The sequence below is a fragment of the Eumetopias jubatus genome, unplaced genomic scaffold (genome assembly GCF_037043125.1).
Source record: "Eumetopias jubatus isolate StellerSeaLion01/CBP00866 unplaced genomic scaffold, mEumJub1_p1.0 scaffold_3, whole genome shotgun sequence".
Taxonomy (NCBI): Eukaryota; Metazoa; Chordata; class Mammalia; order Carnivora; family Otariidae; genus Eumetopias; species Eumetopias jubatus.
Window position 1 is genome coordinate 145,894,940 of NW_028274809.1, and position 576,716 is coordinate 146,471,655.

The window sequence follows — 576,716 nt, forward strand, 5'->3', positions numbered from 1 at the left end:
ATGTATTTGGTATTTATTTCCCCATATTTCTAATATTTTTTTAAATTTTTTAAGTAAATGTATACATTATTAAGGACTTCATTATATTTTCTGTGGATGATCACTTCAAGTATATGTCTTTAATATTTCATTGCATGAGTGTAACACTGTATATTGTCACTTAACATATTTTCCTAGACGTTTCACTGAGAATAATGAATGTTTTCTTCCAAAGTTTGAAAGACTAGTAAGTTTCAGTGACATGTCTTTCTGGAAATCATAGAAAAGGGCATTTTAAATTAAAAAAATGTTAAAGATTTTACTTATTTACTCGAGAGAGAGAGAAAGAGCAAGATAGAGAGAGAGCACAAGCAGAGGACAGGGAGAGGGTGAGGCAGACTCCCCACTGAGCAGGGACCCCGATGTGGGACTCAGTCGCAGGACCCTAAGATCATGACCTGAGCTGAAGGTAGACGCTTAACCGACTGAGCAACCCAGGTGCCCCAATTTAAAAAAATTTAAAAATAAATGTGAACATTTAAGATGTGAACTAAGATGATATTTTTCATAAGAGCATTTTATTACAGATACATGCTAAACAATTTACTTAAAGAGCAAATGAATCATTACGTGTCATGGTTCTAATGCTTTCCCTTTCCATGTATCTTATATACCTAGGCCTGGTGTACCTTTTAGTTTTTGTTTAATCACATCTCTCGTCTTCAATGAAAAGTCTGGATTCTAACCTTAATCCAAAGAGTTTGTATTCCTGAGAGCTTTACATAGATTTTCTGTCAGGAGGAAGTGAACCACTGGCCACAGGAGGCAAGCCTAAATTAGTATGTATCCTCAAGGCAAACTTCCTGTTCTCTGACTTGCCCAGAGCCAGTGTAATTCTAGTGTCTCACTTAGTAGAACGAAATAACTACATTTCATTTTCAGGTGTCTGAACCACTTCAGGAGGGAGATGACTTCCTTTAATGCTTACAACAGAAGGAAGTTCAGGTAGAGATAACCGTTTTTTTAAGCAAAAACAAACTAACAAACAAAAACCAGCCTAATACTTTTGGTAAAGTAAATGATTTTTCTCATTCAGGAATCCTATGAGGCTGATTTTCAGAAAATCCCTCTTTTGGAAAACTATAACTGCTGACCAATATATGTAATGGGAATCATCCAAAAATATTTATAATATAACCTAGCCAAAAATGAAAAATTAAAGCAAAGAGTGTCATTAAGGTTTTAGGGATTTATTTTAATGCATGACTTCCAAACTTAAAATAGCAAACAAATTTGCTTGTTTCTAAATTTCTGTGCTTATGTCTTATGCATAAATTAAAACTTATATAGGAGATATGAATTATAAAAACAAATTAGCAGACAATCATTTTCTTACTAAAGTCAAGTAAAAGGAAAAGATGAAGTCAAATTTAGGGTTAAAAGCCAATGATAATTTTCCTTTGTTTTATAAAATACAATGTTTTAAAGACTTATTTAACCCTTCTTATATAATCTATTCCATTATTTTAGATTTGAATAACAAGTATAAAGTTCACTCTTTTTACTGGTCTATTTGGAATAATGAGCCCTTTAAGTGCTTGTGTTGAGTAAGATATCAAAGAGTTTTGCAGGTGGATCAAAAAAAGTGCAAAAAATCTTGAAAATACTTAAGCAACACTAGAAAGAAATCAAGGTCCACAGTCTCTGCATTGATGATGAGACTAGGCTCTTTCATTCTCACTCTAGTTTCAGCCACACCATTCAAAGAGATATTGCCTTTATAAAAGCAGTAATAATCTGGGAAGTTTTCCAGATTCATTTATAAGAAAGCAAAAAGCTCAATTTGAGCTACATTTTGTAGGGCTCTTCATTCTTTCATTATGACCTGAATCTCTTACAAAGGGCTCTCTGTACTCTTTGTGTGGGGGGCAAAGGAGCATTTATTGTGTGCATCCCTTTTTTGCTTTAAATGCGTTATTCTGAATTGGGTATGCAGGAAACAATCCAAACCCTTCACATTACTCTGTGGAAATGTAAGCTAGTAACTCAATTTGAGAACAATGTGTTTTGCTTTCTTTCAGATGGAGCTGGTCAATGTGTACTTGCTAGTTTCCAAACTTAGAAGGTTTCCCCTGATATTTCTAAAACTTACATTGTGAAATATACAATAGACATAGTAGGAAGTTGTAGAATGCTTATATGTTCATTTGGGATCACAAATGTCACCACAGCTCAATTTAATTACAATTCTAGGAGATAATTTTGGGTACTACCACAGCTACTGTATTTTCATAACCATGTTTGTGTTCCAAAGTTGTTGTTTTTTTTTTTAATAAAATGCTTTCTTTACTCTTTCACTGTAACTGTGTTGTGGTGGTCAACTTGGATATTAAGCTTTATTTAACATTTCTGATTTGAAAGCAACCTACCCTAACATATCCTGTCACTATAGTTTTCTACTTATTTAATATTTTATCACCATTCTGATAGCATTCCCTGTATCTAAGACTAGAGGAGGAAAATATAGTAACTACTAGGTGTGTTTCTCAATGAGTCTGGTCATTCCCATAAAAACCTTCATAAACAGTGGTCCAAATAGATAACAGCAAAATGACTGATAATTGCCAGCAAACATCATTCATTCATTTTCCCATTCTTTTCTTATGTCTTTCAAATCAGTTTTTTCATCTTGTAGTATTAAGTACTGTGCTAATTGTTCTTATTATCTCACTGAATTGTCACAAAAATTAATACTATAGATGAATATAAAAATCTTAAAAATATTTTTAAACCACAATTGAATTAGATACTGTACACACATTTCTAAAATTACTATGTCTATGGTTCTATGTATAACACTTAAAAGTGTTGCAGGTTTTCTCTGCCTTTAGTGCCCATGGTTATTGGTTATGCTGCTTCGAGGAATGAAGAGGTAGACCAGACGAAGAGTGGTGGGCAGCAAAGCAAAGTTTATTAAGCAATAGTACAAACCTCCTGAAGAGGGAGGGGACGCAACAGGGTTGCCCTTGGAGTGTCTAAGTTTAGGAGTTTTTACGAGTCCTTTTGTGGAACTATCTTGAGCAATCGGGGTGTGCTGAGTGGTGCCAATCAGGGCTTTTGGTCACAGTCTGTCTACCTATTAGGCTAATGTCTCCATGCTGATAGTCTTTTTTGCTGACATCTGCCAATGCCCATGATAGTGACAAATGCTTTGTGGTTAATTGTTTTATTTTAGGACATTTTGCAGTCATTTCTGCAAAGGCTGCAAAACAGAATGCTAGTGTGGTCCTAAGCTGCAAAGCAGGATGTTAGTGCTGTTTTATCTTAGCTGTCCTGACTCCATATTTTCTTGATGGGGACCCTGGCCATGACTACCTAACTATACAACTAACTCCTAACAAAAGCAAGTGATTTTATGTAATTTTTATTTATTCAATGGGCAATGTCACAAGGATTCTATTCTGGGTTTCTTGTTCATTGAACTAAAGATCTTTCAAGTTAGTTAGATCCACACAATATTATTTAATAACATATATTAGTTATTTGAATAGTAATCTAATATGAATAATAATCTAATTCAGTTCTTAAAATTAGCAATTTTTTGGTAATTCTTTGTATACCATGTTGATGTCCAGAATGCCATTTGTGATAGTTTTGAGACAGGGAAACAGAAGGACTCCATAAAAATGTACTTTTTGCTCTTTTTCCTGCTTCTATTCTTGCTAGGACCTGCACCCCCATCCCACTTTACACATGCCTCAGAATGCAAATAATCTGTGTTGTCTCTGTAAGAGACAAGGAACTAATGATTTCTATAGAATAAATAACATCTAAGGAAGGACCAGGTAAGAATGACCAGACGAAGCTATCATATGGATATTCCAAACCAGCAGAACTACGTATCTTGAGGCCAAGACCCCCTGGTTCTAAGGAATAACACCTGGACCCTCATCTTTGTTCTGACCCAGTTCCTGGATGCCTGAAAGGACGTGTACACCAGACCGTGATCCACAGTAAAAACCCTCCGACCCCAAGCAATGATGAGACTCATGCTCCTTTCCTTTCTGAGTCTCCCAGATACTCCATCTGTATCCACTCTCTCTGGATCTTCAATAAATTCGACTCTCACTTCCTGCTGGCTCGTGTTTGATTTCCATCCTGCATGAAGCCAAGGACCCTCTTGGCTGGTCCTATTGGTCCCCCTCTGGGTCCTCAGACCCAGCCTGCCCGCATCAGTTTCAGATGAAAAGCCAGCTTCCAATAAAAAATAATAAAAAAAATATATATATATGGTAATCAGTATGTCCTCATGAAGTATTGGTCCCTTTATTACTTTGTAATGTTTCTCTTTATACATGATAAATTTCTTTATTCTGAAGTCTGCTCTGCCTGAAATTAACAAGGTTACTCCAGCATCTTTTGATTAGCATTAGTATGGTATATCTATTACAATAATACCAAAAAGTAGGTAGGTATATGTCTAACAAAATATTTGCAGGATTTCTATGGGGAAATTTTTTTTACACTGATAAAGATATCAAAGAGAATCTAAATACATGAAGTATCATTCCATGTTCATAGATAAAAAGACTCAATATTTTAAAGATGGCAATCATTGCTAAATTGATTTATAGATCTAAAATAATCCCAATGAAAATCCAAGCAAGCTGTTTTATAGATACACAAACTAATTCTAAAATTTGTATGGAAAAGCAGGAGCTCCCAAATAACCAACAAAATACTGAAGGAATAGAACACTTGAGAACTGATGCTATCCTACTTCTAGACTTACTGTAAATCTTTTGTAATCAAGATATCATGATATTAAAGAAAGAATGGACACATCAATTAATGGAATAGATAGTATCCCATAAATGGAATCATACAAATGTAGTAAACTGATCTTTGACAAAAGAGTAAAGGGAATTCAATGGAGAAATGAGTTTTTTTTCAACAAATGGTGCTAAAAATATCTAGACATCATACACCAAAAATCAATCTAGAGACAGATGACAGATCTCACACCTTTCACAAAAAATAAACCAAATACATTGTAATATGAAATATAAAACAATACTATGAAACTACAAGAAAAAACCTAGGCAAAAATCCCTATGTGATTTTTGATTTGGTGATGTGTTTTTAGATACAAAACCAACATTACAATTTATGAAAGAGAAAATTAATTTGAGAGTTTATTGAAATTGAAATTTTTGCTCTGCTATAGAATGAAACAATGAAAGGCCTAGTCACTGACTGGGAGAAAAAAAATGATAATACACATACACACATATTTCCTTGCTCTGTCAAATGAGCGAGACTAAAAGAAATGATACCCTGGTGATAAGAACACAACTAGCCCTGGGATCTTGATCAACTGCCATTCTCCAATAGGAGTAGCCAGTGCTTCTTAGAGAAATTGCTGATTCTGGGTCTAAGAGGATATGTACAAGAAAAGCTGGAACATCTTGAAATGCTACAAAAAACAAACAAAAAAACCCGAACCCCCACACATTGATGGAATTGTCAAATAGCACAGGAGCCAACTGAGAGTTCCCAGTGGTCAAATCTATAACAATTTGGGCAATAAAGTAAGTAAAATAGTATGGTACTGTTATTCAATTTAAGATAAATAACCATTAGTCTACACTGATATAAATGGTTGGATACATTAATAATCCTGACATGACAGACAAATTTCCCATGCAGAATTTCAAGTAATTTGTGTAGATACTCTGCCCTTAACAAATAGAATTATAATTCCTCACTCCCTTAAGTGCAGACTATTCACAACAACTCCATTTCAAAGAACACTGTATAGAAATTAGGGGTGGGGGTTGAGAAGAATAACTTTACAGTGGAGAAAACTGACACTGTCAGCTAGGTGATGGAGATTAACATCAATGGTGATAAATCCTATGGATAGTGTAGACCTTTGATATCATGTGATGAGATTGACAGCTTTTGTCTTCCCCCACAAAATTGATAACCCCAATCTAATGCAATCCTAAAAAATTAGGGAGTCCTAATTGGAAAGACATTCTACAAAATAGTTCTGCAATACTCCTCCAAACTATAAATGTCATCAAAGCAAGGAAAGTCTGAAAGACTGTCATAGCCAAGAGGAGCATAAGGAGACATGATGAATAAATGTAAGGTAATTATTCTGAAGCAATCTTAGCACACAAAAAAGACATTGAGCAAAAACTATAATATATGGATTTTAGTTCATAATAATATACGAATATTAGTTCATTAACTGCGACACATGTACCATAGTCCGTAACTTGTGAATAATATAGATAATTGGGTGTGGATATTTGGGAACTCTTTGTACCATCTTGTCAACTTTTCTAAAATCTAAAACTGTTCTAGTAAAAAGTCTACATAATAAAAACTCATGTAAAAATATTTTGGTATTTTGAAAGGATGAGAAAGTACCTATCTGACTCAAGTTTTTTTTTTTTTCTCCAAAGTCCTATTAAAACTAAAAAGTTATAAATAGGCAAACTCCCTTACCATCCTTTTTTTTTCAAAAGCAATTGAAGAAATTGAAATTGAAAGTTCGAAATCGAACTTTCCTTTAATATTTTTGCACAGAGATGTAACTTAATACTGACCTAAAATTTTCATTATTGTCTTATTTAACTAGTTTATCAGCCTGGCAAAACTCTCCAGAAGTGGTGACATCCAAAATACTTAGCATCTAAAAACTATGTTGGATACCAACTTTATCTAATAGTATTATCTTAAGCTCTTCATTCTTGCATATATTAAATGCATTTTAGCCACTGGGCAATGGGAAAAATCAAATCACTAATGTGGCTGATATTCAAGGATGAAGAAAAAAACTATCAGGCCTTTAAAGTTCCACAACACCAACAAAACTTGACTTACTTGGTAAGATAATAAAATTATGACAATATTTGCCCACTTCACTGTTTCATGTAAGAATGTTCTGAAATATAAATTATATAAGAACATGGAATAAATGCTGCTTAAGTAAATATTTTAATTGCTCATTATTCATTGCAGTAAATTGAGTGGGAATCACTTTTTTATTTAAACACTTCCCTGTTAATGAAACACAGAATAAAACATTTAAAATTTGTTTTGGGAGGCTCCTGTGCTTAATGGAAAAGTAAAGAAAATGTGCATAATGAGATGCGTAATGCCTGGAGAAAAAAATAAAACATGTAAATCTTTAAAGATTTCAGATCTTGATTAACCACTCAAAGTAAATGCAATTGTTTAAACCCCTGTCCTTTAGTAAAAATTAAACTACACACACACATAGCAAAATATACTCACTATAAATAGAAAATAAATTAATTTAGAAGTACTGTGAACAAGAGAATTTGAAAATGCAGTGTCTGATGAGTTTCATAATAATCCTGTACTAAATATATTTATGTAGCACTCTTAAAATCATCCAGTCCTTCTTCTAGTGAAAGGGCAACATAATATATGGATACACTGTTTTTGGTATTTTAAAGCAACTGGTGAATGCATGGAAAGACCTCTGCTAGTTTTATCACTCGGAACCATAGGTGCTTTATTAAGAATTAGAGCAGTCATAGCTCCTACTTAAGTTTATAGTATCTTAACTGTAAATAAATGGAAATGCTCTAAGTATTATAGGTCCAAAAGAGATTCCATCACTGTGTATATAATTAAGTTTTAAAAATAAACAGGATGGATGGGAAATTTCTTATCTTCAATCATCTTAAACAGAAGACCAATTATTTCATAAAATATCTTCATTCAGCTCACTAGTATGACATGTAAGTAAGTAGCAAAGAGATGCTTAGAAGAAAACACTATTCTCAAACTTTTTTTAAAGGTTTTATTTATTTGAGAGAGAGAAAGAGAGCAAGCACGAGCAGGTGGAGGGTGAGGGGCAGGGGCAGAGGGAGAAGCAGACTCTCCACTGAGCAGGGAGCCAGCCGTGGGGCTCAATCCCAGGACCCTGGGATCATGTCCTGAGCCGAATGCAGACACTTAACCCACTGAGCCACTCAGGTGACCCTCAAACTGGCAATTTCTTTCATGAATCACCCCAAACAGAAAAACCCTAAGAAATTATGCTATTAATTTTATGATGGGTTTGCTGGCTAATAATAATTAATTGCTATTAAATATGCATTTTAGTTTCTCTTAGTTTTTCAATCAAATGAAAAACTTCATATAACATTTCCATGAGCAAATTTGCGTGAGTGAAGTTAGTGTTCTTATTTCTGGAATGTAAGTTCTGGAACTTCACTTTTGGACAAGAAACTAATTTGATCATCCTCATTCATTTTATTGTTTTCTTTCCTTATTTAATTCATGAAACATGGAAAGCATGGCAGAAATTTCATACTAATATACATTAAACATGGAATATTTTGAAAATCTGATACAATAAATGCACTAGGATACTATGTATATATAATAGATAACAAAGAATAAAAGTCCTTACCTGACAGGCAAGTTTGAGCAGCAGTTCTATTACTGAGAGTAAAAAAAAACAAAAAACAAAAACAAAAATGAGAGAGAAGGAGAGAGGAAGAGATAAAAGAAGAAGAGTGAGGTAAAGGTAAGGAGAGAGAGATTTTGTGTGGAGAAGGGAGTCAGTATGAATTTCCCAAATAGAAAGTTACATTTTGATGAAGGCTTTAAAACTCCATCAAGGGGCGCCTGGGTGGCTCAGTTGGTTAAGCGACTACCTTCGGCTCAGGTCATGATCCTGGAGTCCCGGGATCGAGTCCCACATCGGGGTCCCTGCTCAGCAGGGGAATCTGCCTCTCCCTCTGACCCTCCCCCCCCATGCTCTCTTTCTCTCTCTCTCTCATTCTCTCTCTCTCAAATAAATAAATAAAATCTTAAAAAAAAACTCCATCAAGATATTTTTTACAGATGGAAGATACCATTTGTAAGATATTTATTCCAGATAGATGATACCACTTGTAAGAAAGAGCTGCAATAACAAACACACACATTATCATTGAGCTAATCCAACCTGATTCAAGTTATTTTTGGATTATACACTTTTACAAAAAGAAAGTAAAATAAAATGAAGTTAATTAAATATACCAAAATTAATGCATAACATGATTTTTCAATAAAATATGATGAAAAAATAATTGTCATTCAATAGTTCTAAAATTTTTAAAAATTGGAATCTTAATAAACACAAGTGTTTGGGGCGCCTGGGTGGCTCAGTCAGTTAAAGGTCTGCCTTCAGCTCAGGTCATGATCCCAGGGTCCTGGGATTGAGCCCCACATTGGGCTCCCTGCTCAGTGGGAAGCCTGCTTCTCCCTCTCCCTCTGCCTGCATCTCTGCGTACTTGTGCTGTCTATCTCTCTGTCAAATAAATAAATAAGATCTTAAAAAAAAATACAAGTGTTTAATGAAAGACCTAAGGTACTGGTAAACCAAAGAAGAGAGGTGAGTATTTATAAAACTACCTCTAGGAGCTCACTTCAAAAACATCTGAATTACTAAAACCATTAATCTTGTTGAAGATGAAATTACAGGGGAAAGGGAAGAGATTTAGTAGCTTGATAATAACCCAACATTCAAAATAATCAACCTATATATAAACATGTAAACATTTATATGAGTTTATAACGCTTGTAAAGCTCAATTAAACACTGTGATTCTTTGTATCACTAAGAATTCTTAAATACAAATGGAGTGCTCTAATTGGTTGACATAAAACTTCTTATGAAAACAGAGTTCATATGTAACAGAAGTCTAGGTGTGGGTAAATTTAAAACAATCAGAAGGGACGCCTGGGTGGCTCAATCAGTTAATCATTTGCTTTCAGCTCTGGTCATGATCCCAGGGTCCTGGGATCAAGTCCTGCATCAGGCTGCCAGCTCAGTGGGGAGCCTGCTTTTCCCTCTGCCCTGCTGCTCCCCCTGCTTTTGCTCTTTCTCTGACAAAAAAATAAAGTCTTAAAAAAATCAGAAATTTACAATAGTAAAATTTATCATCTACGAGAATTTCTGGTTATTAGTGGATTTTCTGTGGATGTATGTTCTTGTCTGCTCATTCAAATTTAGTATGTCATTCTTAATATAACTGGAGAGCTTTGGTACATGTTCCAAAAAGATCTTTGTAAACTTCGTTTAAAATACTGTTTTAAAAATTTCTTGTTTTCATTTCTTGTTTCTCTTATTTTTAAAATGTCTCTATCTTCTCTTAAGCTGGAATGTTGTATTACAAGATTTCAGAAGCCAGGACCATCCTATAGGTGTCAGAACTATGGCAAGGACTGCCTTGCTGAAAGGATGGTTTGGTGGAAGCTGGAATAATGGAGAAGTAGGAACTAGGGCCAACTTATCCATTAGGTTCAGTAGGCATGGTGTCTGGGGCTCATGATCTTTTAGGCCCATGAAAATGGAATATATCTTATCTTGTCTTACATATATATAATATAGGCATTATTTTATATTTTTCATTATTATGTTATATATAGTGAACATCTCTATCTATCTATCTATCTATCTATCTATCTATCTATCTATCTATCTATCAATCTATCTATCATCTATCTATTTATCTATATCTATCTATCTAAAATAGTTCAGGCAGATTTAGGAGTCTAATATATGATTTATGCAAGTCCACATAAATGTTTCTATCCAAGTCTTAACCTTATATTGTTTCCCAATTAATGTGTATATGCTAGTGAGCCTGAAGAAACTTGGAATTATAAAATGTATGTATGTATGGGCTTTCTTATGACTATATAAATATATTTCAAAGTACTATGTAAAGGAATGTTATTTTGTTGAAAATATTTCATAGCAAAAAATATTGTGTGATTTATAATTAAATAATAAACAGTAAAACAGTTTTGTGAACCTTTATTTCCCACTGAAAAGCAGAGTTATTTTAACACTTACTTTATAGGTTTCTATTTTAGTAAAATAGCATGAAACTACATTTAATAAAGAGACCATCCTTCTAAACAGGAGAAATACTAGTTTTTATTTTGGTGGATGACAAAAATGTAGACACACTACTTCAAAGGAACATAATAGTCAGCTCTACCTTCATATACAAATACTGATGATTTATACATTTGCTTCTAAGACAAAGTTGTTAGGGCTTCTGGGTGGCTCAGATGGGTAAGTATACGCCTTCTGCTCAGGTCATGATCTCTGGGTCCTGGGATTGAGCCCCACATTGGACTCTGGCTCATTGGGGAGTCGGCCTCTCCCTTTGCCTCTCCCCCCACTCATGCTCTTTCTCTCTCTCAAATGAATAAATAAAATCTTAAAAAAAAAAAAAAGAACCAGAACTGTCTTTGAAAAAAAAAAAATAAGACAAAGTTGTTAGGGATAAACTTACATGCATTCATTTACATACTCCATATGGTGCACTGTAACCCTGTTCGGTTAATATGCAAAATTTAAATTAAGTTCATGCTTTTTTGGTCACTATAAAAGGTTTTATTTATTTTTTATCTCAGGTAATTATTATTTCTGAATGTTGAACTGTTACCAGGGCGAGAATCTGCCTTGTGTCAGTGAAGGTCTTGATCCCTGGATTCCCCAGGAGAAGATTTACATGGGGATCCACACTGGAATAAAGACAGCCAGAAGGAAACTAATAAGCACAAAACAGTTATTAAAGCGAAAGTACACACTCAAAGTGGGAGAAGGGCAGGTTCTGAGAGGTGGAAACAGCTCTAGGTTGTTTTGGGATTGGATATTTTTTTGTCTCTCTGGGCTTGGGGCACTTTGAGGTACAATGGAGTCGTCTCTTGTGGAGGCTCTTCCAGTCTTTTGGGTAACTCCTCCTACAGGTGGGGAGAGGACGTTTTTGGACCCTACAAGGTTTGCTCTGGAACTGTCTTGGCAGCCTTTCTCCATGGGGAGGTGAAGGCTACAACCACAATGAAAATGTATTATAAGGAGTCTAGAGATTACCCTGGGGCAGAGGTGAAAGAGGAGAACCCATGCTCTGTGCCTGTGGCACTTTATCTGTCAGCCCCAAGGTCAGGATGTTGTATCCTCAGCCTTCTAATGTGTAACCTACTTATCACCTGTGCTTGCCTCTAGCAAATGTCTCTATTATTCCCTTCAAGTACTATCTATATCCCCTTCAAGGACTTGGGGACTCTGCCTCTGGGCATTCCTTCCATTGCTCAAGTCTAGCTTCTACCTAACAGCTTCAGTCCAGCATTGAAATTCCAATGTTAATAGCCCTTCCCATCTTTTGGGAAAGCTGTTATATAATACTTTCACAAAGTCTTACAGTATTTCTTTTTTTTTTCAAAGATTTTATTTTTAAATAATCTCTACACCCAAAGTGAGGCTTGAATGCACAACCCTGAGATCAAGAGTTGCTCACTCTATCAACTCAGCCAGCCAGGTGCCCCACTTACAGTATTTCTTATTGGAATAAATAAAACATGTTTTGACTTAAAAAAAATTAAAATATTCTAAAAGTTAGCCAATTATGTGTGTACTTTTCCACATCAATATCCACTCCATTGGTTCTCAAAGGGTGGTTTATGGAAACCTGATGATCCATAAGACCCTTTCTGGGCATTCATGGTGTCAAATATGTTTATACTATAGGTAAGATGTCATTTGCCTTTTTCAGTGTGTTGAAAACTATGGGTAAAATTGCAGGCAACTTAGCACGAGTAAAAGCAATGGAAATAAGCTATACTTAGTTATACTCATTGTGTTCTGTTCCACTGTGTACTTGTCTTAATAAAAATAAGATGTCCTTGAGGTGTAGGTAAAAAATTTTAATTTTATCAAGTATTGGCCATTTCCTTGTCATCTTTTTAAATGTTTAGTATATACTAAACTAAATGTTTAGTATAAAATGAGAAGTATGCATGCCACTTCTATTGCACTTTTAAATGGGTTTGTTTTGTTAGGAAAAGTATTTGTGAGCTTAATTACAAAGTGAATAAGCAATTTTTTTCAAAGAATATGATTTTTATGTAAAAATTTGAACTGTCTTAAAATTCTTTTTGCAGGGGAGGGAAATTAATGTATGCCAATAGAGCTTTCCAGATTCCCATTACTTAAATTTTATGGTGGGATTAGCAATGATATTAATAAGTAGGATTTTTAAATATTATATACGAAATGTGTCAATTTAAAAGATTTGTATCATTCAGTGAACTAATAATTTCCAAATGAACAATGCATATTTGACAAATTTATCATAAGACAGCCATTCAAAGTATAATTCAATTGGTGTTAAGAATTTTTGCACATAACTTCATGAGGGATATTGATCTTTAGTTTTCATGTGATTTATTGTGCTATTTTTTATATCAAGGTATATTGGCCTTATAGAATTAATTGGGAAGTATGACTTTCTCTTCAATTTTCTGAAAGATTTTATGTAGAATTAGTACAATTTTCCTTAATTGTTTCAAAAAATTAATCAGAAAACCACTGGGCCTGGGGTTTACTTTTGGCAAAGGTTTTTAGTTAGAAATTCAGGCTATTCTGACAATTGTTTCCTTAATTTAGCATTGGTAATTTGTACATTTAAAGAGATTTGTCTGTTTAATCTGTTGTTGAAATAACTAGAATATTCTTGTTAATATTTCTTTATTATCTATTTGGTATCTGTAGAATTCAGCCATTTCCCCTAATTCCTGATATTGGTAATTTATATCTTTTCTTTTTCTGGATCAAACTGGATAATTTTATCAATTTATCATTTTATTGATCTTCTTAGAAAAACGGTTTTGATTTTATTGATTTTTCTCTCTTTTTTCAGTTTTCTGCTTTAATTATTTCTGCTTTTATTTACTGTTTTATTATTTTTATTTACTATTTTTTTCTTCTCCTTACTTTGGTTTTAATTTTCTCTTCTTCTTTTTTTTTTTTTTTGTTTCTTAATGTTAGATACCAGGCAATTGATGTGAGAATTTTTTTCTCTTTTTAATATTGGTAGTTAATGCTATAAATTTCCCACCATGTACTATACCAGCTGTATCCCCAAGATTTTAAAATGTTGTGTTTTCATTTTAATTTTCACAATTCTTTCTAATTTCTTTTTCGATTTCTTTTTTAACTCATGGATTGTTTAAAACTGTGTTTTCATTTGTGATATTTTGTGGTCTGTTTCTTTTCTTTTTTATTATTATTATATTTAGTTAGCCAACTCTATTCCACACCATCTCAAAAATAGTTAAAGGAATATAAAAATAACCAGCATCTAACAAGTTATGAATTATAATGTCTGACATCCTATCAAAACTCAAAAGGTATGCAAAGCAAGAAAGAAATCTTGCGGAGAGAAATCAATCAATAGAAACAGACCCTTAACATTTGCTTCGACATGGTGGGGGTCTGTCTCTACCATTTGCATCGCCATTGTTGGGGTCTATTTCTATTGATCGATTTCTCTCCTCAGGATTTCTTTATTGCTTTACATACCTTTTGAGTTTTGATAGGATGTCAGTCATTATAATTCATAACTTTTTAGATGCTGATTATTTTTATTTTCTATAAGTATTTTTGAGATTGTGTGGAATATAGTTAAGTTACTTAGAAACTTTTCAATCTTTTCAAGACTTGCCTTTACTTTTTGTTAGATTGGATCAGAACATCTTTCATTCCAGAGCCAATTTTCCCTCATTACTGAGGCAATGCATACTGAGTACTTTAACCAATGCCCCATGCATAAGAAGGTTTTTCCACTGGCTGGTGGGCACACAAACTATTCTGGGCCTTGTGTGTACTCCAGAGATTTTTCTGCCTGCCTGTTTCTGGTGAATCATTCCCAGGCTCAGGAATTAACCTCACATAAATTTTCTCATCAGTATTCAGTAAAGACGAAGGGAACCCATGTCAGATTTCTGGGACTCTTTCCCTGTGTAGCTTTCTCTTCTTTGGTACTCTGCCTTATGAATTCTAGCTACCATGGTCTCCACCAGTTCTTAAATTTTTCTCCTTAACTAAGCATGACTGGTAGACTCCATTTTGATTTCCCCTTCCCTTTGGGGACCTGGAAAGTGTCCTCAGACTAAGCTTGTGTGAACATAGGGTTGGCTTATTTGTTTCAATCACTCAGTGATTACTGTCTTCTGTTGCCTCTTTACAAATGCTTGAAACTTACTTCATACTGAATACCTGATTTTAATGAAAAAATACAAAAAGTTTATTGATGTGATATCATATTGCACTTAGCAACTAATCCTCAAAAAAAAATGAAAGGAAAAGCTGCTTGTCCATTGTTTGTGTATTAACAAGAAAAATACTACCCCACTTGTCCAGTGGGTATATTAACAAAGAATATCCACAATTGGCTGAAAAGCCAATGTGGCTGCTACCCTTTCTGTAAAAGGCCATATGGCTGCTACCCTTTCTGTAAAAGGCCATATTTCTTCCCATACTTCAAACAAAATGACATATCCACAGATCGAATACAGAGGCAGAAAGAAGAATTTAGATCTCTTCTATCAAGCAAGCCAGACATTTTTTTAAAAATGGAAAAATGTAAAACAATTCCACTCATCACTATTCTGGGGGAAAATATATTTTTTAATCTTTCAGTTTTGTTAATATAATGGGCTTATTTTTTGTGAGTTCATAAAGAATATTTTAAAATATGTTTTGATTTCTAATATAGTAGATATCACTACCTATAAATTAAACAAAATTTCTTTAGTTTTTCCAAGTATTTAAAGAAATTAAATATTACTATAATCAAGATTTTGAGAATTGATGATCTATTTCATTTCCTTAGATTTAATTATTATAATTTTTACTCATTTGAAGCAAACAAATGACAACAATTTTCTGTATGCTAGTTTTTGTTCTTAGTGTAAATGTATTAAACATTAGGTTAAACTAAATATTTTTATGTGAAAGTTGTGTGAATCCTTCAAATATTTGAAGCTATTTGACCATTTTTTTTTATGTCAGTGATTCAGTGAAAAGGCTGAAAACTATGTAAGACAGAAACATTTATGTAATTTCTCCAGTGGCTTCTTGTCAATTAGGATGAGTGCCGTGAGATAGAGGGTATGGTGAGAAGGTTGTATAAGGGATACTATCCTTTCATACCTATCCTGAAAAACTCAAGATTCTGCTTGGATTTGAGCTGCTACTTATAGAGATCTCTACATGCCATCCAACTATATCATTGTCTATCTGTTTCTGAGATTTATACTAAAGCATCATATAGGGAAATCCACTAACAGAAAAATGCTCAAGGGCCTGCACAAATCCCTATACCTCTTAAAAGATCTGGCAATAGAATATGGAACCAGGATTCTATTTGCATTCCAAGGAGCATTGCAATTTATCACTTCCCTAGCTGTACTTCTTCAGCAAAGAAATATATAAATTTCACCTTGGAGGAATTAGCTCAGCTGCTTTTGTGCATTCGTAATACGTGCATGTATTCTGACTCTACTATTTTATTAGTGTGAATCATGAATCAGTTCTTTACTTTATTTCTTAATCTTCTACATCTTCCACTCAAAAAAGACCTTTAAAAGTTACCTAAAAAAAGGCAGTGGGTCCCTTGAGACTAGTAAATCTCTATTCCTTATTTGATTTGTTACAATGTTAAAAATCTTTTCCTGACAAGCCTAAGGCTCTATATAGGAAATTTTTGTCCTTTTTTAAAGGTCTTCCTTCAAGATGAGGATTTAGATTGTATTTAATTTAAAATCTAGCAAAACTTGACACCATCTAAGATTAAAAGAAAAATTGATTAACTTCATATTAAATTTCTATGATGTATTTGCATATGATAAAATCATTTGTATTTCTATATCTTTGGTAAAAACTATCCTAATTTATTACCTTTACAAAAAATAATTATAATTATTATTCTTCTTTTCCTTGCTGTTACAATCTTAGAAAATTACACAAAGATGCCATTTGATAAATGTATGTTAAATGAATTTAAAAGTATTTCTTGCGGGGCACTTGGGTGGCTCAGTTGTTAAGCGTCTGCCTTTGGCTCAGGTCATGATCCCAGGGTCCTAGGCTCGAGCCCCGCATCGGCTCCCTGCTCTGCGGGAGGCCTGCTTCTCCCTCTCCAACTCCCCCTGCTTATGTTCCCTCTCTCACTATCTCTCTCTGTCAAATAAATAAATAAAATCTTAAAAAACAACAACAACAACAACTAATACACTGTCCTTTATGGAAATGCTCTCTTCATTCCTTTACATCTGTGATCCAAACGAGAACTGCTGTCCTTATACATTATTCCATCTCCATGGTCTTAGTGACTGTAACTTGTGCCAAGTCAATCACTCTACACATCATTCATTCATTCATTCATTCATTCTTTTTTTTTAAGATTTTATTTATTTATTTGAGAGAAAGGGAGAGAGAAAGCACAAGCAGGTGGAGGGGCAGTGGGAGAAGCAGACTCTTCCCTGAGGAGGGAGCCCATTTGGGGGCTTGATTCCAGGACCTTGGGATCATGAACTGAGCCGAAGGCAGAGGCTAAACCGACTGAGACACCCAGGCGTCCCTATTTATTTACTTTCTATACATCTTTTAAAATGCAATATGTGGTGATATACTCTTATCTCACTGATTTAAAACTGTGATGTCATTAAACGGTCCACCCGATGCCTATAGTTTTAGCCTTGTGGAAAAACAAATTTGAGTGATAAGACCAAACCGCAAATAGAAGCAGAAATGAAAAATGGAACAAAATCTTGATGGTATTCAGGTCCCTGATTCCAGCCATTTCCAAAGCTAACCCCATCCCAGTTCTTCCTGCAGTTGATGTATATGAACCAAATATTTCTTATTTGCCTCTTAGTTAGATTTACATGTCTGTCTCTTGTAATCAAAACAACTATTAATACAGTAAGTAAAGATAAGGTCTCTGTAACTGGATAAAAGCACTGTTGGCATTCTTTATTGCATTTTACATACTCTATGATTTATGGACACATTATTTTGTCTCTATTCTGAATAGCAATGATATACATGTAATTCTATTAATAAACACATAATTTTTAATTAGCTCAAAAGACAGCCTCATGATTTCTCTCACTCATAATAATAACATTCTAATTGTCTTCCCTTCACCAACCTCTTTTCCTTCTAAGCAGTCCTTCACACTGCAACTAGATGTACCTACAAAAAGCCTAAATCCAATCATATGATCTCTCAAATGCCTTTCCTCTAAGGAAAGAATTATAAGAGAAGAAAAAAAAAAGCAAGTCAAATTGCCTTGGTATCACATTCAAAATATCAAAAATATCTAAACTAACCAGCACATTGGACTTTAATTATCATTTAAATTGGACATCATTTCTTGAATCATGTGATTTTCTTCTTTCAAGTGGGTTTCTTCTACTTCTTTATCAACTAAGATTATGTCTACCCTTCACTCAAATCCCTTTTCCTCTGTGATATTTTTTCAAGGTTGATACTGTAATTAATCCCATTTCTTTGGTCCTATACCTATTTGATTTTATGTTACTGGACTCATCGAGTATTACTAATATTTTTGTTAATCTTTACATTCCTACATTTCTATATAGATCATAAGCTTTTTGAGGGCTAGAACATTGTCAGATACAATTTCACAAATACCAAATATATAATTATAAATGTTTTTCAATGGGATTAATATCCAATTATTTTACTGCTTTATGCTGGTACTGCATCCAATTCAGGTTGTCTTTTTTAATTTGCATTATAATCCCAGCTTGACTTCCCTTTAGCCCTGATTTTAGGAAACATTTTACTTATTAAACCATACAAAGTAAAATGAAACCTATAGAAAAATTTGGAAGTTTGCAAGGTAATTTTTAAAGTATCACTTAATAGCATAACAGTTTATGGTTCAAAATGCCATCCATTTAGAAGAAGATGTGAGATATAAGGATTTTCAGGTATAAAAAAAAATCAACTTTGCTGAGGAGCAAAAGAAAGGTAGGGAGTATGTCGGAGGGGGAGACGAACCATGAGAGATGATGGACTCTGAAAAACAAACTGAGGGTTCTAGAGGGGAGGGGGGTAGGGGGATGGGTTAGCCTGGTGATGGGTATTGAGGAGGGCACGTTCTGCATGGAGCACTGGGTGTTATGAACAAACAATGAATCATGGAACACTGCACCAAAAACTAATGATGTAATATATGGTGATTAACATAACAATAAAAAAATAAAAAAAAAACTAAAAAAAAAAAAAGAAAGGTAGATAGCCATTAGAGTAAATTAAAATGCTGTAAATGAACAAAATAAAGCATTTTAGGTTAAAAAAGTTAAAATTCAGGCTCACAATTATATTGGGAAGTTTTAGAAGTACTATAAATATGTGACTGTGCATAAAAGAAGGCACTCATCCATTTTAACCACCTACTGAGCCAGAAACTTGTGTTAGGTTATAAAGAAACAGTCTGTTAAGCACTGTTTAACCAACAAGGCAAAAAAAGTGTGAATTCTGAGGGGAATTCCATGAAGTACTACTGAAAGCTCCATCTCAATCATTGGGTAGTCTTGAAATTGGTCTAGCTGCTGTATAAAACACTGATGAACAGACATGTAAAAACTCACCATTGGAAACTAATATGTCAATTTTACCACAATAAAATTAATTCATTAATTAATAAAAATAAAATACAGTTGGGACTATCAAAGAGGTCTATATGTATGTATATGTGGTTGTGTATGTTTGTGACTAAATTTTTCACAAAGATGTTAGGAATAAAAAATTTAAGTAGATAAAATCGAGTATACAGAATATTGCTAGATGACATTTTCCTAAAGATTCTATTAGTTAAACACATAGAAAGCAACTGTATTATTTTATTTATAACAGGTAGCTTTTGGACTTCTTTTATGAGACACTGGTGACTGCATTTTGCACATCTAACCTCATTAAAGGACAGATTAGACTATTCTACATACATTAAACTAAAAATTTAAGATTAAATACACTCACTTTTATAATACATGGTAACCACCTAAATGATCAGTAGTTCCCATTATGTCTATTAATGTTACAATAAGATGCTTAAAATTGTTGTCAGAAATTATACATAAATCTTTGTTCTTTATTGCTCAGAGGTCATATCTTATCAAATATTATGGAAATTTGCTGGGCAATAATAGATGACATTATGTATTGAATACCATAGAGTCAACTGACAATTTCCAATTTATGTTCCAAAGGATTATTTTTAATATGATTTTCAAAACTTGGGTGCAGTGGGGACCCCTGGGGGGTTCAGTTGGTTGAGCATCCAACTCTTGATTTTGGCTGGGGTCGTGATCCTGGGGTCCTGGGATTGGGCCCCTCATCAGGTTCTGTGGTCAGTGAGGAGTCCACTTGGGGACACTCTTTCTCCCTCTGCCCTTCCTCCCTCTCTCTCTCTCTAAAGTAAAATAAATAAATCTTAAAAACAAAACAAAACAAAAACCTTGGGTGCAGTGTATTTTTACATGCTGGTAACATTTTAAAAATGGAATGATTCATATATATATATAAAAAATCTAATGATTGAATATAATCTATTTATATATATTAGATAAATAGTGATTAATTTAATTTTCAAACCTGATGTAAAATGTAACCTAATCTTCACTAAAAATAAATTTTATGTTTAAATAGAAAAATGCAAACTTAATCCCAGTGATAACTTCAAGTAAGGAGGAACACAACTCCATCATGTAATGTCGTAAGTTAAATCCTTTTATTAAGTTCTATCTCCCAGTGTCCTCCCTCTCCTGACAGTGTCTATCTACCATTTATTCAGTCAGTCAGCATATATAAATCACATACTATGTGCTAGCAGTGAATGCTCATGACACAGAAGTAAGAAGGCTAAAGATGATGCTACATTTTTTTTAAAGATTTTATTTATTTATTCATGAGAGACAGAGAGAGAGAGAGAGAGAGAGAAGCAGAGGGAGAAGCAGGCTCCCAAGGAGCAGGGGAGCCCAATGTGGGACTCGATCCCAGGACCCTGGGATCATGACCTGAGCTGAAGGCAGACGCTTAACCATCTGAGCCACCCAGGCGCCCCAAGATGATGCTACATTTATGCAGAGCATAAAAAATGTGTAAGTACATAACATATATAAAAATACCTAAATAAATACATTCAGACTATGATAAAATCTGTGGTGATAGTAAAATTGGGTATTTGTATCTAGAATGACTTAAGTTGGCTTTTCAGATTGTATGATCAGGAAAATGTGTTTGTATTTTAATCTGAGTACAGAGGAAACCATTGGAGGTTTTAAAGCAGAGAATCACATGATGTAATAATTTATGTTGTTAAAAGAACACTGCTTACTAAGTGCAGGATTCATCGTGGGGCCCAGAACATAAATAAGTAGATCATTAGGAGACTGTTGCAGTAGGACCAGCATGGTAGCAGTAAAGGTGGATAAAACTCTACTAATCTGTCTGAAGTATGCTCCTTGCCAGAAACTTTTCTCCTGCCTGATGATTGGCATTCAGAAAAATCCCCTAAAAGAGAGGGGACTATGATGGCATCACATACTTTAAATGAGAAGAGATGTTGTTAGAGAGGAGTTCTGTTTGTAAGAAGGCTTTACTTTTCCTCAGAGGTCACTATTTAGGAAAAATATTAATATGATTTCTTTGTGGATGACAATAATGAATGGGATTAGAGGAATGATGAAAATATGTAATGTTATTTCCATAGACAATTTTGAAAAGATAGAATTTAACTTAATAAAGATTATGGCATAAGATGAAACCTTTAACTCTCATATAAGTTTCCATTATTTGGATCAGTTAATTTACAGAGAGATGGAACATGACACAATTCAAATTGATGAGCCCTTCAATTCAACTCAAAGTTTTTAATTTGTGTACTTACATATTCTGGGCAATAAAATAAGTCCACTACATTTAAAAAATATTCTAATTAAATACAGTCTGTTTGCAGACCACAGTGGTGCTAAATTAGAAATTAATAATAGAGATATTTCTAAAAATCATCCTGAAATATTTGGAAACTAAATAACAAGTTGCCTGGTTTGTAGAAATCTCTATCAGGAGGTCAGTAGACTGTCTGTCCCCTGACATTTGAGGGCACTACCTCATATGCCTGATACATTCTTCATGAGCTCTCTAAAACTGAACTGAAATTTATGGCACATTGCCTTCCTGTGCTGCTCTTTAAAGAGAGTAGCCATTGCTGACTACCTTTTTATCATTTAGAATCTGAAATCTGAATCCCCTTTACTCAATACACTTTCATACTTATCTAAGTACTGTTATACGATTCGCTTACTCTGGTAACATATGGTAATATACTCTGATACACTTGAAATTGTAAGCTATTGATGACTTTTAGAAGAGGTCCTCAGAGATTTCACAACAGTATACTTCTGTGCACCTGACTTCTTTCAAATTGTTTTCTGCATCTCTTTATGGTAAGACATCACCATTTTTTTTAAAGATTTATTTATTTGAGAGCGAGAGAATGTAACAGCACAAGCAGGTGGAGGGCCAGAGGGAGAAAGAGACAAGCAGATTCCCTGCTGAGTGGAGAGCCCAAGGCAGGGCTCCATCCCAGGACCCTGAGATCATGACCTGAGCTGAAATCAGGAGCTGGACGCTTAACCAGCTGAGCTATCCAGGCACCCCAAAACATCTACCATTTTAAATCTTCAATTCCAATTCAGTCCCTGGCACTTCTTGAAGACATTCTCAGCAATTATTTTCAGTATAGGTTCTACTCTGCCGAAATGCCCCAACATATGAGAATTCCCTATTTCAAAGTCAGTCTCAGCTCAGACAAGATTTTGACCTCTAATAGATCCACTCATATCTTTTTGATTTTGGCTTACATAATAACTCAAAGACCATTCTATTGGCTGCCATATTAAGAAGAAAATCCCAGAACATATATACTCTTAAAAGTTATAGATTATCAATGGTGTTTGCATTCTGTCTAAACAATAAAGGTTGAAAATACAATTTCAATCTCAAAATACTTTTCAGTAATTACCTCCGAATATGAGGTAATGTGCGGAAATTAGTCTTCTATTAATATCCTGTACTGTTTCTTTAAAAAACAGGCATGGGGAAAATGCACACAGGATTGCTTTAATTATTTAGATAATTATTGGGTTCAAGATACAGACTGCTACACATAAACTCATAACCATTTCAAATCTATCTGCCAAATGCAATTCAGAGTGGTATTTCAGGTGACTCTCATCTTTGATGAGAAAAATGTCTAGACTCCCTTATTATGCTTTTTTTGTGAAGCCTGGTGCTTCTTCTATGATCACTGCATATTCAAGGGGAGACAAAAGAGAAGATTTGGGACAAAGCATAGTATCTTTCATTCCAATGCAGGAATAAGAGACATGAATATGGAACAATTTACATAATCTTTCTCTCCAATGTCCCTTTCTCCATTCCTTTTGCCATATGACTTTGTAGTTTTTCCTAAAGAGAAGGAGACATTTTTCCATTCATTGAATCTGGGCTGAGGCTTTTCAATTCTTTTGACTAGTAAAATAATGAAGAGATAGAAGTGATGGTGTTCAAGTTTCATCCCTATACCTCAAGAATTATTGCATATTTTTTCTCATTCTCTTGCATTTTTGCCATCCTATTGAAAAGATATGTCCAAATTAGCTTTCACGAATCCAAGACAAGGATGACACATACCTGGAAAACAACCATGCATGTAGGTCTGGATCAGCTAACCACTGCTTACACTAATACAGCTTATTTGCTTATATGAAAAGCAAATATTTATCTCTGCATGCCACTGACATTCTGTGGCTGTGTTTTAATCAGCAATTTTGTGGTAATACTTAATTGATTGAGCTAACTACTCAAAACCAGTCAAAAAACATAGCCCGTTTTAAGTGAGTTTTCTCACACAGCACTCACAAAAAGCATTTATGTGTATGTATCAGATTTACTGAAGGTTTTGGGGCAATATACTGGATATGTGCATGGTTTCCTTAAATCTGAAAATATTATGTAGTCCATTAGCCACCTTGCCACTGGGAAGTTCTCTTTGCTCATTTCCCTAAAGTTTTACCTCCTGACATGGCTCTGCTATCAAACCAGCATTAATCTGCCTTTACATTCTCTAACCCTCTGTGGCTCCAGCTCCTTTCTTTATTTCATCATATAGATGAATTAAATTCCCCCCTCCTACTCCTCAGCTCTGGGTTTACTTTTGCGTATAGAAAGGATCTTTAGTGGGATTTGCTGAGCAGATCACTTAATCAGTGTCTCATCACTTCATATCTAAAAGAACTGGCAAAGTTTAGAAATACAAATCTTTCCTTTATCCCTTCCTAGGTTCTTGTAGATGAAAGTGAGCAAAAGCCATATTTATTTTCCCACTGATATAAAACTATGTATCATCCTTAGAAGGAAGAAAAATCTATAATCACATTTATCATAACTAATAATCTTTCATTTTACTGCTTTAATTTGTATAATACTGATGTTTATATGAATATTGTACATATACACACTCACACATATTTACCAATTTTTTATTGAAAAGTTGTAATTGACAGGGTCCTATCTATGTGGAGTAGTTAATTGCTATTATGTTATTTGAGAGGTTATGAAAATTATACATGCTCAAAATTATTGTAAAAGAAAAGCTTCTGCTAAAAATCATGTTTTGTTATAAATTAATGTTAACCAAAAGATGCCAAAAGTGATATCTAAAGGTAGAGAAGTATTAAAAGTAGAATGTATGCATCTGGGGCTCAGAAAACAACTATGACTAGAGTATTAACTTAGTCATGATTAGCAGATGGTTAAATTGGTCAAATTTCATTTTTTCAAAAATCATTTGGTAGCAACATGAAAACTAATTTGAGGGGATATAGGAAGACTCATTAGATGTCTTCTATATTTATCTAAATAAATAAGGTTGGTTGTTGCAATGAAAACTGAAAAAAACACTAGCAACATTAGGAAGAAATTTAGGAAGCAAAATTAATGGGAGTTGAATATAGATTGGGTGTTACTAATGCGGAGAAGAGACTAAAAGAAGGTAGCTCTGTAGTTCACACTTAAGTATGAATTAATGGACAGATTGTGATGATTTCTATATCTTTCCCATAGTCATAAAATACATTTAGTGCTTTTTGATCCAAAAGCAGCTGATAGAAATATCAGATGCTACTATCCAACCTGTATTCATTTTAAGAAAGTGTCTCTAGTTTTTTTTTTTTTTTTTTTTTAAGATTTTATTTATTTGACAGAGAGATAGTGAGAGCAGGAACACAAGCAGAGGGAGTGGGCGAGGGAGAAGCAGGCTTCCCATGGAGCAGGGAGCCCGATGTGGGACTCGATCCCAGGACCCTAGGATCATGACCTGAGCAGAAGGCAGACGCTTAACGACTGAGCCACCCAGGTGCCCAGGGTCTCTAGTTTTTCAAGAAGAATCTAGAAGAATTGTTTTCCTTTCTCTTTCAGATATGCTTTTTATAGTGATTTCTGAAACTATAAATTCATGTGTGGAAGTGGGCAGCATGGTTAGCATATTAGGTCACTTTTTCTTGAGAAGGGAAATACTGTAGTCCCTCTCATCAAAATGGGCACTATTATACTTGACATCAGTGGGACTTCCTAGAGATACTAAATCTCATGTCCTGAAATGCCAAATATAAGATGGGTAGAATCAGTGGCCTCGTAACTCATAAATTTTGTCTATGATATGGTGATTCCCATTAGCTACGAGAGTACCTTTTTAGGAATTTTTTCATTAAACTAGAGCTGAGAGAAAAAAATATTTCATCAATCTCTGCTGAACTGTTAGATTTACACCTCAAGAGTTGTCAGTGGTGAAAGGACAAAATTTGGCTGAGACTAAAACCAACATTCAGAAAAAAAGCAGTAAAAGAGAAAGGAGAGATTTCTGATTTCATTCCTATGCGTGGATCAGACACAACCTTTCTGTAATACATGCTATTGGGGTCAATAAGTTCCCTTCCCCCCCAAACTAATTTCAGTTGGGTTTCTGAGCTCAAAATCAACAGCCATGTTGAATGCTATCTTGTACAAGTGACTTAAAATTTTTAAAAGAGAGGTCATTTATATAAAAAGCACAATATACTTCATTATTTTGCTAGGCATACCTTGAATTTCCTAGTTAATCACATTGCAACCATAATTTTGAAATTTTACTATAACGGTTAACTAGTATATTTTACTACTATCCAGTTCATGTTGATGCTTAATGAAGAATACATTCTGCTTACAAAATTAAAGAATCTGTAGTATATCTCAAATATACAAACCTCTGCCAAATCAATATATGCTAATACTTCATGTATTTAAAAATGCTTTAAGGTTCTTCTATGGTATGATTACCCTATGCTCCATATGTCTAGAAGCATTTGGATGTAGAATTTTAAGTGTCACTAATCATGCCTTGTATTTATGTAGCTATATTTTAGGAAATTTGATAAAAATTACAATAAAATGTAGGATTTATAGCTACTCTACGGAGCAAAATTCCAGTCAATATAATCATTTCTCATTATAAGCCTGGGAATAGAGACAAGACTTGCAGTGAGCAATAGGCTTAAAATCAAGCTATTGAGTCAATAGAAAAAAAATTCAAAGTATTTTATTTCTGTGATCTAAATGAACTGTTGGAATTATAGAGTAATATACAGATAATGATTACTCCATTATGATCTCAGTCTAAACATAATTCTCTTTTGAGTGAGGTTTAAGCTCTGGCTACATCAAAGCAACAACTGAGGGTCAAAAAGAGAAAGTCTGAAATACAGGACATTTTTTACATTTTAAAAATTACATTTTCCAAATAATTACAAATATATTATATTTAATAATAAATGATTATAAGCAAATATACTTATTATATAAATAAATCTATTAATATTTAGTTTTGTGACTACAAATGCCAGTAGTATTCTTTTCAGTGATATTTCCATCAGTTTTATAGAATGGACTTAATTACATACACACACATAGGGAAGGAGGGGGACAGAAAGATAGAATACCATGCATTAAGAATAGAAAAAATGAAAGTTGTGTGGTGTTTTTGAATATTTTTAGAAACATATTATACTATCATGCTCGTAAAGGAAGAAAAGAAAAAGAAAATCTCTAAGTTACAATAGCATTGTTTAGTTTGAATTTTTCTTTTAGAAATATTAAATATTCCTTTACTTCAAACCCCCAATTCATGAAGACTAAAAGATTACTAAGACTAAAAAATGTTTGAAGGAATCCAGAGTCAAGCCTTGTGACTTTGTATTTATAGCACTGCACCATAATTAAATTTCTACCATTACATAGTGAGATCCTTAACAGAAACATCCTATCTTATTGAGATAACATTGTAATTCCTATCATTCTGTTTAAAATTATTAGATAATGATCTTATCTTTTGGCAGATGGTTGTAATGTCTTTACCATAGTTTTAGTTATGACAAAGAGTAAAACAAACATCCTTATTTGTTCTCTAAGTTTGCAAGTTAGTTGCCAGTGAATGAAACCAGACTGATATTCTACCCATAATCTATTTGGCACCCGGTTCTTTTAAAGCATAAATTAATTAACAATATAAAAATCAAGCTATTTCACATAACAACATGCATTCCTGTTTCTGTCCAAAAGTCAGAATATTTGGCAAAAAAAGAAAAAAAAAAAAGGGACTCACATTTCCAGAGTAACAATGTACTTGAGCAGAGTAGCAGTTACCTGTTTACAGGATGCATCACAGTTTCCAGCTCTTCTGGAAAGTGATAGACTTGAATTCCTTAAAGATGTCTACACATTTGAATAGTGTAATTCCATTTTTAGGAAACTATCTATAGATTTTTTAGCCATAAGCTAAACAAATTATGTCTATCATTTTATAATAGAATACAATTGGAAAATTAATAAATGATTGCTGAGAAATGAAGTATCTAGTAGGATATATAAAAAAGAACATATTATAAAACCATCAAAATAGATTTTTCAAATAACCTTTATAATATTGAAAATTTCTCATGTTAACAATATTAATGAAATGTTGTTATTAGAAACATACCATTTTGAAGTTGTTTCAACAAATATTTGCTGAGAATTTCTCATGTGCCTGAATTGTGTTGAGAAAATATCAACAAACAAAATAGATTATTTTAATAGAACTTACTGTCTAACAAGCATATACATATGATATAAAAATTAAGGAAATTGGATAACATTTTTAAAGAAAGAATATATTAATACATAAAAAGGATGGTCAGAGGAGCCTTCAATGAGAATTATAATAAGCACATGAAAGAAATGAGGTATAAGTGATAAACATATTCAAAAGAACTTGGTTATAGTAAGAGGGAACCATTTTCAACATTCCTTAGTTGTAGTCACTATATCATGTTCCAGGAATAAAAAGGAGACCACTGCTCTTAGGTGCTTGGAGTGAGATCTTGAGTGGAATGAGTTTAAGGAAACAATAAAGGGGAATTATAGAGAGAAGCAATGATCTTTTTGAGGAGTTTTGACATAAAGAGCAAATAGAATTTGAAGGGAGTTTTGGGGTCACAAGAAGGTTTTTAAAAAAAATGAAACAAAAATGGAAAAGATAAAAAGAAAAAAAAATCAAGAGAGAAGGGACTTGAGTGCTATCTTGGAGTAGAAGAAATTTATATCTAGTGCAGAAATAAAAAAGACAGACTTATATAGAAATATGGGTAAATTAAATCTGGAAGACTTGGGGAGAAGTGACTTATTGTTTGACACTTTGAAGCCCATCTATGAAGCAAAAACACACAAAAAATAAAAAATTGGCTCTTAACTTATCTACTGCCAGATACAGTCTTCATCATTCCACTAACTGGCTCCACATTTATTGATGAGAGATGCAGAACTCAGAGAAGCATTTTACTTACTGATTACTAGTTTATTATAAAAGGATATAACTTAGATGGGAAAGATATATAGGGCAAGGCATGGGGAGAAAGTGCAGAGTTTCCATGACCTCTCTGAGAAGGTCACTGGTAAATATCAGGAAAAATCATTTGAAGAAAGATAGTATCCACATAATTTTTCTCCTGTAATGCTGAACATGGAAGCAGAAAAAAAGTTAGACCTGTTTTCTAAATATAAACCAGTAATCCTAGGTTCCTTTCTTTTCTCAGTACTTTGGCTTTATTAGCCATACAAATATTGCTTTATTTCAGAGTTTACTAATAAATATGGACTAGAGACTAAGGCTGTGTATTTCTTTTTCTTTTTTTTTTAAAGATTTTATTTATTTATTTGAGAGAGAGAATGAGAGATAGAGAGCACGAGAGGGAAGAGGGTCAGAGGGAGAAGCAGACTCCCTGCTGAGCAGGGAGCCCGATGTGGGACTCGATTCCGGGACTCCAGGATCATGACCTGAGCCGAAGGCAGTCGCTTAACCAACTGAGCCATCCAGGCGCCCAAGGCTGTGTATTTCTAATTAACAGTCATCCCAGAAAACATTTCTCTACTCAGGGAATTTTATTTACTCAGATGTTTTATGTAGTGTAGTAATTAAAATCTTTTTATGATAAAACTGAAGACAATGAAAAATCCTTATGTCCCAGGACTAGAAAATAAAGGCAGATTTATGAAGGGAACTTGCTGTCAGATTTACATTTGTACTATATCTTATAAAAATTTCTCTTCTTTTTTTTTGTGATACAAATAAATCACTTCAATGTTATTGTGAGGAAATCTTATAGATACTCAAACTCTAAAAAGTTTAAGGGTATCTCCTATGCATTGTAGCCATCAATCTTCCACCAATTCTAATAATTGTCATATAAAACTCCTCTCAGTTTTGTCTCTGTAAGTCATTTAAATGTTTCTAAATTTCTTCATTTGCTGCAATGTTGTCTCATTCATCTGTCTACCTCCTCTTTTAGGTAGAGGGTTATTAATAAAATTACTGACTCTAGCTGAATATGTTTCTTAAATTAGTATTAGACGGGTGTGTTTTCTACATCAAATGTGGCAAAATCATCCTAGGCTAATGACTGTATACCCTGTTGATATATATATTTATTCAGTTCCTCTGCACACACAGAAAATTCACTGAGTATTTCTGTCCAGAAATTATGAAACTAAGAAAAAAGAAAGGGAGACAAACTGAGAGCGGTGGAAGAACTTGACTCAGTTTTGACAACTACTGCTATTTCCTTGAAATAACTTTGAGGTTTCTTTCCTTCTGTGTGATATGAGCATTTTAACTTCAGAGTCAAATTATAAACTCTAATTCTAGCAACAAGTGTATGAAAAAGTTTAGAGATAGTTGAGGGCAAGGCAGACATTTATGAATAACTAAAAATTTCACAGAAGATACCCACAAAATATCTCCTGAGGCTTAATATGAAGCATTGAAGAGGCTATAATCTTGTTTGGCTGAATTATTTAATTTTCATTTCTAATCTTAAAACTATCATTTCTTTAGAAATTTAGCTTGTAAACCCTATATGGTTATGAGCACGTTTTAAAGATGCTGGCATTATCAAAAGTTCTAAAAAAAGGAAGGCATTGCATTTTTTTTTAATTTTATTATGTTATGTTAATCACCATACATTACATCATTAGTTTTTGATGTAGTGTTCCATGATTCATTGTTTGCGTATAACACCCAGTGCTCCATGCAGAACGTGCCCTCTTTAATACCCATCACCAGGCTAACCCATCCCCCCACCCCCTCCCCTCTAGAACCCTCAGTTTGTTTCTGAGTCCATAGTCTCTCATGGTTCGCACTTTTTTCTTCCTAAATAAGACAGATGTCTATTTACTAAAAGATACGAGACTAAAAGACTTTTTTTTTTTCTCTTTTTCAGTTTCAGGAATCTGGCAAGGCCCGATGGGTATACATTTGGGAAGATGCCCCGAACCTGGATCTGACTGCTCCTCTATGGGGAGGCCAGCTCTCAGAGGCCTGCTCCTTCTGGGGTCCAACCCTCAGGTGGCAGAGGTACTAGTTTTCCAATCTCGGGCAGTTGGAGTCATCTCCTCAGTGGCAGGGCTACGGGGACGACGGAGAGGAGACAGATCAGGTCCTTGTAGCCCCGGCTGGGCATGGCCTGGTTCTATGTGCTCACTGCCCCCTGTGCCAGGTTTTGCCTGTCAGGCAGCTGCTCTGGGTCTCGCTGGTGGTACTAGCGGCACCTGGGGGCTTCCAGGTGGAGTTCTGGGCGGGCGGGTAGGGGATGTATCCCCCTTGACCTTTTTGCGACTCTGTGTGCCGTGATGTCTATGCCCTAAAAGAGGATACCCGCTGGGAGAGCGTGGGCCTCCGGACTTCCTGGGTGCAGGAAGGTTCTGGTAGGCTTCTCCGAGGATGACGTCTCCTCCTTGGTCCCGGGCTGACTACTTGCTCGGGCGGCAGCAATCTCAGCAGCCGGGGCTAGAGGCCCAGGCCACGGATGGTGGTCATGGTGACTGTGCAGTTGGAATGCCTTTGCCCTCACCAGCCTGTCCAGTTTTCTGTCTCCTCCAGCGCCACCTCTCTCGCTTCCAGCATCAAGTGAGGTAAGAAAACCGGGAATACTCGGTGACTTTTTTTTTTTTTTATGATGATTAATGTCATTCTGTGTCGGTATAATCAGTCACACTCCATTTCATTTATACTAGCAAAGGGAATATGGTTTTTGCCAACATCTAGTTATCCAAGTCCATTGGAAGAAAAGATGGTCAAAGAGACAGAAAACACAAGGCTCAGGAAAGGAGTGAATCGTGTGTTGAACTAGCTTATTTGATTGAATTCACTGTATGTTTATACCAGACATATCATTATTTTTCCTCAGCGTCCTAAACTAAATTATATTATATCATTAAAGCAAAAGGAATCATAGCTACGGATTTTTTTTTCCCCCTGAGTTTTGAGAACACTTAGGGAGAACAAGAGTTACTGATAGTGATGCTGATGGTAAGAAAGTATATAAAGACACTCTCAGCAGGATTTATTCATTGTCATTGTTCATTGTATTTTGATGACAGATTTTGATATATTTTTAATCAATTGAATTCCTTGAAATTGACAATTATGAGGTTTGTTTGATCACAGAGAAAAAAATAAGGGCTTAAGTAGAAAGTTAAAAACATTAGATATAAGGTAATCTTATCTCAATAATCTCTTTTATTTTACCTCAAAAGAGCCAGTTTATATTAGAGCCAAGTGATTATAGTATTTTTTCTACTGAATGATTAAAATATAAAATAATTGAATGTCATTTAAAAATCTTCTTTAATTCTATTGGTTAATTCATATTTGATTAAATGATTATGAAAAAGGCAATTCTGTTAACAAATGTTAACAAACTTTTGAACAGAGTCTTGAAAAAATAGTATCCTAAAAAAAAATTATTGTTATTGATGCTATGTTTTTCAAAGCTTCCAACATAGAAGAGAAGCACTGATAATCTCCAGAGGGCAATTGAACCAATATATTATTATTGTTAAAATAATTTCAATGGTAGAAATTACAAAATGATTTTATGTAAAGTATATAAATAAGAATAAACCGAGGTACCTAAATGATTTTCAAAATGAAAACAACATTCCAAGGACTTTTCCTTATACTGCTAAGATTTGGATAAGAGACCATAATCCTTCGAAACAGTAGATTTAAACTTACCTACTCCTTACTCACAAGGGCATTTGAATTGCTAGAATAATATACCCGTGTGTTGACTCATTCTTATTCCCAAATGACTGGTCAGAATAAGTATAAGTACCAGTCAACTGGAAAATTAATGTGAAACATGGGCATGTACAAAGGGGGCATATTAGCAAGATATTTCAGGAGAACCTACACCGTGAAATAGTTGTAGAAACCCAGTTCAAGAAAACGGGATCAAGAAAGATGACAGTGAATGTCTTTAGAAACTATACAGGGAAGTTTTGTTTTGCAGTACTTCAATACTGTGAGTGTCAGCATGGCAGGAAGCATGGAGAGTTAGAGGCTGCTGCCTTTAATTTAACAAAATGCTGCTTCCTCTTCCTGACCCTTTACTTACTTCTCTGTACTTACCTTCTAACATACGTTATTCCCAGGATTCTTCCAACATTCTTGTCCGGATTTGAATACTTTTTAAAAGATATCTCTTAAAAACTATAATCTGCATTCTGTCACTCTAATACAAAGTATGGATTCTCCTCAATTTCCACTACTATGTCTTCCATGAAATCTCCTCTGCTTTCTAATGGCCCATCTTCCCAAACAGTCATTCTTTCTCTTTTATACATATTTTTTCTTCCTAACACTATTTAAATTTAGAGTAAGATCAGAAGCTACAACATTGGGCGCCTGGGTGGCTCAGATGGTTAAGCGTCTGCCTTCGGCTCGGGTCATGATCCCAGGGTCCTGGGATCGAGTCCCGCATCGGGCTCCCTGCTCCTTGGGAGCCTGCTTCTCCCTCTGCTTCTCTCTCTCCCTCTCTTTCTCTCCTCCTCTGTCTCTCATGAATAAATAAATAAAATCTTTAAAAAAAAAAAAAGAAGCTACAACATAATGGCCAACAGGTGTATGAAAAGATGCTCAATATCATTAATCATTAGGGAAAATGCAAATCAAACCATAATGAAATATCGCCTCATACCTGTTAGCATGGCTATTCTCAAAAAGTCAACAGATAACAAGGGTTGGCAAGATATGGAGCAAAGCAATTATTTTTTACCGATAAAAAATTCCCTTAATTTACTGTTACCAGAAGAACAAATGATTTTGCAGAAATAAAAGGTAATGCTAATGAAATTAAAAATGGTTCAGCTAAAATCAGATATGCAAAATAAATTTTATGTATATGCATTTTAATTCATATTATGGCAAAAGTAACATTTTCCTTTATTTTCAAGAAAGTGTTTGCAATTTTCTAACAAGTATATCCAAAGTAGCTTGAAATCTCTCTTTTCTCTTTAATATAATTGGAATTTATTTTGAAAGTTGGATTAGCTTATCTGACTGTGACCCAGGTCATCTTGAAAATACAGTGTGCTCTTCAGGGGCTTTTAAATGTGGTTTGCTACTAAAAAAATATTGAATATTTTTCATAAAACTTAACATTTAAAAAAATGTAATTAACATTTTTTAAATAATACAAAATCAAAAATAGATTCAGAAACAGATATATTTGAATCTTCATACTAAATCTCTAAATTGTTTAATGTTATCCCCCCTATTATTTCTACAAGAAGAACAAATTCCTGGTAAAGGATCAATACATCTAATAAACGACTGATTCTTTTCAAAGTATCTCTAAAGACAGTTTATCCAATTGTTCCAAATTCAACTCTGTTTGAGCCAAAGTATAGAGACAATGAAGAGAACCAATCTCATAGTTTAGGAGAGAAACTATAAAATGGATTGATGATCTATAGAGCATTCACTGTGCTCACTGTCTGAGGTGACACAGTGTTAATATAGAGAGTTAGGTATGTATTTGTTTTTATTTGGATTTATTTGTTTTTACTACATTTATAACTTTACTGTTATCTCTATCTAAACTAAGCTTTATCAAGTTATCTGAGAAAAATATGGTGTTATCATATTTAAGTACAAAATGTTGATGTGTAAGTAATAATAATAATAATAATAATTAATAATAATAATACTTCCCACCAGAAAACCACTTTAATCAGTTACCACAAGATAAATTTCTTTCCATGGAGAGTCGTACTCATTTTAGAAAGGTATGTTATTCATACTTTATGTTCAGTGCAACTGTTTTCTTTCACCTTGAGTCAGTCTCTAAATACTTTTCTAACCAAAAAGAACAACATATTACCATGTGAAACAAATGTAGACCACAAAGTGTTTAGAAGAAATAGAACCCCACAGCTCCAAAAAAGTAGAAAGGCATATTTTCTAGTTAAAAACAATTGGTGGAAGGACAGTTTCCACAAATAAAACAGTGTCTGGAGCTGTCCTAACATGGGTCTTGAAGAGAAATACAAAATTTAATTTGTAATGAATTCAGAACACACTATGAATTGTAAATGATAAATATATAATATTTGTTTATTTAAATCTAAATTTATATAAGAAGCTCAGTTCAAATAAATAGACTTGAAAATCAACTTTTAAATTCTACTCATAAAGAAGTTGTGGCACATATTTTTTTTGGTAATATTATAGTCTGGGTTCCTATTTCTCCATATGTAGCAAATTATTTTCTCTTCAACCCCCATCACTATGGACTTGAGATATCTTTTCCTTAAGATTCTCATTTTCTATCTTTATTTGGATCAGTCATAAGCATAATGCTTAATGACATGAGTTATGATCCTATGTTAGTGTTAAATTTGCTCTGTGCAATATGATCTGGAAGATGCTGTTGACTTGTAAAGCTGGGCTGGTTGTGTTAGCAAGGTGTTGTCTGAAGGATGTAGTTTTCTTTCTACTCTGAGAACTTCTGGACCTATGGCTTCTTCCAGCAGTCTTGTGTGTGTGTGTGTGTGTGTGTGTGTGTGTGTGTGTGTGTGTGTGTGTGTGTGTGCCTAGTCCATTTGTGGGATTTATTACATTTTTCTTTGTGGAGAGAAAAACATCTTGAATGGAGGATGAGCTGATTTGATTTAGATAGAAAAATGTAAAACACAAAATACACGTCTTTTTAAATATCTGTCCCACCTCTCTGACCAGCAGAATTGTAGCAGATAAGGTGGCCAGAGAGTGGAAGGAGAATGTGTAACATTAAAATATTATTTTAAATAGCTAATTTCTTCAAAGAAATTTGTCTATACCCTATTCCCAAACTGCAATAATTCCTCACTAGCAACAGAAAAATGCATGTGACTTGCTATTTATCTCAGTCCCATGTATTATCATACAAACTTAATATTGTTATCATTATTATATCACCCCTTGCATGTTTACGATTATACCAATATAAATAACTATTGTTTATACATTTTGACATACTTAATCTAAAAAAATGCCAACCTTCACTAATATAAATCTATTCATTAGGATTATCAATTTTATTAATTACTTTTTATGTATTTGTTAACAGCCATTTATGATTAAGTCATTTCAATTGCAGGTCTCTCTGCCTAGAATTTTCTCCCATTGATTTCTGCATGGATTCTTTCATTCTTTAATTGCAATTTGCTCAAAAATGTTTCATCATGCATCAGGCTCCATTAGTTTTTAATTTTTTTCTTTTTATCAAAACACTGTATTTTAGAGAAATTTAAGATTCTCAACAAAATTGAGGAGGAGGTTCAGAGAAATCCTGTATACCAACTGCCCCCACAACATGCATACCTCCCCCATTCTCAACATCCCCCACCGGAGTATTAAATTTGTTACAATTGATGAATCTACTTTGCACATCATAATCACCCAAAGTCCATAGTTTACGCTCTATTTCATTTTTGTTTTATTCTATGGATTTGGACAAATGTATAATGACAGATATCCATCATTATAGTATCATACAGAGTATTTTTAGTGCTAAAATCCCTCTGTGCTCTACTTGTTCATCCTTCTTTCCTCTGTACCCCTGGCAATCAGAGATTTTTTTATTGTCTCCACACTTTTGCCTTTTCCAGAATGTCATATAGTTGGAATGATACTGTATGTAGCCTTCTCAGTTTGGCTCTTTTCACTTAGTAATATACATTTAAGTTTCCTCCAGGTTTCTTCATGGCCTGATAGCTCACAGCACTGGATAATATTCCACTGTCTTGGTGTACCACATTTGATTTATCCATTTACCTTCTGAAGGACATCTTGATCACTTCCAAGTTTTGGCAGTTATGAATAGGGCTACCGTAAACATCCCTATGCAGTTTTTGTGTGATAAGTATTCAGTTCCTTTGAGTATATACTGGATTGTATAGTGAGAGTATGTTTAATTTAGTAAGAAAACACCAAACTGTCTTCCAAAGTGGCTATACTATTTTAGTTTCTTTCCAGCAATGAATCAGAGTTCATGTTGCTCCACATCCTGGAAAGGATTTGCTTTTGTAAGTATTTTGGATTTTGGCCGTTATAATAGATGTGTAGTGGTATCTCATTGTTGTTTTAATTTGCATTTTCTTGATGGCATATGATGTGGAACATCTTTTCATGTGCTTATTTGCCATCTGCATGTCTTCTTTGGTGAGATGTCTTTTAAGATTCTTGGCTCATTTTTTAAATTTGGTTCTTTCTTACTGTTGAAATTAAGAGTTCTTTATATATTTTGCTTTACAGTCTTTTATCAGATATATCTTTTATCAGTATTTTCTCAGAGTCTGTTTCTTGTCTTTTCATTCTCTTGACACTGTCTTTCACAGAGCAGAAATTTTTAACTTTAATGAACTTTAGTTTATCAATGATTTCTTTTATTGATTATGCCTTTGGTGAAGTGTCTAAAAATCATCACTTTACCCAAGCTCATCTAGGTGTTTGCTTGTGTTATCATCTAGGAGTTTTGTAGTTTTGTATTGTACATTTAGGTCTATAATCCACTCTGAGTTAAATTTTGTTAAGGGTGATAAGTCCATGTCGAGATATGTTTATTTGTTGTTGTTTTTGTTTTGCATATGGGTATTCAATTGTTCTAGCACCATTTGTTAAAATGAACTTACTCCATTGTTTTGCCTTTGTTCCTTTGTCAGAGATCAGTTGACATATTTCTGGGGGTCTAGTTCTGGGCTTTCCATTCTGTTGCATTGATCTATTTGTCTGTTCTTTTGCCAATGCCACACTGTCTTGATCACTGTGGCTTTATAGTAAATCCTGTAGTTGGGTATTGTCAATCTTCCAACTTTGTGTTCTCCTTCAATTCTGTGTTGGCTATTCTGGGTTTTTTGCCTCCCCATATTAATTTTAGATTAAGTTTGTCCACAGCCACAAAATGTTTTTCCAGGATTTTGATTGGGATTTCATTGTATCTATAGGTTAGGCTCTGATTAACTAGTTTCCTCTAAGGGCAGGCCTTGTTAAGAATAGAGTCCTCCCTCATATTTCAAAAGGGTTCCTTTTCCCCTCCCTCTGCTGGAAACACAAGAGGATTTCTCTCTGATATTTTACTCTAGGAACCTAGTCAAATTGTCAAATTCCTGGAGGTGAATCAAACAGTATTTGGAGGCCCTCCTATGACTGGGTTCCCCTAAAGGTTTTAACTTTCTGAGTTGTCCACACTGACCTTCTAGCTTTTGGTCAATTGCAGTTTGCATTTTCTACTCCATCCAGGTTTTCCCTCCGGTTTCAGCTCATGAATCTCTGCTCCAGTAAGCTTATAACCGTCTACATTTGCCTATGTGTCTCTCTAATTCTGTGGGCAGCAGTTTGCCCTGGTTTCTTCCCCTCACTTAACAGATCCAAAAAGAGTTATTGATTTTTCAGTCTGTTCAGCTTTTTACTTATTATTAGGACATAATGATGACTTCCAAGCTCCTTATATGTGAACCCAGAAACTGGAAGTCGCCATCATTTTTTAATAGCATCAGCCTCCACTGGGTGTATTAGATAGATATTTGTTTTTAAATTATTATTCCTCTGCCATCCAAGTATGAAAGTTCAGTGAGAGCAGATAGTTTGGCTTTTATATTCACTACTGTTTCACTAGTACCTGTAAGAGTGACTAGCAATTAATAGAATTCAATAAATATTTGAATAAGGAAGGAAGGGAGGGAGGGAGGGAGTAAGGCAGAAAGGGAGGGAGGAAGGAAAAAAACAAGGGAAGAAATATGTGCCCAAATTTTGTGGGAAAAATTAAACAACAAAGTGGCATATTTTAAAATAAATGTTGTAGTAAACATATATGATGGTAAAATATACAAATAGGTTTGCATAGTATACTGGTAGTTGGAATTTTTTTTAAAAGATCAATTTATATGCAATTCTAGACTTTATTTACATTGTTGCCCTTTGTATTTCATAGACATACAATCAGTTTGAAATAAGAAACAGAAACCAATTCAAATAAGACTAACATTTGTTGAATAGTGGACAAGGTTCTATTAGAAAGATATGCAGATGTTTCATAAGAACCCATACCAATGGTGGAAAAGAACAGTTTCACAAGATGCTGGAAGTGAGAACTGGAAAGTCAAGAACCAAGATGGTAAAAGGAATATTTGCAGAAAAGAATACTTGTTTTTTTTAAGATTTTATTTACTTATTTTTTATTTGCGAGAGAGAGAATGAGAGAGAGAGAGCACGAGAGGGAAGAGGGTCGGAGGGAGAAGCAGACTCCCTGCTAAGCAGGGAGCCCGATGTGGGACTCGATCCCGGGACTCCAGGATCATGACCTGAGCTGAAGGCAGTCGCTCAACCAACTGAGCCACTATTTGATTTTTTTTCTTATGCAATTTGGAGTCTTATTTGTTTCAACCCGACCTTTCTTTTGTAATTATGGTTTCCATTTGTCAGGGGCAATATCACATAGGTTTATTTTCCTACTTCTCTCTTTGAACAAATTTGTTATACCTCAAGATGCAGATAGAATAAAGTTGTCCCAGAGAATGGCTCTGACTGATTCTGCCCAGGCTATAGTTATACTCAAGGTCACCTAACAAGATTGGGCAGAGAATTATGAGGGTCTGTGGGCAAAAGCTTCGTTTATACTGGGGCAACTATATTTTTTTGCTTTATTATATTACAGTGAACTATAAAGATTGGTTAATTCCATTCTTGTCTACATATTATAAAATCTCTGTCCTGAGAAAACAGTCCCTTGCAAATTGGTTACATTATTGGATCTTATCTACCCACAAAAGATTTTCAAGCTGAATAATAAAAATCGTAAATAACAAAAATAATAATTAAAAAACTACTGTTACCGTCTTAAAAAAATCTTCAAATATCTATTTTGATTTATCACCAGATTAATAAGGATAGTGATTTTTATGTACTTCATCCTACTTTCACACCACAATAATGAAACTGGCTAACCTTTTTTTCTCTCTGAAACAATCTTACCAGTCCTACTTTTTTTTCCCCCCAGAGGAGGAATAGAGGAGATAAACCAACTAACAAAATACGAGTACAAAAATAAGGCTCGAATTTAATTTTCTATGCTTTTTTGTTATATTTTCTTTAAAAATGTGAATAAAACTCTTTAAGACTTTCATCTTTTTATATGTAAAATGAAGATAAAAACTTCAGTTCTGCTGCCTTAAAGTTTGGAAACGATGTGTCAAATATAACATCCAGTTACTAGTACTCATCTTGTTAATAATCAAATATTACTGATATGTTATTTTTATGCCTTTTTATTTTTATAAGCAAATATAGGAGAGTTAAAGCTTTTAACATTTTTAAGGAAAGTTGATAACACTTCCAAAACTATTGTAAATTCACCTTATCACAGCTACAAGTAAGCATATGTTCAACAGCATATCATCTTTGATATGGTTTAGTTACAAAAGCTATTTCTTTCATTAGTAGAAATGTGAAAAGAGCAATCAGATTAATTTGGTGACTTTTAAGCAGTAACTAGGAGCTAGCTATCTCTTTCTTTGACATGTTCAAGGTACCTATTTGCTTTTAATTATTAGAACCATCCAAGTAACTATTAAAACCTTCAGACCAGTCTCCTTCCAAATGGATAGTCCTAGTGATATTATTGCCAGGAAGGGAAATTCAGATTTCATTATCTCCCATTATCTTACTAAGCATTTTACTTCTGCTAGCTTTAATTAAGTTAAAATCTGTTTCACTTGCATTACTGATTAAAACTAATTGAGTTTGTTGTTTAATCCTATCTATTGCTTAAACAGGTTTACTTCCAAATAGAATTGTTTTGGAGGGGAAGTCTCTACCATTCCAGGACTAGATTTTATATCATCAATTTTATTAATATATTCTCTGCATATATCCCACTTGGGAAAATTTCTCACATTCAATTCCTAGAGAATATTATTTTTTCTGCACATTTAGGAAGTAAGGATTGTTTGACAGTGATAAAACTTAATCTCTGTAGTTTGATGAAAAAATTGGCAACATGAAAAAAGCATATTTTTGATTATTTCAATTCAGAGAATGAAGATTGGCCTGATTTATATTTAACTCATCTATTATTTAAAAATGTATTACTGTGACTTAAAACCAATTATTAACAAATGCTTAAGAGTCTTAATTTATAAAATATTATAGATATTAACTATTCTATATGGTATTTGTCCTAAATGTATCTAAAACTATACTTTGTATGAGCCAAGAAGGAAATAAAATATTCTTTTCCTTATCCTGAGTTATAAAAAATAAGACTTCAAAATCAACAAATGCTGTTCCAAATTTACTATTGATGCTGTTCTACAAATTTTCCAGCTCATGTAGCACAACCATTGTACTGTAGCCAAATCTCACAGGAGCTCTTTTAATCTTCTGTATCCACTAAGAAGATGGCAAGAATATAATCCTCAAAGCAGAGTAGAACTAGGATAAAATGCAAGTCCCAAACTCACTGGTCCACGGTTCACAGTAGGCTGAAATCAACAGTCACTCTTGGGTTTCTTTTGCTTTCAGTTCTGTCCAAGGGCCATTATACCTCTGCAGAAATATAACTTGAAAATAGTCAAGGGGGGATAAGAAAATCTAATTCAGATCTTTGCAAGCTAACACTGATTTAATGTTCTTTTTCACAGCTATGGTGGTCTGATTTTTTTTTTTTTAAGATATCTTGGCAGTTTGAGATTGAATACTCAGTGTTCACACCCAATTTTCATACCCCAAAATGACCATGGCTTATTGTTATTTGGGATATTACTCAGAGATGAATGTGGTGACCCTTGTGCAAGCCTACTAATTAAATATATGTAGCTAATTATGTAGTTTATATAATGCAGTGCATTTACTGAATTGTACCCATTTCTTCATTCATTTTGATCTTTCTAATGTGAGCAAAACTCAGTTTCTTTGCTTTAAATATATTCTTCTAAAGAAAGCTCATTAATAATGTTGGTCATGAAGATGAAGACTATGTGATAGAATAATTAAATAATGACATCTCTAATTTGGTAGAAGTGTAACATGGTTTGATTATGCCTACTTTGAGCTCTGTAGGGGAACAGGAAAAAGTAGCTCATAAAAATGTTTTAGAGAATGTTGTATAGCCATACACTCAAGTGTGGCTGTTTGTAAAGAGATCATATTTTTTTAAATTACCAAGTCTATTGCAGACTTAATAATAGCTCAAATTAAACAGTCTAAATACTAAATATTAGGAGAATGGTTAAGTAAAGCATATCATTAAAATAAAATACTATGCAGCCATTAAAAGTAAGGTTTATGGAGATTATAGCAACATATATTAGTTGAAATGATTTCAGTTGCAATTCAGAAAATCAAACTCAAATGCCTTAAGCAATAATGAATTTATGGATTCATGAAATAGAAAAGTTCAGAAGTAATTCAGGACTTCTGGCATGGTTTGATCCAGAGGTCCACATTATCATCTGCTGTCTGTCCACATTACTCTTCATTATTTTCAAGCTCATCTTCGTGTGTGCTAATTCCTCAGGCTAGTGTCCCTTATGATTGACTATAGTATTTCAAAGCCTCAAATACTTGAACCAGTCCTTGGGCCAAGAAATATAATGTGCTAATTGTTTTAGTCTTGCATGAAGCTGGCAATTGTTTTCTGCTTTGGGCACTCTTCCAGATACTGTGACCACTCTCCCGACTTCTAATGTCACAGATTAGTTTCCACTACTTTTGAATTTCTATGAAGTATGTATTCTTTGGTGTCTGGCGTATTTCAATCCATATAATGTGGTTTTTGTTTGTTTGTTTTTGTTGTTCGGCTTTGTTTTGTTTTAATTTCAGTATAGTTAATATACAGTGCTATATTAGTTTCAGGTATACAATATAATGGTACAGCGATTCTGTACATTACTCAGTGTTCATCATGACAAGTGCACTTCCTTAATCCCCATCACCTATTTCACATGTCCCTTTACCCATTTCCTCTCTGGTGACCATCTGCTTATTCTCTATAGTTAAGAGACTCTTTTTTGGTTTGTCTTATTTTTGCTTTGTTCATTTGTTTTGTTTCTTAAATTCCACATATGAGTGAAGTCATATGGTACTGTCTTTCTGTGACTGACTTATTTCACATAGCATTATGCCCTGTAGATCCATCCACATTGTTGCAAATGGCAAACTTTCACTCTTTTTTATGGCTGAGTAATATTCCACTGTATGTATATGTACTCATATTGATGGACACTTGGGTTACTTCTATAATTTGGCTATCATAAATAACTCTGCAATAAACATAGGGGTACATATGTTTTTTTTTTAATTGTGTTTTCATATTCTTTGGGTAAATACCCCATAGTAGAATTCCTGGATTATAAGATAATTCTATTTTTGTTTTTTTTGAGAAACCTCCATACAGTTTTCCACAGTGGCTGCACCGGTTTGCATTCTACCATTTTCTCCACATCCTCACCAATACTTATTGTTTCTTGTGTTTTTGATTTTAGCCATTCTGACAGGTATGAGGTGATATCTCATTGCAGTTTTGTTTTGTATTTCCCTGATAACGAGTGATGTTGAACATCATTTCATGTGTCTGTTGGCCATCTATATGTCTTCTTTGCAGAAATGTCTATTCATGCCTTCTGCCCATTTTTTGATTATTATTTTTTTTTTGGTGTTGAGTTTTGTAAGTTCTTTACAGACTTTGTATACTAACGCTTTATCAGATACATCATTTGCAAATATCTTCTCGCATTCCTAGGCTGTCTTTTAGTGTTGTCGATTGTTTCCTTCACTGTGCAGAAGCTTTTTATTTTGTTTCCTTTACCTCAGGAGACACATTTAGAAAAATGTTGCTAATGGCCTGTGTCAAAGAATACTGCCTATTCTCTCTTCTAGGATTGTTATGGTTTCAGGTTTCACATTTAGGTCCTTAATCCATTTTGAGTTTATTTTAGTGTATGGTGTGAGAACTGGTTCAGTTTCATTCTTTTACTCTAAAGGTATCATATTTTTATCTCTTGAGAATGTAAATTCTCTAATATTTGGACAATGAAAAATCAGTAGACTAAATGTGTTGGTAGGTTGGTACATTGCTCTTACTTCTTATCTTCAATGATGTTTGATATAAATGGAATATATTTTGGTATACAGTACTATCAATTATGGGAAGTATCTATGATATTTCAAAACTAGGATAATAGTGACATTTCAGGGAAAAGGTAATGTTAAAATTTTGAAATGTCATCTAAGGAGAAATGAAACAGTAATAGTGACTTCCTAGTTATTATTATTTTTTTTAATGAGAGAAATTCAGTGCACCAAAAGGAGAAAATAATTTTGGTGAGAAGTAGTATTTGCAATTTCAAGATGTTAAGAAAAATAATGGTAGAAGAGGTAAAGAACATGTCCATATGTAACACTTTCATCAAGTACCAAAAGCTTGAGCTTGAAAGCTGTCAGTGAGCAAGGATTTTTTCAGAGTTTAATTATTTTGAAAAGGTGATCTTTCTCATATATATTTTAAAAAGTACTTTTACATACAATGTTAATGATAAAAATTAAAAGATCAAATATGTGATAAACCATTTACACACATAAAGTTATATGAATAACTATGACCATTCAGCAAAATCATTGTTTTGTTTTAAAATGTTTATTGCTTATCTTTTTTAATATTTTAAAATATATATTTTCAAACTTTGAAGAAAGTACTAAAATATAGAAAATTAAAATTAGATTATTAAAATTATCTTTTAGCAAGTCACAACATAAATAAATCTTTGCAAACAATTGTTCCAGTGTTACTTCCTGTGTTAAACCTATGTTCTATGATTTGCCATTTTGCATTCCAAACTGTAGTTTGATTTGAAATATTTAATTTATTCTTAAGTAATATGAACATGGTAGATATAATCAATTTAAGAAATATCATTAATAGATACATGTTGCAAAATATAGTCTCTGTCTGTAGAACCTCATTCTCTGCATTTCTCATGAAATTCTTTCTCAGTAGAGATAGTGCTGTAGTGTTCACATTATCTAGCCATCACAGCTAGATAATTCCCTGTGTATCAGTGAATGATGATAATCCTGTGTTGAATTTCAATATCTCCAGTTCTGAGTAATTCAGTGGAGACTAAAGATCTATCTTAGATGTACTTTCCTTCAAACAATGCCACACACTACAGTCATTCAAAAACCTCAGAGACCAATGGCTCAGCAGTATACAGCTCAAACTGGCAATATGCCTGTAGCAGCATTAACTTTTGATTTTTGCTGGTGCTTGTTTTCTATTTTTAATATTGCACACAAGTGTCAGAATTCAGGCTCTTATATAATGATAATACCCAAATGCACTGAGATCCATGACTCTACTGCAACCTGTCTTTATTTTCCCAGCCCCTCCTTAAGCACATAACTTATCTTTAAGAATTATGATTGATGGGCACCTGGGTGGCTCAGTTGGTTAAGCGACTGCCTTCATCTCAGGTCATGATCCTGGAGTCCCAGGATCGAGTCCCACATCGGGCTTCCTGCTCAGCAGGGGGTCTGCTTCTCCCTCTGACCCTCTTCTCTCTCGTGCTCTCTGTCTCTCATTCTCTCTCTCTCTCTCAAATAAATAAATAAAATCTTTTAGAAAAAAAGAATTATGATTGACACATTATCACTTAATAATTCTTACACATTTAGAAGGGATGGTGGAAGTAAGAAGGGAAAAACACCTTTAAAAGGAGAATTTGTAGTGGATAAAGGGGCTATGTGGCTTTGAGCCTGTGGTTTTTGTATAGTTGTGCTTACTGACTGAAGTCCTGTTCTTTTTTTTTTTTTTTTGAAGTCCAGTTCTAATACTCCTGAAGATTTTGCTGTGCATCCAGAAGTAAATAAAAATATCGAGAGCACTTATAATGGATCCTTGATAATCTCAGTAATGGAAGGATGAGGAAATGTAAACATCCCTGAAAAAACTATTTACTTTTTCTAAAGGATATTAAACTAGATTTCAACCAATAATTCATACTAGCATTGAAAGAAGTAGTTCCTGGAATGGTAAGCAGAGAGTCATATCTATAGATATATTTGAATGTACATAGGTGCATGAGAAATGGAATATAACAACACATTACCGACATGAACTCAGCTTAAAAAAAAAATCTGAACAGGGGTGCGTGGGTGGCTCAGTCAGTTAAGCGGCTGGCTCTTGGTTTTGGCTCAGGTCATGATTTTGGAGTCCTGGGATCTAGCCCTACAACTGGCTCCATGCTCAGTGGAGAATCTGCTTGAGGATTCTCTCTCCTGCTCCCTCTGCCCTTTTCCCTTCCCCCCCACCTCACAGGTGTGCTCTCTCTCTCTTTCCCTGAAATAAAAATAAATATTCTTTAAAAATTCTGAACTATGTAAATAGTTGTCTAAATAACTATTTACTAAAACATAAACAATTTTTCATACTATTATCCCTCAATCTTTTTCTTGAAGGTTACTTTTAATTTAAAGATAATTCTAATTAGCTTGGTAATTTAGTTTCCAATCACATAAACATGATATCGAGGAAAATAACAAGGGAAAGGAAGAAATTCTCAGAAAACAAACTATACAATTAGGAAGTGATCGTTGACAGCAAAAAGAGGGGAACACAGAAACACAAAAAGCACAATCTGAGATAATTTTGCATAAGGCTAAATGGTGCTGTATCTTACAGAAGACCTCCAGGCTATAAATGTAGGAATTTCAGCACAATTACATAATTGCTTCTCAGAATAACAACCCTGAATATTCAAAAAGATTTCAGTACTTTTCCTGAAAAATGCAGAGAAATATACAGCTTTCTCTATATATGCATATATGTGTAAAATTTATAAAGTAGAAATATGTTTTCATCAATATTTTCTAAATTTAAACTTAAGTATTGAACTGCATAGCTGAGGATTGAATATTAAAAAGAAAATTACCCAAAGGAAAAAGAGAAGGAGGGGGAGTCAGTCCAAAATTTTCTCCAAATTCATTTGCAAAATGAAAAAGTTGGAATTTTTTTTCCATTTTATATGTGCTAATCTATAAATAACTCCCACATTTTGTAAGTAGAATATTGGAATAATTCATAAAAGGTTGTGTTTATAAGTGCTTCGGTGATTGAGGCAAACATATCCTAAATTTACCCAGCACCTATGCCTTGCCCATCTGAGCATCAGGAGACCATTGAGTGGATGTTTCTATAATGTAACCCTGAGGAGAAAACATCCAGACCTAAGGGTATTTTCAGTGGGTCCGTGTTCTGTTTTGATATTGAAGCAGAAGAGAAGTAGAATGGCCACGGATAGAGTTATCAACTGTAAAGCAAAGCCCTGGAAATAGGTGATTGCTTGGGAAATTTCAGTGTTGTCATAGAAATCTCTGTAGCAAAAATCCACCTCAAGACTGCTTCATATAGCTAGGATGCCTAAGGATGGCTTCAGGCATCGTTCAACTAAAGGGAACAAATAATATGATGCGGACTTTCTTGCCTGTTTCTTGGTTCTGCTTTTCTCCACACCTTGGTTTCATGCTTTTATGTTGTAAATGTCTTCCTTGTGGTTAAGGGAGAGTCACTAGAAGTAGCTTCAAGTAAGGTTACTTTCCATTTCTAATAATGGGTCCTCAAAGACAATAGATACTTTTTCTTAACTGGTTCTTGCAGAGAAGACTTGGAAAGGATTTTGATTAGTTTGGCTCAGTTTACATGTCTGTTTCTGAAACAAATCTCTGTGGTCTGGGGAATATGAAACCAATAGACAGTCTGAGTTAAATGCTCACTCCTTAAAGATATTTAGGAACAAAGTACTATGACTGACAGCTCCCACCAGGCCCACAGCTGGGAGAGGAGCGATTCTCCAAAAGAAGAAATGCCAAGAAGATAAGAGCTTTGTGCAGTTCATGGTCTCTTGGAACATTGGTCCTCAAAGAAAAACTAAATAAGTGCTTCAAATGGAAGAGAGAATATTTGGCACTTTATAAAAGAACACAAACTCAATCCTATGAAACCTGCTGAGAGATGGACCATGTGAGTCAGAAATGTATGAGAAAACAGAATTAAAAACAAATAAAAGTGGTTTTCTTTAGCAACCTCTGAAGCTCTAATAACCAAATTCTACGAGAATGACAAATACCATTACTACTAACTAATATTTATTGACTATCTATGCTATGCCCAGCGTATTATACAGTTTATCTCATTTAATGTTAAGCAGAAACTCAATGATATGCATTTTATTATTACCCCAATGTAACAAATAGGGAGACTAAAACTAGTTATATTAACTTGCTCAAGTTTATAACTAATGAAAGAAAGTTAAGATTCACAGTTGGATTTGATTCCAGATGTCATGTTTTTAGATAAATAGTCCATTCCATTTTTAGTTCCTTGAAGCAAGAATTGTGCTTTTTTAAAACCTGTATGTTCAGGGACACCTAGGGGGCTCAGTTGGTTATGCGTCTGCCTTTGGCTCAGATCACGATCCCGTAGTCCTGGGATCAAGTCTCGCCTTGGACTTTTTGTTTAGTGAGAGCCTCCTTCTCCCTCTGCCTGCCACTCCTCCCGCTTGTGTTCTCTCTGAGAAATAAATAAATAAAATCTTAAAAAAAAAATCTGTATGTTCAGTGCCGATGATTTCATCCGGCACACTTTATGTATGTGCTTGTTCAATAACTACATAAAGGTTGATGTAGCTCCCACCTTGGAAGCCTCATACTTTCCCTTTTGAACTATTCCCAGCATGAAGCTTCCTAAGAAGTAAAGCAGTATTCCCATCCTACTTATAAACACAGAGAAGGAAAGCAGAGGAGATATTTTTACTTAAAATTAATACTAATTTATTTGTCTCTTCATTCAAAACTATGAACTGAGGGCCTTCTACGTGAGGGATACTGCTTTGGCCCCTAGGACCAAAGAAGGATCTCTGAGGAGTTTATTCTAGTGGGAAGGAGGAGATAGATAATAAACAATGAACATTGTATAGAAATAAATTACTTACAATATTAAGAAAATAAAGTGTTATGGGAAAAAATGGACGAAGTGAGGGGGATCAGGCATGTAGGAGGTTATAGGAGGGCAGGAAGGTAGTGATGTTAAATAGGATGTACCACATGAACATTTAGTCTTGATCAGTAATTGCCATGAAAGTGTTGATTCTTATAAAAATAAGTGAATTTTCTTAACTTTGCTTTTAAAAAGTCCTTTTAATGGTCCCACTTTACTTTGTATTTGCATTTTTAACTTATTATATCAATGCCAGCATAATCACATGTCTTTTGAAAATCTGAACTGGAAAATAATTACCATGAATTTAGATTGTAGTACACTTATAAAAATAAGTGTCCCACCTAACATTTACATAGGAGAGACTAAGATTTGAACTGTTTAAATAAACTCAGTGTAAATGTTAGCACATTGGATAGGAAAAAGGAAAATGAGAGTCCTACTCACTTTTCTACTGCTGAGTTTCTACTGACCTAATAGAAAAAGTATTGTATTTGTTTTCATCTATAAAAGAAAAATAGGTATTTTTCCCCCTCATCTTACAGGACTATATAATGAATTCAGGAAGGAGTTAATATTTTTAATTCTTTGGGGAATATAAAAATATCACATCATTTATTTATTAAAGAAAATATATTTGGCCTAAGAAAGCACAAGCTGATTTAATGAAAAAATTTAGATTATAGGACTGCTCTTTGGTTACTTTTTATCAAAGGATGATAACTGAGAGAGTTTCTTAGTAGTTTTTAAATTTAGAAGCTACTAAGAACACATTTGTAATGTGTACATAATGATTTTATCAATACAGATATAATCAAAATGTTTGTGGTGCATGAAAATATAGTTCAATCAAGTGTGTAAAACTTACTTGGCAAACTTATTTACATTATTTAGTTAAACCACAAAACAACCCTCTTAGCTAACTAAAGAAACTTTGTACAGATGCTCTATAATTTCTGAGTTAGTGAAATATTTAGGAATGCTTTTTTGGTGATTTATTGTCATGGTCACCATTTTAAACTTATCTTTTGTGGGTTTTTTTTTTCATTAAAAAATGACTTCATATTTGAATATGTGCTCAATATGTAGACTAGTATCATGTAAGAAAACTCATTAGGATTATAGTTCATATAATTTAATATTCCTTCACAATCCTAATGATGCTTGCATTATTGTGAGCTCTTGATAGCATATGTAAGGAATATTTGAATGAATAAATTTTATATGTTAAAACCCCTATGTTTCTTAAAATAAGAATAGCATTAAAACAGGGAATTCCAAGGTTCAAGGGCCATCTCCATCATTTACTAATGATTTTTTGCACCTCCTTGAGCTTCATTTTCTTGACCTAGAAAGAGCAAAATAATGCCTAACTCACAGGGCGTCCTGAGAATTATGTGGACAATGTAGCTCAAATTCTTTGTAAATTTCCAAGTATGTTATGACTGCATGAAACTATTATCTTCCCAACCAGGAGGCAGAAGTTTTTGTTTGTTTGTTTGTTTGGTGTGTTTGTTTGTTTCTTCCAAACCTCATTCCTGGCATATAGGTGGCATTGAATGAAATTTTGTTGAATGTCAAATAAAAAAGTCTTCTTAGCAGAATAAATTCTAAATGAGGCTCTCCAATAAATGTTTAACACACACGCACTCACACAGTTTTTAACACTTCTTGTATGACAGTTTGCTAAATATAGAATCGATATGGCAAACCAGCAGTTAACCTTAAAGATTAAAGGGAAAAAAATTTGAAAAAAAAAAATAAAAGGTTACTGCAGAGCAGTTGATCCATTCTGTCAAAATGCCAGATGTCTCTTACTCTTTGCTCCTGGATATTATTAAAGCAGGCTTCAAGGCTTCTCAGTCTATCTTTCCCTCATTTTCTTTCTCCTTGTCCCAATCAACATGCTGGCTGCATTGCTCAATTACTGGACAAATGTAACTTCCTGTCCTCTGCTCAGCCACTTTTATAGCAGCACTAACAGATGCTATCATTAAGACCCTCAATGGGAAATCATGAACTAAGTATATTCTTTACCCTTCTCCTTTTTCAATTTTCTTTAAAAAGCTAAGCCATCTGCTTTAACCCTCTTAAAATTGCAAGTTTCTTTATAACATCAATATTGCATTTATCTTAATAATAAATAGATATTTAAACCCTAAGTTCAGATGTTTAATTTGTATAGAGCTATTTGTTGGTACTGGAATAAATTAAATTTGAGCATTATAGATTGGATCTTATTTTTTGGTAATAATATCATATTTTAATCATATACATGTAAACATAAGCATCATGCTTACCAGATTTTACCATATGTAATTTTAGTAAAAACATACTTTTATTAAAATATATCATAGAATTATTGTGAAAACACTAAATAAATACTGTGTTTATAAAAACTTCAGGCTTCATAACATCACACAAGCAGTTGGAAATACTGGTGATTTTTATATTTACATATAAAAACTACCAGAGCTAGTTTATTAAAACTAAAATACCAAGATGAACTAAAATATATGAACTTGGAGCATATATATATATATATATATATAAACACACATATATATGATTATTAAAATAAAGGAAGACCTCATTAATTCAAAGTTTATGATATGCATTAATACATATATTTTATTACATTAATGCCATTAATATACAAAAATTAATTTAAAATAAAATATATCATATTCCTTCCCATTAATGTTGTAGGTCATGAAAACAATAGTAATTTTTCTAAAAAATGAGCCAGGAGTTTTGAGGGCCGGATAGAGACAGAAGAGAAATTACCAATTGTTCTTGTATTTTTCATGACAGTAACCAACTATGCAGTAGCTCCAACAAAACAAACTTGAATATATTTTTCACAGCAGTAATAAATAGCAACTTTACTTGTATTATCCACTTTTACTATGGTAAAATCTCTGTCCCCCTTCCATCTCTCCTTTCACTTCCTTCTCTTTGTCAATTTTTCCTTTTCTTCTGAAAGTCTAAATCTGAGAGGGCCCTGGGGTTCCTTTACTCCCTAGGCCTGACTGAGGCTATGACACTTCCTAGGCCTTTGGCTTTAAACACACTGGTGATTCAAAAATCCTATGTGCAGATCAGACTTCACACCCAACTAATGGACATCATCTGAAATATTGATTCTTTGCCCCCAAAACCCTCTTCCTGCTCACACATATCTCAATAAAGCATAACTTTACTCACTCTTTCATTATTTTTTCTTTACCTGATATATTCCATATTCATATGTTGGTTTGCCAGTCTCCACTATACTCTAGAGGTTAGAAAAGAGCCTAAAGCATTTCTAGCATGGATGGGAATGAGAATGAAAAAGAATGCTGTTAACAACACAAAAGTCAACAAAATACAATGCTCTATCAGTTTTCTATGCTGTAACTAATTACCACAAATTTAGTAGCTTAAAGACCACCTTTTCTTTTTAATTTTGTAGTTCTGTAACATAGAAGTCTGACACAGGTCATATTTGAGCTGCAATCAAGTGTTGGCCAGGTAGCATTTTTTTTTTTTTCTGGAGGCTTTAAGGAAGATCTTTTAACTTTCCCTTTCTAGTTTCTGTAGAACACTAACACTGCTTGGCTGGTGGCCCTCTTTCTCCATCTTCAAATCCAGCAACACTGCATTTCTTTTACCATTCTTCCTTAGTCACATTTCCTTCTGATTCTTTTCCCCCACTTCCTCATTACACTTTTTAAGGTTTGTTGTGATTACATTGGGTGTGCCTGGTTAAAAAGGATTAATTATCCTATTTGCAAACTTAATTCCATCTGCAAACTTAATTCTCTGCTTTGAAACAGCATATTCACATGTGCTGGGGGTTAGAAGTGGGCATGTTTCAGAGATATATTTTTGCTCAAGACAACACACGGGAACCTGATCATGGTATGGTATATAGAATTTAGTGTATAAGAGAGTTGGATTTTAAAAATCACTGAAAAAATATTGGCTTTTAAATTAAATGTGGGGGCAGGTTGCCTTCCCTTACATGAAAATAATATAAACCAGATTACTTCATGCAAGATCTCAAAATAAATGCCACAATAGAATTGCGTGGAAAGAGGGGAAAAATTGGAAAAATCATATAAGAATATATTTAAAATACTGGGAATTGAGCAGAATATTCAAAACATACAAATTAATGGATGAATCATAAGAGGAAATTTATAGAATGCATAAGATAGAAATTTAAAAAACCACATGTATATCCACAATTAAAAGACACAATCAGAATGGAAGGTATAGCTCTAGACAAGATGTTGAATCTTTAATTTATAAAGAATTTTTAAAGTCTATGAGAAAAATGCTAAAAAGAGAAAACAGGTACCAAAAAGGAACAAGTAAATTATGGAAAAAGAAATTTAAAACAAATTAAACTAATGAAAAAATTCAGCACCATGCAGTCTATTTAATGAATTAAAACAAAACCCTCTTCTGTATGGCCTTTAAAATATTCAACTTTAAGTATGATAATGCTGTGTCCTCATTAGGCTACAGTAAAACAAAAACTAGGAATTTTCTACTTAATGTGGAATTTTTAGGAGAATGATTTTTTTTTCATGGAAAAATTCATGGAATGGATGTCTTGATACATTTGAAGTATGAAAACATGCGTAAAACAATTTTTCAAACCAGCTGTATTTCTTTTATACACTTGGTAAATAATCATTATGGTAATTATTGATACCATACATTCTTACCAAATAATCTAGCATGGTTCTGGGATGGGGAGGGCTCTGGATTAATATTTATGCTTTTTGTATTCTGAGAATTGCCCTCAGAAAACAATCATAAAATTAATTACTATGATAATTATTACTACAGTAAGAACAAGAAGTAACTGAAAGGAAAACAGAGATAGAAGCAGTGTGGAGATTAGGGGTTATTACCAGGAGCTGCTTTGGGGTGCTTCCTCCAACGGCATTATCAAAGCTACCAGCTTGAGGAGAATAATAGGCTTATGTTACTTCCTGCTAAGCATAAAAATAAATAAATAATATCATTAATTTTTAATAACAAAAAGATCTGAAATTCATTTAAATATTACCATTGTATCCACAACGTCTCCTAAAATTTTTAAGAAGATTCTTTTTTGCTTAAAAAAATTAAACTGACTTTTCTCAGTTCCATCAAACTCACTTTAGAGCCTATGTATTCTGATATTATTGTTGGGGTTTTGGGGGCAAAAGAACAATAAAGCTCATTTTAATCCGATTTTATCTCTACAAAAATGATGAGATGTTGAGGAAAAATACATAATTTGCCCTGAATCAAATTCATTCTAGAAACTGCCTAAAACGTCACTGATTATGGAAAAGAAGGCCTGCTTTCACTCAAGTCACACATGACCATGACCTGAAAAAATTGCTGGTAGACTTCAGTTACCTTAATCACATCTGTCCAATGCCTCTTGCTTTTTTTCTTCCTTCTGTCTAGTACACTTTATTCTAATTATGAAATCTATCCTTTTAGGATCACTTTTTTTTTTTTCCTCTTGGCATCTGTGAAGAATTGAAATTCATTTTGAGAGCTAAGAATGCCTAGAAGTCATAGGCAGGTTTAGATAACAAGTTAGGTGTTTTGTCATTTTCCCTGTTATTTATTATTTTGCCCTTATCTCCCTGAGTAAAATAAAGTGCATTGCTTCCAGCCTTTTCAGACACAATAAGAATGGATAAAGCTTTTTAAATAATAGTTTCCCTAAAAATCATGTTAGAATAGATTCGGGTGTTTTCGTTGTTTATTTACGGGGAGGAGGGCGGTTACCTCTCTTATTTTGTGTTGCACAAAATTTGAGATGAAAAATGGCAAGAAACCACAGACAAGTTGAATTTTAGGACTTTGAGATGAGCACCCAGTCAAGATAGTTAGTTAGGGAGCATTTGGATTCATGCAAGTAGTCTTTGATATGACTCCATGTGAAATATATCCTGTGGCTATATATTATACCTATGTTACTTTATAACTTCTTCATTATTAGGTAGATAAATATTTATGTTTACTACTAATGTAGTTTCATTCTGTTTTTATGCTATCTGTAATAGTTAATCAGGAATATATGAGTATGTCCTCTATTAACTGAGCATCACAACATTTCCTTTTCCTGGGCAAGATTGCAAATGAGATCAAGAAAATTCAGAGCACTAGTCATATGATAAATGCAAGATAAGTGTCCTTGGAGAGGAATAGCTCATAGGCCCAGGGCGGCTCTGTCATTACCTCTCTCACAAGTGACTTTGGTTTGTATTTTATAACCGAAAAAGATGTCCCTGAGCTTCTATTTTTTCTTACAAATACAAAGAATTCTTCAGTTTTATCTCCTTTTTATTCTGAAAGGAAACTTGATTTTTTTTTTCATATTACACAAACATACAAAAGCAACTCTTTAAGAAAAGTCACAGACGAGTGTTTTCATATAATGTTCTTTGTCTGAAAGTGCTTTATAGGTAGTAGAGATAATGATCAGATAGGTGGATTTCTGCACACTCCCTGGGTGACTGTTCCCTGATGTTCGGAGGGCTGTGACACTCCTAACCAATTGATCCCGAGGCACTCGACTTATGAACCAGCAGCTCTCCCCTCATTAGCCTTCTACCCTGCAGGCTTTTCACCCCCATCCAGGAAGGCTAAAATAATCAGTATTACATATCACATTGACTTATGTTACACATGTCTTTAAACTGGCTTGTATTCTCCCTTCAAATCAGATTTGAATTGGTCACCTGGAATGCTAGGACCTCCTGGGTGATTGTTTCTGCCTATCTCATCTTCCCCAAGAGTCTCTCTTCTACCTTCCAATTTAAAATGGTATAATGACTTATGATACCTAGACCTCTTTGTTCTTTTTCCCTGCCCTCTCCACAGTCATCTTAATGGATTGGATTTTTATCTTCTATTATAGAAAAGAATGAAAGAATGCTTTATAGTCACTAGCAGCCTTGTTCTCCAAATTATTTTATAATCTTTGTTATTTTCAGGGAATTACATTCACTCTTCAAAGAAGAGCTGATAATACTCTTTATTCTTTGTCTTAATATAAAATTTATTAAAATTCCTTTCTCTAAAATAGTCTAGTAAGTTTCTTTATGCACTGTCCATGGTTAAACATGATGTTGCCAGGGGGCACACACAGGTACCCTACCCATAGGCCAAGAGATGCCTTTTTTTTTTAGAAAAACCAAATTCACCCTGCCCTATTACAGATAATATTTTTGGGTCATTTAGAAACAGTTGAAATGTCAACTCTCTTTTCAAAAAATGCTTCAGCAATGCAAAGGTGAAGTTACTTCTGCATTTAAACAAAAGAAATAAAACATTGTACCCATTAAGTTTATACTGATGAAACATCCAGCCTCTGAAAATATTTCATCTGAGGGCAGAGAAAGGTAGAGAAGACCCTGATGAAATAATACCTACTTGTTAGGGATTTCTTTATCTAAAATATAAAATACGTAAAGGTGAATTCTATAGATACCAATGATAAATATCACAAATTATTAACAGTGATACAGATATAGGGATATACATGTGATAGACAATGGCACACATATGCATATAGGCATAGATGTATATTGATAGCGAATAAGTTGGAATTACACAGGGGTATTTTAGAGACAGAAAAAAAGGGGAATAAGAAAGAGCAGAAAGGAGAAGAAGAAGAACAACAAAAGTGTATGTTAATCTAAACCCAGTGGGGGAGGAAAAATAATTTTCCTTCTACTGTTGACCTTAGAAGTAAAACAGCCAATTATATTACCAGCAAAATGGGTTTATTCAGTAATAACAGAGGAATTATAATTCTGGACATGGGGGCTATATCACGCTATAGGCAAATCCAGAGATCAAAGGAATATTACTTTATAATAGGAGAAAGTTAGGAGGGGCTGCTTTGAATGAGAAACCATTGGAGGAAAGCAAGAATTCAGGGTGGTTTCTCATTGGTTGAGTTGTGGTATTTTCTTATTGACTGAGCTTGTTGCCAGGCAAGGAGAAATTCTTTCTTCCTCCTGCAGGAGTTGTAAGGTGGGATTCTCTCTGTTGAGATGCAAGATCTCTTCTTGTTGGGGGGCAATTGTTAAGAAGTGGTAGGGCATGAGAGCTCCCCCTTCTGGCCTTCAGACCCCATTTTAAATCAAGTTTCCTTTGTTCAGTTTCACACTATCTTTCTAGATTCTGTGGCTGAGATCTCCTCCCACCATAATCAAAGATTAATAAAAGGAAAACAAACAAAAGTTGATTAATATGTATACCTCCCATATATTTGGGAGATACCCAGGAAAACGGAGTAAAACTCCCTGAATGGCCCAAGCCACCATCATAAATACCATCCATAGCTATAGACAAAGACAAAAGAAAGATGTTGGTCAGTTAAGGGGGGTTATCAGGAAAAGCACAGTGACCAAGGGTAAGCTGGATGCAGATTTAAGTGTGTGTCTTCTCTATTGATATGTTTTGTTTTGTTTTGTTTTGTTTGTGATTTACAATCATCCTTCTCTTCCTGGTACAATGAGGGAGACACCCTTACATATGGAGATTTCTCTTAGAATTGGAAATTTCCCTCACAAAAAATGTAACTTCTGTTTTCAGAGATTCTCTTCTATCTACAATTTTGAAAAAGTAGTCAGCTTGAAATAATCCTTATGCCAAAGAGTCATATTGTGAGGTGGCACATTTTGGGTTTACCCTTCAACTCTATAATTATATACATGAAGAAATAAGTGTGATGAGACTTGTTGACACGCAAGTTAGTTAAAGGCCAGAAGGAGTGCATTTCCACAGTACACTTAGTGTTAAGACCAGCAATCCTGGAGGCCTGCTGCTGGAGTTGTTATTAGGACTCCCATTAGAGCATCCGATATTCGCTAATATAATTTTAGGCCAGCGACTTAATCTCTTGGTACTTCAGTTTTTTCATAGAATGGTCATTAAAGCAGCACACTTCCTACATGGGAGTATTAAGAGAACTACAAGTGTGAAAAGCTGAATCTGTCCTTGGCCTTCTGGGCACGCTCTCAGTACTGTCTACATTAGCTCTCCTTACATCTGAGTCTCAATCAACTCTAAGGCATAAAACCTCTCTATGTAGTTATATATTTGCAGGCTTTATATCTCTAACCCCATAGAAAATAGCAGTATTGAAGTGACAAAATTCACTGAAGTGGGGCGCCTGGGTGGCTCAGACGGTTAAGCGTCTGCCTTCGGCTCAGGTCATGGTCCCAGGGTCCTGGGATCGAGCCCCCGCATCGGGCTCCCTGCTCGGCGGGGAGCCTGCTTCTCCCTCTACTGTTCCCCCTGCTTGTGCTCTCTCTGTCACATAAATAAATAATCTAAAAAATATTACTAAAGCTTTTATTTAAAATTTAGTAATGTTAATCTTTAAGTATATAAAACTTTTTTTGAAATGATATGTTAAAAGGAATTACTATTTTCAGTGAAATAAAATTTACATTCATAGTAAATAACAATTATAATATGTTGTTAGTTTTGTTATCGTATCCTAAATTGACAGTTTTCAAGTTTAATTTTATATATATATGTTTCAGTATTTGTTGGCAAAGGGTTAAAACAGTCAGAGTCAGCATGAACTGCTGTCAGAGAGAGTGGTAATTTCTGGGTTCAAACTTGCTTTTCTGTTCCTTTTCTCTTCTCTTTGCCAGCATCCTTTAAGATGAATAATACTTTTCTCTGAGGCAACATTTCTACATCTAAAGCCTAATAGACCTTTCTCTTTTCTTTGTACTCTTTGTTAAAAGCCTTTAAATGGAGAATACCTTTCTTTGTATCCTGCATTTTCCCTTATCTGAAGAGAAGGCTGCCTGCAGGCAGTCCCTTTGAGTTCTAGGAGGTTGCTATAACCTTCTTTGTGATTAGATTACCAGTAATCTGCTACTTTTCCTGCATAATGCATTTCTAAAACAGTAATGAAAGAGAAGTGAGCCAAACAAAAACTTTTCCTAAATTGGGGTGGGGTGCCAGGTGGATACTTGTTCTGTTCTCAGAGGGAGCTGCACTTTCACTTTAATATTATTTTGGAGTATTGTATGTTTTTGGTTTAGTTTTGTCTTTTTTTCTTGTACTTTAGGACATACAGTGGACTAGCTTAAAAGGATTGCCAAATTAAAGGTAGAAGATTACCAAAGTTGTTAAAGCTAATGATTTATATCTTTAACAGAATTTTTTAGTTTGTGGATTTACTCTAGTATTTGTATCATTACTGCTTAATGTTTTAGAATGTGTTTCTACTGCTTGGTAAGAGTTAAGAACAAAATGCTTTAAAATAAAGAATTTCACAGTAGATCACTGCTCTACCAAAAATGTCAAAACACACGTGTCACTGGTTTGTAGTGAAGGGAAGTGAAATACACCACTCCAGACTATGCCTCTTTGGCATAACGATTATTTTGAGCTGGTTATTTTTAGGAAACAGGAGACATAAGAAAACCTCTGAAAACATACCTAGTACAAGTCACCCTTTTGTAAGAGACAATTACATTTATAAGTGAAATCTTCATTGTAAGTGTGTCTCCCTCTCTGTGCCATGAAATTTGCACTCTGACCAAATTTCTAGAAACTCTTATCAGTGGAGAAAGTGGCTAATTAAATATGCATAACAACCATACTCTAGTTTACTGTGTTTTGCCTGATAACCTCCCATAATTGCCTCCCCACCCTTGCAGCATCTTTTTTTTTGTCTTTAGCTAGAGATGGTATTTAAGGTGGTGGCTCGGGGCATTTTGGGGAATTACTGAGTTTTCCTGGTTATTTCCCATGTATATAGGAGGTATACATGTTACTAATTTCATGTTTGTTTTTCTCTTGTTAATGTCTATTTAATAGGGGGGGCGTGGATTGGGGAGAGATGACTCAGCCAAGAACCTAGAATGGTAGAGGAAGAATTTTTCTTCCCCTATGATTCTACTAATCCAGCTAGTGCACAAAATGTTAGTTTTCTAACATTATTGATACATTAATATTCAAATTCTTTGTGTGAAAGGTTGATAAGTGAATGAATGCCCACATTCTGCATTTGGAATGCAATTTCAGGAACTATAATAGTGCCACTTGTCAGTTGGAGGGAAAAAAAGAAAACAAAGTACTTTTTCTTGGGTCAGATACTGAAGGTTCCTTTAGTGTATGAAAATGAGCTCAAGTTTTATGGGACAAAAGATATAGTTGAAGAAATTTATAAATTGTTTGGAAAATCTGCTTTTCCAACAACATTATGCAGAGTGTATCTAATTTAGTTTAATTTTGTTTATTGTTGTTGTCATCATTCTTTTACAAACATAAGAATTTGGGTGAAGATAATGATACAGAATTTGTAGTACAGAATTTGAAGTAGCAGGAAGTAGCATGTAAGGTACCAAGAGTGCAAAACATTCATATGACTCTGGTATCATATATTGTTAATTACTAATGCTATAGTTCATCAACTGCCAATAATCCACAGAAGACAGAAAGTTTGCAGAGTATAATTGTGGAGAGAAATGTAGAACACTTTGTTTCTCTTCCCATTAAAGATTATGCATTCTTCTTGCAATTCAGGCTCACAGGGAAAACAAAGGGAGCTTGGGAAAGAAATGCAAAAATATACTTGCATAAAAAAGTGGCCTGTTATTAAAGCAGTAACATATTTAAGGTGTTTTGGAGAAGATTGTTTTTTTCTGGCGCTTTGGTGCTTGATCTAGAATTTCAGAGAAGACTTTAATACAAAAGACAAAGAATACCTGATAATAAGAGCTATATATATAATATAGTACAGTATAATTGACATGAAATATCCTATTAGTTTCAGGTATACATTATAATGATTTTATATTTTTACATATTATGAAATGATCCGCACAATAAGTCTAGTTATCCTTCCCTACACTGTGTATTACATCCCTGTGATGTATTTATTTTATAACTGGAAGTTTCTACCTCTTATTCCCATTCACCTGTTTTGCTTGCCCATGAAACCCCTCCTTCCTCTGGTAATCAGTTGTTTGTTTCTTGTGTTTATGAGTTTGTTTCTGTTTTTTGTTATTTTCTCATTTGTTTTGTTTTTTTAGATTCCACATATAAGTGAAATCATACAGTATTTGTCTTTTTCTATCTGCCTTATTTCACTTAGCATAATACCCTTTAGGGCAGATTTCATTCTTTTTTTTATGACTGAGTAATACTGTTTTGGGTGTACACGTGTGCATGCGAGCATGCATAAACCACATCTTCTTATCCATTTTTCTATCAATTGTCACAGGTTGCTTTAATATCTTGGCTACTATAAGCAATGCTGCAGTGAACATAGGGGCACATATATCTTTTTGAATTCATGTTTTTTTTTTCCTTTGGATAAATACCTAGAAGTGGAATTGCTGGATTGTAAGATAGTTCTATTTTTAATTTTTTGAGAAATCTCCATACTGTTTTCCATAGTGGTTATATCAGTTTGCACTCCCATCAAAGTGTATGTGGGTTCCCTTTTCTCCATATTCTCACCAACACTTGTTCTTTTTTGTCTTTTTGATAATAGCCAATCTGACAGGTGTGAGGTGATGTCTCATTGTGGTTTTGATTTGCATTTGCCTGATGGTGAGCATCTTTTCATGTGCCTATCGGCCATTTGTATGTCTTCTTTGGAAAAAAAATGTCTGTTGAAGTCCTCTGCCCATTTTTTAAATCAGGTTGTTGGTTTTTTTGGTATTAAGTTTTGTAAATTCTTTAATTTAAATATGAATCTCTTTTTGGTTGTATGATTTGCAAATATCTTCTCCCATTCAGTAGGTTGCTTTTTTGTTTATTTTTGATGGTTTCTTTCACTGTGTAAAACCTTTTTCGGTTTGATGTAATACCATTTTTTAAGTTTTAGCTTTTGTTCCCTGGGCCTGAGAAAACTGCTCTAAAAAATATTGCTAAGACTGATGTGAAAGAAACTACTGCTTGTGTTTTATTCTACAGGTATTCTTTAGTCCATTTTGAATTTATTGTTTTATATGGTATATGATAATGGTTCAGGTTTATTCTTTTTGCACCCAGCTGCTAAGTTTTCCCATCACTATTTATTGAAGAGATTGTCCTTTCCTCCTTTGTCATAAGTTAATTGACCAAATATGGGTGGGTTTATTTCTGGACTTTCTATTCTATTCCATCGATCTGTGTATCTCATTTCATGCCAGTACCATACTATTTGGATTACTATAGTTTTGTAGTATAGTATGCAATTAAGAAGCATGATAAGCCCAGCTTTGTTCTTCTTTCTCAAGATGGCTTTAGCTATCTGGGATCTTTTCTGATTCCATAAAAATTTTAGGATCATTCATTCTAGTTCTGTGAAAAATGTTATTGTTATTTTGATGGGGATTGCACTGAATCTGTTAGATTGCTTTGTGTAGTATGGACATTTTAACAGTGTGAATTCTTCCAGTCTGTGAGAACAGTATATCTTGGGGCGCCTGGGTGGCTCAGTTGGTTGAGCGACTGCCTTCGGCTCGGGTCATGATCCTGGAGTCCCGGGTTCGAGTCCCGCATCGGGCTTCCTGCTCAGCGGGGAGTCTGCTTCTCCCTCTGACCCTCTTCCTTCTCGTGCTTTCTATCTCTCGTTCTCTCTCTCTCTCAAATAAATAGATAAAATCTTAAAAAAAAAGAACAGTATATCTTTCCATTTATTTGTGTTATCTTTAATTTCTTTCATCTGTGTCTTCTGGTTTTCAGAGCAAGTCTTTCACCTCCTTGGTTAAATTTATTCCTAGGTATTTCATTCTTTTTGATACAATTTTAAATGGGATTGTTTTCTTAACTTCTCTTTCTGAAAGCTTGTTATTAATATATAGAAATGCAGCTGATTTCCGTATGTTAATTCTGTATGCTGTGACTTTACTGAACTCATGTATTAAGTCAATAGTGTTTTGGTGAAATCCTTAGGGCGTTTTATAGAGTATTATGTTACCTGCAAAAAGTGACAGTTTTACTTCCTCCTTTCTAATATGGATAGCTTTTATTTCTTTTTGTTGCTTAATTGCTCTAGCTAAGATTTCCAATACTATGTTAAATAATTGTGGTGAGGGTGTGCATTCTCGACTTGTTCCTGATCTTAGAGAACAATCTTTCAGCTTATCACCATTGAGTATGATGCTAGTTGTAGTTTTGTCATACATTTATTACATTGAGGTATGTTCCTTTTATACTCACATTGTTGAGAGTTTTTATCATAAATAGGTATTAAATTTGGTCAAATGCTTTTTCTGCATCTAGTGAGATGATTCTATGAATATTATCCTTTGTTTTGTTAATGTGATGTATTATATTGATTGATTTATGGATGTTAAAATATTCTTCCACCCTGGAAAAAAATCTCCCTTGATCATTGTATATGATCCTTTTAATGTATTGTTGTAGGTTTGCTAATATTTCATTGAGGGATTTTGCCTCTATGTTCATCAAAGATATTGGCCTATATATATATATATTTTTTTTGTGGTATCTTTTTCTGGTTTTGGATTCAGGGTGATGGGTGTCTTATAAAATGAGTTTGGAAGCATTCCTTCTGCTTCCATTTTTTGGAATAATTGGAGAAAGATAGGTATTAACTCTTTTTAAATGTTTGGTTAAATTCATTAGTGAAGTGGTCTCATCCTGGACTTCTTTTTTGTGGGGAATTTTTAAATTACTCATTCAATTTTATTACTTCAAACAGGTCTATTCAGACTTTCTATGTCTTCATGATTTAGTCTTGTAAGCTTGTGTGTTTCTAGGAATTTATTTATTTCTTTTAGGGTTTTTCAATTTGTTGGCCTAAAATTGTGCAAAGTAGTATATTATGATCCTTTGTATTTCTGTGATGTAAGTTCTAACTTCTCTTTCATTTCTGATTTTATTTATTTGGGCCCTGTCTCTTTTTTTGTTGATGAGTGCAACTAGAGATCTATTAATTTTGTTTATTTTTTCAAGAACCAGCTTTTAGTTTCGTTGATCTCTTCTATTGTTTGTGTGTGTGTCAATTTTTTAGTGTCTATTTATTTCCATTATGTTTTTTTATTATTTTCTTCCTTCTACTAACTTTGAGCTTCGTTTGTTGTTCTTCTAGTTCCTTTAGATATAAAGTTAGATTATTTGAGATTTTTCTTGTTTCTTGAGATAGATCTGTATTGTTATGAACTTCCCTCTTAAAACTGCTTTTGCTGCATCCTATAGATTTTAGAAAGTTGTGTTTCTTTTTCTTTCTTTCTTTCTTTCTTTCTTTTTATCAAGGTAGTTTTTTATTTCCTCTTTGATTTCTTTGTTGACCCATTCGTTGTTTAGTAATGTTGCAGGATATCTTTTACTTTGGTGCCTGTGATTCTTGGTCATGCCCCTTTGAAGAATGAAGGGGTGGCCAGATGAAGAGTGGTGGGCAGGAAAGCAGTTTATTGAGTATATTTCATCTTGGGTGGGGAGGGAGCCCTTGTCCCTGCCTGCCTTTCTTCTGACGATCCTTCATTAGTAGCATGTTTTTTAGTCTCCACATGTTTGTGTTTTTCCAGTTTTCTTCTTGTAATTGATTTCTGGTTTCATACCATTGTGGTTGGAAAAGATGCTTGATATTATTTCAGTTTTCTTGAATTTATTGAGACTTTTTGTAATCTAAAATATGGCCTATTCTGAAGAATATCCCATGTGCCCTTGAAAAAAATATATATGCTCCAGTTTTTGGATGAAATGTTCATAAATCTATTAAGTCCATGGAGTCTAATGTGTTATTTAAGGGCAGTGTTTCCTTATCAATTTTCTGTCTGGATGATCCATTTATGTAAATGTGGTATTACAGTCACTAACTACTATTGTATTACTGTCAATTTTTCCCTTTATGTCTGTTAATATTTGCTTTATATAGTTAGGTTCTCAGGACTTAATATGTAATGGCAGCAGTATTGAATTGGTGTATTGACTATGTTGAATTATGATGGTTGGATCACAAATATTAAATCCAGAAAGCCTGAGTTATAATTTTAGCCCTGCTAATGGTGGATTCTTAGACAATTTAATTCCATCAGGAACTGTACTACATATTTCTCTAAATCATTTCCAGTTTTATAATTCCATGATTCTGTAATAAAGTATTCAAATTCCTAGAGTGATGAACAATAGTTGGAAGGCAGGTAGGAACAAGGAGCCCCTACCCTAAAAGGAAACCACCCTTAAAAGGATTTTACACCACCCTGGGAAGAACGCTCCATCCTTTCCCATGTGAACAATTACCTGATAGGTAGATGACCATGTGGACAAAGACCTGATTGGGTGACAGGTGCAGGGAGGGTTAATCAGATTAGAATAGCCAGTTAACAAGCCCATTAAAACCCCTAGACTTAGAAACTCTGGGGGCAACCCGCTTGGGTCCCCTCCCTCTTCGGGAGCTTTGTGTTATCACTTTGCTATCTCTCAATAAACCTTGATTTACTGTCCACCACTCTGTCTGGTCTACCTCTTCATTCTTCAGAGTGGTGTGACCAAGAATCCTGGGCATGGAGGGAGTAAACTTCACTGTAACAACAATGTAGTTTATTCACTATTATGTTACTGCAATAGGAGTGATGTAATGTTCATACAAATGTACTTTACATATTGAAGATGTTCAGAACAAGCCTCCCTAAAACATGCCACTTTGGCATGTGCATTATTTTGAGCTGAAGGCAGTCGAAACCCAGCAGACTCTAGAAGAACTTTTATTTCTTCCTAATTGACATAAAGAATTAGACAGGAAGCCTGTTCCAGAAAAAAAAAAAAAAAGAGCTATTTCTGGAGATAAAATTTGTATCTGAAGACCTACTTGCATAACAGGGAAAACATCTATTTACCAAACTTCTCCCCTTCTGATCTTCCTGTGAATTACCCTCCTCACCTTTGAAGTCCCAGGCACCTGTTCCATTCCTTAGCTCAGGATGGCATATAAGCATCAGTTGCTCACCTTACTTTGAGATTCATGCCCTTATGTGGCTCCTGTATGTATGTAATTGAATTTGATTTTCTCTCGTTACTCTGTCTTATGTCATTTTAATGTTAGACCTTCCACAGAACCCAGACAGGTAGAAGGAAAACATTTTTTTTCTTTACAATATAAATAAACTCTTCATAAATTTCATATTTAATTATACTTTTAATTACTTAGAGAATAATTCATGGATTCAACCAAAAAAATTTTTAAGAGGAACTACATACAAAAAATAGACTGGCACAGGGTTATAATACTGGGAAGATAAATACGTTCATGCTCTTAAGGAGCTTATTGTCTGCAAATGTATGTAAAAAATTCAAAAGTAAATGTGATTAAAAGAAGAAAAACTTGAGGTTTTGAATAAAAGTAAAATTAAGTGAACTTATAGAGTATTATCTCATTTAGTCTTCCCAATAACAATGTAAAGTTTTTAAATCATTTTTAAAAAATGAACAGAAACGAGACCAGAAAGTTTGCTTAACTTACTTATGGATGTTCAGATGAATAGTAGTCAGCTACCCATATTGACAATCCAAATATATATTTTCTAACTTTTTCTGTTTTCTATGCAGAAAAAATATTGTAATTTTATAAACTTATATAAATATTTATTTTAATAGCTTTTAACTCATTGGCTAATTAACTAGTAATTTAAGTTTTATATATAAAATACAGTGTTTTCTTAAAATTTATCAGAGCTTTTTTACCTCTGGCATAATAATAAGTAATATTCAAGATGATATGTGCTTCATTGGCAGGGGTCCCTGAAAAGTTAAGATGAATATAGTCCTCAAGGATGCATGATGGATATGTATGTGAGGGAATAAAAAGTAAAACTGAGTTGTATATGTGTGTGTGTGTGTGTGTGTGTGTGTGTGTGTATGTAATATTTGTATAAAAGATAAATGTATAGATATGTATAAAATCACTGATGTCTTAGAAAACGAGTTCATTATTACACTACTGTGTACATTATCATTTTAAGTGAGTAAACTTGATTTCCTACAACAAACATATTCTACATAAATGTAAGTAACAGTGACTTTCTATCAAAAAATAAACAGTGACTTTCTGTAATAAATTACCTCAAAACTTAGCTTCATCAAAACATTGCCTCAAAACAATACACATTTATTTTCTTACACTTAATCAGTTGTCTGGCTTAGCTTATCTGATAGTTTCTGGCTCAAAACTCTGTCAGCTTGGGCTGTGGCTCTTCTGAAGTCTCTACTCTAAGGATGAGAATCCTCTTCCAAGCTCTTTTATGCGGTTATTTACGGCAGGTCACAGTATTTTGTCACATGAGTCTCCACATTGTTGCTTTACAAAATGGCAACTGGCTTCTGCCAGAATGAGTAACCCAGATGGAGCTAGAGAGTATGTGCAAGATGGAAGCCACAGTTATTGTAACCTAATATTGAAAGGAGCATACAAAATGACATCACTTCTATCATATTCTGTCTCTTAAAAGTATGTCAGTAAGTCTAGCCCATACTCAAAGGGGAAAGGATTGCAAAAATGTCCAAGAATCAGGAGTTGGGGAGCATTGGGGGGCCATTCTAAAGGCTATCTACCACAATCTTATTATAATTCTGATTATAAGCTGTTTATAAATTAATTTTAGTAGCGCTGACATCTGAAAAGTATTTTTTCTTCCATCAGGTTTAGTAAATCAGGGAAACAGTCCATAAATTCTCTGTTTTTTCTTAGTTCATTGTTTTTAAAACATTCTTGAACTCTTCTTAAGGCTTTAAAACTCAAATTACTCATTTTCCAATCTCTTTCCTCATTATGCCAGTGAACCGGACCACACACACTTGTTTAATGGTACTGTTCCCCCTTTGTGTTTCTCTGTATCTATTGTTTTCTTTAAATTTTTATTCTAGTCCTATATGACAAATCCAGAAAATAGACTGCATCATGGGCTCCTTCTAATTATGTGGAAAAGGGTACAATGTGAGAAAAGGAAAAATAAATCTCTGAAATCTTCACTGTGAGCCTGGTAAAGTATCTGCATATACACACATGGTTACTATGTTTCCCATAATATCCAGTGGGTGTTGACATAGAAACCTTCTAATCTCTGGTTCCAATCTGGGTAAAGGTTTACTTAGATTCTGAAGAAAACAGTTTCAGGGACTAAAGGCCTAGATGTATTAGTATAGCTTCCAATATACTAAGGAATAACAAATGTCTTCATATGATAGAAGAAAACCCGATTTTTATGGTTGAGTAGTATTCCATTGCCATTTGTGACAACATGAATAGACTTAGAGGGTATTAGGCTAAGTGATGCAAGTCAGACAGAGAAAGACAAATACCACATGTTTTCACTTCTATGTAGAATCTAAAAATCAAAACAAATAAAAAGCGGAATCAGACCTATAAATAAAAGAACAAACTCATCATTGCCAGAGGGTAAGATGTTGGGAGAATAGGCAGAATGGGTGAAAGGGAGTGGGAGGTACAGGCTATTATTCGAGTTATAGAATTCAGTTAATTAATTCCATATTAATTAATTCCAATTAATTCCAGCTATGGAATTAATAAGTCACAGGAAAGAAGGTACAACATTAGTCAATAGTATTGTAATAATGTTGTATGGTGACAGATGATAACTACAGTTGTGGTGAGCATAGAATAAGGTATAGAATTGTTGAATCACTATGTTGTACACCTGAAACTAATGTAACATTGTGTGTAAACTCTACTTGGAAAAGAAAACAAAGAAAAATGTTGATTTTAAATTTCAAGGGTCGCGTAAAACCATCATGTAGTAAACGTCATTCATTAATTAAAAGGTTAATTTAACTGAGAAGGTACTGACTAAACAGGAATTATAATAGTTATATATTTATTGATTCATCAAAAATGTCATAATTACTAAGTGATAACTTATAAAATATAAGCTATACAGTTTATATACTTTATTTGTTAAAAGGGTATATCCAAAATGGCAGGCTATTTGTTATTCAATCCCTAAAAACTACTGAGGTTCAATTCAACAAATTCTTCTTTTTCATTTTAGTGATATCTTTACAAAGTGCAGATCAATTATGACTGAAATTAATTGTTTAGAATACACTTGCAATTTGATTTATGCCACATTTTTCTATTTTTTAAATGTAAGGAATAGTGCAGAGGACCACAGGGGAAGGGAGGGAAAACTGAATGGGAAGAAATCAGAGAGGGAGGGCTCCTGGGTGGCTCAGTTGGTTAAGCGACTGCCTTCAGCTCAGGTCATGATCCTGGAGTCCCAGGATCGAGTCCCACATCGGGCTCCCTGCTCAGCAGGGAGTCTGCTTCTCCCTCTGACCCTCCCCTCTCTCATGTGCTCTCTCTCTCTCTCAGTCTCTCTCTCTCTCAAATAAATAAATAAAATCTTAAAAAAAAAAAAAGAAATCAGAGAGGGAGACAAACCATGAAAGACTCTTGACTCTAGGAAATAAACTGAGGGTTACAGAAGGGAGGGGGGTGGGAGGATGGGGTAACAGGGTGATGGGTATAAAGGAGGGCACATGTGGTGATGAGCACTGGGTGTTATATGCAACTAATGAATCGCTGAACACTACATCAAAATCTAATGATGTATTATATGTTGGCTAACTGAACATAAAAAAATTAAAAAATTTAAAAAATGTGTGTCTTTTCTAAAGGGTGTGAAATCAGTTTTCCAAAAGAAGTTTACTTCAGTAAAATTTTAGGAGTATTTGTTTCTATAACAGCAGTATTTTACCTTTCGATATGAAAGATCCCTTAAAGCTCATTATAAAATTGAATCCCAGAGAAGTTCCATGAGTTTGATGAAGTCATATACAGAATTACTAGCATATCTAATTCTAAAAACAGAACTTTTCATTCATGTGGTTCTTCCTAATATGTACTATTGTATATATTATTTTATGTGTAATTATTATTAGGAGATAATGATAAAAAGTAAATCATACACAAGTTACTTAATACCATCAATTGGCAATATATTCAATTACATGTGAACAATGAGAGAGAAATACCTCATCATACTAGTGGGTAACACCATTTGATATTAAAGAAAAAAACAACAAACAAATGTGAAGATTCTTTGAAAGATCCTCTGTGATGTAGGCATTTATCAAACAGTCCAGAGACTACAACCATTGATGGAACTCATGGATATTAGAGAAACTTCAGTAATCTTCTGTTATTTGAAAATATAGATTCCATCATGTTATTTTATATATAATTTCCAAAACATATTTCCATATAAAACTATAACCTATAAACTGTAAACTGTGTATAAACACTATAAACTCTAGACTTTAAAAAGCAGGAAAGCACTGTAACTACTACATTTATTATGGTGCACAGTTTGAAGATGGTATTTTAAAAATATGTCAGACTGAATAACAATCTTACATGGTTATTGGACATGGTTTAAGACATGGTTAAGTTCTGCTAATAAATAATTAAATCATGAGTCTCAATACCTTAATTTTCACTTAGATATTTTATATATCCCAATGTTTCCAAATACTTGATGATTTATGGAGAGATGTGGTAACCTTTACTAAGTAAAACTTCCCTTTCTTAGAAAGAAACCATATCTTCCTTCATAATACACAAATAAAAAGTGAAACCCTATTGTTATTTAGAACCCACAGGTCCTATTTTTTCCTCAGCTGAGAGCACAATAAATAATTTATATGTTTTGTTGCCTACTGGAATCAAAATATAGTTATTTAGACCACAAGAAATAAAATAACAATATCTATTTTTTTAAAGATTTTATTTATTTATTTGACACAGAGAGAGAGAGAGAGAGCACGTACAAGCAGGGGGAGCAGGCAGAGGGAGAAGCAGGCTCCCTGCTGAGCAAGAAGCCCAATGTGGGGCTCAATCCCAGGACCCTGGGCTCATGACCTGAGCTAAAGACAGCCGCTTAACCAACTGAGTCACCCAGGTGCCCAACAATATCTATTTTTAAGTACTTTACAATGTAGTATATTTTCCTTGAAACTAAAGAGCATTTCCCATTTTTTTCCTGCTTACCTTTTCTTTTATACTTATTATCAACTTAAAACAAATCAATATTTCCCCAGGAAATATAGCAAGATTTGCTACTCACTTACACCCTTAACTTGTATTGTCATGTTGCTGCTCTGTTTAAAATGCTTCTTACAGAGCACATTGAGTATCTAGTTCCAACATACACAAATCAGTGGGTGAAGGGTGTGAAGAGGGATGACCATTCATAGTGTATTTGGTTTCAAGAAGAATACCTCACTTATTTTCATGTCAGACGCTAGTTTTTTTTTTTTTTTTAATTTATTCATTTGAGAGAGAGAGACAGAGAGGGAGAGCATGAGCAGGGGAGAGAGTCAGAGGCAGAGGGAGAAGCAGACTCCCTGCTGAGCTGGGAGCCTGATGTGGGGCTTGATCCCAGGACCCCGGGATCAAGACCTGAGCTGAAGGCAGACGCCCAAACATCTGAGCCACACAGGTGCCCCTAGGTTTTTTTCCAACAGCTGACAGTTTTCAAATTGTTTTTGTTGATTGAGCAAAATGAAATATTTTCTGTGAAGTTGATTTAAGAAGTGTAGGATGCAATTTTATTTCATGTGTTCACTTGATACACTTAAAGTTCAATTAGTATACGTAGCAGTATTTAAATCAAAGCTTTTTGAATAAAATATATTCCAGAGAACATCTGAACAAGGCGGTGGCATTCCTTTTATTTAAAATAAATATACAGTTGTATTTCTGAGTAAGATATGAATATACTATATATCTTTACCTCTTAGAAACTTTCCTTACTTTTGAAAACTTTTTATAAGTTGACGACAGCACTATAACTTCTTTTGATTTGGTCCTGCTTATGACAAGCTTACAACTGAGCTATAAAGAGTATTGCAGGCTCAATTACAAGTTATAGCGCAAGTTATGTTCACCCATGGAAGGCAGCCTTGGGAAAAGAACATAAACTGAGAGTGAGAGAGAGCTGAAAAGCGAAAGGAAAAATGAAATGAAGATCAGAGATACATAGAAATCTACCAAATCTACCAAATCAAGGAAGCAACCCGTGATGACATAGTTTTAACAAACTTAAAGACCTAAGGTGAGAAGTTTCCATGGGAAGGAGAATTAAGGAGCAAAGGAGTTTAGAAAGTTGAAACCTATCCTTAGTGAAATGATGAAACTGACATTAATGTAACCAGTTCTTACCAGGGCTTCATCAGTCTTTTTTTAGGAATTGGTTCCCTAGAAATTCGGGTTAAGTAGAAACAAATGATAAGGAGAGAACATTAACAAGAATCAAGTGATTCAAGGCTGGGTAGTTCATTAAGTTTTGATGGTAAATTGAAGCCACCAAGGATTTCAATTTTTATGTGTTTTGATGTATATTTATATTTATATTTTTAAATGCATATATTTTAGTTTTCATTAAATTGATGCACAGATGATATTAAAAACATTTAATAAATAGCTTTATAATGAAAAGTAGTAATAGCCTACCCTATATATCTCAGCTCTGCTTTACAGAGGAACATATTTTTAATTATTATGTCGTTATTTTTTTTTCATTTCAGTTACATCCATTTCACCAAATCATATGCTTTACCATTATACATATACTGTCTATTATAATAAATAAGAATTTATCTTTTTCTTAAATAAGAATTTATCTTATTTTAGCACATTTCACTACACCCACCCCATACATATTGCAGGATAGATATGTGATTAACTATGCATCTTATGCTATCTCCTTTGCAAATTTAAGGAATACCTTCACCTTTGTTTCTTGTACCTACAATACCACCTGGTCTTGTTTTATTTACTATAGAGTTGTCTAGTTCGAGTATTTGCTCTGCAACCTTCTAGAACTGTCATCTTGGGTCTTGGTTGTTTTACTTCTTTTTGCCTGTTTCCTCATTTATGAAAAGGCAATAAGAATAAAACATAGATTATAGAGTGGCTGTTAAAAGTGAATTCATGCATTAAAAAATTACATTGGTACATAATAAGTACTTAATAAGTGATAGTTATCGTTAGAGTTTTCATCTTTCATCAGTTCCAGTACACATTCTTTCAATCTTTCACTTTTGATCATGTATCATATTTTAACTGTTAGTGTTTTTCTCTGTGGTATGTGAAATAATGGTGTTATCTTAGAAAAGACTGACCTTTGAATTCCATGATATAATAGTGTATCTTAGGTTGACTGACTATTAGATTCTATGAAACATTCTTTGTCTTGTTATTATTGGTATTATTAAACCTATATATTGAATCAAACTTGAAAATAAAATGGTTTTAAGGAAGGAAGGAAGGAAGGAAACCTTCCTCCTGGCCTTCTTCCATCATTCTGATATAATCTTAACTGAATTCTTATTAGGAGAACAGCAGAGAGATGTTCATGGGGTATCCTTTCACTGCTCTCCTGATTTTGATCCTTTGTTTCTTCAGTTCCATAAGGAAATTCTTATTTTGCTGAAGCATATTAGGCATCATATGCCAAGAAATAGATTGTGAAAGTTTTTTTTTTCCCCTGAGGACTTGTTTTTATGTACAAAATGTCTTTATTTCACCCTTATTATTATTCAGTAATTTAGCTGAATTTTGTATTTCTATATTTTTTTTTTTATTTTTTAAACTGCTTTTTAGCATCAGTGTTGCTGATGGGAAGTCTAATTCCAATTTGATTATCATTTATAATCTGTTTTGTTTTGGGTAATCTGGGTGATTTTTTGGTTTGTTTTGTTTCTGATTTTTTCTTCCAGGAGGCTTTTAAAATCATCTCTCTATTTGTGTTCTATAATGCCACAATGTATATGTTGAATTTTGTTCGTGCATTTGTGTGTGTGTGTGTGTGTGTTTTCTGTGAACTCATTGCTCCTCTTTTAATCTATAGAATTTTATCTTTGGTTCTGTGAAATTACCTTGCCTTTACCATAAAATTCAAAGTCAAATACCTTTGGTATTTTCCTCTCCATGTTTTTTTTTTTCTTGTTCTTCTTTTCCAAAACCTATCTATTTATAGACAGTTGGACCAGATAGATTGTGTTCTACATATATTGTTTTTTAATATCTTTAAGTTTTATTGTCTATTTGTTTCACTTCAAGGAGATTTAATTAACTGGTGAGTTTTAATAAAGAACAGACATGATCAAATTTGTGCGTTAAAAATTTAACTGGCTGCAGCATAGAAAGCTGTTAGTAGTCCTTTCTCCAAAGGGCTCAGCAGGAGAACTGAAAGTACTCAAGAGAATAAGCTCAGATTATTTTCATTCTTCTTGAATCTTCCTTCTTTCCTTTTCTAAATCTGAGAACATTAATTCTTGCTCTTTAGATGAAAAGTTTCCTTAAAAATTCAATTAAAATAAAGTGCTTCTGACAGACTTAGGATAAGTATATGTAGCTTAAGCTAAAAATTATCTGTTATACTATTAAAGATGTATATCTACTCATAAACTTGTAGGAAATGTATAGCTGATAATTTTCTCAGTTTAAATAACATTTTAATACCACTTCAATGTTTAAGTAGGATAGAGGAAGTAATTTTATTGGAAATCTGCAATATGTAGTATTATGGTAGGAATAAAAGAAGTATAAATTTCAAGAAGTTCATAGTGTATTGAGGCTTTGGATATATGAGCAAATAAATTTAACGGAATATTTAAGTGCTGTAAAATAAAACATATAAAAGTTACTTGAAATTCAGGGAATTAATGCAGTAATTCCCAGGTTTGTTTTGTGGGGGTTAGTTGGTGGTGAAGTGGGTATTAGGATGTGAAGATATTGTAAGTTTCTTAGAAGAAGTGACTTTGGAATTAATTAGTTCTTTATGGATTGGTAGGATTGTACATGAACCCAGAGACCAGATACCATGAATCACATATATAACTCCTGTGATAATCATATTCCCATTAATTGAAAAAGTATAGCAAGCTCAGTATTTTTTTAATATCCCCAGGTTCTTTCACTTATGGGTTTATGAAACATAATGTTGACAATTGTGTTTGAAGACTAAAGGTGAGATGAAATGTTAATCAGCCTTGAATGTCAAGCTAAAGACTTTGAATTTTATAAACTTGGAAATATTCGGGTAAGTTATAGTAGGTTTTTTAAAAGAAGTGTGGTATTATTATAATGTAGAGATGGGAATTAAGAAATCCTCAAAGTAACTCATATCCCCCAAATTTTCACTATATTGTTTCAGCATACCACAGAAACCATATAACTTACTCCTAAAATAGAATCTGCCATCCATTCAGTTTCTACTACTTAATTTAAAGAGAATAATCAACATAACACTGGAAATATACACTCTCTTGACGTTCTTGCTTTCAATTTTGATCTTTGGCTGGAATTGCCGAAATGACTTTTACGGTTAGGCTTCTTTTAATAATTAGAATCAAGTTGGAACCATTACAAAGGATGCCTAAGATGATATGGTTTTATTATTGTCTGTATAACCATATGGGAGTTTTACTCTTTACTCTCTGTCGAGTTGATTTATGCCAACACATTAGCATTATTTTCCGAAGTATATTTTTAAGAAGGTTGCCGTGTAAGACATTTTGCATTGTTGGACTTAATCTCTGGATAAGAGAAGTAAGTATAGACCAAAATGCTATAGAACTGACAGAATCAGGAAGAAAACATCATTGCTCAATATGTTATTGCCTTACTTTACCAATAGATTTCATATGGAGATATCAAGAATATATAATTTACTACAATTTCATAACTGGATGTCAGATGGCATTACTTAGACTAATCAAATATGATTTAAAATTTTTATCTGCCTACTGTTTTTTCCATCTGTTTGCTTGGTTCTTGCCATATATCTTAGCATATGAAAACCACTTGAATTTTTAAAAATTTAAGGCTTTAACATTTATTTACTTTTATTCTTTTTAATTCTTATTTTTTAAAATAGAAGTTGAACTTACATACAATGTTATACTCATTTCATGTGTACAACATAGTGATTTGGTAATTCTGTACATTGTGCCATGCTCACCACAATAAGTGTAGTTACTGCCTGTCATTATACAATGTTATTAAATATTATTGACTATAATAGGTGAAGGGGATTAAGAGGTACAAATTTCCACTTTGACATTTATTTTCATGGGTTCCTTGCAATGGTGAACTGGGAGGAAGTTCACTTAAAAATGCAAAAAGTTGGTTGTCAGTGAATAGTTAACAGATCAGTATTTTATAACCTAAATATGGGTAACTCAGTGTTTTGGAGATATCAGTCTCTGGATGCCCTCTAGCCTTGAAGAGTCTGATCTTCAACTTGAACTACAACCACTTATGCTAGCAACTGACAGAAAAAGACTTTGACTTTTCTCCAAATGTGCTTGAGATCCATAGGGCTTGTAGGAAGTGGGAGTCAAAGAGGGGAGATTTGTCAGTATTAACCTAAGCACACTCTGGAGAAATACTGAATTAAGCTCTTAAACATTTCGTTAGTTGCTATCCCTGTTCAGTGTTTAGGATCAACTCAATTCTCTCTGGTTAAAAAACTTTAGAGGAATATTTTCAGGGGCTATTTTCTACCAGGAGGCAGAAGAGAAAGCTTATCCTACTTGTAAGTGTATGCTATTTTTAATATTTACAGTTCACATGTAACTATCAATTCTATTTTATATTTGGTTATTTTAATATGTCTATACATTCCTATAGCAATATATCACTTCCCAGTTTCATGTCTTACATCCTTAATTATATGGAAAATTCATTAAGAATAATCTTTATTTGGGCAATCAATTTATATTCAATTTAATTTCTCTTTAGTTTATGATTTGTTTTCCTCTTCTGAATACGTCAATATTAAGTTTTTGGAAACATCCTTTCACTTTCATGTTGGATAAAAGTGAGATACATTAATCAGGAATTCATCATGTGAAAAATTGGAGACACTGTTCTGGATCCATTTCTTGGAAGTTATGATTATCTTTAGTCGTCAAATATGTTGATAATTATATTTCAAACAAATTATTTTCCAATAAACCTTTTAAAAACAGTGAACATGCTTAAATTTAATATACCATATTATAAATGTAACCTGAATATTTCCAGTTGACCCATTACTTGACTAATTGTCATGATAGACACAGAAAAATGTCCAGCTTGTTTAATGGTATCTATCTATCTGTCTATCTATTAATTATCTATTTCCAATATATCATATCCATGGACTTGGAAGGTGGAATCCTGCTCACTTAGCAACTTACATATGAAGGCGTCCCAGTGTGGCTCTTTGGATATCGTATTTTAAGGACGACAGCTGATATTTCTAACATAAATTCTGGCACCTTTTTTCATAGAGAATCTCTCTTCAAAAAGGTGTTCTCTGTAGGATTTCTCAACTTTTCTTTCTCCTGATGAATAGGAAACCACTTTGAGGGACATATATTAATTTATTTTCTATTCAGTAGATTTAAATTATAGATCCATGGAAATTTAGAGATGAAAGATTATAAATTCAGCTCTCTACATCCAACTAGCATTGAACTACTAACTTAATCTTCCTAAGCCTCAGTTTCTTCACCTATAAAATGAGTAAAGTAATAGCTGTGTTATAGAGGTACTTGTGAGGTATACAGTGAATGTGTTGAACAGTGCCTAGGATAAAGTCCGTATTATAAGTGTTAACTCATGTTATTTTCCTCTTTTTGTTACTCTTTTTGTTACTCTACATATAAGGCAATTGGCCTAACCTAGTAAAAAATAAGATAGGAATATATCCTAAATAAACAGTGTTGAGAAAAATATTTATCTTGATCTTGAATCCAAGAGATGTTGATCGCTGGCCATGTAAAAATACAACCAAAATGACAACTTGATAGGAAAATGTTGAATTTATTCTTATTGAGTAAAAGAAAGAACTGCTATATTAGATTTTAGTAGCATCTCAGAGAGCGACGGTAAATTTGGTATTATGAGGTTTTGAAGTCTAATTTTCAATCTAGGTATTTGGTTGTATAAGGGCCATAATATAGTGGTTTAGAACTGGGGGGCACAACAGAGTGAGGATTTTGTTTTGATGTCTTTAAAGAGTACAGAAAAGAAAATAATTGATGATATCCTTTGCAGAGTTGAACAGTTTGATGTTAATTTTAGGGGAGAAGAAGAATTACTGGAAGGAACAGTAAAATTATTCTCAACATTTTCAATCCTGGGCACAAGTTTCCTCTAATAATAAAATTATGTTGATGGAGACAGTGGAAAAACAATGTTGTATTAATGTAGAGGTCTCATTGTCTTCCCCTGTGATCATTTTTTAGCCTGAACTAAATGATATATCATTACTATATAGGAGGATGATTAATCCAGATAATCACAACATGAGGTATCATGGTCTCACTCCATGTTTCCTGTTATGGTTGTTTACACAAACATAGACAACTATGAGAGAAGGATTATCATCAGAATTTGTAGGCCACTTCTCAACCAGGTGCCAAGGGTATCTGAAATAAACCAGGAGAATAGATCCCATCCATAATCTAAAAAGCATGTAGAACCAGATATCCTGTTATTCACAAAATTATATAATTTTTTATTACTTTCTTTGATTCTCAGATCTTTTGTAATACTGAAAATCCCAGTCAACATTGCAGGGATGTAAGCCCAACATTCTGTCCTCTTGAAAAGCCAAAATTATATCTAAATTGGTTTTTCTATGAACCACTGCTTGTCCAACTTCATAAATGTCCCAGGTTCTACAGTCTGGTTGGCATTGTCTAACTCTGATATTCTCTAATCCATTACACCTGGGATTCATTCTACTTTGTAGGCAAAGAGCATAAGGAGAAAATAAATCAATCCAAAATTCCCCTTGAATGGTTAGGATGTTGGTTTTCAAATCAGGATCCATTCTTTATTCTTCTTAAACTGTTATCTATTAATATCTTTCTTTCCAAGAGGATAAACTGATGGTAAAATTTGGACCCTGGTTGACACATCAATAAATATCTTGAAGGTAGGAAGTAGTTGAACAAGTTTATGTCTAGTCATCAGGTAGAAGCCAGGTGGCTTTTGTGCCACAAATCTAGTACCAGACATTGGAGGTCATACAATGACATGTTATTGGCCAAAATACCCCTACAGGATTGCTAAACAGTGTAAACAGTGTTAAAATGTATGGCACTACTCTTTTAGAATGGTCCAGTGCCAGGCAATTAACTTGTAATGGTGACATAATTAGGTAGATATAAAGCAAAAGAGAAGTTTGTCTTGTAAAATCTGTGAAATTGAGAGACTCCAAATATACACCATCTGTTCTCTTTCTTTTCCAAGTTCTATTTCTTAAAAGTTCAGTTACAAAAGCTAGTTCCCACATAAGGTCCTCAAGTCATATTTTATTGAAGAAAGTAATCTACTTTCCTATGTAAAATTTGGTTTTTAGATTTTTAGACTTTGACATGTCTGACCTATTGTTGTGTTTGCCATCCATAAAGGTCACAAATAGGTTGAATCCAGTTAACCAGGAAATCAACTGATTCATTACAAAGAACTAGTATTAAGAGAAGCTGGGTGGTTGTAAAAAAAAAAAAATGTGTGGACAAATCTGACAGTCAGTGTGTTGTTATGATTTAGTCAGTTCACAAGCCAATTGTAGTCAAGTATTGAACTCATACCAAAGAATGTATAAAGTTAACAAGCAATGCTAATAAGAGAGACTTGCTCTATAGTTAACAGAATTAAAGGTAACCTTAAACCAACAAGGAGGGAAAGAAGATAAGTAGAAAAATGCCGAACAAAAGAATGAAGATCAAAATATAACAACCTGTGATTTTGTTCTGTAAATCTTCAGTGAAAACTATATCTCTTGTAGTTGATTTGGTCTGAGAGTCTTGGACAGAATCTGTCTCCTTAGAGAGATCATGTGCTTCCGGAGGTTTCCTAAAAATTCTCAACTTGAAGACTTCAGAAGGTTATTTTCCAGTGATTCAAGAATGTTACATGTATCTTTAATTGGGAGATATGGACCCCTTTCCTACAGAGTCCAAGGTTTCATAGCAAGTTTTAATTCATGAAAAAAATTTTTTGAAAGAAAGCTAAGAAAGGCTTCTCATAGTTGTTGATGACAGCCCTGGGTGCTTTGCTATGTCTCCTTTAATTCTGGCAATGTCTTCTTGCAATAATATGGTGTTTAGAAATGGAGATGATACATCTAAACACATGTGGTTGCCTGTTACTACATAAAGGGAGAATTGTTGATACCCAGAAGGAGCTGATCTTATTGCCATTAATCCAGTGGTAACACTTAAATGTGTTGGAGGATCTCTAAGAGTTTTGCTATTTCAGTTTCATGATTACATTTGTTCTTTCTACTTTTCTCAAAATTTCAAAGCTTTGTAAAATTTTTGTTACAACATTTCAATAAAATGGATTCTTCTGCCACTAAAGGACACTAGAGATACAGAATGAGATTCCTTGGATTGTTAACACAAGATCAATAATTGTTACTTATAAAAATATGTTAAATTTGTTTTTCGTACAATTTAAATTATATGTATTTTTTTTGTCAAATAATTATCACACTCTTAGGCAATGAAAAGATTCAATCAATTCTGAGAATAAGAAAACAATTATAGACACGTATACAAAAGCCATTGAGGTGATAGGTATATGAAATAGAACTAATTGAGGGGTTACTGAGGTTTGTGTTCAACCTTGTACCCACCTTTGTAGTTTTACCAAAATTATGCTGGTGACAGATAAGACAAGCCATAGATACCCTCAGAAATTTAGCTATTGGTCTTTGGTCATTCTCAAAACATTCTCAAATCAAAACATATGATTATCAAGAATCAAGAATGCTCAGGGCTTGTCCAAAACTCTCAAATAATGAACAGGTAGAATGGTTCATGATAATTAGGTAAGCTTGTATCAGATGTTGAGGAGCTAATTTCACACACACACACACACACACACACACTCACACACACACACACACATACACACACACACATCTGTTCCTTCTTAGGTTTACAGGGAAGAGTCTCGCCTGCCATGGATTTGGTTAAGCCATATAATGTTTTGGTGATTTCAGAAAAATTGGGACTTATTGCCTGTAGGAGTCAATAAAATCCAGGAATTTCTTTGTCTTTTTTTTTTTTTTTTAATTATTGGGATAGTTCGATTGGCTTGTAGTCAGTCAGGAATAAGAGATCTATCTTCTTGGGATAAATCATGCTTTAGGTAGTAAACTTTACCTAAGAAAGCATTTAAATTCTTTTTGGAAATCTTTTGCAATTTCTAAACTGTAATAGTAAGTAGATATATAGAATCAATCTTAGAATTTTCCTTGTCTTTAAAACACCAAAAAATGGTAATACACATATTGAATAAGAGTAGAATCACAAAGAAATGTAATGTTTCCATAGGGTCTTAGTTGAAGACATGTGAAAAGTAGTAGAGTTCCTTACTAAATCTTGGGGTATAACAGTCAAGGTATTTTTTGCTCTTTGATATTTTTTTCCAGGAGAAGGCAAATATTGCCTATATTGATCTAATTCTAAAGGGGCATTAAAGAAAGCAACACACAGATCTATGACCACAAAATATGCAGAATCAGGAGGCACTGAAGGTAAAACAAATCTTGGCTTTATAATATAGTGAAAGAAAATGACTATTATATTTATTTATGGCTCTCAGTTCCTAAATAAACAGAGGTACTTGCTTACTGTGTTTTTGACAGGGAGGATAGGAGTATATAAGAACTAGTAAAAGTTCTTTCTCTATTATTAGGATTTTGACTATTGATTTTAGTCTCTTTTTACCTTCTGATTTAAAAGCTAGTTTTGTTAGGTTGACCAGAGGTTTACATGGGTCAATAGGAACATAAATGGATTCAGTACCCAAAATTCAATCTATAGAAGTAAACTCCGCCCCACCTCAAAGTGGTCAGCACCTCCTTGAAATCTTTCATTTGGACTTAGTTTAGTTACAAGAGGACTGGTAAGTCAATGTCCAAAATAGCTCTTACCTCCCTGTGAAAAGAGATGTCCTCAGGAATTCTAAGATCACTAGGAGAGCATTTATGCAGGCTATTCCATTTGTCTAGTAAAAGTCTCACAATTAAGTTTGTGGGGGTAGGCTCAAAAGGAAATGAGGATGTTCCTTGTTTAAAAGTATGAGGTAACGGGTTTGGACTGGAACATAGGGAATGTCTGAGGATTATGATTATCAGAGATACCCACGATCTTAGAGTTTATTGAATCAGAGAAAGAGATTGTAGAACATTGTTTGGGTTTAAGGTGATAACAAAGTGCCCCTATCAGTTAAACTCCTACAAAACTTCCCTTTAAAAAAAACACAAATTTTTGTTTTCACATTTATTTTACAGCCTTATTGAGATACATTTCATACATCATAAAATTCACCAATTTAAGATACACAGCTCAGTGGTTTTTATGTATTCATAGAAAAAAAATATATATCTCACTAAAATCTAATTCTAGAATGTTTACAACCACCCAACAAAAAAAAAAAACAACCAAACAAAAAACAAAAACAACTGTACATATTAGATGCTATTCCAAATTCCCACCCCTTTCCTACCCAGCACCAGGAACTCTGATCTATTTTTAGTTTCAATGGATTTTCCTATTCTAGATATTTCACATAAATGAAATCATGTAATATGTGGCCTTTAACTGGCTCCTTTGACTTAACATAATATTTGCAAGGTTTATCCATGTTGCAGCATGTGTAAACCTTTTTTTCATTTCCAACTGATGGTCCATTATATCAATATACTACATTTTTTAATCCACTCATCAATTGATGGGCATTTAGGTTGTTTCCATTTTTTTGGTTTTTATGAATAATGCTGCTCTGTGTTTTTGCACACACAAAAAACTTATATGTGTGTACAGATTTTTGCCTGGACATGTTTTTTTTTGTTGTTGTTTTTGTTTTTTCCTTTTAGACATTAACCTAAAGGTAGAATTGCTGGGTCATTTGTAAGTCTGTATTCAGGATGTTAAGGAACTGACAAACTATTTTCTGACACACTGACAGAGCGTCTGTACCAGTTTTACATTCACACTAGGAATATATATGATGGTTCCAATTTCTCCACATTCTTACCAACATTTGTTATTTACTGTCATCTTTTTTAGCTGCCTTGTGGGTGTAAAGTGACATCTCATTGTGGTTTTGATTTGCATTTCCTGATAATTATGTTGAGCAACTGTTCATGTGTTTATTGGCCATTTGTATATTTTTTGGGGGGAAATGTCTTCAAATCATTTGCTCATATTTTAATTGGATTTTTTTTATCTTTTGATTGTTGTTAGAGTTCTTTATATATTCTGGAGAAAAATCTCTTGTTAAAAATATGATTTGCAAATATATTCTCCTATTCCATGGGTTGTCTTTTCATTTTCTTGTTAAAACATGGACATTTTTAATTCTGATGGTGTCCTGTCTGTGTATTTCTTTGATTGCTTGTGTTTTGGTGTCATACCTAAGAAGTGACGCTTAAGTCAGGGTCACACAGTTTTGCTTCTATGTTTTATTCTGTAAGTTTTATGCTTCTAGCTATTACAGTAAAGTCTATGATCCATCTGAGGTAATTTTGTGTATAATGTGAGAACAGGGTCTAAATTCAATGTTTTGCCTATAGATATCTATTTGACTCAGCCTCATTTCTTGAAAAGACTCTTATTTCCTTATTAAATTGTCTTGGCACTCTTGTTGAAAATCAGCTGACTATATATTTAGGGTTTACTTCTGCACTCTCAGTTGTAATTTGTTGATTTATATGTCCATATATAAGACTGCCCTATCTTAGTTACTGAAACTTTGTAGTTTATTTTGAAACCAAGAATGAGTCCTCTAAATTCGTTCTTTTTAAGAGTGTCTTGCCTATTCTAGGTCCTTTGCATTTCCATATGAATTTTAGGTATAGCTTGCTATTTTGTGAAAAATAATAATAAAAAAACAGCTGGGATTTTAATAAGAATACTGTTGAATCTGTATATCAATTTGGGTAGTATTATCCTCTTAACAATGTTAACTCATTCAATCCATGAACATGAATACTCTTTCATTTATTTAGAGCTTTTAAATTGCTTCTTTTCTCCCTGCACTGCTTCCCTCCTTCCCTCCTTCCTTCCTTCCTCCCTCCCTCCCTCCCTCCCTCCCTTTCCTTCCTCCCTCCCTCTTTCTTTTCTTTTCTTTTTCTTTTCTTTTCTTCTGTTCCCTTTCTTCTTTCTTTCTTTCTTTCTTTCTTTTTTTTTTCTTTCTTTCTTTCTTTCTTTCTTTCTTTCTTTCTTTCTTTCTTTCTTTCTTTCTTTCTTTCTTTCTTCTTTTTTTCTTTTTCTTTTTAGAGAGGGAGAAAGAGGGGGCAGTAGGGCAGAGGGAGAGAGAGAACCTTAAGCAGGCTCCATGCCCAGTGCAGAGCCCAACATGGGGTTTGATCTCACAACCCTGAGATCATGACCTGAGCCCAAATCAAGAGTTGGATGCTTAACTGACTGAGCCACCCAGGCACCCTGAGATCTTTTTAAATGTCTTTCAGTGATGTTTTATAGCTTTCAGTGTATAAATCTTACATGGTCTTGTTAAATTTATTCCTAACATTTTAATCTTATAGATGTTATTATAAGTAAAATTTTCTTAATTTGAATTTGGAATTTTTTTATTGTTGCTGGGTAGAAATATAATGAATTTTTGTATTAATCTTGTATTAATCAATTAATTAATTAATCTTTGTATTAATCAATGTGACAGGATTGTCACATTGTTAAACTTATTAGTTCTAATAATTATGGTACATTCATTATGATTTTCTGAATATAAGATCACATCATCTATGGATAAAGATAGTTTACTTCTTCTTTTCCAATATGGATGCCTTTTAATTTTGTTCTTGCCTAATTGCCCTACCTAAAACTTCCAGTACTATCGTTGAATATACGTGGTGAGATGGGATATATCCTTGTTTGGTTCCTGATTTTAGGTGTAAAGCATTTAGTCTTTCACCATTAAGTATTAGACAATGTATGGCTCATTTGTAGATGCCCCTTATCAGGTTGAGATAATACTTTTATTCCTAGTTTGTTTTGTTTTGTTTTTGTTTTTGTTTTTAGTCATTAAAGGGTGTTGGATTTTATGAAATGATTTTTCTATGTCTATTGAGATGATTATGTGAGATGATTTTTTTTTGTCCTTTATTCTATAAATATGGTATATTAGATTGATTTTTGGATGGTAAATGAATCTTTCATGCCTGGGATAATTACCACTTGTTATGGTGTATATTTCATTGTAATTGTTGGGTTTAGTTTACAATTTGTTGATGATTTGATGTCTACATTCGTAAGGAATACTGCCCAGTGGTTTTCTTGTGTTAGGTTTTCTGCTTTTGGTATCAGCATAATAATGGCTCATAGAATGAACTGGGAAGTATTCACTCCTCTGCTGTATTTTGAAAGAAATTGTGAATGTTTGGTATTAAGTCTCTAAGTATTTCATTGATTTCACCATTGAAGCCATCTGGTGTTTGGATTTGTTGAATTTTTTAAAATTTATCAATTCAATATTTTTTACTTTTTATAAATTATTTAGATTATCTATTTCTGTCTGGAGTCAGTTTTAGTAGTTTGTGCTTATCTAGGAATTTGACCACTGTACCCAAATTATCTAATCTGTTAACACACAGTTGTTCATGGTGTTATTTTATCATCCTTTCTTTTTTATTTCTCTAAGAACAGTAATAATGTCCCCTCTCCCATTCCCAATTTTAGTAATGTGAGTCTTTTCTCTTTCTTTTCATGGTCCATTGAGTTAAATGTTTTTCATTTCAGTTGTTGACCTTTTTAAACATGTGTTTTTTATTTCATTGATTCCTCTTACTATTCTCTATTTTAATAATTTCAATTTCAATCTTTATTTTTATTGCTTTAGATATAACTTTCTGTCATTTTCTAATATTTGTGGTAGAAGGTTGATTATTGACTTTATATCTTTCTTCTTTTTTATATAGATCTTTATAGTTATAAATTCCTCTGTAAGCACTGCTTTTGCTGCATCCCATAATATTCTATATGTTGTGGTTTTATTTCTTGTCATGTCAAAGTATTTTTCAATTTCTTTTGTTATTTCTTCTTTGACCCTTAGGAGAATATTTTCAATTTTCACATATTTGTGGATTCTCAAATATACTTTTGTTGGTGTTTTATTTAATTTCATTGTGATCAGAACACATAATATGCATGTTAATGTTTCAATTTATTGAGGTTTGTTTTATAGTAGAGATTTTCCTAGGGGCTGTAAGTTCAGACAAATTTATTGACTATATTTAGAATATAGGGCTTTTAATAGATCTTCAAAAAAAATTTGTTCTTTCTGTTGTTTGCAGCACCACTGGTCTTTGGTATCATACTATTGAACTGGGGAGGGGGTAGGTGTGGGAATACTTCCAAGTTCAACATTCCTAAACTTACTGTCTTACTGAGGTTTAGTGTTTTTTATTGGATAGATGATTGTTAACTGATTCTGTGGCTTTAATTAACTGCCAGAGTTCTGATATGGTTCATTTTAGTTGTCTTGCCCATATTTTTGTTGTTACAACAAGATCACTGAGGTACTCCCTCATCTGTTCTGGAAGTTATTTTCTTAAGATTGTCTTTAAATATTTTGAGAAAATTCTCTTTTTGAGTTTAAGAGAACAATAGGAGATTGGGGTGCTTAATTTTCTTAGTAACACATTCATTGATCACTAACTTATTTTCTTGACTAACACAGGAATCTTTTTTTTAAATTGATTTCCTTCTATATACAGTATCTAGAAACCCTTTTATTGTTAATGGTGGAAGGTTTTATTATTTTGTTTTTTGTTTGTTTTGTTCTTATCTGTAAAACGATCAAATTATAAGAGTTGCATTCTGTTTTGGTTCTAAGGTATTTTAAATGTTCAGCAAAGTATTAGAGGCTTCTGATTCTGAAACAGTGGAGTGATTTCTGAATCTAGTTTTTTTCTTGCATATTAAATTTCCCATTTTTGACACAATCTCATTAATAAAACTTGAGGAAAAATCTAAGAGCACATGTACTTTAGATTTTATTCCTGAATGTCGTCTACTTAAAAGTGTTAAAGAGCTATTCCTAAAATATCAAAGATTCAGTCTTTCATTACTTAGAGGACTGAATCATAACAAAACTATTTCACAGGAAAGATTTTGGAGATGGACTTCAAAATACCATGTCCAACATCTACTGTTTTATCCAAAGACTTCTGAGTTCCTATTTAGTTTAAGTTGTCCTTGAAATCTTACCATTCTGCATTTTTCATGCAAGTTTTGCAACTGAGATTTCCACTAACATATCAATTAGTTGGTATATATCTAAGAGCCCTGGATGATACATTCTTATAATTAATTTACATTCTTCTTTCTATCTTTTCAAAGTCTTTGATGATGGCTGTCATTTCAGCATAAGACCAGGTCTTAAAATCGTCCTTCCTCGTTCTGAGAGTGATTTTACTTTAAGAAGTAATTGAGGTTTAGGGCTTTTGCCAGTCCAGGAGGGAAGGAGACCAGTACAGAGAGAGAATTGGGTTCAGAAGGAAATAAAGGAGCAAAGAATGAGGGAAGCGTTTCATAAGATAAAGGCATTTATATTCTAGTTATGATGTAGAAGATCTAAAAGAAAGATAGTTTTAGGTCTTTTTTTTTTCAGAATTTTTCTTAACTTGCCTAAAGGAATAGCTTTTGGAAGAAATTTTTGGATCTGAATTTTTTGGAGAATGTTCTAATACAAATACAAATGTATAACATTTTTGGTTGGATGTTTTTCCCCCTTTTTGTTTTGACTGAAGAGGTTCAAAGACTCTTGGTTAAAACAAGCAAGCAAACAAACAAACAAACGTCTTCGATGCTGTTCACCAAAGAGCTGAACAGTTTCATGTACATTTAAATGTTTTCTTTTTCTCAGAAGGAAAAATAAAGTTATTTACAATTTGAATGTTTCTATTCAAATGTTTTAAGGAATAATAAATTCATGTTGATGAATACAATGAAATAGTAAAGTCATGTTAATGTACACAGAGAGTTAACTGTGTGGGTATAAATTGTTTCAGTTTTCAGTGAAAATGTTCAGTAAACAGTTAAACATATAAATATATGCAATTTCTTCACAACCAATTATTTTTTTCATAAAAATTAAACAGAAAAGATGACTAGATAATTTATGGGAAACATTGTAGATAGCTTTGCTCAGTTCTGTAACTCTTATCAGACACATGCTATATTGATAGAATTTTCAATTCAATAAATATGAGATATAAATGTTTATTATGGTAAATGTTACTGTACTCATTCTGACTGTGCATGAGCCACTTATGAAATATATCGTTAAGCTTCAGTGTTATTTTGCAAGGCAGTTGGTTAAGCATAAAGTTAAGTGTGGTGTGAACAGGGTTAATGGAGAGATAAAAGGTAAGGTTCTATTCAATGATGGCATTGTAAACATGAACTCTGCTGAAGATTGCCTCTTTTTGTTCCTGACTGAACCTAATCACATGGCTGATTACATGAATTTCTAAAAGCTGGAGGCTACACATACCTGCATGCATGAACTGTAAGAACCCATGCTCTATATATTTAGTTATCAAATGAAGTAAGTACTTTGATATTCCTAGGGATTAAATATATTTATGCTTCCCAACACCATTCTATGTGTCCATGTATGTAAAATGGAGATAAAATAACACCCACATAAGAGGATCTTTATATTTAAGGCACTTAGGATAATGTCCACTGTTGCTAAATTCTTACCTTTTACCTTTATCATTGTCCAAATGGAAGGCATTCTAAATTGACCCCAACTTATATGGTTATGAAGACTTTGGTTCTCGTGGAACTTGTTAAGGAGAGTCAAAGTTCTAAGGTCTTCACAAATTCATTGACTATACTTGTTACTCTTAGTTAACCTTGGGTATTTGTGTATAGTTGGCATTCATTCATCTAATTTGAGACTTTAAGAATATTTGACATAAGCCTAAAAAAAGACCAAATTCAATGGTTTTCTCCAGCCGTTATTGTCATTCTCCAATCTCTGAACGTGGGAAACTGTGCTGTGTCATGTAGTTTCTTTGCTCCATAGCCCTTTTTTAATGGACCCTGGAAATAAACTTGGGTTAGTGTCATTCTCTAGCATCAATTCATATGTGTTTTTCACTCAGCCTCTCTCTCTCTGTTATTATTAATAGTTGTTGTAGTGTTACCATCATCAGCAACATTTTTAAAACTGCTAGATTTTTTTTAATGTAGGAACTTTTTATTTATTTATTTATTTATTTATTTATTTATTTATTTATTTATTTAATGTAAATGTAACTTTATTTTTACTTTTTTTACAGGGTTATATTAGTTTCAGGTGTACAATATAGATACCAGTACAATTCCTTCCATATATCCCCTGGTGCTCATTACAAGTGCACGCCTTAATTTCCATTACCTATTTAACCCAATTCCCTACCTCCCTCCCCTCTAGAAACCATCAGTTTATTCTCTATAATTAATTCTGTTTCTTGGTTTCTCTCTCTCGCTCTCTTTTTACCTTTGTTCATTTGTTTTGTTTCTTAAATTCCACATATGAGTGAAATAATATTGTTTTGTCTTTCTCTGATTGACTTATTTCAATTAGCATTATACTCTCTAGCTCCATCCATGTCATTGCAAATGGAAGATTTCATTCTTTTTAATGGCTGAATAATATTCTTTTATATATATGAACAGATATTTCTCCAAAGAAGACATCCAGATAGCCAACAGACACACGAAAAGATGTTCACAATTACTTACCATCAGGGAAATGTAAATTAAAGATACCACTTTACACCTGTCAGAATGGCTAAAATCAACAACATAAGAAACAACAGGTGTTGGTGAGGATGTGGAGAAAGGGGAACTCTCTTGCACTGTTAGTGGGAATGCAAACTGGTACAGCCACTCTGGAAAATAGTATGGAGAGTTCTCAAGAAGTTAAAAATAGAACTACCCTATGACCCAGCAATCACACTACTGGGTATTTACCCAAAGAATACAAAAACACTAATTCAAAGGGATACATGCACCCCTATGTTTATAGCAGCATTATTTACAGTAGGTAAGATATGGAAGCAGCTCAAGTGTCCATTGATTGATTAATGGATAAAGAAGGTGTGTTATAAAACTGCTAGATTTAAATGGCAACCTCCTCTGAGAATTTTACTTGTCCTTGCTTCAGGAACTGCTTGGTGCAAATCTGACCTTCCTAGACAGCAACTTACACCAACCTACCAGTGTATTTTGAAAAACACTGGGGTGCCTGGGTGGCTCAGTTAGTTAAGTGTCCAACTCTTGATTTTGGTTCAGGTCATGATCTCAGGGTTCTGAGATCAAGCTCTGAGTTTTGCTCCATGCTGAGCATGGAGCCCACTTAAGATTCTCTGTCTCTCTCTCTCCCTCTGTCCCTCCTCTTCCCAACCCCCCCTTGCACAGACTCTCTCTGTCTTTCTCTAAACAAACAAAAACGCAAAACAAAACAAAACAAAAACTCCAAAAACCCCCACAAAAGAACGAAACCACTAAGTAGTATTCTTTACCAAAAACATCTCGCCTTTCTTTCTTCAGCATCTAAACTTTTATTTACTAGAAGTAGTGTGGCATAATGGAATGATCTGTGGACCTAATGCTAGAAAACCTTAGGTTATACTCTTTTCCACAACTACTCAAGCAGTGTATCTAGGGCTCATGGAAAGTCATCTGAAACATTTTCTTGCCTTAAAATTGGGACAATCTTGATATTTTGATGTGTTGAGATATAGACTAGGGAAGAGATCTTTCCAGAAAGTGGGGCACATGGAAGGATTGTTTTCCAAGGGAGAACAAAGAAATCAAGAAGAACTGAGAACTTGCCTATGATTCTCCACAGAGACACTATTGGCTTTGGGGTAGGACTGTTCTTTGTGATTTTGACTGTCCCATATTACAGATCATTAGCTTTATCAGCTCCTACCGCACTAAATGCCAACAGTGACTCCCTATTCATTCATTTTGATGAATGAAAATACCGACACCTTTCTCTTGGAGGGAAGATACTTCCTAAGGTTAAAATTCCTGTTAAAGAGTAGTTGGAAGATACATACCTACTGAGGCGGGGGTCTGGAAAGAGTGAAATGTGACTCCTAGTGGGAGGATTTTTATACTGAACTAAAAAAAATTGCTTAAAAATGAAAAAAAAACAGAGAATACCTTTAACTGGGATTACGTGTTTAGGTTTTATTTCTTTTCATGGAGAATAATAGTGGGAGGTCCTAAATTATAAAAGTACATATGAGTGTTAATGAATATTCTGTGAAAGATGGTATCATGGGAAAAAACCCACAAAAATTCAAAGAAAGAATGAGATTACAGGCAGCATTATTATTTGTCTTTTCTACTACAATATACAATCTTCATGAGGGCAGGGATTTGTTCACAGTAATGTATTCATATTTGTATGTCTAGGGAATTGCAGAATGCTCCAAATATAATAGATGCTCAATTAAGAATATGTTCAATAAATAAATATATGGATAAACAATTAATGGGTGTAAATTTTTGGAACTACTTAAATGAATTCTCCCATTTCTAAGAATTTTTTTTTTCAATATAACTCTACTCCTACACACATAAACTATGTTAGTCATTTACTGTCATTCCTGTCTTAGGTTTTGAATAAACTACATATTGATTAACTTTACCTACGGTGGCCTTTTGTATCTCCTCTTTAGGGACTCCCTCTTCAAGTCTGAGTATCATTGCCTTGAAATACTTTCTGAGGTTCCAAGAAGTTGATCATGACATTGAAGATATTTTCTTCTTCTTGACTATTGAGTCCTAAAGCTTGGCAATTCAACTCAACTGTAAAGAAAGACTTTAGACACAAGTTATATTTTCAGATTTTTAAAAATTTGTTTTCATTTGTGTAAGTTAATTCACCAGAGCCTTCCCTAAGTACATGAGGAAAGGGATAAAATAGAAGGGGAAACTCAAACATCAACAAAGAGTCTAAGGGATAATTTAGTTGTCTATTCAACTGTGATTATATTTAAGACTATTTAGCTTCTAAAATATATTAATATTATTTTTTCCAAAGAGTATCAAAATAGTGTCCAGTGTAAGAAGTTAACTGCTTACTTTTAAATTAAATACCATTCTGAACCCAGTTTGGGGAGTGGAGAACTGTACAAGTAGTTTACCATCTCTATCCTAGGACAGGTAAACATGCCACTTGGTCAAAAATAACTCTTAACCTTAACCAAATACAAACTGATAATCCAAGAATCTTGGTATTTTCAGCCATATGTGGTAGTACAAAAAAATATTTTCATATTGAAAAATTAGCACCAAAAAATTCTACATTATCTGGGTTTGTTGGCATAGCAATATTTCTTCTTTATAAAAAGGTCTACTTATTTAGTTTAATTTATACTTGTTAGCCTGTAGTACAATCAGGTATTCATTAATTTTTTTATTCTTTCCATTTTTCTGTTTCATTTACAGTCTCTTGTACAGTTGCTACTGAAATATGTTTTTAAAGTAATGTTATTTATCTGTATGCTTTAATATTTAATCTGTATTATAGTGAATTTATATTAACTATGCAAACGCTGTCTTCTCCATGAGTTTAAAATGTTTTATTTTCTTATATTACTTAATGTTTAACTTCTAAGGCTGTCTGTCTTCCCATATTTCTTTTTTTAAATTTTATTTTGTTATGTTATGTTAATCACCATATGTTACATCATTAGTTTGTGATGTAGTGTTCCATGATTCATTGTTTATGTATAACACCCAGTGCTCCATTCAATACATGCCCTCTTCAGTACCCATCACCAGGCTAACACATCCCCCCACCCCATTTGCCTAGAACCCTCAGTTTGTTTCTCAGAGCCCATAGTCTCACGTGGTTTGTCTCCCCCTTCGATTCCTCCCCTTCATTTTACCCTTCCTACTATCTTATTTTTTTTATTTATTTTTAACATATAATGTATTATTTGTTTCAGAGGTACAGGTCTGTGATTCAACACTCTTACACAATTCACAACGCTCACCATAGCCCATAAACTCCCCAGTGTCCATCACCCAGCCACCCCATCCCTCCCACCCCCCGCCACTCCAGCAACCCTCAGTTTGTTTCCTGAGATTAACAATTCCTCATATCATTGAGGTCGGATGATACATGTCTTTCTCTGATTGACTTATTTGTTCAGCATAATACCCTCCAGTTCTATCCACGTCATTGTGAATGGCAAGATTTCATTCCTTTTCGTGGCTGCATAATATTCCATTGTGTGTGTGTGTATATATATATATCTTCTTTATCCATTCATCTGTCGATGGACATCTTGGCTCTTTCCATGGACATTGCTGCTATAAACATCGGGGTGCATGTACCCCTTCAGATCACTACATTTGTATCTTTGGGTAAATACCCAGTAGTGCAGGTGCTGGGTCTTAGGGCAGCTCTATTTTCAACTTTTTGATGAACCTCTATACTGTTTTCCAGAGGGGTTGCACCAGCTTGCATTCCCACCAACAGTGTAGGAGGGTTCCCCTTTCTCCGCATCCTCGCCAACATCTGTCGTTTCCTGACTTGTTAATTTTAGCCATTCTGACTGGTGTGAGGTGGTATCTCATTGAGATTTTGATTTTGATTTCCCTGATGCCAAGCGATGTTGAACACTTTTTCATGTGTCTGTTGGCCATTTGGATATCTTCTTTGGAAAACTGTCTGTTCATGTCTTCTGCCCATTTCTTAATTGGAACATTTGTTCTTTGGGTGTTGAGTTTGATAAGTTCTTTATAGATTTTGGATACGAGTTCTTTATCTGATATGTCATTTGCAAATATCTTCTCCCATTCTGTTGGTTGTCTTTTGGTTTTGTTGACTGTTTCCTTTGCTGTGCAAAAGCTTTTTATCTTGATGAAGTCCCAATAGTTCATTTTTGCCCTTGCTTCCCTTGCCTTTGGTGATATTTCTAAGAAGAAGTTGCTGCAGCTGAGGTTGAAGAGGTAGCTGCCTGTGTTCTCCTCTAGGATTTTGATGGACTCCTGTCTCACATGTAGGTCTTTCAAACATCTGGAGTCTATTTTTGTGTGTGGTGTAAGGAAATGGTCCAGTTTCATTGTTCTGCATGTGGCTGTCCAATTTTCCCAACACCATTTGTGGAAGAGACTGTCTTTTTTCCATTGGATTTTCTTTCCTGCTTGGTTGAAGATGAGTTGACCATAGAGTTGAGGGTCCATTTCTGGGCTCTCTATTCTGTTCTATTGATCTATGTGTCTGTTTCTGTGCCAGTACCATACTGTCTTGATGATGACAGCTTTGTAGTAGAGCTTGAAGTCTGGAATTGTGATGCCGCCGGCTTTGCTTTTCTTTTTCCACATTCCTCTGGCTATTCGGGGTCTCTTCTGGTTCCATAAAAATTTTAGGATTATTTGTTCCATTTCTTTGAAAAAAGTGGATGGTTTTGATGGGGATTGCATTGAATGTGTAGACTGCTCTAGGTAGCATTGACATCTTCACGCCATTTGTTCTTCCAATCCATGAGCATGGAACGTTTTCCCATTTCTTGTGTCTTCCTTAACTTCCTTCATGAGTATTTTATAGTTTTCTGAGTACAAATTTTTTGCCTCTTGGTTAGATTTATTCCTAGGTATCTTATGGTTTTGGGTGCAATTGTAAATGGGATCGACTCCTTAATTTCTCTTTCTTCTGTCTTATTGTTGGTGTATAGGAATGCCACTGATTTCTGTGCATTGATTTTATATCCTGCCACTTTACTGAATTCCTGTATGAGTTCTAGCAGTTTTGGGGTGGAGTCTTTTGGGTTTTCTACATAAAGTGTCATATCATCTGCAAAGAGTAAGAGTTTGACTTCTTCTTTGCTGATTCGGATGCCTTTGATTTCTTTTTGTTGTCTGATTGCTGTGGCTAGGGCTTCTAGTACTATGTTGAATAGCAGTGGTGATAGTGGACATCCCTGGGCTGTATTCCTGACCTTAGGGGGAAAGCTCTCAGTTTTCCCCCATTGAGAATGATATTCGCTGTGGGTTTTTCATAGATGGCTTTTATGATATTGAGGTATGTACCCTCCCTCCATCCTTAAACTCTGAAGAGTTTTGTTCAAGAAAGGATGCTGTACTTTGTCAAGTGCTTTTTCTGCATCTATTGAGAGGATCAAATGGTTCTTGTTCTTCCTTTTATTAATGTATTGTATCACATTGATTGATTGGCATATGTTGAACCAACCTTGCAGCCCAGGGATAAATCCCACTTGGTCATGGTGAATAATCCTTTTAATGTACTGTTGGATCCTATTGGCTAGTATTTTGGTGAGAATTTTTGCATCCATGTTCATCCGGGATATTGGTCTGTAATTCTTTTTGATGGGGTCTTTTTCTGTATTTGGGATCAAGGTATGCGGCCTCATGAAATGCGTTTGCAAGTTTTCCTTCCATTTCTATGTTTTGGAACAGTTTCAGAAGAATAGGTATTAAATCTTTAAATATTTGGTAGAATTCCCCTCGGAAGCCATCTGGCCCTGGGGTCTTGTTTGTTGGGAGATTTTTGATTATTGCTTCAATTTCCTTAGTTGTTATAGGTCTGTTCAGGTTTTCTATTTCTTCCTGGTTCGGTTTTGGTAGTTTATAAATCTCTAGGAATACATCAATTTCTTCCAGATTGTCTAATTAGCTGGCATAGTTGCCCGTAATATGTTCTTATAATTGTTTGTATTTCTTTGGTGTTAGTTGTGATCTCTCCTCTTTCATTCATGATTTTATTTATTTGGGTCATTTCTCTTTTCTTTTTTAGTAAGTCTGGCCAGGGGTTTATCAATCTTATTAATTCTTTCAAAGAACCAGCTCCTAGTTTCATTGATCTGTTCTACTGTTCTTCTGGTTTCTATTCTATTGATTTCTGCTCTAATCAATGGTGGTTAAGCTTTATTTGTTTTTCTTTCTCCAGCTCCTTTAGGTGTAAGGTTAGATTGTGTATTTGACCTTTCTTTTTTCTTGAGAAAGGCTTGTATTGCTCTATACTTTCCTCTTTGGACCACCTTTGCCGCATCCCAAAGATTTTGAACAGTTTTGATTTCATTTTCATTTGTCTCCATGAATTTTTTAAATTCTTCTTTAATTTTCTGGTTGAGTAATTCATTCATTAGTAGGATGCTCTTTAGCCTCCATGTATTTAAGTTCTTTCTGACTTTCCTCTTGTGACTGAGTTCTAATTTCAAAACATTGTGGTCTGAAAATATGCAGAGAATGATCACAATCTTTTGGTACCGGTTGAGACCTGATTTCTGACCTAGGATGTGGTCCATTCTGGAGAATGTTCCATGGGCACTAGAGAGGAATGGGTATTTTGTTGCTTTGGGATGGAATGTTCTAAATATATCTGTGAAGTCCATTTGGTCCAGTGTGTCATTTGAAGCCTTTATTTCCTTGCTGATCTTTTGCTTAGATGATCTGTCCATTTCAGTGAAGGGGGTGTTAAAGTCCCCTACTATTGTTGTATTGTTGTCGATGTGTTTCTTTGATTTTGTTACTAATTGGCTTATATATTTGGCTGCTTCCATGTTAGGGGCATAGATATTTACAACTGTTAGATCTTCTTGTTGCATAGACCCTTTAAGTAGGATATAGTGTCCTTCTTCATCTCTTCTTACAGTCTTTGGTTTAAAATCTAATTTGTCTTATATAAGGATTGCCACCCCAGCTTTCTTTTGGTGTCCACTAGCAAAGTAAATGGTTTTCCACCCCCTCACTTTCAATCTGGAGGTGTCTTTGGGTCTAAAATGAATCTCTTGCAGACAGCATATTGATGGGTCTTGTTTTTTTATCCAATCTGATACCTCTGTGTCTTTTGATTGAGGCATTTAGCCCATTTACATTCAGGGTAACTGTTGAAAGATATGAATTTAGTTTCATTGTTTTCAACCAACATCTGATCAATCCTCTGCCTCAGAGGAGGCGAGAGCTGGGGGCCCCACTCCTCAGTGAGCCCCGAGAGAAAATCAGTCAATCACTCCCATCTCCCTGGTCTCTGGCTGCACTCTGTGCTCACCCACCCTGTGACTCAGCATTTCTACCTCTGGCACATGACTCTGTTTGGAGTCTCCAAACCCAGCAGAGTCCTGTGGTGCACTCCTGCACCACTTCCCCCTGGGGGAGGAAGGGGACTCTCCCCAGATCTGCTGCTTGTTGGGTCCCTGATCAATGGGCAGTGGCCCGACTGTGCCACAAATCACAGTTTATGGCAACCCCAAGCTGAGAGCCCACACCTCAGCTCCATCTCTGCAGCCATCTTCCCTGCTCTGATACCCGGAAGTTCTGCTGCAGTGGAGCAGACTTCTAAAAGTTCTGATTTTGTGCTCCGCTCTCTATCACTTGCTGGTAGCCACCTGATGGAGGCTCCCTCCCCCTGCCATCTATCTTCCCGAATATCACCTTGAATTCACTTCTCTGCATGTCCTAGCTTCCAGAAAGTGGTCGCTTTTCTGTTTGGAGAGTTGCTGCTATTCTTTTCTTCAATCTCCTGTTGAGTTTGTAGGTGTTCAGATGGTTTGATCCCTATCGAGCTGAATTCCTGGACAAGATGTTAGGTCTACTCCTCTGCCATCTTGCTCCTCCTCCTTCCCATATTTCAATTTAATCAGCCTGAGAAGATAATGTTGCCAGTTGTACACAAAGCATTCTTTTTGAAAATCCCCAGTAATGATAAGTGAGTAATCCTATTCCAATGAAATAAGTGAATCTTTAAGAAAAGAATTGTTCTAGCCACACCTACATATCTCCTTCTAGGTTTGTGTGTGTGTGTGTGTGTGTGTGTATGTATATATATGAATATTTATTCAAAATTATGCATATGAATAACACCTTTACGAACCATCAATTCATTATTGCTAAGCCATAATATTGGAGTACTAATATTTACTGTTCATTACATTTATTTCTAAATGTAGAATCAGATTTACTCATTAACTCTCATTGGACACAAAGTCCATTTCAAAATGAGTCACGTTAGATGAGGATATAACATATTGCCCTATAAACTCTGGGAACCTTATTCTGAAGACCTTTTGTTAAATGAACTACAAATTATTTCTTGCTTATCCTTCCTATGCTTCTGGTGAATGGCATGAAAAGAGTTTTGTTTCAGGGGCTAGTTATATTTTGGCATATTTCTGACATTCACGTAAGGGGTACGAACATGTTTGTAGCTAATACAATTGTTATTATGAGGATGTTGGAAGCATTATAAAATCATAAAAAACTAGAACCTTTAGCAAAGCAGTAAATAATAAAAATCTAACAAAGACCCTAAACAGTATTTTTTTTAACTTGTTTAAATTAGTTTACCTGAGCAAACTATGCCAGAAAATATTTGAATGCTTAGCTAATGGAAATAGTCATTCTCTGAATTTTATAATATTTTATACATTTGTCTATCCCCTACCATATAAGAATTCAAGTTTGCAGTTACTATTATAGTACATAATATCAAAATTTTGTGGTCTCCTAATTTTTTTTCCTTTTCCTTTTTCTTTATTATTATGTTATGTTAATCACCATACATTACATCATTACATCATTAGTTTGTGATGTAGTGATCCATGATTGTTTGTGCATAACACCCAGTGCTCCAGGCAGAACGTGCCCTCTTTAATACCCATCACCAGGCCAACCCATGCCCCCACCCCCCCTCCCCTCTAGAACCCTCAGTTTGTTTCTCAGAGTCCATCAGAGGGGGAGACGAACCATGAGAGACTATGGTCTCCTCATTTTTCTACAGTGTATGAATCATGGGTTTCTAAAGAAAAATATAGTAGTCTTAGAGCTTTAGATATGAATCATACTTGGCCAAGAGGAATAAGAAACATTTAGTTACTTCAAGATGCTCAGGAATCCAGTTCCAGCAGCAGTGGTGGCAGGCCTCATTTGCAGGCAAACCACTGCACACCTTGTTAAAACACACCGCACCCCTGCTGGAGACCAAAGACTGTCCACCGGAGGCAAAGAAATTCTCTGCAGACAACTGGCCTGAAGGAAAAAGAGGCTAAAATTCAGCAGCTGAGGAGGACGTCAGTAAGTTCCTTGACACAGAGAAAAGAATGAATCAGACATCAGCAATACCATAAATGAAGTAAAAATATAATATCAGGCCAGGTGAAGCAGAGGAGTGAAATAATGACCTGGAAGACAAAGTAATGGAAAGTAACCAAGCTGAGCAAAGGAGAGAAAAGAAAATCATGCAAATTGAGAACAGTTTTGGGGAACTCATTGACCCCATCAAGTGTAATGATATTCCCATTATAAGGAATCCCAGAAGAGAGAGAAAAGGGGGGCAGAAAATTTATGTGAAGAAATAATAGCTGAAAACTTCCCTAATCTGGGAAAGGAAACAGAGGCAGGAACAGAGGCACAGAGATTCCCCCCTAAAAATTCAACCCAAGGAGGTCCACACCAAGACACATGATAATTAAAATGCCAAAAAGCAGGATAAATAAAACATTTTAAAAGATGTGAAGTATTTTTCTTTCTTTGGGGGTACTTTATAATGTAATATGTAAAATAATGTTATATTTAAGTCATGGAAAAATGTATTAGTTCACTTTTTGCATATATTGGATACTTTACTTTTTATTTATTAAGGTTCAGTGGGTTGAGGAAATATATACCTTTTAGCTTTGATTGAACCCTTAGAAGTGTGTTTCTAAGTACACTAAAGATTTTCCTCCAGTTCATTGTTCAGTTAATTGTTGAGGTAAACTCAGGAATTGTTTAATTTTTTATTTGCCCTTGAAAGATAACTAAAAACAATATTTTTAAAGAGATTTGTGGAAATACAGCTAAACTCATAATATACTGTAGAAGCAGAAGCTAAGTTCAGTCCATTAGAGACAGTTAACTGTACAATTATTATACCTGTTCTGTCTTCAGGCTGAGTTTGAGTGTTTTGGGTCCTGATATATATACTTCTTGCCCAGGTTTGTGAGGCATTCAGTGCCCAGTTCCAAAGGAGAACATGTTTTTGGCAGTGAGGCAAGTTATGTGGCGTTGTTCCAAGATGAGTAAACACTTCTAGCTGGAAAATACAGCCTTCCCTACTACTAAATAAGCACAGATTTCTTGTCCATAATGAGCTTCAGGATCTGCCGAGGTAAGACCTTCATTCTGTGGTGACACACCTAATGCCTGGTGGAGAGAAGGAAATGGAACAAAAACAAAGGAAAATTGGGGATTGCTGGAAAGCATCATTATTTTAATTTTTATTTTTTTTTATTTTTTTTTAAAGATTTTATTTATTTATTTGAGAGAGAGAGAGAATGAGAGACAGAGAGCACGAGAGGGAGGAGGGTCAGAGGGAGAAGCAGACCCCCTGCCGAGCAGGGAGCCCGATGCGGGACTCGATCCCGGGACTCCAGGATCATGACCTGAGCCGAAGGCAGTCGCTTAACCAACTGAGCCACCCAGGCGCCCCATTATTTTAATTTTTAAAGACAGTGTTATTTTATTTCGGGAATGGCTAAGGCAAAATCATGAAAGTTAAATTTTCCTGATCTACCAAGTAGAGCTGTACTCCTTTATCATTTGAGGGTAGCAATTACAAATACTAACTCCAGAGTTACACTGCCTTGTAAATTCTAGATTTAGCCCTTTTTAACTCTGTGATCTTAGGCAAGCTATTTACCTTCTGTGCCCCAGTTTCCTAATATGTAAACAAAGAAAATAATTATCCCTGTGCAATAGTCTTATTTGATTGATTAAATGGGTCATTACAGGTAGAATACTCAGAACATTGTTATTATTCAATAAATACGAGTTATCATAGGACATTGCTGTCCCTTTGAAGCTTGTAAACTTTCAAAGGAATAAAGCATGTCTGTAAATCATCTCCTATAAGTAAAATGACTACCACAGTTTGTAATCAATGTCACAATGAATCATAATAAACTAAAAAAAAAAAAAAAACACTAGAGAATATTTCAAACTCTTATTTAAATGCTTTGCCAAAGAACATAGGGTAGCTGAAAAGGGTTAAGATATAATAAATATATGATGTCTATATATAACAAACTATAATCATATGTCTCTTTCACATTATTGCATTTATTTCACACTTTTTTCTGTGTTATGAATGAGTTTATTGAACACCAAAAAAATGAATGGAGGCTATCATATTTCAATGATGAGCAATTATTTGTTCATTCATCAAACATTTAGAGAATCTACTGAGTCAGACATCATGCTGCTTAACTTTACTGGGTCATCAAAGGTGAAAAAATAGAAACTGTAATCTTAAAAATGTAGCATTGATGCATTGATTGATACATTCAGATATACATAATGAGCAAGGATACCATACCAGATACAGGTATAGCTACTTCATATCCAAATGCCTATAAATACACACATGCAGTCCAGTAACTCATAGACCAATTGCCAATGCAGAACATTACACTAACATATATTTCAGCAGAACTTAACAATATACTTATTCACCAAATGTGAAATTGCCTGGAGAGAGGTACAATTACTCCAGGCTGAGAAGATTATAAATAATTTACAACATAGTCAAGAAGAGGAGTTATACAACCTATTTTTTTAAAAAAGATTTTATCTGTTTATTTAATTTAGAGAAAGAGAGAGAGAGAGAGAGCAAGTGTGAGCGAGGGGTGGAGCAGAGGGAGAGAGAATCTCCAGCAGACTCCCTGCTGAGCATGGAGCCTGACGTAGGGCTTGATCTCATGACCCTGAGATAATGACCTGAGCTGAAACCAAGAATATGATGCTCAACTGACTGAAACACCCAGGGACCCTGCAGTCTCTTGAATAAAAAATAAAATGATCCAAATAGCACATTGCCATAAAGCACTGCTGTGGTGTTAAATATGTATACAATAATCACCCTCAAATTAAATGAAGACAAACTAGTAAGAAGATTTAACAATATTATAATAAACATGGTTTTTAAAAACCTAGGCATCAAGTTTTTTCTGATGAGTAATCAACTTTAATGTAAAAAAAAAAGGGCAGTATCTATAGGTATATATGTATCATCTGTTTTTACAAAGGTTCTTTCCAAATCTTGTTGAAAAAAAAGTAGTACATTCTTAGATTTCTCTCTCTTGTTCTTTCTCTCTCTCTCTCTCTCTCTCTCTCTTTTTTTTTTTTTTTGAGTAGGCTCCATGTCCAATGTGGAGCTTGAACTCATGACCCTGAGATCAAGACCTAAGTGGAGATCAAGAGTCAGATTCTTAGATGGCTGAGCCACCCAGGTACCCCTTAAATTACTCTCTTGATAAATTATTTTATGTTAAGTTCATGAAACTCAATTACCAACTCTAGTAATGTCTTGATTGCCATAATATATGTAAAGTATTGTCTTAGATATGTTGGACTACATATATTAAAGTATATAAAAAATTTTACCTACACACAAAATTTGAAATTAAAAAATAGTAATACATTTAATGGTTGAACTGTTTTCATTTACAATACTTAATTTTTAGATTTATTTAGCTTTTTAAAAATCTAAGTGTATATATATGTATATAATGCTATATTAGTTTCAAGTATACAATATAGTGATTTCACAATTCTTCACATTATGCAGTGCTCACGACAGTACTTACATCTGTCACCATATAAAGTTATTACAGTATTATTGACTATATTCCTGACACTATGCTTTTCATTCCTATGACTTTTTTAATTTTATAGCTGGAAGTTTGTACCTCTTAATATATTTATTGGGTTGTTATGTTATAATAAATACTGATTCTTTCCACTTTAAAAAGACATTTCTAGTCAACATAATAATAGTGACCTTCCTCTGAGCTGTGGGAGTGAAATTATCAATGTGAGGATCATACTTAAGCCAAGTACTTGTGAAACATTTTGAATACTATATTATCTGAAGGCACATCGTTATCATTTTGTGTGTATGAGTGTTCAGTACATATAGTTATCCTTAAACAATAAGAAAATGACACCTCAGGGCTATCTGATCTTTTTATGGCTAAATATAGTGCCAATACCACAGGGTAAAACAACTGGTATAATACCAATGCTTGCATTCTTTATAATACTACTAGAGATCAATACTTGTTTGGTATTCTGTAAAACACCTGCATTCCTTTCACAGGATATGCTGATGAATGTCTGTTCCACAGTGGAGAAGCGAGTGTTTGGTTATATTTTATAGAAAATTGATATGATTTCACTATCCTCAGGCAGACTGTAATTCTTACTTTTTGATGGAGTATGCATATGATGGATCGCATATTTTGTGTGAGGTAAATATCAATCACACTCATATAGAAATTTGTTTAAAAGACATTAAAAATTTTTAATACACATTTACTTTCTTCATATTTCATGCAGAATGTACTTAAAAGGTATTTGTCTTTGTAGATATATGTTTATAAGACAGGATTCACAGTTGCATGCACCAGAAATTGATTCTGACTAATTTAAGCATTAGGAGAATTTACTGATTGGTTATTAGGTAGGTCATAAATTCACTAGCAAAATAGGAGAACCACACTTTGAAAATAAGTAAGGAAAAAAGGAATCTAGAGAATAAGGACTGCTGCCTGAACCATACCACAGAAGTAATCTATGAGGACCATCTTCCACAAGTGGGCGCAGATTGTTTCAGCTTGCACCACCACCACCGCCACCACCACCACCAGCAGTGTCACCAACCATCAGTTCTCTTTGCTGGCACTTTTGCTATGGATGCCCCTGAAAACTGGTATGGTTACCATTGATGTCATGATTGAATTGGATTTCTTATCTCTGCTTATTTTACTTATCTCTGCTTTTTTAAATCACTGGGCCAGGTTCAAAGATCCACATAAACATGTCCAATTGCCAAAAATGTATACAGTTGGGAATTCCCCATACGTAAGAATGGGATTAAATTGCTTGACAATAAAACAACTAGAAACATCCACTACATTTCATACTATAGTATGCAGCAACCAATATACACCATTTTCCCCCCAGATTGCAATTCTAGTTAAAAAAAAACAACAAAACATGTTCCTAATAAAATGCAATGATACCTTCTGAACTAAGCCTCACATAACTAAATAGAAATTAATTCCCTTTCAAAGAAGATTAAGGAAAGAAGGAAGGAAGAAAAAAGAGAAGGGAGACAATCAAATAAACAATATGTAAGTGTGTATCTCTTGCTGCATTCAGGTCCAAGTTCAGGATCTCTAGGTGATGTATATTTCCCCTCTGGTTTTAGTCCTTGTACTATCATGGTATTGTGTAACCTACAGGCAAAAATGTTAAGAGAGGAGAAGAGAAGTTATTTAAAACATTTGAACTTTGATTTTTCAGCAATTTTAAGCACTTAGTGGTTAGATTTGTATAGAAGTAGAGTGAACTTTCATTGATATTTTCCTCTGGATGTGGCAGTAATGGAGAATCCCAGGGAATTACCTAGATTCATTTCCCTCCCTTGCTCTGTTCTGTAGAAACAAACTTATTTCCCTTAGATGGTCAAGATCAATCATCCCAATCAACACTATAATCTCCATCGATTTCTACTGACTCAGAGGTAGGAGGAAACCAAAAGCCTAGTAGGTAATCTCAATTTTTATTTAAAAAGGATCATTGTGTATCTCCTGATGGAACCATTTTTCCTTTGAGTATTACATCTTCCAAAACTGAAGAACCCATAGTTGTAGGGAAAGGAAGCGAAGTGTTTGTGAGAAGATCAGTAGGTGTCATAGCAAAAGGTGGCATTCTAATTTCTGTCCCTTAATTTTAGAATGCATACATTCTAGTTACATAAGAAAGCTTACCACTCATTGATACCTGGTTTGCGTGCTATACCACTTCTAGAGGGACAGAATCTCAAACTTGGAATGAATTTTATACTTCTGAAACCATAGTAATATCTTCAATAAGCTATTCCATACTTCAGTAAGGTTAACATATGCATATTTTGTACATAATTAAAAGAATATCTTGATCATAAATTGTGTGGGGTGCCATGATGGTGAATGATATATTTTAGTGTTGGCAGAAAGAAATGGATGTGGTGGCTCCTCTTTAAGACAGCTCCAAACAATTTTCCCTCCTTGTATGTGGATAACATTTTGCCAGGGAGAAGTGGTATTTATTCCTTCTCTCTACTTAAATCAGGATGTCCTTAGTCAGTTGATTGCCCAGTAGAATCAGCTGAGGTGATAGTTTAAACTGCTGAGGGTTGGTTATAGTAAGCCTTGCAATTTCTGCTTAGATTCCTTGGAGTGCTTTTTGAACACTGAAACAATTGTCTTGGGACATCAGCCACCTTTTAAGAAGACCAAATACCCAGAAACTGTTATACTATGATAAGCCCAAGGCATATAGAATCTGGAGGATAAATACCATATGGAGAGAAAGGGGTGAGGGGCAGAGACACACTAAGAAACTCTCAGGAACCAGACATGTGAATGAAGAAGCCACGATGGAAGTGGATACTCCAACATAAGCTCATCTCAGCTGATGCTATATGAGTTAGAAATGCACAGCCTAGTTTCTGGAGAGTTTCGCTATGTAGGAACAGATAACTGGAAATTCAAGATAGATAAGGATATTCAATCCAAATATAGTATCTCTTCCCATGAGGATGTATTTCTAGCCCTTCACTGAAGGAAAAAGTTCAGCATAATTAATTTGCCACCAAATGGCTTGTCCATTCTGGTTTATAGCACCATATCAGGTGATCAGCTTGCTCCTTGCCACTGAGCACGGAGAAGCAGTGGTGGCCAAATTGGCCTGGCATAGAGAATCCATGTTTTTGACCCCATGCTTAATCTCCATTGTTGCCATTCTACCTTACTTGTGGGTACACCAAACAAGCTGGAAGTTAAGGGTGACTTACATCACCTTTACATTTGATCAGTGAGCATGTCCATAGTGGGGATCTACGGAAGGGATTCATTCACATGGGACAAAATATTCTTACAGATCAAGACTATTTTTAATAGCTATCCCTCAAAACATTGTGCCAGTCTCCTCACAGTCTTCCAATCTTTTTTCTTCCAAGCCCCTATTCAAAATTATTAGTCACTTCCAATGCATTAATATAGATCCTTATCTCAACTTCTCTTTATTTCCAGAAAAATTAGGAATAATATACTCTGCTCAGATTTATGTCCTCTTCATTTATAGATATTGAATTAAATTAAACCATAGCAACAAATTCCTTCCAATTGGTTTCAGCATGTCATAAAAAGTTATCTGTGAACCAGATTCTAGTCTTTTTTTTTTTTTTTTCCCCAGTCAAATAGTCATGGGCAATTGCCCTGGAAATCATATGTGGAAGACTAAGGATGCAACTTAAGTTCTATCACTAGACCAAGATCTGTTTTCCAAAAGAACAGTTATTTTCTAAAGAGGGAATATCTTGACTACAAAACCTAGTGGACTCCATCATAATTCCTTTAGTTGGGATTTCTGCAGCTCCTTACAGTATCCCTATCCATCATAGACATTTTGATATTCAGAACATTTTGATATTTGATAAGTACTGAGTAGCAATGCTGCTTACAGTTCTGAGCAAACCAGCTGGAAAACCTTTCACGAAAAGCCACCCAAAGCTACCTTTTAGGTAGCTTTTTTAAGCCTTTTAGGGGATAAATGAGAAAATTAGAATAGATAGCATTCAAAAATACAAGAAAGGGTGCCTGGGTGGCTCAGTTGGTTGGGCGACTGCCTTGGGCTCGTGTCATGATCCTGGAGTCCCGGATTGGGATTGAGTCCTGCATCAGGGTCCCTGCTCGGCAGGGAGTCTGCTTCTCCCTCTGACACCCCCCATGCTCTCTTTCTCTCATTCTCTCTCTCAAATAAATAAATAAAATCTTTTTAAAAATGCAAGAAAAGTCACCTCTTTTGGAACATTCTTTGTAGTAGATGGTGTAAGGTACAATATATTTCTTCACTTTGGAGGGGATATCTAATATTTCTTTGGCAAATACACAGTCAGAAATTTGTTAAGGGGGCAGGTCATAGGTGTTGTCGCAGACCTCTAGCATGCATATATCTTGTTAAAACATTTAGGAACAACTCTGCAGATTCATATAATATTATTTAACCTAAATAATCATTTATAGTAATGTTCTGTGATTTTGATATGGCAAAGATACCTTGAATTTATAATAGTTTAAAGGCGGGTAAACTTTAGGGCAAGGTAGGAAATGTATATTGCTATCTATTCCAGATAAAAGTCATCTACTTATGATATTCTCTATTTCTTGGACTAGAGATAAAAGTGTTTTCATCCCAGTTCGTGCATACTGATACCCGGGGACTGTTTGACAATAAGTTCACATCACAAACAATAGCTGTAATTGCATTTGCAGGTGATTAATCATAAAACAATCCACTGCCATTCTCAAATATAATCTATCCCTGTACTGGAAAGTAGAAATGTGGATGTGATAAGAATCAATATTCTTGAACCCTACTATCCCTCAGTATGACACTAATTCTTATATTCCCCTTGAAGTTATAATATTGGAATTGATTTGCTATTTACTATTTCGTTAGGCAGTGGGAGTTCCAAATTCTTCCACTTGACTTTTTCTACCATCATAACCATTATCTCTGTGTCAAGCAGACATTGTGGGTGTTCTTCCAGTTGGTAAAAATATTTACTATAATAACACACACTGGGTATGGGAATAAATATCGTATGAATGATAGATATGAATTAAACTACCATGAAGTAGATTTAGAACAAAATGACATTTATCTTCTGAATCCATTAAACCCACTCTGACCCGTGGATCACAGACTTATTCTTAAATCTCCAGGAATTAGTATTATTTTAGAATCAGTGTCCGATAATACCTCAAGGATCTGGATATCATTGTATCTAGTGAGAACAATCTCTCTGAAAGAGTTGAGAGAAGTAGTAGCATAACTTGTGAAAGGCCAGAGACTTTCCACTTTTCTATTGCTGTATGTGTTGAGAGGTGGGAGGAAAGTCCCACCTGTGGATAATTTTTGTGCCCATATGATACCTTCTGTGTATAGAATAGAATAAAGTTATCAGAATATCATCTAAAAAATTATACACATGGTAAACCAAGTAAATATGTCTGTTTCACATTAATAGGGCCTAAACTGAAATAATTAACAATGAATATAATTTGCAATGAATAAGTAAGTTTTCAGAAACTTTGTATGAAAATATAGATCTTGGTTAGAAGCTATGCTATCTATTGCTACAAAATCTAAATTTAAAAGGCTCACAAGTCTGCACACCTAATATAAGTGAATATAATCTTTCTTAAAAAAGCAAATGAATGACAAGAATAAGAGTATTTTTATTTTATTTCAAAGTAATCAAGGGATTGTTTTTATAGTAGCTACAAAATTTAGAAATAATCTTGAGAAATCTAGAAGATACTAAACTTTATTACTTAGATGGCTCAGGAGAGTTTATGCAAATGTCTTTTGGCTCACTGAATATATTTTACATTACTCATACTATTATTTTAAAGAATTTTACCACACACATTTTATCTACTAGAACACTAGTGTAAATACACTGAAGACTCTTATAGATTAATTGCATACTCTAGGGGTTTAATTAACAACAAAGAAAACACATATTAATGACACAGACTTTTTGATTAGTAACACATCTAAATTAACTATTACTACTATGGTAGTTTTAAATGTATATTCAAAATATGACTAGACTTTCAAAATGAATAGGAAGAAAGTATTGTGTTCTATTTTATTTTATGCATTTAATCTTAAAAGTTTAAAATGAAGTCTATGAATTATGATACTTAAAGCTAAATTATATTACTGTTAACAGTAAATATTTCATTTATTTTTAATTTCCCCTTATTTAAAGTTGGCATATTATATTTGTTAAGTAGCTATATTATCAAAGAGGCCTTTCTGATGTTAAACACCAAATGACATTTTGTCTTCTGAAACATATAGTTAGTGATTGGCTTAAGAGTTACACATTTCTAAAAGAAAACAGGGTATTAGTGCCCCACAGTTTCTCAGGTTATTAAATAGGAAAGATAGCAAACACAGAAGGACTATTGAGTAAGTGTTCTTTCTCTGGATACTTTCATTAATAAATATTTGTGTGTCTCCACTTTTTACCGGTCTTTGTGGTAGGTACTGGGTATATACTTTATATAAAATAGATACAATTCCTAGTCTCATGCAGTTCATACCATGCTACTTTTTTGACTCTCCTTATCAAATCCTGTTTATTCTTTAACTGCCTTTTTGAACCATGTTTTTTTTTTTCTCCACACAATTCAGTCAAAATTGATCTTACTGTATTTGTTAATGATACCTTACTTACTAAATGTATGGGATGTATTTATGTTCTCATAGTATTTGATGGCTATGAATTTGATATTGTGGGAATGCTCTTATGTTTTCTGAAAATTGCTTTGTCTTATTTTTTTTATTCTTAAACAATATCATATGTGTGCTTTTTTCTTTCCTTCTCTTCCTCTGCTTGCCTCTTAAATAATTACGTTGTTATTCAAGACTTTTCTAAACTCTTCACTATTTCCCTGTGTATATGTGACTCTCTTTCTGCCTCAAAACCTGTAAATGGGGAGAAAATTCAGAAAATTCAGGAAAGCACACAACTAAAACTCACACAATTTTGATGTCCAATAATGGACCTTTCATGGACTTAAAGCCAATAAAAAGGAAGCTCTTTCTGCTGAATTGCCTTCTACTTCTCCAAGGAACTGATTCTAACATGTAACTGCAACTCGGGAGTAGATGAGAACAACAGAGAAAAGCTATGAATATTTCCCACAAGACCTCCTGGAACCCAGTGAAAGGATTTATTCTGAGAAATGAGCATGTATGTAAGTGAACAGAAGTAACCACATGCAGTGTAGGCCGAGGAAAACTTTGTGGCTATAAAATGAGGTGAAGAAACAAAATAGTTTACTATGTAAGTGGTGGAAGTTGAGGTGAAATGTTTTAGTAGGTTATTTACTTAAAAATTCTCAGTAGCTCCAAAGGTTTTTTTTTTTAATTTTTTTTAAAGATTTTATTTATTTATTTGAGAGAGAGAGAATGAGAGATAGAGAGCACAAGAGGGAAGAGGGTCAGAGGGAGAAGCAGACTCCCTACTGAGCAGGGAGCCCGATGTGGGACTTGATCCTGGGACTCCAGGTTCATGACCTGAGCCAAAGGCAGTTGCTTAACCAACTGAGCCACCCAGGCACCCATTCCAAAGGTTTTTTACACAGCTGTATATATGTGTTTCCTGTTTATGAATTTGTGAGAAATCTGTACTTTACCTATTATAGAGGGTATGAAATTGGGAAGAAGGATCTGCCATTTTTTAAATCCTTAAAAGAATTGTCAACTTTGTCTTTCCTAATTTCTTTTTTTTTTCCAAAGATTTTATTTATTTATTTGAGAGAGAGAGGCAGATAGTGACAAAGAACACAAGTGGGGAGGAGAGGGAGAAGAAGGCTCCCACGGAGTAGGGAACCGGGGGTGGGGCTCAATCCCAGGACCCTGGGATCATGACCTGAGCCGAAGGAAGACACTTAACCAACTGAGACACCCAGGCGACCCTCTCTTTCCTAATTTTCCTCCTTCATTCTTTACTATACCACTGAATCAGCTTGTGCCCATTCTGTTTCACATTCACTGCTCTTGTCAAAGTCTGAACTGACTTCTACATGCTAAATTCAATGTTCTGTTCTTGGTTCTCATCTCACTTGCCTTCTCAACATTATTTAATATATTTTCTCTTTTTTTTATTATGTTATGTTAATCACCATACATTATATCATTAGTTTTTGATATAGTGTTCCGCGATTCATTGTTTGAGTATAACACCCAGTGTTCCATGAAGAACATGCCCTCTTTAATACCTATTACCAGGATAACCCATCCTCCCATAACCCTCCCCTCTAGAACCCTCAGTTTTTTTTTTTCAGAGTCCATCATCTCTCATGGTTCATCTCCCCCTCCAATGTCCCCCCCTTCATTCTTCCCCTCCTGCTATCTTCTTCTTCTTCTTCTTCTTCTTCTTCTTCTTCTTCTTCTTCTTCTTCTTCTTCTTCTTCTTCTTCTTTTCTCCTCCTCCTCCTCCTCCTCCTCCTCCTTCTTCTTCTTCTTAACATATAATGTATTATTTGTTTCAGAGGTACAGGTCTGTGATTCAACAGTCTTGCGCAATTCACAGCACTCACCATAGCACATACACTCCCTAAAGTCTATCACCCAGCCACCCCATCCCTCCCCCCCCACCACTCCAGCAACCCTCAGTTTGTTTCCTGAGATTAAGAATTCCTCATATCATTGAGGTCAGATGATACATGTCTTCCTCTGATTGACTTATTTTGCTCAGCATAACACCCTCCAGTTCCATCCACGTTATTGTAAATGTCAAGATTTCATTCCTTTTGATGGCTGCATAATAGTCCATTGTATATATATACCACATCTTCTTTATCCATTCATCTGTCGATGGACATCTTGGCTCTTTCCACAGTTTGGCTATTGTGGACATTGCTGCTATAAACATCGGGGTGCATGTACCCCTTTGGATCCCTACATTTGTATCTTTGGGGTGAATATGCAGTAGTGCAATTGCTGGGTCTTATGGTAGCTCTATTTTCAACTTTTTGAGGAACCTCCTTACTGTCTTCCAGAGTGGCTGCACCAGCTTGCATTCCACGAACAGTGTAGGAGGGTTCCCCTTTCACTGCATCCCTGTCAACATCTGTCGTTTCCTGGCTGTTAATTTTAGCCATTCTGTCAGGTGTGAGGTGGTATCTCATTGAGATTTTGATTTGGATTTCCCTGATGCCCAGCGATGTTGAGCACTTTTTCATGTGTCTGTTGGCCATTTGGATGTCTTCTTTGGAAAAATGTCTGCTCATGTCTTCTGCCCATTTCTTGATTGGATCATTTGTTCTTTGGGTGTTGAGTTTGATAAGTTCTTTATAGATTTTGGATACTAGTTCTTTATCTGATATGTCATTTGCAAATATCTTCTCCCATTCTGTCGGTTGTCTTTTGGTTTTGTTGACTGTTCTTTTGTTGTGCAAAAGCTTTTTATCTTGATGAGGTCTCAATAGATCATTTTTGCCCCTGCTTTGGCAATGTTTCTAACAAGAAGTTGCTGCGGCTGAGGTTGAAGAGGTTGATGCCTGTGTTTTCCTTTAGGATGTTGATGGACTCCTGTCTCACATGTAGGTCTTTCAACCATTTGGAGTCTATTTTTGTGTGTGGTGTAAGGAAATGGTCTAGTTTCATTCTTCTGTATGTGGCTGTCCAATTTTCCCAACACCATTTGTTGAAGAGACTGTCTTTTTTCCATTGGATTTTCTTTCCTGCCTGGTTGAAGATTAGTTGACCATAGAGTTGAGGGTCCATTTCTGGGCTCTCTATTCTGTTTCATTGATCTATGTGTCTATTTTTGTGCCAATACCATACTGTCTTAAAGATGACAGCTTTGTAATAGAGCTTGAGGTATGGAATTGTGATGCCGCCAGCTTTGCTTTTCTTTTTCAACATTCCTCTGGCTATTCGGGGTCTTTTCTGGTTCCATACAAATTTTAGGATTATTTGTTCCATTTCTTTGAAAAACGTGGATGGGGCGCCTGGGTGGCTCAGTTGGTTAAGCGACTGCTTTCAGCTCAAGTCATGATCCTGGAGTCCCGGGATCGAGTCCCACATCGGGCTCCCTGCTCGGCAGGGAGTCTGCTTCTCCCTCTGACCCTCTTCCCTCTCGTGTTCTGTATCTCTCATTCTCTCTCTCTCTCAAATAAATAAATAAAATCTTTAAAAAAAAAGAAGAAAAAAGTGGATGGTTTTGATGGGGACTGCTTTGAATGTGTTGACTGCTCTAGGTAGCATTGACATCTTCACGATATTTGTTCTTCCAGTCCATGAGCATGGAATGGTTTTCCATTTCTTTGTGTCTTCCTCAATTTCTTTCATGAGTATTTTATAGTTTTCTGAGTACAGATTCTTTGCCTCTTTCGTTAGATTTATTCCTAGGTATCTTATGGTTTTGGGTGCAATTGTAAATGGGATCGACTCCTTAATTTCTCTTTCTTCTGTCTTGTTGGTTTATAGAAATGCCACTGATTTCTATGCATTGATTTTATATCCTGCCACTTTCCTGTTTCCCAGTTTTGGGGTGGAGTCTTTTGGGTTTTCCACATAAAGTATCATATCATCGGCAAACGGAGAGTTTGACTTCTTCTTTGCTGATTCGGATGCCTTTGATTTCTTTTTGTTGTCTGATTGCTGTGGCTATTACTTCTAATACTATGTTGAATAGCAGTGGTGATAGTGGACATTCCTGCCATGTTCCTGACCTTAGGGGGAAAGCTCTCAGTTTTTCCCCATTGAGAATGATATTTGTTGTAGGTTTTTCATAGATGGCTTTTATGATATTGAGGTATGTACCCTCTATCCCTCTACTCTGAAGAGTTTTAATCAAGAAAGGATGCTGTACTTTGTCAAATGCTTTTTATGCATCTTTTGAGAGGATCATATGGTTTTTGTTCTTTCTATTATTAATGTATTGTATCACATTGATTGATTTGCAGATGTTGAACCAACCTTTCTGCCCAGGGATAAATCCAATTGGTTGTGGAGAATAATCCTTTTAATGTACTGTTGGATCCTATTGGCTAGTATTTTGGTGAGAATTTTTGCATTCATGTTCATCATGGATATTGGTTTATAATTCTCCTTTTTGATGGGGTCTTTGTCTGGTTTGGGGATCAAGGTAATGGTGGTGTCATAAAATGAGTTTAGAAGTTTTCTTTCCATTTCTACTTTTTGGAACAGTTTCAGAAAAATAGGTATTAATTTCTTAAATGTTTGGTAGAATTCCCCTGGGAAGCCATCTGGCCCTGGGCTTTTGTTTGTTGGGAGATTTTTGATGACTGCTTCAATTTCCTTAGTGGTTATAGGTCTGTTCAGGTTTTCTATTTCTTCCTGGTTCAGTTTGGTAGTTTATACATCTCTAGGAAAACATCCATTTCTTCCAGAATATCTAATTTGCTGGCATATAGTTGCCCAGAATATGTTCTTATAATTGTTTGTATTTCTTTGGTGTTGGTTGTGATCTCTCCTTTTTCACTCATGATTTTGTTGATTTGGATCATTTCTCTTTTCTTTTTGATAATTCTGGCCAGTGTTACCAATCTTGTTAATTCTTTCAAAGAACCAGCTCCTAGTTTCGTTGATCTGTTCTACTGTTCTTTTGGTTCCTATTTCATTGATTTCTGCTCTGATCTTTATTATTTCTCTTCTCCTGCTGGGTTTAGGTTTGATTTGCTGTTCTTTCTCCAGCTCCATTAGGTGTTTATTTGAGACCTTTCTTGTTTCTTGGGAAAGGCTTGTATTGCTATATACTTCCTGTTAAGGCTGCCTTTGCTGCATCCCAAAGATTTTGAACACTTGTGTTTTCATTTTCATTTGTTTCCATGATTCTTTTTAATTCTTCTTTAATTTCCTGGTTGACCCATTCATTCTTTGGTAGGATGCTCTTTAGCCTCCATGAATTTGAGTTCATTCCGACTTTCCTCTTGTGATTGAGTTCTAGTTTCAAAGCAATGTGGTACAAAAATATGCAGGAAATGATCCCAATCTTTTGGTACTGGTTGAGAACTGATTTGTGACCTAGGATGTGATCTATTCTGGAGAATGTTCCATGGGCAGTAGAGAAGAATGTGTATTTTGGTGCTTTGGGATGGAATGTTCTGAATATATCTTTGAAGTCCATTTGGTCCAGTGTGTCATTTCAAGTCTTTATTTCTTTGTTGATCTTTGCTTAGATGATCTGTCCATTTCCATGAGGGGGGGTGTTTAAATCCCCTACTATTATTGTATTGTTGTTGATGTGTTTCTTTTTTTTTTTTCTTTAATGTTGATGTGTTTCTTTGCTTTTGCTATTAATTGGCTTATATAATTGGCTGCTCCCATGTTAGGCGCATAGATATTTACAATTGTTAGATCTTCTTGTTGGATAGACCCTTTAAGTCGGATATAGTGTCCTTCCTCATCTCTTATTACAGTCTTTGGTTTAAAATCTAATTTGTCTGATATAAGGATTGCCACCCCAGCTTTCTTTTGGTGTCCATTACCATGGTAAATGGTTTTCCACCCCTTCACTTTCAATCTGGGGGTGTCTTTGGGTCTAAAATGAGTCTCTTGCAGACAGGATATAAATAGGTCTTGTTTTTTTATCCAATCTGATACCCCCGTGTCTTTTGATTGAGGCATTTAGCCCATTTACATTCAAGGTGACTATTGAAAAATATGAATTTAGTGTCATTGTATTGCCTGTAAGGTGACTATTACTGTGTATTGTCTGTGTTCCTTTCTGGTGTATGTTGATTTTAGGCTCTCTCTTTGCCTAGAGGACCCCTTTCAATATTTCTTGTAGGGCTGGTTTTGTGTTTGCAAATTCCTTTAGTTTTTGTTTGTCCTGGAAGCTTTTTATCTTTCCTTCTATTTTCAATGACAGTCTAGCTGGATATAGTATTCTTGGCTGCGTATTTTTCTCATTTAGTGCTCTGAATATATCCTGCTAGTCCTTCCTGGCCTGCCAGGTCTCTGTGGATATGTCTGTTGCCAATCTAATGTTTCTACCATTGTAGGTTACATATCTCCTCTCCTGAGCTGCTTTCAGGATTTTTCTCTTTGTCTCTGAGACTCGTAAGTTTTACTATTAGATGTTGGGGTGTTGACTTATTTTTATTGATTTTGAGAGGGGTTCTCTGTGCTTCCTGGATTTTGATGCCTGTTTCCTTCCCCAAATTAGGGAAGTCCTTTGCTATAATTTGCTCCAATATACCTTCTGCCCCTCTCTCTCTTTCTTCTTCTTCTGGGATCCCAATTATTCTAATGTTGTTTCATCTTATGGTATCGCTTATCGCTCAAATTCTGCCCTCGTGATCCAGTAGTTGTTTATCTCTCTCTTTCTCAGCTTCTTTATTTTCCATCATTTGGTCTTCTATATCACTAATTCTCTCTTCTGCCTCATATCCTAGCAGTTAGAGCCTCCATTTTTGATTGCACCTCATTAATAGCCTTTTTGATTTTGACTTGGTTAGATTTTAGTTCTTTTACTCCAGAAAGGGTTTCTCTAATAACTTCCATGCTTTTTTCAAACCCAGCTAGTATCTCTAAAATCGTCATTCTGAACTCTAGTTCCGACATTGTACTAATGTCTGTATTGATTAGGTCCCTGGTAGTCAGTACTGCCTCTTGTATTTTTTGTTGAGGTGATTTTTTCTGTCTTGTCATTTTGCCTTGAGGAGAATAGATGAATGAGAGAATAAAATGCTAACATGGTTACAACATCCCCAGAAAATATACACTAAACAAATCAGGAAAGACCTGCAACCGGGGAAAAAGAAAGGGAAAGAAAGAAAAAAGAAAAAGAAAAAAAAGAAAGAGGAAAAGATAAAAACAAACAAATACAAACAAAACAAAACAAAACAGAATATGATCAAATATGATCAGGCTGGTGCATAGATCAGTGCCACACACTAGATTTTGGGCGTATTTTGGTGTGTTAGAAGAAAGTGCCTCCCAAAATTTTAAAGATAGAAAACTTATATATTTACAAAATAAGTGTAAATACAATGAAGGGATGGAATATGACTGTAAAGATGAAAATTATAAAAGATTTTATAAAAGGAATTGATAAGATAAGTCAGTTGCAAAAAGAAAGAAGAGGATTTAAAAAAAAGGAGAGAGAGAGAGAGAATGTGATCAGGCAGGAGACTAGAACAAAGCCATACACGAGGTTTAGGGTATATTTTGATCTGTTAGAAGAAACTGTATCTCAAAATTTTAAAGATAGAACTTATATATATATACCAAAAATAAGGGTAACTACTATGAAGGGATAAAACATGACTCTAAAAATAAAAAAATAAAAAACATTTTTTCAAAAAAGGGATTGATAAGATGGTTGAAAAAGGGAAAAAGAAAAATTCAAAAAACAAAAAACAAAAAAGACTGTTAAAAAAATTATCTTTGAAAAACTAAAGAATCACGTTAAAAAAGCCATGAATTCTATGTGCAGTATTCCCCTAGTGCTGGAGTTTGGCTGTTCTCATTGATCAGTAAACTTGATCTTGGTTGGCTGTTCTTGCTGATCTTCCGGGGGAGGGTCCTGTTGCCGTGGTTCCCAAATATCTTTGCCAGAGTCAGAATTGCCCCGCCCTTGCCAGTCTGGGCTAAATAATCTGCTCAGGTTTGCTCTCGGGAACTTTTGTTCCCCACAAGCTTTCTGTACAGTTTTGGAGGAGGAGAGTGAAAATGGCGGCCTCCAAGTCTCTGCCTCTGAGGAGCCAAGAACTCGGGGCCCCGCTCCTCAGTGAGCCACCAGAGAAAAGCAATCACTCACTCCTGTCTCCCCGGTCTCCGGCCACACTCCGTGCTCACTTTGTCTGTGACCAAGCGTTTCTATCTCTGGCACATGACCCAGTGTGGAGTCTCCAAACCCAGCAGATTCCTGTGGTGCGCTCCTGCACCGCTCCTCCCGGGGGAGGAAGGGGAGTCTCCCTGGATCTGCCACTTGTTGGGTCCCTGCTGGAAGAGCAGTGGTCCGATTCTGCCGTGGATCATGGTTTATGGCAAACCATCTCTGCAGCCGGCTTCCCTGCTCCCATACCTAGGAGCTCTGCCACACTCAGGCACCCCCAGTCTTTCTGTGACCCTGTGGGTCCTGAGAGCACACTGTCCCAGCAAGTGTTCCACCCCCTGATTAGCCACTGGAGCGACGTCCCTCAGCGGAGCCAACTTCTAAAAGTTCCGATTTTGTGCTCCGTGGCTCTAGCACTTGCCAGAAGCGGCCGACGGAGGTCCCCTCCCCCACCATCTATCCTCCTGAATATCACCTTGGATTCACTTCTCCGCTCGTCCTACCTTCCAGAAAGTGGTCGCTTTTCTGTTCAGAGAGTTGTTGCTATTCTTTTCTTCGATCTCCTGTCAAGGTCGTAGGTGTTCAAAATGGTTTGATCCCTATCCAGCTCAATTCCTGGGACCAGACAAAATCCAGGTCCCCTACTCCTCTGCCATCTTGCTCCGCCCCTCCAACATTATTTAATATTTTATCACTCTCTTTTGGAAACACTTCCCTTGCCATGCTTCCAGGAATCAAGCTCTCCTCTTTGTCTTTCTTTTTTACTAGCTGCACTTTTGCCAGCCCATTCTTACTTTTCCTGTTCCTTGATTCCTTATCATAGGAGGGGTCTTGGATTTCTCTATCCATACTCACTTGCATGGCAAATTTATTTGACTCTTGTTGCATAGCGCATTTGTTGAGAGAAAAAATGATTACTCTGAGTCCAGTAACTTGGAACAAAGAGAGGCCCGAAGAGGTTGCACCACCAAGGACTGCCCAGAAGTGCAGGCGCAGAGGTGAAGCCCCGAGTCTGCATGGACTCTCAATTTTATTATCGTAGATTGTAAAGTGTGCAGAAGCAAAGAAAAAACAACTCAAGAAAGCAATCACGTGAGGGGCAGCAAGGAACTGTGTATGTGACTATCAGTATGGGTCCTAGTGAGGCATTAAATCGGGAGCTGCAGGAGATGGGAAGGCTGACCTCAGTAGGCCTAAATATCTCATCAACCATCACTGCTGTTTTCAGCATGTACAGTTTTCAGTATCGAATGATGGGGGAAGGGTTGGCTTTTGCCATATGCATATAGCTTTTGCCATATATGCATGTTCCTGTTCTTATTGTTTCTTTTACCCACTGAGGTCGTGCTCTCCCGCAGACTCTTAAATAAATATGTTAGGCTGATAATTCTCCATTGAAATTCATACTTGTTTACCCAAATGTGTCTTCAATTTGTTCTCTTCAAAATTAGGATTTCCAAATTAAATTTCCAACCAGCCCTGTCAACCTGTTCCATCTTCCATCTTCTCCATTTTAGATAGTGGTAACTCCATTATTCTAGTTGTGATTAAGCATCTTAAATTTCCCATAGTCATCTCTTTTGGTTATATTGCCTCCAATGTGTCAAGATATCTGGCTTCCTCTTCCTTCAAAATATAACAAAATGAATCTACCTTCCACTTCCACCACTGGTTCCATCCAAGTTGCACCTGGATAGTTGTAATAACCTGCCCTGGCCTTCCTGCTGAAACCCTTTTGCCTCCGCAGGCAATTCTCAGCACAGTGGCCAGAGTTTTCCTTTGTAAATATATATCAGTCTCTGTCATTCACTTATAGCTTTCCATTTTCCTTAGGGTAAAATAAAAGTCTATACAATAATCTATGAAGTCTATATATGTAGGGAGTCTTTGTCTGTGACAGTTTATCCTACTCTCTCCCTTGTTTATTTATTTCTATTTACCCGGGCTTTCTAGTTTTCTAGTATCCCCTCTTTCAAAGGTTCCCCTTGGTTCCTGGGCTTTGTATTGGCTATTGGCTTTTCTTCAAATATCCATGACTCAATGTTTCATTTCCTTTAATTTTTACTAATATTTCACTTGTCATTGAGGCCTCATCTGACTACTTTTAAAATCACAAGACTCAGTATAATCCACTCTTCTTATTCTGTTTTATATTTTCCCATACTATATATAATCTGTTAAATATACTATCTAACCTACCTATTTGTTTATTTTTTGTCTTCTGTCACACTATAAGATCTATGAGGTTAAGCATTTTAATTTCCTTGTTCCCTGCTGAATCCTTGGCATCTAGCATAATTCTTATTACATAATTTTGAATAATTGAATTAATTAGAGGTCCTGAGATTACAGAAAACTCTCCAGACTATAAAGAACATTGGGGAAGGTACCATGTTTGTCTTCTTCCTGGTCACATCATTTGTGCTTAGGATAATACCAAGTACATTAGAGACCCCCTAGTAAATATATGTTGACTTAATAAATTTCCTCTCTAGCAAGTGCTATATTGAATGTTTGTATCCCCTCCAAATTCATATGTTGAAATCCCAACCCCTGGGCACCTGGGTGGCTCAGTTGGTTAAGCAACTGCTTTCGGCTCAGGTCGTGATCCCAGAGTCCTGGGATCAAGTCCCACATCAGGCTCCCTGCTCATCAAAGGAGCCTGCTTCTCCCTCTGACCCTCCCCCCCCCATGTACTCTCTCTCTCTCTCATTCTCTCTCAAATAAATAAATAAATCTTTAAAAAAAAAAAAAGAAATCCCAACCCCTGGGGAGGTGAGGCCTTTAGGAGGGTTGAGGTCATGTTGCTGGAACCCTCATAAGTGTGATTAATGTCCTTAGGAAAGAGGTCTGAAAGAATGCCCTTGCTCTTCACCATGTGAGCTTAAATAGCCATCAAAGAGGATGGGGGCCCTCACCAGATATGAAATCTGCTGGTGCTATAACCTTGGACTTTGCAGCCTCCAGAACTTTGTAAAATAGAAGTTTGTTATTTATTAAGCCACCCAGTTTATGGTATTTTTTTTATGGACTAGACTAAGGAAAACCAATTTTGCAAATATATTGAATATGCATTGTATATCCATCTATATGGTGGTATAAATATTTTGCCCAGATATTTGATTTTTACCTAATTAAAATTACATAGATACTGATCTATGAAATAAAAATATACTTACCTATAGTTTTAGATATTTGAAATAGATATAACATTTTATATATGTGTGACATATATAGCTTTGTGTATGTGTGCGTGTGTGTGTGTGTGTGTGTGTGTGTGTGTGTTGTATATGCATACATATATTATAGTTTGGTAAATTGTATCATCTTAAAATTAGTCAGGAAAGAAAATATTGTCTAAATATTAATGGGCATTTTACATATACAAATATCTAAAAAAATGTAATTTTAATATGATTAATCTCACATATTTATGACCACTAGAGATTCAATCACAAGGAATACACTTAAAGCCAGATAAAACATGAAAAAATTACATCATTATTGAAAATAACAAAAGCCTGTATGATTATAAATTATAATCATTTTTGCTTGTGTAGCAACCAAAGTTTCCAAACAAGTAATCCAACTCTATAATTAAATTATGTGATAAAAGGATGGAAATGTGGTTCAATTAACAAGATTCTTCTTTTCTGTTACATTGGTCCTTTCTCCTTGGTCTGTCCCTTGATATTGTGTTCTGTTTTATGAATGTCACATTAGCTGATAAAAATCAACTGGAATCTGAAGAGAGTGGGAAACACCTGTCACATTGTTGAATTACTCTAAATATAACCTGATAATGAATAATGCGTTTCAAAATTATATCCATATATTTTTTGTCTTGGTCAATATGAATATCACATAAAATAAAAGTCTGAAAATTTAGTTTTAGTTCCCTTTTTAATTTGAATATTTAAAAGTGAGACAGTATATTCATCTGTTAATGATACAATTATTCGATTAGTTCATTGATTCATTTATTCTTGAAACATATGCTGAACATTTAGGAGCTATATACTTTAGTAAATCATATTTGAAGCTCACCTATTCTAGAGAAGCTTATAATCTAAAAACAGAGACAAATATGTATACAACTAATTATAGAATACAAGTGAAAGTGAATTCAAAGGTGAAAGAGTACAAAAACATGATAGGAATGAAGGGGAAGTAAAGATTATATTATAACAGAAGAAATTATCTAGTCTCATGATAAAGATTTGTTTGCCCAGAAAGGTCAGGAGTTTTATTTTTTTTAAGATTTTATGTATTTATTTGTCAGACAGAGAGAGAGAGTGAGTGTGTGCACAAGCAGGGGAATCAGCAGGCAGAGGGAGAAGCAGGCTCCCACTGAGCAAGGAGCCCAAAGCAGGACTTGATCCCAGGACCCTGGGATCATGACCTGAGCTGAAGGCAGACACTTAACCAACTGAGCCACCCAGGTGTCCCAAGAAAGGTCAAGAGTTTTAATGAAAATATGTAATAAGCATTAGTGTTAGGTATATGCCTAAAGAGCTTCCATTTCTCCTGCTGACATATGAACCTGCTCTGGTTGAAGAAATTGAAGATAGGAGGTCTTGTCTATGGATGGTCTTCCCTATCAATGTCTGTTCTGGACAGTCAACTGCCCAAGTCCTGAGGAGCATGTACTTGGAAATGAACTTGATCTGTTGTGTCTCCCTAGGGAGCCTAAAAGTTGGGAATATTGAGGGAATGACTGCTTTGACACTGAGCATATAGAACGAATGAAGTCTAAAGTGTTGGCTTAGGGTCTTGTGGTTCTTTGTGGGACAAATGTCAATCCTTTTGATAATGGATCATGGGGAAAAATAAAAGATCATCAAGGAGAAGATAGGACATTTCAAGTTTTAACAATAAAAACACAGATTTTCTTGCCATTGCCTGAATATCACCACTTGAGGAAGTTTCATAAGAGCAATAGTATCATTAAAGCCAACTTTCTAGTCTTTATTTAAAATGTATTAAATATGTACAGGATCTCTCAGGGAATAGAATATATTCACGAAAATTTCGTTGTAAATGTCTGTTGAAATTTTTATTGCAAAACTTGTTTTATTTTTTATACAACAAACTCAAAAATGTCATTCTAATAGGAAGCTTTCAGCACACACACACACACACACACACACACACACACACACACACACAGAATACAAAGAGAATTGCTATTTTGATCAATAAACCCAAATTTGAATAGCAGGTGAAACTATATTGCTTTTTTTACTATGTTGACATCCGGCTTGCTTCTTCTACCCAAAATTCAGAAATGGTCGATTTCAGATAAACTTAGCATGCTTACAAATTACTCAACAGTTGACCTCCCTAGGGGCGCCTGGGTGGCTCAGTTGGTTAAGCGTCTGCCTTCCGCTCAGGTCATGATCCCAGGGTCCTGGGATGGAGCCCTGCATCGGGCTCCCTGCTCAACGGGAAGCCTACTGCTCCCTCTTCCTCTGCCCCTGCTTGTGTTCCTTCTCTCGCTGTCTCTCTCTCTGTCAAATAAATAAATGAAAATCTTTAAAAAAACAAAAAACAGTTGACCTCCTTCATAGATACTTTGTGAATATATTACTACAATAGCAACATATTTTGAGAAGAATAAAACATTGAGGGGCGCCTGGGTGGCTCAGTCATTAAGCGGCTGCCTTCAGCTCAGGTCATGATCCCAGGGTCCTGGGATGGAGCCCCGCATCGGGCTCCCTGCTCGGCGGGAAGCCTGCTTCTGCCTCTCCCACTCCCCCTGCTTGTGTTCCTGCTCTCGCTGTCTCTTTCTGTCAGATAAATAAATAAAATATAAAAAAAAGAATAAAACATTGAATAAGCCAACTTAGTAGACCCATTATGAAATATACATTTTAGAAGTATATGCATTATTTTATTCACAGATTTCTTATTTATGACCACAGTTGAAGATCAGAGATGTATCAATAATGGTGATTTTTAATGTTTCCCTAGTTAACATTATTAGGTAGTGTGGATAGGAATGATCTTCTAGAATAGCATATTTTATTATGCAAATCTATGATAATAAATAGAAATTTTCAATAAATTCTGTCTTCCTTTAAATTAATCTTTCCTGTCATAATAGGTTAATTTTCTGTAGTTTTTATATTTAAAAGAGAAGAGTTTGTCACTTCTCAATTATTTCAGCCATGTGAAAGAGATTATAGTAGGTACAGTAGAAAACACATTATAGTGTAAAAGGTTGTGAAATTCTTTTCTGAAATTAGAGATGTGAATGATCATTCATGAATCAATCATGTACATTGTATGTTTCTATATAGTTTATATACATTATAAGCAATAATTAAACTTATTCTTTATGTGTAATTAAATCTTATTTATAAAGAGTAAAATTATTGTAATAGTGCTTCCAATAAATAGTAATTTTTGTATGTAAGTAAAACAATGTAAATAGTAATTATTTTCTTTTTATTGCCATTGCAAACAAAGTAAGGTCTAGTTTAAAACAGTTATACACTGCAGAGTCTCACTTTATTGGAAATATTGACCAAAGTATCAACAGTCACGTCTTTTCCACTTATTGCTGACCAAGTCTTCAATATAAATTTTTTTTCCTGTCAGTATACTGAGAGTAATAACAGAAGTCTATTGTTTATATGATAAATTTTATCCAGTGCATATGTATGAAGTCTCAGAAAATGTCCTTCAAATTATTGCTTATATTGCTCACTTGGGAGATTGTTATAGTGCCAGTTTCTATACCCAATACCATGAAATTTCTGATTCTGTAGATCTAATGAAGTCTAAGGAACACACTACATTTTGAGAAACACTAGCTTCATGGTGTTTTGCTTTTTTTTTTTAAGATTTTATTTATTTATTTATTCATGAAAGACAGAGAGAGAGAGAGAGAGAGAGAGAGAGGCAGAGGGAGAAGCAGGCTCCCAAGGAGCAGGGAGCCCGATGCGGGACTCGATCCCAGGACCCTGGGATCATGACCTGAGCCGAAGGCAGACGCTTAACCATCTGAGCCACCCAGGCGCCCCGGTGTTTTGCTTTTTAATATGCAAACACACACAAAAGAATAAAACAAATGAATTAAGAGTAAATCTTAGTTTTTCTTTTACTTAAAATCATTTAAACAGAATTATAATAAGTGAAGAATATTATATACCCAAATAAAAAAGATTTTATCCTTTTATACTCCTGAGGGAAAATCTCTCTTAAATTTTTCAGTTCAGGGAAAAAATATTCCTTAAATACTTTCTATGCAACAAGTATTGGAAATATACAAATTCATGTCAGTATGTCCAACTGGAAATAAAAGTGGGCATTTATTTTTTATATATGAACATATATGTATAAATTAATTTCAATCCTTTATGTAATAATGTGGAATATGAAGACAAAAGAAAAGTAATCTTTTTCCTTTGTCTTTTAAATATGTTATCTTTTAAATATATTACCTATCAGTAATAGAAAAAAGAAAAAAAAATGCATGATTAAGCCCATCTGATGAAATAAGAAAACTCTAAAAAGAAGGCCCTGCCTGAAAACAGATACTGCTCATACTTTTAAAAATATTTGCCTATGAAAAATTTAAACATTTTAAAGCTATGAAAAGTAATATGAGACAGCCATGGATTCACTGATCATATTTTAACAAAAGCTAACTTTTTTTGCCAACAAAGAATGAATGTGAGTTCACTAGGAAGACAAGGAAAGGAAAGACACCTAAGGGTATAACCCTGAAGATTCACTGGTTTATAATCTTCTCACCTTGAGTGAAGGCGAAAACTGACTTGCTTACAATCAAAAGAACATAGTGTCTGTCACCATAGAACTATCACCATAGGATGTCACTCCTATAAGTACATTGCATTGTGTAAGACTCCCATCACAGTAGACTATAAGGAGACTCTTTTTTGTCTTGAAGAAGCAAGCTGCTGAAACCACTCTCTTTGGGAGTGTGATAGGAAATTAATTTAGAAGTCAGTGTGCCATCCTTTCATGAGCCTTTTATTTTTCCAATGATCAATAATAGATTGACATATTTAATGTCATAATACATATGAACAACAATGCATGCTTCCTGCATAATAGTTTCTTTATCATAACTAAAAGTATGTTTATTGTGAAACTGTGGATATGCATTAAAATGAAGGTTGAAGAAGAAACTAAAGCAACGTCAACAGATATAACCAAATGAGCATGTAGTCCTATAGGTCTTAAAGCACATGATGTTTCTTCTATTCAGAATATTTTCTCTATTGAACCTGAATGGCTACTTACGTTTACATTCAGTCTTATAAATCATATATCTTTATCATTCAAGATTTCCATAACTCTCCCCTTCTACAGTAACTGTGGCTCCCACCCTTTCATATTTTATCATGATGTACTTTTATCAGTATTTGAGATCATTGATTGGTTGTTCTTAAGAATTTCCATAAGAACTTAAGCTCCATTAAGAATAAAGACTACATTTTTCATCACTGAGGTACTAACCTCAGACATGGTAGTCATTTAAGGAATATTAGTCGAATGAATAAAAGCCAATAAAAATATTGCTAAATTTCACTTGATGCTTTGGATAGCTGTAAGTGGCAATGATTGGAAAAACTCCTATGGATGTCCCCAAAGCAAAAAATCATTGAAACAATTTAAGGAAAATTGTCTACTAGAGTTATGATATAATTCTGGCATGAAAATGATGCAATCTAAGGTTTTTCAACATACTTACTGAACATGAAATACGTATATAAACACCCTCTAAAACCTTTAATTTCATAATTTAGAATACTCTCTAGACCTTTTTAAAATTCATTATCATCTCCTATTTGCTGACTGGTATTATAGATATATGTTTGTTTTTTTTCTCAGTAGATATAGGATGAATAATGGCTACTTATAGAGCTTATATTGGAGGAAAATGCCAGTGTAATCATCACATTTACTGTTTTAAAACAAATATAACACTATTAAGATTAATTTATGTAAGGATAGTTTTATTTTTTTGTCATTAATAATGTAAATAGATTTGTTAACTTCGACAAATTTATTACTATTTATTATTGTTAACTTCAAATTTGTTAACTTCAACATTTTACTCTTCACTTTTCTGTATATCATACATAGTAGTGTTAACTATAGTCATCATGTTGTACATCACATCTCTAGCACTTATAACTGAAAGTTTGTACCTTTTGACCATCTTCTTCCACTCCCTTCACCCCCCATTCTTTGCCTCTGATAACCACAAGTCTGATCTCCTTTTGTGTTTTTTTATTTAAATTTTTAAAAGATCTCCACATGTAAGTGAGATCATATAGTACTTGTCTTTTTATGTTTAACTTATTTAGCTTAGCATAATGCTCTCAAGGTCCATCCATGTTGTTGCAGATGGTAGGATTTCCTTATTTTTTTATGGCTGAATAATACTCTATCGTGTATATATAATAAAACTTTTTTATCCATTAATTCATCAATGAACACTTAGGTTGTTTCCATGTCTCGGGAATTGTAAAAAATACTACTGTGAACTTGGGAGTGCAGATATCTTTTTGAGTTAGTGTTTTCATTTCCTTTGGATGTATACCCAGAAATGGAATTGCTGGATCATATGGCTGTTCTGTTTTTAATTTTTTGAGGATCCTCCATACTATTTTCCATAGTGCCTATACCAATTTATAATCCTAGCAACACTGCATAAGGGTTCCCTTTGCTTCACATCCATGCCAGCATTTGTCTTTTTAATGATGGCCATTCCAGCAGGAGTGAGGTGACATCTTACTGTGATCTTAATTTTTATTTCCCTAATGACTAGTGATGTTGAGCATCTTTTCATATACCTATTGGCCTTTTGTAGCTCTCTTTTTTTTGGGGGGGAAATGTCTATTCAGGTTCTTTGTCCATTTTTTAAAATTGGTTTATTTAAGATTTTTTGCTATTGAGTTGTATGAGTCCTTTATATATTTTGAATATTAACCCCTTGTCAGACATATGGCTTGCAAATATTTTTTTTTTTTTTTTTGCATTCCATAAGTTGTCTTTTCACCATGTTGATGTTTCTTTTGCTGTACAGAAGATTTTTTACTCTGGTATAGTTCCACTTATGTTTATTTATGATTTAGTTGCCTGTGCAACAGGTGTCATTTCCTAAAAGTCATTACCAAAACCCATGTCGAGCTTTATTCCTGTATTTTCTTTTAGGAGTTTCATGGTTTCAAGTCTTTTTTTCAGCCTTTAATCCATTTGAAGTTAATTTTTGTGAGTTGAGTAAGATAGGGTTCTTGTTTTATTCTTTTACATGTGACTATCCAGTTATCACAGACTCTGATCCACTGAGTTTTCTTGGCTCTTTGTCAAATATTAGTTGACCATATATGTTTGGACTTATTTCTGGGCTCTTGATTATGTTCCATTGATCTAATTGTCTGTTTTAGAGGAAGTTTTGCTTTGCCATTATGCAGCAATTAATGAAGAAAAGTTCTACAGTCTATTCATTTAGCCCAAGGAACAGTAACATGGAATGAATTTAACATTCGTTGAAGGTGACTGGGATGGAGTTTTAAGGAAATAGAAAATGTATACTTTTATGTATACTTCTGTTCTTTCCCCTGGTGACAACTACACAGTGGAACCATAAATTACAATCCATTCACTGCTTCATTTTATGAGTAAAAAGGTGTGAGGATGTTCATTCAGTTGGGAAATCAAATTGACTTCATAACACCATAGTGAAATAGTGGGAAATGCTACATAGTTGCTGTTTTGAAAATATATTTAAATTTATGTATGCATTTTCAGAAATATTCATCTCATCTCTACATATGTAATAAAAGCAATTTATTCCAATATAAATCATTTTGCTGTCATTGTGATATCCTCAGGAAATAGTTCAAATTTCGTTGATGTTCCAATATGGGAAACTGAGGCATCGTGAGATTAACACATGAGCTCAATTTTGCTTTGCCATTTATTTCCATCGCTTTTTTTTTTTAATGCATAGGAAAAGAGATAATTTTCTGTCATCCTGCCTTATTCTGTCTTACTCAGGTACACTTATGCAGACATCTATTGAGAAATCCTAGGTCATCTGCATCTGGCCTTCTGCATGTTTAGTATCTGGGACATAAAATCACCCACATATAGCTTAGGCAGTAATACTTAACATATTTGAAAATAAACTCCTGATCCTTTTCTTTAAAATCTATGCTGCATAGTCTTTTCCATGTTTGTCAATAGAAGCTCCATTCTCCTAGTTTTTCAGAAAAAAATATATATATTTTGAAATATATGCATGTTCAACTCATTCTCAACTCCTCTCATACTCCACATGCTATTAGTCAGGAAATTGTGTTGACTACCTTCAAAATATATCCAGGATCCAACCTCTTCCCACCACTTCACCTATCACGTATATTCATCACTGCAACCCTGTTAGCATTCTAAAGCTATTAAGCTGAACAAAATCTTACAGTCTATTAGAAAGTAGTGAGTCATTAATATAAGTACCTGACTGATTTGCATTCAATATGTGCCCAATGCATATTCACGGATAAATTTTTAGTTCAGTTTCTTGATAAATATCTATTGAATCTTTAAACATGCACTGATATTGGCACTAGGGTGCTTTCACATAATGCTGCTTTTTGATTATCACAACAGCCCTGCAAATTTCTATTGCTATTCTTTCTTTGTTACACATAAAGATACTCTCTTTGTACACATAATCCTAATCTTCTGTGTGAAGGTTTGGCAAACTTTTCTGGTAAATAGGCAGATAGTAAAAATAACTAACTAACTAACTAACTAAGTAAATAAATAAATATGTGTTTTTTTTAGTTTTTTGTTTTTTTGTTTTTTGTTTTACTTTGCTGGCCATATAGTCTCTGTTGCAACTACACAACTCTGGCAGTGCAGAGAGAAAGCACTCATAGTAAATGAATGTAAATGAATGGGTGGGTCTGTGTTCCAGGATAACTTTATTTACAAAATTAGGTGACAGGCCAGATTTGGCCCATTGGCCATAGTTGGCTGACTATTGTATACTACAGAGGCTATGGCATTTCCAGTTATATTGGAAGTGCCCCTCAAAACTTTATTGAATCAATGTTTACATTAGTTTAGTTTTACAAACCTAGAAGGAATAAGGATTTTTAAAAAGCATTCTATATTTTTTTTAAATTAAATCAATAAGAAAGTAATTTTGAATTAAATCAAATAAGAAAGTAATAAATATTTGCTTTAGCCTTCTGAAGGATTATATTCAGTAATATAATATATATCATAAACATCTCTATGAGATGAATTGGTGAAATTTAGTTTATAGCCCTCTAAATTTATTTCAATACACATTAGCATGTCCATTGTGCTTATAATGGAATTTATAAGTTGACTTCTTTGTTATAATTTGGAAAAACAAACTGATATGGCAAAATAGCAAATGAATTTCTTACATTTTATGAATGGTTTATAGTAAATATAATACATATGCTATGTTCAGGTGACACTTTTGTTATATTTTTAGTTAAGTAGAAAACTATATGCAGAATTTTTTGGTCAAAAATTGATGGAAACATTTTAATGTTATTTTTCAACATATTTGCAAAACATTTTATACTCTTGAATAGCTGAGTATACTAAATATGATTATTTACATGTTTGGTATGCTGTAACTAGGGCCACATACTTATGGTAGCTATCTAGTTTTGATTATTTTTTTAAATTTTTTATTGTTATGTTAATCACCATATATTACATCATTAGTCTTTAATGTAGTGTTCCATGATTCATTGTTTGTGCATAATACCCCATGCTCCATGCAGAATGTGCCCTCTTTTATACCCGTCACCAGGCTAATCCATCCCCCCCACCCCCCTCCCCTCTAGAACCCTCAGTTTGTTTTTCAGAGTCCATCATCTCTCATGTTTTGTCTCCCCCTCCGATTTCCCCCCTTCATTCTTCCCCTCCTGCTATCTTCTTCTTTTTTTTTTTTTTAACATATATTGCATTATTTGTTTCAGAGGTACAGATCTGTGATTCAACAGTCTTGCACAATTCACAGTGCTCACCATAGCACATACCCTCCCCAATGTCTGTCACCCAGCCACCCCCTCCCTCTCACCCCCGACCACTCCAGCAACCCTCAGTTTGTTTCCTGAGATTAAGAATTCCTCATATCAGTGAGGTCATATGATACATGTCTTTCTCTGATTGACTTATTTCACTCAGCATAACACCCTCCAGTTCCAACCATGTCGTTGCAAATGGCAAGATCTCATTCCTTTTGATGGCTGCATAATATTCCATTATGTATATATACCACATCTTCTTTATCCATTCATCTGTCAATGGACATCTTGGCTCTTTCCACAGTTTGGCTATTGTGGACAATTCTGCTATAAACATTGGGGTGCACGTACCCCTTTGGATCCCTACATTTGTATCTTTGGGGTAAATACCCAGTAGTGCAATTGCTGGATCGTATGGTAGCTCTATTTTCAACTTCTTGAGGAACTTCCATACTGTTTTCCAGAGTGGTTGCACCAGCTTGCGTTCCCACCAACAGTGTAGGAGGGTTCTCCTTTCTCCGCATCCCCGCCAACATCTGTCCTTTCCTGACTTGATAATTTTAGCCATTCTGTCAGGTGTGAGGTGGTATCTCATTGAGGTTTTGATTTGGATTTCCCTGATGCCGAGCGATGTTGAGCACTTTTTCATGTGTCTGTTGGCCATTTGGATGTCTTCTTTGGAAAAATGTCTGCTCATGTCTTCTGCCCATTTGTTATAAGCACCACATGTTTAAATGCAGAAAACAGAACAGCTAAATTCAAAGGCCTAGGGGTGGTGAAAAATAAGGTAGCTGTTCATATGCCCCTGGGGCTATGGATTAGTTACTCTGTATTTCAGTCCTTTACTTTTGGTGTACTTTTGAAATGTATTGTATATGATTTGTATTGAAAATCTTGGGTATTACATTGATTTATTCAAGGATTACAGTTCATCCAACTTCAGAGTTGTTATCTTGGGTATCTAAAATTTCTAAAATTGCTTGTCAAGTTCTAACAACAAGCCGTATAATCCCAGATCAGACACTGTCTCCTGTGTATTATTCAACAACAAGCTGGATAGAGTAGAATATCGGTAAGTTATGTATGAAGAGTAAACATGTCTTATGTATAATACAAGTTTATAATTATAACATAGTTAATCATTAAAAACAATCTTAATCTTAAAAAAATCTTAATCTTTATTAATTGTTTTCTAATTTGACCTTTAAAATTTTTAGGCTTAACACAGTTCATGCCACCTAAATTTCTTACTGATTAATTTCATAGCTAGTGTTCATTCATTAACATGATGCTGTATCCCTAATTTATATTCCAAATTTGATTTACATTTCAATATGGTTTGACAAAAGGAGATTTGGTACATTTATTAATGCAGATTTCTTTTATCAAGGCCAGACAAAGGGAAATGTCTAACCCTCAAAAAGAACCAGCAATAATAATATTTTTAATGTTTTGCCTAAAGTTTCAGAGACAAATATTCTCAGCTCTTTCCATCAAAAACATGAGCAATGATGCTAGGCCTGTTGGTTAAAGGTAAAAATGTACGATACAGTTGATGTAGACATAGAGCTGAGGGAGGGAGAGGAATATTAAAGTTTGTTATGACTTCTGTAAAGGAATACAAGAATAGCAAAGGAAAAGAATGAAGAAGAATGATTGCTGCATAAGGTACTTTTCAGATTGTAGATGCTATGTTTATTTTTTATTATTCTTGTGAACTGTTTATTATTTTGTTTGATTATTTGTGGATTGAATTTTGTCCTCCCAAAATCCATATGTTTCAGCCCTTAATCCCCCATGTGACTGTGTTTGGAGTTAGGGCCTATAAGGAGGTAATTATGGTTAAATGAGATCACCAGGGTGGGGCCCTAATTCAATAGGACTGGTGTCCTAATAAGAGGAGGAAAAGACACCAGAAATGTGCAGGATAGAGTGAGAAGGCAGCCTTCTGTAAGCCAAAGAGAGAGGCTTCAAGAGAAACCAAGTCTGCTGACACCTTGATCTTGGACTTCTAGCCTCCATAATTGTGAGAAAGTAAAAGTTTTAAGCATATGCTCTGCTTAGAAATACCCACTCTATGGTGTTTTGTTAGGGCAGCCCTAGTGGATTAATATAATTGGTGTATAACATACATATGGGAAAGTGTATAAATTACAAGTATTACTTGATGAATTGCCATATAGAATGTAACCCATGAAACTACTCCACATATTAAGATATATAAATTTATCAGCACCTCAGAAACTCCATCAGGTATCTTTCCACCTACTACATCACTGCAGACAACCATTTGTTTGCTTTGTACTTTAAATAAACACACACACACACAAATAAATAAAACCATATATATATATATATATATATGTCTGTATACAGTAAGTACTCATTTATCTCTAACTTATTTTGTTCAACATTAAGCTTCTAAATGAATTAAATTAATTAAATGAATATTTAATGTGTTGTACATTTCTGTATTTCACTCATTCTCATTGTCTTCTATCATCTGTTAGATGAATATAACACATACTTTTATTCATTCTATTGTTGATGCGCATTTGGATAGTTTGCAGTCTGGGACTATTATAAATAGTAATTCTTTGAACATTCTTATATATATCCTTAGCACACAGTTGTAAGTGATATACCCAATGAATTTTTTTAAAAAGATTTTATTTATTTATTTGACAGAGAGAGGCATAGCGAGAGAGGGAACACAAGCAGGGGGAGCGGGAGAGGGAGAAGCAGGCCTCCCACGGAGCAGAGAGCCTGATGCGGGGCTCAATCCCAGCACCCTGGGATCGTGACCTGAGCCGAAGGCAGACGCTTAATGACTGAGCCACCCAGGCACCCCATCCTAATAAATTTATATTAGGTATATAACTAGAATTAAAATTAACTGGTTCATATATTCTTTTGACTAGATTTATAGCATTGTTGCTTCATTTGTGACAATGACCAAAGCTGGAAGAAGAGACAGAGGAGTTCAGAATCTTGTTATGTTCCACTATGGGGATTTTACTGTAATGTTGCCTGTTTCTTCTTAAGTCTTCTTCTGCTCCCATCGGTTTACAGTTATTAGAAATGATATTAGGTTTGCATATGAGAAAGTGTGTGTGTGTAATTAGTTTTGGAATGTGATTATAAGCCATGCATAAATTTTATCTCCTATGAATCACTTTCTTCTATATGTCTGTCCTCATATATTGTATTTTAGAACCCTTATTGTCATGTCCATATAAGTTAATTTCTGAATCTCCCCGGTCATTATGCTACTAACATGCATAACCATCACTGTGTCAGTGTTTGCATCAATGTTGGAGGATAAAGTGGGAGGCAGGAGCCATGTCCCTTAATTTAAAATTATGAGATTATTTGTAGAAGCCAAAACCAAATCTTACTTTGGATAATCTAAGGTACTTTTAAAGCTCAGTTTTTCTTCTGTACATACATTATTTTATTTCAGATCTTCATTACCTGTCACCTTAATGAATGGAATCTTTTGCTTGTTTTTTTCTTTCTTTCAGGTCTATCTATCCCAAGTCTCTCCTTACCATTATTTCTGTTACATTTACTACCTGAGATATTTTCTACAAATTGCAAATTTTATCATATTTTCTCTTGCCGCTCAGTTAGCCAAAAGAATCGCTCCTTGACCCCATACTTGCTCTCTAGTTTCAACTTGAGCAATCCATATTTGGCCTGGTATCACCTCCCCCCTTGTTTTTGATATCTGAGAGTTCCCTTTTCTATCTTTAATGCACCTTTAACACTTTGGTTTCCCTTAATTTGGTTTTGTGGCACATGGTTTTATCTCTTGGTTTTCATTCTTAGATAGACTCCTTTATGGTCAAATGTGGACATTTCCCAAGGTTATATCTTATATTCTTTTCTTTTATGTAGTTGCAAGCTGTCTTTTGGCTTTTTCATCTGTTCTTAAAATGTAAATATTACATCAATGTAGAGAATATAAAATCGGCTTCCAATCTGAGGTCTGAAGCAAAGACTCAGGTCTTTTGTTCATGTGAAATAAAACACCTCATCAGATACACAGATGATGGAATAATCTGTCCCACTACAGTCATATCTAGTTATGCCACGTGAAACACACTCATTTTTTGGCCAATTCTACTTGTAATAGTTGTAAGTGCAAGAGCTTTAAAGCAGAATATGTTTGTGTTGTTTACCACCTGAATCATCCTAAGCAAGGTTCTCTACCTAAATCCCATGTTTCTCATTTGTGAAAATGGGGAAAATGACACCTATTAGGGTGTGATGGTTTATATATAATTGTGTTATTGGTAACATCTCAGAGTGGAAGCAGCAAATTGCTGAAAGTCAGGCTACAAGCGTCATAAAAATACTGTCTTTCTTCGTTTCTCTTTCTTTCTTTCTTCTTTCTTTCTTTCTTTCTTTCTTTCTTTCTTTCTTTCTTTCTTTCTTTCTTTCTTTCTTTCTTTCTTTCTTTCTTTCTTTCTTTCTTTCTTTCTTTGACTTTCTTTCTTTCTTCTTTTTTTCTTTCCTCTTTCTCTACCAACTTCAAAAATGTAGAAACCACACCTGAGGACTGCCTGAAAGTCCAGTGAGAAATTGGGGCTATATGGCTTTCACTTTCTCTAGGTCCTATAGAATTGATTATTTTAAAAATGCAGGGACGAGGGCTGGACGTGAGGTATAGTGCAGAATGAGTGCAAAACTTATATGCAGTCTGTGGCTGTGGCCGTGACTTTAGACATGGCACTAAGATGTACAGCACTGTGTCTTTCAGTATGAGTTGTCCCAAGGACATTGTGGTTTTAGTACATTTCTGAGTACCCTGTTGAAGATTTATGTTTTCTTTCTCATTAATATGAACTGATTTAAATCTTATGGCTGTTAAACTTGAGTGCACCATATTTATAAAATTGTTATATTGTGAGAAATGATTTAAAGAGTAAAACATCTTTTTTCTCTTTAAAAATATTTTTTTTGTAGCTTAACTCTGACACGTTACATGACTGCCTGCCTAAATACCTTTGTACTTTAGATTATAAGTATTGTTTTATAACATAAAATACTTAAAGAGAATTTAATAAAAATGCATTTTATTTGTTATATACTTAGCCTGCTGCTTTTGAAAAGGAACAATTCATTTCAGTATAAGCTAGCATCCTGACTATGAAGAAATGTTAAGCATTTGATAGCCTTCTCATTTTGCTTTAATTTTGAAAGTTTCTCACATACTCATACTGAGCTTGCAATCTTCTAAATTATCCAGGGACCTGAACTATCATTTCTTGAAGCAAGATGGATGTTTACCCTGCCTGGGATGCACTTAACATGGCAGCCTTGCAACAGTATAAAGTGACCTCTCCCTGGGTAGAAGTCTCAAGTGTATACATAGATTAATGTACTTCTCTAGTGAGTGATCACTGGGCAGATTCTTATTAGTCAATTTATTCAGTTGATTAAAGACAACTAATCATATTGTATTTTGAAGAACTCTCTTAGTTATTAATTTGAGCCACAGAAAACAGGAGAGCCAATTCACCTTAGCTACTAAAATTGTGTGCAGAGAATTCAGACACTTCATATTGCCATGCATATGCACTGGTTAAGCATGGAGAGAGAATATTAAATTTCAGCTGTTACGTTCTGTCTAGGTATAAGTGCAGATAAGCCTTTGATCATTAAGGCATATAGAATCTGTACTTAATTGATGGAAAATTTACCTTCTTTCCAAAGTGCATTTTACAAAGTGATTGTAAAGGTGCTTGCTGAATGCAAAACAGATTTAATAGATAATCTGGATTGTGTTGACGTTAGATTCATTATGATTTAAACAGAAATTTATGCTAGCAGGATTGTATTTTAACATATTATCTTGTGAATGTATCTGTGGATTTTAACATTGTATTGTCTTGTGAATGTTTCTATAGATATCGATACAGAAGTGTTTATTTTTTTGCAAGAAAGGTTCAATGTGACATGCTATGCTTAATTTGAAGTATAGTTCTTTTTGATAAGTTATTTGCATAGAAAAGTATAATGTATATAAGATAGAGATTTTTTTAAGAAAAATTCTTCAAAAATAATGTTTAATTCTGTCAAATTTCTAACAAATTATGAGGTAAAACATTGTATCTCCAGAATGTCCTGTAGGCCTGGGGTTAGGGCTATTCTCCACAGGGAAATTGTCTTAAATCTGTGTTTTCTTAGGGTACACAGTTTTATTTGATTAGTTTTTAAGGTTTTATTTATTGGAGAGAGAGAGAGAGAGAGAGAGAGAAAGAGCTTACACAATGCAGAGGGAGAAGCAGGCTACCTGCTGAACAAGGAGCCCGATGTGGACTTGATCCGGGACCCTGGGATCATGACCTGAGCCGAAGGCAGATGCTTAACCGACTGAGCCACCCAGGCGCCCCCACACTTTTATATTTTAAAGAGATCCAGAAAAAAATCTTATTTTAAAATTATGTAATTATTTAAAGAATTAAGGCAATGTAGGAAACCCTATAGAATTAGGAAACCAGTAGAATGGTATTTAAAAATCCTAATTCTAAAAAGAAAAAAAAAATCCCAGTTCTAACTCTCAGAAGTAACAACAGATGACATTAAGTCAACCAGGTATATTTTTATTTTTTTAAAGATTTTATTTATTTATTTGAGAAAGAGAGAGAGCATGAGGAGGGGGAGGGTCAGAGGGAGAAGCAGACTCCCCACGAGCAGGGAGCCCAATGCAGGACTCCATCCCAGGACTGCAGGATCATGACCTGAGCTGAAGGCAGTTGCTTAACCAATTGAGACACCCAGGCTCTCTGGAAGGACCTGCTGACATCTCTAATCCCAGTGATCATGGGGCTAAGGACCAGGTTTTGCACTTTCTACCTCTGCAGCTGTTGCTGATGTTACGGTGCAGGGGATGTAACAAACAAAGGCAACATTTTCACTATTATTTAGGATTCTAAAAATGTCAGTTCAATGTGTGAACATTTTCATACTTGTCTTTTGATGCATATTTATGAAAGTTTATATAGGATATATATTTAAAAGTAAATTACAGTGATTCCTAGTTGTCCTCCAGTAGTCATCTCCTTTTTAAATTAAAATCAGAATTCCTCATGTTGAGTTGGGAACATGGTTTCTCAGAATAGAAGTATACTTTTGCCTAACTTGTATTCATATGTGACTAAGACTGGCCAACAAGAATGAGATACTATAATGTATTGGTTTGTCAAATTAGCCTCAGATCTTACCCAGTATTAAGCTTTACTAGTAATTTCAAGTACTCAAGTAATCACAAGGCATTATAAAAACTGGTCCAGGACTTCCAATGGACTTCCCAGTCTGTTTCTTATTGCATCAGACTTGTTCTATCCTCACTTAAATGTGAGGTATCAAATGATGCGTGCGACTACAAATCCTACACAGAAGAGTCATTTCAGTTATGAAACATTTCCATTTTATATTCATATAGTGATAGAGGTTCAGTGACATTTTTCAGGGAGCCATTCCCCACAGATCCATAGATTTTATGTTTGTTTCTTATAAACAATCCTAAACAACCTACTAAGTATCTCCTGCTAAATATGTCCCATAGATACAGACTCTGCTGCTAGCAAATATTATTAGTTTACTTGCCAGGAAGTCTGTGATTAACATGCCTAAAAGGACCTTAAAACAGGTCACCGCCTTCCTTGAATGTAGATGGGATTCTTAACTCTTACCTTCCCAGATAGACAAGCAGAAGCAGTCTCTAAATCCCAGGCAGTATCTTTAGCATTAAGGAGTATTCTTCTTTCCTCATCCCAAGTGGAGTGTGGATGCAGTGAATGGAAATCTGCCAGCTTTTGGCAATGGAAACTTTTTATCAAATGGAGAAGCAAGGTTAAAACAGTCTGTATCCCGGTGAAATTGCAGGGACATACTAGTACCAACATGCCTACTTTCAGCCTTTTTCAATTTCAGGGAAAAGTAAATGTCTATCTTATTTAAAATCTTGTTATTTTATGTGTTTTGAGACTCTCATGTGACTCTAATTACAACAGAAAAAAAAAAAAAAACAGAATCTATAAGAGTACTGTATATGAAAGAACCAAAAACATGTCACTTTGGAATAATAAGAGAAGACAGGTTATAATATGAAGTGCTTACATATTGCACACTGGCAATCTGATGATGCTTGTTATATAATGGAAGTTGTATTATTACAGTTTTGGATAGAGTCCAAAGCAGCGTTAGGGGAATAGTTGAAAAATAATAACGTTGGTCTTGGTTGTCCATTTTTTGCTACTTCTAATATTTTAAGAAGAAGAACTGAGCTAGAATTAGATGGTCAGTCTTCACATAGAGATAGAATGGAATGAAAGTTTGCTAAAGGAAACATACTCAGTGGCTAAATATGTAGTTTGGTTTTGGCAGACTGAAGAAATGTAAAAACTCCAAACCATATCATTACATATATTTTGGTTGTAGCTCGGAAGACTTAGCAGTTATTAAGATTAAATATTTCTGGCTTATACCCAGGTAGGTGTGGCTATGTTATTAAATTTTGCCAAAAGAATATAAGAAGATATAGTTTGGGAACTTTGGGGGAACTGACCTTAAATGAAAGGGGCATTAAAATGTCATTTTTAATTTCTTACTGGTTGAATATAAATATCATTGCTTGAGCTCTGAAAACATTTCTAGAACCTAACATGGTCTTGGGGATGGAAGCCAAATATGGTAGGGCAACATGGCTGAATAAGCCTGGCACTCAGACAAAATCGAAGTCCTGGATTTACACACTTCTTGGATAAGAGAGAAGATTAAATTCTAATAAGAAACTTCAATTATTTGAGTTGCTTCTGATACTCATAATAAAATAAAACCCAAGTATGGAAAATTTGTGAGAAGCAAATTGCTTAAATAACATTGACATAAAGAAAAAATAAATATTAAGAGAAAACAACAAATGGAACATAGAAATATACATTGCATTTACATACATGGGAATTTTGTGTTCAAAACATTAAGGATAAAGTAAAATAATAAACTAATAAAGGACAATTTCTCCCCCCAAAATTCAAATTCAAATATAAACAAATATACACCAAAGAATCCAGTTAAATATTTAAGATCAGAATTACTTGAAATGCATGCTTCAATTTACATCAGTATATTTGATTAGCTAACATAAAAAAAATAAAAATCTAAAAGTCTGGAAAGAAAAGTTTGGAAATCTAATTGGAAATGAATAAAAATTAGGATTAAATGGAATATACCCTTTTAAATTTAAATTAAAAGTGAATCCAAAATACAAGGATAAGAAGAGCTCTTTCCCATCTTGATAGTTCTGATTAGATTGGTGCTGGAGATAGCAACCTCCAGGACAATTTATAACGACAAATCAGTCCTCGCATGATTTTGTGTTCTAAATCTATCTTTACCTTGTGGTGTTACCCCCTAACCCCCCGACCATGAGTAGAATTTAAATGGAGAGATTCCTGGGTTAGTAGTGCTTCAAATGACTGGTAGAACTGAATGCGCATTTTTTTTTTTCCTGAAGGAAAAGAACTTCAGTTCATTGTCAAAATCACAAAATCAATATGGAAACAAGGCATGCTACAAGTACATTAGGATATATGTCAGGCAGAAGAATGAGTTCCATAACATTTTAGTTATATAGAGCATCCAACAAAGATTATAAAATAAGCATTATAAAATAATACACACACACACATATATATTTAATGAAATAATGGCTTTAAAGATTGAGCAGGAAATAAGAGTTAACAATGAGTATGAAAAAATATCCATTTAAAACTTTTAGAAAAAAATTGTTATAATTGAAATATAAAACTCAATGGAAGAGTTAACAGATAAAAGTCAGCAGGAGAGAGAATTAGAGCATGAAAAATAGATGCAAAGAAATTATCTAGACCATATGATGATGCAACAGAGATAGGAAACAGTAAGACATTGAGTCATTGATGATAGAATGGAAAGTCCAATGCATATTGTGTTGATGTTCCTTTAGAGGTAATACAAATAATGAGAAAGAAAGAAAGAAAGAAAGAAATATGCATTCTGGTGATTTCTGAAGGTTCTCTAAAACCTAAGACATTCTGATGGTACCAAATAAGTTCCATGAACCTGAAAAAAAAAAGTAAATTAAAATAAAACCAAACCTGGGCATACATAGTAGTGAAACTTTAGAGAGACAAAGGTAAAGACAACCAGAAAGAAAAGACTGATCACTTAGAACGGCAGACCCATGGGTAACTTCTCACATCAACACTTGGCAGTTCAAAGTCAGTGGAATAACATTGTCAGCGTCCTGAGAGAAAATAACTGTTAAGTAACTGTATTCTGTTTATTTCTATTTTTATTTTATTTTGATATTTAGGAATTGTAGTTGGATTTTGCTAACCTCCACAGATAGGATCATACTGTTTTATTCCTTCATGGTGTATGCAGTCAATCATATTGATGAATATCTAAGTTTTTTTTTTCTTTTTGTTACATTGTAATATTTGATTTGCTAAAATTTAATTAGGACTTTTCCATAAGTCAGATGGACTGGAATTCCCTTTTCATTTCTTTCTTTCTTTTTTTTAATGTTATCTTAATCACCATACATTACATCACTTGTTTTTGATGTAGTGTTCCATGATTCATTGTTTGCATATAACACCCAGTGCTCCATGCAGTACCTGCCCTCTTTAATACCCATCACCAGGCTAACCCATCCCTCCACCCCCTCCCCTCTAGAAACCTCAGTTTGTTTCTCAGAGTCCATAGTCTTTCATGGTTCGTCTCCCCCTCCAATTTGCCCCCCTTCATTTTTCCCTTCCTGGTATCTTCTTCTTTTTTTTTTTTTTTAAGATATAATGCATTTTTTGTTTCAGAGGTACAAGTCTGTGATTCATCAGTCTTACACAATTCACACCACTCACCATAGCACATACTTTCCCCAATGTCTATCACCCAGCCACCCCATCCTTCCCACCTCCCACCACTCCAGCAACCCTCAGTTTGTTTCCTGAGATAAGAATTCCTCATATCAGTGAGGTCATATGATACATGTCTTTCTCTGATTGACTTATTTTGCTCAGCATAATACCCTCCAGTTCCATCCATGTCATTGCAAATGGCAAGATTTCGTTCCTTTTGATGGCTGCATAATATTCCATTGTGTATATATACCACTTCTTCTTTATGCATTCATCTGTCAATGGACATCTTGGCTCTTTCCACAGTTTGGCTATTGTGGACAATTCTGCTATAAACATTGGGGTGCACATACCCCTTCGGGTCCCTACATTTGTATCTTTGGGGTAAATACCCAGTAGTGCAATTCTTGGGTCATATGGTAGCTCTATTTTCAACTTTTGAAGAACCTCCATACTATTTTCCAGGGTGGCTGCACCAGCTTGCATTCCCACCAACAGTGGAGGAGGGTTCCCCTTTCTCCACATCCTCGCCAACATCTGTCATTTCCTGACTTGTTAATTTTAGCCATTCTGTCCAGTGTGAAGTGGTATCTCATTGAGATTTTGATTTTGATTTCCCTGATGCCAAGCGATGTTGAACACTTTTTCATGTGTCTGTTGGCCATTTGGATGTCTTCTTTGGAAAACTGTCTGTTCATGTCTTCTGCCCATTTCTTGATTGGATCATTTGTTCTTTGGGTATTGAGTTTGATAAGTTCTTTATAGATTTTAGATACTAGCTCTTTATCTGATATGTCCTTTGCAAATATCTTCTCCCATTCTGTTGGTTGTCTTTTGGTTTTATTGACTGTTTCCTTTACTGTGCAAAAGCTTTTATCTTGATGAAGTCCCAATAGTTCATTTTTGCCCTTGCTTCCCTTGCCTTCGGCGATGTTTCTAAGAAGAAGTTGCTGCGGCTGAGGTTGAAGAAGTAGCTGCCTGTGTTCTCCTCTAGGATTTTGATGGACTTCTGTCTCACATTTAGGTCTTTCAACCATTTGGAGTCTATTTTTGTGTGTGGTGTAAGGAAATAGTCCAGTTTCATTCTTCTGCATGTGGCCGTCCAATTTTCCCAACACCATTTGTTGAAGAGACTGTCTTTTTTCCATTGGACATTCTTTCCTGCTTTGTCAAAGATTAGTTGACCATAGAGTTGAGGGTTCATTTCTGGTATCCAACAGTATATTAAAAGGATTATTCACCATGACCAAGTGGGATTTATCCCTGGGCTGCAAGGTTGGTTCAACATCTGCAAATCAATCAATGTGATACAATACATTAATAAAAGAAAGAACAAGAACCCTATGATCCTCTCAGTAGATGCAGAAAAAGCATTTGACAAAGTACAGCATCCTTTCTTGATCAAAACTGTTCGGAGTTAGGGATAGAGGGTACATACCTCAATATCATAAAAACCATCTATGAAAAACCCACAGTGAATATCATTCTCAATGAGGAAACACTGAGAGCTTTCCCCCAAGGTCAGGAACACAGCAGAGATGCCCACTATCACCACTGCTGTTCAACAAAATTCTAGAATTCCTAGCCACAGTAAAAATAAATAAAAGGCATCTGAATCAGTAAAGAAGTCAAAATCTCACTCTTTGCAGATGATATGATACTTTATGTGGAAAATCCAAAAGACTCTACCCCAAAACTGCTAGAACTCATACAGGAATTCAGTAAAGTGGCAGGATATAAAATCAATGCACAGAAATCAGTTGCATTTATATACATCAACAGCAAGACAGAAGAAAGAGAAATTAAGGAGTTGATCCCATTTACAATTGTACCCAAAACCATAAGATACCTAGGAATAAATCTAACCGAGGAGGCAAAGGATATGTACTCAGAAAACTATAAAATACTCATGAAAGAAATTGAGAAAGACACAAAGAAATGGCAAAACATTCCATGCTCATGGATTGGAAGAACAAATATTGTGAAGATGGCAATGCTACCTAGAGCAATCTACATATTCAATGCAATTCCTATCAAAATACCATCAACTTTTTTTCAAAGAAATGGAACAAAGAATCCTAAAATTTGTATGGAACCAGAAAAGACCCCGAGTAGCCAGAGGAATGTTGAAAAACGAAAGCAAAGCTGGTGGCATCACAATTCTGGACTTCACGCTCTATTACAAAGCTGTCATCATTAAGACAGTATGGTACTGGCACAAAAACAGACACATAGATCAATGGAACAGAATAGAGAGCCCTTTTCATTTATTTCTATTCTTCATTCTTTATCAAGTTTTGGAATTAAAGTAAAGGCAATGTTTAAAATGTATTGAGCTTTTCTTCTTTTTTTTTTTTTCCTCCGGTAGCCTGGGATGGATACAGTAATGTTTATGAATGCTTCAATAAGCAGCTAACTTTTCCACTACTTAGCCAGTTACAATGAAATAATTATTCTTCAAATATGTTTTCTTGCCTACTCTGCACCTATCCTACATGGACACTATACTCCAAATGCCCAAATTTATTTTATCGTATGTTCATGACTAGAACACATGTGATGTCTTTCTTTATTGCTAATAATTTCTTTATTTTGAAGAATCATTCCAAAAGCCATCTCCTTAATATAACTTCCTAAACACCACATATATACCATCCCCATGGCAATTCATATGTTCTCCCCTTAGTATACCCCACTGGAGTTAATTCATTTAAATGTCTGTCCAATCCTCTGGGCATGAGTGACACTATAGCTCAAAATCTAATGTATTCTTTCAGCACTGTGCTTCTCAGGTTATGAAAACAGAGTTACAGAGAACTGAGAAGTATAGTTTTGATTAACAGAAGCTGACTACTTTTACAGAATTAACCATTTTTTAAATTGTCCAATGTCAACAAACATAACAATTAACAGTGTCATGTTTACATTTTTGTCTACTGCCAAAACTAAATACAGAGTTTGTACATTATAAGCAAAAATGATTTTTTTAGGGGGGGGATTAGTGCTTGATACAGGTCTATTCAATAAGCACAAGTAGCACAGCAGAAAACTTTAAGGAAAAATAAGCATTATTAGAACTCAAAATGAGAAATTATTAGCCACACAATCTTTCAAAGTGATCCTTCTTACATGCATATTAACATGGATTTTTTTGCATGATGAATTTAGAGCTGTCTACCTTGCACATTTGAATTTTATTTTCCTAAAAGAGAGAGAAACTGTGTGTATTAGTGTGTTTTGTTTGTGTGTATGTGTTGTGTATGAGAGAGAGAAGATTTTAGTATTATTGTATCATTGACAGTCCCTCCAACAAAAAACAATGACAATGACCTAAGAGTGTTTTAATGCTGTGCTTCACCTCAAGAAGTGAACTTTTATCTACATGCATTGTGAAATCCAACAATCTTCTTAAAATTATTTAGGATGCAAACCTGGGATACTACTATTGAAATCAATCCTAGAAGTTGGAGCACATTGTACATTTACTTTTTTATACAAATCTAGTTAGGTAATGACATATTTATAATAATAAAATTATAAGTCAAAGTGAAAATGTTCTAAAAGTGACTTTCTGTCATTTTATACTCTGCCTCCTTTTTGATTCTTGAACACTATCAGAATAGTGCCAAAGCTTTAATTTCAAAAGTTTGAAATTCCTTTGGTCAGCCAATAGCAAAAAGCACTTTGAGCCTGAAGCAGTCATCAACACCTCAGGAAAATTTTGAACATCTCTGAAATTGAAGTGTTTCTAAGGTGTGATATAGAGACTCATATTATTTTCATAAAAATTCAGATGGATAAATAAATTGCTTGAAGCACCCATGAAATGGCCTTGGATATCCCAATGATACATCAGCCTCACTGGTTTAATAAGAGTTCTCAAAATTTGATCTTTGATCTCATAATAGTTTTCATTATGACAATTTTTATAACACAAATGAATCTGCAGTTTCATAAAAATCTTGAAAGAGTATATTCTCACAAATGTCTGAAAATAAATACTTCTCATTTAATATATAAAATAGAAAAAAGTTGAATAAATGAAAATTATTTTTTATTCTAGCTCTTGAGTTTTCTTGAAACTGGTAATATATTTCTCATCAAAAGCACACTGTAACATCTAATCTTTATTGATCCACCTATTAACTAGGAAACCAAAGTATATACTAGGAAAGGAATCTCTTTTTTAAATATGCCAAATTCAAGTCAATGTTTTCCTGCTTAACTTGATTAAAGAAGCAAAATCATTTTAAGCATAATAGTTTTAAGCGAGCACTTCTTTATTTGAAGAATTAATGCATATTTTTTATTAAGTTGCAACTCAAAGTACTTATTTTTTTCAGTATTCTACACTAAATATGCAAGGAATGCTTTGATAACTCTGTAATACACTATAGGGAAAGCACCAGCTCTGAAATCAAACATGCTGACTTGAACTCAAGTTTTTCTGTTTACGTCTAGGATGATCAAGGAAAAATTACTTATTGGAATCTAATTTCTTTACTTTTAAAATGTAAATAGTAATAGTAACAAGGGCTAGCAAAAGACCTCAGGGGAACTAAGTATTGATCAGATTATGGTGGTACCCATCATCTAACTTAAAGTTAAAACTGTTGTGTACTAACCAGAGAACTTTTGCCATCAGATCAGGAACACACAAAAAACTCATATATTCTTTATTCAAGTTTATCTTTTCGGGGGGGAAGCAGAGTCGTTTAAGAACATTTCATCAGGTTTATTTTTTATTTTAAACTACATCTTAACTACTAGGTAGGTAGACCTAGCTTTCTTACTTATTTTTTTTATTTTTTATTTTTTTAAGACTTTATTTATTTGACAGAGAGAGCACAAGCAGGCGGAACAGTAGAGGGAGAGGGAGAAGCAGGCTCTTGCTGAGCAGGGAGCCTAATGCAGGGGCATGATCCCAGGACCCCGGGATCATGACCTGAGCCCAAGGCAGATGCTTAACCAACTGAGCCACCCAGGTACCCCTTTACTTATTTTTTTTTTTAAAGGTTGGGATTTTTGATGTTTTTAAGTGTTGAATACTGACAATAATTACAGGCATGATTTATATGTTTTTATATTAGTTAAGGTCAACTTTGAGAAGGTTGATGTATTTAGTGTCAAGTCTTAATGTTTTTCAGAAATTTTATGGGGGGCTGAACAGGGAGCCTGCTTCTCCCTTTGCCTCTCCCCCTCCTCATGCTTTCTCTCTCTCTCTCTCTTTGTCTCTCTCTCTCTTTCTCAAATAAATAAATAAAATCTTAAAAAAAATTAATTTCTGGGGCTCCTGGGTGGCTCAGTTGGTTAAGCGTCTGCCTTCACTGGGGTTATGACCCCAGGGTCCTGGGACTGAACCCTGCTTTGGGCTTCAGGCTCCCTGCTCAGCGGGGAGTCTGCTTCTCCCTCCCCCTGCTCCTCCCCCAGCTTGTGCTCTCTCTCAAATAAATAAATAAAATCTTAAAAAAATTAATTTCTTAAAATACACAGAATTAACCATTTTTACAGAACACCTGAGGTCATAGATGAGCTCTGTATTATAAATGACAGCTCTGTCTCCATTATGCAAATAATTATTAATTGTAAAATCATAATACCTTTTTTATTTGATGAACAAATATTTTAATACAGTAAGAATTTCTTATGCAAAATGTCTTTGGAAAATCAAATATGTTTTTGGTGAGCTTTTAATTTTCTCAGAATATATATTTAGACTTCTTAAATGCTATAATCATTCAATATTTTAATAATGATTCTATGATTTCCTTAACATACACCAGGTAAAGCACTATTCTCTGTACTTTGCATGTAGTCTTTTCAACAAACCTGAAGTTTGGTAATCCTACCCCTCCTCAGCCCTATTTACTTATAAAGAAATTGAGTTTCAAGCAGAAGAAAAGCCAATTCTCTGGTGCTTCATTTCATGAGTTTTAATGGCAAAATAATGTAGGCTTGAAAAATAATCACTTTATGCAAAAAATAGAGAAAAAAACACAAACAAAAGCAGGCAAAGGAGGAGATTCCCCTTAAAAGGTGAGAACTTAACATCTTATTTTATAGTTGCTAGAATTTAACTAATTTGAGAAGTTCCTAATAAATACTATTCATGGGAGCAGTCATATAACCAAAGTATGAGAATGGAACAAAACAAGAAAATAAAAGAGTTCATATCATGAACAATTATTATGTTACAACTGATTTACATTTAACCTACACAGAAAATATATTTGGTAGATACAGTGATTCCCATTTTAGAGATGAAGACCTATAGATTTAAGGAAGTTAGAGATTTTGCTCAAGGCCAGAGGTTTAGAATAGTTGGAGTTAGGATTTAAATGTAAATGGTTCAACTTCAGAAGTCTTATGCTGGATTACTGTATCAAACTTGGCATATAAAACCCCCCTCTCAAAGTACAACAAAGATCAGGTCTAATATCTGTGCATTGTAAAGAAAGAAAAATCCAGACTAGTTAAATTCATAATCAGAATCACATTTTTTTAATTTATCACCTTGTTCAAAGTAGGTAGCAAAGAGGCCCATGTAAACATTACGCCTGGAGCTATGGAGAGACTAGACAACTCTCTCGAGTATCTATCGATGTGGGACCCTCAGAAAGTTAAAGTAGGTGTATTAACTAGAGTGGACTGAAGGAACAAAAATCTCTAACTTACAAGTTTTTAAACATCTATTTCATTGCATATATATATATATATTTTTTTTTTTTTTCCTCTGAAACTTTGGCATTTTACTCTGAATCTTCAACCCAGGACCAATCCAGATATTGACAGAAGGGGTTTGAGCAAATCTAGTTCAATGTCAGCAATGAATAATACTTATTTTCACTTATATTTATATTTGAGCTTGAAATTATGTTCATTTCATACCATAGTTGTCACAACTGGATACTACAAAATCTCAGAAACTGTTTTGGTAGTACTGTCTATGCACAAGTAGTGCCCGCCTGAGCATGTCATACTCACAATATAATGTATCGGGCCCTATTAATAGGCTGATGTCAAATGCCTTGAAATTCTTCATTTTAATTTTCTTTCAGTGTGAAGCAAATCCCCCCCCCTTTTTAAACAAAAGAAATTTATTTTCTTGAAGTTCTGGAGGCTAGAAGTCTGAGATTGAGATGTCAGAAGAATTGGTTTCTTCTGAGCCCACTCCTTTTGACTTGTAGGTGGCCACTTTCTACCTTTGTCCTCACATGATCTTTTTCTATGACCTAATCTCGTATTTAAAAATAAAATAAAATAAAATAAAATAATTGAAACATAGTTGACATATATTAAATTATTTCCAGCTGTACAATATAGTGATTCAACAATTATACACATTAGGAAATGCTCATCATGGGGCGCCTGGGTGGCTCAGTTGGTTAAGCGACTGCCTTCGGCTCAGGTCATGGTCCTGGAGTCCCGGGATCGAGTCCCACATCGGGCTCCCTGCTCAGCAGGGAGTTTGCTTCTCCCTCTGACCCTCTTCCCTCTCGTGCTCTCTATCTCTCATTCTCTCTCTCAAATAAATAAATAAAATATTTAAAAAAAAGGAAATGCTCATCATGATAAGTATATTACAATATTATTGACTATATTCCATATGCTGTAGTTTTTCATCCCCACAAGTCTCTTTAAATATGTATTTTATCTCACTCTTCAAACTTATTGGGATATTGTCTATTTTATTTTGATACTTGATATGTGTAGCATATTTTTTTGGCAATCATATCACCACACTGATTGATCTCATCATTTGGGAGTTGTGGACAAGTTTTGTTAAAACTGTATAGGACGGACATGGAGGAAATTAAATCTGGAGTTTTTCTGACACTCACAGGTAATGGTGTTGACAAAGATTGTCTAATTCAATAAGAATCACATGTCCAGGAGTAAAAAAAAAAAAAATGATATCAAAACCAGGAAACAAAGCAGCACATTATCCCAATAGTGAACTGAACATAGTGATGATAATATAGAAGAGTAAACATCCTAAAACAGGCAGTGAACATCAGAGAGTTCTATCAGAATACATGGACTGTAGAGTTTTGTTGTTGTCATTTGTTTGTTTTGATAGTTGGCACCCAGTTACATATATGTATTATCTTAGATTTCTGGGACATTTTTTAGAATGTATAGGATTTTGGCTTTACATACTTCATATACATTTACATTTCTAGATTTGAAAGATGGCCTCTGAAACTAATATCTGAAGATAAGGACAGAAAACTCTTGATAATATTAATCAGGACTAGATTGATTAGATTATAAAATTACTTGAATTCTAATCAATTTAGTTTACATTTTATCTAGTAACTTTGGGCTGGTTGTAGGGTGATTTTGTGGAAAAATGTAATTATTCCAGAGAAAAGTAATAAGTTAATTCTGCATAGATGAATTGTTTGACAGGAAAACCATTTGAGATGAACCTAGCATAATTACAAGGCATGCGGGCCTGGACCACATTGGCAAAAAAGGAATAGATGCAAGATGTATTACAAAGTTAGCATTTCATGTGAGAAAAGATCCAAGTAAATAATTTATGAACAAGCTGTGCATGTATTAAAATTGATAGAAGGCAAGTAATAAGTACAACTGTATCATTGTTTTACAGCTACATCTTATACTTGTAAAGTCCATTTCTCATTCTCCTACATCCTTTCATTTGAATGATCTTTTTTCCTCTGATGAAGTCTCACTTTTGATTCTAACATGTGTTGAAAGATCTTGCTTATCTATATTATATTTATATTTCTTATTTCTACTATTCATTAGTCTTGTGTTTCAGTGTTTTAGTATTAAATGATCTTTTAAATGAGAGATGTAGGTTATGATGTCAGGTAGGTAGGTAGATAGAGAAACAGAAATACCCAGTTACAAAGCAGAAGAGAGTAAAAAGATGTTAAAAAGACTTGGCATTTAAATCTTAGTAGCAATTATTTAAAGGTATTCATCGAATGAGTTTTAATAAATATCTTCCCTTTATTTTTAATATCAGGTGGGAGACATGTTAATAGCCTCAATTTTTATTTTTTAAAGATTTTATTATTTATTTATTTATTTTTAAAGGTTTTATTTATTCATTTGCGAGAGAGACAGAGAGAGAACAAGCAGGGGGAGAGGCAGAGGGAGAGGGAGAAGCAGACTCCCCACTGAGCAAGGAGCCCTATGTGGGACTTGATCCCAGGACCCTGGGATCACGACCAGAGCCGAAGGCAAACCCTTAATCATCTGAGCCACCCAGGCTCCCAACAGCCTCAATTTTTAGACATGTGCTAATTATTTAACGGATCATCATTTCCTCTTTGTGAAATTGAGTTAAATTTAAAATAATTAGATCACCATGTCCATTTCACACTTAGAGCCTTCCTAGAATAAGCAATGAAATGGCAAATGAAATTGAAAAATGATGGCATCTCAGCTCTTTCGAAAAAATAAATATACAACCAGAGCATGTAAACCCACGGTCACTTCATATAGTAGCAATCTAGACTAAAATGAAGATGAAACAGCTTTCTTGGCTGGAATGAAGATATCAACTGCATTAAATTAGATTTTTTGGTACTTAAGGGAAAGACAGTTTTTCCAGTATCTGAATTACCTGCCTTAAATCACTTAATAAATTGGACTAAACAGTATTGAGTTTGGGGGTTGTTTTTCTATTCCCTTTTGTTGACATGAAGTTCAGTGCCCCATTTCTTCTCTAACTATGAAAAAGCTGCAATAACAGAGACTATATAAGTAATGTAGAAATGAAATGTTTCAAATTGCATTTGTGTCCCCAATGTCTACTTTAGACTTGTCCCAAGAAAAGCACATATTTTGAAATAGTTTTAGAGGGCTCTTCTTTTGAATGGATAATAATTTATTTCATAAGGTACACATTTTCTCTTTAGAAAACAAGGGAAAAATAATTTCCTCTTTGTTCGCTTTTCAGTATAATTGTGTAGACAATGTTCGTGCTTCTACCAATTACCTCAATTTCCAGAGTGTTAGAACAGGTATTTTAATTGCAAGTACTCACATATATACTCTTACTGTTAATCTTCTTAATATTACCATGGTGATAGTCCTCTAAATCCATGTTTACTGATCTGTGTATAAATAGGGAGGTAAAAAGAAATATCTGCCCCAAATTCTCTCATTATGATATCATCATATATAGAGTGAAATAGTTAAAATATGCATACTATACAAAGATAAATAAATTTATAAAAATAAGAACATGGCAGGAAGTAGTAGTGGGGTAGTAATTCAATACTTAAGTTATCTCTTAAACAATATTGGAAAATCAAAAAAGAAATTCTTTTTTTAAAGATATATATATTTTTTAAGATTGTATTTATTTATTTGAGAGAGTGAGAGTGAGTGAGAGAGAGAGAGCACAAGCAGGAGGAGAGGCAGAGGGAAAGGGAGAAGCAGACTCCCTGCTGAGCAGAGAGCCCCATGTGGGGCTCCATCCCAGGACCCTGGGATCAGACCTGAGCCAAAGGCAGACACTTAACCAACTGAACCACCCAAGCACCCCTCAAAAAAGAAATTCTTAATGAATGCATTTCAAATAATAACAGGAACTTCAAATTGTATTGATGTTTTATTATTGATGTATTATTAAATCAGTTATAACCGTTTAATAAAAATTATTTCAAAGGAAATTGAGTAAGATACTACTTTAAGCCAGTCTTATGTCCTAGGAACTAAAATACTGTTTCATTAACATAAACACTGTATTTTCAGAGCCTGCTAAGCTACTTGGAATACATGAGTAGAAGGTTCTCAATGACTGTCTGAAGAGTTGAGTTTATGGTAGAAGGTTGTTAGTGAAATTGAAGTGATTACTAAACTACGCTTTTTTTTTTTTTTTGCTTTGTATGCTGTTATTAACTCTACAGTCCCATAAATTATATGTTTGATTATTTAAGAAACAAATATTTTTATTTAATTTAAAATTAACTCTAGGTTTTAAAGGCTTTAACAGCTTCATATTAAACCAAGTATATTTTCCCTTATAGTAGAATTTTCCAAAGTAAAACCAAGATACCTGAATATCCAACTGTATCTTTATTGGATTTAAGTAGTACTTAAATCAATAACATTCTAGTTTAAAAAAGACTACTTGACTTTCAAGGCATTTAATTAAAGCTACATTCCATTAGCTAGAGTAATCTGAACTTAGCTTCATCTATTAAATCATTTTGATCATTTTATCAGATCCTTCCCTCTGAAGATTGTTGATTTACTTGTTCCTTATGTATCACACTTTACTCACAGAATATCAAACACTTAGTCATTATATATATACATATATAGGTATATAATGATAAAACACATAAGAAAATGAAAAACTTTCTTAGTTTACATATACCCATTTCATTAATGGGTATATGTAAATGCTCACATACATAATTTTTTGTCTGAGACTGTAAATATTGTTATTCCCCAATCCCATTTTCAACCCTGTGTTGTCCCATAGCACACACTGTATCTTGATTTTTCCAGTAGTGATGGCAGTTACTATTTATAAAACAATGGCTCTGTGTATGGCACTGCTTAGTACTCAGCATTATTACGTTTAAATTAATTGTCATTAATTTTTTACCACACAGGCTAGTACTTTTTCTCCAGGCTCTCTTTATTCTCAGGGATTATTATTTTTCTCATTTTTACCAATCAAGGGGGAAAAATAGAAACTTATTAGGTTGTTCTTTTGAATACTTCGAAGTATTCAAAAACAAAATTTTTATATATGTAGATTATTGGCCATTCACATTATTTTTCCCTAATTTTCTATTTCTTTATTCTACTAGATATGTTGCCAGTGCCATGACTACATATGTTTGGGTTTCCAATGATATATTGAAAAAGCATTGTCCTAGTGTGCCAAAAGCATTAATATGAACTGCACATTCATTTAATAATTTATAATTGAATAAGTATTTATTGAATGATATTCATGTGTCTGACACTGTTCAAGAGATAAAGGATAAAATAGCAAGCATAATAGGTATGGTCCCTCCAAATGTGGGGATCATAGGCTAGGGGAAAGAGACATTGTATATTTATAAACAGCATTAATTCTCTGAAGCAGTAGCCTTGAAACCAGAAACCAAAGCAATTCTAGGAAGATACAGTTCCGAAATATTTGATGGTTTTCTTTGTTTATCTTAAAAAGTTTTTTTCAGCAAATTTTCCAAATATAATTGCTGGTATATTTATGTTCCTAAATTTGGCCTTCCCAATGAGGAAACATTCCATTGATATTTTAATGAAACAACAAATTACACACCTGCTCACCCTTTCCCTCACCCTCCTACTCAAGTTTATATTTGAAAAGAAGATAAAGGAATACGAATGCATCCCTGATGTAGCCATTTGGAGAACGTGGCATAGGACTACATCAATTTCCCAATATTTCACTCCAGGATTAGTTTCCTAGGGCTTCCTAACAAATTACTACAAACTGGGTAGCTAAAACAACAGAGATTTATTCTCTTGGAGTACTGGATGCTAGTAATCTAAAATTAAGGTGTCAGCAGGGCCATGTTCTCTGTGAAGGCTGTAGGGAAGAATACGTTCTTGCCTTTTCCTGGCTTATGGTGATTGTGAGCAATCCTTGGTGTTCCTCAACGAGAGCTGCACCACTCCAGTTTCTGCCTTCATCTGCACATGGTCATCTTGCCTGCATATCTCTGTGTCTCCAAATCTCCTCCCTATACGGACACCAGTCATTGGATTTAGAGCGCATCTTATTCTAGTATGACCTCATTTTGACTTGCTTACATCTGCTCACATCTCATTTACAAATCATGTTGCATTCAATGGTGGGCCTGAATTTTGGAGGGCACACTATTGAACCCAGTAATAAACCTACTCAGTGACAAGCAGAACTAGACAACTGTATCTTCTAGTTGGATAAGAATGTAAGAGCCTCATAAAACTAAAAGAAAGCTGCTAGATTCTGCACACTTGATTTCTTCTCAATCCCTCCAACTAGAGGGGTTGAGATATATTTCTTGTCCTTGGTAAGGACTGAAAAATGGAGAAAATAGAAGTTTTTTCTCATTTCTGTCCCTGCTACATACAATGGCATAAGATAAGGAAATAGGGAGGGGGAAAGAATGGCTTAGCCTATAATATCCAGTAGAAAATTGGGAAAAGAAAACTGCAAATGGCCTCTATCTTCAGACAGGTTGTACTTCATAATATTCAAGAGAACAACATAACTGTTCTTCATTGACAAAGAGTGAGAAAAATCTTAATACAGTCATCTTCATTATTCATGGATTTTTATATGTATGAATTCACCTACTTGCTACAGTTTATTTGGAACCCTCATATTAAAACTCATATTGCTTTTGTGGTCTTTTGAGGATATATGCCAAGACATGAAAAAGATTTTCCCCCAAGGTCCATATTCCCAAGCTGAATAAGTATGAAAAGAACAATGTTTGGCTTTCTTGTTTAAGTTCTCTTACTATAAACTAATGTTGTTTTTGCTGTCTATTTAGTACCATGTTTTTGCATTTCTGTGCTTTTTTGTTGGTGCTTTTGTTGTTTAAAATGGCCACCAAACATATGCTGAAGTGATATCGCATGTTCCTAAGCTCAAGAAGGCTATGATGTGCCTTATGGAAAAAATAAGTATGTTGGATAAGCTTAGTTGAGGCATGATTTGCAATGCTGTTGGCCGTGAGTTCAACATTAATGAATGAACAGTATATATTGCACAGTGTGTCTTTAAACAGAAGCACATATAAAACAAGGTTATATATCGTATTGGTTGTTGTGACTGGAGGCTCATAAGAACCTAACCCTAGATTTCCCCAGCAATAACACTTCAGAATTTGGTAATTTAGTGTTCAGAGTGACTTTTAAAGAACACAGCTATTGTGAAAAGCACGAATTTATCTCTAAAAGGAGAAAGCCTGGAGAAAAAAAGGCAGGCCCAAGTAGTAGTAAGAAAGCAAGTAAATGCAGTGTGTGTCTAAAAAGATTCAGGCATACAACAAAATACTTCCAGTGACTGTTTTCAGAGAGTGGTATTTTATTTTTCTTACTTGCATTTGCTTATCTGCTTTTTCTACCTTTCATTCCATGAACACAGACACTATTTACCATAATAAAATACACAATATACAATATCTAGTAGAATTGATTTAAGCAAAATATTTAATGTGATGTGTCTTAGCAGTGTCTGATACACAGTCGCCATTTTATAAAGGATAACTTTGATTTCATTGCCTTCCATATAACTGTCCACAATGAGCTCAATTCAGTCGACCATCAGTTGAATGAGCTTGGAAGCAGATCCACTTTCAGTCAGGCTATTAAGACCTTTTTAGCCTTGGCTGATACCTCAACTGTAGCCTTGTGAGAGACATCAGAGGATGCAGGTAAACCATGCCCAAATTTGGAACCCAGGGAAACCATGACATAATAAATGTTGTTTGTTTAAGCACTAAGAATTGTAATAATTTGTCATGAAGCGGTGGCTAAAGAATATCAGAATAGATTATGTTTGTTGGATTTAGCAATTACAGTGTGGTAGTTATCTAATAGGCATAAGTTAATTGTAGGGGCAGGAGCAAGGACCAAATGAAAGTGTTTTGAAGTATAAATTGGTAGTTAGAAATAGAAACAAAGAATAAGAGAATATTCCTGTATGCTATAAATTCCCAGAGAATAGGAACAGTAGCTCAAGGCAGCATGAAGGCTTGGAAAATAAGTTAAAAAAATGAATGATAAACTATTTATAAAGTTATAATTTTTTTTAGTATTTTCTTCTAATTAGCTAGTTCTTAATGGAAAAACCTTGCTATAATTGTGTCCCAGCCACTCCCAAGATTATGTAGAGATTATAGAATATTTTGGCAAATAAAATACATATAAATCCTAAGTTTACGGTAGTAAAGCGTAAGATAGTAAAGGAGAGAATAAAACAAAAATAAGTGAAATATTAGAGAAAGCCACCGTGTGTGTGTGTGTGTGTGTGTGCACATGCCTATGACAGATTTCTTCAGCTAAATGAATACAAATTTTCAAATAACTCAGGTCTAAAAAAGAATACATACTATGTCAATCTTTTTAATAATTAAAAATGTAATTTTACTTTTGCAGTAGGAAAACTGGACAATATTATCAGCACTAATACATGAATACCTGAATATTAAATGGTAGACACTTACTAAAAGTGCAAGAAAATGCTTTATCAACAAGAAAATTATTTCTATAAATTTGACTTTTTTAGTCAATAAAATTTCAGTTTATACATAAACATCTGTGTATGCCTCCCATATATGTTGTAGGATTCAGAAAGCTGCAATGCTACAGAAAAGGCAATATCCTTATTATTGAATATATTGGGCTTTTTCAGTCTTTTCATTTTTGTTTTCTCTGACAAATCTTTTTGAAAAATAGGAATAAACTTTTGAAAAAGGAACCCATTTAGAAGAATTGATAATACATTCACTATTAGAGGAAGAAAAATCTACTATTCTTGAAAATAATAATTTTAAAGTGATATAAGGCCCATAGAATCAAATCTTTGATTCTTTCTAGTTGTGTTAACAGATAAATTGTACTCAAATCCAGTGTCCATGCTCAAAACCACATTAAGAGCTTCTGTAAAAATTAAGAGAGACTTCCTGATGGGGGGAAAAAAGGGATTCTCTAACCCTATCCCATCATTCTGTAGGTAGTTAAGTTACAAAGAAATTAAGTTATCTGCACTTCTCAAAGTAACCCCTGAATCCTAAATTTACCACCTATTGGCACAGTGGCCTTGGACAAGTTGTTTTATCCATGACTGTGCTTTCTATTGCCAGTCTCTATGCATCCCAACCTTCATTAAAGCACACTCCATAGTTACATCTCTGATCATTTCTGAAGACCTTTAGCCATAAACTCTTAATTGTTACCTGAACAATTGTAACTGAATGTTACACAAGCACCTTAAATTTAATACCATCTCTTCTGTAAATTTCATCTTTTCAGCCTGAATCTGCATCCTCTCATGTCTCTTAAGGTAATGGTGTGCTTTCCTTTAAAGCTTAAAGACATCAATTCTAATGACCAATTTCTTGACATCCTTTGATTATATTATTAATAATTTTAATATTGAAATATCTAGCATTTAATGAACACTTACTACGTGTCAAAAGCTATTCTAAGCAATATTACACACATGTGTATGTGTGCATATGTGCTATATATGAGAATTATTTAATTCTGAAACAAAAACCCTAATGAAGTAGAAACTATTAGACTTCATTTTATCAATGAAAAAGATTAATAAATACAAAGTCTAGGTTACCTACTCAAGACATACATCTAGTTAGTGAAAAAAATAAGATTCAAATTCAGGCAGGACATTTTTACAGCTGGAAAACCAAGTACCCCTCATGCAATTTATTACAATTTGTAGCTCTTTATTCATTTTCACTTATTTTTAAATTTTATTAAATAAATCACTTATCATTTTCCATATAAAATATACATTTTCTTTTATGTTTTTATGCATGTTTCCTTCACTTTCATGAGATTGTCCTCCACTGTATTTACATATTCAAAAACTTAAATGTCTTCTTTATCCATAGTTTTCTTTAACTCAATTGTATGCCCTTTCTCTGGAATTTGTAACTTTTCTTGTAGACTCAAAACATCTGTTATAGTATATCATATTAATTTGTATTACAATAACTCAAATGTATAAGATACTAAGTAACATATATTCTAAGCACAATGCTCAGCCTTCTGCATATATTTATTTATTTAATTCTCATACTATATATTAGGTACTATAATTATTTCTACTTTATAGATGATAGAGCTAAAGTTTAGAGTTAAAATAATTTGCCCAAACTCACATTAAGGGTAGAACCAGGATTTTAACAGAAAATTCAGTGCAATCAGCTATGCCTTAATGTGCTTTCATGGGAGATGCATAGCCCTTGTTCAAGAAATTTGAATTCTTTTGTAGGAGATGTGGCAGACAGAGTGTTATAACTAAAATAAACAGGAGTAAAATAAAGTTTCAATAAAGCCAACATGCAATTTAACATTCAAATTCAGACACTTTTGAGAATAAAGTTATACAGTTGATAATTATGTCAAATCATATTTATATTAAGACTTGGGTTTAGAGTCACCTTGCATAAGTGGAACTATAAATTAGTTCATTGTCAATACTTGAAAGTTAGACTTCCTGCATGCAAATCATTCTCACTCCAGTTTCTGAACCAATACGGAAAGAAGCAGAAAATATTTCCAAAGGTCTCAGGTTCCCCAGACCTCTATCCAAGAGGGGTATTTTGGCCTATTCAGAGTTTCTTAGTTATGGTACCATTGAGACCCTTTAGATAATGTGACTCATTTTTTAGTGAATCTGGGGAAAAACCTTTTATTCACTGTTATTACAAATTCAAATTTCACCTTATCAATCTGTCTTATCCACATTTTGGCACAGAATTTCTAGGATTAAGCTTCTGCTGTGCCCTTATTCCTTGCTGAGTTCCTTTTATTACCCCTTATAGTTTAGGGACCTAACCTGAAGCCTTTACCAGTACTTTGCTGATATCGACAAGTCAATTATCAATCCATCTTATTGAGTGTTTACTCATTCAAGAAATAACATTTAGTGCTCACCTCAATACTGAGAGTTCTGGTGATACAAAGCAAACAAGATGTAACCCCTACTAACAAGGAGCTATTACAATCCTGTGGTAAAGATAATAGATACTAACAGTTAACAGCTTCTTCTACCAAACCTCACCTATAAGGCTGTACCTTGAGAGAAAACATTTGTGGTTTGGTCACTTTACTTTGTCCCCATATTGCCCTGCTGGACATATTTCATAGTGTTCATATATGCTTACTCCCTGCTACCATGGCAATTTAATTATGCTCCACTGCTTTGAGAAGAAGCTTAACAGATATAACTCTACCCTTAGTGAAGAATGGTTGAATCCTAATTGGATGCAAGTTAAATGACAAAATTATTTTTCTTTCTGCTGTTTTTGTATTACCCATAGAAAAGCAAATATATGTTCTCAAATATGGAAAAAATTCACCACGATGTAAAAATAGTCAAGGATCTTAATGGTGGAAATAAGTGGGTAGAGCTTTCATGAAAAGAAAAGAGTATGAAATGGTCTTGCTATATCTGTTGGACACTAACAAATTTTCTGAATGTTGTAGAGAACAACTGATTACAGTAGTAGATGACTATGTAGTGCTCCAGCTAGATATTGCATGGTGCTACTTCTGCTTGGAACAACTGGAATGCTTAGAAAATGCAGGAAAAAAAATTAAAGTTGTCCTAGAAACCTTTAAAAATTGTTATGCTGAAAAATCATCAAAGACTGATCTACATCAAAAGAAATTGTTGGGGCATCTGGGTGGCTCAGATGGTTAAACATCTGCCTTTGGCTCAGGTCATGATCCCAGGGTTTCAGGAGTGAGCCCCACATCAGGCTCCTGGCTTAGTGGGGCACCTGCTTCTCCCTCTCCCTCTGCCTCTCCCCGTGTTCATTCTCTCTCTCTCTCTGAAATGGATAAATAAAATCTTTAAAAAAAAAAGTAATTGTGGGAAAGAGAAGGTATTGTTTTTAAGACTTCATTTGCTTCAAGGTATCTGAAATTATCACAATGGAAATGATAAGAGGCTTGTGAGTATCTCAACAGGGCACATCAACACTCTAAAGAGTTATGCATTGATTCATCACAAGTTCACAATTTGTTGCCATTGGGATTTACTGCCCAGGAAACCTGGCTCAGTCTAAACGCATGTGACAAGCACAAACCTGGCTCAGTCTAAACGCATGTGACAATCTACAAGATCAGGTAGCCACCCATATTACCAACCACAGAGAGGAGTTGGCCCAAATAAGGAAAGAGGAAGAAAAGAAAAGACCTGACTGGTGGAGTACCTGGGTGGCTCAGTCAGTTAAGCATTTGAGTCTTGATTTCAGCTCAGGTCATGATCTCAGGTGAGATTGAGCCCCATGTCAGGCTCCACACTTAGCGTGGGAGTCTGCCTGAAGTTCTCTCTCTTGCTGTCCTTTTGCCTTGCTCCTGTGCTCTCAAAAACAAACAAACAAACAAATAAACAAACAAAAAACAACACACACAAAAAAACACACTTACTGGAGAAAATACTCTTTGAAAGTAGTGGGTGACTCCACTCATGCAGCCATGCATGGCTCTCTATCAGGCCAACACAGCCATAGATGAAACCCTGAAGATTGTTCTCAGTAATCCCCAGATGTGATGGTTAAATGATTCAGATCCTGAAACCAACAACCATCAAGAAAGTCCTCTGTAAAATATTGGCCAATTGGTGCACATGGGCTTTGACAAGGTAGCATCATTCTGAAATTCCAATTTTGACAGTTGTATCTTCAGGTTCAAAAATCTCCACAGAGGGGCGCCTGGGTGGCTCAGTCCTTAAACATCTGCTTTCGGCTCTGGTCATGATCCCAGGGTCCTGGCATGGAGCCCCGCATCAGGCTCCTTGTTCCGCAGGAAGCCTGCTTCTCCCTCTCCCACTCCCCCTGCTTGTGTTCCCTCTCTCGCTGTCTCTCTCTCTGTCAAATAAATAAAAATTAAAAAAAAATCTCCACAGATAATTTTCCTTATCTTAGGTTCCATTTAAGAAATATCTCTCCTAATATATTTACGTTTGTCATCTTAAAAAAATGGTAAAATAATCAAAAGCAGTTTCCCTCTCTTTCAAATCCATGACTTATATTATGTATGGCAAAACTTTATAGTATATCTAGCCAAAAGATGGTTTTAAAAATATGAATATTTTGTGAGAAATAAAAATGCAAATAATATTTGAATCAAATGATGATTCCTTCAAATGAATAAAGATATTTAAATGTAAACAGTTGCTCATCTAGTTCCTACATTGGCACTAAAAATGCATAATTTATATTTGCCTCTGAATTTCAATGTTTAGTTACTATAATAAATTACTATTACATAATTTTCCATTTCCAATTTATGGTGACAAATAAAACATAGAATATAATCCGTATATTTTTTGGTTTACTTATCTATGTATATATTTTGATTCAAATTATATAATATTTTAAAATAATCTCAAAAATATTAAATAATAGAAGTATTTCTTTTCATTTCTTCCATAGAACTTGATTGTAAGAAAATTTGTACATTTAACCCATTATGCAAGATGGGATTTAAAAAAATGATTATTTTAATTACATTAATGATGTATGATTATTTTAATATACACAGGCAATCCTCAATAGGTGGGGTTTAAAGAAACACACTTGTATGAATGTTTCAGCAATTCATGGAACACATTATTTCATATTAGCAATGTTATATATGAGGCTAAAATTTTCTTGTTCTGCCCACCAAAGTCTATTTCTAGAGTAATAAGCTTGAGCTATAGTAGAGTGTTGTTTACCCTCATATGTAAACATCAAAATGAATTTATTCCTATGACATAATATATTCTTAAATTTAGTGAGAGTAGTATTAATTCAAAACTCTGTAGGCTCATTAATCACTGACCCACAACAGCTCTTCCCCTGACAAAACTTAAAACTCCTTTTGCTGACCCCTGTAGTCTTGGCTACATCTTGACTAGCAAGGAGAGGCACAGAGGTTATGGAGGAAAATGAATCATAGACACCAGGATTTTGAATATAGGAGTAGGCTGATATCTGGGAAAATAAAGGAAAGATGAGTAGATATTGAGACTAGATCGCTTTCATCTTTCTGAGAATATCTCTTCACTTGTCTCTCTAATCACCCCCTACCTCTTCCTTTCCACTCACATTCCAAAATTCTTTGATGACCACAGTTTCCTCTACTACCCTCCTTGGTTATCACTAGGCTCTTGTTCGTTTTAGCACCTTTATTCAATACATATGTCACTGAGTTTTTAATTAAAATTTCTTTCTGAAAGCTAGAGGATGGCTTTTAAAATTTTTGTTTCATTTTCTATTATAATAAATAGCAAAGAGGAAATCAAAGTATTTTAAGCTTTGAACAACTTCTTTAGTCATAAAATCTGTATATAAAAGGTTATCAGTTGTCTTTATGAAAAAATGATTTAATAAAATTTGGTTGGGCACACAGCAGTTCTGTACATCTTGTTGTGGGGAATTTGGGCAATCTCAGCTGTTCTTCACATGCCCTTCATTCTTCTTTGGGAACTAGGCCAAACTATCCATGGCTAGGCCAGGGATATTATTTCTCATGGAGTTGACTGTAGCACAGGATTGAAATTCCAACTGCATGTGCACTTTTCTAGCCATTGGTCATCTTATACTTAACTAATATTCAATTGGCTAAAGCCAGTAATTTGCAAAAGTCAAAGTCAAGGGGTGGAAAAACATCTTCAACAATTTAAATGGGATGAACATCAAATTCATATAGTGAAGACTAGCTACATGGATGAGTAAAATAGTGAGGCCATTAATATAATATACTGCCATACCTCAAACACTATTTTGCTGGCATGTTGGAGAAAAGAATTCTGAGATTCATTTAGAAGTAAAATAAATTATTTTGACCTAGTCATTCTGAAAAATTTTTAATTTCCTAGAAAACTCTCCAAATTTTCATCTCTTATGTAATTTCTATACATTCATCAAAGCCCATCATATTTCTAATTTAATATTCTTTGTAATATGATCACTTTTTTACTAAAATCTTCAGTACATCATTTTATTTTGCCCTTAGTGGGAGGCTCTTAAAAAACTTGAAGCAGAGATACATGTTGAATTGAACTTATGCTTGAGGTGAGAAGAATTGATGGTGTTGTTGAGTTCAGCTATGTCCTTACTGATTTTTGGCCTGTTGGATCAGGCCATTTTTTTCTTTTAATATTTTTTAAAAGATATTTTATTTATTTGTCAGAGAAAGAAAGAGAGAGAGAGAGAGCACAAGCAGGGGAGCAGCAGACAGAGGGAGAGGCATGCTCCCCACTGGGCAAGGAACCTAATGCAGGACTTGATCCCAGGACCCTGGGATCATGACCTGAGCTGAAGGCAGATGCTTAACAGACTGAGCCATCCAGGCATTCCATGGATCAGGCCATTTTTGATAGAGGGGTGTGGTAGTGGATTCATCCATTTCACCCTGCAGTTCTATTAACTATTGTAGTGGATTCATCTATTTCACTCAGCAGTTCTATTAATTTTTGTCTTATGTAGTTTGATACTTTATTGTTAGGTACACACACATTAAGAATTATGTGTTTTTGGATAATTGACCCTTTTATCATTATATGATGCCTTTCTTTATCCCTGATAACTTTCTTTGCTTTGAAGTTTGCATATCTGAAATTAATGTAGCTAGTCATGATTCCTTTTGATTAGTGTAGCCTGGTTTATATTTCTCCATCCATTTACTATTTTTAAGTGTTTTTTTAAAATTTAATTTAGTTTTAAATTCCAGTATAGTTGACATACAGTGTTATATTAGTTTCAAATGTATAATACAGTGATTCAACAATTTCATATGTTCTATCCATATACATTTAATCTATATTTGTGTGTTTATATTTGAAGTGTCCAGAGATATATATTTGGCAAAAACATATTGAGTTGATATTGAAAAAATACCTAATCCTATTACACCATTTTTTTCTCAAAAATATTTGGAGAAGAAGGTGGACAATAACTTTTTCCCTTCTAACAGGGGAAACAATAAGAATTTAGAAACAGATTGATTCTAAAGTGTGATGAGTGTGATGAATATTTCTGTAACTGATTGGGAGGGGAAAAAAGTGGTATGAGAAAAGATCAGATTGGTAAAAGACCAGATAGTAGAGAAATTTTGGTCTAGGTTTTGGCCCAAAAAACTAGATGATTGTATATTTAATTCTATATATAATGGTAAGTGCATGGAAAATTTTAAACCGAGTAATGACATATCTGGCTTACTTTATGAAAGGAACATACTGGCTCCTGTTTTGAGAAGACTCTAATGAGACAATGGCCAATCTGGGAGACCAGTCTGGAAGGTTCTAATTATCTTAGCAATTGTAAGTGGTAGAATGGGCTTGAGTGGTGTTAAGGAACGTGATATTCATGACATTTGTTAAAGAATGTTAAGGCAGACTTTATTCAGAGGAGGCTACTACAATGAGGTCTTGTAGTAGGGGTGATGGATGGGGCTCAACTCTGAATAAAACAAGGAAAAGAAGAAAAAATGAAAATTTATAGCCAAGGAGTAGGGTGGAATCTAGGTGGATAGAAAATTGCTAAGAGGAAACATCAGGGGTAAGGAATGATTCTGGCTAAATCAACCACACAGGATTCTTGCAGATGCAAGCCAGAGTGATCATACATCACCCGGGGGATCTCAATCATATATAAAGAGTGATCACATATCAGTGGGAGATTCTGGTTAAACTGACTTAGCAGAATTCTTGTTAGAAGTGGGCTTCTGAAGGACATGAGCCTATGCCCCTCTAAACGGTGTGGCCTAGTAGAGCTCAGAAGAACCTGACTAGAGTTTGGTCAAGAGAAAATCTTTGTCAGTGGTGATAAAAGAGATAATAAGAAATAATATGATTCTCAGTATATTTCAAAGGTGGATCCCATTGGGCTTTTTGTTTTTGTTTTTGTTTTTTTTAATACTAGACTTCCTTTTATTTTTTTAGATTTTGTTTGTTTATTTATTTGAGAAAGAGATAGCATGAGTGGGGGGAGGAGCAGAAGGGGAAGGGACAAGCAGACTCCCCACTGAGTGTGGAGCCAGACACAGGGCTTGACCCCAGGACCCTGAGATCATGACCCCAGGTGAAATCAAGGGTTGGACGCTCAACTCACTGAGGCTCCCAGGTGCCTCCATAGGACTTTTGAAAGATTGGTCGTAGGGTATGAAAGAGGAGTTATTTCCCAAGATTTTTGGCGTGAGTACCTGGAAGCATGTCGTTTTCATTTACTATGGGCTTGGGTACTTAAACATAAGATTATTATAATGTATCTAAATAGTGAAATTTTATATTTAAAAATATATATTTAGAAATAAAAAAATATTTGAAAGGTATTTAAAGTTATCAACTGAGGAGTTTTAAATGTTAAAAGAAGGGTGAAGAAGTTATCATATACGAATTCCTGTAGCTGATCACAAGGCCATAGGTGGTATTTTCAATTGCTTGTCTACTTTATCTATTCCGTGTTTCCTTTGCTTCCAGGCAATACCACAGAATACTTTATCTGGTAGGCTATCCCAAAATACCTCATGTACATAATTTTTGTTTGTTTTTGCTTTGTTGTTGTTTTGTATAAGACCAATGAACAAGCAGAGTCTTAGATCACAAGGAGTAAACCATATATTCTCTTTTTTAATTTTTTAAAATTTAAATTCAATTAATTAACATATAATATATTATCAATTTCAGAGGTAGAGTTCAGTGATTCATCAGTATTATATAATACCCAGTGCTCATTACATCACATGCCCTCCTCAATGTCCATCACCCAATTTACCCTATCCCCCCCACCCCTCCAGCAACCTTCAGTTTGTTTCCTATGATTAAGAGTTTCTTATGGTTTGTCTCCCTCTTTGATTTTGTCCTGTTTTATTTTTCCCTCTCTTTCCCTATGATCCTCTGTTTTATTTCTAAATTCCACATATCACTGAGATCATATGATAATTGTCTTTCTCTGACTTATTTCGATTAGCATAACTCCCTCTAGTTCCATCCACATCATTGCAAATGGCCAGATTTCATTTTTGATGGCTGACTAGTATTCCATTGTCTATATATACCACATCTTCTTTATCCATTCATCTGTTGATGGACATCTTGGCTCTTTCCATAATTTGGCTATTGTGGACATTGCTGCTATAAACATCAAGGTGCAGGTGTTCCTTCGGATCACTACACTTGTACTTTTGGGTAAATCCCTAGTAGTAATTCCAAAAGTATTTTCAACTTTTTAAAGAACCTCCAGAGTGGCTGCACCAGTTTGCAATTCCCACCAACAGTATAAGAGGGTTTCTCTTTCTCCACATCCTCGTCAACATCTGTCATTTCCTGGGTGGTTAATTTTAGCCATTCTGACTGGTGTGAGGTGGTATCGCATTGTGGTTTTGATTTGTATTTCCCTGATGCTGAGTGATGTTGAGCATTTTTTCATGTATCTGTTGTCCATTTGTATGTCTTCTTTGGAGAAATGTCTGTTCATGTCTTCTGCCCATTTCTTGATTGAATTATTGTTCTTTGGGTGTTGAGTTTGATAAGTTCTTTATAGATTTTGGAAACTAGCCCTTTATCTGATAAGACATTTGCAAACATTTTCTCCCATTCTGTCAGCTGTCTTTTGGTTTTGCCAACTGTTTCCTTTGCTGTGCAAAAGCTTTTTATCTTGATGAAGTCCTAATAGTTCATTTTGCCTTTGTTTCCCTGCTTTTGGAGATGTGTCTAGCAAGAAGTTGCTGCAGCCAAGGTAAAAGAGGTTGCTGCCTGTGTTCTTCTCTAGGATTTTGATAGATTCCCATCTCCCATTTATGTCTTTCATCCATTTTAAGTCTATTTTTGTGTATGGTCTAAGGAAATGGTCATTTCATTCTGCATGTGTTTGTCCAGTTTTCCCCAACATCATTTGTTGAAGACACTGTCTTTTTTCCATTAGATATTCTTTCCTGCTTTGTCAGAGATGAGTTGACCATAGAGTTGAGGGTCCATTTCTGGCCAGTTTTCTCTTCTGTTCCATTGATCTGTCTGTTTTTGTGCCAGTACCGTACTGTCTTGATGATTACAACTTTGTAAGTCTGGGGTTGTCATGCCACCAGCTTTGGTTTTCTTTTTCAATATTCCTTTGACTATTCAAGTCTTTTCAGGTTCCATACAAATTTTAGGATTATTTGTTCCAGCTCTTTGGGAAAAGTTGATGGTATTTTGGTAGGGATTGCTTTGAATGTATAGATTGCTTTAGGTAGTATAGACATCTTAAACAATATTTATTCTTCCAATCCATGGAATGTTTTCCATTTATTTGTGTCTTCCTTAATTCTTTCATGAATGTTCTATAGTTTTCTGAATACAGATCCTTTGCCTCTTTGTTTAGGTTTATTCCTAGGTATCTTATGGTTTTTGATGCAATTGTAAATGGGATCAACTCCTTAATTTCTCTTTCTTCTGTCTCATTGTTAATGTATAGAAATGCAACTGATTTCTGTGCATTGATTTTGTATCCTGCCACATTGCTGAATTGCTGTATGAACTCTAGTAATTGGGGGTGGAGTTTTTTGGGTTTTCCACATAAAGTATCATGTCATCTGTGAAGAGTGAGAGTTTGACTTCTTCTTTGCCAATTTGAATACTTTTTATTTCTTTTTGTTGTCTGATTGCTGAGGCTATGACTTCTAGTACTATGCTGAACAGCATGACATTCCTGCCATGTTCCTGACCTTAGGGGAAAAGCTCTCAGTTTTTCTCTATTGAGAGTGATATTCGCTATGAGCTTTTCATAGATGGCTTTTATATATTGAGGTATGTTCCCCCATCCCTACACTGTGAAGAGTTTTGATCAAGAAAGGATGCTGTACTTTGTCAAATGCTTTTTCTGAACCTATTGAAAGGATCATATGGTTCTTGTCCTTTCTTTTATTAATGTAGTGTATCACATTGATTGATTTGTAGTTGTTGAACCACCTTTTTGCAGTCCAGGAATAAATCCCACTTGATTGTGGTGAATAATCCCTTTAAAGTACTGTTGGGTCCTATTGGCCAGTATTCTGGTGAGGATTTTTGCATCCATGTTCATCAGGGATATTGTTCTGTAATTCTCCTTTTGGGCAGGGTCTTTGTCTGGTTTGGGGATCAAGGTAATGCTGGCCTCATAGAAAGAATTTGGAAGTTTTCCTTGAATTTCTATTTTTTTAAAAAAAGCTTCAGAAGAATAGGTATGAATTTTTCTTTAAATGTTTGGTAAAATTCCCCTGGGAAGCCATTTGACCCTGGATTCCTGTTTGTTGGGAGATTTTTGATTACTGCTTCAATTTCCTTGCTGGTTATGTGTCTGTTCAAGTGTTCTATTTCTTCTTGTTTCAGTTTTGGTAGTTTATATGGCTCTAGGAATGCATTCATTTCTTCCAGATTGCCTAATTTGTAGGCATATAGTTGGTCATGATATGTTCTTATAATTGTATGTATTTCTTCGGTGTTGGTTGTGATCACTCCTCTTTCATTCATGATTTTATGTATTTGGGTCCTTTCTCTTTTTGGTAAGTCTAGCCAGGGGTTTATCAATCTTATTAATTCTTTTAAAGAACCAGCTCCTAGTTTCATTGGTCTGTTCTATTGTTCTTTTGGTTTCTATTTCATTGATTTCTGCTCTAATTAATGGTGGTTAAGTTTTATTTGTTGTTCTTTCTCCAGCTCCTTTAGGTGTAAGGTTAGATTGTGTATTTGAGAACTCTCTAATTTCTTGAGAAAGGCTTGTATTGCTATATACTTCCCTCTTAGGACTGCTTTTGCTGCATCCCAAAGGTTTTGAATAGTTGTGTTTTCATTTTCTTTTGTTTCATTGGTTTTTTTAAATTCTTCTTTAATTTCCTGATTGGCCCATTCATTCTTTAGTAGGATGCTCTTTAACCTGCATGTATTTGAGTTCTTTCTAAATTTCCTCTTGTGTTGGAGTTCAAGTTTTAAAGCACTGTGGTCTAAAAATATGCAGGGAATGATCCCAATCCTTTGGTACCAGTTGAGACCTGATTTCTGACCTAGTCTGTGATCTATCCTGGAGAATGTTCCATGTGCACTTGAGAAGAATATGTTTTCTGTTGCTTTAGGATGGAATGCTCTGAATATATCTGTGAATTCCATATAGACAATATATTCTTAAATATATCATGGATGTGATTGTGAGATTCACCTCTTCATTTCATTTCTTTCCCCCCTGAATCCTTTTATTCTGTTTGAGAAAAAAAATGATTCCTTATATTAGTCAGTTGCTATTTTTTAAGATAAGAAATAAACATTGCAAGTTGTTTTCACCATTTGGAATATTGGATATGTTTTTTATATTAATTCCAATATACTCTAGGACAATTACTTCTGAAAGATGGAGTACATGTTAAGATTGGTGAATTCAATTAGCAATAGTATACAACCTTGTATCTTAAACTTTAAAGATAATTTTGGTCATAAATGTTATTGTTGGTTATATCATGATATTAAATAATACATTTAGTAAATTTCCTTAAGGTAATGCTCACTAAAATATGTATGTATAGTGGTCATTTCTAATCAATAATGTCTCTTTTCCATGATAGGAAATATTTAATGTAAAAAAAAATTCACCATACTATTTGATTGTCTGAGGGGATGATGACCCATAGGATTGGTTAATGTCACTGGCAAATTATACATCTACTAGTGTTTTTAATCAGGTCAGCCTTGATAAGGGGAAGTCAGTGTTGGGCTCTGTACAGTGTTTATTCCTGCCACCACTATGACTTGGTTCATAAGTCCTTTGTGGGAGACTTGAGTGTGGCAGGGTAAAAGGATAGTTGACATCTTCAGGCTTTCCTATAGTTGAAGGCTTTTTTGAGCATTCATACAGGACAAAGATATCACACTCCTGAAATATTTGAAGCTGACCACTTACATTGCTTTTTCCCAAAGTTGATCATCAGAACTCTAATATTACCCTTGCAAACTCAGTTAAAATGAAGTCAAATTATTCACCCCAAATATTAGAGATCCTTACTTCTAGCCATCTCTTCCTTCTAATAGAGGTAGCACTGAGATATATCATTAACATCTTCACCCAGAAGTGTCTCACCATAGTATTACTTGCCTTGCTAATGCTAGAAAATTGTATGGGTCTGTCTTTAAAATAAGCCTAATATATTGTTTTCTGTATCAATTATATATTAATAATGTCCTATGAAGCCATAAGTGTAGATTGAGGAAAGAGTGGTAAGGTGGATATTATAAGCTAATGAGCTATGTGCTCATGCAAACTGCTTGTGCCTTCAAAACCTATTTGAACCTGGCCTTATCTCTAATACTCAATAATAAATATTGTTCACTATGCAGATAACACCAACTCATGATGGACACTCAAGTGATATCACCTAGGGGGATCACCTGGAGTCTCAGAGTAAACCATTCAGTTTCTGTCAGTGCTCAGTAAAGCTAGGAGCAACCTTTTTAAAAGGTCCCCCCCACCCTTTTCCCCAAAGAGATCACAGATTCACTCCAAAACTCTGGGGGAATCTACTTTGCATTTCCAGTAAGAGTTTCTTATAGACTTAAAGAGAATTCCACTCCGTCATATACTTGTTGGTGTCACTGTATATAACTGTGAAGATTGGACACTCCCTAATTCCAGAGAAGCTTCTACATTTTAGTCATCTTTGATGGTATCCCCAGAGTTGCACAGTGAATGTGACTAATGTAGCCTTAACATAGTACCTGTTGCCTCAAATGGTCCATTAGTAGAGATGAGTATGCCACTGTCTGGAGAAGATTGAGAACGTTTACTTCTTCTAGATCCCATGCAAAGTAGAAGGCTTCCAGGTTTCACAATATACATTTGTGGGTAGCACACTCAAATGTTATCTATGTTGTCTCCAAGTTATTAATATATGCAATTGATATGATATATCTTTTGTAATAATAAAAGATGCTGAGGGTAGCACTTGGTACTTTACCTTGGAGATTTATTAAAATATAAACCAAAATTACTAGACCTCCAAGACTATCAAAATTGAGTAACTTATCTTTTTTTTTGTTGCTTTATTAACTTATAACTTCAGATATTTGGTGTCGTTGAGAATATCAGTTGATTCTAGCTTTCCAAGTATTAGCAGAATGCTCCCACAATATAATTGACAGTATGACTTCCTATGGTATGGTAAGATGTTCAAGATCCTTGTGGACTAGACTGTGGCCCGAGTCAGGGAGTTGACATTATGGGCTGAATGTGTGCTTATATCACTGGCAGGTGGAAATACACAATTTCTGGTAATCTCTGCTTATTAGATAGGTACAAAAAGACATTCTAGATCAATAGCTACATACCAGTCAATGGCTGTGTTGATTTCCTTAGTAAAAGTGGACAGCTGAATTAATAGGTGAAATTGAATTAAGCTTATAATAAGCTTAATATATTTTAAAAAACATATCTCACCTGTTTCTGTTTAGGCAAACAGAAAAGCTACATATAGGGATGAGTAGGAATCACCACCTTTTCTTGGTCTTCTAAAACTTGATAAAAGTAATGTTTATGACGACTCTAGGAATATGTTATTGCTTTTGGTTTACTATTTGAAAAAAGAATGCAGTTCCAGTGGGTTTCATTAGGCTCTTCCTAACATAAATGCTGTTTTGTGTGGATAACTATTATAACCATAAATTCAGAAACTAGGGATTTAAAAGCCCACCATACCAATTATGTGTCAGGTGAAAATTTCATTTTCTGTCATCAGTGCACAACAGTGTTATCCTGGACCACAGAAATGAATATTAACTTAGAGCCATATCCAATCCAATTAATCCTCCAAATTTTGGTTATTTCCCTTCCAGCAGTGATTAATAATCCTAGTGAGTGTTGCAGGTGAATTTTTGTAGTGATAGCAGAAATATTTATAGTACATATTTGGATGTTATTTCTCAAGATTACCTGTGATTATTGTATTTCTAGATATTCTAAGTCTGTTCAAGTATAGAAACTGAAAGTAGGTATAGAAATAATTCTTAATGTCAATGCTCTGCTTGCCAAACCTAGCATAATTTTTGGTTATTACTAAAAAGGCTGAATCTATTTAGCAAAATATCAGTCTCAGTCCTATAGACTCCATGATAAATTAGCACCTTTCTGTTTGATAATTCCTGTGTATTAAATAAGTCTGGTGATTTCTCTGATCTTATTTTGTACTATTCATTTTATATCTGGGAATATATTTCAAGTGTTTTACCCCATCAGCAAGTCATCTCCAGGAGAAGTGCCATTCTGGCCCATTTTTACAGATGCGTGTACTCTCCTCACATTTTGTGAGGGAGATGTTTTCTGGGCCTTCTTAGTTTGGAGAATAGTTTAGGATTTTACACATGACAAATGCATCCTTAAGTCCTTTCCTTCCTTCATCTACATACTCAAAGGAATTTTTAGATTGTCACTTATGTTAGTGTGAATGATCTTTCAATCAAGATTTTAGTAACTATCCAAGCAAATGATTGTATCTATGCAAACCATATATACATATATATGTATATCTATCTTTATATATATCTATATATCTCCTGTATTCTTTTTTGATAAAGCTTTTTTTCTCCTGCATTTGAATATGTAATTTTATTATAATTTCATGCATCTGCTGGAATCTGATTTTAGTTAAAGATAATAAGAGAGCTGTTGAGTATGGAAAATGGGAAGAATTGAGTTATCTTTGGAAGAAACTGCTTTGGTCAAATGATTTTAAGGTTTTTGTGTAGGACAGGAATAGTCACATCAGACAGAGGTAATGTCTCTGTTGGAAATAAAGGTTGGAGCCTGGATATTTGGTGTATTTTAAGACATCCAAATCTCTCTATAGGTCCTTATGCCTACATTCAGTGTTTTATTCTTTTGCTATCAAAGCTCTGTCACATTTGATGCATTGTCAGATTGTTAATTCAGCCTACATAAATTGAAAACCCTTAGGATCGAGTTTTAGTTTGATTTTCATCTATCTCAGCCTAGAGGCAAAAAGAAATGGGAGATAGTGAAAATCCTTGGTTGTCTGTCTGAGTTTTGAGCTGAGAATTTAGAACCTTGAGCTTGTTACACATTTTCTTTAAGCTATTCAGCAAAATTAAAAGCAACCAGCCCACCCTAGAGCCTTGAATTCCTCATACCCTTCATTCTGTTCTTTTTGAGAGGTGACTCAATTTCTCAAAGCCTTGTCATTGATAGACACTTTATTCTAGGTGACCACAGGTAATAATTTAATTAACTGTTTTTCCACCGAATGTCATGGGCTGCCAGAATCCCATGTCTTAATCCAACTTGAATGTTCTCTGCCTCCAGCCACAAACCATATAACAAATACCAACTTCCTATAATGTTCTTAAAAGTTTTCTTACCCACAACTAATCTAGTTATCAATTTATGCATCAACAATCTTAATTATAAATAATCAGACTATTCTGTGTTATTAAATAAGTGACTCATTAAATATTGAGTAACTCAAAATATTGTTGAAGACCAAGGACCTATGGTCTAAGCTAAGATTCCAGAAATAGTACCTCCAGAAATGAAATGATCCAAGATTTCAATTATATTGCGATTTTTGACACCTCTGTCAGGAAATTGATCCAGTGACCACCTAAACTGTAAACTGTCACTGGTGAGACAGAGAGAGAGAGAGAGCAGAGAGGTGATTCCCATAGAAAGAGTTTAAATCCTTGAGAGCCAAAGTGATAGAAAAATGTTTAGTACACTGAAAATCCTTATTTATTGTTCAAATTAAGTCTAAAACCTTTAAAGAGTTGCTTATGAGTTCTTTATATGTTTTTGGCCTTTTGGAATTTTCAAATTTAGATTGGTTGAGTGGAAAACAGACTTCCTATACTGGAGGATAGCTCTTGCTAGACTACAGATATGGAAGCTATGGTTGCTATTGTTTGCATATCTAGGTTCAAGGCCAGCAAATGAGGAAGGATTGGCAGGAGTGATCTACTCTTGATAGATCTTAATTTAATCCTTACTTTCCCCTCTACTCCATACTGTTTTTATTCAGTACCTGGGTTTTTTTTCTTTTCTTTTCTTTTTTTTTTTTTTTAAGTTTCACTCCAGTACAGTTAACATACAGTATTGTATTAGTTTCAAGTGTACAATATAGTGGAATCAGCAATTCTGTACATTACTTGTGCTCATCATGGTAAGTGTACTTTTAATCCTCTTCACCTATTTCATCCATACCTCCAGCCACTACCCCTCTGGTAAGCAACGGTTTGTTCTCTATAGCTAAGAGTCTGTTTCTTGGTTTGTTTTTCTCTCTCTCTCTTTTTTCTCTTGGTTTGTTTATTTTAATTATTAAATTCCATATGTGAGTGAAATCATATGGTATTTGTCTTTCTTTGCCTGACATACTTCTCTTAACATTATACTCTCTAGCTCCATCCACATAATCACAAATGGCAAAATTTCATTATTTTTTATGGATGAATAATATTCCATTATGTATGTTACCTCTTCTTTATCCATCCATCTATCAGTAGACACTTGGGCTGCTTCCATAAATTTGGCTATTATAAATAATGCTGCTGTAAACATAGGGATGCATGTATCCCTTTGAATTTGTGTTTTTGTATTTTGGAGCTAAGTACCCAGTAATATGATTACTGGATTGTAGTACCTGGGATTTCCAAGTCCTAAATCTGTCCTTGGATCTGTAAACCTCAAAATCTTTCTTCCTAAGTGATTCTCTCTCTATGCATGATTTTGGTAGGATTCTTTCTTACTGTAACTATAGTAAGGAGGCCTGTGTGTCACTCTGTCATCTTAACTCAAGGGAAAGAAGATAGAGTTAAGTATCTAAAATGCAGTTGCAAAATTTAAATAAGCTTAACAAGCAAGAGAGGCACAATGCCAAAAAACAAATTAATGGTAAGCAGTTCTATTATGACTCTATATTTCCAGTTTTCATGCTTATTATCAACATTTCTTACTTTACTTTTAACCTTTTTTTTTAAAGATTTCATTTATTTATTTGAGAGAGGATGAGAGATAGAGAGCACGAGAGGGAAGAGGGTCAGAGGGAGAAGCAGACTCCCTGCTGAGCAGGGAGCCTGATGTGGGACTCACTCGATCCCAGGACTCCAGGATCATGACCTGAGCCAAAGGCAGTCGCTTAACAAACTGAGCCACCCAGGTGCCCTCTTACTTTACTTTTAACCTTTAAAATGGTCACAGTGATTAACCAAATGAATAGTCTCATGACTAAATTTATTTTTTTTGAGAAAATATGTTGTTGTCATTGTTTTATGCTGCTCTCTTACACTAAATTTGACCTCAACTGACCCTGGAATCAAATTGGATTGCCTGATATTTTAGGTGAAAGAGAAACCAAATTAACCTAGGGCAATAAACATCAAGACAATAGTTGGCTATCCACAATCAGTTTGCCATTTTTAGTATTACCAGTAATGTTGATAAGATTAAAAAATCTTATGATTTTTCCCTATATAATTTACCATGAGTTTAATAATTTAAAACCCCTTTAATTTGCAAAGATTGATTTTTTAGTTGCAATTCAAGTCATTTGTCTCTTCTCATCCATTTTGTAAACTTAACCGAAAAAGTGAATTTTTCCTTAATTTGGTATGTTAAAATGCCCAGCAGTTTCAGAGGTCTTTCTGAAAGTTACCCTTTAAAATTAATAATTTTACATCACATATTGAGGAACCACATAATCTATGTAAAGATGAATATATTTAATTATATTAATTTATCTGTCATCTGAATTACTTAAGCATACAAATTATATTTGTATATTTATATTCACTTTTTTCATTTATGCCTCTCCAAACTAGCAATAAATGATTTTTTAATGTTAAAAATATCATACCATCACAGTACACATCATAGTATATCAGATTTTCTTCTAAATTATTACTTACCACTATTACAAAATATTTTCTGATTAAGAAGTATTCCAACTGGAGAGATTTTACTAATTAATAAGATTTTATCTTTATACGTATACTTTTCAACTTTAGTAAATATTGAAATCATCAATGAATTCTACAATTTCCTAGCAGAGTGAAATTTATTAGTGAGAACTGTATGCCCTCTAAACAAATGAATTCCTAATAGAAGTAAATTACGTGTATTATTCAATTTAGTTATGATTTTTTTCCAGAGGCTGGGCTAGGTGAGGAATGTATACAGAAAGGATGCCTCTATTTTACCCTCAAAAGTGATTTCTAGTGATATGTCTAATATTTCCTAGGCAAAACTAATTTTTCTATCGGATAGACTGGTTTCATCATTTTCATTTTGCTTGGGGCTTGGTATAGATGAACTACATTGAGGGCCTTTAGTACAATGATTCTACTAATCTCACTTTACAAGGCTTTTCAATCACAGAAGATATCTAGGTATGTATCATCATTGGCACACAACTCTAGAGCATTTGATAAAACAGATCCCCTACTTTTCCTTGGACTACTACCACCGTCCTTTTTCAGAGATCACACTTTTTCTACCCTCTTGCCATCAGGTCATTCTTATTAACTTACCTTTCCAGATTCTGATCTTTCTCACACAGTCTCTTAAATATTAGTATACTTCAATATTCTATCTTTAACACTTTTGTCTTTCTACTTTCCCCTGGATGAGTGTTCATATCCACCAGCATAGTTTATATTACAACTTTGGAACTGACAATTTTTAAGTACTTACTGCAACCTCAGAGTTTGTTCTTTTCTGAACCAGCTATTCAGTGACCAACTGAATATCTTCACTGTGATATGCAAGAAGCACCCCAAATCAATATGTTAAAAATTTAACTATGGAGAGTTACCTAGGTGGCTCAGTTGGTTAAGCGCCTGCCTTTGGCTCAGGTCATGATCCCAAAGTCCTGGAATCGAACCCCACATCGAGCTTCTTGCTCAGCAGGGAGCCTGCTTCTCCCTCTGTCTGCCGCTCCCCCTGCTTGTGTGCACTTTCTCTCTCTCAATCTGGCAAATAGGTAAATAAAATCTTTAAAAAAATTGAACTCTAAAATCTTTAAAAAAATTGAACTCTGGATACTCTTTGTCACTGTCTGATTCTATGAATTTCTTGGGACAGAGATTTCTATGTTGTTGGACAACGCTGTTGAAATTATCTAGACCCTCTCTTTAATCCTCTAAGAGATTTATACTGGTTTATTTAGGCTGTGTGGGGGATGTGGGAATGGTATGGTTTCTGGAGAATGGATTTATATGAGATCATATAGACCCAGTAATGACAAATATAAAGCAGGGAAAGAGTAACCACAAACCAGTTAAACAACCGGTTTTACATGTGCTTACTTCTCACTTCCTCTGCCTTCTTTACTAGATGCAGGGTGAATATATATACTTACCAAGGATGTAGCAGGAAGAAATAGAGGGAAGAGGTTTAGGGCCAGTGTTTTCAGCTCTGTACCATGACTGAAAAATGATAACGAAAATTGTTTATCTAGTAGTAAATACATTTTTTAAACTCAAAGTTGCTAAATATGTTTGTGCTAAAAGCAAATTAAGTAAATTGGAGCCACCTTCTTATGGAAAAAAAACAGCGGATATAATATTAATAAAATATCTTGATGAATTGTAGAACTAACAAGGAATTTAAAAAGTATTGGTCAAGGTTCAGGAAAATATAAAAACCTACCATGGCTTTATGCAAGCTCTCTAATTTTAGATGAGACTGCAGGGAGGAATAAGTGAGTAGAAGTCTTGGAAGACTTATGGGTCTAAGAGAGATAAAAATTAGAGTTCAATAACCAAAAGAAAGGCATCTGATAAATTCCAGTATTTTGGATGCAAAAGCTCAAAGATCTTTGTTTTTTGTTTGTTTGTTTGTTTTCTGTTTTTTTTTTGTTTGTTTGTTCTTTTTTTTTTTTTCTCAAAGACTTTTGGTACAGGATTAATGGTAAGCCAGAAATGACTGTCCTTCAGAGGAAGTGAAATCAAGCATCAAATCATTCTTCGCCATCTAGAAACATATATAAAACATCTCTGGAATAATACAAGTTCACTTGAAGTCACAAATTTTCTCCAGTATTTTTCACAAACAATTATCAGAACATGTTCAATATGTAACACACCATTGTATAAGAAAACAAAAACAAAAAACACCTGACTAATGGGACTCTAGTTCTTTGAATTGTAAGAGATAAACTATAAAATATTTATGTTTATTGTGGAACTAAATAAAATTTGAAAAATTCAGCCAATATTTAGAAACTACAAGGCAGAACCAGAGAGTAATTTTTACATTTCAAAATAATAATATAATTACAAAATAAATGAAATTAAGAAGATCAGTCCTTAACAAACCTTGATTAACAGCAGATGAGATACAACTGAAAAGATAATGAAATTAATTCTAATTTTTCACCAATGGAGCTTTAAAAAAATAAAAGGAAGAAAACAGAATCAAAAATGATTGCTGAGAATTTTAAAACATAAAGTCTTTCTGCTGTCATTTTTGAGGCACTATGAACTTTCAGTAGAAATACTACAAAGAAAATAACTCAGAATCTTGTAACAAGACTGTTGACATACATAGTCTAAGAGAAAAATCTCAAAACAGCAAGAAGAAAATAATAGATTATCTCCATGTAGATAAGTCTAACATGTGACTTTTCAATAGAAAGAGTGAGAGCCAAATGATTATGGGATATTTTTAAAATGCTGAAAAAAAGACTGTCAATCTAGAATTCTGTATCCAGTGAGTAAGCATGAAATAGAGTTTCAAACAAACACAGAGATAACATAACTGAATTAAGAAAGCATTGAATGGCTTTCTTTAGGCAGAGAGAAAATGATCACAGATGGAAGCTCAAAGATACAGATTGAAAAGTAAAACTTTAAATCTGTAAGTAAATATGAATGAATATTAACTACTCAATACATTAATAATGTGCTATGGAGTATTATACATAAAGAAAATTTAATGTGCAAGATCATGAAAGGCAGTTATACTAGCAAATAATAACCACAGAAGCTGATCAGGCTATATAAATTTCTGACAAATTAGACTTTAAGAGAAAAAAATATGAGTAGTCTAAATATATGTATTCAGTAGTGTGAATATATGCACACACAGGAGTAATTGGATATTTTAACACGTCTTTCTCAAAATGAACTGAACAAACAGAATACAAAAATCTATAAGGATATACTTTACTTGAAACCAGTATTAACAGAATCATCATAATTGAGACTTAGAGGACACTGTATCCAAAAACCGCAGATAACACATTATCTTCAAGCACACATGAAACATTTACACAGATTAACCCTATGCTGAGACATAAAACAAGTTTCAAAAAAAATCCAAAGGACTGGGGCACCTGGGTGGCTCAGCTGGTTAAGTGTCTGACTTTTGTTTTCTGCTCAGGTCATGATCTCAGGTTGACAGATCCAGCCCTGTGTCAGGCTCCATGCTCAAGAGCCTATTTAAGATTTCCTCTCTCCCACTACCCATCTCCCCCAGCTTGGCTCTCAATCTCTCTCTCTCTCTTTCTCTCTCTGTCACACACACACAAAGAAAAAAAAAAAAAATCCAAAGGACCAAAGTCATGCAAAGAATATATTCTGACCACAATGGAATTAAGATAGAAATAATTAACTAAAAAGAAAAATAGAAGATTCCAATGCCCTTCAAAAATAACAAATGTGCATACAAATATAAAGATAAAAGAAGAAATCACAGTGGTTATTAGAAAATACGATGAACTGAATGAGAAGGAAAATACTTCACATTTGTGGAATTTAACTAAAGACAGATTCAGATGGGAATTCTTCGGCTTAATTGAATATATTAGAAAAGTGTAAGTTGAAAATCAATGAGAAAATCATTCCTATAAAGAAGTGTTTAAGATGAAAGAAATTTAAATTCAGAAGAAAAAAACAAAAAACATGTAAAAATATATGAATTGCAGGATCAAACAAATCCAAAATAAGAAAAATATTGAAACCAAAATTCAGTGGTTAAAATACTTAAAATAGCTGATAAATGGCTGGCAAGCTCATCAAGTAAAAAATAATGCAGGTACACACAACCTACATTAAATATAAAAAAGTGACATCACCAGCAATCTTAATGCCAGCAAAAGCGCATTAAAATATTTTTTAAAAATTACTTTGAAGCCTTAAATGAAGTGAAAAAATTCCTAGTGAAATAAACTAGCCAAAGCTGACACAAGAAAACATTGAATTATCCTATAAACTGAATCAATCAATCAGTTGTAAAATATTTTCCAACAGAAAAAACATCAGTCCCCTATGGCTTAATTGTTGAAGTTGCATTTAAGAAGCAACATTTAAGAAGAAGAAATAACAAGTTAAGAGAGATTCTTCCTGTCTCATAGCCTTAAACATCATCTTTTTCTTGACTTCAGATGAACTGAAACACCTGCTCTCCCCGAGTCTACTTCCTGGAATCTACTCTTGGTGAAGATGTTGTGAAGGTTGTTGAAATGACAATAAAGGATTTAGAATATTATATGAACTTAGTTGATAGAGTAGCAGCAGGGTTTGAGAGGATTGACTCCAATTTTGAAAGAAGTTCTATGGGATAAAACACTATCAAATGGCATCGAATGCTACAGAGAAATAATTTATGAAAGGAAGAGTCAAGAGATGTAGCAGAGTTCATTTTTGTCTTATTTTAGGAAATTGCCACAGCCATTTTAGCCTTCAGCAAGAACCACCCTAAGCACCCAGCAACCATTGGCATAGAGACAAGACCTTCCACCAGCAAAAAGATTACAATTTGTGAAATTTCAGATTATAATTAGCACTTTTTAGCGATAAAGCATTTTTTAATTAAGTACACACATTTTTTAAACATAATGCTACTGAACACGTAATAGACTGAAGTATAGTGTAAACATAACTTTTATAGGCACTGGAAAACCAAAAACATTTGTTTGCCTTGCTTCACTGTGATATTTGTTTTATTGCAGTGGTCCAGAACCAAACTCAAAATATCTCTGAAGTATGCTTGTATTTTTATATTAGCTATTGTTTTAATTCCATATTCTAATGTAGAGCTCTATTTCATGGTACTGTTCCCTTTGGAGATAAATATCATTTTTTAAAGATTTATTTAGTTATTTTAGAGAGAGAGAGCACTTGCATGTGGAGGGAGGGGCAGAGGGAGAGGGAAAGAAGCAGACTCCCCATTGAGCTGTTTAGTCCCATGAGTCAAGCTACAAAATCACCGGCAATTACATTCTGATTGTTAATGGCCCATAGTTACAGCTCATTGTATAATGTTTATTTTTTTAAATTTTACTCCCCCAAAAATTGATTTATAAGGTTATATTTGTACAATCCTTGAAATTATGATGCATGGTTCATTGCTATCTAAGTGAATGCATAGAAAGCTTTGGTTAACACTCTGTTTATTTTATTACCTTGCTGGTTAGTGTCAACTTGTCTTTTTATAAGTAGAATTGAGCCTCCCTGTGCTGAACATTCCTTTTCTAATATTTGTTTGACCTGTGTGCACAAGGCAACTTGATTTTCCATCAGGTTTTCATTAGAAATTGTCTTATAATTACAAGATCACATGTAATTTAGGATATTTAATTTCTGGGGCCTACCTTTAATTATCCTAATTAGTAATGAATTCTGATGTGATGACAAGAAAATATTGGCTAAAACAGAATTGTTTTTTTAGATGACTATGCAAAGATTATTGATTATGGCAGTATTCCTAAGAATGTGAAGAAATACAAATTTTTCTAAGTCCTATCCTGAAAAAACAAACAATAAAAGTAGATAAAGATAATGAATAGGAGGGCTCTTTAACAGATGTCTAATGCATGAGAGTCAAACAAAATAAAACAGAGTATCCAGTTTCACACCTTATACTGTAGTTCAGTCTTTCCTGTAAGTGAAAAAGATAGTCAAACTTTAAAAGAGTATGTACAACATGACTGCAAACAATACTAACCATGGTGGTGGTGTACATATGTGCACACGCATGTGTGAGTGAGTGTGTGTGTTCATAATCTATTAATAATGAACAAATTGTTGATTTTGTTTATGCTCCTTAAGAAGGTCAGTGTATATGATTTTTCTATTTTTGTGTAAGAAGATTGCTCTTCAACTCTCCATAGTGTTTCCTTTTCTATTTTTACTCTTGAAAAATTGATTCATAAGATTTTTTTTTGTAGTCCTTGAAGTTATTATACATGGTTCATTGCTATCTGAGTGAGTACATGAGGAAATTTCTGACTACATTTAAAAAGCATATGTGTCATAATAGAGTTTGTCAAGAAAAATGACTAAAGAAATTACTTATGGATAGTGGAAATTTTATATTTAAAACTTATATTTAACTGTTGTGTATTTTTTGGGAGGCTTGAAATCTGGGATATTTTCTCCACTTGTTTCAGACAGTGGCATTTTAGACCACAGTGATGGTCAGCTGTACTTCCTGCTATGTTTACTAGTATAAAAATATGAGCAGATTCCTAGAAAACATTGACAGATACCTGTAGTGACAGGTAATATACATGATATACTTCAGCCTCCTACTAAATCATAATAAGGAAATCTCAAAGGAAAGACCCAGAGTAGATGATGAGCAAATATTGATCTTTCAATAAAAAGTAGGTTAATATGAAATAGTCAACCTCATTGCAAGGACATATATATATAAATGCTTAGGTTTATAATGGGGTTAAGGAAAACGTCACCAGCTCAGATGTCATGAATAGGTTCTCTAATAGCATATCATTTCTAATCATAAAGTATTTTTAAGTATAAATAACATTCAGGTCTGAAATGTAAATGACTATAACTGAATTACAGCAGATGATGTAATATATGCTTTGAGAATTTAATAAAGAGCAATACATTTTTCATGGTAATTTGACACTTACGATATAACATACCTCAATTAAGACTCTTACTTCAGGTACTGGAGGATTCATCCCTATTTTGAGATAATGGGTTCATAATCTCTTACTTTGGGAGGATAGGCCTAAATTGAAAATGAAAACACTTTTTGTAATTATCTGTTATGATGACCTAACACTTAAAAATTCTCCTTTTGAATACCAACAGAATATTTAAATAGGTTCTGGAGATATGGCAATATTAAAGTTGTGAAGGAAGTTCTATCACAAAGTGTTTTGGTGTAATTCTCCTTTATTACTATAATTATTTTGCTTTAAAAGGCAATTTTGGAAGATTTCCCTAATTATTACTACTAAATACTAATAGTGAACACACATAATAAAGTGGTTACTTAGATTAAATAAACAACTATTTTATTATTTTTTACAATTGTTTATTAAAAATGTTCTAGGGAGGGGTGCCTGGGTTAAGCGTCCAGCTCTTGATGTTGGCTCAGGTCATGACCTCAGGGTCCCAGAATTGAGCCTCAGGTCTGGCTCCACACTCAGCATGGAGTCGGCTTGGGATTCTTTGTCTCCTTCTGCCCCTCCCCATCCCTCTCTAAAATAAACAAACAAATCTTTAAAAAAAAAAGTGTTCTGAGAGTAGGCAGGTAGAGGGGATTCCATTTATATTTTAGTTTGTTCCTCACTTGATACGCTTTTGTTGCTTTTTTTTTTCACTTGGCCTATCGTTCCACATGGTGAAAGATAAATAAAACTACAACAAAAAAAACATGGCCTAGTTTATTGACTGACTAGCCACAGAAGTTTGTCTCAATTATTTTCCATTTAACTATAAAAAGAAAGGACTACTTAACATAGCAATCAATTTTATCAATTAAGAAATAATTTGTTTACTATTTAATTGATAATTTTTTTCTCTTGAAATGATTAGTTGTTTTCTGTATTATCCTATAAATTAAAATTTTGATAGAAATTTTACTTTTGAATCTTGTCACTGATCTGTTAGAACTTAAATAATACACTACAACTTGTTTTCTTATAGCACAGCTTCTCGCTTTATCCACTTTTTCCAAATAAAATAATAAATTGTTCAAAACACATTCAAATACATTAGAATGCTATTATGCTATTTAAGCTTTTTAGCATGCATTTATTCATTTGCATAATGAGGATAAATGTGTGTTTGACTTGAATATCAACTTCAAATTGTGTGTCTGCAATAGAGTTGATCCCAAGATATGAATTTGTCTTTTTTTCAAATAAGAACTCTTAGATTTAATAGACATTTGCTGGGTATTAGGATGAAATTATTACTTAAACCATTTGATCTGCCAGGTGTTAATAAGCAAATACTAAACATACTCGTGTGCCTTCCAATTCCTCTTTGTTTATTTTCTTCATCTCTATCGGTGGTAGACATAATTAAGGGAAAACTTTGCAAAATTATTTTTTTACACAATTATAGTTTTAGAAAATTGTTCTTTATTTTTTTTAAACTTTTTATTTATTTATTCATGACAGACAGAGAGAGAGAGAGAGAGGCAGAGGGAGAAGCAGGCTCCCAAGGAGCAGGGAGCCCGATGCAGGACTCGATCCCAGAACTCTGGGATCATGACCTGAGCCGAAGGCAGACGCTTAACAATCTGAGCCACCCAGGCGCCCAGAAAATTGTTCTTTAAAAAGATATATATATACACACATATTCATATACATACTTATACATATATGTATATACTTATATGCATACATATTGTCTTAATTAGGATAATTATATTTTGTTGTCAGTTTTCAAAAATAAGAGTGTTTTTTAATTGCTTAAATGCTACTGAAACTAGTCTATCATACCTTTGTTTAATATATTACATCTTCAATATCAATGTAGAATTATTTCTTATGGGAAATGAGAAACTGCTTGAAAAATAAAACTGTTCTTTCCTGTTAATTCATATCATGCTATTGAATTTTAATAAAGCCTGGCTAGTTTTTTAGTCATTAATAATGTTTTGATATAAGGCTCCCTGCTCTGCGGGAAGCCTGCTTCTCCCTTTCCCAGTCCCCCTGCTTGTGTTCCCTCTCTGTCTGTCTCTCTCTATGTCAAATAAATATAATCTAAAAAAATAATAATAATGTTTTGATATAAGCAAGCTAAATACTAACTCTAAGTTAGCAACTTGTCGCTTATACCAACAACCAAACCACAGCTCTCTTTTAACATGAAATGCTTTTGTACCCATGCATACACCATGACGAAAAAAAGAAGAATTTTGCCCATAGTAGAAAAGAAAGTATTCTTTGATTCTTTTATTTAATTTTTAAAAATTGAGGTATAATTGACATATAACATTATACTAGTTTCAGGTGTACAACATAATGATTTGACATGTGTACATACTGCAAAATGATAACCACAATAAGTTTAGTTAACATCCATCACCTTACATAGTTAAAATTCTTTTCCTTGTGATGAAAAGTTTTATGATCTACTCTCTTAGCAACTTTTTTAAAAAGATTTTATTTATTTATTTGACAGAGAGAGAGAGAGAGAGAGCAGGAACACAAGCAGGGAGAGTGGGAGAGGGAGAAGCAGCCTTCCTGCCGAGTAGGGAGCCCGATGTGGGGCTCAATCCCAAAACCCAGGGATTATGACCTGAGCTGAAGGCAGGCGCTTAACTGACTGAGCCACCCAGGAGCCCTCTTAGCAACTTTTAATATGCAATATAGTATTGTTAACTATAGTCAGCATTCTGTATATTACATCTTCATGACTATTTTATAACGAAGTTTGTACCTTTTGACTCCCTTTACTCATTTCTTCTATCTCCTTATCCCTGCCTCTATTTTCTGTATTTGAGATTAGTTTTGATTTTCATTTATGCTTTTGGTTTTTAGATTCCACATATGAATGAGATCATATGGTATTTGTCTTTCTACCACATTCTTTCTCTACTCTTCTGGGATTTCAATTATACATATGTCAGTCCATTGGAAATTGCCCCCACAGTCCTTGGCTGCTATGCTTTATTTAAGTCTCATTTTTTTTACCCTGAAATACTTTATTTTTTATTTTTATCTTTTTTCAGTGATTCTCAGTCTTGAAGGTTTCTGTTGACTCTCTTCAAGTTCACTGATTATTTCTTCACTTACATCTAATCTACTGATGAGTTTAACAAAGGCATTCATCTTGTGACCGTATTTTTCATTTTTTATAGACTTGAAAGGTTATATGTAAGAAGACTATATGGAATTCACATTTAGGTATAACATGCTTTTCTTATTTAACAAAATATCAAAACATAATTCTTGTTTCAATAAACAGAATTATCCTTAAGGAAAGTAGTAGCTTATCAAGAATTCATGGTAGGATAAAAACTAGGCTGAAAGCTTGCAAATGAAGAGCAAAATATTTTCAGGTGGAGTAGTGCTAAGGAAAGAAATACGTTCATGGCATGGGATCTTTAACAAGAAGTTGCTAATCTCCTTATAAAGACATTTAACAAAAGCTGAAGGTGGGTAGAGTTGTAGTTTGAAAGTCAAGGCAACATTAGAAACAATGCTTGTTATTTTCATAGTCTTTTAGAACTGAAGAGATAACTATTTTCCTGGTACTCTTTCAAAAGCCCGTAAGCCAGGCAGAAAAAGATAAATACTGTGTGGTATCTCCTATACAAGGAATTAAAAAAAAAAATAAGCGATTGCTGTCAAAGTCACAGAAACAGAGAATAGAAAAATGATTTCCAGGGGTTGGTGGTTGAGGAAACAGGAAGAAAGTGGTAAAAAAAGGATACAAACTCTTAGCTATAGGATAAATAAGTCTGAAGATCTAACATAAAACCTGGTGACTATAGATAACACTATATTATAATTGAAATTTACAGAGTAGAACTTAAATATTCTGATACACACAGAAAATCAGATCACCACAATATACTGTACTTTTTAAATATTTACAATTTTATGTGTTGATTATACCTCAGTAAAGCAGAAGTTAAAAAATAAAACAAAGCAAACAACAGAAAACAAAGCTCATTAAGGCCAGACACAAGAACGAGGGAGAGCGAGAGATAGTTTGAATCTTACTGAAACCAAGACATTGCCTTGACCTGGCACAGTGTGTTACTGATAGAGATAATCAGATCTCCACTGATTTTATTGTGATTTTTTTATGATACTTATTAAAGGAAAAAGATACTAACAAGCTTATAAAAACTTTATCTGAAAACAAGAAATGTGACTGCTTCTCAATTGTTTTATGAATTTAGCATTTGAAATCTGAGAACATTGTATGAAGTTAAAATTACAAGCCTATATTTTCATGAATATCATATGCACAATCCTATCAAGAAACAATACAAATAAAATTCAGTGATACAACATGACAAAAATAACAAAATGTGACTTATTCCAAAAATGAAAGATTGATTTAACATTTTAACATAAATCCAATGCAAACACAAACAGAAGAGGAAAAGACATTCAAATAGCAGCAAGGAAATTATTTGAAAAAATTAATAGTCAATGAATATAAGAACTCAATAATTTAGAAATAGTTAGAAATATCTTCAACCTAATAAAGGATAGAAAAAAGAATTTAAACCTATTATACTTCATACTGATATACTATCTGAGGTTAAAAAGTTAAATATGTCCATAAATACTGGTTATATTCAACACTGACCAATAGGTTTCAAAGGGAAGGAAGAAATAAAATGGTCATCACTCATAGATAACATAATCCCCCAAGAGATACAGAAAACTACTATATTTAATAAGTAAATTTGATAAGGCTATAAAGTCAAAATATTGAAAAAGATCTTTCTATATGCTGGCTAATGGGAAAATAGATTAAAATATTAGGTTTATTAAATATGAAAAGAGAACTCTAAAAGAAGATGTGAAAAGCTTCTACTTTGGAAGACATGAGGAATGGAGGAATGTACCATGTTCATGGATTTGAATACTCCATATTGTGAAAATGTCAGTCAACCACAACAGACATGAATTTCATGGAAGTAGAGTTAAAAATCCTAACTTTTTTTAGAGAAATTGACAACCTGGTTTTGAATCATACAAAAATGAAAAAACTCAGAATAATGAAGACAATTTTGAAGAATAAAGCTGAAGAAATCATGCTAACACATTTTTAATATTTTATAAGTATAGCAATTAAGGAAATGTATTGGAGCAAATGTGACAAAAAGAACAATTTATAGAGTTCAGAATTAGTCTCTAAGATTTGTACATATATCAGATATATGTCCTTTTCAATAAATAGTGCTGAATGTATCAGCTATCTATGAAAAATAATAATTTTGAAAATTACTTCACATCATACATACACAGTTATAATGAAAATAAAAGAAAAAAGAAAGACAATTTCAGAAACTTTGTAGACTTAATTAAGATAGCAGAAACAAAACTTTAGGAGGAAACAGAATATCTTTATTGCTTGAAATTGGCAAAGATTTCTTATATAAAATGAACAATAAAATAATAAATCAAACTGCACTTATTTATATGTTTCATATAACTTAAATTACACATAAAATTATATCATATATAAAATATATATTTAAATATATTTTATAAAATACTAATTTTAATAAATTTAAAATATTTAAATATGTTTTTATATAATATATTTAAATATATTATTCAAAATCAGCCATCAAGAGACTACAAAGGAAAAGTCTCAGAATTGAAGAATATATTTGCTCTGGGTATCCAGCAAAGGACTTATGTCCAGTATGTGTACTTAAAAATTCCAAAAATCAATAAGGAAAAGATTAAAAATAATAGAACACTGGAGAAAAAAGAAGACTTGAGCAATCACTTCACAAAAAATAATATCCAAATGGCCAATGAAAACACAAAAAGGTGATGAACTTCATCAGTTATAATTCAGTGGCTCTGCACAGTCATCACATGGATATAGTGAAAAAGGCAAAAAATAGCAACTGTCAAAAAAGATATGGACTCACTGAACTTTTCATTAACTTCTGATGGAATCTGGATTACTCTGGAGAAACTTGCCTTTATACAAAACTTGAGTTGGTGTATACCCTGTGAACTATGAATTATACTCCAAAAAGTCCAATATAAATGCATATGTAGATTAATCAAAAAACACACACTAAAATGTTTTTAGTGGGGTGCCTGGGTAGCTCGATTGGTTGAGTCTGGCTCAGGTCATGATCTCAGGGTCCTGGGATAGAGCTGGGCTTCAGGCTCCCTGCTCAGTGGGGAGTCTGCTTCTCCCTCTCCCTTTGCCCCCCCCCCGTTTGTGCCCTTTCTCACTCTGTCTCTTCCAATTAAATAAATAAATAAATACATATAAAAATAAAATAAAATGTTCTTATAGACATTAAAAATCTAAAATCATAAATATCCAAATTTCCATCAACAGTACAATGGATAGTTTTATAATCACACATAGCGTATACTACAATGGTATTGATAATAAGCAGCATTCAACTGTACAGAATAATATAGATAATGAGAGACAAACCTGGATGGCCACGGAACCTCATTTCCATTCTTTTTTTTTTTTTTTTTGGTTGCTTAGTGTAGAACTGGCCCAGCTGAACAAATGTCAGCATTCTTGTCTGGTGGAGCTCTTTCCTGGACCTTAGTTTGAAGTCCTTGGTACTCAGTATACACACTCCCTAATACTGTTTCTGAGCAAGAGATCCAGTGATATATTTCTTGATACATAGAAAACTAGGTGTTGCCCAAAGCCCTATTTGGCCACTAATTCACAAATGTACTCCGATGTCTGTGTGGGAATATTCTTGGAATATTTCCAGCCTCAAATCACTCTTATTTGGAATCTGGCCTGTTGTGCACATGGACCATTTTTACTCAACCAATGTGGAATAATCAGAGTTGGGTGATTGTGGGCATTCTGCTACTTGTCTGCTTTTTAATCTACCCTCTTCTGCCCCACAAAATCTGTTATATCTTCAGTATGTGGTGCTAGTGGTGTGCACCCATGACCTCATTGCATGACAGATCTCACAGACATAATACTGAGCCCAAGAAGCTAGGTACAAAAGAATATGTCTCCTTTCACATAAAATCAGGTAAAACATCTATACTTTTGTGGTACCTGGGTGGCTCAATCAGTTAAGTGACCAACTCTTGGTTTCAGCTCAGGTCATGATCTCGGGGATCCACACTCAGTGCAGAGTCTGCTTGTCCCTCTCCCTCCCCCTCTGCTCCTCCCCCCTTGCTCTGTGTGTATCTTTCTCTCTCAAATAAATGAGTAATATCTTTAAAAAATATCAACATCTATGGTTTTATAAGTATCATAGTGTTTTGCTGAGGCCTAATGATAGAATCAGAGGAAATTGGGCTTCTGTGGTGCTGATAGTGGCCTGTGTTTGTTTTATCAGCATTTTGTTTACTTGGATTTATTCAGTTTATGAAAATCTATTGAATTTCAAACTAATGATGCTTCTAAAAGTGTATATCAATATTTTTAAAAAGAAACACACAAATACATCATTGGAAACATTCAGTTCATTGATTCATTCATAATATATAGCATTTTTACATTTCACACTAAGTATAATTATGACAAAGTTAGGTAACTTCAGATAAAAGTAATTAATTTCTAGATAATGTTTATACAAACAACATGCCTTTTTAATTAGTTACTTTGTTATATTTTCAGCAATAATTTTTGAAGACAAATGTGTTATTTTGGCTTGAGACTGAACATCTTTTAGAGTAGTAAGGCTGTGTTTTGCCTCTAAAGCTTTAGGAGGAGGAGATGTCTAGCTATTAGAGGGGTAGCTCAAGTTAACATTAGGAATTTGAAACTGCTCTGAGCATGTATAAACTTAAATAATTAAAACTAAATTATTTTAATATATATCAGTTGGGAAAATGGGTAGAGTTCATAAGTTAGTATATAGAAGAATCAAGGCTCTCTCAAGTACAGACCTCTAATAGAGACTTACATACTTGGGTATCATCTGCATATTTATTTTGGAGTGTGTCTAAAATGCATACTGAGTTTCAAAGCACCAGCTTTGTCATCATATAAAGGAAAATTTGTGTTCTGTTAGTTATTTACATTACACCATATGCTACCCCCCCCTTTTTTTTTGGCATTAGGTTATCTCATTTCAGAAGTAATAGTTCTTGCTTTATAATATTGTTATGGGGATTAAATTAACTATTATTTATAAAACACAAGTTATGTCAAGTGCTTCAAAATGATAATTGTTTATCAAGGGAATCAGAAAACTTGAGAGTATTGGACAACAAATGCTGAGACTGTTATAGCAAGATATTAAAATATTTATTATTAAATAATCCATATGATAATTTGAGATTCTGTCTGTTCCAGGAACTGGAAATGACTCCAGTAATTGTAATAGCAATATATATGTGAAAGAGAACTATGTATTAACTATTATAAGCAATGATTTAAAAGTTAAAATGAGTTGCTATTTTACAGAAATATACTATTCATAACTTTTTGAGGGGAATGGAAATAGTTATAATTTATTCATTTAAAATGATTCAGTTTGGACACTAAGTATACATCTTGATTCTGATCTACTTTTAAAATATTGACAAATGGCTTGGATTAGTTGGCTGTAATATAACATTCTTTGCTAGGTACACTTCATTCACCTTGAACAAATTCAGAACATATTTTAAAACAAAATTGAGATTCTATTCGTACTAAGGTTTAGAAGAATAAAACAGTGGGAATAGTGGATTAACCTAAAAAACCTAAGCATTTAACTGAAATAAAATCTACAGATTAGCTAATCTATGAATTTATCCTATTGCAGCTTCTATACGAAATCTGAAGGTAACTGATATAAGGAATAAGAGTTATTACCTTGTTTTGCAAAGTTCATTCAAGCATGGCCAAGATGAAAAGGAAATAAGCAAGATTTAGGAAACCAAAAAAGATATTTAACTATTTACAAAAACAAATGCTTCCTAATTATACCCTTTTCACTTATAAAACTGATTTATAAATTTTAGGACAGATTATAAATAATATTTTTATCATTCCTGTTAATATTAAATTTAGAGAGTATAAATCAGCAAATTGTGTTTGATTCATTTTAATAATAAATGCATAGCAGCAAGATTATAAATTTGATTGTTATAAATTAATCATTGGAATGATATAAGATGAAAATTTTAATATGACTAAAGAATCAGTTATTTGGGCATATGAATAGTCCAGAGTATTTTGTTTACTATGCAATGACCACTATTACGATATTTATGTATATTCAATAATTGAATGCTTAATTACCAAGAAGCTTTGTTTAATAACTCTAGCCCTAATTTATTCATTGAAATCTACACATTGGTTTACTAGAAAAAATTGTGAAAATTATAGGTTTTAAAATATACAGATAATCACTAATATACTTGTTTATATGGATTTTATCTCCTGAAGATATGCCCCCTTTTTTTTTTGGTCTGTCAAATTTCAATAACTTAATTAATTTAAAACACATTTCATTATAAAAGGAAAATAAAACTTTTGGAGGAATAGTGGAAGGACAACCATTGAAGGGGATTCTTAATTTTAAAAAATTGTCACTCCTCTGGAGTTTTAAATGTTTGACCTTCATGGCATGATACAAATCCCATCTGTTTATCCAAATGTTTACTTGAAAGTGGTGATTTGAAGTGAATGCTTTTCCCTAGGTATTTAGATTGGCTAGGAGATTTTATCATGTAATTTGATATTCTAAGGGAGATTGCTGTCAGAATTAAAGGGCATTTTTAATTGTATGAAAATATTAATGTTAAAAATAGTTTGACCTTTGTATTTAGAGGAAGAATATTAAACTAATGAAATCTAAATGTTATTTTAAGAATTGTTGTAATATTTGGGTTACATTAAAATAAATATTTGAATTATCATTTGCCTAGCTATAAATTTTCAGAAAATAAGGGAGATTCTATGATGTTTCATTTTTATTTAATAAATCTGAAATTGCTTATATATGGCTAATTTGTATCATTTTGACTTTTAATAAGGATATTAAATATACATAATGAAAAATACATATTTTTTCAAACACATGATTATCTATGTTTTAAACACCAACACCAGTCTTTAAAAAGGATAGATGTATACAAAGGTGTTTGAAAAATATGCCTGCCAGTAATCTGTCTTCTTTTTATTCAAATATTAGATTGATTTAGCTTTACAAATTATCTTAGATAATATCTATTTCAATCATACGTGTTTAGAGGTGAGGAAATTATATAATACAAAAAGACAAACATTTAACTGATGGTTAACTTGTATTTGGAATCAAAACTTTTGACTGAAGATTTCTGAAATTTCAGCTTAGCGCAAATTGAAACAAACTCAAATTGGCAAATGCCTCCAGATAATGGACAGAAGTAAAAACAAAAATTAGGGAAGGAAATGGATTATTCATCTATGCATTTATGTCATGAATTAAATAATATGGGGCACAAATATGAATATGCCTTATTCCAGAGTTCAAGGACTTAAAATTCTGGTAAAAGAGTTTAAATATGGGGCTCCTGGGTGGCTCAGTCGTTAAGCGTCTGCCTTTGGCTCAGGTCATGATCTCAGGGTCCTGGGATCGAGCCCCGCATCGGGCTCCCTGCTCGGCGGGGAGCCTGCTTCTCCCTCTCCCACTCGCCCTGCTTGTGTTCCCTCTCTCTCTCCCTCTCTCTCTCTCTCTGTCAAATAAATAAAATCTTTAAAAAAAAGAGTTTAAATATGTGCAGAAATAATTCTAATATAAAGAATCATTCAATTAAAGACGTATTTACTGAGTCCTAATTTTGTGCCAGAAACTATGCTAGGCACAGAACAGTGTGTGTTATTGAAAAGTTATTGTGTTATATTAAAATATTATATTATTATATAATTTTATTAATATTATAATTATATTAATTATATTGTTTAAGTGTATTTGTTAAAAGTTATTTACTGTTCGGGCACCTGGGTGGCTCAGTCGTTAAGCATCTGCCTTTGGCTCAGGTCATGATCCCGGGGTCCTGGGATCGAGCCCCACATCGGGCTCCCTGCTCGGTGGGAAGCCTGCTTCTCTTTCTCCCACTCCCACTGCTTGTCTTCCCTCTCTCGCTGTCTCTCTGTCTGTCAAATAAATAAATAAAATCTTTAAAAGTTATTAAGTGGTAAAAATAGTAAATACTGATTCATAGTAAATATTATGCTCCTAATAGCATTTTCACAGAAAAGTTAGAATTTGAGCTGGACCTATACAAATGTGAACCATGTGAAGAAGGTAATAAATGGAATGTAAGCCACACCTTAGGAACACAATGAGCATATATAGGAATATGGAAAAGTCTAATCTTGTTTGAGAAATAAGTAGTAGTCTAATTCAACAGAAGATAGGGCATGTGTACAGGATGGGAGTTGAAGAGAAGCAAAATACGTATGGTGATGAGATCATGGAAAATGTTGACTATGAAGCTAAGAGCCCTGGGATATTTTCTACATTTGATAAAAATTCAATAAACATTTTTGACCGAGTGGTGCATTAGTATAATTCATGTCACAGTAGAGAGCAGGAATAAGTAAACTGAGAATTATTATAAGATTATTTATAAATGCAAAGAAATAGTTAGCAGTGCCCTAATCTCTGTTGACAGTAATGAAAATGAAAGTTATATTATGGGCAAGAGATACTTTGCAGGAAGAATAAACAATTCAATGACTGAGGGAGTGGGCAATGCTTAAGGTTAGTATTCCAATAGGTATACTAATGGTAGTATTACCAATAATATTTTAAAAAAATGAAGAACTGAGGAGAGGAAAACATTTGTCTGGAAGAATAAATAGAGAATGCTTAGAAATAAACATCAAAAGTAAAATGGCAGATAGTTATATATAACTGAAACTCTCGAAGTGTCCTTTATAAGGAAATGGAATACTCTATGTTCAAATATTTCTATTATTCTGCTTTGGCTGCCATAACAAAATATTGCAGATGGGGTGACTTGAACAACTGAAATTCATTTTCTTATAGTTCTGGATGCTAGAAGTCCTCCATCAAGGTCCTGGTGATTCTGTTTCTCATGAAAGCTATCTTCCTGACTTGCAAATGGCTTCTTTCTTGCTATGTCAACACATGGCCTTTCTGGTGTGTGTGCCAGGAGAGAGGAGAGGGATCTGGTGTCTCTTCTTTTTCTTATAAGGACATCAGTCCTTTCAGATTAGGGCTCCACAATTATGTCTTCAATTAGCCATAATTATCTCCTAAAAGCCCTATCTCCAAACACAGTTACGTTGAGAGTTAAGGCTTCAACAAACGACTGTTTGGAGATGGGGGCAGAATTTAGGCCATAATAGTATGAAACAATAGAAATAGAATAAGTTGTAGAATTTTTAATAGTGGAGAAGAAAAAAAATCCATGGGAAGGCGTGTTTGGAGAACATGAGGTTGAAATACTTCACTAAAAGAGTCTAGGAAAAAGACAGAGAGGAGATAAATAAAATTTTAGAATAACACAGAAATTAAGAAATAAAAGGCTTAAGGAAGCAGGGAGTGATTCATAATGTAAAGTGCCAAAAGTGATAAAACATGCTGAAGATTGTGCAAAAGTAATTAAATTTGGCAATTATTTGACTGGGTGGTAGTCAAGTTTCAAAGAAGGGGGACCTAGATTAGAAAGGAAAACTTTTTAAGAGGTGTTTAATAATAATTTTTGCATAATTAGGACAAGGAACACATAAAGTAAGCTTTTAAGAAAGGAGTGAATAAGAATATACTGAGGTATAAGAAATGTGAGATGTTTAAGACATATATGTAATGAGTAAAATGGAAAAATCTTTGGAAGAAGTATGACACAGGCATATGTATTTACAAAGTAAAGAATTGTTTTTTAAGTACAGAAACACCACAGAAATATCAAGTTGAAGGAGAATACTTAAAATGCAAGGAAAGAACTCTGGTTTTGAGCATGAGAATATAAGAATACACCTTCCCATTTCTTCCCGATATTATACAAAAAGCAAAAATTTCACTGGAAAATGAAATCTTAAAATTAGGAAAGAGATTTTATTTGGAAAATTCAAAAAATTAATAAAAGCTACCGAATACATGTAAAATTAGAATCAAATCCATATGGTCAATGATGGCTGACAGAGGAATATGACAAGGAAACTTGAGAAAGCCTCATTTCTAAGAACCATGTACACAGGGCCTGACTAATCCTCTGTGGACCAAGAGAACTGAAAATGCATTCCCCACCACAAATCTATGCTCTGGTAGTAAGCATTATTAGTCTACGATTGGTAGAAGTGCAGTGTGGAGAGAGACCTCCTCTGTGACACGGGCATGTGGGCTTTCTGAAAGCTGAGGGTGGAAGAGCAACACTGGCACAAGTCTTACATTAAGTACGAGAGAGGAGAAACCTACTTTTGTGTTTTTGGACTGTGGTGACCTAGAGGTAATTACAGGAACAATGAAAGAGAAACTCTTTCTAGTCTAGTTATCTAGACTAGATTGATTTAACCTCTCACATGAAGTCATGCAGAAGAATAGACTTGCCCATTTCTGGTAATAAATGCAATTTATCTTAGTCTCCACTGTTCTTCTAAAAACATTGCCCAACATTCAATCAAATCCTATTAAATACATGAAAACACAAGGAGAAAAAAGAAAACAATTGAGAGATGAAGTAGTCAACAGAATCAGATGCAGTGATGGCATCTAATATGCATGACAAAAATCAGTTGCATTATTACAGTCTAAGAAACAAATTCTTAGACCTGAAAAAATTACAATTTAAAATATTGTTAATAAAAGTGAAATAGAAATAAATCTAACAATATACATGTAAGACTTTTATGTTGAAAACTATTGAATATTGATGATAGAAATTAAGACAGACATAAATAAATGGAGATCTCTACCAGATAATAATTAAGGGACAATCCAATATTTTTAAAATATCAATAATCTCTAAATGGATCTCTAAATTCAATGCTAACCAAATATTTCAGCAGGCTCTTTTTAAAAAAATTTTGCCTCTCTTATCCTAAATTTCACATAGAAATATAAAGGACCTAGAATAGGCAAAGATTCTAAATGCAGTACAAAGTTGAACTCAGTTATAAGATATGTTCTGAGGATCTAAAGTACAGCATGAGGATTATAGTTAATAATACTGTATCGTGTACTTGAAATTTGCTGGGAGAGTAGATCTTAAGTGTTTTCAAGGAGAGAAAAGGTGACTGTGATGTGATCAATGAATGTGTAATTTATTTGATTATGGAGCAGGAGGGGAAACAGAGGGAAGAGGAGAAGAGGGAGGAATTGCTAAGCTTTTTTAACGTATCACATACAAAATTTAACTCAAAATGTAATAAAGAAAAGATATAGCTAAAGTTAAAAAATTTGTAGAGGAAGAGAGAGAATAAAATCTTGTGACCTTGGGTTAGAGTAAAGCAATCTCAGTTGGACACACAAAGAAACATTAAAGGAAAATAAGGACGATGAATTGGACTTTATAAAAATTAAGAATGTGTGCTCTGTGAAAGACAGTTTTAAGGAATGAACAGACAAGCCAAAGACTAAAACAAAATGGTTGCAAATCATGTAGCCAATAAAAATGTTGTTTCCAGAATAAAGGACTCTCAAAACCCAACAAGAAAAAGACAAATTCAGTTAAAAAATAGGCAAAAAACTGTGACACTGTACCAAAGCAGATAAAGAGAAGCCAAAATATATATATATATATATATATGCTTAATATTAATGGTATTCAGAGTAATGCAAATTAAAAGCACAATAAAATACCATTTACTTTTATTAGAATGAATATTAAAATTAAGAAAATTCTCTAAAATTAAGAAGGCTGACCATATCAAGTGTTGACCAGAATGTGTAGCAACTGGAACATTTATATACTGCTGCTGGGAATGTGGAATTGTGCAACCTCTTTGGAAAATAGTTGGTCAATTTTATAAAATTTTAAATGTACAATGAATTTTTTCCACAACAATGTACTTGCCCTAGAGAAATTAAACTATGTGATCATATAAACTCACATACAAAAAATGTTCATTAACTTTTATTTGCATTAGCAAAAAGCAGAAACAGTCTAAATGTACATCAAGATGTGAGTGGACAAATAAATACTTTATATTCTTAGGTAGAATATTATGCTACAATGGAAAGGAATGAACTATTGGTATACACAATGACATGGATGAATATCACAATATTTATGGTCTGTAAAGGAAACCACAGAAAAAGAGCACATACTGGACCATCTCATTTCCATGTCATCATAGGAAATGCAAACTAATCAGTAGTGACAGAAAACAAACCAGTTTTTGCCTGGGGATGGGGGAATGAGAATATAGAGAGGCAGAGGAAAAGGTTTCCTAGGGGCATGAGGAAAAGTTTTTAAGAGATGTTGTGTTCTTTATCTTGATTACAGTGATGGTTTCATGAATGTAAAGATATATCAAAATTGATCACATTATACACTTCAAATATTTCCAGTCAATTGTTATTTAAAACTGAATAAAATTGTTTTAGAAAGAGTTATGATTAATAAAATCTGCCCTGAAATACATTAAATGTTGAATTTACATATTACCCTGGCACAATGTATTTCAGGAGATATTTTTCAGAATAATTTATTGAATCACACCTAGTAAGTTAATGTAATGAAGGAATTCTTAACAGTGTACTCAAAGGGAAGATATTAGCAACAGTCTATGTGAGACAACCACTGAGCAGTGCATATACATTTCTAAGTGAAAGAACAATTTTATATCTTTTTAAATATCCAGTATATTTTTATATTTTATATCTAACTATAAGGCCATTCAAATTTGGAAATTATAGACCCAGATTTTTTATTTAAGAACTCTGGGAGTATTTTCCCTTAAATTTCTCTTAAGAAAAATACTAGAATGAATTCATTTATCTAAGAAATGTTTTATTAAACCATTGCAGAAGCCTGATTATAAGCATTAATACATTTAAGTGTACAAGTAAAACTTAATCAGATGATGGGATTTAGGTGACAGACCAGAATATAAATATGTAACTTATCTACATAACTAACAAGAAATGCAAATAGTATGTGAAAAATATGAAAAGAAGACAGGAAATCAGGTAAGTTCTCTGATTGCCTCTTCCGTTCCAAGTTAAGTCATTGATTATATACAAAGTTATTTGGGGGTAAGTGTATTTTTAGTACAAACTAAATACTAAGAAATATATATATATGATATTAATATTATTGGCATTCAAGATAATGCAAATAAAAGGCACAATAAAATATCATTTCACTCTTATTAGAATGAAAATTAAAATTAAGAAAATTTTCTAAAATTAAGAAGGCTGATCATATCAAGTATTGGCTAGAATATGCAGCAACTGGAACATTCATATACTGCTGCTGGGAATATAAAATTATGCAACCCCTTTGGAAAATAGGTTTTTTTTATATATATGTGTGTGTATATATATACACATATTATTCATGTGTAAACAGGTATGGAAATGATCTCATAGTGAAATACCATTTAAAATTTCATAAACAAATAGAAAATAATGTTAATTCCTTACTGAAAAGTAAATAGATGTCACAGAAAATCCAAAATTTATTCTGCATTCCAGAGACAGACCTTAAAATAAGAGATTTCTAAAGATCGACAATTAAAGTGAAGGACAAACATATGGCAAGTAAATGCTAATTAAAAGAAAGCAGGTGTTGCTAACATGACATCAGACTTTTTAGAATTCACATCCAAAAACATTAAATAAAACAGAGAAGAATCTTTAGCTAAAAGTTACATTTTATAATGAAGATGAGTTAGGAATATCTATACACACATGTAAAAATACAAATGCAAATTATTTTTTAAGAAAATTTTTGGAGGATAAGGGAGACAGAAATACTCAGCAAGAAAAAAATTAGTTATAAGATAAAGTAAAATGAAGTAAATGAAGTAAAATGAAATAAAATAAAATAAAAAATAAATGCAATACCATTTGGCCAAATCAAGTAAAAGGAGTGAGAGATAATGGTTAACTCTCCTATAGTTATCCTCCTGTAAAGCTTCACAGAAACCTAATATGTGCCTGTGCTTAGGTGTTCAGTCCTTAACAGGCTGATACTTCAAACCCTTGAGAATGCAAGGGGAGGGACAAGCCTTTTCCCAAACACAAATATTGCCATGGCTAACCTTTCCAGTTATCACCATTTCCTATAGCAGTAAGGCATAGATTCCCAGATGAACTTGCCAAGAGTGAGTTCAGTATCTCCACAGCCATGAAACCTGAATACACACACACACACACACACACACACACACACACACACACATACGTACACACACATATATATGTAAAACAAAACTTATGCCATATCATATTGCTATTGAATGGTGACCCCTATTCATACAAGAGAAAAACTGATGTGTCCCAACTACAATTTCAAAATTTCACAGCCAACAGTCAGGTTCTGTTTCTGAAGTCTGAAATCTAGTCCTCTTAGTTCTTTCTGTGATGTCTTACAATGAATGGTGGATTGGCAAACTTGTTCTCTTCTGTGATCACTGTTTCAGTGTTCCATGTGTATGCTACTTGCTATTCCTTTGTTTCCATTACCAACTGAATGTTCAATAATAATTTTAAAAATGATATAGTAATTTCATAAATTTAAAACAAACTGATCAATTTTATGCAAACTCATATGAAATCCTGGTTAAATTGATTGAACATTTTTCTTAAAAAATTCTCAAAAATGACATGAGAAGAGATAAAAATTTTAGAGCAATTTTGTTGTTGTTGTTGTTGGCAGGTGAGAAATCTACCACTGAACCACCAATGCCCCACTGTTGTTGTTGTTGTTGGGATTAAGAAAGGTGTCAAAGAGTTTCTAAACCTTCCTGCAAAAAAGAAAATAATATCATATGGTGTTATAAGGTAATTCCACCCAAGTTTTTTAAGACAAATGATGCCAGTGATCTTTAAATACTTGCAAAAGTATTGAAGACATTAATACAGAACCTTACAATATATAAATCACACTGAGAATTCTTCACTCAAGTCTTTCATAAATACTGTAGTAAACATCCTAAATATAAAATTAACAAGCATAAATTAGCAGTGTATTGAAAGAATTAGACATTAGAGCTGATTAGGTTTTATTTAAGGAATGCAAGGATGTTTCTGTATTAGGAAAGCTGCCAATACAGGCCATCATTTAAAAATCATAGGAAATCATAGGAAAAAAATAGTATGATTATCCCTATATTTACTAAAACATTTGGGAAAACATAGGTCTTCTTGATTTTAAAATATCAGTAGTAACAAAATAGATGGTTACATCTTTTAAATGATCAGATATATCCATCTCAGACCAAAAGACAGCATCCTGTTTAATATGGAAGGGTCTCTATTATATATAAAGAGCTCCCAAAAATATAAAGAAAAAAAAGCAACAGGAGCTAAAGAATAAGGATAAATAATTCACATTATGTGATGAATAGATGATAATAATCAATGCAAGTTAGAGATAATTTGAAATTATAAATAGATGCCTTACATGGGGTTAACCAGAGTGAAATGAGATAAAGGGATGGATATGTGATACTTAAAATTGTATCCATTCATCGTCACCCATTTCAAAACTTCCTTTCCCCCCCAAACCTAGTGTATTTTTTTCCAAGCCTTTAACACCTTTTGATATATTACATAATATGATTTTTATAATATTCTCAGTCTCCTTTTTCAATTAACTTGTAAGGCACATGATGACAGAGATTTTTTTTAAATTTTTTATTGTTATGTTAATCACCATACAGTACATCATTAGTTTTTGATGTAGTGTTCCACGATCCATTGTTTTCGTATAACACCCAGTGCTCCACGCAGAATGTGCCCTCCTTAATACCCATCACCAGGCTAACCCATCCCCCCACCCCTCCCCTCTAGAACCCTCAGTTTGTTTCTCAGAGTCCATCGTCTCTCATGATGACAGAGCTTTTTGCCTGCTTGGTTCACTAATGCAATCCAATTGATCAGTAAATATTTGTAGATGACTGAATAATAATTAGAATGTAAGCAAAAATCTCATGATGGTAGAGGGAGGCCATTTCATGAAGGCAAATGAACTTCTAGTGTGTTGCATTTATGAGGATTATTTTTTATGATGAATTTTTAAGATTCTATGTTTATTTCATAAAAAATTATGATCCATTCTATGAGATGCAAATACATGACCTAATAACAACTTTACCTTCAAATTTTCTTATATAAGTCTCTGAAAAACATTTTGAAAATAAAATGTATTAATTGTTTATTGTCAAGAGAAAAACAGTCATACATTCCCTCTTGTGCAAGTTGAATTGCCTCATACAGAGAAAAAACTAAAGCATCATTCTTGCTGGTTCAGAACCTTCATATTATATCTATTCTGTATTTCTTCACTCCTCTACTTATTTTAAGACTTTATTTATTTGAGGGAGAGAGAGCATGAGCAGGGGAGGGGTCGAAGGAGAGAATCTGAAGCAGACTTTGAGCTCAGCAAGAAGCCCCATGCAGGGCTTCATCCCACTACCATGAGATCATGACCCTAGCTGAAACCAAGAATAGGTTAGACACTCGACTGACTGAGCCCCCCAGGTGCCCTTCCCCTGCTTATAATCAGTTTAAAATGTCGCACTATTCATCTTCAAATAGATCTTTTGTTTCTCATTTTTTATCTCTATTACTGGAATAATTAATACATTTTAGTATTTCATATTTTGGTTCATGTAATAATTTTCTGTCCACTTCCTTTGCATGGTTTACTTTTTCTAAAACAGCAACTGCATTTTTGCTAACAAAAAATAGCACTTTGTTTTGCTATCAATTGCGGTATTCAAAAAAAATTTTAAATATCCCTCTTCTAGATGAAAGTCACAGAGAAGTGGCCATATTTTATTCTCTACACTAATGCCTACAGTAAAAGGTATGTTTTCTTCAGTTAGAATAGTATATTCAACTTCATTTATTTATAAGATGATGATAGTTTTCTTTTTCTGCATCCTCCAAGCAATTTATAAAAAGAGATTTCTCTTTGTGATATTTTCAATATTCCCCAAAAGATTGCATACCACCAGTCCCTATGTCATATATCAACTTCAAAGTAGAGTATCTTTTATTTTTTAAAAAAATCATTATTTATTCCAAATTAAATGTATTATTTTGAATAAAAATTAAAAAAAATATTTAATTATTTCATGATGAAAAAGGAATATATTAATTTCTTTCCTGGCATGAAAACAAGGCACGGATGTATTCGATCTTACTTCATTAGCTAAACAGAAAGTGGTCATCCCCTAAAAACCATTAAATTTGCATTTTATTTTCATTTTGCATAGAGATAAAGAGGAAATTAAAGGAGATAATAAGATGGGGTTCATTTTTTAAAAATTTTTTTAAAGATATTATTTATTTATTTGAGTGAGAGAGCAAGAAAGACAGAGCACAGCAGGGGGAAGGGGCAGAGAGAGGGAGAAGCAGATTCCCCACTGGGCAGGGAGCCCCACATGGGATTCTATCCCAGGACCCTGGGATCATGACCTGAGCCAAAAGCAGATGCTTACCTGACTGAGCCACCTAGGCATCCCGGGGTTAATTTTTTAAATGAATATTTTAGGTAAGTCAAAAGCCTGTAACACTAGTAGCATTCAAGAATCAGATAACTAAAATACAGTTTTGATACACTTGTAGAGAGTGTATCCGCTTAAGTTTCCTCATTTTGTATTTTCATGTAAATCTCATCAGAAGACCACAATACCCTTTTACAAAATGTTTGGGAAAAATCCACACGATAGATAACACATGAAACTATCAATATTTTAAAATTACAATGTGAAATGAACACTCTAATCAAAACCCTCATTTGACAGAAAACTTAAGAAATATGGTTTTTGTTTTTGAATGGCAAATATAAATCAAATGTTGATTCTCTGAGCCTGTACACTGGTCCAAGATTTAATCTTGACTTTATAATTTAAATAAAATCAATTGGGGGACATTTTTAAAATCAGTATGTCAACTCATCCTCAGTATCTTTAAATTTTAAGTTTACATATCAAATATTATTCAAATATACAGTTTACATTGAGGAATAAGTACATTTGGTACTATTCACTGCCCTCTTTGTTTCTATCAAATACTTAATTAAATTAATTGTTTTCCAGAATGTATTCACTTTCTAAGAAATACTAACATAAACATACTGAGGATATCCAAAACAAATCTGAAGCTAAAATGGTTAATGACCAGAGATTACCCCACACTTGAGATCACTTTGTTTCCATCCTGATATGTAACCAGTCCAGGCATAGTCTCTGAATAGATGGTTCACTATATTCTCACCTGTGGCATTTTGCATTCATTCCTCAGCACACAGATAACCTAGCTTTGCAAAATATATCATCATCATCATCACCGTCCTCTAAATGTGTTAACATCAATGGGAATTTGGAAAATAAAACAGAACCTGAATGGAACACTATCTTTATAACAAAAGATTGCTTTCCTCTCTATCTCAACTCTTGCAATTATTAAAAACAAAACAAAACAAAACAACAGAAAAGCCTCTAATTAACTATTAGAATTAGACTAAAAAAATCCAGAATGTAATATAACACTAGCCTACTACAAGCTTTAAAGTTAATAAATTGGAGTACAGACTAAATGATCCCAAGAAAAATTAGCATAAATAAGATACAAATTTGTCTCTTTTAATTATGGTTCAGATTGATCACATGTTTTAGGTCCATTAGATATTTCGAAGGTTTAGGATTCCTTCATCCTTCCTCCCTCCCTCCTTTCTTCCTTCCCTCTTTGTCTTCCTCCCTTCTTTCCTCTTCTCTCCTTCCCTCCTTCTTTCTTCTTTCTCCTAAACCTAAAGTAAAATAGGTAGGACTCCAAATGTCATAACCTGTATAATTTCATTTATAACAAAGTTTTCAAAAGGGTAAAGCAAATGTTATAGAAGTCTGAAGAGAGATTATCCATGGAGGAGATAACTAGGCAGGGGTAAGAGGGAATATTCTGGTGTGCTGGAAGCATCCCCTGTCCTACTTATATGTATAATGTGCAGATAGATAGATATGAAAAAAATAGAAAATTAAACAGAAACATGTTCAAATAAGCAAAAAATGTGAGAATTTGTCAGAAGCAGACCTACTAACTAATACAGGGTTTTCTTTAGTTAGAGGAGGAATAATCCCAAATTTAAGTACAGAGATATGGGAAGTAATAAGAGTGTAATAAAAATGATAAATTGTTAAGTCTAAATGAGTATTGATGTAATAAAGGGATATCAATGATTTCTTGTGACATTTAAAATTTACATAAATTCAAAACGTAAGAATTATTACATAGTGCCAAGGATCATAGGGGAAGGGAAGGGAAACTGAATGGGAAGAAATCAGAGAGGGAGACAAACCTGGGGAGACTCTTGACTCTGGGAAACAAACTGAGGATTGCTGGAGGGGAGATGGGTGGGGGGATGAGGCAACTGGGTGATGGGCATTGAAGAGGGCATGTGATGTGATGAGCACTGGATGGTATATGCAACTGATGAATTGTTGTACACTACATCTGAAACTAATGATATATGTTGACTAATTGAATTTGAATTTAAAAAAATAATAAGATAAAATAAAAGCAAGACCTGAGCTCAAAAAAAAAAAAAGTATTATAAAATTCATGGGGACTGTAAATGTAGATAATATGTTCAAATGTACTGTGCAAATAGTGGTAAGAATATCATCAATATATATCAAGCTTTAAGGTCAAGGATACAAATAGAAATTTTTAGGATTTTTCAGTAAGAAAATAGTAAAAATATGTATAACTATTGTGGTTATAGATAAGGAAATGAAATAATAACATATATCATGTACAAAACAAATGGTGAACAAATAGTAAGATATTAAATTTTAAGTCCAAATATATCAGCCATCACATTAAATGTAAATGAGATAAATACTCCAATTAAAAATAGATCAAATTGGATTGAAAAACTAATGCTGTTTACAAGGAAAAATTGACTTTTACCTGCACTTTCTACATCCTTATATATATCAGTCATAGAGATCTTGTTATTTAGCATAGAAATGTTGGTGCTTTTTTTTTTTTTTTTTTACTGAGAAATAGTTTCAGGTTCCATAACATTTTAAGTCAGTCTCAAAACCAAAAGATGAAAATTTCAATTTGAGTGATAGCAGTAATAGATTCTTAATCTGTCCTTTGGTAGAATTTAACTTTGGAAAATATTTGTTTACACTGAATTGCAGCAATTGGATTTTTTTTTAATAAGCTCTATGATATGCCATTGAGTGCTTTCTCTGATGAATGAAAAAAATCATCAAATATGTTATCTGCACTATAGTTGGCTTCCTAAGAAATCCTCATATTTTATTTTCACATTAAAAAATATCAAGTCACTTCTGGCTCAGAGTGATAGGATTAGGCTTTTTGAGGCTAGATTTAATTTTTAAATTCAAGCCAATTTAATTCTAAATAATATGTTTCAACAAGTCACTTCAAATCAGAAACTGATATCTACAGGTTTTGTCACACTTTGGAGGAAATAAGAATTATCTCTAATCTAGATGCTATTTGGGAAACTGCCCAGAGTATTAAAAAACAAAAACAAAACTTTGGTGTTATGATTATTTTCCAAGTATACTAATAGCCCTTCCCTCCCACCTCCTAGTGGCAAAAGCTAGGACAAAACGTCTACTTTTGCTGAATTAGATTAAAACTCTTAAGGTCCAATCAGTATGATTTGACAGACTGGAGAAAATAGAGGAAGACTATGGTGACTTATGGCCACATTTTCTCCCCCAAAATACCATGCATGATAACAAAACCAGTACAATTTATAATAGCTGAAATATATTGAGATTTTGGGGAATGGATATTAAATTATGAATGTCTAATTTCAAAATACACGCTTGCTCCCACATACCACCATTCCTCCTCCACCTTCCCCAATATAGGCTTTTTACAGAAGGGCAAAATAAGTCAATTGGATTCATTAGAATAAGTGTCTCTCATTCTTAATAGGCAGAAGAATTTTAGATACATTATAGGTCATGTTGCATAATTAAAAGCAAAAGGCTCAGAAAGGTATATATTTAAATCTCAGAGATGTCACTTATACATTCTGAAAGTTAAGACATTTTCAAGACTCTGATTCCCTCATCTGCATTATGGGTATATTAATTTCTTCCCCATATGGCAATTGTGAAAGTTAAACTGAAGTCATCAATGAAGAACCCCGAATGGGAAGGTCCACAGTGAACATTACTTCCCTTACTGCTTCTTTTATATTTTTTTCTCCTTTTACCCAAACACAGCTCTCTCACATAAGTTCTTTACATCTTAAAAAAAAAGAACAAAATATTTTTCTTGCCTTTTATTTGAAATTTGAATTACTCCTATTTTGCATGATTTCTTCTTTAGATTTATAGTCACATGGGTACCTGTGACTCAGTATTTTTACCCTGCTCCTCTCAGAACTATAGTTTGAGACTAAGCCTATACACAAATTTCTTTTTTTTTTTTAAGATTTTATTTTATTATTTATTTGAGAGAGAGAGAATGAGAGATAGAGAGCACGAGAGGGAAGAGGGTCAGAGGGAGAAGCAGACTCCCCGCAGAGCAGGGAGCCTGATGTGGGACTCGATCCCGGGACTCCAGGATCATGACCTGAGCTGAAGGCAGTTGCTTAACCAACTGAGCCACCCAGGCGCCCTATACACAAATTTCTTAACATGAAGTAATGATATAATCTTGATATCTGATTACTCCTTTAATATACACTGTATTAAGGTTATTTATCAAAATAAAAAAACAACAACATGTGGATGTTTGATTGGATATATCTAATTTCCAAATTCATTATTGTTAAAACAAAGTGGACAGTGATGACAATGAAAGGAGATAACAACTTTATAGTTTTTTAGGTTCTTGGAACTGTTGTTATTAAAGAAATTTCTGTTATTTCTATATTCCACAAAAGAGATGGAAAATGGCCAACATAAAAAAATCTTGAAATCTACTTTGCACAGTTTATATTATGATAAAATAACCATGTTGAACTCAATCTACCATTTTCCATTCTAGTGTTTAATGAAAAATATAAATCCTCTGGCCTCTATCATTTTAGTCATACCCATATTCCTTGATTTCAATTATCTCTTTTTCTCTGAAAGTGGATAACAATAATGGGACACCATTTTTTTTAAAGGAAGCTGGTAAATTACTGGAAAAGAAGAACATTGTGAACTTTAAATGATTTAAGCGCAAGATTGAGTCAGAAAACAATAGATCCCTGATGAGTTCCATTTCTAAAGTTTCTTTTTAAATTACGTATCTTATTAAGTTATGTCTGCTTAGTACTTTGGAAGAAGAGAGATTTTTGGCCTACAAAAATCTTAAGTTTTGAAAAACAAACTGTAATCATCCCTCTAGGTCTTTAGCAATTACTTTTATCTGAGGCACACATTATGTCCCTGTAATACAACTATTCATTTTCTTGATTCAAAACCTCCTTGATTGCAAGTGCCAGAGTTTGTTTGTGGTGGTTCAAAAGTTGGAGCCGGCGTGTCACTATCAATTTGATTGTCCTTCTAAGTAATAGTTTGTTATACCTGCTAAATAGCTAGAACTTCTGCTTTTTATTTTAAAGCAATAAAACAATACATGCTGAGACTAGTGGTTACAAAACAGCTTTTGAATTCCATATGTGATGCATTTGTATATTTGTTATTATTCTTTTGAATTCTACTAGACATGAAACATAGTAGCATTTAAATAAACTAAGATTTGAATGAGTTAGCTTGTCAAATAGAAAATTATACATTATTATTTGTACAAGAAAAGGAATAATATGATTAAAATGTGAAATAATACAGTTTTGAAATAATACTTTACTGATAAAATAATTTGTTAGGTGGGGATATTATCTTTGATAAATATTATCACAAAACAAATAATAAGTGTGGAAATTTCCAAAGCAAAAATAGATCTGGGATATATAAATTAGAATAATCACTGATGCAGATGATTATTTGCTTTGGTGTATTTTCATTTGGAAAAAGTGTATAGTTTTTCTTGTAGAACAATCAAAAAGCAACTGTACCAATTATGTTTAAACAATTGAACTGCTAGTTGAAGCAAACATTTGTACATACAAAGAAAATTGAAAACGGTTGATGGCCCAAGAGGGTAATTCTTGACTTGTGTTTTGTAGACATATGCAGACAAATGACAGAACATGACATAGAGTTTCTTTATAAAAATATTACCAAAATATGAAATTTTCTCTTTTTATCTGTACTGATAATTATTGTGCATTCACACACTCTAACCTTCAGCAAAACATAAAAAATAGACTCACTGCTTTAAAATACATTGCTAATTTTTTTAAGTTATTGGTGAAAACTCCTATTAGGCTAGCAGTAAGGCTACATATTATAATATATCATGATATATTATACATTACCCAGTCATGTAATGATTGTTTTAATACTAGCCATGCTGCTAGTGTAATATTGTATTTTATCCATTCTCTCTATGGTCTTACTCAAAATACATGTCATAATGAGTAACAGGCAAAAGGAATAAAAAATATATTTTGAATTCAGTATTTTAAACACTATGGTGTTTTGGAACAGCTCTGTTTGTGGGGATGCTGCAGAAAAAGAAGGAATAGAAACATCCAGTTTATGCCTGAGTTTTTTCACTACTCAATTTTTGCATTCAGCATATAATAGTAGAACTCAAAACAGAATGTTCCTATGGCCTAAGATATTCCTATTTCAATGGGTATAACTTGTGATAGAGGTGATAGGTGAACGTAAGTCTTTATGGACAACTGGTTAACTGAAGCTATGCCTCTAACTTTGCAACGTTGTTTGTTCCAGAAGAGCTAAAACTGAGTAAAATTTCAAAGGGTCATTCAAAGGGCAGAGTATATGACAAGACATAACCTTTTAAAGTTCCTGTTTTACTCCTGTCATCAGAACTGGGGTGTGCTCCTCATTGGTCCACTGCCAAAGTTGGAATATCCCAGTAAAGGTCTTAATTCCACTCTTAAGTTTTCCATGAGGCAGGGACTTAGCACTGAATCAACCAGTCTTACCTTTTAAGTCTCAAAAAATATATAGCAACATTAAAAAAGTATCCTCTTTTTTGTTTTCTACAGATTTTGTGAAGTTTCTCTACAGCTGTTAATGCTTTGTCAAAATATTAAAATACAGAGACATATAGCATATTTTTCATTATCTATCCAAATAGATGAGCTAATCAGAAACAGAACAATAAGAAATAACATATCTTATTATGTGAGAGTCTCTACACTTTTTGATTTGGGATTATAAATCATTTTGTCATAGGCAGGTATTAACTGGCAGTAGACTGAAGTCGCAAATCAGTTACAAACCATGAAGTAATAATTTTATCCTACCTTGATGTACTCTAATATAAATTAATTAATTTATTCATTTATTAATTCTTCATTCAATAGTTATTTACTGAAATCTACGTGCAACAATTTTGTCTTATGAATACAATGGCATTAAGTATTACATTACTTTATATGCAACAAAAACAACTCTAAAAACCTTAAGTAAAAAATATATTTCAAAAGGCAAATAATGGTATACATAATCAGTTGCTGTAGAGGCACTCACATATCTTTGATGTGTAAATACGTTTTTCTATACTTTTGCTTCATTATCTTAAACCCATTTCTTCACATGGGGATGCACATGGCTGGCAGGTGCACGGTTTAATGTTCAAATGACTCTATAAGTAGAAGTTAATTTTGCAAATTACAGAATGGACTGTGACTAGCAATAAATATAAAGTATCAATAATAGCTCATATTGTGATGTAGCTCAGCCATATGATAGAATATGATATAGAATTTCTTTATAAAAATATTAGCAAAATATGAAATTTTCTTTCTATTTCACTGTACTGATAATTATTTTGCATTCAAAATATCCCTTGTTGACATAAATTCTGCAAAATTGGAGCCAAATTTGCCACAAATTTTACTATTTCAAATGACCTTGAGCAATTCGTTTTTTTAAATAATTTTTATTGCTATGTTAATCACCATACATTACATCATTAGTTTTTGATGTAGTGTTCCATGATTCATTGTTTGTGCATAACACCCAGTGCTCCACACAGAACATGCCCTCTTTAATACCCATCACCAGGCTAACCCATGCCCCCACTCCCCTCCCCTCTAGAACTCTCAGTTTGTTTTTCAGAGTCTATCATCTCTAATGGTTCATCTCCCCCTCCGACTTACTCCCCTTCATTCTTCCCCTATCTTCTTCTTCTTTTTTTTTCCTTAACATATATTGCATTATTTGATTCAGAAGTAGAGATCCGTGATTCATCAGTCTTGTACAATTCACAGTGCTTATCATAGCACATACCCTCCCCAATGTCTATCACCCAGCCACCCCATCCCTCCCACCCCCCACCACTCCAGCAACCCTCAGTTTGTTTCCTGAGATTAAGAATTCCTCATATCAGTGAGGTCATATGATACATGTCTTTCTCTGATTGACTTATTTCACTCAGCATAACAACCTCCAGTTCCATCCACGTCGTTGCAAATGGCAAGATCTCATTCCTTTTGATGGCTGCATAATATTCCATTGTGTATATATACCACCTCTTCTTTATCCATTCATCTGTCGATGGACATCTTGGCTCTTTCCACAGTTTGGCTATTGTGGACATTGCTGCTATAAACATTGGGGTGCACGTACCCCTTCGGATCCCTACATTTGTATCTTTGTGGTAAATACCCAGTAGTGCAATTGCTGGATCATATGGTAGCTCTATTTTCAACTGTTTGAGGAACCTCTATACTGTTTTCCAGAGTGGTTGCACCAGCTTGCATTCCCACCAACAGTGTAGGAGGGTTCCCCTTTCTCCACATCCCCACCAACATCTGTCCTGCATTAAGGAAAGCTTAATAGATTCACTAAGCTGTGCCAACATGTAACTGGCTGATTGAAAGACTAATGAGCTCCTTATCACCAAAGTTCCTCAATCATAACCTGTATGAATACTTGGTGGGGATGTTGTAGACATAATGCAGATATCAGTTGGTGAGATTCAGATCACTTCTGATTGTCAGAGTGACAAAATTTAACTACCTCTTAGAGATGATGTGAAAGCTCTTTGAAAAAAAGGCACATTTACAATTGTTGATGAATTTTGTTATTGTTCTTGTGATGTACAGCTACAGATAGTATTGGGTTCCATACTGGCTTTAGATACTTGTGTGTAAATTCCAAGATAGGTATATTTCTTTTAGCAATAGCTACTGCCCACATAGAAATAGTTCCATCTAGAGGAGTGCAGAGCCAACAGTGTAAACTTTTGCCTTCTGGATCTAGAACGTTTTATTCCACAAGACATTCTGAAACTTAAATGAATACTCTAAACGTACAAGGTATTAAGCTTAACACTACTTTCCAGGTCTATTGCCATTAGAAATTAGGATATGATCCCTTGAAGAAGTAATTTTAGTAGCTTATGGGTACTTCTTTTATTACTTAAATCAAATAAGGGTTAAAAAAGTAAAACCATTTAATCTGTGGGCATTTTTCTACTCCTTTTAGGTAATAAAATTCAAAGTAGCATGAAAATGGAAAATAATTAAGAGGAAAGTTAACTAGATTTTTACTAAACCTCAATATAGTCTTATTTATGTTTGGTTTGAAAAATGAAAAATGTGTAATAGTTATTTTTCCTGAATACATATTTTGAGAATTTTAGCCCAACAGGAGCACTACTGGAGCTAAAATTAGTATAAACACTGGTGATTGTGAGAGCAAAGAATAGTATTTTAGGGAAAAGAAAAATTAATTTTTATACATTGAAATGAACAATAAAATCACAGGTATAAATAGAAAGATAATTGGGGGTAAATCCTGGGTAAGAACACAGAAAAAGGCCTTGAATTTGGCCAAATAAATTGTAAGGAGGAAACTGACACCATAAAATGAAAGAAGAAAAATCAAAAGACAGAAATACTTCAAAGGAAATGCTTTTTTTTTTTTTTTTTTTTTTAGGGAAAGTAGAACAGAATCATCCACAGTTATCAATTATTTATGCTGCCAGGGGAAAAGGATCAACAAAAATGAATGAAATATTTAAGTATTTTTAATACCCTCCTTTTAGCAAAATATTTTCAATGTCTTAAATATAATTTGCTGAATACAAGCCAATATAGCATACTTAACAATTCAGGATATAAATTAACTCCATTCCAAAGCTAATTGCTATACAATTATACCACAAGAAGAACATTTTTTTTCCCTACATACAGAATTCCAAATCATAAGTTTCTTAAACTTTGAGTATATCCCTATTCATATTATTTAAGAAGGGGCAAAATTTAATTGACCTCTTTGTTATCTATTTATATTGTACCTACTGGCAATATTACAAAGGAGAATATTATATCTCCATTGAAACAGAAAACACTGTTCCATCTCTTCAATGGTGAGTTATGCCAAAGCCAGAGCAAATGAATCAAACTGAAGATGGCTAAAATACTCCCTGATAAAGATGGAGAAAAAATGTGCTTCTAGGTCAATCTTCATCATCTTCTTTCTTGCAAGACTGTATAAATGAATCAATGTGAAAAAAAAAAAAATTGTACCACACTTTAAACAAACTCTTTAGGAACAGAAACTCTTTATATTCTACCCATTATAACCTTTAAGGAAGGATCATTAATTAGGAATGCAAATTATTTGAAAATACAATAAACACTGTATTTTGGAAAATCCTCTCCTACTACCAATCTAAAAAGCCATGACACTTGGGCTGTGATAGTATGTGATAGTATGATTAAACACATATTGAAAAAAAGGTTTTGATTTATTTATAAGTGAGACAGTATACTTTGTCCATAAGTTTAAATAGTCTTTATGGTGGAGGACAAACACATGGCAACATTTTTATTTTCATTTTTTTCTTAAATTCAGTGATAACAAATATGTTCTTATATTTATACCAGCTTTCCATCCCCATCCTCCCATCCCTTACACACATACAACTTTTCTTCTCTCTTCAAATGGCTTAATCACATTCTGGTAGGAAATGGAAACAAGGGGTTTACAGGGGCTAACTTAACAAAGGTTTACCAGATAGATTTTATTACCGAATGGCTGAGTAGTTCCTAAATAACTAATACCGCTACAAATTATGAAACACTTTAAAATATATACACAAACCAACCAACCAAATAACTAGAATTCTTAAAAAAAAAAAAGTGATTGACCCAAATGAAGTTAAGAGGAGGAAGAGAACAACAGGGCGCCTGGGTGGCTCAGTTGGTTAAGCGACTGCCTTTGGCTCAGGTCATGATCCTGGAGTCCCAGGATCGAGTCCCACATCAGGCTCCCTCCTCAGCGGGGAGTCTGCTTCTCCCTCTGACCCTCCCCTCTCTCATGTGCTCTCTCTCTCTCATTCTCTCTCTCTCAAATAAATAAATAAAATATTAAAAAAATTTAAAAAATAAAGAGGAAGAAGAGAACAACAAAAAGGGACAAAGACAAAACTATGAAACATATCAATAATTACTTAAAATTGTGCTGGACTAAACACTAAAATCTCTGATTGAATGTCCAGTGGGATCAGAATAGATGTTTTAAATTCTCAATTATTTTTTTAGATACTTAAAATAATAATAATAAAATAAATTTTTACATTTACTTTCATTTTAACTATTGTCAGGGACCTTTGTTTTTAAGCAGATTTAAGTTCTTAATAATATAAGATTATCTTATGTATTTTGTAAAATAGGTTAGGTATTGTAATAACTTCTGACAAAATAACTTCTTTTAACCCTTTTGCACTATGGGTCTGCTGGTAATGAATTCTCTCAATTTTCATTTTTCTGGAACAGTTTTTATTTTGCATTCATGTTTGAAATATCTTTTCTCATGGGGAAGCAGTATGTGTTTGTGTGTGTGTGTTTCATTTTATATATTCCAGTATTCTAACTTCTTGTATTTTTTGAAAAGAAACCTGCTATAGTTCTTATCTTTGTTTCCTTGTGTATAATGTTTCTTTTTTATTGACTACAATTAAGATATTTAATATATTTTGGATTTTTAGCAGTTTGAATATAGTATATCTCGTGATTTTGGAGGATATTTATTTTGGTTGGAGTCTCTAAGTTTCTTGGATTGTATTTTGAGGATTTTTATATTTTTTTATTTTTTTATTGAGATTTTTAAAATTTTAATTACAGTATAGTTAACACACAGTGTTATATTAGTTTCAGGTATATAATATAGTGGTTCAACAATTCTATACATCATTATTCAGTGCTCATTATGATCAGTGTACTCTTAACCCCCTCACCTATTTCACCCATTCCCCACCTCCCCTCCAGTAAGCTTTATTTTAAATGAGTACCTTCAATTAGGGTTGTTTTTCTTTTTTCAACAAGAACATTTTTTACTTGAAGCATACTTCATAATACATGGTTCTAAATGATATATATAAAACATTCCATCCAAGAAAAATATAATACACATTTTCTTCAAATATACACAAAAGAATCCCCTGGTTAAATCACATAAAAAGAAACATAACAAATACTATAAATGTAAGATTGAAATAATACCATGTATATTGTCCAACTACAATGGTACAAAGCTAAAGATCAACAATAAAACAAAGCTGTAAAACCTACAATGTAAATATTAAATATTTAATATGTAAATATTAAAAAACACACCACTGCACAAGCAATGGGCCAAATAAGAAATCAAACAGCAGATCAAAATGTCTCAAAACAACAACAAAAAAGAAAAGAGTATTCCAAAACCTATGGGATGAGGCAAAAGCAGATGTTACAGTGAAATTTGTGCTATAAATGCTTGTATTAAAAAAGAAGTTCAGGGGCTCCTGGGTGGCTCAGTTGGCTAAGCGTTGACCTTTGGCTGGAGTCATAATCCCAGGGTGCTGGGATCGAGCCCCACATTGGGCTCTCTGCTCAGCATGAGTCCGCTTCTCCCTCTCCCTCTGTGATCTCTCTTGCTTTCACTCTCAAATAAATAAATAAAATCTTAAAAAAAAAAAGTTCAAGTGAACAACTTAACATTACACCATAAAGAACTAGAAAAAGAAGAAACTTAGCTGAAATTTACTAGAGAAAGAAAATAACAAAGAATCATTAGAAATAAAATAGAGACCAGAATAAACAATAACATAACATTGAAAGAAATGACCAGTTTAAAAAAAAAAAAAGGCAATGCTTTAAGTACATTAAGGAAAAAAAAAAGAGAGAGAGAGAAGACTCAAAAACCAAAATGGGAAACTGAAGAGAAAACAATACACCAGATAACCATAGAAATGCATAGTGTGATAACAGATTACTATAAACCATTATATACTAACAAATCAGATCACTTAGAAAAAAATCAGGTAATTCCTAAAAACACACAAGTTACCACGACCGAATCATGAATCTTGAGGATTTTTAGTCTTGGAAAATCATGTCTGTTATTTCTTCCCATGTTTATTCTGCCTTGTTTATGTTGTCCTCCCGGGACTCTAATTACATGGATCCAATCTGATTTTGTCACACAAATCCTGGAAACTGTATTTTTTTTTTGCATTCTCATTACTTTTTGTGTTCCAATCTGAGTAATTGTTACTGTTCTATCATTAAGTTTACCTTTTTTTTCCACAACTGCATCAAGTCTACCAATGAACCTATTGAAATAATTCTTTATCTCTGTTACTAAGTTTTGTTTTGTTTTGCTTTGTTTTGTTTGGCAAGTCTTTTTGGCCCTTTTATGTAATTTCTCTTTTCTGATGTTTCCCACATGTTTTGTGTTTTGTAAAGTGCATCCACTAGAGCTTTTTATATTTAATCATAGCTATTTTAAATTCCCTGTCTGATAAATCCAACATCTGGGTAACTTTAGAGTTTAGTTTTGTTAATCTTGCTTTTTGTGTATCATAATTTTTTATTGATAATTTTGTGTAGAACAAGAGAAAAAGAATGGGGTAATATTTATGTTAGTGGTTCCTTCTCTTTGTCTGCTAGGTCACTAGTGTGGGAATGTGAATCAATCTAGTCCATAGTGGAGCTGTATTTAGATTTTGATGTTGCAATGGTATACTTCAGTGGAGCACTGTCTGCAGATTACTCTAGTATTAGCTGGGGCTTAGGGTGCACACTGATTTTCCAGAGAGTTTCAATCACTACTCCTGAAACTAAGATTGAGGACCTCTTTGTAAACCTGTGCTCCAGAAAGTGTCTCTGTATATACTCTTGCCCTGTCCTCTAGTGATAGACTGCCAGTTAGATTTCTCATATGCTCACTAGTGCTGTGTTGTGGGTAAAAGGGTTTTCTTTTCTCTTGATCTGCTTTTGCCTCAGGCAAGCTCTGTAACCCCAAGTCTCTGATGATGACTTTCCCTCAGTGGTAGAAGTTATCTTATAGGTTAGGCCCAGGACAGTTTTCTGCCCCATCCTCAAAGGTAGAGAGATATTTTTTTCCCCTTTATTGTTCTTTCCTACACAGCAGGTCCTCAGTTATGTCATCAAGGTAAGAGAGTTTGTTATTCTTCCCCACTGGCTTAAGACGTGTTGCCCAGAGGCAAAGGGCTCAGGTAGAGCTTTTTATCCTTCATGCATCTGCAACTACTCTTCTCTCTTGGCCAACACCTCCAGCAGAAGTTTCCTCTGGTCTTCCTCCCTTCTTCCAGTTTTTTCTCATGAGTACCTGGTGAGATCCATGGAGTCTGAAGCCTGTAAGCCTACTTCACGCATGCAGCTCTTAGTGCTTCTGTACTCATGTGTAAGCCCACTTTCAGCCTTTAGAAATTTATTAAACACTTTAACTGGAGTTTTCTTACCTGCTTGAGTGAGGCTTCTGTATTCTTCCACTACCCCATATGATCCAATGCTTTGTCTTGCCTTAGATTTCCTTAGATTTCATGAGTTTGTTGTCTTTTGAAATCAAATCCCTAGTAAGTTCAAAAAGTAATGATTTTGTAGATTATCAAACTTTTTCTCATTTTTTTTACTTTTTTTTACTTTTTCTCATTTTTAATGAGAAATGTAAGAAAATCTCTTTGTTTGTAAGAAAATCTCTTTACAGCTTTCTCTTTCCTGGGGTGATACTAGAGGTTTATTTCCCTAAATATTTTAATACACATTCTAACTGATAAAGTCTAAAATTAATCTTCATTTCTATCCTCCTCTCAAATATTACAAAGACCTAATTATATTGACTTCTGGCATTTGTATTGCTCATGAGAAATCTTAGTTTTATTTTGTTTATTACTTGTGTTTTTGCCGTTTCCTTTGTTGTTTGGCTGTTTTATTATGATGCTAAGCTGTAGTTTTGATCATTATGCTATACACATGGGAATCAATTGCACGGCTTGAATCTGAGAATCTATACCTTTCATTCAGTTACTACCTCGTTTAACCATTTGCATCCCCTGGGTTGACAAAATGATGATTGTGGGTGAGGCTGAAACCTAACTTTCTATACCTCTTTTGCTTTTCTTCTTCATGTTCTGTCCTCTATTCCTCTCAATATTTTACTTTTTTGTTATGATTTTCTCCTTTTCAAGTTTCTTCCATAGCACTGATGTTATGTACATGTATGTCAAAGCTGTTATTTGGTCTGTGCTTTGACCTTTAACTATAATGACTGCATCTTCTGTAAATTGTATCTTATTCTTTTTTATAAAATTGTTGTTCTTTATTAATTGTGAAAAGATATGTGTTGTAATTTTTTTATTGTCCTTTTATCTGCAGTTCTTGGGTAATACTATTGTTTGCTCTGCTGGCTGAACTTATTGGTCAGTTGTATCAATGTTGGGTTTGTAGTTGTATTAGAAAAATGGCATACTAGCAATGAACATTTGGAATTTGAAGTTAAAAACAATATCATTCATGTTAGATTACCTGAAATCATTTCTGAAAATGAAATACTTGGGCATAAATCTAACAAAATATATATAAAATTTATATCAGGAACTAAAAATCTCTAAGGAATGAAATTGAAGAACTAAATAAATGGAGAGATATCCCGTATTCATAAGGAAATTTCAGTATTGTTGAGATGTTCATTATTTCCAACTTGATCTATATGTAATGCAGTTCCAATCAGAATCCCAGTAAGCTATTTTGTGGATATGGACAAACTAACTCTAAATTTTATAGAGAGAAGAAAAACACTCAAGATAATATTGAAGGAGAAGAACAGGATTGGAAGGCTGAACTATCTAACTCCAAGACTTATTGTAAGGCTACAGTATTCAGGACAGTGTGATACTGGTGAAAGAATAAACAAAAAGATTAATGGATTTACATAAATAGATGCACATAAATATAGTCATTAATCTTTGACAAAGGAAATACAATGGAGAAAAGACAATCTTTTCACAAACTGGTGCTAAAAAAACTGAACTTCCATATGTACAAAATTAATTTAAAAACAGACCTTACATCCTTCCAAAAATTATCTCAAAAGGAAGTGAAAAATCAAAATTATAAAACTCCTAATAGGTAACACAGGAGAAAATCTAGATGACTGGGTTTGCTGATGACTTTGTAGATGTAACATCTAGATATAATATATAGGCATGATCCAGGAAAGAAATAATTGATAGGCTGGACTTCATTAAAATAAAAACTTCTGCTTTGTTGAAGACACTATTAAGAGAATAAAAAGATTTGGATAAAATATTTACAAAAGATATATCTGATAAAGGACTGTTATCCCAAAATAGCAAAACAAGCAAAAAAAACGATAAAAAAAACTCTTAAAAATCAACAATAAAGAAACAAACAACTCAAAAAATGGAAAAAGGATCTGAACAAACACTTCACCAAAGAAGATATACAGATGGCACATAAGTATGTAAAGATGCTCAATATTATATGTCACTTGGGCATTGCAAATTAAATAATAATTTGATATCACTACACAACTATTAGAATGCCCCAAGTCCCAAACACTGACAACATCAAATGCTGGAGAGATTGTGGAGCAATGGGGAATCTCATTCATTGCCCATGGGAATGCAAAATAGTGCAGCCATTTTGGAAGAGAGTTTGGTGGTTTCTTACAAAACTAAATATACCCTTACACTATAATTCAACAATCACACTCCTTGATATTTACCCCAAGGAGTTGAAAAGTTATGTCTACAAAAAACCTGTGTATGGATGTTATAGCAGCTTTATTCATAATCCCCAAGCTTGGAAGCAAGCAATAGTTGAATGGATAAAAAAACTGTGGTACTTCCAGACATGGAATATTATTCACACTAAAAATAAATAAGCTCTCAAACCATGAAGACAGGGAATCTGAAATGCATATAACTAAATGAAAGAAGCCAATCTTGAATGCATATTACTAAATGAAAGAAGCCAATCTGAAAATAATACATGTTATATGATTCCAACTTATTGACATTCTGGAAAAGGCCAAACTGTGGAGAAGATAAAAGAATTCATATCCAAGATTTAGGGGAGGAAAAAGGGGTCAATAGGCTGGATAGAGTGGATTTTTAGAGCTGCAAATCTCTTTTGTATCATACTGTGATGGATACATTTCTTTATATATTTTTTCAAAACACATAGAATGTACAACATCAAGAGTGAACCTTGATGTAAAGTAAGGACGTTGGGTAGTGATGTGTTAGTGTAAGTTCATAGATTGTAACAAATGTACCTCTCTAGTGAGGAGTGTTGATATGGAGGCCATGGATTTGTGGAGGTAGGAGTTATATGGGAACTCTCTATACCTTCTACTTGATTTTTTTTATTATGTTCAGTTAGCCAACATACAGTACATCATTAGTTTTTGAGGTAGTGTTCAACAATTCATTAGTTGTATATAACACCCAGAGCTCATCACCACATGTGCCCTCCTTCTACTTGATTTTAATATGAACTTACATCTGCTCTAAAAAACCAAAAATCTGTTTTTAGAAAAATGAGTACAACTACAGCTTAATTTATTGGGTATGGTGTTGCAGAAATGTCAGTGTTTAGTAGTTATATAAATGATAATTAATATCTTGTGGATATTTTGGTGTGGAGCCATTTTTAACATTATGTTTTTAGAATTACCCATTCCAAAACATACTAGGATATAATTCATAAACACTCCTTGAAAGTGACTTTTATTTAATTCTGACATCTAGGATATAGCACATTTTATTGTTATTTTTTGGACAGTTGACTAGAGGTTTTCTAGTGTACTTTCAATGTTGTGGATGTCTTTTAAGTCTAAAATTTCAGGTTACTAGCTTTATACAAAAAGAGGTGTTATAAAAATTTCCCTGCCTTTATGTTAGCCCAAAAGCCAAACCTTTTATTACTCATGTGTATTAAAATTCCAATTTGTAGTTCCTAAGGTTAATTGCAGTTTTAGCTTTTTTTTTCCCTCTGCACTTAATTTATTACTTAATTCTTAATTATTATTCTTAATCCTTAATTTTGACTTTGGGAGAATTCAGATTTGTTTTATCCAATTATGTATTAAAATTTATTTAACATCAATTTTATGACATTTTTCTTTGTTTTTTGAAAACAGGCAATGAGACTGGACTTTTTAGTTAAGTAAATTTTGCAAACAGTAATCACTTCTAATCATTAATGCTATACAATTGCAACTTTGATTTCTCCTTTTCTAAAAGTTACTTTTGAGAATATGGGTTTGTTTTTTATATATTTGCATATTTGTCTGCATGGTTTTTTTTAAGATTTTATTTATTTATTTGATAGAGAGAGACAGTGAGAGAGAGAACACAAGCAAGGGGAGTGGGAGAGGGAGAAGCTGGCTTCCCACGGAGCGGGGAACCCAATGTGGGGCTTGATCCCAGGACCCTGGGATCATGACCTGAGCCGAAGGCAGCCGCTTAATGACTGAACCACTCAGGCACCCCTGCATGTTTGGTTTTTAAAAGTATTATTATAATTGTAAATATTCATTTCATTTTTTTCAACTTTTTAAAGAAAATGTGTAGCTTTTACTATTTTTGATTTGAAGTTTTAATTGGAGATATAAGTATAGATAATGTTTGGAAGTCATTTTTAGTTAACTGAAAGCAATGTGCGTTCTTTAAGGATTAGTTGCTGTAGTGTAATTTATTAAGGTAATGGGCCCTGCTTTTGGGGTTCCTGAATTGAACACTTGCTTCACAACTTTGTGTTATATGATTATTCACTTAGCCACACTATGCCTCAGTTTGAAGTATTATCTTTGTATTCCTTTTTTTCCCCACCGCGATAACTAATTATCACAAATTTAATGACTTAAAGTAACACAAATTATCTTACATTTCTGTAGGTCAGAAGTCGGACATGGATATAATTAATTAAAATCAAGGAATTTGTACAGCTAGCTGACTTCCTTTCTTAAGGTTCTGTGTGAAGATCTGTTCCTTGCTCATTCGGGTTGTTGGAAGAATTCAATTCCTTGCAGTTGTAGGACCAAAGTCCCCATTTTCTTGCTGGTTTTAAATTCAAGGTCATTCCCATTTTCTAGAAGCACCTACTTCCCTTGGTTTATGGCATCCTTTTTCCATCTTCAAATCCAGCAAGGGCAGGTCTGTCTACTCCTTGTAATGTCCTTATCTCTGATCCTTTCTCGGTCAGTCATTACATCTCTCTTTAGCTTCAGTCAAGAAAGAGTCTCTGTTTTTAAGGACTCATGTGATTAGATTGTAACCACTCTCAAAATCTAGGAAAATCTCACCATCTCAAGGTCTGTTCCAATAATCACATCTGCAGAGTTCCTTTCCCTATGTAAGATAACCAAGTGACAAGTTCCAGGAATTAGGATGTGAACATCTTTGGAGTATCATTATTTTGCCTACCACAATTGTTTTTTACTGACTCTCCTTCACTTTTAAAACTTTGTTTCTTCAGAAACACATATTAGGTATATACTGGATTTTCACTTCTATCTCCCAGTTCCTTAAATTCTTTTTCATATTTTTAAATTTATATCATTTGGCAATATTCCTGCAACCACAACATGCTCTCTAATTCCTGAAGACCTTCTCATATTGTCTTCACCAACTCATCAATGACTGCATTAAAAAAAAGTCATATTTTTTCACTTATTTGGAGATATTTTCAAGTCCATTTTTTCCCCCAAGGGACTCAGTTCAAGCCCTACCTCATCCAAAGTGTCTGTTTCAACATTTTAGTACATACTGTTATATGTGTCGTTGTGGATATGTATTGTATAGTGTTTAATTGATTTGTTGTCTATATTTCCATATTCATCCTAGTGCAATGTTAAGTTTTGAAAGCCAGGACCACTGTCCTGTTCTTCTCATTGTTTAGAACAATGTTAGGGTCATCATGGCACTGGATGACTGCTTAATGTTTCAATAAATGAATGAATCAATAAATAATCTCAATTAGTGGTTTTAACAGGATAACATGATAGAAAAAAATATTAAGATATGGCTAAAGTAGTCTTGGCTTAGGTTGATTTTTTTAGCTACTTTGTTCCAAAGTTTGTACTTTTCCTTGGTACCAATGTTTTGAAAACAGGCAGCATGTGTCATATGACATGATGATTTTACTTAATAAATAACTTCTCAGAAAACAATCTGAATAACTTCCATTAGTACAAATAGAAATCTAAAATCTTATTGAAGATGATTATAAATTCTTTTGCTTTTAGAAACCTTAGTAAAGAATTTAGGAATAAACCATAAAAAGCTAGATTCAAAATTAATAGAATCATGGAAAAGATAATCTTTTAGTTAGATATAAAAATAACCAGATGAGGTATATTTATACATATATGTTAAGTATATTACTAATACTCATCCTTAATTTACTAACTCATAACTTCCAATATGACATATAAATGACAACTGCATTTGCATAGAAATTTGGACTAGAAATTCTTTCATCCTGTCATTGTTCCACCAATTATGTAGTTGAATAGTCTAGTGACACTGCACAGTCTAACTTAGTTACTGCCTTTATGCTTTAAAAGGCGTCTATGGATAACATCTATACTCTGTCATACTAGACTCTTCTAATATCTGTGTGGAGTGATTTTTTTTTGTATATCATCTTTTATTTAAATGGCACCTTGATGTATTAAATAGGGAACAAAAGTATAATTCATCCTTAAAGTAATATGTCAAGTTATGACATTTCTAATGAATAAAGGAGAAACACCATTCTGTCTTATATCCTGTTGGTTGAGATTATATATGACTATATAAATAATAAGGGTAAATATACATATATAATTTATCTAGGCCATATGCTTATTTATACACTAAAACATTCCAATTTTATGAAATTACAGCTAACACAAAAGTATAAAATATGGTGATCATTCACATTAGGGGATACAGAAATTATTTAACCCTCACAATTTAGCATACATTTTAACATTTTATAAACAAGTACATAAGTCAATGAGTAGGAAATTGTCTAACGATTAATTAAGGAGATTTTAATTTGTGGACATGCCCTACTGCTATTTTTAATATTACACAGAATAAATTTCTGTTATAAATTATTTTCATTGACAAAATCATGATTTTCTATGATCTATGTTTATTTAATTTTAAATTTTAAGCACTATTTTAAATTGCATGTTATTTTCCAGTCTGAGCCTTTATGGAGTGATCTGAAACTTATATTTAGTAATCATTCATTAAACTTTCTCATGGAATTATAAACTTGTTCTTGATTTGTCTTTCCACTTGTTTTTTTTTCTGTCTAGAAATTCTGAAAGTGATGGTCCCTGTATACTAAAATAAAGCCAAATAATACAAGCCCTGAGTTAACGTAATGACCAGGTGAAATATTTTATTTGAAATAAGTCTAAATTGAATGAATTTAATTCAGTGTGTGTTTCTCTTCATGAGGATGATTTTAAATTAAATCCTGCAAGAAAGTATGGTATTGTGGATGGGAAAGACGAAGTGTCAAGAGGGTCTTCCTTTCATTCTACTTCTATTATGTAATAAAAACAAACTCATGTAGGTTTTCAATGCTTGCAAGTAATTTACTTCCATCTAAATCAGTGCTTTTATGCTGGTCAAAACGATGGGTTTAGTGATCGTCATCTAAACTAAAGTCTGCCTAATATTGTATTCCATATGTATTTCATATACATTATTTATTCCAGATAAGATTGTCACTAACACAAAGGCATTTGCAGGTAGCCCAGAGGATGGCTGTGCGGTGGAGCTGCCTTTTTGAAGACCCATCTCAATCTCATAGCAGCCCTCTAAAGGACTCCTCACTTACCCTCTCTGAAGGTTAGGCATAAGATCCTGTAATTGCAAAGAAAAACAAACAAACAACCCAGGCCTCATATGAAATATTTATATGTATGATCTATTTTAAATCTCACTTTAGGTTACAGAGTAGAAGGAAATAATTTGGAAAAATAAAATTAGAAGAACGTGGGCCTCCACAAAGAGTCTTGTCATAGGCTGTTTTAAAGTCTGGATGTCAGTTTTAGTTTCTTGGTCACAAGGGAATGTTGCAGGCTGGTCACGGAATTATATTTGCCATATTTAAGGTGGTTGGTTTGAGTATAACGTGGTTTGGAGAGGCAGTCATTTATTCTTGGCTCTTAAGAGGAAGTATTCTGAGAGGTAAGAAGTCACACTGAGGCAGGCCATGAATTCTTAGGGGTTCTCTAAGTTTTTCTGTCTTTTAATTCAACTTTTGAGAAAAGCAAATTTGGTTATTTCTTAATGACTTGTATACAACATAAGTAAATAGAGATTACTTCTATAAAACAGGTCATTGAGTAGACCAGGAATTCATGCTTAAGTACATTCTCCCAAAGACTATGCTCCTTATGGGAGCATGTGCAAAAAAATGAAAGTTTGAACAACCATGTTTTAGTACATTAATTGAGGCCAAGAGAACAGAGAGAGCAATAGTCAAGTTTACAAAAATAAAACTTTATAAACTCTGACAAAAAGCAAAAGTAAGCATTAACAAGATTTGTGTGCAAGGTTTTGTCATCCCTAATGTTAGCACCGTTCTTCAAAGCATGATAAAGTAATTGAGCCAATAATAATAATAATAGTAATAATAGTAATAATAGCCCAGCTGCTAATGAACAGGTTTATTATTTATAACAATGGCATGTAAACATTTGGTTTGTATGAAATAATCATGACAGAGATGGACAAGTAAAAAGCACACTCTATATGAATGGAAGGTGATAGCTCTAAGTGATTTAAGGTTAGGGCATGCACCTGGTTTTGGGGAGACCCTCATATTTCCTCTTGGGTGCTCTAAAAACTAACTTGATCTCCGGATTTGTGAGGTTCTTCTCAATGAATTTGTTTTCCTTTCCCCTTTTCTTTTTTAATGAGAGAAACCCTTTGCTTTTTTATTTCTGACATTTCTGAGATTTTTTTAAAACTCTTTTTGAATGTTTATCTGCGAATGTTAAAACATTGTAACTTTTTGTTTGTTAACATTATCTGTTAACATTAATATATACAGGATTAATGTATATATTGTCAAAGTATTCTTTACAAAAAGTTAAGAACATGACCCTTAAGTCTGTCGTGTGTTGAATATTTCTTTATTTCTTTAATGAGGAAATCAGTAAGATAATAAAGCTGGTTCCAAGGAGACTACAGACTGGTTTATATATCCAGTGAACAAAAGAAATGCTAAAATAAGATTGCTAAATTAGATATTAATTGTCTAATTTCCTATAGGACAATAAAAACACAGCATTTGGTATTATCTTTTACATTTCTAGTCTTTTAGAATTTAAATTTTAATGTCCAAGGATGACTCTGAAAGACACACAGTAATCTTTCTACTATATTTCTACATTTTAAATAATTTATCTTAATGGTATATTTGACGTCCATAGTTCCAACTATGATGATTGCGGGTCTTCCTGATTTCTGAGGTTTAAGAAGAAATGGCACACCCTTGCACTGCATACACTTCAAAAATCCTGCATTTTCCTCAATCATAGTAAGGTACTAGCATCTACCTCCTGTTCCTATAGCTTTTATTCCCTTTCAATATCTCTGTTCTTTACACCAGATACTCACTAAGTAATAGATCGAATCTTGAAACATCACAACAAAGGTGTTCACACATACGTAATGTTTTTAATGAGAAATTTTGAAGTTTCCAATTTGATTAAAAAAGTGTAAGTAAGAAAGTGCTGGGAATAACTTCTATTTAAGTGTTAGTAATACCTGACATCCTAGAAATGCATTGTTTATTTTTGTCCGCAAAATTTTGTCCGTTACTGGCCCTGACCCTACCTCTTGCTCTGATCTTGGGGGCATCTTTCCTATAACCTGTACAATTGATTTTTGTTTGTTTGTTTTTCAGTTTAAAAAGGTTCTTCTCCCTGCTATGTAGGTCAGATATTATACCAAATATTTGAAAAAGGCAAATGAGACAGTTTAACTATTTTATTCCAAAGATACTGGCCACAAATGTTGGAAATGGTACAATCCATAAATAATAAAACTCCTACTACATTAAACTCTACAGCGCACTTCATATTATTTTGAAATTGTTAAAAATATTAAATAAAGGCCAGCAATGTGTTAATTTTGACTGATATATTTATTTCACAGGAATAGATCAAATATTCAGGTTTGGATTTTCTTGGATTGAGAGATACTCTTTCCGTGACAGTTTTTCTCTAACGTTTGTTCTTGGTGAAGGTTTTAAGTGGATTAAGGTAGTTAAGGGTCCTGGTGGAAGTAGTATGATCCCAGACCCTCCAGTCAGAATGCCTGGGTTTGAATCTAGGCTCTGAAACAAGGACAAAATTGTACCTCTCTTGGCATGGTTGTGAGGATTAAATAAGTTTACTCATTAAGCACTTAAGAAAGGTGACTAACACAGAAAATATTATTGTTGTTATTATTATTAAACACAGCAGGGACATGATAAAAATGCCCCACTACTGTTCTGAGAAGATTATATCAACTCAGTTTAAGCAATTATAATACCCAAACTCAGAAATGAAGATTGTGTCACTTATTTATATAGAATATATAAAGGGCAACAGACAGTACTCCATTTAGTGAAGGGAGAGAAAGGAAAAAACATGTTCCTGAAAATGTAAACATACAATGGGTTGAAGAGAGGGCCTTATGGATATGGAAGGAGGGGATATGGAGGGATGGCAGGAAAGTGTGGAGATCAGAATTATAAAAACTTCCAACTACTGACAGAAAAGATGAAGACTGTCATAAGGAAAAGTAATGTTGATTTCTTGTTGTAGGAGAATTCTGCCTAAAAATTTTAAGTTTAAAATGTTCTGCACAAATTTGTTTTCTAGCTTTTTCTTACTATTCCAGCATTTATTTTGAGCAGTTGGCTCAGTCAAAAGTATAGAAAGAAAAAATTATTCTTAAAGGAAACACAGACTAATATTTCCCCAAATATTTACTATTGGGGCGCCTGGGTGGCTCAGTCATTAAGCGTCTGCCTTTGGCTCAGGTCATGATCCCAGGGTCCTGGGATCGAGCCCTATATAGGGCTCCCTGCTCAGCCGGGAGCCTTCTTCTCCCTCTCCTGCTGTCTCCTTCTGTCAAATAAATAAATAAAATCTTTAAAAAAAATTTACTGTTAAACCCATCTTACTAATTAAATATCTCGACTTTAAGAAAAAGAATATTATAATGTGGCAACAGTGAAGGTATGTTCTTTTTTTCCCCATAATTGCTTTAAACGAGATGTCTTTGAACTCTCCCATTTCCCTGAATTGTGCTCAATTGGAATATTTGACAGTATTTGACCACTAAGAGATTGTAACGAAGAAAAAAGCATTTCCCTTTCCCTCATACTTTAAGGTGGCCATCCTTCAAAAAAAAAAAAAAAAGCTATAGTCTCAAAATCCACTCTATGGAGACAGTGTCATTGACTCATTATCACAGTTCTTTTCACTGTGCTAAATGAGCTGAACATTTTTGAACAAAAATGTCTGGTGTGTTCTTTAATAGGGCATAACTAGGAAGCTCCAGCCACTGCTTATTGCCTCTGCAGTGAGATGTCCTCATTGTGTTTTTTTCATGTCATTATTAGATACTTGGATTTACTCTCACTTCAGAATCCAGAGGAGCCAGTTGGAACTAATTTGCCATATCAGTTTTATGGACTTGACTGCTTTATTAAATATAATGTGCCAAAATGGAAACTCCTCAGTCTCATGTATTCTTTCTATCTGAATTTCTACAATGTTTGAATTACTTCATTGTTGAGGCTTTATAAACAGCATGTAATAAAAAAATTCTAAAGTCCTACATGAACAGTTGGCATAGGGTTTAATTGCACACTTGTTTAACAATCAGTTCTGGGTGTTTGAAATATCCTGTTTAAGTCTCCTCTTCATGATATAAATATAGTAACAGATTCTGCCAATTGAACCAAAAGATCATCAAGTTTCCTTTTGTTTTATTTTGTTTTGTTTTAGTATTTATTTACTCGCTTGGCTAATTTAGGCAAAATCGACAATCTTTTCATTGCCTTTAAAAATAGTCTTGAATACAATATAAAAGAGAGACTAAAAATATGTATTAAATATATTTTGACTGGAACTGAACAAACAGTTGGCAACTGACCTCTAAAAACATACCCTCACGCTAAAAAGCGTGAAAATACTATGCCTTACTGTAGAGAATAGCATGTTGAAATTGTACGGTGTACTAAATACATTTTTGCATACATTATATTATTTGATTCTCACAGGATCATTATAAAGCAGGACAGCAAACATCTTTTTTACAGAAAACTGAGGCTCAGACTGGTTGTAACTTGACCTTTACAATGCATCAGAATGATCTAGAGAATGTTATAAAAATGCCATGCTTGTCCACTCCCAAGATCAACTGAAAAATAATTTCTGTGGAAAAGGCCTGTGTTGGCACATTTAAAGAATCTCCCTAATCATTCCTCAAGGAAGATTGGCAACCTCTCTTTATATTGTGTGTATATTAGGTTGAGTGTAAGCACTCTGTAATAAAGTGCTCAGGGCAATATGGGGCACCTGGGATTTGGTAGTACATGAGTGAGGGAAATCAGACTCATCTTTTATTTTTTTTAATTATTTTCTTATTTTTTAAAGATTTTATTTATTTTTTGACAGAGACAGCGAGAGAGGGAACACAAGCAGTGGGGCGTGGGAGAGGGAGAAGCAGGCTTCCTGCGGAGCAGGGAACCCAATGCGGGGCTCGATCCCAGGACCCAGGGACCATGACCTGAGCCGAAGGCGGGGTAGGGGGGCGCTTAACGACTGAGCCACCCAGCCCCCCTGCATTTTTTTTTTAAGATTTTTATTTATTTATTTATCAGAGAGAGAGAGCACAAGCAGGGGGAATAGCGGCAGAGGGAGAAGCCGGCTCCCTGCTGAGCGGAAAGCTGGATGAGATGCAGGACTTCATCCCAGGACCCTAAGATCGTGACCTAAGCCGAAGGCAGATGCTTAATGACTGAGCCACCCAGGCACCCCCAGACTCATCTTTTATGATGAATACTTCAACATTACTTACTTGGACTTTTGAAAAAGTAGAAAGGGATTGAGGAAGGGGAAGGGGCTCACCCCAGGAAAGTGGCATCCACATCTCAAAATCTCTTTCTCTGTGGTTCAGTGAGAAAGGGTAGAACTTCTGAAATAGGTAAACAATTCCAAACCTGTCACAGTCAGAAGAGAGCCTCAAAGAAGGACAATATCCATGGCCCTAGTAGACTTTAAATACTGATAATGAGAATGAAGGTGGAAACTTCTTCCCCAGAGTTTTTAAGGATATGGTTTCTTTTTATCTCTTGATGGCATATTCTGTTTTGCTTGGAGACAGATAATTTAGGTAATCTCTAAAGAAACTTTGAGTAATGTGACTCAATACTATGAGGTAATATGTATCATTTCAAGCTTGATGCAAGCTTTTTTTTTTTTAAGATTTTATTTTATTTATTTGACAGAGAGAGAGAGTGAGAGAGGGAACACAAGCAGTGGGAGTGGGAGAGGGAGAAGCAGGCTTCCCGCCGAGCAGGGAGCTCGTCGCAGGGCTCGATCCCAGGACCCCGCGATCACGACCCCAGCCAAAGGTAGACGCTTCACGACTGAGCCACCCAGGCGCCCCAAGCTTGATGCAAGCTTAAGTCTGGATAAAATGTCACGTTTTGAACAGAACTGTTTACATTTATTTTGATGAAATATAATATAAAACTACACTAAGCTCTGATGTCCTAGAGTCAGTGTGTCCTTTTTCCCTGCTTACTTGTGTAGCCCTAAGGCCTCAGAATTATAATAACTCAAAGCTTTATTGTAAAAACCCCATCACCACTTTTCGATGCTTGAGATATTGCGTCTTGTATAAAGATTCCATTTTAGGGGTCTGATTTCAAGTTCAGATAAGTGAGCACAGAGTATTACCTCTGCAGTTGGTGATTTACAAGATGGCAGGTAATGCATGCCTGGCTATCTGAATTCAAAATCTAAAACATCTCGATAATAGCCATCTTAATCACCTCACTTTGGTGCACAGAATTTTCTTTCTCTTTTTTTTTTCCTCTGTATATGAGACCTCTCTATATTTTCCCATCACAGATTTAGTTGGATATTTTAATGTTTTCTTTATGCCTTAGGCTAGAGAAGATTGTTTTATTTTAGATAGGAAGTAATAATTTGATGCTAGGGTGATCAGAATTGGTGTAGTTAGACTTTACAGTTTTCATAATCTGTGTTGACTCAGAATGCACTAACAAGACATTTTACAAACAAATAAATTTGCAACAATGGAGTTTTGGCATGGAGAGTTTGTTCTCTCTCTGAAAATATAAGGTAATGTTCATGAGTACTGAGTGTATAATTTTCTTGGAGAACACAGAAAGATAATATTATTACTGTTTCTTAAGTGTTTCATAGAAGAAACCAGAGAATTGTAAACTCTGGAGACACAGGAATTTAATCTGGTAACACTTGTACCCTTAGTGCATAGGAGATAATAAATATTGATGAAAAAATAATTGAATGATTGTGACCTTGGGGATATTATATAGTTCATTTCCAAATGAGTATTCAGTTAGTTAAAAGAGTTAGAATAGACCCATGAATAACACTCAAATGTAATATTATGTATATAATTATGAATATTAGCAGTTTTATTGTAAAAAACCAGAATAAGCTAGCTACTGTTTGCATGTACCTGTGCTTTCAAGATGAATCAAAGGGTATTTTTATTTATTTTAAGAGTATTTTTATACACAACATGAATCTTAGTAAAATGACAAGAGTGTATATCTCTGATATTTAAAAAAGATATCTAGTTTTCCAAATTGCTAATTATACTTTGTGATATCCATCTGTTAAAACTTTATAAAAAATGAGAAATATTCTATTTCATAGGCAGACAACCAACAAAAAAGGATTGAAATCATGCTTCTGACTATAGGATACTATTTTGTTGTTGTTGTTTCATGGTTATTCTGCAGATGGGCAAGGAAGGACATTTTGTATTCTAGGAATGCTGAGTACCTTCTCCTTGTTTTACCCTGTCACCTAAATTTATGTTGTACTATGTACAATGGATTTTTTCTTATATTTTTTCATGTTGAAAATGAATACCTCAGTGGGCATTATGAGGTGCATATATTTGGAAAAAATGTAAAATTATATCCACATAAGGGCAGATATCCTGGATGCAAGATAACAAATGCATGTAATTTGGATGAACTAAATATGTGTTGAGCCACAGTGCAAGATTTAAGTTTAGATACACTTTTCAGTGTATCTGTGACACTGCATTGAGTAAATGTTCCCCTCAGTGTGGAAAGATTACTGCTGGTTAAAACAGTCAATGACATACTAAGTTTGAGTTCTCCCAGGTGCCTATGTCTGTTTCTTGCTGAGGGGCAGATAATGGCCAACTGAGGGTGTTCTTTTTCAAATTGTGTTATTTGTTTTCTGATTTTTATCTGCCTTGCTTTAAATTTGGAATTGGAGCTTCAAGAGTTACTTTTTTTTTTAAGCTTTATGGATTTAAGTCCAAGACTTAAGTACCCTGAGAAAGATCAGTGAAGATTCTAGAATTCTATTTATGTAGACTATCACACTGACACCTGGGTTTAGCAAAAGTGTTTTTGGTTATAAGAATCATTGCAAAGTCAGTGTCAGTATATGTTAACAGTGTTAAACCCACAAAAAGTGAGGTATCAGAGTTGTTTGTTTGCATTAAAAATTTTTTTAATGTTTATATGTATTACCTTAACAGAGAAACCATCGTAGGAAAAAGATGGATGTTTCCCTAGAATCCATTGTTATAATTTTGAGACAGGAAGACGTGCAGTTGTAGCAACTAATTCCTTAATATCCTATAATTTACAGGGCCTAAAATCAGCATTCCTTGTTTTTAAAGGATAAAACATTGTGCTAGGATATGGTAAAATAGAGGTATACTGAATAAACATTTGGACCCAGAGCCAAACGCCCAAGGGATAAAAATTTGTATTCATATGAAGCTTAAATTCATCATTATGGAGAGATACTTGTACAAATGTGAAATTTTACTGTAAAGATTTATTGAAATAATTAAAACTTTGGTAGAAATACCTGAATTTTTGACATTATAGTGCAGGAACAATAATTTCTCATAAATGCTAAATGTTAGATTAATTCTGCTCTTACTATAGATTATTATTATGGCACAGTATATTTCCAGTTCTAAGTAGATTTTCATATTCAATTGTGATCTGTACAAGAGTAAGATTGTTTTTGATAATTTGGCAAGAAAAAAAAAAACTATATTTTTCTTATAAGATTCATGACCTAAGTGAAATTAAGTAGCTAAATACTAATTGTGGGTGTTAAGGATTATTTTGTTTAGTGTGATGAATGCTAATGCACTAGAAAATTCAATATAGATTAAAATTGTTATATATATATATAATATCTCTATCATTAGGCTATACATTCATTTACCTTTATATTAACATTTCTTATAATAAATGTAAGTCTACTTAAATTTATCTAACATACTCAATCTAAATACTTGAATTAACTGTAAATGTATATCTCCATATTTAATTGTTTGTTAGTGGTATTATGTAAAATGAAGACAGTTTAATTTTAGCACTTACCTTGAGACAGTGCAAGAGATCTGGTGATACTGATAGAAGAGATATCAGCTTCCAAGGAATAGTGATTATAAGGAGTTTAGCGCTCAAGAAACATGACTCTAGGTGAATCTGAGAAGCTCCTAAAATGTATTTAACACATTCTTTCCCTTGTACCATTCATATCCACTCATACTCTACCATTATATCCATTTCCCATGTTACAGTTTGAGGTACGCATGTGTGTGTGTTTGTGTGTGTGTGTGTGTGTGTGTGTGTGTGTGTGTGTGTGTGTGTGAAAAATCCATCACTTCTTTCTGTAAGGTGAGAGTGACTAGTTTGATCATTCAAAGTCTTCTTCGAGATTGTGGAACATAGCATGTCCTAAAATGCATAAAGTACAACGTTTGATAAAACTAGTTCTGTTGAAGTTGCTCTAGAGGCTTTAACTAATATTCATCATTTTCCTTATTGAGCAACCACTCTAAATTTCTTTCATCCATGGCAAGCACTTCTGTTGATTGGGTTTGTTTGCTTGCTGGTGATAACCAAATGTCATCTTTAAGGGGTCTAAGCCTTTAGCAGCCTTGTATTTATTGGAATGTGATTGTTGCAATCATTTTTTGATAGGTATCACTATGCAAGAAGGTATGTATTATTTATCACATCCTGGAGGACATTGCTTCGGTCTTGCATGTTGGTGACATTGAGCCAGAATCTAGGCTGAATCTTGAACAGATCACTCCCAAATTTTGTCAGGCTAGCTTCTGATAAATGGGGTAGTATATGGCAAAATTAATACTTATCAAGGTCATGAGCTAACTGTGTTAATTTCTTGGCTATAGAATAGATCCTTTGCCTGTAACAGTATTATGGAGGATAACAAATGTATGGAAAAAGCTCTCTGTAAGTCTTCAGATGATTGTGTTGGCCAAGGCACCTTGGATATGAAAGCACATTCATATATGGAATATGTACATTCATCCAGATGGAAAAGGTCAAGTATAATTGCCTTGCCACAAGATAATCAACTGGTATATCCAAACAATGGTACTGAAGGATCAGTGTTGATCTATGCTTCTGGAAATTTCACATAGCAGCGGCATAGGTAGACAATCTGTGGAGAGGTAGCCCATGTAGTTAGGTATGTGCATAGCCTTCATTCCTGTTATTACAGATTTCCTATTGATGGGATTACAAAGCATTGAGATTGACCAGAGATAAACTGGGTAATATTCACCCAGCCACTTGGTTGTTGAGAAGCATCCTTTTGATGGATCATTTCCAGTACAAAGTAACATGAGCCACAAATGTTCTAATTGCTTGGGTCCCTATGGACCATCTACATACCTCATCCCCTGAATTCCTTCTAGTCTTTTTACTTCAAGACCCAGAAAATTTACCCCAGCATTTGCCACTTCCAAGGAATCAGTGAATATCCCACTTGAGGGAAATTCTCCCTCTGTATGGAATAGATAACCAAATGTATTGCTTATTATTCTGTTCACTGGGAGGATTATTCTTTATCACTTGGGAGAAGAGTTGTAATGACCTTCTATTCATTTCTCGTTAATGTCTCAGTAGGCTAGTATTTCCTTCTTCATGAAATAAGTTCTAGCTCTATTAGAGTTCTTTTTGAAGTTTCTAAGCCTCTAGCAATAGTTGGAAAATGTTCTTTATTCAGATATCTGGATCCCGTTTTCCAAGATGTTGAATTACCAGTAATACCCCGACATCAACCGGTTACTTAGAGATCTGAGTCTAAGCTCTATAGGGTTACTTCTGTCGCACTGCTTAGTATTATTATTTCCAACATCTCACCTTTCTACCCTCAGCAGTAAGTGTGGTAGTTAGTGCCACTTTCTATTTCTGTATAACTTCACTGTTTTGTTTTTACCTTTTCAGTCTTCTAATACAGGTTTATCATGTTTAAAATTTCTTTCTATAAATTTTTCTCTGTTACAAACACTGGTCTGAATTATTTTCAGACAGGACCAATAAACTAATTAATTCCAGGAGTAAACTCAGAAAATAGACACTCAATAAGGAATTTTGAAATGGGTTTAAACATCATGCCAGTGGGAAACGGAATGCTAGTAATCGTTAGCATGCAGGGGCATCACCATTAATCAAATTATCACCTGTGGTTGACTGTGATTAAGTGCTTATAATGCAAATGCCTGGGGGGACCAACTTGCTGCTCACTCAACTGTTATGGAAATAATGATAATTACAAGGATTATGAGATGGGATGGATTCCTCTACATGCCCTGGAATGCTTACATAATGAAAATGACAAGCTCATGTTTTTAGTTTCTCATCTCAGTGTGTCATATGAAACTAGAGACCTTCTAAGGTGGCCTTAAAAGCATCTCTTATTTACTACAGGTCCAGGTCAAGTTTGATGAACATTGGACACTAAATATAATTGTACCATTTGCAGACTTACAATGTCAATTGAGTTAGCATCCTCATAAAATTTATCATGTGAAATTCAGGATATTTTTGGAAAACAGTGAGAGTCTGAGATTTGGAATGGATATTCTTGTGGACCCAGATAAAGATAGAGCAGGGCTTATACTTTCTTATTTGGTGTTGCTGAGACCTAAATCTGATCATAGATCTGGAGACAGTGAGGGTGATTGGGGGGGGGATATGTCTTGAGGAGACAATCTTCATTTTGAAAGAAACTCCATGTCAATCGTGTCTATTTTTCTCTGGAAAAGATGAAAAAGGTGCTTTTGCTAATTCTGGAATTTCAGGTGCTTTTCAGAGTTGCCCAAGCAATACCCCCCATCGAGAGTCCTGACTTCAAGAGAAAAGATCTATAAAGATTGTGTATGAAGTGAACTTTATAGATTTACTATGCTGATAATCAGATGCTGAGGCAGATTGTCAGCATAGTGTTCTCTGTCTCTGCTAGGAAGAAGACTTATTTTAAAGTTGCCAAAGAAGTCCTGTTTGTTTGTTTAGAGCATGCTTTACATTGACTAAATATAATTTTCTTTTATTGAAAATCACAGAAAAGCCATCATATACCATGTGATAATATTATCTACATACTGATTAAATCCCACAGTTACTTGAACTGCTCTCTCTCTGCAATCTATATGCACTTCACCCAATTTAGCCATAGCTTAATAAATTACACCATCAAAGGCTAAAAATTATTACAAGCGATCATTGGCATCTTCTAGTTAATAGAACTACTACTGATGTCTATTGTTTTAGCTCAGGTTCATTAGAAATAGAGCCTGATGCAAGACGTAGGGCTAATGCTTAAGAAGATGCAATTCCAGTGCAGTAAGAATTATAGAAAATCAAAGTGGCACATAAAGTACAGAATTATAACACGTACATTGCCAAGGTAGTCACTACTTCATGAGACATGAAAAGATATGACTCTATTACTTGATCATATGAGATGCCTCTACACGGATTGTACAGGAAAGCTACATCTCAGAATTATCTACTGAAGATAGAAAAGAAAAGGAATTATTTTGCCAGTGCACTCTTATTTACTCTTTCCCATTGATCATAATTGCTTTGATGGAAAGCCAGTTCTCCCACACTTACAGATTGTAGTCCCTTTTGGGAAGTTGCTGGGAAGCCAGATCTGATAAATTATAACATGATGCTACATCTAAATATAAAATGGGAGGAGTCAAAGTTTCTTGGGTCCATTTGGATTAGCCTCAGGCACAATGCATATTATGAAGACCATGCAAGAGCCGTATCAGTAGAAATTGTGACAACCATTCTTGCTAAATGAGGCTTCAGTGACATTGCTGCAGTAGAGAGGTGATAACCAGGTGCCTGGGAAGACAAGTAAGTTTGAGAGAATCTATGTAATGCATACAGTGTATCTGATAACAAGTCTTATGGCATTTTTAATATGTTGAAGTTAATGTCTTTCTCAAAAATTAAGCCTATCTATGAAGATACATTTACCATGACTATAGAACTGTTGAATATGTGGTGCAAGAGTTAATGACATTATTAGTAGTAACTACTTGAAAGTAAAATTTAAAGTGCAGAAACCACATTGATATTACCCTATGAGTCATTAGGGGAAGTCAATTTTTCTTATGGAGAGCAAGGTGATTGCTGTATTACATGAAATCATTTTGAAGATAATTTCTAAAATATTACAAAGCAACCAAAAAATATGTAATAGGGACTTAATCCATTCTGGCCTATGGATACTTTTGTAAATAATTGTAATCTACCTTTATATAATATAAAGTGACATCAATGGCAGATTTTTGTGGGATGATTCCAGATGACCACCCTACATAGTCCACTGAAAAATAATCCACTGGAGATACAAGTGCTGTGGCTCCATCATTCAGATGCCAGAGAAACAAATCAAAGCTATATGATAAAGGAAACTTGAGAATGGTTTGATGGCATAGTTGTAATAATTGGAGGGGAATAATTTGAGTAGTGGTTTGATAATACTATTAACATATTCTAGATAACATGGGCCACAGAGGCAGAAAAAAGGGAGAAAATGGCAACTATTTGGGGCCAATATTATGAATGATGTGAACTCTCAAAAGTTTCCATTATTCTGTCTCTGATAATGAATGACTTAGAAAACTTTTACACATGTTAACAACCTAAAAAGTTGACCAGATTCTTTCCAATCCTCACTAATTCTATTTCAGGAAGAGGTGCTAGATTTAACAAGCAGGTGTTAAGGTGGTCAATTAGGACAGCAATCTAAACTTAAAATTATAATGGAGCTTTTATTCACTTACCGTGACTGCACAAGCAAGAGGATAAAACAAAACAAAACAAAAAAACAACAAAAACAACAACAACAAAAAACAGGCTCTGCTCCTCAGGGTTTCACTTTCCCCCATGGAATGGCACCAGTTGGGATTTGGGTAGGTGCAGTGCAGATGAGGCTATTCATCTCAGTGCCAAGGAACCCTGAAGAAAGGGTTTCTATCCTTTTATGGACCCATGTCTGTGTGAGATGGAGAAAGGCCAGGAATGGAAAAGTACTGAGTCAAAGTGGAGAATAATGTTTCAGCTAAGGCCTTTATAAGGAGGCTCTGAATGATGGTGCTTCGGATAGGAATGCAGGTATGTGTATGAGAATGGCTCCTCCAAAGGCAGAAGAATGAATCCTTCACTGAACTCTCTCCATTAACTGCAGTGCACTGGCTGTGCATTAAGTCTGGCATGGGGAGGGCAGCTTGCCACCATCAAACTTGCCAAGCATAGCCTTATAAGTGCCCTAGGGTCAGGCTTGAAATATCACACACAGGAGTTTTGGCCTTCATAGAACTCCTTGGGTATGAGTCGCCTACCTCCCCCTCCCCTTCTAGGTTAAATCCTCAATAATCTTGGTCATAGACATAGTCTATGATAATATCCCATTTCTGGTCAAAATATTTTCCAAAGCACACTTGTGGAGAAATTTGCTTTCAGAATATGAACAGGCTCCTGTGATCAAATGAAGACCACCATGACACTCATTCTGTGAGGACCCAGAATATGGGAGACAATTCAGGAGAAAACTATTTTTTATGTTATAGTAAAGCTATAAAAAGTACTTGCTTGCTTTAATTATGATTATATGTGTTATTTGGTGACCTATTGACAACAGAATTAATTTGATCCTCTAGGATTTAGGTTCAAGAGATGAGAAATGAACTACTCTGACCTTATTGAATAAAAATCTAAGTAAATGAAGAAACACTAACTGCTATTAAAAGGAGGAGGAGGCTGTAATTGGTGGAGTTAAAAATAACAATGCTAATACAAGACTGTTCCCTCCTAAAGGCAAAGTGGTAAGCCTCAAAGTAGAATTCAAATTCTGATTATTCTTCCAGCTACCTGAACTGATGTGTTTCAGTGAATGGCTTTTACATATTCTTCAATTACTTAGTCATCTAAGGTTTTTCTGCTGAATCAAAAATGTATGGTGAGAGAAATACTTCAAGAAGCCTTAGTAAAGATATCTGAAAATTTGCTCATCCACGAAGCAATGAGAACCCTGGAAAAAAATTGAAAAAAAAATCAACTTTTTCAGAACTCTGAAAATTAATCAAGGTATAGACTTTACAGAATTAGTTCAAGAAAGTCACTAGACAAAACGACAGAAGCAACAACAATAACAACAACAAACTGCAACACAAAAGCAACCCTGGGATGGTTGGTTCTGATTTGTCACATTATATCATTTAAATGTCCATTTTTCAACAATACGTTATGAAACACACAAGTAAGCACTAAAGTAAGGCAAATAAATAGGGAAAAGTTGTCTGCAGAAATTGTCACTGAGGAAGCCCAGACATTATACCTACTACGCAAATTATGGTCTTTTTGTACTATATAAAAGTCTAATCCACTCTTTTAAATATCTACAAAATGTAAAGAATATCATGTCCAAAAATTAAAGGAAAATCTGACATTGATGACTCACCAAATAGTGAATATCAATTAAGAGATAGGATTTTTAAAAAGAAAAGAATTCTGGAGCTAGAAATTATAGTAATGAAATGACATACTCACTAGAAGGGTTCAACTGCAGGTTTGATCAGACAGAAGAAGTAATTAGCAAATTCAAAGATAGATCAATTGGGATTATGCTTTCTAAGTAACAGAAATAATAAAGAGTGAAGAAAAATGAATGACCCTCAGAGACCTGTGGGGCACTATTAAGCATACCAACGTACATATAATAGAAATATCAGAGGAAGTGAGAAAGACTCAGAAAGAGTATTTGAAGAAATAATGGCTAAAACTCCCCAAATTGATTAAAAGCTTAATTAACTCCAAGTAGTATAAAAATCAAAGAGACCCATGCTGAGATGTGTCATAATCAAACTGTCAAAAGCCAGAGGCAAAGAGATAACCTAGAAAGGACCAAGTAAAAAATGATGCATCATATACAAGTGATCTTCAGTAAAATAAACAGCTGATTTCTCATCAGAAACCACAGAGAGCATAGGTTAGTGGAATGACATATTCAAAGTGCTGAAGAAAAGATGGTTAACCAAGAATTCTATACCCAGAAAAAAAGTCCTTAAAAAAATGAAGACAATACTATTCACACATTAAGCAAAAACTGATATGCCACTAGTTTACTTCAGTAATACTGAAAAGGATCTTTCAACTGAGAAGAAAGAAGGCAAGACAGTAAGTTGAATCCACATAAGAAATGACACTAGGAAACATAACTACAGAGATAAATACAAGAGAGAATATAAATGTATTTCTCTTTTGCTATCTAATTAAAATGACAACTACATAAAGCAAATGTAAACCTGTGTTGATGGGCCCACAATGTATAAAAACATAATTTGTATGCAAATTTTGGTGCATTTGACTCATTTTTGTTCCCAAAGCTAGGCCTAACTAAATAGTCTGAGATTAAAAGCAAGGATAAGTCCAGCTTGTGTTTCCTACCCAAGACCTGATTATCAGATCCACCAAACAGTGTAAGGAAGGACCAGTGCAAATTCACAGAAAAGAAAAGAAGACACCACATCTGTGTATGCTCCATCTTACACTATTTTGAAAGCTTTTTCTCCTAGGAGTGCAATTTTATACAAACTAAGTTTGTATAAAACTTCTTTTAGATTCTGAAGTGTTTTGATGATTTCCCTCAGCTACATAGAAGTACTTAGAATTCCAAACTGATTTATCAGTGGTACTATATGAGTCTAATTGAATATTCCAAATTGTTCTATCTAAACTTAGCTCTAGTGATAAGGGAAAAAATGTCAAGTACATAAGAATTACCTTAGATTCAAAAATGTCCCTATATATCTCTCAGTCTTTTGAAATCCTGAGATAGAACTAAACATGACTGCCTAGAACTAAAGTAAAGATACTTGTTGGCAAAACAGAAAAATAAAGATACATACTTTGCTTCAGTTATTTTACTTAGTAGATAAGTCACATTTTCTTCAATACTTTGGCTTTTATTTACATAATGTTACACCTATACATATCTATGGAACTTATACAAGGTCAGTACAGACTCTAGGCTGTATTATATCATTAGAATGTATATAAACTATCTTCTTCTTTTTTTAACATATAATGTATTATTTGTTTCAGAGGTACAGGTCTGTGATTCAACATGAGAGACTATGGACTCTGAAAAACAAACTGAGGGTTCTAAAGGGGAGGGGGTGGGGGATGGGTTAGCCTGGTGATGGGTATTAAGGAGGGCACATTCTGCATGGAGCACTGGGTGTTATACGTAAACAATGAATCATGGAACACTACATCAAAAACTAATGATGTAATGTATGGTGATTAACATAACATAATAAAAAAATGGGAAAAAAAGAATGTATATAAACTAGTCCCTCAGTTTTAATTAATCTTGTAAAATTATGTAGAACATCTTTGTTGTAACAGTCTTTTGCATAATATCTAGTAGAATGAAATATTTTAGGAATGATTGATGCATTAGAAAACTTGAGCAGTACACATTTGTTAAATAAATGTCAAGAATGACTCACCAAACTTTATGTTAAATGAGAGATAAATATATTGGTATTTATTTATAAATTTTTTCCCTCTCAAGGGTATGATTTGGTCAGCTGGTGGGTGACTGGACTCATTACATATTGAAAATATGGTCATCCATTGACTCCCACTTATGAATCTTATTGTATATATTATAGGCATTTGGTTTCTTAGGAAAAGTTCTCCAAAATTTTGGCAAAATATCTTGAATTCTTTCAAATGATTATGAACCTTATTTTTCATTTTTTGTAATGATAGCATGATTGATTTAAGAATTTTTACTAGAAGTGGAGCTGAGGATTGTTAATAATTTCTCATTGTTCATTAACATATAATTCAATAGCATACAATTTCCAGATACCCTTAAGTCTCAACCTAAAACCTCAGTATGTGTGATCAACAGCATGTTTAGACATTCTCTTTATAATTTAACTTATTCTTTTTATGACACTGGATCTGTTAATGCTTGCATCTGCTTTTCTTAATGTTTAGACTATAGTTAGCTATTCAGCTAAATAATTTTCTTTTAGTATGATCATGTAAATATAGTTCCTTGTTCCAGCTTCATTAAGTAATTCTTATGACTATTAAATATGCTCCATTTGATAAAGTACAAGTTTCTAATCACATGGTTATTTCCTTCATTTGTAATTTTACTGGACAGAACAGTATTATCTAAATAAAGTCCTCATTGATGTTTATTTTCTTTATGGGATTAGATAAAAGAATAAGAAAAGCTCATGATACAGCACTGTTGTTACTGTTGGATTTGACTGCAGCAACATATTTTCATCATTGGTTCAATTAGATCTAGTTCTACTTGCCTACAAGCCACCTCTTCAATTGGTGTTATTCGCATGATACTTCTCTTAGAGTTAAAAGGGAGCAATTATTCTAATCTCTTTTAATAAATAACCTCATTTTAAAAAGTTTTTTGAGCTCCTACAATGAAAACTGTTCTAAGAATTTTGATGCTTTTACATTTGCCACTTTTATCTTCAAAAATCAATTTCTTAATATTAAAGATGACTTTAACAGGTATAGTATTGTAGAATTCACATTGTTCTTTTATATGGGTTTTATAATTGTAAACTTCAAAAAATAACTCCAAATATGTCAGGGAAATATTATGATTTCTATTATACACATGTAGAAAATACAGTCTATCTTAATAAAGCAAGCACATTTGGGCACTAATAGTAAATGCTTGAACTATACTAGTGCTTCATTTCCTTACATCCTTGAGTATGAAAAGATATTTATGCTATGTGATAACTACTCATATTGACAGAACACATTTGAATAATATTTAGATAATACCAGTAAAAAAAATGGAAATGCTAATTCTAACTATATTAAAGGTAAAAGTAGCAATAAGTAATTTGTATTCTGTATTTATTATGTATCAGTACTTTGCTATTCATATTACATGTTTTTATTATTATGTTATGTTAATCACCATACATTACATCATTAGTTTTTGATGTAGTGTTCCATGATTCATTGTTTGCGTATAACACCCAGTGCTCCGTGCAGTACGTGCCCTCTTTAATACACATCACCAGGCTAACCCATCCCCCCACCCCCTCCCCTCTAGAACCCTCAGTTTGTTTCTCAGAGTACATAGTCTTTCATGGTTGGTCTCCCCTTCTGTTTTCCTCCCCTTCATTCTTCCCTACCTGCTATCTTCTTCTTTTTTTTTTTTTTGACATATAATGTATTATTTGTTTCAGAGGTACAGGTCTGTGATTCAACAGTCTCATATTACATTTTTATTCCTTACAAATACTCTCCACATAAGGTAAGATTGTCTCCATTTATAGGGAAGAAACAGCAGTTCTAGCAATTACTTATACTTCTCAATATTATGAAATATTCCTGTTAGTTAGATTAAACCAAAAAATAGTCCAACTTTAAAGACCATAAGAGAGTTACACTCTCTAACTCAACTATGTCTGGACAACCATCCAAAAATTAAGCCTGAGTCCTTAACTTGCAAGAGGAGTCCACATCATGAAAGCAGATTATCTTCTTTCCAGATTCCTGACACTTTGTTTTCCCATTAAATTTCTGCCACCCATTTCTCTAACCTATACCCAGTAGTCAGGCTTTCCTTGAAACAGAACATAAGTTAGAAGCCAACCTTCTGAGCATGTTTCTCAATCAATCTCTCTCTCTACCCCACTCTTTTCCCTTACATCTCTCAGCAAACTAAAAAACTAAAAGAGTGTATGTATGAATTGATTTAGAGTTCATGATAATCCACGTGAAATTTAGAGTTTAGAGCGAAGTATATACCTACAAAATAATGACCCTAATTGTTTCTATATTCTTTTTTTTAAGATTGATTTATTTATTTGAGAGAGAGAGAGAGCACAAGCGCACACATGCGCAGGGGGATGGGCAGAGAAAGAGGGAAAGAATTCCAAGCAGACTCTCCGAGAGCGCAGAGCCTGATGTGGGGCTTAATCTCACCGATCAAGACCCCCTCCCTTAATCAAGCTCACTTGATCTCAGCCGATATCAAGTCAAAGAATTAAGTCACCCAGGTGCCCCATATGTGTTTCTATATTCTAACAACAGCAATATATACATCAGAAACATTTAAAAATGCATTTATTAATAATTAGGTGACTATTTTACAAATATTATTATTCCTACAGTGTTTTATTTCTTCTAAAAGTATTTATTAATGTTGCCCTCTTAACTGTAACATTTCGATTATAGTTTTGCCTGAATCAAGAGGTTAATCAAATAAGATAAATTATATTTGCATGAAATATTTTATGTCCTTTATGTATGGACACTATATAAAAGGGCATGCATATGATTTGTGGAGAATATTATTTACTACTTTATTCTTATTAGCCTTTACTAATTATTTTAAGATCTCATCTTTGGGTCCTTTTTAATTATTACATCAAGAGAATGTCCTTGTTTGGGTGCCTGGGTGGCTCAGATGGTTAAGCGTCTGCCTTCGGCTCAGGTCATGATCCCAGGGTCCTGGGATCGAGTCCCACATCGGGCTCCCTGCTCCTTGGGAGCCTGCTTCTCCCTCTGCTTCTCTCTCTCTCTCTCTCTCTCTGTCTGTCATGAATAAATAAATAAAATCTTAAAAAAAAAGAGTTTAAAAAAAAAAAGAGAATGTCCTTGTTTTCAAAGCACATGACTCTGCTTGATCTAATAAGCTCCATTTGGTCATTGGAGATCCACTTTTCTGTCTCCAACATTGTTAATCATTTCATTACCAATAACTCTTTTACTGTTACTTTAAAACATGCATAAATATACATATATGTATAAACATACACATGCATATATATATATATATACATATACATATACACACACACACACGTATGCAAACCCATATACTGAGAAAAGCAGAGAAGTCTCTGTGAACCTGGCAATTAACCTCTTTAACTCTCAATTTCTGCACAATGTGAAACAGGAATAAACATACCTCATACAGTTTAGGGATTGAATAAGATTGTCCATTTAAAGCACTTAGGTTAGTTTCTATTACTTGGTAAGGATTCACTTGATGTTATCATTGTTGTCATTATTATGCCAACCTCAAACTTAAATTTCTCTCTTTGTTTTCTTGTTAAATAAAGAAACTCAAATATAGAGTGTATGCAATTTATTTTCAGATCTGGCTATTCACCAATATCATGTAACTAGATTTTAACAACAACAAAATAATCTGAGTTTTCATTCCTGGGGATTGATTCAGTAGGATTGTATCAGACCCCAAAGTTTATATATTTAAAATCACAATCTAGGGCACCTGGGTGGCTCAGTTGGTTAGGCAACTGCCTTCGGCTCAGGTCATGATCCTGGAGTCCCGGGATTGAGTCCCACATCAGGCTCCCTGCTCAGCGGGGAGTCTGCTTCTCCCTCTGACCCTCCTCCCTCTCCTGCTCTCTGTCTCTCATTCTCTCTCTCGCAAATAAATAAAATCTTAAAAAAATTAAAAAAAATAAAAATAAAAAAATAAAATCGCAATCTATGGTTTATTTTGAAGTTCCTGGGCCTTTCTAGGTGTTCCACAATGTGAAGATGCCTTTGTTTATGATTATTTATTTGGATTCTCTTGTTCAAGGCTATAAGCTTATTTACTTAAGAAATATACTAGTTAATTCATCAATATTAATAGAAGGCCAAGGTCTGACTTTCATTGACCAATACGTATGATTATTATATTTGTATATGACAGTTGTTAAATTTTCTGTCACTCTATTAAATGATTGTTTTAAGTAGGATAAAGTTAAATTGTTATTATTTTATGCTATTAAGAGATTATTTTTAAGAAGAAAAATCAGTTAATTTTGACTCACTATAATAACTGAATTATTTGGTTTTCTAGTTTTATGTTTCTGGTTTTAATATTACCTTCCATCCAACCCATCTTCAGTATGTAGTTCTGCTTCTTCTTTAGGTTTTTTGTTTTGGAAATATTTACATTATAGTTTACATTTAAATCTCTATTAATTTAGGAATGATGTTTATTCTTCATGAATAATAGGAAAAATTAGCATGAATTTAAGTAACTTTTCACAACATTTTTGCTATTTACCAGATTAAAGCATCCTCCCTTTTTGCTCAGGAAATATATATACTGAAGAATAAAGAATTGGTATTGATCAAAGCTATCTTACTTGATTACTTTCATACTTATTTTGTAAAACATTAGATATATACATTGTAGCCACATTAACAAATATACATGTTTCCTAACACATCATCTGGCCATGCAACCAGAATTTCCTGTAATTAATATAAATTTTTATTTTAATCTCACACCTAGACAGGGATATGCAATCAAAAATAAAATAAGAAGTCACTGAAGACCATAGGAAAAATATATTAAATATAATTTGTATATATTACATATAATATGTATATATAATTTTATATGTTATATATTTTATTTGCCTTCTTGGATTATTTTCCATCGTTTCTGCCTCCCAAGAGCTAAAACTCTTCATTTTGTGATCTATATTATAGTAAGTAATTTCTATCTCATAATATGAAGGTTGAGCACATAGCCCAAGTTGAACCAGCCCATTAATTCCATCCTTCTAGGTAATGCTAGAAATGCTCATAAAAAATATTATTTTCTTAATAATCATACATATGAATGCTATAGTGCTGAAAAATAAGGAGCCGAGCTTAGTAGAACACCAACCAAAGAAGGCAGGGTAAACCAAGGAATAAAAACCAAACCTTGGTGGCAATTTGTAGCTATTTGATCAAGCTCTGCCAAAGATGAGCTATTCGACAAAGATTTTCAGTAATGAAGACACATAATATCAATTAATCATAATGTCAACCTTAAAAGTAAAACAGCCAATTATTTTATCCATAAAATGGCTTATTTAGAAATAGCAGAGTGGGGCACCTCAGTGGCTCAGTCGTTAAGTGTCTGCCTCCAGATCATGTCATGATCCCATGGTCCTGGGATCGAGCCCTGCATCAGGCTCCCTGCTCTGCGGGAAGCCTGCTTCTCCCTCTCCCACTCCCCCCTGTTTGTGTTCCCTCTCTCACTGTGTCTCTCTCTGTCAAATAAATAAATAAATAAATAAATACTTATAAAAAATAGAAATAGCAGAGTGATTGCAATTTGGGACAAGCAAACTATATAGCAAAAGCCATAGACAAATCCAGAGAACAAAGGAAAGGAACACTCTTTTATAGAAGAAAAGAGGGAGGTGGAAGGGGCTTGTTACAGAAAAAAGTCCTTTGGAGTGAACTGCGACTTCAAAATGTAGTAGCTTTTTATTGGCTGTTGGCCAAATCTCTCATTTGCTGGGCTCTTGGCAGGCAAGGAGATATCTTCCTTTCTTCTGGAGTAATAAGGTAGAATGGATTAAGAAGACTAAGTGGGTCTCTTCCTGTGGAGGTATGTAATTAAGGATTCTTCCTGTTGGAGTCTGTTATTGATGCCAAGTGGTAGTGAGTGAGGGCTCCCCTTTCTGCTCTCCTTACTCCATTTTTAAGTGAGGTACCCTTTTACTAATTTTCAGTACATATAAATTAAAATTACATTATCTATGAAGTACAGAAATATATATTCTGATATACTCTTGCCAAGGTGTAAAAATGACCAATAGAATTAGTCAGTCTCAAAGTAAATTGTTTTAACTTCACTGTAGGGAAGTTTGGCAGTCTGTCTAAAAATTTTCAGAACTTTCCAGAAAATTACAGAGATTTCATTTCTAGGTTTTATCTCAAAAATTAGACATAAGAGTAAAAATATAGTACACAATTTGCTCATTGATAGTTTGATTTAAAGAATCAAGTCCTTGGCAATAGGGAATATGTTAAAATATTTTTGTATACTTTGTAAAATCATACAGCTATCAAAAGCCATGTTGTATGCTACTTCAGAATGTGGAACATATTTACTGTATGTTAAATTATTGTTTGTAACACACAACACAAATATTCAGAATTAGAATCACTAGTGGTAAAGAGTAAATGATCTTTTTTTCTTTTGTGCTTTATATGTAATTTATATGTTTTCTAAAATAAATCTAATAATTCTATTATCATAGAATATTACCTATTTATAATATGTGCATATTATTTATCCATAAATATGTATAAATATCCCCATAAAGGCTTTGCTGATAGTACAAACCAAAAAGATTTTTCTTTTCTTTCAAACTTATTTTTATTGAGATATAATTGACATAAAAGATTGTATAAGTTTAAGGTTTAAACACATTGATTTGTTACATTTATGTATTACAATATAGCATTAACTACCACCTCTATTGTGTCACATAATTATCATTTCTTTTGTGGTAAGAATAATAAGATCTGGTCTATTAGCAGCTTTGAAACTTATAGTACAATATTATTGTTTATAATCACTATGCTGTGAATTAGATCTCTGGGACTTCTTTATCAATTAGTTCTAAATGTGCACTATTAATCAACATATTCCCAATTCCCCAACACCACCACAGCCTCTAATAATCACCATTCTACTCATTACAAGTTCAGCTTTTTGAGATTCCACATATAAGTGATATTATACAACATTTAACTTTCTCTGTATGACTTATTTCACTTAGCATAATGCCTTAAAATTAAAATTCATCCTTGTTGTCATGAATGGCAAGATTTCCTTCTTTCTCGTGGCTGAGTAGCATTCCACTGTGTGTGCATGTGTGTGTGTGTGTGTGTGTGTGTGTGTGTGAGTTTATGTGAATGTGTGTATAAAAACTCCTTTATCTATTCATCAGTTTACAGACACTTAGGTTGTTTCCATATCTTGGCTTTGTAAATAATGCTGCAAGAAACATGAGAATGCATATATCTTTTCAATATCCTGTTTTAATTTCTCTCTATATATATATCCTATATATATATATATATATCCAGAAGTAGAATTGCTAGATCATATATTAGTTCCATCTTCTAACTTTTTGAGGACCCTCCATACTGTTTTCCATTGTGATTAGACCTATAAAAGGCTACTATGCATAATTATATGCCAACAAATTGGATGACCTGAAGAAATTGACAAATTCCTTTTAAGATACATTTTACCAAGACTGAATGAAGAAGTAGGAAATCTGAGTAGACCAATAATGAGAAAAGAGGTTGAATCAGTAATTTAAAACTTCCTGAGATAGAAAACCTCAGGACCAGATGGCTTCACTGGTCAATTCTAGCAAACATTTAAGAAGATTTAATGCCAATCCTTCTCAAACTCTTTCAAAAAATTGAAGAGAAGCGGACACTTCCAAACTGATTTTGCAAGCCTAGTATTACCCTAAGCTGGGTAAAGATACTACAAGAAGAGAAAACTATAGACCAATATCCCTGATGAATATAGAAGCAAAATTTCTCAACAAAATACTAGCAAACCAAATTCAACTATATAGTAGAAGGAATATACATGTGATCAAGTGGGATTTATCCCTGGGATGCAAGAATATTTCAACATACACAAATCAATAAATGTGATATAACACATTAATAGAATGAAATATAAAAATCGTATCTCAACAGATGCAGTAAAGCATTTGACAAAATACAACATTCTTTCATATGAAAACTCTCAACAAATTAGATATAGAAGGAATGTACTTCAACATAATAAAGGCCATATACAACAAATACACAACTAACATCTTATTCAAGAGTGAAAAACAGAAAGCTTTTTCTCTAAGATGAGGAACAAGACAAAGGTAACCATTCGCACAACTCTTATCCAACATAGTACTGGAAGTCCTAACCAGAGCATTAGGCAACACAAATTATTTATCCAAATCAGAAAGAAAGAAGTAAAATTGTCATTATTTGCAGGTGATATGATCTTATATTTGGAAAATCCTAAAGACTCAACAAAAAACCTTGGAACTAATACATGATTTGAATAAATTTTCAGGATATAAAATCAACATATAGATCAGTTGCATTTCTCTACACTAACAGTGAAACATCCGAAAAAGAAATAAAGAAAACTATCACATTTATAATAAGATCAAAAACAATAAAATACTTAGAGATAAATTTAACCAAGGAAGTGCAAGATCTGGGCAATAAAAACTATAAGATTTTGATGAAAGCAATTGAAGAAAACACAAACAAATGGAAAGACATTCCATGTTTATGGATTGAAAGAATTAATATTTTAAAATCTCATACCACCTAAAGCTATCTATACACTCAATGCAACCCTTATCAAAATTCCAGTGGCACTTTTCACAGAAATGGACAAAAAGCAATCTTAAAGTTTATGTGGATCTACAAAAGGCTGCAAACACCTAAAGCATTCTTGAAGAAGAGAAAAAAAAAAGAGACATCACACTTCCTGATTTCAAACTATACTGCAAAGCTATAGTAGTTAAAATATGACATAAAAATAGACACATAGTCTAAAGGAACAGACTAGAGAACCCAGACATAAACACCCACATATATATTCAACTAATATTTGACATGGGAACCAATGGTGATAGGGTAGTCTTTCCTACAAATGGTTCTGGGAAAGCTGGTAAACACATGCAAAGAAATGAAATCAGGCCCTTATCTTATACCACTCACAAAAATTAACTTGAAATAGGTCAAAGACTTACACAAAAAACTTGATATTGTAAAATTCCTAGAAATAAAACATAGGCAGAAGCTCCTTGACGTTGGAATGGGCAATTTTTTTTGGATGTGACACCAAAAGCTCAGGCAACAAAAGGAAAAATTAACAAGTGAGGCTATATCAAACTAAAATTTTTCTGCACAGCAAAAGAAACAATTGACAAAATGAAAAGACAACCTATAGAATGGAGAAAATATTTGCCAACCATATATCTGATAAGGGGTTAATATCCAAAATATATAAGGAACTCATACAGCTCAATATCAAAAAGACAAACAATATGGTTTAAAAATGGGCTAAAGAATTAAATAGACATTTCTCTGAACTAGATAATCAAATGGGCAAGAGGTACAAGAAAAGATTCTGGGAATCACTAATCATCAAAGAAATGCAAATAAAAACCAAAATGAGGAATCATGTCTTACCCTTTAGAATGGCTCTTATTCAGAAAGACAAGAGATAAGTGTCAGTGAGGATGCGGAGATAAGCGAAGAAAGTTTTTCTTATCAAAAGTTGAGAAGGCTTTGGATGAGTTATATTTGGAGATCTCAGTATCTGGAATGATGACATATCAACCTATAGCAAATATAGTTAAGCATAGAAGTAGTTCAGCTATATCTGTTTCCAAAGAATAATAGCAATGATAAAACACCATTCTTAATCCACAGTGTACAAAGTTTATTAGATAGTTTTGTTTCAACCTAGAATAACAGTAATATTAAAAGAATTCATATTCCAGGGAAATAAAAATGAGAGTTTCTAGATAGTGAAATAGAATTCATACTCCAAAGGGTAATATCTAGATTCCAGAAATTGTCCTAACTCCTACCTGGAAATACTGAGGAGGATGTAGCTCTCCGCATAGTTGTTTAATGCAAAATAGTTGAACATCTGAGGCCAAGGAAAACTGCAATATCTTGGAATCTAGGGTAAAAATCTATAATAAAATCTGCTTATCTGGTCGTGTATTTGTGGGATGGGAGACAACTGGGCAAATAGGATCATTCATGAACAACTGCCATGAAACTTGCACTGTGAACTAACTTTAATGTATGAGTGCCTACCAGGTACAGTCTTTTTGATTGAGGCACTGGATGTGGTTTACTTAGGCTAAACATATAGTTGATCCTACAAAAAAGTACACTTATGAGTGTGAAAGGGGTGCTAATCAGATGGACAATAGGAAAACTGGTATAAAACAGGACTGTTGACAGAAAGCTTGAAACTTGGGTCACCCAAATGACAAGATACCACAATTTTTCTTGCACTATGTATGTTTTTAACTGCTAGCTCCACTGAAAAGAAGATACTTTTTTCAAATTTTATATCCTTCTTAGTTACAGGCTCAGAGAAGTATGAGTTCAACAAATATTTGCTGAATGAATTGATGAATAAATAAAGGAATGAATATTCTTAGTTTGTCTCTAAACCTTCCTTTCTTTAAAATTACTATACAAAAATGTATAAAGGAAATGAGAAGCTTTACAAAGAAAGTAGAACACCATAATTATAGCTCAAAAGAAATTAGAGGAAAAATAGAAAATGCTTTGTAATTTACATCTACATTAACTGTGAATGTTAACAAATTAGGTATTCCATTTTTATTCACATAAATAAAAAATGATTTAAATTATTAATAATGCTAAGATGAACTAAAAAAGAAAGAATACTGATTTTTAGCTAACTATAACATTTTTACATAAAATGTAGTAAAATTTCTAATTTCAATCTTCATATTGTATAAAAATGGAACTTTAAAGTAATGTCATAATAGTTATTAATTCTTTTGGAATTAATTATGGAATTAATCATGGTAATATGACTCTCATTAGTACCACATTTGTTATAATTTTGCATATACTATCACATTGTTAAATTACCTTGAATATTTAATTAATTGATGTGATTATATAACTTTCACCCTTTATATAAGGCAGAATAAAAGGGGATTATTTGTAGGTCCTTAGTTGCAATTTAATGTAGATTTTAAGGAAAATCATGGAATATGATAAATAATAAATCTAAATAAGACACATCAGGGTGCCTGGGTGGCTCAGTCATTAAGCGTCTGCCTTCGGCTCAGGTCATGATCCCAGGGTCCTGGTATTGAGCCCCTCATCAGGCTCCCCACTCAGCAGGAAGCCTGCTTCTCCCTCTCCCACTTCCCCTGCTTGTGTTCCCTCTCTTGCTGTGTCTCTCTCTGTCAAAAAGATAGATAAAATCTTAAAATAAAGAAATAAATAAGACATCAATTATGATGAAAAATGAAAATTCATTTTTATAATGCTTCTGAAAGAAATAGTGTGTTATTAATATAGTAGTGTTTTTAAAAATCATTTTCTATCTTTTTTGAGAATTAACCAACTGTATAGGATAATATTGTGCTTTACAGATAGGAATATACCAAAAATAACATCTGCTTGTGTACAATGTTATAGAATATATATGGGGGAAACAGGGAAACCTTGGATGATTTTCATTGCTGCATTTAAGTAATATATACATGTTGTGTGGCTAAAATAAATACAGGGAGGAACATAAGGAGGAAAGAGTTTAAATTAAAATGAAAGCAATAGTGGCAGGTCAATTTTGAAGTAGAAATAAGGTGAAGAAGAAATTAGAGATGAAAAGTACATAATGATGAATCGTAAGGAATAATCAGTGGGGACAATGAAACAAGTTTGAGGTAGCTAAAAAAAGAGTAAAACATAAAAAGGCATTGTAATTTCTGAACTATTGTTTACAGAGTTTTAATTAAAATTGTTTAGCTTCAGAATTGGAAAAATGGACCATTTTTTATGTTATTTCCAGTTGGGAACAAGTTGCTATTCATTTGTAGTTCAGTTTTAATTGAAAAGGAGAGGTAATAATAAGAGGTGAGAGAATATTTGCACCCTAGAAAATAGATGAAAGAGGAAACTAGATTAGGAAAATGTTTCTATATTTACAGTGTACATGCTTTTGAAGATTTAGAAAAGATAGTGCCAAGTAGTACTAATTTAGACAAAACTAACTATAGTCTTGTTGCATTGCATTGCTTTTCAGCCTTTTGGCTAAGATCAAGTGTATAGTCTTGTTGCATGATGGCATTATGTATGTCATATTTGTTTTATAAAGTGTATTTGACTTAGTACAATCAGTTAATTCATTATGCCCATTTGAGAAAAGAGTGATTTGGGATGAATAATCTGTAATGGTAATATTCATAGCAGTAGAATGGTCAAAGATTTATTGATTTTAATCTAAAGTCTGTCTCTAGAGACGAGCCACAGTCCCAATCTCTTTGACTGATTTATCAGCTTCTTGGACAAGGGCATAATAAATAGCTTACTTCCGGGTGCCTGAGTGGCTCAGTTGGTTAAGCGACTGCCTTCGGCTCAGGTCATGATCCTGGAGTCCCAGGATCGAGTCCCGCATCGGGCTTCCTGCTCAGCAGGGAGTCTGCTTCTCCCTCTGACCTTCTTCCCTCTCATGCTCTCTCTCTACCATTCTCTCTCTTTCAATAAATAAATAAAAATCTTTAAAAAAAAAAAATAAATAAATAAATAGCTTACTTCTATAATGTAAGGGAGATAAGAAAGAGAATGTATGAAGAGCTTTGAGACAAAAATATAATGTAAACTACAGGGAATGTTGTGGAATGGTGGTTTTTGTTCATATATTTTAAAAGATAACAAAAAATTTAGTATACTGTAAGTTTCAATGTCTATTAGCAGTGGGTAAAAATTGACACCCCAAAAAATGCTTCATGAAGAGAGTTATTGATTTCAGGGGAAAAAACCCAGGACCATCAGAGAATCCACATGGTATCTGTATTATAATATTTGGATGTTACAGTTTAATAAGGACATGATGAAGTACAGGATATGGAGAAGAAGGTTTGATAGAGATCTAAAGACTATATCATAAGGATGACTGGAAGCAACGAGTATGTCTAACTTGACAAAGTAAACTTAAAAAGTGAAATAGAAGTTATATTCCAACAGTTCAAATATGAAGGAGGCTTATATTTATTGTATGTATTCCGATTGAGTCATTGAAAATTAGTGAGACACATTTCAACCACAGTACAAGGAAGAACTAGAGTTGTTTCTGAATAGCATGCATTTCTCTATGACATGAAGAATTTCCTCTTTGTGGAAGACTTTACACAAAGTTTTGATGTTTATTTGCCAAAGATTCATAGAGCAGATTCTTTGTTGGTTGGCTTATTTCTCATCCAATTTATCTTTGCCTAATTAGACAGGAGTAGGATTTATGTTGCCAGCAGTGAACACTTTGGTATAATGTGTCATTTGAATGATTATATTGAGCAACTACTAAGGTCTTGGCTTTTAAGCATCAATGTGAATGATATAGTGTTTATTTACATTTTTAAAAATACTTGTATGCAGGGACAATTTTATTTTTGAGATGCATCTGTGTATTAATCAGGGTTCTCCAGAGAAACAGAACTGATAGAACATACAGATATATAAAAAGAGATTTATTATGAGGGATTGGCTCACATGATTATGGAGGCTGAGAAGTCCCATGATCTGTCATCTGTGCCAAGGTAGAGGGACAGAAAAGCCAATGGTGTGCTTCCAGTACAAAAGTCTAAGAACCAGGGGAGCCAGTGATGAGACTAATGTAAGCAGAAGTATTTTTTTCATACAGTAATTACACAGTATATTTTGATATCCTTTTTTTAAAGTTTACTTAGACTTAAAGCAGAAACAAGAGTACATGTGCATTTAAATTATCCCCATTTCTATTATAGTTTTAAAGAATCTGATTCCAGAAAGATTTTGCACGTGGTAGAAGGAGTTGGGGAGGGGGAAATAATAGTTCTAGCTGTCTGTGGTGCAGAAGCATAAACTCATCAATCAGAAGATTGATATCTTAGAAATTCATACAAAGTCAGCAAGCCTTGGGGCACCTGCGTGGCTCAGTCAGTTAAGAATCTGGCTTTTGATTTTGGCTCAGATCATGATCTCAGCATTGTAGGGTTGAGCTCTGTGTAGGGCTCCGTGCTGGACAAGGATCCCCCCTGCTTGGGATTCTCTCTGCCTCTCCACCTCGCTCCCTCCCTCTCCTTCTCTCAAAAAAAAAAAAAAAAGTCAGTAAGCCCTTAGTGATTAACTGTCATGATACTAGTTTGTTATCTATCCTCATATTCAGGTTTAATACATGAATTTACACAGTGGTATATGATTTCATAGATCCAATTTAAAATGAGCATATACACTTCTTTTTAATTTTTTTTATTTATTTATTCATGAGAGACAGAGAGAGAGAGAGAGAGAGGCAGAGGGAGAAGCAGGCTCTCAAGGAGCATGGAGCCTGATGCGGGACTCGATCCCAGGGCCCCAGGATCATGACCAGAGCCGAAGGCAGACGCTTAACCATCTGAGCCACCAGGAGCATATACACTTTAAAAAATATTTTAACCCTAAAATTACACTGTATTTTTGATTTAAGGTTTGGTAAATATAAATCTTAAGAATATTGCATTTATTGCCTTAAGCAGTATTGCTTATTGTCCTGCCAGTTGGGAAACTCATTGTACTGGAGAATGAAGTTGTAAGTAAGACTCATTATCTTGTATTCATTATGAGAGAACAATTGTTATTTTGTTTGGTAAAAGGGATGCAGATTTAGCACAGATCACCCATTTGTATTCAAACAAGACCATTTGCTGAAATTGCTGCTCCTCTGTTCACTGTTGCTTTTATTGAGACCATCAGGATTTACTTTTTCCCAAGTGCCACTGTTGTGTCTATAAAGTTGATTTGGTTGTATATAGTTGTTCTGCCAGTGCATGCTGAAGAAACTTCGACACCTAACCAGAAAACTTTTCTTTGTATAGTTTAGGTTTATTACCAAGCCTGTCTGCATACAAGTGCTGGGTATTTCTGGATGATTATGTAGATTCTGGAATGGTAGAATTGCTGCTCTTGGAAAACAGTCTTCAAGGAGGGTTTATAGTCAGACATGTTTCAAATGTTTTGGATATTTAGTCAATTATTGTGCATTTTAAATATTAGAACTTTTTATATTAATAGAAATATGCAGGTTATTAGGATTGTAGAAAGCCAAGTGCAGACATCCGTACTGAAGTTTAGGAAGACGTGCTTGGAGAATTCTAATAAAACCTCTAGGGCTGTTATGAAAGTTAAATAGTATGCACTAAAATTGAAAACAATTATTAAAAGTCCTGGAAAAGTAAATAAATTAACAATTTTATAGATGTTCATTTTTCTTCTATTTCTCTTAGAGGTATCATCATCCTCCTAGAAAGCCAGATGAAAAAATCTCAGTTATTTTGTACTTCTGCCTCCTCTTCTCCCTTTCTCCGCCATGTTCAACACATTGCCAGTCCTTTTTGTCTTCGTGTAAAATACCCGTTAAGCATCTTCTTTCATTCTGTTCTGAATATCACTGTTCTAAGACATATTCTTAACCTTTAACACCTTGGCAATTGTATCTTTCCAACAGTTTTCCTTGCTTCCAAACTTGTCCTCAATCCATTCTTCATCCTGACACAATAGTATTGTTTTAGAATAAGAAATTATCATGACACTGCCCAGTTGGAGAAAAAAAAAAAAAAGTCTGTCTTCAGTGATTTCAAAATAAAATACAAAGTTCTTAGTATAACCTGCATTATAACTGATGTAACCAAAGACTGCTTTCTAGCCTGCCTCTCATCCCATCCCTTGAGGAATGTAAACTCCAGTCACATCTTCCTTCTCTCTTATGATTATTTCAGCCTGCAATAGCCTTTATCCAGGGTACAACTGTAAATCCTACTCAGCTCAGTGGCGTGCAGATAAAATATTCCACCTCTCTGATCTTCAGAGTAGCTGTCAAAGAGTAGCCGTCAACTTATCCTTCCATTAGTAAATTGATACTATTTTTATTCTGTCATAATATGTATAGTTTTTTGGTTATTTTAAAATAGTAGCCATCTCATTGATTTGCACAATACTTCCCTAATAGTAGAAAAACATTTAAATTTTATTGAATAACTACTGGACAATAATAACACATTATTATTACCATAAAATAATTTTAGTAACAACCAATATTTGTGTAATGTTGACTAAATCATAGAAGATATTCTAGGCACTTTATATGTTAGTTCATTCAGTCATTACAACCACAGTAGTACTTACTACTGTCCATGTTTTTCAGGAGTAGAAAACTGGAAACACAGTTTAAGTACTTTCCTGAAGTCTCAAAGTGCCAGACAGATATTTGAACCATGACAGTTACACTCTAGAACCATAGTCTTAATTACTGTGTTTACTGCTCAATAGGTATTTTTTAAAAATTCTTATTTTTCTAGAAACGTCTATCAATTTGTTTTTAATAACTGGGGGCTAATGTTTTATTTTATTGTTTGTATTTATTTTTAAAAAACAAAGTACTAATTTATATTAAATTGACCACTTATTGAAGAACATTTTCTGTTCTTGTTGTAAATGCTGTTTAGAATACAAATTCTTGACTCTGACTATAATTATCAACTGCTTTAGAATGCTACACTGAGTTTTCTGTTTTTGAGAATCCTAGAGCTCCAGTATTTTTAATCTATTTCAGTGGATTAAGATCTAAAGAAGTGAACTATACTGCTGTTTGCTTTGGGATGGATCTTGTAGCATCCAAACACTGATGAGTTTCAGAACAGCATTGCTAACATTTAAATAAAGGGAATCACCCATATGTCAGGAGCTCAACAGAACTGGAAGAGAGAGCTGAGCTGCCAGGTGCAGAGGAGCCAATTAAAGCAAAAAGCTAAAATTGAAAGAGAAAAGCTTTTAATCACGTAGGGTGATGGTATAAGCGAGTCTAAAACCTGAGAAAGCACTGACTCTCTCCCCTGTTTAATTTTTCTGCACAGAATGGCAAACAGTGGAAGAAGTGGAAGGTAAGGTGAGCCATCTCAGATGTGGCAGTCATCCCATGGTTAAAGGGAGTCTTGAACAAAAGGGTCAGGCATTTTATAGAATCTGGGGTTGGGGGCAGGGGAGAGGTTAGGAGTTTAAAAATACTGGGTATTGAGTGAGAGTAGAAAAGCACCTTCAAGTTTTCCCCTTTCTCTGCCCACAAGAAGAACTTGAAAAAAGGTACTTTAAAAAGATCTCTGCACAAGACTTCAGAGAGAGAGAGAGACCTAGGAAATGAAGGCACCAGAGCTGAGTGGGGGGACGAGCATGACCAGCCAGGAGCCCCTGAGTCCTGACTACAAGTCCCTTCAGAGACTGCAGTACAGTGGCTGTTCACCAAGTCTGGTGTGGGGAGGACTGCTTTCCCCTTAAGGCCTGCAAGACAAAACTTTTCTAACTGTCTATGCTTGGGCCTGACAATCACACATAGGTTTTTAGACAGGAGCTGGATTCCTCACTGTAGTAATGACAGTAATAATAGCATAAACTTATGACCGGCTCATAATAAGCTAGGTGTTGCCCAAGGCTCTTTAATTATATTAACTCCTTTCGTCCTTTTTTACAACTCTACAAATGTATTATTATCAATTCGCTATTACTAATGAGGAAACTGAGAAACTGTGAAGAAATGTAACTTGCTCAAGGTTACACAGCCAGCAAATGGAGGCATTTCAAAGATCATACTTGAAACTTCTACATAAAGTTTTCTCTAATAGTAACCACTCAACAGAGTTTCTTGAATAAAGAGAAACCTGAATGAAGGAAAGAAATTTTAAAAAATAAACCAGTGGGTCTTCAGTGCATTATATTTCTTTTAGTCTAATCGTATTGTGTAGACATAGATACACAAGAGAAAGACAAATATGTAGACAAATATGTATGTTAAATTTGGAAATATGAATCCGCAATTTTGTATTTTGTATAAGCTACTTCTGGTAGAGTGGTTGGTGATATAATTTTCTAAATAACACCCAAACATTTTCTTTGGTGAAACATATCTCTGAACATGTTTTTGTCCTATTGAGGATTCTCCTTGGTATTTAGGTAGAGGTGAGGACCCTTTGAATGTGGCAGTTTTGAGCAAACTATGTGAAAGAAGACCAGAAGTCTGGTTGAGCTGAATGGCAGGCATCAAAAACAATGATAGCGAAGAGTTTTACTCAGAATAACTGATACTGTAAGAATATGGCACATTTATTTGCCAATTGTTATATAAAACAAAATATAAACCAAAGAATAATATTAACAGGAATTACTAATATTACAAGTTTAAAAGCCAGGCAGACTAGGACAGCAACAGAGCAAACAAGGAACACATAAGAAAAAGTTTCCTAAAACTTGTGAATCATAATCTAAAAAGATAATACTGCAAAGATCTAGAGCTTGAAGTGTTTAAGTGCAGCAAACCAGTGTCAGAGTCATAGCATCTAGCTAGCAGGTATTGGCATGACCAAAAAGAATGGCCTTGATATTAACTATATCAGGCTCTTCAAAGATAAGAAAGAGCTCCATATATATTTCCTATACAGGAGAAAAACTAGTGGAGGACTGAAATAATTTTCTCAGCAAAGTAAAATTACTTATGGCATCATAAAGGTGATATTCCTTTCCTCACAAATAATAACATTGGGTTTCTTTATCAGTGTAAAAGTGTGTTTCTGTGTTAACTAGATTTTACTGCCTTAAGATACTTAGAGAATTGTAATCTTCATTTCCCAGGTAAGGAAGTCAAATCAAAAAAATAATTTACGTGTGGGGTGCCTGGGTGGCTCAGTCGTTAAGCATCTGCCTTCAGCTCAGGTCATGATCCCATATGTTTTTAAAATAGAGTGTTACCCAACACAAAATAAAGCCAGAAGTTATCTTCTATAGATATCAAGCATTGAAATCATGATTCTTTTTTAATACACCTATCTTTATTTTGAATATTTTTTTGGTTCAGATAACTCATTCAAATATCACATCTGAATATGTAGCTTAATAGTTCCACCTATCCAAAAGCCATTTAAAAATCTACATTACCCAAGCTTGTATCTAGTGGTAAAACAATGGAACTCGTGCCAGGAATAAGCAAACATGGAAGTGTTTCTACATGAAGCCAATTTCAAGTTATGCAAAGATGATGACCATTGGAAAATGAAAGACCATGGTTTTAATGCAGGTTTCTCAACTTGCAATATTTGTGACCTTAAGCAAGTAATTTAAAAATTTTTTGAACCATTGTAATCTTCATTTCCCAGGTAAGGAAGTCAAATCAGAAATATAATTTACGTGTGGGGCGCCTGGGTGGCTCAGTCGTTAAGCATCTGCCTTCAGCTCAGGTCATGATCCCAGGGTCCTGGCCTGGGATCGAGTCTGCTTCTCCCTCTCCCATTCCCCCCGCAGGGAGCCCCATGCGGGGCTCGATCCCAGGACCCTGGGATTATGACCTTGTCTTCCTGCTCTCGCTATCTCTGTCTCTGTCAAATAAATAAATAAAATCTTTAAAAACATATTTTATATCCTGAAAATTAGTGTCATTTTTGATATTAACTGACCTCGGTTTTAAGCTGAGAACTCAGAATAACCTTTTAACTGAAGCTTAGAGCATTCATACTGAGACTCTGAATAACTTCAATTTGTCTTTGAACACAACCTTTGCAGAATGAACACAAAAATGCTCCCAGGCTCCCTTTCTATCCCTTTATCATGGATGAATGACTTAAAGATCACATCATCGCAAGCTTCAGAAGCAGCCTTTAACTTTTAACCACTAAAAATCTGCTCAGATTTATATGAAGTATGCAGAATTTCCATTGATTTTAGGGAAAAAAATACATTATTTAAAAATTATTTTTGCCAAAAATGTGAATGACAGATGAAGCAGATTCAAATGGGCCACATAGGATTCTTCTGTGTTTTTTTTTTTTTTTTAAGATTTTATTTATTTATGTGAGAGAGAGAGAGCACACGAGAGGGGGGAGGTCAGAGGGAGAAGCAGACTCCCCGCTGAGCAGGGAGCCTGATGCCGGACTCGATCCAGGGACTCCAGGATCATTACCTGAGCCGAAGGCAGTCGCTCAACCAATTGAGCCACCCAGGCGCCCCCACATAGGATTCTTCTTATTATCTATGAAAATGTAAACTGTTTTTCTTTGATTTTCAGATTTTAGTAAAGTCAAATGGCTATTTGATATAATAGAATTACTATTATTAAATATATTAATGGTAAGTTATATAGAACTGACCAATAATATATTCAGCATTCTTTATCTGTAACTATTAAGATTTCTCTAAGTGAGAGAAATTTATTGTGATTATATATACAAATGCATTATAATCTTCATAAATACAGTAATTCTGGTATTTTTGTTTGTGAGTTTGTTTTGTTGTTTTTTGCTCATACAATTAAGAGCCTTGCTCTTAAACTGCCTGTGAAAGAGTAATTGTTTAGATTTTATTTATTGAATGAATTCAATAGAAAATAAAATATAAAATTATTTATATCAGCTGAATAAAATATTTGAGAAATAGTGATTAAATATAGGCCTTTTATTTTCCTTTTAAGGATCAAGAAAGTTTGTCATTTTGCTAGATTTTCATGAAACTCATAATTTACTATGGAACTTTCAATTGAGGGTCAGAATCTAAATATAAGTACTGTTTTCCTCAGTATTATTAATGTTTTAATGTATCTTCCAGTTGAATTGAAACATCAGAGTAAATCAAATCTTGATTTGATCATCATTATCAAACACGATGATCAACTTTAATGTTTTGCAAGAAAAATAAGAGATAAATGCAGGAAGGAGGAAAAATAGAAGAAATAAAAATGTGTAGGAGATGTTATGATTGTTGAATTCTAAATAAAGAAAATGATAGAGTAGATCCAAATTCTAAAGGACAAAACTTCAATAGATATTGTGAATCTTGTTTGTCAATAATGTATTATATTCTGAATGTAATTTGCCTAAAAGAATAAAACATTTTTAGATGTCTCATATAGCACTGTGCTATTATTCATATCAATTTAAATTTGTTTTTATTCCATAAATCTGTTATTTAGATATGCAGAATGTTTTTATTGGGATTAAGATATAAGTGATTCATTGGGAGTAGCAGGTTCTCAGCATCATGCAGGAGCTGAAGGTTTAGGAAAGAAAACATTTAAAATTGTCTTAGGTTCTATTATAAAGTATAGTAAGTATTGAGAAATCTGAATATGTGTCTCTAAGAAAAATGATCAGAAAGTTACCCACTTTCTACAGAATGATATAAGGAATTAATAAACACTTGCATAATTTTCTGAGAAGATAAATGAGTACAAAAAACTCTAGGCATGTGAAACTGCCAAAGTCTGAATATTTTAATTTTCATATGATTTATTGTTGTCTTCATTAAACCAACTTGAAATCTATATTAACATTCATCCTCAGGTTGAAAAGACTGACACACACACAAAGTTGCTGTTGTTTTTATTCTTTTTTAATTTTTACAAATTTATTTATTGGACCAAGAATATGTGTTTGTTATATCATTAATGCACTTTCTTTTCAAAAGTGTTATGATAACCATTGATATCCATGCTAAATGAATAAAAAAATATTTTTTCTTACCCGTGGTAATGTAAAGTTGACTCACTTTCTAAAAAACATAAATTGTTTTACTTTCATTGTTAAGGTACTGTTGTTGGAAAAAATATGTGCGTTTGTATATGTGCATGTGTGTATATATATATACATATATATGCACACATATTTGTGTGTATGTAATATATATTAACATGAATGAATATATGACTGAATGGTATATATACACATTGATTTCCCCACCAGCTAGAATAACACCTGCATTTCAAATTATTTCTTCCAATGTTACATAAAAATAATTTCATATAATTATAAATATTATTCTATCCTTCAAGAATATACAATACTTTATTTGGAAAATTTCATTGTTAAGGTGATTTATTTATTCAGCATTATAAATGAAACCAATATCACATTAAAATGTGTGTATCTTTTGTATCTTTTTGTATCTTTTACCTTATGATATTCTCTCAAGATCAGGTTATTTTATTTTTATTAGAATATTTAGAAAGTATATGAAAAGTGCATAGTTAAAATATAGTTTTGACACTTGAAGACAATTAACAATTAATAAAATATGCTGAATTTTAATTTTCAACAAGTATAAATTACCTTTACTACTCAAATTTTAGTAAAAGTTGCAAATAGCCAACTCATATATGCAATTGAAAGTGTGTATGCATATATTATATATCCTATATGTGCATATATATACACATACATATTTGCATATGTTACAATAAAAAGGAAATTGACTCCTTTTAAGTATCTATTGAATATATTTCGAATGACAATCTCATGATTTTATTTTTTTATTTTTTTATTTTTTAAAGATTTTATTTATTTGACAGAGAGAGACAAAGTGAGAGAAGGAACACAAGCAGGGGGAGTGGGAGAGGGAGAAGCAGGCTTCCGGCTGAGCAGGGAGCTCGATGCAGGGCTTGATCCCAGGACTCTGGGATCATGACCTGAGCCAAAGGCAGACACTTAATGACTGAGCAACCCAGGAGCCCCAACCATCTCATAATTTTAACCAACTGAGCCACCCAGGTGCCCCACCATCTCATAATTTTAAAATATCTTTCATATGGTAGATATAACAACATTCTCCAAGTCATTTCATTCAATTGATATGTGAATAAGCATTTAAATGAGGAGAAAAGGACTTTGTAATTTTTTAAGTTGCCTTTAATAAATAATTGTCAGTTAAAAAGAATGATGAAAATTGTAACAAATATTAATAGTATAAAATGATAAAGACAATACAAAATATTAAACTATATTGGATGCAGACAAGGTGATAAATTCACCATCTTTTTGTTGCTAAATAAAACATGGTATTTTTAGTTCCTTTATTTTTTTTGCAATAACTCTCATTATATTTACACAATTGGGATATTATATGCTTATTATTTTTTAGTTAATTATATTTCTTCTGTTTTATTTCACACTATTTAGCTTTTTAAAAACTGTAAACAGATGATATAGTACCTATTTCCTTAGATTATTTTTAGGATATCATTGGATAAGAAAATCCACAGTGTTTACCACAATGTTTGGGATGTTTTCAGCTTTCAGTAAATATTTGCTATTTATTAATTTTAAGTAAAAAAAAATTGTGTACACATGTTATATTTAGCTGCTTAGTGTGCTGATTAAAAATCTTTTATTTATTTTTATTTATTTATTTTTATATTTTATTCAATTTTTTGTTTCAAATTTTTATTTAAATTCTAGTTAGTTAACATACGGTGTAGGGTCGTGTGGGTGGCTTAGTAGGTTTGAGCATCTGCCTTTGGCTCAGGTCATGATCCCAGGGTCCTGGGTTTGAGCCCCACAATGGGCTCCCTGCTCAGTGGGGAGTCTGCCCCTGCCCCTGCTCATGCTCTCTCATGTGTGCTCTCTCTCTCTCTCTCTCTCACTCCCTCTCTCAAATAAATAAATAAAATCTTTAAAGAAAAACCACAGGTGATATTGGTTTCAGGAGTAGAGTTTAGTGATTCATCACTCATATATAACACCAGGTGCTCAACATAAGTTCTCTCCTTAATATCCTTTGCCCATTGAGCCCATCAACTGCCCACCTCCCCTCCATCAACCCTCAGTTTGTTCTCTATAGTTTTCTCTTATGGTTTGCTTCTCTTTTTTTTTTTTCCCCTTTCCTCTATGTTCATCTCTTTTGTTTCTTAAATTCCACATATGATTGAAATCATATGTTATTTGTTTTTCTCTGACTGACTTGTTTTGCTTAGCATAATACACTCTAGTTCAATCCATGTCATTGCAAAAGGAAAGATTTCATTCTTTTTGATGGCTGAGTAATATTGTATTTATATACCACATCTTCTTTATCCATTCATCAGTTGATGAACATTTGGGCTCTTTCCATAGTTTGGCTATTGTTGATAATGCTGATATAAACTCGGGATACACATACCCCTTCGAATCAGTATTTTTGTATCCTTTTTAAAAAATATTTTATTTATTTGAAGGAGAGAGAGAGCACAAGTTGGGGGGAGTGGCAGAGGGAGAAGCAGACTCCCAGTTGAGGAAAAAAAAATCTATTCAAATTAAAAAAGTATATTCAGTGTATACTTAAAAGGAGACATTTTCCTTTTTATTTTAACATACACAAATCTGTGTATATATATGCATATATAGGATATATATGATATGCATACACACACTTAATTGCATATATCAGGTGGGTTGTCATTTAATTTTGTTGATTGTTCCTTGGCTGTGCAGAAGTTTTATCTTGATGATGTTCCAGTAGTTCATTTTTGCTTTTGTTTCCCTTGCCTCTGGAGATGTGTCTAGTAAGAAGTTGCTACGGCCGATGTCAAAGAGGTTGCTGCTTGTGTTCTCTGCTAGGATTTTGATGGTTTCCTGTCTCACATTTAGGTCTTTCATCCATTTTGAATTTATTTTTGTGTGTGGTTAAGAAAGTGGTCCAGTTTCTTTCTTCTGCATGTTGCTGTCCAGTTTTCCCAACACCATTTGTTGAAGAGACTTTCTTTTTTCCATTGGATATTCTTTCCTGCTTTGTTGAAGATTAGTTGACTATATAGTTGTGGATCCATTTCTGCATTTTCTATTCTGTTCCATCAATCTATGTGTCTGTTTTTCTGCCAATACCATACTGTCTTGATGACTACTAGCATTGTTGTATAACTTGAAGTCTGGACTCATGATGTCTCCAGCTTTGCTTTTCTTTTTCAGGATTGCTTTGAGTATTCAGGGTCCTTTGTGGCTCCCTATAAATTTTAGGATTGTTTGTTCTAGCTCTGTGAAAAATACTGGTGGTATTTTAATAGGGATTGCATTAAATGTGTAGATTGCTTTGGGCAGTATAGACATTTTAATGATATTTGTTCTTCCAATCCATGGGCATGGAATGTTTTTCCAATTCTTTTTTGTCATCTTCAGTTTCTTTCATAGTTTTCAAAGTACAGATCTTTTACCTCTTTGGTTAGTTTTATTCCTAGGTATCTTATGGTTTTTGCTGCAATTGTAAATGAGATTGATTTCTTAATTCTCTTTCTTCTGCTTCATTATTAACATATAGAAATGCAACAGATTTCTCTACATTGATTTTATATCCTGCGGCTTTGCTGAACTCATGTATCAGTTCTAGCAATTGTTTGTTGGAGTCTTTCAGCTTTTCTACATAGAATATCATATCCTGTGTAAATAGTGAAAGTTTGACTTCTTCCTTGCCGGTTTGGATGCCTTTTATTTCTTTTTGTTGTCTGATTGCTGAAGCTAGAGCTTTCAGTACCATGTTAAACAACAATGGTGAGAGTGGACATTCCTGTTTTTGTTCCTGACCATAGAGGAAAAGCTGTCAGTTTTTCCCCACTGAGGATGATATTAGCTGTGGGTCTTTATGATGTTGAATCTCTACTTTGTTGAGGGTTTTTTTTTTTTTAAGATTGATTGATTGATTGATTAATTGATTGATTTGACAGAGAGAGACACAGTGAGAGAGGGAACACAAGCAGGCGGAGTGGGAGAGGGAGAAGCAGGCTTCCCGCTGAGCAGGGAGCCTGATGCGGGTCTTGATCCCAGGACCCTGGGATCATGACCTGAACTGAAGGCAGATGCTTAATGCTTAACAACTGAGCCACCTAGGCGCCCCCAGTTGTGGGTTTTTATCAAGAATGGGTGCTGTATTTTGTCAAATGCTTTTTCTGCATCTGTTGAGAGGATCATATTGTTCTTATCCTTTCTTTTATTAATATGGTGGATCACATTGATTGATTTGCAAATATTGAACCGTGGAATAGATCCCATTGAATCATGGTGAATAATTCTTTCAATGTACTTTTGGATTCCACTTGCTAGTATCATATTCTTTTGTATCCATGTTCATCAGGGATATTGGCCTGTATTTCTCCTTTTTAGTGGGGTCTTTGTCTGGTTTTGGAAACAAGATAATGCTGGCTTCATAGAATGAGCTTGGAAGTTTTCCTTCCATTCTATTTTTTGGAACAGTTTGAGAAAAATAGGTATTAACTCTTCTTTAAGTATCTGGTAGAATTCCCCTGGGAAGCCATCTAGCTCTGGATTTTTGTTTGTTGGGAGATTTTTGATACTGATTCAATTTCTTTGGTGATTATGGGTCTATTCAAATTTTCTATTTCTTCCTGTTTTAGTTTTGGTAATTTGTATGTTTTTAGAATTCATCCATTTCTTTTACATTGCCCAGTTTTTTGGCATATAATTTTTCATGATATTCTCTTATAATTGTTTGTATTTCTGTGGTGTTGGTTGTGATCTCTCCTCTTTCATTCATGATTTTATTTATTTGTGTCCTTTCTCTTTTCTTTTTGATAAGTTTGGCTAAGGGTTTATCACTTTTATTAATTCTTTCAAAGAACCAATTCTTAGTTTCATTGATCTATCCTACGTTTTCTCTATATCATTTATTTCTGCTGTAATATTTATTATTTCCCTTCTTCTGCTGGTTTTAGGCTTCATTTGCTGTCCCTTTTCTAACTCCTTTATGTGTAAGGTTAGGTTGTGCATTTGAGACTTTTCTTGCTTCTTAAGGTAGGCCTATCTTGCCGTATATTTCCACCTTATGACTGCCTTTGCTGCATCCCAAAGGTTCTGGATAGTTGTGTTTTCATTTTCATTTGCTTCCATGTGGTTTTTAATTTCTTCTTTAATTTCCTAGTTAACCCATTCATTCTTTTGTAGGATGCTCTTTAACCTCCATGAATCTGTATTCATTCCAAAATTTTTCCTGTGGTTGACTTCAAGTTTCATAGCACTGTGGTCTGAAAATACATATAGTCTGATCTCAGTCTTTTGGTACTTGTTGAGGCCGGATTTGTGACCCATTATGTTATCTTTTCTGGAGAATGTTCCATGTGCATTCAAAAAGAGTGTGTATTGTGCTACTTTAGGATGAAATGTTCTGAATATATCTGTTAAGTACATCTGGTCCAGTGTATCATTCAAAGCCATTGTTTCCTTGTTTATTTTCTCCTGAGATGATCTGTCTATTGCTGTAAGTGGGGTGTTAAAGTCCCCTATTATTGTATTATTATTAATGAATTTCATTATGTTTGTCATTATTGATTTATATATTTGGGTGCTCCCAAGTTGGGGGCATAAATATTTTAATTTTTAGATCTTCTTGTTGGAGAGACCCCTTTATTATGATATAGTGTCTGTCTTCATCTCTTGTTAGAGTCTTTGCTTTAAAATCTACTTTGTATGATATAAGGATGGCTACTTCGGCTTTCTTTTGATATTCATTAGTATGATAGATGGTTCTCCATCCCCTCACTTCCAATCTGGAGGTCTCTTTAGGTCTAAAATGAGTCTCTTTAGGTAGCATATTGATGTGTCTTGTTTTTTTCCATTCTGATACCCTGTGTCTTTTGATTGGAGCATTAATCATTTACATTCAGAGTGATTATTGAAAGATATGAATTTAGTGCCATTATACTGCCTGTAAAGTCATTGTTTCTGGAGATTTTCTCTGTTCCTTTCTAGTCTTTGTTGCTTTTGGTCTTTCTTTCCCACTCAAAGTGTCCCCTTTAATATTTCTTACAGGGTTGACTTAGTGGTCACAACCTTCTTTAGTTTTTGTTTGGGAAATTCTTTATCTCTCCTTCTATTTTGAATGACAACCGTGCTGGATAAAGTATTCTTGGCTGCATATTTTTCCCACTCAGCATGCTGAATATATGATGTCACTTACTTCTGGCCTGTCAGGTTTCTGTGAAGAGATCTGCTGTTACCCTGACTTGTCTTCCCTCATATGTTAGGGATTTCTTTTCTCTTGCTCCTTTCAGGATTCTTTCTTTATCCCTGTACTTTGCAAATTTACTATGATATATCTTGGTTTTGGCTGGCTTTTTTTGATTTTCATGGGCATTCTCTGTGCCTCCTGGATTTGGACATCGGTTTCTTTTCCCTGATTAGGGAAGTTTTCAACTATAATTTGCTCAAATAAACCTTCTGTCCCGCTTCCCCTCTCTTCTTCTTCTTCTGATACAAATGTTATTAGACTTTATGGAGTCGCTGAGTTCTCTAAGTGTATATTCATGATCCAAAAATTTCCTTTCCCTATTCTTTTTGTCTTTATTATTTTCCATAACTTCATCTTCTATGTCACTTATTTATTCCTCTGTTTCTTCTGTCCTTGTGTTCATTACATTCAGTTGGTTTTTCATCTTAGTTATAGCATTTTTTATTTTGGCCTGACTAGTTTTTAGGTCTTTTATCTCTGCAGTTAGGGTCTCTTTGGTTTCTTCTATGCTTTTCTTAAACCCAGCTCTATCCTTATGATTGTTGTTTTAGATTCTAGTTCAGGCATATTACTTATATCTATTTTGATTAGCTTCCTGGTCATGACCTCTTCTTGTTCTTTCTTTTGGGATGAATTCTTCCATGTTGGCATTTTGTCTAGGTCTCTGTCTTTTGTGTGTTAGGAAAGCCTATGCCTGGTCCTATTTCCACTAGAGCTGAAGCTTTGTAGCACTCTGTGATCAGTAGACCTGTTAGGTGAGGGGGGGTTTGTGCTGGTCTTCTGTGGGAGGGGCCTTCTGTTGCTCTTGCTCTCAATCACACATGCGCTACTAAAAAAGGCACCTACGGAGTGCAGGGACCAGAACTTGGTGTAAGTGGTTCGAGCCTATAATGTGTTCATTGTGCTTCTCACCAAAGTCCATCCATGCTAATCGGAGGGGTGAAAAATGGCGATGGCCTGCTCTCTTCTCCGGACAGGAGAGTTTGTGCCTGCTGCTGTTCAGGAAGCTCACAGAACTTGTGTCCCAGACCTCTGTCAGATTCCTGCCTTCACTCTGTGTCCATGCTGTCTGCCCACCCAGCAGTGGTATGTGCTCTTGTGTTTTATCTCAGGCATGCAGCTGGGTCCCACAATTCCAAATTTTAGAAAGGTGGCACAGACCCTCCCTCGGGGAGGGTCTCACAGCTCTGTAGCTGGTACCCACTTGTACCAGAAAAACAATTGTTTGAATGTGCAGGGACTTCAAGTTTACGGTAAAGCACTACAAAAAGCTGGCTTCCAGGTTAGCTGCCCTCAACAAGCATCTCTGCTCCTCTGCTAATTAATGGGGCAGCTGAGTGGTGCCCACTGTCTCTTTTGTCCCCTGAGAGGCAGTGCTGCCTCTCCTAAATGCACTCTAAGAAGGGGAACTATCTCTCCCATTATGACCCAGACCCTGTCTCCTTCTTCTCCATGGGAGCACTGCTATGCTCACCAGGCTTGACCCTGGCAATGGCGTGGACTTCTAAAACTTCAGACTTTTAGCTCCTCTGCTTGTAAAAATTTGCAATAATCAGCCTTTCCTTTTTTCCCAGCCAATGGCTTTGGGAAAGTGTGTTTCTTGTGCAATCCCCTGCGTGCTGCTTTATATTTTTCTCTCTCTCACTTTCTCTCTCTCTTCTGTCTCTATGACCAGGGTTCCCTCCCCTCTGCAGCACCTATGATTCTTTTCTCCCCTAAATCACATCACCACACCTCCTACCTTCCACGATGTGGCCTCTTTTCTCCCTCTTAGTTGTGCAATTTGAACTCTCAGTCTTCAGATCAATTCCTGGGTGTTCAGAATGATTTGATAATTATCTAGCTGTGTTCGAGGGACAAGGCAAGCATAAAGTCCTCCTGCTACTCTGCCACCTTAACTCCTCCTCTTGATTCAATATCCTTTAAACCGACTGTGATATATTCTAAAACCTCTTGTAACTATGAATTATTTTGCCTTAATGAATTAAAACAAATTTGAATGAAATGGGAACTAATTGGTATCTTAAATTTTTATCATCACAACTCTATAGATATTATACTACTGTGTATGTACATGTATATATACACACAAATATACATACATATTTACAAATGTTATATGAATATATACACATACAAATATTAAATCATATATATATACAATGTTAGGAGTCCACCTGGGGCTTGCTCCTTTGTAAGTAATTAGGATTTTATGTCTATAAAATAGAGTTTAGAGTTTTAAAGTTTATATTGTAAAATGTAAAATATATTTATATTTTATAATATATAATATGAAAGTATATATTATATAATAATTACATTGGGATTTAGTATTAAAATATATATATTATTTCTAATACAATTTACATTTTTATTCAAAATCATTAGGAATTTTTTGGCATCAGCCTCTTGAATGCAAAATTTTGTGTTCAGACTAGGGCTTTTTACAGAATAAGGTAGTTGATTATGACGACGACGACCATGATGATGATGATGATCACAATGATGACTAGCTTATATCCATTCATTTTTTTGCTTCAGTCTGTTTTGTAGAAATGGTAATTATCTCTAACTTGGAACTTTGTCTTTTGGCATTCATTTTTTATTATTTTATCTATCATCATTTTATTTTATTTCTACTGCCTCTCTGATATCAGAAGAGCTTCTTATATTTGTCTATATATTGCTGATTTGATTTTACACCGAAACATGCTGTTCAATAAAGATTTAAAATACTAATAATGTTACTAAAATTTTATAGTTTTTCTTTATATGATAAAAATTCCCATCATCTTAGTCTTTTATTTCCTTATAAACTTTTAATTTTCAAAAATATTTGTTGCTGTAATAAGCCCAGAGATATTTTTGTAAATGTATATCTCACTGATGTATGCATAAAAAGAGCTTGTGCATGAACCTGTTTTTCCTTGGCTAGCCAAGGAAATAGCCAAATGACTATATTTAATTAAATAATAAAAATTGTATTTCTCGGTCACAGAATATTGTGTGGTGGACACTCAGTAGTTTAGATAAGCTAAAGAGATTTCTCTTCATCTTCTGTTTGTTGATGATAAGTAAAATTTTAACTCCCAGTCACATCCATCTGCTCTTATGAAGCAATCCAGATTTCACAGCCAGATCTAGACATATTTCCCGCAGGCCTCTCTGTGTGCATATTGAATGATCAATTGTATCCTCTAATCAGACTGACCGATGACTAATTAATATCGGACATATGTGAGTGTCAGCTTTATGTTTCTGTGAAATATTTAAAACTACATGGAACATATATTGCAAGAAATTACCAAAGTATGTGGCAGTTACACCAAATGCATTATTTTATGATATCTGGGTTGTTTCTTTCTTTAATTTTGAAGATGGTTGCTTGACATATGAGAATAAGTGATCTATAAGCATCCGCTATTGAATTCTTATTGTAGTTTTTACTTTGCATTAAATAAAGTGAATTTTGACTTTTAAAGTGATAAGTGACTGAACTGATAGTTTTACATTTTTAGTTTTGGAAATTTATAAAGAGAAAAAAGTAAATTATGTGTTACAAAAAGATGAAATATATCATATGTTTAGGACTAAATCTCTTAGCAAATAGTGAGGATTTAGTAGAAGAAGACAATGTTTTTGAAAGATGGAACTTCTAAGGTGACAGAATGATCTGTTACATCCTGATAAAATTAGAAATATTAATATAATTTTCTCTGTTATATGCTTTCTCATTTCTACTATCCTTAGCCTTTAATATATTCCATTTCTATTTTTTATCCCCCTTTTCCCCCTCAGCCATACTTTTTCATAAGCCCAGTGTTGCGATTTTATATATTCTTTCTCTTTTATACTTTTCTTATCTTGAAGAAAGAGCAATGTATAATCAGGGATTCTTAACAGAAAAAAAAATACCTGGCTATCCATTATTTTGCTAACAGATTAGTGTGCTAATAGAATATCATCCTCAGAGACACTTCTGAAAGACAAATTAAAAACACCTAGCTGAGTCCCCTTTTTAGTGCTTAGTAACATGCAGCCAATACTGGTATAATGAGTAGCAGGTTTGTTTTCTACCCTGACATATATCTCTGCCATGATGAGTAATGGGATATTGATAAAACTATAACCCCTACAGTGTATTCCTTCCAGGATATTCATCTTATTGTTTTCTGCTCAAGGTATTGTTGGGGACTACAATTTCCAGGTTATAATAATTCTAGTTCCTTATCACGTACATACACTACATAAATATCACTTTATACTCTTCTGCTAGGTGTCTTTAGAAGAATGTAGGATGAGAGGCATTTGAGATTATGGGGATATGTTTCTTAATAATTATTTTAGTGGATGGCTGAGAGAAGGAAATTTTTGATGCTAACGTAGGTAGTAATTCTTCATGCTCTCCTTGTTAAATTCATGATATTGTGTGTATAACACACAAAACTTTAGAGAGAGGTTTACTAATCTAGATAATTCTAATTAATATAGAAAATATAAGGGATTTAAAATAATATTTTTTAATATTAGAAATTTTCTTAACAGTTGTCTATTTGAAAAGCAAGTAAATTCCATTTCCAGGCAGCAGTGTGAAAATATACAACTCTATAAAATATCTTACTGTTTTTAAAAAGGTTTTTGAGTACTAATATGAAGAAATCAAAAGTTCTAGGAGAGGAATAATTGTGAATGTTAACACAGGGTAAGAAAAGGAATGATTAATTACAAAAAAAAAAGTTGAAGGACTAGAAGCAGCCAAGAAAGTCTTAGAAAATTATGAGTAAAGAAGAAACAATTTTCTTTTCTATATAATGGAATATCTGGCCATGTGTGTATATAAAGGGAAATTTTAACTTGTATCAATGGTAAGTCATTCCCTATTTGAACTATTCTACTACCTTATTTTTTTTAATGACACCCAAGCGTATATTTATCTTTTTTTTAAAGATTTTATTTATTTATTTGACAGAGAGATAGTGAGATAGCGAGAGAAGGAACACAAGCAGGGGAGTGGGAGAGGGAGAAACAGGCTTCCACCCGAACAGGGAGCCCAATGTGGGGCTCGATCCCAGGACCCATGGATCATGAGCTGAGCTGAAGGCAGACGCTTAATGACTGAGCCACCCAGTCGCCCCCATATATTTATCTTTAAAAGGTTTTTTTTCCTTTTTCATCTTTTAGACATGTAGCTATTTAGTTACCTATTTCTCTTTAATTTCACTTTTATCTTTAATTTGAAATTTTATATATATTTTATCTCTTTTTTTGTGTGTAGAAAATACTCTGAAAAAAACACTAATATGTAAAACTCACACTAATTCAGATAATATATTATAATAAATTCTATACATCCGAATATTTGAATTTATAGGTATTTGGTCATATTACTTTTTTACAATTCTAAATATTATTGCTGAATCACATAATTTTTCTGGTCATATAAAGGAATGGCTTGAATAAGCTACAATCTATAATACAAAATGATCTCACACTATATAAAAATATCAATTATATTTGTGTAATTTTTATTGATATGTTGAAACAAGAGGAAAGAAGAGTAATGAAGATTTTCATCAGGATTTTTGTTTCTCAAACAAAACTCATTCCTCTTTCCATTGTGTAACAGAAATATAAAACATTTATATATACATTTATGTGTCTTCCCAAGTGTTTTTAATAAAAATGACAAAAGATTAAAAACATTCATAGTGTTAATAATCTATTCAAAATTTAATTGACAAAATTTAACTTCTATTTATATGATTTTAATTTTAATAGTTGTGAAAAACATGTGAAATAATATTGTTTTGAGTTCTTTATCCTAATGTCAATTTTCTGCACAGTGGTGGTGTATAATCAGTCAACAATATTTGGGAAAGTTGCAAAAGGGATATCAATTCTTTCCCAGTTGTGTGGGGTTTTTTATTTTGGTTTCCCCCGAGGGTTCAAATGGTATATTCTCCAACATTAGTGGAAAGACCTCCTGGAGAAGAGAGATTCAAATTTGTGTTGGCTGTTATTGCTCTGTTTTCTTAAATAAAAGCTTGCTGTGATCCTCTGATGAACTAAGATTTCTATTCAGTCAAAGAAAAAGAAGTTTGGAGTCAGGGTGAGAAGAAGATTAAAAATGGAAGCTTCAGAGTAGTTTTCTTCAGGGCACTTGTAGAAAGATAGGCTTGTCCAGCGTATTGTGTGTGCTTATTGATTATTATTTCATCCGGAGCTTATTTTCAGTTGATTTGTTCCAACTTTTTCTTTTAAATTGTCTATGTTAACAGTTGTCTTTCACATTTGCTTGCTGAAGTTTTCTGCTAGTTTATTTTTACAACTTCTTGAGATGTTCCTTATGTCCTGGATTTTCCTGCTTTTGGTTTTACCTGGACTCCTAAAACAGTGAGTTTTCTGGGAAGACTTACCTGTGCTTGTGTTTACTGAAGGATGTATATACATACATTTTTTTTTTCTGTGTATCTAGGGAGAAATTGTAGCACTTCAATATTTGCTGAGCATGTAAGTAAGGCATTCGTCTTTACTCTTTTTACAACATTTAAGATGACGGTTGGTAAGGAATGTGACATAAAATGTTCTTCTTTTAGAATTATGTTGGTTAAAATAACCTGTTAGAAGTCAATGGGTACTCAAAATTCCTGTTTATATAGTGCTTCTATTTCCAAACAATTTTTACAGGCATTATTTTATTTCCTCATCATAATAACCATGTTAAGTTGGTGGAGTTAGAAATGATAACATTATTCATGCTTAAAAGATAAGGAAATCCAGTCAGAAAACAGTAGAAAGGTTTTCTGAGACTAGCTGAGCAACTTAATGACAAGGATTTGATAACAATATACATTTCTGCCTCCTAAAATCTCTGATGTGTTTGCAGATGCCTTTACAGACTCAATAGTAGTAACCAATTAAAGAATAATATTAAGTTTAAAAAATGTTCTAAAGGGGCACCTGTGTGGCTCAGTCATTAAGCACTTGCCTTCGGCTCAGGTCATGATCCTGGGGTCCTGAGATCCAGTCCCACATCTGGCTCCCTGCTCAGCAGGGAGTCTGCTTCTTCCTCTCCCACTCCCCCTGCTTGTGTTCCCTCTCTCGTTGTGTCTCTCTCTGTCAAATAAATAAAATCTTTAAAAAAAAAAGTTCTGAAAACATACATGATTTTAATCCCAATTAGAATGTAGTTGAGAGCTGCTCTTTTTGAAAGAAAATTCCTCTTTAAGAAAACATTGACTAGAAATAGTAGAAAACATTAAAGAAGTATATAATTTTTGTGCCAAAGTTTTCCAGCTATTTGTATAAAAAGACCAAACACCAAATGGATCACTAAATACGAATATTGATGAAATGAGTAGATATCCAGGTCTAGTGAAAGTTTTTAATAAAATATTTAATAAACATTTGCTCAAAACTCGGTAAATATATAAAATATATTTGTCATAGTATTAATGTCTTTAAAATTCACTTAATTTATTAAATTTATTCTCCCCCCCACACACCCTGGATTGTTTATTTCTCAGTTAGGTAACTTTTTTTTTTTAATTTGAGTGTAGTTGACACACAATTTTATATTATCTTCAGGTATACAACCTAGTGATTCAACAACTCCATCCATTATGCGATGTTAACCACAAGCATAGCTACCACCCCTCACCATACAATGCTATTATGATACCACTGACTGTATTCCCTATGCTATACCTCTTACTCCCATGACTATTCTTTCCGTAACTGGAAGCCGGTATTTCCAAGTCCTCTTCACTGTTTTTTCCCATCCCCCACCTCTCCCATCTGGCAACCATCACTTTAATTTAGTCTTAATTAAATAAACTCATAGGAATTTGGACAAAGCATATTGACTGAGAGCTAACAATGTTTAAATTTCCCATTTGGTTCTATTAGAATTTTTTGTCTGTTGGGGTTTCCTATCTTTTCATCCATTATGCATGCCTTTCCTTACCTTTCTACCTTCCTGAGTTCTAAAGTTGCTTTGTACTCATTTTCTGATCATTTCAATATCTGTGTCATCTTGGGAATGACCTTTGCCATTTCCCTAGAGCACATTTCATTGTTTGCTTTTGGTGTGTTTATGTGTGTGTGTGTGTTGCATAATTTTGGTCTGAAGACTATCATTGATGTGTATGTTAGACCCCTGATTCTGGTACAGTCCTCTGAAAAATTATTTTCTTATTTTCTTCAAGTAGTATTTCTTTTTTAATGCCATATAACATTATATTCAGTTCAGATGTACAGCATAATGATTTGAGATTTGTATATATTGAGAAATGATCTCTACAATAAGTCTAGTTAGCACCCATTCCCATATATAGTTATATTTTTTCTTGTGATTAGAACTTTTAAGATTACTTCCTTAGCAATTTTCAAACATGTGATACAGTATTATTAACTAAATTATTAACTATAACTATTAACAGTGATTATGCTGTACATTACATCCCATAATTTGTTTATTTGATAACTGGAAGTTTGTACCTTTTGACTCCCTTCACCCACTTTGCCCACTCCATTCCCCTTACCTCTGACAATCACCAATCTCTTCTCTGTATCTGTGAGGTCATTGTTTTGTTTTGTTTGTTTTTTGGGTATTTCTTTTAGATTCTGTATGTGAGATTCTATAGTATTTGTCTTTCTCTGTCTGACTTATTTTTCTTAGCATAATGCCCTCAAGGTCTGTTCAGTTATTACACATGTAAGATTTTCTTCTTCTTTATGGCTGAATAATATTCCACTAGCTAGTTAGCTAGCTAGATGCTTGAATGAATAAAGAAAATGTGGTGTATACACATACCATTGATCCATCAATGGACACTATACAGAAGTTGCTTCCATATCTTGGCTATTGTAAACAATGCCTATTATGTAAACAACAATGTAAAAATTTTGTTAGTTTATTTTACAAAGCAGTTAACTTGGTTGGAATAAAATTATATACTCTATCTTCATGGTGGCTGGCAGGTCAAATGTCTGTTCCAGTTTTTGTTTTGTTTTGTTTTCCTTAGCTACAATTTGTTTTGAGTTGGACCCACTCATGGAGTCAGGACACAGCTGGAAACTTTGGCCGTGAACAAAATTTGGTGTTCTTATGTGTCTCCCTACTTTCCAGCATCCTACCTCATTTTTCAATAGTTATACTTTCCCAGTCTCTGTCTTCTAGTTCTTCTGGCTAGAAATACTACAGTTCTCTAATAGAAATCTAGTCACTGCATGACATCCTGTGACCATAGATTTCCCTCAGGCTAAAGCCATAAAAATGGGAATCTCCCTCTATACTGGTCCCTTCTTTCAGTTCTCCACTTCCTGACAAAATAAAGGCCTGTCTTTTTTTGTTTTTTTGTTTTTTCTTTTTTTTACCTTGCATGCTCTTCACATATTCTCCACCCCCAGAGATCATCTTTCTCATCAGTGTGGACCTCAGCCTGTTAGCTTACTCAGCCATAGTAGAAGTAAAATTATTTACATTTTAATTTTACATTTTCATTAGCAAACTAATACATTTCCCTTCTTTTAGACTGAAGGCTATATACTTAAAACTATCATTAATATATATGTTGCAATAGAATATAATTGGTTAACCCATTTTCCAAACTAAATTCAGTAATTTTTTGAAAATGTTAAATCTATTGTAGCTATTATTCATACGGAAGACTTTTTGTTTTTGTTTTTGTTTTGCTTTTTAAAGATTGATTGATTGAACAGAGAGAGGGGGGAGTCTGGAGAGGGAGAAGCAATCTCCCTGCTGAGCAGGGAGCCTGATATGGGCCTTGATCCCAGGACCCTGGGATCATGACTTGAGCCGAAGGCAGACACTTAACCAACTGAGACACCCAGGCACCTCTAAAAGCTTTTTTGAACGATGCTTTTTAGTAGAAATCAAATGTATGCCTTAGATTTAGAGAATGCATTTAGAGATCATTAAAAAAATAACATGATAAAAATTGGAGGCAAAAATTGCCTATTGGCAATCACTATTGGTCATAGTGATTACTGCCCTTTTCTTGGTAACTATTTCAATTTTCATTGGTGATTTATCCTTTTTTTTTCATATAGTGTATGTGGTTTAGGAGAATGAAATTCTTCCTATGATCTAGGTCTAAGCTATTCATCCTGATGTAATTCCATCAAGAATGATTATTAAATCAGCAAAGGGTATGTGACCCAACTCAATCTGATAAAATTGTAAGAGATATATGCTGGAAAATTCTGGAGTTATATGGTCGCTATTTTCCTGGCCGAATGGTGTGCATCCAGACGTAGAGTGGGTGTTACTACATCTGTGTGTTCACTATCAGAGACCATAACCATAGCATGAAGCAGGCGACCCAGATGGCAGAATAGAAGATTAAATAAAAGCTGGATTCTCAGAGATTTTATTGAGCTCTTGACTCAATATACATGGCACATTAGCATGTCCTCCCAGACCATTCTTTGTATATCAGGTACTATGTCTCTTTTATTGTTTCAAACAATTTGGGGTTTTGTTGCTGTTGTAAATCACAACATAATGTATTTTCATGGACACAAGCTTTCTTAAGAGGTGAAAACAGCAATACTATATTCTGTTATACTGTATTTCTGTGTACCTGTGTTTTCCTAAAATATTCAACAATTACCTTGATCATAGAAAGATTATTTTACATTTGCCTATGCATTTGTTTTTCTCCCCTAACATAATTTGCATTTTTTATTTCTATATTATACCAGCTAATTACATTCCCTAGTACATAGAGAGTGCCAATAAATGTTCATCGAATGAACACATAAATTGAGAAAGGGCAAGCATCAGAGAAAACAGCCATTAGGATATATGTTTTCTAGATGTGGTAAACTGAATTCTTGTTCACAAATAGTCAGTTCCCCATTTGTGGGAAGATTACACACCAATGTCCCTTGATCTTAGTCTTAAGTTATGTGACTTGCTTTGGCCCAGAAAGGGTGTGAAGCATCATCTCTCAATTCCAAGCAGAACTTTTCAGAACCCGAGTTTGCTTTGCTGTGTTGGTTTTTCCTGGCCTCTGTGATCATGGCAACATGTGTACAGATGGCATCTCTAACAGCCTGAGTCACTGAGTGGTAAACATGAGCAGGGGTCCCCTTGCCAAATTATGATGGACATGTAACATAAAAATAAATTTGGTTGAGTTAACCAATTATATTTTGGGCTGTTTGCTACCAAGGTACCATCTAGGCTATCATGACACAAACACGATAAAGAACCAAAAAAACTGCCTGGTGAAACTCTGGTGAAGGATTACCTGAACACTAAGTTATGGCTATTGGACAGTGCCCATTTTTATGCACAGTGCCCATTTTTATTAATCAGGTGTTTAAATTAATAGCATGTATTGTACCATATAAACTATTTAATGTCAGTAATAACAGAGAAAAAACATATTTTTATTTATTCATGACTGTGGGGACTCAAATCTGTTTTTTCTAATTGTTTAATTTATTCATGATGATTATGCTATAGCAGAGGTTTTCAGAAATATACTTTACAAAGTAGGGAGAAAATTTTATATTGCAATTTGTAATAAAATTACATATTTCAGAGAGTCAAGCTTTCTTATGTATATATATATTTATATAAAATTATTTGTTGTGATTTAGACACAAACTTAAGTTGTAGAATCTTGACAATCTTGTCATTTTTTTTTCCAGATCTTTGCTTTACCTGTTAACTTTTAAGACACACAGAATTAGCAGCACAGAACTGCAATAATAAAACCCTCAATTAAGTTCATTAACCATTGGGTTTTGTTTTGATGCCATCATGTTTACTTATAAAATTTTATTAATCATTTATAAATGTCTGTTTTACCAGTTGCTGAAATAAATAACCACACAACACACATATACATATACACACGCTTCTGAAAATTGACCAGCCATATGAGATATTTTAGGTGTGTTTTCTCAGAAATCATGCTGCCTCTATTCAAAGCAGGTAATTTAAAATATGTGAGAAATTAAAGGGAAAGATAATTAAGATAAAAAACTTCTACTTGCAAACATAGAGTACAGGCGAATATATCAGTTTCACATAAGAACCAGTATTTTAGAGATACAAGTTTAACAAGCAAACTATCATTAATAACTGAGGAATTACCTGAGATCCTGTGGAAACACTTACTAACAGACTCCTCCTTGATTATACCAAACATGGTGTACTCGCTACCACCCACAAACTGATGTGAATGTCTTGATGTTATGCATAAGAGGGCTAATCACTTGAAATAGAACTAATAAAGAACTCTGTAAGGCTGTACAATTTTAGTAAGTGTTCTGTGGTCTCAGGTGAAGCTACAGTCCATAGTAAAAATTGAATAAAATTTGATTACAGTTGTCAGTTAAGTCAGTGTTCAATGTGTATCTTTCTAGTGTGTCTTCAGCTCCTTCTAACCTAAAACATGTCATATAACATTTTCTTTAATGTATTTCTTTATTGTTTCTGGAGTTAAAATTTTCCTTGTGTGCACTTGGTTTTATTAATAAAATTTACATTTTTATTTTTCAGCTATTTCACCACATCTGCCAGACACCTACCAATAGTTTCAAAATGCTCACTTTTTTTTTTCTTTTCACCTTCCCTCTCGGAACCCTGTAATATTTTGCTTCAGTTTGTACTCTGGCCCGATGCACTGCTAATACCATGAGACTGCCTGATTTTTAAAAGATTTTTATGTATGTATTTGAGAGAGAGAGAGAGAACATAAGCAGGGGGAGGGGCAGAGGGTGAGGGAGAGAATCTCAAGCAGACTCCAAGCTAAGTGTGGAGCTGAGGAGGGGCTGGATCTCAGGACCCTGAGATCATGACCTAAGCTGAAATCAAGAGTTGAATGCTTGATGGACTGAGCCACCCAAGGTCCCCTAGGCTGTCTTTTTATTTTGGTGATTTCTACCCACACTCTCCTCTGTTGGAATGCTTGTTCACTAGTTTGCTTACAGTACTTAGATGGGATTAATTCATTGTTTGGTGTGGCACAGTCTCTATTAGACTCCAAGAAAGGGGGGAAGGGAAGTCAATTTTCTAGTACTTTCTTGCATAAGAACGCTTTATTTTACATATGCACCTTATTAAAGGTTTGATAGGTACAGTGGTATAGGAACGGTGGCCTCTAAAAGATATGTCCTAATTCCCATAACCAGGGAATGTGATTTTTTTTCTTTTTTTCAGAAAAATGGTCTTTGTGGATATAACTAGGTTAAGGATCTAGAGATGAGATCCTTTGGGGCTTACTATGGCCACTAAATTCAATGACAAGTGTCCTTGCAAGAGGATGGCATGCAGAGACTTGAATCTCAGACACCGAGGGGAGAAGGTGTCAGGTGAAGATGGAAGCAGAGACCAGAGCCCTGCAGAGCCAAGCCAGGAATGTCTGTAGCCACATAGACTGGAAAAGTCAAGGAGTCTCCCCTACCGACATAGCAGGGAGTATGTCCCTGACAGCTTCACTGAGATTTCTGGCCTCCATAAATTGGGAAAGAAGACTTTCCCATTGTTTTAAACCACTCAATTTGCAGCGGTTTCTTAGCAACACTAGGAAACTAATAAAGGTGGAAAAATTTTATGTAGAAAATGTCTTACCTAGGATTGTATTTCAAACTATTTCTTTTCATTGTACTAGCATTCACCATTGTGTTTGGAAAACTCAAGCCAAGTCTGATTTTCAACAATGTGTTTATAACAAATTTGGACACGTTTTTCTCTAAATATTTTAAGATATTTGCTAAATCCCTCATGTTTAGACATTTCATACTGATAACTTGGTATTGCTATTATTATCATTATCATTATTGTACTTTGAGATTGCCACTCAGTGGAACCTTTCAACTAGGAGATGTGTCCTTCAGTTCTGGAAATTTTTTTGTTTGTTTCAATACATTCTTTTTTTTCCTATTCCTTTTTCCTATGATTATTGTTTGATTCTTAGACGTAATTCCTAATTGTCTCTTTGTTTCTCTCTCTCTTTTATTTTTCATTTACCTTTCTTGCCTATTATTATGTTTTATTTTAAATTCTAGGACATTCTGAGTTTTATCCATCACACTTGATATTTTTAAATTCTTACAATTCTGTTTTTATATTTTAAGAGCCCTTTCTTGTTCTATATTTTTAATAACTCACAGTTATTTGTTCTAAATAAATATTTTCTATTACATTTCTAAAATATAAAACAGATTTTGTTAGTTTTTTTTCTCTTATTTCCTTCTATTTGTGTTCATCAGAGTTCTACTATTATTTATTTTGGTCTTTCTTTACTATTGAAAGATTCCCTCTTCTCCTCTATTTACCTTTTAGTCATATTTACTTGGAAATTCTGTTTAAGGCTTGCCAACAGTTGGGCTATTCTACCAATTTATAAATGATGATCAGTTAGTGGCTTATATCATATATATAAAATATATTTTATACACACACACACACACACACACACACACACATATATCGGTATCTAGAGGTCTTCCCTGGGGGAGCTCAGTTTTTCCCAGGAATAAACTTTCCAAATGTTGCAAGTATTGGTCTGAGTTGCAGTCATTTTGTAAGCCAAGCTAAAAGAGGAAGGGGGGTTATCCATTTCTCAGGGTGATTTTTTTTCCAGTTTTAAAAGTTTATGTCTCACACCCATTTTTTGATTCCCCTAGATAAATCAAGCTGAAGGTGTTCCAGAAAATATGTCTGTCCCAGAAGAAATTTGGGGAAATTGCAGGTTGGAAGTTGAAGGAGAAGAAACTCATGATTATCATCAATATGAATGCTGATTTTCCTATTTTCCTCATCCTCCTGACATCTTATGCCACAAACTTTGGAGCCTCTGAAAGTTTCTGCTGGTCGAGCTGATTTGATTTTCTTCTGGGCTCTGTTCTATAAGAACCAAGGTTTAATCCATATTATTATCTCGTTCATATTCTTCTGTGAGGGTTATCAACATTATTCTGTCCTGTCAAGGGCAACTTGTATCTCATTCATTGTGGAATCCTCAGTGCCCAGAACACATTTTGAAGCAGAGCAGATTATGTATTAGTGCATGACAAACTGTTAATATAGAAGATGTTGTAGTCCATAAGTGTTTATTTATTTTTAATGAGGTATAATGGAAATTTGACATTATATTAGTTTCAGGTTGCAACATAATGATTTGGTATTTCTGTACACTGGGAAAAGATCACCACAGTAAGTTTAGTCACCCATCTGTCAGCGTACATAGTTATACATTTTTTTCTTGTGATCAAAACTTTCAACATTTACTTTCACAGTAACTTTTAAATATGCAATAGAATATTAACTATAGTTACCATACCGTACATTAAATCTCCACGACTTACATATTTTATAACTCTCAGTTTGGTATAACTTCCAATCCTTTGATTCCCTTCTGTTTCACATACCCTAGGCCCCTCTCCTCTGGCAACCACCAATCTGTTCTCTGTATCTATGAGCTTAGATTTTTTTGTTTGTTTTGTTGTATTGTGTTTTGATTTATTTATTTTTGTATTAGTCCACATATAAGTGAAATCATATGGTATTTATCTTTCTCTGAATGACTTATTTCACTTAGCAAAATACCCTCAAATGTCCATCCATGTTGTTGCAAATGGCAAATGTCCATTCTTTTTAGGGTTGAGTTCCTTGTATTGTGTGTGTGCATGTCAGTTTCTTTATCTATTTATCCTTCAGTGGGCAGTTAGGTTGTTTCTATATCTTGACTATTGTATATGATGCTGCAATGAATATAAGGGTGCACGTATCTTTTCCAGTTAGTGTTTTTATTTTCTTTGTCTAAATATCCAAAAGTAGAATTGCTGGATCGTAAGGTAGTTCTAGTTTTAATTTTTTGAGGAAACTCCATATGGTTTTCCGTAGTGGCTGTACCAATTTACATTCCTACTAACAGTGCATAAACGTTCCGTTTTCTCCACATTCTCACCAATACTTTTTATTTCTTATCTTCTTGATTTTAGCCATTGTCACAGGTGTGAGGTGATATCTCATTGTGGTTTTGGTTTGCATTTCTCTGATGATTAGTGATTTTAGCATCTATTCATATGTCTGTTTGCCATCTGTAGGTCTTCTTTGGAGAAATGTCTATTCAGATCTTCTGCCATTTTTTATTATATATATATATATATATAACTATTCAGTTGCATGAGTTTTTAAAATATATTTTGGATATTAACTACTTGTTGGATATATGATTTACAAATATTTTCTTCCACTCAGTAAGTTGCCTTTTTATTTTATTGATGATTTCCTTTGTGGTACAGAAGCTTTTTAACTTGATGTAGTCCACTTGTTTATTTTTGCTTTTGTTGGCTTTGCTTTTGGAGTCAAATCTAAAAAATCATTGCCAAAACCATTGTCAAGGAGCATGTCTTAAAACTGGGGGAAAAAAAGGGTATAATGATGACAAAAATTTACAAGGTTTACTATGAATTAACTCATTTCTTATTTTTGATTTAATAATAGATGGCTATGAGGAATATGATAGCAAATAAAAGAAAATGCATTTTAATAATATTGAATGAATAAATTTATCTAATTTCTTCTAAAAGAAAGAAGCATATTCCATAATCAAGATTCAAGATATACAAATGGATTTAAAATTTGGGAAATGATAGAATGCCATTTTATTATACAATTATAAGTTCAATTTCTAAATAGTCTCTCTCTGCATAGGATAAGATGAGAGAGAAATTCAACCAAGTCTTAACTGAAAAGGTTAAATCTACATATATACACATAAAATAAACATAAAGTTTATTTTAAGTGAATATAGATTGTTAAGATCAATAATAAAAGCCAATTTACCAGTTTGGTGGTAAATTAGCAGATATTTGAAAAGTAAAGATTAAAGAAATTATGGAAAACAATAAATTCAACACAAAAGTATGATGTGATGAAACTTGCTTCCATGAGTCTGGATAGCATGAATATTTATGTAAGAAGGAAATAATCAATGAAACTTTTTTTTTTTGGAAAGGGATATAGAATTAGAAAGAAACCTGAATTTTGAAAGAAAATGTGGGTCGCAGAAAGGACATAATAAAAAACTTACATTACCCAAAAATAAGCACAAAGATAGCAAGAGAAAAAATATCCAGGGATTTTGATATTAAAGCAATCATAATTTAAAAATCCACAATTTTTAAATAATTTCGGACTACCTCTACCACAGAATAATTGGAGAGAAGCCAGTATTGTCAAGGATATGGAATATATCTACTTAGAAATAGCAAATAAAATATTTCATAGAGTGTCATGGAGTGGTGATAAAAAATTCAAATTGACTTGGGTAAAAGCAAAGCCTTGTGGATATAAAACTGACTGAAGTATAACAAACAAAATGTCAATGTATTTAATGGAGTGCCACAGGGATCAGTGTGAGGGCTGATCTTATTTAACAACTTAATTAATGATCTGGAAGATGGTGAAAACAGTATGTTAATGAAATTTGTAGCTGATATCAAACTGGAAGTTTTGCCAACACCAATTAACATAGCAGAATTATTTTAAAAGGGAAGTTGGAGAGGTTAGAATCATCAAGAAGAAAAATTAATCATATGTTTAATTTGTTAGATATAGAATAACCAAAAAACCTTGGGGGAGAAAAAACTGAATAATGCTTAGATCTAAAATGTGGAAGAAAATGAAAATATAAGAGAATTTTATAAAGTATCATAAGTATTACACAGAATTTGGACATTTCTGGAATACTCTAAGATGTGTAATACTTTTTTTCAAATGCAGGATTGACCTGTACATCTCTATATTAAAGTACAGGAAACAATGTAACTAAAGTAAATATAATTGTAGAAATAATGCTGAAGTTTTATGGGATTTATATCTGATAGAAAATAGTGAATTGGGAAAAAACAGATTAGCAATTAATTCAGGTTCAAATAGGCATTTCAGTGGAATTTGAATTTGCAAAATAAACATTTGCATAAATGAATGGCTTGGTGTACACATTGGTAGAGTTGACTTGATAGAGATCCCAATAGTTAAATTTGTCAGAATAGAGTTTTAAACATCTAAATTTGCATAATTTAGTGAGGCATTTAGCAAGATTAAATACTTTAAATTGAGAGAGTTGTACTTGGATGTGGAAGTTTGTTTACCTTCACAAAGCATCATGATCTTCCTCTGTAAGTGGGATAAATATTCAGCTTTGCAAGATTAATGCAGAGATTATGACAAATATATTTTTAAAAAACAAGCATCATGTTCGTCATTGTAGGTGCTCAATAAGTCTTAGTTCATTAAGTTTGGAATTTATCCCCTGCACCTGTGTCAATGAACTTCATGGATTGCAAGCTGATACAAAATCACTTGAGTAAGCTTGGTATAAATTAGCTTAAACTTAAATAAATTTTGAGGTATTAGTTGTGAATGTGATACCCGGAAACGTTCAACTCTGTGGCCAAATGTTAACTTTTTTCTACACATTACTATAGATATGTTTGCTATTTGTGGGGAAACAGAATATAGTGATGTAAGGCACACAACAAAAAGTAGGATGATAGTTCTCCTTTCAGTTGGAAACAACCATGGAGGCAATTCTAGCAATTCATCAAGTACAATCATGTTTCAGAATGTTATAACTGGAGGAAATTTACCTAAAGAATATTTCACTTGTGTAGACTAAATATGAACATGTATCTATTTATTCAACGAACAATTATTGTGTGGACACTACAGGTCAGGCACTGTTTATGGCCCTGGGGATGGGAAGGAGAAAAAGTAGATGAAGAGAATAAGCAATGACAGCTGTCTCCCACAGAGGCAATAACTGGAGATGGCTGACAGGTGAGGGCCACGGCCTGAGAGAACTTCCAGAAGCTGAGGAGATCAAGCCTTTATCCAGAGGGAGAGCTGGTTGGTGCAGCATAGTGTCCAACACACCTCAGTTCAGTGTGTGCTGGGTAAAGCTCTACCACTTCTTCTGGTGTGATAAGAAGAAGGAGAGAGAAAGGAACATGGAAGGAGTGCTCATGATTTGTGATATGCTGTAAGTAAATGGCAAAACTATTTAGCTTCTCTCTGAATTCCTATTGGTTTTGAGGTTTGCATAATTGAGAAATATCATCACTGATAACCGTGTTGTTGACGGGCCTCATTACTTTATTGGGGAAAATATTAGACGACAACTAAAAATACAGCTTTATCTAAGACTACAGTTGCATATTTATATTTCACCAGAATTAATTTTTTTAATGTTGACTTTGAGTTTAGTATTAACACAACTCTGTGCCCCAAATTATATATTTACATACTTTTACTACATATTTATTTCACGTTTTATCTGACTCTTTAAAAGCTACTTTTTCACTGGGGCTTCTATCTATTCGTACCCATAACTATTCTTTGCAATGCTAAAAAATGTAAAATATCTCTTTGAGGTTGATAATTACGTTAGTGTATTGCAGATTCTAATGTATGGTAAAATGACCCACTTCATATTTGTCCATCAGAATTCATGTACTTAACAAAAGGCAAAGGAAATGCTGGATATCCTGGGCACTGTATTATTCAGGGAATTGCAACATATGTTAGACTATGTGTTTGTCTAGGATTGTGTTTGTATTGTATGTGTTTCCTGAAGAACTAGAACATAAGATTTAGAGATAGCATTGTTTAATTGTTCTAAAATACAGAAAAAGTATATTTCCTCTTTCCTCTTCAAGAAAAAAAAGACTTAAAATTAAAATTGCTTTCTGAATTGTTGAAGATATTCCAGAAAAAAATAACATCAAATTTAGTTAGTTTCAAATTAGCTATGGAAGGTGTTAATATAAAGTAAAATGAAATTTTCATTTGCAGTGAAGTACTCATCTATCAAAGTGAATTAACTTTTCAGCTAAACAAGTACCCTTTAATCAGTGCTGTCTTCTGAACATCTGTCCAAGTTGGCTTGTTATACATTAGAGTTTTATCCTTGTCTACAATTGAGATTGTAAACTCATAAAGGATCCTGTGGCTATGTTTCAGGCGCTTCTTTTTCTGGGCTCAGCCTCTCATAGTCCCTTTGCTTTAATCCAATTTACTTGAGTTTGATTCATTATTCCCTAGCTGGTATATACAAAGTAGATTTTCCTGTTTGTCTCAGGCCCTTTGGATCAACACGATTGTGAAGGTTTTGCCTTCTCTTAGTTTACCCCAGATGCAAATCCTTCCTCTGTGCCCACAGTTTGCTGTGTGGTTTTAGGCAGTAATTATTCATTTGTTACACAGATAACTTATTACTAGCAGTAACAATATGTCGACAGAATTATTTTCCTCAGGTTATGGGAATGATAATGTCACAGTAAACTTCCTGATAGGAAATTCTTCCCAGTGAGTTTTAAATCTGTGGACCCTGACCCTGAGCAGTAAAATTGAAAGGAGAAAGACCTTAACAATTTTTTTAAATTTGTTTTTCTTACCTACTCACTTTTCTGAGATGATTCTGTGTGCTGTGATCTATAATTGAAAATAACAATATTGGCAAAATACTTTGAGTGTTGACACTGTTGCTTTTGCTTAGGAAACTTTTATTAATAGGAATTAATAGGACTTCTTTTATAGTTTAAAATCATGATCAAGGCTTTTAAAATTTCGCTTCATTTCTCTAATTTTTCCCCTGTGGGGATAGCGCTATCATACTGGAAAATGTTAGCAAAGACATTTGTGAGGTTAGAAAAAGTAGCTAACCTAAACTGGGAAGTGCTCTGGGGAAAACATCAATTCAACTGAAAGAAGGTCCAGACTGAAGGACTCCTAGGGTAAACCCAGATTCTACCGTTGATCAGTTGAAACTTTCAAACTTCACTACTGAAATTTAAACAAGTGAGCTACCTCCGAGTTAGGTTAACTTCTCTGTAAAATGGGAATAATATCTAGGTTATTGTTATAAAACATTAAAAATAACATGATAGGGCGCCTGGGTGGCTCAGTCGTTAAGCGTCTGCCTTCAGCTCAGGTCATGATCCCGGGGTCCTGGGATCGAGCCCTGCATTGGGCTCCCTGCTCAGCGGGGAGCCTGCTTCTCCCTCTCCCACTCCCCCTGCTTGTGTTCCCTCTCTCTCTGTTGAAAAATAAATAAAATCTTTAAAAAAATTAAAAAATAGATAAAAATAACATGATAAAGTAAATGATCTTGTCATTTGATTCATAAGGGAGGTGGGATAATTTTAACATTTTATCCCTTTTGTATGATAGCTGAGTAACTCCTATTGAACGATATAAAATGCCAAAGTATTACAAGTTAGCGAGGTAAAAAAGCACTCAGTACAGAGAAAGGCACCTGAGCATTGAGGATAAATCTAATTAAATGATAGAGTAAAATTACTTAGTAACATGAGGGGGAACCATGTGGGGCGTGTAATGGCTAGAGAAGGAGAGAAAACAGGGGAAGTCAAAGAAAATGGGAAAACTCAGAACATAAACTTAAACATTAAATTCCTCAAGCAATTCTAAATGAAGACGCAGCTTTTTCTTAGTGTTCAGACCTGTAAGTTTCTCAATAATATATTTTGATAGAAAATTACAGAACAAAAAACTGTCATTATCTAAAAAGTAAATTTTATTACTGCTTTCTAAATAAAAAAATCTAGAAATTCAGTCATATATTAACACAGACAAACATGACTTTCTTTCTTTTTTTATAATCCACATTTATCTTGCATTACCTATCAAATGTGTTCCTTCATCATAGACCCCTTCTGTAGCACCAAGTGACGTTTCATGTGGGAGGTAATGCCTGCAGATGCTCTAGTTGTCAGGACTGCTTTCAAAAGGTGTATTCAGGGTGTCATTTGTTAGCATTAACTTATGTTGTGATATTTTCTGCACATTGACCTCACAACCTGCTTCATATGCATAACACTTTGGTCTGTTTTCAGAATTTGTTGTTTAAGAATGCCCTTGACTCATGTCCTCTCACTTAATACAATGTTGGGATGGTAGGTGCATTATTCTTGTTGATAGCTTTCTGAACCAATGAATTTGGATGCTCATTTTAAAATACAGTTCAATCCTCATCGACACACATTCTGGAGAGTAAATACTGTAGTTAATGTGTGTGCTAATTTGAATTCGTGGAACTACTCCATTTGTTTGTTTGTTTCTTTCACTGGATAAATTGCTGCCCCAAACAAAATTGATTGCTCAGAAGTAGAAGTAGCTATATCTAGAAAATGTTTGGCACAACATTGGTTATCCCATTGATGCATGCTGAACCGAATCACTAGCTATTTGTTAAAGTTTTCTTTCACTTTTTAAGTAGTTACTTATTAATGTTTTAGACTATTGTCATGTTTTTTTTAATTTTCATTTTATTCTAGTATGTTTATTTTAATTTTACCATGGCATACTTGGGTTTTTAATGATAAAGGATTTTTCCATTTGTTCCAATTGTTTATGTTCTACTTACCTTCTTTCTAAATGTGAGTAATACATGCAGGTAATGTGATGAGTAAATGAGTGAATAATTGAATGAATTACATGAATTACTGAATGAATACATCTAGGTCTAGGTTGTTCATCCTAAAATTGCTAAGTCAGTAGTTACCCCCTTGGCTAGATAAGCTCCATGTGAGTTATTGTAAGGACTTGACTCAGTAACTCGTTTCATGTTACAGTATTACCATCCCTTTAATAAACAATATTCTGAAATGAGTAAAAATAGCTTTAGAGGAAGCTTTGAACCATAGGCAACATTTGTTCTCTCCTTATGAGTTTCAGCAGGCATTCTTTTGCGCCTGAAGTCAGGTGGGAATCTTGACCCTCTTAAGGAGTAATGCAGCTAGAATTCACGTAGAGGTTAATGTAGGGCATCACCTATTTAATTAGTTTAACCACTTGAGTCCTGCTGAATAAACCTAGAACATGGGGTTAATCACTTAACAGTGGGAAGGATAAGACACATGTGCAGGTATAGCACTAACAGGCAGTAGGTGATTGTCTGAGTTATGCGCTCTGCCCTGCCCACTGGGTGGCAGAGCCAGTGAAGCATTCAGCCATTGAATTTCCTGGCTGCTTAAATGACTCACATACTATTCAGGACGAATTAGCCTTGAGGATTTCTTCTGCTACTTTTCCTTCAGTGAACATCTTTTTTTTTTTTTTAAGATGGATTTACTTCTAGATCTTTAAAGGCACTCATTTTACTTTTTTCATTGTTCCTAAGAGAAAACAGCAGATGATCCTTGTTGACCCCTTATAGGAATATTAAATAGGACCTTTTCATTGGTATTTAATTCCTAGTTGTCACCAAATGCAAATATAAGAATGAATTTTAAATACTGGGAAACTACGGAATTTTCAAAACATTTGTTCAACTCCTTTCTCATAATAATACCAATTTTGGAAAATTGTCAGATTCTTTATGTTCGTTTTTTTAAGATTTTATTTATTTAATTGACAGCGAGAGAGAGAGAGAGAGAGAGAGAGAGAGCGCATGAGAGGGAACACAAGCAGGGGGAGTGGGAGAGGGAGAAGCAGGCTTCTGGCTGAGCAGGGAGCCTGATGCGGGGCTCGATCCCAGCACCCTGGGATCATGACCTGAGCCGAAGGCAGTTGCTTAACCAACTGAGCCACCCAGGCGCCCCAAAAATGTTTGGTTTCTATTAATCAAAGGACTTCTTCATTCTAGAATTGTTAAACCTGTTGTAACTAAATATATGTCCTTTTTAAAAATTGAAGTGTAATTAACTTATGGTGTTATTAGTTACAGGTGTGCAGTATGATTCACCAATTCTACACATTTCTCAGTTCTTATCAAAATAAGTGTACTTTTAATTCCCTTTATCTTTATCATTTTTAATGAGTATACAAGAATTTGCATACTTGAGAACTTGAGGGAAATCATGAACCCTTTTCACTAAGGTATACATTGTATCAATCTTGGCTGTCACAAAAGAATTTTGTCTATGGATAATTTTGTCAAGGGTGGATAACTAATTTGAAATAAAGTTTATGATAAGTCTTAGAACCTTTCTTTCTGCTCATCACAGGGGGAGAATGTTGACTATAATTAGATAGATTTTATGTCTTGATTTTTGCCAGTCCTCCCAATTTTTATTGTACAAAGAGATTAAAGAATTCATAATTAAGTGATAGAATTTCTCACTTCAAATTGAGATGACTTCAGGTTGATTTTCCAATATCCATTTATCTACCTGTCAACTGCAGACATTAAAACTGATCATCAATACTTATTCTTCTTTCCCTTTCTAGTCACTTCCTTGACCACTTAGTTATATATCATCATATGACTATGAACAATGAAAAGTAGGTAGTAATAAGGTGTGTCACTTCTGAGAGGAAGTATTTAATTGCTGATACTTGATTTTTTTTTTTTCCTACCACCCTTCCCCTGCTACTTTAATTGGGAAGGTCATATATTATCATCAATTTAGTTACATACAGTATGGTGGAGCCTTCATCAACCTGGATCGCTGGCTCACTGCTGAGAAAGCTGTTGCCTTGGATATTTTCCAATTCCACAATACACTTTAAATTACTAAAAAAATTTTAATACAACTAGGCTTTTGGACTTTTGTACATGAGTTACTATAACATACCCTATCCCATCTGATAAACTACTTATCCACTCTGCTTATATGAAGATTTCGATTCTATGGCGGGGGGAATGACCTTGTTTTCACAACAATGGGGAATTTTATTAGGAAATTTCACTCTTCCCCTAACTTTATCTGGATCCATTTTAAACTAAAATAAATATGGCTCCTATTTTTTTTTTTCATTATTTAGAGCTGTATAAGCTCCCTATATTTAAGCACAGCAGACATTTTCTAAATGCCACTGCTGATATTAACTTCCTCTGAACATGAAAGAAAACAGTAATACTTGATAAGTTATCCCTTACAGTTTAACTTACATGTACAAACTGATTTTCTTTTTACTCTAAGTCTTATGTATTTAGTTGGAAAAAAAATCAGATTAGGCAAATTCTTTGTGATTGCTCACTAGCTGACTTTAATCTTATTCATTCCATATTCACTAATATTTTATTGATATTCTATTATGTGACAGGATGTGTTTGTGACTTGGGATACAACAGTATAAAAGATTGAATGTCTCAAATTTCATATGCTTGTGAACCATGTTTGCCTTGGCATATGGGGCTTTGTCAATCCATTAGAAATTACTCCAAGTGCCCAGAGAAGAAATGCCCATTTTGAGATCACATGTGAGGAGGCAGTGAGCAGCCATCCATTTTTCCCCACTTGCCACTTAAAACAGTAGTTTTTCTGTCCACTGCTTTTGTATATGCTTTTGTACATGCATTGTAGATGCCTCAGCCATCTCTTGGGAAGATTTTGTAATCAGGAATGGTAGACCTTGCTTTGGAAGGCTTTCAATACTCATTCATTTTCTACCCATCACCTAGGGAAAAATTAAATTTCATATTAAGTCCTTATTATGCCTTCAAGGGCCTGAATTACTATATTCAGCCATTTGTTGATATTCCCTTCCTTGAATATCATTCTTCATAGTAAAATGTTTGTAATACCCTTTTCCATTTGTCTATCACTTGTAGAATTCTTCTTAGCCTTTTATGACCTGAACTTCTCAATCTCCTCTTGATGTACTCTCCCAGTAGAAGTTTTGCTTAAACAACTGAGCACAGCTTGTATCCTTTGCTATGATGCCATTGTTCCCTTAGTATACCTTATTACAGCACCAATATATATATATATAAATTTATTTATTGGGGCACCTGGGTGGCTCAGTCGTTCAGCGTCTGCCTTCAGCTCAGGTCATGGTCCCGGGGTCGTGGGATCGAGCCCCGCATCGGGCTCCCTGCTCCACGGGGAGCCTGCTTCTCCGTCTTCCACTCCCCCTGCTTGTGTTCCCTCTCTCAATGTCTCTCTCTGTCAAATAAAAAAAAAAAAACAAACAAACTTATTTATTTACTAGATTAAGTCTTTTTATATAAGAACTTTAGGGAAAAGAAGTTTTTTCTTTTGTTTTTAAAGATTATTTAATTGAGGGCGTTGGGAGGAGCAGAGGAATAGGGAGTGGGACAAGCCGACTCCACGCCAAGTGAGAAGCCAGATGCAGGGCTAGATTTCAGTAACCTGAGATCATGACCTGAGCCGAAACCAAAAGTTAACTGAGCAACCCAGGCACCCTGAAAAAGCATTTTTCTTAATTTTCTTTGTTTTCAATAATAAGAATGCCTCGACATAACTGTCAATAAAAACTGTCCGTTCAAGCCATTGTTTTATAAAAGCCCATGTTATGTTAAAGGTAAAATATCATCTGGGTGCAATAAATTCCAAAGCCAAAGTTAATCTTTCATATATGGAAACTCTCACCTAACCAAAACACACTTTTGCAGAATTCTGTTATACTTTACAATATGCTAAAATTGGGTGTGGAGAGAATACATATTGTGATAATAAGATTTGGAGTTTACATCCTAGCTTTCTCATAATTTTATGACTTGGAGAAAATATTGTTTTTTCAATTTTGTGTTCTGCAAAATTGTAATAATAGTAATAGCCTCTAAATTGCATACCAGAGCTCATAATTAGGTGTGAAAATTAACTGTGAATCTTACTTAACATATTAAACATGTTTTCTTAATATAAACATATTTAAAATTTAGAATAATGTGTGTTTGCACAGAACACTAAGAAATAAAATGTTATATTTATATAATATTACATTCACTCATATTACTCCTAATTCTAACACTTCTACAAAAATTCCTTCTAGTGATGTTTTCTATAAGTTAAATATTATGTATATGTCCATGGAAAAGCATTAAAATATTTGTCATCAAGGGCTCACAGTAAATACCTTTTAAGTAGCCATTAGAAGTATCATTGTTTACAAAATAAAATTGCCTTCTCTCAGGTTTACAATCTCACATGAATATGAATTATTATTATTATTACTATAATATTGCCTTGACCTCATTTGTCTGAGTTTTCCAGGAGAGAATACTTGAGCCATTTGTATATAGGTCATTTGAATTAATATCCCCCATGTAACAAATTAGTTGGGACACTCTTATTCATATTTTTTCTGCCTCTGTAAAGGTTTCCAGCAGGAGTAGTTGTAGTATCTGACATTTGAGCTAAGCTATCTCTGACTTTACAATCCCATTCTTCTTCAACTGATCCAAAATCACCCTGTCAAAAGCTTCTGATATCTATGAAGATTCTATTGAAACCCACTTCTATGGTGAGACTATCCATCCTTAGCCTCCAATGACCCTAGAAAAACTCATTTATTCATTCGTCCCTCTCTTCCATAAATATTTATGGAACATCCACTGTATTTTGGGTGCTGACATAGACATATAAGAGACTTTATTTTTTTAAGATTTTGAGAGAATGACAGAGAGCACAAGAGGGAAGAGGGTCAGAGGGAGAAGCAGGCTCCCCTGCTGAGCAGGCAGCCCGATGCGGGACTCGATCCTGGGACTCCAGGATCATGACCTGAGCCAAAGGCAGTCGCTTAACCAACTGAGCCACCCAGGCACCCCATATAAGAGACTTTAAAATGGGTAGATCACTATTGTGCACTTTGTATTCTGAGACATTACTATTTAATTACACATTTGGTAGTTTTTTGCTGTCCTACCTACCAAAGCAATTTGGATGCTGTGATTCTATTGCCATCACATTTCCTGGACTCCTCACAAGATGGTGATAAAATGTTCCTGTTACTATGGAGCCTCTCTTGAAGCCATAAGGAGATTCCAAATTGTTTCCAGTGATTGATTCCCATGGTCAGTGATCCCTTCCAAAAGAGAAGGCCTTTTCTTAAATAATGTTTAGCATTTTCAGAAGGAGACGCCATCACAATAGGGAAATGTGTGTAGTTTTGCCATGGTAGACCAAAGGAACTCCTCCTGGCATCTGTGTGCCACTAACTCCTTACTGGAACTTAGATGTTGGTTGTAATGGGGCAGAACTCCTCAGTCATTCATGGCTTTTTTTTCGCCCCTTTGAGTCCCTATGCCCCACACTCTACGCTCCGTTTGTCAAGAATGATAGGTCAGGATTTAAGCTTTACCCCACATAGTGCTTACATTCTCCTTAAGTTAGCAAAGTCAGGATGCCAGTTTCAGTGTTTCAAAACATCCCAGAGAGTTAGGTAGGCTAGGAGTTGAAAGCCTGAACTCAGCATCAGCCAAGATTCACCATTACATAAATGTTGGTACAGTTTGAAAATAAGGCAGGATATTTGTTATTTAATAGCTGTATTAGTACATTCTGCTATGTAACAAATAATCCAAAAAATACCACTTAAAACACTTAACATTTATTATCTCACAGAGTTTCTGTGGTTCCAAACCTTCAGAGCAGCCTAGCTAAGTGGTTTGACCAGTTGACTCAGTGTCTCTAATGAGATGGGCCGAAGTCATCTGGAGACTTGACTAAAGAAGAGAATACACTTCCCATCTGGCATAGTCACATGTCTGTCAGCAGGAGGCCTCTCCTTGCCATGTGAACTTCATGTTGTTGCTTGAGTGGCCTCTTGCATGGTAGCTGGCTTCTCCCAAAGCAAATGATCCACGGTGCAATGCATTTTATGATCTAGCCTTGGAAGTCACACCATCTTTTCTGCAATTCCTATAGATAATAGGAACTGGATGATTTATCATAGGTTATACCTATCCTACTCAGTGTGAGATGATACTATACAGGGGTGTAACAGAAGGTGACAATCACTGATGCCTACTTTGCAGGCTGGTTGCCTTGAGGGTGGTATAATTTTTTTTTGCACTACTTCCAACATTAATAAAGTATTCATGACTTTGTACCTTTACTGATACTGTCAACCAATTGTATTGGTCAAATGGAATAAACTATTGATCAAATGGAATAAATTGATCAAATGGAATAAAGTATGGAATAAATTATTAGTATTCCTTTTTTATTTAACTCATGCATCAGATAAAATTTTGTAACAACTGTGAATCATCTCAGCCCTGCAACTTCAGCTAGCACACTAATGCCCAATTCTGCATAGGTCTTTTCCAAAGATTTACACCTGCTTAATTTTATAATGCTTCACCTTTGGTCTGTACCACAAAATTCTTTATAGCACCATAAACCTTTCATCTGGGCTTTAATAACATTATGACATACCTAAAGCAAACTGAGAATGCTATAAATGAGCAACTTATAATTGCAGGCATAAATGTACATAGACCTATCCTTGAAATATGGAGATCGAGTTCTAGGAATGAATTTTTTTTCCTCTTGTTCCCCAGGTCTATATTTATGAAATTCATTTCTGTGAATTTTAGGAACTCCTATGAGATTGAGCTCAGTTTGATCAACACAAGGGTGGATGCTATAGTTCATGCTTTCAGGAATGAGGAACCGATTCTTGTAGCTGCTGGCGGTGTTGGTTTCTGGTAGTTCACAGATGAGTCTCTAGGAATTAACTTCAGCAGGAAGGAAAAAAAAAAACAAAACAACCCTGCCTCATGCAAAAGTATGTTCTTCATTTGGTCAGATTCCATCAAATGAATGCAGGACCACAGAGGCCGTCATCCTTTGCTTAATATGGAAAAATTATGAAAAACCATGACAGCTCCAGAGTTCCTTATAGGATTAGCTGACTCCTCCGTTGCCTCTTCATTGAAGTTTAGATTCTCCCTCTGCCCAATCCCCCTTTGTTAAGCTGTTCTCAATAAAATTTCTTCTTGCAGATTTTAGAATTTCAACATGTGCTTTCTAGAAGACACAACATATGACTTTTTAAAAAATCAGGATTATTCTGAGGATGTAGACTTTTAATTTTTTTTTTTAATTTTACTTATTTGACAGAGTGAGGGCCTAAGCAGGGGGAGCTGCAGGCAGCAGGAGAAGCAGGCTTCTCACTGAGCAGAGAGCTTGACGTGGGGCTCGGTCAAAGGACCCTGGGATCACAACCTGAGTCAAAGGCAGACATTTAACCAACTGAGCCACCCAGGTGCCCCAGAGGATATGGACTCTTAAATGGAAACTGGATAGTACACTGGGCTGGTGGCAAATATCACCACTAATGTAGATCTAACACTGATAACTCCTGGAATGCAATTGTGTTGAAATTATTAAAACTTTACTGGAGATGAGCTGAAATGGAATATGAGTAGAAGGGAGGGTGCACAAAGATAAAATCTCTCTGGATTTTGTGAGTTCTGAGAAAAATGGTACTTATAAGTTTCAAAAAAATTCTCTAGCTCTGAGATGGAGCCACTCATTTCCTGGTGTTGTGACAGCAATTGACACTTCGATAACTTTTGTGTCCCTGCAAACATTCCACTAGACTAGAAGCACTGAATATCCAGTCAGCCAACCCCTAATTGCCAAGCCACCTCTGGGCTTTCTCACCTCAGATGAGGTTGATGATGTGGTACCAGCCAATCAGATACTTTTTATTTGTTTCTAACTTCTTCTTTATCCTTTATTTAAACACACACAAATGCCCTGCCTTTTGCCCCTATTAGAGGAGCGCATTGATGGGATGTGACCACCAGTTGACCCATGAGCTGGACCTGAGCAAACAGAGCCTCATTCCCTGTTTTTAGAATGTACATTCTGCCCACCTTTTCCACAGTAGAAGCTGTTTCAAGGACCCAGCCTTGAGAGAGAAAGTTGTTGAGATCACCTGGACTGAATATGTGTTTGAACCCAATTAAGACCCCTATATAACTTTTTAAGATTCTGGTAGGTAGGTATGGAAATATACTCATCTTGCAGCCATCCATGACGAGCCTCAAGCAAAAGTTCCCTTGCTTATTAACTTGCCACCTACCCATGTGGGGTGGTCTGCCTCTTCTTGGGTCTGTCCTTGTCCTCTGTGTGCAGGGACTAGTTTACAAACCTGTAGCCCCATTTTATGGTTCTCTGAAAGGAGACTGGTTGCTCTATGAAGCATTTATATCACCTAAATTGTTTTCTTTAATCATTTCTTAACAGTTTTGGTGACAAGGAATGTGATCCAAAGCTAACTGCTAGGGATCTGTGGAACAACAAGACCCACAGGTAAGGTGCCTGCTGAACTCTTTGAGCTCACTGCTCTTGTCATCAGTACCAAGGGCTGTGGGTAAGTCACTCTCCGATTTGAGCTTCACTTCCTTGCGTGCAGCTTTCCAATCCAAACTTTATTTTAAAGTATATATTTGTTTAAAAAGGTTCTGGGTCCTTGAAAGTTTCCAGGGTTTATTAAAGTTTTGAGAAAGATTCTGGTGTCCGGGGAATGTTCTGGGGTTTATTAAATTTCACAGAAAGGTATGGGCTCCTACAAGTTTCTGGGATAGTTATATTGGAAGTCTATAATGGATAGTAGCTGTTGGGGGGCTCAAAAAGCCCTCAAAGTTAGTCTACAGCATAAACCATTGGGGAACTTGAGAAAATAAGACAAATTTAGATGATTTAGACCATCAAAACCAAAATCTAAGTATGTACAAGTTGGATTATTAAAAACCTTCAGGGTATCTGTCATTATAAAGAAATCTTGTAAAAGGAATAATAAACCTATTGCTAATGGGAATCTCATATGCCAAAGCCACAGAATTGGTGGGTACCAGTTGAATGCTTAAAAGGCATCAAAATTAATGGAAACCTTTGCTACATTCTGGTAGATACTGGGGTTACACTCTTTACTTTAAACCCACATGCCCTGGAAGGTGCAGATGTGATCATGGAACACTGGCAGAAGCCAGCAAAGGGTGAGAATTTTAACCAGGGTCTGCTGTCCTGGATCTCTGTGGTGCCCAGTTGAGAAATGAAGGTAAAATTTCATGTTGTCCCTTCCTTTCCAAAACTAGACTGAATTTGGTTTTGGGGTATCCATTGGTTGTTGATCCTTTCTCTCCCGGGGACAGCTATTTCCTTCTTGTTTGTTTCATTTTGTTTCCTGAGAATTTGGCTTGGCTTGGCTTGGCTTTCTGCCTGCTTGGGGCATGTACTTTGTTGTTCGTTCTTGTGTGTGCAGGCAGCTCAGCCATCAGGTTCTGGGCCCAAAAATATAGCTGAAAAGAAATGTGAGTTGCATTTTATTTGCGGCTGGGATTCTACCTACTATTGTCAGCTCTCAGGGGAATTGTCTAAATATTTCTTCAGGCTATCTTTGGGAGTGCCTCTGGATCTTAGGAGGGTAGTATCTTCTACTCCCTCTTTGGGGATGCCTCTTGACGCCATGAGGTCATTCAGTACTGTCAGAAATAGTTATCCAGGCTGAAGAAATTTTTTCAATGTGACAAAACTTTTGAAATTTGTTTTTTTGTTTGTTTTTGTTATTTAAGTATCTCTATGGTCAGAATTTGGTCAAATTGGAAGGTGATATTCAGTCTCATAGGAACTTTTTAAAGACCTTTCCCCACAAACTAAAATGAAAGAAAAACATTCCAAAGACAAATAACTCTAAACCTAGAACATAAGGATCTTTTGATTTCTATCTTGGTTAAAATGTTTTTCCTGATATAAAGAATAGAAAATAATGTAGGTGGATGGTTGGGTCGGTATCTTGATACCATTCAGGTTGCCACCCAATTCTTTGAGGAATAAAAACAACTGTCCCACAAATTGAGGACAACTTGTAGAACTTGTCTTACAAATGTACAGAGAACAGAAAAAGCCCAACTACCCTTTTTACCAATCCCAAAACCTCCTTTATTCATGTCAAAAGGCTTGTAGGGTTTGCAAAAATTCTGTACCCAGGAAACAAAAGGCGGAACTTACATTCTGTCTCCATGCCTTTGATATGTAAATATTCTAATTGACTTCCCTAGGATCTGAGGGCTATCTCTTTGAAATGGAAACTTCGGGGGAGGGGGGAGGGTGTCATTCTTATGGGGGAAGGGAAAGTCTATTTTTAAAAACTAGGCAAATGAAAAACCTTGAAAGTCATTTTCACAAATATTAGTAAAAAGTTTAAGCCATTTGAATAGGTAAACTTATTCCATCAACTGGAAACACAATTTGGATCCAACTGTTCTTTTATAAACTTGTGAGTTTTGCATTCTCACCTGTCTCATGACCAAAACTTTAAAACAAAAGCTATAAGATCTGTTTCTGTTAGTCTGTATGTTTATTTACAACTACATATGTTTGTTATAAACGTGATAATTTTTTTTTTTTTTTACACCTCTGGATGGTATTGCCAAAATTAATTTAAAAATATTGTAAAGAGATCTATTAATTGACTTAAAATAAAGCCTTTATATAAATCAAGTATACTTTCAGAAACACAGAAACTTACCCAATTGTTTCTCAAGTTCACATGGATCTAGGATAATTTTGGGGATGGGGCTGGGAAAAGCTTGTTTAAATTTGTTTTAATTAAGAAGTCATGTCTTTAGAGTTGTCAATATTAAATATAATGCAGCATACAAGTTCTATTCTGCCTAGGTTTACTAAAAGTCAAATAAGCTCATAGTGTCTCAGTTACAGAATTTGTCAGCAAGAAAGATAACTTAAAATAATGATTAACTGTCGAATATCTCATGAAACTTTCACGAGTAATCTAATAATTTTTAAGAACAAGTAAATTAAATAGATGTAAATACAAGATAAAAGATACAAGTGAACTTTATAACAATTACATTTTATTGTATATCTACTTAAAAGCAGTTTCCAAAATCTTTTAGAAATAACTTCTTAAAGTTATACAGTTATAAATTAATTGATGGATAGTCATTGAATATCTAGATCATTCCCAAATTAAATAAAATACTGAAGCATTAATTACTAAACATAGGCCGGTTTTAGGCAAATAGGCTTGAGCCATGGAATGCAGAAAGGGCCACGGGACCCCCAAGTTGAATACAGACTGGCCCATCAGGGGACCTACCTCAAGATATCCATAGTCCCTAAATGACCAATGGGCTACTTTCAACGAGGCACAGTTGCCAAAAAAGGGTAGATTCCATATGTTGCCATACCTCCTCATCTTCCCCCCTTTAAAAACAGCCCCACCCACTGCCTTATGACAGACGGCTTCTCCTTTGCTGGCCGGCCTGCTGCACCCTTGTATTATATCCAATAAACTTCTATCTCCTTTCTGCAGCCTCAGGTGAATGCTTTCACCTCCTGCTACCAGCTTTCACCCAATCATCACCCCACCTTTGGGGGCCCCCATCTGATCTAGAGACACCCCATTTAGACACCACAATAGGTTTATTCACTTTTGGCTTCCTTTTATAACAAGGACTAAAGATATTTTGGTGTATTAGTAAACATGTTTTGTGCCACACTGAAAAATATATGAGCAAGAATACAAGGTTCTAGAAATTGTGAAATGCATTTGTAAATTTTCCAATCCACAGAATGCTAGCCTAGCAGAGTTCACGATAGCTCATTACTTTTCAGTAGGAATTAAGAATTCTAAGGGTTTGGAATTCTAATTAATGTATGTAATTAAACCTACTAGAAATAATAAGGGAAACATCTCTGCAAGGAAAGTAGGGTGTGTTTTTGGTAAGAAAAGGTATGAGGTATGGAGATATGTTTTTATTAAGGAAAAAGTAATGTTTTTCCTAAAGTAAAAAACAATAACAACAAAAAAACAAACAAAACTGATTGTTCCAGAATGAGAAAGAGGGGAAAAAACATAGGACAAAAACATTTTTTACATTATTCAATTGGAAATATATTTTGTGTTCCATAATAGCCTAGAATTTAATATTCTGGTAAATACTCTGAGAAATAGTGAAAATAGGTTACTAGGTTGGCAACTGGATTCTTAGAATCTTGGAAAAAGTGAAGGGAGGGATAAAAAGATCAGAGAGGTAGGTGTACTAATGTGGAAAGGCAGAAAACTTACAAGTTGACTGTATTTTGAGGGGGTCTCAAAGTTCACTCTCTGTATATCAAAATAGTAAGGAATATATCGGTAAGAAGTTCATTAGCATCATTAAGCTCAGTTGTCACTGTTGGTCAGGGCTAAAGGTAGGAGATACCATTATAAAACAGGGCTCGACAATGACCAAGAACATGGTGTGGTTCTGAAACATTAGAAGTCAGATAGACCTATTTAACTTTCAAAACTATGGTGGAAACACTTGTAAAGATTGAGATTCAGGAATCCTAATCCATGGAGAACTATAGAGATGATTACTAACACCTAGCCTTCCAGGGGCAAGAAACATAGGCTTTCAATAAGGAAATTGTTTAATTTTAGAGCCAAAAGAATTCCTGCATGGATGATCAGAATGCTGATGACTGCAGTCAAATTTCCTTTCCAGTTTCTAGTTTATGCTTGGACTTTTCAGTCCTGGAAACTGTTGATTGAAGAAGAGGATGAGTCCTTATGAGAATGAATAAATAAATAGGGCACATTGGAAAGTATACATGATAATGATTTCCCAGTCATTCCCCCAAAGGGACACATGGACATCTAGTCAGTTAATTGTGTCCAAAGAAAAGGAAAATATCCAAACATATTTGAGAACTGAAAACAATTCAATTTGACATTGATAATCTGGGGTGCAAAACCACCCTCATGGCTCTCTTATTAGGAGGAGGATAAATAGGGGCCAAATGTCAAAGGAATTCCTTGTTATAATCCAGGTCACAATGTACTTGTTCATGAAATGGTGCATATGAAGTTTATATAATAAAAATTCCAAAGACTACGCTAGTTTAACAAATTTCAGTTTCACTTAAGGCAGACAGGGCAAAGAGCATCAAGCATCTTATGTCGGCATTCCTGTTCCATTTATATAAGCAAAATTATCTATTATAAAATGTTATCGCTCGACTAGCTTACATCTAATATACAGCTCAGATCCAAGGGATCTAAATGTTTTTAATCTGTTTTTGGCATTCATAGAAACTGCAATGGGATTAGAATTAAATCATGGCAACACTGTGTCTGTTTATGGTGCACTTTTTGGCTATTTACTGTAAGAAAATCACAATTGGTGAAGATTTTGACTGGGGAATTAAATTCATTAGGTGGTGATAAAATGGCAGCAGTAATAGGGAAGATTGAACATAGTGCAGGTTATTACCTAAGATACATACTAATGGAAAGAATGGAAAAGCTTTCTAAAACCTTAAAGAACACAGATAATCCACATGGACTATAATATGAAACAACCATCAAGACAGAAAGTTCTGGAACCTATAACATGACATGTTTCAGCAGGCAATAAATATAGAAATACATGTTTCTTAAGATATATAGGATTTAAAACAATAAAATATGTTTCATTAGCATCATATGGAGTATTTCAGTCCCCTGAAAGTTCTTTGTGCTCCACTTATTTTGCTCTCCTCCTCTGCAACCCTTAGGAACCACTTATCTGTTTACTCTCCCCATAGTTTTGACTTTCCTGAATGTCATTTAGTTGGAATCTTACAATATAAAGGCTTTTCAGATTGGCTTCTTTCACTTAGTAATATGCATTTAAGTTTTCTCATGTCTTCTCAGGGCTTTTGAGCTTATTTCTTTTTAGTGCTGAATAACAGTTCATTGTCAGGGTAAATCACAGTTTATCCATTCACTACTGAAGAGCATCTTGGTTGCCTCCAAGTTTTAGTAATTAGTAACAAAGATGCTATAAACATCCACATTCAGCTTTTTGTAGGGTCATAAGTTTGTAGCTGCTTTGGGTAAATACCAAGGAGCACAATTGCCTTGCATAGCCATATCATATGGTAAGAGTATTATTTTATAAGAAGCTGCCAGTCTGTCTTCCAAAGTGGCCGTGACAATATTCACTTCTAGTAATAATGAAGGAGAGTTCCTATTGCTCCACAGTCTTGTTAGCATTTGGTGTTATCAGTATTCTGGATTTTGACTGTTGTGTAATGGTATCTCTTTGTTGTTTTAATTTCCATTTTCTTGATGACATATGATAGTGGAGCATCTTTTCATACTCTTGCCAACTGTATATCTTCTACATTAAGGTGTCTATTAAGGTCTTTGGTCGATTCTTTTAATTTTTCTTAGGCAAGCAATGGAAACCAGTTTAAATACTTTCAAATAATTGTTTATAAAACAAAAACACAAAATTTCATTAAAGTGAGAATAAATTGGAATGTTAGATATTAAACATTCAAATATCATCTAAAAGAGTAGATGGGAACACAAACGGAAGGTAACATTCACCATAACAAATACTTTTGGTTAGTTAATACCTTGGGAATGAAGTAAAGTCTCTAAAATATTATTTAGGTTTGGTATAGTAAATAGAGCATATTTTGTTGTGTGTTGAACTCTTTGATACGGATTTATTGCCTTTGTGTCTGGGACTGCTCTCAGCAAGTAGCCTTCAGCAGTCAGCCCTTTCAGAATTTTCCTTGGTTGAAAAGAGTGATCTAATCAAGATGTGTCCTTCCAGGGTTGACTTACATCTCATGAATTCAGTATCCATGTGGAACCAGACTCTGAGGGTACTTGATCAATGGACGCAGACAAACAAATAGATTAGGGAGACGTTATTGACGTAGGATCACTTTCCTGAGATACTGGATTTACGAATGTGGCAAGGACTCCCAAGTGATAGTAAGCATTAGATGACTTCTAGATGCATGTGAAAAGAAATGGACCAAGTTGAATGAAATCTGTCTGAATTATCATGGCAGTCTGTGGATAAAGGGAACGAAAGACTTAAGGGCACATGCATGTTGGAGCAGATATTCTGCATAACACCAGAAAATCCATCAGATGTTTGTATTCTACAGACAGGCCTGGAAAGTGTACAAATTAAGGAGGGCCTTTAGCAGCGTACTGGTAAGAAAATGCCAGTATCACAGAGGAACTCAGTGGTGGCTCCCTTCCATTGGCAAAGACTAATGTTGACAAGAGGATATGACAGAACTATACTGGCAGAAATAGAGATGATAAAACCTCCAAAAAGAGCAGCCAGGTAGTGGTGCTTAATACTAGAAACTAGGTATATGCAAGTACAGCAAAGATACTAGTCGAAGTGGTTCTGTGCCAGTCACACTACTGATAGTGATACTACAGGCTAGAAATGCCTGCGGAACTCATCTGGGCCCAACTACTTCTGGTAGCTACCCCACAGGCATTTTCTTGATTGGAGGCCATGTTACGGCTTGGATGGCGCTTGTGATCTTTACTATGATTACAAGATGCACCTCAGCAACAGCCATCAGTGAACTTTGAAAAAACAAATTTTACTACTTATAAGTCTTGGTACATGGCAAGCCCAGGGCCACACAGTGAGGTTGCAAGTAGAGAGAGCTGGGATTCTACCTTTATTGGGGTTGAGGCACGGGGTAGGTTGCCTAGGGTTTCACAGTTTTACTCTTTAGTGGTGAGTTTAAAACATAAGAATAGGAATTAAAGTACTGGAAGAGAAAAGAAAGTGGTCAGTTACTTAGATCTACCAGAGCTTTCTTAAAAATAAAAACAGAACTCCATGGGTGGGGCAGCCCTGGCTGTTTATTCCTGGGACTGGCAATGTGTTTGTTTGAAATGAATGTCTTTGATCTGGAGGCTTCAGCAGTCTAAAGCTTGTTGTTAGACACTTACAATAAGAAAAAGCTAATTGTCAGGCATTTACACAACAAATGTATATAATCAGAAGAAATTGAGGTTGGGTGAATGGAAGAAGGCACTCTGCTTAAAAATTCACAATTCCTTGCCCAGTTTCCAGTTTTAGGACACAGAATGCACCGATTGAAGGAGAGTCATATCCCCAAGAAGAATATCCCTGTAACACCAATATAATTGTACATGGGATGCTTAATAGGACATAATCTAAAACACTTGGAGGTTAGAAAATGCTGTGTGTGTGTGTGTGTGCGTGCGTGTGTGTGTAGCCTTAGTTTAGCACTCAAAATACATATGTATCCCCATATGTAAATATTTTAGTTAATTTTAATCAAAGTATCATGTTATATATTAATGAACTACAACTGTTTTGATAAGTAGGGACTCATCGATGTGTCTGAAATGCAGGTGTACTATTTTACCATCTGCCAATGATAGTGCAAAGAAAGGAAAATATATTGAAAAAGTATTTTAACGTATTAAAACCTAAAACAACATTACTGCTGAAATTAACTTGTAAACCAGAACATAATAAGCGCAATGGTAACAAACATCTTATTAGATCACGTAATTGGTACTTTAAGGATGTAGTGCATTTATAAAATGACAAATACTAGAGGTGTTAACAAACTCCATTTGTAGCACAACGAATAAAACAAATCCAGACTTAAGTAAGGAAAGACTTTAGCCAAAAAGATCATTGCCGTATGGGAAGGTGAAGAGGCTATTACAATTGAGTAAATGTTCCAACCATAAGATCTGCAAGCATCTCAAAAGGTTAGGTAGAAAGGGCTTTTTTTTGTTCTTCTTTCTTTTCTTTTTTAAGAACAAGGCTGTGTGTTTATTGGACAGTTGAGCAGGAGATGTCTTTCACTGAGGTCAGCTGATTTTGAGGAGAGTCTTTAAAAGTGGAAGCTGTTATAGCTTCCATTGCTTAAGGATGGGCCAAAATTCTGGGGCCTGGGGAAGGAGAGATGTTTACCTAAAGTTTGGTCAAATCAGACATTTTTTTCAGATTGGTATGTGAATACAACCAATTCAGCTAATCATTTATGAGGCAAAAGGTGCATTGGTTTTTGTGAGCACTTTAGCAATAGTCACTTAGCTTCCTAGTCCCTTAATCACAAATAGTAATTTATTTACTTTAGCACAAACTCTATCTGTTAAAACAGATAGAAGAGAATTGACTTTGCTTTGGATATGTAATGATCTCAGCTGTGGTTGGACCAAATCTCAGGATTTCTTTAAAAAATACACCAAGTAGAATTCCTTAAAAAAAAATGCCGAGAACTCATATTAAGGCCATATGAGTAAGTTAAGATGATTGTCAACAATATCATCATCCATGTAATCCCATGAGCCAGCTCTTTCATACAGATAAGAAATCATGTCATTTTCCTTTCCCTCAACTAGCACAACCCATTCCTGTGATATGCAAAGGTGTACTCTATAGCAAATTCTTTCCTATACTGTTTTAACAAACCACTCATGGTGCTTATTTGTGTTTTTATTCAGGTCAACTACCTTAATCAACTGTTGTAAGCTATCCATTTCCTCACTTCTGCTTAATCAGTTATGTTTCAACAATAACACACAACATGTATTAAGTATTTAGTCTCTGTACCAAACACTATTCTAAGCAATATTTATATATTAACTCATTACATTTTCACCAGAATTCCATGAAGCAATTACTCCCATCTACATTTTACGGATCAAGAAAGTGAGACACATAATCCACGGAGGGCCATACAGATAGTAATTCATAGACCATGAATTTTAAAATATGTAGATTGTATTAGCATCAAAAGTGCTACTATTGGCTATAAGTGCGAGACTGTTGTGCACAAGTAACTTATCTATAAAAACAGGTCAACACGGCATAAAACGATTTGTCTTATTTAAAAAACTTGGGAAAACATAATCTTTAAATACACCTTTATACATGTCCTCTGTTCTCCTATGCCTTCATTCCTAAGCTAACATGCATATCCAGTATTCCATATAAAAGCATTTAATTATTTTCTCTATAATGAGTATGTATACAGAATGACATGGATCTAAGTATATTGCATATGCCACTAGTTTATCAATTCCCTGAATATTTTCCTTTTATTTTGTCTTAAAATACCCTAAAATTCATGAAGATCTTTTCTTAAATGCCTCTGGATAAGTTTATTGGGCATATCTTTTCTTAGAAAATTATTCTGTGTCAAGAATGGCACCCTGGATAATGAAGAATTTAGGACCTGGGCTATCTTCTAGTGTGTAGACATAGACTCATTCCTGCTAGAACAAACAGCACTCCAAAGTCACATTCTAAAATATATCAAATGGCAATGGCTGACGTCAAAATGACAAGAAATGTACCAAAAACAATTGACAGTCAATGAAATGGAACATATGTCCAAAATCAAATTCATCCTCTCATATTTCTGATCACTTGAGAGGATGACATGGATTTTGTACCTTTGCTGGCAGCTAATGAAATATATATGAAAGACCCTGCTATAATAGAAGTACAAAAAGTTGGGAAAATAAAAGGAATTCTAACTTCAACCAATATCTTTAATCATAAGTTAGAAACTTAAAAACCTAGGAGTGTTCAATTTTTTTGTGACTTGCTTTGAAAAAAAAATTAAGATATCTGGATGCTGAAAATAATTGCCCTGTGTTCTAACCATTTAGTTCTGTTGTGGTCGAAGAATATACTTTGAATTATTTAAATCCTCTTAAATTTATTGTTTTTTTTTTTTTTTTTAATGGCCCAGCAGCTGGTCTACCTTGGTGAATTAACCACATGCACATATATTCTGTTCCTGTTGGATGTGGGGTTCTATAAATGCCAACTAAGAAAAATAATTCACCTTGTTATGAAATGAATGTTTCTGTCTCCCACCTCCCCCAGTAAATTAATACGTTGCAGTCCTAATGTGTTGGTATTTAGAGATGGGGCCTGTGGGTGATAATTAGGGTTTGATTATGTTATGACAGTAGAGCCCTCATGATTGGATTAATGACCTCATAAGAATGAAAGATTGCACATTGCTCTTTCCTTGCCCTGTGAGAACATTGGTAAGAAGATGGCCATCTGCAAACCAGCCAAAGGGTCTTAACCATCTGAGCCACCCAGGCGCCCTGCAAACCAGCCAAAGGGTCTTACAAGAACTTGACCGTGCTGGCATCCACATGTCAGATTTCTGTCCTCCAGAACTGTGAGAAAATAAATTTGTTATTTAAACCATCCAGTCTATAGCATTTTGTTATGGCAGCCCAGGCTGACTAATATACTCCCCATCAAATCATTATATATGCAATGTATCATACAGACTAATTTATTAGAATTGAAATAGACTAGAACCCAGGGTGATTATATCTGAGCATGCATATATATATATATATATATATGTGTGTGTGTGTGTGTGTGTGTGTCTGTATTTGCTTATTTATGCCCCCTTTATCCAATCAATAGATTATAATTCACAATTATGTTACTTACATAATTCTGTAATATAATATTCTTAATATATTTAGCAATTACCTACAGTAGAATCAGATTAATAGAAACTATTTTTCTATCAACATTAATAAACAATGCATTTTTAAATCTTTAGGTGATATATCAATTTCAGTCAAATTATCTTGAAAACAGCAATATTTTCTACCTTATGTCTTACCAGAAGGGTATCATTGCCAAAAAGAGATATTCTAAGATTAAAATCTAAGAAATCTAAAATTTGCAAACACTATTCTGCTGTTTACTACCTTTTGGGGGGCAAGCTACACAAAACCCAGAATGTCAGTATTCTAACTTTCAAAATAGAGTATTTATAATTATACACATTTCACAAAGAACTAAGAAAGGATTAAAGGTAGATAATATTTGTGATGATACTCAAGTTACCCCAACATTTCCTGTACCTTTTTTTTGTGTGTGTGATATTCACTTTATTGTGCTGATCTGGAACTGAATCCACAATATCTCTGAGCTATGTCTGTATTGAATAAAATGTTAACAGGCAATACAGAAGACTGAACCAAATGCCTAAAAACCAAGATAAAAATGTAGACCATAGATTTTTTTTGAGCCTTTTTTATTGTTATGTTAATCAGCATACATTACATTATTAGTTTTTTTTTTTAATTACATCATTAGTTTTTGATGTAGTGTTCCATGATTCATTGTTTGCGGATAACACCCAGGGCTCCATGCAGTACGTGCCCTCTTTAATACCCATCACCAGGCTAACCCATCCCTCTACCTCCCTCCCTTCTAGAGCCCTCAGTTTGTTTCTCAGAGTCCATAGTCTCTCATGGTTCATCTCCCCCTCCGATTTCCCCCCCTTCGTTCTTCCCTTCCTGCTATCTTCTTTTTTTTTTTTAAACATATAATGTATTATTTGTTTCAGAGGTACAAGTCTGTGATCCAACAATCTTACAAAATTCACAGTGCTTACCATAGCACATACCCTCCCCAATGTCTATCACCCAGCCACCCCATCCCTCCCACCCCCCACCACTCCAGCAACCTTCAGTTTGTTTCCTGAGATTAAGAATTCCTCATATCAGTGAGGTCATATGATACATATCTTTCTCTGAGTGACTTATTTCGCTCAGCATAATACCCTCCAGTTCCATCCACGTCATTGCATATGGCAAGATTTCATTCCTTCTGATGGCTGCATAATAGGGATCCCTGTACCTTCTATCTAGCTTAATATTTAATACTGCAAAGAGCTAAGTTTTGATGTAGTGAGACTACAATAGAGGGTAAAAATAACTAAAATAAGTTACTGAAACTCAAACTATAATCATACATGAAAAGGAATCCTGAGCATTTGCATTTTGCAGTCATAATGCCTTTTCTCTAGCTTCTCAAGTAGTATTGGTAAATTTGAGAATTAGAAGATTCAGGATGACTTCCAATAGGATGTAATGTAAAGCAGAAGCCTCCACTACTCGAACACTATATTCAGAATGACACTGGAGCTGTGGAATTATCTAGGTTTGTGGAGATGTCTAGATCAGTAGAATGGAAGGAACTTAATAGAAAAGGAAAAACATGGGGCATTTTCTGTACCCAGAGAAGATCATATAATTTAGGAGAGGGAGATCATGAGCATCCCAATAAGGACCCCCACATATAGTTTTGTTTGTTGTGGGCCACATTTAGGAGGCCCCTTTATCACTACAAACTAAATTCTAGGTAAGGATTGGGCACCTGGGTGGCTCAGTCGTTAAGCGTCTGCCTTCGGCTCAGGTCATGATACCAGGGTCCTGGGATCGAGTCCCGCGTCGGGCTCCCTGCTCAGCAGGAAGCCTGCTTTTCCCTCTCCCACTCCCCCTGCTTGTGTTCCCTCTCTCGCTTTGTCTCTGTCAAATAAATAAATAAAATCTTTAAAAAAAAAAAATTCTAGATAAGGATTAAGTAAGGATGTAAAAAAGGTGAAGGAAAAAGATGGCGGTGGCATCAGAAGACTGCATGTATACATGAGGTTGAATAAATGATGGAGTTGAGACATTAAAGGGCATGAGTAGGAAAGATAAATGGTGGTTGGAGAGAGCAATGCCTCTGAAATCGAAGTCATACAGGGATTTCAGTCACTGCTAATAGCAGATCCTCAAGTATGATGACGGGAGTGAACCAATGAAGCAGAGCAGATGAAAACATCATTCAAGAAAAGGATGAAGAAGAGGAGATGACAGGGGACGAGAAAGAGGAAAAGGAGAAGCAGAAAAGCTAGGAATTTTGAAATATCTGTCAGATATTAAAAATTGCCAAGAATTATGAAGAAGTACTATAGAGAATGATAATGAGCCAGGGATAAAATTGTTGATCAATAAGAGAAAATGATCAAGTTGTCATTTGATGAACCTACAGGAAAACTTTACTATATTGTAATAAATCGGTTGCTTGTTATTCCAAATTATTTGATGCCCTACCAGCAAGAAGGATGTGTAACTGCCATTTGCCATGTGACTTCCAGTGTCTCTTAGTGGGCAGAGAATGTTTCTTAACCCATAGAGATCAGGTTTAGCTGTGTGACTAGTTTTGGCTAATGGGATGTAAGTAATAGTGGTTAGGGCTTCCAAAGCTATCAGTTATTTCTATGATTATATATTTCCCTTTTAATGAGAGAATATCATATTTAGGTAAAGACTATCCTGTCAATGCCATTTAGTATAAAACACTCAGCAAACTAGGAATAAAAAAAAAAATTAAAATTCTTAGAAAGGATTTATTTGAAATCCCAAGGGTTGACATCAAATTTTTAATAGCAATTATTTTCCCCTAAGACAAGGAACAAAGCAAGGGTGTTCATTCTTGCCATCTATATTTTGGTGAAGTTCTTATCCAGTGAATTATGTAAAAAATAACATTAGAATTGTAAAGAAAGAAATTGAATTGTTTTATTCACATATAATGATGCTCATAGAACATCCAGTGGAATCTTGAAACATACTGCAAAAACTACAGTGAATTTAGCAAACCACAAGCCCAATATAGGAAAATCAGTTATGTTTTTATATGTTAGAAAGAAAGGAATATAAAATGGTTCTGTGGGAGATATTGATTAGATAAGAACAAAGCATACTTTTGGTGGGTGGTGGGAATGTTCTATAGCATCATTCACATGATGGTACCACAGGTACCATTGCATTTGACAGAATTTATTGAAATTCTGTGCTTAAGATGGACTCAAGTTACTGTATAATATACCTAAATTGTTTTAAAAAAGAAAAAAATTAAAATCAGCAAAGAGTGAAATAACTTTATATTAAATAAAGTGACTATTATCTTAAGATCGTAGTAAATAGATTGGAAGCTAATGATCTCATTTACAGTACCAGAGAAGAAAAATAAAATATTTTGGTTTAAATTCAAAAATATTATCCAAGAATTAGATGATAAGTTTAACGTTTTCCTAACCAAACAAAGAATATTTAGGTAAACCAAAATATACTTATGTTTGGTATGTGTACACACACACACACACACACACACAATTCCCAAAGACTAACCCTTTGTCTAAGAGCATTTATTTTAGAACTTGACTAAAAAAAAAAAAATACCAAACCTTATCTTTCTTTAAATAAATAAATAAATATGTAAGTATAGGCCACAAGAAAGTTCTGTAAGAAAGGGTACTGAGAGGGCGCCTGGGTGGCTCAGTTGGTTAAGCGACTGCCTTCGGCTCAGGTCATGATCCTGGAGTCCCGGGATTGAGTCCCACATCGGGCTCCCTGCTCAGCAGGGAGTCTGCTTCTCCCTCTGACCTTCTTCCCTCTCGTGCTCTCTATCTCTCAGTCTCTCTCAAATAAATAAATAAAATCTTTAAAAAAAAAAAAAAGAAAGGGTACTGAGGGATATCTGGAAATTAAAAGGCAATACTAAACTATTATAAATGGTCAAAAATATTTCCAATTGTTACAGTAGTTCATAGGGTGATATTAGAAATTGTTTTGTTAATTATTATACAATACAGTGTTATCATGTATTGATAATGTGTTTTTTATTAAACCATGTTTTACATTAGATCCTCAGAACTTATTTTATAGCTGAATATTTTTGCCCTTTTACCAACCTCTCCCTATTTCCCCTACCCCCTAGACACTGACAACCAGTTTTCTACTCTGTTTCTATGAGTGACTTTTTTCCCCTAAGATTCTACATATAAGTGACTCCATGCAGTATTAGTCTTACTGTCTGGCTTACTTCACTAACCAAATGGTCCTCAAGGTCCATTCATTTTGTCACAAATGGCAGGACTGTCTTCTTTCTCATGGCTGAATAATACTCCATTGTATGTAATATATCTACACCACCTCACTCCTATCCATTAGTTCATGCATTGATCCATTTAGGTTGTTTCCAATCTTGGCTATTGTGAATAGATAGATTGTTTAAATGTTTGCAAAATGTAGTACGGTGAATAATGTCCTACCAAAGATGGTCCTGTTTTAATCACTGGAACTTCTTAATATTATATGTCAAGAGGAACTTTGCAGATATAATTAACTGAAAGATAATAAGATGGAGAGATTTTCTGGATTTTCCATGTGGGTCTTAATACTAGGGAGACAGGAGTTTCAACTGAGTCATAAGAGATGTGATGATGGAAACAAGGGGGAGGAGAAATGTAAGGAAGGGCCTAGAATGCAGATAACCACTAGAAGCCAGAAAAGATGGGAACTGGATTCTCCCCTGAAGCCTTCGGAAGGAATGTAATTTTGACGTTGCCTTGATTCTAGATGTCTGACATCAGGAACTATAAAAGAACAACTCTTTGTTGTTTTAAGCCACTAAGACTATGGTAAAGTGTAGGCAGCAGCAGGGAATTGATACAGAGTTTGCATGCTGTAATGTGTCCATAGTCTGACAACAATAAAAAATGATACGATTATGTTGAAATTTCCATGTGTAGTAGATTGCAATAAAACATTTTAGAAAGGAAAATAGCTAAAGCAATCGGGGCAAGATTTGTGACTTTGGGAAAGCTTTGTGGCAGCAAGCATAGTGTTGATTACACTGTTTTCTATTATTTTCATTGAATATTTACATTAAATATCTGCAAATATGTATCTTAAATAATGTCTATTAAAAAATGGGAGGCTTCTGACAGAGTGTGGGAGAAAGAATCTTATGTATGGTTGTCAGGGTCAAGACTGTCTCTTTGAAGAATAACTGCTAAATTGGAAGAAGATGGGGGACAAGTTAAGTTAAAAAGAGGGAAAGAAATCCACTGTTTGTAGGGAGTAATGCAAAAAACGAAGCATGGCCAATATAAAAATGGACAGATTGTCAAGGGCCAGATGAGTGGGGGCTTTGAAGACTACGGTAAGTTATTTGAATTTATTTGAAACATGAAGTCATTGAAGTGTTTTAAACAGGGAGAAGAGTCTGATTTACATTGTATAAATTATTCTACCTGCTGTGCGCTCTACCATGTTCAAAGCATGAACCATGGATGGGACTTAGGAGTCTCTGACAGTGCTCTAATTAAGAGAAGATGGTGGTTGATACAGGACTGTGGTGATGATGAGAAACAAATCTGTGCACATGTGAAAAATCGGACAGGCTTTGCTGGTGGATTAGAGGCGGGACAGGGGGAATGGACCAGGATAATCTGTCACTCCTGACAGTCCTGTGTTCTTTCCGTAATAAAAATGTAAGTGAGGCATTTTAGTTTATTATGATTAAATTTTTGCCTTGAATTAAAAATCAGAAGGTTGTTTTTTTTTTATTTTTGACATTTTATTTTGTCATTTGCTATATATTTTAACTCAGTTTTTTTTTTATGTATTTTGTCCCTGCCACTGGTTCATTTCTAAAAAGTTTTAATAAACAAATACTGTTGACTGCCTACAGCTCTCCAGGAGGTAGGAAGGTAAATACAAGTCTGGTCCCTGCCTCCTAGAAACATTGATTTTTCCCTTAATGATTCTAGGGATCATTTGAAGTTTTACTTTGATTATAGAGTCAGAGTCTTTTAACATATGAGTGGCATATAATACATAAAATATATGAAAGCTACACCTAGAGTTAATAACATAAAATTTCTTGCTTCTTATAGTACTTGTTTAGGGGATTCCTAAGTTTTCTATTAATGTTTAAACTAATTATTTGATAATTTAAAATGGCACCATAAATCTGAAAATTTGAAAATGTTCAATGAAAAAAATATAAACTTTAAATAACACATAATGAAATTGTCTTAATATAATATCAAAAATTATAGGAATGACATATCATATTTCTATGGTTTTTGTCTTTATAACTTTACATTAAAAACTTTCCTAAGTATTAACATTTAAGTTGATTTCTGCAACACTATGATGGATTTTTGTCAGCATTTTTTATATTTTTAAAGGCTAATTTTTCTGTCAGCTTCAATACCATTAAAATTAAATGAAGCAACGGTTTACAAATTATAATGTATTAATATAGGCTATTCATGGGAAGTTCCTAACTCACAGTAGTGCTCAGGCTCATTTTCTGTGGAGAAAAAGAAAAAGGTAAAAGTCTAGTTAAAATTATTATCACAATTATATAATTTTAAATGGCTACAGACTATTAGTTCATTAAAATCATTACTGTGTCAGTAAGTTGAACACAAATCTGACATGTAATTCAAACAACATTTTGAAAAATTTGATTGAAAATTTTTGAAGTAACTTTATTCAGATAATACCAGCCTGAGAAATAATGTTGGAATTCAAAACAGAGGCTTTCCCTACTTTAATACTGGTAGCTCTGTCCATGAGAAATTACAAGTAAAGATACAACCAAGCTGTGCATGCTTATCTCTCCCACAGCAAACTTGAGGGTATCATTTTATTTTCTGTTTTAACACTGTCATTTGGTAAAAAGTTTCTTTAAAGATTTTTATTTATTTGTCAGAGAGAGAGAGAAAGAGCACAAGCAGGGGGAGCAGTAGAGCGAGAGGAAGAAGCAGGCTCCTCACTGAGCAAGGAGCCCGATGTGGGACTCGATCCCAGGGCCCTGGGATCATGACCTGAGCCGAAGGCAGAAGCTTAACGACTGAGCCACCAAGGCATCCCTGATTAAAAGTTTCTTGTCCTTTTCCCCAGAAGCTAAGATGGTAAACTTCACCTGACAATGCTTAGATACCTTCAGTAAATAAGAAACAAAGAAAAGGGGGGGGGGGGCAAAAGGGAGGAACTTGAGGTTAAAAATCAGTGAAAGTAGTACCAAGTCTTTGAAATAGATTCTTAAGCTGGTAAACACACTGCCCAAACCCTTCCTCTGAATGTGATGACTGCTTTAGATCTGTCAAGAACTGAAAGTGTTTTCCATAGTTTCATGCATCCTGGGAGAAGTCACAGAACTGGATCAGAGACAAAAGACTTCGTTACTCATAGCACAGCTGGTGTCTGTATTTCATATTCCCAGCAATCACTCATGTCTTTCAAATCCTATGGGGATCAGGCAGATGTAGGTCCAGCTAGATGCTAGGCATGTGCTGCTTTTGTAACACAGCTTAAAAATCCTGAGCTTAATAAACCCTGATCTTATAAAGGACTTCAAACAAACATGCTCAACCTTTGCCCCAGAGGGAGATGGTGTCTTTATTGCAGTGTTCAGCAAACAAATCTGAGCTCTGCTCCAGATGAAGATGTTATCTTTCTCTTTCAGACCTATTTGCTCTACAAACATCCTTAAAAAGATGGTCCAGAAACAAAATCTATCAGTATGTCTGCTCACAAGATTTGCAGAAATGTGAAATACATGGAAAATGTTTTCCAATTGGTTTACCTGCTAAATGGAAAATATTGGTCATTAAGTATGTGTTTGTGACACAGGGGAGATTGTTTACATAGTGATACTGTTTCAAAAGATGTGCATACATCCTAGGTTCTATTACTAGCTCTATGGCATTAGAAAAATTACCCTTTTGAACCCTACCTTCTTCACATTTAAAATAAGGAAAATTTTATATGCTTTACATCCCTAAAGAAATACTATTAAAATACACTTTAATAATGTATATGAAAAAGTTATGTAAACTTTAAAATAGGGTACATTTTTTGGTTATATTAACTTGAATAGGGGCAGACTTGCTTTCATGTTTTTATTAAATTCTTTGTCATAAGTTAACCTTACTGCATTATGTAAAAATGATATTGAACTTTAACTTTTTATTTTTGTTTATAAAACATTTACAATAAAATGTACACTTTTTCCTGTCTAAAAGAGCACTTAAAAATATCCAACAGTTTATTTCAGAACATTATTCACTGATACTCCTCTCCAAAATATGAGAATTTAACTGTCACAAATTATTTTTCATGAATGTATAGATCTATGTTTTAGCTAATTAAATATATTATCTAATTTTACTGAAGTAAAGCTGACATGACTTGAATTTCATGTATTTTCTCACCAGAAAAAAATGGGTTTATAGCAATTTTCCTTAAAACAATTCTTTCTCTAATAAAAATCTGAGGTCTGAATCTTGTGAAAGGGTGTACTAGCAGTTTTGATTTTTATTTTCCTCTCACTTTTTATTGTGAATATTTTAAGCCTACAAAAATGCTACCGGGGCGCCTGGGTGGCTCAGATGGTTAAGCGTCTGCCTTCGGCTCAGGTCATGATCCCAGGGTCCTGGGATCGAGTCCCACATTGGGCTCCCTGCTCCTTGGGAGCCTGCTTCTCCCTCTGCTTCTCTCTCTCTCTCTCTCCATCTCTCATGAATAAATAAATAAAATCTTAAAAAAAAATGCTGCCAGTATTGTATAGAATAATAAAACACATATGCTTCATCTAGATTCATCAGTAGAGTTTTGTCTCAGTACCTCTCCATACATATATATAGTTTTTGAGAATTTGTAGAAGATATAACTCTTGATATTGGACTATCTCCTATGGAAAATGGAATTCTATTTGCATAATGACAACTATCATATATTTATTACTATCAGACAATTTAACATTGATATAATATTGCAATCTGCTGTACAATTTAGATTTCCTCAGTGGTCCCTATAGTAAATTTTGTTTCTTTTCCTTGTCTTTTTTTTTCTTCTTTTCTAATCTGAGATGCAGAGATCATGCTCTTTTCTTTTATCTTCTGGACTTGCATCTGTCATTCTAGAAGAGATGTTTATGTGACATATCTGTGGCTTTGAGGTCTTAAATTATCATAATTCACTATGATCTTCCAGCATTGTTTTGTGAGTCCCTGAGTATATTTTTATACTCTACCAAAAGCTGGATCCTGCTATTATCAAATACTTGTTTACAGGGGATTTCACTCAGAATGGTGCTCTTATTTTGAGGGTATTTGTCAGCAGTTTGTGTTTCAGAATACCTAAAACTGTCAAAATTACCCTCTCTTCCTTTTGCTGTTGCCACCCACATTTCTCTGCATGGGTTCTCCTTTGGACCCATTTTATCATCACTCACTTATGCCCTGGATTTCAGGGATAGCCCTCGACAGTATGTTAAAGAAGGTATCAATATCTTTCAAATTCATTAACTTCTTGCTAAGGTTTAATACATATATACACACACAGAAAAAAATCCTCAAGTCATTAGTGTTCACTCAGTGAGTTTCTTAACCAGAGCTCCATTTCTCCGCACAAAGGGAAACCAGAATAGATGAGCTCCTTGTTTTTTTTTTAAATACTTTATACAGATGGAATCATACAGTGCATTTGCTTTTATGTCTGGCTGCTTTTGCTCACTATTAACGTCATGAAATTCATTCATCTTTGTGCTAATTCTCTCATTCCCATTGCCCTATAGTATCCCATTATGTGAATATGCCACTCATTCTTATACCGATGGGCACGTGGGTAGTTGTAAGTTTGTTCCATTATAGATCATTACTAATCATTCTAATATCTGGCTTTTGGTGAATATATAAATATTACCCCCTCCCCAGGCATGTATGCACACAATTCTACTCCTTCAGCCCCACCCAGGTAAGGGAGAAAATTTTTCTAATCTTAAAGGAAACCTTACATATCTATAATTTTTCATTAAAGTTTTCTTATACTTCTTTGAATCATGCTACCTCCTGATGCATATGCCTTAAAAATTTAATAAACTCTATTTATTAGAAAAGTTTTTAGGGGTGTCTGGGTGGCTCAGTTAGCTAAACGTCTGTCTGCGGCTCAGGTCATGATCCTGGAGTCCCAGGGTCGAGCCCACCTCCCCATATCGGGCTCCCTGCTCAGTGGGGACTCTGCTTCTCCCTCTCACTCTGTTCCTCCCCACCCCCACCCATGCTCATGCTCTCTCTCTCTCTCTCAAATAAATAAATATTTAAAAAAATGTTTTAGATTTACGGGAAAAAACCCCCACAAATAACAGAATTCACACACACTACTCTATGCCCTGTTGTTCCCTCACTTCTGAACATCTTATATCAGTATGGTACATTTTTCACAATGAACCCATATTTATATATTATTACCTAAATTAAAGCCCATGCTCTATTCTTATTTCCTCAGTTTTTCCACAATTATTTTTTCTGTTCCACAATTCATCCAGGTCACCATGTTGCATTGTTTTCATGTATCTTTAGGCTCCACAGAACTGTGAGAGTTTTTCAGATTTGTCTTGTTTTTGATGACCTTGACAGTTTTGAGGAGTAGTAGCCATATATTTTGTACAATGTCCCTCTATTAAAATTTGTCTGATTTTTCTTGTTATTAAAATGGGTTAATGTCTTTTGGGGGAAGAAGACCCCTGTGGAAAGTATATTCTCATCCTAATATGTCTAGGATGTATCAGTATGACATCACTATTGATGTAATCCTTGATCACTTGTCTGAGGTATTGTTTTTCAGTGGAATTTTCTCTTCTCCCTCTCTTCATATTGTACTATTTGGAAAGAAGCCACTGTGCACAAGCCAGTCTTCGGAGGTAAGGAGTTTGTTCCAACTTTTTAAGGGTACAGTATCTCCATGAAGTATTTGGAATTATTTGCATGAGATATTTGTCTCTTCTTCAACAATTACTTTTTTTCAGTCATCTATTTATATGGATACTTGGCTATTTAGTTTATACTTTGGGTTATAATGCAATTTTTATTTTATTTCTCAAATAGTTCTAATATTTGGCCATTGGAACCCTCATTTGGCTAATGTATCCTTTTGACATACTCCTATCAATGTAGTTTTTTGTTTGTATCTTTACTTTTAGTGCTTAAAAAAAAAAGTTGTGACATTATAAAATGCTCCAGACTCATCTTGTATATTTTCTGCCTCAGTCTTAGAATCAGTGATTTCTCTTAGAAACCCTGGTTCCTTTTGTTGGAGAACGGTATTAGAAACCGACATCTGGATTCTAGATCTGCTTGCTGATATTGATGGTTCACTTTAGATGATGTCATCTGAAAAATATATAAGTGTATACTAACCAGTATATAAGAAGACATGTATAAACATTTCTATGTATAACTATCTGTAACTCTATTAAGTAAAATTTATTTTACTGATGCTTTCACTCCTAATCCATTTTAAAAATGCTTTATTCTAGCCTCCTCCCTTTGAGGATCTGTAAGTTCCCACACCAAAACTGAGGAAAGGTACTCCTATGACCTGACATACATTTAAATGTTCAATTCCCTTATGCAGAATTGTTGACCTATACCCCCAAATGAAGCATTTTTTCAATTATTTTACAAGGCTAATATGCATTTTCTTTTGCCTTCAGTCTTATAGACTCAGCTTATTTCCAGAATTACCTGGAGGAGCACCTTTCCCCCTGCAATGCCCTTACTGTGGTTGTTTCTGCATTTGCAATACAGTTCATTCTCTTGTTACAATTTCCATTCCTTCCTGAGATTCTCCTTTTGTTTGTTTTTTGTTTGTTTGTTTGTTTTGTTTTGTAAACTGGAATAAAGGTATTCTTTTTGCTGTGAAGTTCTATTAATTTTGAAAAATACATAATACCATGTATCTGATGGAGAATATTTTTACCACCCTCAATGTCTCCTGTGCTTCACTTATTCATCCCTCTCCCCTCTTCCCACACTCCTGGGAACCTCTGGTCTTTTTACTGTTTCTGTACTTTTTTGCCTTTTCCAGAATATCATATAATGGAATCATACAGTATTAAGACTTGAGGCTGGCTTCTTTAACTTGGCATTATGCTTCTAATATTCTTCCTTATCTTTCTGTGAACTGATAGCACATTTATTTTATCAGGAAATAATATAGCATATGGTATAGACAAATTTATTCAGTGATTATAGATATATTGTTTAATTTCCATTTTGGAAATTATGAGTAAAGTTGCTATAAACATTTCTGTGCAAGTTTTGTGTGAACATAAATTTTCAGATCAGTTGTATTAATACCTAGGAGTGTGAATGCTGAATTGTATGGTAAGTCAAGTTTAACTTTGTAAGAAATTCCCCAAGTGTCTTCTAAATTAGAATCATTTTACGTTCCCACCAGTAATGAATGAGAGTTCCTATCACTCCACATCCTCACCAACAACTGGTACTGCTAGCTTTTTTTCTTCTTTGAAATCTAGCCAATGTAATAGGTGTATAGAGGTATTTTATTGCTGTTTTAACTTGCAATTCCCCAATCATGAATAATGTTAAGCATCTTTCCATATGTTTACTTTTCATCTGTACATCTCTTTGGAAGGTATCTGTTCATATATTTAGCCCATTTTTAATATTTTTTTTCTAATTGTTGAGTTTAAGAGCTCTTTGTGTGTTTGGAGTGGTGACAGAGAACTTCCTTGCCTTGCTCCTTTGTGATATTAGGAGGAAAGTGTTGTTTCTTACCATAAACTGTGTTAGCTGTTGGATTTTTGTAGATGTTCTTTATCAAGTTGAAGTTCTCTGTTCCTAGTTTACTGAACATTCTTATAAATGGATGATGCACTTTGCCAAATGCTTTTTTTCTGAATCAGTGTGACCATATGATTTTTCTTATTGATCTTGTTGATGTGGATTACACTGATCATTTTATTCAATGTGTAGCCAGACTTGCATACTTGAATAAATTCCACTTTGTCATACTATGTAATTCAGTTTATACGTTGTTAAATTCAGTTTCCCAATATTTTGTTGAGATAGGTTTTCTGTTTTGTTTTTGCATCTGAGGTTATGAGGGATACTGGTTTGTAGATTTTCTTGTTTTTATCTGGTTTTGATATTAGTGTAATGCTGGGCTCATAGAATGATTTAGGAATTTTTTCCTTCATTTGTATTTTCTGGAAGAGCTGGTAAAGAATTGGTATCATTTATATTTCTATGCCTTTTGAACAAAACAAAGATTCATGTTTCTACCTTGACTATATACCTTTCTGTAGCAAAGTTGACTACCTGGAATCCCTACCAGAGGAACTCGAGGGCATTAAGGAAAAAAGTTTAGGGTTATTTTGTCTATCAATTACATTTTTAAATATATTTATTGACTTCTTACCAAATGAAAACATTTACATATTTTTAAATTCCATTAACATTGGTTTTTCTTGTTCATTACTATATCTTCAATAAGTAGCCCAGTACACGGTAACTAGTCATTGCATCATCATGGAACATACACAATAAAAGACATTTAGTAAAATGTTTCAAGATCTGAAAATCAACTAGATCATTTAGGTTAAAGGAATAATTTCATGACTTTTAATATTTAATGAAAGCTGTAGGAGATGACTACTTGCAGACAGATGAGGCATGGTGAAATATTTTATACCAATTTGCCTCCTACAAATGAACAGGCTGAAACAACTGTGGAGCTGAATTTTCACCATATGGTATGGCATCTAAACAGCTAACGCTTTTAAAAAATGTCCCATTATGTGAACTAGGTCATTGAAAATGATAGGTGGATATTCACATATTAACACTATAAGAAGGGCAAAGTTCTCAAATTGTTAGAATACTCACTGTCATACAAATAGATAATGAGCATGTGTCAGTGTCACATTTAACTCATTAATGAGAGAACCAGCAGGATGGAAGAGCTTATTAAAATTGTATATGAGGAACTGGGACTCATATAATCACTGTGGACAGAAATGCTGAAATCTGATTGCTAGTTTTAGGAACTGTGAAGAGTCTAAGAATTGTACCCTACTTGCAAGCTAACAACTTGGCTTTGCCACAGTATGTAGAACACATGACCCTCCTTGGTTAAAGGCCAAGAGGACAGTTAATTACAGAAAAATCAGAATATAGCATTTTTTGGTACCATTCCTTGAGCTCCAATACCAACTCAAGGCAACATGTTGAAAGTTGGATATGGTAAAGAAAAATTGGCACTAGACAGGTTTAATAGTTTAAAAACTATCGCAAAAGGGATAGAAAATACCATCCTTTACAGGCACAATCCCCATGTAGGAGCTAAAGGGTTTCTTTTCTGCAGTCCTTGAGGAGCCAAGAGAACCTCTGTGCAACCTCTGGACAAGGAGTCAGGAAAAACAGCAAGTCCATTGCAATGTTGGGGGGGAGGAGATGGAACTCAACTGCACTGAAAGAAAAGGTGGGGACGGTCGGGGGTATTTTTAAGTGTTGTGGTGAATTAGTGGGAAAGTACTGCAGAATGTTGGCTGGAAGTGGTCAGTGTGATCTGGCCACCTGTGTGTGTAATTGGTGCTTATCCAAGTTAGGCTCCTACCTGTTCTACTCCAGAGGGAAATACTATCTCTGTCTTCCACATCAGTTTACTATACAACTCCCTGGAAAAGGTAGTCTGGTAAAAAGGTTGTCTTCCTCTCAAAATGTGTAGAAATGGGAAAGACCAGATAGACAGTTGTCTCCAAAAGCTAACTTAGCTATAAACTTGGATAATATGTTATGGACAACAAAAATCTAATATCTTGGTTGTCTTTTATATTAGGAAAAGAGTAAACATATTTTTAAGCCTTCTTAAGTTAATCTTGATCTCTCAGTAGTTAAAACACATGCCCTATATTATAGGGCATTATAAATACTGGGGGGAAAAAAGAGTTAAGTTTCTTGAGAATCAAATGACCCTTTGCTGGGCTTGATAGAAAATGCTACAGCATGACAAAAAGGTCACGCATTCACATGTTTGCCTTTTCCCTCCAAGATTTTTTTCTCCTCAACAGTGAAACCTGTGATCTTAAATAATATCTAAACATTATTGCTGATCACAAATAGAGTGGGGTTGTCGTGGTTTTGTGCTAAGATCATTTAAAGGATTTCTGGCTTATTTACCCTTTTTTTCCACTGCATTTTTATAGTTAATGGAAATTAGACATGGATTTGATGAATAACCTACACATGAAATCAAAATTACAAACAATATTTGTACACCTGATAGTATTACACTAATTCAGCAATGTCTACTTAAGGTAGTCTGAATTTATGACAATATATTGTGTTTGTTTTGTTATGTTTGACTAGTTCATTTACATAGATGTAACAAGTTGTGTTAATTAACATTCCTTGTTGTAAGTATAAAGTCATAGGATATTGAGGATACAAAGTTAACTTCTATCCTGGAGCTTTACAAAGCAGGGATTAATATTTCTTACCAGACCTAAGACTGGGGCCCTACAATAATAGAGCATGATAGAGGAAATGAAGATATATTTTTTGAACGTCGGTAAATAATCATATTATGAAAATAAAGGGTCTGATTAAAAGCTTTGTGTATAATATTGGTTATTGTTCTGAGGAGTTGGCAGATAAAGCCAATTAATGCTATATTCTACAGAGTCATTTCTTTACATTCCCTAAAAGTTTTCTTATCTTGTAATCTATATTAAGGTTTCCTGCAAGCATATTTTATGAATCTTAAGGGATGTGTTAAAACTGGATGCCATCCAGAGAGGGTTTCATTCCAGTTTACACAGACACAATCTGCTATACTGAGGTGGGAGATAGATAAGAAATAAATATTCTTTTCCAAATGCCCATGAGAAAATAGAGTATTACAAAAATATCATCTTGGGCTTCCTGGTGGCACAGTCGGTTGAGCACCCGACTCTTGGTTTCAACTCAGGTTGTGATCTCAGGGTCCTGAAATCGAGCCCCACTTCAGACTCTCTGCTCAGCAGGGAGTCTGCTTGAGACTCTCTCTCCCTCTTCCTCTGCCCCTCCCCTACTCTCTTTCTCTAAAATGAATGAATAAATCTTAAAAAAAAAAAAAAAGAAAGAAAAAAACCCTCACCTTTTCTTGATTCATTGCTTCCAAGATGACAAAGAAAAGAAAGTACAGTGGTCATGGCAGAAAGGACTTCTGCCTGCCCAAGGAAAAGCCATTAAGAATTTCATCATTTAACACATACTAAAGGCCACAGCTTTCAGGGGCTTAGACTCTAAAATGAGTGTCATTGTTGCTTCTATGCTTCCCAAGCTGTATGTGAAACCACTTTACTTCGTGAGTTGTGTTATTGACAGCATGGTCATTGGAACCAACGCTCTCATCCTATTTTAGACCTTCAGATGCTACCCCCCGACCTCCATTGAAGCCCTTGTAAGGAATGGATTCCTTAAAATATGAAGAAAAAATAGTCTCAAAAATAAAATGGAAATTATACTGTATAGCAAAAATATTTTTAAAAATCACATTTCAAAATAGATGACCACAAATAATTTTCCCTGATTGGTTTAATTCATTCTTGTGATTAATCCAAATCCCCTGGATCTTGTGTTTTCATTCTGTTTTCACAAAGTCATCTGTTTTTGGAAAAAAGTTCTGGAGGTCTTGACTCACTGAGCTTCAGTAATATGGTTATTGTTCATGGTGGCAACATTAGCTTACACCAAGAATAGATACTCTTTGCAATATTAATAATCAAGGATACTTTCTACAGTACTTTTCTTTGAGATACTGACTTTTGATATTTTCCCTGAAGAAATCCCATGAGAGAAGGTAAAGTGACAATAGATGAGAGGAAAGCAGAAACTACCTGTTTGTGGGGTGACAGGGTCGGGGGAAGAACAAAAACAAAAAAAAAAGGAATGACTTTTTTTTCCAGATCAACCCTTAGTACCAGTTTATAGGAGAGTAGACGCCCATGTTGACATCATTAATAACTGTTTTTTAACATATTTAGTAAATAGATACAGTGATGTCTTTACCAAATCTCCAGTGCCTATTATTTTTATTTTTATTTTTATTTTTTTGTAAATTGACTCATAGGATGAGTTTCTTTTTATTGATACATTTTATCCCATTTTTGGATTAAATAAACAGTGTGGCTAATTAAGAATTAGGAAATATACCCAAATCTTTCCCATTTCCCTCTTACTTTTTAGTGCCAAACTAGGGTTTACAAGTTGAAGGAATAAGCCATTCATGTTTTGGCCATTTGGGAAAACAATTACTTTTGGTGTTAATACATCAGCAGTTTTATTTTTCTGAATGTAGGTTAAGGTAAAAGAAACAAAAAGGTTGGGATGGAGCACAAGTGGATGGTTTGGTTTAGTAGCCTTATTAAAAGTAACATCAGCTTCTGCAAATGTGAGAAACTTCTGTTCAGATTTTTCAAAAGTAATTTAAAAGCATGATAAATATCAACTTAAAGTCAATGGCTTTCGAAATAAGATTTAAAGAGAAAAGAACCCTCTACTCTCTGGGCAGATTACACAGAAGATAAAAAACTTTTAGACATTGTGGTAAATTAACTAACATAAAATTTACCATACTGTTAAGTACATAGTTCAATAATGTGTGTTCATATAAGTGTGAAACAGATCTCCAGAACTTCTTCATCTTGCAAATCTGTAATGCTGTACCCATTAAATAACAGCTACACCTTCTCAGCTATGGCAGCCCTTGGCAACCAATATTCTACCTTGTGTCTCTATAAACTTACCTATTGTAGGTACCACATATAAATGAAATCATATAGTATTTGTCTTTTTGTGAATGGTTTATTTCGTTTTGCCTAATGTCTGCAAGGTCATCTATATTACTAGTGTGTGTCAGTTTCCTTCCTTTTAAGGCTGAATAATATTCTACTGTATGAATATATCACATTGTGTTTATTCATCTGTTGATAGACACATGAGTTGCTTTCAAATTTTGGCTATTGGGAATAATGCTGCTTTGATCATAAGTGTGCAAGTATTTCTTCAAGATCTTGCTTTCAGTTCTTTTTGTTATATACCCAGAAGTGAAATTGCTGGATCATATATGGTAATTCTCTTTTTAAATTTTTGAGGAACTACTGTACTGTTTTCCATTGCACCTGTACCATTTTAGTTTCCCTTCCAACAGGGTGTACCTATCCTAATTGCTGTGAGGTGTTATTTCAATGAGGTAACAATAACTTTTTACTACCACTTCTTAACAATAGATTAAATATTCTAAAGCCAAGTTTGAACTACCCATCTTCTTTCTATTACAGATAAAATTTTAAAACTATTAACTTTAATAAGATTTTATATTAATATTTTGAACACACATATATAAGTGTATACATATAGTGCATACCTACATGCATATTTATATATACACGTATATACATACAAATATATATGATTAGAGGACAATGTTATTTAAATCTCCCAAGCTTAATTCCAAAATATAATTAACCTTATAGTATGAGGAAAGGCATTCATTTCAATATATGTACAATCTATACAAGTAAGTAAAGGCACTGCTCAGTGACCTATTTTTTTCTTTTCCTTTTTTTTTCTTAAAGATTTTATTTATTTATTTGACAGAGAGCAAGAGAGCACAAGCAGGGGGAACAGCCGGCAGAGGGAGAGGGAGAAGCAGACTCTCGGCTGAGCAGGGAGCCTGACATGAGGTTTAATTCCAGGACCCTGAGATCATGACCTGAGCCAAAGGCAGAACCTTAACTGACTGAGCCATCCAGGCACCCCTTTTTTTTCTTTTCTTATGATTTTAAGTTTCTTTAAGTGTTTTTCAACAAACCAAAGACCATTTGTTAACTAACTCCAAATGTTAACTCAAGATCTTAAAGTAATTAAAGTATCTAGGAAATTATATTTGTTTGTATTTTTTTAGGGCAACACAATTTCTGTATATAAGTTTGTTATGAGGATAGTTATAAAACACTTTGCACAGAGAGCTCTTGAAGTAGCTAGGTTAACCAGAAACAATCAGTTAGATATAGACATTTTTGTAAGTTAATTTACTTGTAAACATGTGTGTCCATTCTCATAACTTTGTTTATATTTTCTTTAAAATGTTATTATTTATTCATAAGACAGACAGAGAGAAAGAGAGAGAGAGAGAGAGAGGGAGAAGCAGATTCCCTGTGGAGCAGGGAGCCCGATGTGGGACTTGATTCCAAGACCCTGAGATCATGACCTGAGCCGGAGGCAGACGCTTAACCAACTGAGCCACCCAGGCGCCCCATTCTCATAACTTTAAATGTTTTGTGGAAACACTGATAATTTCTCTGACCCATGAAGCTAATGTGGAAAACTACAGGAATTTAAAAACAATTAGATTTTTCCCTGGGAAATAATCTCCATGCCTCATATAAAATTAAATGTATATAATATTGTATTTTATACTCTGATACATTCAAGAAAAAGATATTTAGCTCCTTTTTAAACAAATTTTTCAATCTAGTCTTAATCAATAAATCACCTTGCTTGAGGTTATTACATAAATTTGTATTGGGGCTCCTGGGTGGCGCAGTCAGTTAGTGTCTGACTCTTGGTTTCAGCCTAGGTCACGATCTCACGGGTCATGGGATTGAACCCGGCATCAGGCTCCACACTCAGTTCCGAGTCTGCTTGAGATTCTCTCTCCCTCTTCCTCTTACCCTTCCCCCACCACCGCTGCCCCGTGTGCACTCCCTCTCTCTCTTTCTCAAATAAAATCTTAAAAATATGTGTACAATAGCTGTAAGAAAACAAACAGAAATAATGGATAGTTGCCTTGTTTTTGTATGAATTTCCTTCATTCTTCATACTTGTCACAAACAGGTTGTAGATTTCTTGGGCTTTGTCTCTCATTCAGTTTGGGATTTTGCAGTGCTCAGACCCAAGAATTCTTCAAACAAGCTAACAGTAAACACAGTGATTAAAGAAAAAAGTACAAACCTATTACTCTACTTAAGCGTTTCTCAACTGTGTGTTGTTTCACCCAGGATCCTCCTCCCAGGGATATTGGGCAAGGTCTCAAGTTGTATTAGGTTGTCATAAATAGCATAATAGGGGAAGGGACAGATGGGTTACTACTGGAATCTGGTGGGTAGAGACTGGGGATTCTGCTAAATATCTTAAATTGCACAAGGCATCCCCCAAAACAAGGAATTATCCAGCCCAAAAAATCAATAGTGCTGAGATTAAGAAATCAAATTAGCTGGCTAACGGACTATATCACCTTTGGGCATCTACAAAGGATACACTACTTAAGGATCCCAGAAGATGAGATCTTTTATACTAACTCATTATAAGGTTTAACCACATTCATTATAGATGGGGTAATGATGTAGCAAAATAAAGGGCATAACAAGAAGTCTTGAAATATAAAGATAATGGAAACAGTAGGAAATATTCAAGGGCCAAAAAAAAAATGTTATAGTGTTGTAGGAGCATAGTTTAAATTTGCAGATTTAATGGGAGATAATGATAAGCATAAATTTAGGAGTTCTGGAAATTGATGGGGATGGCAAGAAATTAGTATATTTTTATGCTAGTTTTTATGACTTTTTCTCCTGAGAAATTATCTTATATTTACTTTGCCCATCTCGATAAAAATTATATACTACAGACACCATTTTAATATAACATCTAAATAATTGTTAAAATTCATAATTATTTATGATTGGTCTTTCTGGGACTTGTAGCATTATTTCCCATTAATTATAATACAAATGGCCCATGAGTATAAAACATTAATACTTGTAATATGCTAAAACATTTTGTTATATTTCCTGTGTAAAGCTCAAGTGTTAATCTATTCCTGTTTTTATTTAAGAATAAGAAAATAGTATGCTAACAATATGACGGATTTAGGTATACAGGAATAAACTTATTTTAGAAATACTGATTTGTGTATTACTTTGGTAAAAATTTACAACTCATAATAAAAGCATCTCTTATGCTAAAGAGCTATGGGCAAGATGAACTAGAATGTTTTGCTGTGATCTGCACAAATTTCCTCACAATTATATAAAATATAGTTCAAAAATGCATTTTTTCATAATCAAAGATACACATCTTGTTACCATTTAAAATCCTAAACGATAAGGAGAACTCCTCCTACTCATAAGAGCAAAATATTTCATTTTCTATTCAGTTGAGCATATCTTGAATATAGAGATTAAATTTTAAAGTGTGACTAATGCACTAGAGCCCCAATTCTGCCTGTGTCATAGACACACTTATCAATGTGCTTGAGATTGTTCATATCTAAATATAGCTTTAAATGTATTATTTGCAGAAACATTTATTTTCATTTAATAGAAAATATTTAAAAATAATAGTGATCCTTTTCTGGTTATTGCTCTTAGAAATCATTCCTTCTGGCCACTGTTGCATGACATTTTTACATGATATGCAGTTACTAGAACTCTTTTTTAATAGGGAAAAACAAATCATTCTTCTGTTCCTTTTCGCATGCAAGAGACAAAGACAAACTTAGGGGAAATTTGTTGTTGTTGTCCACATGCTTTTTCTCCAGTTCTAAGAAATGTCCCTTAACTTTTAGTGTTCAGTGTCACAACTTCTCTGGAACTTGCTAAGCCTGGCAGGCTTGGCAGCAATACTTGACAGCTTGTCACGCCCAAGGCAAATTCATGTAATCTTTCCTCCCAATAATTAATAATTAATTATTGCTCATTAATCATTAATGAATGGTAGTTGGGAATAATCTAGTCTTTAAAATGAGAGGAAAAAAAACACAAAGACACTGTTATTTCAAAAGGAACTTTTTAGTTCAGGACTTTTATAAGTCAAACTAATCCTGGGGCTAATTGTGAAAATCAGTGAGATAAAAAGCATATAAGCATGCACAAAACCAGTCACGCGTGGTCCCAGCACCTCTCAACTCCTTCTTTTCAGATCAACTCTAAACTGCTCCTGAGGTCCAAATCACATGACACAACTATCTTCCAACATACCAAAAAAAAAACCCCACACCACAACAGCGGTTTTGTTTCCCAGAACGGCAGGTTTTCTTTTAAGAAGAGGCTTTCTGGAATACTGACATGTGATTGCTATTATCTACCCTGTCAGATATTTTTTTTTTCTGAACAGTAGAAAGAGTTCTTGGGTAAAATAAAGAAAAGGCTGATGGAATCATTTTAATAAATGTGAATCATTAGATGTTATTTGTATTCAGCTTTGTTCTTCAGGTATTCACAGTGTCACCAGTTGTAATGACAATGTGTTGAGTACTTACTTGACAGGTAAAAGCTGAAACACCTTTTTCTTGACATTTGTTGAAATGGTGAAAAAAAAAAGAAAAAAATGTCCTTTAAAACTATTGAAACTAATGATAGTCCCCAGTGCTGGGGGTGATAATTCTCCTTCCGCTCGTATATAAATCATTTCAGAATTTCTCAGTACAGGAGGACAATAATCCTCTTACAGTGCCTCTGTGCAAATAATAGAAAAAATAACTAAGCCCATTATACATATATGAATATGGGTCAAAGCCTGCAAATACAAATATTCATAGCTGTCTTTATCTTTTCTGGCTAATATATACAGTATTACATTGCAAGGCGTAATTCTGTACAGCAATGTTGTACTGAATCAAAGGATTAAAATTTTCAGGCTCCCCTTCATCTGTCCTGTATTGCCTACCTCTCAATCTTAGCCCATTAGGTATTGCATTGTAGTGTTGATTCATCAAGCTGTGTCAAACTTCTTCCCCTGCTATCCCCTGTCCCATGTGCTGTACCTTTTATCCTCATGATTTACTCATTTCTATAACTGGAAGCCTCTATCTCTTACTCCATTACACCCATTTTGCCCATCTTCCTACCCTCTGGCAACCATAGCTGTTCTCTGCGTTTATAGGTCTGATTCTGCTTTTGTTTTGTTTCTTAAATTCCACATATAAATGAAATCATGTATTTGTCTTTTTCCATCTGACTTTTTCACTTAGCATGATACTTTCTAGGCACATTTATGCTGTCACACATGGCAAGATCTCATCCTTTCTGTGGCTGAGAAATATTCTATAGTGTGTGTATGTATACATACATACACATACACGCATATGCACACATGTGCACACGCATGTGCACATACACACGTATGCGTGCACACACACGTATGTGCACATGTGCACACACATAATACACATATGCACACATGTGCATACACATATATGTGCGCGCACACATGTACATACACATATGTACACACGTGTACACGATATGTACATGCACACACACGTACACACATGTTTACATACACACATACACATCCCAATCTTTATCCCTTCATCTAGCAGTGGACGCTTAAGGCTGCTTCCATATCTTGGCTATTATAAATACATATATATTTTTGAATTAGTCCAAACTTCTTTTTGTTAATCCCATCTTCAGAACTCCCTCTACGCTGCAATTCTCCAAGTTCTTATACATTTTTAAAATATGGGTCAAAAACTTTTTTGTTGTGATATTAAACATAGAGACTTGTTTTTATGACTTTAATATATAATAAATAAATGTAAAAAAAATATACAAATATTTTATCCTATATGACACATTCCCCTTACCTTTCCCTAATAAGGTCATTTTATTTAATGTGTATATTTGTTTTTACTTTGGGCAAACTCTGTGTTACTATAGAGGTAAATAATAGATTTTAGAGGTCAGTAGGTTGTTGGTTCTTCTACTGTGATCCCAGAACACCATGTATTACTGAAAGAAAACCATACAATCTTTCTAAACATTATGTCACTTTGTAGGATAACAATAACTCTTAGCAAGACATGAGTGATGAAAGAGCATAGTGTATATTAAAACACTTTGTAAACTGAGAAACACAGCAGATCATTGTCACTGTATAGTTTATCACGTATTACCATCAATTATCATTTTGACACTGATCTTCTAAATTTCCAGAAAGTTAGAGAAATCAAATTAAACATACAGTATCTATAAAGTTCAACCAAAAAAAAAAAGAACATAAATAAGACACTGACTCACTTAAAAATTAAAAAATTGCATATTTTCATCAAAGGTAGAAGAAGCATATTAGCAGCATTTTAAGTCCTAATTGTACTTTTTATTACTATTGAAGCTAAATAGGTTTTGCAAATGTGTGTTAGCTATAAGTTTACTTGGTTAATTTGGTGTTTGATTGGATTAAACATGACACATTTATACCATAGCCTAGTATGTGGTTATTCTGATCTTATTGGGAGATTATATATATTGCTTGCATAGATAACAATTTTATGATTAAAAGTAGGCTAGGAAACAATGTTTCTAATATAAATATGCTGTAAATTTTATCTATATTTTCAAACATTAAAAATTAAGTCAGGGAGTGCCTGGCTGGCTCAGTCAGAAGAGCATGCTACTCTTGATCTCAGGGTTGTGAGTTTGAGTCTCCTGTTGGATGTAGAGATTACTTAAAAATAAGATCTTAAAAAATAGGGCAGGATGGTAAAAATACAAGTAATTTCATATCTTAATTTTGCATCTGTACTTTTTTTCATAATGCATATAGTCACAAAAACAAGTTAGAAATAAGATTTTGATCTATGTAAAAAATATTTTCAATGAGCACACATATAAAAGTGCATGGAAGCATTTAGAGCAAACTATCAGTAGAAATTATGCCTGTTTATTGGTAGTTCTGAAGATCTAATATAACCTTTATTGACAACTTAGCATCTGATCTTTTATGTTTTTATTAAGACTTTTTTGCAGCAGTTTTTGGTTCAATGCTTGGTATTTTAAAAATAGAAAAATGAGGGATGTCTCAAATAGTTTGAGTTAAGAGGTGTAAATAACTAGAAGGGATAAATAACTGTAAATTCACTTGTTAAAAATCGAAAGCTTTGGAATGAGACTGATAATTGGAGATATAAGCAGAGTTCTGACCTATTTATATTTGCACGTTCAATTGATATATACATTTATCAATAAGCCATGTAAATAGCAATCGAGTCACTGAAGAAAGAATAATTAAAGAAGACTTTGTAAATGAAGTCATTTAAGGAAACAGTTCTGATTGTATTATTCATTCTAGAGTGTAGGCTTTTCAGAAACGAATTGATCTAGTATTTGCATCTTCTAACATGCCTACTTGAGTGTTTTGCATCTAGAAGGTGCTCAGTTACAGAGTAATTGGTTGTTCTTTTATGATTTGCTTTTTCTTAATTCTCACATACTCTACCAGACTCTGCCACATGAATTTAATTAAAAGGTTTTTCAAATTTGTTTCTGATGTCATTGCATTTGAACCTTACATAATCTTTGTGAGCTAGACAGGACAGGTGCTACTAGTTCTACTTTTTCTAAATGAGAAAACATAAAGTTTATGTGATTGAAGTATAAATGCTTAGCTCCAATCACTCATAAGAAATTAGAAGTTATTACAAGTTTATACTTTTTTCCCAAAAACATGCAGTGGCTTGTGTATATTACTTGTGCAGAGATTTACATTGCATTATTCACTCAATATTAAAAGTATAGGGATCATATTATAAAATAAATTGAGTACTGTAACATTGAATCTTATATAACTATTTGAATTGAAAGGTTAATTGTTAATAGAAACAAAACACACTGATCATTTTGTATGATAAAGTATTATACTAACACCACATAAAATCTTAATGGAAATTGAACTGAGATTGAAATGGACATTAAAATTATATAATAAAATACCTTTTTATTCATGTTTCTATACACATCAATCATAATTATAAACCTACTTCTTAAGAAAATGATCTATTGAAAGAGTTTGTGAATAATACTGCTGAGAGAATCAAAAACTATTACATGATCAAAGATTAGAAAATATTATAAGATCGATTTCTCTCTCAATAGATCAGTCACTCTTTAGAAGATGGTGAATATGTTTAAGCACAAAGAAAATAAAAATATAAAATATTTCAGCTTTATATCCTCTATTTACAACTTTGTTATACCAAGTAAGGTGTTTTTTTTAAAAATTGAAGATAAAATCAAGAATAGAAAGCTTTAAAACAAATTGCAGTTTGGAAACACATTTTTTTGCCACCTGAATGTATTTCATGAGCCCACAGGTACCAGGGTTAAGCTGAACTGGCATGTCTACTCTTTTGAAAATTGTTTTAGTTTAGTTATTGGGTCAATGGAAAAAATAGTATAAAACAAGCTATGTCTGACATGTAGCATAAACTAAAAAAATTGCAAAATAGGACAGAAAAGTTAAATAATACTTGAAATTTCCCAATGGATTAAGAATTCAATGACTTATTTTATTATATACACTACATTTTTCTTAAATTTAGATAAGCAAACAAAATTGTCTTAATTATATTGGACAAGACACAAAAATTCTGTTAATATTTCAATTTCATCTTTTTATAGGATATTGTTTTGTGTAAAATTATTAACATAGATAAAATTTTTTATTCCTATTTTCACTGGAGAATTCTTTAAAAAATGAGTAGCAGTGGGGAGGCCTGTGCTGTACTGTGTCCCAGTACAGGAGCTTCTGGCAGGAGCTTAGAAACCAGGCTTTTCGGGTTTGTGCACTAGTTGGGTGTAGGCAAGGTAGTAAGGCAGGGCTGGCTGGAGTCCCCCACAGCTGCCAATATTGGAAAAGTGCCCTCTTTCCCTGTATGTAACCATATGTAAGGCATTGCTCTTACTTCACTGCCTGACTAATCCTAACCATGTATGAGAGTGGCGGTTGCGGCCAAAGGTTCTCCACTTAAGGAGGCGCACGTGTTTGCACAGGACATTACACAAGATGGTGCCACAAGGGCACTGAGCCCATAATCATTTCCTAAGAGCCTGTCACAATACTCACTACACCCAAGTTTTCTTCCTAGACATGAAAAGTAATGGTTCAGGATCACTCAAGCAAAATAAGATCACCTCTCCTCCCATTCTTTGACACTTAAAAATTAAGACAGACACAAGAGGCAAGAGAGAAATCAGGTTGTGTACTTCCACAGATGGTCTCCCTTTTCTCTGGTCTGCAGAGTCTTGAGGGTCAAAGTGAGCAGCTATCCCCAAGTTCACCTGTACCTGCTGCAAAAAAGCTTCAAACTGCTGGGCTTGCTGGTATCAAGTCAGCTTAGCCTGAAAAGAGGAATAAATTCAATATGGCTTCTCTTGAATGAAAGTACTGCCCCCTCCAAGGAATTTTTTTTTCTTTGGATGGACACAAAAAATGAGTGAATCAATATGCCTTTAAAGGGAACATTGAGTGTGCCTGGGTGGCTCAGTTGGTTAAGCGACTGCCTTCAGCTCAGGTCATGATCCTGGAGTCCTGGGATCGAGTCCCACGTCGGGCTCCCTGCTCAGCAGGGAGTCTGCTTCTCTCTCTGACCTTCTTCCCTCTCATGTTCTCTGTCTCTCAAATAAATAAATAAAATCTTTAAAAAAAAAATAAAATAAATAAAAAAAAGGGAACATTGAATTTTTTAAAAAAAGTTCTCTGTTGTACTTACAAGTTATAATAATTACAATAATTTTACTTTCAAACATTTTTATTTTTTAACTTCTAAACTTGAAATAATTATAGACTCATAAGAAGTTGCAAAAATAGTACAGAGAGGTACTATGTATAGCCTTTACCAACCTTCCACCAAAGGTAGTATCTTACCTAATTATAGTAGAATACCCAAACCAGAAAATTGATATGGCACAATACAATTAACTGAGGCATAGGCATTACTAAGACTTAAAATGTTTTTACATATGCTCATTCGTGTGTATGTAGGGTCTATAAAACTAAAATATTCAGTTGATTACATTTCATGGAACTATATTTTTTAAATAATAACCTGTTAAGAATCATTATCCTAAACTACAATTTGAAATAAAAAATTTCAAAGAAAGATTCTAAGGAGGAAGATAATTGTTAAAAATACCTTTTTGGGGGGCACCTGGGAGGCTTAGTCAAGCATCTGCTATTTGGTTCAGGTTCTGATCCCAGGGTCCTGAGATCAAGCCCCATGTGAAGCTCCCTGCTCAGCAGGGAGTTTGCTTTAATTCCTCCTCTGTCCCTCCACACTGCTCCTGTTCTATCACTCTCTCTCTTTCAAATACATAAAATCTAAAAAAAAAAAAAAACTTTTTGTTTATTTGGTGTGATAGGATTTATAATTATTGCTTAAATAGCCTACAAACAACTATCTTTAGTAGGATAACTACTCTACTAAAAAGTAAAGCACTATTTTTTATTGCCATAAACATTATGGTTGCTGATTAAAATTAAAGCAATCCAGGAACAATGAAGGAGGAGAACAAAAATATGCAGAATTTTTAACATCTCAATATATTTTGTCACCCTTTGACAGATCTGTTGGCCAGAGAGTGAATATCAAATCCTAGATTTTATTTAAGAATACTTTGTTGGAAGAAAGTATTAAAGTTTGCCTTACAAATTTGTGGTAGTTTAAAAATTTCTGGACATAAAAAAATTTTAAAGTGGATAGTTGAATAGAGAATGAGCATGAACTACCTGAGATTTTAGATTATTCTAAAATAAGGATTCAACTAACCAAAGTTGTATCTTTTTGAATAAAAGATTTATACTTTTTCCTAACTATGATATTTATTTTGTTTTTGGAGAAGGTAACAGTGATGGTAAATATCTTAGTGTCTATCATTTATTTATATACCTGAGAATATCCCTGGAGTCAAGTCTATTTCAAACACCATCCAAGATTTTTTTTTTTTTGCTATTTCTGTAAGTAAAGATATATTTCTTTTCACTTACAGGTTTATGTTGCTATATCTTCAGTCTTTCTGATTATTTAAAACAAATTTCACTTTAATTTTTTCAGAAAAGCTCATTATTCCCTGACATCTAGAATCTTTAGAAGATTCAAGTGTCTTCATAAAAGTTTGTCTGCAGCTTTTATATCGTGGATAAATATAAAATCGTTGGCTTAGCTTTCCTTTCTTTGAATATCTTCTAAAAGTTACACTATTATCTTCTGGCATGAAAGGATCTGTCAAAAATTATGACAATGATTTGATTTTCTCTTCTGTCAGTATTTGACTATCTCTATCAGGTATTTGACTTCATATTTTTGCCTGGAGGCCAAAGAAAATTTACTTTCTCTTTAATATTCACTAATTTTACCATCATGTCTCATTGTTGACTTTCTGGGTCAATTTTCTCCAATAATAGCATACTCTTTCAATACGTATTTTCCAGGAATCTTTTATATCAGGAATGATTTTTTTTTCTAATATTTATTTATTAGAGAGAGAAAGAGCATGCATGTATGAGCATGGGGCCAGGGGGTTGGGGAAGCAGGAGAAGGAGAGAGAAAAGCTTAAGCAGACTCCTCACTGAGTGTGGAGCCTGACATGGAGCTCAGTCTCACAACCCTGAGATCATGACCTGAGATGAAATCAGGAGTCAGCACTTAACCAACTGAGTGACCCAGGCACCTCAGGAATGATTTTTTGAATCCTAGTTTGTACTTGTTGTCTTCAGTTGCATTAATTTTTCCTTAAATATTCTTACTACAAACATACATACTGTTTTTTTTTTAAATTTTGTGTATGTATGATTTTCTTTGAAAATATTTTCTCCTGGGTGCATTTCTTTTTGAAATAGGTAAGCATAATGGGAGCAGCAGTGAATGGTTAGGGAAAATGAGAACCAAACTATGGGGAACATATATAGATTAGAAGATGTTTCTGTATGCTTGTGAGGTAATAGAAAAGCGTTGTTAAACAAAGAGAAGTTGAAGAGAGAGAGAGAGATAATTATTCAAGTAATTTCTGGTACTGATGGCAGGAGATAGGCATTAGAACTCAGGAATGGGGGTTTCTTGTCTTCAGAGGAGGAGCCAGAACATCTGAGACTAAGGAGATGATGATAGTAAGAATGTGTACAGAAATATGTTGAAAGGATAAGTACTTGGAAATACACTTGATGGCCAGATTTGGTCATCTAATGGCATGATAATGAAGAGGGCTGGTAGGATAACATGAGGAGAATGGGAAAGACTTTGAATAACTAATAAGTAAATTGGGAGAGCAGGTAAATGAAGGAAAAGTGCAATGATTTTCAAGTGGAAGTAAGGACTTTGTTGCAGTTCCGGACAATTAATATGACCTAGAACTGGCAAGCATGACCAAGGAGTTAGCCCAGGTATCACTCAAAGGCTTAGGTGTAATACAGAGAAAATGTAGCACAGGCCTGATACATGTGTGGGATGAAATATATGGTCATGATAGGATATAATAAGTAACTTCATCTTAAATTTATTTTAAAATGCTTTTTTTTTGCATAGGTGCCATTATTAATAATTTATTTTAAAAGAATGCTCATATTACCTATTTAATCTGGGTTTATTTTTCAGCAGATAATTATATTGGAATATGACTTAAATAGATACATATTAATACTATATTTTATTTCCTGAAGAAGAAAGGAAATAAATTGTCTAAGTCATTATTCATATGTCTTTTTATAGCTCTGTAGGCTAATTATCAAATGAATCTATCAAAATGACTTCATCACATCTTCAATTTTCAACTATGAAAGTATTCTTTTACAGGTTAGACATAAATACAGGTTATATTATATAGTTATAATCCCACTGTATTTATCTATAGACCTATAAATATCATACTTTGTGGAATTAGCACAATGACACTTCCTTAATAAGTGTAGAAATGCTTGATGATGGTAATTTCTCACTTAGTCTATAATTAACCAATAAATATGGCAGACCATTTTATTTGAGTGCCAATAATTAGTGATTTTATATTTATATGATTTAGTAAATGAGACAGATTCTCTTACTGCCAGTGATAATTTCATTCTACAAATTGGGCATATTCAGAAGTTTATAGCTCTTTCAGAGTCACTAAATCCTACAGTTTATCACTTTAAGCAATAATCTGGACACAAGAATGGGAGAATCTATTGGGAAAGGTGAGTTCATTTTCAAGAGAAATCTGTGACTTTTGGTTAGTAACCCAGAAAAAGGATGAACTTACTTGGTTTCCCTTTTCACCTCTGTCTTTCAGCTTCATTCTATTGGGAAAGGGAAGTCTGCACTCACTGTAAGACTGATGATTCTCTATATATGACAGCACTATTTTTCATTTCAGCTCATTTTCTAGGCAGAGTCTAAGAAATATGAGTGGTCTTGACTTTTAAAATAAATATGTCTTCTATGTAGCACAGGTTTTTTGCTATATTCCAAATCTTTGCCAACCTAAACAGATTATATTAAGCCAGGAGATAATAGTGCCCAGTTGGTCAGCTACAAATAGTGAAGGGAAGGATTCAAAACTACCAGATGTTACATCTCACTAGGTTACATGCAGTTGTTTCTTGTGAAATAGTTTACCATATATGTCTATAACATAGCTCAGTTTTAGAATAATTCTATTTGAATTACCATTTTGCAACATCTCTTTCACCTTACCATCTTTAAACATTGATTTCTTCACTTAGAGTGAGAATATTAACTATATCCACTATAATAGCTTGTGTTGAGTTTCAATTCTATGCCTCTTCCATGGTTACAACTCAGAAAATGTTACCAGTAAGTATTATTATATATGTCAGTCAATAGATTACATCTTTAATACCTATTGTCAGTTCTAGATCATAAACTTCTGTAGTCTACATCATATGGAATACAAAATGGTTAAAAAAAAAAAAACACAACTTCTCTCATCAGTTGATTAAGTCAGAGGGATGTATCATTGCATATATCAATCAGTAGAAGTATTGTCCAGAGCAAGAAATTTAGTGTAGAAATTGAAGTTCCCTGAAATGTAGGAGAAGTGGGGAAGTGCACCTCTGGAAATGAGGTGGGCGGATGGGAGATAGCCAGAGAATTGGAGTAAAGGTCCCTGTAGCTGCCTGAAGCGTCAGCAGTGACAGACAAGTTGGAACTTGTAGGGAAGTGTGAGAAATCTTGCATATCTGGAAGCTGAAATACAACCATGAGAGGGGAGCTTGTGAAGATCTAGAACCTTTAAGAAAGCTTTAAGAAGCCACTTTAAAAAACTGCTTCTCTGTGAAAACCACTGCTTCTAAGGGAATTGTCACTCTTACAGCTCCAAGTAGCAGGTTTTGTGCTGTTGTCGGTCAGCTCTAAAATAAGAGCAAATGGGGGCGCCTGAGTGGCTCAGTCATTAAGCATCTGCCTTCAGTTCAGGTCATGATCCCAGAATTCTGGGATCAAGCCCCGCATCAGGCTCCCTGCTCCGTGGGAAGCCTGTTTCTCCCTCTCCCACTCCCCCCTACTTGTGTTCTCTCTCTCGCTGTGTCTCTGTCAGATAAATAAAGTCTTTAAAAAAATAAAATAAATAAAATAAACACATTATAGTTGCCCTTGTTTATCATCATGCCTGTATACCACAATGTACCAAGAGTAATGATCTCTGCTTCTTTCCATCTTCTAAATCTTAACCACTTTCCTTTCTTGATCAAGTCTCACCTGGGACAATAGAGGGGGCATATCATGAGAAACAATTTTACCAGCCTTGGGTGGGAGTAGTGGCATCAAACAGACAACTTGCCATCTAACATATTTTATTAAGAGGAGGACCGTGATGATTTGGGGGGGAAAAGGAAGGGGGAGTTACCCTCTTCTAAAGTAATGTAAGTTATACATCCTTTTCCAAAATCTATATAAAATACCTTAAAAGTGTGCTTTTGGTAAAGCAATAGGTAGAATGATTTTTTTTTTTTTTAAAGACTGTTTCGTCTTCCTAGGATATTGGCAGAGACAAAGCTGTCTTAAAGTAAAATTGATGAAAATTCATTTGTATTTGACTTTTAATAATTACATAAGCAGAAACTGAATTATATGGGTCTTGGTTAAATACTACATACATACATATTTTCTTTCATCTTAAACTTTTAATTAGAAATGAGATTTTGTATGAATTATTACAGTCCATAGTATGGGATAGGAATGGTGCAGAGACAGAACAAGACTAGTTGTAATTTTGACAATATAACCACCATGTGCTCCCTTCAGCAGCACATAAACTAAAATTGGAATGATAGAGATTAGCATGGCCCCTATACAAGAAGGACATGCAAATCTGTGAAGTATTCCATATTTAAAAACAAACAACAACCAAAAAAACCAGTATATCCATCCCTAAATGAAAAAAAGACACTATTCTACTGTCAGAAGATTTATTCAAAAAGTAAAAGTTGCAATTATTCATAGAACCATGTGTTATTTTAGTTCTTACATATAAGTATATATTAGTATAGAATATTCTGCATATAGATTTCCTTCTAGAGTATTGCTTAACTTATACTCAGATTTTTTTTTCCTTACCCATTGAGCAAACCCATATTATGCCTGTCTGAGCCACCATCATTTCTTTCCAGAATTCTTGAAATATCCTCTTAACCTTCCATCTTGCTTTACTTTTGCCTTCCCACTACATGCCAGTTTTCAGCACATTGGCCAAAACAATCCTAGTAACTTAAGTCACATCATATTACTCCTCAGTCAAACTCAGGCCATGTGCTCTGTTTCACTCAGAGTAAAAGATAAACTATGTACAGTGATCTATTTTGTCCTCTTCTATCCAACCAATTATTTCTTTTTTTTTTTTTAAAGATTTTATTTATTTATTTGAGAGAGAGAGAATGAGAGACAGAGAGCACGAGAGGGAAGAGGGTCAGAGGGAGAAGCAGACTCCCTGCTGAGCAAGGAGCCCGATGCGGGACTCGATCCCGGGACTCCAGGGTCATGACCTGAGCTGAAGGCAGTCGCTTAACCAACTGAGCCACCCAGGCGCCCGAACCAATTATTTCTTAGGTGCAGTTTTCCAGTAACCTCCCAGGGAGCACGAAATTGGCCTTTTTGCATTTTTCTTAAATATTGCAAGCATGCATGTTCATATTTCAGGGCCTCTTGAATGAAATCTTCAGTTTCTTGTACTAAGAAATTTATCTCGGATATTCACAACCTGTTCACCCCTCTGTTCAGGTCTTTACTCAAATACCACCTCTTTCTCATGTGATCTAATCTGGACACCCTAACAAAAATGACTACAGCCCTTCAACAACTGAGGGGAAAAAAAACAAACAAACAAGCAAAAAAACCCCACAAAATATCCCATTTGCTCATGACTACCTGTCACTTCCCTGACTGATCTGTCTTCTTGTATTTCACCATGTAACATGCTATATCCTTTTTTGTGTGGATGCTTGTTTTGCAGAGCCTTGCTCTAAACTACAAACTTTCTTAATTCATGGGCTCTCCCTTCTTTTGGTCCTTGTTGAATCCCCAATAATTAGAAGAGCATAGGCAACACAGCTCACTGAGAATTTGTTGAATGAGAAAATGAATATCAATAAAAATGTAAAATATTTGGAAATTTTGGTAATATTTAATATCTTAATAAATATATCAGATATCTGCACAATAAAGTCTTTAAGTATAAATTTAAACTGTCATCAAATCATGAACATGAAAAAAGCCAATAAAATTATGCCATGTTGATTTCTACACCATCATATTAATATTGAAATTCAGTGTTTTTCAGAAAAAATAGCTGCCTACACAAGGTTTCTCAACACAAATCTGAAGTCAGTCAGGTTGTGATAATCACATATTACTTCTGAAACTTACAGGGATAGACATTTCTTTTACATGAACATTTACATAAAAATATTGTTTGTCTTAATAAAATGTTCAAATATGTTTCTGATAACTACCTTATACCAAGCCAAATGTGGATAAGCCTTCACAAAAGTAAAATGAAAGAATTGAGAAGGAAAAGCTTTCTGACAGAAACAAGTGTTATCAGTGCTAAACTCAGTGGAAATACTCTATTTGAAGCATTGAGTTTTGATGTATAAATTATATGAAAATTATAATAACTTTGGCTGCTAAATTAAAGAATAGGTAGTAGATAAATCCTTTGGATTACCTAAATACTAAACTATGAAATTTCAAGAAGATAAAATGTACTTGAATCTGTTTATTCTTTTGTGAAAGATGTTACTACACAGACAAAACTTATTAGATATTTCAGGTCTATTTTATAGATAAAACTCCTATAGGCCGCTGGATTTCGTCTGGTCTCAGGAATTCAGCTGAATAGGGATCAACCCATTCTGAACACCTACGAACTCAACCGGAGATTGAAGAAAAGAATAGCAACAACTCTCTGAACAGAAAAGCGACCACTTAATGGAAGGTAGGACGTGCGGAGAAGTGAATCCGAGGCGATATTTGGGAGGATAGACAGCGGGGAGGGGACCTCTGTTGGCTGCTTCTGGCAAGTGATAAAGCCACAGAGCACAAAATCAGAATTTCTAGAAGTTGGTTCCGCTGAGGGACGTCGCTCCAGTGGCTAAGCGGGAGGTGGAACCCTTGCGGGACAGTGTGGTCTCAGGACCCTCGGGGTCACAGAAACACCGGGGGTGCCTGAGTGCAGCAGAGCTCCCAGGTATTGGAGCGGGGAAGCCGGCTGCAGAGATGGAGCCTGGGTGCGGGCTCTCAGCTCGGGGTGGCCATAAACCGTGATCCGCAGCCCAGTCAGGCCACTGCTCCTCCAGCAGGGACTCAACAAGTGGCAGATCCGGGGAGACTCCCCTCCCTCCCCCAGGAGGAGCGGCGGGAGAGCGCACTGCAGGGATCTGCTGGGTTTGGAGACTCCACACAGGGTCGTGAGCCAGAGATAGAAATGCTCAGTCACAGGCCGGGTGAGCACGGAGTGCGGCCGGAGACTGGAGAGATGGGAGTGAATGCCTGCTTTTCTCTGGGGGGCAGCGCACTGAGGAGTAGGGCCCCGAGTTCTCGGCTCCTCCGGGGCGGAGATTGGAGGCTGGCATTTTTCACTCTTGTCCTCCAAAGTGGTACGGAAAGCTTGCAGGGAACAAAAGCTCCCGAGAGCAAAACCCGAGCAGGTTACTTAGCCCAGACTGGCAAGGGCGGGGCAATTCCACCTCTGGCAAAGACACTTGGGAACCACGGCAACAGGCCCATCCCCCAGAAGACCAACATGAACAGCCAGACAAGACCAAGTTTACCGATCAATGAGAAAGGGAGAACTCCAGCGCTAGGGGAATACTGCACATAGAATTCATAGCTTTTTTACCATGATTCATTAGTCTTTCAAAGTTAATTTTTTTAACTGTTTTTGTTTTTGATTTTTTTTGAATTTTTCTTTTTCCCTTTTTCAACCAATATCTATCAATCCCTTTTAAAAAAACATTTTTATTTTTCATTTCTAGAGTCATATTCTATCCCTTCATAGTAGTTACCCTTATAATGGCATATATATATATAAGTTGTTCTCTCTTTAAAATTTTGAGATACAGTTTCTTCTAACAGATCAAAATATACCCTAAATCAATAGTGTTTGGCTTTGTTCTAGTCCCTTGCCTGATCACATTCTCCCTTTTTTTTTCTTCTTAAATCTTCTTTCTTTTTCCAAACAACTTGTTATCTTATCGATTCCTTTTATAAAATCTTTTATGATTTTCATCTTTACAGTCATATTCCATCCCTTCATTGTATCAACCTTTTTTTTTGTACATATATGTCTTTGTTTCTTTAAAATTTTAGGAGGTACTTTCTTCTAACAGACCAAAATACACCCAAAATCTAGTGTGTGGCACTGATCTATGCACTAATCTGATCATATTTGATCATATTCTGTTTTTTTTTGTTCTATTTTTGTTTGTTTTTATCTTTATCTTTTTTTTCTCTCTTTTTTCTTTCTTTCCCTTTCTTCTCCCCTGGTTTCAGGTCTTTTCTGATTTGTTTAGAATATATATTCTGGGGATGTTGTTAACCTGTTAGCATTTGGTCTCTATTTCATTTATTCTCCTCTGGACAAAATGACAAGACAAAAAAAAATCACCTCAACAAAAAGAACAAGAGGTAGTACCATCTGCTAGGGAACTACGCAATACGGACATTAGTACAATGTCGGACCTAGAGTTCAGAAACATGATTTTAAAGATACTAGCTGGGCTTGAAAAAAGCATGGAGGTTATTAGAGAAACCCTTCCTGGGGAAATAAAAGAACTAAAATCTAACCAAGGCGAAATCAAAAGGCTATTAATGAGGTGCAATAAAAAATGGGGGCACTAACTGCTAGGATAAATGAGGCAAAAGAGAGAATCAGTGACATGGAAGACCAAATGATGGAAAATAAAGAAGCTGAGAAAAAGAGATAAACAACTACTGGATCACGAGGGCTGAATTCGAGAGATAAGCGATACAATAAGACGAAATAACATTAGAATAATTGGGATCCCAAAAGAAGAAGAAAGAGAGAGAGGGACAGAAGGTATATTGGAGCAAATTATAGCAGAGAACTTCCCAATGTGGGGAGGAAACAGGTATCAAAATCCAGGAGGCACAGAGAACCCCTCTCAAAATCAATAGAAATAGGTCAACACCCTGACATGTAATAGTAAAACTTACAAATCTCAGAGACAAAGAGAAAATCTTGAAAGCAGTTTGGGAGAAGAGATCTGTAACATATAATGATAGAAACATTACATTGGCAACAGACCTACCCACAGAGACAAGGTAGGCCAGAAAGGACTGGCATGATATCTTCACAGCACTAAACGAGAAAAATATGCAGCCAAGAATACTATATCCAGCTAGGCTGTCATTGAAAATAGATGGAGAGATAAAAAGCTTCCAGGACAAACAAAAACTAAAGAAATTTACAAACATGAAACCAGTCCTACAAGAAATATTGAAAGGGATCCTCTAAGCAAAGAGAGAGCCTAAAAGCAGCATAGACCAGAAAGGAACACAGACAATATACAGTAGCAGTCACCTGACAAGCAATACAATGGCACTAAATTCATATCTTTCAATAGTTACCCTGAATTTAAATGGGCTAAATGCCCCAATCAAAAGACACAGGCTATCAGATTGGATTAAAAACAAGACCCATCGATATGCTGTCTGCAAGAGACTCATTTTAGACCCAAAGACACCCCCAGATTGAAAGGGGTGGAAAATAATTTACCATGCTAATGGACACCAAAAGAAAGCTGGGGTGGCAATCCTTATATCAGACAAATTAGATTTTCAACCAAAGACTGTAATAAGAGATGAGGAAGGACACTATATCCTACTTAAAGGGTCTATCCAACAAGAAGATCTAACAATTGTAAATATCTATGCCCCTAACATGGGAGCAGCAATTATATAAGGCAATTTATAACAAAAGCAAAGATACACATCGACAACAATACAATAATAGTGTGGGACTTCAACACCCCTCTGACTGAAATAGACAGATCATCTAAGCAAAAGATCAACAAGGAAATAAAGACTTTAAATGACACATTGGACCAAATGGACTTCACAGACATATTCAGAACATTCCATCCCAAAGCAACGGATTACACATTCTTCTCTGTGCCCATGGAACATTCTCCAGAATAGATCACATCCTAGGTCACAAATCAGGTCTCAACCGGTACCAAAAGATTGGGATTATTCCCTGCATATTTTCAGACCACAATGCTTTGAAACTAGAACTCAATCACAAAAGGAAAGTCAGAAAGAACTCAAATACATGGAGGCTAAGGAGCATCCTACTAAAGAATGAAAGGGTCAACCAGGAAATTAAAGAAGAATTAAAAAAATTCATGGAAACCAATGAAAATGAAAACACAACTGTTCAAAATCTTTGGGATACAGCAAAGGCAGTCCTGAGAAGAAAGTATATAGCAATACAAGCCTTTCTCAAGAAACAAGAAAGGTCTCAAATACACAACCTAACCCTACACCTAAAAGAGCTAGAGAAAAAAAGAGCAAATAAAGCCTAAACCCAGCAGGAGAAGAGAAATAATAAAGATTAGAGCAGAAATCAATGAAATAGAAACCAAAAGAACAGTAAAACAGATCAACGAAACTAGGAGCTGATTCTTTGAAAGAATTAACAAGATTTGTAAACCCCTGCCCAGACTTATCAAAAAGAAAAGAGAAATGACCCAAATCAACAAAATCATGAATGAAAGAGGAGAGATCACAACCGAAACCAAATAAATACAAACAATTGTAAGAACATATTAGGAGCAACTATATGCCAGCAAATTAGATAACCTGGAAGAAATGGATGCATTCCTAAAGATGTGTCAACTACCAAAATTGAACCAGGAAGAAATAGAAGCCTAAACAGACCTATTACCACTAAGAAAATTGAAGCAGTCATCCAAAATCTCCCAACAAACAAAAGCCCAGGGCCAGATGGCTTCCCAGGGAAATCTACCAAACATTTAAAGAAGAATTAATACCGATTCTTCTGAAACTGTTCCAAAAAATAGAAATGGAAGGAAAACTTCCAAACTCATTTTATGAAGCCACCATTACCTTGATCCCCAAACCAGACAAAGACCCCATCAAAAAGAATTACAGACCAATATCCTTGATGAACATGGATGCAAAAATTCTCACCAAAATACTAGCCAATAGGATCCAACAGTACATTAAAAGGATTATTAACCATGACCAAGTGGGATTTATCCCTGGGCCCCAAGGTTGGTTCAACATCCGCAAATCAATCAATGTGATACAATATGTTAACAAAAGGAAGAACAAGAATCATATGATCCTCTCAATAGATGCAGAAAAAGCATTTGACACAGTACAGCATTCTTTCTTGATCAAAACTCTTCAGAATATAGGGATAGAGGGTACATACCTCAATATCATAAAAGCCATCTATGAAAAACCTACAGCGAATATCATTCTCAATGGAGAAAAGCCGAGAGCTTTCCCCCTAAGGTCAGGAACATGGCAAGGATGTCCACTATCACCACTGCTATTCAACATAGTTTTAGAAGTCCTAGCCACAGCAATTAGACAACAAAAAGAAATAAAGGGCATCCGATTCAGCAAAGAGGAAGTCAAACTCTCACTCTTTGCAGATGATATGATACTGTATGTGGAAAACCCAAAAGACTCCACCCCAAAACTACTAGAACTCATACAGGAATTCAGTCAAGTGGCAGGATATAAAATCAATGCGCAGAAATCAGTGGCGTTCCTATACACCAACAACAAGACAGAAGAGATACAAATTAAGGAGTTGATCCCATTTACAATTGCACCCAAAACCATAAGATACCTAGGAATAAAGTTAACCAAAAAGGCGAAGGATCTGTACTCAGAACACTATAAAATACTCATGAAAGAAATTGAGGAAGACACAAAGAAATGGAAAACCTTTCCATGCTAATGGATCAGAAGAACAAACATTGTGAAGATGTCAATGCTACCTAGAGTAATCTACACATTCAATGCAATCCCCATCAAAATACCATCCACTTTTTTCAAAGAAATGGAACAAATAATCCTAAAATTTGTATGGAAGCAGAAAAGACCCTGAATAGCCAGAGGGATGTTGAAAAAGAAAAGCAAAGCTGGCGGCATCACAATTCCGGAATTCCAGCTCTATTACAAAGCTGTCATCATCAAGATAGTATGGTACTGGTGCAAAAACAGACACATAGATCAATGGAACAGAATAGAGAGCGCAGTAATGGACCCTCAACTCTATGGTCAACTAATCTTTGACAAAACAGGAAAGAATGTCTAATGGAAAAAACACCACAAATGGTGTTGGGAAAATTGGACAGCCACATGCAGAAGAATGAAACTGGACCATTTCCTTACACCACACACAAAAGGTAGACTCCAAATGGTTGAAAAACCTAAATGTGAGACAAGATCCATCAAAATCCTAAAGGAGAACACAGGCAGCAACCTCTTCGACCTCAGCCGCCGGAACTTCTTCCTAGAAACATCGCCAAAGGCAAGGAAGCAAGGGCAAAAATGAACTATTGGGATTTCATCAAGATAAAAAGCTTTTGCGCCAAAAAAAGAAACAGTCTACAAAACCAAAAGACAACCGACAGAATGGGAAAAAATATTTGTAAATCACATATCAGATAAAGGGCTAGTATCCAAAATCTATAAAGAACTTATCAAACTCAACACTGAAAGAACAAATAATCCAATCAAGAAATGGGCAGAAGACATGAACAGACATTTTTCCACCTCCAAATGGCCAACAGACACATGAAAGGTCCTCAACATCGCTCGGCATCAGGGAAATCCAAATCAGAACCTCAATTAGTTACCATCTCACACCCATCAGAATGGCTAAAATTAACAAGTCAGGAAATGACAGATGTTGGCAGGGATGTGGAGAAAGGGGAATCCTCCTCCACTGTTGGTGGGAATGCAAGCTGGCGCAACCCCTCTGGAAAACAGTGTGGAGGTTCCTCAAACAGTTGAAAATAGAGCTACCATACGATCCAGCAATTGAACTACTGGGTATTTACCCCAAAGATCCAAATGTAGGGATCCGAAGGGGTACGTGCACCCCAATGTTTATAGCAGCAATGTCCACAAAAGCCAAACTGTGGAAAGAGTGAAGATGTCCATCGACAGATGAATGGATAAAGAAGATATGGTGTATATACATAATGGAATATTATGCAGCAATCAAAAGGAATGAAATCTTGCCATTTGCAAGGACGTGGTTGGAATTGGAGGGTGTTATGCTGAGTGAAATAAGTCAATCAGAGAAAGACATGTATCATATGACCTCACTGATATGAGGAATTCTTAATCTCAGGAAACAAACTGAGGGTTCTTGGAGTTGTGGAGGTGGGAGAGATGGGGTGGCTGGGTGATGGACATTGGGGAGAGTATGTGCTATGGTGAGCACTGTGAATTGTGCAAGACTGTTGAATCACAGATCTGTACCTCTTAAACAAATAATGCAATATATGTTAAGAAAAAAAAAAGAGGGGAAGAATGAAGGGGAGTAAATCGGAGGGGGAGATGAACCATGAGAGATGACGGACTCTGAAAAGCAAACTGAGGGTTCCAGAGGGGAGGGGGTGGGGTGATGGGTTAACCTGGTGATGGGTATTAAAGAGGGCACATTCTGCGTGGAGCCCTGGGTGTTATGCACAAAGAATGAATCATGGAACACTGAATCAAAAACTAATGATGTAATGTATTGTGATTAAAATAACAATAAAAAATTTGAAGTAAAAAAAGATATAATGAGGTTGTAGATTTGTACACCTGCGTGCAATATAATCAGGAATGTGACAGTAACCAATTCTGACTGGCACATATGTTTTATTGACACCTGAAATATCAGGAGTGGCATCCCTATCAGTGATATGTACAAATTTACAAACAAAAGAAAGTAAAATTCTTTCAAAAAAAAAAAATCCTATAGGCCAAGGAAAGCATATTTTAACTCTAAGTCACAAACTATAGCATAAAATTTAACTGAAAATGTTTATTAGAGGAATGATATGTACCTCTTTTGTAAAAAAAAAAATTACATTTTGAATTTTAATATAAGGTGTGAGTTCTTTTTAATGTGATTAAGATGCCTGTGTACCTTCAAAGATGAATGGATATTCATTTATGAAGGAAAGAAATCATCCTAAATATATCTAATAGAATAATTAAAGATTGCTTTCCTATTAGTTTTTCAGTTTCAAAAGTATTGAGAAAAAAATAAAGAAAATTATGGTTTTTGGAAAGTTAGTTATACATTTTTGAACAAAAATTACATGCAGTATGAGCATTGTTAATTTTATACTTTGACATAAAAAAGTGCATATGACACTACATTTAAAGTTTTTTTTCTATTAATGCATTCTACATTCCTATAGGAGTTGTTGCAGATAAGAGATTGCTTGTTTGTGTATTTAAAAAAATTGTATCAAAATCAAGTTCCCATTTACCTCTGTCCTCACATACAGCCTCCCCTGCAAATCAACATCCAATACCAGAGTAGTACAAATGTTTATAGTAGGGGACTTTGTGCATCTGTGTGTATGTGGTGGGGGGGTAGTATATGGAAACTCTCTGTACTTTCTTTGTCATTTAATTTTTTTCAAGTTTTAATTTAAATTCCAGTTAACATACAGTGTAATATTAGTTTCAGGAGTAGAATTTAGAGATTCATCATTTATATCTAATGCTCAGTGCCCATCACAAGTGCCCTTCTTAATACCCATCACCTATCTAGCCTATCCCCCGCCCACCTCCTCTCCAGCAACCCTCAGTTTGTTCTCTATTGTTGAGAGTCTGTTTTATGGTTTGCCCCTCTCTCTTTTGTTCCCCCTATATTGATCTGTTTTGTTTCTTAAGTTCCACATATGAGTAAAATCATACGGTATTTGTCTTTCTTTGACTTATTTCACTTACCATAACACTCTCTAGCTTCATCCACGTTGTTGCAAATGGCAAGATTTCATTCTTTTTGGTGGTTGAGTGATATTCCATTTTATATATACACATATATATTTTCCATCCATTCCATTATATATATATTCCATCCATACACCTCTATTAATGTTGATAGAATAACAAAAATACCACTAGGACTGCCTTTATATATGGCCTTCATTAACACTGTAAATTTATTCTGTGAGTTCTTGAACATGACTTTGCAAAATTTATCTAGATGAATGATTTCATTTCCTTCTAATGCTTGGAAGACTTGGAGAGTCATTTGGCACTTGTCAAGCTACATTATGACATCTTATCAGCCACGAATTAGACAGAAAACTTTATATATATATATATATGGATTATTTTAATCACACCACCTCTTCATCAGTTGATGGCCATAGTTTGGCTATTGTTGATAATGTCGCTATAAACATTAGGGTGCATGTACCCCTTCAAATCAGTATTTTTGTATCCTTTGGGTAAAACTAGTAGTGCAATTGCTGGATAATAAAGTAGTTCTATTTTCAACTTTTTGAGGAACCTCCATGCTGTTTTTCAGAGTGGCTGCAGCGGTTTGCATTCCCACCAGCAGTGTAAGAGGTTTCCCCTTTCCGCGCATCCTCACCAACATCTGTTGTTTCCTGGGTTGTTAATTTTAGCCATTCTGACTTGTGTGATGTGATATCTCATTGTGTTTTGATTTGTATTTTTCTGATCTTTGACATGGGCAGTAGCAACTTCTTACTAGACACATCTCCAGAGGCAAGGGAAACAAACAAACAAAATGAACAATTGGGACTTCATCAAGATAAAAAAGCTTATGCACAGCAAAATAATTAAATAAGTAAATAAATAAAACTAAAATGCAACCTTTGGAATGGGAGAAGATATTTGAAAATGGCATATTTGATAAAGGGTTAGCATCCAAAATCTATAAAGAACTTATCAAATTCAACACCCCAAAAAACAAATAATCCAGTTAAGAAATGGGCAGAAGACACAAATAGATATTTTTTTCAAAGAAGACATATAGATGGCTAAGAGACACATGACAAAATGCTCTCTGTACTTTCTGCTCAATTTTTCTATGAAACTAAAGCTTCTCTAAAAAAATACTACTTGAGGAAAAATCAATGGTTAGTAATAACAATAATGGCAGAAAATGAAGGATATAAGTATCTGACAGAAGCTGAAATCTTGTGTTAATGTAAGAAGATTCTTTATCCCCCTCTTATTAAATACTTGTTCCAACTTAACATAGCTGATCTCTATTAATGTTGATAGAATAACAAAAATACCTCTAGTATTGTCTTTATACATGGCCTTCATTAACACTGTAAATTTATTCTGTGAGTTCTTGAATTTGACTTTGCAAAATTGTATCTAGATGAATGATTTCATTTCCTTCTAATGCTTGGATGACTTGGAGAGTCATTTGGCACTTGACAAGCTACATTTTGACATGTTATCAGCCACATATTAGACAGAAAACTAATTATTTCAAAGAATAACTATACAGAAAAATATATAAAGAGTTATATTTTGGGGCTGGTGGCAGAGGAGAAACAAAGATTTGTCAAATAAAGTTTAAGTTTAAAAAAATTTAAGTTTAAAAACCCTCTCATCAATTGTTCTAAAGACAACAATGTAGTTATAAAGAAAGTAAATGGAATTCAAGAAATATACCCAGATTTTGAACTTGTGTGAATATAATGACATTTGTTGTCAACACCTATATCTTGGCATTAATAAGTTAAAAAAAAAGTAACAAGAATAATCATATATTCAGTGGATTTTAATTGAAACAATGATTTGGAACTTTTATATATAATTTTATTTCAGTTTATCCTTTATTTTCCTCTATTATAAATTGGTTTCTCTAAAATGAAGTAAAAATTTGGCATTTCCTAATTTTATACTTAGAACATGATGGTGTATTGTACTTATTATGCTAGTGCTATGAAAATTTTCCTTTCACTCTAACATTGAATCACAATATAATTTATTTGATTAATCTGTTGTTTGATGACTCTAGTTGTTTACCATTTGTTTTACTACAAAAAAAATGAAAATATCCAACACATTATGTTGGATTTAATTCTTCTTTGCTACTAGGATCATGATTTTAATATGCTGTTGTAAATGCAAATTTCTAAAAATCTTATAAATAATAGTGAGGAAGTGGAAATTCATACTAACTGGACTCTATTTTTTCTTCATTATGTAATACAAAGAAGGCAGAAAGAAAAACATTTTAATGTGGCTATCAAAAATTTACTCAAGATTATAAGTTTCAGAGTTTTTCTCCCTGGGACCACTAAATCCTCACATCAATTTGCTTCACCTTTCTCTGCTTAATTGTGAACTTCTTCAAGGACATACTTCATTCATCATTGTATTCTCAGTTTTTAGCCCAGTTTCTGATACAGTAACTGTTGTATTAAATACTAAGTAAAGTTGAATGACTCTTAGTTTCTTTGGAATATAGTTTTTATTTCAGTGATAAATGTCTATAACTGAAGGTGGGTCAGAACATGTAGGTTTAGAAATTCTAAACAGAATGGAGAAAGGATTGGAGGTGAGAAATCATCAAATTGAAAATTTATATTTGTTTACTCTATCTATATAGAAAAATGTTACAATACCTTTTAGAATGCTTTAAAACCGCAGACTTAAAAGATTAGGGTGGTTCATTATATACACATACACACACACACACACGTATATACATACATATATATGAGCATTACACACACACACACACACACACACACACACACACACACACACACACACACACACACACACACACACACACACACACTGTTTCCAAATGATCCTGGCATACCCGCTAAGTCAGGAAATGAAGAGGTAAGCCCTGGCACTGTGAGGCCAACTATTCTGTCCTTGGGAATCCTGAGGGACGTGGACAAATTGAAAGCAAAGCTCCTGGATGGGTTTGCCAACACTGTTGCTGAACAAACTTGGATAAACTCATTGCAAGAGAAACCAATAACTGAAGAGAGGAGAATTTGGAAAAGAGAAAGGGAGACATTTATTTTGGGTGCCAGGAGCTAGGGGACATGGCAGGCTCAAGCCTTAACTGACCTCTCTGCCCATAGGATAGACACCAACAGTTTTATAGAGAGAGGTTGGTGGGGGGGGGTGGGAGGGTGGGTATATGCAAATTACATGTAATATAATTTCAAGAAGCATCCCCATCATCATGATAATTGGGGGGTTATCATATAGAATGACAAGATTTGTTCTAAGCTGCTATCTAAAACTGATTATCCAGGGCGCCTGGGTGGCTCAGATGGTTAAGTGTCTGCTTTTGGCTCAGGTCATGATCCCAGGGTCCTGGGATCGAGTCTTGCATCGGGCTCCCTGCTCCTTGGGAGCCTGCTTCTCCCTCTGCCTCTCTCTTTCTCTCTCTCTCATGAATAAATAAAATAAAATATTAAAAAAATAAAATAAAATAAAACGGATTATCCAAATCTATAACTGATCATTTTCATTAGGATTGAGTTTAGGAATGCAAAAATAGGTAGCTTGGCTCTGGGTAGATATGGCATTCCTAGAATCAATTAATTTGGCTGATCAAATTGTCTAAATCTTGTTTTTTTTTAAGATTTAATCTTAATATGTTATCATGAGACTTTTTAAATCTAGGGTGAATTGCTATTTAAGAAAAGCAATATGAAACAAAGGATACATATTTTGTTACAAATCATAACATTTTTTACTACCTGATAGTGTATATTTGCTTACTTGTATATTGTCTGTCTCATACTCATGAAATCAGGGGATTTGCATATCTTATTCATTGCATAGAAAGCTGCACAGAAGTTACTCATTAAATATTAGTGGCATTAATGAATAAATGAATATACAAGGTCAAATGGTAAAGCATTTAGAGAAGATAATCATAGAAGGAACTCTCTTTTTGTGTGCTTCCTCCTTTATAAACAATAGAAATGCTCTGAGACCTCACTTGGTTTTGCCCCAGTTATTAAATCGGGGGCTAAGACTATACTCCATGATACTTAATTTCCCACTGTTAGGTTACTGACCAACTTCCACCAAGAGATGAAAAATAGAATTTTCATCCCAGTGGAAGCAATGAGGTCAAAATCAGAAAAATTAGTTCAGCTCTATGTTCTTAATTGAGAGGATTGGTTTGAAATTAGTAAAGTGCATAGGTAAAACAAGGAGGAGAATGGTGAGTACTTTAGGATCTTACCAAAATCAGAGAAGACTAACATAGTTGGGCTAAGACTACTTTTGTCTCTTTATAGCAGTCAGGATGCTAGGGTAGGGAGAGTTATTAATGGACATATCTCCTGATACTTTATTCTGCCTAGAATATATTAATAAAATATTAATAATTATTTAAGCTGGTGGGGATTTTTTTTTTTTTTCACTTCTAAATAATTCTTCCTCCGAGCTATTCTGGGAGACTTAAGTATGTTTCGGATGCACTTGGAGCTACTGTTTTGTTTTTTTCTTAAAGATTTTATTTATTTATTTGACAGAGAGAGACACAGCGAGAGAGGGAACCCAAGCAGGGGGAGTGGGAGAGGGAGAAGCAGGCTTCCCGCGGAGCAGGGAGCCCGATGCGGGGCTCGATCCCAGGACCCTGGGATCATGACCTGAGCCGAAGGCAGACGCTTAACGACTGAGCCACCCAGGCACCCCGGAGCAACTGTTTTTAATAGAAGAGATGTTAGAAGGAACTTTATTACATTCCTTGGCAGGCAGGTAGTAAGCCTTGGTAACAACCAATAACAGTACTTTTATCCAATTTGAGGCAGGTTCAAAGGACAGGGCCCTCTCTGCTCTCTAACAACATTAAGAGTAAGCAAGTGATCAGGCAATGTAGATTCTATTGGCCACAATACGTGTAAATTATGTTCTTGGGGGAAATACACGTGTAGCTTGCTATTACTTACTGGCCACAGTATTTCAATTTTACCTTTTTTTTCTTAAAATACTTTTAGTAGGAGGTTCATATTGAGAAATATTAGCAAAGTATATTCAAGAAGAGGAGGTAGGGACCAGAACAGGCAATAGAAAGAAAACACAGAGGGATGTGAAAAGGTTGAAACTAAAATCTGAATATAGAATAACAGTGCCTCATATGGGTCCAGAGAATGAATCAGAAAAAAAATAGGGCATTTAAAAGTGGAATGCCAGACTCATAATTGACTCATTGCTGATTGCTATTTTATTTTTCTTTTTCTCCTTATTAACTATTCTAGATCCTTATATATTTCATTAAATCCTCTATCAAATTAACTCCAGCCTCTATAAATAAACTAGACTTTTAATTTACTAGGTAGAGGCCATTAAGTAAGAATTCCCTGATTTTTCTTTCTCTCCAAACCCTAATGAACAAATAAAATAACATTCTGGTGTCCTCTACTTCTAGTCACACAAGTGATGGGTTGGACAAAATCAGAACTGGTCAGTGAACTGGATGTCATTCCTTCCTGACATCTTCTGGTCAAGCATTACAGATGATACGAAACATTTCTTCTATCCTACAAAACCTTCACCTACACTGGCTCTAATTATTTAGACTGTAAACACACTAAAAAACTCTCAGTATTCTAAAATATATCTGTAATAGTGATTTGGTTTTATTTTTGTCATTCTGTTTTGTCTACTTTCCTTTTGTTTTCTGTTTATCTTTGATTTTTTTAAAGATATTTATTTACTTGAGAGAGAGATAGAGTGAGAGTAAAAGAGAGAGTGCGAGCAATGGGAGAAGTAGAGGGAGAGGGACAAGCTCTGTGCTGAGCACAGTGACTGATGTGGGGCTCGATCCCAGGATCCTGAGATCATGACCTGAGCCGAAACCAAGAGCTGGATGCTTAACCAACTGAACCACCCAGGCGCCCCTGTTTATCTTTGATTTTACCCGAATTTTTAAATCATATTTTATTAATTCAAAGGTAGCAAATCCAAAAATAGAGAAATATGTTATTTTAAAAGTAAGAGTCTCTTAAAATTCTATTAACAATAATTGCAGTTAATAGTTTGGTATATATTTCCAGTCTCTTTCTATGCATATTCAGACATGAAATACATATTTGTTGCAGTATATTCTAGTACTTAATATATCCTGGGCATTTTTCCTATATCAGTAAAAGTAGATATAACTTACTTTTTCTGCCATTATTCCTTTAATATATTTGATATTTAAAATAATTTTAAAGGTACCACAATACTACATAAATAAGCTATTACTAAATACAAATCCTATGGTTGTCTTCTTTGATCTTATCATCTATCCAGCAGATATAGCCACTTTCCTAAATGTATGTCATTAATATGAGACCACATTGCTTTTAGTACCCTCCTTCTGATTTCTGCCATAGGAATAACTTTTCCTTGGTTAAAATAATGTAGAAATAATAAAGCGATTAGGAAATGGGAAGGTGAATAAATGACATAATCTGATTTCTGACATTATATATGAAATAGTGTTAATTCAAGGTAGACTGTGATAAGGATGCATATTATGCTGTCTAGAGCAATGACAATTATGTACAAAGATATATAATCATACAGCTAATAGAAGAGATAGCATGGAGTACTAAAAATTTTTGATCATCTCAACAGAAGTCAGGAAAGAACAGGACAAGTGAAAAACAACAAAATGAAAGACTTAAAACCAATTTCATCAACGATGACATTACATGTAAATAGACTAAATACTGATTACATGGAAGAGATCGTCAGCCTGGAAATTTTTTTTATAGGCCCAATTGTAACCTAGTAATCATAAATGTACTGTAAAGAGAGACATAATGACATAAATGTACTGTAAAGTTGAAAGTAAGAAAGTGACAAAACGTATACCATGACTAAATTAAACAAAAAAGAGCATATTAATGTTTGGCCAAGTAAACTTCAAGACAGTATTACCAGATATAAAATGACAATTAAAATTGGTGAAATTATTGATTCCTCACAAAGACATTGCAATTATAAATGTGTATGTGCCTATTAGTAAAGTTACAGTATACATGATAAAGCTCATAGAACTAAAGGGATAGACAATTCCAAAAAATATACTAAAAGTTTACCATCCCTTTCTCAGAAAAAGAACAATTAGGTGAAAAAAAACATAGAAAATCTACATGACATCTGAATTGATCTAATAACTATAGAATAAAATCTTCAACAAATGAAATTTACACATTTTTCCAAGTACCCATGGGACATTTGCCTAGGTAAGTCATTTGCTTAGATAAGCCACAGGCTGGGACATACCCTCAATGTATTTCACAGGAACAAAATCATAAAAATAATTTAACAGAAATAAATTATAAATCAAGACATTTGGAAACTAAATCCAGCTGGAAGGCTGTACCTTTTGACCACCTTCTGAAAATATTAAATAAAGAGATCTCCACACTATTACTTCTTTGGTGAATTCTAACATTTGGGGAATGTGACACAGGTCTTTGAGAAAATAGAGGAAGAAGTACATCCAAATCTGTGATTCTCTGTCTCTCCAGTGTTGGGGAGGCAGTTTTCCCTGTCTCTTCTTCCCCTCCTGTTACAGATCTGTAAGAGTTGAATTTTCAATCTGTTCAGCTTTTCACATGTTATTAGGAAAGATAGAGGGATGACTTCCAAGCAGCCCTCAAGTGGAACTGGAAACTGGAAGTCCCTATTTTTCCTTATTATAAAGTTTTATTGCATTTGTACCTACTCTCTTATCTTACAGATACCTAGCCCAAGACATGGAGAACGGACTGGTGTTAGCCAGGTATAGTTTAAGGGGAGGGTGTTTCAGACAAAAAAGATAGCATAATCTTTAGAGGTAAATAAATGGAACGAGATGTTCAAGAACATGAAAGTGGTTTGATATATTTGGGGTACAGAGGTGCAACGGTAGGTATAAGAAGATTAAACTGGTAATGTTAGCTACATTGCTCGATGAAAAATTGTAGCTTATGATTGGAAAAAAAAAAAAAAAGTAACTTTATCCCAAGAGCATTAGTGAGCCACTGAGTGTTGTTACCTATGGGATTAGAAGATAAAAGATGCTGGTTAGAAAATCACTCTGGTTGCAAAACAGAGAAGTGATTGCAAAGAAGACCAGAAGAGGCAGAATCACAGTGGAGACTATAATAATCAAGGTGGAGAGGGTCAAACAGATTATATTAATGAAATGAGATTTACAGGACAGAAGGATTTGTTTTGAATTTAGGAAACACTGAGGACTTAAAATTGTCAGATTTGTGTGCCAAGTGCCTAGAAGAAATGTAATGAGAAATAGTTTCATGTTTTATAGTCTCTTCCAGTAGGAAGCACTGACAAATACACAATAGTAAGGACAAAGCTGTAAGAAGAGTTTTATATTGCATTCCACAGGGAGACAATAAAATCCTCATTTGTGGTTTCTTTGACGTGTGTGTGTGTGTGTGTGTGTGTGTGTGTGTGTGTGTGTGTATTCTTTGATAATTCAAGGGTGTGAAGTCAGAGATTGAGTCATAGGAATGATGGTGTCCCAGTAATAGAGACAGGATCTGATTGCAAGAATCAGTTTGTAGTAATTTTTTTTGAAAAATCAGAGTAATTTCTGGGGTGTTAAAACTAATAAATTGCAGTCCCTTTTCTTTGTCATTAATTCCTGAAAACTTGCTGCTGCTTCAGGATGAACTGATCATATGATCTTCCATATGGAAATAGTTATATATAGATGATATCCTTTTCACAAATTGTCTTGCTGGACTACCAACATTCTTTTTAACAGCATCTACAAAAGAGTCTATGCTATTCTAAAATTAATGTCATAATTTTTGGCAAATGTCCAACATATAACAAGGTTAAGGTTAATAACATCATATAGAAAACCAACTTATTTGCTTACCTACATGAATAATTTTCAAAATTCTCTTATTTTAAAGACTACAGTGGAAATTACATTAACCAGGCTCATATTTTGTGGACAGTTTAGTGAGAATTTTTATGTCCGACTTCATTGTTTTATTCACCTGTTTTGTTATACTTCCAGGATAAATTCATTTCTCTTTGCTCTATGACATAGAAATCAGGGTTGTTAGCATTCTATGTGTCTTAATTTTAAAGTAAATCCATAATACATTTTTGGAGAAAATTTTAGTCTTCACAGTATTTATCTTTTTCTGATTAAATATATCTTTTAGAATCCTTAATTCTTACGAGAGAATATCAGCTTATGTAGTTTCATATAAGCTAATGGTTAAAGTACCTGATTATTCTATGATATAACAACATAGAGTAGCTGTATTTCAGGTGCTTGCCAAGTATATAGGTTGTCAATAACGATCTCCCAATGCCTTTCAAAAGCACTGCTGAGATGACTACTATTTGTAAAAGACAACGTAAAACATTAAATCCAACCATTTTTCCTCATACTGTAAATTCGATTGCTAGATTCATGCAAGTCATGTAAAGTAAATGCTTACTCTAGCTCCTATTGATTTCTGGTTTGCTTACTTTGGCTGAACAGTGCTTCGAGGCAATGTCCTATGCCTACATGTTAAAACACTATAAAAATTATGAAAGTTGCCATTGTGTTATTTACAAGGATATATATAAAGATATATTTAATACATTACATAGATCTTGCTCTGTCAAAACTCATAAGAATGTTTTTCACTGGTTTTTGCATTATAAATAATGTATTAGCAAATGCCATTTTTACATAATTGACTCAAAATTTTGAAAATATTATGTTTCTGAATTGAATCACCTAATAAAAATCTTGAACATATATTTGCAGATGACTTTTGGAAGATATAAAGTCATTTAAATATCATATTTTTATCTGCTAATTTGATGTATGCATCCATGTTACTTTTTTTGAAAACATTTTTTCTTGATCCCAATTTCCCATTTTAAAATTATGTTGGTTTGATTTATTGTATTAATTTAAAAAAACATCTTTTATGATTTTTGCAAGGCAGTAGCCATAATAAAATATATTTTTGACATTTCCAATGAAAGGTGTTTGGTTCCTAACAACTTAAACTATTCTATAGTCCTAACTGATCATGTTTTAATAATATTTCTATCACTATATGCTTATAAAATATGCCCTTATTAATTCATTTGGTCATTATTTCAATAAATATTGCTTGACTAATAAACCATGTGTTATGTTAGATGCTGGAATACAGAGTTGGAAAATATACCCTTCTCAGATGTTGAAACTCATATATTATTAGAAGCAATATGCATGTATATAACATAAAGTAAATGTGGATAATGCAGTGATAGAAACCTGGAAAAATTATTAGTGAAATAGAGCAATCAAATTAATTCTTAGTTATGTTCTGTATTCTATTTCAGAGGTTAAATACATACCACTTTTCACTTGTTTTTTTTTTACTCTAAAATGGATGTGTACATAAACCACTGTAATCCATTAGAAATATATTTTGTTAGATAAAATTTTAAATATATTATTTCTTTACTAATCATATTCTCCATCTATATGTTGGTAACTTTAACAATACCATCATACACATATTTGGGCATTTATTTTTAATATTTTTTTAATAGAGCAGCTTTAGAATTACATAGTTATTATAAAGATAATAGAGTCCCTGTATATCCACATACAGTTTCCCTAATTTTTTTTTAAGATTTTATTTATTTATCTGACAGAGAGAGACAGAGAGGGAACACAAGCAGGGGGAGCAGGAGAGGGAGAAGCAGGCTCCCCGCTGAGCAGGGAGCCCAATGAGGGGCTCCATCCCAGGACCCTAGGATCTTGACCTGAGCCGAAGGCAGATGCTTAACGACTGAGCCACCCAGGTGCCCCTAGTTTCCCTTATTTTTAACATCTTACTTTGGCCTGATACATTTGTCACAGCTAGTAAAAAAAAATAATAATAATTCTTATTAAACCTGATGCATTAGATTCATAGTTTTTCCCTGATGTCTTTATCTCTTCCAAGATCTCATTGAGGATAACACATTATATTTATTATTCATGCCTTCTTAGGATTCTCTTGGTTTGGCAGTGTCTTTGATATTCCTTGTTTTTGATGACCTTGAGAGTTTTGAGAGGTATTTTTTAGGAATAGGTATTTTTAGAATGTCCCTCAATTGGGACTTGTATGATTTTTTTACATGACTAGGGCAACATTTTTTTGGAAAGATAATCATAGTGTAAATTGTGATACCCATTACATTATAGCAAGGGTAATTATCTACTCAGAAACAATGTATGTAAACCTTAGTCACCTGGCATAGTAGTGTTTGTCAGGCTTCACCACTGTAAATTTTATTCCTCTCTATTCCTTTTCTATCCTATACACTTTAGAAGGAAGTCACTCTGCACAGCCCACACTTAAGGAAGTGAGGAGTACTGCTCCCTCTTTGAATGGTGGAATATCTACATTAAATATTTGGAATTCTTCCTTAAGGGATATTTGTCTTTCTCCCACATTTATTTATTCAATTCTTTATATCAGTATGGATATGATACTTGGAGTTATATTCCAACATTACTTTATTTGGTTGCTCAAGTCATTCAGATTTGACATTGAGACTCTGTTTCCTTGAGTATCACTTTAACATACCTCCATCAAAGGAGAGGATTTTGTTTTGCTTTTTGTGTAAATTATGGTACTACAAAACTCTCCACACTCATTTTGTGTATTTATTGCTCCAGTCCTAGAATCATCCATGTCTTTTAATGGAAAATTGTATTAAAAACCTGTCTGGATGATAGACATATTTAAGGATACTAGAATGTTGTTTTGTTCAGGGTTCCTCAACTGACAAAGCAAAGAAATAGTGTATACTAACTTGTGTTTGTATGTAGATCTATCTATTAATATTCCTATATGTAACCATCTTATCAATATTAAGCTAAATATGAATTCATAGAGATTCTCCTGCTCTAATCATTTATCACATGGGTTAACTGAGCCTTTTCCCCTCATGAATGTTCCATTCATTTACTTAATTATTCAGCTCCATTATACATGTACAAAAGTTTCAGAATGGGGGTTTGGATTTTATCAGTGAGAGTACAATGCCTGTGTACAATTCCTTTTGCCTTTGAATACTTTGAAATTTAGTTACATTAGTGTTTATTTGGCCACCCCTTCAGTGAATTTGTTTCACACATTTTTAATATATTTAGAATATTTTGTCACATTCTACATTCCATCCTGAGATTCTTCTAAATTATATTTTGATTAATTTACAGTCTTTAAATTTACTGTATGTGTTGTAAAATTGAGTTTTGACAAACATTTAATGTCTGTGTTTACGATTATAGTATTGTATAGAATATTTTCACCACTCAAAAATCTCCTGAGTTTCATCTATTCAATCCATGTGACCTTGCACCAAACTCTTGGCAACTACTGATCTGTTCACCATTTCTATAGTTTATCATTTCCTATAATGTAATTTAATTGTAATCATACTGTATGTAGCTCCTTCAGATTGTCTCTTTTCACATAGAGATAGACACTTAAGATTCATACATGTCTTTTTGTTACCTGAAATTATTTTTATCACTGAATAATATTCCACTGTATGCATGCATCAAGCTTCTTTATTCATTCACCTATTGAAAGAGGTCTTAATTAATTTTGGTTTGGTTGATTCTGAATAAAACTTTCATAAATATCCATGAGCAGGTTTTAAAATTTAGCTACTGCTGGATCACATGGGAAGACTGTTTAGTTTTGCAAAACAACTTATGAATTATCTTACAAAGTGACTATACCATTTTGTGTTACCATCTACAAAGAAGAATTCCTGTTGCTCTGGATCCTGAACAGCAGTTGGTATCACCAGGCTTTGGATTTGGGCCATACTGATGGGTGTGTAGTACATCATTGGTGCTGCAATTTGCAGTCCACTAATCAAAAATGATATTGATCATCTCATATGTGTATTTTTCATGTGTATATCTTTTTGGTAAGACATTAGTTCAGATTTTTTGCCCATATTTTAAGCTGAGTTGTTTATGTACAGTTGAGTTTTAAATGTTCTTTGTGCATTTTGGATTAAAGTCCTCCATCAGATGTGTATTTTTGCAATTTTTTTCCCCAGTATGAAGTTTGTCTTTTCATTCTCTTAATGTCTTTCACAGAAGTTTTAAATTTTAATAAAGTTAAATAATAATTTTTTCTTTATTGAATAATGTTATATTTTATAATGTATCCTCAAACTGAATGTCATGTAGATTTTCTGTTTTCTTCTTGAATTTTTATAATTTTGCATTAATATTGAGGTCTAAATCTGTTTTGAGTTCATTTTTGTGTAAGGTATATGATCTATATCTAGATTGTCTTTTCCATATATAGGTGTCCAATTTTCCCATCATGATTTCTTGGAAAGAGCATCCTTTCTCTATTGAATTGTGTTTGTCCCTTCATCAAAAATCAGCTTATTATATTTCTCTTCCTTATTTCTAGCCCCTGCATTCTATTTTTTTGATCAATGTGTTGTTTCTTTCACCCATACCAGGCTGTTGTGATGAGCATAGCCTGGCAGTAAGTGTTGAAACAGGTAGTATCAATCCTCCAATATTGTACTTCTTTATTATTGTTTTGGCTGTTCTGGTGTGATGTGAAATAGGAGTGGTGAGAGGCCATACTCCTGCCTTTTCTACATCTTAGTGGGAAAGTGTCCATTTTCTCACCATTAAGTGTGAAGTTAGCTGTGTTTTTGTAGATGTTCTTTAACAAGTTGAGGATGCCCCGTATACTTAGTTTGCTGAGAGTTTTCATTAGAAATGGTATTTTTTGTCATGTGCTTTTTCAGAATCAATTTATAAGATCGTATGAGTTTTTGGTTTGTTGATGTGGGGGTGACATTGATTTTTTTAAAAGCTGAACCAGTCTTGCTTACCTGGAATAGACTCTATTCATGTAATGTGCATAATCCTTTTTTACACTTATTAATATTTGGTTGAGGGTTTTTATATCTATGATAGATATTGGTTTAGAATTTTCCTATAATTTTTATAATGGCTTTTTTTTGGCTCTGATATGACTGAAAACAAACTGTCAATAATTATTTGGCAGCCTACTTGTAGAAGTTTAGGAGTCATTATTTAGAATTAGGAGAGGAGTACTCTGTAGTGAAAATAAGCTCCTGTTCAAGGTAGGGTTTGCTACTCACTATCTGATTTTGGATATTTACATAATATCTCCATCATTTTTAATAGTAATAGTAAAATGTATCCTGATTTTCTTATTAGCAATGAAAATGTCTATGCGTAAAACAGACAGCATAATGTCTGATAAAGAGTAATACTTAATGAAGAGTCATCATTATTATCTCATTTTTCTTGCCTTTCATATGTTGCAGAAGAAACTGGAGGCATGGAAGCTACTGTAATGTAACTTGTATACATTTAAGTTTAAATATGTAATGCTAGACGTAATACTTAATAGTAGAAAAGATTCTGATCTCCATTAAAATTGCACTCAATTATAGAACACCAAGACTATTAATATTGAATAAAATATTGGAATGCCCATACTTTATACAGGTTTATAAGCATACATTTATGAATTTTTGACATAAATTTATTGGTGGTGATGAAACTGAAACTCTTGCTTATTCAACAGAATTAAGGCATTTGATATTCATATATTGTTTCTAAAATTTTCCAATTATATGGGAAGCCAGAAAAGCTTTATGAAAGATGTATCATAATCCATTATTTCATCAAGAGCAATTTCTCTAAGGAGATCACCTTTTAAGAAGCAATGTATAGGATAATATATGAAGGATTTGAAATAAATCAGTTAAGTATGCCTACATTGTTTTAAATCCATTTTAGTTATAAGAAATCTAGATGTATCATTTTAAAAGATAATTTTCCTTAAGTTAGAGAAATGCTATATGTTATAGTAGTCATAATTAGTTTTCTAAGTCTAATGGTTCTCCTGAGGAGTATAGAAATATTACTATTCAGAAACATCATGTGAAATTTGGCTCCATAATCATTTGTTATATGTAAACACTTTCTAGTGTTATCTTTAAAATCCCTGAATGCTAAATGGAAAAACAGACTAAAAGATATTTTCTGGAATAAATGGTTATAGACAAAATTGTGATGACAGAAGACTTAGGCACCAAATTTGATTTAGTGTCTGTAGGGAACTGCAGAAGATAGTCTTCTAAGGTAACTAAGAACTCGGTGTTGACAACAGAACTAGCTGTTTATTTACAAGGATACTAAGAGGCTGAGAAGAAAATGAAAGTTTATTTAATTACAACAATTTAGTATTTAAAGAACTTGTAATGCTAAAATCCAAATACAACTTGACAAAACAGATTATAATTAACTTATTTTAATTATATTAATGTATCCCATTTAGAAAGATGGAATACAATTGTTACCTCTCAAGTTATTACTGCTCACCACTATAATGGTAGCACAAGCGAGCATGTGGTATATTTGTATGTGTATCAAACAAACTTCACTCCCTGAAGCTGCCTTTCTCACGTCTCTGCAGAGTTACACATCTAAATAGCTTCCTTATGTATAGCCAGTTTCTTCTTCTGGGTGGCTAGACTGTTCTGTCTCAGCATCCATTCAGTCCTTAGTTTCTCAGATGAGCCTCCCAAAAAGGATATCAATTAGTTTCAAACATCATGGTCATTTTTCACTGTGGCCATCTGTCCACTTAGAACTTGAACCTGATGAAAAACTTACTTCACACAGGCCAACACACAGCTGCCAGATGGCAACAACTTGTGATTGCCATGACCCAGCCTAAATTTAAACAATAGGACCACTAATAAAAATTGTTTATTGACATTTATAAATTCCACTTCAGAATGAAGTGTGAGAATTATAGGCTTCTGACCAAAGGTTGATAGTTGAGTTATATTTTGAGTTTTATAGTCAGACATGTGCTGATGAACCATGATAATTTCTCTGTCTTCTCGTACCCTAATTTTAATAACTATATATAACTTTAAGTACTTTATCTTCAGTTGCACATTCTTGATTTTTAATGTTTAATATTTAATAATTTAGCTATTGTGAATTTAAAGTATTTGCTTTTAATATTGAAGCACAGTAACTATGTACATACTACAGAAACAATAAAACACTTTATGTTATCTATATAGGTATAACACATATATAAACTTTGGGAAAATTATTGGTAGACATTATTATTCATAGTGTAAATAGTGAAAATGGGATTTTGGAGAAGTTAATGAACTTGCCCTAAAACCTCCATTTACTAAAGTAGGTGCCAGACCCAGGGATCACTCCAGCTATGAAACAAGCTATCATTCCAATCTCAATATAGTTTCCAGGAAACCATTCCACCTCTTAATAGGAAAAAATGATAAAAATAAGCTGGTTTGTTATACTTTATTAGGAATTTATTATTTTCTAATTCATTGTCAATGTTTTGTGGTTACTGACTTATCATTAAGCTGAAGTCTCTAATCATAATTTAATGTTTAAAACATTCCCTTAATGCAAAAATTCTGTTATTAACATTTACAGCTCTTCATGGATCATAAACAGAAAGTTAAATAAAATGCTATCTTCTGTTATCAAAGGCATATGTCTGTGTTGAGGACTTTGTTTTATTTAACCTAAATATGGTTTTATTGGTTCATTGTTGGTGTCACTCTAGAGTAAGCTTGGTTCCTTAGCCATCTCTTTTTTTAAAGCTACTCGTCAAAGAAAGCAATCACTTGAGCAATCCTAGTTCATGGAAGCGTTTGCTTCCATTTAATGATGAGCACCAAGTATAACAGAAGAAAAATGTACACTTGCAAGCATACAGTTTTACTCTGAATAGAACTGCTCTCTGACTGATAAAAAATGTCTCCCATATTAATCTTTTTCTAGAATTGCAGGTTGATTATACATTCTTTAGTTAATAACAACTAAACCCAAGCTTCTCCTTATCTTATTATTTGGAAAAGCACAAAAGAAACTGCTTTTATGGTCTTAACCAAATTAATGATATGCCAGCATCATCCTTCCTCATTTGAATGTACCATAACTTGTACAGATGAAAGTATCAGTGTTTCAATTAGTGGAAGGACAGCACTAATCTTGGCTTATCTTTTGCTGTCACAAAAATATAAATTTCCAGTAACAATCATCACATTTAGATGTTTCTCCAAATGTGCCTCCTGAATCACACTTAATCTACTCTATTTGCACAACATAATATGATAAAATTGTGCTTTTCTGGTAGAAAATTTATCTTCTAATCAATATGGCCTGATACCTTATTTCTACATGACCAGTTAACAAAGTTTCTTGCCAATAATATTGTAACAGTTTAGATCAAAAGCATGTTGAGTGCTTATTATATTTTAGGTGCACGGGGGAAAAACTGTAAGTACATTTTCCCAACTCAGAAAATGTAGTGTAATAGACTGTATAGATGTAAATAGATGTAAATATTGACAGATACTTTGGCCAGTACCTTACTAATTTTTTTTTTTTAATTTTATTTATTTGACAGAGAGAGACAGTGAGAGAGGGAACGCAAGCCTGGGAGTGGGAGAGGGAGAAGCAGGCTTCCCGCCGAGCAGGGAGCCCGATGTGGGGCTCGATCCCAGGACTCTGGGATCATGACCTGAGCCGAAGGCAGACGCTCAATGACTGAGCCACCCAGGTGCCCCAGTACCTTACTAATCTTGAGGCATCCTTGATATGCAGTAATACAAGAAAAGCACTTAGGCAAGATTTTCAAAGAAAAGTGAAACCTGAAATTAGTTATGAAGGATAAGTAAAGAGGCAAAAATATTTGAGGGGATTCTAGGCAGAAAGAAATGCATAATTAAGATTAGTATGTCATGTGCCAGGATCTTCAGGTATTGTGCTATAGGGATAGGTAAGTGTGAGACAACAGTAGAAGGAGATCTTAAGATAGTTCAATGGATGTTTTGAATTGTGTATTATAATTTTAAGGATTCTATAAACAATGGGGAATTACTAAAGTGTCTTTAGCAGACGACCTACAAAGTCAAAATTACACTTTTCTGACTGTAAGTACAGAGGATGTATTCAAGAGGGAAAAACTGAAGCTAGAAAAAAAAAGAGTTTCTAAAACTTTTGAACAAGGTAAATGATCGGAAGTTTAGAGAGGGAGGAATATATTTCATAAATGTGTAGAAGATTATGAAATAACAAAATTTTATAAGGTTTTTTGAAATATGAAAATGTATGTTCTTGCTATTGATAAAAAAGTTTTTTGAAGTCTGAAATTAATGTCTTTCAATTCTCTATCCTTCAATATCCCTTCAATAGTCTTTTCTTTTATGCATCCCTGAATTTAACTGTTCTGTGCCTTAAGTTCCTCTGCTCTCAAGCCTATTGCCCATAAATTTTAAGGTCTTTTTTGAGGTCTCCTGTCTCAGAATAGCTGGGAAATAAGGTATTTCCTCCTTCTCCCCTTGAAATAACCCAAACAATGAGAAATAGAAGAAAAAAAAAAAAGGCAAACTCCAGCTTTGTAAAATTGGCAGATATATGTAATCCTGAATGTGTGTTGGTAGGTAGAAATGCAGGACAGCAACAGCAAATGTCCATGGCAGCCAATCTTGGATAAAACAGGAAGATCAAAGTTACCTCCAATAAATTCTGAAAAGAAAATACACAACAACATACAGTAATACATATATAGATACATACAAGTGTGTGTGCATATATATAGAGACAAAGAGATAAAGTATTTTTTGTTGTTGTTGTTTTTAAGACTTAAGAGGAGATACCTTCATAATTTCAAAAAACAGAAGCTTTAGGTGTGCCTGGGTGGCTCAGTCAGTTGGATGACCAGCTCTTGATTTTTGGCTCAGGTCAATATCTTGGGGTCATAGAATCAAGCCCCATGTCCGGTTCCATGCTTAGTGCGGAATCTGCTAGAGATTTTCTCTCTCCCTCTGCCCCTCCCCCCCAACTCGTCCACATGCATGCACTCTCTCTCTCTCTCAGATATTAAAAAGAAAAAAAAAGCTTTAAATTTGACAATGACCAGTGTATCAGTATTTTGCCTTTATAAACTAGGATTTTGGTATTGTATCCGAGAATTTTTTGATATAATTTAAGATTACATAGATTTTATCCTATCTGTTCCCTAGAAGTCATATAGTTTTAAATGTTACATTTAGGTCTATGATCCATTTTGAGTCAACTTTTTAAATTTAATATGAATCTTGTGTGGACAGGACAGTGTTCTACAGTAAGCCCGCTGGACAATTGCCCATGGTCAGATCTGAAAAATCACTCATAGGATTTTTCTTTGAAAACAGACTATTGGTGATAAAATCAGCTTTCATATGTCTGGAAAAGTGTTTGATCCTTATTTTTGAAAGATATTTTTATTGTATATAGAATTTTAGTTTTACCATTTTCTTAGTACTAAGTTACCACACTGGCATTTTCTCATGTGCATAATTTCCTATGAAAAAGATGCTGTCATCTTTATCTTTGTTTCTCCATATATAATGTTTTTTTCTCTGGTTACTTTTAGGATTTTCTCTTCACTACCTGTTTCTAAACAATTTGATTATGATGTGCTTGGGGGTAGTTTTATTCATAGTTTTTGGGCTTGGAATTTATTGATTGACCTCCCTGGATCTCAGGGTTTATAGTTTTCTATGAATCTGAAAAATGTTCAGCCATTTTTACTTTAAGTATTTTTATGTTTTATATATTCTATATATTCATATGCTTTTATTTATAACATACCTATAAATATAAATATAAACACAAATATACATATATATACACATACAAACATACATATATACATATCTATCTTTTTCTCCTTTGGGAATACCACTTCAATGTAAATAGGACTACTTGAAGATGTGCTACACACTTCATTAAGGTTCTATTCATTTTTTTAGTTTCTCTTTTTTTCTCTTTGCGTTCTGTTTTGCATACTTCCTATCGCAATTTCTTTTCATTGATCTTTTCTTCTGCAAGGTCTAATCTATTTTTTTCTTTCAATACATTTTTCATATAGTTTCAATTTCTAGAAATCAGTATGGCTATTTTTTATAACTTCCATGTCTCTACTAATTCCTTGAATGTATGAACACAATTATAATGATTGCTTGAATACTTGCTGGTAATTCTAATGTGTTTGTCAGTTGTGGGTTGGTTTGAATTATTTGTTCACTTCATTATGAGTCTTTTTTCTGCTTTATATGCTGATAATTTCTTTAATTGTATGCAATATATTGTGGATTTTATCTTTTTGGATACTGGCTATTTTTGAATTTTCACAAATACCTTTGATGTTCTGGGGCATAGTTAATTTACTTGGAAATAGTGTGATTTCTTCAGATCTCTTTAAAATTTGGTTGGCAGGACCTGAGTAGTGTTCGCTGAAGACAGGTTTTCCTGACCTTAATACTATTGACATTTTGAGCCAGATGAAACTTTGTTGTTATCATGTTGATTTGGCTGATAGAGTGGAGGAGGGTGTTTTTTCTGTACAATGAAAATGATTTAGCACCCCTCGCCTCTACCTCTAGATGCCAATAGAACCCCTGTCCTATTGGTGACATCCAGACTCTTCATAAATTGCCAAATATCCTTTGGAGCAAAAATAGTCCCTTGTTGAAAATGAGTCTACTGGTCATTAGTCCCACAAGCATGGCGGTACTATTCTAAGTAATCTAACCAATACCCATGAATCGTGAGGTTTCATAGTCTAGGTGATAGGAATAGGCACTCTTCTCAACTTTGTGTGAGCACCAGGTACTATTCCACCTAATTCTTTTAAATTTGGTTCTTTCGGGGCACCTGGGTGGCTCAGTCGTTAAGCGCCTGCCTTCGGCTCAGGTCATGATCCCAGGGTCCTGGGATCGAGCACTGCATCGGGCTCCCTGCTCTGTGGGAAGCCTGCTTTTCCCTCTCCCACTCCCCCTGTTTGTGTTCCCTCTCTTGCTGTGTCTCTCTCTGTCAAATAAATAAAAAATCTTAAAAAAAAGGCCTCCCTCAGCTTATATGATGAAAAATTCTTTAAAAAAAATAAAATAAATTTGGTTCTTTCCTTGACTTTGGGTAGTTTTTGCACATAGGTTTGCTCACTAGTACTCTGTTGAATACATGAGAGGTGCCTGCTACATAACTCCAGAGTTCTCTTTCTGTGCAAGTTTCTCTTGTATATGTCATATGAGCTCAAACACCCTTGGGCTCCTCAAACACTCAGTTCTGTCTATTCAATGGAAGGAATCCACTGAACTCCATCTGTTTTTCCCTTAACACACAGGCTGCAAATGCATGAATGCTCTTTGTGCAGGAAGCTGAGGGTAGGGCTTTCAACGTTTTCTTGTCTATCTCTCCGGGATTACGGTCTTCAGCAGAGAGCCAGACTAGGCTTACTGGTAAGCCTACATAACACCCCATTCCTGTATGGCCTGAAAAATAAAATAGTTGCTTTTAAATTATACTTTCACACCCGCTCTTTCATCAGCACCAAATTATATATTTAGGCATTGTTACTGTTCAGTTAATTTTTGGTATGTATTTTCATACTCACCGTTTTCTTTTTCCATGGAAAACAATTGTCTGACATTTTGAGGAGATTTTTCTAGTATTAGGAAATAAAACCAAAACAACTCATTGAAAACTTATCCAGTATTTCAAGGGAACATGAGTATATACTTGCATCACTTAAATGTATACAGTTTTTCTATTTCTCTTCTTTTGCTTCATGGATTACTTCCATTATCATAAAGTTAGCACAGCCCTTCAGTGGCTTTTCTCAGAGCCTCATATGTGGAAGAGAAGCCTATTATATTCTCAATAACAAAACATATTGGAATGAACTCACCTGTACTTCATATGCTTTACAAATTAAGAGTATAAAAACAAAAGCAGCTGTTTCGAGAAAGGCTCTAAGACCTGTCCTTATGGAATCTGCAAATGCTACTGTAAGCAATGACCTACTACCAAGAAATGCATACCTAATGAAAAAGAAGTCATGCTTTTTCTGATCCAATTTAAGTAGAAGCATAATGGGATTCAGCTCAATATTTATGAAATCAGATATGCATGGGTCATAGCATATGCCTGAAATACAAAATCATTTAGTAAATGCTATAAAAAAACATTTTTTTGCTGTATTTTAGTGTCTATAGGACATTTTTATGTGCCCTTACATAAAATTTTAAGGGCAGATATAATCCTGTTTAATTGTCCTCATTTTTGTAGTTAGGAAAACAAAGTCTAAGCCATGTTTTTCAGGTAAACAAGATCACGTAGCTGGCATGAGGGAAAGAATGCTTCTTATTCAGATCTCTGAGGCAACTCTTCTGCCTTTTACCACTTCATCACGGCATTCTGAAAACAAAACAATATATAACAAATATGAGGCATCACTACTGTCACAAAAATCACATAAAAGTAACTGAGTTCACCAAAAGTGCTTGCCATCTAAACCAAGTAATTAAGAATCATTTCTCAGGATTTTGTTCCTGATTCTCTTTCTTTCAACTTCAGCATTGCTATGGTAGCCATTAAATAATTTTCTTTTGTGCTTGCAGGCCATGCATATGAAGTCACGTAGATTGAAATATGTTACGAATTAACACAGGTGTGTAGAGATAAGACCGGATTCAGCTGATCTACTTTGAAGCATGTTTGTTAACTGAGGACGATGCGGAGATAGAAGACCTCTAAGTAAATTACATTTAATTTGTATAAAAAAGAGAGGGGATGAGAGTAAGCCCAAATAAAGATAATTTTTTCCTATCAGATATTATGGTTGGGACTAAGAATGAAACAAGAGGACAAATCACGTGGATTAAAAGAATCCAATTAGTAGATCGATTCAAAGTGTAACGTAACAGGCTAGTGTCTCCCTCTTTGTGCCACTCTATCCTCTTTATTACGCATGCATACCTATTGTATAACTTCTGCATGGGGCTGCATTTAAATACATAACTGCATAATTTACACAACTTCTTCCTAGAATTTACGATCCCTTACTTTTTAAATGAGCAAGGAAAAATCTTTATGTATATTGACACAAATAGATAACTAATGTTTATCAGGAGTTCAGAGAAAAATATGAAATGATATATGCTTTTATCTTTGAGTCAGTTAGAATCTCTTTGCCTTCTTCCTCCTCTGGTTTTTCCTCAAGTAGTCTTTGCTATATAATCCTCATCTTTCTATCTCTAGGTATTATATTGACATAAGGCCTAGTCGTCTTCTCTATCAATACTCCTTCCCCGGGGGGCGCCTGGGTGCCCAGTCGCTCGGTCGTTAAGCGTCTGCCTTTGGCTCAGGTCATGATCCCAGGGTCCTGGGATCGAGCCCCGCGTCAGGCTCCCTGCTCGGCGGGAAGCCTGCTTCTCCCTATCCCACTCCCCGGCTTGTGTTCCCTCTCTTGCCATGTCTCTCTCTGTCAAATAAATAAAATCTTTAAATAGATAGCGTGTCCCCGCCGGAGCGTCGGCGATGTCGCCAAGGGATGGTATTTGGCCGCGGTCGCCGAGGCGGAGATCCAGGAGGCCGGCGACACTAGCGCGATCGTCCCGCTGTCTCCGTGTCGTCGGCGCGCGCTCCGCTCGCGGGAGATTGAGCCTCCAGCGCCTTCGACATCATCGATTCAACAAACTCCAAACCTTGAGATTCTCCATAGAGCTAGATCCAGAGAATGAGATCGATGGAGCCACGGACGCAATCAAGTTTCTCTTTCCCTGAAACGACCTAGGACACTCCTCTTCTAGTCAGCTCCTGTCCTGCCCCCCACCCCCAACAACCTCTCATCGGACCTTCCCCTTTTGTCACCAGAAAGCTTTTCCACTCCTCCGCCTGGCCTGCGTTTGCTTGGCCTCTCTGCCAGACCCAGATGGTGGTGGCCGACCGCAGACTCTCTTGCCCTCAAGAAATGATGCCAGTTCTCATGTGGGTGATCTTTTGTTTATTTCCACAGAGGTGATTAGTTTGGGGAACAAAGAAAAGCACTCTGAATAAAAACCATGCCCGGTATCATGCACGCCCTCCTCTCCCCCTCCCCCTCCCCCCTTTTGACGTCTACATGAACCGACAGACGGCATGCATGGCATGCATAGATGGATCGATGGATCGAACGAACGGAAGAACGAACGATCGACCAGGGGAGAACACGGGTCTCACGATGAAAGAAGCCCACCTGTGTGGGACCGTCACTTGTGGAAAATGGAATCTGGGCAAAGTAGTGAAAGCAGGATCGATAAAGAGTATGTTGCGGATTAGAGGTACTCCAGTTTGATTCCTTCCCCCCCCCCCCAAAGCAAGCGCTTACTCACTTTGGATGCTGTGTCTTGTTTGTTCATTCGTTCGTTCATTTATTATTCTTTTGCAAGATTTTATTTATTAGAGAGAGAGAGCGCGCGCTCACGTGAGCGCCCGTGCAGGAGCAGGGTGAGGGGCAGAGGGAGAAGTGGGCTTTCCGCTGAGCAGGGAGCCCGATGTGGGGTTCCATCCCAAAACCTGAGCCCAAGGCACGCATGCTCAACTGATTGAGCCACCCAGGCACCCCATCACTTATTATTTGTTAAAGATTTTATGTTCAGGTAATCTCTGCATCCAGCGTGAGGCTCGAACTCACAACCCCGAGATCGAGAGTCACACGCTCCACCGACCAAGCCAGCCAGGTGCCCCCATGCTATGTTTTAGATCTCTTTCCTTGCTGGCTCGCCGGCCCGCCGGCCTGCCTGCCTGCCTGCCTGCCTGCCTGCCTGCCTGCCTGCCTGCCTGCCTGCCTGCCTATCTCGGCGTCCAACTGGAACTTTAAGTCCATGAGGTGGAAGCTTTAGCTATCTGGTTCTTGCTATATCCCAAACATGCCATAGACGTTTGCCATAGAAGAGCGCTTTCAATAAATTAGCTGTTAAATGAAAAAAAAAAAAAAATCTTTAAATAAAAAAAAAAAAGACTCCTTCCCTGGCTCACTCACCCAAGCCAATAACTTCAAATTCTATCTGGACAAAGGTGACTCTCCCTATATTTATCTCTCCATTTCTAACTTCCTCCATGATCTCAAGACTCATGTAAACTTAACGTGGGCAAACTCTGATTCTCAATTTCCCTCCAAACTTGCTCCATAAATGATGTTCCCCAATTCAGGAAGTGTTACCTTCATTGACTCAGGCCCCTAAACCTGGAGTCATTTAATTCTTCATGTTCCCTCATGTTTTACAATCTATTTGATGATAAATTCCGTCCACCTATAATATGCAACTTTCTTCTCTACAGTTCTTATCTCTTCTACCAGTACCATTCTGATTCGAGCCACCTTAGCTTCTCACATTGACCAAAATAACCTAACAACTTGATCCTTTTCCACTCTTGTACATTATACAGTCTGTTCTGTATACAACACCCAGAGCTACTATTTTAAAATATATAACTACTTATCTCATATCTCCACTTAAAAGTTTTCAAAAGCCTTCCATTACAGTTAGAATAGCAATCCAAATTTCTCATGGAGAAATCTCTAATTTCTTTGTGACCCCCTTGACATCATTTCTCACAACTCCTCTTTCTCATTCCGTTCAAGCCACACTTAAGTGTCTTATAAAAAAATCCATGCCTGCTCTGGACTCCAGGCCTTTTGACTTGTTCCTTCCACCTGAAATGCTCTTCTAAAGAAATGGATGTTGCTTTTTCCCTCAGTTCTTTACCTGCTCAACTTTTGCCATGTAAGAAAGGAGTTATGTGAGCCCTCAATATAACATACAAAGTTGAACCACGTGAGATTGCTAATATTCTTCTGTTTTTGATTTAAGGTCCATTGAACCTATAATAATCTCCATTCTCTCTCTCTCTCTCTCTCTCTCTCTCTCCTCCCATATGTTTTCATTAACTTTGCAATACCTAATAATTACCTGACCTCATAGTGAGTTGTCACTTGTTATCTGCTCATCTGTTTTCCCCACGAGATGTGGATACAAGCTGCACAAGAACAAGACTTTTATTTCCTTTGAACAATGTCTAGCATAGGAATCAGCCAAAGAATATTCGATATATAAATAAATTCTCATTGTATAGGTTGAAAGTAATAAACAGTTTACCTATCTCATTTCCTGGAGCAAAAATCTGAATATCTGCGATAAAATCACTAATTTGTATGTTCTTTTTCTTTTTTATAAAAAAATGATTTATTTATTTTATTTTAGGGAGAGATTGAGAGAGTGGGGGAGTGGAGGGTTGGGGCAGAGAGAGAGGGAGAGAGGAAACAGACTCCCTGCTGAGCGGGGAGCCCAACAAATGTGGGGCCAGATTGCAGGACCCCTGAGATCATGACCTGAGCCAAAACCAAGAGTTGGCTGCTCAACTGACTGAGCCACCCAGGTGCCCCTGTTTTACACTTTCCAATTTGCTTTCCATATTTATTTCTCTCTCTCTTTTTATGGCTATGGTATTGGGATTTAAAATTATAATTTAAAGTAGGTACATAAATTGTGTAGCTCCATATTAGTAAATTAATCTATTCACTTATTATTTTTCAATCTTATAGATATTATTACAAGATATTATCTTATTACACTCCTCCATTTCTGTTTTTCTAACTTAAATTCTAATAGAGGGTTTATTTCCGTTATTAAATTGCAGTAATAAAAAAATTCAAGTAGTTTTAAAGGAATAACATGTTTTGACTTTAGTGTGAGATTGTACATATCAACTTAAAAAGGTAATGCTTTACATTTATATTCCCAATTAAAGGTCAAGTGTCAGTTTTTCTCCTCCTCTCTTCATGCAAATATCCCCCTAGTAAAATTGGTATTTTCCAAGCTTGTCCAGTAACTGTCAGTGTTCTTTTTACTTTTATACTTCCCCAAACTCATGTCCTCTGAGTGCTTTTTGTTGTACTCTTATCTTTAAAAGGCTCACTTATTCTGTTAACAACATCCTTCATTTTCCTCCATCAAAGCACCAGACAAAATCATGTGGGTGAATCTAACTATACTGAAACATGTGGGAAATTAAGCAGGTGTTCACTCTTCTTTCTCAGTCCCTGCAGGCATCTGAGGACAAATAAATGCCCATACGCTAGGATAAATAAGAGAAGTAGCTGAGCCTAAAGTACAATATATCCAAATTTCATCCAGGCATTTGAATACATCAAGGAAAGCAATACTATGATATAAAAAATGTTGCTTTTTTGTTTTGTTTTTAGTATTCACATGTCTTGACATATTTTAACATCTTCTAATGACAAATTTCAAACATAAACAAAAATAGAGAAAGTAGCAAAAAGAACCTACATGTCAGCATGAACCAGCTCAATAATTATTAACCACGACCAATACCTTTTTGTCTGTATGCCCTAATAATCACCCATCATACCCCACTGGATAATTCTGAATTGAATCCCAAATCCCAGATATCATAGGATTTGTTTTGTATAAATAAATTTTGACAACATATAAAGAATACACACACACACACACACACACACACATATTCATCAACCTATGCAAATAGAGAAAATTTAAGAAAGAGGAAGACTCTGAATTAGAGTGAATAAAGACATTTGAGCTTGTCACTCAGGACTGTTATGGATACCTAGACAATAATTTAAGTAGTTCTGCCCCTTGGCAATATTGCTATCCTTAATATACTATAAATTGAATTAAACTAGCAGTTCTGTTCTATGTTTGTTGAATGGGTGATTCTGTTTCTCTGCTTCTTTGCTTATCACAAGCAGTGCTAAATCATAGGCAAACAAAGAATGAAATAACTGAAAAATTTTGGTGAACATGGTCACCACCAAGTTTTCAAACCACACACTACTAAAAAGATAAATTTATAGGTATTCATTCATTTTTTCATTTATGCATTTCATTTTAATTTAACAAATATTATATATATAATATGTATATAATCTCAGACCCATATCTATAGTATAGGTGAGTCTGTGCTATATTATGCACTGAGGAGCCAAAAAGAGATAAAAATATTTCCGATTTTGAGAGACAGATTTTAATGTAAATGTACATTTACAACACAAGATGATAGAAGGGCATCTTACAGGCTCTTAATAAATTAATAGAATTATAAAATGATATTAGTATTTCATACTCATTTTAATGGACTGTTCCTCAATTATATGTTTTGAAACCATTCTTGATTCTGATCAGATTATAGAAGCAGAACTTCTATAATGATTTTGAAGGTAAGGTTACTATCAGTCTCAAGAGATTCGGTTCTTGTACATCAAGAAAATTTTACTTTTTTTTTTTTTAAAGCAAGTTTCTTAAGCATGTGGTGGAAAAGATAAACCAACATTCAAAAGTAGTGACAAATTGTATCTGTCAGCTATCAGGGTTGGGTGTAGGAAGCAGTAGGAAATGTATTCAGAGTGACAAATATTAACAGGGACATAAGCCATGGTATTTATTTCTCTATTTGTGATATATTCCAAATGGTTCAAGCACATAGAACAGATGGCATAATTCTGAGGTTGTGGTGACCTTATATAGAATTAAAATTCTCTTAGTAGATTAAAAACACAGAGTTTTTTAGGCAAAGTTTATCTTTTATATTCAAGAAGTTCTGGACCTCTGTATCACTTCTAAATATTCTTTCCTGATTTTTGCTGCAGTATTCAGGGCTTCCCAATCCTGCTGCTCGATACCTCCACATAATCTTCTGTTCTATTGTTCTGCCTGAACCTAATTTACTACTAGTACTTTAAAGTGGTGGTAATACTTTAAATAGTGTTACAATTATTTTTATTTTGACCTAAGTTTAGGATAGTTAAATTATAAAACAACAAAAAACCTGAGTCTATAGAAATGGAAGAGAAATTTAAAGCAGTGGATAATCTATTACTCTGTCAAGGTCTACAACATGTCCATGTATTCAGAAATTTTGGAATCCTTAAGGGCCACAAAGACCTGAAGTGCGTGTTTTGGTAAGGCAGAACATTAACAAGCACTATATGGTAAGAGAGATAATGAGCCCCCAAAGATGTCTATGTCCTAATCCCTGAAACCCATAAATATATTATGTTACATGGCAAGGGGATTAAGGTCGCAGATGGAGTTTAGTTTGCTAATCAACTGACTTTAAGATGAGAAAATTATCCTGGTTTCTCTTGGTGAGCCCCATGGAATCATAAATGTTCCTCACATGTGGAAAAGGGAGGGAGAAGAGTCAGTTGTTAGCATAATATGATGTGAGAAAGACATGAGAGGTCATTGCCACCTTTGAGGAAGGAAGGGCTCCCTTGAGGCAAGGGAGGTGACAGCCTCTGGAAGCAGGAAAAAGCAGGAAAACGCTCTTCCCTAGGGTTTCCAAAAAGGGATGCAACCTGCTGACACTTGGATTTTAACCTTGTTACCCAATTTTGATATTCTTGATCATCAGGTACTATTGAGGGTGTGATTTTTGCATAGAGATTTCATGGTCATGAAGTTATTTCCTATTATTATTTTAGGCTACCCAGAAGTTTCACATTGTCATCATTTAGCAGGCTAAATTTACTTGTCTGTTGTATTTATTGTTCATACTGCAACACACACACATAGTCATACACTATATGCAAGTCCCAGCAGGCGATAGTTTTAATTTGTTTTGGTCACTAATATATCCCTGGCACCTGGAAGAGTCCCTGTATTAACTGCGTCCACTGGCCGTGAGATGAGAATTGGGTGTTTTGTCTATTCAGTATACCTTTTTCTTTCAGGAAGTCATGTCTCCCACTGGAAAAGTCCAACCCTAGACCTTGACTGCAAGAGGGATGGGACACTGCATGCAATTAGGTAGACAAAAAAACCCCAAAGAGAAACAAACCACATTTTCCACATAATATGATCTAGGAATAATGAAAATTAAAGTTTCTCTTGCTTTTGTATCACAAATGGAAAAGAGAAAAACAGTTCTGACACTTGTCAAAAAACTATCTCCTAGACCTCATGAGAGATCCTATGTGCAGTAGACTGGAAAGCAGGCAAGCCAAGATAAACATAGACATTATAAGATATGAGGTGGAGTCAGCACGGAGGAAGGAAAGCATATATCCTGAATACAAGGCAACAGGTAATTGTCAAGTCAGGTTATAATATGGCCCTTTGATTTATTTTGAATGAAGGTCTTTTTTTTTTTTTTTCATTTTCCTCGTCTTTTTTACCTATTAAAGGGTTAACATATATTAAGATGGAATGTTCAAACTGGCTTCACGGTGTTCCAATTGGCTAATATAATTGTTCCCATTGGTTAACATGAGTGCCCAAATTGACTTCATGAAAAAAATTTCATCATAGTCACCACAGAAAATTTCAAAAGTTTAGTTTTACTATTGTAATTCACTCCTTTAATCTTTGATGGTATCAAGCACAGAATTTATCAACCTATAATGTTTCTTTATGACTTTAATTTTCATTTCCCAAATTTCTAATTTATTCTTACAAATATATGCGTAATCTTGTCTTCATAGTTTATAATTTTTTTATTTTTCAAAATTTGTATTTGTTTAAAATCGTGGCTTTGTTTTTTCCCTTCGAGTATCCCAATACTTAATATATTCATATATAAATAAGTGTGTCTCTAGGGAAATCTCATTTCTATTATAGATTAATGCCTATTTATTAATATTAGTTTTCTTTCTCTCCTTGTTTTTCTATGTCCTAAATTTTTACTTGTAAACTCATTTTTGATGGGGAGTTTTTCCTCTCATCTCTAACTCTGTATCTGTCTCCATGTCTTTATTACCTTTCCTCCCTCCCTGCAGCCCCTCATACCTTTCATTTTTTGTACACACTCCCCCTACCTAGCAGACCTGAAGTTGCTCATCACACACTCCCTAGACCATAATACAGAACCTGATCTTATAATCATGTTTTTGTTATTACTCTCTATGTATATTGGTGATACCATAGATCCAGCATGAGCAGAACACACAGCATGGATCAGGTACTGGTTTCCTGACTATCTTCACCATCTCTTTTGGTCCCTGGTTTTTTCAAAGCCTTAACCCAAGTCAGTATATTGCTAACCTTTGCTTTTCAGTAGTTTTCTTTTATTACAAGAAGAGATGCACTACTGCCTATCCTTTCCTTATCTATGTGGACAGTCACTCCCCTTTTCCCCAGAGGAATCATATTGTCTGGTACCACATACTATTTATCAACCAGAGGTTAGTGTCACTCAACATTTTGTAAAAATTTTTTTTTTTTTTTTTTTAGTAAGAATGTATCCTTGTGTTTAAACTCATCTATGTCTTTCTGGTTCCTTCTTTACACATTTTTTTTTTTTTTTTTTTAGTCATTGCTATGTATTTGGAGCAGTGGGTGTTTTCTCAGTATAAATACTCTGGGGCATGTTAGCAAAGAGCTAAACTTGTTTTGCCTAATAGTGTCAAATATTAATAATGGCAAGGCATAGTATTGGTGGGGTATGACAACACAAATATGAAAATATAGACTAGTTAGTATTTCAAAATAGATAAGTGTCTAACAACCTTGTTGACACAAATTCTTTTTTAGTTAGGCTTTCCTTACAAGCTCTGTTACACTTGTTTAATCCAACCCAATGGGATTTCCAGAACTCACAGGTGAAAGCAAACAAATAAATGCACCTGGAGAGAAAGAAAAGACCATATGACAGCTGTTGAGGACAGATTTTGACCATCTGTTGTAGAACTACTTCAACCTTGAGGAAAATATGGATATTTGAAAATGTGGATTATGAAAGAATATCATAGTGCAATATTGTAATTTATAAGAAGTATATGTGTGTTTGACCATTTAGATGACCAAAATATATGTCACGCATATATTTGACCTTCATCCACCATCCTAGATCAAAGATCCCCAAACTTGGGATTTCCTGAGGCATAAGAGCAATGGGAGCAACTTTTGTTATAATTGCTTTTCTTATTTCCAGTTACTGAAATTTTTGCAGAGTCATTAAGGTGAAATGGGTAGCTAGTTATTCATAACAAACTTCTTTCCACCACAACTGGATTTATGTTAATGAGGTAACTTGGAAAGCATCTAAGAATAGGGGCTGATTGTCAGGGAAATCTACCATGAATAGAGGGGTGAAACTTTTACTCCATTCCCTGATTTCCAGGAAGGGGAGAGCGGCTGGAGGTTAAATCAATCACCAATAGCCTATTACTTAATTAATCATACCCATGTAATAAAGCCTCCATAAGAACTCCAAAGGATGGGTTCTGAGAACTTCAAAGTTGATGTTGGTGCACCTGGAGGGGGCATGGAGGTCTTTTCCCCAACCTTGCCCTATGCATCTCTTATACCTTGCTGTTCCTGAGTCATATGCTTTTATAATAAACTGGTAATCTAGTAAGTAAAATATTTGCCTAAGTTCTGTGAGCTGCTCTTGCAAACTAATCAAATTCAAGGAGGGAGTTGTTGGAACCTCTAATCGATAACTAGTCAGTCAGAAGCACAGGTGACAACCTCGGCTTGTAACTGGCATTTCAAGTGCAGGAGTGGGAGAAAGGTAGTTTTGTGGGACTGTGCCTTTAACCCGTGGGATCTGATGCTATCTCCAAGTAGATAGCATCAGAATTGTGTTGAATTGTAGGACACTCAGCTGGTGTCTGAGAATTGCTTAGTGAGGTAAAGAAATCCACTCACCCACCCAGTTGGAATTAGGTCCAGAACCCAAAACACATAGCAATCATCTATTAACAAAAAAGTTGTTAAATGAGCGTGGACAAAAAAATTTAATGGAACAGAATTACTTTAAAAAATGATTAATACCATTGTAAGCAAATAGGATATTTCTTTGTACCGGTAATCAGTGAAACATAAGAAGTACCCAAACCATTTATGTTTAATTATGGCAAAAATTTTTTGAAATCATACAAAAATTGAATGTTTAATAAGAATGTAAGTTAAAGAAATCTCTTTGGGATAAAATGGAGCAGTACCAATATCCTGACAACTGCTAAATACATCAGCAATTGAGAGGCTGCTAGAAAATAAAAAGAAAATGGGTCTTTATTAAATGAAGTATTTCTGTAAAGACTCATTCAATTTTAAGTGAGATTTTCATTTTCAAAAATAAAATAGAAAAATACTTTCAAAACCAATTTTAGGATATTTTACATATGCAGGAATTGTTTTACTTTTCTACTTTTTAAACTTAGAGTGTTAATATTTTGAAGACTTGCAGTTTATACAATGAATATTGAGTGAATTCTGCCATATTATTGATATGAGCCCCAACTGTAATGTGTCATGATTGAATCACATATCTGCCTCCGAAGAAACCTGCATAATGGAATTAAGAGAATGTCAGGCTAAGAGAGAATGGATAACTAGCCCATATTGTGAGATTATTTCCTGTGAGTCTCCTACATTTGTGTGTGTCTTGTGAATAGAGCCACTGTCTTTGTTGTAAACTGTCTCTTCAAATATTTTTCTATAGTCAACAATCTTGGAGAGAGAAATATTGGCTCCTTTTAGAGAAAAAGGTAGGTTCATGTGCTGTTCAGTATTATAAAGATAGTGACTCTCAATTTATTGCCTACTATAAAAGAATCAGCTTCCTTATGCTTAGGGTCTCTCTGCAATAAGGCACCCAGGATATGTGGAGGCATAACCTTTTCTACTTCATGTTGCCTTGTGAGAATTTGGGCTTGAGGAACTGGTGAAAACACTAACACTAGCTACTTTTATTGACATAGGTTAGTTGTAAAGACCTTTTCTTTCATTCAGATATCTTGTATACTTTGTCAGCATTCATTAAACTCTGGCAGACTAATTTCACAGTACTTGAGAGCCAAAGCTGATTTTAATTGCAAAATTTCATAGCCTTGGGGAGATGTAGTAGAAGAAAAAGAAATATTGATGATTGTATTGCATATCTGGAATCAGGCTATCTTATAAAAGGGTAAAATCACTGAAAGGGAAACATTTTGGTGAATTGCAGTTGAAACCCACCCTCATTATTGGGCAGAGAATAAAATCAAGTGTACTATAGAAGGGATAACTTTCAGCCAATGGTCAGAAAATTTGAGAGATTTGTCAGGCATTCGTAAAAGGGATATTTTTATAGTGTACCATAAACCCTGCAGATGATAGGACTCTTCTCTGATATACTTTCCACAATTTGCAGTTACAAATGTATCTAAATTTAAAGGAGCATATTCTTCAACACAAACTATACTGAAACAATATGCTCAGTAAAAGCAATAAGGGACCCAAAAAAAGAAGAAATAGTTTTAAAAGGTGAACTGAAGCACATTAAAATTTAGGATTATTTATTTAAACAAACATTGAGGGCGCCTGGGTGGCTCAGAAGGTTAAGCGTCTGTCTTTGGCTCAGGTCACGATCCTGGGGTCCTGGGATCAAGCCCATCAGACTCCCTGCTGAGCAGGGAGCCTGCTTCTCCCTCTCCCTCTGCCTGCTGCTCCTCCTGCTTGTACTCTCTGCCTAATAAAAAAAAATTTAAAAAAAAACAAACATTGATTTGAATTGCGTAGTACCAAACCAAAAATGGTTAGGAGTATTCCACCAATAGAAGGTAGGTGCGAAGTTTTTATACGGGAGTGGTAGAAAGAATGCAAATAAATTTTTTCACTGGTTATAGTTTAAGTGGTTTACCTTATTTGGGAAAACCTGATTAGCTGGAATTGGTTGTTCCTAAGTTTCACTTTCTCAAATTTGAGTGCAGTGACTTTGGCTTAAATTTTGCTTTGCTTATGTAGGCTACCAACATGTTAAAACTACCTGTCTATAGTTTCCTTGTTTAAATACTTTAATGGTAGGTAGGTAGGTAGGTAGGTAGGTAGGTAGATGATAGATAGGGATCCATTTCTTTTAGCCAATAACTAAAATAGATCTGTATCTATCAACCAGTTATATCCTCCATAAAGTAGTAAAGTGATTTTCCTATTTCTCTTTGTTCAGTATCTGTTTCCAAATAATGCAATATGTAAATTGATTTCATATAATCCAAACCTAGGGATGAATACTTAAATGTAAAAATCCAGCCAAGCTCATATGCACATCAAACTGCTCTGAGAAGCCTGCTCTAAAATTGTTGTTGTTTATTTAGGAAAGTAACCATCCTGCCTTAATTTAACAAATGATGAATAGGAAGAATAAACAAAAATAACAAATGAAAATATCTCCAAAAAGATTATTTCCCAAAATGAAGAATCCAGTATTTTATAAGTGAGAGACAAGATAGAAGAAAATAGGAAGAAAACAAAAATAAACATCAAACACAGTTAAAGGAAAAAAATCCCTCAAATACACATTTTTAAAAAGATCAACTGCGGGTGCCTGGGTGGCTCAGATGGTTAAGCATCTGCCTTCGGCTCAGGTCATGATCCCAGGGTCCTGGGATCGAGTCCCACATCAGGCTCCTTGCTTGGAAGGGGGCCTGCTTCTTCCTCTCCCTCTGCTGCTCCCCCTGCTTGTGCTCTTTCACTCTCTCTGTCAAATAAATAAATAAAATCTTTAAAAAAAAAAATCAACTGCTGCAGGGAACAAAAAGTTAATTGTGAATGCCAACAAGTGAATAAAGTAATTTAAGAAAAAGATGCAGTCATTTTGAAGTAAGAGATGAAAATGATCAAGTCATAAGAATGCTGTAATAGAATTGATCTGGCAGCTTTAAGAAAGTAGTTAATGATTCAAGCCCAGGAGTCAGATTGTTGGGATTTGAATTCCAGTTCCTACACTAACTAGGTATAGGATTTGAGGAAAGTTTCTTCACCTGTAAATAGAATAATAATAATCATAAAATCTTAAAAGTTTGATGTTTATGATATTTGAAAAAATGCTTAAAGCATTCAGTACAAGTTTGCTATTTAAACAGAATAAATAATGTTAGTCCATAAGCATAAAAATATCCATATTTTAGGTAAAACTTACTACAGGGGCTAAATGATATCATCAATGTCTAATTTATATCTTATTATTCTGCCTCAAATATGTTGTCTTCATTCTAACACAGGCTCCATTTTTTTAATCACAAGAAGACCTGCAACCCATTTTTACACTTTCAAGATTCTATTTAGGAAAACAAAACTGGGGCACCTGGGTGGCTCAGTCGTTAAGCGTCTACCTTCGGCTCAGATCATGACACCAGAATTCTGGGATCGAGCCCTGCATGGGGCTCCCTGCTCCGCGGGAAGCCTGCTTCTCCCTCTCCCTCTTCCCCTGCTTGTGTTCCCTCTCTCGCTGTGTCTCTCTCTGTCAAATAAATAAAATCTTAAAAAAAAAAAAGAAGTTTGAGATTGGTAGTAAGGAGAAATGAAAGAAAAATGGATATCGAAGAAGCAAGTAACTTAATTACTTGTTATAATGATATTAGGAGTTCAAGGTGAGCCAGTTATGCTTCTGATTTTATAGATTGTCATTGAAGACATGAAAGACATTATTGAATATACAAGACCATTAACCTAAACTGAATGAATCAAATTGGGTAATTGAGAGAGCTTAGCCTAAAGCTTTACCTAAATAGTCATAGAAAAATAATGTATGAACTACATGCATACCTTTTAATGCAGGAACCCCTAACCCATTTATGAAATATTGTCCAAAGAATATGAAATTCTGACCAAATAGGTTAGAAACAGATTTGGAGAAGAATAAATAGAAGGTTGAAAAGAAGAGAACATCTGGGCAAACTGGCTAGTATTCAAATGTGAGTGAAGGGAATCAGTGGTATATCAAAATGGGGCAGCTGAGGGATGGAGACAATAAAGAGATACATTATCTTTAGAAAACTGAGAAACAAAATAAATCCAAATACAATTTATTGTTATTAGAACCATTAGAACCATGTGCTAGGAAATCTAAACAGTGTCTCCCTTTGGAGAGCCACTGATGGGAAAACACCGGTGTCTTATTGCCCTGATTTGAAGCCTTTTTAACCTACAGCATTCAGATGACCAATCTATAGTCAGTCTAGGAGTGTGCCCCCACAGATGATGAAGAATGATGTATCTTCTTGAACTGCTTCAGAAATGTTTTATCAGGCAGAAACAAATCTACCTCAGCATCTCCAGAGTGATTTCAACTCCCACAAATTTTATGTATTCCACTCTAACAAATAATCAAAGAATGAATGGGGAATTTAAGACTGTTATTATATCAATCTCATTTTCATAGAGCATTTAATAAAAAAAATTTTTTTCACCAGCTGTTAGAGCCATCCTTCTTTTTCATTCATTGGTAATTTAATCAGTATTACAGTTGTCGACAATTTGCCAACCTTAATTATTTGGGAGGATTCACTTAACAAGAATTTGTGGTACTGGACTGTCCATTTTCTGAGGAAAATTCTATTTATACCATTCCCTCTTTCAGAAGACAAAATAAAAGTACTCCTCTTTTGCTGACTTAGAGAGTAACAATGGTGGTACTTCTCTTCAGGTCTGCCCAGAGTATCTCTTGGTTCATGTAAGCACATATGTATTTAAAGATCTTTAATTATCATTTTTCTGTTTGCTTCTCTTTGTTCCTGATCTCTTTGTATTTCACTTTCCACAAGAAAAACTCCAAAGTTGTTCTAACCCTAAGGCCCAGTGTAGTCTTTGACCAGGAATCTCTCCAATTCATGAGATCTGCCTATTGGGTGTTTTTGCCTTTTCTTCATGTTGCTCTGCTGGAAAATAATCCAACAGATTACTGAACTAAAAATGCTATTGATACTTTTTTCATTCCTGTACCATTAGGGGCCCACTAAGAACCCGCATGTTCTTTAACATGTGGTATTATACAAAAGTGTGTTTTTGATGCTTATGAATTTTTCATGCTTTCAGTACTGGTGATGGAATCCATCCTTTCTTGTATAGCCTCTACTGTAGCGTTGGGATGACTATAGCTCTCTCCCTCTCTTATTTTTAGAGTTTAGCTGAGTCTTTAACAATTCTAAGACTGGCCCTATTGTGCATCACTTCCATTATCTCTTATTACTGGCTTTCTTCACACTTCACCTGGCCAACTACCATTTTTTCAATTTCTGATGTCACCTCCACTTGGGGGGAAAAAAAAAGAACTCCCTCCCCTAAAAAAAAACACCAAAAAAATCTAAAACATTAGATCTTAGACTCTCCCCCCAAACTGAGTTAGGTATCCCTACTCCTTGTTCCTACAGTACATTATGTATCTCAGCACTCATTATACTTAATGGCTTGGGTTTCTTCCCTTAGTTTTTTCTCCCCAAAACATTGAAAATACCTCAAATAGTCTCTTCTGTCTCTGGATTCCCAAAATCTAATCATGTGTACCTCTCATGTGGTAAAAGATCAAAGAATGTTGGTTGAATAAATAAGTGCCCAAAGTGTCTTATGAATATTAGAAGCCATTCAGCTATCTTGTAAGAATTCTGGAAATGGGAACCATCCTATATGGACAATAGATGATAAAACTAGATACAGACTTCAAGATTCCTGTTGCTACATAAACTTACATTGAATCTGTCCATTGGTGTGCTTTTCATCATAATATACAAGAGCTGAAAACATGGAACATCTATATTCCAATGTGCTATACAGGTTCATCAGTATATATTTCAAATACAGAAAGAAGGGCAATAAAAAGATGCAGAGTTGTTTTTATGTGTTGTTTTTAAATTTTTGCATTGTAATAATAAACATGAACCAATTGCAACCATAAGAGTTGTGAAATCTTTACCGCATTTTTCGAGGCCTGTTTTAGAAATTGAGATGAAGAGTGATCAGCATTTCCCTTTTATTTGTAGTCAAATTGATTTTATTTTATAAATATCAATTTTCTGCTTAGTATATTTTGTTTTACAGAAAACTTGTTTGGAGAAATTAAGCCATTAGGCCACAGTAGTAAAAATATTAAGAAGCAATAGGGGAAGAGGTAAATATGCAAATCCTAAAGGATGAACAGTATTGGCTCTCATAGTTAGGCTTCTTACAGAAGCCATGCCCCCTATGAGAGGATAGGTAGGTCTGAGTGGGAGAAATAGGTCTTTATAAAGCTTTCAACATTCATCTAATAAATGTATTTGACTCTCTCTGTGTTTTGTGGTCTTGTATAGCTAAGCTTTTCAGAACAACGGAAATTAACTGTACTCATTGGTAATATATTTGGACATGCTGCTTCTTGCTTCTCTAACTTAAACCTATTTTATCCAGGGTTAAATTAAAGCATTTAAAAGATAATGCTCTCTCCATTCACAATTAAATTAAAAATTAAATTCTTAAAATAATTCTTAATAATATATACATAAAGAATCAAAAGGCAAAAGGTTGAGTTAATTATGTTCTTTACTTTATAGCATATTACCACATTAAATATAAAACAGGAGGGTTTTGAGGATTAGCCTGTATAATTTGTAAAAAGTATTAAATATTAATAAATATTTAATTTTGTTAATATTAACACAACTTAATAAATTACATTTATTGAATAAGTACTCAAACTCCCACAGAAAATATCCCTGTGATATGCCAAAAAACATCTGAAAAAGTTTTTTACTTTTACTTTTGTAAGCTGAACAATTATACACAGAATCTATTAGCCCATTATCCCCAATCCAGTGACCCATCATTGTCCTCTCTATATATGCTCTGTCTTTGTTCAGCCTTCCCTTAGAATCCTAATTTTATACATTTCTTGGCCATGCTTCTCCATGATACAAAAAGTTCCTGTGACCTCTCCCACACCACCATAAAAGTATCTCTTTGAAGCTTATCAAGAAATCTTTGGGTAGGTTATGCTGATATTCCCAATCTTTTCTCCTGAAATTCCTCTAAATTGGTTTCACCTATTTTATTAAAGAGTTTTATTTACTTATTAGAGGGAGGGAGAGAGAAAGCACAAGCTGGGGTGAGGGAGGAGCAAAGGGAGAAGCAGACTCTCTGCTTAGCAGGGAGCCCTATGTAGGGCGCAAACCTGAGACTCCAGGATCATGACGCAAGCCTAAGGCAGTTGCTTAACCAACTGAGCCACCCAGGCACCCCCGGTTTCACCTATTTTAATCTTGTAGTTGTACTCCTATTGCTTTTCCTCTAGATGTTCCAGTCTTGCTTTAAGAAATCACCACTCCATGATTTCCTCCCCTCCTGGTTCCCATAAGTGACTCATTTCAGTGAACTGACACTCTGAGCCTCTTGCTCAGTCTGCTTTTCTTAGGGCCCCATCAGTTTTTGGTCTAATCTAAGGTAGATTCCCTTTATTTGTTGCCTTCTTGAAAACAGTAAGATCCAGGGCTCCTGGGTGGAGCAGTCGATTAGGCATCAGACACTTGATTTTGGCTCAGGTGGACATCTCAGGGTCTTGAGATCAAGCCCCACAAGGGGCTCTGCCCTCCGTGACGAGTTGGCTTAAGATTCTCTCTCTCTCCCTCCCTCTGCCGCCTCCCCATTCTCTCTCTCTGTAAATAAATAAATCTTAAAAAAAAAAAGTAAGATCCAAGTGCATTTTATGTTTCCTTTTATACATGTCTTTCATAAGCTTTAGTTCTCATTTTCCCCTTCGTATCTGAGGAGCATCTCCCCCAGGATATAATTCATTATCTCAAGGAAAGCTTAATATCTTTTCTCCTAGTTTAATTCGTCTCCCCTTTAAGATTTTGTTATTGTTCTATAACTGCATATGTTATCAACCTATTCCATATCCTCCTTGGATTCCCAGAAAACGTGATTCCTAAAGACAGGGTATTTCAGAGAAATTTTTATATTACCAGAACCAAAGGAAAATATGGAGACCCTATCTCCCCTGATTATCTAAGCTGAGCACCAGATAACTTAAAAGTCAAAAGGTCACAGCCTTATGCTTGTACCTCACATGAAACTTAACCTGCATTTTAAATTTAGATGTAAATAGAAAAATGATAAAAACAGAAAACTAATTCCTCTGCCCCCTCCTTTTTTTCGATTTTATTTATTTATTTATTTATTTATTTATTTATTTATTTATTTATTTAAGAGAAAGCCAAAGCAAGAGAGATCACAGAGGGAGAGGGAGAAGCAGACTCACCACTGAGCAGGGAGCCCAATACAGGGCTGGATCCCAGGACCCCTGGATCATGACCTGAGCTGAAGGCAGACGCTTAATCGACTGAGCCACCCAGGCACACCTCCTCTGCCCTTTTATGTCCAAATGCACTATATACAGAAAAAGTTTCTTTCCCCAATAGTTGAATCATTACCATTTGCAGTGAAAGCAGTGCCTTGATGTTTTGAGGTTCCCATGAAGCCTCATGCAGCTGGTGTATGCTGAGTTGCTCACACTTGCCTTAGGCATAAGGAGCCCAAGTTCCTGTGTTTACGTCTGGGTGGCCCAGACATTTGCTGAAGGACGTTTCCATAAACTGCAATCTCAAGCTAAGATCAAAATACCCTTGGCCTAAGGCTAAAGGCCTCAGCTACACAGCAGCAGAAACTAACTGCTCAATTATAGCAGCTTCAATCACAAGAATATGCTATCAAATTTTTCTGCCCTAATAAAGGATTGTTATAATCCCCACATTCCTCTCCGTATCCCTCCCAATATCCCTAGCCTAACTGAACAGAAATGGCGATTTATTTTAACCAATAAATAATATTCCTGTTTTCCTGACTAAGATCTGAACAATTGAGATATTTCGAGTGTAAAATTTCAGCAGATTGAAGACCAAAACAGCACTTTATCGACAAAAACTAGGTTCAAAAATGTGGCTTTAAGTCTAATAGCTAAGGGACTCGCTAATATTGTGCATTAGAATTAAGTTGATTTATTTTCTCAGACCAGAATATGTTGGATGGATTTATGATTTTCCTTATAGGGGTCTATTCCAGTAAAATTTCAATAGGCAGACCAGAATATGGACTTTTGTGGGTAGCAATTCTTAAAGCAGGAAGGAAGGAAGCAGAAAAGGGATGAACAATGTTTGCCCATTCTTTCTCTAGGATCACTCATAACATTTGTCACTCTTTCTTTGCTGCTATGAGTAAGGGGTCTAAGAGATGCTAGAAGTTAACTCTGATAGCAGTGCCTCCCTAATGGAAATAGAGACCAGGGTACAACAACCTACAGTGTGAGACACTTATATCCAGGAACACACTATTTCCTACCAAGGATAACTGACAGTGATAAGTGTCCCACATTTGTCTTGTCAACACAAAATCCCATTTTATTATACTCAAATGTCATATCTGTTACACACACACACACACACACACACATGCACACACACACACAAAACATTTTTTAGAGTAATTTTGGGACTTTAAAAAACCACCTGTGATTTTGTTTGTTTGTTTCAGAAAGCACTGATACTCTCAGCAGCAATTCTACATTTGTTATAAATTCTACCTATGTTATATATGTCCTCTACAGAGAATTTTCCTAGCTTGATGATTGCAAGCTAAATGTGTGTTTGGGACTGGGCTCTGCTGTTTTATTGTCATAAATTACCATTTTGAAAGCCCAGAAAAGTGACAATAGCAGTAAGGTGAGGCAGATTTACCATAGTATTTTTTTTCATGATTTCTAAAACAAACAAGGGGGTGCTAACATAGAAGATGACTTTGTTTAAATTATTTTGAGGAGCAGACTTCATGCCCTTGATTAGGTGGAAACCAGCTACTTTATTAATTTCATAATTAATATATAAGTAGGGAAAGGAAAGGAATTGAGAGGAAGTGACAATGAAAGAGGTAATAGACTACGTATAAGATAATACATATACTAGTTAAAAGCAAACAAAGTGGGATGAGTATGAAAGAGGAATAGAGAAAAAAAGCCACTTGAGAATGAAATGTATCCTCAATGTTAATATTTTTTTTTTTAAGATTTTATTTATTTGGCAGAGAGACAGCGAGAGAGGGAACACAAGCAGGGGGTGTGGGAGAGGGAGAAGCAGGCTCCCTGCAGAGCAGGGAGCCCTATGTGGGGCTGGATCCCAGGACCCTAAGATCATGACCTGAGCGGAAGGCAGTCGCGTACTGACTGAGCCACCCAGGCGCCCCTAATGTTAATATTCTGTTATAAGAAAAGAAGTATTTGACTTCTTTACAAATGAGTATAGATGTCAGAACTAATTGGAAAGATTTAATTACAATGAGAGAGGTCAACACCTCTTTAAAACTCTATCATAACTCAATGGAAATTTTTAAGAAGTTTTGAAAACTTGTCAGATCTTGAATAACAGATTGGAACTGTGAATAATAATGGGACTGTTGGTATGATGGGCATAGGTACCTATATTTGTTAAAGTAATTTTTAAAGAATATTAAAAGTAAGTTTCTTGAAGAACTTCGTGTGTACTGAAGTTTAATAATATTTTTTATTAGCGGGCGCCTGGGTGGCTCAGTCATTAAGCGTCTGCCTTCGGCTCAGGTCATGATCCCAGGGTCCTGGGATCAAGCCCCGCATCGGGCTCCCTGCTCAGCGGGAAGCCTGCTTCTCCCTCTCTCACTCCCCCTGCTTGTGTTCCCTCTCTTGCTGTGTCTCTCTCTGTCAAATAAATAAATAAAATCTTTAAAAAAATAATATTTTTATTAGCTTTTCATTAAAATTAAGACTGTGTCCTCGTTTCCAGATACCTCCCATTATCTTTCCCTTCTCAATCTCTATGTGATAGCCCAACCAAAAACCAGAGTTAGTTTGCTCTCTACAAATGTTCATTCTTCCTCTGACTTCTAAAGTCTTCTAAGGGGAAGATAGTTCTTTCTTCCAGCAGCAAGAACTACTCTCAACTTTTTTTTTTTTTTTTTTTGCAAGCCTTATCTCTTTCCTCCAGAATGCCAGTCAGATTTTCCAAAAGCATTATTAAGGTACAGGTGTACATAGAAGATATTCCCATGCATTTGGGACAAAAAGCTTTCTAATTCACTTTATTAAAGTTTCAGAATTATCTTTCACATATGACTTTTTTTGTGAATTGTTAGATGCAAGTCTAAAATCTTAGAGTTTTTAATACTATCACTATAAATACCCCCATTTTACATTTTTAAATATTTTACAATATTTTTTCAGTTATGAGAAGAACTTATGCTTATGATGCTTTTAAAATCAATGTCACAAAATTAATTCCTTGGTATTAAAAAATATCAAGGCAAAAGTGTTAGTAAGAAATACTGAAAATGAAAATATTAATTGAACAACTTAATTAACATTTAGCTGTAACACGTACTTTTTGGATATTCACTACTTTTTTCTTTTTAATTTTTACATTTTAAATTGTATTTTAAAGTCACCTTAGGCAGTTAATCACTTCTCCCAGAATACTTTTAAAGACACAAGGAGAACAAATACCCTCTAGAAAATGTAATTAATGTTTTGTTACATTGAAATGGGTATAAATAAATTATTAGCTTTATTTAAATTGGGTGTGGGGAAATGTGAGAAGCTTGTTAATTGATACATATGTACCCATGAAGGAAAAAATTAGATTTGGAAGAGTAGTTAAAGAGAGGTAGCTGCTATACATAAAAATGTTATAGTAAAGCTATATTACTTCACATTATATTAAAAATTGTAAGTAAAAAAACATGCATATCTTTATATTTAAAACTGTGAATGACATTTTAATTAAAGGAGATGATCAAAAATTTACCAATGTAAACAGATTATAGTTTTACATTCCACATATACTCTCTAAAGATTATGTTGATAAGTACATGTTCATTGGTACCCAAGGGGTCAGGTAGGAAATTGCATATTATGGTTATAGGAATATATCAAAATATATGTAAAAGCAATGAGTGCTTCTACGGGGCAAGAAAACAAAGCAAAATTACTCAACTGTACTTATCTCTATTCCCTATTTATTTAAATCTCATTCTTGTGAATTTTCCTTTGTGAATATTTGAACTTTATTCCTTGTTCCTATCTAGGACTATATTATCTCTTCCTGTGCTTGCCTGTCCTACACTTTTATGCCAAGATCACAAGTTAATGTTCATGTCTTGCTGATTTAATGATACACAGAATAGTTATTGAGTGTTTGGTCTCTCCTATGTAGTTAGCCTTAGGATCTTGTCTCATAAACTGCTTTGAAGCCAAGGCCCAGCAGTCCTGACATCCACACATTTCCTGGAAACAGCTCTTAAAAAAAAATAATGTATATATGAACCACATCTTCTTTATCCATTCATCTGTTGAAGGACATCTTGGTTTCTTCCACAGTTTGACTACTGTGGACATTACTGTTATGAACATTGGGGTGCAGGTGCCCCTTCTTTTCACTACATCTGTATCTTTGGGGTAAAAACCCACTAGTGCAATTGCTGGGTCGTAGGGTAGCTCTATTTTTAACTTCCTGAGGAACCTCCATACTGTTTTACAGAATGACTGCACCAGCTTGCATTCCCACCAACAGTGTAAGAGGGTTCCCCTTTCTCCACATCCTTGCCAACATTTGTTGTTCCTTGTCTTGTTACTTTTAGCCATTCTAACTGGTCTGAGGTGGTATCTCATTGTGCTTTTGATTTGTATTTCCCTGATGACTAGTGATGTAGAACATTTTTTCATGTGTCTGTTGGCTATTTGTATATCTTCTTTGGAGATCATATGTGGAATATAAGAAATAGCACAGAGGATCATAGGGTAAGAGAGGAAAAACTGAATGGGAAGAAACCAGAGAATAATCACCTAAATCTACAGCTCAGTGGGAATGGAACTGTTCGAATGGGCAGATTTAATTCATCAGTAACTAAATACTTGCCTACTTAAACCTTTGGTTCATTATAACCTCAATGGGCAAAACTCATTTAATTTGAAAGCCAAAACAGAAAATATCAGTCATCCCCACTAAGGTGGGGAGCAGAGGGCAGAACATAGGGAGATAGACCTCTCTCAGGATAGTATGATGGCAGTGCATGCAAAAGTGAATGGAATATTGTGAGACTTGTAGTGGAATATTGACATTCTCCAATTATATCATTTTACCTTTGTGTAATAGTCTTAACTTATCTATTATAATTGAAACAAAAATAATAGACTTCATTGCTCATAGGTCATTGTGAAATAGGATAGATGGTAACATTTCATTGTTTCTTATTAAAACTTTAGTCCTCATAAGAAAATGTCACAATTCTATCATTTTACTTTCAGTGCCTTTGACCACAAATGACAGGATAGTGAATAATATAAAAACTATAATTTATGGTTCTATTCAGTAACTTGATTTTTCATTACTTGAATTCATGAATGACTAGGTGATTAAGGCATAAAAATCTATGTAGCTTTAATATATATTATATACTATTCTTTAAATAAAATTATGTGGAGGGCACCTGGGTGGCTCAGATGGTTAAGCGTCTGCCCTCGGCTCAGGTCATGATCCCAGGGTCCTGGGATCGAGTCCCACATCAGGCTCCCTGCTCCTTGGGAGCCTGCTTCTCCCTCTGCTTCTCTCTCTCTGTCTCTCTCTCTCTCCCCCTCTCCCTCTGTCTCTCATGGATAAATAAATGAAATCTTTAAAAAAATAATAAAATAAAATTATGTGGATAACAATTCTTGTATTTAAGTTACAGTTGTCTTTGCTAGTCAAGAACTTAATCTTAATTTCTTTCAAAACAAAAATATGCTATTTATTTATATAAATAAAGAGTAAAATGTCTGAGTTAATAAATTATTCAGAAAATGTTTATAAACAATGAAAAACATATCTATAGCATTGGGAACAACTGCCATGCAACAGATATGTGTTCTATTACCACTCAATAATATGTGCTCCCTTTTGAATTGGAATATAATTCATTGAATTTAAGAGCAGGCACATCCTTCATATGGAGGTCATTGGTAATTATCATGAAGCATTAGATTAAAGTTTGTGGATAATGATAAATTCTCTCTCTTTGTCCATTGGAGTCTTAAAGCAATCACAGGTGATCATTTCAGATACCTATCAAACCTTTTTTCCAAAGATATTACAAGTCTTTAGAAGAGGATTTCTATACTTCTATCTTTTCTCTCTTCTAGTTTATACATCTTTTGCTTTGAGCCAAGAAAATGCTCAGATAGAGGAAGAAAATTATTCTCCCCTTTCAAAACTGACTTAGTTATTGTCTATTTGTTTGTATATTTTGTTTGTTAAAAATCCAGTAGAGAAAAAATTTAGTATACCTCAGAGAAAACTGACTAATAAAATATGGTGAACAAAGTCTAGTCAATTTGATTTTACCAACAAGAAAGTGTATATCAATCTTCCCTTGTGCACACTCAAGAAAGAAAATAACTCCATTTTAAGCAAGTTCATCTTCTACTTAATGGATTAGATTTGGGGGCAAATGGTAAAATTAATTTTTACAGGAGGTAGAACTATACCTGCCATATATATATATATATGTTTCTAATCTGTTGCTTTCATTGCTGTTACTAGCACAGGATTTTCTTGGTGTCTGTCTACTTATCCTATGTCAAGGTCCTGACCAAGATGTCTTTAATGTTCCCCTCAGCTTTACTAAAATTTAGACAGGTTTCTTCCTGACTGTATAAATCCCTGACCTTCCTTTTCTTCTAGCATATATTTAGAAAACTTGGAATTGTAAGCTCTTTCTCTATTTTTTGAGATGTAAATTTTCTCCAAACATCTTGCCAGTTTTATAGTCCAGGGATGTCTTTCCTAAAGACATGAGAACCATCCTTTGAAATGTAATCATCCAGAAAGATAGGGCTTTTTATCTCCCATGGAAGTAGGGGACTAATTTTGATAAATGCCAGTTAGCAAACACAGATGTTTTAATCATATTAACCACATTAACCAACTTCCTCCCTAAAATCCTCAGGTCCTTTTCAACTAGCTTACCCAAACACTTGAAAAACCTTCCACTTTTATTTAAGAAAAGTTGAGCTCAGTTCTATATAGAAGTTTCTCTCCCTTACTACAGTAGTCTGAATAAAATCTGTCTTATCCTTTTATTACAAGTGTTTTTTTTGAAATTTTTCTTTGGCAGTATTTGATTTTATGCTTACTCACCTATGGTATTATCTTTAAAACTTTTTAACAGGTCAGGGCAGTTAAGATACAGTTTGCATGCATATAACAGACCTAGATAAAATTTTATAAAGGCAAGTTTGGTGGATTGCTTTATGTCTTTGAGTTTCTTTTTTTTTTCATTTTTTTTTTCCAATATACATTTTATGTTCACTGGCTTATCACTGGAGAAGAAGAGGAAAATTCTGACATTGAAATATGTTTTGGTAGTAAGTGGACAGAGAGAGGTTCTAGAGTTGGGGAAAATATCTCAGTAAAGTGAGTTAGGAAATCTGCATTTCTCTTTAAATCAAAAGCAATTTTAATGAGAAATGTATACCTGAAAGTCAGGTAGCCAAGAAAATGTAGTTAGACATTGTCTTGCAGGCTAAGGAAAGTAAAACATCTAAGAAGTAATCTGCCAGCTTCATTACACTCAAGTACTTAATAGGAAAAGGCAAATCAGCTATAGCAAATTTCTTAACCTTAAACTTCTTAATAAACTTGTTAACTAACTCCGTTAATTGATATTGTCAAAAGAGATTATGAAACAGAGTATGTAGAAGTATTTGATAAAACATGGTACCACATATGATAATGATCATAACAGCAATAGAAATGTGATAATGATGATTATGATAGTAGTAGTGATGTCCATCGTTTACTAATTGCAGAAGTGTCTAAATGTAAGTAGCATTAACTCTTTGTACCTGAAACCTCTCTTATCAACCTAGCTTTAGCTTTAAAGAGATGTAACATGCAGACTTCTCTGAGTGAAAATCTCTGCCTGATCTCCAAAATGACCTACTGTCATGTAATATCTGCAATATTTCTTAATACAGTGAAATTAGTGACATGTTTTTCTGTATGTTACATACTGGTCTGTTATTGACTGGGTTTGGCCAATGAATGCTATTTTGGTCTACATAAGCTTTCTTCTGATTGCTTTGAGTAATTTATGGTTTTACTAAATTCTAATATAAATAAAAAACGCTAAATGATAAACTTTAAAACAACAGCATATTGAAAATATTTTTTTGACCTGTGAGATTTCTTGCCTTATTTAAATATATATTTTGCATATTTTAATAATAGGCTGTTGTGTATTATCTTTTACTTATTATATTATTGTATAGCATTTTTCCCTGTTGACCAAATATGGATATTTTTGCTACTCGTACTAATAATGCTACAGATATTCAAATAAAATGAGTATATTTTATTTTCATTTTTCTGATGATTAGTGATGTTGAACACCTTTTCTATATTTATTGGCCACTTGTAGGTCTTCTTTGGAAAAATGTCTTTTCAGATCTTTTGCTCATTTTTTAACTGGGTTATTTGGGTTTTTCGCTATGGTGTTGTATGGGTTATTTTTATATTTTGGATATTAATGTTTTATCAGATAATGATTTAGAGTATTTTCTCCCATGCCTTTTCCTTTTGTTGAGTTTCCCTTGTATGCAGAAGCTTTTCAATTTGATGTGGTCCCACTTGTTTATTTTTCCTTTTTTTTTTTAAGATTTTATTTATTTGACAGAGACATAGTGAGAGAGGGAACACAGCAGGGGGAGTGGGAGAGGGAGAAGCAGGCTTCCCGCTGAGCAGGGAGCCCAATGTGGGCCTCAATCCCAGGATTCTGGGATCATGACCTGAGCCGAAGTTAGACCCTTAACAACTGAGCCACCCAGGTGCCCATATTTTTGCTTTTTACTGCTTTTGTTTTTGGTGTCATATTGAAAAAATAATCACCAAGACCAGTGGCTGTTTTCTTCTAGGTGTTTTCCCGTTTCAGGTGTTAACATTTAAGTCTTCGGCATCAGGGAAATCCAAATCAAAACCTCAATGAGATACCACCTCACACCCGTCAGAATGGCTAAAATTAACAAGTCAGGGAACGACAGATGTTGGCGGGGATGTGGAGAAAGGGGAACACTCCTACACTGTTGGTGGGAATGCAAGCTGGTGCAACCACTCTGGAAAACAGTATGGAGGTTCCTCAAACAGTTGAAATTAGAGCTACCGTTCGATCCAGCAATTGCACTACTGGGTATTTACCACAAAGATACAAATGTAGGGACCCGAAGGGGTACGTGTACCCCAATGTTTATAGCAGCAATGTCCACCATAGCCAAACTGTGGAAAGAGCCAAGATGCCCATCAACAGATGAATGGATAAAGAAGAGGTGGTATATATACACAATGGAATATTATGCAGCCATCAAAAGGAATGAGATCTTGCCATTTGCAACGACGTGGATGGAACTGGAGGGTGTTATGCTGAGTGAAATAAGTCAATCAGAGAAAGACATGTATCACATGACCTCACTGATATGAGGAATTCTTAATCTCAGGAAACAAACTGAGTGTTACTGGAGTGGTTGGGGGTGGGAGGGATGGGGTGGCTGGGTGATAGATATTGGGGAGGGTATGTGCTACGGTGAGCGCTGTGAATTGTGCAAGACTGTTGAATCACAGATCTGTAGTTCTGAAACAAATAATGCAACATATGTTAAGAAAAAAGAAAAAGAAGAAGATAACAGGAGAGGAAGAAAAGGGGAGTATCTCAGAGGGGGAGACGAACCTTGAGAGATGATGGACTCTGAAAAACAAACTGAGGGTTCTAGAGGGGAGGGGGGTAGGGGGATGGGTTAGCCTGGTGATGGGTATTGAGGAGGGCACGTTCTGCATGGAGCACTGGGTGTTATGAACAAACAATGAATCATGGAACACTGCATCAAAAACTAATGATGTAATATATGGTGATTAACATAACAATAAAAAAATTTAATCCATTTTGATTTTTGTGTATGGTATAAGATAGGGGTCCAGCTTCATTCTTTTGCATGCGGCTGTCTAGTTTTCCCAAAACCATTTCTTAAAGAGCTTATACTTTCCCCATTGTATATTCTTGGTTCCTTTGTCGTAAATTAATCATATAAGCATGGGTTTATTTCTGGGCTCTCTATTCTGTTCTATTGATCAATGTGTCTGTTTTTAGGCCAATGCCATACTCTATTGATTACCATAGCTTTGAGATACCATCTCATATCTATTAGATGTCAACTATCAAAAAGACAAGAGATAAGATATGCTGGCCAGGATGTAGAGAAAAGAAAATCCTTATGTATTGTGATATCTACTTTAAGAATGGAAATCGCCCCATTCCCTCATTAACTCAAAATGGAATAATTTTTTGTGGATTGATAATAAAGGTGTACCATAAACAGATCTAGACTGGCTGTATGATAACTAATATATCCAGCTACTTTAATGTTAATGATGGAGATGCTATATGATGATACAACTCATGGATATGATGAACACAGTAAAACCTATACACTGCCATAGTTATACTTTATGATGTAATTTCAGTAAGACAACCCATATTAAATTAATGTGAATGTTGTAATCTTGTCTTTGGAGTTGAGATTTCACAGAATTTGTCATTTTAAAATGCTTTTAAGACCGTGCTTTTTTGCTTCCTTTTTATTCTGCTATTAACTCTTTTGTTTGTGTTCCCTCTTTGCTTTCTTTTATGAATCTTTGTTCTATGTGATAAGTTTGAAGTAGGAAAATGTACTTTTAGTGCTTTTAATATCCTTTATCTCACCGAATTAACTAGAGTACAAAAAAGACATTTTAGTTTTGTTAGTAATATTATAATTTATTAATGTCTGCACTTCCAGAAATGCCTTTAGCAAATACTTTGTGTTTTCCCTGGATATACCCATTCTTTTTTTTAATTTAAATTTTTATTTATTGAAGTATAGTTGACACACAATGTTACATTAGTTTCAGGTATATAGCATATGATTCAGCAACTCTATATGCTATGCTCACCACAAGTGCAAACACCTTCTGTAACCATCCAACACTATTATAATACTATTAACTACAATCCCTAGGGTGCATTTTTCATCCCTGTGATTTTTTCATTCCATAACTGAGAGTCTATACCATTCATTTTTTATAAAGACCTTAGTTTTTAGCTTTATTTTGTGTTATATGAAATTATGTGTGAATTTAATATTAGTGTAAAGAACCAAATCCTAACACACTTGTCATTTAGACTTTAATATGCTAGAAATTTAAAAAAAGAAAGATCTTTAAAAATAAATATGCATGTAAACATATATATTTGTGTAAATGTCAAATATTTTTCTCTTAATTTTATGAACTATTTCAAACAAATGGGGAAACAGTACAATGTCATATCTCTCAGACCTCAACTTAAACAAATGTTTATACCTTATTTGTTTCAAATTTTGAAATTTTATTTCAAATACATACAAAATTATAGAAACAATTTAAAATGCCTCATGCACCCATATCTAAAGATTTTATTTATTTATTTGTCAGAGAGAGAGAGAGCACAAGCAGGGGGAGCTGCAGGCAGAGGAAGAGAGAGAAGCAGGGTCCCAGAGGAGCAGGGAGCCCAATGTGGGGCTCGATCTCAGGACCCTGGGATCATGACCTGAGCTGAAGGCAGACGCTTAACTGACTGAGCCACCCAGGTGTCCCTATGCACCCATATCTAAATGCATTCCTTTTTTGCCCTCCCCAGAGAAAGTCAGTATCTCAATTTGTAGTTTATGATACTTATTAGGTTTCCTTCCTTTTACTACCAGAATTATATCCACAAATAGTATCTAATATTGTTTGCATGTTTAAATTTTTACACAAATGTTATCTTAGCTATATATGTCATCTTTAATTTGCTTTTTAAAATTTGCCTTTCTGTTTTGAGATTTATCCATGAGATAAATATAGTAATACTTTATTTTAATGCAGTATTCTGTTTTATTATATGAATACAGATAGTTCCTGACTTACGATGGGTTGCCTTATGATTTTTCAGCTTTGTGATGGTGTGAAAGTGATACATGTTCAGTAGAAATTATACTTCAAGTTCTGAATTTTGATCTTTTTCTGGGCTAGAGATAGGTAGTATAATGTTCTCTTATGATGCTGGGCAGTGACAGTGAGCTGCAGCTCCCAGTTAGCCACACTATCCTGAGAATAAACAACCAATATGCTTATTAAACAGCCATTTTGTACCCATACAACCATCTGTTTTTCACTTTCAGTACAGTATTCTATAAATTGCATGAGATATTCAGCACTTCATTATAAAACAGGCTTTTTTTTAGATGTTATTGCCCAAGTGTAGACTAATAGAAGTGTTCTGAGCACATCTAAGGTAGGCTAGGCTAAGCTATGATGTTCAGGTGTATTAAATGCATTTTCAACTTACGATATTTTCACTTACGGTGGTTTATCAGGACATAACTCCATTATAAGTCAAGGAAGATCTGTATACAATTTATTTATCCATTCCCCTTTTAGTGAATATTTAGGTTGTTCTGATTCTTCATTGTCCCCTTCATTTTTTTTTTCTATCTTCTACTCTACACTCAATTGCATCAATTTGAGATAAGAGATTTTCTTAGTGCCTTACACATGGTATATATGCCTTTAGAGGAGTTGGTGAAAGAAATGAGAAGAGGGAGATAAATACATGAGAGCTTTTCTAAAATCTACCCTGTATCTATCTGTATATTGCAAATCGGAAACAGTCTCTTTGAGTCGCCTTTTCCTAGTTTTATATTCCAACAGTCAACTTGCTTTCTGGAACTGTTTCAAAGGTGAACTATTTAAATTCTGAAATGTGAGTTACAATGTTCTTTTCATTCTGTGTTCCTAAGTTGTAGAAGATGAAATAGAAGATTATACTTCTATTGATAGTTAAAAATACCATATTTATGGAGTTTTCAATTCTATTTCTCTAAAAATGTTCTAGAGAATTTACATTGCCAGAATTGTCAATCAACTCCAATGAGGTAGTGATCCTCTAAGCCTGAAAATTTGGCTATAAATTGGCACAGTTAAAAAAATGATTAAGGAGGTGGTATATTACTGTCCACAGTAAAGGTGACTGTACATTTTTTTTTTCACTTTGTAAGGGCTTTGGGAATTTCTTTCTATATAACATTATCACAATTGATAAACTAAAGTTAAGGATGAGTTTATCATATTATCAATGTCACTCACAGACAATGCAGGGCTATTACTGCAGGAAATAATTTTACTATCTCAATCACTAGGTTAAGTATTTCCTTAATGATTCACAGGAGACTTATGAATGGCACATTATAATATTAAATTAGTTGAAATGTTCGATTAAAACACTAGTCATGGAATTAAGAATGCTTTTCATAGAAAGGCAAATTATTAATGTCCTGCTTCATTTTACATTTTCTTAGATACTGTTTATAAGGTAAACTACAAGTACATCACATGTAGACATCCACATCCACACTCACATTGTCTTTCACTGACTGCTTCTCATATCAGCTTTTATCTGGTTTCTTTTTATGCCACATCAGTGTAAAGACAGGCAGTTTATTGTATCAATTTTCTCTGTGAACGTAGAATGAGAAAAAAACAGTTGTATTGATAAATGTTCAATGACAAGGGACCAAGATGCTATGTTTGTATAAAGTCTACACAATAATGTAGACTTTATGTCTACAGTGTTATGTTGACCTGTGCATGTACAATGCTTGGTTGGATATTTGACATCTTTTTTTTTAAGATCTTATTTGTGTGAGAGTGCACGTGACACACACACACACACACACACACACACACACACATGCACACGCACGAGTGGGGGGAGGAACAGAAGAAGAAGCAGGCTATGCTGTGAGGAAAGAGCCCTATGTGGGACTGGATCTCAGGACCCTGGGATCATGACCTGAGCTGAAGGCAAACGCTTAACCAACTGAGCCACCCAGGCATCCTGGATAGTTAGCATCTTTTCAGTTGATAACCCTTATATTTAAATCATTTATTGTCTAATAAATATGTAAGAGACACATGATTTAGATAGGTAAAGGTGCATTTATAGGATTGTAATCAAATCCTACTGTACAATAATCTGATTTTAGCTTTAAGTTTTCTCTAGTTTATTTTATCATATGCTAATTTTATGACTTAATTTTCAAAAGATTATCCTTTATTATTTTTACAGCAAGTATTTTCATAATTTTATATTCAAAATATTATGTTTCATTGTCTTTTAAGGTATTTCATGCAAACCATTTCCCCCTCCCTAAAATCTTAATGTAGTATTCAATGAGAGTGGCAGCTTTAATTCACATTTATGTATCCTCTCTTGAACTTTTAATCCAGAAATCACAGATCTAAGGCAGCTCCATGTGGAAATACTTATAAGAGATATAAGAGATGATATTAAGAAAAGCCAAGCAGAAAAGTGAGAACTTGTATATAAATATAGAAAGTAATATATTGTCTACGAAGCAAATTATTTTATCCTATTTGTAACTATGAAACATTCATTGACCATTGCTGTAGTTATAATATCTTAGTGTACATTAAAGATATAAAAAAATGGAAGGGGAGAGCCCTAATCATAATACAAAAATACAAAAGGATTGTGTTTATTTTTATAAAAAGCAACATTATATTTATTTTTATTCTATTACATAATGAAAATTTTAAAAAATCTAAGATATCTAAATATGGAAATAAGGTTAGAATATGCATTTTGTGTTACATGTGATAAACTTTGCATTATTCAACAGGAAGGGATTTAATGAGTCATTCTAATATCAGTTAAAATACTTTGCATACTCCTCCTTAAAATGTATAAAAGAAAAGGAAGTTTACAGATAGTATGATTTAATTGAGAACACCTACTTTAGAGACTGAAAGTCTGCATTAAAATAGTCCATGCTGTCAATTTCCTTGAGCACCTTATATTAACATTTTGAGTCTCAGTTTATGATGTTTAAAAAGTGAATTATAGGGCGCCTGGGTGGCTCAGTTGGTTAAGCGACTGCCTTCGGCTCAGTCGTGATCCTGGAGTCCCGGGATCGAGTCCCGCATCAGGCTCCCTGCCTAGCAGGGAGCCTGCTTCTCCCTCTTACCCTACCCCCTCTTGTGCTCTCTCTCTCTCTCACTCTCTCTCTCAAACAAAAAAATTTAAAAAAAATTATAAAAAAATAAAAAGTGAATTATATTTACTCCAACATTTTGCTATGATTAGATAGTACTTCTCTTCATGCCTGAGTTTTTTTTTCAAGTTTTTATTTAAATTCCAGTTAGTTAACATACAGTGTAATATTCGTTTCAGCTGCAGAATTTAGCGATTCATCACTTATATACAACACCCAGTGCTCATCACAAGTGCATTCACCATCACCCATTTAACCCATGCCCCCATTCACCTCCCCCCCAGTGGTGGACAAAATTCTACAGCAGCAATGGAAATTGAATAAAATTCAATTGAATAAAAGTTAATTTTCTACTAGTTTGAGAAACATTTCTTAATTAGCACACTGATTTGAAATAAATTGTGATAAATTACAATGTTTTATTTAAAAACAAAAATCTCAGTCCTGTTTACAATTATATTTGTTCAGGTTCTGACCAAATCTGATACTGTAGAGATTGGTCAGCCATACTACTCTGCCAGTATGGCTGTTTGCTAAAGTAAAGGATTTCTTCACCTTTTCAGTAACTATGAACTCAGACAAAATAGACCAGTGGAGAATTTGTATGTAAAAGATCATGTGGTAAGGTCAGAAAAGAAAGTCACCAAGGGGAAAAGAGTCATCCTAGGAATTAGGAGATTTTTTTTTTATGTTTATCTAAAGTATAAAAATTACCAACTCTAGGATATTTATTCTTGCTGTGATTGCAATGTAGATGGTGTAGGGAAAACTAACATAATCCATTAAAGCCAAATTAAATTAATTTCTGATTAGCTCTAGAAACTAGGCCACGGATTGTGAATAACTACCTTCCCTTCTTTTTGTTTCAGAGAGGACTACAATTAAATCATTGTGGATGCTTAGAATAGTTAAACTGCCTGTTGATAAGTGATAGGCCTAGAGAGATATCTTAAGTTTACATGATGTGTAAACAAAATCAGGAAATTATAAAATGCACTCCACTACAAATGAAAGTATTTCCATAAAGAGTCAAAAGGGAAGCATACAGGATTGATTTGACATGATCTTTGAATTACTTTCAGTAATTTCCATCCTGAAAGAGTTGATATAGTATAAGAAGTCTTTACATGTATAGAACAGCAATAGCGAATCATAATGGAAAAAAAAAAATAGATGAAACGCTAAAAGTGAGTGGTTATATGAAAGTAAAAGACTTCTATAAGAAGTAAAGACAGAAAATCAAAAGGGCTGTGATAAAGATAAACTCACACTGCTGACAATAAAGCATCAACTTATTATGACAGATATTCACATTAATAATGCATTAGTCATGGTGCTCCAGATAAACAGAACCAATAAGATTATATATTTTTTCATTTATTAAAAGGCATTGACTTATACAATTAAAGATTCTGAGCAGTCTCGGGATCTGTGGTAGGCAAGCCGGAGACCCAGGAGAGCTGATGCTATTGTTCTACCCAAGGCCTAAGGATCAAGAGAATGGTGTAAGGTTCAGTTTTATTATGAATCTGAAGGCTGGAGAAGCCCAATATCCCAGCTGTAAGACAGTAAGACAGAATTCTCCCTTACTTGGCCTTTTTGTCATAGTAAGGACTTCATTGGATTGGATGGGACCCATCCACACTGAGTAGGGTAATCTGCATTATGAAGTCCACTGATTCAAATGTTCATCTCACCCAGAAACAGTTTCACTGACACACACAGAATGTTTAACAAAATAAATGAGCACCCTGTAGCCCAGTCATGTTGATACACAAAATTAACTCTCAAAAGTGAGACAGTTGATTATCCTGAGACAATTATGAAAAGCATAAAAGAAGACAAAAATATTAAAAGTGAGAGGGAATATAAAGGTGTTCTTTCATTCACATAAAAAGTTTTTATTGAGAAACTATTGTGTGTCAGGCCCATAGCTGGACACTAAGAATTAAAGGAGAACATATCAGATATGGTAATTATCTTAATAGGGTTTGAATACAGAATTTGTTAAAAGTATAGATGATACAAAATTTTACTGAGATTTAATAGGAATTGAGATTTAAGAATACAAATTCTCAGCAGCAAATTAATGAAAAGAGAACTAGTTATAGGAAGAAACGTACCCACTGAAAGGTGAAAGCTATAACATTATATATATAGGCATAAAAATTTGATCCCACCTCAAAAGAATATAGTCCCATTACTATAAAAATGATTATCCCTTAATATTATTTCCTTTCTGATTGTTATTGTAACCGTGAATAAAAAATAATAGATATCTAAATTATCAAAAATATACTGGACATTTGAACTTGCTGGGAAAGAAAACTAAATGGCACTTTGACATGAGAAATCAAAATATAGAAATGATATTTCAGAAAGTTGCATATATCAAAAATGTTGAACAAGCCTTCTTAAATTATTTTCTTAATGTATTAAATTGCTGCATTGTTAATAATCACTGGCAAATTAGCTATATGTATAGAAATAGCAGTATAAAAAAACAAGCTGTATGTTTTTCTACAAAGTAGATTTTTACACAGGCAAGGTCAGTCATTGTTCTGATATTATTGGTAGAGAAGAGAACAGGAGAGGGGGAAAAATCTTCAATTCCATTAGACTTTTATTTCAACATTGGGATAAATTAAAAGTAACATATTAACAAGAAAAATACTTCAGATTGGGTAGACAAGGAAGTCTTTGAGAAGATAACTTTCATGCTAAGATCTGAATGGCAAGAAATCCTCTCTATGGAAAAATTGTGGAAAGAGTATTCCAGCGAGGAATGGAGTCAGAGGGAAGGGGTCAGTTTGGAGTGTTGTGGAAGCCAGATTGTATAGGATTGTAATTGGGATAAAGATTATTGATTTCTTCTAAATATAAAGGGGAAAATATAGAAGACTTTTAAGCAGGGTGGTTGGCATGATTTCTTTCTTTGGAGCCTGGAATTTAGACGGTAAAGTAGACTTAGGGATGTCGAAGAGGAGAGTGTTTTTGTTTTTGTTTTTCTATAATAAACCATTTGAGAAATAATAGTGGTGTAACTAAAGAAACATACCTGTATTTTTATATCCACATAATGCAATTATAAATGCATATGGATGGATAGAGATATAGATAAGAAAGAAAGAGAGAAAAAGAAAGATCTAATACTCATAGTCTAGGATAAGGGTTGGAAAACTGTTTCTATAAAGGTCTGGATGCTACATATTTTAGATGGAAGGGCCATATGATCTCTTTGCAACTAATCATTACTGTCTTTGTATCATGAAGACAGCCCAATATATAAATGAATGGGTGTGACTTTTTCGTTCCGGGTGGCTTGCAAAATTGAGGCTTGTTGCCCAGGAGCAAGCACTTCTTTTACAAGTCTCATCCTTAAACAATTATATATTATTATTTTTTTTAAAGATCTATTTATTTCTTTGAGAGAGTGAGAATGAGAGAGAGAGAGAGAGAGTACACGAGAGGGGGGAGGGCCAGAGGGAGAAGCAGGCTCCTCGCCGAGCAGGGAACCTGATGTGGGACTTGATCCCAGGACTCCAGGATCATGACCTAAGCCGAAGGCAGTCGCTTAACGACTGAGCCACCCAGGCACCCAATTATATATTATTAATGATGCTTCCTCCCATTTTTTAACCTCTTGCTCTCTACTGTTTACAGTTTTGCATGTTGAGAACTGTTTTGTTTGAACATTTATACCATAGTAGGGGCTACTAGGGAATGAGATCACAATTTTGTTTCTGAGCAGCTCAGATTGTTTTTTTTTTTTTTTTTCTTCTCTATCATTTTAGGGAGAAATCCACATGTTGCTTTGATTTTCTATACATTTCTTGGAAGGGAAATATTTTTGTTTTTGTCATTGCTGCCTCTGCACTCTGGATTTATGCACAGGTAATTGTTGGAGTCAATTACATCAAACTTCCTTTGGTACTGTCTGCCTGTTCTGGTTAAGCATATGGCATGTAATGAGTAATCAAGACTGTATTCTAAATTCAATCTTTCCTGTCATTCATTTAGTGGAAAACTTCTACAGGCAATAGCAAACATTCAGTGCTCTTGCCAGACTTTGATTTTTCTATATTCTCAAGGATATTTTAAAGGGAGATAGAAAAAGTTTTATATTTGGAACAGAAAAAAATTGCCATGATGTTACTATCAGCAGAAATTATCTGTTTACTTTTCTGTCGGGGCTACTCTTCCCTGAACTCTTTGAAGTTTGGTCTTTTAATCCCTAAAGCCTAGAACAGTTACTGATATACAATAGCCATTCAGTAAATATTTACTGAATGAACCTTCCCTCTGAGGATTGCACCTGCTCTGAATTGATTTTATATTTATCTCCACAATGCTTGTGTTAGTCTATGAAAGCAGTATACCTCTCAGATCTGCCAGATCAGTATCCTGGTGGTAATGCTTGATTTTACTTTATAAACACAAGTAAAATTTAACAGGTATGTAAGAAAACATAGAAGGGAAGGAATAATCAATGACTTCATATAGAGGAGCTTGTGTTTTCCTTGTCAAAGTGTTACATAGGGTCAAAGCTACCAAGTTCTTTTACTATGGAACATTCCACTGGTGTAACTGTCATTATTTCAATAAAGCAATATGGTCCCTGAACCATATTAAAATACTACATTTAACACATCTTGGACAACTAAAATGAAATTATTTCTGAAAGAAATTGAACTAACATAGAGCTCTAGTTACTTTCCAAGACTAAAGACAAACATTTGAAATTTGTTAATGAAGAAATGTGTTTAATATGTCCTGAATAATTGAGAATAACTTGGATATTTAACCAGAAGATAAAACTGGGAAATTCAAAATCTGGAAAGGATGCTATATATACACGTAACTTATTGCATTTATAACACAATTTAACCTGCTGCTTTAAAAAAAAAACATGAAATAGTAATTACATACTTTTAAAAGAATGTTTGTGAAAACTCTCCAGCAACAATTATTACTTTGGGAATGCCATTATGAAAATCTCTTACTAGTTAGGCTCAATGTTTGAGAAACAATTTCCTGGGAAAAATGTCAGATTAAGTCAAATAAATATTTTGATCCAAACCTTGTTGCTATACAGCTTAATAAAATGGAACAATTTTCTTCTTTGTTAATGTCATTTAACATTAACACCAATATATTTAAGGGAAAATAAACCTATATTGTATGTTTATGTAGCATTCAGACATTTCCTTTAAGTTATCTCTCAGTAGTGATAAATGTAGGCCTGGAAAAAAAAAAAACACACACAAACTACTCATGACAATGGCTTGCCACATGACAATGTTATAAGTATTGATGCCATAAAATATTGTTATTTTACACATTTCTATCTGTGTGTGTATACAAACACATAAAACAGTGGCACTATATAGAAGTGTAGTACTAAATATTAAAATCCTGAGATCTTAATCAAACCAAGAACTGTTAGAAATTTATTATAAGACCAATTAAACCATTTGGAATCAGTTTCATTTGCTATAAAATGAGCAACTATATATATAACGTGTTTTATTTAGTTTACAAATTTAATGTCAAAATCAAACCTGCTGACATATTTACAAATTACTTTGAAATATCTTAAAATTCTTTAAAGAAATTATTTTACAAATCACTCAATATGCTGTTCTCTGTACACATTATGCAAGCTGGTAAGGACAGTTTTCTTCATTTATTTTAGATGTGCTCCTATTTCAAAGACCTTTCCAAAAAGTCTGATATTTCACTACCATAGTAAGAACAATGAGACTTCTTCATCAGAAAGTGCTAGTTTATTCCTTATGTTCCACATGGCTAACTGAACATAATAAAAAAATGTTTTGCATTTTTATTTCATCTGGTGTGTCTGTGTAGAACCCTTATCTAACAATTTAGTAGTCTAAACATAAGCACATGTATCTTTAAATGATTGGCCGGAAACTGATGTTTTATCTTCTTGGGCATTGTGCCATTATGTTGCATTATACAATATATTGACCTTATACTCTGACAAGCAGAGGTTCCACTGCCTGTTAAAAATATTAATAGATATAACTTACATATGTACAGATTACAAGTAAACTATTTGAAGACTGGATGATTAGGTTGCATCCATATCTTGGCTATTATAAATAATGCTGCAGTGAACATGAGGGTGTACATATCTTTTTGAGTCAGTGTTTTAGTTTTCTTTGGATAAATACCCAGAAATGGAATCTTTGGATGATATGGTAGTTCTAGTTCTTGGTTTTAATATTTTGCGGCATCTCCATACTATTTTTCACAGTGGCTGTGCCAATTTATATTCTGAGCAACATTGTACAAGTGTTCCATTTTCTTTACATATTTGACAACTTATTTTTTGTCTTTTTGATAATAGCCATTTTAACATGTGTGAGGTGATACATCACTGTGGTTTTGATTTGCATTTTCCTGATGAGTACTGATGTTAAGCATCTTTTCATGTCCCTGATGGCCATCTATGTCTTTTTTGGAAAAATAGGTATATTCAAATCCTCTGACCATTTTTTTTTTTAAGATTTTATTTTTTGACAGAGAGAAAGAGAGCAAGAGAGGGAACACAAGCGGGGGGAGTGGGAGAGGGAGAAGCAGGCTTCCCGCCAAGCAGGGAGCCCCATGCAGGGCTCAATTCCAGGACCCTGGGATCATAACCTGAGCCAAAGGCAGATGCTTAAGGACTGAGCCACCCAGGCGCCCTCCTCTGACCATTTTTTAATCACTTTTTTGCAGTTGAGTTGTAGGAGTTATTTATATATTTTGGATATTAACCCCTTATCATATATATGATTTGCAAATATTTTTTCCCATTTGGTAGGTTGCCTTTTCATATTGTTGATGGTTTCCTTTGTTGTGCAGAAGCATTTTAGTGTGATGTTCCACTTGTTTATTTTTTGCTTTTGTTGCTTTTGCTTTTGGTGTCAGTACAAGCAATCATCACCAAACCTGACGTTGAGGAGCTTACCTCCTATGTTTTCTTCTAGGAGTTTTTGGTTTCAGGTGTTATGTTTAAGTCTTTAATCCATTTCAAGTTAATTTTTGTGTATGGCATAAGATGGGGGTTCAGTTTCCTTCTTTTGCATATGGTTGTCCAGTTTTCCTAGCACCATTTCTTGAAGAGACCATCCTTTCCCCATTGTATATTCTCGGTTCCTTTGTTACAAATTAAGTAACCATATATGTGTGGGTTTATTTCTGGGCTCTCTCTTCTGTTCCATTGATCTTTGAAATAATGTGGTTGGATCTTGAGGGCATTATTATAAGAAAAGTAAGTCAGAAAGAGAAAAATACCATATGATCTCACATGTATGTGGAATTTTTAAAAAACAACACACAGATACAAATGATAGATTGGTGGTTGACAGACAGCGGGAAGTGAGCAAAATAAGTGAAGGTGCTCAAAAAGTCCAAACTTTCATTTGTAAAATAAATCATAGGAATATAAAGTACAGCATAATGACTATAGTTAATAATACTGTATCTTATACTTGAAAGTTGCTAAGAGAGTTGATCTTAAAATCACAAGTAGATCTCATCACAGGAAAAAAAAATCATAACTGTGTAGTAATGATAACTAGACTTATTGTGGTCATTTCATGATATATACAAATATCAAATGATTATGTTTTATACCTGAAACTAATATTATGTTATATGTTCATTATATCTCAATAAAAAATACAGAAGTAGAGACTTTATTCCAAAAGGCTATTGCAGTTGGGTGAGAAGGACCGTTGGACTAGGGAGAAGGCTCCAACAGTCAGATATGTTAAGTGTCTCAAAGCTGTAATGGAGAGGCTTTCCTTTCATAGGAATAGAGGGAGAAGTAAACAAGGCTAGATGGAACAGCGAGTGGAGGAAAGGAAAGAACAGGTAGATCAGACAGTTGATTAGGGAATATTTTTCTCTGAGGTCAGTCCATTCTCTCTGGAAGGAATAGTAGGAAGGGTTGTTTGTATTCCAGTGCCTGTTGAGTTTGGGTGAGTCTAAGTCTAGGAGTCTGTGAGGAAGGAAAAAGCCTTACTAAATTTATCAAGTCAGTTTAACATGGCTATTTTCACTAAATTGGCAAATCTTATTTGAATAATTTGTTCGTTCAACTTACTGAACAATTTTTTCCAGTAAGCATACTAGGTGTGCTTACTTTATCCTAGTGGAAAGTAATGAAGAATAGTATTTCTCATAATGTCTTCCTCAAACTGATTACCACAAAACAACTAATCAAGACCTAGCCCTAAGGATGAGGGAGCTGCATTTTCAATAATGAGTCTGAGTAACTGTTACACACACTAGCGTGTGAAAAACTCTGCATAAATAATTTAAGCACACAAGGAATCAGAATCTTGAATGGATTGCCAAGTAGGGTTACCTGGTATGTATATTTAAATATTAATTTAGAGAATGAATATTTATTCCACTCATCTGATTAATGTGTGATAAATACCTTACAATCTGCTTTGAATTCTATATATTTTACAAAATGCTTAACCTATAATTATAAGTACTTTTAAGTTAAAATAAAAAATGATATCAAATATGCCAACATTCATCCACCTTATTCTATTTGTCTAATATGTATTAAATTATAGTTTCGGTAAAGCCTTTAAACATTTTTATTAACATTTTTATTTCTTTATATTACATAGCTTCTTTGATTTTTTTCTCTTACCATTCAAAATTCCAAGCTTAGATGACAAAATAGTCAATTATTTCTATCAAAGCTGATAAATTAATTGAAGAGACTGTGAGTCCATAGTTGTTTAACATCCATACTTCAAATTATGTCTTTCTCAGAAATGTATTCTAAATAATGTGAAAGCTATAAAAAGTAAACTTCTCAACCTCTGTAATGTTTCTCTAGCTGTTTGTGGAGGTACTTGGGCTTTTTCTATGTTTGTAAATGTAGGTAGATTAGAGTCTGGAAGCAAGTTTGAAAAGGTTCACTGACCACAACAAATTTTGATTTCAAGCAAGATTTCCCAAACAGTGAAGACATGGCATAATATTTAAAATAATGGAATTTGAAGTCAGATATGAATATAAATTCTTCCTCTCTCTCTTATCAGCTCCTAGGATATTCATTCAGCAGATGGCATAACTTCACTGAGATTCACTTTCCTTTTCAGTAAAGTGGAAATAGAATGAAGTAATATCTGCACTGTTTTCTCACATATTAGTTGCTCAATAAGTAGTAGATATTTTTTATCTCAGCTTGCAAAAATACTATAAAACATCCTCCTTGGTTGTATATATTGTTATTTTACTTATTCCAGACCCAATTAAATCTAAATTGCACTCAATACAATGTATATAAATGAATAAAATATAAACCCTACTATCAAGGAATAACATTCTAGTAGGGGATGCTCGGATATAAATATATGATTAAAGTAAACTTCTTATCAAGTGGTTTTAAAAAAGTAAAATAAAATTTATTTGGAATTTTTTTCAAAGAAATGCAATAGTTATTACAATTTTAGAACGGATTTTATGGTTAATTAATTTAGTTATCTAATTGTCATTAATATTCATCTTTGTTTTATACATTTTGCTGTATAATGCAACAGATAATGTTCCACTATATCATGGATATTAATTATGTAATTATGATGCTTTAGTTATTCTGAGTTAAGATTACACATGAGATGGCAGAGATGCATATTAAAAATAGCAATGATTGTAAAGCTTTTCACTACTTAATTACCGTGTTGATTTTTTAATAGTTTTTAGAGATTAATAACAATTCTATGGTTTATTTTTATTTTATGCACTCTGCCTTGCAGATTTAGACCATTTTATATGCTATTCTTATCTGATTGATTCCACCAAAGATTTATCTGGCCCCACACATATGTTGCCTAACTACATAAAACCCTAGTTATGACCAGAGTTCCGAAAGTCCTGCCCATCTCTCTTTGTCACTAGTGTGACCCTATTACAAAGGTAATTATCCTGACTTCTGTACTCAGATTCATTTTGCCTATTTCTAACTTTTATTAATGGAATCATGTTGTGTCCAATTCATTATGTTTGGCCTTTTGCTTAATGATATGGATTCAAACATGTTTATGCATGTAGCAGTAGTTGCTCATTTTCATTCATGCATTTATTAACCATTTTAGGAAATATGCTATAATTTACATGTGTGTTCTTCTGTTGATGGAAATTTGAGATATTTCTAGGTTTGTGCTAATTATATTGTCATTCTTCTATAGAACTTGTGGTATGCATCTGCATGCATATCTCAGGCATGTGCCTATTAGGATGGCTATTATCAAAACAATAACTGCAAGCTGTCTTTTATTAATGTATTGTATCACATTGATTGATTTGCGGATGTTGAACCCACCTTGCAGCCCAGGGATAAATCCCACTTGGTCATGGTGAGTAATCCTTTTAATGTACTGTTGGATCCTATTGACTAGTATTTTGCTGAGAATTTTTGCATCCATGTTCATCAAGGATATTGGTCTGTAATTCTCCTTTTTGATGGGGTCTTTTTCCGATTTGGGGATCAAGGTAATGGTGGCCTCATAAAATGGGTATTATGCTGAGCGAAATAAGTCAATCAGGGAAAGACATGTATCATATGACCTCACTGACATGAGGAATTCTTAATCTCAGGAAACAAACTGAGGGTTGCTGGAGTGGTGGGTGGGGTGGGAGGGATGGGGTGGCTGGGTGATAGAGACTGGGGAGGGTATGTGCTATGGTGAGCGCTGTGAATTGTGCAAGACTGTTGAATCACAGTTCTGTACCTCTGAAACAAATAATACATTTTATGTTAAAAAAAAAGATAGCAGGAGGGGAAGAATGGAGGGGGGAAATCGGAGGGGGAGACGAACCATGAGAGACTATGGACTCTGAGAAACAAATGGAGGGTTCTAGAGGGGAGGGGGTGGGGGATGGGTTAGCCTGGTGATGGGTATTAAAGAGGGCACATACCGAATGGAGCACTGGGTGTTATAGGCAAACAATGAATCATGGAACACTACATCAAAAACTAATGATGTAATGTATGGTGATTAACATAACATAATAAAAAAATAAATAAAAATTAAAAAAAGGATAAAAACACCAAAAAACAATTAAAAAAACAAGTGTTGGGGAGGTTATGGAGAAATAGGAGCACTTACACACTGTTGGTGGGAATAAAATTGGTATAGCAGCTATGGAAAACAGTACGGAGGTTTCTCAAAAAATTAGAAAAATCAAACTCCATTTAGGATCCAACAAGTCTACTTCTTGGTATACGTAAAAAGATTGAAATTAGGATCTGGAAGACATATCTATACTCCCGTGCTCATTACAGCATTATTCATAATAGTCAACATATGGAAACAGCACAAATGTCCACTGACAGATGAATGTATAAAGCAAATGTGTTATATGCATACAATGAAATACTTTTTTAGCCTTAAAAAAGAAGGAAATTCTATCTAGGCCACAACTTGAAGAACATCATGCAATAAGCCAGTCACAGAAGGACAAATAACACATGATTTCACTTACATGAAGTATTTAAAATGGTCAAACTCAAAGAAGCAGAGAGTATGGTAATGGTTGCCAAGGGCTCTGGCTCAGATATTCCTGAATCATCTTGTCCTTATCCCGTCCCAGTCCAGAAATCCAATAAGTCTTGGTACCTTTTTATAGAAAATGGTATTTAAAATCCAACTTATTAACATTAGATATGCTCATTTGTATGGGACATTGGTATTGTTTCTAGACCCTCTTGTTAGAGGTCAAAATTACACATACATGCACACATGCAAACAACTATTTCTTTTTTTTTCTTGTGACCAATCCTTTATTTATCTATTTTTATTATGTTCTGTTAATCACCATACATTACATCATTGGTTTTTGATGTAGTGTTCCATGATTCATTGTTTGTGCATAACACCCAGTGCTCCATGCAGAATGTGCCCTCTTTAATACCCATCACCAGGCTAACCCATCCCCCCACCCCCCTCCCCTCTAGAACCCTCAGTTTGTTTTTCAGAGTCCATGAGTCCATAATCCTCATGGTTCATGTCCCCCTCCGATTTCCCCCCTTCATTTTTCCCTTCCTACTATCTTCTTTTTTTTTTTAACATATAATGTATTATGAGTTTCAGAGGTACAGGTCTGTGATTCATCAGTCTTACATAATTCACAGCGCTCACCGTAGCACATACCCTATTTCTAACTACCTACCTACCTATCTTAACTGAGTTCAAACTTTTACTTCAAATTACTGTTTAATATCACATGGCTTATTCTAACCTTACCCTTTTTGTATTTGTAATTCCTTTCTGCAATATTGAACTAGCTGCTCTTTTGTCCAAATATGTACTTCTTTTTTCAATCTTCTGTACATAGCCAGTCCGCCAACAGATTGATAGTGCTCTCAGAATGACGCTGCCAACTTAGGACAGTGCCAGCCAGGATCTGTTGCTCCTGCAGCAACAGTGCCAACTCACATGATTTCATTCAGATCAAAAGAGAGAGACAGAGAGAAACACAATATTCATATCTATGAGAGGTGGTATCAGGTTAACCCCTTGCTAGAGAATGGCTATAATGTTTTGTTGACTGAACCTAAATAACTTTTTGTTGTGATTATTTATCTTAATTGTTACCAGATCTGGTCAAATAAAATGGAATGCTTAAATGTATCAAAATAATTTCAATTATTTTTTAGGTATATTTTGAGCACACTGTGAATTTTTACTAAAGGATTTTGAGGAGTGCCTCGGTGGCTCAGTTGGTTAAGCATCAGACTCTTGATTTCGGCTCAGGTCCTGATCTCAGGGTCGTGAGATTAAGCCCCACCTCAGGGTCTGTGCTCAGCACAGTGTCTGCTTCTCTCCCTCTCCATGCATGTTCTCTCTCTCTCTCTCTCAAATAAAAAAAAAAAGATTTTGAAAAGTATAATGTAAAATTAAGCAGGGAAAAGTCGTAACAAATTCCATTTTAATAGAATCTGAATTATAAATATACACCCAAATTTCATTTCATACTTAACAATGGACATAAAAGAAATATTTAATACAAATACATTATTTAGCCTACATAACATACACTTTAATATCGATAAAGCTTACTGTTTTAGATGTGATTATTAGTTACTAAGGTAAACATAAATAATAAATGCTATGCAAATTTAAAAGTGGCTTCATTCTAAAAAATATACATGATCCAGTTAGTATATTTTATCAGATGAATAAAAAAAAAAATCCCATTTTTTTAGAGAATGCATATCTGCTAAAATATAATGCTGCTAAATTTATTAATTTGGATACAGATTTGCTAACATGAAATAACTAACAGATATAAACACAATGAAGTCTTAATTACGGGTTTCTCAAACTGAAAGATAAAAAGTACTTTTCTCCCCTTTGTAAATCATATGTCCTGATTTGGGAATCAGACAATCACTGAACTTGTCAAGATAACAAAGAAACAGTAACAATAAGAACACAATTTTCTCTTGGTTGTTTTCATCTAATGTATGGGTGATGCAAATTGAGTTAAAAATGGTAGCAATAGGGTGCCTGGGTGGCTCAGTTGGTTAAGCGACTGCCTTCAGCTCAGGTCATGATCCTGGAGTCCCAGGATCGAGTCCCGCATCGGGTTCTCTGCTCAGCAGGGAGTCTGCTTCTCCCTCTAACCCTCCCGCCGCCATGTGCTCTCTCTCTCAAATAAATAAATAAAATCTTTAAAAAAATGGTACAATAAAAGCTCAAAATAAGTATACAATTTATGATATAAATAATTCAATGGAGATCCAATTCCCTAACAAACATAAATTTTAAAGAGAAAGACAATAAAGAAAATTAATTCTTCATCTATAACATATATCCCTTATGAACTACAAATTAGTAGATTTAAATTGCATTCTAGTAATATCTCTTTTTCCAATAAAGCAAATAACCAAACAACAGAATTGGAAATATCTTATGAAGGCAAATGATTTTGAGTGGATTAAACTGTGTCTCTCTGTTAGCTTGCCTATTATCTATGTCTTTCAAAACAATTCTTAGTTGAAAAAAAGGCATTGCCGCCTTAATGATATTTTGTAGTCAGTGTCCTAAAACACTTCTGTCACACACTATTTTTGGTCCCATGGACATTCTAACAATTTATTAATCATAACTGCTGTTTAATTGAGTAAAGTGTTAAAATATTAGATCTGATCTCTTTTCATGTGATACTGTTTTGTTATTTTTTTTTTAAGGAAGGGGGTCTGGAAAAAATACAGAAATGTTTCAAGAAGGGTGTAAAAGACAAAAAGTATTGCATAAACAGTGCAATGAAACCTTCATCTTGAACCATTATTCTATAGCAAACACTACAACTTTTTGGTGTGTATACTCTATGGTCTTACCCAAAACAAACAAACACAAACAAAAACCCTCAAGTTTAGGAAAAGATTTAAATCCATTTTTCCTTTGTTCTTTTCTTAACCCTTCTTTTCTTTTGTTGGCACATTTTAACATATACTCTATTAAGTTTAAAAATGCCCAGGAAGTTAAGTTTTCCTTTCAATCCCAATGTAATATGTTTAAATGCATCCTTTAAAATAGAGATGCTGTCTATAAAATCGTATTGTAAACACTGTGCTGATAAAATTGTTTTTACCATAGTTATCATATGGAACAGATGTTTTAATGTTATAGAAAGAATTAAAATCTAATGGGTGGTTTGGGGAATTGCACATCTGTTTTGATTAGACAGATATTTTCTCTTTAATTTTAATGTTGTCTTAAAAATATTCCAGAAGAATACATCTGTTATTAATTTACTCAAATCTAAAATGTGTGTCTATTATATATACTTTTGATTTATGGCAATAAAAATTGAAATGTTATGGCAAGAGTGTTTCGGCATTGAACCTTAAGTTGTCTCAGCATTTAGAGAAGAATGAGATGTTGATGGCACAGAAGCAAAGAATGAATGTTAAAAAATAGGGAATGGTCATGATTTATATCAGTTAACCATCCATAGCATGCTTTTCTTTCATCCAGAGCCTTGGCAAAACATTGGGGGAAAAAATACCCTTGTCAGGCACGAAGTCATCTTTGCCATAATTTGTCGGTATACTAATATGTAGGAAATGCCTGCTTAAACCACCTGCCATTTGATCTTTGCTGGCTTCAACTTTATACAATTTTTTAAACTTTTCTAAATAGTCTTAGAGAAAATTTCCAGACTGTGAGTGTAGAGATTTTGCTGGGACAGTGGTATGAATATTTATACCAGCATTTGTAAAGTAGAAATACATTAATATTAATGTCAATTCCTTTTAATAAGAAATAATTGGCCAAAGAACTTAACGTATTCCAAGGGTGCCCTGGGATTTTTATGTCCAAATCAAAAACTTAGTCTGATTTGACTGGGTGTTATTTTTAAAGATTTCATTGTTATACTAACAATAAAAAAAATAACTCCATAATCATGTATTCATTCACTCTTTCAAGCATTTATTTACCCAACAAAATAGACTGGGGGACAACTCTGTTCTAATCTCAGTGCTAGACATTACAAGTAAAACTGTGAATAAGACACCCGTTCTTTCCACTCATGATGTTTACATTCTACTGGTTAGACAGAAGACAGGATTATACTATTACCTTAGGTTAGGACATCAGAGAATATACCTAAAAGCAATTCAAGTAGTCTTTAGGAAAAAAAAAAAAACAATTTGAAATATCAAAATAGTGATTATAAGGTAAAAAGTTATTAAGACTTGAAGAAATAGGAGTGCACATCCATTGGTGTGGCAAGAGCACAGACACTAGTAGTTTTAGGCAGTATTATAACATACCATCAACAACAGATGTTTTATTTTGTTCTTTATGTTACTCTTTAAAACCTGAATTCTAGATGGGATAAGTCTAACAACATTTTGGTAGATAAAATTAGAACCAGATAGAGAGCTAATTTAATAGTCAAGGTAAAAGTTAATTGAGGAATGAAAAAAAAAAAAAACTGAGAAACTCAAATGACTCTTAGTTTAGCTCCTTCACCAAAATGAAATCCTCTTTTGGCTGAATGAAAAAAAAAATCTTGGTACATCTATTTTTCTTGCTTATCTGCTCTCTGGGACACCTGACATCTACAATAATTACTACTTTCTACAAACCCTCAGATTTGGAACAGTAGGATATCAATCAAAAAACCTGTTACAAGAATTTTAGTTGATATTTTTGGTGTTCCCCCCTTTTCAGAAATCAGGGAACCCAACTGTGCAAATCAACTATGAAAAAGAAGAAATGAGAGACAGTGTATCTACTTGGCTAAAACAGGAGCTGAATTACAATTTTACTACTCATTCTTCTCTGTTTCAGTTAGCTTTTAAAAATATCAGTAGCATTTCACAAGATTGTTAAGGATTTGCCTTGATTTCAGAAAGAGCCATTGGTCTGGAACATTGAAAATACATTGGGATTGTCTAGTTCATCAAAGGTTAATGTGCTCAAGTAATAATATTATTACTTCAGGCACTTCATTTTAAATCTTAGTCGTTTATTTAAGTTAGCAAATCAGAATTATCTCTGAAATTCTGAATTTGCTTATGTTTGATACATTCAACCTAAGAGCAGAGCTCTGACCATGATGTGATTTATTTTTGCTATCAACTATTCATTGAGTGCCTATGTGTGCCAGGTGTGGAGAATATAGCAGTTAAGTTACAGACATGGTCAATGTGCCTTTATAGAACTTTCAGTTTAGGAGTGAAGTTAGTAGTTAAAAACAAATCCAATGTTAACTGACTTCAGTTGTGCTATTGTAAAGAAACTTAAGATGCTCCAAAAGGATGTATTTATTCAAATTAGTCTATGTGTTCAAGAAGGGTTTTCCTGTGGAAGTGATATTTGAAGGAAAAGATGGATATTGATTTGTTACTTAAAAAAAATGTGGACAAAGAATATTGTGTGAATAGCATCAGAGGGAGAGGGAGAGAGGAGGAGAAAAAGAGAGAAAGAAAATAACTGAACGAATATAAGGATAAAGACACTCTGACAGCCAAAAGCAGAATCACACTTAAGAATAGCACCAAACAGGGGTGCCTGGGTGGCTCAGTCCTTTAAGCATCTGACTTGATTTCAGCTCAGGTCATGATCTCAGGGTCGTGGGACTGAGCCCTGCCTTGTGCTCTGTACTTACTGGGAGTTGGCTTGAGATTCTCTCTCTCCCTCTCCATCTGCCCCTACCCCCACTAAAATAAATAAATAAATCTTAAAAAAAAAAATAAAAGAATAACACCAAACATTATTTTGACACTCAGGAATTGTATTAGTGTACTCATATGAAAAGTGAACTGATTTAATAGTAAATATGTGTATGTTTTATGAACTCACTTAAAATGGAAATATATTAAATATAAAACATTATTACTTTTTCAATATTCAGTCTGAAACCTCACTATCAATTGCTCTAATATTTAGCTAAAACTAGTAACAAGAATTTTCATGTTTGTAGATAATTCTATAGTACACATATAACATCTCTATGTTTCCATTTGTCAAATACAAAGACAGGATGCAAAAGTAATAGGAACTTAAAAGAGTATATGACAAAAGACTTTCCTGATTACCCATCCATTCCAACCTGGCTTATGATCCCCCTTCTCTGTACTTGTAGTTGTCTGGTCATGCCTTGATCCTACATATTTCTGTTAAATAATGTATAGTATGATTGTCCCTGAGGGCTGAAACTATGTCTTGTTTATAATGGTGTGACTCCACAGTCCCTACTCAGCATAGAATAGATAATAAATCTTTTTGAATAAAAACAATAAAAATAAAAGAGTATATGAAGAACATGCTATGTATGCTTATTATGTATACATGTATACGTATATAGATAAATAAATCGATGGATAATTGCTTGAAGTTTTGCTCATCATTGTTATATTTTATTTGGTCTTCTAAGATTTATTTTTAAAGATTTTATTTAGTTGACAGAGAGTGAGAAAGCACAAGCGGGGGGTGGGCAGCAGAGGGAGAAGGAGAAACAGGCTCCCTGCTGAGGAGGGAGACCAATGCAGAGCTCCATCCCAAGACCCTGGGATCATGACCTGAGCTGAAGGCGGATGCTTAACTGACTGAGCCACCCACGTGCCCCATGGTCTTAAAAGTTTTAAATTGACCCTATGATGGGGTCTATATGTAAAATAACCAGCTCTGTAAATTGAGTCATTGTTTTATCAAATGTTCTATCAAGTGTTCTATCAAGTGTTTGCCTTAATCATAAATCAGAAGCAACAGGCAAGATTGTGGCTGAGGATACTAGCCCTTTATCTGATAAGACATTTGTAAATATCTTCTCCCATTCTCTCGGTTGTCTTTTGGTTTTGTTGACTGTTCCCTTTGCTGTGCAAAAGCTTTTTATCTTGATGAAGTCCCAATGGTTCATTTTTGCTTTTGTTTCCCTTGCATTTGGAGACGTGGGTGATGGCTATTAAGGAAGGCATGTTTGTAATGAGCACTGGGTGTCATAGGCAACCAGTAAATCACTGAACTCTACCTTTGAAACTAATAATACACTATATGTTAATTAATTGAATTTAAATAAAATTAAATTTAAAAAAAGATTGTGGATGAGGGAAGTTCAAAGAATACAAGCCAAAACCTATGAAAGAATAGGGACATAAAATATGACATAGAATATTCCAACATGTTTACATGTGTTCGGAAGGTCACTTTATAATCAGTTTATCAACAGTGATGTAGTAAAGAAGTGAGGTATAAATTATCCACATTAATTAATTAAAGTTTCTTCAGCCTTCTCCTTAGGAGCCCTTACAACCAGATAGCCATGAAAGCAAAGAGAATTTTAGTAGATCAAGAGATCGTGATCAGTCAATATTATCTTTTCTATAAGTAATTGTGTATTTTACTCCCTAAAACAACTATTTAGCAATAATCAGATATCTATTATCAGCCCATCTTGCATACCTTTTCTGACAAATTCTTTTCTTTGAATGTAAGAATAATTGTCATTGCCTCAAGAGATGAATGAAGAATACAACAGGGTAATTGCTTCAATAGTGGGAAAGGAGAAGATTGTTTTATCCCATCCCTCAAGACAGAAATGATAGTGTTGAAGTCCAAAGCACAGATAGGCAGTTATTTTTTTATCTCCATTTTCTTTTTTTTTTTTAAGATTTTATTTATTTAATTGAGAGAGAGAGAGCTCGGGCATGAGCAGGGGGAGGGGCATAAGGATAGGCAGACTCTGCTGAGCCAGGAACCCGATGCTGGGCTTGATCCCAGGAGAATCATGACCTGAGCTGAAGGCAGGCACTTAATCAACTGAGCTACCCAGGCGCTCCTATCTCCATTTTCAAAATAGAAACATTAGGATAGCATATATTTCCTTTATAGACAATACTTCCTATTTTTCTCTACTATACCATTGTCCATTCTCCCTCAAACTTCTTTTTCTATCTTACCAATAATATCTAAATGTTTATAAAGAAAATATTTTCTCCTTTCTATCCATACTCATTCACTCGGTGATATCATCAAATAGCATCTTTATTAGTTTACTAGGGCTGTCATAATAATTCTACAGATTGGGTGGCTTAAATAACAAAGTAGTCCCTTCCCTTATTTGTGCATAATCCGTTCCAAGATCCCCAGTGGATGCCTGAAACCATGAATAGTACTGAATCCTATAAATACTACTTTTTTTCCATACATACATATGATTAAGCTTAATTAATAAATTAGGTATAATAAGAGATTAAAAATAATAAAATTGAGTAATTATGACAATATGCTGTAATAAAAGTTATGTGAGGGCGCCTGGGTGGCTCAGTTGGTTAAGCGACTGCCTTCGGCTCAGGTCATGATCCTGGAGTCCCGGGATCGAGTCCCACATCGGGCTCCCTGCTCAGCGGGGAGTCTGCTTCTTCCTCTGACCCTCTTCTCTCTCGTGCTCTCTATCTCTCATTCTCTCTCTCTCAAATAAATAAATAAAATCTTAAAAAATGTTATGTGAATGTGATCTTTCTCTCAAAATATCTTATTGTACTCTACTTACCATTCTTGTGATGGTGTGAGATGATAAAATGCCTATGTGATGACATGAGTGAGGTGAATAAGTAGGCATAGTGACATAGTGTTAGACTATTACTGACCTTCTGATATGTCAGAATGAGGGTCATCTGCTTCTGGACCATAGTTGAGTGTAAATAACTGAAGCCATGAAAGGCAAAACCACAGATAAGGGGGGACTATTGTATTTTTTCACAGTTTTGGAAGCTGGAAGTCCCAGATCAAGGTGTTGAGAAAGTCTTTTTTTCTCCTAAGGTCTCTATCAATCATTGGCTTGCAGAAGGCTGCCAACTTGTTGTGTCTTGAAATTACCTTTTTTTTCCCCTTGTGCGTGAGCATCTTGGTATCTCTCTCTCTCTTCTTAAAAAGACACAAGTCGTATTGGATTATTCCTCTTACACGTCAGAAATATGCCCAAGACTCTTCAATCTTAATTTTTAAGCATGATCCCTGTTTTAAGATTCAATTTGACTTAACAAAAATCTTCAAAGCTTTACTATGTGCCAGGCTCTAGATACTTCTCCAATAATAACTCAATCATTATAACAGCATGGAAGTACTTCTTTTATCTCTGTATATAGGTAAGAAAACTGAGGCCTAAGAAGATTAAGTACTTTTCCCAAGTACTTTCCCAAGTACAAGAAATAGGATTTGGAGTGAGATTCCAGAGTCTCTGCTCTTAACTTCTGTATACTTCCTCAGTTCAAGCTAGAATATTTTATTGATTGGCACTTCAACCCCAATTTTTAACACTCAATTATCCCTTTAATGTGTACCAGAGTATAAAGTAAACATATGATCTTAAGCTAAGATTCAGTATTGTTTTACAAATCAATTTATATGTATTTGTGTTACAGTATAAAGACTTGAAGACCATAAATTGCATAGTTAGCTCTGTTGATGAGGTGTCTAGGCAGCAATTGTTGGTATCAGCTTGTGCAATTCAACACTGAACATGCAGGGACTCTTGGTATTCACTAAGTTCATATGATGACCTGATTTCACAGAGCCAATATGGAAAAAGTAGCCAAATAGCATTATTTATATCATATAACTGTGTTTGTTATAAGAAAGCATTTCAGCTAGGTAACAGGGAGATGCAAGCATTATATTATACATAGGTTTATGGTGTTTAAGGCAAATTCTGTATACATTTACTACCTGTGAGCAGAATATGGACCAAAGCTAATATGTAAGTTTATTAATAATTCAATATTAAAATAATATTTGATATAAACTTTGATCAAAGGAAGTTCTGAGAGCAATTAACCTCAGAAATTATATATTTCTAATGATTTGCTGCAAAAAAGTCTTAGTAATCATCTAAGAACACTTGCATAATTAAGAATAGACCTAATTATTAGATTGGTTGACACTTTCATGATATTCCTTCATAAGATCACTGCACTGGTAAAGCATGTGACGTTTTATTTTTAATTATGAAACTCAATTGTATTGTTATTTTAAAACATCTATGCAGCTCATAAAGTGTGTTGAAGATGCTTAAATAAAACTTCTAACAGTTATGTACTATTTTTCTGGCTTGTTGTTGTGAAATGCAATTTTTTGTGACATTTTAGCTTGAGTTAGTACACAGAAATTGCTGTTTCCATCCCTTGGAAACAATGACAACTGAAACTATTACATTGTGCAATATACCAAGACTTGGTTTATTTTCTTTCTTTTATTTATTTATACCCAAATTCACACATCCATGAAGTAAAATAGTTATTTTGTTATGCCACTTTCCAGCCAAAAATATTGCCTGTTCTAATTTCAACAGTGTATAAGTAGCAGTGGCAAAAGAATGTTTTTAAGGACAATTCTCTTTAAAAAAAAAATGGGTTTGATTGTTCTTGAACCCAACGTATTGAGGATTTATCAAAATCTCCAGACTAATTAAACAATGTACCTACCACAGGAATTCTGATTTTCTGTCTCATGCACTCATACACACGGTTTTAAGTTGAAAGCCGACTCGCTTTAGCAGGAGATTCAATTTACATTGCAGCAAACAGTTGAGACTGCAAATGAACAGTGGTTTTGCAAAAGATACATGATTAAAATGGGAAATAGCTTTGGTCCAAAATAAATACAGCCTACACTGTATATCATTATTTATTCACAAGAGGTTAAAAGATCCACTATAATAAACTAAAGTTTTTATTCCCTCTTGTGTTTATTTCAAATGAAATGAGTTGGAAAAAATAGGTAAACTAATGTATTGAAATTGATCAATATTTAACACTGCTTTTCAATAGTAAATTGAAATTGTTAATAAAACATCTGATTGTTTTCATAACAATTTTTAGGAGAAATCAACATTATTCTTACATGAACAGTGAAACACATAGAATAAATGAATAGCTGAAATGTCAACATTATTTTTGTAAAAATGGATAAAAGTTTGAAACTTTATCCTTTTTGATCTTTGACAGATATTAAAGTATTCTTTTAGTTTCCACATTTACTTACAGCTATCCAAAATGTATTTTTTTAAATCTTTTAAATTATACTTTTATTTGTGGCAGGAAGCTATAGCATAGGTAAGTGCTTTGGGGGACATAAACAGGAAAGGAGAACTTTGAGACATTTTTGTGTATTTTAGATCAGCTTATGCTTAGAACAGTATTCTCAGGAATTTTAGTGATGTGGATACCATCTCTCATTAATGCCACTAATAAATTATACTTTTAAAATTTATTTTACTTCTCAGGCAGAGTTCAAATAGATAACTATTAGGTTTTATAGATAGGTAGGTAGATTAATTGGTAAGTAGATAAATAGATGGATAGATTGATTTTAAATTAAAATATTAATTGAATATAAACTCATTTTAGAGAACATATGAATGTTTTCTGTCCATAATGTGTTGTTTTATAAATTATAAAGAAATGCATGTATAGAGCACAGAAATTAAATTCTGAAATTAATATTATAGGCAATTATATTAATATAGCTCCTTTGGAAAGTGAAATTTCACAATGTAATGACTGCATTTCTTGACTAAAGCCAAAAAAATTATGAAACTAAGTACTTTGATAATGGAATCTTTTTGCCCTTCCTATTCTGTTTATTTTTGATGAAAAAATATGAAAATATAGCTCATTGGATATCAGAATAATCCCAGAAGATTATTTATTACCAAAGTTTTAAAATTTTTCCTGATTAATTATGTTTACTTTTAGACCACTACTATGTATCCACAATAAATAAGCAATGTTATTATACGTACTTTTTTAAGAACTGATTTCAAAGTAAACTCTGTTAATAATCAAAATTTTACTTTTAATTTTTTGATAAATTACACATGGTAACTTTAGTCATAATCTTTATATTATCATGAACCTTGTTTAATTACTTAAAGGATAATTCAGATATAAATTTAATGCCATTTCATTGAAATAATAAAATTACTCTATATGTAGAATGCCCCTGATAGCATCCAGAACTTGCATCTGTAAAGGTTGTTTTCATGCAAGCATAAATGCATTTCTGAAGGCTTCATGAAATTACAGATCTTGAATCTATCAGTAACAATTGCATCAAACTTTAAAAGAAGTCTCATAAAATAAACATTTCGGTAGATTCCCTTGGTTGTAGCTGAACAGAATGAACTTCAAGTAAATAATCTCCCCATCCTAAGTAAAATCAAACCAGTAAAATACAATTGACCTTTTGGAATAAAATTGTTGTTTTGGGTTCTTATTGTTGCTGGGTAAATTACTGTTGATTTAATTTGGTAAATATAATTTTAAAACAAACCCCTACCAAAATACCTTTGATCTCTTCTGTTCTCACATGAAAGTCATGGTTTCTTTTTCTTTTCTTTTTTTAATTTAATTTTATTACATTATGTTAATCACCATACATTGCATCATCTGTTTTTGATGCAGTGTTCCATGGTTCATTGTTTGTGTATAACACGCAGTGCTCCATTTAATACGTGCCTTCTTTAATACCCATCACCAGGCTAACCCATTCACCCACCCCCCTCCCCTCTAGAACCCTCAGTTTGTTTCTCAGAGTCCATAGTCTCTCATGGTTCATCTCCCCCTCCGATTCCCCCCCTTATTTTTCCCTTCCTACTCTCTTCTTTTTCTTTTTTTCTTTAAGCATATAATGTATTATTTGTCTGTGGTTTATCAGTCTTAAACACTTCACAGTGCTCAACATAGCACATACCCTCCCTAATGCCTATCACCCAGTCGCCCCATCCCTCCCAACCCCCACCACTCCAGCAACCCTCAGTTTGTTTCCTGAGATTAAGAATTCCTCATATCAGTGAGATCATATGATACTTGTCTTTCTTTGATTGACTTATTTCACTTAGCATAATACCCTCTAGTTCCATGCACGTCTTCACAAATGGCAAGATTTTTTTGGATGGCTGCATAATACTCCATTGTATACATATATACCCCATCTTCTTTAACCATTCATCTGTTGATGGATATCTTGGCTCTTTCCATAGTTTAGGTATTGAGGACATTGCTGCTCTAAACATCAGGGTGCACGGACCCTTTCGGATCCCTACATTTGTATCTTTGTGGTAAATACCCAGTAGTGCAATTGCTGGATTATTTGTAGCTCTATTTTCAACTTTTTGAGGAAACTCCATATTGTTTTCCAGAGTGGCTGCACCAGCTTGCATTCCCACTAACAGTTTCTCCACATCCTTGCCAACATCTGTCATTTCCTGACTTGTTAATTGTAGCCATTCTGACTGGTGTGAGGTGGTATCTCATTGAGGTTTCAAGTTGGTTTTCCCTGATGCTGAGAGATGTTGAGCACTTTTTCATGTGTCTGTTGGCCATTTGGATGTCTTCTTTGGAAAAATGCCTGTTCATGTCTTCTGCCCATTTTTTGATTGGATCATTTGTTCTTTGGGTGTTGAGTTGGATAAGTTCTTTATAGATTTTGGATACTAGCCCTTTATCTGATATATGATTTGCAAATATCTTCTCCCATTCTGTCGGTTGTCTTTTCGTTTTGTTGACAGTTTCTTTTGCTGTGCAAAAGCTTTTTATCTTGATGAAGTCCTAATAGTTCATTTTTGCTCTTGCTTCCCTTGCCTTTGGCAATGTTTCTAGAAAGAAGATGCTGTGGCTGAGGTCGAAGAGGGTGCTGCATGTGTTCTCCTCTAGGATTTTGATGGACTCCTTTCTCACATTTAGGTCTTTCATCCATTTTGAGTTGATCTTTGTGTGTGGTGTAAGGAAATGGTCCAGTTTCATTCTTCTGCATGTGGCTGTCCAATTTTCCCAACACCATTTGTTGAAGAGACTGTCTTTTTTCCATTGGACATTCTTTCCTGTTTTGTCAAAGATTAGTTGACCATAGAGTTGAGGGTCCATTTCTGGACTCTCTATTCTGTTCCATTGATCTATGTGTTTGTTTTTGTGCCAGTACCATACTGTCTTGATGATGACAGCTTTGTAATAGAGCTTGAAGTCCGGAATTTTGATGCCACCAGCTTTGCTTTACTTTTTCAACATTCCTCTGGCTATTCGAGTCTTTTCTGGTTCCATTCAAATTTTAGGATTATTTGTTCCATTTCTTTAAAAAGTTGATGATATTTTGATAGGGACTGCATTAAATGTGTAGATTGCTCTAGATAGCATTGACATCTTCACAATATTTTTTCTTCCAATCCATGAGCATGGAAAGTTTTTCCATTTCTTTGTATCTTCCTCAATTTCTTTCATGAGCATTTTGTAGTTTTCTGGGTACAGATTCTTTGCCTCTTTGGTTAGATTTATTCCTAGGTGTCTTATGGTTTTGGGTGCAATTGTAAATGGGATTGACTACTTAATTTCTCTTTATTCTGTCTTGTTGTTGGTATATAGAAATGCAACTGATTTCTGTGCATTGATTTTATATCCTGCCACTTTACTGAATTCCTATATGAGTTCTAGCAGTTTTGGGGTGGAGTCTTTTGGGTTTTTCACATAAAGTATCATATCATCTGTAAAGAGTGAGAGTTTGATGACTTCTTTGCTGATTCAGATGCCTTTGATTTCTTTTTGTTGTCTGAGTGCTGTGGCTAGGACTTCTAGCACTATGTTGAATAGCAGTGGTGATAATGGACATCCCTGCTGTGTTCCTGACCTTAGGAAAAAACTGAGAGTTTTCCCCCATTGAGAATGATATTTGCTGTGGGGTTTTCATAGATGACTTTTATGATATTAGGTATGTACCCTCTATCCCTATACTCTGAAGAGTTTTGATCAAGAAAGTATGATCTACTTTGTCAAATACTTTTTCTGCATCTATTGAGAGAATCATATGGTTCTTGTTCTTTCTTTTATTAATGTATTATATCACATTGATTTGTGGATTTTGAACCACCCTGCAGCCCAGGAATAAATCCCACTTGGTCGTGGTGAATAATCCTTTTAATGTACTGTTGGATCCTATTGGCTAGTATTTTGGTAAGAATTTTTGTGTCCGTGTTCATCAGGGATATTGGTCTGTAATTCTCCTTTTTGATGGGGTCTTTGTTTGATTTGGGGATCAAGGTGATGGCCTCATAAAAAGAGTTTGGATGTTTTCCTTCCATTTCTATATTTTGGAACAGTTTCAGAAGAATAGGTATTAATTCTGCTTTAAATGTTTTGTAGAATTCCCCTGAGAAGCCATCTGGCCCTGGGGTCTTGTTGGGAGAGTTTTGATTACTGCTTCAATTTCCATAGTGGTTATGGGTCTGTTCAGGTTTTCTATTTTTTCCTGCTTCAGTTTTGGTAGTTTATATATCTCTAAGAATGCATCCATTTCATCCAGATTGTCTAATTTGCTGGCATATAGTTGCTCATAATATGTTCTTATAATTGTTTGTATTTCTTTGGTGTTGGTTGTGATCTCTCCTCTTTCATTCATGATTTTATTTATCTGGGTCATTTCTCTTTTCTTTTTGTTAAGTTTGGCCAGGTTTATCAATCTTATTAATTCTTTCAAAGAACCAGTTCCTAGTTTCCTTGATCTGTTCTACTGTTCTTTTGGTTTCTATTTCATTGATTTTCTCTCTGACCTTTATTGTTTCTCTTCTCCTGCTGGGTTTAGGCTTTATTTGCTCTTCTTTCTCCAGGTCATTTAGGTTTAGGGTTAGGTTGTGTATTTGAGACCTTTCTTGTTTCTTGAGAAAGGCTTGTATTGCTATATACTTTCCTCTTAGGACTGCCTTTGCTGTATCCCAAAGATTTTGAACAGTTGTGTTTTCATTTTCAATGGTTTCCATAATTTTTTTAAATTATTCTTTAATTTTCTGGTTGAGCAATTCATTCTTTATTAGGATGCTCTTTAACCTCCATGTATTTGAGTTCTTTCTGACTTTCCTCTTGTGATTGAGTTCTAATTTCAAAGCACTCTGGTCCAAATATATGCAGGGAATGATCCCAATCTTTTGGTAACAGTTGAGACCTGATTTGTGACCTAGGATATGATCTATTCTGGAGAATGTACCTTGGCCACTAAAGAAGAATGTGTATTCTATTGCTTTGGGATGGAATGATCTGAATATATCTGTGAAGTCCATTTGGTCCAGTGTGTCATTTAAAGTCTTTATTTCCTTGTTGATCTTTTGCTTAGATGATCTGTCCATTTCAGTGAGGGGGGTGTTAAAGTCCCCCACTATTATTGTATTGTTGTCAATGTGTTTCTTTGCTTTTGTTATTAATTGCCTTATATAACTGGCTGCTCCCATGTTAGGGGCAGAGTTATTTACAATTGTTGGATCTTCTTGTTGGATAGACCCTTTAAGTAGGGTCTAGTGTCCTTCCTCATCTCTTATTACAGTCTTTGTTTTAAAATCTAATTTGCCTGATATAAGGATTGCCACCCCAGCTTTCTTTTGATGTCCATTAGCACAGTAAGTAGTTTTCCACCCCCTCACTTTCAATCTGGAGGTGTCTTTGCATCTAAAATGAGTCTCTTTCAGATAGCATATCGATGGGTCTTGTTTTGTTATCCAATCTGATATCCTGCATCTTTTGATTAGCACATTTAGCCCATTTACATTCAGGGTAACTATTGAGAGATATGAATTTAGTGCCATTGTATTGCCTGTAAGGTGACTGTTACTGTATATTGTCTCTGTTCCTTTCTGGTCTATGTTACTTTAGGCACTCTTTTTGCTTAGAGGACCCCTCTCTATATTTCTTGTAGGGTTGGTTTGGTGTTTGCAAATTCTTTTAGTTTTTGTTTGTCCCGGAAGCTTTTTATCTCTCCTATTTTCAGTGACAGTCTAGCTGGATATAGTATTCTTGGCTGTATATTTTTCTTGCTTAGTGCTCTGAGTATATCATGCCAGTCCTTTCTGACCTGCCAGGCCTCTGTGGACAGGTTTGTTGCCAGTCTAATGTTTCTACCATTGTAGGTTACAGACCTCTTCTCCTGAGCTGCTTTCAGGATTTTCTCTTTGTCTCTGAGACTCGTAAGTTTTACTATTAGATGTCGGGGTGTTGAACTATTTTTATTGATTTTGAGGGGGGTTCTCTGTGCCTCCTGGATTTTGATGACTGTGTCCTTCCCCAAATTAGGGCAATTCTTTACTCTAATTTGCTCCAGTATACCTTCTGCCCCTCTCTCTCTCTCTTCTTCTTCTTCTTCTGGGATCCCAGTTATTCTAAAATTGTTTCATCTTCTGGTATCACTTATCTCTCGAATTCTGCCCTCGTGATCCAGTAGTTGTTTATCTCTCTTTTTCTCAGCTTCTTTATTTTCCATCATTTGGTCTTCTATATTGATAATTGTCTCTTCTGCCTCATTTATCCTAGCATTTAGAGCTTCCATTTTTTATTGTACCTCATTAATAGCCTTTTTAATTTCGACTTGGTTAGGTTTTAGTTCTTTTATTTCTCCAGAAAGGGTTTCTCTAGTATTGCTTTTTTCAAGCCCATATAGTATCTTTATAATCATCATTCTGATCTCTAGTTCTGACATCTTACTAATATCCGTATTGATTAGGTCCCTGGCAGTCAGTACTGTGTATTGTTCTTTTTTTTTGAGGTGAGTTTTTCTGTCTTGTCATTTTGTCCAGATGACAGTAGATGAACGAGAGAACAAGATGGTAACAGGGTAACAATGACCCCTGACAAATATGCACTAAACAAATCAGAAGAGACATGAAACCAGAGGAAAAGAAAGTGAAAGAAAGGAAAAAGAAAAAAAAAAAGAATATGATCACATATGATCAGGCTGGTGCATAGATCAGTGCCACACAATAGATTTGGGGCATATTTTGCTCTATTAGAAGAAAGTGCCTCCCAAAATTTTAAAGAAAGTAAAACATATATGTTCAAAAATAAGGGTAAATACGATGAAGAGATGGAATATGACTGTAAAGATGAAAATTATAAAAGATTGTATAAAAGGAATTAATAAGACATTGGTTGAAAATGAAAGAAGAGAAATTAAAAACAAAAATAGAGAATGTGATGGGACAGGAGACTAGAATAAATCCATACACTAGAGATTTAGGGTATATTTTGGTCTGTTAGAAGAAACTGTATCCCAAAATTTTAAAGATAGAACACCTTATATATATATATATATATATATACCAAAAATAAGCTTAACTACAATGAAGGGATAGAATATGACTCTAAAAATGGAAAATAAAAAAGATTTTAAAGAAGGGATTGATAAGATGTTGGTTGAAAAAGGGAAAAAGAAAAATTCAGAAAAAAAATAGAAAAAGAAAAAAGAAAAGAAAAAATTAACTTTAAAAGACTAAAGAATCAGGGGAAAGAAGCCATGAATTCTATGTACTGTATTACCCTAGTGCTGGAGTTCTGCCATTCTCATTGATCTGTAAACTTGGTCTTGGCTGGCTGTTCTTGCTGATCTTCTGTGGGAGGGGCCTGTTGCAGAGAATCTGAAATATCTTTGCTGGAGGCAGAATTGCTCCAACCTTGCCAGGTCCAGGCTAAGTAATTTCCGGTTTGCTCTCGGGAGCTTTTGTTCCCTGCAAGCTTTCCCTACAGCTTTGGAGGACAAGAGTGAAAATGGCAGCCTCCCAAACTCCGCCTGGAGGAGCCAAGAGCTCTGGGCCCCACTCCTCAGTGCGCCCCCAGACAAAAGCAGTCTATCACTCCCATCTCCCCAGTCTCTGGCCACACTCCATGCTCACCTGGCCTGTGACCAAACATTTCTGTCTCTGGCTCATGACCCGGTGTGGAGTCTCCAAACCCAGCAGATCCCTGTGGTGCACTTCCACACCGCTCCTCCCAGGGGAGGAAGGGGAGTCTCCCTGGATCTGCCGCTTGTTGGATCCCTGCTGGAGGAGCAGTGGCCCGACTGTGCCGCGGATCACAGTATATGGGATCCCCGAGCTATGAGCCTGTGCCTCGGCTCCGTCTCTGCATCTGGCTTCCCTGCTCCGCTACCTGGGAGCTCTGCCACACTCAGGCACCCCTGGTCTTTCTGTGACCCTGAGGGTCCTGAGACCACACTATCCCAGCAAAGGTCGCAGCCCCTGCTTAGCCACTGGAGCGACGTCCCTCAGGGAGCAGACTTCTAAAAGTTCCAATTTTGTGCTCTGCTGCTCTATCACTTGCCCGTAGCTGGCTGACGGAGGCCCCCTTCCCCGCTGTCTATCCTCCTGAATATCACCTCAGATTCACTTCTCTTCATGGCCTACCTTTCAGAAAGTGGTCGCTTTTCTGTTCAGAGAGTTGCTGCTATTCTTTTCTTCGATCTCGTGTTGAGTTTGTAGGTGTTCAGAATGATTTCATCCCTATCTAGCTGAATTCCAGGAACCAGATGAAATTTAGGTCTCCTACTCCTCTGCCATCTTGCTCCCAGAACCTCTAAAAGTCATGGTTTGTATAAAGTGAAAGCAAGAAAGCAAAATTTCTTGATTCTTGCAATGTGGCACAGAATTTGGCAACTCTTGCAAATTTATCCCTCAATTTAAAAAAGAAAGAAAAATTAAAATTATAAAAATAATTTACATTCACATTTAAATAACTTGCATTTAGATAGGCTGTCATAGTAATTAAAGATAGAGTGTTTGATTTGGAAATACAAGAGCAGTAATTGTATTCTGGATAAGGATTCTTTCCATTTTTCTTGGGTCATTTGAGCACACAATGACACTTCCCTGTCCTTCTTCATTGAATTGCCTAACTCCCTGATTTATACTGTGGTGTCCACTTGACAGCAAAAAGAATTTTTTTTTTTTTTACATTCCTATTTTTGGTTAAATATACAGGTGGCTTAGGGAAGATTTGGCCAAGCTACTACAAAATTCCAGTTTTTAAAACCTAACTATGCTCTACAATATGTAAGATTGAGATAAAAGATAATGTAGTCTTTTAAATGTGAAATATAATTGTTATTTTATATTCACATAAACTATTGTTTTTGCTATATTCTCAAACTATGATCATTTTGGTACATATATGTAAATGACCCTCAAAACCAGGAGCTACATACTCCACAAATAGATATCTCGAGATCAGAGAATTTTTTTTTCTAGAATTCATCTTAAATACCCATAAGAATTGGTAATAGGTTAAACTGATAAAAATTAGGTCCCTAAATGAAATCAGTCTGTTAGGACTTTCTTCACAAAATGACAATTCCTTTAAAGTAGAAAAAATGAGAAATTCCAAACATGAATATTTTGAAAATGGGAATTCTGAATGTGCCTACATCATAAATTTGTTGACATGTAAACTACCTAGAATTATGTCTGCTTTATATTAATATTTTGTAATTATTTAATATATTTTTATGTTAAATGCTTTGGAAATTAAGTAAACGGTAGCAGATAGACCAGGGAGTTATTTATAATTTTTGTCAAATTAAACTACAACTGTAGAATGTTAATTTTGTCAAGTCTGGAATATTTCCCATCTCTTTCAGAGCTGGCTTAGTTCCTATATCATGACTAACATCATTGATTACTCATTAACTTGTTCAATAATTCTTGTGCCATTGATTTCTTAGTAACCCACATCATCTATATAGGAACTGACCTTATCATATCTAGTCATTTTACATTTGAGCTAAGACACAGCTCAAGTGACTTGATTGTTCTATATTACATAATCAAAAAATGTCTTTATTCACCTGCCTTTTTTTTTTTTTTTTTTTAGACTCAATAAGATCTAACAATTTGGCTTAGCAGTGCAGTCAAGAGTGTCATTATCTGTGTAGTAGCACATTAAATGAACATCACTAAAACAGCTATTTGGAAATCATTCACCTAATAAGCTTTGTTCCTCACATTAGTGAACACAGTTCTCATCTTTTACTGGCCAGGGACCTCACTGAAAAAAATAGGATGAAAACTGAGAAAGTGCTCAATCCCCCAAATGCATAAATATTTATAGTATAAGTTTTGTGTAAAATGAACTACAAATCTTAAAAATCCTGAGATGGATATTTGATTTTGCATTAATTCTTCTTACAGTTTGAACACACCTCTTAAATGAAATAGGGGATTTACGTATGACTGCTTTTTCACGGTTAACTAAAAAATAATACATCTCAGCTGTATAATGGATAAGGATAACTGAGAAAACAAACCTGCAAATTCTATTTTAATACTTTGAGTACTTATCCCCATTTCATCATATCCCCTGACATTTTCTCCAGTATCTTTATAGATATAGGTGTGAATTTATATTTTACATCAATTATTTCCTCCTAAAAGAATAAAGAATTTTGTTGGGCACATTTTTGAAAGTAAAATCTCTCTAACATGCTGTTAAACTGTTGTTTTTCTATGTTAAATTTATATACGTAGTGGAAAATTTTTCTGATCTCTGTATTCTGTAGTGAAATGGGCAGTGTGGTGAATAAACATGGGTGCTATGGAGGCAGAGCCCTACATTAACCACATTCCATACTGATTGTCCAAACCTGGGTAACAATCTTTTCTATAATTCATTTTTCATTTATAACTTATTAGGTAACTTAAATTTTCCACATAAACTGGAAACAATAGTAGAAAAAGAACAACAAGAAGGGGAGGAAGAGGAAATAAATCATTGGGTTGTTTTAAGAAATAATTAAAACATGTAAAATTCTTAGAATAATACTGATATGGGGAAATAACTCAATGTGAGTTATTATCATTTTTCGTTTGTGGAAATTAAAGTTATGGTCAAGATTCAGCAACAGCAAAAATATCTCTACTCCCAGATTACCATTGTCACACTAGACTAATTTTTGGTGTTTGTTTTAACAATCCATCCAAGACTCTGATTTTATGTTTTTGATATGGAAGTTAAGATTATGAGTTTTATCAAAGGGTTGCCATCACAAAATAAAATGTATCAGATAGGTTCTGTAAACATCCCATTTTATAACTAGAAAAAAAATCTATAGAGAAGATATTAAATAATTTGTATTCTTTTAAAGTATCTACATTTTACTTTGCAACTCATTTGGGAAAACTTTTTCTCAACTAAACTCAATTTCATATTTCTTCATTAAGGAAAATTCATAATTAATGATTAAGCAATTTTTGCTCCTTAATTACTATACTTTATCAGTTTAAAATATGTCATTTCCATATAATGGCATCAGTGATTTTTAGTTTTTGAGTATCTTAAATATTCCTTAACTGATATTTCAAAAAGCTATAATATAACTAACTCTGCCATATATGAAAATTAAGATATAAAGACATTAACATTTGAAAATTACATGAATAAACTTGTTCTGGGAATTAAAGTAACTAAGTTTCTTCATACCTACTAAGGCAATTGGTTTGTTTCATTTCAGATCTTCTAAAAAATGTCATTTCAGAAAGATATGTGAACTTATTTTTAGGAATTGCTATCATCATTGTACTTACAGCTATTTTATTTAATATAACAATGTGAAATGATTTTAGTATTTTATGTGCAGAGGACTGAGGTAGTCATACTTCTCAGTTCTCAGTACATGAGTATCATTAGCCCTTTTTAGCCCCTTCTTTTGAGTTATGTGTGTGTGTGTGCGTATGTATGTTCCTTTTTATTCTCATTTAGTATTAACATTCAATTATTAATGTATGTTACATATACTTTAAATACAGTCTTTTTTTTTGCTGTTGCATTTTTTTCATATTTTCAAATGCTAGTTTTATTCAAGAGTGTAAACCATATTGTTCCAATCCATAGTGGAAAGGGTAGTACATTGATTACATTTGCTTTCATATCCTTTATTTTCACATTTTAAGTCTAATTAAATGCTATCTATATTAATGTGGCGTCACAGAAACAAAGAGAGGACAGTGTTTCAGAGAGGAGTGGTGGGCCAACTGCAGTAAAGTCTCCTACAAATGAAGTAATGGAGGGGCGCCTGGGTGGCTCAGTCGTTAAGTGTCTGCCTTCGGCTCAGGTCATGATCGAGCCCCGCATTGGGCTCCCTGCTTGGCGGGAACCTGCTTCTCCCTCTCCCACTCCCCCCTGCTTGTGTTCCCTCTCTCACTGTGTCTCTCTCTGTCAAATAAGTAAATAAAATCTTAAAAAAAAAAATGAAGTAATGGAAGGCCAAATTTTATTCATTGGACTTAGTAACATATAAAAGACTTTTATAATTGCATATAAATCAGAGTTGTAAGGCAACAGTATAGTCATATGATTAACAGGAGATGAAGAAAAGAAAGACTGAACAACTATTTCTGGATATGTGGAGGACAAGAATCTTTTGTAGAGTTTTCATCGGTTGGTTGGTTCAATTTGAATGGAAAGCTGCACTGATGAATATTGAAGGCCAAAAACTCAATTAAGAAGGGAAAGAAAAGGGAAACAAAGGAGGTAAGATGATAAGATGATTCAAATTATACTGTCTCTGAGAAACCTGGTGGGAATTAGATTCAGAAAACAGGTGGAGTATTTAGCTATTGTAATATGATTTAAGTTGGAGATGGTGGGTCCAAAGCAGGTATATTTTGGTTGATGGAAATTTGAGAGTTTGTATCATATGACTACTTTTTTTTTTTTTTTTCTGAAGGGCCTGGCATTGGTCAGAGATGAAGGAAGAGGAAAGCTTTAAATACTCTTTGGTAACAATGAGAGGCTGATCTCATTCAGTAAATAAGGGATGCTTCCTGGGAGTTTTGAGAACTCACTTGCAGACAATAAATTTATAATGGCTATAACACTCACAGCTTGTATTATTTTCACTAATATAATGGCTTACTTGTGTGTTCATATATGGATGACAATATATGCATCCATCAGTGCTAGGCTTTTGCCAATTAGGTGAAACTTAAGGGACCAGTGTTGAGGATTCTTGGTATATCTTAACTAAGGGTAATGACATAATGTGTCATGGATCTAAAGAATTCATAAAGTGAAGGGAAAGAAAAAGAGGATAGATGAATAGGGAGAAAAGTGAAGAAAAATGTATAATTGGAGTATTTGAACACACATGTTGAAATAAATGCGTAGGGCACCTGGGTGGCTCAGTTGGTTAGGCATCTGCCTTGAGCTCAGGTCATGATCCCAGGGTCCTGGGATCAAGTCCTACATCGGGCTCCCTGCTCAGTGGGGAGCCTGCTTGTCCCTCTGTCCTTCCCCCGACTCATGCTCGTGTGCTTGCTCTCTCTCACGCGAAGGTAAATAAACTTTAAAGTTCTTTAGAAAATGCTTAAAAAGTAATTTAGAAGGGGAAACCTTTTCTTGTGATAGCAAGTTAAAATGTGTTTCTGTAGATGTTGGTGAGATCAAATAAAGAATGAAATGTATGAAGAAGTCAAGAAACAGGGTGAAACGAGGATTGGATATACTGTCCATAGAATAATAAAGTCACTCAGAATCTTGGCAGCATTTAATTTGGGTAGGAAAATCCTATGCGAGAGAGAAAATATTCAGTGGATAAGAGATTCTTAGAGGGCAGTGGGTTTATATACTAATTCTAAGAAGTGAATGGGAAGCTGGGTGGAATGAGGTTTAAAGAAGCAGAAAACAAGAATGTAGAAGAATAATAAAGAACTAGCATTGGAAAGGAAGTAAAATACATAACCCCATTTCATGACACTGAGGTAGATGCCATGTGGCTGCAGTGAAAGCGATAGTCTTAGTTGATACACAAATTTTAGTTAAGGACAGGAATAATATAAGGTATAAGATATATTCAAAGAAGCATTCTGGGCTGGTGGACGTGGGGAGAGGGACTATTTTTAAAAAGAATGTTGGTCAAGTCTCAGACGTTAGTGGAAAAGTTTCTGACAGAGTGGTGATAATTTGGATCAGGGGATAGAAAGCAGAACTCTGGGAGGCGGAGAGATCTTCCAAGTGGTTTGTACTTTATTGACTGTAAAGAAAATCTTGAACATAAAAGAAGACATACTTAGATTTTAAAGACAGTTGAAGGAGGCGGGGCAAATGTGCTAACAGACAAGAAACTGACCCAGACATTTTATTTTCTATTGGTAGAGTTTTTATACTATTTGAAGAGACATAATTCTTATTGCTCAGAGAATGGAGGAAAAAGATAAAAATTGAGATAATTTATCTTATAAATCTTCACTAAACTTGTTCACAGAAACTGACAAATATATTGAAAACTGTAGAACAATTTCAGTCATAAGTACATTAGAAGCCCAAATTCAAAATAGAACACTAACAAATAGAATTTAACAACATTTTGAATGTGTAAGTTGTTATTATGAAGCAGATATTTCCCAGGACTCTGAAGATTGATAAACATTAGGAAATTTATTTATATAGTATACTGTATTAGCACTTAAGTAAAAGGAACATCCTGATAGTCCCAGTAGATATGAAAATGGTCTTTGATTATATTGTGTACATTAATCATAAACTCTGAGTCAACTAGAGATAAAAGAATAGTTTCTCAAAATGATAAATCATATTACTTATAAAATGAGTCAGCATAAAGTATTATGTTTTCATGTAACCTTTCTCTTTAAACATTTCAGTTGCTTTCCATTATACCATTGTATAAATGATAAAATCCATACTGCAGCCTTTAGGGCCTTTGATTGGGTTTTACAGATATCCTCAGTGTCACCCCAGACACCCTTTCCATTGCATTCTTTAGTCTGCCCCAGGGCACCACTTGTGTTTTGATCTCTCTCCCTATAATGCTGCGCTTTCCTGTTAATAAAATCTAACACCTTCAGTTCCCAGAGAAATTGGCTGTGGCCACATACATTAGTAAGATCCTCTAATTATTTGTATGTCACAAACCCATCTCCTTCTAACACTATTACACTTCTACTCATAAATTCTCTACTTCCTTTTTAACTAATATATCTATAGGGAGATAGAAGTGGTCAGGTCTATTGCATGATATAGGTTTTAGAGCCTAATATGTATACATATTAATTAGGAATTCTCCAAAGTATAATTATTTGAGGGAGATAGGGCCTGCCTTCCACCTCAGAACATATGAATAGATTTGGATCCATAATATGAACTATACGAACTATAATATAGATAGGCATGTGATGTAGGCATGAGCATTTAGGCATTCCCCCCACGATTCTGAATCTGGAGAGAGTGACAAAGCATGGATAGGGGCAGCAAGGCAAACTACGGACTCCTTTTTCTAGCAGTCATGGTTGTGACCATGACAATGTCAATGGCAGTTGCAAGTGGCTGCATTGTCAACTGGCTTTCTGTGACAAGATATTGGCTGAGGTTTTAGCTACCCAGATTTCAAGGTTTCATCCTGGGGGGTCATTGGCTTTACTCTAGCTTATGTGAGCTATATGCTTTACTTTCTTGAATGCTGTTGGTCAAAAGCCCCCTTTTAATGTAAAATATAACAGACAAAGTTTCAAATATGGTGACCTTCATGAGTATGTACAAGTTGAATAAGTAACCACCACTTGCATCAGTAAATAGACTTTCCAGTTATTAGAGAGTCCTCCAGATAGGGAATCCCAAAGCTTCCAAACCCTGATATGACCACTATCTACATGTAATGGTAATTATGTCCTTGCTTCACTTTATAGTTTTATAAATTCAATGGGCATTTTAAAATACTGTAATTTGCTTTTATCTTTTTTGGACAGTGCTTATAGATCTTCTTATTAAAAGTTCCCCCATGAATTATTTTTCCTACAATTTTATTTTGTAAGAAAATAACTAGGTCATTTTTCTTTTTTTCACTTGACAATTGAAAATGGAACTACAGCATACCAAAAGTTATGAGATGCAGCAATAGCAATCCTAGGAGGAAAGTTTATAAACAATAAACACCTACAAGGGTGGAAGACTTCCAAATTAATTTCAGGAGACCAGCATTTCCCCAATAAAAACCAAAACAAAACAAACAAAACAAAAGACAGACAAAAGCACTACAAGAAAAGAAAATTACAGGCCAATATCTCTGATGAACATAGATGCCAAAATCCTCAGCAAAATATTAACAAACCAAATGCAACAGTATATTAAAAGGATCATACACCATGATCAACTGGGTTTTATTTAAAAAATACAAGGATATTTCAATGTCTGTAAATCGGTAAATGTGATATACCACATTAACAAAAACAAAGATAAAAATCTTATTAACTAATGGATGGAGATAAAGCATTTGAACAAATTTGACATCCATTTGTAATAAAAACTCTCAACATACTGGGTATAGAGAGAACACCTTCCTCTGTCCTTCTAGCTTCCTGTGAATTGATTACTTAATCTAGGGATTTTATTAGTTTCAATAGACATATATATAGATGATATTTGTAAATATTTCTTTAGATTATTATATAAAAATATATTTATATAGGGATAGGAAGATATATACATGTAAAAGATGTATCTAAATTTGCACATATATATCCAAATACGCATAGGTGGATGTGTGTGTGTGTGTGTGTGTGTGTGTGTGTGTGTATTTTTAATTTCCTTTTGGTAAGACTGCTTTGTACTTGGCATTGCGATCTTCCAGCAAGAAAAACAGCATGTCTGTCTTTTTCTTTTTTTTTCTGGCTCTGTTATCAGTCAATTATGCTTATATCCTAGATATATAATTAATTTTTAATTATATGCCCTCTTCATTTATTGGCTGGAAAATGTATATGAATAAAAATATTTTCTTATCTAATATTTTATATCTCAGAACAGTTTTACTGGAAACATAGGCTAAATGATTGAATTTTTACCTTAATTTATATATTTAAAAAACTCTGAATTACTTCTTTATGGCCCCCTAAATTTGGCTACCTTGTTAAAGCTTTTTGGTTTATCTTTATTCTAGTATATGAATCCACAATTATAAACCTTAAATTCAGAATTACACCTCTTAATATACCTTAAGGTTTAGGTTTTACAAATAGGTCTGTTAGGCATTTTGAAATAATTTTTATATATGATACAAGGTAAGGATAAAAGTTCAATTTTTCTTTGCATCCAAGTCTCCAAATGTCCAGCATCATTGGTTAAAAAGGCTGTCATTTCTCCCCTGAATTGCTTTGAACTTTAAAATTAGTGAGTCTTTTTCTATACTTTTTATTGCATTCAATAAATGTATTTTTCTCTTTATATGTATACCACATTATCTTGATAAATGTATCTTTACAGTAAGTCTTCAAATCAATTAGAATGAGTCCTTGAACATGATTTCATTTATGTAAAGTTGTTTTGCTATTCTACTTATGTTGTATTTCCTTAAGAAATAAAAAAAGGAGAACATTGTCTAATCTCACCATCGTTTATTTTTATAATTCATATTTTGAAAAAAGAACTTCAGACTGACAAATGTGGAAAAAAGATTACTGTCCTCATACAGTCTCATAAAGATTCTCCTACTGCTAACACCTTAAATAATACCAGACATTAAAATACTTTTTAAGTAACATTGGTTAAATACTATTAACTGTCAACTTTATTCATATTTCATGAGGTTTTTCCACCAATAAAATTTCACTTTATTTGTGTATGAATATTAATAGTAAATTTTATTGGTTGACTCCTAAACTCCAGGCACAGTGATAGGTTCTAGGTAAACGAATGTGATTAAGACATTCCTATCTTTAAGATCACAGTCTATTCAAAATATAGTTTAATAGTGCAATAAGCAAATGCCACTTCAATTTAGTGTCTAGGAAGACATTAAAAATTAAAATTGTATTTAGCATTAAATGAGGCAAGTAAAGGCTTAATAGAAGGTTGTCACTAAAAAGATTCTTCTACTTGAAAAATGTAAACTTCAGCTTTTCCTGAGAGTTTATTTTCTCATGAATTCATCTTTACTTTTCATTTCTAAAGCAACGGGAGGCCCTTGCAATGTGGCAAGGATCTAGTTGAGTCAAAATATTTCTTTAACAACAAGATGTCATTTTAATGATAAGTCCAAAGGTACTATTCTTTTTTCTTTTTAGCTTAATGTTGACTTATTATTTGAAAAAGTTATTTTAATAAGCAATTTCCAAATAATTTCTTTTGGATAAAGGGATACATACAGAGATTAAATATTTTGTATGTAGCTAAGAATATATCTACACATATTTCAGAGGTACCAAAAAGAGATTTAAAATGGCATTTTAATAGTAATTATAGTAAAGAAAACTTGTTTCTAGTTTTTATTGCTTAAAAATTTAGCTATATTTGTTGAAATTTGTAACATTAACTCACATTGGAAGTTAACCAGTAAACTTTTATATACTATTTAACAAATATTATAATGTAAGTAATTCAGCTTTTATTCACCATTTGAAAAATTCCATAAGTAATTAGATTTGTTACCAAATTGCAAGCCTAGCAAAATCTTTTCAAAGAAATAATATTCTGTGACAGGGATATAAGGTTCTTTTCTAGGTATCTGTATTTATTTGGATGATGGGGAATTATAAAAGAAAAATTCACTTCTCAAGTGTTATAAGGCAAGACTGGGTCAACAGAATGTGTGAGTTGGTGGGATATTTCTAAGGACCCTCTTCAATTTTTCCCATGGTCTATCCTGCCCCTTTCCTGCTACCACATACTCTTCCCATGTAAATTACCTAGAAGAGTATGAAATAATTCAAATTCTGGAGTCACCAATCAATAACTTCAGCACTCTTCTGTAAAGGGAGGTATGGAAAACTTTATATTTTCAAGCTTATTCTGAATTTTATGTCACATTATTTATTTAGTGTAAGCTAAGTCTTCTCTCATTGAACAGATCAGTAATAAAAAATATTAAGAGGTTATGTAACCCATTAAGCCTTTTCAGCTTTATTAAACCTACAATAAAAAAGCACATAAATTCTAGGTTTTCTCCAAAAATAGTATATACAGAATTACTCGTTATTTCCATGCTAGACTTTTTATGACATTCCCCAATAAATTCAAAAAATATCAGTGCCTCAATAATATGGTCAACAAATGCACAGAATGGATCAGTGAGACAAAATGACCACTAAAAGTGTAAAAGCAACTGTAAAATTTGTGTTAGATTGTATAAGAAAATAAGCAAAATTATCTGTATTCCATTTTCAGCCATTATCTTACTATAATATAAATTTCTGTTGTGAATTAAATCTACTTTCTGTTTTCTAATTATGCTGTTTTAAAAGCTATTCTGGCTAAGTTCATACATGCAAAAGCAAGATTGAGAAAATAGTGATTTTAAAAAATGATCCTGCTTTAAACATGTAAAAGAATTGTACAAGTTGTCAGCCCATGGCTAATGTTTTTGAGAATGGAAACCTTGTCTGGATTGTTCTGGATTGTTATGCTATTATCTGTGGCTTTCATTTTCAAGGTTATTTCAAAGAAAATTATGGTTTTTGCAGTTCCAGCCATTGCATTTGCATTCCAGTCAGGAAGCATGAAAGAAGGCAGAAAGAGCATGTGCCCTCAATTAAAAGAATCTTCCTGAAATCACCCACTAATCTTCTGTTCATAGCTCATTAGTTAGAAATTTGCCACATGGCCAGAACTAGCTACAAATAGCATTTAAAATATGTCTTTAAACCACAGTGGCAAGTTGCTACAATAAAATTAGGGCTTTTATGCTTTAAGAAGAGGAGGATTATTAGAATTGAATTGAATTAAATTAAATTAAATTAAATTAAATTACTTAAAACAATTAGAGGAAATTAGAAGTTTTTGCACAATCGCTATTTTAAAAAGTATTAATTTTTTTCATTGATCTTGCATCTAACCACCTTTCACAAAATTCTAATTAATTCAAATAGCTTGTCAATTTTTTTGAAATTACCAGGTAGGCAACAACTATGTAAATAATAAATGTTTTATCCCTTCCTTGTGATCTTTTTACATTTATAATTTTTCCTTATCTTAATGAACTGACTGCTGCTGCCAGTAAAATGTTAAACAGTAACTTTAATCTTCGATTCTAGGCTTTAATGGTAATGATTAGAATAGTTTACTATTTGGCATATGACTTAAAGGTAAGTCATTCAAATCTTTTTCATATGGTCTCAGGTAGGTCTCATATATAAAATGGAAATAATCTTTGCAGCTTTCCTAAAATTAAAAACTGTGTAAATCATATGAGATTTTAGAGAAAGCTCTTCCACAGCAGAATGTTTGTGAAACTTTGTTAGTAGTGTCAACAGAGAACAGGATGAAAATAATTAAAAAACAACAACAGTCTTAGACAATGCATTTTAGATACATCTCTGTAAAAGCTATCTGAGAAATGGGGCAGAAGTTGCAGCAGGATTTTGGATAATGTCTAATAAATACTGAGGAGAACACTGCCCAAGGCAGGTTATCTGAGGAATTTATCTCTGAGGGAACCCTCTGTTCCAAGATCAAATTCCTGCAAGTACTGACTTTTTAATTGTTTGCCTTGTTAAATACAAATAGATAGTCAAAACACACCAAGTATTTTTGGTAAAGCCTGTAAGCTATCAGAGACCAAAATTAATAAATGGATAAAAAGGTCTTTTTTGTAAGTTTTATAATACATTAAGGACAATATTTTAAATGATAGACTATTTTAGATGTAAGATATTATATTCATGCAATAAGGATATCAAGATTTTTCAGATTACCTGAGTTTCTGTGTAAACACATGGTGGAGTGGTGCTTGGTGGAGAGGTCAATGGAAGGCTTAAGGTTAAAATACAAATCTCAAAGGAAAAAAAAACACATCGTCATATAATCTGAGAAAAGAAACTCCTCTTACAGGATCAGTCCATCTAGAATATCAATATCATAAGAATATAGTACATCCAGAATGATAAAGAGAAGAAATTGAGATGAAGGAACTAACAAATAGTGTAAATTTCTCTCATGTGAATGAAAGATGTTTCCTCAGTAAAAGGCTCTTTAAATGATAAACACAATGACTAAAGAAAAAACTAAGGAAAGTTATGTGATTGAGTAGTTAAAGAACACTAAGGATAAAGATTGTTTGCTTGTTTGTTGGCATTCAAAGATGGAAATGGGAAAAATATGTTAAAGATGACATTTTAAAAATTTGGAGTAAGAAAGACATCAGATTTTTCAAGAGTAAGAGTGACACTTGAAAGCAGATAGAGTAAAATATCTTTAGATTCGCAACTTGGAATTTTAAATAAAGGTAAATATCATTACATTGCAATTGATTAAAGATATTTTAAGCATCTAAAGTCTCAAACATATTTATAGTCTACACACTAAGTTATAGGATGCAACTGAAGAATGTGACATTCTTAAAGAAGGGAAAGTACAAATATAGAGGAAGATACAGAATCCAGGAAAAATTCAATATACAGGAAAAAGACAAGTTAGAAAGTCAGCATAACAGTGAAGAAAATTCCCACAACAGTTGTGCAGCAGATGTATGGGGAAATCTATCCAGCAACATTGTAGAGCACACCTGCAGAGATGCCTCCAAAGGAGAAAATGCTGTCCAAAGAGGCAATAAAACTGAGACAGAAAGATAAATTCTAAATTTATGGGTGAAGGGATGACTAAAAATCAGGATATCTGTATAATAACCACCCTGGTTAAGAAATAAGAAATAACCAGTAAGCCAAAATTGCCTCATTGTACACCAATATAGTGACTATCACAACCATCCCAGCTTACTCTTTTTTCTTCTTCTTTTTGGTCCTCTAACTGGCTAATTTCAAGTGACTTGTCTCCAAGTTTGCTGATTCTTTATTCTGCATGATTGTGTCTGCTGCTCAAGATCTCTATTGAATTTGTCAGTTCTGTCATTGTATTCTTCAGCTTCTGGATTTCTGTTTGGTTCTTTTTTATGATTTCTATTTCTGTATTACACTTTTCATTTTGTTCATGTATTTTTTTCTTGATTTTGTTAGTTATATATGTTCTCTTGCACTTCTTTGAGTTTCTTTAAGATGACTATTTTGAAATCTTTGTCAAGCAATTCATAGATCTCCATTTCTTTGGTTATTGGGGCTTTATTAGTTTCATCTGATGGTGTCTTATTTGCCTGATTCTTCCTGATCCATGCATCTGTGTATTTGAAGGAGCACATCCTTTTTCTGGTCTTTACAGACTGGTTTAAACAAGTAAAGAAAGACCATCTCCTGTCAAATGAGATTACTTCCCAGAATCATAGTTATACTGCATAAGACTTGGGTGAGTGGAGCCACATTAACCCTGGAGGCTGTTGCTGTATCCACAGTGGGGTCTGTGGATGGCACGCTTGTTATCAGGGACTTATGTGGGTATGGATCCTGTCTGGTCCCTGGGTGGAAGAGACTGCCTCCAGGACTTTATTCAGTACAATGGCTCTGAGACGAAGGTCTGGTTTAGAGTCTGCAGTTGTGGGTGCACAGATATGTAGGGCTTCTGTCAGGTCCCTTGAAAAGACAGTTCACTGGGTATGTCCCTGGGAGGGGCAGACCATGGCTTGAAGGAGCTGGAACCACGTCCCAGGGCTGCTTCAGGGTCCATAGCCAGGATGTAGGCCTGCACATCTGGTTCTAAAGGCACCGATGGTGTGTCTCCTGCCAGATTGCTGGGCATGCAAGACTGATCTTTGACTTAGCTGGGAAGAGATGGAACTAAAGTTTAGAAGTTTAGGACGATTTGGGGAGCTTTAATGGGACTGAGGCTGGTGGGCTTACCTCTGGGGACCCAGATGGACATGTCTTCTGGGGTCTGTGGGCAGATAGAACAGTTCTCATGCTGTGGCTGAGAGTGGTAGGAGCCAAGACAGGATCTGTTATCAGAACTAAAAGAGCATCACCATGACCTAAATAAGTAAAGGATAACTGCTGATAGATGGAAGTATATCCCTTAAGAAAATAAATATTGCTGTATAACATCACTATTATCAAACGGCAAAACACAATAAAATCACATCAGTGTTAAAGATTATGTAGGTAACATTGAACATATTTATTACAACTATTGTTGAAATCATTACAGCAAATATATAGATGTATTAACACTTCTGCTGAGACTAAATTGTGGTGCATATGCCCGCCATAGAATTTTATAACTGAAGGGATATGCAGAAATGATCTTTTAACCACACTGACTTATAAGTTTACCAACTTAGAATGCCATTTTATTTGAAATTTGGGGAATATAGGTGAGGTGATTAGTTAAAAATTTGATTTTTAAATGAAATTTGAATATAATAGGTTTCTAATAATTGATTCCATGGAGAGATTTGGGGAGCAAACTTACCTGCCCATAAGAAAATAGTTCTAAATTAATTTGATGCTATTTAAGTACACCTAAACATTTAGAAAATAAATTTAGTTCATAATATACAATTTGTAGTCAGTGTGTAATTTAGTAACTATAAATTACTTCTTACGTTAGAATTGAAGAACGTCCCTTGAAAGGCCTAAATATAAATGTCAAAAGATGCTTTTAGATACTGACAGTTAAGTTTTGCTTTGACCTGGAAAAATAAGGATATCTATGAGTAAGACCTGCATTGATCAAGTAGAATAATCCTCTGTTACTTGTCAAATTGTTTTAATAAATTATCAAGCCTTATGTTAAACACAGCCTTAAGAGAATTTGGCCCAAGCAGCTGTGAATAGTTATCATAATACAATCATTGTCCATATGTTCTTTAAATATTTGCAGACTGCATGAGGATAAATCAATCTTTATCAAAAGTTTATAAAACTGAATTTCTTTCCACTAATCTCAGATAACTTTTTGAGAGTCAAAATTTTGTCAAATTAGTACTTTGATCACAAAAAAGAAAGTCATTTTCAATGTGTTTATCTCCTCCTTTTAGACATGACATTTCATTTATTTCTTTATTATACAGAGTATGCTTTCTTTTATTTCTCATGCATGGTGATAGCTACTTTTCATATTTTTTAAAGACTTTGTTCTAGGTTTATAAAAATTTGAGAAGAAAGTATAGAGATGTCCCATGTACTCCCTGCCCCCAAGCGGGCATAGCCTTCCCCATTGTTAACATCACTTACCAGAATGGTTCATTTTTTACCAAGAATGCACCTACATTGACACATGAGAATCACCCAAAGCCCATCAATTATATTATAGTTCACTGTGGGTTTGGACCAATTTATAATCGCATGTATTCATCATTATGGTACCTTCTAGAATATTTTCACTGCCCGCAAAATCCTTTGTGCTCTGCCTATTCATCTTCTCCTCCCTTCAACACTGGTAACTACTGAAACTTTTATTGTCTCCATAGTTTTCCCCTTTCCAGAATGTCACATAATTGGAATCATCTAGTCTGTGGCCTTCTAAGGGTTCTGTACCCAAATTCAAATGTGTGGGGAGTTTTTCCCCACACCACCAAGCAACTCTCTGACACCAGCTAAGTGTCTTACAATTCAACTCACTTATGACACTGTCTACCCAGAGATAGTATCAGATTTCACGGGTTAAGGGCTAAGTCCCACAGGATTATCCTCCATTTCATACGTCATTCGAAAGTCCAGGTTGTCATTTGTGCTTCTGACTGACCAGATACAAACTGGAAATTCCAATTACCCTTTCCTTGGGTTTGACTAATTTGCTAGAGTGGTTCATAGAACTGAGGAAACTTAATTCACTCACTAGATTACCAATTCATTAAAAGAGATATTAAAGGCTATGTATCAATAACCAGATGAAAAGATACATAGGGTGAGGTAGCAAACAAAGGAGCTTCTGTCCCCATGGAGTTTGGACCTGGCAAGGTGGCACCTGGAAGCATGTTTCACCAACCTGGAAGCTCTCTGAACCACGCTCCTGCCTTGGGGTTTTTATGGAGGCTTTATTACATAGGCACAATGGATTAAATCATTATCCATTGGTGATCGATCCAACCTCCATCCCCTATTCCCTCTTTGGAAATCGGGGGATAGAACTGAAAGTTCCATCCTTCTGTTCACACTTGATTCCCCTGGCAACTGGTCCTCCTCCTAAGGTACAATCCAAAGGTCATCTCATTAACATTACAAAGGTAGCCTTTATTGCTCCTGTCACTTAGGAAATTCTGAGTCGTAGGAGCTCTGGGCCAGAAATGGGGACTAAGACGAAATATATATTTCTTATTATAAATCACAATAGCACACTTTTCAGATTGGCTTCTTTGACTTAATAATATGCATTTAAGGATTCTCCGTGTCTTTTCATGGCTTGATAGTTCACTTCTTTTTAGTGCTGAATAATATTCCATTGTCTAGATGTACCACAGTTTATTCATCCACTGAAAGACATCTTGGTTGCTTCCAAGTTTGGGCAATTATGAATAAAGTTGCTATAAATATCCATGTGTGGGTTTTTGTGTAGATAAAAGTTTTCATTTCCTTTGGGTAAATACCAACGAGTGTGATTGCTGGATCATGTGTGTCATGAGCATGCTATGAAGGTGCACACATGAGTTGTGTCTTTCCACAGTGTCAGCTTTATTCAATCATAAAGTAAAGTTAAATCACAATTCTAAAACAGGTTCAGGATCCAAACTCAATGACAGTTCACCAGGTGATTAAACTTGTCTTGTTACGCAGCACGCAGAGCAGGACAGAAGACAAGCCACACAATGAACAAGATAACAGAAAGGCATAAGAAGTTAACAAACCAAGCATGAAGTCCATCTGTGGGCCCGCAGTTGAGATAAGGCCTTGGTCTCATCCAGGTTGGCTCTCGGCACTTACTGCTTCTGATTGTTCAAGCAGAGAAGGATCTCCGTTCTGTTCCGAGATCAATCGGGCAGAGCATTCAGTGGCAGTTGCCTTTTTTAAGTGGGTCAGACATAAAGGGGCCAGGTCTGAAGAGTCTGACAGCTTGTTGCCAAAATTCTTCCCTTTTTAAAGAGATGTAATCAGGGGCGCCTGGGTGGCTCAGTCGTTAAGCGTCTGCCTGCGGCTTAGGTCATTATCTCAGGGTCCTGGGATCGAGCCCCACATTGAGCCCCACATTGAGCCCCACATCGGGCTCCCTGCTCCGCAGGAAGCCTGCTTCTCCCTCTCCTCCCGCTGCTTCTCTTCCCTCTCTCTCTCTGTGTCTCTCTCTGTCCAATAAATAAATAAAATCTAAATAAATAAATAAATAAATAAAAATAAAGAGATGTAATCAGTTTTGGGTCTCTGCAGACCTCTTCTGGTTCTGCTCATTATCAGTTTTGGGGTGTCAGCTGACATTGGTCCTGGCGCTGTCTCCTAGCTGCAGTATCTTACTTGCTTGTGTCACTGCTTGACTCAGGCCCCTGTTTGACACAGGCTCCTGCTTGACGTGAGAGACTCCATTTTGTTCTACAATGTGTTAAGAGTATGTTTAGTTTCGTAATAAGCCACCAAACTTTCTTCCAAAGTGTCCATACCATTTTGCATTCTCACCAGCAATGTATGAGAGTTTCTGTTGCTCCACATCCTTGCCAGTATTTGGTATGTGTGTTCCAGATTTTAACTAGTCCAATAAAGTCTGTAGTGGTATCTCAGAGTTACTTTAATTTGCATTTCCATGATGATATATGATGTTGAAGCATGTTGTCATGGGCTTATTTGCCACCTGTATATCTTCTTTGGTGAAGTGACTGTTAAGATCTTTGGCCCATTTTTAAATTGGGTTGTTTTCTTATTGTTGAGTTTTAAGAGTTCTTTGTCTATTTTGGATAACAGTCCTTTATCAGATGTGTCTTTTGCAAATTTTTTCTTCTATTTTGTGGCTTGTCTTCTTCCCTTCTTGCAGACAGAAGTTTTTAATTTTAATGAAGTCCAGCTTATCAGTTATTTCTTCTATGGTGTTGTATCTAAGAAGGCATGCCCAAGGTCATATATGAGAAATCACGTTATCTTCTAGGAGTTTTATAGTTTTGCATTTTATAGATCTATGGTCCATTTTGAATTAAAATTTTATGAAGTGTGTAAGGTCTGTGTCTAGATTATTTTTTTTTTACATGTGGATGTCCAATTTTTCCAGCACCACTTGGAGATCATCTTTGTTCCATTCTATTGCCTTTGTTCCTTTATCAAAGATCAGTTGACTTATTTATGGGAGTCTATTTTGGGGCTTTTTATTCCATCCCCCTGATCTATTTGTCTATTCTTTCACCAGTATTATACCATCTTAATTACTGTATCTCTAGAGTAAGTCTTAGAGTCAGGTAACATCAGCCCTCCACTTTGTTTTTCTTCTTCAATATTGTGTTGGCTATTCTGGATCATTTGCCTCTCCATTTCAACATTGAAATCAGTTTATCAATATCCATTGAATAGCTTGCTGAGATTTTGATTTGGATTGCATTGAATTAATAGATAAAGTTGGGAAGAACTGACACCTTGACCTTATTGAATCTTCCTATCCATGAGCATGGAATAGCTTTCCATTTATTTAGTTCTTCCTGATTTATCAGTTGTATAGTTTTCCTTATACAGATCTTACACATGTTTTTGTGAGACTTCTATCTAAGCATTTCATTTTTGGAGGTGTTTATGTTAATGGTATTGTGAATACCATAATGAAATGGTATTTCAAGTGCTACTTGTTCATTGTTGATATATGGGAAAACAATTGACCTTTTATTTTTATATCATTTTTCTCTTTCCAACATTATGTGAAAAGGTCAACATGTTAACCTAACTTAAAGGACCATCTATAACTACCTTTTCAGTTTTGTTACTTGCCATGGGATAAATTATTTATTGTTTGCCACTAACCTTTCAAAACTTAGTGGCTTAAATCAATAAAGAATTATAATCTGTGAGTCTGCAATTGGGATTGGACTATGTTAGGTGGATCTTCTACTGATCTAAGCTAAATTCACTTACATAAACATTTATGTACAATGTGCTGACAGGAAATGACAGACAATTTAAGTGTGTGACAGTTAGCTGGCTCTTGCTTGATAAATTAGGATATGGTAAATTAGGATAACTGGGCCATTATTTTTAAGCAGGATGGACCTAGCTTATCACATGTTAGTAGTTGTAGGACTCCTAGGAAATGAGAACAAACAACTTCGTGCGTCACAATTGTTAATATATTAGCCAAAACAAATCCCATAAATTTTGATCCCTCCCAAAAAAGTTGGAGGTATACAGCAAGTAGGAGGAAAATTTAGGAGAATTTGTAGCTATATTTTCTGTCTACCACCACCATATTATGTTTCTTTGTATCTTTGTTTCCTTATATGCAAAATGAAAATATTGATAATAACTTCTGTATAAGGTTCTTATGATATTCAATTAATCAGTATGTTAAAGTACTTAGAATAAAGCCTACCAAATATTAAGTCCTGTATATTTGTTGTAAATATTGTTGACATTGTTGCTAAATAAATATCAATGGAGGAATTTATATCTCATAATAAATGCTACTGGATTTGTACACATTTGAGTAAAATTAGGGTCTGCTAGCACCTACATGGAACATAATGAGTAATCTGTAAATCTGCTTCTATGAATAAAATTTCTTAAAGTGACATCACTTCATTCCGCTATCACTTCAAATACTTCTTGAAGAGTCTGACTTCTGGATAAAAACATACGTGTGATTTTTCAGGCCTGACCACAGGCAGTTATGAAAGCTTTATCTAGCAGTCCTCAAAGGGGAAGCTGGTTTCCCCACAACGGACTTGGTACATAGCCACTGCATTGCAGTCTCCGAAGGGAGTGGTAGTCAAGGACTCTGGCCCTTCTGGTCAGTCATGCTTTTATATTTTATTTACATCCCTAGTCCCAGGTCTCTTGATTGGGGTCTAGGGAAGAAGATACTCAGTCAAGGACTCCAGTCCCTCTGGTCAGTCATGCTTTTATATTTTATTTACATTCCTAGTCCCAGGCCTCTTGACTGGGGTCTAGGGAAGAAGACATACTCGGGTGCTTTTGCTGACATCACCTTATTGGAGGGAAAGGGAAAACTTTTTTTTTTTTTTTTAATATTTTATTGAGAGAGAGAGAGGGAGAGGAGACAGTGAGAGAGTACAAGCGGGAACAAGAGGGAGAAGCAGACTCTCCGCAGAGCAAGGAGTCCGATGTGGGGCTCGATCCCAGGACCCTGGGACCATGACCTGAGCCGAAGGCAGACGCTTAATGACGGAACCACCTAGGCGCCTCGGGAAGGGGCAAACTTAAAGATGCTCTACTCTGACTCTGTACTCAGCACTTTTCCCACTCTTAGCTTCTCTCCCCTAATTTCTCCTCTACCTAGGGTCCATAAAACTGCAACTGCAGGAGCCTTTTACACAGGGCTCCTTGGCAGCAGAACCTCTACATCTGTGCTCATACACTGTGACCCAGTGTATGGGTTTAGGGGTGGAGGTGGGTAGTGGGTATGTTGTCCAGTCTAGCCTCTTGTTTGTATTATCACTGTAAGTTATTAAGGGCTTTATTGTTACTGTCATTTTTGGCCTGTTGCTTTTACAACTCATGGGAGACACCTGAGCTGCCAAGTATTGGATTAGCCAATTAAAGCAATAAATTGGTATATATAACTAGACACAGGTATAAGTAAAAAGCAATGTAAGTTAATTGTGAATTATTGGGCTACTCTTTTTGTGAGCTTGGTCAGTAAAATCTCCTCTAAGGAGGTAGTGTTAGAAATTTATTATATATTATAAACAAATTTATTTGTTTACTTTCTGTGTCCCCATTTTAATATAAGCAGCATGTGGTCAGAGAATTTATCTTGATCTTTGTTGTATCCCCAGCATCTATGAGTGTCAGGCATCACATATGTCCTCTATAAATGATTACTCACTATATTAAAGAATGATATTTTGAATAGTCAGCAATTGAATTATATTTGTATCAGAATTACTATGAAGAAGGAGAATGTATGCAGCTCAATATGATGGTATTGTTTGGGTAGAGTGCTATAATGTCTTACTGTATTTGTGCCATATGTATCTCTTCTTTGGAAAAATGTCTATTTAAATCTTCTCATTTTTTAATTGGATTTTTTTGTTGTTATGGAGTTGTACGAGTTCTTTATATATTTTGGATATTAGCCCCTTATGAGGTATATGATTTGCAAATATTTTCTCCCACTTAGTAAGTTGCCTTTTTACTGTGTTGATGGTTTTCTTTGCTGTGCACAAGTTTCTTAGTATGATAAAGTCCCACGTGTTTATTTTTGCTTTTGTTGCTCTTAGTGTCAGACTCAAAAAAATAAAAAATAAAAATCATTAAGACGTATCTGTGCTAAGGAGCTTACTGCCTAGGTTTTTCTTCTAGGAGTTTTATCATTTCAAGTCTTGTTCAAGTCCTCTAAGCAAATTAAAACAAAATAAAACAAACAAACAAAAATACTTTACTAGTGGTGCTATTTATCATTGGGATAATGGACCAAAAAATCCATCTGCCCCAAGCAAAGGAATTTAAGTAGTTAATTTCCTGGCAGTGTGTGTATGTGTGTGTGTGCACGTGCACACACGTGTGTCTGTGTATACTTTGAAAAATATTAGTTGGAGGGAAGGCCAAAGGATTTGGGACAGAGAAGAGACCAAAAGAAATATTTCAATGTTAGCATTCTAAGACCTCCTTTGTGAAAGTCTCTCTGTTTTAATATAATCCCATGTTTTCATGAAGTGTGTTGGCTTCAAGGGTTTAAAAGGATCATTAAGATTCATTTCTTTTTGCTTTTTCTTAATTATAAACTCTGAAGCAGTACTGGTCATATATATATATTCACATACATATATATAATATATTAAACAAATGTATTTATATTATACATATATACTATATTCACACACGTTCCACATTCACTGTTTGTTCATATATTCATCTGTTTTTTTCTATCCATTTAATCTCTATCTTCTGATACATCAACAGCAGGGAGCTTTCATTTGTTATTTGTTTAGATCTCAAATCTTCTGAAACATCATGTTTAATGGCATTAATTTCAGCTTCAGTTAGCAAGTTTCCTTTCATGATGGCTTGTCTCCAACCTGTTATATTTTGTTCATTTATTTAATCTCGTTGTCAAGTCAGGATATTTGTTGATAAATTGCTAGAATATTTTCTGTCTCCTGTATGATTGTAATATTTTCTGATTGAATACCTCCTCTAAAGCAGCACTTACTGTAATCTTATGCTTAAAAATTCCAATTACTAGGACTTTTTAGGTATAAAATTCTGATGATTGGGCTTCTTGCATCTGCCAAAGTAATTTAACCACTTACATTAAAATGTCCTCAGTGCTTAAATTGTTTGCAATACATTGTATTTTTGAAACCTTGAGTAACTGGGTAAATAATGACTCCCATTCTTAGATTTATTTGGCTCTTCTGAAAGCTACATCAACCTAGCCTATGGCTCTCTCTATTTTTTATTGTTATTTGAGTTACTGTTGTATAGAATTCTTAGATCACCTGCTTACATAGGCAAGATGGGAGTAATAATGTATAGTTTTGGAAAGTTTATTAATGTGTAGTGTCTGAGTATTATATATACTTAAAATGCAGTAATCAATTTTATTTAGTCACAGGCTTCTAGGTAATTTTAATATGTATGTCACTTTAAAAAATATACACTACCTAACATTTGATTCATATTACTAATACATATATTTCATAAGGTGCATATATGCATATACCTATAAAAACACAAATGTATAAATTATCATATATTTATGCTAAATGAAAGATGATAGACACAAAATTGTGCATTCTACTTATATTTCTATAAAACACAAACTAAACTATACTGACAATGTTAGATCTATTTATCTGAGATCAGAGATGGAAGGAGGAATGGATTGCCAATGAGTGCAAAGAACTTTTTAAAGGGATGAACATGATCTCTAACTTCATTATGGCAGTAAATTTCATGAATGTGGTTAACCATTAAAATTCAAGTTATACATTTTAAATTATTATTGTACTTTATTCTCATTGTAGGTAAGCTATTCCTCAATATATCTCATAATGATACAGCTTGATGAATACAACTTGATTTATTTTAGAAGAAATGTACACTCTAAATAAACTTCAAATTTCCATTTTACCAATTCCACTGGCTTCTAGTATAAGCAGCAATCGTATCTTTGGAAAATAGTCTCCTTACTGTTCTCACTCCTCCTTATTAAATATTTTTCAGACAAAGCCAGGATAATCTTATGAACTGATGATGCCTATTCTGTTTTTAAAATATGGAATGTCTCTTTTGTGCATTCAGGGTAAATTCCAAAATCCTTACTGTGGCTTGAAGGACTATGAATTTTTTGGCAAGTGTAGACCTTTCCAGCTACAATTGTGTAATCCATTCCAAGCCACACAGTCATTATTTAATGTTATTCAAACATACCAAATTCCTCTCCACGCAGGAACTATGTGTAAATGTCATAGTTTGAACTGTGATTCCACCTTTACTCAGAAATTATTTTAATGGTTCATTGGATATCACCCTGGATTGGTTTGAACCACATTCTCTAGTTATACAATCTCATGACTCTGTGGACTTTTTGGCTATATAGTACTTACCATACTGGACACTAATCGAATCTTGGAGGTGTCATCTGTTTTCTTTAATTGCATGTATCTTTATTTTTGATTTATTGAGATATAATTGACATATAATTTTGTATAAGTTTAAGATGCATAATATGATGGTTTGATACACATATATATTGCAGAATTATTACCATGATGTTAGTTAACATTTCTGTCACCTCATGTAATTGCTTTTTTTTCTTTTGTGGTGAGAATATTTAAGATATACTCTCTTAGAAACTTTCAGTATTGTTAACTAGTGTACCATGCTGTACATTTAAATTCCTAGAACTTACTCATTTTATAACTGGTAGTATGTAACTTCCATTTCCCCCACCCCTTAGTCTATGACAACCACCATTCTACTCTCTGTTTCTGTGAGTTAAGCTTTTTCAGATTCTGCATGTAAGTGAGACCATACAATATTTGTCTTCTAGTTATTTCACTTGTCATAATGCCCTCAGGTCCATCCATGCTGATGCAAATGGCAAGATTTTCTTTTTATGGCTAAATAATGTGTGTGTGTATGTGTGTGTGTCTGACATTTTTGTCATCTATTATCCATTGAGGGACACTGAGGTTATTTCCATGTCTTTGTTATTGTGAATGATGTAACAATAAACAAGGAAGTGAAGATATCACTTTGAGATAGTGATTTTGTTTCTTTCAGATATATACTCAGAAGTGGGATTGCTGGGTAATATGGTAGTTCTATTTTTAATTTTTTGAGGAACCTTAATACTTGTTCCCATAGTGGTTGTATCGATTTACATTCCCGTCAAAAATACGAAAGTGTTGCCTTTGTCCACATTCTTACTAACACTTGTTATGTCTTGTCATTTTGATAATAGCCATTCTAACAGATGTGAGATAGTGTCTTACGGTTTTGGTTTGCATTTTCCTGTCATTTATAAAGTTATTTATGCAATGAAAATGTACAATGACTTGGACAACCAAACATATATTTGGAGATCATTGGGAGGTCTTGCTCAGCCTTATTCTAAGTGGCTCTTTAAATGATGAGAAAAGTATTAGTTGAAACAGAATATCTATGGAGGGAATATCTATGGAGTTTTCTTTTTCTCCCTTAGTAAGCTACAATAAAATGAGGGCTGGGAGTGGAAAGAACAAGCTAATATAGAACACAATTATTCTTTTTTTTAAAGATTTTATTTATTTATTTGAGAGAGTGAGAAAGAGAGAGAGAGAGAGCACGAGAGGGAAGAGGGTCAGAGAGAGAAGCAGACTCCCTGCTGAGCAGGGAGCCCGATGTGGGACTCGATCCTGGGACTCCAGGATCATGACCTGAGCCGAAGGCAGTCGCTTAACCGACTGAGCCACCCAGGCGCCCCAGAACACAATTATTCTTAAGATCACAGTTTTACTCTTGTCCATTTTCATTCTTGGGGAAAGAAATCTGACTTTAAGAAGTGCTATTCACTAGGGAGGTGTAAGATCACATTAAAAGATCAGCATTCATTTCAGTGTAGTAAATCAAAAAATAGGAGTTTGAAATCAAGACTATCTGACAGGTGATTACTTCTTCATAAAAGTTTATTTTACATGAGTCGATAATTTGGGTTATAAAAAAGTTCTGCCAGTCTGAATTTTTGCATATTAAATCGTAGCTCACTGTAAAATTTTATTACAAATGTTTTCCTCAATAACAAGTTTGGTGGTTTTTATAACTTCCAAGTTTTATAAAATGTTCGTTGATTGAGGGAAACTTGACTAATTGCCCTCAAAACCAATGGTGTATCTTTAATATGTCATCTTACCATGTAATATCCTAGACTTTTAAAACAAAGTCAATGTTATTCAATATATATGTATATTTGTGTGAAGCAGGAAAAACTGTGTGCTTCTTTAATAATTATTTAGATTATTGTATTATGTCGAAACACTATTTAATGTTATAATTGAACATACTTTACCTTGGATGATATATATTTTTCAGGTATAATGATGTTATTTACAAAAATACCCAGCCAATGTTAATTACCTTTTGGAAGGAAAGCATTCATTTACACTTTCCTTAATCGAGTCACGATGTAGAATGCATCTGACCTTAATATTCTCTTTGTTCCAGGATATCAGACTTTATTAGCATCTTATTAATAAAGCTTCATGGTAAGTATTTTAGGGATGAAACAATAACCCAAATAAATATAATTAGAAGACATTGGTGGGGAACACAGAGAACAAAAAGAACATATTAGGAAATAGGTAAGATTTCCAAAAGAAAGTGACAGTTGAGTTGAGTTTTTAAATATTTAAGATTTGGCAGGCAGAAATGAGTAGAAACACATTATAAGTGAGGTGATATGAGAAAAATAAATTGAAAAATTGGGGGTACAGAAAGAAATATCAAGATGATTTAATTTGCAGAATACTTTAATTACAAAACTACATGTTATAAGGTTTAAGATTTAACATTTATATATGTGTATATTTTGTGGCATAATTATATCTTGTTTTATACCACTGTAGTATACTTTACACATAAATACTTGACATATCTAACATGGTAATATATGGATATGTTTTATATTTAAATCCACTTTTAACTGTTTCTTCTTACATTTATTTGCAAACTAAAATCTATCAATATGGTAGTAGATGTGAGTATGGGTTGTGGGCAGATCTAAGTATAAATGATATGGCCAACAATTTCCCTGCCCTAATTAGGTCGAACCCAGGGTAATCTAGACTCAGGAGTGCTAATACTCTGCACTTTTGTTTCTCCCAATTTTGTTGCAAAATGTTGATATTTACTTTCACCTAAGCTAATAGATATAAGCCCTCATGTCCTTGAGTTTTCCTTATCCTCAATAAAAAAATTATCTGAAATGCAGTTACTTTTTATTTTTTTACATGGCAAGTACATAATTATAAAGCTCCTAGTAAAAGAAATGATTTTCAGGATAACAAGAGAAGTTTGAATGATATTCAGTAAATCCATCACTTCCACTTAACAAAAGTGGGGGGGACAGTCATCACTGGATAAATTGACAGGTTACTATGTAAAAGATAGTAGCATTCTACCTTACTAGTCAGTAGGTAGCTAAATATTTAATGCTGAAATTCTTGCAAAAATATACCTAGGAAAAGGAACAATTCCTATTCATGATTACTTTGGTAGTTACATGATGAATATAAAATGACAGTTAATATTTTGTACATTAAAGCATGGGTCTATGTATGTATTTGGTCCATTCCTAAAAATCCTCTGATCATAATGTAACTCAAATTTAAAACATTGGTCCATATTATATTCAATATAAAAATATATGTGCAATAAAAGAAATATACTTTAAAATATATACTTTATATATATAAAGAAAGATAATTTCTGTAGGCAGAGTGGACTTTTTCATTAGTTTCTTAAATCTGAATAGGAGTCTACAAGAGTCTACATTTAATTTGCAATTAAAATAAAATTGAACTTTCAATTTTGGTAATTTCAGAAATCAGAAAAAGATCTAATAACATTAAACAATGAGTTGCTAATATGACACTGAAAAAATGTTTTACCTTGTAGGTTTTTGTTGTTTTTCATGGTATTTATTTCAAATAGTTATTATAGAAAAAGATGGAATGTGGTTCTTTTGAAGTTTTTAAAAAACTTCAAAAAAGAGTCAAAGTTTAAGTGAATAATAAAATTGTGTAACATGTCCTTTCCTTGAATGTCTTAAAATATGAAAAGTTTAAGTAGCCCCTTAATATGAGATCTAAAGATGGCTATGTGGGGGAGCAGTTTATTAGTTACCTATTGCTGCTGCAAAGATATTTGGACCTTTCAAACAATGCAAACTTATTATCTTACAGACCTGAGATCAGAAATCTGAAATGGGGGATTCGATGCACTAATAAGATATTGGCAGGGCTATGTTCATTCTGGAGACTCGAAGGGAGAATCTATTTTCTTACGTTTTCCAGCTTCTACAAGATGTCCACATTCTTTGATTCATGGCCCTTCTGTCTTCAACACCATATATGGACACTCTAGTCTTCAGCTGCCTCACTCAGACTCTAACTCTCCTTCCTCCCTGTCTCACTTAGGAAAGTCCTTGTGATTACATTGGGCCCATCCAGACAACCTAGGATATTCTCCCATTCCCAATCCTTAATTTAATCTAGGCTGCAGAGTTGCTTTTCCCATGTCATGTAACTTATTCACAGGTTCCTTAAAGACTAAGGTGGGGAGGCGGGTGTAATTTATCTATCGTAGGAGCCCCTGAACACCTAGTATGTAGTTTAAGAAAGAGAACAGTAAACATCCTTAGAGTCTTCCCAGGTAAACATCTGACATTCCTAGACCATATTCTCAATGTTTGCATTTTTATCAGTTCCATGACTTTTCTTTATAATTTACCACATGTGTACATATCTGTAATATCATTTAATTTTGAATATTGTTACATAATAGCATCAATATGTATATTTTAGTTTATTAAAGCTTATTATTTTCATTTATCTAATATCTAAAACAGATCCCTAATATTTAATGCTTTCCTTTTTCTTAATGAAAAATAATACAATATTCTTTTTTTTTAAAGATTTTTTTTTTTTATTTGAGACAGAGAGAACGAGAGAGAGAGAGAGAGAGAGCACATGAGGGGGGGAGGGTCAGAGGGAGAAGCAGACTCTCTGCCGAGCAGGGAGCCTGATGTGGGACTCGATCCAGGGACTCCTGGATCATGACCTGAGCCGAAGGCAGTCGCTTAACCAACTGAGCCACCCAGGCGCCCAATAATACAATATTCTGAAACCATTTTAATGTACATACAAATGTATTTCTATTTTGAAATGTCATAGGAACAGATTGTTCTTAGTTGAGAAAAAATATGTTTTAACTGTTCTAAGATTTCAAATCAAGTTTTTTCCTACATGTCTATATCATAGGCTCATGCACACACAAATTTATTCCCAATTCTGTGTATTTATATGGACAAAATGGGAAAGTGAAACAACAGTTATGGTGAATAGGTTAAAATTTATGACTATTTTATGTATTATACAAGTATTAAATATTATATAAAATGGAAGAATATTATCAAAGTCATATCTTTGAATAGTTCATATTGCCTATAATATGGGATACACACACTTCTTTGTCCTTTAAAGAAATGAAGAATGCAGAGTACCCAGGCTGACTTTGTTGGGCATTTATCAAAATTAGTTCATAAGAACTGGTCATAATAGAAGGGGAATTTTGCATACAGGCTCTTCTCTTCAGAATATGAATCACTTTGAAATAAAATATTGAGAACTTCCTATTTTTAACACAAATTTTTTCAGAATTTTTATTTTTTTGTTTATTTTTTTTAAAGATTTTATTTCTTTGACAGAGAAAGACACAGTGAGAGAGGGAACACAAGCACGGGGGGTGGGAGAGGGAGAAGCAGGCTTCCCGCCCAGCAGGGAGCCCGACACGGGGTTCGATCCCAGGACTCCAGGATCATGACCTGAGCCGAAGGCAGACGCTTAATGACTGAGCCACCCAGGTGCCCCAAGGCCATCATTATTAAACAGAGCCAGCTTTCTACAGAAATTTTAAAAAAATATTTCCTGTTATTCATAAAAGATAAATTCGGAAATGGCATTATTTCTTCTGTTGGCTGCATTTCAAATTTTTCAACATTGAACATTTTACAGAATTTTCTAAATGCGTGGCTAATTTGAAAACACTCTCAAAAATTAGCAGCGTTTGAAATGTAGTCTTATTTTTTTCTTTTTTATGATACTTGAGTATGTTGCATATTGTTTAAATTAAAGTGACACTGCATAGATTAATTGTTGGGGAATTATCTCCTAACAGGGATCTTGTACAGATTGCTTTTGTTCTTTCATAGCCTATTTTTATTCTGAGAGTGGAAGTTACTGCTCTGATGCAGCAGGGTGAGCAGCTCCCTTTGGTCAATTATCAGACATCTGCTTTTTAGTTATGTACCACATAAATTGTTAACAGTGAAATCTAAGAAACTTATTCGTGGTCTGGTTTAATAATGTGTGCTGAGAAGTACCCAGTGATTTAAAATGCATGTAAAGGATCATATTTCTTGAAAATAGATATTCTGAAATAGCATTGCCATTAATATGCAAACAATAGATACTTCACTGACAAATACTGAACACAAATTAATAATCAGTTCAACCATATCATGTCACTTCTCATTGTAAGTAAATTTTTTTTTAATTTTTTTATTGTTATGTTAATCACCATATATTACATCATTAGTTTTTGGTGCAGTGTTCCATGATTCATTGTTTGTTCATAACACCCAGTGCTCCATGCAGAACGTGCCCTCCTCAATACCCATCACCAGGCTAACCCATCCCCCCACCCCCCTCCCCTCCAGAACCCTCAGTTTGTTTTTCAGAGTCCATCATCTCTCATGGTTCGTCTCCCCCTCTGACATACTCCCCTTTTCTTCCTCTCCTGTTATCTTCTTTTTCTTTTTTCTTAAAATATGTTGCGTTATTTGTTTCAGAAGTACAGAACTGTGATTCAACAGTCTTGCACAATTCACAGCATTCACCGTAGCACATACCCTCCCCAATGTCTATCACCCAGCCACCCCATCCCTCCCACCCCCAACCACTCCAGTAACACTCAGTTTGTTTCCTGAGATTAAGAATTCCTCATATCAGTGAGGTCATGTGATACATGTCTTTCTCTGATTGACTTATTTCACTCAGCATAACACCCTCCAGTTCCATCCACGTCGTTGCAAATGGCAAGATCTCATTCCTTTTGATGGCTGCATAATATTCCATTGTGTATATATACCACTTCTTCTTTATCCATTCATCTGTCGATGGGCATCTTGGCTCTTTCCACAGTTTGGCTATGGTGGACATTGCTGCTATAAACATTGGGGTACACGTACCCCTTCGGGTCCCTACAGTTGTATCTTTGTGGTAAATACCCAGTAGTGCAATTGCTGGATCGAAGAGTAGCTCTAATTTCAACTGTTTGAGGAACCTCCATACTGTTTTCCAGAGGGGTTGCACCAGCTTGCATTCCCACCAACAGTGTAGGAGTGTTCCCCTTTCTCCACATCCCCGCCAACATCTGTCGTTCCCCAACTTGTTAATTTTAGCCATTCTGACGGGTGTGAGGTGGTATCTCATTGAGGTTTTGATTTGGATTTCCCTGATGCCGAGCGATGTTGAGCACTTTTTCATGTGCCTGTTGGCCATTTGGATGTCTTCTTTGGAGAAATGTCTGTTCATGTCTTCTGCCCATTTCTTGATTGGATTATTTGTTCTTTGGGTGTTGAGTTTGATAAGTTCTTTATAGATTTTGGATACTAGCCCTTTATCTGATATGTCATTTGCAAATATTTTCTCCCATTCTGTCGGTTGTCTTTTGGTTTTGTGGACTGTTTCTTTTGCTGTGCAAAAGCTTTTTATCTTGATGAAATCCCAATAGTTCATTTTTGCCCTGGCTTCCCGTGCCTTTGGCGATGTTTCTAGGAAGAAGTTGCTGCGGCTAAGGTCGAAAAGGTTGCTACCTGTGTTCTCCTTTAGGATTTGGATGGACTCCTGTCTCACGTTTAGGTCTTTCAACCATTTGGAGTCTATTTTTGTGTGTGGTGTAAGGAAATGGTCCAGTTTCATTCTTCTGCATGTGGCTGTCCAATTTTCCCAACACCATTTGTTGAAGAGACTGTCTCTTTTCCATTGGACATTCTTTCCTGCTTTGTCAAAGATAAGTTGACCATAGAGTTGAGGGTCCATTTCTGGGCTCTCGATTCTGTTCCATTGATCTATGTGTCTGTTTTTGTGCCAGTACCATACTGTCTTGATGATGACAGCTTTGTAATAGAGCTGGAAGTCCGGAATTGTGATGCCGCCAGCTTTGCTTTTCTTTTTCAGTATTCCTCTGGCTATTCTGGGTCTCTTCTGGTTCCATACAAATTTTAGGATTATTTGTTCCATTTCTTTGAAAAAAGTGGATGGTATTTTGATGGGGATTGCATTGAATGTGTAGATTGCTCTAGGTAGCATTGACATCTTCACGATGTTGATTCTCCCAATCCATGAGCATGGAACGTTTTTCCATTTCTTTGTGTCTTCTTCAATTTCTTTCATGAGTATTTTATAGTTTTCTGAGTACAGATCCTTTGCCTCTTTGGTTAGATTTATTCCTAGGTATCTAATGGTTTTGGGTGCAATTGTAAATGGGATCGACTCCTTGATTTGTCTCTCTTCTGTCTTGTTGGTGTATAGGAATGCCACTGATTTCTGTGCATTGATTTTATAGCCTGCTACTTTACTGAATTCCTGTATGAGTTCTAGCAGTTTTGGAGTGGAGTCTTTTGGGTTTTCCACATACAGTATCATATCATCCGCAAAGAGTGAGAGTTTGACTTCCTCTTTGCCGATTTGGATGCCTTTGATTTCTTTTTGTTGTCTGATTGCTGTGGCTAGGACTTCTAATACTATGTTGAATAGCAGTGGTGAGAGTGGACATCCCTGCCGCGTTCCTGACCTTAGGGGAAAAGCTCTCAGCCTTTCCCCATTGAGAATGATATTCGCTGTAGGTTTTTCATAGATGGCTTTTATGATATTGAGGTATGTACCCTCTATCCCTATACTCTGAAGAGTTTTGATCAAGAAAGGATGCTGTACTTTGTCAAATGCTTTTTCTGCATCTATTGAGAGGATCATATGATTCTTGTTCTTTCTTTTGTTAATGTATTGTATCACGTTGATTGATTTGCGGATGTTGAACCAGCCTTGCAGCCCAGGGATAAATCCCACTTGGTCATGGTGAATAATCCTTTTAATGTACTGTTGGATCCTATTGGCTAGTATTTTGGTGAGAATTTTTGCATCCATGTTCATCAAGGATATTGGTCTGTAATTCTCTTTTTTGATGGGGTCTTTGTCTGGTTTGGGGATCAAGGTAATGCTGGCCTCATAAAATGAGTTTGGAAGTTTCCCTTCCATTTCTATTTTTTGGAACAGTTTCAGGAGAATAGGTATTAATTCTTCTTGAAATGTCTGATAGAATTCCCCTGGGAAGCCATCTGGCCCTGGGCTTTTGTTTCTTGGGAGATTTTTGATGACTGCTTCAATTTCCTTCGTGGTTATAGGTCTGTTCAGGTTTTCTATTTCTTCCTGGTTCAATTTTGGTAGTTGATACATCTCTAGGAATGCACCCATTTCTTCCAGGTTATCTAATTTGCTGGCATAGAGTTGCTCATAATATGTTCTTATAATTGTTTGTATTTTTTTGGTGTTGGTTGTGATCTCTCCTCTTTCATTCATGATTTTGTTGATTTGGGTCATTTCTCTTTTCTTTTTAATCAGTCTGGCCAGGGGTTTATCAATCTTGTTAATTCTTTCAAAGAACCAGCTCCTAGTTTCGTTGATCTGTTCTACTGTTCTTTTGGTTTCTAGTTCATTGATTTCAGCTCTGATCTTTATGATTTCTCTTCTCCTGCTGGGTTTAGGCTTTATTTGCTGTTCTTTCTCCAGCTCCTTTAGGTGTAGGGTTAGGTTGTGTATTTGAGACCTTTCTTGTTTCTTGAGAAAGGCTTGTATTGCTATATACTTTCCTCTCAGGACTGCCTTTGCTGTATCCCAAAGATTTTGAACAGTTGTGTTTTCATTTTCATTGGTTTCCATGAATTTTTTTAATTCTTCTTTAATTTCTTGGTTGACCCATTCATTCTTTAGTAGGATGCTCTTTAGCCTCCATGTATTTGAGTTCTTTCCGACTTTCCTCTTGTGGTTGAGTTCTAGTTTCAAAGCATTGTGGTCTGAAAATATGCAGGGAATGATCCCAATCTTTTGGTACCGATTGAGACCTGATTTGTGACCTAGGATGTGATCAATTCTGGAGAATGTTCCATGGGCACTAGAGAAGAATGTGTATTCCTTTGCTTTGGGATGGAATGTTCTGAATATGTCTGTGAAGTCCATTTGGTCCAGTGTGTCATTTAAAGTCTTTATTTCCTTGTTGATCTTTTGCTTAGATGATCTGTCCATTTCAGTCAGAGGGGTGTTAAAGTCCCCCACTATTATTGTATTGTTGTCAATGTGTTTCTTTGCTTTTGTTATTAATTGCCTTATATAATTGGCTGCTCCCATGTTCGGGGCATAGATATTTACAATTGTTAGATCTTCTTGTTGGATAGACCCTTTAAGTAGGATATAGTGTCCTTCCTCATCTCTTATTACAGTCTTTGTTTTAAAATCTAGTTTGTCTGATATAAGGATTGCCACCCCAGCTTTCTTTTGGTGTCCATTAGCATGGGAATGGTTTTCCACCTCCTCACTTTCAATCTGGGGGTGTCTTTGGGTCTAAAATGAGTCTCTTGCAGACAGCATATTGATGGGTCTTGTTTTGTAATCCAATCTGATAGCCTGTGTCTTTTGATTGGGGCATTTAGCCCATTTACATTCAGGGTAACTATTGAAAGGTATGAATTTAGTGCCATTGTATTACCTGTAAGGTGACTGTTAACTGTCTGTTGTTTGTGTTAGTTTCTGCTCTTTGCTGCTTTTAGGTTCTCTCTTTGCTTAGAGGAGCCCTCTCAATATTTCTTGGAGGGCTGGTTTCGTGTTTGCAAATTCCTTTAGTTTTTGTTTGTTCTGGAAGCTTTTTATCTCTCCTTCTATTTTCAGTGATAGCCTAGCTGGATATAGTATTCTTGGCTGCATATTTTTCTCGTTTAGTGCTCTGAAGATATCTTGCCAGTCCTTTCTGGCCTGCCAGGTCTCTGTGGATAGGTCTGTTGCCAATCTAATGTTTCTACCATTGTAGGTTACATATCTCTTCTCCCGAGCTGCTTTCAGGATTTTCTCTTTGTCTCTGAGACTCATAAGTTTTACTATTAGATGTCGGGGTGTTGACCTATTATTATTGATTTTGAGAGGGGTTCTCTGTGCCTCCTGGATTTTAATGCCTGTTTCCTTCCTCACATTAGGGAAGTTCTCTGCTATAATTTGCTCCAATATACCTTCTGCCCCTCTCTCTCTCTCTTCTTCTTCTGGGATCCCAATTATTCTAATGTTGTTTCGTCTTATCATATCACTTATCTCTCGAATTCTGCCCTCGTGATCCTCTAGTTGTTTCTCTCTCTTTTTCTCAGCCTCTTTATTTTCCATCATTTGGTCTTCTATATCACTGATTCTCTCTTCTGCCTCATTTATCCTAGCATTTAGTGCCCCCATTTTTGATTGCACCTCATCAATAGCCTTTTTGATTTCGATTTGGTTAGATTTTAGTTCTTTTATTTCTCCAGAAAGGGTTTCTCTAATAACTTCCACGCTTTTTTCAAGCCCAGCTAGTATCTTTAAAGTCATGATTCTGAACTCTAGGTCCGACATCGTACTAATGTCCGTATTGAGTAGGTCCCTGGCTGACGGTACTACCTCTTGTTCTTTTTGCTGAGGTGATTTCTTTCGTCTTGTCATTTTGTCCAGAGGAGAATAGATGAATGAGAGAACAAAAGGCTAACAGGTTTACAACGTCCCCAGCAAATATACTGTATACAAATCAGAAAAGACCTGAAACCAGGGGAAAAGAAAGGGAAAGAAAGAAAAAAGAAAGAGAAAAAGAAAAAAAAAAAGATAAAAACAAAAACAAAACAATACAAAAAAGGCAGAATATGATCAAATATGATCAGGCTAGTGCATAGATCAGTGCCACACACTAGATTTTGGGCATATTTTGGTCTGTTAGAAAAAAGTGCCTCCTAAAATTTTAAAGGAAGAAAGACATATATGTACAAAATAAGGGTTGATACAATGAAGGGATGGAAGATGATTGTAAAGATGAAAATTATAAAAGATTTTATAAAAGGACTTGGTAAGATAAGTTGTTTGAAAAAAGAAAGAAGATTTAAGAAAAAAAAAAAAAGGAAAAAGGGAGAGAATGTGATCAGGCAGGAGACTAGAACAAAGCCATACACTAGTGATTTAGGGTATATTTTGATCTGTTAGAAGAAACTGTACCTCAAAATTTTAAAGAGAGAACAACTTATATATATATGCCAAAAATAAAGGTAACTACTATGAAGGGATAAAATATGACTCTAAAAATGAAAAATAAAAAATGTTTTTTTTTAAAAAAAAAGGGATTTATAAGATGTTGGTTGAAAAAGGGAAAAAGAAAAATAAAAAAAAAAAACAGTCAACAAAAATTAACTTTGATGAAATAATGAATCATGGTAAAAAAAAAAAAAAAAAAAGCCATGAATCTATGTGCAGTATTCCCCTAGCGCTGGAGTTCTCCTATTCTCCTTGATCGATCAACTTGGTCTTGGCTTGCTGGCTGTTTGTGTTGATCTTCTGGGGGAGGGGCCTGTTGCTGTGGTTTCCAAATGTCTTTGCTCGAGGCTGAATTGCCCCACCCTTGTCGGTCCGGGGTACGCAAGCTGCTCGGGTTTGATCTCAGGAGCTTTTGTTCCCTGCAAGCTCTCCGTACAGCCTTGGAGGACCAGGGTAAAAATGGTGGCCTCCCAATCTCCACTCGGAGGAGCTGAGAACTCGGAGCCCCGCTCCTCAGTGTGCCCCCAGAGAAAAGCAGTCACTTCCGTGTCCCCGGTCTCCGGCCGCACTCCGTGCTCACCCGGCCTGTGACCGAGAATTGCTATCTCTGGCACCCGACCCCGCGCGGAGTCTCCAAACCCAGCAGATCCCTGCAGTGCGTTCCCGCACCACTCCTCCCCGGGAAGGAAGGGGAGTCTCCCCGGATCTGCCGCTTGTTGGGTCCCTGCTGGGGGAGCCGTGTCCCGACTGGGCCGCAGATCACAGTTTATGGCAACCCCGAGCTGAGAGCCCGCGACTCTGCTCCGTATCTGCAGCCGGCTTCCCTGCTCTGATACCTGGGAGCTCTGGCGCACTCAGGCACCCCCGGTCTCTCTGTGACCCCAAGGGTCCTGAGACCACACTGTCCCGGGAGGATTCCACCCCCCGCTTAGCCACTGCAGCGACGTCCCTCCGCCAAGCCAACTTCTAAAAGGTCCGATTTTGTGCTCTGCGGCTCTATCACTTGCCAGAAGCGGCCAACGGAGGCCCCTCCCCCGCCGTCTATCCTCCCGAATATCGCCTCGGATTCACTTCTCCGCACGTCCTACCTTCCAGTAAGTGGTCGCTTCTCTGTTCAGAGAGTTGTTGCTACTCTCCTGTTCGATCTCCTGTTGAGTTCGTAGGTGTTCAGAATGGTTTGATCCCTATTCAGCTGAATTCCTGAGACCAGACGAAATCTAGGTCTCCTACTCCTCCGCCATCTTGCTCCGCCTCTCATTGTAAGTAAAATTTTAAGAAGTCTTTTAATTATCTAATAAAATATATGCATGTGTTTACGTATGTCATTCTACTTAAATAGGATATATCATGATTACATACATTGCTTCCTTTCATTTGGACACCATGACACCAGAGATCCATAGTAAAATAAAATAAAATCCATAGTATTTTTCCAAAAATCACATATAGTTGAATAACCAAATGGAAATGCTTGAGGAAGAGATATTGCCTTATTTCGTTTCTTAAACAGTGTTTAAGGATTATTACGAACATTATTATTATTATTCCTCTTGTTTCCCTTCATGTCTTCTCTTAAATCATTGCTATATATTACTTACACCATCTTATAAAGAGATGGAAAATTTGTAAGTAGGTATTGAACACTGGTAATATGTGCCCCTGGTCACAGTCTGGACTCTGTAAGCCTACTGTATAAACTGTAACTTTTAATGTGGGAATGGGATGATTTCCATATAAATCTATGATCTCTCCTAAGACTTGAAATGTCTTTCTATACTTACTAAAATTTAGATATTCGAATAACAGCATTTCTGTTTCACAGGAATTTGTAAAAATATCATAATGTGAAATGATCACCTTCCTCCCACTTCCCTACAGAAGAAAACTTAAATGCCTTTGACTGGATAGGGTATTCTCTCTTGATTCCATCATCTGTATTCATACTTCATACCTTTATTCATTTTAGTCCACCATTGTTCTGTATCCTTCCCTCATAAACTAGAAACTTGAACCCATCCTGTGGTTTAGCTTCACCATAGTAGTTTCATTTTCAGTGTACAGCATAGACTCTCATTCCATCATGATCTTGTAGACGGTGTTCCAAATATATATATTCCCTTCTTACCATCCTATTTCTACAACTTATTCTTTAAATCCCATCTTATTTCATCTCTTACTAAAAATGTCCCTTCAAGTAAATTAAGATTTAAAAGCTTCCTCCTTTAGTCTTCAGCACTTATATTTGTGAGTTTATATAACTTATTTCAATGTATTACTAATAATTTACAATTATTATTTCTAGTTATTATTGTCCAGAAATAGTCACAACATGGTCTTGCTGAATTGTGAGAGGGATAAGAAATGCATTCTTTCACTTTTCCCAGAAGTAGAGGATAACCAGATATTGGTTAAGTCTCTGCTGTAAGTGTAATATCATATCCTGGGTTGAAACAAATCAGAACACTCAATGGGTTGGGATTTTTATATCATATAAAAATGACTGCGTGAAAATCCTTTATAACTTGAGACAATGAGCTTTTTTATGTGAAGATTTCAAGCCTAGGCAGGATGTCTGTCAATGATACTATAGGTGATAAATCTTAATAAAAGACCATAAATATTTCTTTCAAACTGATGATAATTACTAATTACTTCTAAGACAAAGAAGAATATAAAGGGTACTTCTGCATGTTAACCTAACCAATTATATTTAGCAATTACTAGTAAGTGAGGAAATTTTACTTTCTCATCAGAATTTTGTAATTGATTTTCCTGTAGGAGTTTCCCTTTGAAGTCCTGTTATGTCAGAGAAAACTATACCCCAAGTTCAGTGTTTTCCTGGGCCACTGTTTTATTTATCTTATTTAATCAATACTTTAAAATTGCTTTGTATTTTATTATGTAAAAAAAAATAATCCTTTGGATGTAGGACAGAGTCTCAGTCATGTTTTTTCCTGATTAGAATTTTAAACTTGCTAACACATATGGGATATGAGGAAAGGTTTTGTTCCAGTAGAGTTGAACGAAGTAGTGAGGTAGAGTGAACACTTACTGAAGAACATGTTTTAAATCGAACAATATTCATTTTATAATTCTTTGGTGATGATACTATCGATGTTCTTGGAAATCGAGAGGGCAGGGGATTAGGTCACATGGATGGACCACATTTAACTCTAGCCAGTGTTTTGGATATGATGGAAGGACTGCCTGGAACCAGTTTCAGAGAGATGGATTATAGGACGGGCAAGTCATAGATTTGTACCTGGCATCTCATCCTAACTTCAAACCAGAGGAAATTAATACATGTTTGATATATGTGGTTCAGGAGTCGAGGAACTTGAAAACCTATGAAGTAAAAGATAAGAACTCTGTACCATATTTGCTCAATTACCGGTACAATCCAACAAACATGCAAGTGTAATTTTCAATAACTGACTCTGAATGTAGTGGTTTATACATTTTTGTTACAATTTTTGTAAGTGTATTTTCTTCTGAGGAAAAATTCCATTTTAATAGAAATAGACCCACTTTTACTTGTTAAGTATGCATTTCTATAGAGAAACTACAGAAGTAGAAATTGTTTTCTTGTTCTCTGGCAGAATCAACAAAGAAAAGAATTTCCCATTAGTATATTTATTACTAGGTTTTTTTCCAAAAGAGGAATTCTTAGATGAATTAAACTTACCTTAAATTAGACGTTACCAGCTAAAAATGTACCCTAAAAATATGTAAACTATTTTAAATTTCAATGTTTTTAGATAAGGCTATACATCAAAATGCTCTCATATTACCAAGCTTTCTTAACCTGTAACACCAACAGTATATTCTAGATATCAATATGTCTGTGTCAGCATAGATAATAAGTAAACACTGATCTTATTTCTCTTTTCCATCCCATCTCCATGTTAAATCTCTCCTTTGTACTTACACTATGCACTAATCTACATCCGTGTTCATTGATCTACACCTCCTGTTTGCTATCAACAAACTGTCCAAGAACAAGACTAAAATAGTCCATCTCTCTTTTACCTACAAACCCCATACCAGCAAAAAAACCAAAGGATTAAAAATATTAAAATAAGAATTTTTTAGAAAGTTAAGGTTAAAGCAAATGTATAATTTATTAAAGCTCACATAGTAAGTTATGTTGCCTCTCCATTTTTTAAAAATGAGCTATATATTTTATGTGATGATGCTTCTTATGCTTAGGTATAAATCATTCCCAAATATTGATTATCCTTGATTGTATTGCTTGATTGATTATCTTTGATTGTACTGCTAGATTGCAATTAGAGGCAATTTTAATACAGAATATTTTAAAGAATTTAATGTGAGTTTATACTTTTCAGAATATTTTGGCTTCCATAATATTTTGATTTTCAAAATTACCAGCAAACAAAATAATCATCATATCGGTTGCGTTGCATATAAGAAAATTGGCATGCATAAAAAAATAAATTACTCAAAATTAATTTGCTACCGATAACTTATGACTGCTGATCCGCCCTCACCATTTTTTCCACTAGACAATACAGGCTTATCTATAGTTGCATGGCTATTTTAAATAAAGATGTGGTTTTAATGCCAGGAGAAAAAATACTGAATATGTTGGAAGGATTTTAACTCTTTACTACGTGCTCAGAAGTGTACAATGGATTGTTAAATGCATTGTTTTGATCTGAGAAATTACCTTACATATAATGTTGGTTTACACATTTTATAAATTAGGAAACTGATTCTTAAGGAAAACTAATGATTGCATGATACACAGAAAATTAGGAATCTGGAATTTCAATCCAGAGACCTCTAAGTCCGCCATATTGCTATTGTTTTTAGTACTGCACTAATTGTAGATCAGGAATAACTAGATTGCATTGTATAAGGGTAAAAGTAAATCCCTCAAAACACAAATATACTGGATATTTAGGAGTCCATGTTTATATAATTATAGTTAGTAATTTTCAGTTAGAACAAACTGCCCTGACTTGATGGAAGTTGTCTCCTTCCCAATACCGCTGCTCTAATCTCCTCATCTTAGTTTGACTGTATTTCTTATTTGTAAAAGGACTTTTTTCTTGGCTTTATTGTGATCTAATTGACACTTTACTGAGATATGATTTAACACTGTATAAGTTAAAGGTATCCAATGTTATAATTTTATATAGATATAAATTACAAAATGTTTCCCACAATGAGGCTCCTCACATACTTACGATTTCATTGTTGTTGTTAAGGTAAGAACATCTAAGATTACTCTCATAGCAACTTCCAAGTGTACAGTACCAGTTTGGTTAATTATGCTGTACATTAGACCCCCAGAACTTACTCATATTTGGAAGTTTGTACACTTTGACCAACATTTCTCCATTTTCCCCACTCCCAGCCCCTGACCACCAATCTACTCTCTCTTACTGTGAGTTTGCTGTTCATGAAAAGGACTAGATATGATACCATAAAACGGGCTCAGAATATAGTGACAAGTCCCTTATATTGAAAAACTCATTCAATGCAACCCATTTTTTTTTTATGAATGGGGAACTGTGGGCTTACATATTTCTATTTTCAGAATTATTTAGTATATTTAGTATATAACTTCTACCAGATGAAAACTGACTATACTGTGTACCTGGTTATTCTTTCACTGCTTTACACATCAGAATTCTTTGTTGACTGTTTTCTTTGCTGTGCAGAAGCTTTGTATCTTGATGAAATCCCAATAGTTCATTTTTGCTTTTGTTTCCCTTGCCTCTGGAGATGTGTCTACCAAGAAGTTGCTACAGCCAAAGTGGAAGAAGTTGCTTTCTGTGTTCTCCTTTAGATTTTGATGGATTCCTGTCTCACATTTAGGTCTTTCATCCATTTGGAGTCTATTTTTGTGTGTGGTGTAGGGAAATGGTCCAGTTTCATTCTTCTGCATGTGGCTGTCCAATTTTCCCAGCACCATTTGTTGAAGAGACTGTCTTTTTTCCATTGGACATTCTTTCCTGCTTTGTTGAAGATTAGTTGACTGTAGAGTTGAGGGTCCATTTCTGGGCTCTCTATTCTGTTCCATTGATCTATGTGTCTGTTTCTGTGCCAGTACCATACTGTCTTGATGATGACAGCTTTGTAATAGAGCTTGAAGTCTGGCATTGTGATGCCACTAGCTTTGGTTTGTAACATTCCTCTGGCTATTCAGGGTCTTTTCTGGTTCCATACAAATTTTAGGCTTATTTGTTCATGAATGGAACTGGAGGATATTATGCTGAGTGAAATAAGTCAATCAAAGAAAGATAATTATCATATGGTTTCACTCATATGTGGAATATAAGACAGAGGATCATAGGGGAAGGGAGGGAAAACTGAATGGGAAGTCACCAGAGAGGGAGAAAAACCATGAGAGACTCTTGGGGAGGTGGTAGGGGGATGGGGCAATTGGGTGATGGGCATTGAGGATGGTATATGTTGTAATGAGCACTGGGTGTTATACACAACTGATAAATGATTGAACACTACATATGAAACTAATGATGTGTCCTATATGTTGGCTAATTGAATTTAAATTTTTTAAAGAAGAATTCTTTATATAAGGACTCTCAAGAAGTATCCAATACACTTTACTGTAACTTCAGTCTGTGACCATCGGTTTTCTTTAGCCTTCCCAAAGTTAGATGGGCTCTGACGATGTAGTGACAGAAGGAAAATGTCTTTCAATATTAGTTTGTTAGTGTCAATTCAGCCATATGTTCAGAGAGCATATACAGTATGCAGGAAAATCATAGGGGACAGGTCGATGTTATATTAGATAACTTGCAGTCACTGTTTAGTTTACCTTTCATTTACCTTCTTCCCATTGATGAATTTCCAGACATTTATCTTCTACGAACAATACTGTAATAACCCATCTCATATGTGCCTCATGCCCATGTGTAAACTTCTGTAATGCACATAGGTAAAAGGAGTATCACTGTGTATATGTCTATATATAGACATATTTTTTTATTTGTTATTTATTTTTTGTATATTCTGTAATTTTATATATTCTGTATTTTTTGTATATTCTGTAATTTTCTAAAAGGTTGAAATAACGTAATACAAGGGGAAGTGACACATAGGAGCCCTGGAGTGATGGGGCCCAGTCAATTCTTCCTGCTTTCAAGTAGCATAGTATTTGTCATTATTTCCTCTTCATTACATAGGACCCATTTACAGTTGACAGCATCTCATTCATTGCTCTTCACAGTTCAGTGACAGATATTAGCTGTCAATTGTGAAAAAAACTTGGGCTTGACCATCAATCTTCAGCATCATACAGATAGGGGAATGATAAGATAGGTCAATAAATAAATGGTGTAAGATAACAAATGACATTACAGGACTTTGGTTTATTATGTGTAAAAATAATTTGATTATAGAATTCTGTGTTAGATTAAATATGGCCACAGAGTGTTTAGTGCTTCTCCCTTTAAAAACAAAGCCCCTTTCTCTGTACTCTCACCTGACCTTGCAGCTTGGTTTGTGGCAGCCAAGATAACGTAGTGAGGCTTCTGAGACTCATTCTCAGGAGACCTTGCAGCTTTGCTTTCACATTCTTGGAACCTGTGACTGCCAGGTGATTGAAAAGACTGGGCTGAAAGACCGTGTGGAGAAGCTCACCTCAGCCCAGCCCAGCCACCAGAGAGTCTCAGGTGCATCAGAAAGCTCAGGCAAGACTAGCTGAAGAACTGTACAGGCCACCCACAGAATTAGAAGAAATGATAAATCCTTGTTTGAATCCACTAAATTGTGGGGTCGTTTGCTACATAGCCATGAGTAACTAAAATTCTTTCCCTTAGTATTATAGAACTCAAAGGCAATGTTCAACTGGTAATTCCATACGTACTTCTCCAGTCTCTTTACTAACAGTGAACTCTGTATCTGGGTTTTTTTCTCTGTAACCCAGCCTCCCTCCTTTCCATAGCCTCCTTCCCACAACTAATGGCCAGTTTTCCAAGTATTGCTAGTAAGCCTTGATGGCCATTATTATATAAATTATATTTATGGAGAATAGTAATTTCATGCATTTTAAACTTTTGAACGATAAATCATAAATATTATTTTGAAAAATTAATTTGTATGACTTAATATATATTCAGATAATCCGAACACTTATTGTGTTTGCTTTTTAAATCAGAATTTATTTCCACTTGGGAGCAATTAAAGCACATGCAGCTGTCATGTTGAAACATTGTTGTCACTACAAACAATCCCTGCCTTTGTCCTGCTGACTTTAGATACGATTTACCCTGTGATGCTTTTCTAACAAACATCAAAATACCAATGGGGCTACTACATATTTAAGTCCCTTTGATGTAACCACACTGTTAAACTTGGTATATTCAGCAAATGGCATCCACAGCAGCTGACATTTAAGCACACTGTAATATGCATAAAGGAACAGGGCCCTCCTGGGTTGATGATAGCAGAAGTTCTACTTGTGGCTCAGTTTTGGAAATCAGAATTATAGAGTAATTATAACCCAGCTCAGGCATTTTCACATAGTCTCTTCATACCCGAGCTCAGTCTATTCAAGAGGCACTATACCAAAGGTGTATCACTTCTATGCTAATGAAATGGGAAGAATGTTCTTTTTTTTTTTTTTTTTGATCCAATGAGTAAGAATCCATTGCTCCCTGGGAAAATTGTTTGGTTATTAAAAGTTTCTTGTTTTGGGGCACCTGGGTGGCTCCGTTGGTTAAGTGACTGCCTTTGGCTCAGGTCATGATCCCGGAGTCCCAGGATGGAGTCCCACATCCGGCTCCCTGCTCAGCAGGGGGTCTGCTTCTCCCTCTGACCCTCTTCCCTCTCGTGCTCTCTATCCCTCATTCTCTCTCTCTCAAATAAATAAATAAAATCTTTAAAAAAAAGTTTCTTGTTTTTGTAATTCATCCAAGTGGTTGAGGACTTGCAGCAGTGGAATAGCTATGTGGCTTAAAACAAGAACAATCCCCACCTAGGATTCTCAGGCTAAACAAAAATCCAGATTTGGCACAGTGATTTTGCAGCCATTAGGTTAGAAATGTCACCTAAGCCTGTCATTGGCCACTGCTTAAGTGAGGTTTCAAAAACTGGAGTTCATCACAATTATTAACAATTATAAGAATAACTGAATTTGAATTTCTCTTTCCCATTTCATAGGGATATTAAGATTTAAATATCTTATCAAATGTTACATTGTTTAAAAAGGCAGAATTATAAAGTTTATTTCAAGTCCACTGGTTCCAAAACTATTTTGTTTCCCATTATGTTTTGATACCATTGATACAACTTCCTTAAAATCCGAGACATTTATCTGAGCTCTTTTGGGGGGGAAAGATATATTGTAATCATATTTGTGCATATTTATAGGCTTTCCTACATTAGTCCTGAAATATCGGGAAATTAAAATTTGAAAAAAATCTTAAATGATCTATCTTATAAATATACCCTACATACAAATATACTATATGTGGGATGTCACTTCACTATTCAGTAACCACCCATTTTGATTTTAGAAATATGGACAAATTTTTATTCTGCACATTTAGTTAATAGCTGCACAAAGTAAATCACTCTGGCAGACAGAACCCTGGGTCAAGGGGAATGGTTAAGTTTTTCCTTACTTGTAAACCTCCCTTGTAGTCCCCTGGGAAGACTGGAAAATAGGACCCAGAGTTTCAAGTACTTATAATTCCTTGAATCAAAGTAGATACATAATCCTTATTATTATAAATCAGTGCTCATGGGACCTTAATGAAACATTTAATTGAAAATAGATTTTAAATTAGAAGTGAAGTTTACAAACTTGTTAAAAGTGGTTTAACGTTTAATAACTTCAAAAGTATTTTTCCATGAGACTTTCAATTTATTTGTTTCAAAATGCGTCACTTATCCTGGTAATAATTCAGTTGCGTAAAGAAGCTGAAGTACAAGTTTCTTTGCTACTACATCCTGTGGAGGGAGTTATTTGCAAAGAACACCAAGTTACCCCAGAATAAAAAGACTTTTAATGCTATTCCATAGATATTAGGGACAAAGTTTAAGTACATTTTTATACTCAGGGTAGAATTTAACTTAGTGACTGACCTGACATTTATATAGGAGAGATTGTTGTGTGTTGCATTTATAGTTCAAAAATTCTCATGGAAAAAATTAATTTTTGGAAGAATTTTCTTCTTACAGGCAAAGTTAGCTTGCCATGCTATATCCTCAGTTCCTTGGCCAGAATGGGAATGATGTTTGCTCCTAGAGGTAGTCTCAAGATCCTTACCTAAGTGTTCATTCCCTCATTCCTTCTGCCAGTATTATTCTTACCATTCGAAGGGCACCTAAGGAATTCACTCTTTCTTGTTTTGCTGACCTAAACTTAAATTTATAGCCTTCTGTTTGTTTGCTTGTTTTTTTTAAGATTTTATTTATTTGACAGAGAGAGACACAGCGAGAGAGGGCACACAAGCAGGGGTAGTGGGAGAGGGAGAAGCAGGCTTCCTGACGAGCAGGGAGCCCGATGCGGGGCTTGATCCCAGGACCCTGGGATCATGACCTGAACCGAAGGCAGACGCTTAACGACTGAGCCACCCAGGCGCCCCTGTAGCCTTCTGTTTTAACCCCAAACTACACTAAGTGTACCCTAATAGTGGAACTTCAGGTTAGTTCCCAACAGAATTTTTTTCACTTTTATTCTCTTCTAAAGTTCATGACCTGGCAAACTCCCTGGTAATCCATTTACCTGTTGACTATGCCTTGACTTGGCTTTCCTATTTCCAACCAGGAATTAGAATTCTATCCTTGGAGCTCATTCTCATAGAAATGTTCAGCAAACTGGTGGACATTCTTAAGCTCAGTCACTGAAACTATTCTGTTCATTGTTTTCTGGTCCTATATTTTTGTACTGTACTCTGGTAACTTCTATAAACATAGATTTGTCCCAATAGGTTATAATAAACTGCCTTACACTCTCATCAACTGTTTTTCTCATTTATTACTCAGTATTATCCTGTATGTGTGTGTATGCATTTATACACAATGATAGTACACATACACACACATGTATATGTATATCATTCTATGTAATTAAGTACACGTGTTTATAGCAGTAACAATAATTTGAAGAGTTTTTACTATATGTCATGCAACATTCTGAACAATTTCATGTTGATTCATAATGTAAGTACTTCACACCTTTTATATATGAAGAAACTAACGCACAAGAGCACGTGGCATTTACATCACCTTATTAATTTCATGCAGCTAATAGATGACAAAATAGAAACCCAACCCATACAAACTGAACTTTCCAAAAGAAAGATTTTATTGTATATACATATATTCTAAGAAAAACTTAGAATCCTTAAAACCATACATTGGAAGATGGTGCTCTATGGGCTTGTCCTAGGAGATAAGATTTTGCCTCTGTTAACAAGTGTTTCTGACAGTGCCTCAAGGGAATGCAGTTGCTCTCTCTCATCACACCACATTTTTCCTTCAGTCAGGCCTTCACCAGCAAGTTGGAAGTGAAGATTGCTATAGGCAGTACTGAGGATTGCCTCTAGCCTAACTACCAGGCTTCTCAGAAATGGGAATACATTAAAACACTTCACATATCTTCTACCTTTCAGGGAAGGTTTGAAAGGGGGTGATAATTCAGGAAAGTTTGCTGCTTAACTCCCAGTGTCCATTGAGATCAGTCTCCATGGTATATAAAAGTATGATATTAAGAACAGAGTAATCATGCCTTCTGAAATAATTTTTCTCTAGTATGATTCTTTTTTGAAAATGACCTAAGCAAATTTTATTTTAAAATTTATAGTTCTATCTGTTTGTATGATTACTCTACTTTTAACTATCCTTATATATTACCATAATTTTTATAATATCAGCCCCAAACTCCTCCCAATACCTTATTCTCAACTTCTACTATAACTTCCACTTTGAGAAGTAATTATTTTTTCTTTTTTTTTTCCCATGCAAGACAAAAGAACATGCTTTTAATTCTGAGGTAATTGTGCTATTTCTTATTTCCCTTTCTTTTTCATCTTTTCCTTTGGTGAAGTCCTGAATAACCATTAACTGATACCGAATACTGATAACTATTCAGCGTTATTCCCCTGAAAGTAAAACTTCTGTCTGCTGTGTTGATATGCTCCCACTGGGTATTCTCATAAAATATGATTTTATGGTTCTTATTTTCATGAAAATTGATTTTATAAATGTGGGTAAAACTTCAGAAGCAGTTGTAACAAAACCTAGTTTGTATGTGCCTATAAATACTATATATTTAGAATATTATACTCAAATTATCAGTGCTATATTTGAGTATCAAATACCCAAAATAGTTTTGATTTTTTTCTCCAAATAACTCCAAGATAATTTACTTTTTCATGATGTAATATAATGCAAATCTGAACTCTTTGTGTTATACAATAGAAGGTTAACATGAGAAGCACAAAGAATAATAGTTTAATTAGTCAGATTCCAACCTTCGGAATGAATACCTACACACACACACACACACACACACACACACACACACATTTTAAGGGGCCAGGATAGCCCACAAGGAGAGGTATAAATGCCTTTGGACCAACAGACGATAATGTGATATAAGGAGAGGTGTACGTGAGGGGCAATAAAAAAATGTTATGAAGTATGTATAAGATTTCATTTTACAATCAATATAAAGCTAAGGAAAGGAGGTTTCTCACTAAGAAGTTGAAGAGCATAGAAAAGCAGTTTGTATTTGGGGGAATATAAAGAATATGTGTTGGTAAAGGCGGAAGGAGGGTAAATTCTCAGGAGATGATCTAAGGGAGGTATCAACGGCCAATGATTATACTTTATCCTGGTGCTAACTAGATGCCTGGTCAGAAAATTCTATATAAGGGATCGACATAATTCATCTGTCAGATTTACATCTTAAAAGAATTCAGTGACACATATATGAAGGGTTGAGTAAGGTTAAGTGGGAAAAAGAAATTATAGTCGGAAATCCCATTAAAATTACTGTCATAATTTTTATAAGTAGTGGAAACTGATATAAGAAGTATTTAGTAGTTGATATCAATAGATACTAAAGTTCTATTTAATATGTATGTGTGCATACTTGTGCATGAGAAAGGGGGAAACGAGCCAAAGATTTGAGTTCTGGCACCCAAGCTTTAGAGGCCTGTAAGCCTGAAATACATAATTTGGTTACATACAGAAAACCTAGACAAAACCTATATTCAATTTTGTTCTTCCCCCAGCACATCTCTTGAAGCTGCTGGGAAGAAGGTGTGATCAGTAATTGCAGTAAGACTCTTAGTGCAATTTTCTAAGTCTTTTTTGTATTCTCTTGAATTATTGATTTTTAATTGACATTGTAAAAGACTTAAACCAGCTTAGTTTTTACACTTTGGGCACAATATCGTTCAAGTATTTCCTCAGCCTTAGTTTCTAGTTTCAGACGGATAAATCAGTTATTTCCTATGGATTCTTAAGGTAACTAGTACAAAATAATTTAACTTTATAATATATGTCATAATTTAACATGGAGTAAATTATTGCTTAATAAGGGTCATCCTTTTCCCTGCATTTAATAAATAAGCATATAATATATTTTTTAAATCTTTATGTTAGATTTACCACAAAATATATTTAATTATTTTGGAAATTTTGCCTAAAATTTTAGAAACTTAATGTGGAATTCTGGGAGTAATAAAGGTCAGTTTCAATCTTTGACTTGATGAAGTAATTTCACATATAAAAAGAGATTGTCAGGACCACATGCCATTTATTACTTAATTTTAGTTGTCATTCTTTAATCATCCAATGAGCTTTTTTTATTATCCACCTATGTTCATTCAATCTATGTTTAATTATCGAATGAATCTACATCATTACATTCTGGGACAACATGCTGTATCTTTGAAGAATTTTGCTCTTTGTTGAAAAAAAATCATCTCTTTGATAGGTACAAGTCTGGTTCCCAATTCAGTCTCTCAGCACTTTCTAAAAATCTTTCAAGCACTATGTGATCTATTGTATGTCCTCTTGATATTTTCTATAACTGTTCCTTTTATTCATAACATATATCTCAAATATAGTAATTTAATTCTTTTCAACTTGGTTGTCTGTCTGCCTCTGATAAGCTCTGTTGAGGTCAAGACCATATCTGTTTTCTTCCATGTTATATTCTCAGCATCTAACACAAAATATAGCAGATGCAAAAAACAAACAAACAAACAAACAAAAAACACACACACAAAAACTTGTTGAGTAAGTGCTAAGCAAGGCCCCTTCCAAGTAACTTCTTCAAATGCTTGGAAACTATTTTATTTCCTGATTTTTTTTTCCTTCTCCAGGCTAGTCATCCCCGAACTTCCTTATACGACTTAGTTTTGTCACCCGTCTCCACCCTAATTGCTTCCTGAACATGTCCCAGGGTATCTAAATGCTTTTTAAGTTGTGATTCGCATAAATGAATGCAATCGATTTCATCAGTCTGTGTTTTTCTGTTATGTATTTTATGTTTCTTTTATGTTTAAAATGTTAATAATTTGATAATGTTAGAGGAACACCTCAAGTTCATGTCAAATATGTTGAGGCTGTTAAAGTCTCACCTCCCTGTGCTTCTATCTCTCTTACCTGGTTACTGTACAAACTGATACTCAAATATAGTATTCTGGGACATTCATTCAAGTTTTCTGCTAATTTTTAAAAGATGAGCGGTTTTTAATTGTTTTCTAAAGAACTCTAGAGAACACATCATAGAGGGATGGTTAAGATACATGATGAATACTTTAGACACTACATCTGCAAATCAACCAGAATACAACTTAAAAAACAAAAAACAAAAAAACAAAAAACTCCATATAAGTTTTTATCTGGAGAAATAAAAATCATATCACTGCTAACAAAGGGAATTAGTAAATTGACAAATTCTTCCTCTTCTGTTTGACTTTATTTTGCTTTGATGTAAGTGGTGATAAGAGGGTGGTGGGGGGAGGGGTTGGATTCAATGAGTTCACTATAGAGCTTCATGGGTATGTCCTGGTATTTGAACTGTGTGAGATATCTTCCTTTTACTTTCTTTGTAATCAAATGGCAATCACCATCATGAAATGAAAACATTTGCAATGAGCTGTTTCTTTCCATTGTTGAGAAAGTATCTAAGACATAATACCTGAAGGTTCTGGTTGCTATTGTGGTGCTTCAGTGTTTCCCCTCTGCCATTTACTGATATTTTTCCAAAATTCTTTAACAATCAGATAATGTGGGCAGTGTTAGCACTAGTGATACACTTTAAAACTGACAGTGTATTCAAACTGCATTTAGATCAATTCTTCTTAAAGCAGAGCCCTTACTTCACAATTCTCAAGAGCCACTTCAACCCATAGCCACTAAATACTTTCTTCTTTCAGTATTGTCCTGTGAAATCACTCCAGGGTAAATAATGAAAGGCTATGGAGCAATTAAGCATATTAGACAATGTAAGTGTTTTGAAGACTCATCTTGCAATGTGTTTTCATTATAATGTACCTCTTGTTCTTTTCCTTCTTTTTTGGTTTAAACTGAAAAATAATAACAGAAAAGCAGGTATGGCCCAAACCACCACAAAACACTAGATTGGAGTATATTGGTGGTGTTCAGTGATTCCTAACAATATCACTGAGTGAGCTTTAATTCACTTTTTAAAGTCCATGTTCTAGCTGCTGTAAGGCCTTAGTAATAGGATAAATGTGTTCTCTATTGATTATAATATCAGAAATGGTTAGAATAGAACAGTTTCTAGAAGAGACCAGAATGTTATATAATTGTTTCATAGAGAAATGTAAGGAAAGATAAAACAACAACAACAACAACAACAACAACAACAACACAGGTCAATTTAAATAACTACTTCTTATTATTCCTTCATCCACAAAAACTCATATTTGTTTACTGGTCATTTGCTTTTGGCTTCCTTAAATATTCTAGTTCACAAAATTTTGCTTATTTTTGTTTCTTTCAGGACAAGAAAATTTAGACCAGATAATATTCTTCTGTGAATAAACAGATTTACAATTGTATTAATCATTCATACCAGTAAATGTCTTAGCTCCATCATGAATCAGTACACAGAAATCTGATGCTCCTCTCATTTCCTCCAGTGGTGTTGACACTGTCCTCAGAATTTGTCTCATTAAGTTTCAAGAATGGTGTTTTCAGTTCAACTTACGTCTGCCATTTTATTTTTCTCCTTTATTTTTCTATGTTGATATCCCCTGCTCTGCTTAATCTGCTTCTATTGCTGCAAAGTCATCAAGGCACTAAGCCAAAACCAAGGAAATCTATATTTTAGTTTTTTTGCTCTTCAGGAGGGATGCTTGTCTGGTTCACTGCTCATTACTTTGTGAGTCTGATGAACTTATGTATTCTAAAAGTCATCCCCAGTGAAGAAATTGGCATTTACTCTTTCCTACACTCAAGTAAATAGGAAACAAGATATTGTTTCTTAATTTTCCATATAGCTTTCTGAGAGATCATTGAAACAGTTTTAATTTTTACTTGTTCTTTGTAATAGCTCCTTCTTCATTGGATTCTGAAATGAGGCCAGTCTGAGTAACTATTTCCCATTTTTAGGTAATTGCTCTGCTCTGATCCTTCTAAGCTGTTTTTGCTCAAACTTGGGCATTTCAACTTCCTCTACACTTAAGATAATTTGTTTTTCAAGAAGTTCCTAATATAAGATATTGCCATATATCATCCACATATAATCAGACATGTTTGTATATGAAAGGTGATTATTTCTTTGATGCCTGCTTTGGTTCTTCAGGCCATATGGTAATATGAACAGTGTGTACCTAAGTCACCAGTACTTACAATAAATAGCATTGCATGATCTATGTAGAAAATTATACATTTCCTCTAATAACACGTGCTTTTTCTATACAAATTCTTTACGTTCCCAGGTAACACGCCAAAAATGAGCCAATGCTTACTACATTATATTCTTTCAAGTACAAGATTATCATAGTTATTTTTAAAATTTTTGTTTAGATGCTTTTTCTCCACTAGGTCAGGGGCCATGTCTATATTACTTTATACCTAGATAGTTACTGGCACATAATAAGAGGTTAAGCTTCTAAAAAATTATTTTTGAAATAATTTTGGATTTAGAGGAAATCTTCAATGGTAGTACCAGAAGTTCCTATGTGCCCTTTACTTAGGTTTCTGTAATGCTGTCATCTTACAAAATAATGTTACATTTATCAAAATTAAAAAAAATAGCATCAGTACAAAACTATTAAATAAACTATAGACTTTATTCAAATTTCATCAGTTTTACTGCTAACTTCCTTTTCTTTTCTTCCAAGATTCAAGTCAGGATATCATTACATTTAGGAGCCATCCAATCTGTGGCAGGTTCACAAAATTTTCTAATCTTCAAAGACCTTGAAATTTGAAGAGTTCAGGCAAGGTAGACTGGCTGGTCAAAATATTTTCTTTATAGTTGATCTTCAATTTAAGTCTGATATGTTTCAGTAGTAGTTTCTTCATGTTTCTTGCGCTTGAAGTTGGTTGAGATTCTTGAATTTATGACTTTAGAATTTTAATTGAGTTTGTAATATTTTCAGCCATTATTTATTTTTGTGTCCTCCCTTTTCCTTTTGGGACTTCAATAATATATACATATATTAGGCTAATTGAATTTGTTTCACAGTTCATTAGGTTTTCTGCTGATTTTTGTTAGTTCTCATTACTCTCTGTGTTTCATTTTTTGTTAATCTTATTTCTGGGATTTCAGTTGGTTAATTATTTCTTCAGCATTGCCTATGTACCCATAACCCCATTTGGGGTATTCTCACCTCCTATTACAATAACTTTTCTTTGTATCCTCTTCATATCATTAATGTCTCTTCTTAAATTTTGAACATACAAAATACAATTGTAATTCTAATATCTATGTCAATTGTCAATTTCTGTTGATTGATTTTTCTCCCCCTCCTCATTGAGAGCCTTTTTCCTGCTTCTGTGTATGCCTGGTAACTTTTTACTGGAAGCCAGACATTGTCATTTAAACTTACTGAGTACATCATTTTTGTTTTCCCATAAAGATTATTGAATTTTGCCTGTGATATTGTTAATTCACTTGGAATGAGCTTGATATTTTACATTCTTTCTCTGCAGATTTATTAGGCAGAATCGGATAAATGCTTATGATAGGAAAGATTGTTTACCATGTCTGAAACATGACTTTTTTGTACTCAGCCTGGTGCTTCATGAATGTTATTTTCCATTCTGACTAATGACAATGGGTGTTAATCCCACTCTGCCAGGCATTAACTAATGCTTTGTGATTGTTCTTCCCAGCACTGAGTAGTTTCCTCATATCCTTGTGTTGATCAGTACTTAATTTGAGGGCTTAGGAATCTTCCACAAATGTTTAGTGTGCTCTCTGTGTGCAGCAACCTCCTTTGAGGTCCTCTGTTCTGTGAGCTCTTCCTGCCTGACTCTTCTCTATTTTATCTCTTCAACTCATGTGGGAATCCAGTCTAAATGGGTCTCTTCTCCCTGTACCAGAGCTTGGAAAATTCTTCAACACAGTTTATGGAAAACCAAACCAAAACAAAACAAAAATAAAAACAAAACAAAACAAAAAACAAAAAACAGTTCATCGGTGCAAACATAAGACTCACCTTTATTATCTTCCATCTGTCAGAATTATTGCCATTTTTTGCCTGACGTTCATTGTCTTGCAAACCACTTTCTCATCTATTATGTCTGTTTTTTGTTGTGTCTGGCAGGAAATTAAATTTGGTCCATGTTACTTCAGCCTGACTGGAAGTATAAAACTATTTCCAGTCTAAAGTCTAAAACTACCTTTGATTTAATAAGTCTTGAACTCAAAAATATTCATATGTAGAATAATACTACTTTATAAAATTATATATTGTGTGGAATAATAAATAATGAAATATTTATCATATATATATATATATCCTAGTAGTATATGATAAATAATGTAGTATATTAAAAAAAAAACTTCAATATACTACCATATTCAATTTACCAGACTTTCTCTGTTTTTCTAATTAACAGGTTTTGTATGCCATTTATAACATACATTATAGCATAAGACCAGAAATATATTTACTTTTCTTTTCTACTAAATTTTAGTATTATTTTTGATATTTCCATCCTTGATATAATGATATAATAACTTTTGATAAATAATTTTATTAAAACTCTTCACTGTCATTTAAAATGTGTTAAATATAATTCCCATATTTCCTGAGTATAGTTTAAGATCTGTCATTTATTTAAAGTAAAAAATAATTGAAGTTGAAAACTTAATGTATTTATTGTTACATGCATGTGCTAGTTTAAAATTTATATAATCTTCAAACTGAAATTTTCTCCAAGAGAGTAAAAAAAGGCATGGAGTAGAGGATGGAAATGAAAAGCCATATATTCCAATTTCTTTTCCTGGTGATAAAATTGAGACCTGCTGATTATAAATGACTTGGCAAAATTCATTCTTAGGGCCATTGGTAGAACTCAAAACTATATCTCTTTCTCCAAGTCACTACTCCTTTCTAATGAATATCATCTACCCAAGGTCTGAAAATTGTTCTTGGATTTTTATTCCCTAATATCAGGGTAAGAGTTCTATCAAAAGAAAAGCCTGGAAGTAATCCTTCTATGATTTTATATTAGCAGCAAAATGGCAAAGCAAAAAGACTTAAATGTATTCTTACTTAGGCAAGATGTAGGGCTTCGATTAAGTTGATTTCTTAATTTTGTTTTACAAACACAAAACATTATGGCTACATGCAAAGGCAGACATTTTCTTTACTGAGAGGAGAAAGACCATTCTTATCAAGGTAGATAAATAGATGATAGATATTGTAAACACTAATATTAAAATTGTATGACCCTTCAATATATTTATGACTTCTACATTATACCAGTTTTAAGAACCACTAGAAAATTATATATTTGAACTGTCACATAAGAGATTAATTCAGAAACACCATCTTATAAATCTCAGAGGATTTATAAAGTAATAAGTGTAAGTGTTGATGAAAAGTATTAGTTTGCTGAACTCAATAGGAACTAATTTTAGTGGTAGAAGAATCACAATGTTCTATAAAATGTTGTCAAGGGCTAATTGAAAACAGCACAAAACCAAACCCAATGATTAAATTCAGTTATCAAATCTACACCTTTATATGTATGTACATGCATATAATGGCAGCTGATATAATAATTATGCTAATTACTACTTTGAATACTGTCTCCAAAGTGCCATGATATATCTTAACAACTTTTGCTCCATAATCGTATAGAGAAAATAATTTAAAATCAATAAAGTTGGCTACATGTCTACATAAAAACAGGAAGCTAAAATTGCAATAGCCACTTACGATTCATCTATTACTAATTTATTCATATATGTGTCTACATGTAGTTTTATGTGATATATATGTATAGACTTCATATGAGACAGATGTTTCTCCAAATAGATTTAATAATAATATTAAAGTTAATATTTTTAAATGTGAGAAAATATTAATAAAGGTAAGTTTAGGGGCATCTGGGTGGCTCAGTTGGTTAAGGGTCTGCCTTCAGCTCAGGTCATGATCTCAGGGTCCTGGAATCGAACCCCCATCGGGCTCCCTTAGAAATAAGAAAACTATGTTTAAAAAAGTATAGTATGTGTATTAAAAGACAAAATTTAAAAATTCCTTGTCATTAAAATAGTTTGCCACTACCTTGAAAACTTAAAGGGAAAAAACTTAATACAGAAAATAATATCTCAGTATTCAACCCTTCTTAGAGATAATATGCCAAGTTTTATTATGATAAAAAGTTTTCAGAACACTACTGTTTTATATCCTGGGGAAAATCTTTCTCCTTTTTATTTATTTATTTTTTTAACAATATGAGTTCTACAGTAATATAAACAGACTTGAACTGTAACCCTCACTTTAAAATTGTGGGTATAACTCTCTGAGCTGGTTTCTTAATATATAAAGTTGATAAGACTGGAGAGATACCATACACATAGCTAGTTGTTTAGTTCCCCAAACACAATAGGTGCTCAATAAATGCTATCTATGCATTTTTCAATAAATACTTATTGAATATCTGTTTTATGTCAAAAACTATTTTAGATGCATGGGATGCACACACACAAACTTGAATGAAATGCATGGACTAGAGCTTGATATAATTATGTTCTGTTGTCTGAGACAGATTAGGGCAAAACCATTATCAGCCCATGAACATTGTTTATAGAAAATACACTGATCGATGTATTCCACTATTGTCTGTTATATTATCTTGATATCTGCTTTTGAGCCTGGTCATGCAGTGTAATTTTGTCTCCGTGACTACAAGTATATAAAAGATGCCTCCTGGAACAAGACTGATTGTCTCCTAAGACTTAGGCATCTTGCACTAAGCATCTTGCACATGTATTTGTGGTTCACAATTCATAGATTAATCCCTGTCTATACTGAGAAAGGACTCTGAGAGTGCTTCTCTTAGGCTTGATCCTCTCTAATGTTTGCCTGGGCACTCTTTCTCCTGCTGTCTCATACTTTTTATTCTTACTAAATACTTATGTGAGTGTACATCTTGCAGTTTCATGAATCCTTTAAATTTTCTGACCCTGTGTAACTGCTGCACTTTTTTTTTTATTCCAATGTGACTACCTGTGTACTAGTATATACTCTTAATTACCAATTAATTATTAAAAACTTTATTATGATAGGGTATAGTACTCTCCTTTACTCCTGACTATTTGCTGATGCATACAAAACTTAAAATAAGTCCGTTAAATTCCCATGGCCCCCAAATTTACTGAGATTGACTGTGATTACTTTGAATCTGTGGATCAGTTTGGAGAGATTTACTATCTTTATGATTTCTTTTCTGATCCATAAATATTCTATATCTTTCTATTTATGCATTTTAAACTATCATTAAATTTTATTTATTTTCTCCATAAATGTCTTGGACATGTTTTCTTTTATTTGTTTTTACTATATATTTTTGTTTTTGAAAGTGTTACCACTTAAATTTTATTTCCTGATTATCTCTCTTTTTGAATATAGAAATGTTCTGGATTTCTGCTTATTGATTTTTTAAATCCAACAAATTTGATATAGTCAATTAAATTTCAATTAATTTCTTCTATATCACTATATTATAACATTATAGATGGGATATTTTGTTTATTTTATGTATGTTCTAATATGGCTATAAATAATTGATTACATCTACTTTATTTTCACAAACTTCAATTTTTTTAAATTTTTATTTCTTTTTTCTTCCATCAATGCATTAAACAGAAGCTCTGAAATAATGTTGTAAAGATGAACCTTAATAATAACAATCTTACTCAATGTTTTTATACCAAAGTGTAGTTTTTTTTTCATTGCCCTATTAACTATGTTTATATATTTATTAAGGTTCTCCCTTTTCAACTTAGCAAAATTTCCTTCTCTTTCTAGTATTATTGAGAATTACACCATGATTATTTTTATTTTTTTTTCAAATTCTAGTATGCTCTATAATTGCGTAATTTAAGATAATTCTTCAAATAAATATTTTTAATGTCTATAACTGCCATGTTCTTGTTAGAATATATCACTTATTTATAAGACTTGTATTGTTTTTCACTTTTTAGTTATTTTTCTATTTTAATTTGTCCTTTCTTATGTGAACTTTAGTTAATATAGTGCATTAATCATTTTACATTTGCATCTAATAATTCTGTTACTAATATTACTAGTAACACAATTCTTCTATTAATTTCTCTTTTTAAAAGAGTTCCTTATTTCTTTGCACATAATTTTGTGTTTGTTTTTTTGTACCATGAGCTTACATTCACCATCTGTCTGAGTCACTACCAGTCCAGAATTACTCTACTTTAACATCTTGCTTGAGGTGTCTTTGTGTGACCAATGTAGTGTGAGCTTGTTGCAAAAATTTACACGATTGATGTCTTTACCTTCCCAAATCTCAAGGGTGACTGCAACCCACCAGCTAAAATCTAAACCAGCATTCCAAATAGTCAAAGTGCTCTCCATGGCTAGGGAATTATTTCTTGGTTCTCTCACATGCTAAATTTGTAGCCCTTCATGAACCCAACTATATGGGAGAAAGATCTCCAATTAGATTCTCTGTCTTGTGTGTTTCTTCGTTTTGTTCTTTTATTATTTCTTGCACTTCCTGCTGAGAAATGAAAACTGAAGTTTATATCCAAGCTCAATATCAGCACATGAATTTAGTTTTAAATATATAGATATGCCTTACATCTAAACTTGTACTTGACTAGGCTTTATTTAGTCTTTTTGTTTTAAGGAATCCTTAGTTCCAGCAAGTTTATTGTTAGACTTCTAGAAAAATATGCAGTTTTTCACTTTTTTAAAATTAGAAAGTCAACCAGGATATCAAATCGGATATATGACACAGTTCTAGAGAGTGCCTGTCACACTGTACAATGTATGAATAGAGATCCATGAGAATACAAATGATACAGCCTGTGCAATCAGATTTGCCTATCTAACCAGGCTTTCAGTATTACCAAACAATGAAGTTTTGTAGGATTTTTTTTTCAAAACTTATGCTTTTAAAATCATTTGAATCTATAAACCTAAGAGATAGTAACAGAATAGATTTTTTTTTTTAAAAGGTCTTCTCCCACACTGTGTATCATAAAGGATGCCACTGAAAGTGTATTAAGGGAGCTTGAAAAAGACAGCATGTGTTTTCTTTTTTCATTTAAGTACTTCCAGTTTTGTGATGACAAGGGCTGTATTTTATGAAGTATTGTGGGTAAATAAGCCAATACATATCTTACATAGACTATAGAAATAAAATGATAGAGGCTAGTCAAGTTAAAAATGAGAAATAATGGGGTCCCTGAGTAAAATAATGATTTCTAAAATAATTCAAAAATATTAAACTGAGAAAACTAAGTAAAATATATAAGAAAGTAATAAAATACTCACTAGTGAAGACAAAAAGGAAAAGCAATGGCTAATTGGAATAGAAAATCTCAAGCATTCAAAGAGATTGCTGAAATAGCAAGCAAGCAAAAAAAAATAGGGAAAATGCAATATTGAAGATGTTCACATTGAGATTTTAACATCAGAAACTTGTTCATTTAAGAACTTATTCTGGGAAATGAGTACATAATTACAGGGTCAGCCACAAGTCAAAATAGATGTGTCATACTCTAAATCCACTGCATCAAATCAAACCAAACCAAACAAAAAAAGATGTTAAATTGCTAAATGAGAAGTAGAATATGAATATAAAAGGAGAAAGCAAATGATCCAATGTTATAAAAGCCACTCGAAGGTCTTGTACAATTTTAACACCCAGAAAACAAGCTACCTTTTACAAAATGAGGTAATGAACATTTTATATCCTTCAAAATGTTAAATTAGGCAGCTCTATGTGAAATTATTCATAATAATACTACATTAAAATTTCCTCTGGCTTGCAACTACTGGTGTAGGTATTTCTAATTTACTTCAGAATGTCTATGAAGATAAAAAATAAAAGGAACTATTGCCCATAAAAATAAGGACTTACTATTCACATATTCTCCCAAAATATAGGAAGGATCTTATATAAAGATATGGTGATAAAGTGCATTGAAAAATCATGTTAGGAAAATATGGTCATGGAAATAGAATTAAAGTGCCTACCTCAAAGTAGGTAGAAATTCCATTTAAACTTACTTTATAAATATGCCTTCCAAATATTCATTTACCATGAGTCTTCTTCTTGGAAATTATTAGCCAAATGATCACCTCTTAATCCCAGTATTATCTATTTTCACACATTCATTTTAAAACCAAAAATCCAGAAAAGAGCCTTATATGACACATTGACTGGTAATATAAGTTGTAAATTCTATGATAAGAGTTTAACACAGAGAAGAAAAACCACTCTATATAGTTTAGGTGAAAAAAAAAAAAATAACCCAGCATGTCGAATACATAGAAAATCTGTGGAATGGTTAGAGAAGCTAGCTTGTAACTGGCCTCTAGAAATATCACCCAGAACATACAACAAAACTGGTAAACCAGGAGACCTGTTAACCCTCCAAGAAAAATGGAGGGTGAAAATTCATAAACTGCCACTCAAATAATTCAGTTCAAGACCATATTTCCTTAGATGATATTCAGGGATAAGAAAGCTGAGATAAGAAAGGCACAGACAGTGTGTGTAATAAAACTTTGTGGGTTTTGTTTTTTCTCTTGTTAAAAAAAAAGTCACAGACACGACTACTGTCCTCACTTTCACTTAATCTTGAAGAGATAAGTTACTACACTTCTGTTGCAAAAAATATTTCCAAATATCAACACTCTTTTTTGACAGCATCAAATAAGTAAATGCCGTTATAATAGGACCTAATATCCCATCAGACTTTGTATCTACTTTTGTGTGCCGTTTATTCTTTAACTGAATCTTAATAAAATATTTGAGTTCTGCATTCTAAAAAATACATTAAAAGTTACCTACTATCACCTCCTAATTTCAGCCAAACTTTCAGAATAATAAGGGCTAAATTTACCTCTCTTCTTGAAATAATAAAAACAAAATAAAGCCAAAAACAATGTAAGAAACAATTTTCAAACTGGATATCAGGCAATGAGAGACAGTAATCCCTGAAAAAAAAAAAGATTATAAATAAAAAAGTTGAACCCTAGTTCCAGCTTACTGTCTTAAAAGAGTTTTTAGGCTATTGGGAATGAGATAAATTTGTCAGACTCCCTGAATTGAGGATTCTGAGCTAAGAATCCAGGAAGAGTGAGGAAACAAAAGTCTGTAGAATAGCATATCAGAAAGGAGGTAACTAAACAGAACCTCAAACATATGCATAGGATCCTAGTCAAGTATTGAATTAATTCCAGCATGTATATGAAGAAGCAATCCAAGGTGTGTTGTAAGTGGGGGAGTAAGTCCCCTTTGAGCGGTCTTTAAGGATCACTCTAACATGATCAGGGAAATTACATTCAGAGAAATATGAAATGAAAGGATTTATGATACCTACCAGTCCTAAAGAGGGGGGCATGACATGTCCAGAGGGCCAAAGTCATCCAAAAGCTTGGATAAAGTTTGGCTATGGCAGGCAAGGGAAAGAGCAGAACAAAGACCTGTGGGCAAGTGCCTTTATTAAGGGCCATGAATGGGGTAGGTTGGCTTCACAGGAAGCACCGTTTCTCATCCATATGAGTTATAAGTAACAATTTTTGGCACTTGACAGGTCTGGACACAGTGCCTATTCCCACGAACTGGAACAACAACAACAAAAACACTAATTTATGTGACTATGGGTAGTTTGGAAGGTCTTGCTTTGATAATTTAGAATAATTAACCCAAGACTGCTCACTAGACCCAGCTAATCATAAAAGCAAAACATGAAGGCATTGCGTTTTTTTCAATAATTTATTTTTAGCGTTTAAGAAAAAAGTTAAACTTACCTGGAATATAAAGTACCCAGCACTCAACTTGGTAAAATATATAATGTGTGGCATCTAATTAAAGATTACTGTGCTTGCGTACTAAAAAATGACCCATAATAAGGAGAGTAAGCAATCAATAGTAATAGACGTAAAACAGACACATATGTTAGAATTAACAGAAAAGGGCATTAAAATATTTATTATAATTGCATTCAGCAGGTTCAAAAAGTTAAGTAGGGATATAGAAGATATAAAAAATATCAAACAATCTTCTAGGGTCAAATCTATAATACTGAGGCGGAAAATACAGCAGATTAGATATCACAGAAGAAAAGATTAATAGGCTGACATTAGAAGGCAATGAAACTATCCAAAATGAAAAACAAAGATAAAAAAGAATTGAAGGAATGAGAAGACCTTCAGTGAGCTTTGGGACAACTTGATGTGGCCTAATTCAGAGGCAGTTCGAGTCTCTGAGGGACAAAAGAGAAAAGGGAAACAAATACTTAAATATGTAATAGACAAAAATGTGCCAGTCTTGAAAACCGTAAATCCACAAAGCCAGAAAACCACAACCAACTCAAAGCACAGGCAACAAAAAGATAAAGACAACTCATACCAAAATTAAATTGCTCAAAATACAGTTGTAGAAATGAAATTTTAAAAACAGCCAGACAGGAGAGAAAAAAAAAAAAAAGATGACATGTTACAGAAGAATGAATGTAAGAGTGACATTAAATTTCTTCCTGGAGACAGTATAAGTAATGACAATACAGAACAACATCTTTAAAATACTGAAAGAAATTTAAAAATTAGTAAATTAGTGGATCTAGTATCCTATACCCAGCAAAAATATCTTTTAAAACAGAGCTAAGAAAGATATTTTTAGAGCTACAAAAGCTGAAAATAATTACCACCAGCTGACTCTCTGTATAAAAAATGTTAAAAGTAGTCCCTCAGGCAGAAGAAAAATGATACCATATGAATGTCTGTCTCTGCATAATGGAATGAAAAGTCCCAGAAATGTCAACTATGGGAGTAAATATACAGTATTCCTTATTTTTAAGTGCTAAATGACTCTTTAAAGAAAAATAATGCAATCTGAGTCTTATACCATATGTAAAAGCAAAGCATCATAACAATAATATAAAGGTTAGGAGGAATGAAATGATAGCAAATTCTCACAAATTGCTTACACTATAAATGAAGTAAGTTAATATCACTTCAAGGTAGAATGGAATAAGTTAAAGGTTCATCTTCTAAATCTTAAAAGGGTCTAAAATTAGAAGACAAGCACTAGATTCATCCAAAATAGGGAATATAATGTCAGGCAGTTTTAGTGATGGCCATTGGCCCCTGCCCTTGCTGTAGTGCTTTTCTACCACTGACCTCAGGCTGAGGAATTTTTGACCTTCCTCTTGCAGATTAAAGCTTTTGTCCAGTGGGAAAGATAAGGGAAATGTCTATCTGGGAAAAAATTGGAGGAAATAGGTCTGAAAGGAGACTTGGGCATTGGCTGCCTTTTCCCCTCCCAGCCAGCACCAGGGTTAAGGTTCTTTGGATTCTCCCTAAGTTTCCTGTGACTACCTGGTAAATTTCTTGGATGAAAAGCCCGCCAAAAGGTACAAATTCCCCTATATCTATGGTGACTAGATTCTTCACACTATTATGCTAGTCCATATTTGGTCTGAAGCAATTTAACAATTTCTGTTTCCTTTCAAAGACTGATATGCCTTTCAGCGGTATCTGCTTCAAGTAAGCAAATTCTCAAGTCCGCTGTTTCTCACTGCAGATGATGGTGTCTCTCAAGATAGCATGCCTCTGATCTTAAGTTATTCGATGCATTCAAGAATATTCAAAAATATCCAGTTTCTTCAGCTGTTTTATTAAAAGTTTGAATAATGTTCCTTCTAGTTCTCTACATCTCTGAGCTGTCAGAATTTGCTTCAGGGACTTTGAAGCTCTTTTCTCAGGTGCATATGTATTTAGGATTATATTAATCTTTTCTGTTATAATTTTAAGTCTAATTTGCCTGACACCAATATTACTCTAGACTTTTGAATAGTGTTTCCGATACTAACTTTCGCCATCCTTTACATTCAAACCATGTCTTTCTATTAAAAGTACACATTTTTATAGACAACATATAACTGAGTCTTGCTTTTGTTACCCAAACTTGACATTTTCTGTCTTAATTGATGCATTCAGACTGCTCTCATTTAATGTGATCATTGACATTGTTGGTAAAATCTACCATCTCTCTAGCTGTTTTCTATTCATTATTGATTTTTTTCTCTGCTGTATTATCTGCTATTATATTTATAACTTCTATAATTATTTTATTTCCATATTGATCTAGTATTAATATATTGGGCTTAATTATATATTATAGTTAATAATCTACTTTCAAATAATTTTATATGGCTTCATATGCGCTTTAAGGATCTGACTCAATTTCTAGTCTAGACTCAATTTCTCTGTCTTGTACTTTGTGCTTTTGCTGTTATAAATTACTGAATTTAACATATGCTCAAAGCACAACACATCACTATTGTTTTTGCTTTGGACCGTGAGTTTTCTTTTAGAGCAATTAAAATATGGATTAAAAAGCTCACTTTTATTTTTTATTTCCTACTTCTAGAGCTCCTCATTTCTTTGTGTAGATCCCAATTTTTCTCTGTTATTATATTTATTCCTTTGTCCTTTAACATTTCTTGTAATGCTGTGATTTGCTGGCAATGAATTCTTTTGGTATTATGTTGTCTCTTTCTGTTTATTTTGCCATAATTGGTCTGAGACATTATTTGTTCATTTTTGAAAGATATTTTTGCAAGAACTCTGGGATGACAGCTTTCTTCTTTAGCATTTTACATATGTCACTCATTTTCTTCTGACTTGCATGGTTTATGATGAGAAGCCTATTTTCATCTAACCTTTATTCCTCTATATGTAGTATGCCACACTCCACTCCACTCTGGCTATTTTAATAGGAGTCTCACCTGTATTTTGCTGTTTGCCATTAATTTTGGAATATTGTTTTACTTTTCTATCTTTTCTTTCTGATTCCAGCCTTATTAAACATTTATAGGTCATTTCACAACTTTTAACTGTTTATTTTTTATTTTTTAACTATATTTTTTCTCTTGTGTTTCAGCTTGGGTAATTTCTATGGATTTATGTTCAAGATCCCTGATCCTTTCCTCAGCTATATTGATCCTAGTAATAAATTTACTTCATCTCTGTTACTGTGTTTTTCATTTTGAGAATTTCCATTGACTTGTTATCATAGTTTTGATATCTTTGATCAAATTGCCTGTCTGATCCTGCATGCTATCAACATTTTTCACTTGTCTATAACATATATATTTCAAAATTTTAAATTCTCTCCCTGGAGATTCCAGTATCTGTGTCATTTCTGAGTGTCATGTTTCTGTTGACTTCACTGCTTCTTGACAGTGAGTTATTTTTTCTTTATTTTTTTTACTAATCCATAATTGTTGGCTGATAGCCAGAAATAATGTATAAGAAAGTATTTTGTGTAGGTAAAAATATTTTAAAATGCCAGAAAATGAACAAATCCTTGCCTTTAATAGCAATGTATTAGTCAGTCTAATCAGAAGTTGAGCTGTGTGTGTGTGTGTGTGTGTGTGTGTGTGTGTGTGTGTGTTGCTATGGTTAACCTTATGGGACCATAGGTTTTAATTTTTTTTTATAAGACTATATGTTTAGAATGGAGGCTTTTTGAAAAAAGATTTTCATCATTGATTACCCCACCCTTAGCTTTGGATCTCTCATTTACAGTACACCTTACAGAGGGATGTTCTCCCAACAGTATTCTACTATATATTGCTACTCAGAGCTTATCAGCTGATGGTGAGACAAGAATTGGGATTGGGAGTGTTTTCTGTAGTTTTGGTTAAACCTCAGTTTTACACAGCACTGTGTCAGTAGATCTCTGGAAAGTGGCCTTCTCAATGTCACTGTTCTCGCCCTCCCCCAACAGTAGTGATGGATCCAACACATATTTTTGAACCCCCTCATTAGATTTTTCTTTCCTTTTACACAACTGCAGTAAGATTTCTCCTGTGGTCTAAGGATGACATTATTTACTGTTCATCTCTCCTTAGTAAGGCCTTTTTTTTTAAATAGGGGAAAAGATCTGGATGAGTTCCATGTCTTTTCTGCAGTGGTGGTTGTTCTCGTCCATAAGGTCTGGACCATGATAGATACTTTCTCAGGGCCCTTGTTGATGAGTGTGCATTTGCATGTGTGTGCACATGCGTGAGCACAAGTGCATGAGCACACACACATCATTTGACCTTAACCTATTCATTAACAATTTTAGGTAAATTTTTCTTACTCGTGTCTGACTGATTTTGCCCAGTTAAGCATGCATGGCTTGTCTCTCCTCTCAGGCTCAATCTTTCTTCAGTTTCAGAATGGGTGATTTTCTCTGTTCTTTATTGGATTCAACAAAATCATGACTTTCTTTTACTGTGGTGGTTGTAAAGGTGGGAGTGATGGTATTTCCACCTTTTCACAGTCTAGGAAGTAATCAGAGTGCTGTCCTTGGTTTAAAATGTATCTGCAAATTCTTTGCTTCTCTCCTGTAAAAAGATGGAGTCTAAATTTCCTTTTCTTAAATATAAGCCTGCTTTCATGATTTAATTCTACAAAATAAAATATAGAAAAAGTGCTACTACATGCTTTTTTCCAGGCTGGGTTGAAATAAAAGATAGTGTCTCCCTGTGTAAATTTCTCATACTTGTGCCTTAAAAGCCCTAAACCTCCATATAAGGATGCTAGCTTATTTAAAGCTGCCACACTGTAGGGAGACCATGTAGAGAGAACACACAGAGTTGGCGGAGGGGAGGATGCTGAAGGAACATCTCCAGAAGCAGTTCCAGCACCCAGGTATTTGACTCTTCCCAGGTCAGACTTTGGCCATCCAAGTGGAGAAGCAGCAGTCAAGATGACTCCAGTCCTTGGTATCATCTGACAGAACCCTCATGAAACCCTGAGAGAGCCATTCAGTCATGCTGCTTCCAAAACTCTAACACAAAAACCATGAGAGATATTAAATCATTATTTTAAGCCACAAACTACTATGGTGATTTGGTATGCAACAATAGATAGATGACATGGAATCTTATTTATGAATTCCAAATTATTTAGAAATTCTAATCTAAGTCTACGTTGATTGGTTCTCAGAAGTATTCTTACTGGGTTTTTCTCATTAAATCTGAATTAAAATGAACAGAATGAACATGATCACTAGAATTATAACAGCATTCCAGAAGCTGTTTAAAAATAACAGAAATCAGTTGCATTTTTCCCAATTCCTTACAATTGGGATTGTAATGCCATGGGACTGCAAGGAAGAAAAACACATCAAAGTATTTATTATTTTTCTATATATTGTTTTTGGTGTCCAGAGCAACAGAAGGAGACGTGACGTTTGATAATATCTTGGGAGAGACTAAGTTTTCACAGACAAGGGACTGAAATGTGATGAGTTTTGGTAAGGGATAACATAAGCAACAGCATTTGATGCTCACACTGTAGATACTGTAAGTTATTGCCTGTAGTAAATGAAACCAGAGATGAACAGACATTTATAACCCTTGAATATATTTTCTTAATTGTAAGAGAAACATCCCCAAATCAACCTATACCTAGGAATAGATGTTTCTCACTTAGGCCTTACATTGAAATTGAAAGCTGGATATATACAAAAGACAGGAAGGATAGGAATTAAGAATGATTTTTTAAGTTAAGAACTGTTAAAAATATGGTCTTAAATTTCTTAAATAATTCTATTCTTATTAAATTTCCATGTCTTCTAGTTAGAGTTTATAGTTCAGTCAAAACCTATTCCCCAGCAGAAAAATGAGAAAATGGATAGTTGTAGTAAGTTTATTTTGCCAAATTAGGAAAGTTCTATCAACTCCAGCATAGATGCATGTTAAAAAACAGGTCCACAACAGTTTTTTCTACAATTCTTCTTTGTACTGGAAATAACCTCATGAAATAATTAACATGAGGGGTCTCAAAAGGTGCCAGATATATTTATCATCTCGTGCAACATATAATTTTTAGTTCACATCAGAAAAATAGTTTTTACGGTTTGCTACAGATACTTCTTTAAAGTAATTTCTCAATTATTCATTTTGCTTTGTTTTATTTGTTTTGGTCTAAAGGAAGATTAGTTTCTATATTTTTCTTTCTTTGTGTATTGATATATATCATTTTTCCAGGTAAATAAATCATTGTTTTACTCACCTCATTATTTAGTTTTTTTGTTATCCTAAGATCTTTGGAATCCTTTCTTCTATTTTGCCTCTGTCTACTTGCAAGTATCCCTAATCAATTTGATCAATGAAAAACATCAATAAAGACCAATACATTTGATTTATGGCTTTGTCCCTTGCTAGTTCTCTGACCTTGAGTAAATCAATCAATTCTTCTGAGGCTATTTCTTTGTTTGTATAAAAGGAAACTCTTTTATGTGATTGTGTAGGCGAAAAAGTTAAATAATACATCCAAAATACTCAGTACTGTGGTAGACATACAAGAGATGAATAATACACTGGATGTGTGTTAGCTCTCTATACCATAGAAATAGAGTCTTGGGTGATATATTAGCGTGGCTAAGTTTAGGAATTTGAAACCAAACATTTTAGATTCTAATCCCATTACTATAAATAAATGGGATGTTTTATGACTTCGGACAATTTTCTTACTGTGTTTTTTTTAATCTCAAAGATTATATAATGAGTGTAATAGTATGGGAATAATAGTAACATATACCATGTGAACTTGTGAGAATTGATTAAATTAGTACATGTTCATTGCTCAGAAAAAAAGTCCAGAAGATAATGAGCACTCAAAGCTATCAGTTGTAATTATTTTATTTATTAATAATATGTGATTTAGCCTTATTTCAGATAGCCCCAGATTTGTAGCCATGAAACTTGATTGCATTTCTTAATGCAAATAGTATGTTTAAGATGGAACATAGACTATATACATAAAGAAGCAGTTATTTAATATTATTAGTATCATAAAGGTTTATCTGTAAAATAATTTATAAAGGTTCATTTTTTTTTGCATGTCATATTCAACACTGAGAGCATATTAAAGTCTCAGAACTATCAGTTTAATTCTCCATAAGTAACTTACTCTGTCAGGGGTCCTCTGATGCCACCCAGACTCAATGATTTGCTAGAAGGACACAAGACAGAAAAATTATTATTCTCGTTAAGTATGGTTAATTGCAGTGAAAGGCTACATGAGAAAAAGGTACGGCAGAATTAAGCCCAAGAGCAAACACCTAGATGTCCACATCTAGAGGAGTCTCACAGGGATGCACTGACTCATTTAATTTTCCCAGTTCAGTGTGTAACATTGGCCAAGTCTTCAGGCACATAAGAAAGTCATTCGTCATAAATGCAGTGTGCCCTAAGGCTTCAGGCAAATGAAAACACCCTTGGCTAAAATATTCCAGGAACTCAGATTTTCTGCCAGTAGCTGGCCAAGGGCCAGTTCTTAAAATAGGTCTTTCTTTGGAATATGTAGAATCTTAGCAATCCAGGTCTGCTGAGTTAATGTTTTATTGACAGTTGTCTTTTTGTGTATTTCTTTTTCATGTTTTCCCCATTTAGCCATCCCTTCTCAAATTTTCTCAATAACCTTAATAAACTTGTTCCATAGTAGACCTTTGCATCACTATTCCCACAGTTAATTATTTCTACCCACTTCCCATCAATTAAAATATTTGATGCTTTTACATATGTATTATGTTTTCTGGTTTTTATATGTTCAATATATACTTCTTTTTGTAGGTTTTGTTGTCATTTCATTCTGACCAGCAATTCTGCAAGGTAACCAATCTATTTTGTTAAAATCATTTGACCATATTATCTTTATTTACTTTGTTAAAACATAAACTTATAAAGCTTATGCTATTTTTAAAAATTTTTGAGCAATACCTGAAATATAAAATGGTAACATATTTAGAGTAGACATCATGGTGATTTGATATATGTATACATTGTACAAATATTCTCCCTATCTAGTTAGTTAACACATCTATCTCCTCATATATTTATCTCTTTTTGTGAGACTATTTAAGTTCTACTCTATTAGTAAATTATGAAATTGAATGCAATGTTATCAACTACTGTCACCGTGTTTTACATTAGATCCTCAGAACTTACTCATCTTAGAGCTGAAAGTTAGTACCCTTTCACGAGTGTCTTCCTATTTTCCCCAGCCCCTGGCAATCACTTTTTAAATCTATGTACTTTATGAGTTTGACCTTTGTTTTTAAGATACCACATCTAAGTGATAACGTACTGTATTTGTCTTTCTCTGTCTGGCTTATTTCACTTTGTATAATGTCCTCAAGGTCCATCAATATCATCACAAATGGCAGGTTTTCTTTTCTTTTCTTTTTGCTTTCTCTTTCTCTCCTTCCTTCCTTCCTTCCTTCCTTCCTTCCTTCCCTCCTTCCTTCCTTCCTTCCTTCCTTCCTATATATATAACTATATATAAAATCTTACATCTTTATCAGTTCATCTGCTGACAGAAACTTAGGTGTTTTCCATATCTTGGCTATTTTAAAAACTACTACAGTGAGTAATGGAGTACAGATATTTCTTGATATCCTGTTTTCATACCTTATGGATATATATCCAGAAGTGAGATTGCTGGATCATATGGTACTACTGTTTTTAACTTTTTGAGGAACCTCCATATTGATTTCTATAGTGGTTGCAACTATTTACATTCCCATCAACAGTGCATGAGGATTTTCTTTTCTCTGCATCTTTGCCAACACTTGTCTTTTTTTTATGTTAGTCATTCTAAATAGGATACATAGACTTGCCACTATTTCCTTCAGAAGTACTACTAATGCTGTATTAAATTAAAAATGGTCAAACATTTAAAAAGGTAAAGGCAACTACTGATGACAGAGAGCCAAAAATATAGAAATTAAAAAAAAAAAAACAGATGGAGACCTGGGTATTGTTTTAGCAGCACAGGTACAAGTGATGGTGGAAAAACAACAACAACAAAAATTTGCTGAAGACTTCCAAAATTCTAGGAAATTGGAATCACCATTTATATTAAAATATAGTAAAATGGTGGGACTGCTAAGAGGAATATTCTCTGAAAATTTATACAAGTAGCACATATTACTTCTACACATCTGCCCCCAAGTTATTAAGCACAATGATGTCAAGTTCCCCACTCTGTCAAGAGGAAAGTTATTATTCTTCCCAGAATATGAACAAACTAGAATCTAGTGTTAAGGATCTTAAGCACATCAGAGTGCTAGCATGAGGCCTTTTACTGAGAAGGAAAGGTTTGTATATAGAGTGAATGATGAGAACCACTGGCCTTTCCTCTTTTGCTTCCAGAAACCTGGTATTATGATTAATCTTATCAATAAAATAATATTAAAATGTATGGAGATGCTTAAACAAAGCAGAAAAAAAGACATAACTTGTTCCAAGAGATGGAAAATGATGTCAAGTCCTAAATCATCACAATAATGTGTACACTTGTTAATACCCACATAGTGTAAAGTTACTGTGATGTAATATTTTAAGATTGACATCATAAATTTGGAGTTATAATCCAAAGGAAATATTAGAGTTGGAAATGTTGACCTCTGAGCTATAGTAATCAAGGGGAAGATAACATGGGGCAGGGATATCCCTTTACCATTATAATCCCTGTAGTATAATATAACTTTTGTGTGAGAATATTTAAGTTCTCCTATGTAAATGTAACTTTTATAAAATTTATGTAAAGTTTAGGAAATTAATAATTTTTGTAAAGCAACTCCTATATTCTGTGTTCAACATAAAGGAATGATGACTTGGCTTCAAGAAGAGAAAAAGCTGACTGGAATTTTAAAGGTTATGTTGCTATACTCTATTTATTGGTCATTTAAAATAGTTATTTTGACAATGCCAAATGCTGTTGAGGATGCAGAGCAAAAGGAACTCTCATTCATTACTGGTGGGAAAGCAAAACGATGGAACCATCTTAGGAGACAGTTTAGCAGTTTCTTACCAAATTAAACATATTCTTACCATAAGATCCACTCATCATGTTCTTTGGTATTTACCCAAAAGAGTTGAGAACATGTCCACACCAAAACCTGCATATAGATGGTTTGTTTTTTAATTAAAGATTTTATTTTATTTATTTATTTTAGAGAGAGAGAGCACAAGAGGGGGTAGGGTCCGAGGGAGAAGCAGACTCCCTGCTGAGCACGGAGCCCGATGCAGAACTCGATCCCGGGACTCTGAGATCATGACCTGAGCCAAAGGCAGTCACTTAACCAACTGAGCCACCACAGCGCCCTGCACATGGACGTTTATAGCAATTATGTTCATAATGCAACCTGGAAAGCAACCAAGATGTCCTTTAAGAGGCAAATGGATAAACTATGGCACATCCAGATGATGGAATATTATTCAGTGGTAAATATAAATGAGTTATCAAGCAATGAAGCAACATAGAAGGAACTTAAATGCATATTACTAAGTGAATGAAGTCAATCAGAAAAGGCTACATACTTCATGATTCCAATTATATGACATTTGGAAAAAGGCAAAACTATGGAGGAAGTAAAATGATCAGTGATTGCCAGAAATTTGGGGGAGGTGGGGATGATGAGTAGACAAAACACAGAGGAGGATGTTTAGGGCAGTAAAAATATTATATGATACCATATTATTGGATTTTTGTCATTATACATTTGTCTGAACCCATAGAATGTATACTACCAACAGTGAACTATAATGTCAACAGTGGACTTTGGGTGATTATAATGTCAATATAGGGTCAGCAAATTAACAAATATACCACTCTGATGGGAGATATTGATGAGGGGGGAGATCATGCATATGTGGGGCAGGACGTCTATGGGAATTCTCGGTACCTTCCCTCTCAAAATTCCTGCTTTCATGGAACCTAACGGTCAGCCAGAGATGAAAGTTTAGTCTCCCCAGATGTTTTCTGAGCATGCCCCCAGTCTAGGGCATGCATATGGCCTCTATATTCCTCTGCATAAGTGAACTTTTTAGAACACATATTCCCCACATATCTCTATCCCAATCTCTTCCTTCCCAGACTTTTGGTCTTGTCCTATCTCATCCCTTGTCCCAAACAGCTGCAGCTTGTATATTTTCCTTTAAATGCTTTCAACATACATTGTACAGGAGGATGCTTCAGCCCTGAGAATGTTCTGAAGTTGGGGAAACAAAGGCAAGAAAACCCCAAAACCGTATTTCAGGAAGGCACTGGACAAATCAAAATTCACAACTACAATTTTTTTGAGTAAAAGGTCCCTGTTATGTTAAAATGAGTAACGCTCTCTTACTGAAATTTAGCAGCTTCTTCCTTTATTAAGCACTCCTCTGGTTGTTGTAAGATTTTGATTCAATTACAGAGTTCAAAAGAAGTTTATCTGATGAATTATTGTCAGCCTAATTGTTGCATTCATAGAAAGATGGAGATTTGGAGTTCTGTACTCTGCCATTTTGGGGCCATCGCCAGGAAAGTATTTTCTATCCTCCAAATATAGCTTGATTAATAGTCACCATGTATTTACTGCAACAGAAGTCATACTGGATTCTAGCTGGAATTTATTCCTTCAGATTTTGAACATTTAAAAAGTTTTTGAATTTAAAAATAACATAGATAAATCACAATAAGCAATACTTTGACCATCTTAAATCTGCCAATAACCATACAAAGAGTAAATCATGGTGCTATCGTGGCCTGGGTATTTAGAATGATTACCAAACAACCCATGCCTTTATAAAGAAGGATGTATATATAGATATTTTAGGGGTAAAAATATATCTTGTAAACATAGAGCTGTGTGCCTACAAGTGGAATGCCTACTTAGTTAACCTGAAATATAGCTAGAATAAAATTTCACAATAGAGATAAAAATGATTTTATATTTGTATGTCTAATGTCACAGAGTAGTTGGAAATAGCACGGTATCTAGCATGTCAGCACATAATTTTCTTTTGGTTATTTTCTGTCTCATTCTATTGTTAATGAAGATAGCATGCTGTTACTACACAATTGGAGACTGATTGGAAGTCTCATAAGGATTCTGGGATATTTTGATTGCATTAATTGCATGCTTATGCTAGGTAGGTTTTGTTTATTTTTTCATTCATAAATTTTCCTTTAATTACCTATAAAATCTGTGTCTGTGTGTGCTCTCAAGTATTTCGATTTTACACTGAATGTGATCCTTGTATTTTGAGGAAATACAGGTAAAATGTTTATCTACTCAGACTCGTGGGAGGAAGTGTTCCTTTGTGTTTGTAGTATTTTTGTCTTAATTTTAGTTATACAATTTGAATATGAAACTGGAGATCGGGTGGGATCTAGTGACTAAGGGCATTGTTCACATTCATTTTAAATGTTGTATTTTTCCCCTCTTGTAATCTGGGCATTTAAAAGTTCTTTCCTCATGTTGCCTTCTCCAGGAGCAGAAAAAGGAAGCCAAAGATGACAAATCACCTGTCTGGTCTTTTTAATACTTCAAGCTCTGCCTTAGAAAATTCTTTGGAAGCATCCACAGATACGCAGCATATCTGTGAAAAGTAGCTCATTTTCTTTTTCTCCGGAGGAGGGTATTAAGATCTTGACTTAGATTCCTCTGGTTGCCAGTACTCCTTAACACTCCCACTGCTTCCAGAAGCAGGATGGTTCAGCGATTCTATCCCCCTACCTTTGTGTAAAGGTGGAAAAATGTCTCTTAAAAGAGTGGGAAGCACTAAAGAGGGAATATTGAGAGCTTTCTGTCAGTGCATTTTTTTCACCTTCCCCTTTCATAAACCTTTTCTCCATTTGTTATGTATGTGAGAGAGGTAATCACTAATGAGAAATTAAAGTACTTAACTTTAATTGTATTTTTTAATTTTAGAAAATATTTTTGAAATAATACTTTGAATACAGTAAGATGTATTTTCTATTTATCTAAGTATCTCATAATGAACCATTCCTACTCTGTTAGCAGTTTATCATGGTAGTTGGTATTTAACTGCAGATTTAAAAGTAACATTTATATTACAATATATAGATAATTTCATTTTTAGATCTTGACAAAATGGATGGTTGAATAAAATTCTATTTCCACCAAATCTCGCCTATTTATTTATAACAATTTTTGTTTAAACCAGCTTTCAGAGTTTGCATCTTTATGACTATTTAACTATTATTCACAGTGTGGATGGGTACTGTTCCCTGATTTATTTTCATTCCTTTATAACTTTCTCTTTCTAGTAATTGCCTAATTTTTATTTACTTAATTTCACCGTTCACTAAATGACCACCAATCTTCCTGTCCAGAGACTGCATCTTCTGACAATTATTTTGAGGTTCACTCTTTCGTCTGAATTGTGTGCTTTCCAGACCAATATGTTGCACCACACACGTCTGAGGACTGCTCTCAGCATTGCCTGCAGCATCTACTCTGTCCCTCCCTCCAGTGCTGGAAACCTTAAGTCCTGGACCTGCATGTAGCTTCCTCTTTCTGGCTTGACTATCGTTTTGTAAGGTATCTTTCTTTGTAAGATGCTTTTCTAAGAATGTTGAGAGAATTTGCATATCTAGGAATGTATTTATTTTACACTCACACTGGTCTGATTATATGACTAGCATAGAATTCTAGCATAGAAAATAATCACATACAGAATTCTGAATTCCTTGGTTCTTTATAATGTGGATTCCAGGACCATTTTAAGTCTTGAAACCGTAATTCTCAATCATTTCAGTATGTGTGTTTGCGTGTGTGTGAGTGTCTGTCTATCTGTGTGATTTCTCTGGATGTTTTTAGAATATTCTGTTTCACTTCTGGCATTTTTAATTTCACAATTTTGCCATGGTGAGTCTTGATATGGAATTTTAAGTCTGATTGTCCTTCAGTATGTAGAAATTTTATTATGTAGTTGATAATTCTTCCCCTTAATTTTCTCTGTATTCAGTTTTGGGACTGCTTTTACTTAGTTGTTGGACTTCTTGGCTTAATATTCTAATATTTCCACTAGTTTATCCTTTTTTTTTTGTTTTCATGTGCAGTTTTAAAAGAAATGTATTGGCTGTATATTCAATTCTAGTGTTTGTTTAATTTTTATAGCTTATTTTTAACTCCTAATAGATTTTCTTATTTTGTAAGATTTACACTATATATTCTCATGTGAATAAAACAATATCCTTTTTTTTCTTATGCAATGCCTTAGATTTTTCCATTTTATTTTTCTGTTTAGCTGTTCTATTCTTTATCTTATTTTAGCGGATTTCCTCAAATATGCATTAGACCTAGTGGTTTTTTTACATTTAAGCTATGCCTTTAAAGAGATTAATGAAAACTTGGTCTTTGAAGACCATCATCAAATTGGGTCCAAGTGGCTCAAATTGGGACCAAGTATTTCTATTTAAGGAATATTAACTGCCATTAACATTTGACACATTATTAGGGGCTAGTATGTTTCTCAAAAAGAATTGTCCAACCTCCCCTCATTATCAGAAATGTGGCATGTGTGGGAAATGACTCACTCTTCAGTATGTATACTTTCTCATTTAACCCCCTTATTTTTATATATTCCCTTGCCCTCATTTGTGCTTCATGTTCCCAGATTGTCTGAACTGACCTTCTGAGAGAGAATAAACTTTCATTTCTTTACCAGGTTGATGGCTGGTGTTTTAGTTTCCTGTGGCTGTGATAACAAGTTAATCATAATTGATGACTGAAAACAACAAAAACTTACTCTCTCACAGTTCAGGATGCCAGACATCTGAAGTCACGGTGAGGGTGGGATTGTGCTTCTCCCCCACCCCGCCCCTGGAGGCTCTAGGAGAGAAGCTGTTCCTTGTTCCTCTCAGCTTCTGGTGGCTGTTGTCATTCTTTGCATGGTGACTACACCACTTTTCTGCCTCCAGTTCCGTATCACCTTCCCCTCTACCTTCCCCTCTAGTGTCTGTTCTTCTCTTTTTCTGTATCATATATCCCTCCATTTTTTTTCTTATAAGGATGCTTATCATTGGATTTAAAGCCAATGCTGGTATTCCAGAATGAGCTCATCTTGAGAGCATTAACTTACATTTGCAATGACCCCTGTTCTGAATAAGGACACATTCACAAGTTCCAGGGGTTAGGATGTGGACATATCTTCTAAGGTGCCACTACTCTAAGCACTACAGGCTGGTAATTCTATGACTGCACAGTTTAGCAGATAAGCGCTAGGATTGCTTTTTCTTGTACAGGCTTCATACCAATCTTTTCATTTTTGGCATTGCACCAAAACCCTTGTTTGGGAGGCATTTTGTTACAGAATACGGCCAGAGGTTCTAGGCCATAAACTGATGTTGTTTGTTTGTCACTATAGACGTTCTCCTGTACTTCTGCTATGATAGTTATCCTCTCCTACCTGCTTTCCAGCTTCCAGAATGTATTCAACCGCTCTTAGCTATTGTAACCTTTTCTGATCTCCCTGTCATTATATTCAATGACTCTTATAAATGTCCTTGTATGAATATTTTAAGAAAGGTTTAACAGGGAGTTAGAGAAGTAGAGAGTCATATACATTGCATTTTCTATGCTTAACTGGAAGTATTATAACTTATTTTACAAAATCATAAACATGTCGTTCTTGATAGTATTGTCTCTTTTTTTTTTTACTTTTCAAAGACTATTTATAATTTAAGGCTATATTTGGAACATAGGAGTAATGATATACAACTTTTTAATCTCCATGTATTAGTGAAGTGCAACAAGGTGGATTTTGTTTTGCTAATTACTATCAACAGACACTAAATTCTCTATAGCATACAAATGTCTTGTAAAGATTTTGAGTGCCCTTCCACTAAAGCTGTTTTTTATTCTCTGAAAACATTTGACAAATTTACTGTTTCATAAATCAGCAAGCTTTGACCCTGCAAATAAAATAAAGGAGGGATCGTGTAAATTAACATTCATAATTAATGTTTAAAAAAAAACAAGTAGATCTGGAAATATTTGTCAGTCCAAATCCCCCTAATGCATTTATATGAGTATCTTATGTTACATATACTGACTCCTAATTCATCGGGCTGATGTTTATTTGTTTTCTCAAATACTTTAATGGTTGAAAAATGATCCATCAATCCACTATCAGTTGCTCATGTATGGTCAACTTATTGACCAAAATGAACAGTCTGCAGTTCCATTAAGCTAACTAACCAAATAATAGCAAAAAATTAACAAAATATAGCAAAGCAAAAATTTAAAGAAGTTGAAAGATTGCAATAACTTCTAGAATTCATAATAGACTAGTGATCAGGAAAAATGTGTATTGAGCCCTGCTCATGTGCTATTGACTAAGTCAATCTGCCTTCTGGATTTCAGTCTCTTTATTTCTAAGAGAAGAACATTTGCTTGCAATTTGGTATCAGAGTCCAGCATATGGTGCATATTCAGAGTTTTTGAATGAAGACATTGCTAGCTGGAAGGATTAAATTGTGGATGAATGAAAGAATAAAATATACATTTTAAAGGTTTACTGAAATGGCAAAAGCCATGAGGAGAATTTTTGCTAGTAGTTTGGACTTCTAAAATAGCAATCATTTTGTAAGAGCTAGCAAAACACTCATTAAATATAAACATATAAAATCCATTTATCCTTGAAAAGGAGGAAATGGTAGGGGACAGTTACCTTTTCTCTGCTGTATCTGCTGATTTATTTACTAGTGAACTACAACAGACAATCGAAAAAGGGCTCAGGGAAGAATTTAGGACGTCAGCTTCTATTTAACTTTAAAACCCGGTCATCTCTCTATCATGTCTTCTTGTTATCTATTTTATGATCTTAGAACTCATAATACCCTGGGTAAATGACATACTGGTTGGCATAAACTTAAATAAGTTGTCTGGGGAATTAGATCATACCCTCTGAATTTCCAATTCTCTATTATGAATTGTACTTTAACTTGTGCTATGGAAAAAACATTTACTGGTGGCATCCTTTGTATACAAATACTAACAAAACCTATTTAAGAAGGTAACGATTACATTGTTTCACAAACAGCTCTGGCCTTGTATAGTTTCATTTGATTGCTTGTTTATTTCTTTTTTTTTTTAAAGATTTTATTTATTTATTTGAGAGAGAGAGAATGAGAGACAGAGAGCACGAGAGGGAAGAGGGTCAGAGGGAGAAGCAGACTCCCTGCTGAGCAAGGAGCCCAATGTGGGACTCGATCCCGGGACTCCAGGATCATGACCTGAGCCGAAGGCAGTTGCTTAACCAACTGAGCCACCCAGGCGCCCTGCTTGTTTATTTCTTTTCCTTTCTTTTTTTTTTTTTTTTGGCTTGTTTATTTTTTTTTTTTTAAAGAGGAAACAAGGGGCGCCTGGGTGGCTCACTCCTTAAGCGTCTGCCTTGGGCTCAGATCATGATCCCAGGGTCCTGGGATTGAGCCTGCATTGGGCTCCCTGCTCTGAGGGAAGCCTGCTTCTCCCTCTCCCACTCCCCTGCTTGTGTTCCCTTTCTCGCTGTGTCTCTCTCTGTCAAATAAATAAATAAAATATTTAAAAAAAAAGAGTAAACAAATGTTTCCTTTTATTACCCCGTATTATTTTAGGATGAACAAGGATAAGACACAAAATTATATAATGGTACACATTTTTTAATAATAAAAAGATAAGCAGGTACAATAAGTAAGTAATAAACATATAAAACCTAGTAATTGAATAAGGCAATATAGTGAATGAAAAATGATATACAAATAAATGCCTAAATGCAAAACTCCAAAAGAGTTCTGTACATTGTTTTTACGGAGTATAAAATCATAGTGACCTACTTTTAAAAATATGAATAAAGCCAAAATTAAATTTACATATTATGATTTTAATAGTTTGATTCAAGCAAGTTTAAATAATAGTTTATTTTCAAATATTTCAAATATTTTCTAATATCAGTGATACTTTATTTACTTTTGGGTGGTTTCTGAATATTGCTATCATCCATTTCTATCTCCCACAGTGTTCTTATTTATTTATATAAAACTTTTACTTAAAAACTATCCATTTGAGGGGCGCCCGGGTGGCTCCGTCGGTTAAGTGTCTGCCTTCAGCTCAGGTCATGATCCCAGGGTCCTCGGATCAAGCCCCACTTCTGGCTACCTGCTCAGCAGGGAGCCTGTTTATCCCTCTGACTGCCGCTCCCCCTGCTTATGCTTACGCTCTCTCTTTCTGTTAAATAAATAAAATCTTAAAAATAAAAACAAAACCATCCATTTGATGCCTGTGTAGTGCCAGTATCTTAAGCACTTTCATGTACCACCTCTACTTAATTTAGCTTTAGAATAAGTTACTATAAGGTAATAACTAATACCCTCAATTTGTGTCCAATATGACTTTTTGCCAAGAAGTAATATAACTGGCTTAAGTTTACACAGCAAAAATTGAACAAAATTAGGTCTTGATTCCAATCATGACTGAATTTAAAGCCCAATTTCTTAACTTTATTATTATCCTTTATAAGTTTACATGACACAGTGTAATTAGTGACATAATTGTGATAATACAAGTTGCTATGGATGCAGAAAGTGAGAGAGAACTGATTAGAAGTTTAGGCAAACATTGCATAAAATAAATGCTGGTTTCCCTAAGACTTGCAATATAAAGAGCATTTTCTCAAGCAGAGAAGAGGAAGGGGATATCGAGAAATAAAAACAACCACCAGCAGCTCCGTACCTGGGCATATATCTGGAGGAATTAAAATCAGTATCTCAAAGAGATATGTGGATCCCCATGTTCATCGCAGCTTTATTCATAATAGCCAAGATGTGGAAACAACCTAGGTGTTCTTTAATGGATAAGTGGATCAAGAAAACATGATATATATATATTATATATATTTTATCTATATATTAAATATATAATATATAGGTAGATATTGGTGAGGCACCTGGGTGACTCAGTCGTCAAGCATCTGCTTTCGGCTCAGGTCATGATCCCGGGGTCCTGGGATCGAGCCCCGCATTGGGCTCCTTGCTCCGCGGGAAGCCTGCTTCTCCCTCTCCCACTCCCCCTGCTTGTGTTCCCCCTCTCGCTGTATCTCTCTCTGTCAAATAAATAAATAAAATCTTTAAAAAAAAAAGATAGATATTGGTTATAGTTCTCCATTCTATAAATCTTACCCAAACCTCTTCTGTACCATCTTAGTTAACTATCATTATTACAGGTATCCATGCCAAAGAGCTATATGACAAATATTTTAATTGTTATCACTTTCAGAGTGTATATATTTAAATTGCAGTTTTAAATAGTGTAACTGAGACCCTATGCCAAAGGAAAATACTATGTGTGAAAGAGATTAGTCCTATTTTCTTTAAATTACATGGAAATGTAGCTTGCTAAATTATCAAAGCAGAATTTTCATCGTAATTATAGTCCCTATGCATTCTAAATTGGACATTGTGTTTTGAACATTTAGTTATATAACATTCTGAGATTTCCTAATGACTATTTGTTAATCACATTTTTAAAAACCCTTTGGTAAAAATCTATGAGAATGACTAATGTATATCATAAACTATGAACTACCATTGACATAGGGACATCATACTTCCTACCTCAAATATCATACATTAAAAATATGCAAAATCATATATAATGGGGAGGTAGAGAGATAATTATAGTTTTGGTTTCTTATTTCTTTTCTTTTTTTGTTTGGTTTCTTATTTCTTTCGATAAACACCCCTTTGGGGCTCCTGGTGGCTCCATTGATTAAGCATCGGTCTTCAGTTCAGGTCATAATCTCAGGGTCCTGGGATCAGTCTCCCTGCTTAGCAGCGGGATCTCCTTCTCCTTCTACCCCTCCTCCTCCTCCTCTCTCTCTCTCTGTCTCAAATAAATAAAATCTTAAAAAAAACACCCCTTAGACTTAGTAGTAAAGAAAACATTCATTACTTGAAAATAATATAGAATTTCAAGTAATAAAAACTTGGAACTTTTTTTATACCTAAATAAATCCAACAACGAACACAGATTAAGTCAATGATAAAAACTGTCAATGAACTTTACAGATATCTGGTGGGTTTCCCAATAGTTGACAGGCTTTCTCTTGACCACTGTGAAATCTATTCTGTCAAAGACATCACCTTTGGGAGCTTAATTTCCTTATTCCATGATTCCTAATTATTAATTGTTCTTCAGTGATTTCACCAATACTGTGTTCGGCAGTCATTCATCACTGTCACAAATCTGCAACAAAGCTGTATGTTTTATACTATTTGCTACTGCCATATGGTATTACAGCATGTTCTATTAGATGGTGGACATGCCCAGGTATAGAACATTATCTCTCTTCATCTATCCTCAGTCTGCATTTTACAATCTCAACACAATTTATTTAGGAATAAGGGGGAAATCTCACGGTTTTGGGATTCCCAGTAGGCTAGTGCATTAATTTAATAAACATGAATAATGATCTAATTATAAATTAATGAAACTTGTATGTAAAACATTCCATGTGTGGACAGTGATATTTACTGATTAATATTTCCTTTATATCCCTATGTTTTGTGTTTCTGACCTAATGGTTTAGATATTATAGTTCCTCTTGGTGACAGAAAACAATGTAATGATTAGGCCTTTAACAAAAGTCCTAATAGATTAAAATACTTTTAACTGGCTATGAAAAACTGAGAAACTTAAAAAATAATACAGAACAGGTAAGGAGACAAAAACCTCCCCCATCATCACAATATAGCACTTCGTCATTTAGATGAAACATTTTTCCTACAATTTACAGAGTATAAATATATGGAAACTGCTATTATTCCAAAATTTTTACAAATATTCTGAGAGATAATTACTGTTGGGAGCAATTCTGTCTACTGTCAATGTTTCCTTCTATCAAAGGGAGATGAATAGAAGTAACTCCCAGTCCATTCACTCCTTTACTGACTCTGTCCCAATGGAGGTGGAATATTTGGTCATTAGGCAAGGAAATGTATGACCCAGATTCTTCTTTTGTCTTCTTGAGAGCAATAGTGGCCATAAAGAGTAAAGGCTTACCTTGGCTTTTCCATAAGATAATAATTATCAGGTATGTATGCCAATGATGTCTATGGTCAAGTGGCTAAGTCAGCCATATTCAGATACTTGAATAGCAATCCCACTTAGCCACCACACTAAGCCATGCCTGGCCAACTCCTACCTGAGTAAATCTTCTATTTATATTCCTTATGTATTTCCATTTCATCAGGTACATGGCACCCACAGTTCTCACTCTTTTCCACTTCATTAAAAAAAATCTGTTAGATTATTGTTATCAGCAATCAAATGTGCTGTTATCTCCCTACGACACACATATAAAAATTTTCCTTTCTACTTCACTTTTACTTCCAACTCGCACCCTGTTTTTCTTCTCCCTTTTATATTTGTGATCTCCAGTTCTTCACTTTATTTAGTAAATTCACTCCAATCAGCCTTGTGCAGAATACCACTCTGACGGCATGTCACAATCACCTGAGATCACTATTTTGATAAATTCTATTGCAAGTTCTCAGCCTTCCTAGACCACTTGATCTGCTTGAAGGACTTTCTTGTAGAATACTCCACTTCACCGGCTTTTCCTCTCCCTCACTGCTCACCCCCCTTTTCTCATTTACTTGAAATAAAGAAAAAACACATGTAACTGGAACATCTTGTTCCAGGCTCAGTCTCATTAACTTTAGTCTTCTATATCTATACTCACTGCCTCGAGGATTCCATCCAGTTTTATTACTTTAAATGCCACGTGTATATTGGAGAACAACAACATGCACAGTTCTTGGCCAGGACTTGTCATAAACTCTAGCCTTATAAATCCAACTGCCCACTCTATATCTACTTGGACGGTTGACCAAGAAAAGTCTCAGATTTAATACGTGAAGAACATAATTCTTATTTTCTGTTTTCCCTAAACTTACTCATTGAGCAGACTTCCTGAGCTCAGTAAATGGCAACTTTCTTCTTCAAAATGCTCAGTAAGAAAACTTGGATTCACAATCTCCTTATTCCATGACACACTATATCTCATGTATCATTAATTGTGTATGGCTTTACATTTAAAACATATTTATTTTCCATTGTTTTCACCAGTGCAATGCCACTACCTTGGTACAAACTACCAACATCTTTCAACTAGATTATTACAATAGCCTCCTAAATGATCTCCTTACTCACACTGTCTTTAACAGAGCATTAAGAAGACAGCATCCAAATTGAACTTGTTAAATATCAGTCAGGTCATGTCATGTCTCTCTTCAAAATTCTCCGTGGGTTTCTCATCAAATTTAGAATCAATAGCAAAGCCATTTCAGTAGTCTACGCGCTCTGCATTGTTGACTCCTTTCACATTAAAGATCTTATTTCTTGCACCTGCACAGTCTCCACTAGACACACCAGCAAGGTGGATATCCCTGGAGCACACCAGCAGTACTTTTTCCTGTTCCCTGAGCCTAACCTCCTTTTTCATCAGATATTCCCATGACCACTCCCTTAGCTTTCTTTTAATCAGATATCCTTTTAAAATCAGCCCCAAGCTCTCACCCAACTCTCCATCTTTGCTCTATTTATCACCAGAGCACTTATTCTTACACAATATGCATGTCTATTATATACTTAGGTGTTTATTGTACTTCTCTAAACAAACTGTAAGTTCCATGAGGACAGGGATTTTATTTGCTATATTCATTGTTCTGGTCCCAAAGCCTATTCAGTGTCTCTCATAGAGTATCTATTTAATAAACATTTGTACATAAGTCATTTCCATTAATACTACTTTTTCTTGCTATTTCAGTTGACTCCAATGTTGAATTTTGAATGCCTTTTGCTATATAGACTAAATCCTGCTTCTTAGAGTGCTTATTTCCAACAGTTTAATACTTTAACTATTACTTAGTCATAATTTGCATAATTATCAAAACATATGAACAACATAAAATTAAAAGGAATTTTATTTTCAAACATTTGGGACATTTAACCTTTAAGGAGTTACAACTAATTGATTTTTATAAAGCATTTCAATGAGTATCTAAGCCTGATGAAGAAAGCCCAAAAATATTACAAATAGCAATAATGAATACTGATGTTAAGAATCTTTTTTTTTTTTTTTTTTTTTTTAATGTGAAGGGGCGCCTGGGTGGCTCAGTTGTTAAGCGTCTGCCTTCAGTTCAGGTCATGATCCCAGGGTCCTGGGATTGAGTCCCACATCGGGCTCCCTGCTCTGTGGGAAGACTGCTTCTCCCTCTCCCACTCCCCCTGCTTGTGTTCCCTCTCTTGCTGTCTCTGTCTGTCAAATAAATAAATAAAATCTTTAGAAAAAAATATTGATACGTGGACAGTTTGCAATTATAGTGTTAATTCCTTTTTGTCAATCTGTGACAATTTTTTTGTGCCACTTTTATTTATATATTTGAGGTTGTGGCTGCTGCTGTTTTGTTGGTGATAACTCCTGATATTTGATACTAGGTCTCTTTTATTTTCTATGTTTTAATCTTTCTTTACATTTTAGACACTGTGGTGCATTTACATTTATGTTCTGGTTCACTAATTTGCATTTTGTCTAATATGAATTTTAATCTATCGAGCAAGGATTTTTTTAACAATGCAATTAGTATATTTTTTCATTTCTTTTATATTTATGTAAGCATAGTTTTAGTATTCTTCTTCTACTCAATCCATATTTTTAGGTTTTCTAGCATCCAGTCCTACTGCTTATTAGTCCTATCATGATATTCTGTCTTTCTCCTTTTCTTTACCTTGCAATATTTTGTTGTTTGTTTTCCTTCTCTTTTTTGTCTATTATAAATTTGAATTCTGAGAATAAGAATTTTTGAAAGGCTTTATAGTTTAGAATCCTGGAAAGCCAAGGTCAGGTTTCTGATTAATATGTAATTTGCATCAATTTCTTTCTAGCTTCTTGAGTATTTCAACCTAAGACAATTTGATGTTGATTCTTAAGCATAGGGTTCACAGGGTCATACAGACAGTGAAATTGCCAGTCCACAGGGAGCCCTTGAGACACCTAGCTAACTCTAACCTACTTGCCATACATAGGCTATCCCATGTATCTCTCGCTTGCTGTTATGCTGTCCCTATAGGAAACAAGTTTGTGGCTTGCCTGGAGTCCTTTCTCATTTTTGCTCTTCATCTAAGTGTCAGTGTGTTGGGTCTTGCCATCAAGGGGATCTTTAAATCCTATAAAACAATTGGCTTCACGCAGGATGGCATGGCCATGACTGTTGACTCTTGGTTGGGTTCTTGGAGGGAGAGGGTGCTCTTTGCTTGCTAACTGGTTCCAGACCACCTTCAGAGCTGTGACTTGTTGGCAAGTTTATGCTTTAGCTTTGTTGCTTGCTGCTTTATCTGCAGGTGGTTACCAAGTCTCTCCTGACCCAAATTTCCTTTGGGGGTAGATACTAGCCCAGGTGGGGTTTCACCTAGGGCAGAAGGAGGGAGAGGCCACTTGAGCTGTGCTTTCCTAGGTTGGGGCATCCAGGTGTTTCCTGTTACAGCTTATGTTTGATAGAGACCTTTTCCAGAGACCCATCTCTTCTTCAGCCTTGGTGTTTTTAAAATTATTATTTGGGCCAGAACCCAGGTGACCCCTGTGTAATTAGATGTTCCCTGTTACCTGATCTCTTTTACAATCTCACATTGTTGATGTAGTCTTACTATTAGGAAATTTTATACATATATGTCTTGAATCTTTTGGTGTCAATATTCACAAACTTTGGTTCAATTTCTCCTGTGTATAATTCTTCTCATTTTCTTTTGGTGAGGCAATAGAAGGTGTCTTCTTTCTAGAATCAAAATAATTCAGAAAACTAGGAGTAAAGGAGGAAAGCATTAATGTTAGAAATGATTTAGAAGGATATTTACACCTATTATTTTTATAGTCAATACTTCAGTTTTTAAAATAAATTTTAATGAGTTCTTTGCTCATTATTGCTTCTCACATCCCACCCTTCCTTTCTGGATTTCACTTCTCTTTTGGCTGGTGCATATCTTTTAATAGTTCTTTCAGTGAAGGTCTGTGGGATATAAACATTCTGAAAGTGTTCATGTCTGAAATTATATGTACACCTCCCTAAATCTCAACATGGCTGTTAGATGGATTCTGTTTGTTGCTCTTCCTTGGTATTTTATTATATGTCACCATAATTTTCTCGAGTTACTGCAGGTGAAACATTACAACACAGCAGCAATACTTGTTAAGATGTTATTCATATTTTAGGTGTTTAATGACCATAACTCCATACAATTCTATCTGCATTTTCCATTCTAGAGTCTCTCATGACTTTGCATTCAAAAACATTTTGTTTGTTTTATTTTTAATTTTTGAGCATGGGAATGATTTACATAATCTGTTATATTTTCCTGAAGCTTTTTAAGGGACATGGATTCAACATGTGCTCCTTTATGATCTAAAAACATGAAACATCCATTTATTTCATGTACTTCATAGTTGGTCAGTGTCTGATACAAAGACATTTTTATTAAAGTTTAAAATTCACATATACTTATATGAAAAGCATACCTATTCATTTGTGTTTTACTAAGACCTTCTGTAATTGAATGTAGTTTTCACTGAATTTAACATTTCCTGGCTATTACTGGATGCTTCCTATCTTCCTTTTCATTTCACACCACTGATTCTAGGACTGATGCAAAACTGTCTGGAATCTTTTAATGCATGCATATGGTAGTTCTACTTGTCTCTTTCTTGGGTTATTTTATTTATTTATTTTTTTGCAGAGTCTCTGAGACTTTTTCTAGTATATATATATATATGAATATATATATGTATATATGTATACATATATATATGAGTTCTTTATAAGATTATCTTTCTGAATCTCCAAATACCTACACATATCTCATTTGACCTCTAATCTCATTCTCCCCTTTTATATCTTGGCATTTAAATGCATTGTGAGATGTTTTGTTTTATAATTAAAAGTAATAAAGTTCAGTTCAAAGTGTATAGCTCATACTACTCAAAGACATATGCCTTATTATAAATACTTGTATTCAGTAAACCACAACTCCCTACATAAAGAATGAATATGATTCTTATAATGATAATACCTGCCACTTTGTGCTCTATTTTTTTGCCAACCTACTAGTTTTATCACATACATCACCACTTAAAAACCTGACTTAGGTTTTAGAGATATAAAATGAATTACCAATGTAATATTAGATATTAAAAGATAGGTAGAGTTTCAAACTCATATCTATTTGGAGCAAAAACTCATCTACCTCTTACTACTCTATACTGTCATATGCCACATAGTATAATCAATTTTTACATTAAGTATCCTTATCAAAATAAAATAAATCTAAAATTTGCATTAGAAATGCAGGAAACGAAATTACAGGGAAAGTCCATCTTTTCATAGTTTTAAGGTTTTGTTTAAATATTTATAATAATAACCAGTTCATCTATCATGCATTACTATTTTTATTTTGTGGTGTATTGAATTTACAGAACAATTAACTGAAGTATGTTTGTTTCCTACTCTTGGTATGAAATTATGTTTAGCGTTATGAAGAAACTAAAAATGTTAAGATGCAGTTCCTCTTCCAAGGTCTCTAAAATGCAGTGGAAAGTTGTTATTATAAGGTAGGATAAATGGGATCTAGATACCTAAAAATGATTTGTTAACCTTAACCAAAAATATTTAGTAGTATTTTAACATTATGCAATGACAGAATCACAACAGAAATAATGACTCACTTCTCTTTTAAAGTGTTGTTACGCTTTCGGTTTACAAAACCAGAAACCCCAGAGTCTATGCTTAACTCCAAACAATTTGATAGGCAGAGACTGCTCCATTTCATAATTGGGAATATCCACTTACCTCTATGTTTCTGAGTTTAGGCCATCGTTCCTTGTTCCTAATAAGAAGTACAAACTTGCTTTCTGAAGTCCTAGGAGCTCTGTTTCTGGATGACTTTCAGTCTGCTGTGAATTCTCCTCGGGGGAAATATTTTTCATATTTGTCAGTATAGTTCCTTTCATACTCTTCCTTCAAGGCTAAGTTTGAGGCTAGCTAAATATTACAAATATTCCTTTGCATATGTAGTCTTCTGACTTCCTGGAAAAAAAATATTCTAGGAAAATAAAATAATTTGGAGGCACTGAAAATCTACTAAAGTACAAAGTTAGAAAAAAGTAGAAACAAAGCAACAAAACTGCAAACTCTTCATGACCCCAGTTTGACTAATAGGTACAGTAAGTTTTATCAAAATACAAAAACAAAAATTTCCTTTTTCCATTTACGTGACAACATAAGTAAAATACCCATCAAAATGTTTTAAAATAAATACATTTATGCATACATACATACATACATAAATGCATGTGTGCCAATATACATAAATAAGTACTTTTCTCTTTAGACTGAGCTCTTTCCCCATGGAATATAGAAACTGTTTACAAGGCTCAAATAACACTTCAGATGCAATAACTTTAAAGACACACTCCCCGGGGCGCCTGGGTGGCTCAGATGGTTAAGCGTCTGCCTTCGGCTCAGGTCATGATCTCAGGGTCTTGGGATCGAGCCCCGCGTTGGGCTCCCTGCTCAGCGGGAAGCCTGCTTCTCTCTCTCCCTCTACTACTCCTCCCTGCTTGTACTCTCTCACTCTCTCTGTCGAATAAATAAATAAAATCTTTAAAAAATAAATAAATAAAGACACACTCCCCACCAGACAACCATCATGTAATCTGATATTTTAATGATTTATAGTGAAATGAAAAAATATCTCATTAGAGTGATGACACTGGGAAAGAAAAGAGAGATTAACACAACTTTATTCATGAAGAAATAACTAATCAGGTTTGTGGTAAGAGAGATTTATATTTAAAGATTTGAAGTCTGAATTCTTCCTATAAAATTATATTATCTCTGATATGAAAAGCAGAAAGAATGTTTTCTTATATAAATGCTGTCAAGTATTAGGTTAAATTTGAGGACCCTCACAAATTATGTAGCAGTGAGTTATCAGAACTAGAAGTCAATAATTGAGAGTTTGTAATAGGGTTCTCCAGAGAAAGAGACCCAATAATATATGTAATTTATTTTTAATATAATTATAATATATAATTTAGTTATATATTTTATATATTTATATATAGTAGTAATATAAATAATAATATAATATATAATATATATATAAAATAATTGACACATGATTCATATGATTATGGAGGCTAAGAAGTCCTATGATCTGCCATCTGCAAGCCACAGACCCAAGGAAGCTAGTTTTATAATCCCAGTTTTAGTCTACAGGCCTGAAAATCGGAGGAGCCAGTGGTATAAATCCCAGTCCAAGGGTAGGAAAAGACCAATGTCCAGCTGAAGCAGTGAGTCAGGAAGGAAAAGTGAATTCCTTTCTCCTGTCTTTTGAATGATTCAGGCCCTTGAGAGATCAAATGATGCCCACCTACATTGGGGAGGGCAATCTACGGAGTCCAGAAATTAAAATATTAATCACATCTAAAAATACCCTCACAGACACATCCAGAAATCGTTTCTGGGCACCCTATGACACTGTCAAGTTGACATATAAAATTAACCATAGAGACTTGTATTCATCCAGGTAAAAAATGAAAATAATATCACCATTCTCAAGGATCTGAGATGAAGAGAAGATTGATTACCTAAAATTAGGAAATTTTTACCTTTGTAAGATATGAGAACAAAGGAATCAAAAAGGAAAAGAAAGAGTGGTTAAAAAAATCAAAATTAAAATCCTTCAAAAAATTATAAAAATTCTATAGAAATTTGTAGTATAACTTTCTTTAAATGTATCCATGAGGAGTTTGCACAAAATCAGGAGAATTACCAACTCCATTTGAATTTATATGATGTCTTGGAAATTCTTAGATTTCAACATATACACTTATGTACTCATTACTTAGGAGCTGTGAATATTCTTATACAAATCTGTGCTTACCTTCACTTTGGCTCGTGCAATTTACCATGTTATTCTAACCAACATGCCTGTCAAGAATGTGATGGACATTACACTATCGAAATGGCAAAAAGGATGCATTTGCCTCTGTAGTCTCTTTGCTGCAAATAAACTTCTGGTGTCCTTTTTTATCCTCTCTTATTTCATTCAGCAGTTCTGGGTCACCCTCGGTCCTGATCCTGTCTAATTACTAAGCAGATACAGTGTTCAGCGCTCACTGTCAGATGTGGCTGCTATTTTCCCAGTGGGTGCATCCTGTGACCCTGACAAAGATTCATCATACCACTGATCCCTTTGATTGCTGTGCTGATTTCTGTGATTGTTGCCATCTGCCGTACATATCAACAACATCCACAACAACAAAAAAGAAAACCATAGAGAAAACAACTAATGAAATCACTCTAAACGGAAGTAGCCCAAATTATCTATCTTATTTGTTGCAACTCACAGACTGGAAATGAATTAAACATTCTAAATATCTAGGAGTTTATAAAAGTTAAGGTACATTTTAAATATATTAAACTGTAATGCATGACAACATGCATCATAAATGTAATTATCATTAAAGCTTATGACAGTCATCTTTACCTCTATACAATTCACAAAAGCAACACAAAAGAAACTGAAATTCTAAAGAATAGCATCTCCAGGAAAAAAATATAGTACTGTCTGAGTTCCCTGCCATATTGAATTAGGTGATGGCTTTACAATTTATACATTTTCATATATATTATTTCATTTAAAACTTAAACATTTGGGGTGCCTGTTTGGCTCAGTCAGTAAAACATGCGACTCTTGATCTCAGGGTCATGAGTTCAAGCCCCACATGGGCATGTAACTTACCAAACAAACCAAAAACACTTAGAACATTATCACTCCACAAATAGTTAAACACTCTATGATTCTGGTATTCCAAATAACCTCAATGTCACATATATAAAATATCAAAGCTAGTATATTATCCTGTTTGCTACTTGCAATGCAGTAAACTTTCCACCAAAAGACAGATACATACCCCTATACATTTTATTTTTATCCTATGGAATTTAGGGTTTTTCTAGCTTATAGTTTGCTTTGAGACTGAAAACACAAAATGTGCAGCAGAATTCTTTAATTGAACTACCAACATCATGTGATATGGAACTCAAAGGAAAAATTAGAGTTTGTTTGCAAGATGCAGGGGATGACAGTGCATTTTTTTCAAAGCGCAGGAAGTATCTTTGACGTGAAGTGTTTCCCTAACTTCTATGTGTATTAAAATATGCTTCTCATAAGTAACATGAAGATTTTATAAGTTTTAGTTTATAGAAATGTGAGAAATACTGAGTCCTTGATGTTTTATTTTCTGCATAGGATAAATACAAGGAACTACCTGTTTCTGTCATCCGTGTTTCTCTTATCACTGAAAGTGAATAAAATTTACAGGGATAAATTAGTCAAAAAATATTAGGTTTTTATAAATGATGTTATTTGACCAGTGATAATTATGGATTTGTGATTTAGCCAAAATGTAGAATTTCTTTATATCCATGGGTATATTTCTATGGTCACTCTCTTTTAATGTGTATTCATTATTTGCCAAAGATAAAATAGTTGGTCTAGGTAATTAACTAGAAAACTGTTAGAAACAATTATAGAATTTAATAAGGTACCTGTTCACAAAAGTAACATAACCAAAATAAAAGTTATCCTATATCCAAAAATGTCACACTTACAAGTTTAAAATAGAATACATTCCTTAAAAACTAGGAATAAATGTAATAAAAATTCTAGTGAGGGCCTAGAATGTTAATGTTAGAATGTTAGAAGGTTAAATAACTGTAAAATGCAAACATGATTTCTTAAAGCTTATTCTCCCTCATTATCTAAAATAATTGGAATTAAAGTTAAAATAACAAAATGTTTTTACAGATTGGTAAAATTATTTGAAAAATGATTATTTGAATACTTAATTGTACAAAAATAACCAAAATATTTGGAAAATAAAAGCAATTAGTGGGAGAGCCCAACATGATATGAATCACATTATGTTTCACTCGATAATTAAAATTGATTAGCATTGGAGACGATTTAAGTAAATGCTTCTGCTTGTTAGAAATATCAAGCATGTTTTTAAAATATCAACATCTAGCAACACCATAGGTTAATTAAATGAGAAACACTTGGGGTTAAGCCCAGGCAACATTATTATATTTTTCCAAAATTCCCTTTCCTTCCAGTTGATTCTAATATGCAGCAAGCATAACTGTTGTAAATAAATTCACCTATGAAACCATCTAAGCACACTATTGGAAATCTTGTTCTCTGCCTTCTCTCCACATCTACACCGTCAGTCAGTATTCTTGGCAACCACTCTCTTCACCTCTCTTCACACTGGCCTTTCAGTTTCTTGACCTCCTGAGATGGAAAGTTATTTTAATTTTTTTAAATTTTTAATTTTTTTATTATTATGTTCAATTAGCCAACATATAGTACAAAGAGTTATTTTTATTTTTTACTTTCCACTTCAAACATCCATTTGTTATAGTCCTTCCTGTCTTCATTATCAAAAGTAATTACACACTCCCAAAATTTCCATTTGAAGCATTTTACATTCTAAACACTATTTATTATCTTTGTAGATCACTTACTCTCACATCACTACTCTAGCAACTCAACTCGATTGGTATACCCAATTCCTAATCCTACAGACAAGCTTCACTCTCTCATTTCTTCTCTCTTTACTCAATTTGTATTCCATTTCAAATAAACTTATGCCCTTGTTAAAATCATTTTCTCCATTGATTCACTCATCTTCTACAGTAATTGCTGGAAAAAGACAAGTACTTCTTAAGCTCTACTGCTTGTTTACAGTACTGCTGGAGAAATTTTCTAAAAATGTACTAAATGATGTCACTTAAATATTATGATCATGAATCTCTGACAGGCACTCACCATCAGCATATAATCTTGTAAACTTTTTAAAATATACTTTTCCCTGTTTTATGGACTAAACTGTGTCCCCCACCATCTCTAATTCATATGTTGAAGCCCTAATTCCTAGAATGACTATATTTGGAGATAGGGCTTATAAGAAGGAAATAGAGGTTAGGTCACAAGAGTGAGTACTTATAAGAACACAAGTCCTTCACTGATATGAGAATTTCTTAATCTCAGGAAACAAACTGAGGGTTGCTGGAGTGGTGGGGGGTGGGAGGGATGGGGTGGCTGGATGATGGACATTGGGGAGGGTATGTGCTATGGTGAGCGCTGTGAATTGTGTAAAACTGATGAATCATAGACCTGTACTTCTGAAACACATAATACATTATATGTTAAAAAAAAAAAAAAAAGAAGACAGTAGGAAGGGAAAAATGAAGGGGGGAAATCAGAGGGGGAGAGGAACCATGTAAGACTATGGACTCTGAGAAACAAACTGAGGGTTTTAGAGGGTAGAGTGGTCGGGGGATGGGTTAGCTTGGTGATGGGTATTAAGGAGGACACATATTGCATGGAGCACTGGGTGTTATACGCAAACAATGAATCATGGAACACTACATCAAAAATTAATGAGGTAATGTATGGTGACTAACATAACAATAAAATAAAATAAAATAAAAAAAGAACACAAGTCCTTATAAGAAGAGGACGAGACGGGAAAGTGCTCTCTTTCCATGCTCACACACATAGAAAAGGCCATGTTGAGGGCACAGCTCAAAGCTGGCTGCCTATAAACCAGGAAGAGAGATTTCACCAGAAACCTACCCTGAGTGCACCTTGATCTTGGACTTTTAGCCTCCAGAACTGTGAGAAAGTGAATTTCTGTTATGTAAGTGTGAAAGAATAAGAAATGGTTCCTGGCCAAGAGCCCCAAAAATCAATTGTAAATAGGGGTGTTAGGAGAATCTTTTGTTCTAGAATTTAGTCTTTGACCCCAGTTCCTGACACAGAGCTCCTAAATTCTTTGGAACTGCTTGGGTGATCAAGAGTCTCTGTTCTAAAGAGGTAGTTCTTTGTGGGTTCCTAGATGGGGCTGGTCACATAAAGATCAAGCCATTGGGGTGCCTGGGTGGCTCAGTCATTAAGCATCTGCCTTCAGCTCTGGTCATGATCCCAGGGTCCTGGGATCGAGCCCCGCATTGGGCTCCTTGCTCAGCAGCCAGCCTGTTTCTCCCTCTCCTAGTCCCCCTGCTTGTGTTCCCTCTCACTGTGTCTCTGTCAAATTAATAAACAAAATCTTAAAAAAAAACAAAAGACCAAGCCATGATTAGAAGCTTGTAATTTTCAGCTCCACACCCCATTCTTCAGAGATGGGAAAGGGATGGGAATTAGATTTAACAATTGATCATGCCCGCATGATGAAGTCTCCATAAAAATCACAATAGCTTTCATTCTTACCAGCCAATAAAATTGCTTTTATCAATGTAACCAGTTACCTTCATCTTTTTAGATGTAATGGTCAATTTGCTGCCTTTTTCTAAATGGAACTCTTATAGGATTTGAGATATCATTCTCTTCTTTTTAAAAAAATCTTTTTTTTAAATAACTTATTTATTTGTCAGAGAGAGAGCACAAGCAGGGGGAGCGGGCAGGCAGAGGGAGAAGTAGACTCCCTGCAGATCGAGTCCCCATGTGGGACTCCATCCCAGGACCTGGGGCTCATGACCTGGGCTGAAGACAGACAATTAACCAACTGAGCTACCCAGGCGTCCCTAAAAAAAAAATCCTTATTAAAATATAATACACATATCAAAATTTCAGCCATTTAAAACATACAATTCAATTTTTTTAGTATGTTCACAGTGTTATATAACCATCACCACAGTCAATGTTAGAATATTTTCATTATTCACACAAAAAAATCCCCCCACCTATTAGTCATACCCCACCCCACCCCACCCCCAGGGCCTAGGTAAGCATTAATCTCCTTTTTGTTACTATAATTTGTTTATTCTTAACATTTAATATGAAGAGAATAATGCAATACGGGCAATTGCAACTTGCTTTTTTAATTTAGCATAAAATTCTCAAGATTTATTGATGTTGTGACATGTATCAGTACATCATTCCTTTCTTGGCCTATTAATATTCGATTGAGCAGGTATACCACCATTTGTTTAGGCATTTATAAGTGAAAAGACATTTAGGGTGGTTCACTTTTAGGATATTATGAACTATATGATAATGAACATTTGTGTTACAAGCTTTTGTATGGATATAGTTTTTCATTTCTCTTGGATATATATCTAGGAGTGGAATTGGTGTGTCATGTAACTTTATGTTTAGCATTTTCAGAGAATGCCGAACTATTTTTCAAAATGGCTGCACCATTCACATATCCAGTAGGAAAGTAGGAAGGTTCCCAGTTTTCCACATCCTTATCAACCCTTAATATCATCTCCCCTTTTGGTTATAGCCATTCTAGTGTGTGTGAGGTGGTATCTATTTGGTTTTGATTTGTATATTCCTAAATAATTAATGATGTTGAGAATCATTTCATATTCTTATTGACCATTTTTTATATTCTTCTTTGGAGAAATGTCTATTTAAATTCTTATTTTTAATTGGTTTATTATCTTTTTATTATTAAGTATTTAGAGCTGTTTATACATTCTGAATAAAAGTTTCTTTACAGATAGATGATTTACATATGCTTTCTTTCATTCTGTGAGTTGTCAGGACACTTTAATGTTATGATATACAGCACAAAAGTTTTTTACTTTGATATAGTCCAATGTATGCATTTCTTCTTTAGAAATTTGTGCATTCAGAGTCCTAATAAAACTTCACAAATATTTGCTTCTGTTTTTTTCTGGGAGTTTTATAGTTTTAGGTCTTACATTTAGGCCTATGGTAAAGTTTGACTTAATATGTGTGTATGGTGTGAAGTAGGAGGTCCAACTCCATTTCTTTGCATGTGGAGGTCCAGTTGTCCCATAACTATCCAGTTGTCCCAGCACCATTTGTTGAATAGACTATTGAAAAGACTACTGTTGAAAAGATTATTATTTCCTCCACTGAATTGTATGGACACCCTAATTAAAAATAATTGACTGTAAAACTATGGGTGTATTTGTGGACTTTCATTTTTATGTCTGTATTCCATATGTTTATCCTTACGCTAGTAGCACAGTGCTTTGATTAGTGCAGCTATGTAGAAAGTTTTCAAATTGCTACATATGCCTCCTCCATCTCAATCTTATATTTTAGGATTGTTTTAGCTATACAGATTTGCTTCTATTTCTATATGAATTTTAAAATCAACTCATCAATTTCTCCCCAACGAGGAAAAACTATGAGTTTGTTAGGGATTGTGTTGAATCTGCTGATCAATTTGAGGAGTATTATGATCTTGATAATGTTAAGTATTCTGATTCATAAACAAGATATCTGTTCATTTCTCTATAAAATTGTTTCAACAATTTTTTGTTGTTTTCATGTACAAATATCTCACTTTTTTGTTAAATTTATTCTTATTTTATTCTTTCTCATGCTATGTTATATGGAATATTTTTTCATATGTGGAATATTTTTTTAATTTTAGTTTTGTAATTGTATATTGATCTTATATCTTACAAACTCACTGGATATCATTATCCTATTAGGTTTTTTTTGTAGATTCTACAGTAACTTCTATATATAAAGAATTCTATCATATACTGATAGAAAGTTTAATTCTTTCTTTCCAATCTGGATACCTTTGATTTATGTGTCTTCTTCTTTTTCTTAACTTTGAGTAATTGTCCAGTCTGAAATGCCAGCACCCTGTTGAAGAGAAGTGGAAAGAATGAACATCCTTATCTTGATCTTGATTAAGGCATTTCTTTCTTCTTGAAGCATTCAATTCTCTGGAAATCTCTAACCCCACCCTTTCCTGAGTCTCTTCTTTTATCGTAGTCTATTTTATATAAGCCTTGTTTTCAAATTTTTCTTTCTTTGTTTGATCTCTAAACTTTGGAATTTGCCAAGATTATCTCCCAGGCTTTTGGTATTATTTCTATCTTATTTCTCACTTGATCTCATGGACTATCATTGCTTCAAATATCATCTCTATGAAGATTAATCTGTAATTTATGTTTCCCTAGTTTCTTACCTGCTTCACTCTTGAATGTTTCAGTTGATAACTTCCCCAAAAGTCTAAAAGTCACATGAAACTTATTATAACCAAACAGAACTCATGCACTCATCTTACAGGATTGTTCCTTCAACTCTATCGCATTTAATCATACATCTGCCTGTTTTCTCAGGCAAAAATTTAATTAATAATCATTCTTTCTTTACTTGGCCTAACCAAACAAAATTATGAGCAATTTTTGCTTTTCATCATCCTGACTTCTTCAGTCCAAACTACATGTCTCTTTACTAGGCTCCTGCAATAGCCTTGCACTTGGTCTGTTGACCTGTCACTCGCCACATCATCTATTTTCTATAATGCTAAGGGATCTTTTAAAATCAGAAAATCAGGTTATGTCATTCCCTTTCTAAAACCTTTCAAAACACTCTATGTAATTGTTATAATCAAACTTTTCATCCTTCTACAATATGTAACTTGCCCAGTCATTTTTCTGTTTGTTACAGTTTTTTTATCCCTTCAACTTATTTTGAGAGAAAATAAAATACTAATAAAATGCTGCAGGACCAGTAAAATTAACTCTCATATATTATTCACCTAGATCGGAAAATTATTTACATTTGCCACTTTCTCTTCTATCTCTGCACACACACACACACACACACACACACACACACACACTTTTTGGAAACTCAAAAATTATGTGCGGGCAACAGTCACTTCATCCCAAAACATTTCAAATATTTTATAAAAACAAAAGCATTCTTTCACATGAATCCAATATAATAATCACATGGAGAAAGTAAAATGTTGACTTCGAAGTGATACAGACTAGGGTGCCTGGGTGGCTCAGTCGGTTAAGCGACTACCTTCAGCTCAGGTCATGATCCTGGAGTCCCTGGATCGAGTCCCGCATCGGGCTCCCTGCTCAGCAGGGAATCTGCTTCTCCCTCTGACCCTCTTTGCTCTCATGCTCTCTGTCTCTCATTCTCTCTCTCTCAAATAAATAAATAAAATCTTAAAAAAAAAAAGAAGTGATACAGACTAAATTCTAATGTATTGCCAATATACAGATTTCCTCAGTTGTCTCAGTAATGTCCATTAGTGACCTCTGTGCCAAGCTGGAGAGAACAATTTCTGCAATTATAGTTCTTCTTTCCCACTGTAGTTCTACAGTAGAACATATTTTCATTTTTTTGCCTAGAACTGAGGTAGTAGGTATTACTATCTCCTCTCTGATTTTTTCTAGTTTTCCATTCAGCTGCTAACATAATTCTTTCTAAGCACTATGCCTTCCATTTGATATCATTCATGAGAAGTCTGAGGATTTTGTAGCTTATTTTATCTCCACTTACTGTATTTTAGTTTTGTGGGGGAGGAAGAGGAGTTAGCCTTATGGAGACTTTCTGTTATCTTCCATTACATTTCCTGGATGTCATTTTTTCTAAAATTATGGGTGATAAAAATTCTATTTGATGCTGTCTTAAGCTATTGCTAGTGATTATGTTTTTGAGTTTAAAGGAGTTGCTTATGTACATTATTTTAGATATTGAAAGTTTGAGATTTTGATTTGGATTCTTTTTTTCCAAAAGTGTGTTACTAACTTTTAAATTTAAAGATTATATAACCTATTATGATAGAAAACACAATTAAGGTGCATGCATATGTGGGTAGTAGGAAATATCTATAAGATTTACAATAAGAAATAAAATAAGAAATAGGGCTTCTTGAAACATTACTTAAAATAATACTTAAAAATATCTAATTATAAGTTGTACATATGAGAGAATTTTCTTTACTTTTTGGTTGTAAAAATATATGATTTGCACTCTCCTTTTGCAACAGTTACATGTTCAATACAGAAAAAAAATAAGCACTTATTAAAAAAATAGGAAATTGCTTTCAGCACCTACATCAGATGGTGTGATATCTCAGAAATCCCGATAAGGCCAGGTCTGTAGAAATTCCAGTTAAATCCAAAAGTTACTAGATGACATAATCAATCCTATACCCAAAGTCTAGACAACTTACCACATTTCAGGAAAGAAGAAAAAAAAAAGATGAACTGCTGTTATAAGGTACTCAAAACCTGTTATTCCTTATTTCATATCACAGTACATGGGCTATCTCTTCTGTCACCTACCTCCAGGCAAAATTACACCTAATCTGTCAGAGAGATGAGTCTCTTCAATTTTTAAAATCCTTCTGGGAAGTAGATATCATAGTTGCCTTAATGTCAAAAACAAAATAAAACAAAACAAAAAAACCGTTTAATTAGGAAGTACCTCTTTGCACCTAACCTTTCTTACTATATATTTAGTTCACTTTCTTTTGTATAACTCAAACAGAAGTATTTTCAATTAGTAAAATGCATATTTGAACAAACTGTTTTCCATCCACTTAGGTTTTCCAAAGTAAAATTAATTGGGAATAAACTTATTTTTTTAAAAATATTTATTTATTAGAGAAAAAGAGAGAGGGCAAGCAGGGGGAGGGGCAAAGGGAGAGGGAGACAAGCAGACTACACAGTGAGCAGGGAGCCAGGATCCTGGGCTTGATCCCTGGAACCTGAGATCGTGACCTGAGTCAAAATCAAAAGTCGGACGCTTAACCTACTGAGCCACCCAGATGTCCCTGAGAATAAACTTTTAAGCAAAGAGATGACTGGCATGGAAGTTATAATTTAGAAAATTGCTATAATTGTAGAAAACAGCAAAGGACACAGCTACGGGGAAAATAGCCAGAAAAGAGTTAGAAAATCGGATTCTTCGTAATATGTAGTGGGAAGGAAAGTGAGAATATGAAAAGTGATAAAAAGGTGAGGACTAATTGAATAGTCTGGAATCAAGAATATATAACTTAACTTAAATATGGACAATGAAGTAGAAAAAGAGTATTTTGAGATCATTTGAAGGTTATCCTAGGAAAAAAAACAAAGGAATGTATGTATGTATGCATATATATACAAACGAGTGTTTGCTTGGACTCATGTGTGTCAGTAATGAAAACATATACTGTTTTGTTCTTATAAATATAGCACATGCTTTTTGTCATTTTAAAAATTGTCTACCTATTTAAAATTACATACAGATCTGATTAGCTATAGATTATTTGGTTTTACACAACTTCAATTTCAATTATTTGATTAGGAAATTTCTGAATGCACATATAAATCAATTCAAAAGTAACAAAATATTTTTTTCTCAGTTTATACCTTTTTTGAACATCTGGACTTTCTGAGTGCATTGTGATTCCCTTTGTGTTAACTACAATATCATAAATACCAATATTAACATATGTCGTAATTCTGCATTTAAATATTTCTTAAAAAAAATGTGGTGCTTTTTTTGGTGAATATTTTTTCCTTGCTAACATAAAAAGTATCAAGCAAGTTATTTCCTATAGCTCTTTCAGCTATAGGACATCAAGCTGTCTCAGATACTAACTTCATTGTGCACGGTCAAATTATAAATAGCCCCTAATGAACAAGCCTCTTCTTCAGTCTCCTTCCTTTAAATGCAAAATAAATAATTCTAAAGATAATATTCATGGATGAAATAAATAAAAGGAGACACTGAAGTTGTATATTAGATCAATGTAACAAATAATAAATTGTAATTAAAACAGATCCTTTTAAAAACCACATCCCTCGGGGCGCCTAGGTGGCTCAGTCGGTTGAGCGACTGCCTTCGGCTCAGGTCATGATCCTGGAGTCCCGGGATCGAGTCCCGCATCAGTCTCCCTGCTCAGCAGGGAGTCTGCTTCTCCCTCTGACCCTCCCCTCTCCCATGTGCTCTATCTCTCTCTCATTCTTTCTCTCAAATAAATAAATAAAATCTTAAAAAAAAAAAAAACACATCCCTATAGAAACTTCTCTTGATTTATGGTGAAATATCAGCAATATCATACAAATTATCCTGGGTCAATATGATCATATTTATCTTGATCAAGGCAAATTAGAAAACTCTCCTTTTTAAAGAAAGCTGCCTATGCTATATATCATTAAATGTTTATATTATATAATACATTATAATTTAATATTGAGAAAAACATATGTGTACACGTACATTATCTATATTTACTATATATTTTAAAATTCAAAGACATTCTCTAGAAGACAAAGTATTCATTTTAATCATACTTTCCTTTTCGACATGTAATTATTATCTAGTTAAAGTCTGCTTACTATGTACCAGTACTACACTAAATTCTATGAATATAAAAATTTAGGGAAATTATTTAATATAACTTTTGTCCTTAAGAACTTGATTGTTTCTGGAAATGTAGGCATATAGGAAACATACTTTTCAGAAATCCATGAAAATTAAAACCACATTTGAAACATTGTAGGTTTTATTTGTTTATTTTTAATTTATTTTTTTAAAGATTTTATTTGTTTATTTGCCAGAGAGAGAGCACAAGCTGGAGGAGCATCAGGCGGAGGGAGAAGCAGGCTCCCTGCTGAGCAGGGTAATGTGGGACTCAATCCCAGCATCCTGGGATCATGACCTGAGCCACCCAGGCATCCCATACATTATAGGTTTTAAACACCCTTTAGATGATTTTGATTTTTAAATTATTACTTAGTTATAAAGAATTCAGTAAATATGTGCTAAATAAATTTCCTTCAAAAACACTTGATGCAATTAGGAGAGAAATAAAGATTTTATCAAAAAGAGAACTCTTTCTCGGGGCACCTGGGTGGCTCAGTGGTTAAGCATCTGCCTTCGGCTCAGGTCACGATCCCAGGGTCCTGGGATCTAGCCCCACATCGGGTTCCCTGCTCAGCGGGAAGCCGACTTCTCCCTCTCCCACTCCCCCTGCTTGTGCTCCCTCTCTCACTGTGTTTCTCTCTGTCAAATAAATAAAAAAAAAAAAAAAAAAAATCTTGGGGCACCTGGGTGGCTCAGTCGTCAAGTGTCTGCCTTCAGCTCCGGTCATGATCCCAGGGTCCTGGGATCGAGCCCCGCATCAGGCTCTGCTCAGCAAAAAGTCTGCTTCTCCCTCTCCCATTCCCCCTGCTTGTGTTCCCTTTCTCGCTGTGTGTCTCTTTCTGTCAAATAAATAAGTAAAATCTTGGGCGCCTGGGTGGCTCAGTTGGTTAAGCGACTGCCTTCGGCTCAGGTCATGATCCTGGAGTCCCTGGATCGAGTCCCGCATCGGGCTCCCTGCTCAGCAGGGAGTCTGCTTCTCCCTCTCACCCTCCGCCCATCTCATGTGCTTTCTCTCTCATTCTCTCTGTCTCTCAAATAAATAAATAAAATCTTTAAAAAAATAAATGAATAAATAAGTAAAATCTTTAAAAAAAAAGAAATCTTTCTCAATAAGAAAAAAATATACATATATATGTACATATATTAAAAGGAAAGTGTCACCAATAATGAATTAACTTTTTCTAAGCATATTCATGTATATATCTGTTCCCATAACTGCAGCATTACCAGGGGTCCCATGGGAAGAATGAAGAAAGTATCAGCTATTTGTTTCAGAGTATAAATGCATATGGAAAATCATTCATCAGATGCTTATTGGATCTATAAGGTTCCAAAATCTATGAATAATATGATGAATACAAACTATCCCTTCCATAAATGTGCTCAAAATTTGGGCCTGGATGGACCCAAAAAATCAGTAATAATTCAGCACAACAAATATCAATTTAGATGTAGACACAGTGATGTAAAAGAGCTTAAACTCAATCCCATTATATAAGAACCTGTAGCCTACTTGACTCCTAGAAGACAAAAGAAACATAGGCAACTGATAAAAGCAAGGGCATTACTTTTTGGAAAAGACACTAAAGCCAATTTTTTGTTTTAATTTAAAAATGCAAAAAAGGAGAGAGCGAGAAAAAGAAAATAGAAAAATGAAAACAAAGAAGGGAGGAAAAAGGGAAGGAAGGAAGAAAACAGAACAGTAACAAAATAGAAATATTTGGTTTTAGAGCAAGAATTATTTTCTTCTTTTGAACTGTAAGTGCCACAAACACGATCATAAATGTCCTTGTTTTGCAAATGTAGTTATAAACACTACTGGACTGTTCTGAAGATCGTAATAACAAGTTATAGCTGAAATTATCCAAATACCCAGAAATGAAAACCTGTATCTTTTGCCAAGTCATAGCTTATTCAAATGCCTAACTTGTCATGTTTAGGAACTGATAGCTGTAGCACAAAATATTCTGTCAAGTCAAATATGAAGTTGACCAAAAAATGTTTAACTCTGAGCAAGTCAGTGTCAAAGAGCACATTTAATTTAAATAATGATTTGGTCTTTTACAAAATAAATTCTTTACTTTTCAAATATTTCACACTATGGAAACACTAATCTCACCTAATAGTTTATTCTTAAAGTCTTATTTAAATATTTTATTCACAATAAAATTCTATTCCAAAGAAGGTATAAAGAATGTAATTATTAACAACTCATGGAACTTGAAATACAGTTTTGAAGATGTTGCCCTCCAGCTAAGTGGTATGATTCTCAATAGCTCAGGTTGTAGTGGCATATGCAAAGTGAAGGAATAACCCCCAAATCAACTGTATTATATAGGCTTAGTTGGAAATATAAAAATATTATTTCGGAAAATCCACAGATCATCAACCAAACAAGTAGATGAAGCTTCCATAGCCTACAGACTATTCCTTCTGGTCAAATAAGTTTTTTAATCAGAATGTCAAGTACATAATGCATCCACTTTTGACATCATTCAAGAAATTTTTGGAATATCCAAACATTCTACGTCAAAATATTGAGATTAACCATTCAATAAAGTAGCATCATGAGGAAAATGTTACATTTTGAAGTTCATATTTTTTATTACACAAATTTTTCCTAGGTTAACATGTACTATCTATGATTTACTTTTTCCTACGTAAAATCTGGGCATTAAAACTCATGATAATTTTACTAGGGAAATACATAAGTCTAATTAAGGATTATAGAACCATCTAGAACCAAACTTAAATCTTAGGAAAAACAGTTAACAAACTGGCTAAGGAAATGTCTTAATTTTCTAAATTTTAAAGTATCTTTGTGCAATAAGTACTTCTAAAAGGAACTTACCTCAGAATAGAGTCATTGGGTACTTCAGGACATTCAAATATCACTTTTTGGCTCATAACAAACATGGATATAGGTGAAAATAGTTTTCTGGGTTTTTCACAATTATCTTTTATCTTCCTACTCAACGTATTTCTATTACCTGAAAGATTGGCACAAGATTATCTTAAGAATATATTTATAAACAAAATGCACTGCTCAAATACTTTAATTATGATTGATACTATTACAGTGACCTAGATGATATTCAGCTGAAGGCATAAGTAATAGAAATGTTCTTGAATTAGCTAAGATAACATTCATTTCTAAACTGATAAACTTAAATCACAGTCAGAATGGGTCTTCCTAATAAATAATCCACACTGTTATTCAGGAACATGGGATGGCTAAAATTCCACCATCTGTGGCTTCCAACCTGTGGCTGCCATAACTGATACTGACCTTGGTGTCAAGATCTTTAAAAAGATGGGGGAAGATAATGAGAAACCCCTAAAGATTCTCCTTATGTGACAAGCTTAAAAGAAATGAACATTATTTTCTCCCATACAGCATTTTTAATAACTCAGTTATATGGCTACCTCAAACTGCAGAAGGAATAAGGAAGAAAATCTAACTGTATGCCCTGTAGATAAAAGAAATGTAATTATAGATAACCAGGCAATCTTTACCAAATTTTGTTCTTATGGTTATTCTTCCCTCTCAAAACAAAACCATACTCTACCATTTTTTATCCACTAGTAACACCTAAAATTGGCTTCTGGCTTCACCCACCCTTCTCCAGTATTTCCACATAAAGTGCAGTCCTTTCCAACAGTTTTATTTGTGGTTCACACACTCCACTGTTCTAAAGCAGAGGTCTTCAAAATATGGCCTATGATAAATAAAACAGCTGCCTGTTTTATTAAAATAATGTTTTATTGGAAAACAGCCATATACTTTTGTTTATACATTGACTATGACGACTTCCATGCTACAGTGACAGATCTGATGAGAAGGAATGAGTAATTTTGGTGTAACCTAAAATAGGAATGCCTGGGTGGCTCAGTCAGTTAAGCATCCAACTCTTGGTTTTGGCTCAGGTCATGATCTCAAGGTCCTGATACCAAGCTCCACACTGGGCTGCATGCTCGGCAGGGAGCCTTTTTGAGATTCTCTCCCTCTCCCTCGGTCCCCCCTCATATAAATAAATAAATCTTTAAAAAAATACATAGACTAAAATATTTACTATTTAGCCCTATAAGAAAAAGTTTTCCTATGCCAATTCTAAAGAAAAAGTTATTTTTCTACCCAATATACAATGGTAGAGGAGATAAAATAACCATTCCCCCATATTCCCCCCACATACACATATACACAAAATAAATAAAACTCATTAAAACCAAAGAAAAATGGGATATTTGTCACTGGCAGGAAGTTTGACAACCATATGCCTTGGTAGTTAGGAGAATTCATGGATTTGATTTTTAGTTTGTTCTTTGTGAAGAATATTCTTACTCGTTGTTTACTTACTCTGCTGCACTCTTGCAGGTCCTTCCTTGTATATTAAGCTACTTGGCTCTAATTGTTAATTTTATGTGTCAACTTTATTGGGTTAAGAGATGCCCAGGTAGCTGGTGAAACACTATTTCTATAGGTCTATGAGAGTATTTCCAGAAGAGATTAACATTTGAATGGGTAGCCTGAGTAAGGGAGTTTGCCCTCATCCGTGTGAGCGGGAATTATCTAATCCCTTTAAAGCCTGAATAGAATAAAAAGATAGAGGAAGGGTGAATTTGCTATTTGCTTCTGTTGGGATATCCATCTTCTCTGCTCTTGGACATGAGCTCTCCTGGTTCTCAGGCCTTCAGACTCTGACCAGGACTTACAACACTGGCGCCACAATTCTTAGGTTTTTGCACTTGAATTGGGATTTGACTTGCACCAACACTTCCACAGGTTCTCAGGCCTTTGAACTTGGATTGTATTATACCACTGGCTCTCCTGGTTCTCTGACTTGCTGGTGGCAAGTTGAGACTTCTTAGCCTCCATTATTGTGTGAATCAATTTCTATAATATATCCCCATTGGTTCTGTTTCTCTGAAGAACCTTGATGAATACATTGGCCATAAGTGATGAGGGTGATTGGTAGTTGCTGTCTTTAGGGGTTCTACACTTGAGAGTTGATTGGAATGTGCAATAGCTTTTAAAGCTTTGCTCCAGTGTGACATATGCCTTATTCATTTACATTCCACTGGGTAAGCAAACCCAATGTTATTGGAGTAGAGAGATATAAACAATATTAGAAAGCACTGAAAATCACAGGGCAATGGGTTAGAATGCATAATAAGCTTATATGAAGGTGGAGTTAATACATAGCATAAACAGAAATATAATTTGACTCTGTAAGCCTCAGGTCTAGTTTACTTCCAATCATTTCTTTGCATCGTAGCTACAGTCGATCTTTTTTCTTTAAGAATATATGTATTTTAAATATTTTATTTATTTGAGAAAGACAGAACACAAGCAGGGAAAGTGAGAAGCAGACTCCCTGCTGAGGAAGGAGCCTGACGTGGGGCTCGATCCCACGACCCTGGGATCATGACCTGAGCTGAAGGCAGACACCCAACTGACTGAGCCACCCAGGCACCCTGCTACAATCGATCTTCTTAACAAAACATAATTCTTAATTCTAACTTATTTCTTTGCTTATAAATTCAAATGCATCTTTGTCTCAAATTAAATAAACTACCTCGAAGCCATTAGGGTTGGGTTTTAAGAACTCATCCTTGATTTAATCTTTCCTGTAAAGCTGAGTCTTAATAGACTCTCCATGTGTAGTGTTATAGTAATGGGTTTTTCCTTTTAATTTCTGCTAGAAAACCGGCCATTTCTTGTCTAACATAATCTCTTCTATTTAATAATTTCCTTACAATCTGATAACAATCCACACCCAGTACTAACAGTCTGTTTTCTAGCCACTTTCCAAAAATCTACAGTATCAATAGACACATTGTCTGCCTTTCAAATTATCATAGGAAGCAGTTGTCCCAAATGTTTTGGCATTGCCTACATAGGATCTTCTATCTGATATCAGTATTCTTGCCTTGTAATTCCTCACTTGATACCACATGTTTTAAGTTACTGTTTGAAAGCATCTCATTTCAAAGTAAAAATCCTGTATACATTAATTTCAGCTAGTACAACAGATTGTGTAATTTTAGCCATCTGTGTTTAAATTTAATTCTCACATAAAGTGTTAGTGGTGTGGTGTAGATGTTCAATATGTAGATCCAAGGTCAGTTCTGCTATTAATAGGTAGGGGATCAATTTGGAAGAGTGAGGGTAAGAAGTAAATATTAGTGCTCTAGAAAGGGGTATATACCTCTTTATTTCAGCATCCTTTGGTGAAAATCCATTCAGATGGATATAACCTAATTAAAAGGGAAGCCAAGAAGGATGGTCTTGGTCTATGCCTCAGATCAATCAATCAATCAATTAATCAATTTCTTTTGCTGTCCCTGCACCAGCTTGCTGAGAAGTTCATCAGTTTATCTCTAAATGACAAGAATTTATTTGTTCTAAATTTGGAGTTTTTGTTTTGATTTGTTCCACCTAGTACTTTACACAGCATTAAATTAATAGTGAACTCTAGGGAGTTAATTTAACTTTTATATTGTCATCAATCATTTCCTAGTGGGGAAAGGTTAAGTTTTTTTTTTTTTCTAATACAATTAATATATGTAGTATATATGAGATAAATGAGAGAATATATGTAATAATTTTGGAAAATGGCCAAAACTCCACAAATGCTAATTATCTCACTATCATAACTTTCTAGAATACCACACAAAATATTTAGTAAATTATGGGGCACCTGGGTGGCTCAGTCGTTAAGTGTCTGCCTTCGGCTCGGGTCACGGTCCCAGGGTCCTGGGATCGAGCCCTGCATCAGGCTCCCTGCTCTGCGGGAAGCCTGCTTCTCCCTCTCCCACTCCCGCTGCTTGTGTTCCCTCTCTTGCTGTGTCTCTGTCAAATAAGTAAATAAAATCTTTAAAAAAAATATTTAGTAAATTATTTTAAGGTCACATATTACAAAAAGTAAGATTTAATTATAGTTTCAAGGACATATCTATTAATCAAATGTATGAAACTCAACTATTAAAATTTAAGGGCCATTATATGAACACTGCTAACATATTCTCAATTTCACTTGACATTTTCCACAGATAAATAAATAATAATCGACTAGGACATTAGATAATTTAAAAATTCTTGAAACTTCCAGAGTAGTTTTCTTTACATCACTAAATAAGTGTGTGTTTTTACTAGCAACCGTGTTATGAAAACATGGTTATAAGTATTTTTATAAGTATACTTACAAGAATAGTATTATCTTCATAGAAAAAGGACCTCAAGTTTTCATACAACCATTTAGAAATACAACTGAAAGAACATCCAGATTTCTTATATTCCATCCTGCTCTCTCTTTTTAAAAAAAATTTTTTTAAGATTTTATTTATTTATTTGAGAGAGAGAGAATGAGAGACAGAGAGCATGAGAGGGAAGAGGGTCAGAGGGAGAAGCAGACTCCCTGCTGAGCAGGGAGCCCGATGTGGGACTCGATCCCAGGACTCCAGGATCATGACCTGAGCCGAAGGCAGTAGCTTAACCAACTGAACCACCCAGGCATCCTCTTTTATAAAATTTTTATTTAAATTCCAGTTAGCATACAGTGCAATATTGGTTTCAGGTGTACAGTATAGTGATTCAACAATTCTATACAACACCCAGTGCTTATCACAGCAGGTGCACTCCACATGTTTTTGATGCATGTAGTTTTTAAAAAGTTATGTATATCAACAATTTGAAATTCTGGAAATGTATATGGGAAAATGGATACAAACATTACTAAGTTTATTAAAGAGAAACCTATTATACTATAGTAGTTGGGACATTAAGCAGCCATTGGCTTGAATGAAAATTTGGCCTCTGCAATAAAGCAGTTAGCATCTAGATTGCCTTTATTTGCTTGGGCACTCGGGTAATATTGAACCCTAAGATAATACCAACATCCTTTTTGTTCTATACAGACAGCTTGCTCACCTTAGCCTGAGTGATATGATTTTCCTATGAGGCAGAGTTTTAAATCCTTATGATGACATTGCAAAGTTGAAAAATAGTGTTGATTCCAAAGAAGTTGGTGGAAAGGGTAAAAGTATTAATTTCAATGTAGCATTGTTGACAAATGGGCAAAACCAGTTTATACAATGAGTTTCCTAAAGGTGCTATCCTTGATATTTGCCTTTATTGGGTTTAGGGAGAGAAACTATATAACTCCATTTAGCCATGTAAAAGTAAGATAAAGTTGAAGGAACTTCAACCTCAGTCATCAGGACTTCTACTTTGTATTGTTCTTAAAACAGTTTGAATGGTAGTGGGCGCCTGGGTGGTTCAGTGGTTAAGCATCTGCCTTTGGCTCAGGTCATGGTCCCAGGGTCCTGGGATCAAGTCCCACATGGGGCTCTCTGCTCTGTGGGAAGCCTGCTTCTCCCTCTCCCACTCTCCCTGCTTGTGTTCCCTCTCTCGCTGTGTCTCTCTGTCAAATAAATAAATAAAATCTTAAAAAAAAAACAACAGTTTGATTGGTAGTCATCCATGGAAATATCCCCTCTGCCCACAGGATAATTTCCAGATTCCAAAATGTGAATTTTCATAATTTTGTTCCTGCCTAATTTATCAGAAATATCTCTTGCCATGGTAGTTTATTTTCCAAACATTTTGAGTTGGATTACCATCTTTCAGTTAAGTAATGACTTACTTGGTCAATGTGGACTTGTGCTTCATGTTTAGTTTTTAATTATTTCATTTAGATAAAACATATACACTAAAAGTCATATATTTTAACTGTATAGTTCCATGGATTTTTGTGCAGACACATACACAGAGAATCTGTTTATAAATAAAACTAGAAGATATTTATATACCCCTAAAAGCTTCACTGTGACCTTTCCACCCTGGTGAATACATACTCAAAACTTAACCACTATTAGTCTTGTTTTCTCTTGTTTAAATAAACTACTTACTGGTAACCTAAGCTTAAATATTTGGTGTTTGCCGTTGCATTTACTATTGAATTCTGTAAATTGCATTTGATAAGAAAAACTGAAGTTTCTTCATTTATTCCAAAACCTCCTTCATATCTTATGTTTTAATATCATTTATAATTAGCGGCATTGTCTTTTCTGTTTATTCTTTTGTGTAGATTTACACATCCATCTAGTATCATTCCCTTTCTGTCTGAAGGACTTCCTTTAACATTTCATATAATGGGTCTCTGGTAGTGAATTACTTCGATTTCCGTATGTCTGCAAAAACAAAAAAACAAAACCCACTACATTTTATTTTGTTTTTTAAATAGAGAACATTTCACCTCATTTTTTTGATTAGTATTTTTGGTATAAAATTCTGGGTTGCAGTGTTTCTTTGTTTTATTTTGTTTTCATTTTATTACTTTATTTTTTTAAAGATTTTATTTATTTGACAGAGAGAGACACAGCCAGAGAGGGAACACAAGCAGGGGGAGTGGGAGAGGGAGAAGCAGGCTTCCCGCTGAGCAGGGAACCCGATGCGGGGCTCGATCCCAGGACCCTGGGATCATGACCTGAGCCGAAGGCAGACGCTTAACGACTGAGCCACCCAGGGGCCCCATCATTTTATTACTTTAAATATGTTGATCCACATCTTCTTGCCCACATTGTTTGAGAGAAATATGCTCTCTTCCTTTTCTTTGTTCCTCTGTAAATAAAGCACTGCCCATCTATCCATCCAATTCTGGTTCCTTTTAAGATTTTATCTTTCTTACTAGCCTTGAGAAATTTGATTATGTTATGGTTGGTATGGTTTCCTTCACATATATTGTCTTAGGATTTCATTCAATTTCTTATATTTGTGAGTTTATAATTTTCATTGTGTGGAAAGATTTTAAATATTATTTCTTGAGTCATTTTTGTATGACCCTTCCCCTATTTTCTCTTTTTAGGATTTCATTTACCTGGATTTCAAGCCACATGAGATTGTCCTATAGTTCATTGATTATTGTTTTTGATCCTCTTTTCTTTCTGTGTTTTATTTTGCATAGTTCTTATTGCTATGTTTATTTCTAATTCTATAGAAGAAATGCATAAGAAACTGGAATATAAAGTATTATTTCTTTGGATAGGGCTCAATCTTTATATTTCCAAATAATAATGATTTGATCTTAAAATCAATAACAAGAATAATCATTTCACCTCTATATCACCAATAAACACAGGATTCATAAAATTTGTGGATGAATCTGGTGTCCAGTTTTCTTTCATGGCTAGTTATTTATTCTGAAAACATCTTTTGACACCCATTCTGTATGAGTCTATATTTGCTTCTGAAGATGCAAAAGTGTAAACATATGATTATAGTTGCCATGATGTTTAATGTCTGGGAAGGTATGAGACATGCAAACATTTTAATTTTTACAACATAGTGTGATAAATTCTATAAGAAGTGTATGAGTAAAATATTTTGAATGTACAAGGAAATAAAGGATCATAATCTCATTGCATAAATATTTAGTGTGTTTAAGAAAGATTTCAAAGGGGAAGTAATAATAATTATGATAAGTCTCAAAAGCTATAGCAGTGTCTTCCATGAAAGGAAGGAATAGTCCATGACTGATAATTGCTTTCTTGCCATCACTTGAGTTCTGGTAAACTAGCTTTCTACCTTTGGATTGAGTAAATACCACAAAAAGTGATTAAAAATGATTTATACTAGCTAACTTATTATTATATCCCTAAAATGGGTTAGGTATTAGCATACATTATACTCACAAATAATGCATATTCATTGCTGCTGATAAGCCTGAGTAAGTGAACATATATATATACACATAAAATAACATATATAACTATAAATTAATAATTTTATTATGAATTTTGCATCCATTTGTTTTATTACTGTTAATATTATACTACAGTGTAAACATTATCTACAAAAATGAAAAAGTAACAGATTTTTAAAATACAATTTTTGCACATATAAAATACCTACTAGAGAAACAGCTTGAACACTCTAGTAAAAAATTTATTTAAACTCATCTCTAAAGTTGTATATAAACATGCACAATATAACATGTTTATTTCATTTTTTATACTTAATCCATTATATTTCTTCTATTAGAATTTCAAAAAAGGCACTTATTTTTTTTTAATTTTACTCTGTAAATTATGTTGTCAAATAATGGATAAACTTGTGCATCTATACATGCAAGTCATTGAAAGGCTTTATATCATGGACCTCAGTATTGAGCAGATCTGTGTTTGAATCCTGACACTGAAGACTTGAGATCAAAGAAATAAAGACAGTGGGGTATAGAGAGAAAGTGTTCCAGAACATATGTAGATTTGCACACCACTGTGAGGACTTGGCTTGTATTCAAAGTGAAATGACAAACCTTTGATCAGTTTGGTTAAAGGAAGGACATAGGAGGACTTGGATTTCTTTTCTTTAGCTTACTTTATTATAAGAATACAGTATGTAATACATATACAAAATATTGTTAATTGTCTGATTATGTTATTGGTAAAGGTCATCAGTAGGCTATTAATAGTTAAGTTTTAGGGGAGTCAAAAGTTATACATAAAGTTTTGATTGTGCATGGGCCAGGATGGGGCGATCAGATGCCTATATACTGAGCTTTAATGAAGATAACATAACTTTTGTTCCACTTCTGCTTCTCAGAGGAATCAGCCTTATTCTCCACCATAAAAACCATATGTTGTGTTATGTGTTTTCAGGCCTTGAATCACTGTGATCCTTGAGAAGAAAAAAACACATGGATTTACTTTTACAACATACCCAGCTTTAATCCTGGAATACCTTCCCAGGGGCAGTAAAGAAAGGGGCACAAGGGGTTCTCTCTGAGGGTGAAGACAATTATAATCAGGGCTGCTAAAGTGGTTAGAATTTGCTGGGCAGGGAATTAGAAAGGCCTATGTGTAAAAAGAAGAGAGGTTCAGAAATCTGAGCAGACTTTCCCATGTATCAGTGTATACTGTTGGCTAATGCCGGAGGTGTACACAGAAGACTCCACAAGGAGAGCAGCAGAGAGGTGAAGGAAGGTACCAGAGTTGTGCAGCCTTGGGGGACATTGTGTTTCAGGCCAGTCAAGGTAGAGACCTTGCTAAGCATCTCAAGCATTTAGCTGAGTCTGAAGAAGAGATACTTTAAAGATAAGGGGTACAGCCTAGAGTAAGGGCCATACCTTAAGATTAAAACTGAAATAGACTAATGCAAACAAAGGATAAAACTAAGCCTCTGATTAAAAGAATTCACCAGTAATTCAACTGAACATAATTTCAGTTTAAACCACTATGTTCCCTATCAATTAACCATAACCTTCTTGTTAATTTGAATCTAATTCTGTATGTCAGCTATAATATCCTTGAAATATATTATTCCTTTCCATTGACAAGAAATATTTTGAGAATGAATAAGTAAGATATTATCAAATAATATTGTATCTTATTTGGGGGGTAGGAGGGTTTGGCCAACTCATAAAAAAATTAAAGCAACCGAGAATTAATTCAATGAAAAGTAGAAAGAGGTCTTAATATAAATACCAAAGAGAAAATTCAAAAGGAAATACTTTCAAGAATGTGCTAAAAATGTGAAATATAACAAAATATAAAGGAAGAAATATTTGCCTTATGTACATATTAGTATCAACATTTTAGATGACAACCAGAGCATTTCTTCCTTCTATTATTTAAAATACTGAGTAGGTTAGGGGCGCCTGGGTGGCTCAGTTGTTAAGCATCTGCTTTTGGCTCAGGTCATGATCCCAGGGTCCTGGGATGGAGCCCCGTCGGGCTCCCTGCTCGGCGGGAATTCCGCCTGCTTTTCCCTCTCCCACTCCCCCTGCTTGTGTTCCCTCTCTCGCTGTGTCTCTCTCTGTCAAATGGCTTAATAAAATCTTAGAAAAAAAAAAAGCTTTAAAAAAAATAAAATAGGTTGAACTCTCAACAATAGTTAAATATGTTCTTTAAGTTAAACCACTGTGTATTTTTTAATATGTGCTTTCTTTATTGCCTAAAGAATCTCTTTGGAAATAAATTATTAATTATAACTAAGATTATGACTTTTATGATTAACCAATCATTTTCAAAAATCCAAGCCATCTTTACTTGTAAATTAGACACTGTACTAAGGGGTTAATTTTTGGGTAGTTTAGAAGTATTTGATAATTTATTAAGGTTGAAATGTTAAAAATTTTACAAAAGGCTAAATTAAAACAAAATAGAATATGGTTTTGACACTAAACAAATTTAGCTCTCACATCAGGGTGTTTAAAATATGGTTATAAACAATCTTCCTTTAAAATCAATAATACTAAATTTTATTAGAAATTTTGAGTATACCCATTTTATGCCAAGGGAGTTATTTGTTTCAAATGTTCATTATTATTTAAATAAAATTACTCAAAACTCATCTTCATTTATTGAAGTATAATTTAATAAATATAATATTTAAAAATATTAACATTTAAGTGTCTAATAACCATATTCAAAACATAGATTTATTGAAGTTGAATGAAAAAAATATCTATACTTGAAATATTGACCTAATTATTTAATTTCCCTTATAATCTAGTCTTTGATAAGTTTTTCTCATTTTAATGTCTTTACTGCTTTAAAAAAAACTGAGTTGTGTAGGTCATTTTCTGTGACAGAATTCCTGAACATTCGTTATCAGCAGACACTGAAAAGATTAAAATTGTCATATCTAGACGTATACATTGACAGAAAACTGCTACTTTGGTGTCTAATTTTGTTTTGAGAAAGTATTTAATATTAGATTGTCCATCATGTTAGTATAGAAGATCTAAATATAGTAGATAATTTTAAAGCACTCAGTGTCAATGTTATGTCACCTACCAGTTACAGCATATTGAAAGAAAAATGAATGACATATACTATTCTGAAAAGTCGTCAATACAGAGATTCTTTTTTGATGGTGACTTTATCCTGCATGCATTTTTCTTTTCTTATAGTTGATAATATGGCAGAAAATAATTGTGGTTTATGTAATAGGCTATAAAAATTACAACCTAATTTCTCACCAAATAATAGGACCACATATGAAAGCTTCATTTTATTCATAATTAAAAAATAACATTTTAATAAATTATTTTATGTTTCCTGCTAATTTATTTAGATTCCATTAGTATTATAAATATTGAAAAATAATTTATTAGAAGAATGACTACAAATCCTGCTTTGGTTATTTGTATTCATCTTTTCCTGGTAGATAAAAGATAATGATGTATTTTAACATGTATGTTTGTTTTACCTTTCTTGGTCAATAAATACATCCTGAAACAAACAGAATAACTAACTCATGTGAATCTAATGTCAAATGGGAAAATTTAGAAAAATAACTCAGGGGCGCCTGGGTGGCTCAGTCCTTAAGCTTCTGCCTTTGGCTCAGGTCATGATCCCAGGGTCCTGAGATGAGCCTCACATCTGACTCTCTGCTCAGCGGGAAGCCTGCTTCTCCTTCCCCAACTCCCCCTGCTTGTGTTCCCTCTCTTGAAGTCTCTCTCTCTGTCAAATAAATAAAATCTCTTAAAAAAAGAAAAATAACAGAGTTTCAAAAATAATTTTGCCTAGAACGTCCCTGAATGTGCATTGTATTATGTTTGGGGATCTCAGAACTTTTGAATATGTCTTTTTTGTTGTCTTTCAATATTTTTAGAACATTCCTATCTGTTTTTTAAGGAAATAAAAATTTCACCCTCTCTTCTCTGTCTCTTATCCTTCCCAATTTTCTATTATATGTGTACTAGGTCATTTAGTATCAATTCAATAGCTCTTCTATAGTATGCATCAAATTTTTCTCACTCTTTTTTTCTTTTCAATAATTGTCATGGGCCTGTTTTTCAGCTCACTTATCTTTCTAAGCTGTGTCCAATCTTCTATTACTTCCAAAAAAATAATTTATAATGTTCAATATCATGTATTTTAAAAATGCTAGCATTTGACCTTTTAAAAAATTCCTTTTATTCTACTAAAGTTTTTCAGCTGTTTTTGCATATTACCCACTTTGTCCACAAGTTTCTTAAACATACTACTAATAATTAAAGTTTCTACCTGATACCTCTAACTTTGGGGACACTTCTGAATTTGATTCTATTAATTACTTTGCCTTTTGATAATCATTTGATGTTTTTTTCTTACTTTCTTATGTTTCTCATAATTGAGGCATAGTAAACAGGTGAGGCAAAGATACTATGGAAAAATATGCCTGGTGTTTTCAGGAGCATCAAAAAGACAAGAATACATGGACATGAGTGAGTGAGAAGAAAGAAAAGCAATATGAGTTAGAGATGTCATAGGAGCCAGGTTATTTGGGGTTTTGTAGGCCATTTTTCAGGAACTTGACTTTTATTATCCAAGAAATGGTGGGAGACTGGAGTTTTATTTATTTATTTATTTATTTATTTATTTATTTATTTATTATTTATTTATTTATGTTCAGTTAGCCAGCATATAGTACATCATTAGTTTTTGATGTAGTGTTTAACGATTCATTCCTTGCATATAACACCAGGTGCTCATCACAACACATGCCCTCCTTAGCACCTATCACCCTGTTACCCCATCCTCCCCACCCTCTCCCTTCTATAACCCTCAGGTTGTTTCCTGGAGTCCAGAGTCTCTCATGGTTTGTCTTCCTCTCTGATTTCTTCCCGTTTGGTTTTGATCTTGTGCTGAGTATTGGCCATCCAGGTGCAGATGCAAAACAGTCAGTCGGATAAATAAGCCTTATGTATGGGAGAGAGGTCTGACATGATGATTTCAATTTGAGGTAATACTGTTCTTAGATACTACAAAGGTAGTCTCTGTCCTGGGCTTCAAGACTTAGAGGGCCATGATTTAGTCCCTGTCTGAGTATTCAACCCCCCTTAGTGTATGTAGTTTGTGCAGTAAAGGCACATGCCCACTTGGAATCCCCACAACTCCTTCTAAACCCTATTTCAAATACTTAGGATGCCAGAATATTCTACCAAAATATTCCAAGAATACTTACTGCCTGTGTAGGACCTTTCTTGAGTCTAGTCTCCAGAAGATAAACAAGCAATGATTCTGCAGGGGTATAGATAGAGTTTATACTTCCATCCAAGGATATCTTATCACATGTATGTGGGGCCTTTTTAGATGTGGGAAAGAGCATATTGTGGAAAGATATGGTGATGTACCATATAGGTTAGGGCCATGCCCTAAATCCCCATGTTACTACAGTGAATCACACCAAGAATTTTAAACTCAAATTTGGCCATTCATGTTTTTTGGTATATACATCAAAGTATGGTATTATAATGAATTTTGAGTTTATTATATTAATAAGTTTCATAATACTATAACTTAAAATAGATGACTGTTATGTGAGCTTCCATGGAAACTTTTTATACTATGCTACATAAATGTTAGAAAATCTATTTTGGAATTATGTGTATTAAAAGTTATTTAAAGCCAGAAATATAGAAGATACTACAATGACAGTAACTAACAACAGAATAAAAAGTAACAAGATAGAAACTCTAAAGATGCTCCTACAGTAAGAAATTTATGAGAAGAAAAATAACGTGTAACAGGTCCTGAGAATAAGTTACTGGTGAGTTAGAATTAAAAGTAGGAGATTGAGTTCAAGTATAGAAAACATATCAAAAAGGAGGGAGTGGCCAACTATGTCACATGCTGCTGATAGATCAAGGAAGGCAAAGACTGCAAATTGACCATTGGTATTTATGAACCTGGAAGTCACTGGTAAAGTAGATCAGAGTGTTCTTCCTGGTGTAATAGTAGAAAAAACTTGATTGGAATTTCAGAGTTTATTTTCTTAAATATAGTGAAACATGAATATTGATAAAAAATTAGAAAAATATGCATGAAGCTTTCTAATAGTATGTATTAAAATGTATTAATTAAAAGTAGTTAATACATTCAAAGAAACCTGACAGGTAACTACTTGCAGAAGGAGACGTTTAAGAAAATATTCTCATTTTTTCCTAAAGTGGAAATTATATAAAATATCAGAAAACAACCTCAATCAATTCTACAAATCGTAAATTTTAGCTTTATAGTATAATAAAATTAAAAACTTGTATCCTATAAATTATATTTTGTGACTTAATAGCACAATTTGGTTTGTATTCCCATCTTTATATATTGAGAAAATTAAGCATAAATGATATCTAGGCCTGGAGTTCCTTTATGGAAAGTTTTTTATTTTTTATTTTATTTTTTTTAATTTTTTTTAATTTTTTATTGTTATGTTAATCACCATATATTACATCATTAGTTTTTGGTGCAGTGTTCCATGATTCATTGTTTGTTCGTAACACCCAGTGCTCCATGCAGAACGTGCCCTCCTCAATACCCATCACCAGGCTAACCCATCCCCCTACCCCCCTCCCCTCTAGAACCCTCAGTTTGTTTTTCAGAGTCCATCATCTCTCATGGTTCGTCTCCCCCTCTGACATACTCCCCTTTTCTTCCTCTCCTGTTATCTTCTTCTTTTTCTTTTTACTTAAAATATGTTGCGTTATTTGTTTCAGAAGTACAGATCTGTGATTCAACAGTCTTACACAAATCACAGTGCTCACCATAGCACATACCCTCCCCAATGTCTTTCACCCAGCCACTCCATCCCTCCCACCCCCCACCACTCCAGCAACCCTCAGTTTGTTTCCTGAGATTAAGAATTCCTCACATCAGTGAGATCATATGATACATGTCTTTCTCTGATCGAGTTATTTTGCTCAGCATAATACCCTCCAGTTCCATCCACGTCTTTGCAAATGGCAAGATTTCATTCCTTTTGATGGCTGCATAATATTCCATTGTATGCATATACCACTTCTTTATCCATCCATCTGTCAATGGACATCTTGGCTCTTTCCACAGTTTGGCTATTGTGGACATTGCTGCTATAAACATCAGGGTGCACGTACCCCTTCGGATCACTACATTTGTATCTTCGGGGTAAATACCCAGTAGTGCAATTGCTGGGTTGTAGGGTAGCTCTATTTTCAACTTTTTGAGGAACTTCCATACTGTTTTCCAGAGAGGCTGCACCATCTTGCATTCCCACCAACAGTGTAGGAGGGTTCCCCTTTCTCCACATCCCCACCAACATCAGTCGTTTCCTGACTTGTTAATTTTAGCCATTCTGACTGGTGCAAGGTGGTATCTCATTTAGGATTTGATTTGAATTTCCCTGATGCCAAGCGATGTTGAACACTTTTTCATGTGTCTGTTGGCCATTTGGATGTCTTCTTTGGAAAAATGTCTGTTCATGTCTTCTGCCCATTTTTTGATTGGATCATTTGTTCTTTGGGTGTTGAGTTTGATAAGTTCTTTATAGATTTTGGGTACTAGCCCTTTATCTGATATGTCCTTTGCAAATATCTTCTCCCATTCTGTCGGTTGTCTTTTGGTTTTGTTGACTGTTTCGTTTGCTGTGCAAAACTTTTTATCTTGATGAAATCCCATAAGTTCATTTTTGCCCTTGCTTCCATTGCCTTTGGCGATGTTTCTAGAAAGAACTTGCTGCGGCTAAGGTAGAAGAGGTTGCTGCCTGTGTTCTTTAGGATTTAGATGAACTCCTGTCTCACATTTAGGTCTTTCACCATTTGGAGTCTATTTTTGTCTGTGGTGTAAGAAAATGGTCCAGTTTCATTCTTCTGCATGTGGCTGTCCAATTTTCCCAACACCATCTGTGGAAGAGACTGTCTTTTTTTCACTGGACATTCTTTCCTGCTTTGTCGAAGATTATTTGACCATAAAGTTGAGAGACCATTTATGGGCTCTTTTCTGTTCCATTGATCTATGTGTCTGTTTCTGTGCCAGTACCATACTGTCTTGATGATGACAGCTTTGTAATAGAGCTTGAAGTCCGGAATTTTGATGCCACCAGCTTTGCTTTTCCTTTTCAACATTCCTCTGGCTATTCAGGGTCCCTTCTGGTTCCGTATAAATTTTAGGATTATTTGTCCCTTTTCTTTGAAAAAAGTTGATGGTATTTTGATAGGGTTTGCATTAAATGTGTAGATTGCTCTAGGTAGCATTGACATCTTCACAATATTTTTTCTTCCAATCCATGAGCATGCAACGTTTTTTCATTTCTTTGTGTCTTCCTCAATTTCTTTCATGAGTATTTTATAGTTTCCTGAGTACAGATTCTTTGCCTCTTTGGTTAGATTTATTCCTAGGTATCTAATGGTTTTGGGTGCAATTGTAAATGGGATCGACTCCTTAATTTCTCTTTCTTCTGTCTTATTGATGTATAGGAATGACACTGATTTCTGTGCATTAATTTTATATCCTGCCACTTTACTGAATTCCTATATGAGTTCTAGCAGCTTTGGGGTGGAATCTTTTGGGTTTTCCACATAAAGTATCATATCATCTGCAAAGAGTGAGAGTTTGACTTCTTTGCCGATTTGGATGCCTTTGATTTCTTTTTGTTGTCTGATTGCTGTGGCTAGGACTTGTAGTACTATGTTGAATAGCAGTGGTGATAGTGGACATCCCTGCTGTGTTCCTGACCTTAGGGGGAAACTCTCAGTTTTTCCCCATTGAGAATGATATTCACTGTGGATTTTTCAAGGATGGCTTTTATGATATTGAGGTATGTACTCTCTTTCCCTATACTCTGAAGAGTTTTGATCAAGAAAGGATGCTGTACTTTGTCAAATGCTTTTCCTGCATCTATTGAGAGAATCATATGGTTCTTGTTCTTTCTTTTATTAATGTATTGTATCACATTGATTGATTTGTGGATGTTGAACCAAACTTGCAGCCCATGAATAAATCCCACTTGGTTGTGGTGAATAATCCTTTTTATGTACTGTTGGATCCTATTGGCTAGTATTTTGGTGAGAATTTTTGCATCCGTGTTCATCAAGGATTTTGGTCTGTAATTCTCCTTTTTGTTGGGGTCTTTGTCTGGTTTTGGGATCAAGGTAATGGTGGCCTCATAAAATGAGTTTGGATGTTTTCATTCCATTTCTATTTTTTGGAACAGTTTCAAAAGAATAGGTATTAATTCTTCTTTAAATGTTTGGTAGAATTCCCCTGGGAAGCCATTTGGCCCTGGGCTTTTGTTTGTTGGGAGATTTTTGATTACTGCTTTAATTTCCTTAGTGGTTATAAGTCTGTCCAGGCTTTCTATTTCTTCTTCATTCAGTTTGGTAGTTTAGACATCTCTTGGAATATATCCATTTCTTCCAGATTATCTAATTTGCTGGCATATAGTTGCCCATAAGATGTTCTTATAATTGTTTGTATTTCTTTGGTGTTGGTTGTGATCTCTCCTCTTTCATTCATGATTTTATTTATTTGTGTCATTTCTCTTTTCTTTTGGGTAAATCTGGCCAGGGATTTATCAATCTAATTAATTCTTTGGAAACAGGCATCAAAATCCAGGAGGCACAGAGAACCCCCCCTCAAAATCAATAAAAATAGGTCAACACCTTGACATCTAATAGTAAAATTTATGAGTCTCAGAGACATTGAGAAAATCCTGAAAGCAGCTCGGGAGAAGAGATCTGTAATCTACAATGGAAGAAACATTAGACTGGCAAAAGACCTATCCACAGAGACCTGGCAGGCCAGAAAGGACTGGCATGATATATTCAGAGCAGTAAATGAGAAAAATATGCAGCCAAGAAGACTGTATCCAGCTAGACTGTCACTGAAAATAGAAGGAGAGATAAAAAGCTTCCAGGACAAACAAACAAAAACTAAAGGAATTTGCAAACACGAAACCAGCCCTACAAGAAATATTGAAAGGGGTCCTGTAAGCAAAGAGAGAGCCTAAAAGCAGCGTGGACCAGAAAGGAACACAGACAATATACAGTCACAGTCACCTTACAGGCAATACAATGGCACTAAATTCATATCTTTCAATAGTTACCCTGAATGTAAATGGCATAAATGCCCCAATCAAAAGATACAGGGTATCAGATTGGATAAAAAAACAAGACCCATCCATTGGATGTTATACGTAAACAATGAATCATGGAACACTACATCAAAAAGTAATGATGTAATTTATGGTGATTAACATAATAAAAATAAATAAATAAGAAAAAAAAAGACCCATCGATATGCTCTCTGCAAGAGACTCATTTTAGACCTAAAGACACCTCCAGATTGAAAGTGAGGGGGTGGAAAACCATTTACCATGCTAATGGACACCAAAAGAAAGCTGGGGTAGCAATCCTTATAGCTGACAAATTAGATTTTAAACCAAAGACTATTCTAAGAGATGAGGAAGGACACTATATAATACTTAAAGGGTCTATCCACAAGAAGATCTAACAGTTGTAAATATCTATGCCCCTAACATGGGAGGAGCCAATTATATAAGCCAAGTTAGGTAGGTTACTCAAAGTGTTCAAAACGAGACCGTATTTAAATTAGTGTTTGTGTGACTCCAGAATCCTTTTTTTAACCATGAAAATTAAAAATCAAGTGAATGCAGAGGTGTAATCATCCTTACTTTAAATCCATTTTTTGAGACATCCAATATCTCCTTGATAGAGTATTCATTCTGTATTAGGATGTGCAAAACCTTTTTTATTTCTTTTAGGTTATCTAAAATTTGTGGTCCTTCTTCCCTATTATATATTTACATTTATCTACATTGTAGGACAAGATTTAAGAGGATTGTTCATTATCACATTAGTAGAATAAATTGTTTTTTTACCTTTGAGTATAATAACAGGTAATTTCATTGGAAAGTCATCCTCAAACTTTTTTTTTTTTGCTTTTACCTAATAAGTTTTTGATTGCAAACATCAGTTTATTATGGTAAATGAATATTCACTTGTTCATATAGCCATTATACTCTAAATTGTGGGTTGTCAAAATTTACACACACACACACACACACACACACACACACACATGCACGAACATACCCATACTCAAAATGTCAGTCACCCTAAATTTTGGAAATGTGAATTGCTGTGAGGTACAGTGATGTCAATGACATATATTTCCAAGGTAATGAATAATGATTTCTGAGGGAAATTTCTTACTTCAGAGTACTAAAGTTCTCTCTATTGACTTATTCCTAGAGTCGTAACCATTTTCCACTGGTCAGGAATATAGTCAAAGAAACAGATGGAAGTGATTGGAAGATGGTGGAACGGAAAGACAATTCCCAAGTTCCAACTGGAGAATGGAAAGAGTAATCTTAGACACATAGGCAGTGATACTCAGAAGAGTTATTTTATTTGAATCACAAAAAGAGTTAAGAATATCTAAAAACTATATAAATACAAGTTATCCTATTACTTACATTCTATGTGAAATTAACTCTTGAGACTCCTGTTCTTCTATAGTTTTATATTATCTTCTTTATTGTGTTGTTCCTTAAGTAATTCTCTGTAGAAGGGAGAAAAATGACATAGGCTATTTTACCTTGCTCAACAAAGAAGATTTGCATTATTTCTTGTACTGAGTACTTTTAGTTGTTACTTTAATGTTTCTTTGGTGTTTGTCTTTTGCTTCTCCCTTTTCCCACATTCAATTAACATTTAATGTGTTTTGATTGATTTTTTCATCCACAATCCATTCTCAACTATGATTCAATTATCCATCATTATTTTGAGAAATAAATTTTAAAAAATCCATTTAAAAACAGAAAATGAGTTAAATCAAGGTCTTATTAAATAGAAAATCCTTAAAGCAACATGCCAAATATATTGGTGGCTGATCAGAGCTTGAATGAAAACGACCCAAGGGATTACAATAGCACTCATTCTTTTACAAATAAAATCATCAGTTTAGTGTATATATGGAGATAATCAGAGAAGGATGCTGTTTCCAGTAAAATATTTACTATCTGGAATCTGAAGTCGATTCTAAAGTCAAATTGATCACAAGCAATGAATAGAAGAGTAAGTATGAGACAGAGCTTCTCAGTAATCTATAGAAAATCCATTACAGTTGTAGTTAATTATTTTTTTTAAAGATTTTATTTATTTATTTGACAGAGAGAGACACAGTGAGAGAGGGAACACAAGCAGGGGGAGTGGGAGAGGGAGAAGCAGGCTTCCCGCTGAGCAGGGAGCCCAATGTGGGGCTCGATCCCAGGACCCTGGGATCATGACCTGAGCCGAAGGCAGACGCTTAACGACTGAGCCACCCAGGCACCCTGTAGTTAATTATTTTTGATAGAATGTTTGCCCATGTTTCTATTTTTAAACCTATTTTTCTTGGTTTAAAATAAAATTAAATTAAAAACCCCATTTTTAACCCGAAGTATCCTTTTATTTTTATTTTATCATTTGTTTGTCTATACAATTTGGAAATCTATGATAACCTATTTTTTAATAATAAGCTTAAACTAAAGGAAATTTAGTTCCTACAGTAAAATTTAAATGCATGCCATTAATTTCTAACATATACATACGGCATCATATAAATAAACATAAAGGCTTCAAAGAAATAATTTATGTCTCTTCATTTTTAATTATGAAAATTATATCAAAATATAATCTTTTACTTGTGGTTTCTAAGATTAATAATACTTAGGGTTACCACAGTATTTTTATTTACTTAGCTTATGCCAGGGTACAGAGTCTTTGCCAATCTTTTGCTAAGATGAAACCCACATGAAAAAGAGTGAGACCCCAAAAGTGTTTTTCAAATTGTTGAAGACAAAGAGATGGACTGCCCTGATTCTCCTTCAAGCAAAGTCTTGCTGTCCTCTTACGGAGAGTGTGGTCAGCTGACAGCCTCCACCTGTCAGTTGCTTTAGGATTTGCCTTAGCTGCTTGTGGTCATATCCTTACAGAAAGACCCCATATTCCATGATTGAGCAAGGTGGGGATATAAATGCCCAGCCATTTGGCTCAATGTGGGACAACTCTGATGGACAATATTTGGTTGAGAATTTCTTACAGGGATGGCTGAAGTTTTGTTGGCCTGAATCTCAGCTCAGCTTATCCATCTGTCTAATTTTACTTCTTCCTCCTTCCCATAATACAACTCATTCCCTAATAAACATCTTGCAGTCCAACTCCATCTCACTGAGTACTTTTGGAAAACCGAACAACCCACAATTAAAATAAATTAGATGGCCGATTTGTTGTGAGGGCCCTTCCATATGAAGTCTAAGCTACCTTTCTAGCTTTATGTTGTTTCTGATGGTCAGTCCCATTAGAACTTCTGTGCTGTCCTTTGTGTACTTTGTAATATATCAGTAAAAGAAGCACGAATCCTCTCTACAAGTACATGGATAGATAGATGGATAGATACAGACATATAAAGTGCCTCCTTTTTCAAAAAGTTAAGGGTAAATCAGTATCTACATGTAATATAATCGTACAAGATATATATCCAGAATGTTCTTAGGAAATAATTTTATTTCCAGTAGGATGTCTTTCTAAAGTTTACAAATAAATACCTTTATATATTGCCCTATAAATAAGCAGTTATGTTAACAAAAAATTGCATTCAATGTAGAAAATATTAGTTCATTTAGCTGTAATATATGGTTACTGTGCCATGTACTTTGCTATATCATTTGAATAATTTCCCCTATAATCATTGCCCAGCATTTTAATTTTAATGATCAAGTCTAAATAAATAGGTAGAATAATATTTTCCTACCAAAGATTTTTGTTTTATTTTTTTGTCAAAGTAGACTGTGGCTCTGTGCTAGGCATTAATAGAAGCCCTTGCATCATTTTCTCTCTTATAATAATAACTTTAATTTGCTTTTGGTTTTTACAGTTTTCTAAAAATGTCTGATTATTTAAAATATTAACGGAATAACTAAAGATTTTTCCTAAAATGCAAACAGATTCATCTTAAGTTTAAATGTTATATGTTGGACTATTGCTTAAATTCAACAAACTATAAAAATTATGAATTTTTAAATTATATATAAATTTTCTAACTCCAGTTATTATATTTACTTCCCCACATGAATTTTCTGTTGTTGTTTTTGTTGTTGTTTTGAATTTTCTGTTTTACTTAGCATTAAATGATTTTAAATACATGTTCAATAAATACATAATATATCAATTTCTGTTCCTCCTAGTCATTGACAGGAAATATAGTAGATATTTAGTTCTGTAAGAGGGAGAATAAAGAGATTGATTTGAGACAACAATAATAATTTTAAAGCTGTAAATACGTATTCCACATTTACTAGAGAGAAAACATTCAGAAAATTTGTTGTAACAGGGCAAATTCTATCATAGTGAATACCATCAGGATTCCAAGTGTTTTTGTTATGAAGAATATTGTATTAGTAGGCCCTTTGTGAAAAATAAGGATAATTTTCACAGCTAGGTGTCTTCTCTCCAAGTTTCTGTGTCTTGGCAGTTCACAGGAAGTAGCAAATTAAGAAATGTAGAAGTGAAAAAGTATTCTATGCAGCAAGGCATACCCATGGGAAGGAGTAGTGAGGCAGAGGTCTGCCACAGTGAGGGGGGGTATTTTAACTTTGACATTGTTTAGAATTACTGATATACATAGACAATAAAAAACAGACTGATGTTCAGTCTATGATTGCTTTTAAATTGTGTACACATAGGGCCCCTCCTGTTGCCTACACAAAGATGGTGCACTCACACCCACTCTTCTTTGGCACAGATGGCAGCCATAGAAGAGTCCTGTTCACATTACCTAACAAAGAGAGAATGCTGCAGAGAGCACCAGGGACCATACACATCCACCTGATACACTTTCATACCCTCCACAGCTTTCCCAATGGGACCACTCTGTCTTGACCACTCTGTCAGACAATTAACTGTGATGATGGTGATACTAGACCCAGGCTATTGCCATCCTATGGGGGACTCTACTAACGACCTACATTTCTGCCAGGACTTACTGTGAGCTTTGCCAAGATTTCTCAGAGCTAAACGGCAGTCTAAACTTTTCTACCCCATCTCTTTTCTTCCCATTTTCTGTCACCAGCGTGACACTTGTAGGCAATCTTAAGAGTCTTCCTATCTCCTTTGTCCTCTCCGTTTAACCTTTACAAGTGTTTCTCCTCCTTTAATTCTCTCACACATCATATTCCATCATGGTGTCTGATTCTCAGATGGCCAGAATTGACAGAGTTGGTAACTAAGAGTGGTCAACAAAAACATACGGTTAAATGGGCCTTAATAACTAGATCACCCACAGCACTGCAAGGAAGAACTCCTCTTTCCATGTGGCAGGTAAGACACAGCTGGTAAAGATTTCACAAGTAATAATCTGGCAAAACTTTCTGATTGCCAGTGTAATTGTTTAGGCATTATAGATATATGGGTTTAACTGTGCCTCAAGATCAGCCAATTTGGCGGGTTACTACTAAGTTGTATTGACACTTGTGGGGATTGATAAGACTTTGAGGGCAATAAACAGATAGTTAAAAGCTAAATGTGAGAGCTAGTGGCTTTTTTTTTCTTTTTTTGGTATATTACAAAAAGTGTTTATAACTTTTAGTGGAAAAGCAGACAAACTAAAGAACCGACTCACTTGTATATATTGGACTATTCCCAATAGAGTTTAATAAAGTCTCAGTGCTAGAGAGGCTAAATTTTCAGTCAAGGCAGATTTATTATACTAAGATCAAAGTTTTTACTGGGAAAATCTCTGAAACACGGGATGGAGACATCTGGGTTTGTTCCCATAAAGATCTTGTATCTACCCTCTTCTCTATTAGGAACTAGCACTTGGTGGATGAGGAAAGATACTTCAGAGACCACTACTTTCAAGGCAACAAATGCTTTCTCTCTTGGACAAGAGTCTCATAACTAGGGTTAATTCTAAGCATTGTCTGGGTCCTGATGAGGAGGAAAGAGATTCTACCCTGAATGAGCTAAAAGAATTATCTAGAATACATTATCAGGAGCTCATAGGTGACCTCTGAGATTGGATTTGAAGGTGCTTAATCAAAGAATCCATTAGAAATGTGCCAGTCAATAGGGCTCTGGCATCACTATGTTTAGTGGTGGCTCTTCTCTCCAGGTCAGGGCTTATAGCTGATGTAATAGTTCAGTTAGTCTTTTTAATAGCCTTGCAGATGATGAGATCCCAAAGTAATAGACGCTAGGTAGCGGAACTTACCTGACAGTAGCAGCAGGCCCTAAATACAGAGACAACTGAAAGGGCAGAAGGCCAGCCAAGGGGGTGTGACCCATTTAAGTTGTAGGGATTGTTAATGGAACATGACATCAGTAGGGCCCAAATTAACAGGCAGATAACGAGGGTGCTCCTTAATATGTGCAATCAAAAAAGAAGATTGGTGGTGCTTAATTTGTTAATCTGGTCCCTGTAAAAACCAGAGAGAGAAAGACTATATGTTACCACAAGCTTAAGCAATTAGTACCCATACTGTGCTGCATGTGCATGCATTATTAGAGCATAAGGCTTCAGGTACAAGCTGTGTATCTATAGATTTGATGAATGCTTTTCTATTCTTATCAGGAAAAATTGTTAGAGACAGTTTGCATTCACTTGAACAGTCAAAAATATTTATAATTTTGTCCCATGTTATGTTAATGTTATGATTATCCCACAGATCAAAACATTGATTCATTTTATTGATGGTGCCGTGCTGATCCAGCAGGATGAACAAGATATGGCTAGTATTTCTCTATACTTGCAATGGTATCAGGAAATATAAATTTTAGAAATAGCATTTGTAAAAACACCAAAACTGGGAAATACGTAGGTAAAAATTTGTCATGCAACATTACCTATATTAGCAGAATGGATTTGATAAATCTAAAACATACTCTTTTTACCTGAATTTATGTTTTGAAATATAGAACATCTGCAGCATGACACAATTAGCCATGTTTTCACTTTTTTCCATTTCTGAATTCAGGATGAATCTTACACCTGATGATATCTTACAATGGTGTTGGTCACTTTCTCCCCATTTTGGCACATCTAAAATCAGAGTGTGTCTAATGATCACTGAAATCTTCGACTTAATGACAACAGCAGTTTGTTTGATTATACTCTCTCATATACTCTTGTACATTTTCTTCATTTATATAAATGAATGAATTTATGTTGTTCTGGTCATACACAGAATTATCTGAGTTCTAGGTGTTTTCTTTTTTTAAGATTTTATTCATTTGAGCGAGAGCATGAGCAGGTGGAGAGAAGCAGAGGGAGAGGGAGAAACAGACTCCCCATTGAGCAGGGAGTCCCCCACGGGACTCGATCCCAGGACCCTGGGATCATGACCTGAGCTGAAGGCAGATGCTTAACTGACTGAGCCACCCAGGCGCCCTGTTTATTTTTAAGAGTTACTGCAACAAACTGGAACTATTACATAAGAGATCAATGAACGATAGTCTGAAAGAAAAAGATGATACATACTACAAAGAATGCTTGAGTAGTCTGGGATTCTTGAACTGGATAAGAAAAATTTGAGAGATATTCTTCAAATATCCAAGAAGCTGTCATATGAGAAGTAGGAGAATTGGGAATAGAGGAAGAAAGGAGGGAAAGAATTGATACTTCTGGCAAACAAATGGTTTAACATTCCTCAACTCATTTAGTTATTTCAGCAAAAGCTTTGAGGTTATGTTTTCAGATGAAGTAAATAAGGTGATATAGTACGGGATGTAGGCTCTTTAAACTCGCAGTCTGTGACCTGAAAGAGTAATGGATATAAGCCAAATAGGTCAGTTTCCAATTTGACGGAAGAAAGAATTTGTATTTAAAAAAAAAAAAAAGGTGCCTGTGTGGCTCAGTCGTTAACCGTCTGCCTTCAGCTAAGGTCGTGATCCCAGGATCCTGGGATTGAGCCCTGCATCAGGCTCCCTGCTTCTCCCTCTCCCACTCCCCCTGCTTGTGTTCCCTCTCTCATTGTGCCTCTCTCTATCAAATAAATAAATAAAATCTTAAAAAAAAGGCAAAATACATGCTTAGATCTAACAAAGACTTTGCTAGGAACCATAATCAGGATGATAGTTATAATACCTGGATATGAAGATCCATTGCAACCTTGAAATTTTGAGGTTTTATGGAAAAATATTTATTGGCTGAATGCCATATGGTATATACCTTTATTTTATAAGCGGTGTATTGGTCAGGGAACAACCAAGAAATTGGAAATACACTTAAGCATTTAAGCATAAGGAACTTCATGCAGGGAATTAGTTATATAATTGATGAAGGAGTTGAAAATTCAAACTGGATGTGATGAACAAGCCTAGAAAGCAGCAAGAGAAAGAAAGGAAAAATAAAATTCTTCTAGGCTAGAGGAAGTGGTGTTGAGATCAGAAGGGTCCCTGGCAGAAGATTCAGTTTATTACTGAAGATTCTGCCCAGGACTTAGAGAGAGAATGAAACAAGTAGACTACTCTCTACTCCCTCCCACCTTCCAGCATGCTGCAGTGACTCTGCTTACTTAACTAATGTGAAAGCCTTGATGATTGACCTGCAGTGAGCAGCACTCCAGTTCCAGAACAGAGAAAGGTGAGGAACAGTCGTAAAGGGCAGAAGGCTCCAAACCGGAGCAGTTAGATGGATGTCATGTTACTTTTGGAATATCAGCAAAGAACAATCTTGCATTAGTAACTTATGTCTTTCTTTTTGACATAGGAAACTTTGCTATCAGAGAAGAAGGTACTTGTCCAGTTACGCAATTTTTATGTGTATTTCTTTGTGCTTAGATGGGGGAGAAAAGTAGAGAAAAGGTCTTAGTAGTCTACTTTTTCAAGTGCTGCTTGCCTCATAGTGATTTCATTATGATGAAATATGGTTTTGATATATCATCACTTTAAAATGAAATTGGTTCAGGGAGGCGAGTAAAGGTTGCATTTGTCCAGGTTACTAGGGGAATGGTGGTTTTCTTAAAGACATTTTATTAAGAAGTAATGAGTACATAACTGGAGTGCTACACTGATGCTTTCTTTTCCAGTTTGTCATTCACCTATCTTCCTCACTTGACTTGATATGAGTTCTCTGTCTCATAATGTGCAAAAAGCTTGCAGCAAAGTAAGAATGAGTTTGTTGTGCAAAGTGGGGAAGCAAAAGAGAAAAGCAATGTGGAAAGGAATGATTTCTCAAAAGCGATATTGCGGTCTTTATTTTTTTTTTATATAAATAGGGTTTTAAAATGAGAAAGAACGCAATGCTAAGTTTAGGAAACTGTGAATGTAAAAGCATTGTAAGTCACGTTATTCATCTGTCAAAACTTTTATGGTGTCCCAAGCTAGAGGTAAAGGAAATTCTCTTTGAGACAAATTGTAAAATGTAGCTATCAAAAAGTAACATATGCCTTCGGAGGTAGAGCTTCAGAAGAAAACTATATAATAATAAAAGGGGGGATATAGACTACTATATTTTTTTTATTTTATTATGTTATGTTAATCACCATACATTACATCATTAGTTTTTTGATATAGTGTTCCATGATTCATTGTTTGCATATAACACCATATAACACCCAGTGCTCCATTCAGTTAGAAATGGAAGCATCAACACTAAATACAATATACTGCATGAACATTACAATGCCTCTTAAAGTATTAAGAGAGGCAAAATGCTACACCTTGAAATATGTGGATCTCAGAAAATCTGATTTTTATATTTTGGAGTCATAGAGAAAGTACCTGTAAATGACAATTAGGCAAATTTTTATGGAAGATAAGAAATAAATACCTCTTCTAGATTTTACTGTTCCTGAAGTTGATTTATCTCACTGAAAATGAGGAATAAGAATAAAAAAAGTAAAGTATGTGTTTTGAGGTACTTTTCGTGAATTTTTACTTTTATTCATCTGAAGATTTATTTTTCCTGTCGAATTCAATTACAGTGGTGCTAGTTGGAAACACCATTGATTCTATATTCTATGTATGACTTAGGAGGGAAGATGTCAGCTCATGGATCAAAGTTTATGCTGTGAGGTGCTGGATGAAGAAATTGATGGTAGACAGACTCTCTAAAAGTCTGTGATGTGCAAGTCCCTGACCTAAGTCTCATCCTAAAAGCTCTTTACCTAAAATTATCTTCCGGTGATCTCTTATGTAATAATTCTGGTTTGTTGCAACAACTCATAAATGGAAATACCTAGAACTCAGATAATGCTGTGTATTACCAGAACAGTGAAAAGTAAATTGTATTTATCAACTGATTCATTTATAGAAATGAAGAAAATGTGCAAGAGTATCAAAGGCTGTAGGTGTTTTGATGTATTAAAATATGTGCTTAATATGATACTAACTTCAAACAAGAGGGATTTCCTGAACTGATCACTGAAAATGTGCTTCCAAAAAATGTTTCAGTCTAAAATAGCCAATACTTAATTGAAATATGCTGTTGGGTCAATACAAAACATTTGAATTCATACCTAATGGGTCTTTTCCTGTTATGTAAAATTTCTCACTGAATTCTCATGTTAATATGATAATCATAGCATATGACACAGGTTCTTTTTGCACTAATTGTAGCAGGAAGAGAATTTGCACATTGCATTTAACCAAACAGTTATGTTGCAAAGGAAGAATGTGCCAACTTATTTGAAATGATTTATTGATGAATTATTTGTAGGATAAAGAGTGCTCTGAGAATGAATTCCCCAGCATATCAAAGCCAAAACTCCATTACTGATGTTTGTGATATACTCAGTAAGCAAAGATTTCCCCACCAGCAATGTTACATCCATCTTTATAAACAATTTTAGACACC

The 576,716-nt window shown here is 34.3% G+C and overlaps 1 non-coding gene across 1 annotated transcript; it reads left to right on the forward strand.

Annotated features, from left to right (window-relative positions):
• The first annotated feature begins 345,436 nt into the window (after positions 1–345,436).
• LOC114213214 (U6 spliceosomal RNA) lies at positions 345,437–345,538 on the forward strand. The gene has a single exon (XR_003610171.1). It is a non-coding gene; the product is annotated as a U6 spliceosomal RNA (small nuclear RNA).
• The last annotated feature ends 231,178 nt before the right edge of the window (positions 345,539–576,716 follow it).